Source organism: Lonchura striata, chromosome 13, assembly GCF_050655825.1.
Source record: "Lonchura striata isolate lonStrDom1 chromosome 13, ASM5065582v1, whole genome shotgun sequence".
Lineage (NCBI taxonomy): Eukaryota > Metazoa > Chordata > Aves > Passeriformes > Estrildidae > Lonchura > Lonchura striata.
The window spans coordinates 13,596,693-14,157,334 of NC_140715.1; the positions used below are offsets into that span (position 1 = coordinate 13,596,693).

General features: G+C 47.7%; 22 protein-coding genes, 3 long non-coding RNA genes and 1 pseudogene across 105 annotated transcripts in view; 12 read left to right on the forward strand and 14 right to left on the reverse strand.

The window, feature by feature from the left end:
- The first annotated feature begins 35,976 nt into the window (after positions 1-35,976).
- RUFY1 (RUN and FYVE domain containing 1) lies at positions 35,977-51,669 on the forward strand. Of its 4 annotated transcripts, none has more exons than XM_085591325.1 (19): positions 36,144-36,271; positions 37,822-37,898; positions 41,531-41,704; positions 41,990-42,107; positions 42,759-42,860; positions 43,180-43,303; positions 43,718-43,776; positions 44,498-44,563; positions 45,167-45,236; positions 45,690-45,791; positions 46,219-46,335; positions 46,659-46,826; positions 47,561-47,658; positions 48,103-48,222; positions 49,008-49,137; positions 49,559-49,653; positions 50,097-50,145; positions 50,307-50,384; positions 50,938-51,669. In XM_085591325.1, exons 2-19 carry the CDS (start codon positions 37,889-37,891, stop codon positions 51,079-51,081), a joined length of 1,824 nt encoding a protein of 607 aa, XP_085447451.1. In that variant the 5' UTR covers positions 36,144-36,271; positions 37,822-37,888; the 3' UTR covers positions 51,082-51,669. The 4 variants fall into 4 exon arrangements, with proteins under 4 accessions (XP_021407835.2, XP_021407833.2, XP_085447451.1 ...); XM_085591323.1 differs by having other exon boundaries at positions 36,177-36,329; XM_021552160.3 differs by lacking the exon at positions 37,822-37,898 and having other exon boundaries at positions 35,977-36,329.
- Positions 51,670-52,496: 827 nt separating this feature from the next.
- HNRNPH1 (heterogeneous nuclear ribonucleoprotein H1) lies at positions 52,497-67,853 on the reverse strand. 50 transcript variants are annotated; one of them, XM_085591335.1, is made up of 18 exons: positions 67,804-67,853; positions 67,125-67,236; positions 61,512-61,571; positions 61,030-61,124; positions 60,699-60,836; positions 59,687-59,842; positions 59,344-59,487; positions 57,714-57,852; positions 56,535-56,713; positions 56,229-56,300; positions 56,017-56,150; positions 55,714-55,849; positions 55,460-55,543; positions 55,277-55,327; positions 54,863-54,946; positions 54,378-54,440; positions 54,179-54,271; positions 52,497-53,604 (listed from the first exon to the last, which is right to left on the reverse strand). In XM_085591335.1, the coding sequence occupies exons 4-18, from the start codon at positions 61,031-61,033 to the stop codon at positions 53,480-53,482; spliced, it is 1,602 nt and encodes a 533-aa protein (XP_085447461.1). In that variant the 5' UTR covers positions 61,034-61,124; positions 61,512-61,571; positions 67,125-67,236; positions 67,804-67,853; the 3' UTR covers positions 52,497-53,479. The 50 variants fall into 50 exon arrangements, with proteins under 50 accessions (XP_085447461.1, XP_085447454.1, XP_085447452.1 ...); XM_085591328.1 differs by lacking the exon at positions 61,030-61,124 and having other exon boundaries at positions 56,017-56,129; XM_085591326.1 differs by lacking the exon at positions 61,030-61,124.
- LOC110482771 (deoxycytidine kinase 2) lies at positions 62,327-66,564 on the forward strand. Of its 2 annotated transcripts, XM_021552264.4 has the most exons (7): positions 62,327-62,447; positions 63,076-63,191; positions 63,555-63,748; positions 63,959-64,106; positions 64,347-64,462; positions 65,506-65,605; positions 66,265-66,564. In XM_021552264.4, exons 1-7 carry the CDS (start codon positions 62,348-62,350, stop codon positions 66,301-66,303), a joined length of 813 nt encoding a protein of 270 aa, XP_021407939.1. In that variant the 5' UTR covers positions 62,327-62,347; the 3' UTR covers positions 66,304-66,564. The 2 variants fall into 2 exon arrangements, with proteins under 2 accessions (XP_021407939.1, XP_085447501.1); XM_085591375.1 differs by lacking the exon at positions 66,265-66,564 and having other exon boundaries at positions 65,506-65,835.
- A 9,159-nt stretch (positions 67,854-77,012) lies between the features above and the next one.
- LOC110482719 (leukotriene C4 synthase) lies at positions 77,013-83,308 on the reverse strand. Of its 3 annotated transcripts, none has more exons than XM_085591376.1 (6): positions 83,134-83,308; positions 80,619-80,786; positions 79,711-79,810; positions 78,665-78,735; positions 78,348-78,429; positions 77,013-77,826 (listed from the first exon to the last, which is right to left on the reverse strand). In XM_085591376.1, the coding sequence occupies exons 2-6, from the start codon at positions 80,674-80,676 to the stop codon at positions 77,553-77,555; spliced, it is 585 nt and encodes a 194-aa protein (XP_085447502.1). In that variant the 5' UTR covers positions 80,677-80,786; positions 83,134-83,308; the 3' UTR covers positions 77,013-77,552. The 3 variants fall into 3 exon arrangements, with proteins under 3 accessions (XP_085447502.1, XP_021407852.2, XP_085447503.1); XM_021552177.3 differs by having other exon boundaries at positions 77,013-77,765; positions 83,134-83,296; XM_085591377.1 differs by lacking the exon at positions 83,134-83,308 and adding an exon at positions 82,565-83,070.
- Positions 83,309-95,075: 11,767 nt separating this feature from the next.
- On the forward strand, positions 95,076-114,154 carry CANX (calnexin). 3 transcript variants are annotated; one of them, XM_021552287.4, is made up of 15 exons: positions 95,076-95,116; positions 102,779-102,967; positions 103,449-103,522; positions 103,930-103,988; positions 104,220-104,361; positions 105,638-105,719; positions 106,841-107,033; positions 107,970-108,159; positions 108,854-108,967; positions 109,442-109,598; positions 109,919-110,134; positions 110,540-110,659; positions 110,763-110,901; positions 111,052-111,140; positions 111,776-114,154. In XM_021552287.4, the coding sequence occupies exons 2-15, from the start codon at positions 102,782-102,784 to the stop codon at positions 111,827-111,829; spliced, it is 1,815 nt and encodes a 604-aa protein (XP_021407962.2). In that variant the 5' UTR covers positions 95,076-95,116; positions 102,779-102,781; the 3' UTR covers positions 111,830-114,154. The 3 variants fall into 3 exon arrangements, with proteins under 3 accessions (XP_021407962.2, XP_021407961.3, XP_085447505.1); XM_021552286.3 differs by having other exon boundaries at positions 95,106-95,155; XM_085591379.1 differs by lacking the exon at positions 95,076-95,116 and adding an exon at positions 95,429-95,494.
- Positions 114,155-115,818: 1,664 nt separating this feature from the next.
- On the forward strand, positions 115,819-138,039 carry MAML1 (mastermind like transcriptional coactivator 1). 2 transcript variants are annotated; one of them, XM_021552136.3, is made up of 5 exons: positions 115,819-116,202; positions 124,929-126,329; positions 128,272-128,532; positions 131,411-131,525; positions 133,689-138,039. In XM_021552136.3, the coding sequence occupies exons 1-5, from the start codon at positions 115,834-115,836 to the stop codon at positions 134,678-134,680; spliced, it is 3,138 nt and encodes a 1,045-aa protein (XP_021407811.3). In that variant the 5' UTR covers positions 115,819-115,833; the 3' UTR covers positions 134,681-138,039. The 2 variants fall into 2 exon arrangements, with proteins under 2 accessions (XP_021407811.3, XP_085447504.1); XM_085591378.1 differs by having other exon boundaries at positions 124,932-126,329.
- A 2,173-nt stretch (positions 138,040-140,212) lies between these two features.
- LOC110482722 (leukotriene C4 synthase) lies at positions 140,213-147,864 on the forward strand. Its single transcript, XM_021552181.3, has 5 exons — positions 140,213-140,567; positions 144,434-144,533; positions 146,303-146,373; positions 146,998-147,079; positions 147,349-147,864. Exons 1-5 carry the CDS (start codon positions 140,351-140,353, stop codon positions 147,494-147,496), a joined length of 618 nt encoding a protein of 205 aa, XP_021407856.3. The 5' UTR covers positions 140,213-140,350; the 3' UTR covers positions 147,497-147,864.
- A 322-nt stretch (positions 147,865-148,186) lies between these two features.
- On the reverse strand, positions 148,187-200,833 carry MGAT4B (alpha-1,3-mannosyl-glycoprotein 4-beta-N-acetylglucosaminyltransferase B). Of its 4 annotated transcripts, none has more exons than XM_085591381.1 (15): positions 200,694-200,833; positions 163,577-163,756; positions 162,746-162,886; positions 161,797-161,930; positions 159,281-159,327; positions 157,033-157,146; positions 156,523-156,598; positions 156,037-156,151; positions 155,170-155,300; positions 152,214-152,321; positions 151,111-151,304; positions 150,650-150,728; positions 150,113-150,200; positions 149,213-149,325; positions 148,187-149,137 (listed from the first exon to the last, which is right to left on the reverse strand). In XM_085591381.1, the coding sequence occupies exons 1-15, from the start codon at positions 200,782-200,784 to the stop codon at positions 149,114-149,116; spliced, it is 1,635 nt and encodes a 544-aa protein (XP_085447507.1). In that variant the 5' UTR covers positions 200,785-200,833; the 3' UTR covers positions 148,187-149,113. The 4 variants fall into 4 exon arrangements, with proteins under 4 accessions (XP_085447507.1, XP_021407853.3, XP_085447506.1 ...); XM_021552178.4 differs by lacking the exon at positions 200,694-200,833 and adding an exon at positions 198,569-198,847; XM_085591380.1 differs by lacking the exon at positions 200,694-200,833 and adding an exon at positions 198,470-198,847.
- Positions 200,834-201,945: 1,112 nt separating this feature from the next.
- On the forward strand, positions 201,946-203,322 carry LOC146766184 (uncharacterized). The gene is made up of 2 exons (XR_014958315.1): positions 201,946-202,059; positions 203,125-203,322. It is a non-coding gene; the product is annotated as an uncharacterized LOC146766184 (long non-coding RNA).
- Positions 203,323-206,289: 2,967 nt separating this feature from the next.
- Positions 206,290-210,588, forward strand: SQSTM1 (sequestosome 1). 2 transcript variants are annotated; one of them, XM_021552165.4, is made up of 8 exons: positions 206,290-206,476; positions 206,590-206,685; positions 207,476-207,705; positions 207,814-207,982; positions 208,425-208,514; positions 209,018-209,262; positions 209,487-209,694; positions 210,287-210,588. In XM_021552165.4, the coding sequence occupies exons 1-8, from the start codon at positions 206,299-206,301 to the stop codon at positions 210,442-210,444; spliced, it is 1,374 nt and encodes a 457-aa protein (XP_021407840.2). In that variant the 5' UTR covers positions 206,290-206,298; the 3' UTR covers positions 210,445-210,588. The 2 variants fall into 2 exon arrangements, with proteins under 2 accessions (XP_021407840.2, XP_021407841.2); XM_021552166.4 differs by lacking the exon at positions 208,425-208,514.
- Positions 210,589-211,002: 414 nt separating this feature from the next.
- Positions 211,003-214,405, reverse strand: MRNIP (MRN complex interacting protein). 4 transcript variants are annotated; one of them, XM_085591384.1, is made up of 7 exons: positions 214,305-214,405; positions 214,153-214,212; positions 213,708-214,027; positions 212,680-212,749; positions 212,260-212,393; positions 211,917-212,019; positions 211,003-211,699 (listed from the first exon to the last, which is right to left on the reverse strand). In XM_085591384.1, exons 1-7 carry the CDS (start codon positions 214,362-214,364, stop codon positions 211,136-211,138), a joined length of 1,311 nt encoding a protein of 436 aa, XP_085447510.1. In that variant the 5' UTR covers positions 214,365-214,405; the 3' UTR covers positions 211,003-211,135. The 4 variants fall into 4 exon arrangements, with proteins under 4 accessions (XP_085447510.1, XP_021407842.3, XP_085447511.1 ...); XM_021552167.4 differs by having other exon boundaries at positions 213,930-214,027; positions 214,305-214,404; XM_085591385.1 differs by lacking the exon at positions 214,153-214,212 and having other exon boundaries at positions 214,305-214,399.
- A 2,409-nt stretch (positions 214,406-216,814) lies between these two features.
- Positions 216,815-236,252, reverse strand: TBC1D9B (TBC1 domain family member 9B). 3 transcript variants are annotated; one of them, XM_021552156.3, is made up of 22 exons: positions 236,043-236,252; positions 233,762-233,872; positions 233,387-233,505; positions 232,147-232,375; positions 231,229-231,487; positions 230,366-230,573; positions 230,021-230,233; positions 229,703-229,864; positions 228,972-229,122; positions 228,401-228,615; positions 227,551-227,668; positions 226,544-226,829; positions 225,755-225,884; positions 224,487-224,585; positions 223,736-223,804; positions 222,722-222,962; positions 222,369-222,434; positions 222,149-222,220; positions 221,683-221,715; positions 220,602-220,649; positions 220,046-220,152; positions 216,815-219,258 (listed from the first exon to the last, which is right to left on the reverse strand). In XM_021552156.3, the coding sequence occupies exons 1-22, from the start codon at positions 236,158-236,160 to the stop codon at positions 218,566-218,568; spliced, it is 3,747 nt and encodes a 1,248-aa protein (XP_021407831.2). In that variant the 5' UTR covers positions 236,161-236,252; the 3' UTR covers positions 216,815-218,565. The 3 variants fall into 3 exon arrangements, with proteins under 3 accessions (XP_021407831.2, XP_021407830.2, XP_021407832.2); XM_021552155.3 differs by having other exon boundaries at positions 221,683-221,733; XM_021552157.3 differs by lacking the exon at positions 221,683-221,715.
- A 6,334-nt stretch (positions 236,253-242,586) lies between these two features.
- Positions 242,587-292,513, reverse strand: RNF130 (ring finger protein 130). 3 transcript variants are annotated; one of them, XM_085591386.1, is made up of 9 exons: positions 291,880-292,277; positions 281,831-282,025; positions 268,713-268,963; positions 265,152-265,223; positions 263,286-263,368; positions 256,671-256,767; positions 255,484-255,688; positions 253,355-253,448; positions 244,158-244,313 (listed from the first exon to the last, which is right to left on the reverse strand). In XM_085591386.1, exons 1-9 carry the CDS (start codon positions 292,145-292,147, stop codon positions 244,292-244,294), a joined length of 1,287 nt encoding a protein of 428 aa, XP_085447512.1. In that variant the 5' UTR covers positions 292,148-292,277; the 3' UTR covers positions 244,158-244,291. The 3 variants fall into 3 exon arrangements, with proteins under 3 accessions (XP_021407947.2, XP_085447512.1, XP_021407948.2); XM_021552273.4 differs by lacking the exon at positions 244,158-244,313 and adding an exon at positions 250,363-250,554 and having other exon boundaries at positions 291,880-292,513; XM_021552272.3 differs by lacking the exon at positions 253,355-253,448 and having other exon boundaries at positions 242,587-244,313; positions 291,880-292,413.
- Positions 292,514-294,219: 1,706 nt separating this feature from the next.
- LOC146766185 (uncharacterized) lies at positions 294,220-295,654 on the reverse strand. The gene is made up of 3 exons (XR_014958316.1): positions 295,516-295,654; positions 295,069-295,252; positions 294,220-294,405 (listed from the first exon to the last, which is right to left on the reverse strand). It is a non-coding gene; the product is annotated as an uncharacterized LOC146766185 (long non-coding RNA).
- A 663-nt stretch (positions 295,655-296,317) lies between these two features.
- FLT4 (fms related receptor tyrosine kinase 4) lies at positions 296,318-353,862 on the reverse strand. 3 transcript variants are annotated; one of them, XM_085591387.1, is made up of 30 exons: positions 353,661-353,862; positions 332,524-332,620; positions 326,489-326,760; positions 322,783-322,895; positions 321,704-321,866; positions 321,320-321,459; positions 320,451-320,619; positions 319,804-319,921; positions 319,068-319,219; positions 318,244-318,406; positions 316,402-316,546; positions 313,747-313,855; positions 312,032-312,391; positions 311,636-311,782; positions 310,852-310,983; positions 310,466-310,572; positions 310,027-310,162; positions 309,114-309,218; positions 307,609-307,722; positions 307,257-307,345; positions 306,940-307,087; positions 306,286-306,380; positions 305,821-305,943; positions 305,350-305,461; positions 304,883-304,982; positions 304,286-304,391; positions 303,210-303,349; positions 302,492-302,612; positions 301,621-301,706; positions 296,318-300,272 (listed from the first exon to the last, which is right to left on the reverse strand). In XM_085591387.1, the coding sequence occupies exons 1-30, from the start codon at positions 353,716-353,718 to the stop codon at positions 300,056-300,058; spliced, it is 4,137 nt and encodes a 1,378-aa protein (XP_085447513.1). In that variant the 5' UTR covers positions 353,719-353,862; the 3' UTR covers positions 296,318-300,055. The 3 variants fall into 3 exon arrangements, with proteins under 3 accessions (XP_085447513.1, XP_021407857.2, XP_085447514.1); XM_021552182.4 differs by having other exon boundaries at positions 296,318-300,275; XM_085591388.1 differs by having other exon boundaries at positions 299,916-300,275; positions 303,210-303,286.
- A 3,722-nt stretch (positions 353,863-357,584) lies between these two features.
- Positions 357,585-363,550, reverse strand: LOC110482703 (nuclear factor 7, brain). 2 transcript variants are annotated; one of them, XM_021552146.3, is made up of 7 exons: positions 363,472-363,550; positions 362,694-362,968; positions 362,032-362,127; positions 360,182-360,415; positions 359,783-359,802; positions 358,933-359,048; positions 357,585-358,835 (listed from the first exon to the last, which is right to left on the reverse strand). In XM_021552146.3, the coding sequence occupies exons 2-7, from the start codon at positions 362,964-362,966 to the stop codon at positions 358,291-358,293; spliced, it is 1,284 nt and encodes a 427-aa protein (XP_021407821.3). In that variant the 5' UTR covers positions 362,967-362,968; positions 363,472-363,550; the 3' UTR covers positions 357,585-358,290. The 2 variants fall into 2 exon arrangements, with proteins under 2 accessions (XP_021407821.3, XP_021407819.3); XM_021552144.3 differs by having other exon boundaries at positions 363,468-363,550.
- An 11,349-nt stretch (positions 363,551-374,899) lies between these two features.
- LOC110482733 (neuropeptide Y receptor type 2) lies at positions 374,900-388,748 on the forward strand. Of its 3 annotated transcripts, none has more exons than XM_021552192.4 (2): positions 374,900-375,250; positions 380,761-382,128. In XM_021552192.4, exon 2 carries the CDS (start codon positions 380,778-380,780, stop codon positions 381,960-381,962), a length of 1,185 nt encoding a protein of 394 aa, XP_021407867.3. In that variant the 5' UTR covers positions 374,900-375,250; positions 380,761-380,777; the 3' UTR covers positions 381,963-382,128. The 3 variants fall into 3 exon arrangements, 2 of the variants coding, with proteins under 2 accessions (XP_021407867.3, XP_085447524.1); XR_014958317.1 differs by lacking the exon at positions 380,761-382,128 and adding an exon at positions 388,618-388,748 and having other exon boundaries at positions 375,112-375,250; XM_085591398.1 differs by lacking the exon at positions 374,900-375,250 and having other exon boundaries at positions 380,652-382,128.
- Positions 388,749-389,809: 1,061 nt separating this feature from the next.
- On the forward strand, positions 389,810-391,031 carry LOC110482727 (E3 ubiquitin-protein ligase makorin-2 pseudogene; annotated as a pseudogene).
- Positions 391,032-400,517: 9,486 nt separating this feature from the next.
- HMGXB3 (HMG-box containing 3) lies at positions 400,518-420,273 on the forward strand. 2 transcript variants are annotated; one of them, XM_021552202.4, is made up of 20 exons: positions 400,518-400,744; positions 401,373-401,520; positions 401,944-402,118; positions 402,712-403,275; positions 403,934-404,032; positions 405,545-405,676; positions 407,455-407,870; positions 408,216-408,391; positions 408,683-408,780; positions 409,342-409,440; positions 409,965-410,114; positions 411,754-412,055; positions 413,375-413,502; positions 414,047-414,178; positions 414,439-414,623; positions 415,207-415,426; positions 416,492-416,625; positions 417,012-417,128; positions 417,437-417,646; positions 418,360-420,273. In XM_021552202.4, exons 2-20 carry the CDS (start codon positions 401,375-401,377, stop codon positions 418,813-418,815), a joined length of 3,939 nt encoding a protein of 1,312 aa, XP_021407877.3. In that variant the 5' UTR covers positions 400,518-400,744; positions 401,373-401,374; the 3' UTR covers positions 418,816-420,273. The 2 variants fall into 2 exon arrangements, with proteins under 2 accessions (XP_021407877.3, XP_085447516.1); XM_085591390.1 differs by having other exon boundaries at positions 400,610-400,744; positions 411,757-412,055.
- Positions 420,274-420,527: 254 nt separating this feature from the next.
- On the reverse strand, positions 420,528-440,144 carry CSF1R (colony stimulating factor 1 receptor). The gene is made up of 21 exons (XM_021552219.3): positions 439,924-440,144; positions 435,217-435,462; positions 434,174-434,458; positions 433,329-433,465; positions 432,493-432,652; positions 431,431-431,620; positions 430,347-430,462; positions 429,990-430,110; positions 429,129-429,319; positions 428,437-428,549; positions 426,882-427,008; positions 426,289-426,393; positions 425,853-425,963; positions 425,557-425,719; positions 424,928-425,025; positions 424,692-424,807; positions 423,839-423,961; positions 423,603-423,714; positions 423,210-423,309; positions 422,551-422,656; positions 420,528-422,084 (listed from the first exon to the last, which is right to left on the reverse strand). Exons 1-21 carry the CDS (start codon positions 439,970-439,972, stop codon positions 421,953-421,955), a joined length of 2,901 nt encoding a protein of 966 aa, XP_021407894.3. The 5' UTR covers positions 439,973-440,144; the 3' UTR covers positions 420,528-421,952.
- A 3,825-nt stretch (positions 440,145-443,969) lies between these two features.
- PDGFRB (platelet derived growth factor receptor beta) lies at positions 443,970-476,115 on the reverse strand. Of its 3 annotated transcripts, none has more exons than XM_077786676.2 (23): positions 475,981-476,115; positions 462,602-462,677; positions 461,296-461,592; positions 460,597-460,860; positions 460,193-460,320; positions 459,715-459,889; positions 458,940-459,132; positions 458,613-458,728; positions 457,738-457,864; positions 457,370-457,581; positions 456,638-456,732; positions 456,247-456,379; positions 455,732-455,836; positions 455,531-455,641; positions 455,028-455,181; positions 454,029-454,195; positions 453,670-453,788; positions 452,435-452,557; positions 450,922-451,033; positions 450,539-450,638; positions 450,332-450,437; positions 449,613-449,851; positions 443,970-449,108 (listed from the first exon to the last, which is right to left on the reverse strand). In XM_077786676.2, exons 2-23 carry the CDS (start codon positions 462,648-462,650, stop codon positions 448,958-448,960), a joined length of 3,276 nt encoding a protein of 1,091 aa, XP_077642802.2. In that variant the 5' UTR covers positions 462,651-462,677; positions 475,981-476,115; the 3' UTR covers positions 443,970-448,957. The 3 variants fall into 3 exon arrangements, with proteins under 3 accessions (XP_077642802.2, XP_085447519.1, XP_085447520.1); XM_085591393.1 differs by having other exon boundaries at positions 454,029-454,216; XM_085591394.1 differs by lacking the exon at positions 475,981-476,115 and adding an exon at positions 465,859-465,917 and having other exon boundaries at positions 454,029-454,216.
- A 7,506-nt stretch (positions 476,116-483,621) lies between these two features.
- Positions 483,622-498,132, forward strand: CDX1 (caudal type homeobox 1). The gene is made up of 3 exons (XM_021552207.3): positions 483,622-484,233; positions 495,390-495,535; positions 496,028-498,132. Exons 1-3 carry the CDS (start codon positions 483,807-483,809, stop codon positions 496,232-496,234), a joined length of 780 nt encoding a protein of 259 aa, XP_021407882.1. The 5' UTR covers positions 483,622-483,806; the 3' UTR covers positions 496,235-498,132.
- A 4,210-nt stretch (positions 498,133-502,342) lies between these two features.
- SLC6A7 (solute carrier family 6 member 7) lies at positions 502,343-515,947 on the forward strand. 3 transcript variants are annotated; one of them, XM_021552288.4, is made up of 14 exons: positions 502,482-502,680; positions 508,081-508,261; positions 508,921-509,052; positions 509,624-509,858; positions 510,346-510,484; positions 510,757-510,891; positions 511,498-511,601; positions 512,144-512,268; positions 512,645-512,757; positions 512,839-512,970; positions 513,290-513,389; positions 513,745-513,845; positions 514,051-514,218; positions 515,142-515,947. In XM_021552288.4, the coding sequence occupies exons 1-14, from the start codon at positions 502,648-502,650 to the stop codon at positions 515,355-515,357; spliced, it is 1,914 nt and encodes a 637-aa protein (XP_021407963.1). In that variant the 5' UTR covers positions 502,482-502,647; the 3' UTR covers positions 515,358-515,947. The 3 variants fall into 3 exon arrangements, with proteins under 3 accessions (XP_077642801.2, XP_021407963.1, XP_085447521.1); XM_085591395.1 differs by having other exon boundaries at positions 514,051-514,225; positions 515,142-515,610; XM_077786675.2 differs by having other exon boundaries at positions 502,343-502,680; positions 512,645-512,970.
- A 5,308-nt stretch (positions 515,948-521,255) lies between these two features.
- On the reverse strand, positions 521,256-552,468 carry CAMK2A (calcium/calmodulin dependent protein kinase II alpha). 2 transcript variants are annotated; one of them, XM_085591397.1, is made up of 19 exons: positions 552,260-552,468; positions 546,703-546,797; positions 543,602-543,661; positions 539,910-539,964; positions 539,608-539,673; positions 538,010-538,082; positions 537,544-537,646; positions 536,988-537,071; positions 536,300-536,394; positions 535,793-535,915; positions 534,959-535,042; positions 533,602-533,644; positions 531,835-531,875; positions 527,262-527,294; positions 526,126-526,174; positions 524,755-524,830; positions 523,863-523,957; positions 523,295-523,532; positions 521,256-523,089 (listed from the first exon to the last, which is right to left on the reverse strand). In XM_085591397.1, exons 1-18 carry the CDS (start codon positions 552,319-552,321, stop codon positions 523,300-523,302), a joined length of 1,470 nt encoding a protein of 489 aa, XP_085447523.1. In that variant the 5' UTR covers positions 552,322-552,468; the 3' UTR covers positions 521,256-523,089; positions 523,295-523,299. The 2 variants fall into 2 exon arrangements, with proteins under 2 accessions (XP_085447523.1, XP_021407919.1); XM_021552244.4 differs by lacking the exon at positions 527,262-527,294.
- On the reverse strand, positions 531,182-531,476 carry LOC146766186 (uncharacterized). The gene is made up of 2 exons (XR_014958318.1): positions 531,361-531,476; positions 531,182-531,271 (listed from the first exon to the last, which is right to left on the reverse strand). It is a non-coding gene; the product is annotated as an uncharacterized LOC146766186 (long non-coding RNA).
- A 4,189-nt stretch (positions 552,469-556,657) lies between the features above and the next one.
- Positions 556,658-560,642, reverse strand: part of ARSI (arylsulfatase family member I) — a 6,162-nt gene continuing 2,177 nt past the window's right edge. Inside the window, exon 2 of the mRNA XM_021552220.3 lies at positions 556,658-560,638. Coding sequence (XP_021407895.2) covers positions 559,231-560,638 — 1,408 coding nt within the window. The 3' untranslated portion in view covers positions 556,658-559,230. The remainder of the gene's footprint in view (positions 560,639-560,642) is intronic.

Below are 560,642 nucleotides of genomic sequence, written 5' to 3' on the forward strand. Positions count from 1 at the left end.
TTACTATTGTGAAAATACATATGTTAGCAGTACACAGAGCACAAGGAAAAATCACCACTTTGCTATGCAAATACAAAATAAAACCCAGTCTTGTCTGAGAAGGTTTTAGTGCCAAGCAAGTGAACAGAGAAATAAGTACAAAGTGATCAGATGCAGGCAAGTGAACAGCATTAAAAGTTGGATATATTTGCTAGAAAATGCTTCTTGTTCTGTTAGGCTTTGTTTCATTCTAAGGGTGGATTTCAAGTAGCTGGCACTGAGAATTAAGTGATCATATGAGGTAAAAGAAGACAAAGAATGTATAGAACAGTCAAAGCTCACCAGCTGTATCTGGATAACAAGAAGATGCATCAAGGCTGAAATGAATTTTTGAGAGATATAAAGTATATAAGACAGCAGCTGTAGCAGTGTAGCTTTGTTTTGTACATGAGTTTTGGGGTTTTTTTAATAACTCTAGGCATGTGAGAGAATGTTTTTAAAAGAGCATTTCCTACTACATCATACTCTAACAGAGAGAGGAAATCTTTGTAAGATTCAGATATATCAGTTCAAAACAGAGAAACCCTTCTGGTTTTCCCACACTAGGATAAAATCTTGCCTGCCTGGCTATACTGACCCAGGAGAACTGCAGATGAACAAGTATCAGACCCAAAGCATTGTCATGCTTCTCCTTTCTGCAGGCATTCTATTTTCAAATAAAGGATTGAAAGGATTATTCTGGAACAGAGCATTCCAACAGGAAAGCAGAGGCACACTGGCATCATTGCAGAGGAATAATAACACCCTGTAAATATGACCTATGTTTTACCTCACCTTATGCCAAGGCATTCTGAAGCCCTGTAGAAATGCTCAGCAGCCAAGCAATTATACTCTTGATCCCTGCAGTGTCCTGTTCTTTGGGAAGGTCTCCCTTACTTCACTGAAGCACTATACTCTCTGCAAACTGAGTGAAAAAAAGGTTTTCTGTTTATAGCAGGAATTTGTGTCAGCTGACTGTGATTCTCAAGCTATGCAGAGTACAAAATGGGACAATAAAATGGAAACAAGCAAAAGCAAGAGAAGTTAGCTGAGATCTGCTTCAAAGATGCTCAAACTGGCTTCAGCAGAATTGTTACCTTAAACATTTATCTAATAGTAATTGGATTTTGCACAGCCAGCTTAAATGCACTAAGAATCCCATCTTTCAAATGGAACAAGACATGTCTGGGCTGTACTTCTGTTTAAATTTAGTTCTTGAGATTACCCCCTGCTGTTACTTTGAATGTCTTAATTCTAACATCACTTACCATGTCCCATCAAACACAGCATCATATTGGAAACAGTGACAACAATGCTGCTGCACATCTTTTATTTTGAGCTGAATCACTGCAGGCTCACAGGAGTTATTCTGACTGACACTCATGTGAGAAAATAATTCGGTGTTCACACTTGTTGAAAGAGTTTTCACTCCATTCATGGTCAGTTCTTGTCTTTAAAGTCAAGTTGTCATTTGGCAATTTGCTACTTGTGGTTCTCTTTTGTCATCCTTAATTCTACCAAAGAAAAACACACACACACTGGAGAAAACGATCACAGGGAGGACAACCAGCCAAGTCGTAAAACAAGACCTTTTATTCCTCCCTCGGTGCAGAAAGAACACTATGTACTGACTGAGTCCCAAATCATAAAGCCCTAAATTCTTTAAATCTTCCCAAATAGAATTAAAAGTGACAAATTTATTATGTAACTCAGCTGATATATCTGCCACTGTGGCTAGGGACAGGCCTATTTGAGTCCAAAGCAAAAATAACCACATACCACTCTGAGGAATTGTCAGTGCCTACTTTCCCTCTTCACATAGTAAAATTGCAAAAAGTTATCACAGTCTACTAGAGAGCACACACTGAGTACTGTCTGACTGACCACTTGTAAACTGGCAATTCTTCAAAACTATACAGAAACTGAAATACAAAGATGATTACGTGGATATTCTGAAAATGCATATACCAAGATGAGCTCTCCACTACAAACAAAAAGAAAATTGTGTCCACAGATGGAAAAATTTAGAAGGAGTTAGGGATTCTGTGAGGGAATTTGCACATAGTAATTTGAATGAGGAGTTGAAAGAAAAGGATTAGTTGAGGTTGGAGTTTATTTTTTCCTGATTAGATAGTGAAGTCTTTTGGGTAAAAGACAAGTCTTGTTATACACCCATGTATAATGGATGTTAGGATGTTAGGAATATTGCTGCAGCTGCACTATGGTGAATGGCAAATTGCAGGACATGGAAAGACATGTGTTAGGATAAAAAATCTAGTATTTTTATTGAAGAAAATAATTTGCTCATTCATATGAGAGTGCAATTGTTGTCTACATTCCTATTACACTGACATTGCTGTGTGAGGATGTGGTTTCATAATCAGTTTAATCCAATCTAAAATTGCACTGTCACCAAAATGGGCTGTCCCTCCTCCTGCCCTGGACAGGCTGAAGAATGGGAGATCAGTGGCCATTCATCATAGATCAGCTCAGCCTGATCATGAAAATGCACCCAAGGTAAAACATTGCATCCACAACAGAGCAGTAAACACCAACTTGAGTTGCTCCTAGATAACTCATTGTATTGTGATCTGCATCAAGTGTTTGGTCACTGAATATGTGTTTCTGTGGCTACACACACAGAGGGGGTCTGAGCCAGCTGTGGGCAGCTCAGTCACAGTTTTTAACATCAACAGCTCCCTCCTTTCCCTGGTTTTCTCTATGAGCCAGCAGCCCTGATCTCTGGTGCTGAGAGTCTGATCCTGTCACAGGCAATGCTTAAAAACACCCAGCTGATTTTAGATTCTTGGGTACAGAGATGGTTGAGGAAAAGGATGCTGCTGTCTCTCTTTCAAACAAAAAAAAAAGGATGCCATGAATTCACCATAAATATGCATGGACTGGAAAAAGAACATATTTTCCCACATTAACTCTGTCCAATTGTATGGTTGGGATGTTCCCAAGCTGTCATGTACTATTTGAATTTGTCCACAGAGAGTTTTGAATAGTAATTTTCTAATTATTTCAACCATGCTGTCCAGAGGTTTAGTTATAAAATCTTCAGCAGTAGTTGGATATTGTAATACTTCATTCCCTACCCTGTATTTATTACAGCAGGGATCAGGAGATAAAGGGAAGTGCTGTTCTCTGCTCACTCTCCTCTATGGTGTGCTTAAAAGTACAGCTGTCTACCAGATGCAAGAAAATTAAGACATTTAATTTCCTTTCTCTGTGCATACCTTCAGTTAATGGCAGCTAAGTATGAAGATAGGAAGGGAGCTACTGTGAACAGATTGAGCACAACAGCTCACCCATCTCAGATAAATCTGGTTGTTTCAAGAAGAAAGGCAGAAAAACCATCACATCACATCGCACTTATCCTTCAGCACGAGAGGCACAAATTCATATTTGATTGACTTCAGAGCCACGGTGGACACCACGTGCTGAACAGTGTTAACCCTTAAATGTGTCCCATCCAAACTCAGTGAAACCTCACAGCTATGTTATATAAAATGCAATTATTGACTGCATATATTTTAAGCTTCCCATCCTCAATAGTTTCCTAGAAATTACTTTTTTAAAAAATCTTTTCCATGTTTTGTCATTGTAGGTTTTAGTCTACTTGGATTTCTAGGTGCTCTGTTCCCACAATACAGCAAATCAAGTTCCTTTTCCAGCTCCAGCTGAAATTCTGAGGGGTGTATGTATTAAAACAAATTTTAAAATCTGTCTCAGAGTGCTTTTGACAAATTTCATAGTGTTTCCAACTTTCCAACCTATCTGTGACTTATGATGCTATTGTCAATATATAATGTTTACAGTTAAGTAAAAGATGTTTCTAAATAACACACACTTGTCAAACAAGATATGTATGTGCATCTCATCTGATATGGGTTTTGAATAGATTAAGAATTTTTTGGGGATCATTTCCTATTACAGATACACTAAGAATCCAATTTATTGCTATGCTGAAATCTGCTATTCTTTTGTTCAAAGCACAGAATTGCTTGTTCATGGTTAATTGAGATATAAAACTGATTAATCTGCAGTTCTACAGAGGTAGATTTTAAGGTTGATTGTAGAATTTCATTGTAGCTAGACTCTTTAAGCTTCCAAGTGGTTATTGCCCTAAATTTGAACTGTTTCCTTTCATTTAAAAACTATATTCTCCCCATAAAATTTGTGGTTCAAGGCACAAGCTACAAAAAAATTTCATCACAGATTTTCTCTGTCTTTTAAATAGTGCATAGTCATACTTGCAATACAGACTTTCGAATTCAAGGACTTAAAAACTTAAGTCATGTTGCCTAAATAATCTTGTGTGACTGATTTGTGTCTCTGAGCGCTGTATAATTCAATGACTGCACACACACTTTTCAAGTCACAACATTGCTTAGTGATTTTTAAAGCTTTCTTTCAGAAGATACATTCTGTGAAAATTCAAGTTCCACATTATAAAATCCTAACAGGACCTCATAAACTATCATAAAATCAAGGATACCTGTAGAAGTTCTTCCAGGATTTAGAGAACAGACACAGGAGATGCTCTCCACACCTGGCACAGGGATTCAGCTGGGTCCTGGAGTGCACCAGGGTTTTATCTGGACTTCTGGACAGGCCATGCATTTTTCCAACAGACTCCTTTTCCACCTCATTGGGATGGGTAGCATCTCCTGAAAATAGCTTTGGAAAAGTATTTCTTGTTAACTGAGTGAGGTTTTTGTTTTTCAGGTTCTGAGCTCCTGCAGAGGCTTGTGGCAACACAGAGGCAGGATACAAGCAGGCAGCTAATTCTGTGTGCACCTCTACCTATGTCCATGCATGAAAATGTTTTTGTTTGCTCTTCTCACTGCCCATTTTTAAGCTGGATTGATAGAACCATAGAGGAAATTTTAATAATCCACCACAGTGTATAATTGCACCCCAAAGGTCAGGTCACTTACAATATTTTTATTATTCCTGTATATTAGTTTGTAAAGTTTAATCCTTAGCACTTTTTTATCTTCCACTTCTGAACACACACTCACAGGTCTCCCCAGAAAGACTGCAGAGACGCCCAAATCATTATGAAGTTCCAAATACACTACACAGTTATTAGCTTCCAATTGTTCATTGATGTTAATTTCAGAACACAGATGAAATGTGTTGTTACTATATTATTAGCTGTTTGAGCCTTGTTAAAACACAATCACTCCTAATTTGCAGAGACATGAATACACAAATCTGGACTGTATATATATCTGTATTTGTCACCTCTACAAAAGACTATGAACTAATTTTTTTTAATTAAACTAAGTTATTATTATCCATATCACCATGTATCACACTGGATTTTTAAGGCAAAGTATAAACAGTTCATTCCAACTCCTAAAGTCCACCAGGTATTTAGACCAGAGAGCAGGAAATACTAGATTTGAACTGATGGAAATAGCACAACAGAAATACATGTATTACCTATATCTTATATATCCTATTACATTTTATTTATATCTAATACAAACACATGCTATATAAAAAGATGGAAACATGCAGTCAAAAAAAGAATAGAAAATTATAAATAAATGCTTTACAACAACTGAGCAACACTCTTTTACTGAGTATACAAGAGCACTCAATGTAGTTGCTCACACTGAAGTTGAAATTCCACTGAAGTTTCCTGACAACCTAACCTCTTGCAATTTTTAAAGGATTGTGAAACAGCAACTGGATTTTTTTATATATATTGGGGAATTTCATGAAGTATTTATTTGTTAATTTTTCTAGTAGTTATGAGGAAAAAATGTATTTGGGAGAGTTAATTATTATACCAAATAATTTTAAGTCTATTCTCAAATTATCCAGTTATGTAGATTAGAAAACCCTGGGATAATCACTCTAGTTTATTATGCTTACATTGAGCATGAGAAGGCCCATATAGCACTGCTTGTGCTTCCTTAACTTCAATCTCAGATGATAACTTGAACCTGAAGTTTGTAATTTTGACAAAAAGGAATACTCTACCAGGAAAAAATAATAAAATACATTTTTCATGATCTCTCTGCACACTTTTAATCTACTCTCTGCCATCATACAAATCTTAAAATATTATAGTTTCTGACTTCACCAAGGAATAGATTTTGGAAGATATACAAACTTTGTTACCTTCTCCTTTGGCTGTTTTAGTAACTCTCTGCAACTTTGTTAATCTTACTACAGAAAAAACTCACGATGGAAATCTGGTTATTTTGGTGAAGTTCTTCAGTTTACTGATTACCAGTTCCCGATGAATCTAGATTATTTATTTGTATTTAAAATAGGAGCCTTAAATATTAGTACAAGCATCTGATATGTTCTCAATGGTGTATCTATCCAGTGATGTGTACAGGAACAGTCTGTTCTTTGAAATCCATTTTTAAATTAAGGCTCAAATCACAGATTTTTTTCACAACATTTTTTACCCAGAATGCTAGAAATATTCAAGATCAAGTATTGCAAGAAAATTTAGAATAATAAACCCCTTCTGATTTAAGCACAGAAGCAATCAGTCAGGGACATATTTGAGATTTCAGATTAATTTTGACAATCTCACTGATGAAACCAGAAGGTGTCAACACTAATATTCTTGTTACAACTGCTAAAAGCAAATCAGATCATAATGTTGTGGGGGGTGGGGGGGAAAGAAAACCAGAACCCAAAACACACAAAATTACAGTAATATTAGAAATAAGTGTGAAAAAACCTTGAGTTCCTGGGATATGCAGCCTATATCTGTGTAATACACCAAGTGGCAAAATAAAATCTCTGCCAACTGTTAGAAAAATCAAGATGTGAATTTCAGCAAAAAATAAAAGATGACATCCCTGAGATGCAGGGTAAGTTCAGCCAAAGCAGTTGAAGAGCAGTTCCTGATCGAGGTTCTGGGACATTTCTGGCTAAACCATCTCCAGTTTCCCACACAGCTAAAAGCGAACAAATCAAACTCTGCAGCCCAGGAAGCTCAGGATTACACTGGGGAAGAAATGTGCTCATTTACTTTGCTCAGATTCCACCTTGACAAATACTTCTCATCTTGACCTGATGATTACACCCACGAGTGCAAGGCAAGCACTGGGTCAGTGCTGGCACTGCTGGATACTCCTGGCACCAGGTGGGATTGGTGCTGAAGGATCCATGTGCAGCACAGCTGTGTGTGACCTACCACCACAGCATCACCCCAGTTCCCATAGCAGTAGGCAATTTTGTGATGTGATCAAGTATTATGAAGACAAAAGGGAAATGCAATTAAAAGGTTCAAAATAATCACAAAGCTATGATTTCTATACATATTGCCTATAGAGTTGAATTTGTGTTAGTAGTGATTTTTGCATACAAAATGGTAAAATTTTGCCATATTTGACCAGGAGAAGAAAGGAGATTACCACATTAGTTCCCAACTCATGTCTCTAGGGTCAAGCAGACCTCTGTCTGTCTCACATTTTCCAGCTGTTTTCTAGACAGTACCTTCTCCTATTAAACTTTCACTGCTTCTTTAGGAACAGCAAGGCTGGCCCAGGGCTCCTCAGCACTCCAGTTCAGCCAAGAAACCCTGGCATCTGAAAGGAGGGTGACCAGGGCACACCTTTCCTAGGAAGGAGAAAAAAGGAGGGGAAAACAAGCAGAGATCTGGAAAGGGTGCAAAACTTGGCTTCTTTGGCACTGTTCAAAGGGATGAGATGATATAAATGGGGTGTCAGGCTTTGCAAAGGGCTTTCTGCTGCCTCTCCTGCAGTGACCGTGTTACACACTCCAGCTCCTCCTGAGGCAGCAGCAAGAACCTGCTCTGGCTCAGGGCTCCTGCTTGCTGCCCCTAATTCTCTGTCTGCCTAGGGAGACCACTGCTCTGCCTGTGCCTCCTGTGGCCCTGAAGAAAAGCACAGAAAAGGCAGTTTCATTACAAGTATAATGAAAAAAGTCTGCAGTTCATTCTGTGAGCTGCTCATTTGCCATTAGAGGTCACTGTCCTGCCTAGCACCCAGCCCTTAGCTCCAGGTCATGTGGACACACACGGGAGGCATTTGAAAACCTAATAAACACTAAAGATAAAAGCTACTATTTAAATCAACATTAAAAAGAGTTTGTCAATATACAAGTCCTGTAGAAAACTTAAAAACAATCAAGAAAAATGAAGACTCTCTATTAGAACATGGCAATTATATGTGTTTAAAGGTCAATAAGGTATCGAGTTGATGGTCTTATAATAATTAAGAAAACTATTTAGCCAAACAAATACTATATTTAAAATGCTTCTCTTTTTAACATGGAGTTTTCATTCTTGACTAATTTTTAATTATTATGTGCTTTCAGCAAGAGAGCTGAATCCGAATGCAATGCCTCAAATGAGTATAGAGGATACAGCAAAAACAGAGATGTGTCCCAGTCCTGTAAGATCTGATGTGAAACTGGAAATCTGAAAGCCAATATCAAACCAAACAGGAGAGCAATGATTACTGCATTCAGTCATTCACACTGAAGGCAGAAAGACAAGGATATTTCCCTTCTAGAAATTTTTCTTAATTCATCCTAGTACCTTGAGAAAAGGATTCTCTAGTTACTTTGGTTTGTATACCAGTACCTCACATGTACAACAACATGAAGAAAACTCAATATTTGCTCATATAAAGGACCATTTAATGCTTTATGATATTCTTTTGATTAAACCCAAAGTTACTGGAAGGAGTTTTGTGAAATTCATTATAACTGTAAGATACTGTCATGGGTTTATAATACAATGATCTAGAATCTAATTTCTGCCATTTATCTCTGAGTTATGTGGTTCTTAATGAATTTTATTGAAGCATAAACACATGTACTATAGGTTAAGAGCATCAGAACATAAAGATGGCAAATACGGTGTTCACTTCCTTCCCAGTTTTAATTAGGCCTACTGGGAGTATTTTAGCATAACATATTTCAGCTGTAAAAAACACCACCTTTACAGATGAACATCCCCAGCTGGGCATCTGCAATGTTTTATCATCGTGCTCAGAATTGTTTCTCAGCAGTGAATACTTCATCACTAGAAAGAAACTCAATAAGAGGTTTTAAACAAAGGTTATGAGTGCTGTGCACTAAGTCCTTACCACGGGCTGATATCTTGGTAAAATTTAGTCACCCTTATTCTAGTACAGAGTAAAAGCTCAAGGAGCAGAGACATCTCTGGCTGTAACAAGCCCCTCCTCAGTTAATATTCTGATGTATAATTCACTTTCATCATATCTGTACAGATGTTGGGCTGGGCACAAGAAGGGACATTCATGTTACACAATGACAAGTTTTTCCATTACTTCTCTGGCAGTGATGTCAGGTTGTGGTACTACCCCTGGGAAAAGGGAATCAGGAACTGCCATAATGGTTCTGATTAAGTGGAATATTCTTGGATTATGGAAATGGCAATTCTAGGAAGATTATAAAGTTAATGTTTTCATTAGTCTTCAAGCCCTACTGCTGAATTCATCCTCACATACTTATTAAACAATACTTATCTTTTATTACAATAATGAAAATAAAAAAGTGTAACTCCCACTCCTTAATCCCCTGCTCTCCCCTTGCAATGGAGGCTGATTTATAAAGAAGTTTGCAAACTTGACTGTAGAACTTACAGAGATACTTTTAATCACAGTTACAGACAATTGATTTTTTCCCAGGACATTTCAGGTAAGCTTGGGTGTTAATCACACGTTTCCATTAAACATCTCAATTTTGAACATCTCTTCAAAAGACTATTTCATAAACGAACATAAGGTGAATCTGCAGAGAATTCAAAAAGCCAAAAATAAATATCACTGTCACATTAACAAGTCCCTAAAAATGAGGAGAGAGGGTAGATTTAACTTTTTTCTTTTGATGTTGTTCTTTGTATTAAATTACAGAACCTTTCAGGAAAAAAAGGAGGGATAAAAAGAAAAAAACACTGGAAGTTGCACCTTTTTTTAATCTTTTTTTCAATGTAACAAATACTTGCCAGGCTTTAGTCCAATTACTCATACTAGGAGGAATTCAAAATGTCATTCCAGTTGAAAACAACTTTGAAAAATGAGAAACTTTTGAGGATAGGCCAAAGCATTTAGATAAGTCAGTTATGTAAAGTTCATACATTTTTTTCAGTTGCTAATAGATAGTGGGGTGTTTGTCTGGGTTTTTAATATTTATATAATAAATATTTATCTATTTCTTGTAAATGTTATCTATTTTCCAATATTTATATATTCTATAAATATAGAATATATAGATTCTACAGAATATGTACCAGTGAATACAGGTTTACTACCAAGGAGTTACTGACATGTGTGGACAAATACACACATTCTTGCCAGGGTGATAAAATGAAGATATTTTTGAGGAAATAACTTGGCTGACAAAATCCAAATTGTCTTTCTGTGATCTACTGCTTTTTTAATTATAAAAATCCCCAAAATACTCCACATTAAGAGGAAACTTTATACTTTGAAGCCTTTGAAGTTATTGTTTCTCATGCTCCCTTCCAGTTACTAATAATATCCAGTTCTATTATAGTTAAATATTTGAAGTTAAGTGGTAGTAAAGTGTATCTGAAGAAGGGGACCAGGCAAAGTGTTGAAGGAAGTCCTTGGCACATCACTAAATCAAAAGTAGAAAGGGTGGCAGAATGCATTTGTCCTAACAGATTTGCCTCGAAGAATTGTACACATGGTTTTAAAAATTCCTCATTCAGTGTTAGCAGAAATTCTCTATGTGCTTCATTATTATGAAAGGAAATGTAGAAGAAGTACCTGAGCTTAATGAGATTTTGGAAAATAAATATACATCTTGAGTTGCATGTGTGGTGGTGCTTTTTAATGAGTTTAACTTTTGGTATATAAATAAATACTCTGTTAGATACCATCTGAATAATGTGCAAATTAAAAGAGGTATAGGGTAAGCACTTCAATGCAAATTTTCATTCTTTTCACAGTGCAGTATTTGTTGTTTGTTATCTTCTGTGGGCGGCAACTGATCATTATTTCCAGGCTGTGCTTAGGGAAATCATGAAGTATTTGTTTTAGATAATGATGTGCAGCATTCATGGCTACTTGTGACTTTGGAAAACTGAAATTAAAGATCTTGAAATATCAAGCTTATCATTAAAACATTCTTCATCACTCAAGACTTTTGCTAGCTTCATTTTCATGTAATTGGGAAAAAATGTTTTCTTCAATGCTTTGCAATATGTTTTAAGTTAAGCATAAATTCACTTATCTGAGTGGATATAATTTGATTTCATAAGAACTGAAGCACACTATACCAAACTGGTGAGCTGCTTTTCTGACCTGCAGAGGGCTGAGCATCAGGGTGCCAGAAGCTTCGATTCCCTTTAACTACCGAGTAAACAACAACAGCCTCATTTATCAAACCCACTTTTCCTTCACCTTCAGCTAACTCTTCAACTTAATTAACTGGCCATGGTCTTCCTTCCAGACTTTTTATGCTGGTAATGTGAAAATGTAAACCAATGGCAGCGAGAAAATTGCCAGCTTCTGAAAGGTGCTGCCAGAGACTTTGGCCACATGCAAATACCTCCAATGCTCTACTAAGAAGGAATCTAAATACAAGGTGACTTGTAAATTTTAGAACCTGGATAGTATACTAAACTTTGCCTTTCATCCTGAGGAACATGCCCAATGTCACTTCTCATGTCCACTGCATGGATTTATGCATTTTTAAAATGATTTTCCTTTAATGTTGCTATGATTCAGCAAAGCACATAGCATCTGCTTGTTTAATGCCTTATAAAGAGATTAACTAAAAAATCTTAGGGTTTGGGGGTTTTTAAGTGACAAATATTGAGATATTTTCTTTGTTTTAATACTTTTTGAGCCCATGTGGTTCACTTCTTAGTCTATTTCTCTTCTCCAACTAGCTGTTCTATTTAATGGAGTTACTGTCACTCAGTTTGATAAATTGGTTCAGGGAGGGTCAGGAGTCCAAAGCAGCCAAACTTACTTCAAAAATGGAAGCAGAAATTCACTGTTACGGGCACAGCTTAGAGGCCAGAAGACTCTGAAGCATGGCAAAGTTTAGTGGTATTTGAATGGCATTATCCATGTTGTGACACAAAGCAGGATTCATAGCCAAGGGCTGGGACCCAGACACACAACGTGTGTAGCAGCACAGAATCAAAAATTATCTCTGTCCAGAGAGAGCTTATCATCCATGCAAAGAGATGGGAGACAGGTGAGCAACCACATGCAGAGCACAATGAAAAAAGCACATCCAGATATTGCCTGTTAGTGTCATAAATTGTGGTGCAAGTACATCAACATCCTAAGTGCAGCCAACTCTTTTGCAAACATTACTGGAAATGAGATTCTTAAAGAGAAATACAAAGTTGTGTCTGAGAACATCCTTTTGAGAGCTGATTAATAAAAAGACTTCTCCCAGCTATATTAGAATTACAGAATTTTAAAATGCCCTTTTTTTTTTTGTCCTTGGAGAGCTTTCAAAGTACTATTCAAATGCAGACTAATTTCCCATAACTTCATAAAGGAACATCTGGACTTAAAATATCCTTTCATCCTTTGCACAACATTTTAACACTTTCCCCTGATACTACTTTTGCCTTCCTTCTTGGATTTATTATCTCCTAAGTAATTACCTTTTGTTTCTCTTAGGTGTAATCATTGCTTGGGTCAACATTTTCAAGGAGCTCTCACATCTTTAAAAATGTTGTAATCAACATTTTCAGATCATTATTTGCTGTGCTTTTCTTCCTTGCCTCCTCTGCAATGGCTGCCAGAGGATTTGTTCTAGCTGTCTGTGTTCTGCATGTGTGTATTCAACTGCTTCCTTCTTTTCATCTTCCAGGGGTTGGATATTCTCTGCTTTTAATTTAAAATTGATCTCTAATCATTAGATTGACTTGAGCACATGAGAGTCAATAGGAAGGAAGCTATGATGAAGAATAGGCAAGATTCTTCCACTTAGACATTCAGCTGATGGCTACACTGTTGGTTTATGCAAAAGTATCTTCCCAGAACTCCCTCTCCATATATCACACAAACAGCAAAAAAATTCCCATAAATCTTTGGGTTCACACACAAGGTTCTTGCAGCACTATTTCTCTGCAAAGCAGGTATTTACAAGCTTCACAGAAAAGCACAGAGAGCACCTGTAAAACCCTTTAGCTATCCTAGGAGATCTGTGGCCATGGTTACACAGCTGCTCTAATCCAGCATAAACCCAGTCTGTCAGGGAAATGGGGGACTTCTAAATTCCCCTCTCTCTGAAACTGCTTCTTTTCATTCCCTCACTAACCCTGGCTTTAGCTCTCCCATGGTTGCACAGTGAGTCTGGCACACAAACTGATGCAACTGCAAACCAAACCAGCAAGACCTCCTTGAATATTCATTTTTAGTCAAATAAGCTCCCTGATATAACTCATTGCAAAACTCTACAAGCACCAGCTCTGGAGAACAGTGAACATATGCTGCTGAGGATGAAGGGCAGGGACTGAAGATATTGCTCTGTTTAGTAACAGCAAGCTGAAAATCCGCTGAAAGCAGGTGTGAAGTTGCAGCCCAGTCTCTTCCTTTCTGTGCCTGAAAGTGCAGCTCCATTTCCAAATTTCTTGCCACTGGTTTGTTCTCTGAGTGCCTTATTCTAACAGTCTGAACTCAGGCTAGCATTACTTTCTGCTGAACACAGGGAAGAACGTGCTTCACACAGACTCAGCTCCTGGTCCACAGCTCAGATGCTCAAGTTTCCTGTCTCCCAAAGCATTCCTGTGCTATGGCACAGGAGCTGAGGCACTGACAATCCTCTGCTAAGCCTGAGGTTTCCAAATTTCACCAGGGTTCTTAGCAGTCTTAGCTTCTGCCAGGTAAGCAAGACCTCAGCCTGTCTCCTGCTTTGCCTCTAATCAGATGGTGGCCACATGTTCAAATATTACCCACACGTTTTATCACCTTGCTAGGAATGGTCATATTCACAGGAATAGTTCAATAAAGTAAGTAATGAAAGTTTTTGCTTTTGTAATTAAAAATTGACACTAAAGAATAAAGCGTTTGGAACATGCATTGTCCTGTATCAGGGTCTGCACTGAAATAGTTAATTCCACTTAATCTACAGGAAAATAACTTCTCCAACACTTAACTATAATGTCAAAAGAAAGATTTTGGCAACTTTTATGGCCATCTAGATAGTTAAGCTGAAATATATATGCCTTAGGGGAAAGAATCAATTAATAGTGTCTCTGAAAAGAACTTTCCAATGTACATGTCTGTTTTAATTTTTCTCTCTTCTCACACCTATGTATAAAGAGTTAATGTATGTTATACAAGTACAGTTATATAATTACAAAAATCCTCATAGCAGAATTAAAAAACTATGTGAAACTGTATTATTTTTAAATGTATAGCCACATACCCATGGATGATGGCCCAAAGACAAGAAACATTAATAAATAGTTTGAATTAAAAGTATGTATATTTTTAAAGCATTTAGACATATTACTGCTTCCCTGCTGCACCAACTCACAAAGCTGGCTAAAGAAACCTGGATAATTTTAAAGAGCAAATCTGGTGTTGCTCAGCAACAGCACACCCTGATAGAAAGGATGCAGGATGTTGGAAGATTTAATATTAGGGAAACTGCTTGCAAGGGGAAGAAAAAGAACAAATACAATTTAGTCATTCAATGTCCATAAAACTGGGACAGCTTAAAAAGAATAATCAGATGAAGTTATCATTCTAATATTAATCTTTGCATTATAGAGCTAAATAAAAAGTTATTGCCTGGAACCAATGGGCTGCCATTACAGCTCATTAAATGGCATTGATGTTTGCACTGTCTTGATATGATATGACATGATATGATGAGAAAGAAAAAACAATGCATTTCATGAGAATTTGAGAGCAATCTCATGGCTGAAGACTTCAGGTCTGGCATGAGCTTGGACGAGTATTTGCTAAAGTGAGGACTGAGTAAGAACCTAGAACTTCACACTTTGTTGTGGATCAGAAGAAATCCAGTGCTTTCAAGGAGAAAATGTCTTAGATTATACAAGACTTACCTCTGCTTTGGTCCCACAGAAGCACCTCCTCCATTTATTTACCCCTGATCAGAATAGCAATCTTTCTTTTGGTCATAGCACTCTGTGACTTTCTGTTTTGGAGCCACACTGATTCAATGTTCCACAGTGTTCTTTCTCACTGAACATAAAAAATTCTGACAGAAGATGAACTTTCTGTCTGTCCTCACTGAGCCATCCCTTCTATTACTGCTGGGTGCTACTGAGAACAGCTGCAAGGGAGGCTGAGGCTGCTGAGATGGTAGCAGGCATGGCAGGTTCTGAGAGCCAGAAGGAGAGAAAGCCACATGCCACACCTCACTAGCAGGGCTGCTTATACAAAACAAATTCTGCCCCAGAGCTCTGAGGGTCTGTTACTACAAATGCATGCTGCATTCCCCATGTGACAAACTCCATGGATGGCACCAACTTAAAACATAAAACATACTGCTTGCAATCCAGTACAATGTGGACAGAAATTCTCTGCCTTGGTCAATTTTAACTTTTTTTAATTTAATGATAATATACAGGACAAACAATGTGAAGGTCCTTCTATTCATAAACAATGAGGATGGAACTCAAGGAATGGGGCTGGCAACCAGATTCCATCTTCCCATCAGCTGGCCCTCTGTAATCATTTGCCAGATTGCACTCCACATCAAAACCCTCTTGCTCCTCCTAGACATGTAAGTGAATACTTAAAATGGCTATAAAGTACTCAGAAAACAGAAATTTTCTCAGAAATAAGCTCTGTGGGGCTACAGGTACACCTGAACAGGACATTAGCTTCTGTTTTGCCCATCAATTCACTGTTGAAACAGAATCATTAGGACTGAGTAAAAAACCTGTTGCTATAATGTTTGATTCTTAGACACCTGGTGACAACACAGTCATTAGCAACTGCATCACTCTTCTCTCTGTCTAACAGTAAATGTCAAACTCTGCAAGGTTCTTTGTTGGTTCTCCAATGTAAATCTCATTTTATTAAACAGGAGTGATACCATCTTGCTTATTAAATGACTGGCTGCATGGAAAATGAGTCTGACAGCAGACCTCAGTGAATCTGTCCTCTAGGTGACTACCTTTGCTATGACCCAGTGATACCCTTAGCTTGTCAGAAGAGATTTACATCAAATAACATCAAACTTTCATTGAAAATACAAAACAAAAGCCCTTCAAGCACCTGCTGTCCCAAAATGACAATGAAAAATGTTTACTAGAATGAAAAAATATAAATATTTCATAAAAATAAGCATTTCATTAAAATTTCATACTTATCATTTCCCTTCTATTCTGAGAAAAGGATTTTAATTAAAATGTACAGGGCACAAGTGCAAGGTAAAAGACAGAATAACCTCAGGAAAAGAAAAAAAAAGGGAAGGAAGAAATTATCGAAGTATTACAATGCTAAAGATTTGGCCCTTCAGATTTTCCCATTGCTGACATTCCCTCTCTCAAAAGGAACAAAGATCTCAGCACATTCCTGTAAGTGATATTAGAATATTGTTGAATCCTTATCAAAATGTTTTCAAAATGTTGGGATTGTGCTGCAATCTTCAAAGCAGCTTGAAGCCAGTTCTCTATCAGAGCAAGGCCCATGATTGAGCCCTTTAGAACATAAGTCAAGAAGAAATCACATTTTTCTGAATGGTAGTCAATTGCGGTATTTACAAAAGGAATTGTGAAGATGGAGAGTTATGTTATAACTCACAAGAAAATTGTCAGATGAAGTGGAAGGACTACAAAATAACAATGCTGGAAAACAAGTCAGCCTCTGTAAGTTGAGTACTTCTGTCCTTTTCTTACCTCTGACTTTGCAGTGTATTTCTATTTAGTATAAATGTTTCAAAAAGAACATTTATACTATAAATTCTTGTCATGCTTCTCAGTTATGCAGTTCTGGAAGGGTCAAGGTGTGGTGCCTTTACAGCCATGTTTTCCTGACCTCTGCTTCCTCAGAGAATTGGTGACAGCTGAGAGGAATGCACTGAGGAGGATGTGTGGTTGTTCCACAGATGCCACCTTGCTAATTTGCAGTGGTTGAGAGTCTGGAGCTGGCTCTTACATAAAACAAACAGTGTCTTTTTGGAAGAGAAAAAACTTCTCTGAAAATGTAGACCAGAGCTGATAGAGATTATGAAAACCACAAGATAAACAAATGGCCTAGACCTATTTCCGTAAGTGTATTTTTCTGCTAGAAAGCTTTTGGAACAATTGCAATGTCTTTAGAAATATCACTAAACAAAAGATTTGGAAGTGTATCCATGACAAATTATTTCAAGTAGTAGCACATAAATTATAGTTCAGAAATGAATATAAAAATAATCAGCTATAAAAACAATCTTCCAAATTAATTTTATCTGTAAAGTTAGAATATATCTCATCATTCACAAGCAATAAAAAGAAAGGGAAATTATTAGATGAGTAATATAACAGACTCATCAAATAAGTACAAATATTAGATATATGCTCACTACCTTGAAGAGAGAAAAGGGGTTTGGAGGGAAATGGATAAAAATATATCCATGAAACAGATAGGGCAGATTGCCATGAAAAGAAATCATACAGCACTAGGAAGTCCTGTTGCAAAGTAGCTGTTACAGAATGCATCAAAGCTGCAGGAATTTCATTGTGCAGCACCCTCAGAAAAGCTGCATTACAAACTTGATTCTCCACATTTTTTCTTGCACCTTGGAGACAGATGTATAAATGTAATGGTTTCAGCTATAACTTGTCAATGTTTCCTTCAGAGTGTACACTGGCAGTAATTCCACAGCCTATCCTGACATAAGAAATTTGACTGTGTCCTTCATAGGACATATTAATCATAAATTATGATGAATGTATGTTTTTCATGTTCATATCCTTCAACCACACAGTGGATGAACATATCAGAACATGAGACTGACTCTTACCAGGTGTCATATAATGCAAGTTACTGTAGATATTTACTGATACCAAGTATCTGCTCCAAGAGCCCATCTCTACAACTGTAAAACTGCTTCCAGAAATATCTGTCAAGTGAGCCAAAATCCTAAAAAGCCAGTAAATATTCCCCTAACAGGGTAGCTTGCATTTTTCAGACCATTCAGCAGTTTTACCTTCAATTTGGAACACATTCTTAATTGTAATCTGTTTGGAGAGATCTCTGTGTGATGAAGAAGGAGCTTGTTGCCCTTTTCAGTTTATAATGTCACCAGAAATTAAGTCTATTTAACAGATGTGAAATTCATCATTTCAGCCTTTAACTTGCATTAGAAAGTCACCTTTTTGATAACTGATCCCACTGTGTGTTGTTTACACTGCAAGTATCAAAGTAACTCACAATGAAACAAGTTTTCTTCAAACAAAAAAGCACTTTCCCTATATTATATCTAAAGAACCAAGTCTCCTAAAACCACATTTCTATGTAGTTTAGATAAGTAAAATCCTTGCAAGCAAAATAAATTGAAATAAAAACTAGTTGCACTTTAAAACCCAGATCTTCACCCAGTCACCACACATTGACAAGAATATTGTTTCCCTAAATTCCATAAAAATAAGGTGGACATTTGTTACCCTGCTTGTAACTGAAAATATTCCAGTAACATATAAACTGACTGACTAAACTAATGTTGGTGTTCCAAATCAATTTCGTTTACACAAATTTACAATACAAGAATTCATTAAGACAAGGAGGAAACAGGTTTGCTATGTGGAATAATATTTATCTAGAAGCTTTGATCAAGATAACTTATCCTCGAATTCCAATAGCAAATTAGTTCCTTTCTCCTACTTCTCTGCATTTCATTTACATATATACCAGGCCCTTTCATAATAATCATAACAAATCCCTTAGCTTACTGAAATAAACATTAATTCAAAATAAATACATCAACATGCAGATCCTCAAACTGAACAGGGGAAAGAACAAAAACTACTGCACATCAATTCCCCCACACTTATGAATTTCCATATTTGTCAAACTGTGATTAGTCACAAAACTGAACTAAAATTAAAAATTTTAGAGTTTCATAACAAATCAGGAGGCAATTCCAAAGAAGCACAAGTGCCTTTTCCAGGCAAATGTGAACACTTGTTACCTGTTTTTCGCCATTCCCTCTTTTTTCCCCTTCTCTAATGAAAACAAACACTACCAGAAAAAGACTTGATCCTACTCTCATTTACATCAGTTTTAGAGAACTTTGTCAATTGCTTTCAGTGGAGGGACTTCAGCAGCATCACAGTCCCACGGCATATGCCTGCTTCAGCTGCAGTCAAATTGTTCATTTTATTCAAGTTAAGGACAAAGTGAAGAGCTGGGGATTTACAGTGGGGAGAAAACAAGACTCAGTTCCACACATAAAGATACATTCAGCTTAAGGAAACTCCATGACAGTCATCAACACATTAAATTCACACTGTTTTTTCTGTTTTGTGATCACTTTTTTTAGTTTAACAAATTTGAAAGAAATAGTGGTAGGATGTAGGCACCTCTGCACCTGGAGAGAGTTGGACAGCTCCACTGAAACCAGTGCATCAGATCTTCCAGTCAACATAAATATCCCTGGGACCACTGAAGTTACTCACAAGCCCACCAACTGGAATAAATTCATATACTGCCCTTAAAATCTGTGGTGTTACTTTGATTTACAGTCACTAAAGAAGTGCCATGTTACACACCAAAAAAAAAAGGAAAATTTGACTGACATATTTGTAGGAAATTTTAGAGGGGAGGAGCTACAAGACTTTATTTTCTTAACAAATGTCTGAAACTGCTGCATCTGTTTGAAATACAGGGTGGGCTTGATTTGGACTCTGTCCTTTTCCCAGGCTCAAGGACAATTGAAGTGATGGGGTTTTTTTGCCTAAAAATATCTCTAAAGTCAGTGTATAACATGAAGCTACCACAGACATTCATATCCCCTCTGTGCTAAGCCAGGAGGTCAAGCTCTGCAGGATACCTCTGCAGTGAGGAGGGAGAGAGCACAAAATTCTGAGGGCACATAAGAGTATGGTGCTAAATCAGTTTTAACCCTTTTGAGAAGGAAATGCCCCCTCTTGCCCTGCTCCATTGTCCTTTAGGATGGTGAGACTGTAAAAACATGTGAGAAGCTTTTGGGGTATCCTTCTGTGCACTTTCTAGTGACTCAAGGCTCCTGCAAGGAGTTAAACAAGATGTTCATGGCTGGGATACTTCATACCAGCATAAAGCACATCTTAAACAGCTTATGAACTATTTTCCACAGCCAAGTAATTAAGTGTGGGCAGGAAATTGGGTTGCAGCCGTACACAAAAAAAAATAGCACCAAGATGGTACCTGCTCAGTCTCTCTCACTACTTGCCCCAGTTTTTTCCAGCTTAGTCAAGACCACACCATTCTCCTCACTTCCACTCCCTACCTGTTGTAACCACCTCTGCTTCACCCCTGTAGTTTCCCCAAAGTAGAGAAGGGCAAAAAGGGCACTTTTGGGTATAATCCTCTTAAATGTGACTTCCTGCAAGGTTTTCAATTTTCTGATTTACAGGAGTATTTTAGACTTACAGGAAATGTTATAATGCTTGGAACCCCAGGCAAAATTCCAGTATTTCCTCAGCAGTTTATCTTTTATATCTTTTGCTCTTCACTTCTCTGGAAAGAGAAGAAAGTGTGATTGGTGTTCAGGTTATCAATTAGCTAGTAATTGTCACTTTTCTACACTGATAATTAAAGTGTGGAAATATCTCTTCTTACAAAAGTCTGTCTCTACTTGGATCATTTTTCCACAGTAACAGCGAGGTTTGTGTATACACATTTACTGTAATAATGTCAAAGTTCAGTCATACGCAGAGTTTATTAGATTTTGTTTTATTCTTTCCCTTGAATTATTCATTGAATATCTATAATTTCCCAAAGAATAATTTCATAAAGTGCTGCAGCAATACAGCTTTCCATATATAGCACACCAATGTGAATGGTATTTATGATGTACTCAAAGGAAAATCAGCCTGTTACATTAATCATGTAAAACTATTGAAAAATTACATTTAATCATTTCTATTTCAAAATAAAACCTGCTCAGAGCTTTAAATCTGTGAGAAACCTAGAATTAAATTTCATACAACATTGCCTCCAAGAGTATGTATAATTATTCAATACTTCCAGGTTTGTCTGGTGTTCAGTGATCTCTCATCTCATTTTCTCTGAATTGTGAGTTGTATTTAATCTTTTTTATTTAGTACTTTTTGCTTAGAATGTTCCAGCTTTAATGAAGAGAAACAGCAAGACAGATAAAGCTCTGTCCTTTGGTGAAGACTCAAGAGGGAGATGTCTCCTTGCTCCATCCCAGCTCTGACTCAGGGCACCAGGGCACAGCTTCCAGCACCTTCTCTGCTTATCCCAGGCCCTGTGGCTGAAGAGCCACCTCCAGCACTTGTGCTGCCAGCCCAGGGCAGGACACAGCAGGTTTTTACAGAGTACCACAAATCTCCTGTGGCTGACAGTCCCTTCAGCAACTGGATGAAGGAAGCAAAATGTGGCCCACTAGAGATTATCACTAGAAATGTAGTGACACTGGGATTTTAGGTAGCTTCAGTAAGATTAGTAAATTCTTTTGAATGCCACCTAGTTAGAAGATTAATTTTTCCCTATGTTTCACTTCTGAGAGCGCTGAACCACACTGTAATTCAATTTGAACTGTCTGACAATTAAACTTTCCAGGCTTTACTGTAGTCTGCCTGTACAAAGTCAAGAGAAAGTCAAGTCTGAGGACAAAACCTGCTCTTCATTAGGCCAAAAAGCAGAGGTTCTGCCTTGTGTTCCTGGCAGGCTCATGTGCACTGCAAGCCAAATCATGCTGACATCTTTCAGATGTTTGAAAAGATAAACAGGGTGTACCAAGATGCTGAGTATGTGGCATATGAAATCAAATAAAAAATGAGTGTGCATGATTCCTAATGAACCAGAATATATTGTCATAGAGCTTTACCTTTGTCAGGACTGCAGGAACATTCCATAAAGTCGATTCTTCAAAAGCTGGTATCTATAAATAAACAACCATGTACTTAATTAGAAAATAAATCTATTGAAATGTAATAAAGCCCTTATGAACTCTAAAATGCAAAATGTGTGTGTATAGAATATATAAGCCTATATATATAGCTGGAATTTTTCAGAATTTTATGGTCCCTACAAAGGAACCAAAGAATGAACAATTGGTATAATATTAACAATCTCAGCTTTCAGCTTTGAACATTAATAACTTATTTGAAATTGCTCAGCCTCCTGTATATGAGCCACCCTGTAGTGCTTCAGCTGATTCTGATTCTCTTTGTGCAGAAACCTTTTAGCTAATCATTTTCATCTCTGTGTGTCAATAAATCTTGCATCTCTAGGGCAATGACTTTTACTCAGCAAATGTTAAGCAGAAATAAAACCACCCAGAACAGTCTAAGCATGAGAATTTCAATAAGAATTTAGCAATATATTGATCCATTTCTCCCCCTTCTGACTTTTCATTACTATGTCACTTTCAGCTCCTGAATTCAATAAGATGAAAAGCTCAAATATCATGTGTCTTATGGACTTTAGACAATCCTGCTGAAATTATTTTTGGCTTCTTCACCAACAGTAAACTCAAAAAATGGTCAGTAATCTGTTCTTGAAGGGAATAGTTGACAGTCACAGACTACAAGAGAGTGACTTTGTCTAGAAACAGTGTAAAATGTAGAAATTAGAAAATAAAAAATTATTATATTGTATAGTAGAAAAACAATGAATATATGAAAAGTCATGTTTCTATGGATTTCTAAATGTAACATATTATATGCCCTACATTTCCTCTTTCTTGGAAGCCAATTGACTAAGTACCTACATTTTGCACTGTTTCTTAAATAAAGTAAAATTAAGTTAAAGTAACTCCTATATAATTATTTATAAGGATTCTAAAAGCCACTTGGATGTGTCAATCCACAGTTCCTGCACACCAGATGAACACATAATATTTCCTTTCTCTTAGTATTTATCAATGAGAATGAAAAAATAATCAATTAAAAAAATCTTGAAAATCATTGCCTTAGGAACACAAATTCCATAAAAGTCAGCATGCCTAATTTCTTTTTTGTTTGTTTGTTTTTGTTTTGTTTTGTTTTGTTTTTTCTATTTCCCAACATTAAGATAAGTCACATTATCCAATTATACAGGAATAATTTAAGAAAGTAATTCTTTTCTAAAAATAAAATATAAAATAATTTTCATCTAGGCAAGCTTGTGAAGTTTGAGCTACAAGACACATCCACGTCACTGAAGAGCTGCACCTGACAATGTAACAGAAATACTGGGCACAGCAGTTTTCAGCAGGTTTTGCAGAAAGATTTGCCCAGACAGCAACTGATAACCTATAAATCCAGGTAAGATCTAACACAACCAGTGTGACTGACCATTCTCTGTCAAACAGAGCCACAGAATAAAGTCACAGAGATGGTAAGTTCTGGGACAAGATCACTTTTCTTTCAGTTTTTAAACAGACCCGCCAGAGTGAGGTCATGGTCTAAAATTTACACCTCAATATGTTTTTCCTGAAAACATTGGAAAAATGGCTATGAAAAGAAAGGAATTTGGCCATTAAATGGAGTATGCAATCCAAAATGTAGGAAAACACGACTAATGCAAAGCAAAAGGTAAAATTGGTAAGATTGTTATTAAACTTCAGAAGTAAAACTCATAGTGTTCATAGTGTCCTGTGTGTTTTGTGACAATGCTATCACTCCGTTTCACAAAGGACAGAGGACACATAGTTACATACCTGAAGTTTCCCAGAATAAAGTTCTACACAGCAAAGCAGCCATGGGAAAAATGATGTTGGACTATCACAGACCATTTTTGTCAGCAATGTGTCCGTTTCAACAAAGCTGCATTGAGAATTGTTTTGGAAAGTGCATTGATTTATATCCTGAGATGAAAACAAAACATGAAAATCAGAATGTCCCACAAACTGAAAACTACAAGTTTGGATCAGCTCAATTCTAAAAAATAGATTAAAAATGGATTAAAAATGCCAGCTGAGCACTGACTGAAACCTGCTCACAACATTGTGATAAGCACAGGCTTCAGTACCACAAAGGAAGCAGGGTTTGTGTGCTGCAGCCAACCAAAAGGTTTCCATCCTAACTTCATAATGGTAAATTATCTCATCCTCTCCAAACATCACTCTCAGCATCCAAGTGTTGATCCCATTTGTCCTCACACATAACATTCCCACAGAATGCACAGCAACAGGGGCATTACATAAATATTCAGAAAGGTTCCCTGGTGCATTTACTTTTTCAGCACATCACAGAAACCTGTGTATTAGTTCATTGATCTTGACAGAGATCTTGTCCAGAAAATACCAGGAATAGTTTTTACTTATTCAAGGCAGAAATGAGAAAACAGGCTTAGAGTTGCTTTGCTTGTGTTTGAATATGAATACAACCATATTTTCCAACTTCTTTGATATGAGATTTCAACTTTGCTTTTCATAACAGTGGAAATGTCAGGAAGAAACATATAGATACTGATATCCCAATAATATTTTATAATACAGGAAATACAGTGCCAATTAAATTACAAGGGAGAACATTTCATGCAGCCCTCTCAAATAAAACTCACCTCATGCTTTTGAGCATCTGAAGAATTTTTCAAGATCACATTGCAAGTTCATATACTTAACCATAATAAAAGCCCAAATAATCTGAAGTTTGATGCAGAGTCTTTCACAGATTGCTCTCATAACAAAGGCAAATTATGTAATTAGTCGTGACAATGGACTTCTTAAAAATGCAAATTTAGCTGCCGTGTCAGTGCACTTTATTAGCTGCAGTTCAGATGCACGAGCTACAAAGTCTGCTTGTTCATGCACTGTATGTGTCCCTTCTGAGACTGGGAAAAAGAACAATCTAATTAGAAATAATCCTGCCAGGAACAAACATCAAAAAAGAAAATCTAAAAGAAAAAATCCAATTTTTTTTCCCTACTTGCCAGAAGAGTCCATGATGTGGGCTGTGGTCTTATCTCAAGTGAAGATGCATTAGGCCTTTTCACAGATATTTGGTTATTATATCTCTTTAAAATATTGTGATATTTTCTAAACATAATGGGACCTGCACAAAACCTGCTGATTCTTATAAAACCCAAATAGGACAGAGTGTCAATGCACAGAATTTATTTAACACTAAGTAAACTGAGCTGCAGATAAGAAACAAGCTTTGCTTTATGTAATGTTGTTGCCTGAACTCTAACTCTTCTAATGGGAAATAAAATGCTTTTTATGAGGTTCTAGTCCCTCCAGTTATTTGGTAATAATAACTTAACAGCAAAGTTTGAAAGTAAATGCAATTTTTAGGTAAACCAGAATCCTGGGTCTTTGGAGATTATCACTGGAGATGAAAGTCAGTAACAAATATCCAGAACTGAGCAGAGAATGTCAGGGTTGTTTTCTTAGTTCACAGAAGCTTCTGAGCTTTATATGGTCTCCCTGATAATTAAGATTCAATAGAACAGTTAGATGTGATCTTTGGTGTCTTCTACACCTGAATAATATTTTCTGACATTTAAGTCAAGCTAAATCTGAGTGTTTTAGTGACAGTAATGAACTGTATACTCAGAACTATATTAAAAAAAGGTTTCTCAGGTTGGGTTTCTTAAATTTTGTTTGCAAATGTGGACATAGCAGCACACTGAGGTCTTTTTAAACTAATCCCATGAGTTGTTACAATATTTCAAGATTAAGATAAAAATTGAGAGTATCTCTGCAAAGAAGAATGTAAAACCTTGAGAAGTCTGGGTTTTATTTCCTATTGTACAATGTAGTGTTTCTACAAGTAGGAACAAAAAAAATTGCCTTTTTTAAGACTGAAATATCTGGGAATTTTGAGACAGAAATTCAGTCCAGCAAAAATTGCTACTTATATCAAGGCATAGCTCTTATTTCATAATACATTTTATTATCATCATTTTAAAAAAATAAAATCAGGTTCTTTCTTTAATGCTTTACAAGTCAATGTAGTCATCAGAAACAACTCAGAGAAAGATGTGTGTGAAAGATTCTCAGATTCTGAAAAGGAGACTACTGTTTTTAAATTCTTGTTTTAGACTGATACTATAAAACAACAGAAAAAGTCATAGGTAGGAGAATGTGAAAATTAAAAACAAGCCATAATATCTCTCACATCATAATATAAGTTTTTCCAGCAAAAATATAAGCCATTAAATTGCAAACTCAGGAATAACAACTTACTCAGCAAAACTATAGGGCTCCCTGCCAACTCTTGAGTCATCACAGAGTGTTGCTGCCACATGTTTCTCACAGCAGCTGAATTTTCATCAGACTCCAGTAGAGCATCTAGGAAACTGTCACAGTCAAAGGAAAAAGTCAAGTATGTGCAGACAGTGATATGGAAATCAGACTGGTCAACTATGACCAGAACTGGCCTCTAACAGGTCAAACCAGTAGAAGGAGAACTAATAAAAAAAAATGGGAACATGGCATTTCCTGAGATGCCTAATTTTTTGTGTTGGCAAGGTGCAAATTCTGACTATTTTATTCCTAAGCAAGATCACTCAAATAAAAAAAATTAGGCATATGCAAAAGAAATGTAGATTGTTAAGTTTCACCTATATAACAGATTTCTCAGACTGCAGCAGATACAAAAGATGCCATTGCCAGCTTGCATGATTCACGAAGATTAAATTTTTGTATTGATGGTCTTCTAAAAAGAGAAAAAAATGCAAAATTCCAAATTAATATTTGACATGTTTTTTTAAAAAATACATACTGTAACATTTTAAAAGTTTTTTAATTGCAAGAGGGAGAGACTTACTAGAAAATAAAAAGGATTACACGTAGATTTTCAATTTAATAACAGAACTTCCTGCCCTGTAACTGAAGTGAGATATAATTTCCCATGGAGAGACTAGGTCTCTCTTCAATTATATGTTTTCATCCTTGCACTGTCTCTTCCACTCACTTGACTTTTAGTGAGATTGTTCAACTCTCCAACTAAGCAGAAAAAAACTGGGGGTTGGGGGCAGGGGGAAGCAGTGTTTGTTGTGGTTGGTTAGGGTTTTTGTGGTGGGATATTTTTTTTTTTTTTTTTTTTTTTTTTTTTTTGGGCTGTAGTTTTCTGCTCATTTAGTCAGATTCAGCTAAATCAGCTCATGGTAAGTGTCAGATGAGTTCCTGAGCCAAGGGAAGAAGATGAAGGAAGGAATACACTGATGATAAACAAGCAGAAGAAAGAAGTAGGAAGTGATACTCTGGAGGTTGTGAGCTCCTGCTCTGGTTCAGACATAATGCAAGATTTAATACCAAAGATGAACATTTATTTACCTGTGCAGGAAAACATCTGAGATTTTTTTTTGTTTCTTACAATTTGTTATAAGCCATAGTTCAATCTCTTCTTCCTATGGTCCCTAAGGATGTGTGTTATTTTTTATTTGTCCTGAAATAGAAAGGTTTTCTGGAATTTTAAATTAAATAACAATAAACCTCACAACTGTTATCATGAAGAAGGCCCCTAACCTGAGAAAATATCTCAAAGCAAATTCTTACCAGCTGCCTATGGCTTCTGTCCTGTTTATGAGTATAAATTAAAGCTTCTTTACAGAGATTTGGATCTCATGTCAATTATTCACAGCAAAGATTGAAATTTTGATTATCAATATCTCAAATCACTTTTTTTTTCCTTCTCAACAAGCAGGGACCATATCTTTAATTAATGCCAGTGAAGTTCCACTTCATAAAGCAATATAAATTTTGGTTAAGACACCATCACCTCTGCCCACTTAGGGAACATAAAGGAGGAAGAGAAATAAAAAAGGCAGAATTGAGAATTAAGACCCAAAGTTCAGATCAAGGCACTACCTCCAAACTATCACAAAACTAGTTTTAATAAATTTCAGAGATACTTCAGGCACAAAGCAAGTATTTCCCTTTGGACTCTATGCTCAGTGCATCTCAGAGCTGCTCTAGAAGAAAAGCTTTACATAATGAGTTGTCATGGTTTAACCCCAGCTGGCAGCTAAGCAGCATGGAGCTGCTCACTCACTTCCCCACCAGTGGGAAATCAAACAACTGACTGTTCTGATTCTGAACTAAAATTGAATTTTAAAAGAAGTTTAGCTAATTAAGAATCTCTACAGAATGTCACAGTCAAATGAAAAGAGATCTGTATCAGAAATTATTTTGAAAAAGTTAACTTGCACCTAGATCCATAGTTATATTATTTTTTGTATCTGCACTAATCAGAGGCTAGCCTGAAAAAAAACTGGATTTTTTGATACAATAGTGGCCATGACTATATAAGGAATCAAACTGTTATTATTTTTAATTGGGCTTTATAAAATATGAGCACAATGGTAAGAAATCATAAGTCAATCATAGAAGAGAATAAATAGAACTTTTCTGTTATCCTACAGTCTTAAATTAGTTCAAAATCTTCTCTCACATTCTGTTTATTCAGGACAAAATTTTGCTCTTTCCTTCCCTCCATCTTTCTTATTCTGGGATCCATCATATCTACATAATTTCTTGAGCAGTTATGGATTTTGCAGCTCAGTCTCTACAAATAACAGAAATACTTTACTTTCAGAGACACATAATAAGCTGAAGTTGGAAGCCTGTGGCAAATTTAGTTGGTTTTGGTTAATGAAAATTTATAGCTTTCACTGTGAAACATTTTCTCTACAACCAGACATAAAAGTAACTTTAACTGGAAGCACTCCAATTCAGCAGCAGCACATTACAATAATTTTTTTTTTAAAACAGTAGCTTTAAATATATATCTACTTACCCAAACCACATTAGCTCTGGTTGTGCCAGGCATGATACATGCATTTAGTAATACAATGAGAAGTCCCTGCTCCAGACAGCCTGCAGCCTACATAGAGAAAAGTAAGGAAGACAGTGACCATTCTGTAAAAAGACTACTAAGGCAAAGTTTGGAATCATAAACAATGTGTCACAACATAAAAAAACTACCCAAGACCTGGGAATAGACCAAATATCTAAGTTTCCCTGAAGTGTCTCAGCCATTAAGCTTTTCTTTATGAGTAAAAAGCAGCATCACTTAATAGTAAACTGCAAAGTTTTTTATCAAGCAGTTTTTCTCTTACATATAAATATAACATTTTCTCCAAAAAATCAAAACCATGCAACTCCTCAATGACTTTTCAATTTACAACTAAAATACAACAAATGGGACTGCCTTTAAATCCCATTTACTCCTCTTCTTCCACAGCATCCCCAGATTTTCTCCTTTACCTGAAAGTGGTGGTGTATTTTTAAGAAACAAAACACCAATAGTAACACTGAGGTCCTGGGAGGGGATGCCTGACTGGCAAAAATCATAATTGGAATTTTTGGAGATGCACCTGAAAATTCAGCCTGTTGTGAGAGTTCCAAGACAGCAGTGGTTACCCACCAATATAATACAATGGAAGGAAAGATCTTTTCCTTCTGTATTTACAGACTCATATGGCAACCCTGACACAGGTAAGGACCAAAGCAGGGCCTCAGGATTATGTGACAGTGCCTTGGGTGGCATCACCCCCAGCCATTATAAAGCATTGACTCAGGGGAATCAATACCAACATTTCCTGGCAGTACTGGATACTGCACTGGGAGCTTATGAATTCTGACAAGATCAAGCCTGAAGTGATAATTGGCAGAGAATGATGGGATTTTTTTTATTGCTCTTATTGTACTTAAAAAACAAACATGTTTGGTTTATGTTTATTAGAAAAACAACAAAACTCTTCAACTTAAGCCTTTATACTACATTTGAGCTTCACATTTTTTCTTCCTCACTTCACTCAATAGAGCCATTTTCACATGAGGGTTTGAGGGTTTTTTTGCTTTTTAAAAGAGGTCCTGAAAAATTTGCTACAGTTACTAATACTAACACCATTTCTATTTCTAGTAGTAATAGTTACTAATACTAAGACAATTTCCAACAGCAGTCAGGGCAATGTGTAAAATCTTCTGAAATTATTAGACCAAAGAGGAAAAGGAAAGATGGCAAGACACTGTATCTTAACAGTGGGATGCCAATTACCACTCTGTTAACAAAACACAGCTATCTACCAGAGGTGTCTTTGCCTCCCCACTTGCACAAAGTGGCAATTCAATTAGAGGTCTCTTTCTTTCACACTGCTAGAAAATTTAAACAAGTTCCACCTAAAAAAATTAACCATCTCCACTTTATTTCATTGAAGCCATTATTACACTTTTTTATTGCCACCCAAGTTATTATAAATTATGGCTTTTTCACAATTCTGTAACTTTCATCTTTGTGTGCTTTTAAGGTTCACCCCTAAGAAGGAGATCTGCTGTAGAAAAAGGAACTCTCTTGATTATGTGAGATAGTTTAAAGAGATCTATATTATATCAGGTGAGGTGTCAACAGAAATTTGCCATGGTATGCACTTCTAACAATGAACCTGTAGCACACTAAATGCATTTGATGTTATTAGACCCTTCTTTTTTTCTTTTTCTAGCTGAAAATTATGTCATGATTCCTTGGTTGCTCTGTTTCTTAGTATTTGAGGAAGTTACATCTGCCTATATGAGAGTATCATCAGCATTCAAGGTGAATGTGTGAGTCAGGAACAATATAAACTGAGGATCTAAATAGAAAAAAATTAAAGAATAATAATTTAGTGGTTTCTGGGGAGGTTGTACTGGTGCATGTACAAGCCTTCAGTCTACCATTAGGCTAGAGCCCTGCATTTTTCAGTTCTGTTTCCAAAGGTCACATGCTTACATATGATTAATTCCCTCAGATGGATCAGTGAAGATATTTCAAAGGATTTCTGGTCAGAGATCACTAAGCGATCTCACTGTTAACATCTAACCTGCCTACTCTAGCTTCCATCAAACATGGAAAGGCCTGACAAGAAATTAGCCAAACCTGTAATATAAGGGGAGCTGATAACAGACATGGTGAAGCTGAGCTGCACACCTGCATTAACCAAAAACTCAGGTTTCCCTTTGATTCTGTCAATAATTAAGGTCCTTTTTTAAATCCCTAAAACATTTTTTTCCCTTTTTCACCCTACAAAAATTCCTATTGAATCAAAAGGTCTGGGAGTTATCCCTTAGTGTGGTGTACCAAATTTAAGTACAGATCTGCAAGGAAAAACACTCTGAGAAAGGAAAGAAGATATTTTTTCTCTTTAAAACAATGAAAAATCTAGCTAAAGATTTATTGACTTCACTTTTGGTTTAAGCTCTCTAAATATCTTACTAATTAGTATGCAGCGTCACTCATAGAGAAATCAGAAAATGAGAAAATCAAAGGCAGCAGAAAACCAGGATTTGCATTTATCACACTACTTGTTGCACTTTTTCCAACTTTTTGTGTCCTGCACTTTACAAAGTGGACTCACTCATAAGATCTCATTCTTTGTGGAGAAACCTGAGCTAGTTGGTGCCACACTGCGCCCTCAAGTGCAAGAGTGCACTTCACCGGAACTGCATGCAAGCACCTAAATGTTATTTAGTTTATGGATAATGGATTAAATGTTTATGAACTTCCAAAATTTGCTTTTGAAACAGATGATTAAAATAGCTAACAGTTAATTTAATTATTTATGTTTTGTAAAGCAAAAAGGTATTTTTCTAAACTTGTCTAGGGAGTATATAATGTATTTCATTGGTTGATATAATAACTAACAACATTTTCTTCTGCAATTTGCATAATTTCTGTTACACTAGAGCAATATGAGCCCATTTCTTCAGCTAATTAAGTCACATATAAGTATTCTCATGTGTGTAAGTTGAAAACTGCTTTAAGTAGCAAAAATGTCAGCACATTTCAAAAATACTGCATTCATATCTTACTATAATTCCCTTGACCCTATGACCCTCGGTCAAGTCAATTTACAGCACTTTTATAAAACCTTACAAATTGTACTTGATACAAAACTGTCTGGAGAAGAGAGGAGAGGAGAGGAGAGGAGAGGAGAGGAGAGGAGAGGAGAGGAGAGGAGAGGAGAGGAGAGGAGAGGAGAGGAGAGGAGAGGAGAGGAGAGGAGAGGAGAGGAGAGGAGAGGAGAGGAGAGGAGAGGAGAGGAGAGGAGAGGAGAGGAGAGGAGAGGAGAGGAGAGGAGAGGAGAGGAGAGGAGAGGAGAGGAGAGGAGAGGAGAGGAGAGGAGAGGAGAGGAGAGGAGAGGAGAGGAGAGGAGAGGAGAGGAGAGGAGAGGAGAGGAGAGGAGAGGAGAGGAGAGGAGAGGAGAGGAGAGGAGAGGAGAGGAGAGGAGAGGAGAGGAGAGGAGAGGAGAGGAGAGGAGAGGAGAGGAGAGGAGAGGAGAGGAGAGGAGAGGAGAGGAGAGGAGAGGAGAGGAGAGGAGAGGAGAGGAGAGGAGAGGAGAGGAGAGGAGAGGAGAGGAGAGGAGAGGAGAGGAGAGGAGAGGAGAGGAGAGGAGAGGAGAGGAGAGGAGAGGAGAGGAGAGGAGAGGAGAGGAGGTCTCTGTTGGCACAGCCGCTGTCACAGAGCAGCTTCAGGGGTCGCTCCGATGAGCATCTCAGTTTGGTTCTTTTCCTGGAGCTCTCCGGTATTTTCTCAGGATGTGGGGTTTGCAGGGCGTTAGAGGCTGCTCTTGAAAAAAGCGGTGCCATAGTGTCACCTGCTGGGAAGTTCTGCCCCTGCCTCTTTTTACAGAGACGAATGTTAAATAACTAAATGAAAATCAGTGTGTGTTTTTTACCTTCTTTCTCATACTCCACATTCTAGTTCACTACACTCCTATTGAAAGGTATTTTTTCTAAAAACAAGGCAATAGTTCAGAGTAGAACAATAAATATCCTGGACTTTTCTTCAGACTGTCATTCAATATGTATCTGGTGGGTGTTTGGTCTTAACTGATTTAAACTTTACTGAGTGAGCTACTGTTCTTTTGATTCTATGCCAACATCTCAATGCAAGTTTCTCTTCCATATTTTACTGTCTTTTCCTTTATTTACTACAATGACACACATTTCCAGCTATAAATATTTCCATGTCCTCTTAGGGACACTAATGATTTTAGAAAGAAGTTTCAAACAGCTGATTCTGTCATTACCAATGTGTTGATGCAAGGATGGCACTAGTTGGTGCAGTGGGGTCAGGGACCATAAAGTTGTGGCTTTGAAATTACAAAAATTATTTTATTCAATAGAAGTATGTTTGGAAGTTTGGTTTTCTTCAAACACCTCTTTGATTACAAGTGATAGGAAAATAACTAATTAGCTGCATCAGAGGTAGAACAACAGCTAAAACTTTTGTCTCTAATTACTTAATCACTGTTATAAGGGAAGAATTCATTCATGGACGTGGAAATGGTTGAGGGTTTGGGGTTTTTTTTAATTATCTTTCATTCTGCTAGCCAGACATTTGTATTAAATTTCCTGTACAATTTCCTGATTAAAATAGAAATTCTTCCAGGATTATATTTTCTACACTTTGAATTCATTATTTTTTAAGTATTTCAAAAGTGAGTTTTTATCCTGTCACATAAGAAGATAGAGAAGAGGGGGTCAGTAAAACCAAACAAGGCTATGCAAGATTGCATGAAAAAAAGAACAGAAATGTATTTATCTCAGCTTCATAATGGTATTTTTTTTTCTTTAGAAACACCTTATTTTTTAGGGTTAGGAAAAGAAAAAAGTAGTAAGTAGGTCACTTAGTCCCCTAGCTTTTCAATGAGTCCTAACTATTCTAAGTATTTTTGTGATTACACAGAACTGACATTTATGGCAGACCAAAACTAGCCACAAAAATGGGCTTTCAAAAGAAAATATTGTTCATCTTCACAAGAGTAGCAAGAGCTGGATCAGTGGTCTGCAAAAAGAAAAGAGTGGTGAAATACCATCATCTGCAGAAGACCAAAACAAGCCCGATCTCCAAGCTAAAAGTAATCAAAGTTATTCATGCATAGTGCCCCTCCCTGAAAAATCAGTGAACTGAAACCAAAGTTACATCACTTTTGGTTTTGAGTTTCTTCAATTTTTATTTAATGTGCTTAAAGCTGTATTCTGTATTAACTTCACTCTCCTTGGCTGCCACAAATGATTCCTTAGGAAATTGTACTTCGTAAACGAAACAAATCTCTTTAACTTAGGGCTCCCTTACAATGTCACAAGACTTCTTATTTGCTTTAAAATAAGAAGTGTGAGGACAGAGGGCATTTAAAGCAAACAGTGGCTGATTAAGTAATTTTGACCAAATAGTAGTAAGTGAAACAATTAAATCATGTGTAACAAAAGTTTGAGTACATTTATTATGCACAGTATAACTTTTCCTCATCAGACACTTGAAATAAAATTGTCAAATGTTTTTTTAATAGTAACATAAGAAAATATGATTGCAACTATGTGATAGCTTCACTTCATATTTTTACAAAATAGCTCATTGTAAGGCTGTAAAGAGGAGTCTGAGGCATCGTTATCTTAAGGGAGTAACATAATGAGGTAAAGAAGAGCCTTGATTAACTCTTATGTTCTCAGTCACAGAACTTTTATGCCCTATTCTTCAGATGCATTGGGGGAAAAAATATTTTAATGCTTAGAATTCTGCTTCTAGTCAAGACTACCTTCTCCACCCTGACTCTAATATTGGGTAGTTAATGGAAGGCAGAAAAATACTATAATGTCTCACTCCTGTCAAGAGGTTTATTCATATATTCAAGGGCAAGACAGAAACCTACAGAGCTGAGCTATTTCCTTATGAACAGCCCAATACTGCTGGAGACCACAAGATGGAGCAGAACTTAACTCTAGCAGGCTTTAGCAAAAGTGGCTTAAAGCCTATACTTAGCTCATCTGAATCATGGGTGAATAAGAGGCTGCTGATCGCTGAATTCTCAACAAAAATAAAAGAGCTTCCGTGTGCTTTGTGCAAGTTGTTAAATTTTCAGTATCTAAGAAGTCAAGACCCGATCATAAAGTAGCTTATATTAAGAAAAAATACATATATAGACCAGAGGATTTCTATTGCTGCAAGACTAAAGAAATTGACCTTCAAGTCTCCTATTCTAGCCTCCTTCTCCTATTTTTTTTCTTAAAAAAAAATCACCCAAAAGACTTCCCTCTATGTAGCATAAAAAGCTCATACACAGCATCTACTACCTCGTGACTAAACGAGTGACATATCTCAAGCACACGCAGCTGCTGCATGGAAAAAGTTAACAAGCCATACATCAGTAGGCTACGTCAATATTTGAGGCACACGGCAAGATCGAATTTTCATAGTGGAATTATTTCAGTTCCCCTTCATGATGTATTTTTCTACCAAACCCAGCCCATGCACATTAATGAAGCGGCTTTACTGTGTAGTTGTGTTTCCATGTCAGTGACGAGGACAATGCCTTTCCACAGCAGCACACACCTGTCATACCAATCCTCCCCTTTAAATCACAACGACGTGATTCACAAGGCAGAGCAACGGGGACCTCGTTAAGCTGTCTCTATCTAACTGTGTAAATCTGAGCCGTCAAAACACATTAATTTTTTTATTGAAAATTATGTCTGGGGACACAGACAGCAGTAAAAACCTGTACTTTTTGTTACTAAGTTGTTCAAAGGTAAACTCGTCGTCTTCCACGCCATTTAACTCTGAACACCAAGGGAAGTGTTGTCCTGGCCAGGCATGCCTTACAGCCCTGCGTCTGCGTGCAGGTGCTTCTCGCTGCCTGCGGGACCTGCCCTGGTCCCTGTCCCTGGTCCCTGGTTCCCGGTTCCCGTTCCCGTTCCCGTTCCGGTTCCCGTTCCCGTTCCCGGTTCCCGTTCCCGTTCCCGTTCCCGTTCCGGTTCCCGTTCCCGTTCCCGTTCCCGGTTCCCGTTCCCGTTCCCGTTCCCGTTCCCGTTCCCGTTCCCGTTCCCGGTTCCCGCCGCTCCCCTCACCCGCCCGGTTCCCGCCCCTCACCCGCGGCGGGGGCGGCTCCCGAGCCGCGGTCATGTGACCCTGCCAAGATGGCTGCCGGGGAGCGCCGCGCCGCGCCCGCCGCGGGAAAGGAGGAAGATTTTGAGATTATCGACAAAAAGCAGCTCCCTGACGCGGCCGAGCTGAGCAACGAGGAGAAGGCGAAACCGGAGGAAGCGCGGTGGTCTGCTCCTATCTTGTCTCTGGCCAGGAAAGCCTCGGAAAACTTGGCGCTGAGCTATGGCAGCGCCCTGAAGTCCGCATCCCTGGTGGGATTGGTGTCCAAGCCCGGCAGCAGTGACAGCCCGGCAAAGACAAGTACGGCTCCGCTTCTTTAGTAAACTCGCTTTTGTGGTGCGCAAATGAGTTCGCTCCCGTAAGTGCTGCTGGGTCGTGTCAGTGGTGCGTGGGTGTTACTTTGAATTTCTTTAAGATGCTGCAGTTTTGTATTGAAGTAAAATTAAACAAGTGACACAGATGTAGAATTTCAGAAATGCAGTATAACCAGAAGAAGCCTAAATTCTTTATATGTGGAGAAACTGACTTGTATTTGCTGCCTTTTCTCTTTCTCCTTAAAGCTCCAGCAGCCTGACTGCACTGAGGGATCTCTCAAAATTCCACATCCTCCCTCGAGTGCTGCTGGTTCCGGGAAGGAATCTCTGTACTTTTCATGTCAGAGACTAGACCAGCAAACTAAGATACAGATTTGTTACAAGTTACTTTTTAACTACACTAAAAATGCCCTCAGTTTAGCCAGAGACTGCTTTGTTCAACATTGGCATTTGTGGATCTAGCAGATTTGTGGAACAGGTCTCCTAGAACTGAATTAAAATGGCTTTAGTTGAATCATATGGAAAATAAATCTCAGCAATATTTATAAAGTGGGGGAAAAAAAACCCAAACCCATTAAAATGTATCATAAATTGGGCCTGGAGCCTTATATTCCAGAGTCTCAGACTGGTGCTTAATTGTTCTGGAGCACTGGAGCTCAGTTTTGCTCTGTTTGGTGCTGACCTTTTTGTTTTTAATGGTACTGAGTATTCAAAGGGAAATTCCACGCCACTGTGTTGTGACAGCAGGGGTAATGTTACTGCTGATGGACTTCTTCATTTTTTTTTTTGGTGAAAATTCCTCAATGTTGCATAGTCAGAGTTGAGGATTAATTGTCCTAAAAAAACAGACTCTTTTCCTGCATCTCAGAGTCTCACACCAAACTTCTCGCAGGTTTGTTTCCCGAGTGCCCATCTTGCACACCTGGGATCTAACCTGACCAAGTGCAGAAGATCCCAGTTTATTTGTTTGCTTTTGGAATAATGCTGTGGATAGATGGAATTGAAAACAACACACAGCATTATTTGGCAAGGGGCAGGGAATAAAATATTGTCTTACCTGAAATGAAGCTCCCACATTTTATGGAACTTTTACCATAATCTTTCCACTTCTTCCTTGTAAAGTAAGGGAACACACCACAACCTTCCCACGTTGTTCAGGGGATTTGGATTATATTTTGTTGATAAGTGTTATGGAAAATTCTGTATGAAAAATACAATTAATAAATTGTATAAGAATACAAGTTAATAACTTGTATATTAAATGTAAACAGGCGCTAAGGCACCTGTTCTACCTGTTCAATATTACCTTTGACTAAGCACTTAATTATAATTTAAAGCAGGTATGTTTAAGAAATAAGCCAAGGCCTGCAAGACCTGTTGTGGAGAACTTGGAGCTTGTTGCCTGCTGTAATCTTTTTCCAGGGATTTTATAACCTCTGTCTGCTACTTCAGATCCCTTGATCACATGTTCTAAACACATAAACCCCATCCTAAAACCAGTGTCTTCTACTGAGGAAATTGTGTCCTGCCTTGCAGAGAGGCCAGAAGCTTCAAATCTAAAGGAAATGAATCAAGAAAGACTTGCAGTCCCAAAGACCAAGGGATGGAGAACTGTGAGCTTCCTTTGTGCTTCAGTGTTTTCTGACTTGAGTGTGCTGAATAATTATAGTAAACAAGGCATGTGGCTTCAAAAAGATGTTGAAACAAATCTCTTGAGTTGAATAAGATACAAAACTGTGTGACTGCATTCTTAAAGATTGCAGCATCACATCTCTGATCTTTTGCACTGGGGTAACCTGATTCCTAATCTTTAAAGCTTGGCTTTGCTAGTGTGTCTAATACCTGTTTATTTTGCATGTATCGATCTGCACGGTTTTGCGAAAGATGTACTTGACTGTGTAAATTTGCAACCATCTAAAAAATATTGTTCAAGTAATTTAACTTAATGCAAACTGATATTAAGACACTTCTTAGTTTAAAAGTGTTTTCATAAGCAGCATTTCATTCATGGTATTTTATTTTTTTAAGTCTTCTGGGTAATAAATGTAAGGTAATTAAGGTGTAGCAAGGTGTAGAGGCAAAGTATTCTTGGTAAGTAAAAATTCAAATTCGAAAAGACATCAAAATGGTTAGCACTGCTTTGAAACACCCCAAAAATATCACTGTGTTTTTGTTTGTGCAGCTTTTCATCTGTTCCTAATGTGTAACCTGACAATATTGAGATAAAAATTCTAAATATTGTGATGCTTTTAATCCTTAGCCTCATTATATACAGTTTTGAAGCATCCATTGGCTATAGGCAATATACAGTATACTCCTTCTAGATATGTGTATATCTAGAATATAATGTATATTGATTATATACTGTATATACAATTGTATAAACTGTATATAGTATATATTCAATGAACTATAGAGTAGCATGCAGAGATGACAACATTTTGTGTGTATTGTGGTTATTAAGGTCAGTTAGATTAGAATTACTCTGTTTTCCCTCTTCTGATACAAGGAGTATTTTGCTCATTTTTAACCCTAAATTAACATTGTGTGTACAAAAAGGAAAACACTGAAGAGGCTTTTGCACAATCTTAAAAACATTGTTAACCATCTTGAGTGTGACTGGCACAGGGCTGGGGCTTCTGCCACTGCTTTTTCTGCAGAGTGTGTGACCACAGGTGACAGCAAGACTGTCCTGCTGAAACAGCAGTGGCTTAAAACCTGATTTTGGTGGCCACTGGGCTGTGGTTGGAAGCTCCTGTCAGAGCCTGTAGGAGCCTTAAAAAGCAAGGGAGCTGGCCCTAGTCCCACTCCCCCTGTTGTCCCACAACAGGTTATTTCACTTGGCCTGCAAGGAGCCAATCCATGCAGAGTGAAGGGATTTGATTTATTTACAGTTTTGCACAGAAGGGGGCTGGGTGACAAATCCACAAAGCCAGCACAAGTACCAAAACGTTTCACTATTTTAGGTATTAGGCATTAATGTTCATTGGTTACAAATTCCCTAGTTCTCTTATTAATTATTATTCTGTCTTCTATTAGTCAATGATATCCATGCTCAGTCTGTCTTTTCTTTTGGGTCAGTGAGTTTCTTGGGTCAGTGGTCACAATCTGCCCCTGCCAGAATTACCTTCTACCAGTCAGAGCTGATTGAGCACAGTTGCTGCATTTTAGGAGTTTCTTCCTTATATTGGGGGTTCTGCCAAATGTCATAAAATCATAGAATATGCTGGATTGGCAAGGACCCCCTAGGATCATTGAGTCCAGCTGCTATCCCTGTACAGGACCATCCACAAGAGTCACACCATGTGTCTGAAAGTGTTGTACAAATGTACAAATGCTTGAGCTCTGTCAGGCTTGGTGCTGTTACCACTGCCATGAGGAGCCCATTCCAGCGCCCAAACATCCTCTGGGTGAGGAACCTTTTCCTGATCTCAACCTAAACCTCTCCCAACTCAGCTTCAGGCCGTCCTTGCAGCACATAAATTCTGCATCCTTTGCATCCACTATCGCTGCTACATCCTTTTATTAACCTCCCCTAGGCCTGAGGTCCCTGAAGGGCTGGACACAGTCCAGCCCTAAACCTTAACAAGGCAATTTGAGATTCGCCTTTGTAACACCTGGGCGCCACTTACACTTTGCTCGTTAGCTGATGTTTCAGGGTTAAATCGCCCTGATTGTTGCTTAGGCTTGAAACTGTACAGAGATCGAGAAACATCCTTTCTGAAGTACATCTGTACCTAATTCCACATTTTGCAACGCGCCGCTGCCGGGGCTCTAAGATGGCGGCGGGCCCGCCGCCGCGCCGTGGCCGTGGCAACGCGGCGGGCCGGGGTCCGGCGGCGGGCCGGGGTCCCTCAGCATCCCGGGGTCCCTCGGCATCCCGGGGTCCCTCGGCATCCCGGGGTCCCTCAGCATCCCGGGGTCCCTCAGCATCCCGGGGTCCCTCGGCATCCCGGGGTCCCTCAGCATCCCGGGGTCCCTCAGCATCCCGGGGTCCCGCGGCGGGCCGGGGTCCCTCGGCATCCCCGGGTCCCGCGGCATCCCGGGGTCCCTCGGCATCCCGGGGTCCCGCGGCGGGCCGGGGTCCCTCGGCATCCCGGGGTCCCTCAGCATCCCGGGGTCCCTCGGCATCCCGGGGTCCCGCGGCATCCCGGGGTCCCTCAGCATCCCGGGGTCCCGCGGCATCCCGGGGTCCCTCAGCATCCCGGGGTCCCGCGGCATCCCGGGGTCCCTCAGCATCCCGGGGTCCCGCGGCATCCCGGGGTCCCTCAGCATCCCGGGGTCCCGCGGCATCCCGGGGTCCCTCAGCATCCCGGGGTCCCTCGGCATCCCGGGGTCCCTCGGCATCCCGGGGTCCCGCGGCATCCCGGGGTCCCTCGGCATCCCGGGGTCCCTCGGCATCCCGGGGTCCCGCGGCATCCCGGGGTCCCTCGGCATCCCGGGGTCCCTCGGCATCCCGGGGTCCCGCGGCGGGCCGGGGTCCCTCAGCATCCCGGAGTCCCGCGGCGCCGGCCCGGCCCCGCCGCTCAGGTACGGACCCCGCGGGCCGGGCCGGGGCCGCGTCCCCCCGGGGCGCTGAGGGGGCTTTGCCCCGCAGCGGGGGCACCGCGGCGAGGGGTCGGTAAAAGCTGCGCGGCGTCTCCGTGCGGATTCTCCTCGGGTACTCGGCGCTGGGGAAGCCACGCCTCGAGTGCTGTGCTCAGCTCAGAAAGGGCATTGAGGGGCTGCAGCGGGCTCAGAGGAGGGCAGCTGAGCTGGGGAAGGTTCTGGAGCACAGGTCCTGTGAGGAGTGGCTGAGGGAGTGCGGGGTGTTTAGTCTGGACAAAAGGAGGCTCAGGGGTGTACTTTGTACATAAGGTGTACTTATCACTGTGATAAGGGTGGCCTTGTCACTGTCTACAAGTCCCTGACAGGAGGCTGTAACCAGGTGGAGGTCAGGCTCTTCTCCCAGGCAACCAGTGATACGACGAGGAGATATATAATCTTACACTGCACCAGGCGAGGTTTAGGTTGGATATTAGGAAGTATTTCTTCACAGAAGGGTGATTGATTATACATTGGAAGGGGCAGCCCAGGTGGTGGAGTCACTGTCCACGGAGCTGTGTAAAGAAAAACTGGAACTGGTACTCAGTGCCCTGGCCTAGTTTGATCATACATTGGACTCGATGATCTCAGAGGTCTTTTCCAGCCTGTTTGGTTCTGGGTCTGTGAAGCAGCTTTCCTTTCCCCACCCATGTGCCCCCAGGTATGCGGTGTCACACCATGGAGGAGCGTGCCAACCTCATGAACATGATGAAGCTCAGCATCAAAATCCTCATCCAGTCAGCCCTGAGCCTGGGCCGGACCCTGGACTCTGACTTCCCACCACTGCAGCAGTTCTTCGTGGTGCTGGAGCACTGCCTCAAGCATGGGCTCAAAGGTGGGCACTGGCTGCCAGGCTGAGGAGAGGCAGCTCAAGGAGTCTCTGTCATGTCCTGCTGTGGCTCCAGCTTGTCTTCTGAATGATGTTATTAGTTCTGCTAATATACAATGCTAATCAGTAATACAGATATAACTTTGTGGTTACCCTTGTGCTTCCTAAACTGTCAGAGTATTTTTAATGTTATAAGCTGATAAGACACAGTAACAAAATAAATTTTGTCTAAAATTCTAGAATTGGAAGCCTGTATTTTTCCTCACAAATCTCTCTGTATGCTGCCTTTAGTGAAGAAGACTTTTATTGGACAGAACAAATCGTTTTTTGGTCCTTTGGAGCTAGTGGAAAAGCTTTGTCCTGAAGCATCAGATATAGCAACTAGTGTTAAAAATCTGCCAGAGTTGAAGTAAGTTAATTGTTGGGGATGATGCATTTTGTTCATACTGCTGGGAAAAGGAATCCTTCGTGTAGTCTCTTGGCTTCCTTAACAAGCTCTTGTTCTCAAAAAAAAAAAAAAAAAAAAAAGGGTGTGTAGGAGGCATTGACTTCTCCAAAAGATAAGGAGAATATCTCAAAATATTCAGAGTTTCTGACTCAATGCTATCAGATTGAAAACAGCATTTGGAAACTTTTATAACCTTGCTAAAAATAACTAAAGTATTCACAGGGTTTTTTTTTTCCTCTTCTTTCCCCCACTTTCATGATTTTATGTCATTTTGTGCATGTGCTGATAGTATTTGGTTTGAGTGATTCAGAATGATTGAAATAGACTTGATTTTAATACTAGGATATATTAATGGTTGGATTATGGTGGTAGTTGACAATATGTATGGGTTTTCAAATTAAGAAGACTTTACAATATACTTTCCCTGAAGAAAGGAATATACTTAAATGTTCTTGTGTTCTGGAGACAACAGTTCATTTACCCAGAGATTTGTTCTTGTTTTTTAGTAAATAATGTCCTTTCCCTTACTTTGTAAACTGAGAATTTTGATTTGCAAAAGTCTAGTTAATAAAACACCTTGGTTTTACCAAAACATGCATTTTATCATTTTAGGACTGCTGTGGGCAGAGGGAGGGCTTGGCTTTATCTAGCACTCATGCAAAAGAAACTGGCAGATTATCTCAAAGTACTCCTGGACCATAAGCATCTGTTAAGGTAACAGCACGAACATGTATTCCTGAATATTCCTGAATCATTGATACTTCCTGTGGCTCCAGGGAGAGTAATTTATTGACCAGTTTAAGCTTGTTCTTGCAGCCTGCAGAGGAGCAAGTGGTTAATTGATTTTGCAGTGAATCTACAAAGGAACTTGCAGAGTATTTTATGAGAGAGTTCTAAACCTTCTGCCTAATGCAATAAATGACTGAGAACTCAGCTGAGTTTTGTAAAGGCTGCATTATTGTTATGATTTCAGTGATGGAAGTACCATTATAACTGTCTGATGTGCAGTGATGCATTGTACTGTTTGTTGCAGTGAATTTTATGAACCTGATGCACTGATGATGGAGGAGGAAGGAGCAGTTATTGTGGGTCTGCTGGTTGGACTGAATGTTATTGATGCAAACCTCTGCTTGAAAGGAGAAGACTTGGATTCCCAGGTGAAGATTAAAGCTTAAATAGGATCAGCTGGTATAGGATTCTAGTAGAATTAAGTACATCTATAAATACTTTATTGAGATGGGTGGGTCCAGATTTATTTCCAGCATGGCCTGTGTTGAAGTTTGTTGTGTTTCCCTCAGTGAATTAAAAAAAAGTACATAAGTAGCAGTTTATGGAAATACTGTCAAAACTAATAACTGCAAGGAAACTGTTAACACATTATATGGTTACTTTGATGCTTTTATGACAAATGCTAGCTTGGATGCTTGCATCAGCTAGGAAGAATATAGGTATTATTTGTCTCTCTAAATCTCAACTTCAGATTTGTATCACTTACCAAATATACAGTAATGCCTGCTTCTACACATAATTGCACTGTGAAGGTGTGTTAATATCTTAAATATATTTTTCAGGTTGGAGTGATTGATTTTTCCTTGTACCTTAAGGAAACACAGGACAGTGATAGCAAACAGTATGTATGGTGAAGTAATAATTCTAAATCATTACCATTTTTATAGAATAAACCTGGCAGACAGTCTGTGGGAGGATGGGAATGCTGGTGATTTTAAACTATTAATCATTTAAAAAGGAGAACCCAAACCAGATTTTGTTACCTAAACAAAAGTAATATCTTTCAGAGACTGAATTTGTGGTAGTTTTAACAATAATTTGAAGAGCTTGAGTCTTGAGCTGTAACCAAATTAAAAGTCCACAAAATATTAGATTGTGGTTTTATTTGGTTTTAGAAGAGATGATTTACCAAGTCACCCATTGCCAACTCACTGCTTTGTTTCTAAGCACAGTTTCAGAAACCTCTCACCTAAGTAGCTGTCTTTGAGGGAGAGATCAGTTATGGAGGAAAAAATGTAATTTTAAGTGGAATATTAGATTTGAGACTGCAGTCAGCAGCACAGATCAGGTCTTCTAAGACCTGTAGCAAATGAAGGGATCTTCATATTTTATGTGCTTCTGTCACTTCAGAGCACTTCACTGTGGAGCTGCTGAGAAGCAGCCAAGCAGCTGCTTCACCTTCCTGGTGCTTCTGATCCAGCTCAGACACAGGTATTTTTATAAGGAAAGGATAAAGTATTTTAGCTCTGTTTGCAGGTCTATGCTGAAAGCCCTAGTACAGAATAGCACTTCAGAATGAAAGAGTTTCTTCTCAATCAATAAATTCTCACTTTTACAACTAGAGATGGAGGGATTACAGCTGTCCTTGACCAGAAGCATTATGTGGAAGAACTGAACCGACATCTAAGGTGGGATTTTCATCTATTCTCATATACAAACACTTGTCATGTTTAGCTTTTCCAGCATGACTTTGAATGTCTCTGCTGCCAGTCTGGTAGATTTTTGTTTGATATTGAAATGCCTTTTCTGATTATTTCCCAAAAATCTTAATTCCATTTTGTAGTTCTGCTCTTCTGCAGGGACCTGCAATGTGGAAATCAAGTGTGTGTAATCGTTTACTTTTTTGAGAGTGATTAACAGAACATTCTGGAATTATTTTTTTCAAGAGAAACTATTGCAAGTGTATCTGGAAATTCATTCCTTGGAGGAAGAGTCTCTACTCTTGCCCCATAGGTTGCTCAGTGGGACAAGCAGGCCTCCCTTACTCTCTTGAGCAGGAGAGGTGCTACGACTGTGAAAGCTAAGCCAGAACAGGGCTGCCAGCAGAAGGACATGGTCCACTCCGTGCTTGAGAAGGACAGTTGTTCTTCCTCAGAGTTTTTCCTCAGCTCACCAAAGTACTTCATTGTTAACAAGTGCAAGATGGTAAAAATACTCTTGAGGATAGGAATAAAAGTTGAACATTGACACTTCATTTATTGTTTTTTATGCATCTCTCTTCCTTGCTGCAGTTGCACAGTTGCAGATCTCCAGAACAAAATAGACTGTTTAGAAAAGACCAATTCAAAACTCCAGGAAGAGGTTTGTATCTGGTTTGTCAAATATTTCTCACAGCTGTCTTCCATCAGAGACAAAACTCCCTAAGACTGTACTTTACACCTAAAATATTTGAGTAGATACTGGTGAGCTGTGGGGACTGGACAGACTGCCATGGGTTGGTGTGACTTCTAGTTCATATCACAGATCCAGGGTGGATTTTAGCCTTTTACGCTGTGGTGCATTTCTTTGCTCAGTTAATATTTAAAAATAATGGATGAGGGTGCAAAGCAGAAGTTGGTGAATAAATGTTGGTGGGCACATTAATTTTGGGTGACAGCGGGTATGGCTGCAGAAGGGTCAGGCAGCTCCTGGGAAGAACAAAAGGGGAAGTGAGCAGCACAGCTGCTGCAGAGACTTGAGCTACTGACTTCAGAATTGCTCCAGATGCTGCATGATTGCACAGTGATTAAATATAGATCTGTTCTCTTCACACAGCTTGCAGCAGCTACCGACCGAATTGGATCCCTTCAGGAAGAGCAGCAGCAGCTAAAACAACAGAATGAATTAATTCGTGAACGGAGTGAAAAAAGCGTAGAGGTGGGAAATCTATTTAGAGGTGATGAGGATCCTTAAAATAAGTGATCTCTTTTGATCAGCTGTATTGAGTTCTCCTGAGCCCACTGTGCACTGGAATGCTCAGCACAGTTGAGCACATTGCTATGGAGGTCACTGGGTTTGGGTGTTGTATGCTCAGGCATTAGATTTTACTGTTCTTTTACTACACACACAAAAATACACTTGCAGAAGGAAAAACAAATTCAATGTAGTGGAAGTATTAAAGCATTGAAGTATTTTCATCATTACCGTATCTTTGAAATTTCAGCTTATTAATGTTTGCCAGGCCATTGATTGTAAAACAGTAGGACGTTACTTGAAATAGCACATTGAAATATTGTGTTACACACAAGAATTAAACAGATACTTTAAATACTTTGTGATCTTATGTAGCTGATGTTTTTTGTAGGTAACAAAAGAAGATACAAAAGTAGAATTGGATACTTACAAGCAGTCTCGCCAGGGCCTTGATGAAATGTACAGTGATGTTTGGAAGCAGTTGAAAGAAGAAAAAAAAATCAGGCTGGTAAGGAAACTTAACTATAGAAAGTGAAGTGAAAGACACAGGATTCAGTCTATGGTAACATTACAAATACAAGATGACAGTTGTGCATCTTTTGCAGCTGTTCAGAATTCATAGAGCAACTGCAAGCAAAATGCTGGCCATTGGTCATTAACAGTGTCTGTAAGGTGTTGGGAATTGGGGCTTCTGGAATATTGGAAATAAAAGGTCTCTTTTTAAGAAACCACTGGCATTATTATAACAGAGACATAGTTTGTGTATGGGGTTGTCTGGGTTTTATCCTTGACCTATGGCTACGTAGCAGTAATTAGGAAATGTCTTTGAAGGAACTAGAGAAAGAGTTGGAGCTACAAATTGGAATGAAAACAGAAATGGAAATTGCCATGAAACTTCTGGAAAAAGATACTCATGAAAAACAAGACACTTTAGTTGCCCTTCGCCAACAGTTAGAAGAAGTGAAGGCCATTAACTTGCAGATGTTTCACAAATCCCAGGTATGTACAGGGGGCTGGGGATGGTTTTGTGGAGTTTCTCTTATTTGGGTGGGTTGTGGTTTTACATAGTTTTTTTCAGTTGAACAGAACTGTATGACAGGCATTTCTACAAGGAAGCCATGGTGTAGCCGTGCTCACACAAAATATACAGAGCTTGTTTCCATTAATGAAATAAAAGTTTAACTAGCATCTCCATGCATGAAGTAAGAGTTCAGCGAGCCTTCCTCTCCCACACCTGGTGCCAGAAATCCAGAGGGGATTTCTTTCAATTTTTCAATTAATTCTTGATGCCTGTTCAGGCTTTAATCAGGTCCTTGCCTCCTTCCCAGACACTTGCAAGTCAGAGAAACCCCAGTGCTGAGTTGTGCCTTTACTTTTGAAAGGAGTATTTATTTGGAGTTTTTTTTTGCTTCCTGGTTCCATGCCCACTGAGTGCAGTTGTTACATTTAAATCATTGTTGGTATTCTTAGCCTGTCAATTTATTCTGGTTTTATTTCTTCAGGCTTTTTCTGAAGAGAACATTTTTGGCTTGTAGCTGATCTCGTAGGTCAAAACATAGTTAAGGTGGTTTGGGTTTTTTCTGAGGTTATAACAAAACAATTGGAGCAATGTCTGCTCTGGAATTATCAGCATTTTGTTTGCACATTCCCGTCAGACCCAAGCATGGCCTTTAGCAAGTTGAACATTCTTTATCTGGTGGCAGACTTTAAACACTGTTCACTATTTCCTACAGAATGCAGAGTGTTCATTACAACAGAAAACAGAAGCAATATCCTCCTTTGAAGGAAAAACAAATGAGATGATGTCCTCTATGAAACAAATGGAAGAGAGGTAATAATTCCATGATCAGAAAGTCAACACTGAAGCCAGTAGAAAGTTTCCAGTATAAACCTTTACAGGATGACCTTTCATATGCCCCATAGACATTTGGGCCTGTGTGCCAGCATGAGTTTTTTACTTTCTCCTCTTCATCCCTCTGTGTTTGCTGTTCTCTGTTCCCAGGCACACACGCCCATAACTGACCCACTGGAAAACAATAGCTCTTTCTATAAGCAGGCTGTTGAAAAACATGTTAACTTCACTTTAAGAACAGGTGTGACTTTGCTTTTGGTTTTTTTCCAGAAACAACTCTTTCAAAAGTCTTTTTTTTTTCTCCACTAGCATTTTCAGTTCAAGCTTTTGTAAAGATCCCTGTGGTAACTCTAAAACAAGAGGGTGAGAGGGTGCAGGGAAGGAGTGAATCGAAAACAAATGTCTGTGTTCCTTCCCGTGCAGGCTGCAGCAGGCAGAGAAGGCCAGGCAGGCAGCAGAGGAACGGTGCAATAAGATGAAGCAGGAGCTGGCTGGGAGGCTCGACTCATGTCGGCAGCAGATGGCCCAGCTGGACAGCAAATGGTATTTAATCTGAGCAGGTGTTTTCCTTCCCTTTGCCATTTCTTTAAGAAGTGTTTTCTATTCCTTTTATGCTCAGGTCTAAGAAGGGGGTAAGTTTGAAATTTTGTTGGCTTCAGCATTGACAGACATATGCAGAACTCAGGGAAGGACAACACTTCTAGCATCTTAGCATCAGGATTTTGACATGTTTTTTCCAGAACATCTAATTTAGAGCACAGAGTGGCAGCAAAAAATCTGCCCATTCCAACTAGCAATGGAGCTTTCAATTACTTTTTTAATAAATCAGGAGATAGGTGTACTCATGATTGTAGGCTGAGCATACAACTGGCTGTCATCCAAAGGGACTGGGATTTTTCAAGGGACTTATGGGTGGTTTTTTAGGGAATGTTAATCCTCTGAAGATTTCTAAAATCAATAGAAAAATCTTCTTTCACTGTTCAGACTGCAGGGTAGAGTGTCCCTTCTAAACACAACAGTTTAAACGCAGGTAGTGAAATATTAACTCATGAGGATTAGTTTCTTTGGGGGTCTTTTGGTTGGCTGGTTTTCTTCTAGCCCTTCACTGCTGTTTGTTTTCTGTGACCTGAAAATGTTAACATATGTTAAATGTTAACAGTGTTAATATTTTTGACATCTGTTGCCTGTTCTTTTCTTTCCCAGAACACGACTCTAGTTTTGCCCTCTTTTAGACAAGATTTCTACTTCTCACATTGCTGCTATCCCTAAGTGCTATAGGACATTCTTCTGCTATAGGGTTTTTCTTTTAATGGATTATTTTTAAACAGCTCAACTCTGGAAAAGGAGTTAAAATCCGAAAAGGAACAGAGACAAACTTTGCAAAAAGAACTGCACCAAGAGAAGGATGCAACCACTCTGCTTAAAACAGAATTGCAACAGATGGAAGGACTGAAAAAGGTATGCACAGTTTCAAGCATTCAGAACAACTGAATGTGATTTATTTTTTAAGCATGAACATTTTTGTTAACCTGAAGAGGATTTGCTGCCACATGTGGAGCAGTTTCTGAGGATACAGCTGTGCACCTGTACCTGTCTGTGTGCTCCTGTGTTGGCACACGACTGCCATTTTCTAGCTATGTTGAAGGATGTTCAAAGCCTGAAAATCTTCCTTTTCTTGGTAAATATGGTTAAATGAGTCCACTGTTTGTGCAGAACCTGTAGGTAGTTCCCCCATGTAATTTTAAAAATCCAGCCTTAGAAACAGGGGGATTTGGAAAGGAGCTGATTCTTATAAACTGCTTGGGTAGTTTGGGTAGACTAATTGAGGTTATAGGTCAAGCAGTGCATAAAAAACTTGATTTTGTGCTTGATTTCATAGGAGCTGAGAAAACTGCAAGATGAGAAGCAGCAGCTGAAGAAGGTCCGTGAGGAGCAGGAGCAAGCTCTTCAAGAAATGGGACTTCATCTCAGCCAGTAAGTTCTAGGGAACAGAACTCCTGTAAGTGACATAAGCTGGAGTATCAGACTAATACCAAGAATTTAAACCTCATTTACTTATAAAAATCAATTTATGTGAGAATTTTAGTAGGCAATTACTATGTATGAGAAACTAAAGAGCCATGAAATGAAAGTGAGGGAGGATCTTATTAGAGTGAGGTGGCTGAGAGGAAACATTAAAGGGAATGTTTAGTTCTTAGAGTGGAACTGTGCTTTTCCTACATTCTTCTGTTTATATTGAAAAAGAGGTAAACCCTGAGTTGCCAAAGTTTCCTGGTGATAGTGAGTGGTTCAGATGGGTAGGAGGGAGCTGACTGAAGAACTGGGGTTTGGGTTCAGTGGCTCAACAGTGGAATGGCAGGGAAAACCAAACACAAATAAATAAAAAGTCATGCAGAGCATAATTTCTTTTTTTCCAGATCGAAGCTTAAGATGGAAGACATTAAAGAAGTAAATAAAGCACTAAAGGTACACTCTCGTGGATATTTTGACTAAGTATATGAATTTCATTTAACACCTTCAAATTTCACAGTGGTTATTCTGCTCTAAAAGGTACTTTTGAAAAGTACCAGCAACGTTGGTATAAGTTTATTTGTATCTCCAGCATGGTTTTCATACCAATTTTCCAGGGTCATACATGGCTGAAGGATGATGAAGCAACCCACTGCAAGCAATGTAAAAAAGAATTTTCTATCTCAAGAAGAAAGGTAATGTCGTTCAGCAGATTATTTTTAAATAATCCATGGAAAACAAAAGTGGTTCTGTTGCATATTTTGCTAGGGAAGACCGAACCTGTTCAATTCCGAATCTTGGCATGATAAATAATTTGGCATTTACCACCTAAAAAGTGATACTGCCCCCTGCTTCGCTGCTCTCGGTAGAGAGCCGCTGTGGCTGCGTTCAGGCTCCCTTCCCAGCTGAGCAGACACCGCTCAGTGCCCGGCCGCGGTGTGGGACAGCAGGACACACACCGCAGTGTGTGCAGCTCTCCCTGCAGGGTCCTCCCTCCGCAGCCAGGCCCGCGCCCGCTCCGGCTCCTGCTCCGGGCTGGCCCCGAGCCAGGGCGGGTGCAGCTCCTGGCCGCGGAGGGAGGGCAGCTGCGCTGGGATCGCGCCCTGTGCTCGGCCCTGCACAGGACCAAGTGCTGCTGGGAGGGCTGGAGGGTCTCGGTGGACTCGGACACAGTTCCCAAGGCCTGACTCCTCTCTTCCTGATGCTGTTTTTAGGCAGCTGTGCTCATTCTGACTCTTTTTTTTGTAGCACCACTGCAGAAACTGCGGGGACATCTTCTGCAACACTTGTTCCAGTAACGAACTCGCGCTGCCATCCTACCCAAAACCCGTCCGTGTCTGTGATAATTGTCACACGTTGCTACTCCAGCAGTGCTCCTCTAACTCCTCCTAAGGCTCTCCCACCCTTGACAGAGCCACTTTAACATTGGAAAGTAGCCATTATTTTTTTAATTCTGAATTGCAGGTGTCTTCTGTGCAGCAGACTGGACTGGCTGGTCTGATAATTTCCACTCTAACAGCAGTGTAAATTAATTTGTAGGGATTGTGCAAGCTAATGCTTCTCCAACTGAAATAACTAAGAAGCTTATATCAACTGTAATTTCCCCAAAAGTTCTATTTGAAACTAAGATTCATTTTTCTGATTTTTATAGATATTTGTATTAAAATTTGTATATGGTATTTCTACATTTATTTGATCCCTGTAGACATGTTTGTCTCTCTGTAAATTAATTTAATTTCTTTACCTTCACTGTAGGTGCTCCTGTGTGTTCCCCTGGCTCGTGTACAGTTTTGTATTTGCCCAAAGTCAGTCAGAGAGGAAAAGGTCAATTTATGAATTGTCTATAGAAAGCTTTATAAGGAGTGTCGGATGTGCCTTCAGTTCACTGCGGAGTCAAAAACTGCACATTACACTTGTTCTGGAAGTTGCTGTGACCACAGTGCAGTAGTTACACAATAAAGACTTTTGCAAAAACTGAAAGCAAGCAAAGTGCTTATTTTTAACACCTGTCACTCACAGATCCTAGAAGTTTTTCCAGCCATGCATATCCAGGGTTTAAGCTAAAGGTAGCAGCATATGTCTGGGATACTTGACCAACACTGTGGTACTCCCTGGAAGGTGCCAGATGAAGCCACTGCTCTGCAGCTGGAACTGCTTTCGCCCTTTTCCAGAAAAAAAAAGGGCAGTGGCTCCAGCTGTGTCCACACCCCTGGGACAGAAGGGAGCAGCTGCTGCCCCCAGCCCCAGGGGACTCTGGTTCGTTCTGCCAGGCCTGGGCTTGGCTGCACCAGGGATCCCAAAGCAGTCTGTGTTCCTGTGCCAGTGCACGGAGCTGTCACATCACCAGCAGCATGGTGAAGGCAGCCCTGTCCCCAAGCAGCACCCAACAGTTCCCGTGTGTGCCCCAGGTTCCAGAGCAGCTCCATGTGGAACACTGCAAACCCAGGCGTGATCCCCACTCTGCCCCAGCTCTGACAAGAGGCACAGCAGGACCACTGAGCTGGGCTCAGTCAGCATTCCCCTCAGCAAGCAGGTTGTTTTCATGGCAGACAGCCATGGCTGAAATAGCCAGTGCTCAGAATTCCACCCTTACAGTTCCTCTGCTACAGAACACGAGGACACTTTCATCACTGTAGAAAAGGACCTCAGGTTCTTAAACCTTCAGGACAAATGGTTCATTACCAAGGGCAAACAAAATACTATGACCACTGACTGCACGGAAACAGATCCCGTATTATTCCAGGGGCAGTTGCAGTGCTGAAGAAGCTGTAACTATATTGCTTACAAAACCACATCTTAAAGCAGGCTGTTTAACAAGTTACATTTATTGAAACATGGTTGCAGTAAGCTGCCCAGTCCACCGATGCCTACAGGAAAGTACAGAATCACCTCTCATCCGCCCAGCAGTTTTAGGGCCCAGGGCCCTGCTCAGGGTACAGCCATGCAGTGCTTTGAACCAACGCCCCCTGGGCACAGCCAGCAGCGGGGCTGGCTGCCTCTGCCCCCCCAGGTGTAACTCTATGGGTCAGTGCTCCCTCAGGAGTCACTGTGTGGCAGCTGCAGGACAAGAGCACGAGTCAGAGGACATGGGTGCAAGTCTGGTTACAAGAGAAGCTGGAGGTCAAGAAGGAGTGAGTTCCAGTTTTTAAAAGGAAGATTTATTTAACAAGTTTCACTTAGCGCAATACACCTAAAAAGGAAATCACAATACAATGAAAGATTAAATCAAGGCCTCAGAATTTTATACGAACACCAAGACCAAAATCCTAAAGTAGCCGTATTGCGTCTCAACATGTTTCCCCCATTAACTTAAAAAAAAAAGCTTTAACATGCCTTACAGGATATTAAAAGAAATAAACTAGAACTAACATGCCAAATGTTCACTTCGATTTTCAGACACAGCTCCTATATTGGTTCTTTACAAAAAAGCATGTCTCTTTCAACATGTATTCAAAACAGTGTTGGATGTAATATGGTATAAGAGCAACATTTAACATAATTCAAACAGCTTTAACCTAAATACGCTTACTGCTTAAATACACTCCTACAACGAAACTAACTTGAGAAACGCTCCAAATTGTTTAACAGTTATAGTCTTTACTTGGTTATTACATCCTAGATGAATGTTCATTTCTGTATGTTCAAAAATACTGAACCTGAAAGGTTTTAAAACAATCCTGAATTCACTTACAGTAAAGCATAAATCACAAGCTTGTATTGCAAAACTGTTAAACTTAGTTTTTTGTTTTTTTGTTTTTTAAAAAAGATGTGACCAAAAGTCAGCGATTGGTTACATTCCCCAGCCACCACTCATGTTGGACATGTTGGACATGCCGCCCATGCCGTTCACTCCCATGGATGCGCGGTTCCCACTGCTGTAGTAGCTGCTGTTCATGGCGCCCTGGCTCCCGGGGTCTGAGGGGGAAACCGACAGCAGGTTCACAGCTGCCTCAGGCCGACTCGAAGCATCCTTGCCCCAACGCCTGTCCTTGCTGGGCCACCTCGTAAATACCGTCTACCGTGCCCAACGCTGCAAAGTGTCAGTTTACAGCTCCGTACCCAAAGCCAGTTACGGGATGTTCAATGACAGCACGAGCTCTGTATCACCCCCCTTCCCAAGCCAGAGCTTTACCACTGCTCTGGGGGAACAGGGAGGACCCAGCCTCCCATGACCCCCTCCCCCATTTGTACTGCATTTAAACAAAGCTTTCTCCAGCTTTTGGATTAAGAAAAGTGATCAGAGCAATGCAAGTCTGAGACTGGCATCTCCTGCGCCCCCTTCAGAATAGTTTTCCACATTTCCCCCCCCCTCAGTTCCCCATTGCAGCTTTGAATTAATCCCTCCCATTCCCCAAAGTTCACAGTAGCCACACTTTTAACTTTCAGAGCCTGTGCTGTGCAGGTTATAACACAACCCTTTAACACCAGTAAGGACATGTTAAGTCAGCTGCACCTGGCCCAATGGAAACCAGCAAAGAAATGCTCTTACCATAGCCACTCATGCTGCTTTGACCTCCATATCCTCCTCCATAACCCCCACTCAGCTGCTGGTTGCCTGGAGCACCGTAACTGGATTGGCTCCCTTTTAAGTCAAGGGTAAAAAAATTAAGAACTTGCCGGTCAAGATCTGCTCATCATCAACAAACCCACCCCTCACCCAACCAACAGCCCCTGCACTCTGGCACTACCTTGCTCACACCAAGGGAAGTTTAACATGCTCAAGGAATGTGATGGGGTTTCTAAAGACATCCCTGCAACCAAGCAGCAACAAGAACTTTAGAAGTTACTTTTACAATTTCTGTGGACTATACTAAATAGGCTCAACCTGCACTGTATGTAGCACACCCCAAAAAACTTAAAACTTGGTTTTAAGGGATCTCACACCAAGTGCTGCCCTTCCAGAAGCACAGAAGCTCATTAACTGAAGTCACTCATGTGTACATGGTCCTGACAGACTTATTTCTGCTCCAGACTGACTGTGCATCACTCACAGCAGTGCTGTGGCTCAGAGACAGATACCTCTGTTTAAACCAACAACTGCTCTTCACCTCATCATTTGCCTACACTCCTTTCTGCAGTGTATCAACATTAGAATTACAAACATTTTGTAACCAACTACTATCCACACCCCCCCACCCTCCAGAGAAAGGAGCCCCCCAGAAACCAACCCCACCTTCAGCTCCGAAACCAGCCCAGCTGGGTGTCAGGAGGGTATCTGTCTTAGAGGCATAACTGCAACAGGCATTTAAGACTTGTGCTGCGAACACACATTTTAGATTTTTAAACGATTTTGGGGTTTGCAAGAGCAATTCAGACAATTTTTCCTAATTCCAAGTATCTCTCTCTCACCACCAAGACTCAGCTTGAATGGCAGGTCACATGCCACAGATACATCCTCCATCACCGAACTATGTTCTGGTATCCCCCAACAGGGAAGGGGAAGGAGAATAAAAGGACAGGCATCTCCCAGATTTTGCACTACCACACTCCCAAAGAAGCCACTCATCCCACCAGGCACACCACACTCAGCACCACAAGTTTATTCAGCCTATTAAACCTCAAATGTAATCCCAAAAGGTTTATATACCTGGCAATGTGCTAGTGTTCCAATCTTGGACTACCCCTTCCGACTCCTTGACTGTGTGATTAAGACAGAATGTTGAATTTCAGTTTTGATACCAGGCACACAATAAAGCAGGAGCTGTACAAAACGAGCCAGCTTCCTTCAATAGCAAACATTTTTTCAAAGTACAGCGAGACCATTACATACCCATTGCTCCCATCATCTGACTGCCATAGGCACCTCCAGTTCCTCCTGCTGTAGAATTCAGGAAGAGTTCTACATATCTGTGTTCTGGAAGAAGAAAGTTTTCCCATGAGAGCATTTCACACCAAACCCATGCAGCTTGTCTCACTGCAAGTGAAGCTGCAGTGAAATCTTTGGCATTCCAGTTGCAGCAGATGCACTACACTGCAGTGCCGGCAGCTCCCTAAAGCCACCTCTTCCCGAGCAGTCGGACTTACGCATATTTGCTTTGTCTTTGGACATAGCAGCCACTGCGTCCTCGTGAGTAGCAAATTCAACGTCTGCCTCCCCAGTTACTCTGCCATCTGGTCCAATTTCAATGTGTACTCTTACAGGGTTCAGAGGTGAGAAGAACTACACATGGAACAGTCACACAGATTAAAACGCACCAATGCAACAGCTTGGGTTTACAACAAGCCACTTTCTCCAGAGGAACACTCCAGCTGCAGGGCAGCTGGTATGTCCCCACAAGGACCCCGGGACCCAAAGCCATGCACTGGGGAGCAGCATGTGGCACTCACGTTGTAGATGTCATTCTCAGTGGCTCTGTAGGGCAGACCTCGCATGTGGACACAGTGGCCGGTCGTGCTCTGGAAGGTGGACGATCCGTCGCCGTACCTGTGGTCCGACATCCCTGCGGAGAAAAGAGTCCATTCTAGGTCTTTCAGATGTATTTTAGTTTCTTTTGGGACATGTCGTAAGTTCAGTTACTGTTCCTATTAGAGATCCTTACCTCTTCCAAATCTATCAGAACCAAACCCATAGCCATCATTATACCCATTGTAGTCATCATAACCTCCATAACCTAGAAACAGATTGGACATGTTCATTTCAACTACACAAAGATCCAAATAAACTTTCATTTCGACTACAGAAAGATCCAAATACACAGTACACACTGCAAACAACGACTACTACAACATTTCATTTCTTCTTTAAGAATTAAGGCCAAGGACACATACACAGCTGGGGAGACACTACCAGGTCCAAGAGTTGCTGCTTTTCAAACGAGCAGCTCCCTGGGCCCCCGTGCACTTACCTCCTCCGTAGGCTCCACGCCTCATTCTCTCCAAGCTACTTCCTCTACCCAGACTGTTGTATCCGCGCGTCAGGCCGGGCCTGTCGTACGGACCAGGTCTCTGCATGGCCAACAGCTTGCGGGGAGGGTCGTAGTGAGTGCGCACCTCTGCTCGGCTACTCTTGAAGATCTCAATGTACCTACAAGTGTTTGCACAGGGAGAAGTCAGTCTCTGATTCTTTCCACAAACACCTCACAAATTCACATTACAACAAGCCATTTAGTCATAGCCTTGACACTGGCAGTAATTTTAAGCCAGGTTTCCTTACATTATGTAGGCAATGACTTTCTATTATTAGTACTACATTACATTTAAATCAAGTGTATTTTCAAGAAATTAAAATTACTGAAGGGTTTATGTGCTCCTCATACTTTGCAGTATCCCAGCCTTAAGGGTGGGGGAGCAATAGTGATTCCCCACCCACCTCCCCCCAATTTAAAATGTTAGTCAAACAATGTAGGAGGGACCAGTGTCCACTCAACTCAGCACTGTTGCTCAAGGCAACAGAAACAGAGGGTTAAAAACCCGATCTCCACCGAGAGTTTAACCCATCAGGATGCCACAAAAAGCTCTGCATGTACTACTGAACCCAGCCTATGCTGCAGTGATTCAGCGTAGGCAAAAGGTGCATGCTTCAATGAAAAATAGTCACAAGTAAAATTGAATAAAAACCCTTTGTGACAATTTCTTGAAAGCTATGCTTATTACATTGAAGATTAATACAAGTTAAGTAAATTTGTTACATTTCAACTTATAAAACAAGTTTAGAAAGTATCACATTTTCTTATGGTAGTAAGAATACTGTGCATGTCTTTAGAGCTAAAGGCAGAATTGGTGCTATTTGAGAAGTTAAAGCCATAGTCTCTCAACTTTGTCATTTTCAAGCTATAGTTTTGAATGCCTGTCAATACTCATTTTCCAATGCACATTTTAGTTTAGCCCAATTTTATCTAGTATTTTAGGGTAGATCTAAACAGTCTGTGCCACACACACTGTAGCAAGCAATATCTTTAATCATCACCAAGTCAGAGACCACAATACTATTTTGATTTGGGTGTTTACACTTTCAGAAGAGAGAATATGGATTTAATTGTTTACCATAAGAAAAGTGACAGAGCCAACCAACCATCCATCCCCACCTGTGCCCTATTCTTTCCTTGTGTTTCTTTAGAGCCTTTTCAGCTATTTCCTGTGAAGCAAACTGCACGAAGGCCTCCCCCGTACTCCTCCCCTGGAAGTCCACCGGCAATGTTATCCCATTTGGCACGATTTCCAACCCTTCAACCCAAGGACAAATAACCCCAGTAGGGGGGCAATATTAACATCACAAGCCCAGTCATGAGTTTTTTCTTATAGCTTTAAAAACACCAGAATTTAAACACTTAAGTGAATGGTATGTAGATTCTAGAACACCAGAATAAAAAAGGCACATCAACAAAGAGCTCCATGATTACATACCATTCAATTCAGGTTCTTAACCCACCCTGCAGAGCTCAGAAATGCTCAGAGGGCCAGGGACAGCCCCTCAGAGAAGGCATCTAATGCAGGGTGTGTTAAGAACTTCACACATTATTACAGACCGTGTCAATTCTGTGAAAGTATTTAAGATGAACTTTTTAAGAGAACTTAAAATTCAAACACAGTAAGTTAAACAGCTTTATATAGAACAAGTAATTTTACTAGAAGTCACTCACATAAAATAATTAGTCTTATGCAAACATCAAGTTTCAGCATTTTTTTATCTTTAGGAGTGCTTAATTAAGAAAAAAATCATGAAGTAATTTTTAAGTATCAGTTCCTGAAGAGAAAAGACACATTTTATATATCAAGCACATTAACAACTTATAAAGCTTGAAATACTTCATGTAAGAAAAAAAAAAAGCTTAAAATGCACATGCTTAGAAACTGCTCTTGTTCATATTACCAATTCAGAAACAAAAAAAAACAAGTTCTGAGATTGTAAAACTGGAAATGTTTCTACTGTATTTTAAAGCAAAACAGCAAGCTTAATCAATATCTTGTAATAGCAAAACATTTAGAAATCTAGTACTTTGAAAATAATAACAAGTGAAATACTAAACAATCAACAGATTCCTTTCTTAGACATTTTAATAGTCTTAATTCCAGTTTGTAAACATAAAACAGCTGCAAAAAAAGTAAAAATTAGTCAAAACAAAACATTATCTCTTCATCCATAAAAACTCTGAGCTAGGCAACATCAAGGGTCTGGTGGGTTTTTTATCCCCAAAGGAAGAGAAAGGGTCAAATCTGTAAATCTGTATTTGGGTGGAGTTCAGCAGGTTTTCTCTACATTTCATTCAATACTAGCTCTATATTGGGAAGAGGTCATGGGCCTTTACTGAGAACCTGCTCCTCACACAGAGCCCAGTGGCGAGAGGGTTCTACATCCTTCACTGACCAGGGCCAATCATCCAAGGCTGGGGGTGGAAGTAGCCTCCCACATGAACTGTTCAGCTTTATTTGGAAAACAAGATATTTTCTATAATCCTTTCTTGGAACATGTCCCACCAAGTATAAATTCAAGCACCTTTTTGGCATTCCCTAAATTATTTAATTATCAAGTACTTTAGGAAGCGATCCAAAGGACTCCTCATGCCCAGAAAACTAGTGAAGAATTGGTTTATTTACTTTTAATACCCATGATAATACTGTTGGATGTACTACTGGGCAATCCATGCCTGTTTGGTTTGTTGGGGTATTTTTAGCATAAACCAATAGTGCTACAGCTACTACTTTTATCCCACATACCTGAAAAAAACTGTACAATTTCTTCTTTACTACAGCCAAATGGGAGTCCTCTAAGACGTACAAAACCATCATTAGCTGTATCAGGGCTGTTGGGACCAGTATGCTTCAGAACCCAATCCATTTCAACGTTGTTTGACTTGAAAACTGTAAAAGGCACTTAGAATTAATGCATTCTGGAGAAAGGAAGAGTTTTTAAAGTCATCTGCCTTGAAACTAGTCAACTTATGATATGCAAGTCCATTTGTCCTTTCACATGCATTTTAAAGAGACAAAAAATGCAATTAACCAAAACCCATCAAGCACAAACACATTGTAGTCAGTTACTAGACCGACTGAGTCAAACCTTCAACATATCTGTGTCCCATTGTTTCTCTGTCTTTTTTCAGGGCCAATTTCACATCCTCCTCTGACTCCAATTCAGCAAATGCTTCTCCACTTGGTCTGCCCTCCCTGGTGTAGATGAAACGGATACCCAAAGCGCCATTCAGAATTTTGCAATCTGAAATTAAACAGAAAGGCCAGAATTACATTAATTATTATAGGAACAGTGTTACTTTGAAAGTTTCAGCCTAAAACCAAAAATATACTGAATATCAATAACACTATGACAACGAAACCAGCAGCATTCATGTTGTAACTTTAAAATGGCCAATTAAACTAAGACACTAAATAAAGTTACCATTCTAGTCAAACCTACAGATAAAGGGTAATTTCAAATTAGCTATCTACGAAGCTTTTCTGCCTCAAATTGAACATACACAGCTTTTGATCTTAACTTTCTTATTAGCATGAAATAGAAATAGTAACAATCAGTGTAAGTGTAATAACCTAAATCAGAACCAAGTCCAATACATCATGTTCCTGAAGCAGTTTTAAAAGATCCAGTCACTACAGAAAGCATGCATTTATCACCACTACTTATTACTGCAGAATGCTAATAATCTGGGCAAGAATACACACACTGAACACTTGTATTGTCCCAACAGACTAAGCCTATTGGGACAATACAAGAACTAAACTGATTTAGCTTTAAAATTCATGCTTCAGGTTGAACTTTCTTTAAAATGTAACCTTTTTCTCTCCTGGTTTCTCCAGCAGTAAAGCCATTTATGGCTATCCCAGCAACTCAGACTAAGCCCCTTTGTGTTGAGCTCCTGCTAGCATGAACATGGCTTTGCATCCCAGGTTCTGGCTGAAGCACTTGTTGCACTACAAACTGCACTGGCTACTGAATGCCTCCTGCAACTGCTCACTACAGCACTCCCACTGCCAGAGTGTCCCTAGGAGGGACCCAGAATTGGCAGCAGATCCCAACCCCTCTCCCACACCTCTTACTCCCCCCCAACCCCACTTACCAGAGAAGAACCTCTGCACCTCTTCGGTGGAGCAAGACCAAGGCAGCCCCCGGACTTTCACCACATATCCTTCGCTGCTCTCTGTGTTAAGCATCACATTGGGGGTGAGGCTCTGCTCTGTCTCCGCCTCTGTGGTTGCTGGAAAGATCAGAACGGGCCCTTTGAGATGCTGCTCAGCACGGCCGCCACCCGCACCCCCTCAGAGCGCCCGGCGGCCCCCTGGCCTGTGGCCCGGCCCTCCCTGATCCTCCTGTGCCTCGGGCGCTGCCGCCTCACACACACGGCGCCGCTCCCGCCCCCGGCCCGTGCCCTGCCCCTTCCCCGCACGCACACATGGTGGGGCTCCGTGCTGGTTCTAGGGCTCCGAGCCTGATCCACTCTCCGGAGAGCGCCTAGTCCCGGGCAGGCGGCAGCGAGCGGGCGAGCCTGTAGCGAGAGCGCGCTAGGAAATGGCGGCGGGTGCTTCCGCTGGGCCGGGCCTTCCTCCGCACAAAGAGCGCGGTCCCAGACGCCGCCCTGGCGGCCCCCGGCGATGGCGCAAGGCCCGCAGGCGGTTGGCAGGGAGGGCCGCGAGCAGCGCGAGCCCCCGCCGAGCACGGGACCGGCCGCGGCGCGCGTGCGCCGGTGGGGCCCGGCCCCACCCCCGAGACCCCGCGCGCCGCCTGTGCGCACGCGCCGCCCGCCCGCCGCGCCGAACAAAGCCGCGGCCCCGCGCGCCGCTCTGCGCGCGCCCCCGCCCCGGCGCGGCTCCCGCGTGGCGCGGACCGCGGAGCGCTCCGGCTGCACACGCCGCGTGTGCGAACTAGCACTTACCAGCTTCAAAGGCTGACGCTACCCCGCGTGAAACAATCTGCTCGCTTCGGTCACTGAAGCCTGGTGTGTTTGGAGGAGATGGGGAAAGAAGAGACAATGGGTCACAATTATCATAAAAGAATTGAAAAGTTAATTCCCTCCCATTTCCTCCAAACACACCAGACCTAGCTAGATTTCACCCTGTATTACCGAGGAGGAAGGAGGAAATTGAAATAACTCTAAGAATCCTCCATCCCCCTTCCCCTTGGGTCACCAGGCTCATGTTTCATCTTGTCTACACAGTTGATAGAGAACCCATGCCTAAAGTTAAGCAGGCTCCTAGAGCCCCGACATAGGGATTTGGAACCCAGAAGCTGCTCTGAGTAGGCTCCGGATGAACGCCGTTCATCCACAAGCGTTTCTTCTCCAGTCAGTACCATAACAGACTATGAGCCTACATCGCCTCATCTCTCATTACATGTTCCAAGCTACTAACAACCACCCCACCCCCACACCTGGAGGCTTTTGACTTTTATTTAAGTGCGTGCTCAAGTTTACGTAAGTAAATCAAACAACATGGCGAATTCGTTTACAGAAATGCAAATTAGATCAGTAACTGGAACCGTGCTACAGTCACTTCCTGCACAAAGCTCTCTTTTCCATTTCACTTGCCGAACGCCCATTTTGTAAGAGCCCGGCGGCAGGAGCTGGGCAGGAGCGGCGGGGGAGGGGGCAGCGCCTCCGCCTCTTCCCAGGGAGGGCTGGCGGGAAGCGGCCATCCCGCCCACCCGCTTGGCGGGACGCTTTAAGTGCGCGGGAGCAGCCGGGAACCCCTCGAGTTCCCGCTCGGCACCGCCATGTCTACCCCCGCCAAGCGGCACTGCCAGAGCCCCGCCGGCTCCCTCGAATCCAGCTTCCAGAAGCGCCTCAGGAAGATTTCCATCGAGGGGAACATCGGTGAGCTCGGCGGTGCGAGAGGCGGCTCAGGGTAGTAGGGGGGAAGTTGGGGGTGTCAGGCCGGGAGCGCCCCAAGGGGCTGGCATGCCTGGGGAGAGTGAGAGAGAGGGGCGGCTGCAGCGATTGTCCCCCCGGCTCTGCGAGCAGCGGGGCGGCTCTGCAGGGAGAACCGCACCGGGACGTGAACCCGGAGCAAGGCTGGGACGGATGGGGAGCTCCGCGAGCCGGGTGCCCGCCAGTTACACCGAGGGGCAGGGCGGGCTCGGGAGCACAAACCCCGGTGCCCCTCCATAGCCCCACTCCCTCCGCGGCCCGTCCGGGGCTGCAGCGCTCGCTCGCTCCCGCCCGCGCCAAGTCCCAGCGCCTGCGCGGCCGCTCCCTCGCTCTCCCCGCTAAGCTCCGCCCGCCACGGCAGCTCTAAAATGTCGGCTGCTCCTCGGCCGCCTTATCGCCCGCCGGGCCGGGCGCGGCCCCTCTGGCGACAAAGATCAGCGCACTTTGCTCCACGGCGCACCCGGCCGCCCCCGCGCTGCAACAGTCGCTCACCTACCCTCAAACTGCCCCTGTCCGCAACAGCACCAGAGCAATCAACCCCCACCCCTTTGTGAACTGCTCTCATCTTCCGCAGCTGCGGGAAAGTCAACGTTCGTCAGGCTGCTGGAGAAACACAGCGATGAGTGGGAGATCATCCCCGAGCCCATCGCTAAGTGGTGCAACATCCAGACAGCCGAGGATGAGTATGAGGTAGGTGTGCTGGATTTGGACCTGGAGAAACTGCAGGGACTTCCACAGCCAGGGAGCTATGCCAAAATCCAGCTATACTTAGTCTGCATCAGCCAGATGCAGACTATCCCCACTATCATACCACAGTTGGTCAGGCATTCAAATTGTAAAGGCAAGATACTACTGATGTATATTCCAAATCACATCCCCTGCTCCACAGGAATCGTACTAAAATCTGGAACTCAAATAAACTGCTCAAATAAGCCGCCATGAAAACCACCATCACCTGAGGAAAAAAAGAGTCTCTTAGGTCCTATGCCTAAGCCTTTTCTTAGTAATAAGAAAGCCATGAATTCTTATTTAAATTTTTTTCTTGTCTTCTAGGAACTTTCAACATCTCAGAAGAGTGGAGGAAACTTACTTCAAATGCTGTATGATAAACCCACAAGATGGGCTTACACATTTCAAACTTATGCTTGCTTGAGCCGAGTAAAAGCACAATTAAAACCTGTCTCAGCCAAGCTATATGAAGCAGAACATCCAGTGCAATTTTTCGAAAGATCTGTGTACAGTGACAGGTAATTACTCTCACAACGGCAAGAACTCATATTAACGATTTCCAGGTCTTTGAAGACATGGAGCTGAGGAAACACTTGCTATTTAAACTAATACCTACAATAGGGCAGGCTTGATTAAGGCATTTTTTTCAATACCATCATTCTGATTACAAGTGTTTTGGTAGTTCACTTTCGTCGTTCCTGGCATGAGACTGATGTCTTTCATTGCAGATATGTGTTTGCTTCTAACCTGTTCGAGTCTGGAAATATTAATGAAACAGAGTGGTCTATTTATCAGGACTGGCACACATGGCTTTTGAATCAGTTTCAATCAGATATAGAACTGGATGGCATGATATATCTCAGAACCACACCTCAGGTATGCTCACTAAAAATGGACGTTTCTCAGATCCAATTTCATTTTCCAGAGGCTTAAGAGATACGAAAAAGTTATTCTAGACTTAACTCGTTTATGTTCAGCCAAGCATTTAATATTAATGCTCACTAATGTCTAGCATTAGTCCTTCCAAGTTAAGGACCACTTGATCCATTTAGCTGATTTAACCCACAACACATGATTTAATGACCAGGTTTATACTTTTTTTTTTTTTTTCCCCAGAAATGCATGGAAAGGCTACAAATGAGGGGAAGAAGAGAGGAGCAAGGAATTGAGCTTGAGTATTTGGAAAACCTCCACTATAAACATGAAACCTGGCTTCATGAAAGGACTATGAGGTAGGAACCCATTTTCATTTCTGTTGCAATGTAAGGGGGAAAAAAAGCCTCAATTACATTTAAACTACCAGAACTATATTTCAACCAAGTTTAAATATTAATCCTAACATAGATTTAAACACTAATCAAGGTTTTTGGCATACCTCTTACACAAGAAACCTAATTAGCAACTGAGTGTTGTCTGCACACCTTCCCTTCAGTTCTTTTATGACTCTTACTGGCTTTCCTATCTAAACAATCTCTGAACATGAAAACAGACTCTAGATTTTTCCCTAGAGGAGTCCAAAATATTCTACTGAAGGGGAAGCATTACAATTCTAGGAAAAGTAAATTATCAATTTGATCTACTTGCTTAAGTTTTACATAGGATGACCCAAATACTTACAAGACAGTGCATAGTGTGGAACTTTAGGAATGTTTGTGTTGTGTACACATTCCAAACTCAGTAAGCAAGCACTTCCTGTATTTGTAATAAGAACTGAAGTGTGGAAGCACAAGTTAAAACGTTGTTCAGCACACGTACTGCGTTTTAGAAATGCCTTCCACACTCAGAAAGACTAACTACTGCTCCCATCTGTTCCTAAACTGAAGCCAAAATGGTCTTGCTTATGATCCAAGATGTTATAAACACCAGTTTTATAACCTGTTAAAGGGCTCATCCTTATGAAAGGAAGCTTTAAAAATTGCATCTTGGTAAGTGGATTAAGTGGGGGAGACACAGGGCAAAGGAGATTTCGAAAAAAAATACTCTATCTTACAATTACACAATCAGTTCCTGGTAACTGATTCCATGACAAGAACAAGATAAAGGAAATTAAAGGTAAGAACTATCTTTGCCCCCCACTTGTACATTACAGCTAAATACTAAGAGTCCAGATTTGTGAAATGTATGAAGAGCAATTAAGGAAGAACTTGGCATGGGCTTTATGTTTAAGTTATGAGCATCAGCTTTAACATTTCGGGTCCATGTAGTAATCAAAAGCAGGGGTCTTGAAAGCACAGAATTTTGTGTAGATTTTACTAAAATTATGTTCTTCCAACAGAGTTGATTTTGAGAACATCAAGGAGATTCCTATTCTAGTTTTGGATGTTAATGAAGAGTTTAAGAACGATAAAATTAAACAAGAGTACCTGATTGATAAAGTAAGTATAAGGCATTGGGGGATTTTTATCTGCTCTTCTTCTGCAGTTATCATGCATGCAGTGACATTTCCAAATAGAGTGGGGAGGGAGAGTTAACAACCATTTGAGACAAGGTGGAACTAAAGAGGTCACTTCAGTCAAAATGATGTTTACCAATTCCAAAGAAAGGCAAGACTTGGGAAGTAAATGCCAAAAGAAATTCTGGTGTTGTTTGGCCAGTCATGGGGAAAAAACCTCCATCTAATACTTAGAAGCATGAGGAAGTGCTCTCCTAGCAAACCCTATAAACCATTTTCATTTTGCTCTGGGTCATCAATTTGAGATTACTGGAGAATGACTCCTTTAAGACAACACTAATTCCCTCAATTAAACAGCTCTAAATAAACAGGGAAGGTTTATTTAGAACCGGGAAGGGGAGCAATGATCAACTGTGGAGGTATTTGGCATTACATCTTTATGGAAACCAGCAATTAATAGCTTCGTTTTGAGCAGACACTCGGACATACCTTGCCCCTCTGAAAGGCCACATGCATTTCAGTTCGTGAATTCAATACGGGGCAAAAAAAAAATCACTAGACAATTTCTTCCCAAATAAAAGGAAAAGCCTGGTACTTTAGTTTTAATGTACCAAATAATAAATATGCTTTTTTTTTTGATAGGTCAAGTCATTCCTGACTTCTTTAGAAGATGGAAATTAATTTGAATAACAAGTCTCTGAAATTCACTCAACAATGTATACGTTTAAAAATTTACTTAAACCAAATGCATTACCTGTACAGCCTATTTTAAAGCAAGCTTGAAATGTTAATAACATGATTTGGGATTTATTTTTATCCTTGTCTGAGCAGGGTGGGTTTTGATAGACCTTTTGTATAGCTAAAAAGAATAAATATGGGGGTGCTTTGATATGTTTTTTTTTCCTGTATATTCTGTGCTGCTCAATAAAGATTTAAAAGTCATATTGCCTCTCGAGTGGTTGTCCCCACGGGGGAGCTCAGCGAGAGGCCGACACCCAGTAAACAGATAGCAGGCTCTGAGCAGGGCTGTTTTGCAATAACTGGCACGGGTTCACCATTTTAAGACGAGACTGTTATGGCGTCCAGAAACCTTTACTTTCAACTTCTGCTTTACTGAGTGGCCGTTTCCACCGGATTTACGCTACTTAAGGCTGGACGTTAGACCTGTAATAAACTGTAATTTACGCTTATCTCGTTTGCCGATCTCACCCTCCCCCCCCCCCCCGCCCCAGCACGGGGAGGGACCCGCGGGCGCGGCAGCGGCGGCGGAGGCGGGACAGCGACCCCGCGGAGCCCCGCGGCCCCGCCCGGCGCACGCGGCCGGGGGGGTGAGCGGCGCACGCGGCCGGGCCCGTCCCCGCCGCCTCCCCTCCCCCTCCCATCGTGAGGCCTCCGCGGCACCGGGCCCGGGCGGGCGGCGCCATGAGGGTGCGATCGCCCATTCTCCCCTCCCCCCGTTCCCTCCCGCCACCCCCTCCCCGCCCGCCGCCGCCGGGCCTTACCCAAGCCGGGGATCTCGCCCTCGGTCTCCTCGGTGTGACAAGGATCCATCTTGGCCGCGCCTTCCCCGCAGGGGCCTCAAGAAGAACAAAGCTGGGTGGGGGCGCTCGGGCGCTGCGCGAACAGAAACAAAAGCTCAGCGGCGGCCGAAGGGGCGCTCGGAGAAGGTGGATCGGGGCTCCGCGGGGGGTTTCTCAGCACTCCCGCGAGGATGGGCCGCGATACAGCCGCCGGTATTCCCGGTAGCGCCCGCTCGCTCCGTCTGCGCAGCGCCCGTTCCGCGCCTATAAATGGCCGCCGGCCGCGCAGCGCCGCGCGCTGACGTCGCGCGCCGCCCGCCCCCGCCAGCCAATGGCCGCGTGACAAATTGAACGCAGCCAGTCACGTCCGGCCCCCCGCGCGCGCTGTGCGGGGGGGGAGGAATAATGGAGGGGGGGGGAGCGCGCGACCGCCCCGGGGGTCCCGCGAGCCCCTGCGCCCCCCGCACCCGCCAGGGAACCCGGGCTCGAGTCCCCAGGGACCCGGGTTCGAGTCCCGGCCGCCGTTCTCGGCTCCGGTTCGAGTGCCGCCCCCGCCCGTTCTGCTCCCCGGCTCCCGAACATGGCGGCGGCCTTGTCCCTCCCTCCCACGCCCGCCCCGCCGCCCGCCACTCGTCTCCGTTCCCCCGGCACCCCCGCTCACGGCGAGCTGCAGCCACGGGGCTCCGGCGGCGATCGGCGGCTCCGCGCACTGCAGCACCGCCCGCCGCCGGTGTCAGCAGGGCTCGGCTCCGCCTCCCGCCGCGGCGGGGGCCGGGCACGGCGGGGCCTGGCCGCGGAGGCCTCGAGGGCTGCCCCGCGCCTCCGAGGGCCGCCGCGGGGCAGCCCGGGCGTGGGGAGCGCAGCCCGGGCGTGGGGAGCGCAGCCCGGGCGTGGGGAGCGCAGCCCCGGCCGAGCGGCCCCGCTCGGCACTGCTGGGGCCGGTTCCCTTTGGCGCAGGGTTCCTGCACTGCTGGGGCGCAGGGTTCCTGCACTGCTGGGGCCGGTTCCCTTTGGCGCAGGGTTCCTGCACTGCTGGGGCCGGTTCCCTTTGGCACAGGGGTTCCTGCACTGCTGGGGCGCAGGGTTCCTGCACTGCTGGGGCCGGTTCCCTTTGGCGCAGGGTTCCTGCACTGCTGGGGCCGGTTCCCTTTGGCGCAGGGTTCCTGCACTGCTGGGGCCGGTTCCCTTTGGCGCAGGGTTCCTGCACTGCTGGGGCTGGTTGCCTTTGGCACTTTGGCACAGGTGGTTCCTGCACTGCTGGGGCCGGTTCCCTTTGGCGCAGGGTTCCTGCACTGCTGGGGCCGGTTGCCTTTGGCAGAGGGGGTTCCTGCACTGCTGGGGCCCGTTCCCTTTGGCGCAGGGTTCCTGCACTGCTGGGGCCGGTTGCCTTTGGCAGAGGGGGTTCCTGCACTGCTGGGGCCGGTTCCCTTTGGCGCAGGGTTCCTGCACTGCTGGGGCCAGTTCCCTTTGGCGCAGGGTTCCTGCACTGCTGGGGCCGGTTCCCTTTGGCGCAGGGTTCCTGCACTGCTGGGGCTGGTTGCCTTTGGCACTTTGGCACAGGTGGTTCCTGCACTGCTGGGGCCGGTTCCCTTTGGCGCAGGGTTCCTGCACTGCTGGGGCCGGTTGCCTTTGGCAGAGGGGGTTCCTGCACTGGTGGGGCGCAGGGTTCCTGCACTGCTGGGGCTGGTTGCCTTTGGCGCAGGGTTCCTGCACTGCTGGGGCTGGTTGCCTTTGGCGCAGGGTTCCTGCACTGCTGGGGCTGGTTGCCTTTGGCGCAGGGTTCCTGCACTGCTGGGGCCGGTTGCGTGGGTTCCCGTGCCAGGGAGCCCAGCCGGGCTGAGTAGCCCCGCTCTGCTCTGCTGCAGGGGGTTCGGTGCCGGGGCTGCGCTGGGATCCCCGAGGGGCGCTGGGAGCGGCCGCTTCGCCCTTTCCCCCTGCGCCCTCAGACCACGCTCTCCCAACCAGAACACAAAATATCTCCACAAAGTATCACGAGCTGAAGAAACTTCAGGTTAAAATAGCTTCAAGGGAGCCTTGCTGTGGGATTGAACAGATAAGAGGTGACCTTAGGGCCGTGGAGGTGTGGCACCCACTCCCAGCTTTGTTTCTGGCCCAGTGTTAGTGTAAAGCAAATCCCTTTGCTAATCCCTGTTGAGACCTCTGTTTTTCTAGCAGTGACATAATGATAATTGTTGGCTTTTTATGGTGTATATTAATATTCATACACTGGGGTACATTTACTATGTGTCATTTTATTAGTACTGATTGGTATTTTTAGTCCGTATTGCTGCATTTGAAAAAGGACAGAAAATGGGTTTTCTGTTGTTTATGAATCATGATTCACGTGATTAAATGGCGTTACAGAGACCTGTAATGGCTGTTCTCTTGCTATCTAATTTACAGTGAGAAATGAAGCCTGATTTGCTTAATATTTTCTTGATCTTATGTTTATTTAGTTAAACAGGATTCTGATGTAAGACCTATCTTTAGCGGTCTCTTAGGAAATGAAAATCATCCTGTGTTCACACTGACAAGAAGTTCTAGATAGCCTTCCAGTGTTAGGAGAAAGGTCATATGACTTCTTTCTGCAAATATGTAACTGCTACTAATCTTAAGAAGAAACTCAGCCTTTCTTTGACATAACCCACAGTAAGTTTGGTACAGCCACTTCCAGGGGAGGAATGTGACTGTAAGCAGCAGGGGCAAGCAAAGACATAAATAGTTCTCAGAAGAGTTGTGATTAACCAATGTATATGCTGTGTTTGAAAGACAAAAATAATTAACAATTCAAATGGAATCACTGCTAACAGAGCAGCCCTTTTTCTCAGAGGTTGGTGCCTTGTGAAGGCTAACCTAGAACAGAAACTAGAGAGAGTTAAAGAATAAAGTAGGTGTTTGTTAGAAGGCCTCAGTGGATACACCTTGGGCAGTACAAGAGCCCAGCCAGGGCTACACCCAAGATGAGCCAAAATGGTCACAAAATAGATGATTGGTCAAGAGGTCTCTCACTTTTACAAGTTCTGCTCCATTTGCATATTGGAGTTAATTGTCCAGTTATAGCTTTAGGTTATGAAGTCCCATCCTGCTTGGTTATCTCTCTTCAGTCCATGCTTATGCATGTTTATGCTCCTGGGCCTGAAATTTGGATCATTTGTCCTTGGTCTCCAGCTAGAGAAGGAATTGTTTTGTCTACCTGTCCGTGAAGAGAGCTCACCATCCCCTAATATGAAGCTCAGACCCACACACTAAAGCAGTACAGAATCTGAAAAATATAAAAGCTAGAACCTGAGACATCAAGGTGGCCTCCAGAGTAAAAATCTGCTGGATAGTCACAGCCTCTGTGCAACAGGTTCATGGAAAGGAGCCCCAGTCCAGCCTGCAGAGAGACGCATAAAGCTGAGTACACATGTGGAGTGTTAAGCTGGACCGAAGTAAAGCTCTTGAAACCTGCTACCTGCTCAAGAATTTTCTGGTTTATACCAGTCTCTCTTTGTTATCTTGCTTATACTTCTTTCCAGGGTAGGAAAATAATGGAAAAAATCTGCAACTCTGGTTTGAGGGTTCCACAGTCATCCAAGCATATGGAGACACTTTGTGTGTCTGGGAGTGAAGCAGATGCTCATTTCTGAGTAGGTTTTGGAGATATTATTGCAATGCAAAAAACAGTTGCCAACAATTCTTTCATGGATCAGCATTTGCCATTATGGGAGAACTGATCAGAACTTAAATACCTGCTCTGAAGAGGTGACAGAACTCAGTCCATCGTTACTGTATATGCCTTCCCTTTCCTCCTTGGCTGTTACCCATTTCTTCTGCTGCTGCCATCACAGAGTTCATTTTTCATGTCTCACCTAAGTGTGTTACATGTGCCTCAGACTTGTTTTTCATGTGGGCTCTGAAAACGGAATACATGGAAGTCTTATACTATTGATGCTTTGTATGTTTCTCTGTGTGTGTGACCTCCAGTCAGAAGCCCTACCATCCAATCATAACCTTTCTGTTATTCCCCATGCCTTTTGAAACAGCCTCTAGCTGTGACACTGTGATAAATAGAAGCAAAACAATTAAAAATGCATGATGAGTATTCTGCCATATTAGATAACATGACCACATTCATCACCCACTAATGCTGCCTGTTCACAGCTTTGCCAGTGCAGTCTCCCTCCCATGTCTGATTTGGACAATTTAAGAGGATTTTTGGCTTCACTTCACCTTTCTTCCTTTTCACCTTTGTTTTTTACCTTTATTCATTTCTCTGAAAATGGTGCTCTGCACTGCAGCATGGATTGGATATAGCTCATGTTTTCCAACTTTCCTAAGCTGTAATTCACTAAGAAGCGAAGCTGGAAAACAGTTGGGGAGGTTTATAAACACAATTTTAGTGGAAAGCAGATACCCAAGTCCCTTGTTCTCTCTGAAGCCTCTGCTGCACTGTTAGAAGCTATCACCCTTCCCTTTGTGCCATCAGCTTATCCACACCTCATGCTCACCATCCTTTGCCACTGTGAGAGGGTAGAGTTCTGCTCTCTCTATGGCTGCACCCCTTCAGGGCTCGGAAAAGTTCACGAGCCTGGCTCTTCTCTGTTTGTCATTGGAACCCAGGCCTGTCACCATTTCAGTTTTGCAGCATTATAATTATAGCAGTGGGCAGAACACCTGATTTTTACCACTGGAGCTGCCCCACTGTGAGTGCAGAGCCAGCTGGGGTGAGGTGTCTCCCACAACATGCTGCAGGTATCTGCCAGTTCTGCTGCCTGAGCTCTGTGGGCGTGAGTCAGCTCTGGTCCAGGAGCCATCTGGCTGAGCAGCGCCGTGCTGAGCTCATCAGGCTGCTCCCGGGGAAGGTTTCTTCACTCAGGCAGAACATTCGCAGCACCTTGGCACTTCAGCCGTGTGCTGCCAGGAGAGAGGTGGAAAGTGGCCATTCACATACCTCCAAGGAGCTGTGTCTGCATTTCTTCATGCCCTCCCAAATGGAGAACAAACTGTAAAGCTGCAGATACTGGACAGAGGGGTGACTCAGTCCAATGTTGGGAAAGTGTGCTGTGGTACTGTATCAGGGCAGAGAGCAGTCCTGAGCTCTTGTTATCCTGGCCAAGCACATTCATGAAGTGGAGCCTATTTTAGCCACTTGCCCACTGCAGGCTCAGAAGCAGAGACCACAACAGCTCACTGGCTTTGGCCTCACTGGAATGATGATCTCTGACTTCCACCCCTTCCAGGCAATGATGCCTTAGTAATTTGGGATCACACAGCTTTCTCCTGTCAACCAGTATCACATCAAAGCAACACAGCTGATGCATGTGCTCAGGCACAGGTCTTCTTTCATTCTCTCACTCCAGAAGTGCTCTGTGAGTCCTCCTGAGTGCTGAATCTTTGGCTCTTCCCACATAACTTTTAGTCCCTGAACACAGAGTCTGGCACAGCATCGCTGGGGGCTGGAGCTGGGCATGCTCTTCCCTAAGGTTCCACAGCAGGTGGTCAGTTTTCCTTTGGAGGGAGGGCATTCACAAAGGACCATCTTAAGCCCTGTCCATCATATATATACTGTGACTCTGCCCTTACCTGGGGAAAGGTAAATTCTTGGGAGCTCTCTTACAAGTAGTAATTGCTCGGCGGTAGAAAACTGATGGGAATGAGGCAAATTTTAGCTTTAGAGTGTGGGTTTTCTGGCCTCCTAACCTGCTGACATACAAAGTTGCAGATAGCTTTGGTTTTGATTAGACTTTACCACACTATCAAGTGCAGGAACATTTTTACTGCACTGGGTTGTGGCCTGTGGTTAATGTAAGGGAAGAACTTGCCTGCAGGTGAGGGGCCTGCTCTCACTGGCCTGTCTGAAACACCCTGTGCCTGCATCCACTGCTGCATCTACTCCATGGTGGTGCGGGGGTGATGGTTAAGCCAAGCACAGTGTTCTCCAACCACAGGTATGACACAGGTCAGCCACAGGCACACTTCACCCCAATCCATGTCAGCCTCTCCACTGAGAGTTGTGCACCCACACTCTCCAATTCCCCCTGAGCAAAGCACTCCTTCCCCTGACCTTGCTCTGTTACACACCCAGCAGATCTGTGTGTCCAGATCTGTGATCCAAGCAAACAGATCAAGAGGGCTCTGGATCTCACTGCCCATAATGTTCTTCCTACTTTTGCCATTGATGGACATAGCTCAAAACCGTACTGCAAAGCAGGCAACCCCCAAAATGCTGTGACAACGACAGCCAGGCCTCTGCAGACTCAGCACATAAAATGGGTCACTAGCAGGGGCATTTCACTCACACAATTCCATGTGCTCGCCTCTTTCCTTGCCCTTGAAGTTATTCGCATGTAAATAAGTAAAACTAAGACAAGGGGTAACAAAGTGACAGTGAGGAACGGTGAGGGGAAAGGGAAGTGTCCCACAGTCCTGCTCTGGAGACTGCATCCTCACAGCTCCTGCCGGCTGGCTCCTCAGAGCGCTGATCCTGGTGCTGCTGCAGAAATAAAGGCCCATTGAGAAGTCTGGCTCCAAATTAGCATTTGAATTCCCTTGTAGCCCGTTGTCAGATGGGCAGGAGGTGGGTGCTAGTCTCGGTTGCTCAGCGCTGATACACAAAGGTGGCTTTAAAAGGTCCTTATTTTTCTGAAAGCAAGAAATGCATTGCTCAGATTGTGGATACTTTGGATACTTTATTTTCTTCTTTTTTTTTTTCTTTCTCTCTCCCATTCTTCTCCGTTTCACCCCTTTCCTGGGTCAGGCTGAGCCACAGATAGACACGTCTGGGTATTGTTAGCCCTGTCTGACCTACTTCTCTCCCTCCCCTCGGCCCCGTGCTATGGATGCTGGTGCTATGGAAACCTGCTTGACATGCCAGTGCCACAAATCCGGGGCCACCAGCTGCATCCTCCTTTCCCGGCCCCACGGGAGTTTCCCTCCCAAAGAAAGTTAGCAGCCTTGCTTCCCTTAGCAGCCTTGCTTCCCGGGGAAATCCAAGGGTGTCCTCCATCCGTCCCACCAAGCCGTGCTGCGGCTGGACTGGGGTGCTCTTCCGTGGGCTTGGGGGTGCTGTTCTTGTCCATGCCAGAGCACAATATTTCACTCTGGTGGCCACTTGTAAAGCCGCCGCTGCCCGCACCAGACCGTATCCGGCACGGGCCAGCACATCGCGGATAGGGAAGTACACATGGGTGTCCTTGAAGTTTTCAAGATAATAAACTACAAACTTCTGCACCTTACTCCAAAATCCTTCCAGGAGCCTGGCTGGGATCCAGGCGGCGGTGGCAGCACCAGCGTTCCGGCGGTGCCCGCGGCAGGTGGCAGCTGCTCTGTCCGGGGACACAGCTCTGCACTTCCACCGTCACTCGCGTGGGACCCGCCCCGCGGGGACAGAGGCTTGTTTACAAGTTCAGCCTCTGTACCTCTTGTGATAAAAAAGTTCTCGCTGGTTCTGCGGGTTTCCTTTGCTCTCTGCTGGCCTCCATCTGGCTGCCTGCTTATCCTGGGAGCCTGTGGCATTATCAGAGTGGATTTACTTCCAAATACCGCACGCCAAACGCTTTTTCTCCCCTCTGCTGGCAATGAACTGGCAGCCGTAAGGGGAGGAAGCAGGAAGGAGCTGTGGAGTCCGCAGAGCGCTTTGCGTTTTGTCTATCGTGAGCGTCCCCAGGAGATTCCGCGAGGCTCCGGGACTTCCCTAGCCAACACCTTAAAGCCAGAGCCTGGCCCAGCACGGATCAAACTCGAAGCAGGCAGATTGTGGATGAGTGCAGGGGCCGTGGCTGTGCCGGCTGCCCGGTGAGCGCTGCCCCGGGCACTGCCGGGGTGGAGCCGGCGGGGCCGGGGCACAGGCGGCGGGGCCGGGGCCTCGGTGCTGGCTGCCCTCGGACTCCGCCGGCCCCGCCGCCCCCGGCCCGCCGCCCCCGGCCCCGCCGGCCCCGGCCCCGCCGCCAGCCGCGGGCCACCGGCGCCCTCTCCCGCCGCCGGGGAGAAGCGGCGGGGGCCGGGGCGGGCACAAATCCGGGAGGAGCGGGGACAGCAATCCCGGGAGGAACCGGGGAATCCCGACGGGAGCGAGGCCTGGCCCCGTGGAGGGGCAGCGGTGGGACGCTCCCTCTCAGCGCTGGACCAGAGCCCACGGGAGCGCAGCAATGCCGCTGGCGGCCGGGTCACCTTTAGAGTGATGCTCACGGGGTGGCCTTCACACCCGAGGGACGGTGACCCGGCGTGGCAGGTGCAGCCCCCCAGCACACCCTGTGCCAGCCCGGCGGGCCCTCAGCACTTCTGCAGCAGGTTCAGGCAGGCAAACTGGTGCCATACAGCACCAGCACAACGTGCTGGGCAGCAGCATCATGAATTGAGTAAATCCCAAAATCACCAACTGTTTGAACCATCGATCGGTGTAAAGTGGTTTTCTTTGACTGATGAAGCAGCAGAGCAATGACAGCAGCCCTGCTGGACAGGAGCAGCTTCCCTCCTGCTCAGAGCACCTGAAATGGCCCCTCTGACAGTCGTTTGAAGGGCTGATGATGTGCCCATCAGATTTTCTGTGGCAGAACTGGTGATGGCAGCCACCAAGGCCAGAGCCTGACTGCGCCGTGCCAGGATTTTTAATGGTCTTCTGTGCATCCAAGGGGAGAAGCCGGCTACAATCTCACTGCTGAATCATTAATTTCCCTCCTCTGAGTCATCCTGCGGCCCTGTCACACACAGAGCGGACACAAGTGGAGCTGAGGTGGGCAGTGGCTCCAGGTTGATACAGCGAGTTTGGAAAACTGGTTGTAGGATAAAAGACAGAGATTGTGTCTACAGAACCAATGGGCACCCACTTGGACTAACCCCAGAAAGCAGAGTTTTGATGCGGAGTCAGGACCTGCACCAGCGGCTGGGGCTGGTCCTTCTGCATTAACTCTCTGGGAGGTGACTGGTAAAAAGGTGAGGACTGGGGAACAACTTCATTGGATGGTAGGACCTCTTAATGCAAAGGATAAGTGAAATCTCACTGTGAAATCTGTTCCTCCCTGACCTTGCTAAGGCACAGCCAGGGTTAAACTATGCTCAGACTTTTCTGAAATATGTCACTAAAGATGCCAGGAGAAAAAGTTATTGTTTATCTTGCTGTGACACCTGAGGATTTTGATGAAGACGAGGTCCTTCTACACTGAAAGCTTTGCAGAGACAAGTGTCATACAGTTATTTTTGTTTGGCTTTAAGCCTTACCCTGCAGCATTTGCCAGTTTCAATGCAGCAGCACGACTCCAAGGCAGGAGAGCCTGAAAGGGAAATCGACTGGGGACTTTGCTGGGGAAACCAATTTAAAATGCATGGAAGGAAAAGAAACAATGTGAAAAATTAATAATTTCCTCCAAAAAGTCCCTGCCTGTTGTCCTTACAGTCCAGATATGCCTACTGCTGGGAAAAGGAGGGGACAGCAGTGGGCTTTACAATGTGGTTGGACTGGCATCATGCTCACGCAATTATTTTCACTCTCTGGATTTGGTGTGAATTTCCCCATGATGACACATGGAGCACTGCTGGCATTTCCTGTGGCACTAACATGAGGGCACCAGTGGGCAAAAGCATCCGTATTGTGCATACTGGACTCATGAAAATTCAGCCCCTCCTGATGCAGGAGGGACCTGAGCCCTGGGAAAAACATTTTTCAGTGCTGAGTGGTTCAGTACCCAATCAGTACCAAATCTTTGGAGATGTTGAGCTCAACATCTCCAAAAATCAGCTTTTCCCTCCTCAGAGCTCTCCTCCCATGGAACACAGGGTTGCAGGCTTTGTTGGATTGCACGTCAGGGAAACAAAGGCAGCCACCTTGCACACACACACACTCAAGTTTCTGTTCTCTGCTAGCTGCAGACTCACAAAGAGACACCCAGCACAGCAAGTTTAGCGACCTTTTATTTAAGCCTGTTGTCACTGGGCTGAGTTTGAAGTGGCACATGCAGCAGTGGTGATGAGTTTGCACACTCAGATTTACAGCAGTGGCTGATGACCAGCATGAGGGCACCAAAAGACTTTTGCACAGCTTGTTGGTGGCTACTTCAGTTTATCCCTCACCTCTTTTGTTATGTCTCAGCCCACATCTAGTTCCAAACAAATGCCTTCCTTAGGTGTGGGCTTGGAAAGCTGGCATGAATCTGTGCCTGGGCTGAGGGCAGAGCTGTTGCATAATGGGAAACACTTGGCACTTCCCTTTGGCAACTCACTGGGAAACTCAGACTGAGAAGAGTTTGCTTTTATATGTCCTTGTTTGGGGTTGTTGTTTCCGCATCAGTCATGGTGGAGCCGCCAGATGTGGAGCACTTGGCACACAAAGTGCAGGGAAAAGTACCTCCTAAACTTCTCAGCAGCTCCTGCCAGCGCTGGTAGTGAGGAAGGAGGTGTTAGAAGCTCGGGTGAGGGTGGATTTCTCATTGAGGGCTACTGAGTTGCAGCCAGTCTTTTAATGTGGGCAGGAGGGAGCAGGACTCGGAGATGAGGACAGTGATGAAGCACAGGGGAGTGGGTCATGCTGTGAGACGCTGTAAGATGTTCAGCCCCACATAGTGAGAGAGGAAGAAATGCAGGATGCCCAGGGCTGACACTGCAATGAGAATCCAGAGAACTCCAGCGCTGAAGTATATCGGGGCGACTCTGGTGGGAGAGAGGCAGCTGCTGACACCGAGCTTCCTGCCTGGGAACAGCCCCTTCCTCCCTGCAGAATTGGGTTGAAAGGCAGTCCCTGGCTGTCCCCTGCCCCCTGCGTGTAGTCCCATGCCCTGCTTCCACCTCAAGGGAGCAAACACACACATCCAAAAGGGCTTGGGGCAGCTCCAGCCTTGCCCAGTATCTGTGCTGCTGCCCCAGCTCTGTACCCATGTTCAAATTATGGCTCGGAGACAAGGCTGAGTCATGCAGGAGCCCCAGAGCACTCAAGAGTCCTGATCTTTCCCAAAGTACATTATGTTTCCAAAAACAACTTCCCAGGGGTTGTGTGTGTGTGTAAGTGTGTAACTATGTGTGTAACTCTGTGTGTGTGTGTAACTGTGAGTTTGTGTGTGCATGTAACTGTGAGTGTGTGTAACCATGAGTGTGTAACTGTGTGTGTAACTGTAACTGTGTGTGTCTGTGTGTGTGAGAGAACATGTAAGACTCTGCAAGAGTATGTGTATAAGACTGTGCAAGAGTGTGTAGCTGTGTGTAAGAGCATGCAAGAGTGAGTGTGAGTGTGTTTACCTTTCTGAGGATGATGCCTTGTATCCCATAAAGTAGCAGTAGCGGGCGTAGAGATAGAGGAGACCCAAGGCTGCAGCCAGACCTGTGTTTAGGAGAGATCACAGTGACCATCTCCAAAGGCTTTTCAGAGCTACTTGGAACCAAGGAGGTAGCCCAAAGTTAAGGAATAAACACTCTGTGTCATCTGGCTCTACCCTCCCACCAGAGACAGAATTACTGTTTAATTTGTTGTTCAGAAGGTCAAGCAGGACCTGAGGACTGAGGCAGCAGGCAGGGGAACAGATCCAATGACAAAACAGGTAATAGGATATTCTCACCTTGATGAAAGAAGAGTCCGGCCTGCCACAGAAGTGCCAGGAAGATGGGAAAATACTCAGAGGAGTTCACCCTGGCAGGAAAGAGAAAAGTCATAAATTAGGGAAAGGAAGGAAGCACTTCTTCTTTTACCTCCCCTAGCAGTTTCCAGACACTCAAGGCTTTTGCTTTTTAGAACTAATGTTGTCATAAAAAGGCTCCAGGCTCCAGTTCCTGTCCCAGATTTATTCAGAGAAATTAAACAATGTAAAGAACAGGGCCTCCAGGTTACAAGAAATTAAGTAAGGCAGGCCAGACTGCACAGAAATGAACCACTTCCACCATTGCTTCCCAAGTGCTGCAGCTCAAACCCTGCTGTCAATGCCCCAAAGCCCCAAGCTGTAGGGAAGGTCTGTCCCTCAAGTACACAAGGCCAGAGCAGCCTGGCTTTGTGCAGGAACTGGAGGGAGCACATAACTGTTGGGATTGTTTGTATGCCATGCCCTCTCCTCCCAAAGGCACCAAAAGATGATGGATGAAGCTGTCTAGGCTAGTGAAGGAGCAAAGAAGGAGATGGCTGAGGGGATCCAGCTCAAGCTACTCAGTTAATTTATTTCCTAGCGGGCAGCTACACCAAAGCTCCTCCCTCCCCACTGCAGCCCTAGTGCAGAAGTCACAACAGACATGCTGGGTTATCCTCATCCCAGCACCAGCTGAGCTCTCTCTGGGAACTTGTCCTTCCCAGTGAGTGAGATTCAGAGCAGGGCTGAAGTTACCTGAAGTTTGGTACCACTTGGATAAAACTAGTCTAAGTCTCAGTCATCAAAGGTTATGTCTTTAAGAGCCCTTCACTGTACAGCAGAGATTCCCGTGTAGTTTGTATCAGCAGTTAATGGCAGGTTTAGGACTCAAAAGCCAACCCAATCCTGATGTTGACTCTTCAACCCATTGATTAACCTCAAGGGAGTTAATTGCTTGATTACAGTTCCAGGAAAGGAATAGCAAAGCAGAGGAAAAGCAGCATGGTTACATGAGATCTGACAAACATCAAGTAAGAGGAGTTTCTTACTGTGCTCGAAAGATCCTTTCAAATTCAGGAGGGCCTGAGGTCTTTGGAGGTGAAATGCCAAACAACCTCCTAGCATAGATCACCTGCAGTATGAAGTAGGCTGCAGCAAAAGAGAGAAAAGTAGCAGCAGTCAGTCCTATGGCTGGACAGGGTGGAGTCAGGAGCTGGCCTGAGGCTGGGGAAAAACTTTTGCAATCTCCTCTTAAACCCACAACCCCACACAGCACAGAAAGTTAGAACAAAATCCCAGGTACCTTTTAGATAAGGAAAAGGAATGACCCAGAGCTACAGTAAAGCAAGGAATATACAATCATGTACTACCAGTGTTAATCTGCTTTCTTGTATAATCAGCAGATGGTAAAATTGTTACACAGTTTAGATGTACTTTATTACTGACAATTTCAAGGCTTTGTCATTATTTTCATTTTTGCCTCTTCTAAATTCTGATATCTGTGTAGGGATGGAACTGATGCCACAGATAAGCCAACCAGACACTGAATTAAATTGTCATGCAATGTGGACCCATGGCTGGGAGATGTTCCATGTGACCCACCACAGCCCATACTTCCACCTTTTCACACAGAAGAAATAATTGTATGCTCACATCTACATGCACTTCAGGAGCTGCTGCAAGCCCAAAGAGGGAAATTCTACATGTTTGCAGAGGGGAAGACCTACCAAAAAAATTCTGAATGGAGGGGGTAGGTCAGTTCAGAGAAAGGGCTTCTCATGCACTCATTTGGTTGAATGCTTTCCAGAACACAAACAAGATATCAGTTCATGATCTGAAAAGCAGTGAAGTGCCAGTGCAACAGGAGACATTAAAAATAAAAGCAAAAGAAAATCAGTGGAGTTATAATAGACTGAGTCCAGCCAGTACTTTAATTCACTCATCCAATGGTCCCTACCTTGCTCCAGGACTCCCAGGACTGTCACAGCAGCCAGCCAATGAATCTGATCCAACATACTGACTTTTCCAGAACCTAGAAAATCTTATTTCTTGATCCTCTGGCCAGGTTCAGTCCTTGCTGATGTGGCAGTTTGGGATGGTATCTGGAAGCCCACGTTTGTTCTAACTGAACAAAGCAAAGATTTAGTCTGGTATTGACAACACCCAGGACTGCTGTTAGCATATGCACTGTGGAAATGGAAATTAGTGGAGATAGTTTTCATGGAACACTTCTCTTCCCACCCCACCCTTTTCCAGGAACAGAGTTAAGAGGAAGTAGGAAAAGCCAGTAGAGAGACAAATGTGAGAGATAAGGGAACTGGGAGCTGAATGGATGGACAATAGCCCACTAACAGTCAACAGTCCACTGATCCACTCCCTCCAGGGCTTCTGCTTTAGGCCAGGGCACATCCCCTTTGCTGATGTTGCTGGAGAAACCAAAGCTCTGCTTGGGCTGTTGTGTCACACCAGGGCATGGGCAGCATTCCAAGGTACATATCCCTGTGTACATAATCCTACACAGACTCTGGATAGCATGTGCTGGGCACAGAGAATGACTTATGGCCACAACACTGAGACCCTGCGTGAAAAACACTCTGAGAGGGTAAGAGAGGATGTGATAAAGTATAAAAGGTTTCTAGATCTGTTCTGCACACTGATATTTTATCTGGGGATGGGTTCTGCAGAATGCTGCCTGTGCATTTAAGGCTTCTGATCAATCCTCAGTCCAATGAACTCTTATAAACACCAGAGTGAGTTCTTTGTGGGGGAAAAACCTGCAGAATTCATCAGGACACAGCACAAAGAAAATTACATTTTCACATGTCAGAAGAGACTCATTTATCTAGCTCTCATCTAACAGCACCACAGCTAGCACAGGCAGAAGCTGCTGAGACCACCAGCTTTGTTTCCTTCCTCTCTCTTCATTCAATTAATTCTCCCATCAGACCAGGGAAAAAGGAAAGCAGGTTAAGACAAAATTATCGTTGAACACAACTGTTATAGAAAGTTATATTAAAGCAGTTTACAGAAATGACATTGTACACCTGATGCCTTTGATAGGCTTTCTAAGAAGCACTATGCTGGTTCTGGTTTTCTGCCTCTCTAAGCTATAAAGACACCCAAAATGGCTATAACAATGTCCCAGCTTGGTGTTTTTCCAAATATCAAATACACACCCCATTGTTTTTCAAACACCAGCTCTAAGATTAATTCCTTTATTTCAGAATTGAACCTTTTTCAGTGCAGTGACTGTTTAGAAATACGAGGAACATTGTGTCTATTTAGTTGTCAATGAAATTTAGAACTCCCCTGTGTCATCTCAAGAAGGGCAGAGGTCTTGCAGTGCTTAATTATGTTTGATTTCCCTTTGCTCCTGTCTGATAACAGCCTGCTAGTGAAATAAAATAAAGAAAACAACTGAGCAGAAAACTGAGTTTACACCTCCATCAGATGACAGTGCACTGTGAGCTGTATCAACAGTGTCAAATGTGTGCATGGAATCTGGGCCAGGAGGAGCTGCACAGAGCATTCCTGCTCTTCAGATCATCACTAAACACAAAACATTTCTTGCATAGTTTTCTGTCATCATCTAGCATGATCTAAATATAATAAAGACCAATAGAAATATTAATGAATAAACAAGCACAGATGTCTCCCTCCTCCTCCTCCCTCCTCCATAGCATCATTTTTCAAGCTGTTTTTAAACTCCTGAAGAGCACAACCTTTTTTTTGTCCCCATTTTTCACCATCAGAACTCATTTATTTTCCATTCTCCCTCAGTGCTTACAAGGAACAGGCACAAGTACCCCAGTCCCAGCACCAAATGCCCCCAGGTGCCAGACTTGCCATGGGTGGGCAGCATCTGCACCCATGCATGGCAGCGTATTGCAATATCTCACCCACCGAGGCTGACCCAGACAAGTTCCCTTCTAGGCAAAGACAAGTCCTGCAGTCCCAGGTGCACCTCAGGGTGGATTTGCTGAGCAGGAGCTACTGAAATGCTGCACCCCTCTCCCACTCCCTGGCTCTGCACTCCAGGGTATGCTGTGTGAATGTGGTCAGAGGGCACAGACCGAAGTCCTAACACCTCCCACTGAGTCAGCACTGCAGGCATTTCCCTGTGCCCACGGTTGCTTCTGCCACCTTTTCCTGCAGCCAATAATCCTTTCTGCCCCCTAATTTCCACTGTAGGGATATACTCTGAGCTGGACTGCAATAACAACAGGGATTAAAAAAAATCTTGGGAAGAAAAATGATCAACACAATTCCTTGGAGGGGTTTTTAAGCATCATCCATAGGGCTTACACCACCTATTACTTGCCCAGACCAGCAGGGCAAGGAGAAGCCAGCAGTGCTGAGTTCAGCACCATTACATTCAGTAATATCCCCTGGAAATGTATTTCAGGAGCATACAACCACTCAAGAGCTTTCTGTCAGTGGAAGGGAGAACTTTTTGCAGATGAGCAACTCACCCTTTAGCCGTGAAGCATGGAGATGCCTCGTTCTTCCAATCCTATTGCACAAATATGGAAATATTTTCTAATGCAGGTTGTACTTGTGCTTCCTTTCCCTGCAAAACCTTTTTTAGCCATTACGTACCCAAACCCATGACTGTGGGACTGGTTGTGAGAACAGTTACTGTCTTTGTAACAACCACAAAGAAAAAAGGAGGGGAGGGTTCATTCAAAAGAATTTTTTCTCACAGAGAAGAAAGGATTTTTCTAGTCTGGGAGAAAGAAAGAGAGCTCAGCCCTGAGCAACTCAGTCTGTTCAAGTACAACTCCTGCCCTCCTGACCTCTCATTCCCCTACATGTGTTGGGATTTTCCTAGAATTCTTGGATTTTTCATCTGTCTAAGGAAGGACATGCTAAAAATACAGCAAGAAAAAAAGGAATTCATTATTTTACCCCTTAGGAAGGCAAAACTGGCCACGTGTCCCCAGGAAGTGGGGACAGCTGCAAACAATTTCTGCTCTGTGATTCCCAACAGGACTCTCAGAGCAAGGCATAAACTGGATTAGATCTCTTGAGCACATTGAAATGTGTTCTCGGTTCTGCATTTTGGAAAAAACATATGAACTTTGCATGACAAGAATTACCATGTCTTCCTCTATCCAGAGGGTCCTGCTTTCACAAACTAAAAGAGCAGGTGGTTGGTTGTGTCAGCAACATCCAGACTGGCATTATACAACTCATCTCTTGGAGTACAAACTCAGTGTATATTGGAAATGTGCCCTAGCCTTTCATCCAGACTGATTTCAGACCATTTTCCTGGCATTTATATATCTATGGCAAATCAAAGAGTCACAAAAATGTTCACAAATATTTAGTTATAGCAAAATTTCTAGGGGCCAAACCAATCTCTGGGCTGCTTGAATCCTTCTGCATGGAGCAGGACCACAGCCAAGCACTTCTCATCTGAGTAAAGGTGAAGGGCTTCACTTCAGAGATCAAACAGGGAAAACATAAAAAGTAATTTTCTAGAAAGCAAGATGGAAAGCCGAGTCTTTGAAAAACCACATAAATTAATATATATATTCATTTATTTAGGGATAGTGTGGAGAATTTTTTTAAGTTTTCTTCTAATGGAGTTTAGTGAGCTTTATCCATACGCACATTAAGTCTGACTGGAGAGCACATCAGTATAAAAGCAATGCCAAAACTCTCCCTTTAATTCATCTTCCGAAGGCATGGGTACATGCAAATGAATTATACCCCTTCATTTATGACCAACATCTGTTAAAAGTATTAATTAAATGTCTCTCTTGCCCTGCCTCGTCTTGTGTTATTGTCTCACAAAGAAAGCCTTTTCCATGTGTTTTGCCAATTTTCCTACCTCCAACAGAAAGTCAGGAATAGCTAATAAACAAAAAGGAACAATGCCAGAAAGTGGCTGGCTTGAAGAATAAATCTCTGGAGTGATAAGGGCATGTGTCAGGGAGAGGGAGGATTTCCCTTTGCAGAGGGACAAGCAAGCCTTTCAGACATCTTTGGAAGCTCTTATGTTAACATACACTTAGTATTATCCTATAATGATATGGGGGGAAAATTGCAAGTATACAGGGTACATCAGAATACATCAAAGGCTGAAGAGTGGTCATGAAATGCAGCTTCACTTTTCCTAAATTATAGAGGTGAAGAAATATAGCTGTTTAGCATTTCCATCTTGTTTAGACCAGCACACACAGAAGCTGGCTGGCCCTAGCTGGTTATGAGATAAAGCTGGGCAAGGAATTGAAGAATGGGGACAGCTCTAAGGAGACATTTTCCAGGGGAAAGGCTGGAATTCCTAATAGGTCTCCTGCAAAGAAGAGACCCTTGGCTTGTCAGAAACAGGGAAAGTCAGGAGAATTTACCTGAAGTGGGGAGGTGTTGCTGTGCAGTCTAATCTTCAGAGATGGGGCAATCAGGAAGGCACTAGTCCCTCTGCTTTCTGGTGACTTTTCACACCAAAATTCTGTCCCACATGGGGTTGAGGGAAAGAAGGTGGTCTGGAGGGAGATCTGCCGTAGGTCCTCACTGGAGATGCTCTTCTCTCCTTGCTTAGTGCTGCAGGACTGTACCCAAACCTGAGTCCTGCTGAGCGTCCTGCCCTGTGTCACCCTGTCCATAACAGTGGGGCACAGCCCAGCCAGATAAATACGGAGGGTGAGACCACAGAGTGTCCAGTGAACACAGAGGCCCATGGACAAACTTGTGCAAGGGCAGAAGACACTGAGGGCAGGAAACTGACAAATGTTTCTGTAGAACTCCATTGATGTCAGCAGTGGCGAGAAGTTTTGAAATATATCTCCAGAATGAATCAAATTCTGTGAATGAGAGCAGACCATTGCTTGGAGTGTTCTTTGAACTCATCTACTGTCATGGCCCCAGAAGATGCCCCAAGTGCCTGGGCAGGGAATGGAGCCCAGGTAGCAGGTGGGACACCCCCAGCGAGAGGCACACACACCCTGCTCAGCTGGGAGGCTGCAAGTGCACTGGAACAGAGTGAAGAGGCTGCCTGGGTCACACAGCACTGGGAACAGAGGAACACAAACAGGCTCTGTTTCTTCTCCCATCTCCAAAGGAGAAATTAAACACAGCCAGCCTCCACATCTCCTGCTGGCACAAGGGAGACAGCAGCAGCTACAGATCATAGGAGCAAGATGTGAATGTGGGAGCAGATGGGTGTTTGGTTACTGGCCATCATTTCTTGTGACCTTTCTGCCACATCCACCTATCTGCTCCATACTGCACAGGACTGGATGCTGCCTAGCTTGACACGTCCTGATGGTGGCCACTCCTGTTAGGAGAATTCTCAGTGCCAAGTCAGTGCTTGATGCCTCCTGGCTGCCAGTTTCAGTCTGCAGGACAGCATCCATTCCCTGCCTGCCAGCACTGCAGGACTGGAGCAGTGTTTACCCAGAGCCTGGGAAGGCAAAGCAGGCTCAGCACAGCACACAGAAGCCTGGGCTGTGCTATTTGAAAGCCTGAGGGCTGGTATTCACTGTTTTACATCACAATTTAGTGCTTTTGTTCAGCATTTGCAGAGATCCAAAACTAATCCAGTCTGTTGGTACAGCACTCATCAGGGACAGGTGTTTAAGTTATTACTAAAGCAAACAGAAAAATCTCCACCTATAATTTCCAGAGGTTCAATATTTACAATAGATTAACACAGTCAGCTACTATCTGCAGAACACTTTTTTTACTCCTGTGAAAATTTGTTAAAATTACTCCCAAAGTCCTCAAATGATCAACACTTTCAGAATTAATCATTTATTGTACCAGTGATCTTTTTCATCCTTAATACAGGGTTTCTTAACCAGACTCATACAGGTAGATTTTTTAATTATGTATATTTTTATTACATATAGATTTTGTTTATATATATACAGATTTTAATATATATTTAAAAATCTATGAAGAGCTCAAAAGCAGACCCTGGCTTGTAATCAGTTAAAATAAATTACTAAACAATTAGAAACAAATTCAATGTCAAATTTAATTTGGGAATTTTTGAGTTTGCCTGATTTACATCTGTATATTCATAAAGGACAAGGGTTTCTGATTCTTTTTGCTGCCTTGTAAAAAGGTATCAGAAAACATCCTCTAACAAAAGTCTGTCTAGAACTGCAGGAAGCTCACAGCTCAGATCACTTTTACCTTGGATGGGGCTTTTCTAGCAGAACTAAAGAAAAGGCCCTTGTCACTGAGTTGATAGACAAATTAAAAATGTACCCATTCCCAGGACAAAGTCTTAGATTAAAACAACCCAAAATAATGAAGAGAATGTTGAGCTTCTACAAAGTAAGTCAGTGACTGATTCCTGTTCCACATATATGAACTTACAAAAAAGAGCGTCTAATGGGAGAGACATTTAGAATCAATGAAAGAAATTAACTGGAAATGTAAAATCAAAATAGTGAGCTTATTTGATATGCACCCGATAGTTATAACCCACTCTTTCTACAAAGTCAAATGAGGGGGCAGCTCAGCTCAGCCTCTTCATCTTGGGGGACTTAGCCCACTCTGAAAGAACTCAAGCTCTTACCCAGTGTCTTGACAGACTCTTCAGTCCTTGACAGAAAAGTAGAGCACCATATTCTTGACTTTGGAATTTGTGTTTGAGAACACCAACATTCCCTAAGGTGCAGATGATATTTCTATTAATCAGATCTCTCTCTTCATTCTTCCTCATTCTTTTGAGTTTGCATTGAACTTGGTAGCAGCTTGCCTTTATAATTTGATCTATTTCTTTCAGTTAAAATACTTGCCCCATGATTCATTCAAGTCCTGAGTGATAAGATCTAATTCTGAGCTATTTGACTTGAAAATGAAAGCAAAGGTTGTCGTGTTTCATTTGTGTAACCTCAACCATTCCTTTCCCTCTTGCCCCAAGCATTTTCTGTGACTGACTAAACCACCTTCATTTCCCTAGCTGTCCAAGTAGCAAGGGAAACCTCTCATCCCCAAGTTCTGCTTGCTTTAATAGCCAGCCAGTTCTGAAATAAATCCCCACCTCTGCATTCCCTTGGATTCCTGCACCTCCTAACTGCAGAGAATACTGCACTGCTTGTTGCACTTGCACACAGCCACAGTGCTGCTGCATAACCTCCGACTCACCATTTTCCTAGAACCAGTGTTACAATGGCCATGTTTTGGGGGTTTTAACAATCTATAGCTTTCCAGTCAGCTGCACTGAAGACTGGGGTGAAGTTAAGATCAGGACAGTAAAGAACAGCAAGAACATCACACCCTAAGGTCTGTGCTGTCACTCTCCTTACTCTGAACTGGAAAAAAACCCTGTGGATCCCAGATTCCCACTTATTGTCTTCTTTGGTTGACATGCACTTGCCAATATCTGCTTTTAAAAAAAGGTGTTTTGATTTCTGAAATAGCACTAAGGATCATTTTCTTTCATTCCCCCATAACTAAACAGCAGTGGCAGCAAGGCTAAAACTCGGTAGTTTAGGACAAGCTCTGCTATTGCCTTGGAATGAGTTGGAATGGGCAGAAATGTTTGGTGTTAATACACTCATCAGAGCCCTTGTCTCTCCTTTGGCATGAACAAGCAGCTCCAAAGCAGAGCCCTCTGGTGTGGGGTAGGGCTGCAGGGTTCTCAGGGTGATTGCTGATGATGTGGACAGCCTTGGCTTCCCACCCAAAGGGTTTCCAGTTGTCTACAAAGATAATGACACCACAGTCTGTATCTCAGATTCACCCTATACTTCAAGGGCCTCCCGGGTGAGATACAATAAAAACATAGACACTCCCATAAAATAAACTTCCAGTACATCTCCACAGTGCAGACTTTTTGCTCATCTCTAGACAATTTTTGGATTAGAATTCAGACTGACAAAAAGTGAGACAGTAAATTTTCCTCTGTAACCAAGGGAGGGAATGCACACCTGACTGTAATGTTATTTTGGTTTTGCCAGCCACAGCAATGCAAGAAAACACAGCATATTCCCACAGAAAATTCTGGAGGAACACCAGGTTGGATCTGCCAAGGTCACTTCCACCGCACACAGCCCCATGCAGTGGGCTGGAAGCAGGGGCTTGCCATGGTCCTTCTCCTCATCATGCTGCCACATCTGTGCCACTCACTGCTGGCCCTGGGCACAGCACAGCTTGGCAGCCGGGCACTCAGGCAGTGACAAAGTCCTTAGCACACTCTTTGTTCCTGCTGGGCTTCAGAGGCCAGGCAGGCTGGGACCACCTCCGGACCCCGCAGCTAATCCTTTCCTAGGAGATGTCTATCACAAATACAAGCAGCAGCAAATCCTATAAGCCCTTCACTGCTGGCTGGTTTGCTCCCAGCAACCAGGAATGGAAATCCGTTCACCATTTCTGACCAGCTAAACCTGGGCATCCGGAGCCTCGGAGGTGCCTGCACTTTCTGGGGATGTTGACAAAGGGCTGTCAGGATCTTGGAGCTCCTGTGTGGGAGAGAAGCACTGGAAACATGTCTCATTTCTGAAAAGTTGGATCTTTCAAAACACGGGGTTTGTTTATCCGCTTCCTTTCTGGCACAGAATAGAGCCTTTTTCTGCAGAAAAGAGAACTTTAGTATGGCTCTGCAGGGACGGGAGGGCAGGCGAGTCCAGGAAGGGTGTGAGACGGGGCCCCAAACCACACGCCCTGTGCAAGTGCCTTGGCGCCGGCTTGGGAGGAGAATCCCGGGCCGGGAGAGATCCATAATGCATTTTTGCCACCAGAAGGCAGCGGGGAGCTGCGGTTGGGAACAGCTGGTGTTCGCAGGACCTGCCCCAGGGAGAAACAGCAGAAGGAGCTTCTCCCCCTGCTGACTGTAACTCAACATGTTACACTTCCCTCGTCCAGCTCCTTCGCTGCCCTTAGGAAAGCACAGGCGACTACAGTGTAGACAGAAAGCAATTTTCTTATTATTTTCTTTGGAAAATAGATATGCATCAGACTTGCCTTGCCCTCCCATTTGCTGAAACCCTCCTGGGGTGAGCATAGGTGTGGACCCTGCCCCCAGCATGGAGCACCCCCCTTGAGCAGCTGCAGCACCTGCAGCTCTAACCTGTGACCCAGTGGTTATTAGGGATACAGGGAAATCCTTGCTGGCTGGTGGCAGCCACCGTGGCTGTGCCGTGACCCTCCCCGTGGGCACTTGCTCCTCCATACATCTCACACACGATGGGGAAGGAGTTGTTACTGGGAAGAGGTTTTCCTTGGGGGAGTTGTTTCTCAGGAGCAAGTACCTCCTGCACATTACAGAGCTCTCTAACTTACAGGGCCTCTTGATGACAATTTAATAGGTTGTCTCAGTTTTCCATGGGAGCCATCCACCAGAAGATGATGCTCCATAGCAGGGTGGGCCATTCTGGCAGTGGAGTATTTCAGCACCAACCTGCCTTCATCAGCAGTTGCACTGGATGTTAGAGGTTCAATTTCTCAAGTTGTTCAGGCGTGTCTACATCTGAGTTGCTCCTCAAAAAGCCAATTCTGCTAATCCAGCAGAGATCAAACCATGTTTCTTTTATTTGATTTGCTTTCAGCTGGGGCAGGCGCCCAACACCAGCCACAGCACAGCCACACCAGCACGCAGGAGGAAGCCACATGGAAGGTGGCACGCTGGTAATAGAAAGAGGCTCAGTGTAAAACCGCACGCAAGATTTAAGTGAAAACAGTAGGGAAGTATAAAAAATAGGGATCAAAAGACAGCATGTGGTCAGGGTACTGACCACATCTGGGTTTCTGTCTTGCTTAGAAGAAGAAAGTGGTGAGGGTTTTTTAGACACAGACAAAGACACAGACACAGACACATAAAATGGCTGAAATGTATGTTTTCTGTTATCCAGGCTCTTCAGCTCCAGCAGCTGATGATTGCAAGTGGGAGAGTGGCCAGTCTGGAGAGGTTACTAAGTTAAGTGCTGCTAATTCCTTGTTTATTGACTTCAGTAAATTGGGATTAGGATGGGTGAGGGGTTCCAGGTGGTGGCCTTGTGCTGTTTATATGGCATGTCAGGAATGCAGCAACTCTTCCATGATTTTGCTTGTTTTTTAAGAGGTTGTGGTGGGGAAAGCAGAGAGCTGAGGAGGAGCACGATGCTGAGGCCAGGTCAGTTAACCCAGGGTTGCATCTGGCTCCAGATCCCAGGCTTCTTGTGCAGGGCTGGAAGAGTTCTTGTCCCCTGAAGCCAAAGGGCAAGTGGGATGTGGCTGGGGGCTCCTGGGCAATCCTGGCCACGGGACCTCATTGTGCCTCGTAACAATCACATGTTGTTATGGGAGAAGAAGACCCTTCCTTTCCTTCCTTTCCTTTTTTTCCCTTCCTTTTCCTTTCTTTTCCTTCCTTTCCTTCTTCTCCTTCCACTCCTTCCTTTCCTCCTTGCTTATCTTGCCCCTCTTCACTCTACATAATAATAACACCAATTAAGCACTTTCCTTTTACCCTGGGATTGAATGGAATTTCATTTGCCATTAATCACATCCAATGAAACTGTCGAAAGTTAAGACATTCAGAAACTTGACCACTGAAAAATGGTTTATTTTTGTTTGTTTGATGGGGGGAGCTGTTTGTTTGTTTGTTGTGAGTTTGTGAGGGTTTTTCTGTGGTTTTTTTGGGGGCTTTCTTGGGTCTGGTTGGTTTTTGTTGTTTTTGGGATTTTTTTGTTGTTCCTCAAAACAAACAACTGCTTCCAAACACACAAAGCACAATCCCTGAGCCAGACAGCCCCCAGTGGTACCATGCAAGGTGGTACCAACTCAAGAGGTTATCGTAGAGGAATTATCACAGATCCATGAGCAGCTGGGGGAGAGCAGCTATTGTCAGTCTCTGATCTGGTGAATCTGAAACGTGTGAGCTAAAGTGGAAAGACTCTGTTCTAACACAGTGTCTCTCTTTTGGCCTTGCTGCTAATCACACTCAAGCCCCTCTCTGTGCCCTGCCTCTCAGGGAGCTGTGGGGATCGAGCATTTTCTTCTTTGCAAAAGGTTTTGGGTGTTGCTAATGCCCTAAGGACAGGACGGTGTTGGCAGCCTCTTGCTGTTTCTGGCAAGCCTTCATCTGTTTAAATCCAAAGGGTAACCTGTATTTCCCTAGTGAGGGAATAACTCCAGTCCACATGTTGCAACCATGCTTGGATACAAATGCCTCAAGTGTGAGACCCTCAGGGAGGACACAGTTCTGGGGATATATGAGGGCCGCTCTCAAGCAAATCTACACCAGGTCCATGAAAGAACTGGCAGAAAGGGGCACGGTGGAAGCCAGATTGTTCCCAGCAAACTGGTGCAATGCTTATGACAGCCAGAAAAGGTGTGTACAACCATCAAGATTTCCCTACCTTATGTCCAGACTAAACCTGCACCTACTATCTTGTCTCGGGTGACTCTGAATTTCTGCTTCCCAGAAGTTGTCTGTAAAGTTCCTGTTCTCAGGGACACTTCCCAGCTTGTGAAAACGGGCTCAGGTGGATAGATTGTCTTCCTCCACCTCAGTGCTCTCTGCCTGTCTTTTCTATCCATGTGTGAGTGCTCAGTTACTACTTATCTGTTGATTTTTTTCTTTTATTTATCTGCTTCATCGTATTACAATTAATTTATAACACTTTTTACATTCATGTTTATTAGCTCTGAAAATGGCAGGCCTTCATTATTTCCCTTTAAGATTATTATCCTCCCCCTGTTCTGATAATGTTCATGCATCTTTTCCCATCCTTCTCTCAAGCATTGTCCCCAGAGATGTCTTTGTAACAAAATGTGTTTTCCATGGAAAGCATTCCAGAGCACATGGACATTGCTCCGTACAGTGATGTGAGCTTGCCTCCCCTCCTGCAGTTCAAAGTTTGAAAGAGCAAAAGTCAGTGTACTCTCACTGGTTGTCTGCCTTGACTGCCTGCTCTCTGCCAGTGTGGTGTCCCTCCTGTCACGCTGACCTGCTGGATTTTCCACTCGTTTCTTGCCAGTTTTCCAGAGGAGATGAGTTTGAAAAGATGTACTACTAGTGCTTGAAATGCAAGGAGAACTCTAGCAATGTGGCAATGCCCTGAAGGGATTAAGGAAGGAGGAACACTTTGGAGATAAAGTTAGAGGGAATTATGAAAATACCAGTGGAAAGCACATGACGTTTCTGTCTGATAACACTCAGGAAAAGAAAGTTCCCACAAATAGAATTACACACAGTCTAGTGCACTAATAAACTGACCATTGCCTCTCACCTCTGAGGTGTGCATATTCAGGCTCTGCCAGTCTCACCACACTGCCTGATTTCTGCCTTTTTAACTGTACTGCCAGAGAGCAACACACTTCCTGTGTGTTTGTCAGTGGGACAAAGCAGATCTGCTGCAATAAAGCCTGAACACACCAAAATTATTTTCCTTGACAATGTCATGTTTGCCATGTGGTATCTGCCATTCTCTTTCTTTCACCTTCCCTGCCCTGGCACTCTAGAGTCTAAAAATACCATCTTCTCAGCTGCCAAAGCAGTTAAATCTCTGTGCATGTTTCTTCTGTTTCCTTTACTCATCCCTTTTGCTTTCCTTCTGGATTATCTCTCTGTTGTGTTCATTCTGTATTTCTTTTATCTAAGTTCAAACATCTCGAAAATCCCCACATAAGATATGCTTTTAGCAGATTTTTTTTTTTTTTTTTTTTTTGTAACTTACAGTGCTCCTTTCTTCTCGATGACAAAGCAGCACAGGCAGGAGCCAGCTCCAGGGCTGCCTGCCTGTGACATGATTCAGCAGGTTGTAAAAGGAAGGAATGTTTTCTTTTTTGGGAAAGGGTGGGAGAGAAAGGGGAATCACGTGTGTGCATGTGTGTGTGTGTGTGTATTTGACTTCCTGGTGCTTCTGTGATTTCAGCAGGAGTATTATGCTGTTCTGCAGTCATGTTGCAGTTAATAACCTGTTTCAAAAAAAAGGCTTGAAAGATATTTGGTGGAAAAATGGGTTTTTCTAGATTGAGGAGGGCACTTGCTAAAATATACTGTTTTGTTACTCTTTAAAGTACTTTTCCATAGTGTTTTTAGGTTATTCTTTAAGCATTTGATATCTCCTGTGCTGCCTGTTTGTGACTGTTTCCCTGCCTGTCTGCATCTTCTGCTAAGTCTGGGTATAGCTCAACAGAGCAGTTTAGGAACCAGCTCGGTGTCTTTCTGGAAAAATGTGTTTGATTCCAAACTTCAGTGCAAGCAGGGATTTGCTGATTTCATTTATGCTGAGCCTTATTTCTGAATGCTGAGGCCCTGCTTGCTTTGTCCTAACACAGTGGAATTTTCTCTGTGGGGAAACTTATACTGCTGACTCATTGCATCAACTCAAAACAGATTTATGTTTACAAAGGAAAAAAAAAAAACCACCACCCTTTTCTTTCTTTCTTTTCTCTAGTAATATTGGATTTGTTATTCCTGCAGAATACCTTCTATCTCCTGGAACAGGCTGCAGCCCAGAGACCATGCAGGAGCTGGCTTTGAACAGGGTGGTTCAGACCCAGCTTTCTGTGGAACTGCTCTCAGCTGGTGCAGCTTGGAGACAGCACAAAGGTGCTCTAACTTCCAGGCTACCAGAGCCTGTTTTCCTCACCGTGGGGCCGTGTTCCCTGCCTCCCACACGGCTGTGTGTGCAGCAGGACACGGAGACTCCTCAGGCTTAATCCTGACCTCCTTCACATGGTCCATCAAACCCGGCGTCTCCTTCAGCCTGTCTGTCCCATGGGCCCACCAAGGACACTTTTTTCTGTATTTCCCTGTGTTTCTTTAATGATTCGATGTACAAATGTTCAACATTTATACAGTGTTTCACCTCTACAAAACTGCGTTACTTTCCTTTTTAAAATACAGCACAGGTTAAAGGTTCCGGAATTGCACAAGGCCTTTGGGCAAGCAGCTGCTGAGCAGCACTGCCATATTCCGAATACGCCGGAGTCTGCGTCACTGTTCGCTATTTTATTAAACCCTCGGCTTGTAACAGAGGGAAAGACCACCAGATACACTGAATTTGTTGAATAGGCAAGAAAACCCGAACACCCCTTCTAAAGAACGAGAAGACATAAAGATGGCTCTGCTGTTTAACACAGCGGAATTTTATGGAGCAGAGGGTGAAGGCTGTGAGGGGATGGGGGGGCGCGGGCAGGGCGCGAGGCGCTGCGGCTGGCCCCGCCCCCTGCCGCCCCCCGCCGCCCGCAGCGCCCCTGGACCGCCACCCGTTGGGACCCCGCCCACATCCCAACGGCCTGCCCGCGCCCACCCAATCAGCCGGCACTTCCTGCAACCCCGCCAACCAATGACAGCGCTCCACGAAGGGCAGCGCCGTTGGGGGCGTGTCTAGAGGCGGGCCGGCTGCTGAGCGGCGGTGATAATAGCCAATCAGAGTGCACAAACGGTGACTGGGCGGGCGGACGAGCGTGCTGTCCGCCAATGGGAGACGCTGAGCGCCGTGAGGCGGGGGTGGGGCCGGCGCGCGGCAGATAGGCGGGCGGCGGCGGGCGCGCGGGCACGTGACGGAGGTGAGGGCAGCCCGGCGGCGGTGGCCGGGGCGGCGGACGGTGAGTGTGTCCGGCCGGCCGCGCCCTCCCTCCACAGCCGCTGCGGCTCCGCAACATCGGCGCGGGGGAGCCGGCCTCGCCCGCGGTGGCGGGGGCGCTCGGCCTGTCGTGGGGCGTGCGGCGGGGCGCTGCTGGGCCCTGGGGGGTGGGAGGCCCGTGCTTGTCCCGGCCCCATCGCGGCGGTGGGAGGGCGCGGGGAGCCCCCGCAGTCAGGGCGGGAGGGACGGCCTGGGGAGGCCCCTGAGGCCGGGGGCGGGCGCGGGGCTGCGGCGGCGGCGCCGGGTCCCGCCCGGCCCCCGCAGGGCTCGGAGCGGCCTGGGGGGAGCGGCGGCTCTTCTGGTAAGTTCTGGGAGCGCCGCTCCGGGCAGCGCCTGGCGCTAGGGCCGCGTGGTGGAACCGGGAGGGAGGCGAGAGTCGCACGTAGATGTGGGCAGCGCGTGGTTTAGGTTTTAGCTGGCTACGTGTTCCATGTCGGAAATAATCTTGAACGTGCTCCCCGTGCAGGGGAGATCAGGAGGTGGGTGCAGAGCCCGGCGTGGGCCTGGCTGGGGCTGTGTGAGGGGAAGGAGAAGCCTCTGGAAGGGGGGAGCTTATGGCGAGGGGCTGGAGTCCCAACAGGTGAAGTGCAGGCGACGAATCTGCAGTAGGAACATCTGAGAATTTAAAGGCATTGAAATGCCTGCTTTGATTTTTGTCCCTCAAATATTGTTTGCATTTGGTGCCTTTAAAATAGTGTATAAATGACTTCTCATTTTTGGCTGAGGATTGTATTGTGTGCTTTTAAAAGAAAAATAAAACCCACACCATTGAATTAAAGCATGTACAGCACACTGCTTTCTTATCTGTACTATTCTAAAGTGTGAACTTTCACATGCAGGTTTGTGGTTCAGAACTTTCTAGGCTACAGAAAGAGAAATGCTGCAGGTGATTTGATTGTGAAGGGTAGTGGACATGTATTAATGGCAGTAGTAATGGTAAAGGTCCAGACCTAAAGAATCAGTCTTAACATAATTAATGCTGCAGAGGTTCTGCAGGTCATAGTGGAAAACTCTTTCTGGAACTTATTTAGAGAATGTTAGATGTCTGAAAACTGGTCTCTAGGCATGTAATGTATTTCTAAATGTAGTGTGTTGACTTCACGTCCTCAAGTAAACATATCACATGGGTGTTGTGGGACAGTCTTGCACGTTGTGGTTTTGGTTGTTGCTAAAGTACTGCAAAGAGATAGCAGAACTATAATAATGTATGAGCTAATCCAGATAAAATAATGGTTAAATATAGGTTGGTATATATATATATTACTCTAGGCTCACACTGACTTCAAAGACCACTTTATTGTTAATTAGGCTGTATTTGATGGGCTTATGCAAAACACTTAATAAAATTATGAAAAGGTCTGAGTAAAACTATGTGTTTGTATTAACTTCTAGTATTTCTAGTTTAACTAAACATTATGAAGAAGATACTTATACAATTTACAGGCAGCATTGCAGGCTGTGTATGATATGTAAACTGCTTTTTGGGATCAGCTGCCCTCCTTGGAAGGGAATCTAGTGTAAAATAGTAAGAAAGTTTTCAAATTCCATTGGAAAACCCTCTCTTGTGGTGTGCTGTAGCACTTACCCTGAGTAAATGAATAAATCCTTTACAGAGAATACACTGAGACTTGTACTTAGCTCTGCCTTTTACTTCCTTTTCTGGCCTTTGACTTTCTGCTTCTGGGAGTAGTCATAGTGGCAGCCTGTTCTTGTTGGAATCAGTTCTGTAACAGGACAAACTTGAATTGTTTTCTAGGTGTGATGGTCTCAAAGATCTTGGGATCCCTCCAGATCTGCCCCCACTAATATCATTTTCCCAGCAGCCCATCTGTTTTATGAGGTCAAAAAGCCTCATGGTTCTGTCTTACCCTCCAAGGACTTCCAGTTCTGCAGGAAGGATATCTGTGCTTACAAACGGTATCTGCTTTTTGCTTCTGTACTGTGTCTGCACTGTTGTACATTATTTTTAGAAACTGGCATATTTGAAATGCCTATTAAAAGCAAGCTTTGTTGCTGTCCCTTTTCACACCTAATCCCTTGCCTGGTTTGTGCTCTCTAGAGCCCAAACAGGAGGCAGCTTTTTTTTGTGGGGCTGTCCAGAAGAGGTTTGGCTAATCCTTTCCAGGAGACTTCTTCCTCATGTAGAAGTGTATCCCAGCCACTTATTACTGAAGAAAAAAAAATGTAGGAGGGACCACCATGGAGAGTTCTTGCCTCTCTTCTCTTGTTAGTAACATGGTTTTCCTTAGCCTTGTCTGTTGTTCATTGAGTTATGATGTTAAAGGGAGAACCTTCTCAATAGTGGAAGTTGTCCATCTGAAAAACTATTTCAGAAGAAAAAGTGTTGTCTGCATTATATGAGTTGTTGTATGAACCTGAACATAATTTTTTTATATCCCCTTTTGAGGTGTGCTGAGGCCCTGTACTAGTTGTTGAAATTATAGGATTTGGCCACACAGTTTTCAGCTGCACCATAGTGTCTGTCCCCCAAATCTGCCTAAAGAGAAATCAGGCAGGTACAGGTGACAGACCTGCACTTGAAACTGTGATATTGAGCTGCCAACAACTTTATTTCCTCTATCCCTGGCTACTTACTTTCACTGGTACTGCTACAACTCTTTGCTTTTGCTGCTGGGTTAGCCTGGGGTATTGATGCAGGGTTAAAATAACATGGCAGAAGGACTTCGAGCCATCTTAAACCAGCGGCTGGTTCATCATGAGGCTGTGTAAACAGTTACCCAGGCACTGCAGAGGAGGCAGGATGTGGAAGGCAGAGGGATTGTGAGATGTAAAAGAGATTTCCTCTGCTCTTCAGTAATTCTGACTTTAGGAAATTAGTGCACTACCAAGTAGGGTAGCTGAGCCTTTGCTCAAAACCAACAGAACTGTCATTTGAGAGGGAAAATGTATATCTGTGTCTCAGCCTTTCTGTTCTTGCCTCCTTGCAATTTTTTTGTGTTGTGATGAATCATCTTTATGTTTGACTTTAAATTTTTCTTCTCTAATTCTTGCCTTGCATGAGGCGTTGTGCTTGTTTTCATTGACGTGCTTCTGCTATGAATACCACACTGAAACCCAGGGTTGGGAGCACAGGACTTTGCTAGCGGGTTTTGTTCTTCCTTTGCTGAAGTCACTCAGCTGAGACTTCAGGTACTGCTGAAAGAGAAACCATTGATGCTCATCTGGTTAAATTGCCTAGGTGTAGTTTGTAGTAAGTGACTTACTTTCATAAGACCTGTTTAATCTGACTCCTTAATTAATTTTTTTTTAAAGAGTTAAGTAGTAAACCAGCTAGCCAGTAGCCATTCAAATGTAGTAATACATTCTGAAATATGCTGTATTAAGAACTGGCTTGATGAACCACTGAAATAGATTAGTAACCAAGGAGATTATTAAACTGGTTTTGCAGGCTCTGTTTGACCTGACAGGGAAGTTACTAAACAGTATGTTCTGGAAGATTGATAGCAGAGGACTTGAAGATCCTTTCTATGGGCAATTTCACTCTCTTCCGGGGGACATGTATGTTAGGGAGAGTAGTGGCAGCTGTCTGTTGTATGAGTGCTTCCAGTGTTGTACCAATAATAAAGAAATTTATCCTTTATGCCCTGAAAAAGGGGAATTCTAAATAAAAATCTTTGAAGATGCATGACTTTTTTGAAAGCCTTGAACTCCAAAGGTAGCAATCACTTAGTCCTGCATGGTAGGAGTTGTGCTTTTGGGGCAAGATGCTGATTCTCTTTCTGAATCCCACTCCAATGTGGTTTTGATTTTACTTTATTAAAAAGTAAAGTCTGTAGTGCAGATGTTCCACAAGACTGTTTCCTGCACTCTGCTATAGATCTTAGAAATACTGGGGTAAAATGTTTCAGCCTTTTGACAATCAGGTGCACAGTGCTTAAATGTGTCAGCTCTGAAGTTTTCTGGGGTAGAAGCTGGCCATGGGTGTGTGCAGAGAACAAGTAATCTGTAACACTGACAGTCTCAAACTTTGGCATTGCAGTAGTATTCCTGTCAATCTGAGTGGTGTCTGCCAATGTCTGTAAGTGATTGAAGACCTTATTAAAAAAAAAAAGTACATAGAGTTATCTCTGACTTGAAATTTGTTATGGTGAAAGTGATGGTTACACTGAAGTAGAGTGGAGACATCAGAAGCTCTCACCTGTTATGAAAGTGTTCCTGTGTTAATGGCTTTTGGCAATTGCATGATCAGAAATACACCAACCTTCAGAAATACTGCACAGTTTGACCTAAAGAAGGGAGGTGAAGGCAGAGTAAAAAATGGCTAAGGATGGTAATGGCTTGGAAATTGGACACTTTTTAAGGGAGAAGTCTGATCAAAATAGAGTAGGTGAGAGTGTCTCAAGGTTAGACTATGTTTGAGGTGGCTAGCTGAATACCTGTAGTTGCCAGCAACTTAATGTTCCAGTGAAAAGTTTATTTATGCCTGTTTTATATAAATCGTGATTGTATCTCTTTCCCTCTCCCCATCTCTTCTATTTAGGAATAACCTAATTTACTAGGGCATAAGTGTGTTTATGTTGTGTCCCTAAGGATTGTGTAAAGTGAATTTGAAATTTTTTCCTGTAGGAGTACATCCATTATGGATAGAAGTAGCTTTTTAAAGATCAAAAATGTGTGCGTCACTTAAATTGCTCTTCTGAGAACATAGTGCCTTTTTTCTATAATTTAGTCAGCTTTTTATATTGTTTCAGCTTAAACAGAATAAGGAGTTTGGCATGATAAACTGGCAGTTGCAGAAGAAGCTACCAGCCTGTACTCAAGGTATATGAATGGTAGCTTATGTTGAATTTGGGACTGATTTAATACGTAGGAAGTGTCTTAAGCAGCTTTCTGCAGGGATATAAACTTGTGACAACTGCTTGCCAATGACTGTAAAGAGGTAAGGACATGAAACTGGATTAGCTTCTCTTCAGACTTTTTATCTTTCTTTTTCTTTGATGGTGGGTGATGAAGCTTGCTTGCTAACTTGACCATTAAATACTTCTCCCTTGAAATGAGGTTGAGCAAGGCCTCAAATTCAGACAGAGCATTAAATGAAAAGTGTAACAGGGTAGATACCTGTGGCTGTATCATGAGCACAGGCATGCAGCAGCAGACTTCTGGCCCTGCTGTGTGTCCCTGGCAGAATTGTCTGGTTTCACTAAGATGCTTTGACAGAAGAATTTTGGAGGCCACATGCCTTTGCCACTTGGTGTGAGCATTTACCAAAGTCCATTTGCTGCAGACAAATATTTTCAAAGGGTTGTAGTTGAGGTGGGATTGTGAAGTAGGTAATTATTACATATGTAGTCAGTGCTGGCAGGAAAGTTGTGGGGGATGATTTAATTCTTTCACCAAAACTTTCTTGCTGGTTGGCTACTGGTGAGATTACTTAAAGGATTACTTGCATGCTAAACTGGTAATACCTTTTGCACAAGGTTGGGAGGAGGGATGCAGAAACTCCTTTTAGGAAAGAATTGGCTCATTTTTAATCTTGGTATATTTTTAAGATTAATTTTGTTCTATCACTTTGCGAATCATGATGTGATCATTCTATCTGCATAGGATAATTTGAAAGCACTTAAAAAACTGTATTATCTTCCTGAATTTAGCTCTATTTAAAAAATATTTAGTGAAGTCCTATTGGTAATGTAAGACAAAATGAAACCCTTTCCATGGAAAGGTGCTTTTGTGCTGTTTCATCCATGGTTGCTTCAGTCACATGGGGCACATCCAGAGCTCTAAAGATCTTTTTTTCAGATGAAGTTTCAGGCTCTTGTTTCTGTACTGCTTTTATGCTGCTGGGTATGGGTTTATTCAAAGAACATGTTATCTGTGCAAGAAGAATTTGCAGCTCCAAGGGTACTGATGTCTGCTTGACCATTTTCAGTCTTTGGTTTTGTGTTGTGATTCTCACACTAATACGAACTATTTTGAAGTCTGAAACTGTTTTCAATTTTGGCTGTACACTGTGCATTAAGCAAACAAGCTTTGCTCATATATAACAGCCCTTGGAAGATTTTGTCAGCTATTCCTTCTGGAATGATTGTCCTTTTGGCTCAGAGGTGTTTGGGTGCAGTTGCCTGAACTGAGTGGGGGAGGACTGTGCACATATATTTGGACTATAATCCTCAAGGCCATCACTATTGTTGGAAAACTGGCTGCAATTGCATGTTTCTTTAGTGACAAACTGGACATGACCTCAGCTCAAGTCTTTAAAATACAATTTTGTTGTGGTTATAAAACTACAGTTCTAAAGTTTTTAAATCCTCTCTGTCATTAGAAGCAAGTTAAAGAATAATCTAAGAATGGTAGATCTAGTGTGCAGCATAGTCTTGGAAAATTGGATAATGCTGATAAGCTTTTGAGAATGTGAACTCTTTTAGTTGCCTAAACATGCTTTGGAAAGTCAAAAGTTTGTTTCCTAGCCCCTACAGGCACTGTTAACTCTGCTTGAGTTATGTTTGAAAGTCTGCAGGGCTATAGTATGAGGTAGGGGCGTGTAAGGGAAGGAGGAGGCGATGTTTAGTTTTATAGTTGTTTCCAAAAAAAATTCAGTCTCAGTTATCCCTCTTCTTTTGGGAGGAAAATTTGGAGTGGGATTCAAACAAGAAAAGATGAGTAAGGCACAGGTTGTTGTTGTGAGGGTTTTGGGTAGATAAAACTGAGTAGAATTCTGGGAGTGTTGCCTTCTGTATCAACCTAAAGATGCAGTGATCTTGTAGTTTTTCTAGGAGGAAAGTAAAATTGAAACCCATTTTACTTACAAGCTATTATAAGCTACAGCTTGCCAATACCTCTCGTGTTTTAGATGTGACAGTGTGCTGAGAACCTTATGAATTAGTTTGGGTGTGATATTTTAATTCTGTAATGTTTCAGTTAACAGCTATTCTTTCTTTGGTCATCTTGTTAAGTTAGAGATTGAAGTAAGGCAATTGAATCAAGTGGCAGTTTCCAGGAGCTTCAACTGCTTATAGGCATCTGCCAGTAGTAGCAATGACTTGGCAGTAATTCTACAATAAAACCTGGGGGAGGGGTTTGATTATTGAAAACACCAGAGCTTTGCATTTGAAAGGACAAAAAATATATTGAACAGGAGATGAAGATTTAGAACTCTGCAAAAATTACTATTTTTGCATAAAATAGAAAATTTTATTTCAATTTCTGGACTGAATGGAAGTTTGAGTTCCTGCATGGTGTATTTAAAGTCCTTCAAAAGCATGAAATTGGTTTTCTTTTTAGGCTTTTACAGCCAGATAAGTTGTGGTGTTATGTATATGTCTGCTGTTCTGCTTGTGGCCTGTGGCAGTGTGTGAGAAAAATTGACACTTCTGCATGATTTGCAGATTGTGTACATGTGGTTCTCCACTCAGTTAATGTCTGTTTGGTATTAAATACTTAGCTTTATGTTGTGTTCCTCCCTAGCTTTTAGAGCTGTCTCAGGCAGATGCTGTAAATAACAGAGCTGGAGAGATAAGTTTGCACTTCACCTGTTGCCTTGGATGCTCGGATTCGTACCGAGAAGCATCCTGTTGCTCTGCATGCAGTGCTGGCTTGACCATTTTGCCTTGTCTTATTTATTCAGAACATGGAGCTGAAATGGCTACTCTGTGTGACCCTGCTAGCCCTTGGGATCCTTGCTGTCCAGGCACATGATACGGATGAAGACAATGATGCTGATGATGTAGTTGATATTGAGGATGACTTGGATGATGGTATTGAGGATGTAGAAGAGTCAAAGTCTGAAACAAGCAGTGCTCCTCCAGCTCCAAAGGTTTGGCATAGAATTTCCTTTAACAATTGAATTACTGCTTGTGTTTTGGTTAATGTGAGTTAATGTGTTTTGGTTAATGTGAGTCTGATCAGAGTTGTCTTTATTTTCTTAACTTGTTACAATGTTATAAAATATGTTATCTAGGAGTAGGGCTTGGAATTAAGGTTGGCTGCTTTGTTCCTGTTTTCATGTCCCCCATGTTCTTCCAGATGACTTAGATCTGTCCTTGAAATCTGTGATGTGAATATCAGGAGTTAATGCTAAAATTTCTAGTTAGGTATATACTTGTTTTAGTTGCAGACAAGAGCACAACAACTTGGCACAAGAAGCAATATTTATGTAATTTCTGTGTTTATGCTTCAAGAATGTCCAGGTGAGCTGTACTTGAATGTAGGAGGGAGTGTGAGCTTTATATGCCTGTATTTCTGGAGAATAAAGAATGTGTCTTGAAAGGTGCATAAATGCCCCCCTTTTCCAATAGGTTACTTACAGGCCCCCTGTCCCAACTGGTGAAGTGTATTTTGCGGAATCTTTTGATAAAGGAACTCTGGATGGGTGAGTATAATTTGAAGGATGATTTGGTACAGCAAATAACATAAAATCTTGGTGAAAGGAAGTGAAACCTTCTCTGCAGAACTTGTGTTATTCAAAACTGAATCAAAGGGCCCCTATTGGGATTACAGTAATGACTTCTTGAGGCTAGGTGTTCAGATGCTGAGTTAAACCAGTGTTTCCTTAACTTGTGAGGTACTTGCTCATGAGGCCATGATACTGCCTTGGGTGGGAGTGACAAACACAGAAAAATTGGTGGGCTTGGGAACAGAGCTCTTCAGGGATTCAAGATACCAGGGTGTAGTCACGAGATAGCAAGGGCTACCTTATATTAAGGGCAGGATTTTTAGTGTGTGTGTGGTGGAGGGGGGGAAATACGGTTTTCCAACCATTGGATGCCTGTCTTCTAGATGGGTCCTTTCCAGAGCCAAGAAAGATGATACAGATGATGAGATTGCCAAATATGATGGTGAGTCCAACCCAGGTTTTGGATGATAAATGTTTCTGATGCTGTTTGTCATGTATGAAAAAGAGGTGCAAGTCTTTATTTTCTGTTTCTCAGCTAAAATTATATTCACTGAAGAAAATGAGAGGGATGTTTATATACCTGGCTAATAATATAAAATGTTGTTCTGATTTAAACAAAATGTCCTCTCTGAAATTTTAAGATAAATGAGCATTTGGTCAATTTCCTCCCCAGGTAAGTGGGAAGTCCAAGACATGAAGGAAACAAAACTTCCAGGAGACAAAGGGCTTGTAATGGTAACCCGAGCCAAGCATCATGCAATTTCATCCAAACTTTCCAAGCCATTTGTGTTTGATACCAAACCCCTTATTATACAGTAAGTAAAGAATAATTTGGTGTTCTGTTGATTCCAGGGTGACATGACAGTATGCTGACCTTTTGTTGACTGAGGGTCTAGATGACACAAGATGCTGTAACATATTATGACACTGTTTTGAGTAAGAGTAAAATAGTAACCCAGGCTCCAAAAGTGAGGAGTTAGTTACAGCATAGGTCCTTCTGAAGCCTGGAAAAGGAAGAAGTCTAAGTCTTTGCAAACTAGACTTGGTAACCTGTCTTGTGGCTTCAGTTTGCTTGATTTAGTTGTAGTAACAAGGTCAGGCAGCTGACTTTTGTACTGCTAATTGTGGAAGTGCTTGTCCTTTTGAACAAATGCTGGTCTGTAAGTAGGTCAGTGCACTTTCTTGTACAGTAAACTGCCCCCTGTTTTTGAGGGGAGGTGGATGCATTTGTTTACTTCTTCCTGTGTCTTAGTTCATTTGCCATGGAAGACAAACACCTTACATAGGTCACAACTGTTGTAGAAGAATCTACTTGCATCTGTGTTAGACTAGCAATTCAGGGGGAAAATGTAATTCAGTGAGAACAGTTGAATTGAGCACTATTAATGAGGTTTTCAATTTTAAACAAAGAGTAAATTAATTTGTATTTCCAGAAGATAATTAATTGGTCACTTTGCTTTGCACTGTTTAGTTTTGGCTCAAAATACAAGGCTAAAAATAAAGCCCAGTGGTCATCCACTCCAGCTGCTGGCATTGTGAGGGGATCAAGCATACTTAGCTTATTCCTGACAGAGATGTTTTGCCTTTTTCAGGCTCCTTGGCATCCCTAAAATACTGTAGTATGCTTTTAACCCTAAAGGGGCTTCTCCTAAAATCCAATTGTTCTTGCTTTGTAGTTTTGCAAATTGAGTTGTCTGTCTACCATAGTAGTTATGGAGAAAATAATTGGTTTACCTCAATTCCTGTTGAAGTGTCACATACTAGAAAGCTTTTTCTTCCTCTTCTCTACTTCTAGGTCATTATTGCCTAGGCCAGCACTCAATTTCTTTAATATTTTCTGTCAGGTTAATTCTTCTAAATCTATAGTTTTTAAAACTATTTCTCAGGCTCTTGTGAATATTTTTTTTTTGTCCTTATATCTTTATGTATCTATATGATGGTATCTTTAATATTCACTGGGTAAGTGATTTAAAGCAAACAACAAGAAAAGTGTTACTTTGTACTGACAAAATTGTAATTGTGTATTATAAAAATAATTTTTCCTCATGTATAACATGTGCTCTCCCCTCTTCTATCCAAAACTAAAATTAGGTATGAAGTAAATTTCCAAAATGGAATAGAGTGTGGTGGGGCCTATGTGAAATTGCTTTCAAAAACCCCTGAGTTGAACCTGGTGAGTAATGCTACTACTTTTGGGTATTAGCTGTGAAAGAACTTGAAGTTTTTTCACTTTGCTTCTTCCTGAAGAAACCCTTTTAGTGGAGGCAGTGGGGCCTGATTGCCCAAGTACTTTGCACTCAGCGTTTTCCCAGTGCTTTCAGGTGGAGAGGCTAAGTACTGAAATGTGTCGGCCCCTTGAGTGGAAACAAGTTCCCTAATAGCTGAGCAGTTGTAGAGCTTTGCCAAACTCTGCAGTACTTCAGATTTTCCTGGGCTCTAGGACCAAACAGGAGGTGCTTAGGAGTGTGGCCAGCTCCTAAGGCCTAAGAACTGCATTTTGTCCTCTCATTGAAGTGGTTTAGCCTGTTCAGACAAAACTGAACTGCTGGGTAACCTTGTGTATGCTCTTGTAGCCTATGGGTTTTCTTTAGCCGTTTTCCTAGACTTTATAAGATGTACCTTTTATGACTTGTTATCTATCCTTCTTCGTTCTTTCTGCAGTCTCTTTGGGGTTGTATTATTGATACAAAGTTTCTAAACTATTAAACTCCAAAACAACTACAAACACCCAGAACACAACTTGGCTGCCTAATCATTTTCATATGTGCATTGAATTTTCAGATAACATTAGCAAGAACCAATAGACTTGCAGAGTCCAATGATGATTATATGCAGTTAGAGCTTAGACTGAGGCATACCCCAGTTCATAAGTGTAGACTAAATGCAGTTTGGCTTCACTTTTAGTGCTGCTTATCACTTTGTGTGAAAGGAACTCAGTGGCTTTGCTAGCCTTTCATTATTGCCAGTAGGTGATACTTCTAATTGATAGCTTTTAAAATACTTTGTTGTAAACATTGGAGGTATCACATTAATATTTTGGATAACACCTGAATAGCTGGTGTTTTCCATGTGGAAAGTGGAGCCCAAAGGTGCAAAATTAAATAGCTGGGATAGTTCTTAGCACGTTATTTTTTCTGGAGGCTTATATGAGGAACATATGATTTAGTTTGGAGACTTTGTGGGTTTGATATTCAAGTTGCACAATAGTTTTTAATGAATTGGGAATTCTTAGGCCAGACAATGACTTAAGCTGTATTTCAAGATAATGGAGTGAGGTATTGTGTTGTTTTATAGGATCAGTTCCATGACAAAACTCCATATACAATAATGTTTGGCCCTGACAAATGTGGAGAGGACTATAAATTGCACTTCATCTTCCGGCACAAAAACCCAAAGACTGGTAAATACGAGGAAAAGCATGCAAAGCGTCCAGATGCAGATCTGAAGACTTACTTTACTGATAAGAAGACTCATCTTTATACTCTAGGTATGGTGACTGCTAACTATGCATATTAATAATTACTACATCTGCTTCACCAGAAGCTCAAAGTGAGCCAGATGAACAGGTGAATATTTGTGCCAATGCCCCATACAACTAAAAACCACTTGAAAGCTTCCAGTGCAAAACTGATTGTGCAAAGGTTTATTTCATGCTTCCAGGAAGTCTTGATTCATGTAAGAAAGGTCATGCAACTTGAACTTAATACTTAAAGGAGAACTGAATTTCAGAGCAGTTGTAAGTAACTTGAGCTAAGTATATTTGAAATAATGATCAGTGTGTATACACTGCTGGAATGCTGCCTCTGGGTAACATGTGGTACACTAAGTTTTAAATGTAGAGGCATCATTGTTTTAGTTTTGTGTGTTTTTTTCTGCTTTCATGTACAAGAGAAACTCAGGAGTTCTTGAAACAGTGTCTGGTATATTAGCTATGATTGAAATCTTTACGGAAGTATTTAGGAGTGTCTCTATCTTTTCCTACTACAGAGACAGCAGTAGATAAAGAAATGAGATTAAAATCCTGTTGGTCAGTAGTAGGAAGTCTTAGTCTGGAGTAGAAGATGAGTATATACATTCTTACTACTAAAGCAATACTTCCTGTGCCAAAGTCAACTTGTTGTGGTAACAGCTAAATCACTTTACAAACCTACATGCTTTTAACACACGTAGGACTTCTGCCAAGAGTCTGCCTTCTCACAGGGTGAGATGTGGTGCATCATCACTAGTTGCACTTTGGTGTAAGGAGAAAGGTTCTTAGTAGTTCTTTAAAGCAGTTGATGGGTAGGTGGTAGCTTTTAATGGTAACCCAGTGGGCTTCTTCAGAGTCTGTAGAATCATGCCTTGGGCTTAAGAACTTAGGTGTTGTGTATGTTAATGCTTTGTATAGTACATGCAATGACTACATCAACTTTTTTCCTTTCAGTCTTGAATCCTGACAATAGTTTTGAGATACTGGTTGATCAAACAGTTGTCAACAGTGGGAATTTGCTAAATGATATGTCACCTCCTGTGAATCCACCTCGAGAGATTGAGGACCCAAATGACCAGAAGCCTGAGGATTGGGATGAGAGACCAAAAATCCCAGATCCAGATGCTGTTAAACCAGATGACTGGTAAGGTGTTGGAAGGGTGGAATTGAGGGAATAATTGAGCCCAATAATTTTGTCCTGATCAAAAAGTCTTTCTCAAATGACTTAAAGAAGGTGTTGAGTCTCGCCCTTATAATCAAAACATTGTCAGTTTAGGCATCTTAACAGCACTTCAGTAGGCAAAGGCAGAGAGGTCCCGCATCCTCTGGGAATTTCTGTTTAGTGCTCCTGTCCCTGCAGAAGTACCTATGCTACCTGTTGCTTTCATCCCTGATGAGCTGCAGAAGGTATAACTGAAGGATCTTTGTAGTTGTTTGTGTAGTGTATAGATAAGGTAACTGAAGAACCTGACTCCCTAAATCAGAAACTGATCCTGCCTTTTCTGGCTTTGTACCTGTGCTTTGTTAATCATAAACTCTATTTCAAGCACAAATGTGTTTTTGCAGCTGCTGCTAAGAAATGGCATTTGCTGTAGTATGCCCCTCCTAGATTAGTTTTTAGAAAATTAGTAGTACTTTGCTGTTGGCACCTTGATATGCCATGAGGCACGTGTTAGGATTGCAAAGCAATTCCTTTCTGAAATCCTGGAGTGACTCTGACAGAAGGAAAGGTGGCTGGCTGTCTAGAGCAGTGGGCTTCTTCAGAATCTGTAGAATCATGCCTTGGGCTTAAGAACTTAGGTGTTGTGTATGTTAACACATAATGCTCTGCCCTCAAGGGATGAGGATGCGCCTGCAAAGATCGCGGATGAAAACGCTGTGAAACCAGAGGGCTGGCTGGATGATGAGCCAGAATATGTAGCAGACCCTGATGCTGAGAAACCTGAAGATTGGTAAGTTTGCTACCTTTTGCAAGTGGCAGCAATTTTATAATGACTTTGGTACTGATGTTTGCAGTTCATTGTTACTTGCTGACAAAGTTGCTGTTCAGGCTATTTTTCTTCAAAAGTAGAAGGCAGTGGTCTGAGGACTCATGTTCTGCATTCGTCTCTGCACTTTTCAACTCTTCTGTGACTGTAAGCAAAACAGGGCAGGGATGTTCACCTTGAAGTAAAACCTACTTGGAAGGGGTAGTGGGGGAGACTGTGCTCCGAGACTGGCTTTTGTTGATCTTCTGTGCTTCACAGTTAGTCTTTGAAATCCTGGCTCCTTCTGCAGTATATTTCTCTACAGACTTATGCTGTTCAAAGCTTCAGTGTCTTCATTTAGTGGTAGGAATTTAGATTTCCCCAGAAATCAGACATTGTCTGAGCGTTATTCTGTATGAAGGCAAGGAGTAGACTTCAAAACTGAATTTGCCTTTTCAGGGATGAAGATATGGATGGTGAATGGGAGGCACCTCAGATTGCAAATCCTAAATGTGAGACAGCTCCTGGCTGTGGCACTTGGCAGCGCCCAATGATTGACAATCCAAACTACAAAGGGAAATGGAAGCCTCCTATGATTGATAATGTGAACTATCAGGTTTGTGTTTTCATTGCTTAAGCTGATGGCCAATAAAGCATCTGCCTTACAAAAAGCAGAATGATTTAGATTTAGCAGATGTAATTAGAAATTCAAGTGCAGTCATGATTGTGCTGTATTTCAAGTGGACAGATTCAAAGTGCTTTCTTACCAGGCATCACTTCATTGTATTGATTCCCAAAGACTGATGAGTTGCAGCTGTAGATGTTGTAATGAAGTGCAATGAATTGTTGTATCTCTCCATTCATAATGGGCTGAAAACTAAAATTTGTCTTCTAGATGTCAATAGATGAGGCTTGAATGTCTTTTGTCTTTTCTAGGGTATATGGAAACCTAGAAAGATCCCAAACCCAGATTTTTTTGAAGACTTGGAACCTTTCAAGATGACTCCCTTCAGTGCTGTTGGACTTGAGTTATGGTCCATGACATCTGATATTTTTTTTGACAACTTTATAATCTGTACTGAAAGAGCTGTGGCTGATGATTGGGCCAGTGATGGATGGGGACTGAAAAAGGCAGCTGATGGTGCTGCAGAGGTGAGAGAGGAGGGTTTAATTCTGTGCTGCGGAGTGAAACAGTAGAAGCATCTCTGCTTCTCTCAGCCTTTGTCAATATATACCTGTATGTGCTAAGGTTGAGGGTTTTGCTAAGCCAGGTGGGAGCCTCAGTTCATAATTATACTGTTAGTGGTTGCTATAAGTAACTAAGAGTACTCACTGCTCTCTTCTGAGTTTTTGCTCTGATATTTGGACTGTTTAGCCTAGTTCTTAATTTGTAAACTATGGTAAAAGTACTTGTGCAGGTTAGCTTTTTTTTTTTTTTGAGGTCTGAAATACAATGTTTAAAGTTGCAAAAAGCCTATTTGAAAATTCTGTAGCTTAAATTTAGCTGCTACAACTTGCTGTAAGGGGTGGAATTTGACAGTTCTTTTGGTCTTACAGCCTGGTGTTGTGGGCCAGATGATGGCAGCTGCTGAGGAGCGTCCCTGGCTTTGGGTAGTCTACATCCTAACTGTGGCTTTGCCAGTGTTCCTTGTTGTCCTTTTCTGCTGTTCTGGGAAGGTAATGCATTTCCTCTGATAATTAGCCTCATGTTTAAAAGGACGTTCAGTAAAATGTGCCTGAATGTCACAAATAATTGCTTGGGCTTGTCATTGCCTTTCAGAAGCAGCCAAGTGCTGCAGAATACAAGAAGACTGATGCTCCTCAGCCTGATGTGGTGGATGATGAGAAAGAAGAAGAAAAAGATAAAGGGGAAAAAGAAGAGGAGGAGGAAGAGGAAGATGCAAATGAGGAAAAACTTGGTAGGTAAACTAGATAATCTTGAATTATGTTCTCCCTGATATAATAAACCAGCAGGATTGGCAGATATGAAATAAAGCTAATGGTGAACGGAATATAAGTCAAGAAGGAGAATGATTTTTTTTTTTTTTTTTCCCCATTTCCCCTTGAAGAGAAGCAGAAAAGTGATGCTGATCTAGGAAGTGCTAGTCAAGAGGAGGAAGAAGAGGAGGAGGAGGAAGACAGGAAACCTGCATCAGAGGTAAGAGTGATGAAAGCTTAATTTTAGCTTCCTTCTTTGAAGGAAGCATATGCATTTTCTTTCATAGCTTATGTAGAACAGGCCTTACTACAATGTTAACTTTTAACCAGGCTCATATGACCCTCCCACCCAGTTCAGAACTTTTAGAAAACTTCCTGAAGAATAGGAATTGCTGTGGCAGACTTGAATTGGCTTGGGCACCCTGCTAAAGGCACTGCTGTAGACCCTGCCTTGAGAGGGGAGTGGGACTGTTGGAAGGTAGCTTCTTGAGGCAAAAGGCTTACTCAGCTTTGAGTGCAGTCAGGATGTGACCTTAAGTGCTCCACACTGACACAATGACTGAAAAATGGGTGGAGTGTTGCTTGAAGTTAAAGGATTCTTCCAGCAGCAGAAGCTGTTGAGCAGTCCCAACAAATGGTGTACATCTATTGTGAAAACAAAGAATTTGCCTGTTTGGCACACAGCACTTTCAGCAGTATGTCCTTTCAAAAACTAAATTCTGATGTAGACGTGAAAGTGGTTTATTTTTCATTGATTTTCTCAAAATGGTTACGAAGGGTGTAATTAGGTTTTATTTTATTGAATAATTTACACAAAGTAATTTAAAGTAATTTACCCAAATTACTTTCTTGCAGGAGGAGGAAACTGTGAATAGATCACCCAGAAACAGAAAGCCAAGGAAAGATTGAAAAAAGTCATAAGAACTTGATCTGTGATTTCTTTTTTTTTGTTGTTGTTTTCAAACATGGTTCTGGGAGAGGACCTTGGACACCTTACATTGAAACTTGGACAAACCTCAAGATTTCACCATCCACAGGTTCCAGTCACACGATCCAATGTAATGGAGTGTCTAGCAGTAAAATATTTGCAATCATCTGTTTTAAAGAGCATCATTCCTGTAGAAAGAAAGCATTTAATATAATGGGCTGTGGATTTTGGAATGTAACATAACTAACCTTTTCAGTTTTGGTTTTAAATATTCTTTTCTGTTCTTAAGTAGATTGGTAGAATTTTTCCAGTCTCAAACCTTGGCTTAATTTAATATATTAATTAGTGAAATATAACAATGAATCTTGAAAGTGCTAGGTGATAAAAATGCAGTTTTATAACTAGTTTTTTTTTACAAATGTGTAAATTCCTAAATGCACCAGTGTCTTTATACCCTGAAAATTTGGTAATTGTTCGAAGAAAAGTTGTCAATGCATTTGACAACACCCCTGCCCTCAAAAGAAAAGACAGCTGGGGGGAGATGTATGGGGAAACTAGTAGTGAAACTGTTATCAATCAATTTCATTCTTTTGGGGGGAGGGGAAAGAGGAAGAAGGGGTGGAAGGAAGGGGTTAGGCAGTCTATAAAATATATGCATACTGTGCATGGCTAAAGCCCTGTTAAATGTTGACAAACGATCTAGGATTTGGAGTGGGTCATCATAATGTGGTATTTAATCCTGCAGAGCTTGCAGACAACCAAGTTTATTTGTTCTTTTTGTAAAGTTCTTTTTGTAAAGCTGAGCGTTGCTGGGGAGGTGTGGTTAGGCTACTTCCCCCTTAGCCCTCTGTTCAGCCACCGGTGTTTTCCTCTCTGACGATACAGCTCTTCCTGAGAGCAGCTTTGCCTCAGTTGCTGAAGCACTTCGTATTCAGCTCATTGTCCAACTCAATTTCATAGCTAGGCCTGCTCCTTTCCAGGGTCCAAACACTGAATAAGACAGTGTCCCATATCCTCTCACTGTTGTCACTGTATGTCTGCTGTAGAAATGGGGGAGGTAGGCAGGTAGACAAGTTGAACTGAGTATTTGTTAAGGAAAAAAAAAAAAAACACAACCAAGATGTCAGTATTGTAGGTGGGGAAGGAGCATGTGGAATCTCTTAACTGGTATGTGAAACTGTTTTTAGTCCTTTTATCTGCTCTTCATGTAACAACTGCATTCTAAATTATATTGTGAATGTTAGGAAATTCCAATTCAGCTGAATAAATTTTTTTAAAGTGTTGAGTCTACCATACTACACTGTTTCAAACACTTTTTTTTTTGTGTGTGGAATGCAGGAGAGCACTACAAGAGCATTACCTCTGAGGGTGAGATGGATGTAATTCATTACACTGTACCAAATATGTTTGCATTTGGATGTCTATGTAGATAAACTTTTGCCTTTGTTTAGAATGAAATTAAATGTCATGAAATTATTCTTCTTGCACTGAACTTAAACACTCCAGTGTTGTTTGGTCATATGATAGGTATAGTGTGTGGAATAGTTCCCAGGGGTTGTGGGGGGAAGAGTGTTCCAATTACCTTGCAAACAATCTAACCAATTACTAAACGACTCTTGTTTTGGGTTTGGTATTTTTTTTTTGTAAAACACCTTTTGCTGCCTGTCCTTATGTTGTATCCCTTGGTTGTTGTGTTTGAAATATTAGTGATCACAAATGCATAGCAGGATTTCTTGATCTCTCTGCAGTGTACAAATAAACTATTGTAAGCAAGATACTGGAAGTAATTTCAGACTTCTGTTGGGAGCTATTGCATGTTTAGAATGCCTTTGCCTGTTGAACACCTGGTCAATACTGCTCCTTATTGTAAAAATAGCTTATACTCTGACACGGAAGATGTCATAGCTTAAGCATTGCTACTAGCTTGTTCTCAGGACTGTATTTTTATCAAGGAGCAGCTGCTATTTATGACTCTCAGTCCTTTGAGATGAAGTATATGTAAATGGTTTCAATTCAGCTAATGTTTTGAGCACAACATAATCTAATTAATCTAATGGTTTTTTATCTTAATATGCAAATTGCCTTAAATTCCCAAACAATCCCTGTGCATACATGTTCTTTCAAAGCATCAAACGTGAACTTGAGATCTGCTATCAGCTTTTAAATAGCATATTAAAGCTAATTGTAAATCTACATTTGCTTCTGCTAAATCTCCTGAAAAAGTCCTGTCTGCATGTTATGGCTTTTTTTTGATACCATAGTGTATGCTTTAAATAATCGCTACAATAAATGAAGACTTTCCAAAATGGATAGACAAGTTACTTTTTATCCTACTTTCTGGCTTGGGTGCCTCAGTTTGACCTTAGAATTGCTCTTATTTTTCAAGTCTTGGAGGAAAAATACAGCTACCTGCTTATCAGTGCATAAAGCATAGCTGTGTTTTTTACAGTAGTGAAACTCCACCTGGCTGTAAACTGTGTTTGGAACTGTTAAAGATCCTGAAAGGTGTATTTGGGCCTTTTGTGTCTGTGCAGCCATGGGTGGCAGCTCTTGACAAGGATGCTGAGCTTGATGTGCTGTGTCTGAAAAGTGGGGGGGTGTTAAACTGACATGGTGAACCAAAACAACCCATGGGCTCTGACAGACGAGGCAGAAGTGCTGAGAGCAGCTTTTCTCCTGGAGCCAGTGGTTGGTAGGGGCAGTTGATAGGTCAGGGTCCATCTAACCCACTAACCCCTTCAGTAGCGTCCCTGGATGTGATCTCCCCTTGCTGGCTCTGCTCAGTACTGAAATGTCACAGCTTGAGGCTGTGACCTCTCTACGGTGTTAGGAATGTCTGGTTTTGAGATTGACTCCTGGGCCTGAGGAGGGTTTATTGCAAGTAGTGACTACTTGTCCATGGTTTTCTCTTCCTCTTCCCTTACTCCTCTCTCACAAACTCAGCTCCTCCACTGAGGCTGTGGATACAGACGTGGGGCTTGTGACTGCTCTGCTCATCCCAAACTGATGGTTATATGCCTCTTGCCTCATGGTTTGTGAAAGGGGTTTTTGGTTGATTGGGTTTTTGGTTTTTTGGTTTTGGTTTTTTTTTTGTTGTTGTTTTTTTGGGGGGTTTTTTTGAGTGTTTCTGGACACAACTACTGTGATTTCATGTCCATTTCAAACAGGTACTTGTAGAAGCAACTTGAAAAAAAAAATGTATAAACTAATCAATAAAGAAACTTAAATCTGGTTGGTTTTCTTTGTCTAATTAGCAAAGCTGGATCAGTCTTCATCAGGCTGCGGTGACCCGTGCCTCCGCGGCTTTTTGCCACTGCCGGGCCGGGCTGCGGCGGCGCCCGGGACACGGGCCCGGCCCGGCTCGCTGCGCCAGCCCGCCCCTCCTGTCAATCACCCGCGGCTCCGCCTCCCGAGGCGTGATTGGCCGGCCCGCTGTCGCCCCGCCCCTCCCTACCTGTTCCTTTAAACCGCGCCGAGCTCCACCCCCAGCTCGCCTCCGCCGCTGAATTCGCGCCTCCGCGCCCTCCTATTGGCTGGGAAGGGCGTCGGTCACGGCTCGTGACGCGCCGCGCGCCGTGACGTATCCCCCACCCAGGAAGCTCCGCCCATTCTTAACTCGGCTCTGGAGGGGAAAAACAATTTCAAGATGGCGGCGGCGCGGACAACAATGGGGGGCCGGGGGTCCGGGCCGGCCCGCGCCTGAGGGCGGCGGACGGGGGAGCGCGGCGGGCTCCGCCAGGCCCCGCGAGGCGGGCAGGGCTGAGGGAGAGCGGGGCAGCGGAGCGGCGCCAGGCTCGAGGCAGAAGGAGGAAGTGGGGCGGGGGGGAAAGGAGCGGGCGCCGGGCCGGTCGGGGAGAAGACCCGGGGCGATCCCGGTGGGGAGCGCAGGTAAGGCCGGCGGGAGGGGCGGCGGAGGCCCCGCCATGGCGGGCGCCGGAGCGAGCAGCCGGTGAGCGGCGGCGGCCGCCCCTTCGCCGCCCGGCCCATGGTGCTGCCCCCCTGCCCCATGGCGGAGTTCGTGGTGCCGCGGCACAGCGCGGTGATGGAGCGGCTCCGCCGGCGCATCGAGCTCTGCCGGCGGCACCACAGCGCCTGCGAGTCCCGCTACCAGGCCGTGTCCCCGGAGCGCCTGGAGCTGGAGCGCCAGCAAACCTTCGCCCTGCACCAGCGCTGCCTGCAGGCCAAGGCCAAGCGGGCCGGCAAACACCGGCAGCCGCCCCCGGCGCCGCCGCCGCCCGCGCCCCCTCCGCCCGCCGCCGCCGCGGGGAGCGCCGAGAGGAGCGGAGCCAACGGGCTGGACGGCGAGGCGGCGAGCGGAGAGCAGCAGCACGGCCGCAGCAGCGCCCTGATCGCGGTAAGCGCCGCCCGGGGCCGGGTGCTGGGGCCGGGGAGGGACCGGCGGTCGTGCCCGGCTGGCACCGGGACCGCTCGTCTGGAGCGGGAGGGGGGAAGGAAAACAAGCTCTCGCCGCTGCTGTGGTGGCCTGCGGTGCGAGGGCTGGGGTTGGGGCTGCTTTGCGGAGTACCCTCTCTGCTGTGTTACAACTTCGCAGCCGATAAGGGCTGTTGTGTTTTCCCTCGTCGCTTCTGCACGCTGTAAGAGTATATAAAAACTGTGGCATGGTGGGGTAGGGATAGTGGCAGGATTTCTGTGTTGCTTAAATCATTCAGAGTATTTTGTGAATCATATTTCTGGCTAATTCACCTAAAATGCCCCTGCAGAAACTGTCAGAAGGGCATTAATACTGCGGTGCCTTGTTTGCTTGCTTAAGTCTTCAATTTGGGGTGTCAGGGTTTTGTGGAGTCATTTGATAAGGATATGCTTATTACTGGGGGGAGTTTTAGGACAATGTGTCTGTTAATTCTGGTTCATATTGGAAAGAATTTCAGTGGAGAGGCAGCTGCTTGTTTGCCGCTCACTCTAGTGGGTGTGAACACTATGAGAATCCCACTCCACCCATTAAAAACTGGCTTAGCTCAAAATCTTAATGTTTCTCTGGCTTCTCTAGCATTTCTGGTTGTCGGGACATATTCACATAGCCCTGTTTGTATATCAAGATAGCTGTTGCTTAACTTATTCTGGGCCCTTTAAATATACTGCTGTGTGCTAATGTGTCAGTAATGTAGGTTAGTAGGATAACCTCTTAAAGGCTGCCTGGCCTAATACCTGTCTGCCTTAAAATCAGGTATTTTTAAATGGTGGCCTGCATGAAAATGATTCAGTAGCACTCTTCAGTCTTTAAAAGGGGACACTGGGTTAAATGAAGATATTCCCAGGTTAATATATAGAATAAATAATAATTTTAGGGTGCTCTGTGTATGTGATTGGATTAGAAAGGAAGGAGGATATACTTCTCTCTATCTTGGGCCTCATTTACTGCTTTTAAAATAGAATCACAATAGAGCTTATTGTATACTTGAGTGTCCAGGACATAATGTGAAATACTGAAACGTGGGATTTATTGATGTCATCTTTGCTGTGACCAGCACTAGGCAGCCTGGGTGCAGTTTGTAGTATTTATAAGATGAACTGAAAGTGTTACTTAGCTGTATTGTTTCTGTTCTTGCTAATACACCTATGAGACTCGAGGACTTGCTGACTGTTGAGAAGACTGAGGTCCTTGTGACACAGTTAGAGCACTTCAGAGGACTGCTACAGAAAGGTACTTGAGGAAGAGAGGAAACCTTGTGCATTCCTGACACTGATTCTACAAAACTTTACAGTTAGCTGTTGTTGAGCAGACTGATCTTGAATGTAAACTTGTGTCAAAACAAAAATTAATCAAACGCGGTTTTTATTATCTAAAACCTTGATGGAAGTTCTGTTTATTTCCTGCTGGGCTCTCTGGCTTTTTGCATATGGGGCTCTACCCCTTAATAATGTGTATTTTCATTACACTCAGGGCTCTTTAGCATGTCAAATCCTGTTGCTTAAACTGCCACCACACGACTTCATATTGGTCTTCTAAAAGAAAGATGTCTCTAATTCATTGGTGTTGTTTCTCTTAAGTCACTTTGGATGTGGATTTGATCTAATTAGCATCCATTATAATGAGGGCTCTCAGCAGCAGCAGGTTCTGAAGTGCGCTGCACATCTTGGGGGAAGCCCTTGTACAGGAAGCTGCTGCCAGTGGCCAATTTACACAACAGAAGAGGGGTTTAGTGTATGAATGACTCTTCCTCGGGCTGGCCTGCTGTTTCCTTCCTAGGATCCATGACTGTGAGCTTAATTGCAGCTGCTGATTCATCACCTCGTTACTGGGGTATAAAGTTGGTTTGCTTAGTATTTCAAGTCTTGGAAAAAAACACAACACCACCACCACCTCTACTGCTAATTTAATTCCTCTGGCCCAGAAGGTCCATCTCTAGGTTGGTATTTTACCTCTACCTATTATGTTGACATTATCAAGACCAAGCATGTGCTTTGAGTGGGAAGGACACGGGCTTGATTTCCAGTGTTCAATAAAGTTTGGATGAACACCAGAACTATCTTCTAGAACATCCTGGACACATCCTTTCCAAAGAATGCTGCTAGCTCAGTGCAACATGCATTATACCAGCTGTAGCTGCTGTAACGGTCCAGATTTTTCTGTGAAGCTGCATATGAATCTGCTCTTGGAAATTGGTACTTCATGTTCACTGTTAATGAAGCATTTGTTTTGGTCCCCGAAGGAGAGAGCAGTTCATGTAAAGGTGAAGGCTTTTGTGAGGACTTGTAGCAGTAGGACATGAAGCTGCATTCCCCAGATGTGGACATGTGGGCACTCCCAGGTGCTGTGCTGCAGGGCACCTTCTATAACTCCACAATAGTCACAGGGAACAGAGTGGCACCGCCACTTCCTCCTTAGTGTCTTGTATGATTTGTCACATGGACAGAATCAGATATTTTCTCTTCCATTAGTCCTTTCTCTAGTTTAGATCCTGAAGTTAGATGGATCTTGCTTACAGGCAGGAGTAAGGGATAGATTCTTCCTTGTTTTCTTACTAAGCAGCTGTAAAATTTGAGCTACAGAAACAGGGAGAATACAATATTGATACAGAAACACATTGGATTATTTGTGCATCATGTAGGCCTGCCCTTCATTTGAGAAAAATGTTGAAAAACCTCCTAGCTTCCTACTTCTAAAAAACTTCCAGACCATTATTTAATGGGAAATCCAAATGTTGACATTTACTTCCCATTTCTGTTGTTGTGTCTCTCTGTTGTTTAACATGACATTATTAAGGCTGTGTTCAAAGTAGAGGGCGTTTGATGTTTGGATAATGTGTTTGCTGTGTTAATCTTCCATTTTTGAGAAACAGGGAAGCTGGGAAGAGATGGGGTTTGTCTCCTAGAACATTTTTTTCCCTGCCAGGTTCTGATACATGAAAGTTCATTGAATAATGGTGTTTAAATTCTCTGCAAGAGAAAGGTTTGACTGCCTTATATTTCTGTGATAGACAATAAGGCAGTGTATGGCTGAGCTGAACAGAAGGCATTTCATTGACATGTGAATGAGGAGAATGGCAAAGGTCTGGATTTTCATCTCCACTCCTTGTTTTATGATGTGGTGTCTTGGAAGGAGAGCTGCTCCCTGTTTCTTACTAGTTTTTTTCCTCACCTGAGAGCAGTTGTTGTGCAGAGAGCTTGCTTTGTCTAGGACTGCCACAAAACCACAAACAGTATTTCTGGAATGAGCACAGAAGTCGAGTCAGTGTGGCCTGTCTTGAGAATGCTTTGTGTTAAAGCTGAAGAGCATAATTTATTTGGGAGTGATAGATGTTTTGCATTAATATTAGCTAAATACTAAATTAAGCATAGGCACCAAGTAAACAGTTTTAAATGAAATTGAAGTCCAAGGAGAGCAATGCAGTGTTTCTTGGTTAAAAGACCTGAAGTAATAAAGGGGAATAGATTGCCCATGGTGTACTGACAAGTGCACTGATGTTCCTCTAACAAAGCTCAGGCTGGCAACTCTAACACTTCAGAAGACCTCATTTTTGTGTAAGCTGTGGTATAGGGGTGTTAAATTGTGAAATTACATTTTACCACAAAGATAGCAAATTATTTACATGCTATTTATATATAGCTATGGTGCAGTGTAGTCTTGCCACCATTGTTTGTTTTTGCTGACAAGTTTGATAGTTTGTTGCCCAACAACTCAGACAGGTTTTTCTTTGTCTCCTTTTAATTCTCTGTGAGGTATTGTTTTATGTTTGAAACATTTCCCTTACCAGATTAGTTAGATATGCAGTGATCCTAAGTTGTAAGGATCTGGGAGTGACTGAGCTGCTGCTGCTGTTTAAGTTCATGTGAGGTGGAGGATCCGGCATTGCAGCTGAAGGCACAGGAGTTTTTTTGATTCAGCAGAACAATTCCTGTAGCAGAAGCTGCCCCTTGTGACTAATGCAGGCTTGGGATATTTATAGACATGCCTATCCACAGCCCTTCTTCACTCCAGCAGGCAGTCACCCAAATAGAAAAGTCTACTGGAATTAAAGTAAAAATTAAAATGAGTCCAGCAGTTTGGTTCTGACAGCACAGTGGAATGCAGGAACACATTGGGTAATAAAATGCTTTCTTTGCAGGGGGAATGTAACTTTGGAAGCTGAGGGTAGATGCACAGTAAAGGGGGAGTTCTTACTATGGTGTGTAGTCAGAATATTATGTTTTCTATCCAAAATTCATACACTACAACGTCTGGTATTTGCATTGTTATTCCTCCAGCTTAAGGAGTTGTCATCTTCGTTGCTCTTGTCCATAGCGAGAAAGAGGAGAAGAATCAGTGTCTGTAGAGCACCTACTGTGAACTCTGGTACATGGGGGCTTATCTGTGCTGCAATACTGCCACTTCCATGGCAGAAAAATTGATGTATTATGATTGAGTTTCCCCTTCTAGGTGAGACTGCTAGAAGCCATATTGGAGCTAGTTTTTTATTATGCTTGTAGTCTAATATAGCTTTTATTCTTTGGAAATGTCCAGCATTATGTTTCTCTTGCTTGTATATCTGAACAAATTCTTGTAGAGTTAATTCTGATATTGAGATGGTAAGCTAATTTGAAATAAAACATAAAAGATTAAAGCTCTACTGAATCTTGTAAGAATATTCAAATCTCTGTAACAGATGTTTTAAAAAGCTAAATAAGAACATTATAGATCCTCAAAGGTACAGTATAAGTACCAGATTTTTAAGAAGTTTATTTTCTGCCATGTTCATGAGGTGGTTTGTTTTTTTTTAATGGAACCTGCATACAGTTTGTGTATATATATATATATATATGTATGTATGTATGTATTTACCATCTTCGGTTACAGGTCTCAAAGTATAGCAAAGTACTGGATTTTTGCAAAAGGACTTTAACTGACTGTCCTCAGTTAAGCTGTTCTGAATTGTAAAGGGGGTTTTGCTTTCAAGCAAATAATGTGATCTAAACTTTCATGCCTGTTTAGTTCTAATGTATTGAAATGTCATTGGTTTCAGATTATTATCTAAATCTAGTTTCAGGCATTAAGTCTACACCAAAATAGTCAACACCAAACAAGCAAACAAAAAAACCTGAAAAAAAACCCCCAACAAAACCAATCAGAACAGCTTTGTACCACTGTTTTGATCAATGATTCATGCCCCTTCCCACCAAGACAGTAAGAGAGCACTGCCCCGGCCTCTGAAGTTTTGAGCTCTGCCAGTGCTAATAGACTAGCAATAGATTAAGTTTTCAAGCTTTTCTAGTTTCTTGTTGGGCTTCTGTAGTAATTTTTGGACCGCTTTTATGAAGTCAGTCAATTTGCCCCTGCTGTGAGACCACAGTAGGGCTGAGCACCATTGTGGTAAAACTGTTGGGTTTAAGACAGAGATTGAATATCTCAAAATGCTTTGTGTGCTCTCTGTTGTCTGCTGGAAGCTTTGTCATTTGCCTGGGCACGCATCCATCTCTGGAATTGCAGGCCTGTGTCCTTGTCTGTGTGTGAGTTACATGGCCAGAGGCTGCTGTGTTGAACACCTTTTGTTGTCATGGATGCCACCTGGGTTTTGTCAGCTTGTGTTCTGTGCATGAGGAATGCACAGTTGAGCATGTGTGCTCCTGCCAAGGAAGTGTTTATGACCACGCTGGGGACTGTGTGTTCTGCTCACGTGAATAAATGCAGCTCAGGTGATGTGATGTGGAGCAGGGGCAGCCTGTGGCCCCTCAGTGGCTCTTTGACAAGCTCTCTGTCCTGTCCTGGGTAAAGGACTGAGGCCAGCTCACATCCCCTGCCTTGCACTGTTCTTATATTGGTATAAATACTTCAGATAAATACTTTTGGGGTAATACTTCTAGGCATAGCTAGATAGCAGTGATCTCGAAAGTTCGTCTTTTGTTGGAAAATTGAATAGGCTGAGCAAATGAGAAGACACTTCTGTATCTGATCTTGTGACAGTGGAAATGATTGGGTCAGTTACAAATAAAATTGATTGATTCTGCTAAGGAAACCATGGACAGTGTACTAGGGGAACACTGTGCCTTGCAGGATGGTAATGAACAAAAAAATTAAAGCTGAAGGGGTTTTCTTAGTGAGTAGCAAGCTATGCTTTTCTTCATTCGTGTGTTGGTTTTTTTCCTGAGTTTTGGCAGAAGAGAACAGGTTTTTCTTGCCTTGAGAACTCTGTTGGAGCAGCTTGATATGTAGATAGCTTGCAGTCTGACTTGTATCTCACATGCAGCTTGTAATTTTTCCCCTCAGACCAGATTATTTGGATAGACACAGACAAACTGGGAAGGAACTTAATCTCTCTTTTTTCACCAAAGGAATACAGTTTTAGGTGAAAGGAGGATTTTGTCTCAAGCAACTTACAGTCAAAATGTCTCCAAGGATCAGATATCTGAGTGTTATGACTGTAAAAATCCATAGAGATCTGAGAGTTCCCGAGCTGGATATTAGGGGTCTATATCTTTTTCTGGACTGCAGTGAGTGTAGCTCACAAAATGAAGTTATTATTTTGATGTAACTTTTCAGGGAGTGGGGTTTTCCCCTACTATTTAGAATTAAGGAGTACCCATTCCCAAACTCTGAGTAATTTGACTCATCATATAACCTTGGGCAAGTTACTCATCCACCTTGAGCTTCAGTTTTCTTGGTGGGAGTATGAAGTAAACAGTGGGAAATGCTGAAAGCCAAATGTTGTGATGGAGTTGAGGTTTTTGCTTTCTGTTGTTTTGCCTTTTTACAAAAAAAAGTAAATTTCTGTTATTCTTTCAAGTTAGTATTTTAAAAGTTCACTAAAGAGCTGCTACTCCAAACTGAGGACCTGATGTTCAAGTTAAGAGATTTCAAGTTCCAGCCTCCTCTCCAGATGTACACCTCACCTCATCCTACTCAGTCTTCTGCTGATCTTGCTACTCTGCTGCTATTTCCATGAGCCGTCTCAAAGATCACAGTCTCCAGGGAAGCTGGAGTCTGTCCCACAGATAAAAATAAGGCTTTGCTGTTACCTATGCAAGCATTAAACAAATAATCGGGTTTTTTTGCTGTTACCTGTGCAGGAATTAAACAGATGGTCTGGGGTTTCTTTGCCCCCAAAGATCAGCTCACTGTAGATGGTTAAAAAAAAAAATAGAAACAATTAACTGTGAACCAGTTTTGTCTGTGAATCAAAAAATGCTGTTGTTCAGGCAAGTGTGTAAAATTCTTCTGATAATGTATTCTGGCCCTACATCCAGCCTCTTGCTTGAATGCTGAGATTCTGAGGTTTCCCGTTTTTCCTTGGATGAGAGTTTTCCCCAGGGGTTAGTGGACTGCCTTGTGAAGACTGCAGGTAATATGAAAATAACCATACTTGCCTTGAGCTTGGTTTGATGAGCTGCTTTCCTGCCATCTGAGAGGGCTGTTGTTCAGTGACCCCACAGCTCAGATAGGTGGCTTAGTGGAGATTCCTGTCGGGTGTCCTGCTGGGATGTACCAAGGTGCCTCGCTCAGGTCGGGAGCTGATGGCAGTTCCCTCTTTGAGCTCCCTACGCTGTTGGAGCAGCGTCTCTGCCCTGCAGGTTTGTCTGCGTTGGTGGAGCGTTCCAGCACCAGCAAAGCTCAGATTTTTTTACAGAATGCACCCGAGGGAAGGAAAAGTTTATAGTCACCTTTGATGTGTGCAGGAATTCTGTTTTCAGATGCTTTTGAGGTCAGTAGAAAGAAATTTATATTTGCAAGAATGCTGGCAGGAAGCAGAAGTTGAACAAAGGTGCTCTGGCTCTTGCTGTGAAGCTGCTGCTGTAGCCACTGGTCGCTTCTAGGTGGCACCATGAGAAAGAGAATCTGTGCCTTCACCCTCTGTGAGAGGCCAGTTGTGGAGCTGCCTGGGGCTCTGGTGGTCAGAGCAGCTGGCAAATACTTCAGAAAAAAGACAAAAGGAATGAACTTGCTCTGTTGCAATAGAACTGGCTGAACTCTGAATTGCATTTTCCACAAGTGTGAAGCAGTGGTTGTTAAGTGACAAATTGGTTTTGCTTCAGTGCCAAAAGTGTGATTGTGTACAAAATTTATATACACAGATCTTCTCTAAAAGCTATTATCACAAGAGAATTACTCGTTTTTTCTAAATATTTAAATGTGAGACTGCTTTATAAATATTTAAATGTGAGACTTTTATGAAAGAGTCTCATGGAACAATTATACTGTATGTGTACATAGATCAAATAAATTATACTGTATGTGTACATAGATCAAATAGAATACAGGTTTTTATTCCCATCTGAAATTTGATTCTTAACATTATTTAATGTTTTTCTCCTTTTGAATAGGAAAAATCATAACATATTCCAGTTCACAGCCATTTTTCAACTTCTTGTTGTTATCAGAGTATATGGCAGCTTCGAGTTTTGTCTGAAGGAGGAGGTGTCTGTTTAAAGTAGTACATATTTTTTGAAAATTTTCTGTAAGAGATTATAGTGAGGAAGTAATCTCATGTGCTGACTTGTAAAACAAAATGTTAACAAAACAAAGATCCAATCTTTGATTTTTTTTCTGAAATGTTTTGTTCAGAGCAAGGCGATGTTCTGGTGGGAAATAAAAATCCAGATCTGTGTAACATAGAACTACACAACTAAAATATTCCTTTTCTTTTTCAGCAGCTCCATGAGACTGTGAAAAGAAAGCTTGATAGTGCTGCTTCCCCTCAGAATGGTGACCAGCAGAATGGCTATGGTGATGTGTTTTCTGTGTCCAAGAAACTGCGTCGTGAGGATGGTCTGGGAGTGGGTGGTTCTTCCAATGGAATGCCCCCTGTGTCTCCACTCCATCATCTTGACAAGAAATCTGGTGCTGGTGATACTTTACAACTTAATGGGAAACACCCAATGGGGCTCGACGGCATCAGCAAGAAGTGTCTTCCAGATTCCAGCCTGCAGATGAATGGAGGTGGTGATGCTGATGATTCATTTCCTATGAGTTTGAACAAAGAGCTGAAGCAGGAGCCTGTAGATGAGCTTCCCTGTATGAATCCTGTAGCAGGGGGTTCTATATCTCAGAATAACCTGATGCCTGATCTTAATCTAAATGAGCAAGAATGGAAGGAGCTTATTGAGGAGCTCAATAGATCAGTGCCCGACGAAGACATGAAGGATCTCTTTAATGATGACTTTGAAGACAAAAAAGATGCAGATTCTTCAAATTCAGCTGCACAGACTCCATTACCACAAGATATTAACATAAAGACTGAGTTTTCCCCAGCACCCTTTGAACAAGAACAGCTGGGATCTCCCCAGGTTAGATCTACTTCTTCAGGTTCAGCATTTATTGGTGCTGCTTCTGTACCTGTAAGTGCCACTTCTACAACGGTTGTTAGTTCTCAGGCTATGTTTCAGCCTTCCAGTCAGTCAATGACTGAAAATCCTAATCAGCCCATGATGCAGGCATCAAACCACTCTCAGAACATCCAGAGGCCTGTGTTGTTACCTGGGAAGTGTGCAGGAAGTGCCAAAGAAATGTCTTCTGCTCATCAACTTCAGCAGATTGCTGCCAAGCAGAAGAGAGATCAGATGTTGCAGAACCAGCAACAAGCTTCACAAGTCCACCAAACAAATCAGATGTCAACGTGGCAACAGCCTGGGGCTTCCCACAGTCCACTGGCTGTCCCATATACCATGGAAAATCCTACAAGCCCATCAGTTTATCAGCCAGATTTCAGCAATCCGAAACTCCTGATGCCTAATTTGGGAAATAAAAGCTCACCAAGAGCTGGAGGCAATTATCATGTGAACATTTTGGGTCATCAGCAAAACAGCTTGAACCAGAACCCTGTGAACAGTCAAAGCTCTATGCTAGACTATGGGAACACCAAACCTCTTTCCCATTACAAAGCAGAGTGTGAGCAGGGGGTGGCAGTGCCTGGGCAGAACAAGACTCCCATGCTGGCATACATCCAGCAGCGCCAGCAGCCACCACTGTCCCATGTAGGTGATGACCAAAATGGGATGATCCTGTTGAAACCCAAGCCTGGAAACATTGCCTACAGACTGCCACATGGTCAGGTGAATGTCCTGAGTTACCTTTGCTCAGTAGCAGATTTAAGGTTGTTGGGTAGGTAAGGCTGGAATGCAGATTCCTTGGTGTAGTTTCAAATGTTTTCATTGATTTTAAAGAGAAAAATCCTATATACAAGAATCTTAGACAAGAACCATGAGGCCTTTTTTCCACTGGGGACAGTTTTTAATACTGGGTTCTAGGTCATGTAACGTGTGATTTCCAGCTTAATATACTTTGTGGGCAACAAATTATGTCGTGCTTCACAGAAGCTTCTACTTTCAAAGATAAATGGATGCTTTGTAAACTTTTGACTAAAATAACTTGTATAAAACTGTAGTGTTACACAGTGTTCTCAAAGAAGCTTTGATTTCTTTACCTTGTTTTTAGTCCCTACTTGTGTCAGAGTTGGCTTACTATTAAAAGACCTACTTTTGCAGAGAGGTGGAAGTGAGGGCTGCATTCCTGATTTCTTGGGTGTTCCATGGAGCTTTTCAGTTCTGTGAATTTTTATTGGTTAAATCTCTGGGCATTGGGGAAGCATGGCATAAGAGAGAAATATATCATTAAGAATGAATAATGGTAATGTTTGTTTGCTTGAAGCATATGCTTCAGGTTTCCCTGTAATAGAAAACTCCAGATGGTGCTCCTTTGCCTTGTATAGAACTGTTACTGCAGGTATGCTGTAGGTAAAAATTTCTGTAGTAGTGGGTGGAAGTATAGACTCATTGGATTCTGTAACATGTACCTGCAATGCACATACAAGAGATCTTGTTGAAAAAAAAGGTATTTGATCAAAGTTCCTCCAGCAAAAGCTGTTTCAGATCCAACTATAGTTGTATGTTCCCTCAACAAAACAGAGAACCAGTGAAAAAGCTCTGATTAGTCTGTGATAAAGGCCACACCGGTGTACAAATAGAAATTTGAGATCAATGTGTACTTCATAAAAAAAATTAATCTCTTTGAAGGCTGGCAGAAGTAACAGTCTAACAGCATTTTGATGGAAGAAGGATAGAGATGAATGTGTGTGTCACATCTCCCTCTCACTGAAAAACATGAGGGTGACCTTGTGTCTACACTGCCACACTTGCACTGAACTAACAGAAATACTGATGAAAGCTTCAGGAGAATATCTCAAAAGCTTGCACACAGAACAACTTAGTGCAGCATTCTTTGTATTTGGCTCATGATTCCTTATGAAACTGAAAAGTGAGAACCAACAGATGAACGCATTAGCTGAATGCTTAAATTGAGCATAACATTTGTTTGTATAATTAGAGATGAGGCTGAACTGTGCTTTAAAATGTGAAAACTGTCAAATTTCAAAGGGATTTGCTGGTACTAAGAGGGCATTATCAGATCTTGAATGTTCCATGATATTTTTGCTTATCCCAAGTTCCAGTCTCAAAAAAAAAAAAAAATGCCAAAAAAATGCACACTTAAGAAAAACTAATATTATTAGACTTATCTCTAGTAGTATTTTTATCTGTGGTGCATGGTGATGGTTGGATTGCTGGAAAAATACTTTAAGATCCATTTTGGCCAGTGGAAGCCTTCTCCTCTTCACCTGCAAATAGTAAATTCTCTGATATTAAAAAAACCAACTTTAGGATAGGAGACAAACACTTCCAGAATGAGATGTTGACAGAAGAGGCAGGATTTAAATAAATGCTTTGTATGACAAAAATATAAAATGTAGTGTTTGAAAAACTGCTACCAGAATAAACTGAAGCTGGGGTGTTTGAAGAGTAGTTTGTACCTGCCTGGAAAAAAGCACACCCTATACTCACCTGTTTGAGCAGGAAATTGGGAAGTACTTTGAGACTGGAGTTAAAGCCTCTGTTCCTAAATGTTGTGGAGCTTCTGTGGCAGTTCTGTGTCTGGTGCTGTATGGATGTGAAGAAGTTACTGCATTTCTGTAACTTTTATCACTTTTCCTATGTTCTGCAGGATCAGAATCCCGCTCCTACTGTTCCTCGTGTTCCTGTTTCTGTCCCGGGCCCTGGGGTGGGTGCCCAGGCTCCAAACGTCTCCATGGCAGGTAACCACAGCAACTCAGCTTATCAGCAGCAAGCAGCAGTGATGAAGCAACACCAAATGCTGATGGACCAGCAGAAGCAGAGAGAGCAGCAACAAAAGCACCTGCTCATGGAGCAACAGAAGCAGCAATTCCTAATGGAACAGAGGCAGCAGCATTTGTTGGCAGAACAGGTGAGAGGGGCCAGCTATCTGTTTTTCAGTTTGTGCTGTTTTGCTTTGGTGCATGAAATAGCATTTGATGTTTTAGAATCAGAGAATAGGTTGGGAAGGACCTTAAAAATCATCTCAGTTACCATTCCTCTGCTATGGTCAGGGGGCACCTTCCACTAGACCAGGTTGCTCCAAGCTTGAAACATTTCCAGAGGTGGGGCAGCCACAGCTTCTCTGGGCAACCCGTTTCAATGCCTCACCATACTCAGTAAATAATTTCTTCCTAATATCTAAATTGAACCTAACCTCCTTCAGATGGAGGTCTTGTGTTCTCCCTTGCTCTATCACTTCATGACCATTTGAGACACCTGCCCCCTATAGCCTTCTTGTAAGGTACTAAAAAGTGCTCTAAAGTCTCCCTGAATCATCTGCCTATGAGAAGCTTTAAGAAAGAAGGAAATTATAATCTTCTCTGAACAGAAAATGTATGACAGCCCATTTTGTGGGGAGGGTTGTAGTAGACTTTGCAGTATTGTGGAGCTATGGCTGTGCCAAGTCCTAGCCAAAGGCTCTTTTATCACCTGGAGACATCCTGATGAAATTGAGGTCTTAATAGAGATGACAGAAAAACCCCCTCAGTTTTGGAGCAGTGTAGACAAAACATAGGAATGTGGTTGGTAGTGTATGAGTGTTGGTAAGGATATGTTTTTCATATTTGGGTTAAAACAATTTGGACTAAGAGAATAGTGTGGGGGAATTATATTATTAAAGACTGAAAGAAAATGCCCAAATCTTCAATAAAATCACATATTCTCTATGAGTCATGTGATCTATAAGCTTAGAATACTTTTTAGTAAGTCCATCAGTCTTTGGTGACTTGTATGTTAAATGTCAAAGATGAGTGATCATGACTCTCCAAAATGTTAACAATTAGGTATTTGAGAGTAGGTGGGCAGAAAGGTAGTATGGGGTGTGACCTCCTGTTCATGCTTTTGTATGTCTGGTGGATGGTGATTATTAGAGCTTTGTTAGAGCTCTTAGAGCTGTGGCCGAGTAGATTTCCTTAGGACAATAATGGAACTAACAGGTGTCAGACCTCTATGAAGAGTGGGGAGGTGATAAGGAGTGTATCTCAAACATAGCATTGAAATATTATTTCCCTATCCATTTGCTTCTGCTTTGCCAGCACATGTTGCTGCAGTAAATATCAGTATTATGGAAATAACTTCATTCATGTCCTAGTTGTGGTAACTACAGTTAGCTTCTGTAATTTCCATTTTTCTATAGTGATGCTGGGACTCTGATCCCAAATAAGGAGTGGCTTTGCCTTGGAGTTGAACAGCTTTAGACACTGAATTTGCCACATTTGTTGGCCTTGTGCTGCCTAGTCAAGCTCAGTCTTGTTAGCATTCTGATTTGATATTTGTTTCTTTGCATACACATGATACTGGATGTAGTTTTACAAGAAGATTTCTGAATCTGCTGATGTCTACTTTGCAGGAGACTTGTAGTTTCAGGTAGCTCCAGTGCCATTCCCTGCCACTATAAATTTGTCTTTTCACTTGGCATTCTGCGTATTTTTAATTTTTTTTTCTCCTGGCCAGGTTCTGCAGTTCTTGGTTTCTGTCAGAGCTATGGCATCTCTTGTTGGCTTCCGTGGTCAGCCTCTTTCAGGTCTGACTGGTCCTGCAAGCAGTAGGTCCTCTGTCAAGCAGCCTGCCCTCTTCATTCCTGTGCATGTCTCAACAGCTTCGCAGCTGGAGACGTTTGGGAAGGGTGGTAGTGATGTGTATCTGCTGTTTGTTACATTGCACCAGTCTCTTCTGTAAAGGCTTCTGGCTTGTGTCTTCAGCCTGGTATCTTGGAAGGGAATTTCTGTCCCTTGCTGTGCTCTGTGTAACTTTTTGGATAAGTTGGTTGGTGTGCCTTGTATCACTACTTGATTATGTCAGAATTTCAGTCTGGCTGAAGGTATCTACAGAAGAAGAGACAGAAATGCTGTGCCTGATACATTTCATATTGTAAAAGCAGCCAGATGGCTTTTAACAGTCAGAATCTGAGCCTGCTGTCACTGCATCTACATTCCCCTCAAGAGTTTAAATTTCATTTTCCTCCAAAGTTTCCTAATAGAAAATTTGCTTGGTTTATTTTTAAAATGGTTTGATCATAAAATAGGTGTGGGTTGAATCTACTTTTATTTTAAAGAGGCACAATTTTGTATCATGAGTAGGGCTTGATTCAGTTGATCAGTGCATTGATAAGAAAGTGGTTTGAAATGATGGTTGCAAAACTTGTAGACTTCTATTATGGACTTAGTTCTGCAGTTTTCCATAATCTTCTAAGAAAACCTGCAATTTATGAGAATATGGATTTGTGTGTGTCTTTTCATGTTTGCAGACAAGGACTAGAAAATATTTACATGTTTGGTTTTTGATATTTCTAACATTAACTTTTATTGATTTCTAAAGAGAGGTCTAAAATACATTGTTTGGAAATAAAGACCAAACAAGTAAATGTGGGTTTTTTAAATACACTCACTTCTGCTCTTTTTGTACCTGTACCCCTTTTTGTCTTTAGAATATTACTAATAATGCCTGTTGATTATGTTACTGATGAGGAGACTAACATCTCAGATTTTCAGTCTCTGAAAGGCTTCAGACGTGCACTGCAGTGACTCTTGTAGCTCATGCTGTTGTCTTTGAGATCCAGTCTTTTCACTCATCAGGTTAAACTGACTGTGCTTGAGCCTTGAGAACAAAGTCAGAAGTGACTGTAGGGCTGCAGAAGCCCCTTTGATTACCAGCTGTGCATAAAAGTATGCAGACAACTTTTTCTCCAAGATAGCCCTTGGGAAAAGCTTGATGAGTTTTCAAACTGTCTTGCATTGGACCTTTCGTAGGAGAAGCAGCGGCAGCAGCAGGAGCAGCAGCTGCAGCGGCACCTGACGCGGCCTCCTCCCCAGTACCAGGATCAGCCACAGAATCCATACCAGCAACAGGTTGGACAGTTCACAGGTGAGTAAACGTGGCCATTCAAACAATAGCAGAAAAAATACCAGGAGTGAAAAACAAGGTATCTTCAAATTTCCTGGATTGGATAGCTTTAATATCATTTATTACATGTCACTCTACTTTAAAAGCTTTTGACCTATACTCTGATTCAGTTGCAAATTAACAGCTTCCCTGGTTACAGGTATCTGGGACAACTTAAGCTTCTGATTCTTAATGTTGTTTGGGAAATGAGTAAAATTTTTAAGTGCCTTCATTGTTCTACAGGCCTTTTTTATACTTCTGTTTCACTGTGCAGGTTGGAAATTCTCTATATCTTTGATATAATTAGATTCAGAGTTTTTTTTTTCTGAAGCCTGACATCACTACTGCCTGTATCTATCACAGGCCCTCATTAAAGGAAGAGAAGTGGTGTATTATTTCTCTCATCTCTAGGATGAGTTTAAAAGTCTCTAACATTTTTATCCCTGCTACCTTTAAAAGGGAATGCAATTTGAATTTTCCTCATTACATGTGAAGTGTCCTATGTCGGGTTTTTTGTATGAGAAGCAGCTTAGTATGTCTGTAGTGTATTAATTCTGTTAAATAAAAGATGTTGTAACTGTTCAGCTGGAATAGCTTAAAAAATGTGGAAGAACTAGAAAGCAATAAAAGCTCATCTTCTTATCTTAAAAGCTGTTACTTGATAGGGCATCAAGAAGCCACTTGTCTTTTTTTTATAAGCCTACATTACAAGAAAATTTCCCTTCATTTTGTTTTCTTACTCTCCATATTCCTGCAGAAATAAATACTGAAGGGGTAAGATGCAAATGGAAATGTAATACCCTCACCCTGGCATTGTTCGTGCCTGTGCAGTGTCAAGTGCAGCTACAACTGGGTTTTGTTACTTAACTGAAAAAACTCAATGCCAATACAAAAGGATTGTGTGCTAATGCAGGCATCAGTAGCATCCTTCAACTATTGCACTGAAATATTTTTTATCTTGCCACTTTTCTACAGAAAGATAGGCATACAACTGTTAGAGTAGGTTTTGCTATAGTGAACATCAGCACTGTTAAATATTTTTTCTTTGTGATGATGATTGTAGCTATTTTTTGCATCTTAAATCCTGATATATATGCTGGCTCTTCACTGTAAATACTGTCACAGTAAGACTCTTCCCCCATCCATCCATTCCCTCAACAGTGATGTTTTTATGATGTACTTTGTTGATAATTAATTAAATATAATTTGAATTTATTTTTGATAATTCTATTTTTATTCAAATAGAATATTGGTAATAATGGAGAGCCAGCACTTTTCAGCTGTCATAAAATATGAAAAAAATTCTGCAGCTTACTTTTGGTTTTGAAAGTAGAGAAATTATTAGTGTAGGTAGGTTTCCTCTGATTGACTGTAAGTAATGGCGGGGGGGGGTGGGGGGTGTTACATGCACCACACTTTACAGAGCTTTTCTGCTTTTTTTTGCTTCAGATAGGGGGCTGTTTCTTCTACAAGAAGAAATTTTAAACTCTTTTTTATTGCAATAATAAAGGACTGTATTTGGTTTGCTGAGAAGACATTTTTCCAAATCACCTTGTTTTGCTGTCACCACTGCGATTAACATAGTGAATACTTTACTGTGAAAATCCAAAAGATACTTGATCAGAAACTTCTGATTTAGATATTTCTATATTAGATAAATAGAAGATATTCTTGGAACTGGGAAAATGTGGAACTGGCAACCCTGCACTTGTATAATACGAGATGCACTCTTGTGTATGCATGGAATGTCACTGTGTGTGTGCAATAAGAGGTATTTTTTAATAGCTTAGTAAATTGTGCATGCACTTCAAAGTATATGTGTTTACCTTTGTTACAAAGAAATATCAGAGTCCTGCCTTTAAAGTCATAACTTTCTTTAAATTAGTGATGCTGAACTCTTAGAAGTGGTATTCAGATTTTTTTAGGACATTGGCATATCTGTCTTTGAGATCAAGGTGGTGGTGCTAACTGGAGCCACAGTTGACACTCTTTAATTAAACTCCTGCTCTCTGTGTGTTGCTTGCAGAGGTCAAATTTATACAAATGCAGCTGCATCTCTCTTCTGGGTTATTGTGCCTACAAGCCTGGCTTGGCTGTGGTTGAACCTGAGGTATTTAATGAACAAAATATTTCTTTGTATTTCAGGGTCATCTGCAGCCATGCCCGGGGTCAGTAATTTAGGACAGTCCAGCTCCGGTAGTCCTCGGCTGTTTCCTCAGAGCCAGAACATGATTCAGATGGGACCTGGACACGCTCCTGTTGCTCCACTGCAGTCGGGCTCCAGCCAGCAGGAGCGAGGGGTGTCTCAGTACCCCAGCATGCAGAACATGCAGCGCGGGGGTTTGTACAACCTGGCACCTGGCATCAGCCAGATGGTTTCCCAGCACACGACTCCCAGTGCCAATGGACAGACCCCGATGCAGAGACAGGGCAGCTTGGGCCAGGCTGCTGCTGTTCCTGCTGCCTATGGGCAGAACACCTTACCAAACTCAAGTATTTCTCAGCAGCACAGTAAAGGTGCACTGAATGCAACCTTATCTAAGCCACAGATGGCAAGAGTACCAGCTGCTATGGGGGCTCAAAATCCATCTTGGCAACACCAAGGTATCCCTAATATTAACAACCAGACACAAGCAAACAGTGGCTTAGGACCATTTACTGCCAACTCCTCTTTCCACATGCAGCAAACACATCTAAAGATGTCCAACCAGCAGTTTGCCCAGGGAATGCCTCAGGTAAGCCTAAGCACCAGCAGGCCCATGACCTCGATGAACGCTGCCGTCTCTGGGCAGATGCTGTCGTCCTCTTTGGGAGCACAGCCACGGACAAACCCGCCCGCACAGCAGCAGGTACCCTCACAGCAAGTCTTGCCTGGCATCAACCAGACTGTTCCAGACCTGAATGCTTTCAACCAGAACCCAAATCAGCAAATTCCCAACAGAGGAAACCTGCACTGTAGCCAAGGGTACCCTGTGAGGACAACCAGTCAGGAGCTGCCTTTTGCCTACAGCAACCAGTCAGGCAATAATGGACTTCAGAACTTAACTGGTGACACAGATCTGATAGACTCTTTGCTGAAAAACAGGACTTCAGAGGAGTGGATGAACGATTTGGATGAGTTGTTAGGAACTCATTAAAATGGGGCCGGGGGCAGGGGGTTCTACTTTTTTTAATTATTTCATGAGATATTAACAACTCTTGGACCAAAAAACCTGTGGCATTGAGGAGACTTGCAGGCATTAGAGGTAAATGGTTGGGAAAAAGACTGGAGCTGCTTCTCACTGAGTGTTGACACGTGGTCACGGCGCACCAAGCAGGTCTGCAGGAGGAGTGCGCTTTGGCTGCGGCCTCTGAGGAGTCGCACACTTGAACAGGTCATAAAATACTGTGTCCTAGCCAGCCTTCCAGAAATCTCACTTGCAGTGTTCTAAGACTAAATATTTTAATTATTTAAAAACAAAAGTTCCACAGAACTAGTGCAGAAAGAACGCAAATAGTTGCACAAATTGTGTTTAGGGCTTAGTCTGCAGCTATTACTTGCAATAATTATTTGTTCATAGCTTAACATGCTGTTATAGTACTGTCCATCAAACTTCTGATTTTTGTTTGAGAAGAGGCTGTATGCACCTGAGTATGCTTGCAAAATGTTTGGAATTGTTTCTTTTCCCCATTGCTGAAGCATGTGCCTGTACTCTTAGTAAGCAAGTGATATTTCACAGTAAATATTTCTAGATGCTGGTAATAGATGAGAAAAAGTATTAAAACTTGGCCAGTTAGTCTAGATAGTCATCTTCATAGATTGTAGTCTTTTAAGCTGCAGTTTGCACTCTGTTGTAGAGAGGCACAGTTCTTGGCTTGTACCTTGCTGTGTTTAAAGGGGGAATTTCTTATGGGAGAACGTTTAAACTATAGTAGATTTAACATGAATTGTAAAGCCATTTACTTTGCACCTGTTTCTTCATAACTTATTTCCAAAGGTAGTTGTATTTAAATGAAGGCTTTGCTTCATGACAGCTCATCTAGTTTTCTTTGTTGTAAAAAGTAAAACTAACCTTTGAGATCAGTTCATCCCCCAAAGTTAGCAATGAGCACAAGACTTTGTCACTTCAGGATAAAAATGAGGAAAAAAGAATTTGACTGGGAGGTGGAAAGTCCTTATCAGCAATAATAGCACAGGCAGCCTGGGAGAATACTTGTATCAGGGTTGCTCCAGTGTGGAAGTCTCCCCCTTTAAATGCTTTGGTTTTTTAATACTGGCTTACAAGTCTAATAATATTTCTATAGACTGGTGGATTTAGTTTTTTAATATCCCTTGAAGCAGATGCTGTTCTTCAGCTCAGCCCAAGGAGATCTCTTATCCATATGTTGGGGTTGGTCCCAGAAAGGACAAAAACCACAATGGGAACAGTCAATGTTCCACAGTCCTTACTCTCTACCAAAAAAATCCCTTATCCACCAACAAACCACCTTGCCTTAATGCTTATTTTAAAATGAAAATAAAGTTGAAAGCTTTTGTTTTAAATGCACAAATACCTCTTCCCTTTCTAAATCAGCTTTCTTGGAAAAGTCCTCTAAACTTTCTAACCAAACCCAGCATTGTGATTTAAAAACAATTTCCTTCAACATGGACTGGCTTCTCCAGGAGTTTTCTGAATTGCAGAATTGTGAGAGAGGGTTTTTTCCCAGAGGGAGTGAAGGGAAGGGAAAGATATCATTGGTTTCAAAGAAGGAAAATATTTTACTGTATCCACATCTCCTTTATGAGACAATTTGCACTTTTGAAAACTGCTTTTTTAACACTAATACTTTAACCCTTTCCAAATATGCATGGAACATGGTTTGTCCAGCACAGCTAGTGTGGATGAATTCAGCTCTGTTGATCAGATTTGCTATTTTATCATGTTGAACTGTTGATGAAAGATGTGCATTGATCAGTGGATCCCACCTCTGAACAGTGAATAAAACTTCACTGAAGCAGACTTAATTCCTCATAGAGCTTTTGAAAAGATAGCATAGAGATTGTCTTTGGATGGGAAGATGAAGGTGTTGGTGACTTTGGTTGTTGACACTTCCGATATTTTCTAGAATAAGTAGTTGAGATGGAAATAACTGATGCTAGCTTTTCTCATACTGGCAATCTAAGAAAAGAGCTAGTGAGCTTGGTTTGCTATTAAGTTAAACCAAAAACTGGTCCAAGGTAAGTGTCATTAGAAGAGTATAGATATAAACTAGCAATGGCAGGGGAAGGAGTGTTTGCTGTATTTTTAATTTTAAGAGTTAATTTTGCACCAGTGTGCCTTCCCTTCCTGTTGGGGGTGCTTGGGACCTCAGTTTTGAGTGACATCCTTACATGTCACTGTTTTTTTTCTCCCCCTTACAAACACTTAACAGAAATAACAGGGTAGTAGGATTCAGATTTTCTTTCTCCCTGTTTAGGTTGTGGTAAAATCTGCTCTCTTTTCCAGTAGATTTTGCACACAGACTTTTTTCTGAATAAGTCAAAATACAATCCATCCAGTTGTGATTTCTTAATTGGAGGAAAAGAACATCTGCTCTTTGCATTATTACTACCAAAAAGGCAATCCAGCGAAATGTCCAGGAAAAGGCAGGTGTGCTCTTTCCTCCACTGTTTCTGGAAGCTAAGGTGGATATTGCTCTGCTTGACCAGAGGGTTTGTTCAGGAAGGTATCTGGGTTTGGTGACAGGGCCTTTTCATGGTACTGTTGGAGTAAAATTAGGTGTGATTCTAGACAAACTGGCTTATAATGCCCATTGGTCTCTGTGTGTGAACAGGATCCAAGCAGCCCCTGGCTCTGGCTTTGGGCCCTGTGCACAGAACGTGGTGCCACTGGAACAAGGTTGGAACAGTTCAATGGAAATGAAAATACGGTTTGGATGTACATGGGTGCATGGGCAGGGCTGGGCTCTGCCCTGGTGCCCTGTAACGTGTCACTGTCTGTGTCTGCACTCGGGCTTTCCATTTGCTGCAGCTTCAGAGCAATAAAACCAATCTCCCCTGAACTGAACCCAGCCGGCCGCCCATGGCTTTATTTATAAACTGCGGTTTTGGTTGGGCAGGCAAGGTGAGAGTGTCACTGTGCAACATCCACTGCCTTCCAAAAACCACGATCCAATTGAAAAGGGTGCTCAAAATTTTGTTATACACATTTCCTTTGTGTAAATAAATGTTTACAATTTTATATTAAAGATTTGAATAAGAGTTAGATCTTCTGACTGTATATTTTTTACTTTTTATAGATTTTAAAACTATAATTCTTTATATATGTGTTTGGGGGGGTATTATGGTAAGTTTTATGCTTGTAAATGGAGAACAGTTGAATTTGATGCTAACCTTTATGAATTTTTGTCATTGAAATGTATAAAGAGTCCATTAATCCCCTTATTCTTTTACTACTATTACTGGTGCACACCAAAAAGAAATCCTTCACTTCTGTTTTATCATTATAAAATAAATATTTTGCTAGTGTATTAAATATACATGGTGTGACTTTATACATTTGCATGAGCCTAGCAGAGTTCAGCATTGTCATTCTTAGTAAGGTGGTTTCTTCCATTCATTCCAACATACAGATTTTGCTCAGCCTGTTTATTACTAAGGCTTAAATTCTGCTGCTGTGTCTTACAATTCTTATGGTTTCAGAAAGTCCATTTAAACAGGCCAGAACTGAATAAAGGGGCCTTAGAAAATGTAACTTTGAAAATCAGGCTTTATGCTACTCCCACTGCTTCCGGGCTTTGGTTTTTTTTGTTCTGGAATGCATTGTAGGCCTTAAGCTGGGAAATTCAATTGCAGAGATGGCTGTTAATAGTGAAAAAGATGTTAATAACTACCAAGACCTACATTTGCAAAATTGTAGAGTTCCAAAATGTGCCAGTTCCTGCAGAATAACAGCCTTTAGAGGTTCAAACTGATTTCCTTAAGACTTGTGTGATGCAGGCACATGGCACACAGGAATCCAGCTGAGATATGGGACATGTGCTGCAGGCAGGAGCTGATGTTTCTGAGCAAGGAACAAAGCAGCAGCGTTTGTGGAGGTCTTGGCTTAGAGCTGGTGAAGTCCCATAGCCACTGCCCAGCTGCACACACTGATGGGTCATTCTGCCAGCTCTGCAGTTGGTGTCATTGTGCAGTTGTGTTTGCAGCCCAGCCTCCAGGTTTCCTCACAGCATCGATTTACCAGAGTGTATTTTTCATATATTTTTCTGTTTGGGAGAGGTGGAGAACTTCAGTTCTGAAGTTAGTTCTGTAACTTCAGAAGTTTATAAAAGAATCAAATGTAACAATCAGTAGCAGTACCAGAATCAGCTACTTTTAGCCTATGGGGAGCCATGAAGTGATATTAATTTTTGCTTTATTGTCCCATTAAAAATGCTGCATTTTAGTTATTGATGAGTGTACCAGAAATTTCCCAAACCATCCCCCACTGAAATGACATCTGTGGTTTTCAAAAGATTTTAAGGAGTCAGTGGCAGCTTGTCACAAACCTTTGCTCAGAAACTAATTTGACTTTTATTTTCTTGATGACAGTGCTGTTCCTGAGAGTGATGGAAATATGTAATGGAAGTGTTTTCTCAAGCCTGCATTGTTTTTTGAAATATGTTGTATGGAGACCCCAGTTGCATTTCCCCTCTGACTTTTATATTGGACACCACAGATAAAATCTTTGGTCACCAGTAGGTTCAGTTTAAGGTTAACTTTTAGGTCTTAGTTCTATTTAGTCTGAGTCTGCTGTACCTTGGAGAGTCTGAAGTCACATCATATAAGTGTTTTTTAGAGAAAGGGAGTGGTTTTGCTATTCTACATGTGTGGTTATATATAAAAAGTGTAACATTGGATATTTGATTGATTAACTGAATTTTCAACTTGATCAGCTGCCATAATGGGGTTTTGAAGCAATGAAGAGCCAAACTAGAAAAAAAATCTTGCTGTGTCCTTGGGAGAAACTGTAGGTCTGCTACATGCACAAATTCTGTAGTGAGGGTTTGTCTGTGTGACTCAACAGAGAGAAATGTAATGGGTCAACCACCAACATTAAGGGAAAACCTTCCTGCTCTTTGATTTAAAAACTTTTAAAGTCAGAGTAGTCATCTATATAAAGTTGCTTAATAACATAAGGTAACTTTTTGAACTGATGCCAATTTTACATTTGTGGAGTGGGGAGAAAAATTATTCGGGGCAAAAACATTGCTGGTTTTCACATTTTACATTTTACAAATATGACTCTGATATCAGTTTAACATTCCTCAGGGCCTATGTTTCTACATACTCTGCTGCCTTCAGAAATGAGAACTTTTCTTTTGTATGTTAGCCAGGGAAAGGTTTGTATTGCTTAAAAACATAAGAGTGCTAGTAAAGAACTGTACTCCTCTTTGGTAAACTTAAAGAGTAGTAATTAGTAGGATAAAGTATCTGAATGTTCTGTTAAATCACAGAATCTGGTAACAGAATTAAGTTATTCCAGCTGGAGTGTATCAAATCTTTCATGTGGTCAACTCCACTACTTGAAATAAGAGCAGAGGGTCAAGTAACTAATTTGTAAATGCTTGTTAATAATTTTTACAACCTTGCACATAATTGAGATGCTTCAGAGCTCATTAAAACTAGCAACAAAAGAGCTGGAAAGAATTCCATCATCTATCCATTGCTGGCAACATATAATTCAATCGTGGTATAAAATTTGTAAATGTAATTAGAAGAATTTCACCGTTTGCTCATGTAAAATTCTTCCCTGCTCCATTGTTCAACAAAAGGCACTTGGCTGGAAGGGGTAGACATTTTCTGGTGGATGGCTGCTTTGGAAAACCAGGTGGTGTGGAGACAGTTAAGGTGTGGTGGAGGAAACACTTATGCTCAGAGGCAGCTCTTGGAAGTGGGTGGTGGTAGGAGAGTGTTGGAGCAGCTGTACCCAGCACATCAGGCTGGGGTTTGCTCCACAGTCAGCAGCATGAGAGATCAAATAGACCTGCTGGCCACAGTCACAGTTCTGGGGGTCCTGGAGCAAGGTAAATGTCCTTTGTACAATGCCAGTATTCAGCCAGTTATGTTAAACTTTGTGGGATGTGGTTCTTGTGTTTTTGTCTGAGTGTCTGTGGAGTGAAAGTCACTGTTTTTCTACATGGTAAAATTATACAAACTTTTGGCTGTTCAGGCAGAAGTGTCATGTCTGAGTGTGGTCATTATTTAAGAGGGACTAAAATGATCTTCAAAGCCAGAAAGTAAAACTTTTAGACTTAAAGCAATTTCAGTGTGATGTTATTAAAGTAAACTATTTTGTGAATGAATTTTAGCAGGTAATTTGTAACTTGTAGTGGCTGGAGGTAGCCAAAATAAAGGCAGGTTAGTAAATGTGCTGATGAGGAGGTCAGTGTACAGACTGACCTGGTGTGGATATAGGAAAGCCTTGTGCACGTGGGTGTATCTCTGTAGCCAATATCCTTGTATGTTCATATGGCACAGAGCATACAAAGTTCCTTCAAAGGAACTCAGTGACTTCTAATTTAAATAGATGCATTGTGTTTAGACCATTTAGAAGGAGCAGTGTTGTTGCCAACTGCTTATTTGTGGGTCCTTTGGGCAAAGTCTCTCCCTCTTGAGCTTCAGGACAGTCACTCCCCTGCCTGGGATGGGAACAGAGCGCCCATTTTATTAAAATCTTCACCATTCTATAAGGAAAGGTTTGTGGGGTTTGTTACTAATTAATTCACCATACTGCTATCACATCTCTGCTTGTTTGGGTGTGACTCTCTGAGCAGCATCATGTGCTTTTAGCCATCAGATGATAGATCTCTTAATACAAGCATTATTTTAAACAAAATATGCCACTTTAAAAATAGAGCTCAAGACTTCTGAATTTTCAGTAATTTACACTCAATTTACGGAGACCTACAACTACAAACAGAAGAAACTTGTACTATGAATTTTTTTGTTATTAAACTAAGTGGGTGGGAGTGGAGTGAGTGTTTAACATGCAAAGACAAGACATGAAGAAAACTTGAAATTGAGTTACAGAAATGCTGCTGAGCCCTCTTCCTTTAGGAAACCCTCAATAGCAAATCCCTAGATAGCAGTTTTGTCTCAAATATTTTTGTTTAATGAGAATTTCAAGTACTTTTTAAAGGTTGCAGCATTAAGCAGTTTATGTTGATGGCATACAAGCCAGATGTGAAGCCAGCAGATAAATAGCTGGCGTTAGCACCCTCCTATCTGTTCGATCAGATGAGGTATCCTGGTTTTATGATCTCTGTGTGGGAAGCCAAGGAGCAATTGCAAAATACTGTGTGTTTCCTTTCCATCTAGTCCCGTGAAATACGTGTGCCCATGTCACTGGGGTTCAGAGCTGTGCTTTCTCTGCGTGTTTTGAAAGGGCATTCTGTAGGTGAGTTACAGGTCTGGGATTCACTCTGAGCAGGGGAGCACACTGAAGCACGGACATGGGCTATCCCTACAGACACTCCTCCATCACATCCTGCTGCAGGAGATGTCATTTAATGGCTGACCTTGGTACAGCGTTGGTTGATTTTTATGTTTCCTTTTGAATTTTCTGAGAGCCTGCAGTTTCCATGTTCTTTCAAGTAACTTTTCTCAATTTAGTCATTCTTGGTTTAGTGAAACCCTAAGTTTAGCACTCTGTAGATGTGTGCCCCAGCCTTGTTGTGAACATTGTACCACAGAGCAAAATTATTCTACTCCATTTTTTTCCCCCACCCCTTTATTTTACTGCTTCAAGGGAAAGAAAACTTACGCAATGTCACTGTCAGGCCCCAGAGGGCTTGTTTGCCAGGTTCACTCAAATGTGGCAGATAGCAGCTATAATATGATTTGACAAGTTTGTGGACATAATCAAATAGAGAATGAAGAATATTTCCACTGAGGAGCAAAGTTCAGGGAGAGCTGAGCCCCTAAGCCACATGGGAATCCACACAGGTGATTAACCTCGAGACATGAATCACAAAAGGAAATGCTTTGAAAGGTTCTGCAGAATAGATTGAACTCTTTTTCTCTAAGAGTCCATGCTGAGAAGGCTCATGCAGTGTGGGGTTTTTTAACACCTCATTCCGGGAAGTGCTTTTGGGGACTGGTTCTTCACCCTTACACCAGGTTTGGGAAACAGCCAGCTGTCCTCTAAAAGGCTCCTGCTTTTTTTGGGTGGTTGTTTTCTATGTTACCCATTCCTAAGTGTCAGGGACTTCTCTGAATATTAGGCCCTGTGTAGGAGCAAGATGCGAAGTGTAGAGCTGATGGAGAGGTTTGATGTGAAATAACTCTTACCTCACCCATCAGTCACAAGAATCCTACCTCTGGAAAGGTGCAGATGGCACAAAGCAGGATGAACAGCATTGCCCAGTGCCGCTGGGCTTATGCCACAAACCAGATCTGCTCATGATGCTGTAACTTCAGGTCAGTCCATTTCTGGAGAGGAGACTGGGATGAAACCCTGAGAGCACCAGGGGGGAGGCAGCTGCTGAAGTCCAGTTGTGTGACACACCTCTCTGGATTCACAGAGGGAATGCTGTGTCCTCTCCTGCTGGACTTCTGCAGAAGGGTGACACACTCACCCATGATCAACCTGCTACAAATGAATCAAAGAGGGGGGAACATTCTTGTGTCCCCCCACTCTGCTCTGTCAGCACACCTCATTTAGACCTGGGTCACTGTGGAAGATCCTAGAACATGCTTAATTGTTCTTATATGTGTTCTGAAAGGAATGACTGTTTATGTTGGTAAAACCTTACACAAGTCACGTAGCATCAGATTATTTACATTTCTAATTCTCTTCTACATATGTTCTAATGCTTTTCTGCAGGCACATGTCTTGTCTTTAATCTTGGAACATCTGTCCCTACTTCCCCTTCTCTATCCTGCTGTTCTGCTTTTATCTTTGTTAGAATAGGACAGTCCCCAAGGCAGGCATTGCACCCTGGCTCCTTGTCTCTCTGTGCAAAGCCCTGGAAATGTTGCTATGTGAGCACTTTGCTCACTCAAGTGTCTCAGTGACACCACCACAGCCACCAAAGTCATTGTTTTTATAATTTAGTTTTCTCCTATATGAAAATAGGAGTTTTCAATAAAGGCAGCGGTGCACCTAAATAAAACAGAGCATCAGCAATTGCCTGTGGGAGTAGGAGCTGTAAATAAATAGTGAAATATTCCAAATCTTCATGTTAGCAAGTTTTCATTGTTTTGAAGTGACTTTCCATGTCTTTTACACAAAGGACTGATGTAGCAGACACTGAATCAGTGTCTTGGCTCAAATGTGGCACAGGCTGATAGCAGGCATGGGCAGCACCTCTGTTCCTTGAACTGCTGGAGCCCTGGGGCTGTTCTGCAGGAGTGAAGAGCAAGAAATTATCACCCTCTTCCCCATTTCCTTTTATTGCCATGATTAAGAGCATCTCCAATTGACTTAATGATATCCTAGTGCTTGACAGTTTGATATCCTAGTGCTGTGACATGGGCCATGGACCCACTAGGAATAGCAGAAAGTGCTGCACATCATTCCCATCAGACTGGCTGAGGGTGCACGTGTACTCTAAACACAAAGTGCAAGATTCAGAAGTAATTGTGTGACTCAGTGTGGACTTGGTAAGGTTTTATTGTGTGTTTGAGTAGCACTGAGGGCTTTGCTGGGTGTGAGATGATGCAAAGTGTCATCCAGCACTGGCACTCAGCTGGGATAACCAAACCTGAATTTAAGGCATGAAAGTGAAATAAACGGCACATTTATTGCAGGTTGTGTGTGACAGCCCTGGACTATGGACCTAGATCATACCAGCTCTTTCAGCCTAACCACTTGCTTGATTCCAAGCCAGATGACACTTGGCTAAATAAACATTGCTGGTCTGTTACCATTCCTGTGTTCTGTTTTCAGCCTATTTTGCAATGCAGGTGATCTATGCCCGTCGGAAGTACAAGATTTCCCCTCCTGGAACAACAGGTCACCCTGAATTTGAGCGGACCTTCAGAGCTCAGTAAGATTTTGACTTTTTGTGGTGACTTTGTCTAGATAAGATTTAAGTCAGCTGTTGGGACAGACTGGTCTCCCTCCATCACCTTTCCACTTACTGCTATTGTTTTTTTTTTTTGTTTTTTTTTCTTCAGTGCTTTGTGTGCAAAGGTCTGCATTTTGATTTGAAGCACTTTGGTTGGGGTGTTTCTGTCCATCCATGATAATTCTCCTTCTGGCATTGTGAGGCAGCCAAATTACAAATTAGTGGCCGTATGGAGGAGGTGCAGAGCTTTCACAATTAGAATCATTAAATTTAATATTACCATTGGCTCCAAATGGTGAGAGCAGCCAAAGCTTTATTAATAACCTGATATTTTCTTGTAATGTTTTGCTGTTGAATTGAATAAAAGGGCCTTGCTTGCAGAACCAGCCACAAGGGCATTTTAATTTTTTCCCTTTCAGAAGCCATTGTATTGTGAGAATCAGCACTCGTGGGCCCCTGCTGAGGGCTGTTTCTTTTTGCTCTGTTCCTATGGAGAGAGCAATGCTGGAGCTAAACTGGAAACGTTCACAGATCCCTTCAGCTTCCAGAAAGCACCAGATTCCATCTTTCATCTTAGTCGTTCTGTTTTGTGAGCGATTGAAAGGAATTGGCTGGAGCTGGTGTGAAGGGTAATTCCAGCCCGGCACTAAATCCCGAACAAAGCAGCTGCGTTCCCTTGCCAGCGCACAGGAAACGTTTGTGGAGTGACAAAAACAGCAGCTCCAGCCTTCTGTGGGGCCAGGAAGGCCAGCCTGCCTGGAGACATCAGCCTCTGCGAGCTGGGGAGCTGCTGATGTGGCTTTAATTAAATACTTCACTATTAATTGTGTCTTGACCAAGTCATGCCGTGGGCTGTGGCAGGGAAGGTGACCTCAGGGTACTTGGACTTAAGAAGGACCTGCTTCTTTGTGGGTTTTTCTTCTCCTTTCCCTCTGGAAGTGTACAAATGGATAATCTGATATATTGAAAACAAAAATGGGAAAAAGTAGTATTGATGCATTACTCACTTGAAACCTGGCAGCCTCCCCTCACTGAGGCTCAAACTGCATTTACAGAATAAGGTTCTTCAGACTTTTTCCAGCTCCCAGTCTGGCTCCATTCTCCAAAGGTTTGTATATTTTTGGCCAACATTGAAATTAAATTGCCTAGGGAATGGTAAAATGTGGGAGAAGCAAAACCAATGTCTTTAATAGCACAGCTCCTACTCTTGCAGAAAATCTGTAATTTTGTCACTAAAGCAAAAAGGAGGAAAACCTGGCTGTAAATCTGATCACCTCCTGCTGAATTTTATCTGAGAAGGCTCCTTCATGGTGTGTGACTTGTGTGACTCCCAAATTTGGGCTGTGCTCACCCAAGGGGAAGAGAAAGCTCCCTAAATACTGACAAGAAGGCTCTCCCCCAGCAGCCAGTGGTGCAGCAGCTGTCTGGGATGGTGCTGTGTGTGGGATGGAGCCTGTAGAGGGTCCAGCAGAGACAAATCTCCATCTCAGCCACAGCTTGTCACTCCAGGGCCATGTGAATGCAGGAGAGGTGAATGCTGTATGTTGTTTGGCTGCTTTTTTTCTCTACAATACAAATTGGATGTTCTTGATCACAGAAAAGGCCCCTTTCCCTCAGCACAGCAATGGTTCTCATCAGCTGTTTTAACTTGGTCCGACGTGAGTTTCCAATTCCCTTTTCCAGCCCTGGTTATCCAGGCTCTGATGTACAAAGAGGCAGTTTTAACTCTCATCTCTGGTTCTCACCAGGGCAAACTGCTCAGAGTACTTCCCAATCTTCATTTCCCTCCTCTGGGTTGCTGGAATCTTCTTCCATCAAGGTAAGAGGGATGTGGGGGGGAACTCCAACAGAAACCATGTGAACAAGCCAAAAAAACCCAGCCCCAGTGTAAATACCAGTGTAACTCAGGCATTCTCTCTTTGCCTGTGAGGCTCTTGTTCATGGAAAGCAAATTTCCCCTTTAGCTGGATTGAGAAGTGCCTCAACTCCAGCTGGGAGCAGCTGAGCCCATTGCTGCCTGGAGGAGGCACTGGCAGCCCCTGCTCCTTTGCTGGAGCCTGGCTGTTCCCTCGTGCTGCTCCTCTTGGACAAGGTCAGGCTGTCCCAGGGTACCAGGGTGGCAGAACAAGAAACCATAACCCAAACATTTACTCATCCATTGTCTATCCCTACCAAGTCAGCTCAGGGAATTTGGTTGCTGCCACCACTTCTTTGTGAGGAGAAACCATATAAGGGAGCATTGCCAACCCAAGTCCCAGAGCAACTCTGTGGGGCAGAGAAGTTCATCCCTCACAAAAAGGGAAGGAAGGGAATTTAAGCTCACACAGTATTTAAAGCCCAATCACTCTGTGTTTGGTTTTCTGCTGGGGGGACTGTGCTGGAATGCAGCTCCAGCAGTGTCAGGGATCCTGAGCCCCAGCAGAACTCAGCTCCTGTCCCCCAGGTGTGACTGCAGCCTGTGGGCTCCTGTACCTCTACACCCGCCTCAGGTACTTCCAGGGCTACACCGTGGCAGCGCAGGGACGGTAAGGACCCGACTGGGACCGTGGGCACCCAAACCAGCCCAGGAGCCTGGAGCAGCACGGGGCCCCTGGGACAGGTTTCCTCCCTCTGGGTGGGACTGCAGGCAGATTTTCACCACCTCCTCCTCCTCCTCCCCTGCTGCCCCATGTGTTCATGGCTGTGCCACCTCTTCCCTGACCGTCCCAAAGGGGGGTGGGGACTCTCAGCCCTGCCAGGGTGCCTTGTGCCCCAGCTGGGCTGGCAGTGCCTGATGGTGTTTTCTCCCACCCAGGTTGGGACCACTGTATGCCAGTGCCTGGCTGCTCTGGGTGCTGGTGGGGCTGGCACTGGCTGGGCTCCTGGCACACTTCCTGAGGCCCAGCTCCTCCACATGGATGGCAGCACTGGTGTGGCCTCTCCAGCTCTGTGGTGCCTGGTGAGAGGGGCCACAGCTCTCCCAAAACCGTGTTGCTCCTGGCACAGGGGAGCCAGTCATGTAGCATCATCAGAGAGAGAATATTTCCCTGCCTCTGCATTCCCTGCTGAAGGGAGATGGATGCTGGCACTCCTCTGGTCTTCAGAGATAATTTCCCTCCTAGAAAGCAAATGCTTTCCAGCCCCTGCCCCTGCTGAGGAGCTTCACTGCTGGGCTTTGTAGCACTGTCCGCTCCAAAATGCCTCTGGCTCTGCCTCATGGAGCACAGATTGACCCACATGCTGTCATCTCTCCTCCTTACTGCTGTAATGATCTATGTTGAAGAATCATACCATGGATATAAAAAAAATAAATTCTTTTTCTGACTAGAAATCACCTGTGATTGTCAAAGGCACTCAGAGACTGGTGTGAGAACATCTGAGTTGGGGACTGGGTTTCATAGGAAAAGCTGCTGTGATTAACTGAAAAGGATGGGTAAGCTTGCCTAAAACCACATCCAAACACTGGGAGAAAAGCCTGACCCTAGCTCAAGTACTGAAGTCTGTTTGGCATTGATTAAATGACCTTTACTTTACCCCAGCTTCATTTATCACCAACTTTGCACTCCCTGGATTCCACCCTCCATTGTGAACTTGGGGTTCCCAGGTGCCTAAAGCAGCCCTGCTGCAAGTGACTCTCACTACTGCACCAAAGGTTTAAATTTAGCTTTTATTACAGTGCACATTGTTTTATATATTTATATAGAGAGATGTACTTGAAAAATCAAATGTATCCAATAATAAAAAATACAGAACATTAAAGTAGTATAATGCATTCCAGTGTATAGCTGAAAGGACATTGGGATTTACACTAATCCCTACTATTTTTGAACTGGGCTACCTCTGCTTTTATTTTTTCCGTCCCCAAAAAACACCCACATCAATCAATAACTGAATTAGTTATTTAAAAGACAGTTTCTGCACTCAAATCTCAAGGCATGAAGACACTGGAGACTTCACCGTGAGTTAAGGGGCTGTGTTCAATGCTGGCAGGCACAGTGTGGCGTATTTTATTTTTTTGTTTTCCCTGCCATAATCATAGCTCCAACCCCTTTGGATTCGTTCCTCCTCTGCTGAAGGAGGGTCAGTCTTTGCCCTCACTTAATCCTCAGCTGTGGCCAGGACTGCTGCCTGGGAGAGGGCAGGGCAGAGCTGGGGCCCTGCCGCCTCCATCCCAGGGCGCCGGTGGGGTCAGCTGGCAGGACTCGGTGTGACCTCCTCCGTCCCCACACCCAGCCAGAGACTGTCCTGTCCGGGGCTGAAGCTGCTTTTTGTCCCCACGCTGGCTAAAGCTCATCCCGACCCCAAACTGTCCCATGTCCGTGTGTCCCGAGCGGCAGCAGCACCCGAGGGAGCGGAGCAGAGCCACCCCTCTGCACAGGGGCTTGGGTTCTGCTTTCTGCTCCTCTTCTGGAGAAGCCGATGCCCGTGCTGGCCCGCAGCCCCGCTGGGGAAGGCGCAGCAGCAGCTTTGTGCCGCCCTGCGCTGTCCTGCTCCGGGCAAGGCGCCGCGGGAGGAGGGAGCGGGAGGGAGGGAGCAGGACCAGGGATCCACGAGGGTGTCCCTTCTGCCTCATGCCTGTTTCACTCTGCTTTCTTGATAAAAATCTGAAAGAAGAGAGGGATGGGATCAGAGCGATGAGCAGGGTAAGGGTTGGGAGGTGCTGAGGGAGCTCGGCTTACCTCGCTCAGGATGATCCACACCGGGGAGTCGGTCTGGATGGACAGCCTGATGGCCTCCAGTGGCCCAAAAGATGGGTCCACCTCACCCTCTGCGACGCCCTTGGAGAACGAGCCTGGTGGGGAGAGCATGTGGCTGGGACAGGGATGGTCCTCTGGCACTGCCCCTCCACTTCCACTCTCCCCAGGGCACCACCAACAGCCCCAGCAGCCCCTGCCCGCAGCTCCCCAGCACAAAACAGGCTAAAAACCAGCAGCATGGATGGCAATACAGTGCACAATGCCACACTCTGGAGAACACAAAACAAAACAAAATGTACTTGGAGTCTTTGGTGACATATCACTGCTGTATGAAAGGGGACAGAGTGGTCTTACAATGCTTTTTGGTTGTGAATTTTTTTTTTGAAAATGCAACTGGGAAAAACCAGCCAGCACACAGAGGAATGAGAAAATGGCAAAATGCTGCATGTGTCAGGAAATCTTTCTTTTATTTGTCTGCTTAAAAATCCCGACATCTTAGCAGGGACACCAGGGCTGTATCACACACTGGCAGCTCTCTGGAGGCTGCAATTGCTCATTCTTGTCCAAGGGCAGGACAAGCACTTAAACAAGCTCAGGTGGCAAGAGATGAAGTCTGATCTGCAACTGGTGTGATACAGAGATGGCAAAACTGCCCGTGGTGGAGGTTTTTAACCTCAGGGTAAGCAAACGAATAATCAGCATCGTTTGGTCCCGGCTCTGAGCAGAGACAGTGACAAATACTATTCAACCTGGTTCCTGGCAAGCAGAAATTACTCTTTGCCATGCAAACAGCTCTAAGGTTCTTGAATGACATGCAGGTAGGGACAGGGCTGTGTTATCAAAGCCAGCAGCAGGCACTTTACCACCCCACACCCCCCATACCTATCTGGATGTAGCCATCCGCTGTCCTGTGGTACTTGACGACTGTGCCTCTTCCCTCCTGCAAGGCTTCCTTATCTGACTGTAGACTCTGCAGAAGGAGAGTTTTGTGCAAGACCAGAGGCAAGGGTCACCCAAAAGCCCCAGGGAAAAGCAGCAACCCCAGAACTGCCCTTGCCAGCAAACCCTGGCATCTCGTCCCATACCTGGCACCCTGAGACACATGCCCAAAACAAGAGGACAGGTGCAGTCCTCATGCTGCTGTTTCCACTGCACCATTCTGGCTTCATCCCCTCCTCTGCAGCCATCCCACCCACTGGAGCATCCCCAGGCAGGGATGGCTCACGCAGCCGAGCTCAGCAAAGCACCCTGCTCCCGAGGTGGCATCACACCAGGCATGACCCTCTGGCTCCCTGCCAGCACCTGTAAGAGGCACTCAAGTCTTGTACAGATTTTCCTGATGGCTTTAAGCAGTTCCCTACTCTCAAGCCTCTTTTGCTTCCCACTCCACCCTCACCTCAGATCTCAATCAACACTTACGTCAAACGGCAGAACCTCCACGGTCGTGTTGAAGAGTTTGTCTTCTGGGTGCTCGATGTTCCCGCTGCGGAAGAAGAACCTGTGACAGAAACCAAACCCACAGAAAGGCACACTGAGCGAGGGGGCACAGGATGGCTTTCACCCCATCTGAATCATCCGACAGCTCAACCTAACAGGCACCTTCCCAAAGAGCCCGCAGCACGATTTGGCAGGAGACTTTCTGTGCCAGATTAGCTAAACTATGGACTGCTCACAAGTGCAGCAAAGAACTCTGGCAAAGGTGGCCCCACTGAGAAAGGGTCAAATTATCCTTCCCCTGGAAGAGCACTGCTCTCTCCTCCTGGGCAGCCAAGCAGGAGATGGGCAAGAAGTTTGATTTAAATTGCCAGAAGAGCAAAAGTCAAGTGTCTCCACATGCTCTGCGCTGTCCCCACACCCCCGCTGACCCCTCAAGCACTGGCCTTTCAATACGGAGTGGTTTGAAGAATCTGAATCGGATGAAGTCTCCGGCAGTGGGAGTGAAGGCCCAGAAGAAGTCCTCCCGCAGGTAAGCCTTCTCCAAGGTGAAGTGCTGGTAGGTTTTCAGGCTGGTGCTCACCTCAGCAGGAGGGTTGACGTGCTCTTTCCGCAGTGCATGTTTTCCAAAGTCCTTGTCCTTGGCGGGCACAAAGCAAAAGGGCAGAGAAGAGCCATGAGCTGCTCTGGCTCATGAGAAACCAAGGCCCCAGCTACAAGGCACTGCAAATTAAAATTTTGTGATTTGAAAGGCACAGAAGGATGAGAGATGGAAGTAATTTGGGCAAGGCACCAGGCAGAGGAATGTGTGACTGGACCCCAGGACACTGCTTCAGGAGAGGCAGCTCAGAGAAGTACCCCTGCTCTGCACTCTGATCCAGCACACCAAGGAGCCTATCATTGTCCAAATGTCCCTGAATACCTGTCCATGCCCCAGGAGCTCTGGAAACAGTCTTTGCACTTGAGGAGAAAGCAGCTGGAAGGCTGACAATAGCATAAAATGACTGGATTACATGGCCTGACAGCACTGCACTGGGATACAAACTGGATTATACCATCCATTTCCCCGGGGATCACACAGACAGCACAGCCCAGGGATGTCTGTCCATGGTTCTGCACTTGAAGTTGTGGAAAACTGCATTTTGTTAATGTTTAAACACACATCAACAATTCTAGCTCTTATACAATGAGTAATAATATGTCCATCACCAAATCCAAGGACCATGAAGTGGAGGAGGAGGGAAGTCAGACCAAACCAGGAATCATCTCTCACAAGATTTTTTAGTAGATTCTTCAAAGTCACTTGTCTGGACCATGGCCTGGCACTCAGGATGGGTGGCTAAGACTGGTATCAAGGCTTATAATCTTGCAGTGATTCTTGGTGCATGTCACTGCCATTCTGAGGAGCAGGAGCTATCTGATCTCACTGTAATTCAGCGTAAAACACAACCACTTCACAGAAACCCAGCTGCCACCAGCTGCTGTCCCCACCCAAAAGCAGCCAGTTCCCAGGTGCCTGCAGGCCAGGCCACCTGTAGCTGATACCCACCTTCAGCTTCTGTATCTTCCCAGCCAAGGAGGAGTGGGTTCCCACGTGCTGGAAGAGCGAGGGCTTGAAGCGGATCCTCAGGTTTGCCTTCTGCCTGTCACAGTGTTTCTGAAATGAGACAGCCCCACAGTGCCCCAGGCTCAAACCTCTGCAGGCCACTGTGGCCAAAGAGCGATGGACAGGGGCACAGGGAGTGACAGACAAGTCCTCCATCTCTGTGCCCTTCTGTGGTACTTGGGCTCTAATCTGGCAAGAGGGCTTTAACCACACTTTGGAGAAACCAGACTGTGACTCTCAGCCACTTACCCCCCAGGCTCTGCTGGACAGGGTCCAGGTTTAAGTGCCAAATTTCTCCTTGCCAAGCATAGCTAAGAACACTGAGCAAATCCCTCTGTGCTGTCAGGGAGGAATAGCCAGAGAATTGAGTTTCCTTTGCCTCTTGGCTTGTTGGGAAAGCCTTTTTCCTACAACTCGGAGCTTGGGATCCCTGATGTCTGAAGGTAGAATAATCCTGGGATGACTCAGAGCCAGGTGAACAGGTACCAAGCGTGGGCTCTCTCTGGATGAGCAGCTCCCAGTTTGCTGGCAGGAGTTGTGAGCAGATGTACAGCACGTGCCATCGTCAGAGCTGCTGGGCTGTTTCACGCCTATCCACCACATAAATAAACTTGGAGACACAACTGGGATCCTGGCAGTGATTTACCACGGAGTGGAGGGAGAGAGACGATGGAGAGGGACTAAAGGACAAAAGGGAAAATCACTGAGAGCGTGGGGAGATGAGAATTCACATTTTAAAATAGCTCATTTCTCTCAGTTTGGGGGAGCAGGACAAAAATACAGGTTAAAAGCTGTATGAAGAGGGTATTTGTTATCCAACTTCGGCTTTTTCCAAGAAAAGAAATGCATGCACATCCCTAATGCCATCTGCTCCTGCAGCCTCCCACCCAGCAGAAATCCCACGGTGGCTGCCTGGAACAGACAGGATGCCACACCAAGCCCCCACCATGGGCCAGGAGCTGGGAAATTCCAGGCATGACCCCTGCGAGCTGCAAAAAAGATAATCCCCTAATCCAGCTCACGTTACATTAGAAAATTAAAACTAGCCACGCTAATGGGACAGACCCTGCTCACTGCCAGCAACTCTGGATGCAACACCATCATGGCTATCTCACTCTGGATGGGGAGAGGATAAGGGGAATGGAAGCAGCTACAGCATCTCCTGGTTTATCTTTCTCCCCTTTTCCTGCACTGCTGAAGAAACGTTTCCTGAAAGCAGCCTTGTCACAGGCAAGCCAGGAGGGGGAATAGCTCAGTTGGTGGTAAGAAGGTCATCCTTTCACATAGGTCTACCCCAGGTAAATCTAAAATTAGTTAAAAAAGAAAGAGCAGAATATGCCCAGAGCAGGCAAAGCACTTACCAAAAGCTCAGGTCAAACAAACTTTCAATCAAAAAGACAAATCCTCCCCGCTACCAATTTGATTTTGCACAGTGGGATTTACAAGAGAAAGTCATGTTTGAAAGGGCGCTGTGCAGAGTTAATCATGCAAACAGTGGGGGAAAGAAGCCAGAAATCCACATAGAAAGTAGGTTAATTTTTAAAAAGGCAACATGCTTAAGAGGTTTGCGATTTCCCCTGAGAAAACCTTGGTTCTATCAGGTAGGAAAAGATGAGCAGAGATGAGTTAAGGAGAAGATGATCCAGCCCAGCAGGATCTGCATTTAATCAGAGCTCAAGCTTAGGATTTTGAAGGTGGGGGCACAGACAGCAGCATCATCCCCAGCTCCATCCCAGCATCCCACCCATCCGGCTTTACCCACAGCTGTGCAGACTGTGGGGCTGCCAGACAGTCCTGGGGACTGCTCTGTCACAGCTGAGCACATGAACTGAACTGCCAGGAGGGCTCAGTGGGCATCATCTGACACTGGTCCTGCTGCACAAGGGGTACTCCCTTGGCTCCCTTGGAGCCAATGCCATGTCCTCTGCCAGGGAACAGGCCAAATCAAACCCCATCCTCGCCCCGATTCTGCAGAGCTCTGAGGATGGTCCATCCCCCCAGCACATAAATACAACACCAACTCCCAGAGTGTCCACTTGGTCTGGCATTTTTCACCACAACATGGTTGTCACTATGAAGTCTGTTCTAAGCCACTGGCTCTGAGCACTGCACAGCGACTCTGTGGCTTGTTCTCCACCGGGGAGGAGGGCAAGCAAGAGTTTGAGTAAATACAGTATGTTCAGAGAGAAGACAGGAGAGTATCTGGTGCTGAGCTCATCTTACATCTGCTGCCACAGACACTCCTCCTCTGCCCTTCCCACTCGCTTCAGCCCCTTGCTGCTGGAGTTCAAACTCAACCTCCACAGGGCATGGGAGCTTATGGCTCTGCAAAAGCAGTGGCAGCATAAGAGCAGAGCCCATTTCACCTCTCTACACCCTCCTAAAAACCCTGACAAGAGCTTTGTGTGATCTGACTTCATTCTGGCAGACTGTGCAAGGAGGGTTTGCTCTGGGTTGTCTAGGGTGAGCTCTCTGGGCAGCCTCCATGTGTGCTCCAGGCGGGTGCAGCACATGGATCCAGCATCAAAGGGTTATTCTGGGGCTAGTCAGTGAGTGGGAAACGGCTTCAGGGAGAGAAGCACACCAGAATGCAAAACAACACAGAAGAACGGGGAATGACTCCTGTCCTCGAGGACTGCAGGAGGAATACCCTGTTAGTGCTTAGATGCAGAAATAATGCTGCTCCTGGCAGCTGCAGACTACAGAAGCCTGAACCCCCGGGTCTCCACTTACACAATCCACAAGGATACCCTGCAGCAGGCTCCACAGGGGGGGCACAGCTCAGTGCAAAGTCAGTTAGCACCAGAGCTCACAGGAAAGATCCTCTGGAGGCACAGCCAAGCGTACATTTGCCCACACACAACAGAACATTTCCCTTCAACAGAGGTTGTTTACGTACTGCATCTTTCTCAGGGTTGCAGACTTTCACCCAGAGGATGTGATCCAGCAGCCAGTCAATGGGTTTGTCTTTATAAAACATCAGGATGAACTCCACAATCAAGCTCAGATCCAGAGACTTGAACATTTTTCCTAGAGTACAAAGAGAGAGAGATGAGCCATGGTATGAAATGGTGTAGAATCAGAGCTGGGAAAGAAAAAATGGGCTGTGGAGGTTAGATGTGTCTATCTGTGTAAAGGAAACAACACGTGGCCCCTGTTTATGTACCAGCAGTGCTGACATTGCTAATACAGTTCCGGATTTAGTATTTGTTGCAGAATTAGAAAGCATTAGAGTCCCACAGGTCATAACAGTATCAAAAGGTCTAAAACTCTCCCATTCAGTAAAGAGAAACAAGATGAAAAATGCAGCCAGCTGCAGGACAGACCATTTCCTGCCCTGAAAACTACAAGTTTTAAGCCAATCAAACCAGTATCCAAAATAACAGATCAAGCTGCTACTGCAACCATGTACTGCTGTTCCCAAAATAGTTCTGGGCTGATGCAAACTTCCTTTTGCACACTCTTAGGCAAATCCAGATCCCATCCAGCCTAAAAGCTACTGGCCATATCTAACCTGTTTGGCTGTTGGCTGGGCACTCACCAGGTTTATTTTTACTTAAAGTGAGCATCAGCAGTACCAGCTGTGAGGATCTTTCTCCCCTGTGCAAACACAAGGGTCACTGCAAAAATAGGAGGGGATCAAGTCCAAGTATTTTACCATCTTGTGGGGACAATTTCTTGGGCCAAGAATGTAGTGCTGGCAAGAGCCAGCAGGCTCTTGTGCCTTGTGCCTGATAGGACTGGGGTGAGTGGGGGAGAATGTTACCAATGAATCCCAGCTGAGAGAATTCTAGGATCATCCACTCCTCAGAGGGCTGCTGCAAGGCAAAGTTCTTCATAGTGCTGAGATAGTTTGGTTTGGCCACAATATCATCCTCCAGCTGTAAGACAAAAGGAGACAGTGCCAGTGTCCCATCCAGGTCCCAGCAACAGTCTCTTTATGCAAGGCAATCTCACCATAGACCAGAGGAAAGCTCTGGCACAGACCCAGTTTATTCTGGAAGGTGCTCCAAGCACTTTTTTTCACTCAGTCTAACAGGTAAGAAAAATGAGGACTTCTGCCTTCCCTAAGTGGAAGGTTTCCAAGTCTTAAAGTATTTTAGAAACCCAGCTTTTGAACCTATGTGGTTAAAACCTGCTCCCACGCTGCTGCATCATAGAATTGGATATGCTCTTTGCTCTCTCTCAGTGGGTACAAACAGTGAACTCACAGGTACTTCCATCTTCCCTCCAGCACCAGCACCAAACCCACCTGCACATAATAAATGCCTTTGGACTGGGCGTACATCATCAAAAAACAGTAGTCCAGGTTCTGCTTTGTCCTCCACCTGCAAGAGACAAAGACAATGGGACTGTTGGTCTCTGCTGGGATAGTGGCTGCTCCAGGGAGCCTGCCCAGGCTGGGCTGGAGATGGGAAGGCACAGCCCTGGGAGGCAGAGGGGATGGCATATGGCCTCTCCCTTTGGTCCCTGGTCAGCTAAGAGTTACTGGAAATCTCAGGGACTTCCAAAATGAAGATCATTTGGGTTAAAATGAACTCCTTGCTTCATGATGGAAACATCACAGCACGAGACAAGCCTGGCAAAGCTGGTGCCAGTTCATCCCCCTGTCACCAAAGCATGCCCTTCCAGCTCTTTGATAATTCAAGTTTAAACTCCTTGCCTGGCTCTGCAAAAGAGCTTTCCCTGCTGGAGTCAGTGAGGAACTTGCTATAGCTCTTAAATTCAGGGCTTGATTGTTGATAAGGTTACTCATTCTTACCTGACTCTCTCCTTGGGGTCTCCAAAGGATTCCCGCAGGTGGGAGAAATCAGGATAGAAATGTGGAGATGGGGAAATTACCTCCAGGAGACCTGAGTGTATTTCCTTCGGGAATCTGAGGAAGAAAAGCAGCAGTAAACAAATACCTTTATATCTGACACATTTCATAGACCAAACCACTAGGTAAACACAGAGCCACAGAACCAAACAAAAACCACAGCCTCTAAGGTACAACTTCCCTGGTATCTAGTGCACTTCCAGGCCTCATCAAAAGACAGCAGCAGGACTTGACATGGACTTTTTAAGTTATCTTCTCCCTCCCACAGTCCCTAATAGCCCCATGTACATATGGGGCCACCAGCGTCCTCCTCCCTCCTGCACACACACACTGGTCAAATTTAAAGACCAGCCCTGAGCACCGTGTACTCTTTACAGGATTAAATGACCTGCAGACTGGTTCAGCAAAGAAAGGACTTGGCACTACAGGCATTTAGAGATTTTCCAAATGCATCAGTAATTAAAATTAATTTTGCCGAGGTTGTGCTATACATTTCTGCTAAGTTCCTTAAAACACTGCTGTGCTGTAGTTCAGAGAGCCAGCAGGAAGTCTACCTAGCTCTCTTATGCTGATAGAATCAGCATCTACTTTTCTTATAATGTGCCTAAGAAACCTTTAGAGTTGAACTCCAACAGAAAAGAATGCCACCCATCTGAAAAGCAGGCACCTACACATCAGCCTTGCAAGCGATACCCTGGGACTGCTCTAACTGTGAGAGATAAGCAGGAAAACCAGTTATTTTTATACTGCCTTTTCGAGAACATTTGGTGCAAGGCTGATTTCCTTTGTTTGTGCAGAGCCTGGAGGACATGAGATGGGGCACAGGGAGACGAAGCAGTGACACTGCCAAAAACTTCTCACTTCTTTTTCCCTTCCTTATTCCTTCCTTGGGACTGGCAGGTCCTTCAGCTAACTTTTTCAAATGTTCCCTTTTTCAGGCAGCAGTGAAACAGCAGCTTCTCATTGAGCTGCAAAACATTGCAGTAAAGCAGCAACAGCTTCCTCCCTCCTGTGAGAGAAGCCCAGCCTGCCCTGGCCCCACACCACCTCAATTCAATTTGGAAGAAAAATAATGTCAGTGACTCAGGGAGGGGCAGGAGGCACTGGAGAGGGGGATGATGAGAAATCAAATCATTAAGTCAATTAAAGTTTCGGGACTTGTACGCAGAGGCACTCTCTGGGTAATTCCATCAGGATCCATCGGACAATCAGTCCATTATCCCCCGGTAAGTGCGGGACACGAGCCCTGCCAGCTCCTGCTCTGCAAGATGGAGAGCTCTGTGTCAGCTGCCCTGCAAGTGCCCGGGAGCACAGCCCGGCTCCCAGCCCCTCTCCCATCGCTGGCTGGGGACCAGGGCAGGATGCCCCTCTCCCATCACTGGCTGGGGACCAGGGCAGGATGCCCCTCTCCCATCACTGGCTGGGGACCAGGGCAGGATGCCCCTCTCCCATCGCTGGCTGGGGACCAGGGCAGGATGCGCTGCCCCTTCCCTTCTCCTGGAGCCTCGGGAAAGGAGCAGCCGCAGGCGCTGGGCTGGAGCCACCACCCCCATCTGCCTGTGCTGCCTGGACCAGCCCATGGTTAATAATCCAGCACCAGCTTCTGCTTCATGGTTAATAATCCATCACCAGCTTCTGCTTGAACAGCCACAGCCGAAGCTGCAAAAGCCACCGAGGCTCCAGGACATAAATAGCAGCCAGCACGAGAGACAAATGTAACCAGAGCCTGGAACAAGGGGGAAAACAAACAGGCTGGAGAGGGAAGAAAGATGGATCACGGGTTTTAAAGCAAAATAAGGCAGGAACATTTGTGTGTGCTGACTACGCTGCCCAGACCAAGCAGCAGACACTGAAACAACTGCCAGGATCGCTGTAAATCTAAACAATCCATCTCCTCACAATGCCCCTGGGCAGAAGGAGCAAAACAGAACGAAATGACCATGTGTGTTAAATACTTAGAGCACAAAGCAGCCTCCTGGAAGCTACATGCGGGATGCATTTTAGAACAAGCAGAAAGTGGAAGCAGCATTAGCAAAGACAGCGCAAAGTTTAAAAGGAGGAAACAACCCCAAGCAACAATAACAAAATACAAAAGGGAAGCAGAAAAGTGTGTATTTTCTCCTTAATGAAGCTGTTCCCTGGCCCTGCTGCAGGCACAGGCCGTACACTGAAGCCACTTGGAAGTGCTTACAGGCTTTTGATATTTTCTGCCACTCCAGCCGTGTACTGTGGATCCGTCTGAAAACAAAAGAAAAGCAGTGTTAGACCCTTCAGCCTCAGCCTGTGTCCCCCATCACTCAGAAATCTTCAACACACTCCAGGGTACTGTCAGCACATCTGTATTATCTTCATTCACCTTCATGGCTCCTTTTATCCAGCTTTACTACCCTCCTATGCTGACAGACTTCCCGGAGCCCTCCTCTGTGGTCAGTGCTAACCAAAGGCAACACACACCAAAAATCCATCCCATAGGACACAAGATCCTGCACATCATTCCCATGTGCTCTCCTGGCACTTCTGCCCCTGCCAGCACCGAGTGTTTGCACAAGTTTTAACCTCTGGGCTATTTATTTTTCCCTTACACATGCTGGCTTGCATCCAAGGGAATATTCTTGGCAGTGAATACTCTGTACCCTTTGGTGAAAAAGAGGGTCTATTTATAAGTTTTTCATTCCAGGTTAATTTTGACACTTTTCTTCCTAAAGCCCCCGTTTGTTCCCACAATCAGTGTGGCAGCCCATAACATCTGGGAGACAAAGGTCACCAGTGCCGCTCGCTCGCTGCTGTCCGCGGGTGAGATAAGCCAAGCACAGGGACAGACACCGAAACCGTCTGCACAGTGACAGGGAAACAAAATCCAAGAACAAAGGGCAGGGACCCACGAGCACAATCTGTCCCTGTTTCCTGGTGTGGCATGGATTTGGCAGCCATACGGACCGTGAGGCTGCACGTCCCGGGTGGATCTGCCGATGCAGCATCGCAGAAGCCGGGAGCACTGCTGCTGCACGCGGTGCCGGCTGAGGTGAGAATGAGACACCGGGACGTGTGTCACAGGCTGAGCACAGCACTTCTGTGCTGGCACGGAGACAAGGGAGGGTTTTCTCAAGAGGAAAAGGTTCCTTTCCTAAACAGGGCTCGGAGTTCCAGTGCTGGACTGATTTCTTACCTCAGTGTGCCAAGAAAACAGCAATGGGAAAAACAAAAGCAGGAAAGATGCTCCTGGCTTTGGCAGGAACCGTGCAGCTCCACTCCAAGTGTCTGAAACAGTGGGTTGGTGACAGCCGAGCCAGCCATCTCACCCCAGAGCTCCCCCAGGCAGCCGAGGAAGCCCCTGCTCCCCCAGGCAGCCCAGCCACCGTGGATGACACCTGCAGTGGCCAGCAGTGACACTTGGGAATGAGAAGTCCCTATCCCAGAAAGGACATTCAGCTGCTGTACTTGTGCTGAGTCTCCAAATTACTCAGCATTTGCTTCAGGTTCACACCACCCTCTCCACTGTTCACTCTTTATCCCATGCCCATGGAGCTCTAACAAGTGCAGGAACACAGAGAAGCACTTTGGGAAAAGGCAGAGCAGGGACAGCAGTGGCAAACATTTGCACAGAAGGATGTTGTGCAGCTCCAAGACCAAACTTGGCCAAAGGAATCTGCAACAACTTTATTTGTCGTTCACTTTCCTCATCATAGCTGTATCCTGAAAATCAGGAGCTGCCATCACAGCATGCACCTTATTTTCAAGACAACTAAAGTAGCATTACTACAGTCCAAAACAGGAGCTGCTCTGGGTCTAGTTGCTTAAAACCTCTCAGGCTTCAACTTACCCACTGCAAAAACAGTTCACAAAACTTGTCATGGCTCTAAGGGAGCCAAATGACAGCCAGGACCAAACCCTGTCCTGGGCCCCTTGGGCTGCCCCCATCTGTGCACACCTTCTCCCTGTACAAAATACCAGCCAGAGTCCTGAAGGCCAAATGCTACTCAAAATGTCAAATTATGGGTAAACAGGCAGCAAACCCAGATATTCATCTTTGTTCCGCTCCCGTAACAGGCTACTGAGGTTTATCTTTCTCACCGGATTTCTGGAAATTAAGACAAATGCACTTCAGGCTCAAGAAAATAATCCTGAGAGGAAAGCCATGGAGAAAAATAACCATCTAAACCCATAGATAAAAGCAGCTCTTGTGGATTAATGTATCAAGGCTTTTTAGCCCTTGGATTCAGCAACTGACTCCGGGCTCCAGGCACCAATACAAAGATGTGTATCAGTCTCAACCCCAAATTACCGACTCCTTGGTTTCAAGAGGGGTTTAGTGCTGTGTTACAGCTATGTGGAGAAATGGAGCTGCTGCAGGAGCAGGTCTGAGAGCTCTCCTGGTCATGGGGCTGCTCCAGCTCATTTTGTGGATATCCATTCAGGCACCCTGCAGGAGGCATCATGATTTAGGTGAGCTGTGCCACACTGGTACCTGCTAATGGAACACGTTTGCCTGCTTGCATCCTGATCCTCTCTGGCCCAAGCAGCATTTCATTTCATTTTGGGCAGGACACACCCACTGATCCTGCTGGACAGCAGCCCAAGGCCAGGCTCATCTACCCAGCAAGTGGTAGAGCTGGTGTCCGGGTGGGCAGCACCCTGTCTGGCACCGAGTCTGGCAGACAGCGGGATGGGGCCAGGGGAACGGGGCAGACTGGCAAAGCTCTGTCTTACCTCAGCAATGAGGACAACGATGACAGAGTCCTCCTTCTCCTGCTGAGTGAGCTCTGAGATGAGGGAGTTGAGGGTGTCGGTGAGGTAGGAATGCACCTCCCGCTTCACGCTGGGGATTCCCATCACGACGGACACTGTCCAGGGCCATGGAGAGATTTTAGAGAGGGGGCTGTGTTGGACACTTTTCTCTGCTCCCATGACCAACTCATGGTTCACCTGGTCAGCGCCAGGCTCTGTCATTAAAAACCAGCAGTGAGCATCAGGTTGGTGGGTTCCTGGGCTATGCAGGGTTCCCACACTCCTGTCCTCAGCCCAGTGCCAGCCAGCAGCACCCCAGTGTGCTGGGCATCCATGGGCAGTCAGATATGCTCTGCTTTTTCTCCCTGAAAGAATGATCTCTAAGGAGACTCCACAAATCCCTCCCCCTCCCAAGGGCATTTTTAACTTGTGAACAGCAACTTGAAGACCACCTCTTGTTCTCCAAACCCATGGCCAAAAGCACTCCAGTTTAGTAGGTGCAAGTCGGGTCTTTGGCATTGGGTTGGGATTTGGAACAGGGGGAATCATCAAGTAACCCAAGTCCTGTTACCAATGGGATTTGTCTCCTTCAATTACAGTCTCCATGAAGCACCCTACAAATTATGCTTTCATCTGAAGCCCTTCCAGGCAAAGTCTAGAGCACTCTGGATATGGAAAGCAGCAAACAACATCTGGCAGAAGCATCAAGAACATTTTAGGGCCAGTCAAGAGCACAGACAGCACTCCCCTGTAGACTTGCAGGCATGACATGGCTCACCCACCCCACATGTCACCATGGAAGCTTGCATGATGCATGCAGCCCTTCCTCCAGTCCTGCTCATAACTGTGCCACAGGCAGGCCCAGAGGAAAGGGAAGGGACAGGCACCAAGGTGAGGAAGAGCACCAGAAGCAGCACTAATTCCCATTTACCTCCAGTGCGCCCCTGTCCCACATGCACGGCTGGCTGCAGACTGTTCTCCTTTGACAGCAAATGTGGCAAATGATGGAAGATGGTGGGAAGGTGCAGCACATTCTTGTTGGTGATATTCCACAGTTTTAACTTGGTTTCGTCTTAAAAAGGAAAAGGGAATCAATTGCAAGGCACGGTAGGTAGGAAGAGACTGCAAGGCAAAAAGCCTTTTTACAGCAGCCTGGCCACCCGAGACTACTGCTGGGTTATAAAAAATCAGGCCAACCTTTAACATGCTACCACAAACCCAATTAAAGTTCAGCAGGAGCCAGGAGGGCCTTAAAGAAGTCCCAAAATATTTGGGGAGGAGAGGGGAGAATGAAGATAAAATGAAGGTCAAATCAGATCTTTCTGTAGAGATCCAATTTTCTTCAACCGAGCAACTTAAAAAAAAAAAAAGAACAAATAAATTGGTGAGGGGTGCTCAGCCAGCCTAACTCCTTCCTCCCCCCTCTCTTTGGATACCCATTTCCCATATGGGTTGAATACAGCCATAGGAAACAGAGTGTATGACTTGCAAGGGAGAAAAAAAAAAGCTTGTAAGCAAGCAAATTGGCAAATATCCTCAGCAGAGGCAAATCCGTGTTTAATGATGCTTATGCACCTCTAATTAAACAGGAGTTTAAGAGCTCCCAAGTCTCTCTGAACTCCACAATTTGCTCACACTGGGGGAAGAGAAGAGCAGGTCCTGTCTGCAGCCCTGTGCACGCACACACATACACACACCTCTCCACCTCCTCATCAGAAACAGCTTCAACACAGCCCCAGATCCTCAAGGCCTGTTTATTCACCAGATAAGCTGCTCCAGGTGCGGTTTATGTCCCGCAGGGCCTGCTTCTCCGACAGGGCTCTCTTGATCTCCTCCAGGACCAGGTTGAGCTCCTTGGAGCGCTTCAGGCTCTCCTGCTCGGCCGTGTGCAGCCGGTCCCGGAGCGCGAGGAACTCCCGCTGGTAGATGTCCACCACGTCACCTGAGGATGGAGAAGAGAGACAAGCTTAGTCCTCTGTGCTCAGAAGGGTTCACTCACACCTCCCTTGCCTCCCCAATCCTTAAATTATGGATTTAGGAAGCTGTGGTCCAGCACACACCCAAAGGCGAAAGGGTCGCGGGGAAGGGCAGTTTAAGTTCAGAATTACAATAATAAAGCTACTTCCATTTTCTTCTTTCAGCTTGAGTTTCTGGGTCACGTAGAAATAGAATCATAGAACAGTTTGGGCTGGAAAAAACCTCTAAGATCATTGAGTCCAACCATTAACCCAGTAATGCCAAATCCACCACTGAACCACGCTCCCAAATGCCACATCTACACATCTTTTACATCTCTTCAAGGATGCTGATTCCACCATTTCCCTGGGCAGCTTGTGTGAATGATTGGCAGATTTCTCCTGAAGGATTTTTTCCTAATATCCATTCTATCCTTTTCTACAGGTCGAGCCTTCCCCAGCTCATTTGCCCTTCTTTATTTTTGCCCCCATAAATACAACTGCCTCCTGGAGAATCTCGAGTGATGGAAAGAGAGATGCTGGCAAGGGGGAATGCTGCCCTGCAGTGAGACAAGGGTGCAAAGACAGCACCTCCTCCAGCTTTGGAAGAGAACCCCAAATTTTAACAGTCATAAGAGATTTTGGGACTCTAACCTCTCCAAAACATGTCAGAATAAAGAAAATCACATGGCAACAGCTGCCTGGATGCTTATATGAATTCAAGTGTTTGGACATACACCTTTAGGATGCATCATAAACGTATTAAAAAACCCCTTCTGATAAGGTAACAAAGCTTTTTGTTTTGAAACAACATCTTATCCCATGCTCTGTAAACAGAGCAATAAAACTATCAGGAGCTTTCAGTCAGAACTAACTGTACAACAGCTGGGAGTGGAATCAGTGAGCCGCTAATGAACTTTCCTGGGACATTTTTTCCCATTATTAATGAAACTGCTCATTAAAAATAGACTTTTATCTGTGGTTATTCATTTGTTTTCACTAAGATTATAACTCATAAGACTATACCCAAAGCAGATTTATCCACTGAATAGTAGACTCTTAACCCAAACATGACTAGGAGAGTTAATGATCAAAAATACTGCACTGGAACTTCACAACACAGGGCTAAATATAAATCAAAGCAATTGAAAAAGATACATTGACTGCATTTAAAAACTTCTATTTCAGGGTCCTTGAAGAAAAAGCAAAAGGAATTTTGAAAATCAGATATATCCAGCTTAAGTGCACAGAGTTTCCAAGACAACAGTGCTTCACAGTCCAGGTGCTGGTAATGCTTTTGCCTAGAAAAAGTTTCCCCTATTCAGTCTTTCCCCCAAGAAAAACCTCCTTAAAGACTCACTGCTTCAGCACAAGGGACACCCCCAAGGCAGTCTGGCTCCTATTAACCTTTTGACATTATTTTCAAAGCTACAGCACACGGGGAGGGAGCAGAGGAAGTTACACCCATCTGATGGCTCCGTCCATCTGACAACACGTTATTCAGAGAAATTCAAGGGAGAGACATAAACAAGACCAGTCCTTCCTTTTTCCTGTGTGGTGCTGCTTGCTTTCCACTCCCATCAAAAAAAACATTTTCAAATATGCAGAAAAACAAGTTAACACCCAGCTTTGAGAGCTGCCACAGGAATTCTCAAGAGGACGTCAGGCTTTAAAAACTCATCCCACGATGAGTGAGACCTTTACCTGCTGCTACCTCTCAGACATAAGAATACAGCTACATTAAGCTTCCCAATACTCCACATTATAGATTTTCCTACTTGTGTCTTTTACTGGCTGCATCTGGGAACAGCAGCAAGGAACAAGTCTCACTTTCTGTTTTTGCACAACATGATGGTTTGTGCAAGGCTGGAAGCAGTTGGCTCTTGGCATCCTGGGGGGGTTACTATCCTGTGGATGCTATCAAAGCCAAATCACAGCTAAAGGCTGCCATTAGATCTTGTCCTGCAATACCTGGAGCAGAGTAAAGGCGAGGCTTTGCACTTAATGGCTTTTTCCAGAGCACTGCACTTCATTTGTGTCAGATTTAGAAGGGAAATGTCACTGATTATTCAGTCACTAATGACCTGCCCGCTGAAGCCAAGAGCTGTACTTTTCTTAGACTGCAATGGTGATGTGCAGTCAACCATTTGCTGCTTTTCTGGTTAATGGTTGGAAGTGAAATTGTGTTTGCTTTCAGCTCCCTTGTCATATGATGTCTTCGTAGGCTTTCCATTCTTTAATTAAAATTTCATTAAATTTAAAAGCTGATCGATCGTGACTGGTTCTGATGACAGCCTGAACAATCCTAGACAAAGCCTGAGATGGGTGTACAGTTTCCCATGAATTTCCAGTAATTTTGCACTTGTCGGCCTGCAATGACACATGGCTGCAGATCTGTGTCCTCACAAAAACCCTCACCTCTCAGCCAGGGAGGGCTCTGAGAACCCACAAAGGGCAGCAGAGGATAAGGACGGGGGATTGGCTCCCATCTCTACAAGCAAGGTTGGACACAGAAGTGATTTGCTGCTAATTAGGCTGAACAAATTTTTCAGCTAGTGTCAGCTCATACCCTTTACATACCTTTCAAACCAGCAGTACTCCCTATCTACATATTTATTGTATTCCCTCCCAGCACAAGATAACAGAGCTCTTAAAATATCCCTAGACTCAGGCACTGCAGGACAAAAACTCTTAGCTATTAAAAAAAAAAAAAAAAAAAAAAAAAGAGAGAGCTTATTTTTTCTTAAGAGATAACACATTGCTTTGGGCTTAAAATATACTGATTTAAGAAAGAAAGTCAGCCTTAGGTGACAGGCTGCAGGACTGACCTGGGAGACCAAAACCCTCTCAAACTTGCAGCACACATGTGCAAAGAACCCATTTCTCACCTTGCCAGGGCCCATATTTGCACTCAATGGTTTTTCACAATCTGTTTTTAGAAGCAGGCTGGCTGTGAGGCTGCAAGTGGGAACCAGGCATCCTCATACAAGCTGGTGCTCAGCAGGGCAGGGAAGCAGCGCTGGGCACAGCTGAGTGCCAGTCACCATCTGTCCCTGCCGTGCCCACTGCAGCAGCTCTGAGAGGGGATCCCTGGAGGGGGGAACAGCCCCAGGTTGAGGGACAGTGACCACAGGAGATGTCTGGCTGAGCATCACTCACTGACCAATGTCCCCCCAGCCCCTCTCCTGCACAGCTGTGCCTGGACACAGCTGCCAGGCTTTGTGTTCCTAGCTGAGAAGCCTGGGCTGGGTATGCTGAGCAACACAAACCACTTTGATGATCTTAGTGGGTGCCTTCAAAGCCAGAACATTCTGTCACTTCTCAGCAGTTGGGAAGCAGCAACATGCAAGGGATGGGCACAGGCTGGTGGGGCTTACAGGCTGCTCCCCAGGAACCTGTGGGTGTCCCACAGAGCTGAGCTCCTGCACCTTCCCAAAGGATTTACCCATCTAAGACAGCAACCCCTCAATAAAAAGTATTTCTCCATTATGGAGAATTCTGTGTCGTCATTCTTATTCAAGTGACTCTTAAGTGCAAACTATGTTTCCTAGCAGAGGTGAGTGCTGGGACAAATGCATCCACATCCATTTTCACTTTCTGAGTGAAAGCAAAATAATCTGATCCTAAACCAGAAGAACAGAAACAAAATCAGACCAGTGCCAATAAAACCTCCCCGCTGAAATCTCACACAGTCATCCATACTCACACACACATACATACTATCACACACAGAGTCAGGAATGTTACACTTCTGCATTTTGCATTTGTCTTTCCAATCACACTCCAACCTCCCAGAGAGTGCATTTTAAACACATCCATATTTCAGTTCCAATTACTTTTGGTTTTGTTCTCTGCTGATAACCTCTCCCAGCAGAATGGACCCATGGCTAACGCCAGAGATTTCCCTCCAATTCAATATTTTCAAAAGCAAACACACAGTGTTTGCTAGCTGGACTTGCTTCTCATTAGGAAGACTTTCAAGAGACTTGGTTTAAAAACTAAAAACAACCCTCAAACCTCTAAACTGTTTATCTCTACAAAATCTTGGCTTCTAGAGCATAACTGCACCTTTTGACCGCTGTTGCACGAATTCCCAAAGCCAAAAGAGCAAAAAGAAGTGCAGTTCCCTTACAATGTAAATGAAGATAGAGCAGAAAATTCATCTGCTTACAGAAAATGTCTCTGTAATGACTGTTCTCCCTAATTTTATTTAAAGCACCCCTTTAAGAAACAAATGCTTCCCCTCTAGGACTTGCAAGGGTCTGGGGGGACTGCAGAGCACACAAACAACCCTCTCCATGCTGGAGCATCTGTGTTATCCAAAAATGCTAACAGGCAAGAACAGGAACCAGGCTGGTGAGCCACTGTCTCCACCCCAGGCACCCATGCTGGCCCCAGCTGCCTCCAGCCCCAGCCATTCCCAGCAGCTCCTGGAGTTAGGGAATTTTATTTTATTTTTTTTACATTTTAATGTTTAATGATTTATATAATGCTGGCACCACTCCACGCATTACACTCTAGATTGCCCTGATTGAATCGCAACATTCATTAGGTCTTTTGCTAACAGAATTTCAGTGGACCATTAAAATGGATAGAAGGAGTTACTGTGCCATATCAGTGAATTAAATTCTGCTTGTGAGATGCACAAAAGGAACAGTCCTGTTTCACATGGAAATCTGGTGACTGGTGCAACACACAGGTGTGAGGCACTTTGCACACAGAGATTACAGCAACCCGACATTAACTTATTTATACCATTAAAAGCAAAATGTTGCCCTTTGCTTATCTAGCGTTAAAAAGTAGAAACCAGCTCTAGAGATTCACCATAAACAAATCCCCAAATCCTCCCTCAAAAAACGCTGCAAAGAGACTCTTAAGTAGCAGTAAGATAGGATAGTTTAGCATCCAAAATACCCAAATATCAGCCCCTCCTCACCCCCGCACCAAAGGCAGGATGATGATTGAGCAGATCTCTTCCTTCAGATCTAAGGAAACACAAACGGTGCTCCTGTGAGATGAGAAAGCTGAGAGACACATCACCTTCCCTTCTGTGAGCCAGCAGGTCACTGCTCCCAGCTTCAGACTCATCTTTTAAAATCATAAATATTTTGGCAGAGTGGGATATATGCAGCCACTGAGAACCTGATTTGCATTAAGGAACTGAGCACCAAGACACACCGAGCAACAATTCAAACACTGTCAAGGGCAGAGTTTGGCGAGTGGGTGGTATCTGGCAGGGTGGGCCTCCCAAAAGGCTCCAGCAGTTGCAATTACCCTGTTGGGGGCTGATTCATCTGCACAGAAAGTGTGTTTCAGCAGTGCCATCACCACATGGCAAACACGGATGCTCTATTCAGTAAACATTATACGACATTTAATTCTTCACTGTGTCCCAAACCACCTAGATACTCAGGCAAAGCAGGCATTTTACAGCTGCTGTTTATAAGTACACCCTTTATTATAAGGTTTTAACATTATTTTTTAAAGAAAAAAAAAATTAAAGTAAAAAAAGTTTTTAAAGAAGCTTTTCCAAGTTTTAAAAATTATATTATGTTGCAATTTGTGGTTACCACCAAGGCAAAAAGTAACATGGAAAGTAGAATCTTTAGTACCACTAGAAAGCTAATGATTACTGGGAAAATAGCTGCAGGTGTGAAGATCTTCAGGCAGGACAGGGACATGGGAAGGAGAGGGGTGGCATGTGGGTTTTCCAGCTCAAAGCAATTGGGCTGGGTTAGGTGCTGCTGGTACTTACAGGGAGGTGCAGTCACCAGAGTCATGGAATTATTTGGGTTGGAGGAACTTTAAAGTTCATCTCATTCCACTCCCCTGCCATGGGCAGGGACACTTTCCACCAGATCAGGCTGCTCCAAGGCCCATCCACCCTGGCCTCAGACACTGCCAGGGATGGGGCATAATGGGCACTGCTGGTCAAAACAGCTGTCATAAACCAGCTGTGGTTCAGTTCCTTGTGTTCATCCTCTGCCCTTTATTTCCTCTTTATTTCAGTTCAGTACCTACAGCGTGTGCTATCCTGAACTGGGGTTGAATAATGTATTTTGATGCTCCCACCACCCTGATGCACCCCTCAGTGCCACCACTATGCTCCAACTCGGAGCCTGTGCCAAGAACTGTCCTGAGTGGATGCAGAGCTGTTCTGGAGCACCAGAGTCTACAGCATCTCAGAAAAAACAGTACCCACCCTCCACACCCAGCAAAAGGCACTGGTTGCCCAGGTGGGTGATGGCAGCAGGAAAGATCCTCCACAGTCAGTGGAGGCTCCTGTGCTGCCCCTGCGTTGGCTGCTGGGTTTGAGCATCCCATGGCATCAGCATCACGTTGAGAGAACTCGTCAGCCAGGGCAAGAGGCTTATTAAAAGTGAGCCTGTCTGAAAAAATGATCCTCAAATAAAGCAAGAGCTTTCCCCAGCTCCAGTCTGCTGTGTTGTTTTCTTTAATACGGCCATTTAATAAGAGCCTGTGGTATATTTAACAGCATTTCAACCTTCAGCAGCTCCGTGTAATGAGATAGAAATGCAATGCATCTCTCCACTGATGGTCCCTCCCCAGGGAACACGGGCACCTTTAAGTCACTATTTCTTTTTGCAGCAGTAGGTGTTGATCATATTTCTGTTGCACATCTCCTCGCTGGAGTTTAATGTTGTCTCAGCACATACGTCATCAGAAGGAGAGAGGAAAATTCATATCCCCTGTGCCTTGTTATTCCAAACTATGAGCTACTGTTTGCATTGGAGAGTCAGTTCAGACAAGACGCACTCGGATATTTCAAAAATAAGCTTTAGTTTTGCTTCTAAAGTCCTAAATAGTAAATTTTCAGATATGGGGATGAGTAGATTTCCCATTATGGGGATGCTGAAACACAACACAGATGGTGAACATTACAATTCCCCATTCCAAGGAGGGGAGCAAGTCACAGGGGTGCCTGTGCCCAAATCCAAAGGCTCCCCAGGGGGAATGCAGGCTCCAAAGTAGGGATGTAGAAACTCAAAAATTGGGAATGTAAACAGCAATGCTCATCACCTCTGCCTAAAATGCCTTGGATCAGGGTAGAGGAGGCAGCAGAAGCTGTCAGACTGCTCTTGGGTACCTGCAGAGCAGGTTTGGGATCTCTTTCTGCAGCTCTGTGGGTGAAGCACAGTGAAGGATACAAAGGGCTCCTCAATCTCCTGGGCTTCACCTGCCAAACAAAAGCACTGGCAGGAGAGGAAATTCCCCACAGGTATAAACTACCATCAGCTTTTGACAAAGGAACCAGTCCTTCTGATTGTCCTGGGGTTTTATCAACCCATTCAAGGGATTTACAAGATAAAGAAATCAGATGGCAATTCTTTTTGCTGCAAAAAAGCTAAGGAGGAAAGGGGAAGAGGGCAAATGCTACCACTGATCTAAAGAGAAAAAAGATGGGATTAAACAGTGAATTTTCATCATAGCAAAAGGTTAACTATCCAGAGGAAGCCATAAGGATTGGTATTAAACTCACCAGCTAATAGATTTAGTGAGGATCTGGGGAAGGAGATGAATTTGTGAAGTAACCAAATACAGAGTGGACTCTGGCTCGTCAAAGCCAGAAAAGAAGCAAATCATTAGGAGAAGTCAATCAAATGGCAAAGTGACGCCAAAACTGATAGATGCAATTTAATTGGGGGAGGAACAAGGTATTTTTCACATTGTTCTTAATTAGCAACATTAACTAGGGAGGAAACCACAGCATCAGTGTCTGCAGCCCAATCTGCAGCAATCCTGGGAAAAAAGGGTGGATAGGGAGGGAGGCAAACAAGATGTTAGTGTGGTTAGTGAACAGGATGGGGAATCATATATGAAGATTATTACATTATTAAAATGATGCTGCCTAATCCCACAATAGTTTTCACCTCATTTGAAAAAGAGTATTAATACAGACTTAAAAGGAGCTTTTGAGAGGGTGATAAGAATGATCAAAGGCCTGGAAAAAAATCCTCTCTGTGAGGAAAGAAAAAATATATGACATAATTCATCTTAGGATGGGCATGATAATAGGGCTTATGATGAAAAGCATAAATAATAGAGTGATATAATGAAAATATACCACAGGCTTCCATTGTCCCTGTTTCAAAACACAGCACTAAGTAACCATTTCATTCAAATATTAATTTGAAACTGAAAAGGATCTCTGTTGCACAGACAAAGTGTATTATTTCTCTGAATTCACTGAGGAATTTAAACAATATCAAAGAGCTGGAAGGTGCTGAGCCCAAGGTCAGGTAAAACACTGTCCTGCCAGTGGTCCCTGGTCTCAGCTGGGTTAGGAGCCCCCTATTCTTCCGTTTTCCTTGGGAGAAAGACCATGCATTTCTATGTCTCTCCTCACAACCTAATTAGGAACACTGAAGCTTTTGTCTTCAAAGCAAAGCTAATTCATTAGCAATCTAATTATTTACCTGTGTAGCACCAATACAGCTTTCGAAGCATTTTTCTCTCAAATGGAAAGTGAAGGCTTTGTACTTGGTGGGTTTTTTAATAGCCTTTATTTGACCAGGGAATAAAAACATGCTGAAAGTGAACAAAATAAAGCATTATAGAAATCATGAGTCATTAAACCTCGAAATAATTGCAGCTCGACAGGATTTTTAAGTGAGGACATTACACAGCCAAACCTGGGCAAGGGGTGCAAAGGAAGAGGGGAAAAGGGAATGGGAAAAGCTGGGAGCTCGTACATGTGGTCAGTCCTACCAAGCAAACCTGTGTATGGTTCAAAAGGAGATGCATTTGCCTGATGCAATTTCCTTACATGGCATAGGCATGAGAAATGCTCCTGGATGCACCTAAGGGCAGCAGGAACAGCCTGGCAGTGGAGAGGATGCTGAACATGAACATGCAGGAACCTGCAGCAGCCTTGTCTGTGCATCCCCGGGGCCCAGACACAGCTCTGGGCATTTACCATGCCATGGGTCATGTCACTTGTCATGCTGGATTGTGAACCATCACAATGCAGGGAAAGCCCAGATGAGATTTGTCTGCTCTCACCAAGCCCTCCGGACTGCATTTCTCTCCCTTTCACCTTGTTCTCACAACAAGCAGCAAAGCCAGTGAGTAAAACCTCATGAACCAAAACAACCCCAAAGGAACAGCTGATGGCTGGAGGTGCAGGACCATGTCCCCACGGGTGCTGGCAAGGCCCAGCTCTGGAACTTTACAGAAGCAGAAAATCCTGAAGCAGAGCAAATGCCTTGCAGTCCAATAGGAAAACCCTTTCTATTATAACCTAATTAAGTTAATAGTGAAACAGAGCCCTTGTTCCACAAAAATCCCATAGCTCCCACGCATCCTGCTCTGTGCTTAGTGCTAATGGTTCACAAGTCCATCCAAGAGGAATCCCTCCAAGAAGGGAAGTCAATCCTTGCAAAGGTCACTGTGTTAATCATCACACCCCTTCTCTAGCAGCAGCTGTCGGTAATTGCCTGTGAAGGAGTCGAAATGAAATTCTTGTTAATCCTTCTCCCAACATTACTAAAATCAAACATCATCATTATCTCCCCCACAAATGACCCTGAGCCACCAGCACTTCTCAGCTGATGGACAAGCTCAGCCCATCTCAGGAGAGATGTGGCACTGACCAGTGGAAAAAGCAGCTCCACTTCGCAAACTGAAGGTGAGTTTATTGATTAGAGCAGTAAGTGCTGGTGCCTTGTATTTCCCCACCTCCTGTACAATCGACCATTGCACTCATCATTCCACTAAAGTTACCACCAGACTCAGAGCAGCCGAGATCCTGGAACAGTGGGAATTTGTTTAATCAATAACATATGAAGCTTTTGGCAGGGCTGAGTGTACGAGAGAATTTTACAACAGTGAAATAAAGTATTGCTGTGTTATAAATCAGAGAACACATATGGAAAAGTTAGAGTGATGTACTAAGAGGGATATCAAGGAAATCACAGAAGTTCTGGCTGAAGTCCCTGGCTCCGCTGATGTTAATAGATGAGAACTTCAATGCAAGTCAGGTTTGAGTTCTTTTTCCAAAAGAGTAACTCATTTGCAATGCATGTGACTGTATTGGAGTGAAAGGATATTGAGAGCACTCCCCTCACTCTGCTGTTTATGTAAATTGCACATCTTGTCTACCTGCAGATCCACAGCCACCACCAGATTCCAATTTCCCGATTGTACCAATGCCTGATCAGATGCACAACCATGCTGTTGGGTAGAGCAGATTTTAAAATCACCACATACTGATCACAGGATGAGCTGATCTAAATTGCATTTTGTTTTTAGTAGTCTTAAATGATTTGCAGAATGCTCAAAATAAAATGCATGCAGAACCTTTTAAAAATTACTCAGCATTAATATTTGAAATATTTATCCCCTTGGGTGCAGGCTTGTAACATGAGCACTTAATGGGGTACATTTTCTTTTCCCCAGAGAAAAAGCAAGACATTGCCATAAAATAGCACACTTAGGCCAGCTATAGTTGTTGATGCTATCTGACGGCTCTTGTTTCATTTTATATGCTAGGATAGTTCCTGGGAAGAAAAACATATCACTAAAAGAGTGGGAAGACCCACTTCTCCCTTTTGGCATTCACCAGCCAAGAAAACATGAGAAAGGGTTATCAAATAATGTTGACACCTTCTCCCACAAACCCAGACCAGCTGCTCTAGAATGCATAAAACCCGCCCTTATTTCTTCCCCTTGCAGAAAACACATCACTGGAAGTACAAAAACAGAATTCCTCCAATAGCAGCCTGAAGGAAATTAACTTTTCATTATTTCCAAGTGCAGGGAGTAACCCAGGCAGCCTTGATTCCACACCCCACAACAGCCCAGCTGCAGAGCTGCCTGCCAGCCCATGCCAGCAGCAGCAGCAGCATTATTCCAGATCAGCTCTGCTGAGAGGCAACACAGATGCTGGTGATGGCACAGCACAAGGCGGGGGTTGCAGGACATTTCAAGGATAGAAAATAAACAGCTGGAGGGGAGGAGGATGCTGACTACACGGGTGTCCTACTGCTAAGACCTTTGATTGCTTATTAAATGATGCCTGAAAGCTTCTCAACGAGCTGCTGCTCTGAAATGTTACTGGCATTGCTCTCTCCCCTGTGCCGAGCGCCAGGCAAGGTGTCACGAGTGGCTTTCGGCGAGCCAGGAGTGCCAAAATGCACAGGGTGCTCCCTGAACCTCCTCAGAGGGCACCAAAACCCACACAGCCCCACAGTCCCACTGCCTGATCCAGATGGAAAATTTAGCATCCTTGCTGCAGGCTTAGTTTTGGGTCAGATCATCCTGCTGACCGAGCCAGTGATACAAAGTAAGCACATGGGAACCAGGATGCCCTTTTGGACAACAGCCCGAAAGGAGAAGAGTTTAAATGTCTGCAAAACCACATCCCTGGAGGTTTTGCTTTCTTGCAATGTCAGGTTTACCTAAAGGCTTAAAGGCAGTGCACTGAGCTTTACAGCCTGCTGCTCACCACCTCCAAAAATAGGTGTGATTCCGGGAGCCTGGACCACAGGACCATGGTATTTATGCTTAATTTCACAACTATTCTTAAAAAGTGCTGCTGAGTCCTGGCAGAAGACACTTCACGCTCCCTGTGAGCAAATCTCACATTCCCTTTGAACATGTCTATTTAAATGGATTTGGCTTTTCAGTATTTCACACACTGTTACCTTTACTGGTATAAGCCACGTATAAGGTAACCTAATTGCTATGGGCTGCTGTGGATCAGTTTTCCAGACCTTCCACCCTGAGGGAAACTTTGTTAGAGAAATTTGACATGTTTAGGTGCTGCAAGAGAATGCAAGATGGGCTGCCAGAAGTTGTGCCCAGGAAACAGCACTAAGAGCCCACAGGGAGAGTTTTCCATGATTAAACAGCTGCATTTCACGCAGCCCAGAAAGCACCAGTGCAGCCACACATCCTCCCAGCAGCACGTCAAGGATGCCATCGGATCAGGCTGTCAGCTCAAGGAGGTGTGAGGGAAAGACAAGAGAGGGCACAGAGAGCTGGAGAGGCCATGGCTGCCCAGCAAAGCCATAGCAGGGAGATGGCTTTTGCACAAGGATCACCCCGAGCACAGCTGAGCAAAGCACAGTTGGTACTGAAGGAGTTAAACTGCAGAAATCACAGCAAACTACACCAGTGGGGACTGCAGGGGCTGACCTGGCTGACTGCAATCTGCCTGTCCCAGGGGTGCCAGGAGGTCAAAACTCAGGGAAAATCCCACCAGGGGGGAGCGAGGCTCAGCAGGCACAGGGAAAACAGCAGCGTGACACCCACACCGAACCTGCCCTGGGGTACCTGCAGCACCACAATGGAGAGCAACATCTGAGCCCTTGTTCCCTCTCTAAAAGAGGTTTATTGGACTTCAGTGTCCAGGGAGGTAATTTCTGCATTGAGGTGCTTTAGGAACCCTGATGCACTCGAAATGGTCTCTCAAGGGCCGTGGAGGCTGCTCAGCACCTCCTGGAAAGCCTTGCTGATATATCCATCAAGCAAATCACCCTGGGTGAGTCCCCAGTTAATAACCTATCCTCACTCCCAGCTTCCCAAAGCTTCCTGCACACGGATCAGCTTTGTTACGCAGGATCACTGCTGTGCATGGCTGAGAAAAATCTAATCCAATTTCTTTCTTCCTTAGGAATAAAACATCAAGCGCGGGCAGTCAGTCAGAAACAGCAGCAATGTGGAAGTAGTGGCAGCACAGCTGTGTTTTCATTGCCAGCAAACCCATGGCTGAGGGAGCAGTGGAGATGGGGGAGCTCCAGTGCTGGCATGGGCTGGGAGGAGTGGTTCAAGACACATATCCTCTTTTGGGGAACTCATTATTTAGTTTTATGACCGTGAAAAACCCCAAAATGCATAAACTATAACATTATGATTTTTGCACGTAGGTATTCATGACTACAAAGACACTCCTGCAAGGTTCCCGTGGCCATGTCCAAAACCTGGTGAGAGCAGGGGCAGCCTTATAAATGCATACACTGGAAGAAATATAATATTAGCCCTACATTGCTTCAGATTGGAGCAGAGCCACCCAGTGCTCTGCACCACCTCCCCAGCTTGGAGGGTTTTGCCAAGGTATACATCCTTGTGCACCACCCAGAAGTGGCTAAACCACTTTAAAAGCCACAGTGGGGTCAGGATGCCACAGAGCACTGCCTCAGCACTGCTGTGCCCCAGCAATGTCCCCTCTTGGGACCAAAACACATCCTCTGCCAAACCACCTCCAGTACCTCTGCAGCTCTGGCACCGCTCATTGGCAGCCAGGTCAGTGCACACACTGCAGCCAATGCCCTGGGCATGTTTTACTGAGGACAAGCCCAGGAATCCTCTGCGTGTGTGTGTGTGTGTGTGTAGTGTGTGTGTGTGTGTGTTCTTGTGTGCTTGATACCAGATCTTAGGGAAGTGATGTTTCTAAAACCCTTCCCCAGCACAGGTATTGGACAAGCAGCCATCCAAGTACCCAGAAACAGGCAGGACGTGAGTGCTTAGTCAGCCTTGCACACCTGACAAATTAATTCTTTAAGGTTAGACAGCAGATATAAAATGAAGCTATAAGCACATATCATTGCACATGAAGGAAAATGCATTCTGCTGTTAATGCCCATAACTTCCCTACTGACAGTAATGGATGCCAACAAAAGAAGAGACATCCAAGAATGCCAAAATATGCGCTGGTTTCTTTTTTTCCTAAGCTTGTGTTGGGCATGCTACTTGAAATACAGAATGGCTGAATTCTATTTTCTCCCCAACCCTCAAGCCAACGTAAAATGCCCATGTTTTAATACTGTCATTAAGCATTAAGATAAATTACCAGGGTTATAATGAATTCTCAGAAAATATACTTTGTCTTCAGAGCTGTGTTCCAGTTGTACACCAAGCTGTATTTCAGATTACATAAAAAGAAACTCCTATGATGGGTAGCAGATTAGAAGTCAGACTAAATAATGCTGGAGGTCCTTCCCACCTTTGAAATAAAAAAAAAAAAAACATGAGTTATTTATGATCAGTGTACTACAGGGCCTGGCTGATCCTCTGGAGCTGAAAAGAAAAAGCAGGATGATCTTCCAAAGGGGAAGGGAGAGGAAGGAAAAAAAACAGTTAAGTTTCCCAACCAGGAAAACAATTTATGGACAGGAGCATTTTCCTCAACTTCTTCAGCAAGGAGACCATGCACACTCATCTTGCTGTTCAAAGGACATCTTGTGCGTATGAGCAAATTTGTCCAAAGCGTTCTGGCTCCGGCCGCGGCAGCATGTTCAGTACACCATTTCCAGATGTGCCTCCATCCCGTCAGACTGGCTGCTGCCTCAAGCCAAGAGAGTTACATAAGCTGCAAAGCTTAATTGGATTATTTAGCCCAAATCTTTGGCCAAGAGGCAGCAGGGCTGGAGAGCTGGACAGGCAGCCTGGAGAGGAGCTGCACCCCCCTCGGCTTGGTGGGGAAAAGGAGGAGCAGAACCCAGCAAATAAAGAGTTCATAAAGCAAGACTGGCCTCCCTGTCTCCCTCCAATTTCTCACACCTCCTTGTCCCTTTTACAGAGGGGGTAGTAGCTGGTATTTTATTAGAGCCATGTTTTCCTACGATAACAACAATTAAAAAAGAATGCAAGAAGCATTTAGAAGACATGAGCATTTCCTCTCTGCACTAACAAGCATTTCCTGACTGTGTAGCTCCACAACATGGAATAACACATATAGCAACCTTGTTTTCCCACAATAATATTTTTTCCCCAAACTTTGGCCGTTGTGGTGGCTTATTTTCCATTTAAGGGCATAATCCTGTTTGTGGGATAACCCATCCCAGCAGATCTTTGCAGATGTAATTATTAGGGCAAAGTCCTAAAAAAGAAAGTGTTGCGGCTATTCTTGGGAAGAAATCAAGAAAGAAAATAGAGAGGAGCTGAAGAGTTTCCAAATGCTGTAGCTACCAAAGTGTGCCAGCATGATTTGACTCCTTTTATTTTTAATAGAACTGGATAGTTAAGTCAGAAGTTAACACCAGTATATAAACTCACACTAAACTTTGAGCAGGTTGCCTGCTCCATTGCTTAAACAAAAAGTACGTGCATGCTTGACATCCACTCAAACCACTGTCATGAGGCCCTGGACGGACTTTGTATGGCTTTACTACAAATAATAATGAAAAAAAAGCAGCCTGGCATCCTTCTCTGCCACTGCTGACAACATTCCCACCACTCTCCACCAGGCAAAGTGCCATGGATGAATTCAACAGATTAAAACAACCAGAACAGCATAACAGGCAGGGATGTGCTCAGTCCTGCTGGAAACAGCTCCACAAACACTGCAAATCACACACAGAAGGAGGATGCCTCTCACTGCTCCAGCTCTGGTCCCCAAAGCATCATGCACACAAGAACCCCAAAAATCCAGAGCATCACTGCTGGCATCCACACTGCAATTCCTGATGAATATTCCTGTGAATGAGGAGCTGCAATTACCAGAGTAGCAGTAAATAGCAGCAGTGACCAAAAAGCCCTTTAGAAGGGCTCTCTGCTACAATACCATGATTACTAGTTATGGAAATATTTCAAAAAAAGGCAGACAAAGATTTCCACAGGGCACAGCGAGCCATCCAATTTGTGCTGTGCTTGGACTTCATAAATCAAAATCCAAGCGACATTTACAGCACTCTAGCTGTTCCTTAAACTTTATTTTTCTTTACTGCGTGCATTTTGTGCCCTCAGTGAGCTGCAGCTAAAGCTCTGCGTGACTGATGGGAAGGAGAAAGTTGACTCAGGCTGACCGGGCAAAGCAGGCTCACCCCCCTTCCCCGTTATCTGCATTAAGAGCTTCAACAAATTTGTGTAATGTCCAGCATTATAGAAATGGATTTCCAACCAGAAGAGCAGTTGGCAGGATTAAACAAGTAGAAAAGCACATGCACATAAAAAAATCAGAAGGTCTGCACACACATTTGAGCTAATGGAGCAAACAGAAAATCACTGGGCATGCTCCCTGGGCTGGAGAACCACTTCCTTTACGACAGACAGCAGCGTCTCATTACAGGAGAAACAAATACAATAAAGATGAATATTCCATCTTCCCCTGGCTACATTTTAAGTGTTAAGCCAATACAAATTCTCGGGTTGTATTTCACAAAAATAGCTACTCAAAAAAATCTTGCTGGCAGCACAGCAGAGCAAATTTCATTTGAAAGACAAATCCTACATTTTTTGTAGGCAGATGTGAAAATATATCAGCCTTTATCATAACAGCCCCTCCCAGAAGCTGAAAAAGCCGCAGAGTAAATTTGCAACAAAAAATTTGCTTCCTTTCCCTCCTTGGCCTGTATTGCTTAACTCGAGACAGACAAAACTACGAGCAAACCGAGTTAGTTCATCGGGTAACAGAGGCCGCACACTGCCCCAGCACCACGGCGCTGCAAGGTCAGCATGGAACCAGCCCGGCACCTGGGATCATCAGTGGAACACTCGGGGGGAAGTCAGGGCTGCTGCAGTCACTGCCAGCACAAAATGACCATTCAGCCCCACTCCTCCAGCGAGGCAAGACCGTACCAAGCCTCGGCGAACAAACGCGGCCTTGTCGGGGGCCTGGGCACGGAGGCGCCTGACAGCGGCCGGCGGCTGCCAGGAGAAGGCTGCTGGCGACTTCAGCAGCTCTGCCAAACGCCGCGCCGGAGCAGGACACTGTACCATCGCTATTTCTGGCTGAGAGAAGGGCAAAATCAAGCTACCTCCACAGTTTAGTGGAAACTCCTACAAAGCTGAGATGTGAAATGATCTTAAAGCTGCTCTTCGGTGCAGGGTTGTAACGCTGAATCAATACCACCTTCCCTCTTGCTGCAAGAATATTGCACTGAAGGGTGATCATCCATCTCTTACCAGGATGGGGCAGGGAGGAAAGGAAGAAACATCTTTAATCAATTAAATCCCAGCTTGGCCTGAGTCAGCCAATCCCTGCAAAGAACATCCCATGGCTGCTCCCACAAAGCAAATGAAGTTCCCTACAGACAGTGTAGAAAATGGAAGGCAGAGAGGCACAACCTAGGAGTGTCCTGGATGCTTCATCATTACAACCTGTGGTTCCATACAGGTCTGCATCTGCAGCTCTCACCTACCCCCATGGGAGGGGACAGAAGCTGGAATTACCCCAGGCAGCGGTAGCACCAGGAGTCTGAGTGTGACTTCCAGTCTTGTGCCTCTTGCAATCTCAAGAAGACCCTTCTGGATTCAAAATATTTTTAATTATGGCTGAATAGTTAATTATGGCTAGCAATTTTAGCTTTAATGAAACTATGAAGCAGACAATCACTTTTAACCCAATAACTAGGAAAAAATAAACCAAAACCCATATATTTAAAAGAAATCTGGTCTGATTGGCAAGGCTTTCCTGCTGCGTAAACCAGGATCAATGATGACCTGAAGTGCAACAGAGCTGTGCAAGGGGGGCAGCTCCTTAGATCTGTAGTTTTGGCCAAACTCTGACTACAAAGTGGAAATCCTGCTGGCCAAAAATCCCCTGGATTCAAGCACTGGAAGCAAACCTGCACCAAGAAGTAGTTGTTTCTATGGGCTAGCTTGGAAGATGAGATTAAGCTTTTGAGATTGCTTATTTTTCTTAAGGTCAGTTTACATATATTTATTCCTTCTATAATCTCCCCCTGCCTTGCATCTCAATTTTGAATTATTTATCATCAGGTATCACATTCATTTGCATACTTTATGAGGTGCCAACCAAATGATTAGTCATTCCATATTAGACTTTCCTAAACCATCTGTGCCAGGCTCTGCAGCAGCTTGGTTTTGGTTTTCTTTAATACTTGGGGGGGAAATAAAAGTTCAAGGGGAAAATACTGGATTAACTTTCAAACGTGTTTGTGGATAGCAAAGCTTTATTACTCTGCTAGAGCTGTGCTCCTCCAGGAAGGTGCAGATGATCATCTTCATTGTAATTTAACCAGTGATACAAATTGCAAGCAGCATTATTTCAAAGACCTCTGTTTATTGATTAGAAAAAAAGTCCTACTCTTCCTGCTCCCTTCTTGAGTGGTGCTGATTGCACACAATAGAGAGCTATCACTTAAAGAGCCAATTAAGTCAACTTCTGAAAGGTAATTGAATAGCTGGAATTCTTAGTGCACTATTGTACTGCATTATCTTGATTGCAATGAAGGAAAAACAAAGCAGCCAGAGCAACAAAAATTAAGAGAATGAGGCTCTGGCCATAGGTAGGAATACTGAAATGGATAGGTCCATTAATGCTGCCCACCTTCCCCCCCCCCCGCCCAGAGTATTTTCTTTCTGTGATTACTTCTTACTCTTGCTAGAAGTGTGAGAAAGCACAAAATACTTGGTCTTGTTTATTTTCTACATTGGCAGGACTTTTCAAGGGATGGGCTGAGCTGCTGACCAGGCACAGAGAATGCTGCTGGCTACAGCCACCCCAACACACCCCATCCCCGGGGGGAACCCAACATCTGGGCATCCTGTACTCAACCAAAAGCTTTGATTAAAGAACTTTCTGCAGCTCAGGCTATGAAGAGAACACTTTCTGTACAGACTCACCCATGCCTGACAGAACCATCAAGAGATCCCTTTTCTGCTCTCCTGGCTACCTTCAAAATACCCAAAGGACTTCATATCACCTCTGGGGTTTCCATACCATAGCCTAACTGGGCTGAAGTGAGAGTAAGATTTTGAAAGCTGTTGGAAAGAAGGACATTGTTTTAGTCCCTTAGAAAAAAAACCAGTTAACACCTCCCCCTCCCCCAAGTTACTGTAAGCCTGCCAGCACTCAGAATTTAAATAAAATAACTCATTTCAATGCAGTAAAAAAATACATCACAATCTGAGAGAAGAGTCCTCAGAACTTGAAGGCACTGTCTGTATATGGTCAAAATTCACCACCAATTTTTGAGCAATTACTCAAAGCACTCGCAGCACTTGGGTTATAAAGCATTTGCACAGACACATAAAATAAAAGCTTTTTCCAAAGTAGGAAAAGAGGCGCCACAAAACATAAAAATCTCCTTCATTCTTCTGTGCTGACAGCAGCCTGTGGTGTGACCTTCCACCCCTGTCCTCTGGCCCTGGGTTTCCACGGCAGCACAATCAATCCACCCAAGCTCTGAGCACACTAATGGCCAACTGCTGCTCTCCTCCAGCAGCTTTGGCACCAGCTGCCTCCCCACACGTGTATTTTGTCTGGCACTGGAGCCTTGCTGAAGAACACAGGGCTGAGCAGGGCGAGATGCTGCAGAGAGGATGCTCTCTCTGTCCTCCTGGCACACCTTGAGGTTCCTGCCCTGAGTTCCACAGACTTCCCAGCCCAGAACAAGGGTAGATCTCATGGAAAAAAAAAAACCAAACAATAAATGCCATTCCACCAGTAGCAAGAGAAATGCAAACCCGTACTTCTGTAGACATGGCTTTTGTGTTGGAGGAGCTGCAGGAAGGATGCTCAGAGGGAGGTTCCAAAGGGATTTGTGCACCCAGCAAGTTGGGAACCTCTCCTGTGAAACTGGCTGAATGACACCCAGCCAGCCTTGTAGAGGGCTTTGCTTTTCATCAATCCACTTCCCTGCCTAGGAGTCAGGCAACTCCTACTCTCACCCTACTGCTGTGGGGCCTCAGGAGCCCTCTCTCTGAACAGAGACATCCATTCATCCACCAGGAATCTGGCAGTACCAAGTAAGCAACCTCTGAATCTCACATGGTACCAACCTTGGGCACTGTGCACCACAAGTATGACTTTAGCACACCTGCCCAAACTTCTGCCTCATTCATTTTTGTCTGTCTCTCCTCAGTTTGCAATTATCTCTGCAATTCCCACTGAAAGACAGGACACAATTTAAGGGACTTGAGCAATTTTTTCAAACTTGAATGGTCTCTACCCAAAGGAAGCCAGAAGGAAGCCCAAGCACTCACACCCCAAGAGCCTCAGTCCTGACATGATGTGGAGTGGGAGCTTTAGTTTTTCTTCATCAGCAGACTGAAAGCCCATCAAATACAGTAGGGCACCAACCTCTCCCCGGCCATTCACTATTTGAGCTCCTTTCAGTTACACAATCAAAAAATTCCTTAAGGACTATATCTAGAACAGCTATAAAAATTGTACTTTCCATGAGAGCTCATGTCTGCTTATTGGATGGAGGAGGCAAGAGGACAGAACAGGTATTTCATGGAGCAGGCACTGCACATAAATATTGCCCCTGACACTCATGTGCTGTGAATACAATTGCATCGTCACATCAATTACCCTCCAGAAGCTACATTTGTAGAAGTCAAATAAATAAATGCAAGCTTGAAATAAAAAATTATTTAAATTTCTAGCAAGCCACTTTGCCTTATAACCATACTTTCCTGTGCCATATCGCACTGGTTCCTATTCTAATAACTCATTCATGTACCTGCATAGGTACAAAGGATGTGTACAAATCACATCTTGCAAAACAACTGCTGGCAAAGAGAGAGATTTCAGTATTCATTACTCACTGCTCAACAGTTACATACATTTTAATTCTGACCTCAAAACATAATTTGGACCATGGCAGATGTTTCCTACAGCACAGACTGCCTTTGGATGAGATTTAATTCAGTTTGAACATGGCAGCAATGAAGAAAGGGATTTAAACATTTTCTGCTCATTCTCCAAGTTTAATGCTGCAGAGGTAAAATGAGGGAGGACTAAACTGAATGGCTGAACCTGCTTCTCTCAGCCTGAGCTCTGGATCCAGACCAGCCAGGTAAGACAACCTCTGTCACCTCTGTGACATCAGCCTGTGTCAAAAAGAAATGAAATTATTTTAATGAGGTTCTGTACTGGTGGAACCAAGAGAAGAATAACCTCTCATTTTAAGCTGTTTAATTTTCATCAGAAGGGGACATAGTCCTCTGCAAACTCTTCCTCCTCTCCCCTTGTTACCCTGAGCAGCTCCCTCCTGCTGAGTGACATCAATAAGTAGATCATTACTTCACCAGCAGCACTTAAATTCTTCTCTAAGGTAGGATCCAATTGCAGTTTTACATCCACATAGTTGCCCACACTGAAGAGCCCTGAAATGCTCTTAACGAGTTGTGTGCACAGGGATCGGCTCTTCACACATCAGCGGAACAGGCTTGGGAAGCGACAGCTGCTTCCACAGAGCACAGGCAGTGGAGCAGTTTAAGGGGAAGAGAAATGGTATAAATAATTGAAATCACAGCAAGAAATGTAGGCAGAGCAGAGGGAAGGAGGCAACTCCAAAGAAGCTGGCAGCAGGAGAAGAGATAAGGACTTCTCCTGGAAGCCAAACTAAACACGAGTGCATGTACAAAATCCACACCTTCTTGTCGGTGTGCTATGCCACACACCAGCAGACAAAATTTCTTGACCTTTTCTGCATTGGCTGGCAGTGATCTGAATTCTACCCACCTACAAGCTCTCTTGTCAACATCTTCCCTTTCCTCCTCTCCATGAAATCCTGAAGTCTGATGCAAATGATTCCCATGTACATCCCAGCACCGCAGTGACCTTGGTAACCAAACGATGCTGATGAGTCAATGTGGATGCCAAATTCTGCCACTGACTATCACCTCACCCACAGGGACCCACTCCTCCTGGCCCAGCCTTTCATGGTGAAGCTCTCTGAGAGGGTTCCCAGAGCACCCAGGACATTCAGAGCACACTAGAGAGGAGCCTGGTCTCAGCTGGGACCTCTGAGCACCATCAGGGGTACCTGCAGAAATGGCCACCTTTGGTTTTCAGGCTTGCAGAACAACTAACCAGCACTCTGGAACAACAGAAAAGTGCTGAAAGGTTCAATCCCAAGAGGAAAACATCTCCTTTGATGACCACAGCTGCTACAAAGGGTTAAAGGCTGTAATTTTGCCTGACCTTTAACTATTACAGCAATATTCCTTGACCTGCATTTTAGAAGTTATGAACAGACAGCATGACCCAGGCTAAGCGATCTGCCACTGTCTTGACAGATTTCCAAAGAGACACGAAATATCTGCCTTTCTGTGTGTGTGTGTCATGCAAGTCACTTGAGAGCTGTGCAGACATCTGGAAAAAAAACACAGGCTCTCTCTGGGTAGCGCTCACCCAAGCAGGAGATGGCAGGAGATCATTTATAATGCTCTGTGGAGGTAACACTTGGCATAACAGCCCCAGGAACAGCTCGATCACAACACTGGGTTGAAGAAAGGACACTTCAATTAGCAACTCAGCTAACCAGACACCTTTAACGGAGCAAGTAATGAGATTTATTAATAAGTGGTTCATCTGAAGGGTGTGCAGTGATACCAAGACCCACCCATCAAGATCTCTGTGCAAGTCATGGGTGTGTAGGATGGATATATTATTTTAAACAGCAATCAATTGATTTTAAGGAATCAGCTGTTGGACCTTGCCAGACTCCTCTTGCAGAATGTCAGTATTTTTAGGCAAAAGTCTGTACCAGGCATCACTGTTCAGTCCTGCTCCTAGAGCCACAGGGCACACAACTGTAATCAGAAGGTAAAGAAACCTTGATGCTGACTCTTCAGTGTGTGCATTTAAATTTAAGAGCTGCTATTCAAGATGCATGTCACCAAAACAAAAAATTACTACATTTTTTAAACACGACTAATTTCCTAAAGAACCTTCCAGAGGCTGCAAGGATCTCCACATATCCTTTTCTCTACACACAGCCCTGCTTGGCAAGTGCCTTATCAGGGTGTGCCCAGCTGCACATCACACCCTTGTGCAGCCTACCTGTCCCAAATCCAGGCCTGGTATGGAAGGGCTGTGCTTCATGTGCCTCTAAGGATATCCTCCAGCTGGGACAGGCAAGTGACAGCTCATGGTGGTGTGAACAGCAGTTCTGGTGTCAAGAGCAACTTACAGGTCACAGCAAAAAGAGACACACCAACCCCTTGGATTTCAGGACAGAACTGGTCCTTGTAACCTCTCTGCCACCTGAGGGAGATTGGAAACCCAAGTGCACCTTGGACAGGACAGAATTTCTTTTTTGACTTCTCACTAAGAACAAGGAAGCCCTTCTGTACTTCTAAAGACAAATGAGCCTTAGCAAGGCTGCCATGGCAGCAAGTAAATATGGGAACCTTGTGGTTTCAGAGGGTCTGCTACTGAGAAGCTGCATTTGGGCACTCTCCAAATGAATGATAGGACTCTTTCCCTGACAAAAGAGCCGTGAACAGCATCTGTCCTCTGGAGTGCAAAGGAATGGTGCCAACTGCCAATCCTCCTCTTCCAGCTGGAGGACAGCTCGTGGGCAGCCGTCTTCAGCTGAGAGTCTGCAGATTGTTCCCATTGTGGGACACACAGCCTGGCTCACCAAAAGATGCTGAAGCCAGCTCAGACATGCCTCAGTTCACCTGGGGAACACTTGATGTGAGTCTGCAGAGAAATGGCTCTCTGACAGCTGGAAAATACACTTGCCTGAGCTGCTGGGGGATAATGAAGAATCAGCCACTTCCTAAAGGTGCTTTTTTTTGTCACCCACACTATTAGAGATGCGTTTGTGTCACCCTTTCCTCTGACCATAGGGTCTCAGAGAACAATTTCTGTAATGCAAAGCTTTGAACGCTGTTAACTGAACCAACCCCATCTAAATGTCATGGTCTCAGTCACTAAAAACTGTTCTTTCTCTTTCTGTCATCCTCCACTCCATCCATGGGGTGTCCATTAGATTCAAACACAAAGAGCCTACCACAAGAGCCTCATTAGATGACTGTACAACTGGATTTGTTTTGTAGCACAGTGCCATCCCTCACACTGCAAGGCAGAGATCTTGATGGCGGGGGGGGGGGAAAAACTGATCAATTAAAAAAATATCTTGCACACCTAAATGTTACATGCAGCTCTTCTGTCTCACTTAAAACAACAGCACTACCATCTGTAAAACAGGGAAAAATCCCCAGGAAGTCTCTCAAAGCAGTAGACCAAATGAAAGGAGAAAAAGATGAAGGAGGTTTCAAATCTGCCCTGGAGAGAATGTGTGTCACAGCTTTAACCTGCTGTGGGGAGGGGAAAAAAAGGAAACAGGGTAGCAGAGACCAGATATCAGATTTATTATGACCAACCAGGTAGATAAAACATAGATGATCACCAAGAGAGGATGGCTGTGTTGGAAACAACCAGCTTCTGAAAATGTCTAGTCAGCTTTAGCATTTGATGCACATGAAATCTGTGTCCACACAAGAGTATTCTAAAAGGATGGGATTTAATGCAGTCAAGATAATTATCTAGATCCTTCTCTATCCCATTAGTGGTTTTCATTCGCATCCTGGAACACCATAAGCGGATTGCTCAAGAATTATTTGCCATCCGCTGTTTCAAACCCGATTGGAATTATCTTTATACTTCAGTATGAAGAAAAGAGATTACATCCCTGACAGGGCTTGCTGGAATGCCCTCTTTTCTGAGGCTCCCCTTATCATTCTTGTTCTATAAGGTGATGAAAATAATCAGAAAATAATTGTCATGGACATGATTTTTCCCTCTCTTCCTCTTCCTTCCCCACATATGTGTTTGGGAGGAGGAGGAGGAGACGTTCTTCCCATTGCATCCCCTGCAGGAGATGGATCACTGCACCTGCAGAGAGATGAAGCGCAGCAAGACTTACTCATCAAATTACCCAGGACAGGATCCAAAAACGCTCCCAGCTTCCTTTTGCACCACAATCCACTAATAAAAGAACAAGGATGAAACTGTTAAAACCAATTAAACACATCACTTGATGCATGAGCAGGAAGTGGGATTCAGTGCACTAGAGATCCCAGGGGCGTATGCCAAACGTCGCCTCTCGTGCTCTCTAGCAATCTATGTCACTGTGCAAGCTCTGCTGGAGATCAGGCCAACGTCACTCAAACAGTCAACACAACCCCTTGCTTCAAGGCCTAAAATAACAAGAAGACAAAATTCTCCTCCCAGCCATTCTAACTGCCTGCCAGGCTTTGTATTAATGGAAGAATTACATCTCCATCCAGGTATGGCAAGGATGCAGCTCATCTCCTCACGGGCAGCTGTGACTCTGACCAGCAGTGAAGAAAGATGCCTGGATACCACAAAAACCATCCCTTCTCTTTAAGGAACGTGAAGGGAGTAGGTATTCAGACCTGACATGAACAGGAACACATGTATTTTTTAAAGAATTGTGCTTTACGGCTGTGTAACGAGATCTGTAGGAGAGGTATCTCTCTAAACAAGTTACTAGAAGGGGGAGGAGGGACACAATAATAGCAGGTGCCAATTACTCAGCTCCCAGCAGAGACTTTTCAATTTCTCACCTTCCCCCAAAGCAAGATGTGCCTCTGTATGGCACCACATTCACTTGCAAGTGTGAGACCCTTTGGAGTGTGGCTTCTCTCCCCCCCATCAGAGCTCCACTGCCACCAGAGCGGGGCTGCCCCTGCCCCACCAGCCCTGCACCAGAGCTGGGACCAACACACCATGAAATTAATATGGAAACTGAATACAACCAGATTTTCCTTTGATTTCAGAATCCGGCCACTCCGCCCATCAAGAGAACAGCGAATTCATGAGCTGACTGCAACTGCCAGGTTTGCATTTCTGCAAGTATCTGCTTAGTTTTGGGAACAAAACACCAGTAATGATTTTGTTATTTTAAGATGGCGGCATCGTTTCAGACAGTAAATGTCCACCCTGGAGCTGTCAGAGGGACCCCATCCTTTAAAGCAAACACACCAAGGTAATGATTAATACTACAAAAGTAATTGGAGCCTCTAAAATCATTGTTTTCAAGATCAGCAAATAATTACCAAAGCCTTCAGCAATCAATACCCAAGATAAATAGAAGATTAAATTGCAAAAGAAACAGAAGAAAGTACTTAATATTTGCCAAACATGCCAAATATACTTTTTCATGGTAACCAAATACTTACAGTAAATAGATATTTTAGCTCACTGGAGAGACACTTTCAGAAACTAATAAATTAATCCAATAAAACAGACAGACAGGGTGGAACCAGACGTTAACGAAACACAAACTGATCTATACAGAGCCAACCCACAATCCATGTCCTAATTATGCTCATCCACCACTCTGACTACTTACCTCCTCCACCCAGGTCAGCTCTTTAGCTTGGGGAAAATACATGTTTCATGTGGATTCACTGGCAGGACAAAGTGGAGAATTTCAGCCATCAAATGACAAAGCTTGTGCTCAGCCAGAATTTGCATTTCCATTTTTTTCCCTAAATACTTCTTACTCCTCAAAGTCAGCAAATTAATCTCCTTTTAAACACACGCTTTTCCTTCAATTTAGTTGAAGCTCTGTATTTGAAGTGCAGGATGAGCTCCTGCTGCCCATCAGCACCAGCCACCCCACATGTGAAAACATCCTGTGGGAACATCCCCATGGCAAATCCTCACTCTGGGCTCAGGATGGTTTGTCCTGGGGGCTGTGCCTGGCCTCACCACCACTCCAGGGACCCAGATGGACTCAGAACAACCCCTGAAACTGGGTACAAGGACCAGCACCATCTTCTTCCCAGGCAGCCTAAACCAGCTTCTACCCAAAATCATTGCTTGGTGTTAACAAAGCTATTAGGTAAGTATCTGGTAAAGTTCTTCAAAAAATAGGTAATTTGAACTGGTCAAGATTAAGAGAGGGAAGACATGGGAAGATCTCCATCCTAGTCATTTTCTACAATATCAAAGGAAGAAGAAAGGAAGGAAACTGAGGGAAATAGAAGACAAAGAGAAAAGATATCAAAGCCAGCTCCAGAGAGCGCAATGAGAGATGGCACGAAAAAGGAATAGTTAAAACATGAAAGGCGAGATCAAATAAAAGTAAAAGATCACAGTCTGGGCACAGAGCAGAGTGGGGGGAGACCACCCCAACACTTCTGCCAGCATTAACTGAATAATTCATCTGACAGGTGCTTGTCTGTGGTTGAGTCTGAGAGAGCTCAACCACCACCAGATCCATCCATTCACCCAGCAAAGGACACAGACAAACACTGCTGTTGTTTTTCACGTGGGGACACACCTTGGGGACACTGCACAGCAGCTCTGCTCCCCTGACTGTCTTTTGGGGAGGAATAAAGAAATTTAGTTCTCCCTCAGAAATCTTCTTCAGCTTCTGTATGAAGCTCTTGGTACTGGCAGGGCTGGCCTCACTATTACACTTTAACTAAATCACTCATGTTTTCACTATACAAAATATATATAGAGATCTTCAAGGAGCTAATTTCTCAGGACTGGAAACATTTTTTTTATTATTTACAAGAGTTTCTAAAGGCTACACAGCCTTTTGGTACCACAGGCCTCCTCCCTAAGCCATGACATTCCTCAGAACACTGACAGTACACAGAGGACTTGCTGCCACACAAGTACAAGCAGTAAGTTACAAAAAGGGTCTCCAGGCTGAACCTTTCAGAAAGCTCTTGGCATCACAGCAAGAGAAGAAAAACCTAAGTGCTCTAAGGCAGACTTGAAAATGTGATCAGGATGGTCTAAAAACTAATTGATGAACAGGTATGGGCCAGGAAGCAGCACTGACATAAGCCAACACCTTGCTCTTCCCACAGTTCAGCATCCATCCCACTACCAACAACTCCTCAACACCAGAGTGATTACAGAAAATGGACACTGCAAAGCAACAAAACTCATCATGAACATAAAAGACAGGTGGAGATTAATTTTTGCCCAGAAGCTTCTTTAAAGCCTAATTATTTACATTTTAACGCTGCTGCTGTCCACTTTAATATAAGCAGAAATTAAAATATCTTGCATCAAAGACATTTTCGTGTGCATGTCTAGTCACTTCAAAATACAGATTAACCTTTAGGTAAGCATTTATCCTGTACGTAACACAGGAGGGATGGAATATGTAAATACTGACAAGGCAGGGGCAGGCAGGAGAGAAGACAGAGTTACAGAGCTGTCTCTGTGCATCAGAGATGCATCCATGCTAATGCACTGATCCCGGAGACTCAAATGTGACTTGACACCAGGACAAAAACAGAAGGAGAATTGGCCTGTGACACAATTAATGCAGAAATAGATTCTTTAATACAGGAATCTGCCACTCCCAGACTTTCCTGCTTTGCAAGGGAAACCTGACATAAGCTCAAAAATAAACCCAAGAAGGGCAGTGCTGAATAAAAAGCCCCCTATGCTGCAATTCAAATGGAAAAGCCAGAATTTTTTTTTTCCCTCCATCAAAGCCAACAATCCTCTGCCTGTATCAGGAAGCTGCTAAGCAGATACTTGATCAGCCCTCCCTGAAAAGCCTCTCCTCCTAACAATGCTAACCTGCCTGCCTCCACTGAAGCTCTTGGACTATTTTAATACTTTCCCCAATCCTTTAATTTGCTCCGTGAGTTCTGCCACCCAATCTCCCAACCTCTTGATCTCTGTCTCATGAAAAAGAAAACTTGATCATCAGAATTGGCACAATAATGATATGGAAAATCTTCACCTAGAACATTAAGCATCATCTCCAAGTATTTTTAGGCAGGTGGCTCAGCCTCAAAGGCTTCCTTCAAAGTCCTGGTAGCTGTGGATGCCTGTGGTGAGCTAGGCACCCCAGTAGGGGTATTTGCATGTGTTTCTTTATACCACAAACAGAAAAATTGGTCCTTTGGTGACTGGTTTGGGTTTTGTGAACAGGGAGAACCATGGATAATCCAAGCCTACCTGCAGAAGCCTTGCTAAAGCAATTTCTCCAGCACTTAGTGTCCTCAAGGCTTTCTGGAGATGATTGGCAACTTCACTTAAACTAGCCAGCTGCAGATGTGTTTTACATTTAACACTAAGTGAATAATCAATGAACATTCAGGATGTAAGTACAAATCAATGATTTGTTTTAGATGAATCAAAGGGAATCACAAATGAGTTTTGTTCTGCAACAGAAGTAAATCAAGAGAAGTACTTGATGTAATTGGGGGTGTGTGTGTTAACCTCCTCTGACTCCTCCTCTCCTTTGTGCTGACACAGACCCTGCTGTCACAGAAGTGTGGCAGTGTCCTCCAAACCCCTGTGACAAGAGATGTCACTGTCCCCAGAGAGCAGATGGGAACTGAGGCATGAAACCAGGCAGTCAACTGTTCCAAGACTGGAAGGGACACAGCACAGCAAGGACATGAATCCAAGTCTGTGCTCAAGAACACAGGTTAGGAGAGAGCCCTTGTAACTTCAACTCCATCACACAACAACATCTTAGTGTGGGAGCAGCAATGGGACACAGCAACTGCACACACAATACAGGTCAAGAGGCCCATTTAAAGGCCTTTAAAAAACTGCAAATAAATAAAAACAGATACAAATGTGACTCCAGACAATGTGCAACTTATTTTAATAAATGCATTTCAACAGATTGCACAGTGCCCCTCGCTCTTGGGATGAATTTGTTCAAGTCACAGAAGAAGTAATTTAGCAAATGCTGCTGCATTCCAGCCACCAATTTCACACAAAATCTGCTGAGCACCACCCAGGCCACATAAAGTCTCTCAGAAATGCTCCTGCACATCCTTTTATTCACCATGCATTTTAATGACAGATTTTCAAACTCCATGGTTCCCTAGCCAGGTCCTTGCCTGCACCTCCCCAGCCCTCAAAAGCACTTGCTGGGTCTCCTGCTGGTATCTCTCCTACTGGGAAACGTTTGCAAGGGCTGCCGTGAAGCAATCCCAGCTCAAACCAGGGCTTTCACTCCTATCCATTTCGCTGCAGGCAGTGCCCAAGACCTCAAAGAAACTACAAAAACCTGAAGTCAAGCTGGTGCAAGCAACAGAAATGGAAAAGCAGCGGGAACCCCAGATGCCGCAGGACACGGCTCGTATTTAACAATATCAAGCTTTGACTCTGCTGCTTCCAGAGCGGATTAGTGTTCACGGCTTTTATGCACTATAGAAGAAGACTTTGTAAACACACTCAGAGGAACATCCCTCCAGGACAAAGTTTGCTTCCCACAAAGGACACCCCCAGGGAGCAGAGCATCCTGCCGTGCCCGGCACTGCATGAGCGATATTTCCTTAGAGCCCTCCCTGCTGCTCCAGAGCAACATCCACGCTGCAGCCAGTGCCCCACAAACACCAAACCCAGCATCCTGCTCCTCACCACACCCACAAACCAAGGGAGAAACCCCGTGCTCAGACCTGCACCAAGACACCCAGCCAGGATGCATCTGGTGAGTCCTTCAAGGAGCTCTGCACTCCTGTTCTGAAGTGCTTCCACAACACCCACAGAAAAAAACAGGTCCCACAAGGTGACTGTGGTATCCAAAACACCACAGTCCCAACTGATCTTAGGGGTGTGAAGCCACCACACAAACACCAACCCCACTTTGCAGGCAAACCTACAGGTACAGAGCTGATTGCAGTTGGGGTTTTACAATGGATGCCAGGAGCTGGCTGGCAGTGAGTAATTAGAAATCATTAAAAGCTGACAGAGAAAAAACTTGCCAGGGGAAGCCTGCACAGGCAACATGGGTACAGAGCCTGCCCTGAGCTACACAGCCATACTGAGGAGGTATCATGCCAACCTCTACATAAAGCATTTCCAATGGGAATCTCCAGAAGGTTCAACACAAGATTTAAAATTTTCTCTCCAATTAAAAATCAAATCCCAACACTTAAACCCCAAATATCCTGCAGCATTTATGGCTCTGGCATAGGCTGCAAAGGGCAAATAGAAGGGCTGCATAAACAGTGCATGGTTGGTCAGTCAGTCAAGATAAGAACAAACATTATGGAAGAGAACTGAACAGTTTTCACCACTGGAAATGAAAAAAACCACAACAATTTAATTGGTAGGTTAAATTGTTTGCCTTCATCCCATCAGTGTGTCCTGAGTCCCCTGGAGTCCCCACGCTGGACACATAACACCTGAACCTGTCTGCACCTTCCCGAAGCCTGATCCTCCACTGTTAAGCCCTACACGTCCAACAACTGACATCAGGTTACAGAAGAGCCTTCTGCATGGCAATTCATGGTTTGGGAAGTGAAACCATATTTAAATCTAAAATCAGCAAAGGGAGAAAGTCGGACTTTGGCCAGGACACCCACCACCATGACACACAGCACGTGGCCCACCTCCGAACAGCCCGTGATGCTGGACACTGCCTGCCAGGGTGAGTGGCTGTGCTATTTGAGGCTGCCCTTCTCTTCCCACTCCTGCAGACTATTTCAAACCCCGTTTATAATTGGAAGGAGGCAGCATCTGTTTTTGCAGACCATGAGGTCAAAACTTTACTAATAAGCACAGCACAGCAGAACACCATTAGCAGGTAAACAAGCCCTGAGCTGGTCTCAGAAAAGCAGCTCTGGAGATGGCTTGTTCTGGCTTTTTTTCTTGCAATTAATTGTTTTGTCCTCCCAACACAGAGTGGGAAGACAAGCAGACTCTGCAATGCCTTACATTTTAATATCATATTATTCCCCACTAGAGGCAATGCGGACACCTTGCCAGACTTCCCCAGAACTCAACAACATCAGCAACTCACAGGAGCACTGGGAATTGTCTCCAGTCACTCACAGGGGATGACTGATGTTACAGGACTGGCAAACACAAAGCCTATCTTTGAAAAATATAGGTATGGGAATAAGGAGGCAGGAATTTATAATATAATCAGCTTAACTTCAGTTGAAATGCTTATAAGACAAGGAGAACTTCAGCAAGAGATAACCTCTGTTCATCAAGAACAAATCACATCAAATCTGTCATATTTCTTTCTGTGACAGGGTGTAGGGTGTCAGGACTTGCAGAAAGGGGGAAGAAACAAAGATTTCAGAGATCTCTGAAAGTGTCTGATGGGACATCCCCACAACATAGCCAGGGATGCAAGGATTGGCCTGAGCTGCCTGAAGGTAGGACCACCACTGCTGGGAAGACCACCTGTGAATGGGGCACTCTCTTTGAGCACAGACTGGGGGGGCTCTACTGAAGTATTTTCCAGTGGAACCCATCCCAGATCCAACACCAATTGGTGTTTTCATCCACAACTTGGTTGATGGCAGAGAAAACAGGCTAACTGACCTGGAAGGTTACACCAAGCTGAGAGGGACTGCAAGCATGCAGGAGGGCAAAATCAGAATTCAAAACAATCCTGAAAATTTAGAAGATGCAGTCTGGAGGAAAAAAAAAAAAAAAAAGGACACAGTTCAACAAGGACAAGCATGAGGTAATGCAATTTGGTAAGAATAATTAACCAGGCAAACACGAGATAAGGAATGAAAAAGAGGACAACATCTGGAGAGGAACAGTTGAAGGGTTGATGGGATAAAAAAAATAAACATGAGTCACCTATAGCAGAAGAGAAAAGCACACACAGTGGGATGTATAAACAGGACCATTGTTTGTAAAAGGTATGAAGTAACACTTAAGTCTTCTGAGCAAAAATACAGCAGCAACTTCAGCCTTTATCCCAGGTTAAGCATCCCTCCTCACCAAGAATGATGGTCCAGAAGAGTAACAAGAGCAACTGCAGCCCAAGAATATATGACCTAAAAAAGAGTGATCAAAGGAACCAGTGTGGTTTAATCTGGTTTAGTAAGGGAAACGGTAGCAAGTTCCAAATATCTACTGGCCTGCTGCAAAGAAGGACAGAAGGAACTTTTCTTCTGCCCGTTCCAAACAGATGGAAAAAAAGAAGAGCAATCCTGAAAGTAAAGTGAAGAAAAAGAAATTTCTGTACAAATCATAAGAAAAGCCTAATATGAGGGCTGCTAAATGTCAAACAGATTGTCTGGGGAGCTTAGGAGTCCCTGTCATGGGAGGTTTTCAAGAACGAACACGACAAACATCTGCCTGGAAAGGGTTGGTTATCAGCGATCCTGCGGAGGGCAGGAGATGGACTGAATGACCTCTCAAGGTCTTCTCCAGCTCTGTACTGAAAAATGGCCTGATACATAAATGAGCACAATAGCTGGAAACTGCCGTGCTGACACAGGCAGCCGTGCTGGCCGTGACCTGTTGTGGCCACTGCCGAGTGCAGTGGACGATTTGCTGCTGCCAGGGGAAAACGCATCCCAGAGAGGGTCCTGCCCAGAGGGACAGGGACAGTGGTACTCAGGGCTGTTGTCCTGGCACTTGCATGGGCCACAGGAAAAAGCTGCTTGTTAAAAAATAGAAGTGTGTCACAGGACAACACAGCCCAGACAGCACAGTCTGCCTAGTGGGGTTGGCCACCCTGCTTCTGGAAGCAGGAGGGGCTGCTCGGAGCCCACACAGCACTGCACACTGCTTTTGCTTTATTTATGAGAAGCTGCAAGCAAAGCCCCTGCTCAGTGGTAACCACAGGGCAGTTCTCAGAGCGTTCCTCTGCCCCTGCACAGCTACTGTGGTTTAGCACTTCTGTCAGAAAGCAACATACAACAGCAACACCTGCGTATGAAAACATTTTGGCCAGTTAAAAATATCACCAGCAGAAGCAAAGCAATCCACTGGTACAGAGGCAACACCCCTGCACTGCAAACGCCCACCACATAAACCTCTGCAGGAGGCAGCTCTGGTGGGATTTAAACCACCTTAGCAGCACAACAGGAGAGCCTTCAGTGATGAATGAGGCAGAGGATTCCAAGCAGCCACCTGTCAGACACCTGCAGCTGCCAGGACAAAATGGCACATCCCAGGCATTCCTGGCCTGCTGCCAGGGAAGGGGCTGGGTGGGTTCATGTCATCCTGCCCATCAGAGCCACAAAACCTCCCCCAGGAGCTGCCCCAGCCCTGAGGCCAGCCTTGCACTATGTGCAAGCTGCACCTTGTGATGGTGCATAGTGTGCCACAGGATTGCAAATCCATCAAGTCACAGCTTCCACTCGGCAAAAGCTGCTTCTCACCTGTACCAGGGAGAGATGCTTACATAGCAAGTGGGAGGAGAGAGTCAAGGCCTGGTTGGTCAGAGCACACACCTTTAATGACCTCTAAAAGTGCAGGAACTGGAAGAGCTGAGCGATTACCACAGGTGTAAGAGATTACACACTCATACACAGTACAGAGGCACAATTCAGAAGCGACTGTCAGAACTGTTCTCCAGGTCAGAATAAGTCCAGTGCACTGCTTGAGTGAGAGACTGGGTGGAGAAAAGCAACTATTGTGTTGTCAGGAAAAACCAGCAGCAAGCATCTCTGTAACACCTGCACAGGATTCCTCCGCAGCCTCGGTGGGACAGGGCCCTGCACCTCTGCTCTGCAGCTGCCTACTCAGTGCAAAGCCAGCACCAATATTTGTGTGCTGAAGCCACAGCTGTCACACCTGTCCCATATCCACTGAAGTTACTGGACTCAGCATTGAGCCACAAAAGACACATGCAGAGATGGCAGAGATGCTCAGATCTCCCTTCACCAGTTTGCCCAAAGAACCCCCAGCACCTGAAAGCTCCAGTTGCTGGCACTACCACACTTTCATGCAGATTTAACCCACCTGGCTGTCATCGCCCATGAAGGTTTTGGCCATAAACATGGGGTGCACAGAAGCACATCACCAAAGCCAAGCCAAGCGCACCCCGACCTGGAAAACGGCCCGCCCATCACCCCAGAGCCCCCCGACCCTCCGTGGGCGCCCCTGGCCACAGCGCGCCTGGGGGACGAGTAGAGACCCCGGCTGGGATACCTGCTGCGCAGCCGGGCACGGGCAGTCGCCCCAGGGCTTCCACAGGGCACGGTCCCGTGGGGACCAGGGGCGCACAGGACCCCGCCGAGCCCGCAGCCGTGGGGCTCCAGCAGGACCCTGCCCCAGGATCGCCCAGGTCCCGCAGGATGCTCACCGGGGCTGGATCCCAGCGCACCCCCCGGCTCCAGCCGGGCCGGACTCGCGGAGTCCCCGCATCCCCCCCGGCGGCGGGCGGCGGCCGGGCCCCTCTCACCTTTGTGCCCGCCGAAGGCGCCGTACCAGGAGAGCGAGAGCAGCGCGCACAGGCAGCCGAGCAGCAGCGTGAGCGCCGTGCCGCTGCGGAGCCTCATCGCCTCCTCGCCGGCGGGGGCGGCCGCATGTCCCGGGCGCGGCGCGGCCTCGGCGGCCCCGGCGGAGCGGAGCGGAGCGCGGAGCCGGGAGCGGAGCGGGGCGGGAGCGGAGCCGGGAGCGGAGCGGAGCGGAGCGGGGCGCAGCGCCCGCACCGCCCGCACGCAGCGCCCGCGCCGGGCCCGCCGGGCGGGCGGGGCGGGGCCGGGCGGCGCCGGGGCGGGGCCGGGGCGGGGCGGCAGCGAGCGAAGGGCGCCCCCGTGCGGGGGAACGCGGGACTGCAGAGGGACGGGTGAGTGTGAGTGTGAGTGTGAGTGTGAGTGTGAGTGTGAGTGTGAGTGTGTGAGTGTGAGGGTGAGTGTGAGAGTGTGAGTGTGAGAGTGTGAGTGTGAGAGTGAGAGTGTGAGAGTGAGAGTGAGAGTGAGAGAGTGTGAGAGTGTGAGTGTGAGAGTGTGAGTGTGAGAGTGAGAGTGTGAGAGTGAGAGTGAGAGTGAGAGTGTGAGTATGAGAGTGAGAGTGAGAGTGAGAGTGTGAGAGTGTGAGTGTGAGTGTGAGTGTGAGAGTGAGAGTGTGAGTGTGAGTGTGAGAGAGTGAGAGTGTGAGTGTGAGAGTGAGAGTGTGAGTGTGAGTGTGAGAGTGAGAGTGAGTGTGAGAGTGAGTGTGAGAGTGAGAGTGTGAGTGTGAGAGTGAGTGTGAGTGTGTGAGTGCATCAGTGTGTGTGTGAATGTATCAGTGTGAGTGTGAGTGTGAGTATGAGTGTGAGAGTGAGTGTGAGAGTGTGTGAGACTATCAGTGTGTGTGTGAATGTATCAGTGTGAGTGTAAGTGTGAGTGTGAGTGTGAGAGTGTGAGTGTGTGTGAGTATATTAGTGTGAGTGTGAGTGTGTATGTATCAGTGTGAGTGTGTGTGTGCGTGAGTGCGAGTGAGTGAGTGTATCAGTGTGTGTGTGAATGTATCAGTGTGAGAGTGTGAGTGTGTGAGAGTGAGTGTGAGAGTGTGTGAGAGTGTATCAGTGTGTGTGTGAATGTGTGTGTATCAGTGTGTGAGTGTGAGTGTGAGAGTGTGTGTGAGTGTATCAGTGTGTGTGTGTGAATGTGTATGTATCAGTGTGTATGTGTGTGTATGTATCAGTGTGAGTGTGTGTGAGTGTGAGTGCGAGTGAGTGTGAGTGTATCAGTGTGTGTGTGAGTGTGTGTATCAGCGTATGTGTGTGTGTGTATCAGTGTGAGTGTGTGTGAATGTGTATGTATCAGTGTGAACGTGTGGGTGAGTGTATCAGTGTGAGTGTGAGTGTGTATCAGTGTGAATGAGTGTGAGTATGAGTGTGAGCGTATATGTATCAATGTGAGTATGAGTGTGTGTGTATCAGTGTGAGTGTAATTGAGTGTAATTGAGTGTGTGAAAGTGTGTGTGAGTGTATGTTTATCAGTGTGTGTGTGTATCAGTGTGAGTGTAATTGAGTGTGTGTGTGTGAGTGTGACTGTGTGTATCAGTGTGTGTGTATGAGTGTAAGTGCATGTGTCTGTATGCATCTGCATGTCTCTGCACAAGTCTATGTATGTGTGTGTGCATATCTGTGTGTCTGTGAGTGTGTGACTGTGTGAGAGTGTGAGATTGTGTCTGAGATTGTCTGTGTGTGTGTATATGAATGCGTGTGCACCTCTCTGTGTGTGTTTGAGTGTGTATCTGACCGTGTCCATCCACGTACAACAACAGTGTGTATGTGTGTGCAAGAGTGCAAGTTCACAGGTTACGTATATAAATAAATGTACATACCTGTATCCTTGGCTTACTCCAGTCGATGCACACCTGCCTCCTCATGCCCATCCATATGTCCCTACAAAGCTACAGATGTGTCTGCGGGTACCTGCGTGGGTCTGTACACGTGTGTGTGTGTGTGTGTGTGTGTGTGTGTGTATGTGTGTGTGCGTGGCCATGTCCATATGTGTCACTCTGTGCCCATATGTCTGTGTGTGTGTGAACACTCACCCAGGTCCATCTGCCTGCAGGGTGTGGGGGTGTGCACGTACCTGTGGCTGTGCCAGGGTGATGCACATCCCTGCACGTGGACCCCCAGGAATGGCCCGGTCCCTGCGGTGTCACGGGTGGGTGCCCCTGCATGGAGGTGCGTGCTCAGCCCCCTTGCACAGGGATGTGCCCATGGGGAATGGACAGCTGGGGGTGCAGGATGAGGAGTCACGCCGTGCATCCTCACTGCCATTCCCGCAGAAGTGTTTCGTCTTGGTGAAGGAAACAGAATCCAATGTTTATTGGGAGAAAATCCACGACAGAAGAATATCACAAACAGAAGCTGCTGCCCAGAAGGACGTTATCCCTTTTCAAAGGACCTGGCACTCAGGGGTTATGACCTCAAGCTGCTTGCTTGGGTGAAGGACAGAAGAAATCAGATTACAAAATTATTTTGCTTTTGTTTTCTTCTGTTAATGTCCAGCTTATTTCATTATAGACTGCACTGTGAGGTCAGACTCCACAGGCACTTATTTGCCTTCATCATCTGAACTTGTTTCTGTGGGTGGGCATGAGGTCAGGCAGCTCAGGTGCCCTGTACATGGGTACATAACTCCTGAACCAGCAAAAGCTGTCATCTCCCATTCCCCAGAGCTCTTTTAGCAAGTAAATATTTCTCTGACATGTAAATACCGTAGGGCTGCCAGCGATCAAAGTCTGCTGCCTGAAATGTCCGGATCAATGGGGGTGCGATGCAATGCGGCGTGTGCCCGTGCCAGGGCCGGGAGCGGCGGTGCCGGGGCTCAGCAACGCTCGGAGCCATCCCAGGTGGCAGGCAGGGAGGAGCTGGGGGCCGGCAGACATGGGAATTCTCCCGAAAAGGAAAATCTGCCCAGTGGATCCTCAGGCATCCTCTCTGTTTCCTCCTGGAGAGGTGACAGTGAAGGGAGCCCAGCACTCGGGAAGGTGCAGGGGCTGCCTCGAGGTGCTCTGGGTGCCTCGTTTATGAGGAAAAGCACAGGTCTTGCCTAACTGCATCCTTAGAACATTCTTCAGTTCGTTAAATAAAGCACATTTTTCAAATCTTGAAATGGCCTCTGCCGGTGTTAGAGAATCCGGGAAGGAAATCGGCAGAGGGAGCCCTTTGGATGGCATCAGGAGTTTCTGCCTCCCTCCTCTGCCAGGAGCCAGGTGGGAGCTGCGGGGCCGAGCACAGACCTCATCCCTGGGCAGGGAAACGCCCTGAGCGGGGAAATCCCCTGGCAGAACTCCCAGGAACGCCGAAAAAACGAAAAAACCCCGCGGGCGGGGCTTGGACCGGTGCATCCTGACCTGGATTTTACAAAGCACGAACAACCCCCATCACAACATAAGGCAGCAGCAGATCCGCAGGAATTAATGGCAGCCCTCCACAAAGGTGGCAGACAAGTAAGAGCTGGTGGGGAAGTGCTGTGCTCTATTAAATGTTGGCTGTTTATTTTCAGAGGTGCAAAATGCTCCCACCACTCAGGATATCGGGTGTGTCTGCAGCGGGAGAGAAGAGAGGAACATTAATAATTTCTCCAAGACAATTAATTAGACTCTTTCCCAAGGATAAAGTTTAATCTAATTTCTTCTGTTATACTTTGTCTTCATAAAAGTCTGAAGAAATTAATGAGCTTTATACCACCCTCTCATGATAAAAAACCTTGGGTTCTCTTGGAAATAATGAGGGATTAAGCCAAATTGCAGCACCTGCCATTTTTCTCTTAGACCTGCAAAGTCTTTTTTATTCTTTAAATCTATCCCTCTTTTCCCAGTTTTGTCTTTTATTCTGTTTTTAAAGTTTTGAGCAAATTTTGAGCAAGTTTTGAGCTTTCGTATTTTGCAGAGCAAAAATTAAAATGTGAATTGCAGAGACCCAAAACCCCAGCAAATAGCAAATGCAGAGAAAAGGTGGGGTTTTTTTTGTGTTTTTTTTTTTTTTTTTTTTTTAAATGGTGATCTCATGATCTTTGAACAGTTGATGCTGGCAATGCTGAGTGTGCTGCAGAAATGAGGGGCCTTCATGGGAAACACTCCCATAGCAATCCACAGGTCCTGAGGCCATTACAAAAATTAGAAAGAGAAAACATTTATTAGGTCTAGGTATAAAATGTAATCCAGATTTATAGCTGATTTTATCTAGTGCTTGAAAGAGCTTAGCTCTGGAGTTTGGCCCATCTTTAGGCTTGATCCTTCCCAGGCTGCTTTATGCAAGAAACAAAATAATTTCATTTTCTATGTTTTATAGGCTGCTGTGTTCAAACATCACCATGGCTTGTTTCACAGCAGTATAAATGTTTTCAAATCTCTTTAGCCATGAGAGAGGAAAATGACAACAGGGTGCTTTATGTTCAAAGTGTTGACATGTTGATGCTTTAAATCAGGGCAAAAGCTACAAGTCAGATTTTCAAAGCAACACTAGGCCCAAGAAATTCACATAGGTTGCAAAAAACTCTTTCTCATCTCCAGGAACAATCCTTATGGAACTGCATAACACTCCTGGTGTGCTTCTACCTTGTACCTGCTGTCCACCCATTCTTCCTATCTGCTCCTGTGTCTCAGTGAAAAAACTGCCAGAGTTTTCTGCCTTTAACAGTTTCACCACAGCTGCTGAGCCTGTGTAAACACCTGACGTGGCACAGCTGAACTTCAGGAAAGCCTCAAAAATGAGACAGCAAAAAACTCCCAGCTCGGCTTTGTGCTCTGCCTGTGCCAATGAGGAAGGAGGGTTCTGCTTCCGAGGCACGAACCGGGTTTTCACTGGGCTAGAGGAGGAAAGAAGAGGTCATGGGACCAGGCTGAGTCACCAGTGTCTGTCCCGATGTGCCTGGAGGATCCTGCACCTCTCCAGAAGCCTCTGGAAGGACACGTGGGATTGCTGGGTGTGGATGGGCACTCAGTGCAGCCCAGAGCTGTGCGTGGTCCCACCATCACCACACACTGTCCTGCCAACCCTCCCCTCCTCACCAGGAGTGCTGGGGCAGTGACGGCAGTCTCAGGCTGGAGCAATGAGCTGGGCAAAACTTCCTCTGGAAAATTTCCTCATCAGCCTCTGCTGTGGTTTGCAAGCAAGGAAAAGATTGGACATTTCACCTCCTCCATCCCACCTTCTTCCCCCCAGGGCTTTATTGCAAACATAAGAAGTTTGGACAGAAGTATTTCTGGTGATTGTGCCCTCAGAACAAAAACCTCACCAAATATTGTCAAACATTTCCCAGCAGAAGTGGGTGTAGAGAGAAAGCAGATCACTGAAGGGATGCTAATTGCTCCTTTTTAAGCCTTTCCTCTCTAACTTGAATTTTTAAACTCCAACAGCATTTTTTCACTGTTCTCTTTACTGTTCCTTTGCTATATCCATGTGTGAAGCTGGCTGCTCAGCACCTGGGGCCAACGAGCCACTTTTTTGGGCAGGAGTTGCTGTGCTGCCATGGGATTCCTAAGAAAGTATCCACACAACCACTGCTCCATGCTGAGAATGCCAAAATCCAGATCCACTCACAAACAGAAGGAGAAACTGCTCTAGTGGATCTGGGAATAGAGCACAGCTCCTCACATGGGGCTGAGGAACCGGGCAGAGGCAGAGCCCAGGCTGGAGGAAACGGGGGAGAGCGAGGTCTGAGCTGCAGGAGGGCTGCCCGGAGGAAATCCCCGACCTCGAGGAGGAGGAGGAGGAGGAGGAGGAGGAGACTCACTGAGTCACTCCCGTCCCGTGATCGGTGAGGTAAGCCGTGAGACCAGTGAAAGCCTGTTCGCCTTGTGTTTTGTAAAAGTGCATGATGTCACAGCAAGAGCTGTGCGTGACTCAGCATGTCCCACCAGGAGAACTGGATTGAAGTGGACACGGGAAAACTCAAATTTCTGATTTTACTTTAGCACATTGCTTGATAATTACAAATGCAACAATCAATTAGCCTGGAGACAGAACTGACATGAAAAGACACAGCAACTTGAGGACACCCCCTACCCTGCACTTCAAACACCCCTCAAACACAGGCAGGGATGGAGAAGGGAATAGGAACTGGAGCTGTCTGGAACAGCAGCAGCTTGGAACCTAAGGAATGGATGTGCTGGGTCTCAAAATACAGTTCTGGCCTAATAGATGAGATGAAAGTGGCCCTCGAGGTCTTCAGAAGCAACATGAGATGGGCATGTTGGAGGTGCTGCTTGGTGAGGCACATCCAACACTGGTAGAGTGCCCTGTACTGCATGTCCTGCTTCTCCTGGCACCATAAAATCAGATTTTATGGAGAAAAAGCATAATCCAACAATGTCAAGGTATCAGCTTTCATTGACATTTTCAGATATAAGGATACACACAGCAAACAGGCAAAAGGGAAGGTGAAACACCATATGGCTTTGCTGCCTGCCCAAAGTTTTCAATATTGGCTGCTGTAAAAGCCGCTGAATAATTTCCTACACAGCATCATCCATGTTTCCTGCTGAATTTGCTGGTATTTAAACTTTAACCCACTGCTTTACAGTGCAAACATTAGCCATGTCATACATAGAAACTGAATTTTCTAGAAAGCATTTTAACTTAAATGGGGCAAACTTTTCCACTGTAAATACTATTTTCCAGGAAAGGGTTGCAATGTCAACATTGTGCCACATATACCAAAAATGTCTCTACATAAAAGGCCAAGTGTTTTAACATATATACTTTAGGTCAAGAAATAAACTACCTTCCCATTGTGGAAATTAAAATTTATGCTTCTCTTGATTACAGAAGATGATAAATCGTGACACAGTTCCTCCTAAGTTCTTAATATCTTAAACTAAGAAATACAGCACCAAGAGTCAGAGTGGTCAGGCCCTTGGGTGAGAGGAAAGTAACACCAACAAGGAACCTAATAATCATTGATCCATCATTATTTAATTATGCTTGGACAGCACAGACGGTGTGTTCTGCCAGCTGAACCCTCCTGCGGCCGGATTAAGAGGCCTGTCAACTGTATGTGATCCGCAAAAAAAATACTGCTGCCAACCAGCTTGCAAAGGCCACAGCACATCCTCCTTAATGTCAGCTGTGTTTACACCAGTGACCTTATTTTTAGTGCCCGCTCCTGACACAGGGGTTCAGTTATTTATTCCTGCCACGCTCGGCACGCCAGCCGCTCCGGTGGGTGCCGCACGAGCGGGGCTGGCTCGTGGCTCCCGCTCCGCTCCCGGCCGCGCTGCCGCCGTGGAGGGGAGGCAGCGCCGGGATGCCAAGCGCCTGCCGGCTCCCGGCGGCCGGGAGCGGTGACGGGACCGGGGCGGCCCGGCGCTGCCCGTGCTGTGGTGTTGCCCCCGGTGTGTCTCGGAGGTCACCCAGGGGTCCCCGTGTCGCGCTCACTGCCCGCCGCCCCCGCTGGTGCCCCGGGGCCCAAACCGGGGCCGGGCAGGGCAGGGAGCAGACATGGGCATTTGCACGTATCCACAGGTTTTCCCGTGCGCCGTGGGCGCTTTTCCGTGGCCCTGGATGGGGACGGAGCAGGAACGGGAGCGGGGCGGGCCGGGGCAGGGCAGAGGGGGGTGGCCTCGGGGGCGGGGCCGGTGCCGCGGCGCTTAAAAGCGCGGCCGGCGGAGCCGCCGTCGCCGCTCACCCCGCCCCGCGCCGCTCCGTGTCTCGGTCCCGGCCGCAATTCCTGCTGCGCCACAGCCATGGCGGCGCTGACGGTGAAAGCCTACCTGCTGGGCAAGGAGGAGGCGGCCCGCGAGATCCGCCGCTTCACGCTGCCGCCGCCCGCTCGCTACCGGGCCATCTACGACCGTGTCGCCGAGCTCTTCCAGGGGCTGCTGCGGGCCGGGCCGCCGCCCGCCTTCCGCATGCACTACAAGGGTGAGCGGGGCTGGGGCAGCTGCCGGGTCCCGGGGTGGCAGATCGCGGGGCGCGGGGCTCTGGCTGCCCCGTTACCCCACCGGGCGCCTCATCCTGCGCTTCGCCCTTTCCAGATGAGGACGGGGACCTGATCGCTTTTTCCAGCGACGAGGAGCTGGAGTTGGCGATGCCCTACGTGCGGGATGGCGTGTTCCGTGTTTATATCAAAGGTACGGGTAGCAGCTCCGGAGGGCACGGCGGGTCTCGGCTGAGCCTCCTGGCAGCGCTCCCAAAGCGGGAGAAGCCAGCCCCGGCCCTTCCCGTGTCCTCGAGCGCCGAGTGGAAGCTGCGGCCTCTGCGGGGGAGGTTAAATAAAGGGCAGTGTAATGTGACGGAACATGAATTTGAGGTGGGATAAACAAACCACAGGTTTCCTCCTAGCCCTATCAGCTGGCCCAGTGTGAGGCTCTGTTGTCATTCTCGTTCCCTGGATACACTAAACCAGTGGTGGTATCCTAAATATTCAAAACAACATGTTAGCTTTAATTCCACTTTCCCAGTGCGTAGTTGCTTCCCAGTCCCTTGTTCATGTAGAAGCCCTCAAAGCTTTATCTGCAGTCCATCTAGTGAGCCACACCTGTTGTCCCCATTCTCATGTTATGCTTCATGGCATCTGCATTCCTAACTCCTTCTCCAGAAACATTTTGTTCTTGCAGTGCTTGGGAAGGTAGGGTGAGAAGCCAGATGAGGTGGTGCAGTGCTAATCTAAAAAAAGTGTGCCAAGGGATATTTAGGATAACGTAGGCTTGGTTTCAGGAGGAGGTATCTTTGCAAAACCTCTTTGCACGTGGTTTAAGGTCTCTTACATGAGCCTGGCTTAGGTTTGACAGCCAGTGTAAAAATAAACTGACCTAGTAAGTCAACACTGCTCGGACGGGCTGTTTGTGCTTCCTCCTCGGCCTGACTTCAAGGCCGTAGATAGTAATCTGATCTTGATGTGAAATTTCCCTTCCTTAACAGAGAAGAAGGAGTGCAAGCGGGAGCACCGCTCGCAGTGCAGCCAGGAGCCGCCCCGCAACATGGTGCACCCCAACGTCATCTGTGATGGCTGTGAGGGACCTGTGGTGGGGACCAGGTTCAAGTGCAGTGTCTGTCCAGACTATGACCTGTGCAGCACCTGCGAGGGGAAGGGCATCCACAAGGAGCACAACATGGTGATGTTCCAAAGCCCACTGCTTAATCCGTTTGAGGTGAGCAAAATCTATGGAAGGCAACTGATGAGTGAGAGATTCCTCAAATTCAAGTCAGGCGTTTCAGTTGCTCAGAACTCGCTGTCACACGAATGTCACCCTTTACAGTGGATTCCCCGAGGACGCTGGCTCCGTAAAATGCGCCATGGTGTTCCACCTTTCCCATGGATGCACTGCTGGGGGTATCCTGGGCCTGCAGCTCCCTGCCAGAACTCGGAGCAAGCTGAAGCCACCGCTGAAGCCACCACTGCAGCCCCCAGTGCACCTGCTGCAGAAGGTGAGAGGAGGTGCCCTGGTAGACAGGGTGGTGGTGGAGCCTCAGACCAGCTGAGGTTCTGCAGCATAGGGTAGAATCTGGGTGGGAGAACAAAGGAATTGGCACCTTTCAGCACAAAGTGTTATTACTTTAAGGTGTGCTTGGGTCCGTGCAGTCAATGAGGATGCAGATAAAGTATCTGGAACCCAACCAAGCTGAGCTGTTAGGTCAAGCATGTCACTATTGTACTCCAGACCTGCCTTTCAGCATGGCTGATGAGCCATAATAATGCTAATACTGGCTTTCTGTTCCAGAGGTAGCCCAGTTAGTTGTTCTCTGTAGTGCTTTGTTCTGTAATGTATGTCAGTGACAGGAATGAGCTTTAAGCTCCTGTGGGGACACACCCTCTGCAGGTGCCCTTTCCCTCAGAGCTTGTGTGTGCTAACAGAAATTGTTTTTCTAGAAGCTTCTACTAACAGCCAGCCTCAGGACCCCAATGTCACCTTCCTAAAGAATGTTGGGGAGAGTGTTGCAGCTTTTCTGAGTCCCCTGGGTAAGTGATAATGTACAGTTTGTTACCAGTCCTTGAGACTGGCTTACAGGTCTGTTTAACAGGAGCAGCAGTCAGTTGTTGTGACTGGTCTTCAAATTACCTCCTGTCCTAAGCCTCAAAGGCTTAGTTTATACTTGGATACTAATAATGCTTAGGCTTAGAACAGTTGCTCAGTACCTTTTATTTGAAAAAAATGAGGAAAAATTTCAATAATGTGTCAGCCCTTTAAGTCAGTGGTGACTCTAGATTTTGCCTGGTTTATGTGGACATAGATGTAACTTCTGCCCTGCCTTTAAGTATTTGGCTTGTCTGTGTGGAGGAAGATGGCTGTTCAGTGCTTAGCTATTCTTTAGTAAAGAAGGCTTTGCATTTTAATTCCTGCTGTTACATGGCAGATTGTAGGATGACAGAAACCTTAAGAGTGTAGAGCAGGATCGATCCATTTAGGGCTGCTTTGGAAAAAAAACCTCTTACCACTTTGTCTACCTTAAATGCTTTTCTAGGTATTGAAGTTGATATCGATGTGGAACACGGAGGACAGAGAAGCAAAGTGACTCCTACTTCTGCCAACCAAGAGAAGACCGGTGCTGAGGCAACCAGCAGTGCTCCAACCCAGAATGTTCAGACCAAAGCAGACTGGAATAACACAGAGTCTGCTACACAAGTAAATGTCATTGCAGAACAGATGCAAGACATGGTGGTAGATTCTGTGCCCACACAAATGGAAGATGGCAGCTTCCACTCCCAGGTACAAAACTACAACAGTAATTGAATGCAATCACTTGGAATGCACTGCAGGAATGAGTATTAAGATGAGAGCAGATTAAGGGATACACAGCACCTTTACAGATTTACAGCAAAGGTGGTGGGACTTCTTGGGGATGTAATTCTTTATATTAAAGGCAAATAGGAGTGTGCATACTGCCTGGGAAGCACTACAGCACCTGGACCCTTTCTTTTTTTCCATTTTAGGAACACAGTGAGTCTAGCAGTTCATCAGGGGGCGAGGAGGACTGGACCCACTTATCATCCAAAGAAGTGGATCCTTCCACAGGTGAACTGCAGTCTCTGCAAATGCCAGACACAGACGGTCCCAGCTCCCTGGATGTGCCTCGGGATCCTCCCCAGCCAGGACCTACAGGACTGCGAGAAGCTGCTCTCTACCCACACCTGCCCCCAGGTAGGAGAGTGTGAGCAGGTTTCATAGCTGAGAGTAACTTTGTCTAGGGAACTGCCTACTTGGCTTGACACAAGCAGACTTCTTGTAGAGGTGGTAGAAACCAAGGTTGTGTAAGTTAGAGCTAAACCTGTCCCAGGTTTGGCAGCTCTTGCACTCTGTTAGAGAAGATCAGGTGGCTCCTCTCTTGAATGTGGGCCACTAACCACATGTCTGACCTTGGGCTAATATGCCATTTGAGCAACATGAAATAGGTGCTGTCCTTGATCATGTCCTTGCTGTGTACTGCTCAAGAGAGCCTTTAATGCAGGACATGGACCAGTACATCCTGTGGCTTCAGGGCAGCACTTTCCTGGTGGGAGCCACTAACAGTATCCAAGGCCCCTCAACTGCCATCAGCAGCACTGAGGCCCACAGCAAGGCCAGCTGAGCCCAGCTAAGCACTTTCCTTAGCTCTGATTATGTATTGTTTATCTCACACATCTGCACTCCTGGGAGACAAAGAAAAGCATGTCTCCTTCTGTCAAAGAATGCTGTTAAACCCTTGCCTGGTTTTCTAATTACATGAAATAGTTGAACTGTATTATTTTCACAGAAGCTGAGCCTCGCCTCATTGAGTCTCTGTCCCAGATGCTCTCCATGGGTTTCTCCGATGAGGGTGGATGGCTCACTCAGCTCCTGCAGATCAAGAACTGCGACATTGGGGCAGCACTGGATGCCATCCAGTATTCTAAGCAGCCACCTCACTTGTAGTAGTAACAAAAACCTCTTTTCTAGCTGAAAGCAGATAATGCAGCCTTGAGCTATTGTGGTTCATAATTTTTCCTACTCTGGATTTCTGTCTCACATTCTTACGTGCTTGTAGAATGGAGGAAAAATAAATACTACTGCATGTCATGTGTCTGTGGAACATTTCAGTATCACAGCTACATCACCTACGGATGAGGCTGAAAACACGGAGCAGCCCAGGACTGCCTTTCTGCATGTACTTTGGTGTACACTTAGGCCTACTCTTAGGAAGAGAAATCCAATCCTTTGCTGGCTCTGGAGCTTTCTTACAGCTCTGGAAGAAAGGGTTGCTATGGGAGGTTTCAACAAAGATGTAGTTTGGGGGGGAAAGAGCTGTAGTTTTGTAAGGAGGAATCAATCACAGAATTTAATTGTATGGGCCACAAATCCTTAAAGCCTGGGAGCTTTCCCCAAGCCGACCTACTCCCATTCCTATTTCTAGCTGCTGAGGTTGCTAGACAACCCTGTAACCTGAGAGCAACAGTCTCTTCTCCCTCCTTCCCTTCCCCACAAACAAGCATCAAACATGTAAGCAACTTTAATAGTGCAGTTCTCTATGGCTTTGAGTGAAAACACCTTTAGTTCAAAACTGTCTCAGTAAACAACATCTCAAATGCATTAGGGCCAAGAAAGACATACCAAAGATGCCTGAACTTCAGAGATCATCATCAAACTCCTCACCCGTGCAGAAGAGTTGCTCACAAGAAACGTTGCTCACCTTTGGCCCAGAGTAAGCATTAACAAGGGTGTTTGCCCTCCCTGGGGTATCCAAGCAGCACTTTCCTGCAGTGGTCTCTGCAGCAGATCCCACCCTTAGCACCTGATCGTGAGATTCTCTGAGCACATCCTCATTGCTGCTGGGCAGTGCTGAGGCCAGATCCTCAGTGCTTACAACACACTTTGTAAATTTAAAACCTGTACTCTGAGATAGAGTTCTTCCAGGCTGTCCTGAGCACCTCCAGGCCCCACCAGCAGCTGTGCTGCCCAGCCCCCCACCTCCACTGCCCTCCTGCTGTGCCATGGTCCCTACAGCAGCATTTTCACTAGAGCTGTCAGATAACGAGAGAAATTTTCCCCACTTGGATGGTTTGGTGCAAGCAGATGGGGCCTGTGTATTCTTCTCAGTCACTACAGTCTCACAGACAGCAGGAGCCACACTGCCTCCAGAACCAGCATCTCCATCATGTCCACCAGGCACTGCTACAAAGCATTTCTTGCACTGAAAGAGAGAACTTGGTTATAAATGCAGCATAGAAGCATTAAAGGTGGTATTGGCTTTGCCTAAATAAAACCTTTCTGACAGAAACCCCCAACATACTATTTTTCCTCCCCAGTCATTCATTGGCTTGCTTGGAGAAGAACAGAGAAAGACTCATTAAAATTCAAAATTATGATAAAAAATTTGAGATCAGGAGCATCTTCTATAGCTAAAATACCTCAGTGGTTTTAACTTTTTTGACTTGATAGAGAAGCTGAGACACTCCACTTTCTTCTGCATGCTCTGGAACATCACTGGAGAGGAAGTGCTTCGGGTGTTTCCTGGCCAAGAAAACCATTAACAAAGAGGACAGATTAGATCCACTGTGATTCTTTTCACAGATCACCAGAGAGGTTCATAAAATGGATGGCTCTATATCCCCAAATACCAAATCCCTGCTCAGCCCAGGTCATACACTGCCACCTGCACCTTAGCCCAGATTTCAGAGTTGAGCTCCCTCCCACACCTCCAAATCAAGTGTCACCACTCGGGGGCAGAAATTGCCAAAGTTCTCTCTGTACCTTTGTTCTCCCACAGTGTTCTTTCTCTGGGAACAGAACTGTTGCCTTTCCAGAGCCGCCTCCTCCTCATCTTCTTGATCCTCACTCTCCTGGTCCAGATATTTACTCCAGCGACTGCCTTCTCTCCTTCCCTCCTACAACACTGGAGAATTACTAAAACCAGCAAAACATGGGGGCTCTCATTTTTGGTACTGTAACACATGTGCCAAATGCCTCAAATCATGAATCAGTTTAGAACATGTTCCTCTGTCATGTTCCCAGGTTCAGTCCTCAGCGGAGCAGTTTCTGTGTACACCTGTCTCTGCAGGAGCCTCTCTGATTTGATACACCCTTTCAGCTCTCTGAACCACATAAAGGGATCACTGGTTTCACCCAGGACAGAATGGGTTTGTATTTACCTCAGCTTTGTAGGGATCTTACCTGCTGGACTGAACTGTCCTCATGCTGTGCTGCTCTATTTTTGCTGTCATTTATAGAGTCTTCTACACACCTAAAATAGAGGTTTAAACTACACACTCCTGTCTGTTGATTTATAGGCTTCAAATCACCCAGTCATAGCCTAAAGGATTGAACAGAAAGCATGGATAGGAGCAGTATATAGGAAACATATCAGAAAAAACAAGATCTATGGAAAACTTTATGCCAAATGAATGATTTGCAAGATACATTGCACAAACACTTGATTAAATATAGTTAGAGGCTCAAGTTAGAGCCCTCCTTGTTGCTATACAAAATTCAAGTTTGATCTAAAGCCAGTAATTATGAAATGGTAAATTTTAATTGATCATAATGAGGGATATAACAGTTTGGTACAACAATTTAAATTCACTCATTTTATCCCATGAAAGCAAGGGAAGTTGTTTCATAATGTTTTGAATTTCACAATTTTTTGAGAATAAAAATAGCAACACTTTTTGATAAAGTGAACAATGAGTTTTTTTCTCCAAGCTTAACTGTGAAGCACTGTGTAGTCACAACCAAGTTACATAACTACCCTTGGTCGATCTCTGAAAATAGTTTTGAGTAAAAAGGAGGCTGGACCAGTTCAAAACCACTTCAAGATTACACAATTTATAAACAGATTCAGAAGTGAAATAAACAGGAAGGTGTTACTCAGATTTTCCAGCGCAGCAGGAATTACACTGAACTGTTTGCCCTGAACAAGTCTTTTATCACTAGCAGCAGTGATCACTCAACAGATTCACAGTATGAACACCCTAAATGCCAACAGTTAGGCAGCAACTCAAATGAATGTTTTTTGAGGATGTAGTCTGATGAGGACTGTAATCTGTAAAAGGGACATCTCCACAATCAGCTCATCAAACAGTACATAAAAAACACCAAATTTTAAAAACAACCCATCAAAAAACAACACAACAAACCCAAACCCTATTGTGTACATATTGAGTAAAGGTGACCCACGCATGCTACTGATCAGCTATAGTTACCTGAAAGAAATCCTTATCAAAATAAACACGCTGGGACACAAAACCCCCCACAAAGAGCTTGTTCCTATGTGGTGAGGCCAAAACCAGCAGGGCCAAGGCTTCTCACAGGCCAGAAAACCTTGCCGTGACATGCTGGGGCTGGCCACAGGCAGCCGGTGTGTGGAGATGCGCATCAGCTGCAGCGCATCAAAAGCAACGAGCAGCGAGAGGTTCGCACCGTACCAAGATGTCCAACCGAGCGCCTCCTCTGCTTCGCCCTGCAGCACGTTCAGCTTCTGGACGTGGCGCCTGCACTCCAGGCCCGAGCCCTGCCCATAAACCTGCACAGAATGAAAGAGGACAGCGCTGAGGCAGCAGCCGGGGGGCACAGCACGAGGCGAGGCGACAGCCCAGGTGTCACCGAGGGCCAGCGCCCGCTGAGGCTGAGGGCGCAGGGCGTCCTCACCTTCTGCACGGCCTGCCGCTGGCCGCACACGCTGCAGCTCCACCGCCCGCTGCGCTTGGCCTGCGAGGGCACAGAGCGGTGGTGAGGGCCGGGAGCGAGGGCACAGAGCGGTGGGTGAGGGCCCGGAGCCCCCCGTCCCGTCCCGTCCCCACCTGCTGCCCCTGGAAGCGGCGGCAGCGGCAACACCTCAGCACCCAGACCCGCTGCGCCATCGCGGCCACGTGACCCCCGCGGCGAGCCGCCAGCGCCCCTCAGCGGCGGCACCGGGCAGCGCACCGGGCAGCGCACCGGGCAGCGACACCGGGCAGCGACACCGGGCAGAGACACCGGGCAGCGACACCGGCACCGGGCAGCGACACCGGGCAGAGACACCGGGCAGCGACACCGGGCAGCGACACCGACACCGGGCAGCGACACCGGGCAGAGACACCGACACCGGGCAGAGACACCGGGCAGAGACACCGGCACCGGGCAGCGACACCGGCACCGGGCAGCGACACCGGGCAGCGACACCGGGCAGAGACACCGGGCAGCGACACCGGGCAGCGACACCGGGCAGCGACACCGGGCAGAGACACCGGGCAGCGACACCGGGCAGAGACACCGGGCAGAGACACCGGCACCGGGCAGCGACACCGGCACCGGGCAGCGACACCGGGCAGCGACACCGGGCAGCGACACCGGCACCGGGCAGCGACACCGGGCAGAGACACCGGCACCGGGCAGCGACACCGGGCAGCGACACCGGGCAGCGACACCGGGCAGCGACACCGGCACCGGGCAGAGACACCGGGCAGAGACACCGGGCAGCGACACCGGCACCGGGCAGCGACACCGGGCAGCGACACCGGGCAGCGACACCGGCACCGGGCAGCGACACCGGGCAGTGACACCGGGCAGCGACACCGGGCAGCGACACCGGGCAGAGACACCGGGCAGAGACACCGGCACCGGGCAGCGACACCGGGCAGAGACACCGGGCAGAGACACCGGCACCGGGCAGAGACACCGGGCAGCGACACCGGGCAGAGACACCGGCACCGGGCAGCGACACCGGGCAGAGACACCGGGCAGTGACACTGGCACCGGGCAGCGACACCGGGCAGCGACACCGGGCAGAGACACCGGGCAGAGACACCGGCACCGGGCAGCGACACCGGGCAGAGACACCGGGCAGCGACACCGACACCGGGCAGCGACACCGGGCAGAGACACCGACACCGGGCAGAGACACCGGGCAGAGACACCGGCACCGGGCAGCGACACCGGGCAGCGACACCGGGCAGAGACACCGGCACCGGGCAGAGACACCGGGCAGCGACACCGGGCAGAGACACCGGCACCGGGCAGCGACACCGGGCAGAGACACCGGGCAGTGACACTGGCACCGGGCAGAGACACCGGGCAGCGACACCGGGCAGCGACACCGGGCAGCGACACCGGCACCGGGCAGCGACACCGGGCAGCGACACCGACACCGGGCAGCGACACCGGGCAGCGACACCGGGCAGCGACACCGACACCGGGCAGAGACACCGGGCAGCGACACCAGGCAGCGACACCGGGCAGCGACACCGGACAGAGACACCGGGCAGAGACACCGGGCAGAGACACCGGCACCGGGCAGCGACACCGGGCAGCGACACCGGGCAGAGACACCGGGCAGCGACACCGGCACCGGGCAGTGACACCGCACAGAGACACCGGGCAGAGACACCGGCACCGGGCAGCGACACCGGGCAGCGACACCGGGCAGCGACACCGGGCAGAGACACCGGGCAGTGACACCGGGCAGCGACACCGGGCAGAGACACCGGGCAGAGACACCGGGCAGAGACAGCGACACCGGGCAGTGACACCGGGCAGTGACACCAGCATGGTAGCGGCGACATGGGGCAGCGACACCGGGCAGAGACAAAGGAAAGAAAAAGGAGAAAAGAGAAAAAATACAATATGAACAAAAAAAAATAAAAAAGAAATAATGAAAGAAAAATGGAAGGAAAGAAAAGTCAGAGTGCAGTCACACCAAGTCCACTTGTTGGAAAATATACCAAGTTTAAATTTTTTTCTGTATCTTTAGACATATATCTTTTTAGTATATCTTTATCGTTGCCTTTGCTCCGGGGGAAAGGAATTTTAGGTTTCTTTTCAAAGGATTGTTTCATCACTCAAGACGTGATGAGGTAACACCTCAGCAGACTGGGAGTAGCACAGAAGGTAATGACCATTAACGACCATCGACTCCAAACATCACCCCTGGCATGGTCAGCAACACCTGCTCCGGAAAAGACCGGTAGGAGAACCAAGGAATGTGGAGAGCTCCATAACCAGAAAAAACCAAATACTAAAAACTGTGTAACTTGGGACCAATGAACAAATTAATTTCTATGGGTTTTGATTGTATAAGTTTCTGAAAAATCTATTTAAGAGCTGTATGTCATGGAAGGATTTTCTCTGAACACCTGGGCTATGTGTTGATGAAATTATTTGCACACCCTGGACAGAATAATATAATGCCTTGATTATCTAACACTAAAAATATTGTTGGAGGGTTTTTTTTTTACCCCCACAGTTTTGGTGACACATTCCTTCTGATAACTGGGTAAAGAACCAGCAATATTCCACGAGCTCAGAGAGAAATAAAAGACAGCCAAATAGCCTATAGGATTCTGATTCATTTATTGAATACATGACAGGTAAGACAGACACTGTAAAATCCACATGTATTATTTGTACTTTAAAAAAAATACAATAAATTATTGAATAATTAGTAAAAGCAGTTTTACTAATGGCTGCTCTCCAGAGATATGGGACAGAGGAGGCAGAGAAATAAGAAGTATGTACCAGCTGTGAATACAGACCAAAAATGTCATGAGGATGAATTAACACTGAGTAGCACACCAAGTAGTGTCAAATAGGAACATCCACATGTGTCCTTCCTACCTTTAGATCCCAAGTGCCAGTCAAAAGCTGGATCAAACCTTGCCTTCAGTGCAGGGTCTGCTCTGGCCGAGCAGCAGGACTCTGGCCCTGCCCCTGGCAAGGGCACTGCTTCCCTGCTGAGATGAGTTTATCTGTAGTAACAGCATTACTTGTCCTCCCTTGGAGAACCCACCCTGCTACTCATAGTTTCCTCTGGGTTTAATTTCAAGATCACTCACTAAGTCTCCCAGTTACTTTGTCTCTAACTGAAATGAGCTCTGCTGTTCCCGTAAGGGGCTGATGGCAGCCACCCTGCTCTGTATTCTTCCCCTTTAGGTCAAATGCCCATGGATGTGCAGTAGTTTCTACGAGCATGTCCATTGCTGAACTCTCAAGAAAGAACATTGAGCAGCAGTGGGTGGCACAGTGATCCTGCACAATTTCTGCCCCAAGCATTTGTGAGGGCTGACTGATCAGATTATGCTTTGGAAGTCCTCCTAAAGGGCCCCTAAGGTCCTCCTCCTAAGAAGTCCCCCTTAGGGGACCCATCACTAGCTAGGAAAAACAGGGAATCAACTCTAAATAGTGAATGTATCATCAGGGAAAGTCCAGCAGACCAGTGGAATGCTCCAGTCCAGACTCCCCTGGAATGCTGAGGCTGATTCACTGACTTCTATTTTAGGAACTTATTCCCTCATTATAACCATCATGGCCCAGTGATTGACTCAGTATCATTTCTGCACTGAAGTCAAGCAGCTTGTGGCTTCCCAGACAAACTAAAAACAATAGCTTTCAAAGAAACAGAAAAGCAAATGCTAGAAAATCAGGCTTGCCTGAAAATTCCTGAATTGTGAAGGAGCAAGTAAGTGATCGTACACTATGAAAATGCCAAATCACATGTGAAAGAAACCTGCAGGTCTGTGTTTAGGTCTTAAGAGTGCTGGGAGCAGTGGGCACATTTGCTTTATAGCTGCTGAGTCACAAAACAGCTTACAGGAACGTACAAGATTATTTATAGGTCAGAGTCCTACAGCACTTGACTACACTGCACTAGCTCTTGGACTGGCAGCCAGAGGTGAACATGGTTTCAAGCCAGGCTGCATCTGCTGTGCAAGTTACCCAGGAACTTACAGCAAACAAGGGCAGGCAAGGAGCAGTTACTGCCTGAAATAAAACTTCATTGAAATAAAAGATAGCAAAAGGCAGACATGCATAATTTATGGTGGTAATTCTATATGTCACGGGCTATTAGGTTCTAATGGCTCTCAAGAATGTAAATCTAATTCTCTCAGCCAGAGTAACCAAAGAAACACCTACACAGTCACTGTCAGGAGCCCCTTATCCACTGGATTCTATTGTAATTGTGTAGTTACCGGTCTCTGAATAAACCAAAAAAAAAAAAACCCCAAACAGAAAATACCAAACCATCCTGCCATCTGCCACACTATCTTCCTATTTTATCTCCCAAGGACAACTCCTGTTTTCTTGAGTTCACCCTGACACAGAGGAAAGTTCATAGTCACTGGATGAACTGAACTGCCTCTCAACCTTCTTCTGATCCTTGATCTTTTGAAGAATGTTGACTTTTTTCTCAAAGTAGTTTACAAGGGCTGTTTCTGTCAGCATGGAGGCCAAGATCTGCTCGAAGGAGATGGACCAGTCAGTGTCAATGGTGCTGCCATACCTGGCAGCTGCACTGCTGCCCTCACAGCCCACCAGCACCGTGTCATCCGCGATGTCTTCGCACTGCAGGGAGCCCGTGCTGACCATGGAGTAGGAAGACATGGACATATCATCTTTGGTTTCATCATCTGATAGCAGCTGTAAAGGAGAGCCTTGTCCTTCCCCTGAGCCATCTCCTAGAGTTTGGTTTTCCTGCTGGGTTTTTTCAGGCTGAGCATCAACGCTGGCTTTGTCCTCATGGTCAGCTTGGGGCTGCTGCTCCACTGCTGAATTCTGACTCTGTTCAGATGTTGGTGACTCCTCTTCACTCACAGGATCTTGGGTACTGTTTGCTTTGCAGTCCTCAGACTTCCTTGTGGGCCTGTTGGAGAATTTTTTTCCAACTTCCCCAATCCTCAGCAGTAGACTGGCCACAGTGGCGATGGCATGGTACAGTTCCTGCTCTACAGGGTCCTCACTGAACATGTTGTAAAGGGTCTTGCATAACTCAATGAACTGTTCCTTTAAAAGACAAAGACCAAATAATCATGTATCAAACTGAAAAATGTTGTCAGTGGCAGATGAAGCAACAGGCACCATCTCAAATGACTCATTGCTTATTTGCCTCCCTTCCAAGTGGCAACTATTGCACTGATTCAGAATAGTCTGACACAGACTAACTCCCCCCCTCTCTGTTGTGGCTAAATTGAGACACAGCTAGCTATTTAATAGTGGTGGGTTTTCTGCTGACAGATGAACAGAGTAGTCACATATTTACTAATGCTAAGAAAACCTGAAGTTTTACTTCTATTCTGCTACTCTTCTGTGGTCAGCTTTTAAGCATTTTTGAACTGGTTTAAGTAGCACCCATCAAGGAAATCAGAGACAGGAAAGATCACACCAGTCATCTGATTCTCTCTTCTGTAACCACATTCTTTACTCTCCACCAAGCAGCTGTAACTCAAAGCAATGCAAAACCAAAAAATCTGAACAAGTTTCTGTGACTGATGGAACATTTGAAATATCTTGCTCTGGAGGGAAAACAGAGTGCAGTTCTTACAGGAAAAACTGGTCTGTGAGGCTGAGTGAATCCATTACATTTGACTGGTTGATACAAAGCAGTTTTTCCATACCTGCTGCAGAATTCATTGGAAATGTCTGGAATTAGAGGTTCTAAAGCTCACCAGACCAGAACAGCAGGGAAAGCTGTGGACAAGGATTGAACATATTGCCACAATGGCTGCATATACTGCAGAATTCCATTAAGCTGCCAATGATCCAACTGGAAACCTTCATACTCCTTTCTTACCTGGCTCATTTTGGGGAGATCTTTAATAGTTTCTTTCTTGTTCTCTTTTTCCTTGGCCCACATTCTTAGGTAGTATCTGTAGTCCTGTGGACTGGTACCTTTCTCCTCTGCAAGGCAAGAACAAGCCACTAGTCAGGTGGTATATGGTTTCACACTTAAAAAGTGAATGCTTAGCCAACAAAACTCAGGCTTCAAGAAGGTGTTATTGACAGCCCAGGAAAGCATCTACCAGGAAGGCTGCATTGTTTTCTGCTGTTTTAACTGATGCAGCTCAATAGAGCAAAAAATGTAACAGTGGTGCATCAGCCTGACTTGCCACAGATGAACTCTGTGAGTTGACAACTTACCCAATATGATTTACAAATGCTATGATCTTGGTATGTAAAAGAGCTGGAGCAGTAAAGCAAAAGGGATGCTTATTTCCCAGCTCACCTCCTGCTTTACCTCTGTCCACAAGGGACACTTTGCAAGGTCTCCTTGACCAGCATGAGACAACGAACAGGTCATAATATGAGAGAGATGAGATTAGAATGTGGTCTATTGATGATGAAATTACCTTTTTCTGGGCCATTCTCATTTCTTTTTCCTTTATCTTCTTGGGTTTCTAAAGAATTATGGAATTACAAAATAATTATTAGCTGATTTTCAGTAATACAACACACAAAGAACTTAAGACAACTCAATATACAAATTCAAATTATACAAGAGTACATTTAATAGAACTTAGATCTCATGCTCCCATAATCATGGTTAGAGGATTGAACAGAACAGATAAAGAGCTATATTCAAAAAGTGGATTGAAGAGCTGAGGCAGAGGGCAGAGATCTTAAAAGAAAGCGTGAAAACACAGATATGGAAGATAGAAGTGTGATAGCTTAAAGACAAGGATGTTCAGTCATCCAAAGCAAGATAATGAATGCAAAAAACCCAAACCACTACTGAGCACATATGTGACTAATGCCTACACTCCTCATTATTCACTGCCTGAACTGACATTTTGGGAGCAATCTGCAGTCTAACTTCATGAACTTCACTTCTGATTCCCTACATTGTCACTAGAGCAAATAGGAAGTCTTGCTTCAAGTCAGACTGTTAAATCAGCCACCTAGCACCAAACTCCAGAATTACCTCTTGTTCTTAGATTATTTTGGGATATCATTGTATTTGGTAAATGTTTAGTATGATTGGCATACTTTGACCTCCTAGCTGACAATCCCTAATATTGTATTTTAAGAAATGCAGTACACTTGTCTACTGACATTTCAGCAATCCAGTGGCATGCATCCTTATTCCTTTAAACTGGAAGTCTGTGGAGGCACAGGGATCACCTCCCCAGGCCAGCAAGTCTAGCACCCTCCACTGTTCCTGAGCATCTTTTTGACCACCAGTTTCTAGGATGAGATGAACTCCACTGAAAGAAGCTAGACAAAACCTATCTTAACCAAGGCTGAAACTCAATAGGCAGAATATACTGAAAGATATTTAATTACTTATAGCACTTTATTAATAGTGAGAGTGTCATGAGTGAGGAGCAGCAGCAGCAATAATTTCAGAGTATTTACATCAGCACACTGGGCTGGTAGGTGGTATCAGCACCACAGCCATGCTCAATGCATGCACACAATCCATGGACTGACCTTGAGACTCACAGTGCAGGCAGATATCCAGCTCTGAGACAACAGGAGATACTTGAGCAGCAGAAAAAAGGGTTGAGGGGACAATATCCCAGATAAAACAGAAGAAAAGGTCAGACATAGACAGACACAGAGAAGGAAACAAAAACAAGAAGAGAGACAATGAGACCCACATGAAAAACCTAAATCATGGTGGGAGACAGGGGCTGGTAAAAGCACACTGCTCCTCCTCAGCAGTCTGTGCCCATGCTTCAGAGAATGCTGTATTCTGCATGGAATGGACATTGAGGAGTTTTAGCTCCAAACTTCTTCCCTATCATGCAACAAAGACAGTGAACTCAAACACACTGGCAATCCTAACACATGCCAGCACGAGACCATGTCTTGCACAAAATCATTGTTCAGAGCACACGGATCTATGTTGCAACTCCTGCCTAACTGAGAGGTAAAGGCAGCAGTGTTGCATTACCTTCTGTTGTCACATCCTCTGTGAAATAACTTGTGGCCTCCAAAGCAGACTCGGTCTCCTCTGGATTCAGAGCTGTATTCACAGAGAAACAAATGTTAAAATCTCTAATTGAACAGCAGTATGACCCACTTCATTAGCAAAACTCCTGAGGCACCCCATGTCAATTGATATCAGAGCAGCCTGTGTTCAACAGCAGCAGTACACAGAAGCAGTCACTCACCAGGAGGGAGGTGCAGTTTGTACAGTACTTTGAGTTTTTCAGTGAGGTCACCATGGTACATCCCACCTGGAAAGAAAAGAAAAGGTTAAGAAAAATAGCACTTCAATGATAAAGAATAACCCTCTGCTCACAGGTTCAAACAAGGATGAATTCCCATACAATGACTGCTCAAAGTCCAGTGCAGAATCAACAATGAAATCCACACCAAAAAGGTGCATTTTGTCCAGCTTGAGGCTTCCTGCCACCCCCCTCTCATGCCAGTGAACACACCATTATCTCCTTTCAGTTCTCTTCCTGGAAAAGGACAGACACATTTTTTGCAGCATTCCATTTTCTCCAAAAACACCGCTTACTCATTCCTGTCACGAACTCCTTGAAGTTGATGAGAGAATCCCTGTTCTCATCCAGGAGGCGGAAGAGCCGCCCTGCCAGCACAGGGGTGTGTGCCCCACAGGCCCAGGGGGTGAGGCTGATGAACAGCTCCTTGAACTGCTCCATGTCTATGCGATACTGCTCCAGGTAGGGCAAGCTCTGGTCCCGGCGGGCAGCGGCCGCACGGTTGTTCCCCCAGTAACAGCTCATCAGGTACTTGGCCTTTGGAGGGAAAGGATTAACAGGGCAGATGATGCTGCTCCACAGGAGTGGAGACTGTCACAGCTCAACAATAGCATTGAGGAAGCAAAGAACAGACATTTCAGGAAACACATTATCTGCCTTGTGATTCCTAGTGTTACTTCACTACAAAATAATATGAAATGAAGGAAGAGACACAGATTTCAGGAAAAACACAAGGAATTATTTAAAGTTAAAAACACAAAACATGATTCCAGGTTTGGACAAAATGTCACTCAGGCTTTATTGCAAAGGGAACATGCAGGTTTTAGAACTAAACCTCTCTTTCTGAGTCTACAGCAGAACACAACTGACTTTGGTAAGTGCAGTTGGGTAATACCATTCTTTAAAAAATATATATGCTGACAAATAGAGGCAAAGCCCTTAAGTAACTTCATCAGAATTACAGATGAGGTTAATGGGAAACTTGAGCATAAAAACTGAGGTACAGTCAGTCCTAGTTCCCCATTCTCAGGGCTATGTTACATTCTCTTCCATTGACTCTACAGTTTCTTTCTGAGTATCATTCTAATACTGTGAAGGTGGTTTGGCCACCTTTGGGGGAAAAAATTAAAATAATTCATCAGATAGTAACAGGGCCAGTCCTACTGGCACCATGTGTAACAGAATGCCACATCAGTTTCTGATAGGTCACATTATGAATTAAAGCAGTCATTGCTTCCCATTCAACTTACTTTGCTGTTTGTACTGTGTGTGACAATATTTCTTCCTCACCCTCAAGGGAGGCTTCTTACCTTGAACACCACATACAGCTCTTCTAATTCTTCCATAGAGAAACCAATGTCACCAGACACAGCTCGAACCTGTAGTTACAGATAAAACAGAGTGATCAATTTATTTCAAAAGTAGAAAAATCAAATACAACTCACTGAAAAATCTGTGTAACTCAGAAGAGAACAAGTGCAAGGAGATATCACACAGAATGGGATGAAAAACATCACCATTCTAATACCCCAGAAAACAGTCTGCAGTCAAGCAGAAAATGCTGACATTTTCAGTAGTTTACTGTGCTTATTTCCTGTTTGTGCAGACCTGGCTGAGCAGATCGTGACACCCCTTCCTCTTGTTTTTATCTTCAGATGTTTGACTTGGATGCATTAAAGAGCAACACTGAAACACCCTGATGAGAATCTCCACCTAGGACATGGGAGATAATGGCTATAGATATGGACACTCCCCTTTGGCCATGAACCCTTCAGCAAAATTCCCTACTGGAGTCTCTAAATGGCAGTAAAATAATTATCTACTAGCCAGTTTTTCTCAAAGATTCCAGGCAAGCAGTAAAACAGACAGCACTAGGCATGGGGGGCTTTGTCAAAGACTACAGGTGGTTTTTATCTCCCTCCATGCCAAACATCTCATTCAATCATTCTTTCAGTCACTTAAAATTTGATCTGCTACAGCACAAAGTTTCTCAATGCTCACAGCAAAACACTTTCCGTGAAAGTGCCATTTGGTAACTCATTCAATCTGGGAGTCACATACCACACTCTTCTTGGCTGTATCCTCCAGAGACTGGATCACTTTCAGCCTTTGCTTGAAACGCATTTGTTCAATGTCATCTGCCTTCAGATTGCCAAATTTCTACAAGAAAGGAAGCAGATCAGGTCAACATCATCTCCTGAAGAGAGAACAACACATCTTCAATTACACACTTTAACAAGTGTACTATCCCCTCAGAGATGACCTAAACCCACTAGAAGCCTTTTACGAGCAGGAAGATTAAAAAACACTTGAGCTCTATTCCTTACTCACTCCTGTCTTGCAAGAGGAGCAATTCAGAGTTCATGGGAAATGCAGCATCAGAGGTCTCTACAGAAAAGTTGAAAAAGGATCTGTCAGGACTGACAGAAATAGAGGCCCTGTACTGTGGCAGAGGTAAGAGAACAGACAGATTGTCATTCCTTCCAGCCCTGTCATTTTTTTCCTCTAGGACACCCATGAGATTCAGCCAGAAACTCCACAGTCAAGAAGCTTTTCTATGGACTAGGTCAGACAAGTAATCTAATTCAGTGACACCCTTTTATAAAAAGAAGCCAAGAACAGACAGAGATGTCAGATTTGAAGAAGTACACAAAACACCCAGGAAAATGACAGCTGCCTGACTGTAAACAGCCAGAAGGGATGGGTGAAAAATGAGAAAAAGAGGGAAAGGATCCCACATTTAGCAGAGAATAGCAAAGAAGAACTGCCAAACATCAGTTCTTTCATTTGTGTTCTTTCCATCATTCAGAATCAAATTTCTTATGAGTTTGTTCTCAGTATGAATTGTAAGGAACACACTCTATCAGTGCATTGGCATATGGGGTTCTGGCATTCTGGGGTCACCTTCTTATTACTATAATGTAGTTCACAGAACAGGATTCCTATGCATGTGAATTGTGATTCTTCCATGCTTCTGCAGAGTACTTCACAATCCTTTCCCTTCTTAACTCCTTAGCACTGAAATTCCTCAAATAGAATTAATCATAGAGACTTTTTTGACAAAGCAGGAAGAAATCTCTAGTTCGTAACTTTTTTCTTATTTGCACTCTTTGCTTTGTCCCTCTTGTGTTGGGCAGACTCTTTGTAATCTGCAACAACCAACACTGTCAGGTTCTACTCATACCAAGCAAGCAGACCAATGGCTTCAGCCTGCACTCCTGAAGCATCTCAATCTATGAACATTGCTCAGATTTTGGCTGCACAAGGTATAAAGTGGGATATTAGTAGAGAAGAAATCTCTTGGGCACAATACCAAGTCAAAACTTTACCTCATATGAAGTTTTGATGAGTTCAAAGATGTCAATTTCGAGTGGGGGGTCATCACCACTGGTCAACAGTGCATGCAAGTGGGGAATAGGGGGAGAGACACTCTGTCTGTTAACTACATTGTCCAAATATCTGTGAACAAAAATGAGAACAGATGCAAGATTCCAGGATTAGTGTCCAGAAAAAGAAATAATGCATTTCTCCAAAACTAGATGCATTACTCCCAACTTCTTTGTATCACTAATCTAAACATAAAGGAGAATTTAATTTTTTCCCATCTAATCTGCAATGCTACTCTCAATGTAACTGGAGTTAAGTTGATTTTCACACTGTTTTGGGGGTATTTGCTCTTTTAAAAGTAGGTTTCTAGTCATATGCTGAAGATCTTGCTGCACATAGAAGAGATTCCCATTTCAAACAAGAAAATCTTACATTTACTAGCCTTGGGAGATATTTGCTTGATAATGTTTTAAGTTTCTAGAAGGTGAGTCCTGTCAGAATCTGTTCTAAATAGTAAAGCAGAATTAATACACAAAATTCAAATAAATAACCTTTAAGAATTCAAATTTAAACTGAGATGCAGGAATTCATTATGATGCAAAACAGCTCCAGAAGTATGGATTCCTCCATAACTGAGCCAACAATTAATTTCAGCTCTTGCAGAAAGCAATAGCAAAATTCTCTGGAGCAGAAGTTTCATCCTAGAGTGTTATCTGTGACCTGGTAGAAATAGATGATGACTAAAAGGCCACTGTTACTATTCTGTTATAAATAAGAACAACGAATGGTACCTGCCCAAAATAGTCATGGCTTCACCTTCATCACAGCACTGTAGTAATTTCTCCATGTTGGCATCCAGTATGGCCAATGACACCTGCAGGATAAACTTGATTCCCTCATAGAAAAAACAGTCGACAATGACCACGGCACTCTCAAAGGGCATCACACTCAGGAAGAGAGTGAGAAACCAGGAAAGGGATATGGTGGAGATCACTCCCAGGTCCTGCATCTTTTCTGACAGCTGTGGAAGATACTCTCGTGTAAATTCTTCAAAAATGCCTTGGTCCACCAATGCACCTGAAACAGACAAACAAAACAATGGTGTAACTCAAAATGGTGGTGTCATGTACCAAGCTAACCAATTATTAAACAAAACAATATGAGTTCACTAAATTTCATATAAATTATATATATAATATTTTTTCATATAAATTTCCTCTGAACATCATAACTAAAATTAAGACACTAATTTTTTACCCTGACCTCAATAAAACCAATGAGACTATTTCTATATTGCAGAGTATGCAGACACAACCTCTCAACACAAAACCTTTCATTTATTTGTGCATTTGCCTGAATGGAGGGGTGGAGGATTACTGATATTATGACATTTACACCAGACTATAGTCTTTTATACAAACCAACTTAAAAATTCCATGAAGTGGTGCTTCCACTAGCCTTCCCTGAGAGCCTGTTCCACAGATTTACCACGTCATTCAGATGGGGAAAACTAAAACCCAGTAATGTTCTTCTAGATATTTCTTCTTATGCTAATATGGATACCAATTTTTGGTGACTTCATCTTCCTTGTTACTACAAGGTAGAACTACTACTAGGAGGCCAGTAGTGCCTCCTCCTACGTCTCCATCACACCCCTGCCACTTTAAATGGAACAGAGTTGCACTTTATTATCTTTAAAACGCATCACATCTAACTAATTCTGAAAAACAAAATATTTCTGGGAGATGCTGGTGCAGCTGAAAATTCACAGTGCAGCAGGAATCTGACAAGGACTCACCTACTACTCTTGTGTTGTAGTAATCTGGCAACATCCTCTCGCACAAAGCCACCAGGAGCCAGAAAGCCTCTTCCTCATTGCAGTACAGCAACAGCACCGAGGTGACAATGTTCATGGCCTGGGAGCCAGCACAACAAACACACAGGTACAGGAGAAAAACATGGAGGTCTTCATGAAAACTCTGCTATTACAGATTAGCTAAACTTAAAAGCATGAATACAGCAAACTGTCACTAAGAGTCACATCTATTTCCAGCTTCTACTGGTATCTGAGTCAACAGATGACCTTAAGCCAATTTTTCTTCCTGTTTTCAGTTCCTCTGTTCATGAGGCAGCAAATAGTTTGATGACCTTTTGTCATGCACTTTCAGTGAACAACGTGAACAAGAATATTGTCAGTCTTCATAAAAATCTTTGTAAGAATTTGGCCATAACAGAACACTGTAACAAGAACCTGTAACATCACAGCAATAACCTGAGTTTCCACCAAATTGTTTCACAAACCAGCAAATGGCTACATTTTCAATAGGCTGTCCATGTGCAACACCTCTTATTTGATATAACTGCTCCTTTTAATGAAACCAGAAGATGTTTTTGCTGAAATATGGAAAGCTCTGGCAGGAAAATGATTAAAGACTGACCTTACACCTAACAGCACTGTGAAAAGTTTATTTAAATACTGTGTTCAAAGGATATTTAAGACATGATACAGTATAACTTCTTTCCTACTTTCTCACCACTATATAGACAGCATAAAGGAAAAGCTTCAAGTTGAACAAAAAACTGCAGAAAAAGTCCAAGTCATTCATGGTCACTGTGTAGGACTAACAAGTCTATGACTTCTTTCCTACCTGACAGTACCCAATTGTTGGATTTCTGAATGCATAAGCTGTTAAGACTCTCCGGAGGGCAGCAATTCCCAATTCGTTTTGGAAGGCAGGATGTTCTGGCATAGAGCGGTGCAGATCTCTCTCAATTTCCTCTGTAGCAAGATTGTACCTTCCCATTGACTTTTCCACAAGATCTGCGTAGTAACCAGGATGAGTCACCATCTCATTCCAAGCCCCTGAAATGACAAACAAACATTGCTTTACCTCTGGTGCTTTGAAACACAGATTTTATTTCCAGTTTCAGAGATAAGGGAGCCAAGAAGCACTGCATGAGCTCATGAACTATAAATGGATGCGAAAACATAGCAACAAACTCATTGTTAAATCATGTTAGAGTTTAGGTTGCAACACTGAAACACAGACAAAAGAGGCCAAACAGCTACTAGGATTATAAAGCAAGCCACCACAAAAGTATCATTCAGATGAAATTAACTGCTAATTTCTTCTGAAATTAGCTAAAATTAATATATTTTCCTTTGAGATGTGTAGAAAGTTTATTCCTGCTGCCAAAATATGCAGCCCAACATCCTACCTGAGAAAAGGAGCCACAGCTCTCCACGGAGATTCTCTGGGATTCCTTTCTGTACCAGCTCCCTTGTCTTGGCAGTGCGGTACATACACATCCCTCGCCCATATTCAAAGAAATGAATATTCCAAGACTCTTCCTTCATCTTCTCCTTTGCCTTCATAGGAACAAATATGGCTATTTTAGGAGATTATTGTATTTTTATGTTTGGTATGTTTTTATGGGCATACTTAGGCCTGCACTTCACAGGAAAAATACATTGTGACATTTAAACCCTCTCTTCTTTCTGCTGAAGAACAGAGTGTATATATACTAATCTACCCTGTTCTGAATCAGTTCTGACCTTGCTTAAAGTCAAGTCTTTACAACTACACCTTGCAAATCTCCACATAAATGCCAACAGAACCATGGATCACGATGATTAACCAGCAAGCAGAGATACAAATTCCCTGCTTTCTTGCTCTGAAGAAAAGTTGTTCTTCACAGCCATGAATTCACATCCCAGAACACTGGTAACACTCATTTCTCAGCCTCTGGTCAAGTATCTCAGGCACGTCAGTATAAAGAGTGTAAGCTGACAGTCAAGTTACCTCTGTGCAGTATTACCCCTGTGACACATACACAGCAGTGATACTGAGCAGGGATAAAATGCATTTCCATTCTAGAGCGGGTCAGGAAATCAGCAACCTACTGCAAACTATTTAAAGTTAATTGTCTTACATAAAAATATTATTTACCCCTTTGGGGCCAGAGAGCTCCTCAGAATTCCTCCTGAAAAGTTTGAGCAGTCCCTGCGAGGCTGTTGGCACTTGCCCAGCACAGAAGCTGATGGGTCGATGGCTGAGAGCAGACGTGGGGCTGACAGCCAGGGGGCTGCTGGAAGGCAGCTCTGGAACCTCCTGGACAAGAGAACAGAAAATGGCTGAGCTCACGCTCCCTCCTCTGCTCATGGCCTAACAGAGACAGCACTGGCTGGTGACAAGCACTGCAAACACACTGTAAGAAGCATTGCTCTGAAAAGCTGATAAACTTCCACCCAGCTATTTCCTTAGTACCTCACTGCTGGGATCAGCCACATTCCACTTCCATTCTCTGTCAATGCTGCAGGGTTTCTTGGATGGTGTTCTCTGCAGGAAGTCAGAGATCCTCTGTACCAAGAAATCCCGGTCTTTCAGATTAGCGAAGAAGAAGGTCATTTTACTTTTAGTGCTGATGGACAGAGGGCTAGGCAAGACGCTGGAACTATCTGCCTTCTCAACTATTGTCACCTAGAACACAAAGACAAGGACCATTTGGATTTGGCATGTTTTCCATTATCCATAAAGCACAGCACAAAACACAGAAGGACACAAAAGAGACGAGAGCCCTGTAGTCTTAATATATAGTTAAGAAATCCCCACCTCCCTGAGAGGAATGATGAGATGACAGGCCTCCTCTGCCCTGCTGGCAAAACAAATGTAATTGTTGGAAACAAACATCTGGCCAGGAATATGCATCTTGTTGAACGGTGTCCACAAAGTACAATCTGTATGTCCATCCAGGCATTCATCCTTGGGCAATCGGAAAGTGGCACGGTAGCACTCATTTTTGGCTCGAGCATCCAGGTCTCTGGGAAAAAGTAAAGGGTACTACCCTGAAGCTTTCTTACTCACTTGAAAACCCCACTCAAACACTAATGTCAAATGTTCATTCCAATCACAACCTTCAGACTGTGCTGTGTATTCTTAGTATTCCTTTCTCTAACTGAGATGCCACCCCTCCTCTGACTCCTCTTTCAGCCTTCAGACATGCCTCTCTGACAAGGTATGTTCTGCAATACAAAATAAAATATGCAAGTGCATCTGCAAAATTGAAATATTACATCAGATCCTACAATTGCAGAGAACAGTCCCCAGTGGGAGGATTTATTACAATACAAATCTATTTCTTTTTATAAATCTTTAACTTCAGACAAATGGGCTGCTGTAATTTTCTTCCTTCACTTTTTTTTTTTAACATATGAATTTTAGCAGTTTCTAGTCAAAAATTCCTCCTGACAGCGCCTAGGAATGCATGAGAAAGACACGAGAATGTGTGTGAGTTCAGCTCCAATTTCGGATGGGGAAAAAGAGAGAACAAGCAGAAGGCTAATGACTGAATTAAGTGATGCAGACCCTAGAGTAAGAAAACCCCAGTAGCACCTGGGATCTACAAAATAATGCAGATTTATTTTTACAATCCCCCTATTACCTGTCTTCTTTTCTCACTGCTGGGAACATAATACCTTTTTAATGCAGAGATGTTCTTAAGAGGCCTTCTGGGCTTTGGGAGAGACTTGTCCTGCAGGAAGCTCTCATTATCCAGTAGCTGCCGCATGGCAATGTTGGCCAACTGCTCCATCAGCTTGAATGTCTCATTGATGTTGAGAAACATGGAAAAATAGAGTTCACTGTCCCTCGTGCTTACTTTAATGCACTCAGGGAACAGCAGTGTAGCATTTTTTTCTAGCTGGGTTACATCCACCCACTGGATCACCAGTGTAACTGAGAAAAAGAATTAAAAAGTACTATTATCAGAATTTAGGCAAAGAATAACCAAACAGAAATGAAGGTCAAGCAGCCTGCAAGCTCTCAGCAGAGCAGCATTTTTCCCCCTTCTTACATATGGACAGCTTGTTTCTTCATGCTTTTATTGGGTTCTCCAAAAATACTTGGAATTAACCTTTGGGATTAACTAGACTAGAAATAATGCAGTTCCAAAAGGACTATCTCCCATCCAATAAATACTTTCAACTACAATTACTCAAGTTTTCATTCTTTCTTTCCAGCAAATTAGCACTGGACTCAGGAGTTCAGGCTTTGTAAATACTGGGTCCTGGCAGGGGTTCCAGATAAAACTCATGAAGGTAAAAATACTGCTTGGTTCTCTAACCCAGTCTAACTTGTAAAAAGTAATCCAGATTGAGTAAAACAGATGTACAACTTGGGAAATGTTTTAAAAAATGACTCAGGCATTCAGTCTAAACAGCACTGAAGTGCCTATGAGAGCAAGAACTGATTTATGTGCTGAGCCAGACAGAGCTCAAGGATTCCTAAAAGGAAAAAAAACCTGTCAGCTTAAAAAGGAGTCCACACAAAAGATCAACTGCATCAAAAAGATCATCGGAAATGATGGAAACACAACTTGTAGGCTCATAACTCACCCTCTTTGCCCAGCAGGAAGGAGTAGAAACAGAGGTGGTTGACAGTGAGGTACAGCCAGCCCTGCCTGGGGACACGTCCCTTCCAATAGCTGCAGGAATAGTAATTGACCAACTTCTCCACCTCAGGCATCCCAAACTGCTTCCGCATCTTCAGTTCAGCCTCTTTGAATTTACCTGGATCCTCTTCACTCTGGGGCTGCTCATTCTTGTTCTCCTCAGCAATAATGCCCTGAAAGGATTTGGGAGGAGAGAGGAGAAACAGAAGTGAAGGTACCTGCTGACAGAAATAATGTACAAAGCAAAGGGTCACAGCAGCAATCCAGAAGACACAAAGGAACAGGACACAGCACTTATCCTGTCATGTCAGAAACAGCAAAGACATGCAGAAAGGGCAATCACATACTGTGGGAGTCTGGGATCAACTCCTGAACACATGCCACAAGCACTCATGTTTAATGTTTGACTGAGTTCCTCATGGCTGGCCTGGGAACACTTGGAACACCCTGCAGGAGAACTGAAGCCTCTTTTCACTTGCACACATGCTTCTTCAACTGGAAGAAGATCATCTGCCAGGAAGGGCAGAACTCTGCAATCTGTCATGTCTTGATTGGCCAGAAGGAAAATCAAATGACCACAATCTCTCTCATGTACAGATACACATGGAAAATACTAAGAATCTGGCAGGAGAGCTGAAAAAGATGCAATTTCCTGGAGTTCAAGAAAGAACTGTATTTTTAAGTTTCTGTTCTGGAGGGTTTGTGGGCTGGGAATCTGAAGTGTGTTAACTGCAAAACCAGCAGACACCTGACTCCAAAGTCAGTGGAATTTGGGGTGTCATTCCATTACAACCTAGGTGCCTTTCAGACCACTGGCAGGGCAAATACATTGCTTGCAAACTAGGATTCTCTCTCTTCCATTTGTTGTTAGATGAACCCTTGTTAAACCATCTTCCCTGCATCAAAGGCATAACTGGCAATGATTTTAAAGAGGTATTACATTTGGATTAGTAGGAACATCCTCAGCAGGCTGTTCCTTGGGATCCACTGCTCTTAACCCTTCTCCTTCAAATACATTTGTTCAGTATTTGCTCTGACTGTGACTTGATGTTGACAATGCTGGATGCATTCTACAATACCTTCATACCTACGTATGACTGAAAAGGATAAAAAATTCTTACAACCGTTTATCTCCCTGTTCTTTCTCAGAATCTGGAAGTCCTTCAGGGAAACATGTCACTTACATGAATCTTGCCCTTGACAAAGGTGGTGATATCTTCTTCATTGTCAAAGATGGACAGAGTCTGCAGTAAGTTATTCTCCAGCCATTCCCAGTGCTTTGTGATCTCTTTACGAGATGATCCTTATTGAAGGGAGAAAGATGATGACAAGAGCAAAGAAAAAAATATTAGAACAAGGTTTTTTATTCCTTTAAGTTTCTTAATTACGGTTTAAACTCCACTGAATTTTGTCATTTCTGCAATCTTCCACTACACCATAGGAAGCTCTTAAGAAGTGTCCTGAGCAGCCATAGGATACTCTTATGTGAGATAACTGGTCATCTGAACCAAAAAGACAAGAGAATAACTCAAATCCAATCCCCAACAAGAGTCACATACCACAGGCCACTGCCCAGTACACTTGAGAGTCCTGAGTCTGGTGCAAAATCCGGTATGGGGCAACTCGGGCACTGGAATCCAAAACCACGTCTAGAGTTCCCACAAGGAGACCTAGGAAACAAAGAGTCAGAAATTACAGCAGTGTAATACCAAAACAAAGAACTGGGTTAAGCAAAAACACAGGATGAACACTGCAGAAAACGCTGATGTTCACAGCCTGTGAACAGTTGTGATGAAGAGCTGTGGCATTTGGTTCAGAAAAAAGAGATACACATCCAGTCACTGGAGGTAAATTCCCTAAAAACCAACTGCAGCCTGTCCCACTGGCAATGGACGAAGTTTAGATGGAAATTAATTGCCTACTAAGCTTCATTACAATCCCACGCCTTCATAGAAGTATTTCCTAATGAAAGTGAAATGTGTTTTCCTCTGTGGGGTTTTTGCTTCTAATAGTGATTTTTAAGCCTACCATGCTAAAAGACACAAGAGTCATCAACGCTGTATTTTTCAGAATCACCAATGCCAAAAGTAGGTAACTTGTCCAAATGGAATCAGGTAGATCTAGAAAAATGGGTGCTCACAGGTTTCAAGGATGTTCCCAGAAGTACTTTGATTAAAAAAAAGATGTCAGCGACTCAAAACTTGGTAATACAGAAGTCAAAATATTTTTATATGATGTCAAATAAGAGACACTTCCAGAGTAAATGTTGATGAACCAGACTTTGCAAAGCAAATCAATTTAGTTCAAAGTCTTTATTTCAATTAGATAAAACAGATATAGAAGATGATGATTTGCTTTGTTATTATAGACAATGCATTATGAGCATCTTTAATGCAAATTAACTTTGCAACGCACTCATGATTAAAAGTTTTCTTGTATTAGAACTTGGAGAGGGAGCATGGCTGCCCCTTGGGCTCTGACATTGTGGGGGGTCCAGTTTCAATTCCCAGCTCTCATGGTTTGGGTACTCATCCATATCTCATTCCTTATCAAGAAGAAGCATGCCACTTCCTCTCCCTTATCTCTCCTGGCTACCTATGTAGCAATTAACAAATTAAGAATATACCACTGATTGTCCTTGCAGTGAAACATCACCCACAGCAAGCCCATGTGACAAATGTAAGCGAAACATGTACATAACCAGCACAGCAGGATCTGTTTGGCCTCTGGGTTTCTTGTGAGTTTTAGGCAGGATATGGATTAAAAGTTAATTCTGAATCCATCCTATGACAATACTGAATGTGTCAAATATTGACAAGCAGACTGGTAACGAGATATTTAATAACTTGAGCCTGACAGCAACTCAAAAGCTTTCCAGCTGAGCTGAACATCCCACTCTAACTCTTGAGATGTCACTGTGCAGCTGCACAGCTCCTTAAGGACATGAGGCTTTTAACCTGCAGAAGCTCTGAAGATGACTCTCACTGAGCCACACTACCTCAAAAAGTAAACACAACTCAAAGCTTCAACCCATCGGGAACACACCAGTTTAAATGTTACCAGAATAGCACCAGGCGTTGTTTCTTTTTGGAAAAAACTAGGAAATTGTAGAACACAAGTATAGGCCTATATGCAAAACTGCACAAATTGGGTGACATCAATCAGAACAGTTCAAATTAATTTTGTACACTGTGAAAAGATGAAATATGCTAATGATGTTTATCAGCTGCACCACTCCTGTAATTAGTTTGTGTAAAAGGGTTAATACGTGACAGTTGCTACGTGTAATCGACAAGAATAAAATTCACATCTTTGTAGTTCACATAATTGAAAGCATTCTGCACATAAATGGGGTTTTTAAAAGTGAGGGGATTTGCTGTAGTTAACACTGTGCTTGGGTGAAAGTCATGTTATTTTAGCAGTTTATGCCACAAACACGGCTGTCCCCCACACTCAGCGGTATTTTCCACTGGGCTGCACCCACACAGCTTCACCCCCGGCCCATGCACAGCACAACTTCCATACCGCTACTAATTATAAACCACGGCTTACTGTCATCCTCTGCATCTTGCAGAGGCACACAGACGTACAAAATATGCAAATAAACCACCTTAATAATTCAAAGCAACGCGAGCAGGGCTGAGAAGCCATTTTTGACAAGAGAAGAGGACGGTTCCAGCCACCCCACCAGCTGTGTCCTCCCCGGGCCTGACGCCGACAGCCCGGCCGGGGGCTCCGGGGTGCACACAGCGAGGAGCCGGCGGGCCGCGCCTCTCCCCCGCCCGGCCCTCCCAGCCCCGCGCCGGGCCGGAGCCTCCCCGCGGCCCCGCCGCGCCTCACCCGTCAGGCCGCCCCCTTTGCCGTGTCCCCGCCGGCGCTGGAGCAGGAAGAAGGGGTTGGCGCGCTCGGTGACCCACAGCGCGCCGGCCAGCAGCACCTCCTCGGGGCCCAGCCACATGGCGGCGGGGCTGCGGAGCGGAGCGGAGCGGGGCTGGGCCGGCCCGGCCGGGGCGGGCGCGGCGCGGGGGAGCGGCCGGGCCGGGTCACGGGGCCCGCGCCGCGCCCGCCGCCGCCGCGCCCCCTGGCGGCGCGGCCCCCTCACTGCCAACGCAGCGCGGGGTCGCGGGTTCGAGCCCCGCGTCCGGACGGCGGTGGGCGGCCGGGGTCACCGCCGCGCTCTGCAGAGCTCCTCCGCCTCCCGGCCGCACACTGTGGCATTGAAAAGACCTGACTTGAACGGCCTGAGGTTGTGTCGGGAAGGGGGAGGAGGGTGTTTAGGTTGGATATTAGAAAAACATCCACCGCAGGGGGTGGTCGAGCACTAGAACATCAGAGACATGTCCAGCACTCCTGGTCAGTCTGGCGATGCTTCCATCTCCCCTCTGGGAATATGGGAATTATTTTGCCCCTTTTGCTGTGAAGAACATGCTCTCCCAGCATCCCAGCCTCATGAATTCAGTGTGGGGGTCCTGGCATCCCCCTCCTGTCAGCTGGTTCATTTCAGTCCTTGCTTTGCAGCGCTGGAGCCCACTCAAAGCTTGTGGTCCAGTTCAAGGATGATCTTTGCAGCACACAGGACAGTGGGAGATGCAATTCCCTCTCATCCCTTGATAATAACTAAATTATTATGCCAATAATTTAGTGAACCACTATTCTTATTTCAATAACCCTTAGAGAGCCTCCAGGCAAACTTTGGAAGTGTTACAACAGCAGAAAACACTGACATCTACCATCTCTGTGCTTACTGCCCAGCTCCCAGGAAGGCAGGAATGCCATGGTTTTTTTAGGCTTTAAATCCTTTAACCCTGGATGATCCATCTTTGTTAGTGCAGTGCCCTAATCCCAGCTGGAGCCCTTGTACACTACTCTAATATAAATATATATTAGCTGGCTCAGCCTGCAGGGCTGTGCCTTCACCTCAATGGCATGGCTGTTTCTGGGGAGCAGCAGGACCGTTTCTGAAGGCTGGGTGTCCGGTGGGAAGGGTTTTGAGCACTGGGAGAAGATGCTGAAGGATCCTTCCCTGCCTAACTACTGATGTTCTTGCTCACTCTGTGCCATCTTTAAGGTGTCAAAAGCTGTGAGAAGGTGGATTAGTGTCTCCGGCATATTCATAAGCCAAAAGAAAAATTTACATCAGAGTGGGAAAAATCCTCTCTGAAAATGGATCTATTGATGATGTTGTTCCACACTATCCTCTAAGACAGATCCATAAGAAATGCTGGAGAGACTGGAGTCACTGGATGATGCTTTTATTCTCCTATATTTTCAGACACCAAACTCACAAACTCCGTATTTTTAAACTGCTTTTTATTGAAATGTAGTACATTAGCAAACCCTAACTAGTCGGTATACACTATGAACATACTGGCATATACCACGTAACTACAATACAGTGTTATACTTACATCAAAACATGTCAACAAGTTCTGCTGCTGGCAAACCACGCTTCCACAGGGGCTGGAAAGCTCTGGCTGTCGGGAGGGCACTGTGTATCCCTGTGTCCCCGCAGTGTCCCCAGACCCCTGGCAGCTGCTGGCGTGTTCAGGTTACCTGGTCACACCAGTGTGACCCACCTGGCAGCAGGCCAGTTCAAGCACACTTTTCATTTTAGACGCACGCAAATTGGGGTTTTTGTTGTTGTTTGCTGCAGTCTCCTGTGCCCAAAGGCCGGGGGTCCCCTCTCTGCTGAGATAAAATGAAGCTGTTTTGGTGGAGTCAGTGCATAGTTAGCCATGGCCTTGAGCAGGTGGTCCTGGACAGGCACGGTCATCCAGAGAAGCTTTTAGTATTTAACATCTACTTGCAAACTGCAGCAGGGCTGATGGGACAAGCACAAGAGCGATGCAATCACTCCTTTTTCTCCAAATGGTTATTCCCCATTATAGGAGTAGTACAACAGACCTTACCAGTGCTGGCAGTTAAGCCTAGACATACAGGGTGGGGACAGTCTGCCTGCTGATGTGGTGGCACAGGGAAGGCCTCTCGTTCATGTAGCACCTTCCAGCACAAGCAGAAAGCAACAGGCTGGGACCTCATGAACCCGCACCAGGAGCTTTGCTTTGACAGCCCCAAACACTCTATTCAACATTCCTGGTTTAACAGCAGCAAAGAACAAGTTTACTTTCACGCCCAGGCTTTCCTGTGCTGGAGCATGGGAGGGTTGCTGAGCTGTTTTCTGTATGATCCTCCCTCCCAGAGCAGCCCAGTCTGTGGGGAGGCTGCAGGCAGCTACAGCTCCTACTGCCCAAGACAGTGTGAGGGAGTTACAGACACAGGCACGGGGGAGCCACAGCAAATCTGATGATCTATGCCTTAACACAGCCTAGCAGAACTGCTCTGCTGGGAATTAATGGCTCTTGTCCCCCTCGAGGGGTTTGGGCAGCTGAAGAACAAGTCGGAGTCAAGCAAAGTCAAGCCCCGGAGTATGTGAGAAGCAGAAAAAAAAAAAAAAAAAGAGGCAAATGGCACATAAATGCACACAGCTGAGCTCAGGGAAAAGAATAAAAACTTCTGGCTCCTGAGGGGCTTCTGGATACAAGTGGAGAAAGGAATAGCCCAGCAGGAGTGAGGGAGCCTTCGCATACATGTCCATCTGCTTTCTGGGCTGCAACCCCCCAGTCCCAGCTGTATGACACTAGCTAATGTTACACCTCAGCATTGCATTGAAATCACTCTAAGCAGCTTCAACTTTCAATTAAACACTATGTAGTTCTTATTTGTAGAATATTAATACTTAATTATTAACTCCTTAGGAAAGGGACTATTTTTGGGTAACAGTTTGTACCACAGGGCCCCCAGGCCCAGAGACCCTGGACATTATTGCAGTAAGAAAGACAAAATATTCAGATGTTATTGCACAACGTACACATCCATTTCTGTTCACGTGAGCATCTCCATGAGGCTAATGGGCAGAAGAGCAAAAGGATGCTCCATTCAGGGATCCAGAGAATGAGCATCCCACAACAGCCCAGATCCCCAGATCCCTGCTTTGGCTGAGCACAGCCCACCAGGAACCTCTGCACTCTGATGGACCATGACTGGTTTAGAGTGATGCATCCCCTTGGAGGGGCTGATGGCACAGTGAGGTGATGGCACAGTGATGAAGAAGATGCTGGAGAACAGGTGGACAGCAGTGCCTGCACAACAGGGACCTTCACCCAGCTCTCCAGAGGAGGAAGAAGCCAGTAGTAACTGATGGAGTGGAAAGGTTGAGATTAGAATCAAGAGTGTCTGGGAATGCTGAAGGCTTTTAAAAAGACTAGGTTAATGAGAGGATCAATCAACTGACAAATAACAAGGGGTCAATTAGTGGTGCTTTGCAAAGGTTCTGTGAGCAGATTTCATCCCCCCAAAAGCACTTTGCAAGCACCAGGTAAATTTGACACACTCTTGTGAATTTGGGGTTTTTGGTCAACATCTCAGGACATCACTGGTTAGGGGTTACAGAGCATCATGGCTCTGTCTCAGGAGCAAAATCCACCTGGAGTCCTGCTCTTGTCACTGCATCCCACAAGGAACGGGTAGGGAGCACAGCTTTTTCTCTTAATTATTTCAAAGACAAGGGAAAAAAAGTAGAAATGAACACCAGCATACTGAAGTACTGTCTATCTCTCCCCTGATTTCCCCTCAGTCTGTTTAGTTGGAACATCTTTCCCTCTCTCATTCCTTCCTCTGCTCACCAGTTTCCACCAAGTGTGCCAGAGCTGAGGCTGCCCTGCAGCGCAGCAAGTCTAGCAGGGAAATGAAAAAGTGAAGATATCTTTAAATATAACAACACATATGCAAGCTTTCATGGCACATCACACACTTTTCTGCACCGCTCAGGCTGGAAAATTAGGTCAAGTGTAGTTGGGTAACACAGGGTGAAAAAGAGCAAAAGCTTTACTTGGGAATTTGAAGGTGTTTCCTGAGGTCCCTGCCCTGAGCTCTGCTGTCCTTCTCTCCCCACCCTGCAGGGCTGGCAGCAGCCCTGTGGCTCTTGCCTTTGCCCCACTGTGCCTTGGCTTCTGAGCTGCTGTGCTATTTCCTGTGCTGTAAAAAACAAATGGCTATTAGCTAAGCAAATTAACAAGTATTTTTTAATAATTAAGTCAACTCACCAGTAATCAGGCTGCAGAGCTGCCTTAACTTCAGCTCAACCCTGGTGCCTTCATCCTTCAGCTCATGAGCTGACTGTGGAACTACCTCAAATCTAAATTGGACTGAACAAGTCCTGGAGCTTCAGCGTGACCCATGTTTCCTGCAGAACTCCCTCTGCTTTCCAGGAGCTGGTAAAAAGCTCTTGGCTCTCCCAGGCCTTTGCACTATTTTACATGAACGTGTTTAAAGAAAACAGATGTGCGAAAGTCTCATAACATAGTCCTAGACATATTTGTTAAACTGGTTTTGGTTTTTCTTTGGCTAATGCAGGATACCTGGCTATTCCTGTAGCATCCTCAGGTGCCAGGGCAAGCATCCCAGAGCAAAGAGACAATGAAGAGTCCAACACATGAGCTCACTGGAGGGAGCAATTGTGAGGGTCGTTAGGTAAATTTTAACATGCTTCAAATTTAATAATTAATGTTGTGTATTATAGGTAAAAAGCACACTTACAGTCTGGTTTCTCACTCGCAATTATCCTCTAAGAACACAAGCAAACCTTGATTTTACAAATGTCTTATGGGAACATGCAAAACTTTCATAGAAGAGGAAGCTGAGAAAGAGAAGGCAAAGTGTTGGGGTTTAAATACTTTAGGAAAACACTTGGAGATAAAAGTTTTATATATATATATGTAGAAGTTATAAACTGAATGTTTTCCTGTTTAAAAAAGCACTTTTTTAAGCTTGAAAATTATTTTCCAAGTTACTGGCACTTACAGTGCTTGGTAGGTTGCTGTATATTTTACTTTTGTGAAATGACTCAACCACACACAGCACCACTGCAGCAGAACAAGAACAACAATGCTCATCAAGCTTTTTTTATATACTGATTAATATTAAAAGGAAAACCTCAAACTTACCAGCACAGCCCAGAAAAAAATCACCCATGTTGCTGTGGTGCCTCTTCCCCATCCTAAATATGACTAACTGGGGAAGGCCTGCTCCAGCACGTCCTGGCACGGACGTAGGGACTGATTGCTTGAACAAGCTTTTAATTTTTCCAGTGTTGCAAGATGTCCCAAATCCAGGATGTCAATTACAAATACCAGCTTCCCTATCCAAGATGCTACAGCACAAATCCATTTTTACATTGCTGTGCCAGACCCTGATCTCCACTGAGGCAAACCTGCCATCCCCTGCTCTAAAACCGAGATGTTCAGTTAGAAATAAGATTTAGCAAAATACAAATTACATTAGTTATTATTTTGTCTTTGGGGGATTTGTGCTTTCTAATTTTTATTTTCCATGCCTCTTCTAGCCTTTCTGTATATTCTGGCACGCAGCTTGTGCAAACAGGCTCAGCTGGAGCTGAAATCATCAGGTTTGGTTTTGTACTGAAACTGTGCCCCAGTGACATTCCCAGGGGCTTCAGAGGAAATCCCTCTGTCGGGATGGGGCAGCCCCTATGAGAAGGATTTGCTTGGGGTGTCAGCACCCCATGCAGTGCTACAAGAGCCTATCCTACCCAAAATGCCACTGGAGCAGCTCTGCGCTAGCTGGAAGACAACAAGACATGTTGGCATTTAACCAGGAACACCCAAGTATCTGGGTTTATCATAACCTGACTGCCCTCATGGATAAAAACAAGCCCCAAAACATCTTTGAGAGATGATGATTTTCCTCTTGGGCATCTGCGTTCCCAAGGCGCCGCTCCCACGTGTCCCTGCTGATCTCACAGATGTAATTACAAAAACAGGGGCTGCTCAACCAGCCCTTCTGCTGCCCCCGAGTCCCACAGGGGTTCAGCTCAGCCAGGCTGGGCTGGGGAGCTGTGCCTGGGCCCTGGTGCAGCTCAGCTCAGCCAGGCAGGGATGGGGAGCTGTGCCTGGGCCCTGGTGCAGCTCAGCTCAGCCAGGCTGGGATGGGGAGCTGTGCCTGGGCCCTGGTGCAGCTCAGCTCAGCCAGGCTGGGATGGGGAGCTGTGCCTGGGCTCGCCGGTGGTGCCCGGAGCTGTCACTGACTGCCCCACACCAGAGGAAGGATGCTGACCACCACCCGCTGCTGCCCCCGCCCCTGTGGCACTTCTGTGACCTTCACTTCTGCTTTGTAGGAGAAAGTGGGTGTCAAAATTGTGCTCTTAAAAAAGTCTGGGGCTTCAGCGCTTTTCCAGAGTGAGCTGAATGGCAATAAAAGTGCATTTGGTAAATATCAATGTGGGTATTATGAGAAAAACCTCCCTACACTTCACGCCACCCACTCTTGAATTATCAGATTAAATAAAGCTGACACACAGCAACAAAAGTCAAAGCATGCTCGGCAAAGAGGCTCATTTCCTCATTTTACAGAGCTGGGTTTTTCTTCTTCTCTTGAACATCCATGTTAAATACACAGCTGAACCACACGTCATAAAAGGATATATGTTAAGCAGACTGCTATACAATTAAAAACATTATAAAGGAGGGAAAATTCCCCTGCTTGTAGCAAAAGCGGGTGAAATTAAAGCACGGCAGGGTAAGTCTTACCTTTCTTTTTGGCTTAACTGATTTCTCAAGATTTCTATACAGAGGGTGAAACCGTGTTTCACATTACAAGGACACAAATGAGTTTCTACACCTACGGTAGCTTAGACTGCAATGGAGAAAAATCCAAACATTCATTAACAGCTACGCATTGTCCAGTAGGAAACAGTGGAGCAGAAGCACTTGCTCCTCCATGTCAGCTCATTTCAGGAACGCTGTGGATGACTTAGCTCCAGAGGTTCCTCTCTTGCTCTCCATTTCTGCATTGTTCTCTCAGAAACTTACAAACAATATCCATTTCCCCACTGCTTCTGCCACATGCTGGTAAAAATTGATTTTTCCTGCAGCGTGTCAAAGCAGTAGCTGCTTTCCTTTCTTCTCCTGCTTTCTGCATTCCTGTTATTGATGTCAGTGGGAAAGGGCACAGCTCAGAGAACGTATTTGTTAAATAACTGTTGCAGATCTCAACAGGAAGTGGGATAAGAAGCTTACCTCTTTTCTTCTCTGTGTAATGCCAACATGCTGGCTTTTAAAAAACCTCAGTGAAAAATCTGGTGGATTTTTTACCCCCCATCCCCCCAAAAAAAGTTATGTGAGGAAGAAAGCTAATTTGATTCCTGCATATTTCAAAAAGTCTAATGGTTTTTAGGTAGATCAAGTGCTGGTTCTGTGAATGTCCTCTCTACAGAAAGAGACTCACTTGACTTCAGCATACAGAAGGACCAAAAGTATATTCTGTGTATACCATTTTTCTCCTGCTTCAATCAGATTGGAGAAAAAAAAAATCCAAGCATCAAGTTCCTTGAAATCTTTCTGCAAATGCAGATCCTCTCTGCAGCTTAAACATCAGACTGGCTCGTCACTGTCCAGGGTTAAGTGGGTTGTAGGAAATGCAATGCACTTATAAAGGTCCCTCCCAGAAGGGGCTATTTCACAGTAAGGTTATGGATTGACCGAGATATACGAGTGCTTTTACCAGTCACTGGCCATCTCCTCTACAACCAGTTCCCTTTCTGACATTGCCCAACCATCTGGACAACTAAAAAATTGGAAACAGCAGATGCCTGCGTAAGAGACGCATTTGCAGTTCAGCACAAACTCTTAGGGCCACCGTAAAACCTCTCCTGCATCGCCGCGGCTGGGCCGACACAGCTCCCCATGCTGTTACTCAGCAATTTCCATCAGACAACCTTGCTTGTCACAGCTCTTTGTCACCTCAAAGATGCCACCCTCAGAATCCACCACAGCTGGTCTTCGTCTATGCAAACGAGAAGGTGGGTTCGTGTTCTGGAAAAAGCAGCTCTTCTTCAGACAAAGGAGATCCATGGAAAGAGTACACAACAATAGGAATGAGAAATGAAAAAAACGGAAAAAGGGCCAGGAAGGAGCATGGATTCCTTTCAGGTTTTGTTCTCGTCGTACATGTCCAAGGCAGGCTCGATGGTTGAGAACTCGCTCTCGTAGACCAGGCTTCGAGGGGACAGAGAGTTACGATGGAAGAAGTGACTGCCTGCAAGAGGTAGAACAAAACCACATTAGCAACACACACGAACAATGGAAGAACTGAGTAAAGCTCCTCATACCTGTGTGCTGGATGCACAGTACACAGGGGAAAAAAAGCCACCTTTCAACACAAAGCAGTAACAACCATATGAAACATTTCCCCTCTGTTCTTGTGCTCCCCAGCCAATTTAAAGCAACTGCTTTCCATATGCATGAACAGTCACACCTCAAATGGCTCTTTCAGATAAAAGAGGTCAAGTCTGAGCAAGGTTGGGGCAGGCCAGAGTTTTGCACTTGGTGCTGGCTGTTGATTTACAGCCTTGTAAAGCAGGGATGTGCTTCCTCAGAAGACCCTGAAATCTCTGGTCAGAACCAAAGCATGGTGCCCCGCACCAGCACCAAGTGCTTTCAGCTTGGGGTCAGAAGGAAGGAGCAGGCAGAGAGAGTGGTTCCCCAGGGATCATCCCACCCATGCTGCTGGAAGCTTGACTTCCTCCAGAGCTCAGCAAACTCCATCCACATGAGCCACCTTCTAGAAGCGGCCGCCTATGGATTTCCTTTCACATAACCAAAGAGACCCAACCCTCTTTTCACTGGCAATAACTGAAACAAGCACCCTGCAGCTGTTGATAAACTGGGGAGTGGAAAAGTCCTTTCTTTCCTTGGTGGCCTGGCATTCCGATGGCTCCCTGAATCCACAGATGTGTTTTTGCAAGGAGCCCAGCCCTCCTGCTGTACAAATGATTCTCTCTGAAAGCATCTATCATCAGATCAGGCCCTTGGCCAAAACGCTTCATTACCTGGTTTCTTGATCCCAGCGGGGATTAGCTGGGAGCAAGGCTGCTTAGATTACAACAGCTACATGAGCCAAACTGGAGGCAACTGAAAAGCTTCCAAGTACATTAAAAAGGCATGCAAGCAACCAAGATGCCTCCAGTTTCAGGCATCAGTGAAGCAAGATGCTTAGGGAATTGTAGTTTTATCCTGGGCATTTAAGCTGCTTAAATGCCCCTTTCTTAGCCAAATTTCGAGCCCAGCCTATCCCATTCTGAAATAAAGACCTTACAGAAGACATAAGAAAATAAGAATTCAGCTGCTACTGTACAAAATGCCTTTTCTCCTTTCCCACTCACCCAAGACACAGATTTTATGTCCTTTGCTAACAAGTGCCCAGCAGGAAAATGGAGCTGGGCAATGGATATGCTCCTCTTTCACAAGCAGAAGTCAATGTATACACTCATTCCACCATTTGCAATGAGAATGGGAAGTTATCATAAGCAAATTAATTTTTGATCTTGTAGTTAACTGAAATTAGTGGTTACACTGTAATGAATCTGTTGAATCTGCCAGGAGCATGTATCCAAGTACTTGGGACAAGTGGGCTGTCTCAGAATATACTTCCAGAAGCAGTTGGTAGGAAATGATAAACACTCATTTTCTGGATCTGAACCATCCCCCAAATTTACAGGTTTCTAAAACTGGGCAATGTTTAAGATAAAAGCAAATAAATAAATAAAGGTTGAGTGTTTAAGGAAACATAAAACTGGAACTGTGACTTCCAGATTATCATGGTCTGTCTCCAACAGCTGGACTTGATGACCTTAGAGATCTTTTCCAACCTTGATGATTCTATGATTCAAGCAAAAAAACCCAAACTCTGAACCTGTTTTGAAATTATACCAGATAAAACTGATTTCAAGACTGTATTATGGGTCAGACTAATTTACTTTTTGATGAGCGAGTCTCATTTTACAGTTGAAATAAGCTGTGAATATTGGATATTTCATCCCCCCTTCCTTACATGCTGCAATATTACACACAACCAGTGCTCAAACAAACCGAAGAGATTCTAAAAGCTTGGTGCTGCTTTTGTTTTTATTACACAGAAATCAAACGTGGGATTAGGAAGCAGACAGCCCAGGCTGTCATTTCCTCTGTGTGCACCCAGACTTCCACTCTAGCAGGCTGGAGGGAGAGATTTAATCAACAGGCAGAGCAGGTTATCTGACAACAAGTATTTTACATTAATCTGGAAATAGACAGTGTATATCAAGCACCTCTAAAATTCTTTACTATGACGTTTTTGTCCTTCTTGGCAAAGGAAATTTAAACCACCCACTTCCAGGAAGGCTGCATGTTTCCATACAGATAGGTATCTCTTGGCTTCCGTACCATTTTTGAGACACATCGTTCATTCTTTTCCTAATTGTCTCCTCTCCCATCCAGTGCAGCCAGGCCAGAGCTGACTCCAGCTGCTGCTCAGTGTTTTCCACCACTTAATCTTCAGGTGCTCTATTAACCAGGTCAGGAGCATTGCCCACAGCTTATGGCTGGAACAGCAGGGCACAGTGACCCAGCCATGCTCCTCTTAATGCAGAAAATTGCTACTGTTTGTTTAAAAATGTGGCGTTGGTCCAGCTGATATATTTACTGAATAAATGTATTTTAAGGACAAGTAAAAACATCCGTAGTTCCAAATTCAGCTTATGAATCTGTTCTTCCTATTTTGCACTTACCAAGAAAGATCAAAATTTATCCCTTAGGTACGGAAAACAAATGGGAAGGCTGCATGCAGTTTTAATACATGAAGATGAATCCTTCAGTGCCCTCTGCCACTATTCTTCATTATATGCTTTAAAAGAACTTTCAGATAACTTGCACTGAGTGTGAAAATAAACATACTGCCCTGGAATTGATCTTTATACCTACCATAGGATCCACCAAAGTGAGGACAAGACCAAGGCCAAAAACTCAAGAGGCAAAGCACTGCAGGTGCCCCAGGATTAAGTATCACCTGGTGTTCCCTCTCCATCTGAAACTATCTTAGTGCCCTTAGTCGTTAATCAGGGACATCTTCTACCATAAGTTGCAGTCCCTTCCACAGCTCCTCCAGCAAAGACTTCTTAATGTGGAAATCTGATCAGAGCACTCCCTACCTTAATCTGTTTTAGACACCCTCTCAGTTAAGGAACAGAGTGGAACTATTTCATAAAGCACCCTTTCCTCAAAGCCAGCTTAGCAGGAAGACTTTAAAGCATCTGTTTTCCATACGCATGAACAGTCACACTTCAAATGGCTCTTTCAGATAAAAAAGGTCAAGTCTGAGCAAGGCTGGGCCAGGCTGGAGTTCTGCATTTGATGCTGGCTGTTGATTTACAGGCTTGTAAAGCAGGGATGTGCTTCCTCAGAAGACCCAGAAAGACCTGGTTACCATTGTGTAAACATGGTGGGATGACTGGCACAACTGGAGTGCTTCAACAGATGGCTAAAACCTCTTCAGAAGGGACAGGCAAGGAAGGAGACTCCTTGGGGTAGCCCTGTGGTTCTCACAGAGCCACTTCCCATGATTTACCAGCAATCCCAGCTACCTGGGGAGGTCCCGGATGACTGGAGGTCAGCAGATGTGACCCAGCTACAAGAAAGACTGGAAGGGTGGTCTGGGAAACTGCAGGCCTGTCAGCCTCACCTTGGTGCCACAGAAGGCCATGGAACAGATAATTTTATTGCCATCACATGGCACATCCAGGACAAGCAGGGGTCAGACCCAGCCAGTGTGGGTTTAGGAAAAACAGCTCCTCTTGACCAACCAGGTCTTCTGTGACAAGGTGACCCACTCAGTGGATGAAGGAAAGGCCGTGGACGTGTGTACCTGTACTTTGGTAGAGTTTGACACTCTGTCCCACAGCACTCTCTTGGAAACTGGCTGCCATGGCTTGGACAGGTGCACAGTACATGGGTGAAGAACAGGCTGCATGGCTCAGCCCAGAGAGCCATGGGGAATGGAGTTACATCCACCAGGCCCAGACAAGTTTAATGTCTTTATCAATGATCTTTATGAGGGGACTGAGTGCACTCTCAGTCAGTTTGCAACCAACACCAAATTGGGTTGATCTTCTGGAGGGCAGGAGGGCTCTACAGATGGATCTGGATAGGCTGGACCAAGGTATTTAAAAGATACAGATGTGGCACCTGGGGACATGGCTTAGTGGTGGGCTTGGCAGTGCTGGGTTAATGATTTGACTTGATGATCTTAGGGGGCTTTTCCAACCTTCCAACCTAACAGGGGGCTTTTCCAACCTAACTGGTTCTATGATTCTATAAAGAACTTTGGGGATTTCCTCTGCCTATCCAGAGGGGAAAAAAAAAAAAAGAGTTGCTGGGATAATGTAGAGTCCATCTTTGAACATACTTATTTCATTAACAGATAAACATGCACTGATTGCCTGACCTCTAAGTATCAAAAAGTTGTATCATTATTAACACTTTGTTGAGACAATTGTTACAGGCTCAAAAGAAAAACTAGAAAATACGATGCAGAGTTATTGAAATCTTCCATGGAGGGAAATGCACTAAAAAGTCCTGTCAACCTTTTTGTTCCAAGTATCACTCGACTTCCCCTTCTGCTGCTGTTCTGAAGAAGAAACATGAACTGGAACTATTATGGTGCCTTTTGCATCTGGGTCACTGCACTGCTCACACAGTCCCTGCCCAGCAGCATTAAATAGCACTCATGGAATTTTGCTGCAGGAGACAAGCACAAACTTATCAGTTTTACTACTGCTGTTGAGAGATGAGTGAAGAAAACATGTATCATAGCTTGTTCCCTAAATTATGCTCTAACCACATTCCTCCATTTTTGGCAACAACACTCACTGACACATGCTGTACGTTACAGCCCTCAAACACAGAATTTTTGAGGTTTTTTTTCTTCTCATGAGTAAGTCCAGTGGGGTTTTCCAGTCTTTCAAAATGCACTTACTGCTCTATTGATTTGTTTCCATATTTCTTTCAGAATTTCACAAGGACACACTAAAGAAGAATTCTATTAAATGCACTGAAGCTATCACATTCTTCACTGCTTATTATAAAAGCTGCCTTCTCAGCTGAAGCCTGATGGACAAACAAGAATTAAGAAACCATTTTAATGTAGCATCTGGCTGTACTCCTAAATTCTAAAAGTGCCTATACATAAAAATAAAATTAAATTAAATCCTCCAGTTCCCAGTACATAAAAAAATTAAATCTTACAGCAAAATTGCTTCTCTCTGTTCATTTAATTAAATTAGAAAGCATTCACTTTCTACATCTTGATCCGAGAACAACAAAAACAACCAAACGCAGAACCGTTTTTAACTTCTGTCAATTACTTTTTCTTTCCCAACTTGTTACCTTCATTTACCCATCTCGTTAAGTCAAGCATTAGCATTTGGCTGCAATTCAGGCCCGTGTTTTAACTGACTGTTGTGAAATTACTCACACAGGGCTTGCATAACTTGCATGAAAGCGCCAGAGTAAGGACAGTGAGGGGAGATGTTTTCCCTCTGTCTCCTCACCAGAACAGAAGCCGTGGCAAGAAAGGACATGCTTGCACAGAGTTTCTACATTAAAGAGCGTTATCAATCTTCCATGATCTGAATTTGAACCAAAACAAACCCCCACCCCTGATCTGAAAGGAGGCTTCACATATGGCAGTGGGGGAAATGCTGGAAATGCTGCATTTTCACTTGTTATTTGGAAGGAAGAAGCGGTTTAGAGCAGCTTCACTTTTATCGAAAGGAGGGTGGGTGAAAGTAAAAGACAGGAAAGGTTTATGATTTGTGTTTTGAGACCACAGCATTGCAAATCTCCAGCAATGCCTGGCCTCAAGGCAAAAATCATACTGCAGTGCTCCCAGGTGACTGGGAGTGTTACAGGAGGAGAAACTGAGAAAATGTTATTTCACATTAATTCTCAGCTGGAGTCAAGGTAAGTCCATTATAGCAGAATTGACAGCTTGACCCAGCTTTTTTCCCTAACAAGCTTATGTCAAATAATTACTAACAACGCTTTTTAGTCACTTCAGTGGCAGTTGAGTCACTTGACTGGCATCATAACAAGGGCACTGCGTGAGACTTCCACTACTTAGCTTGTGTCCCAAATGAATGGAGAAAAATAGAGATCTGCAAAGACGAAATCATTCAAAGGAAATAAAGCACCTTATTAAATTTACAAAGTGCTCTCAGACTTGAGTACTAACACAGAAAGCCCAAGAAAAATGAAATTCTCACAGAGTAAGATTTCATAATTAAAGTTTTTTTTTATTTCTTCACTTTTTCTTTAATACAAAGCTTTGGCATCAGCAAATTTTATGAAAAAATAGAATGTACTAAATAATTGCTTGTGCTGCATGATCGATAAATGATGCATAAAAATAGGTGTCTCTCTCCAAGGCAATCGGCCGGAAAGCGTTTCTTCAATAGCATTCTGCTCTGCAGGGCAGAAAAAAAAAGGAACAAAATATTTATGTTAAAGTTAATACTGCCAATACAAAAAAAAAAAAAAAAAAAAATCCTGTAAAAGTAAGTCAGTGGTGAAAAATGACTAATTATACAAAGCCAGATCATTAAGATATGTCTGTATTTGTCATATCATTCCTGCAGGCCAGCCAGTGGTCTGAGCACTTCTAAGCTTTTGAGGACACTCCATCTGCTACTGAAAACTTTCTCTAAGTGGTGCTATCCAACATTTGGGCTTTTTGGGCTTAAACCCTCACTTACACAGTAATTTCTGATTGTTCCCTAGGAAGCAAGGCAAATTGTGCTGCTTCTGTTCCTTTCAAACACTGCCTAAAACTTTTTATACTGGTGCTGTAAGGGTATTTTGAGACCAAGAGAAAGCAGCTGGTTCCTTATTTTATAATTTAGACAATGCTTACTTTTATCACAGCTATTTAAAAATGCATGTGTGTGTATTTATACATACACACAAATATACATATACACAGCTAAATATGTATACTTACAACTCCAGAACTAATGTTCTAAATAACTATGTTTAAGCTGTGGGAAGGACATAGTAAAGAAAAGGTACTGGGTATGTTTTTAAGTGAGTTTTAAAGCAGAATTTCCGGTCTTTTACTTGCATCAGCATGTTACATGTCCTTATTCTTGCTACTGTTGTTTTTCAATAAGAAACCTCCCCAGATTCTTCTTGAAACACTACCATAAGAAAGCCAGGGATGTCAGCATTGCTTTTTACATGGAGAGCAGCATAAAAAGCAGGTATGCTGTTTAATAGAAAAAGCAATGAGAAGGAGCTGCCATATATCAGGCATGATATTTATCACAGGAAATTCTTTGTCTGGCTCTGAGAAGGTGTCAGTGAAACAATAAATCGTAGCATTAGTGTCATTTTAAAGTGTCTAAAATGAGTAGTCAAACCCAGCAGCACTTGTGGAGGCTGCTCAGATCCCAAAGGATTCAGATGAAGAGCTGCTGAGGTTAAAGGCCACAGCCAAGAATCTCAGTTACATAAATAAGGGATTTTTGAAGCTCTGGTTGCTGAGTTGTGAGTTTTCTCAAGTCTGTCTGAAGCACACACTCAATGTGCCTGCACTTCAATTCCTATCACTGAGAACTGAGCTCTCCTTGTATCAGCACACCCTTTATACTGAGAGAACATCACTGTGAAAACACTTTGCTGGAGGCCCGAAGTCCCTGCCAATGTGCAGCAGCTTGTCCTTGCAGTAAAAAACAGTCCCAGATCCCACTGAGCAACAAAAAGAAGAGCTGCAAGGAAAGGCAGAAATGCAGCTGCTATCAGTGCCCACATCTGGATGAGACTTCATGGGCTCCAGCTCCTCCTCCTTCCCAAGGACTTGCCAGTGCCCAGCAATGCAGACATTCCTGTTCTGCAGCTCATCTTGCCCCATGCTTTCCCAAGCTACTTTTCCAGGCAGCTTAAAGATTAACTATGTCCAGCTGCAGCTCTGTCACCAAGTTGCTGATTGATGGATGCAACTTCAAGATTTTAACAAATGGAAAAAAAAAAATACTTGATAGGGCTTTTTGAAGTTTTAAGGTTTTCTTCATGAAGCCCTTTTCAAATCAACATATGAAAAGAGGAAGAAGATTTGCAAATTAGTGGTAATCAAAAATCCCCGATGAACCCTTCTGAAGATCATTAGCTTGAGATTGCCTCAAATTTTACACTGGAGACTATTAGACATGTTTCCATCTTATTGAGGACAGCTTATACTTCCAAATAGAAAAAGAAAAAAAAAGAGAAAGAAAAAAAATTCCAAACCCCTTCTTTTATCTCAAAGGAAAAAAAATCCCAAGCAAAATGTTTATAAAGCTGCATTTCCCAGCTGCATTTCTTTGGATCTCACCCCACTTCTGGAAGAGAGATCAGTACTTTAATGGAACATCAGCTGTGTCAAAATGTTCAGAGACAAACAAAGATGTTGACACTTTGCCTTCCCCAACAAAAAATTAAATTAAGATGAAACATATATCCTGAGCCCAAATATTCTGTACACCAACATGAAAATAATTACATGTACCTAGTTAATAGATCTGCAAAATAGATTTACACTTGGCCACACACAGATTTATAAGAAAAAGACTGAAAGTCATATGTCAGGGTAATTTCTTGTCCAGCCTGCCTGAAGGGAGGCTGGAGGTTTCCACATAAGTTAAGAAAGCATGGAAACAAGCATCCCTTCATTTAAGAGAGAAGAATCAGTACTGCATTCATTGCTTTCATCTCTCCCTTATCTAAGAGGAAAAAGGTAAATTTCCATTTAAACACCTATTTTTTTCCCCTTAGCTGAAGGTGTGCAAACTAGGAACACAGGATTTTTATTTTTTTTTTTTAATATGAAATTTGACTATAATATTGAGGTGAAAGCTGTAAAAGGTAACTGCTGGTAGTAAGTTTTGGCTCTGGCAGGTAAATTTTGAACACAGGAATTTAACAGCAGAAATCTAATGTTTACCTAGAACAATGATCAAAAACTGACCATAAATATTCTCTGTTTTCCCCTTTTCATATCTCCACTTAGCAAAGAGATTTCCTCAGACAACCCAGTTAAACATAAATTAAGAGGGACTTTATGTGTTACCCTGAAACCTGCTGTTAACAGCAACACTTGTGTTTGAGAAAATCAGGAAATGATTTTGATTCCTTGAAAACTACATATTCCCCCTTCTGTTGGTATTTCTTCCCAATGTTGTCCATGACACACACCCACCAGAAACACACAGAAACATCTGAGTATTTACTTACTCATTAGCATTCAAGCTAGCTGTGGCTTTGATGATCATGTAGCAGAGTGTAAGGGCACTGAGGAGGCCAAAACTGGCAATAATAAACCATTCTTCTGTTGACAAAGGAAAGGGAGGAAATCACTCGTGGGAGAAAGCGATGCCAATATTTCCCTCAAACACCACTGGCGGAAGGCAAGAGGCTTCTAAGCCATGACTGGCCCCAGGAGGTGAAGCAGAAGGAGGTTAAGCCACAGAGTTACTGACGGGAGAAGGCTAGCAAAGAAGAAGTGGAGAGAGGTGCAGAAAAAAGCATGGCACAAACAGTATTTCCTGTCTGAGCCCAAGGGTTAGTGATAAAGAAGTTACTTAACAATGTAAAGTGAAATGCAGGATCAAGGGAAAATGTAGTGAAAACTCTGTCCACCCCCAAGTCAGAAAGACGACTGTCAGGTTGGGTTAGGTTTGGTGAGATGCAGCTCTTTCACACAAGCACACCCAAAATAATGTCCCACTTCAACTGTATCTTTCCCCCTCCCTCCTGAATTTATGTTCCCTCCTGAATTTGTTATAGGGTTATTTAAAACCCAACAAAAATCATGATAGATTGCTCAACAGTAAAACATAACTACAGTTTTCTACTTAAGAGACAGATATATCCATGGAAAAATAATTTCAATACTAGGGTAGACATATACATATATTAAATAAAAAGAAGCCTATTAAAGAATGTTCACTATTCAAAATTCTCACAAGGATCAACCTAGCATACAGTAACAGGTCAGAATACAAACACTGTTGACAAACAGCTTTTGGTTTTAACTCTCATGCATCAAAGAATGCAGGTGTCACCCATAAAATACAAACATTTCAAGAACCCTTTCTAAAGCTTTACTTTATAAACATTGTCAGAATGAACTGTTGGTGGTTATTTCTTTTTTACCCTGGCATCCCATCTGTGCACCAACAGCACTACAGCTGGGAAGAGACAGTATAAAACACCTTCTGAAAAGGCAATTAGTAAAAAGAGAAAACTACAGTTTTCCCACCCATGACAAGGCAGCAGCACAGCAAAGGATCTGTTCCTGTTCAACACAACTGAGTGCAAGGTGAACCAGAGGTTAAACACTGGATGACAAAGTGATTTACTGGCTTTGAGGAGAATCAAGATTTTGTATGTGGACTTTCCCATCTCAGATCAGAACATTTCTAGATATGGACTATGTCTTTTATGATGTGATTTTTTTTTTTAATGAAACATTTACTTTGCTACAGTATCTAAAGAAACACTCTTATGAACTGCATTGGTTTCACTGCCTTGTATACATGTATCAGTGGCAACCAGTGTCACTAAGTTCAAAATCTAGATCACAGATGCACATAAACAAAATACAAGGAGAAACTTAGACTGTTGTACTGCACGGATTCTATTTTTCAATTCAGCCAGAGAAACAACCATTCATGCATCAAGTTAAGACTGTACAGCATATGGAAAACTGATGCAATTCCATACAATCTGTATTTATTATAGTGTGATTGTACATTAAAATTCCTAGGCAAATTCCAGTAAGTGGAAAATTTCCATGCTACTCTTATGGATAAGAGCTTTCAAGCAGTGTAGGAACAACTTTTTGATGTTATGAAACAGTTGGACAATACTCAAATGTTGGCACATCAAATGCTTCCTTAAGTCACAAATTTTGTAAGAAAAAACACCTGCTAAGTGATGTCAGAATTCCAGTAGCAATGTTCTCTGGGGAAAAAATGTCTGCAGAAATAGCTATCAGCTAAAATATTTATATTTGCATCAATTATTGCATGTAAAGTATTCTGAAGAGATAAATACCAGTTTTGGCAATCCAGCTTCTTGTGCTGGTTACCAAATTCAGGAAGGTTATTTTGGTGCCATTTCAGTTCATCCAGGGTTCTTTGTATGCCGATCTAAATGGATACACCATTAATAATGGAAGTGTTGGCACTGTCATACCCAGAGTTATTGGTTCCAATAAGGAGCATATGCCTCTTGCAGAGACACTGAGGTCACCTTTGTCCCTGCAGCGACATCCATCACCAGGGCCCTGCAGCACAGAGGGACACACACACACACACCACGGGAGCCGTAGACGGTACCGGGAGCCGAAGGACACTTACTTGTCACTGCAATGTTGATCTCTCCTGACCTTGGTGTCAGCTCCCCGTCCTGTGGCAGCTGTGACATGCCCGAGGTGCGCAGGGGCTCCAGGCTGAGGGAGCTGTCGGTGCCGAAGTCGCCGAGCGCCGAGCGCCTGCTCGCCGGCTGCCCCCGCGTCAGCCTCTCCATGTCAAAGGCGACGTTATCCGTGCACGGCACGTTGGGCTGGTGAAAAACAGCTCCACGTTACACTGGGGAATGAATGTTCCACATGCAGCACCCCCACACATTGAATGGAACCACACACACACACAATTTGTTCAGCTGTTGTGGCTGTCCTGAGGTCACACAGGTAAGAAACACATGGATGAACAACTTCTACCGCTAAAGAGAAGGAAGAAGCAGAAAAAAGAATGAAGATACAAGGGAGGGACTCAAGTACACCTGTATCATAACCTACGCCAGTATGGTTTAGCACAACCATGACAAACTCTGAATTCTGTATGCTCTTCTAAAAACCCTGGGATGTTATTAACTGCAAAAAGGTCATCCACAAAATATCTGCTACTATTTCTTAGGAAATGTGCAAATTTGCAACTGACATAGCTGAAAATTGAGGCCTGATTATTCTCACTGTCTTGAATCAAGAGCCACTTTACACAGTCTCTCCATATGTTCTTCTCTTACTTTGAAAAGAGCATCACTCCCACTTTGTAATTTTTTCTTCATACAGGAAAGACTAAAAAAATCTGCACTGAGGTTTCACTGCTTTCCCTTTGTGAACTGGTCAATAAAAGCAGTCCTCAGGGATCCCGTAAGACATGAACTGCTTGAGGAAAACTCACTGGCCTTGGCTAGGGCGAGGCTTTTAATGTGTAAATTTAAGACTGCCTACAGGAAACCACAAGAACAAGAGATACAGAGAGCAAATTTAACAAGAAGAGTTGAAAGGACTTGAGAAAAAGAAAGATTACAGAGAATCTAACATATTTCCAGTAGATACTTGCCATAAATGCAAATATATTCTCAACTACCAACCAGGGAAAGAAGGAAAAACATCAAATTGGCACCAAAAAAATTTGTAAAAACCCCCAAATATTTTTGGAATAAGGGTACTGGAACACCCTTCCCCCTCTCTCCCCTACAATTATTCTTTCTGTTTTAGGTCTCAGACATGGGAGGAAGAGTTCACAACCAAGCAGCTTACCACAATTCCCAGTGCTTTCAGGATGTTCAGTTTACACATTGGACACGTACAGTGCTCACTGAGCCATGGATCCACACAGACTTTGTGGAACACGTGCCTAGAAGTACAGAGAAGGCACATAATAATTTGCAAACAATTCTATTTAATACAATGAAAACTACTTAAACTTTTGGATAATTGGGGTTTTTTCCTTATTTTAAAACACATACAATTCTTATAATTGTCAGTATTCTGTGCTAATTGCAGTAATTAAAAAACCAAAATTATTGCTTGTTGTTGTCTTTCTTTACTGATAGTTCAATTAGGAGGAAACACTTGAAGATTTTCATTCCCCCCTCACTCCTCTCCCCCTTTTACTGTGGATATGAATAGCAGATGCAAGGTAGAAGAACCAAGGTAATGCTATTTCCACCACAACCTTGTATACAGACTTGTCTCCGTTTTGATGCAGAATCTGAGCATAAACTTGGTAGGAAGAGCACAGACCCATCAGCTGTCAATTTTGTTCACAAGTCAGTGGAACCAACCCAAACACACTCCTGTTTGACTTTGAAAATGCTTTTATAATCATCATATTGAAGTAAAAAGAAAGCTTTCCCTGCCATCAGTATTTCTTGGTATCAAGAAAGAAAACATGTCCATCACCATACGGTTGTCATAAAAATAAAAGGAAAGGCAAACTGGGCTTTCAGAGATGGAAAGGCAAATAGAGCTCCTACTTGCAAAGCAGGGAACTCTGCAATAAGCAACAGTCTGAATTGCCTCCTACATTGCATTCAAAATCTTAGTCACATACATGGGATACAAATGCAAATGTTGAGATTGATATAAACCAGTATAACATGGAAGGACTACGCAGACACCAAAACAAGGTATATAAATTAAAGGAAGTAAAGGAAATGCCCTCTTTGCTTTTCAAAAGGCAAAGAACTTTTCAGAGCATATTCATGGCAGGAATGGGTATCACAAGACTGTCTACCCAATATAACTTTAGCAAATACTCCTAATAACCCAGTCTGAGTAACTGCCTATGTTAATTCCTATTATAAGAGCTCTGACCCTTCATTTCCAGTGGTACTGACTGCAAAGCAAGAAGCCAGTAAGAGCAGGCACACCCAGACACGACAGACTGGTGATCATGACAAAGATAGCAATTACAAAGGCTGCTTAGTCAGCAAAGAGCTGTGCTCTGGAGCCAGAAGAGAAAGGGGCAGGGACAGAACAAGCAGGTCTTGGCATCTATTTGAGGCATCAGCAGGGTCTGGAAGAGCTGGCCATACGTGCCCCAAGGCAGCACAAAGCTGAGATACTCTCTGTTCCCTCCTTGATCAGGTTACACTTGTGCTCTGGGCCTGAGAAAGCTCATCATGGAATCTGGGAGTTCTTTGCTCCCTATCCCTTGAGAGACCAAATGAGGCATGTTACCAGATAATTCTCTCTTAAATCTCTGGAAAGCAACCTGAAAGGCATCCTGAAACTGTTAAACATGGCAAAAGACAGTATATAATTATATAACAGTCTATGTCTACTCAGGCTGATGAAGGGACTAAAGAATAGAAACAATGAAGTTCTAAGCAGCTACAGCTGTATGTCCTACCTGTACTAACTAAAGATGCAGAATAAGAGTTTAAAGTAGCTAACAGAAGATGGACAAGCAGCAAAATAATTTTATCTCTACCCCAGAATGCAGAATAGAAACTTAAAGGACCTCAGTTAGCCACTCAGCTGGCCTGTGTCCTCTAGCAAGCTGGCAGTCACAAAAACCAGGGTATGTACAGGGCCTTCTGTTTAAATCATCACCCAAAATAGACTCACTTCTATTATTATTAAGACGTAATGCATTTCCTTTATACTCACAAAACTACAAGAAACAATATTTAAATACTCTGGGTGATACATAATGGTTTGAAATATTCTGAAACGTACAGAGATGCTATTTTTCTATGTTAGGCAAATTATGACTTTTATTTGCTTATGTTTAAAGTCTCTGTGTTTTTTCAAGTAGAACAAACCTGAAAATCTAGTATTTTGGGCAAGAGCAGACATCAAGACTCCACAGAAGTATGGAAACAGCTTTATTACATGATTATTGGCTAATCAGTGCTGTAGAAGCACTCAGATCAAGTGAAGCAGGTTACTGATATAGATGCCAACATGTATCCACTAAATGAGTTATTTTAAAAAGTCATTAGCACTTTGATATATTTATACACACAGCCCAATTGTTTTTATGACCTCCTAATTCTTTGCTTTTAGTTCCTAAATCTTCAAGGATGTTTATTAATGTGTTTCAAAGAAGTGCAGTTGCCCAAAGGTTATTGATTTAGAAAGCATGGCTCTGCCTACTACTTACACAGTTTCTCTACCTCTTACAAAGTTTGCTGATAGCATCATTGCGGCTCAGGCTCTGTCTGCATTTCTCTGTTTGCAAGAGTTAAAAAGCAGTTATACAGCAATGACGACAGCAAACAAGAATTATTTCAAAACCTTACCCTGACCAAGTAAGCCCTTACAATTTCTGCTCTCATAAACCTCCTCCATCTTCCCACTTCTGTACTTGGTATTCCAAGACCATAAACGTGACGAGTTCTACCAAGACCATAAACGTGACGAGTTCTTGGTCACGACAGCTGATGACGCTCCCCAGGAGCCACATGCTGGGGTGTGACACAGCCTCGGGCTGGAGGAAGCAGGGCCAGCCAGGCTGGCAGCACTCACGGAGTCTCCCATGCGGGCACAACTCCAGGCAGGTGACCTGCAGGTATTTTTCCACTCTGTCAGCACACTCAATCCGGTTGCCCTCCAGCTGGTAATAAACACCATAACACCTACTCCTGTACGACATGGCTTCTTTGCAGCATTTCACAGGGGAGAAAGTGACTTAGGAATCTCTTTTGGTGGCATAAGGTCTCCAAATTCACATGTCACAAAAGGAGAAGAGTTGAATGATTTATGAGTGCTGTTTCCCTAGAGCTCACTACACTTCCTTGCTCTCAGTGCAGCATCCACCAAAGGGACCTTTACTGCTGCAAAGCAGGTTCTTTGGCTACTGCTGGAGGCAGCTGCTCTCCTGGCCCTGGGGTCCAAGGCACTGCAGGAAGCAGAAAGGATGCCATCAAGACTCTATGTTAATTTGGTCTTAAAAAGGCAGCTATTTGCAGCAGCACAGAATCAAATATAAAAATCTGAAAATCCTGTTTAGTCACTTTTGTCACTTTCCTCCTTCTTGCCCAAGACAGGAATTAAAATTTTGGCTCAAAAGCCATTTATTTTATAGTATTTGCTACTCTTTTAATTTTCCTATCTTGTTAATTCCTTCCTTCCTTGGCCATCTTTCTGCCCTTTCCAATGTAATTTTCTGTTCTTCTCTAACCTGTCACTTTGCTCTCCCCTTCCCTTATCTCTCGCTAATCCTTCACACTACCCACTCTTGATCACTTTTCACCTAGTGCCTGTTCAGCCCCTAAGTGCAACAGTGATGGCAGAATAACGTTATCTGAATAAGGAAAATTGTCCATGATCTTTTGCTAGGATTCCTCTGACATTTGCTTCCTCTACTTACTTTTCACTTCCATAAGGACATTTACAAAAGACACATTCCTCAAGCTTGCAAACCTAAAACAGATGGCTGCTTGTCCCTCTGTGCCCTAAAGCTCTAGGTATGTCCTTAGGCTGCTGGTACTGAACACCTCTCTCTGAAGCACAAAATGAACTACTGCAAACAATGCAGTTGAATTTCTACCACTACACTTTTATTTTCAAGTTTATTTTTCAAGTTTATTTTTAAGTTGGCCACAATTTCCCGCATGCCACAAAACTTTACATCACAAATGTGGTGCTTCACTACAGAATTTTAGGTGCAACTTGCTCAGCTACTGGTAGATTTTGCCTGCTGTGTGTCTGCCCAGACCAGATTCCTCTGCTGAAGCACAGTGTGACAGACAATACTTAACTGCAGAGAACAACGGTGCTGCTAAAGGGAAAGGCTACTTTTAAATTGATGAAAGCAGCAAAGATGCCACATGTCAGTGATTCCTACTGTCTAATGATTATAACAGGCACAGTGAGAACTTCTAGCCTTTTATTTGCTTCCTCTTGGTCAAGTAATTTTCTCCATGGTTTCCTTGCAATTTATTTTCTCATCTGGCTTAGAAACTCTCTTGTAGGCTTTGTTTTATTGTCTGTGTGCTGCTTGTTTTTCTTTTGTTTTTTTATTCTTTTTTTAACTAACATTGCATGCTGCACTAAAATGGAAGGTTGAAATATGAGGAAGCAGAAAGGAGTTAAACCTCCGTAACAAGATTTGGGGAGAAGCATCTCAGGTACTGAAGACTGAAAAATCTCACATGGAATCTGAAATTTATTGGTCCCATCTTTGAAGGTACTAGTTGGCTTTTCATCTACAAATATAAAAATGTCTTGTGAAAAGCATCCATCTCACTGTGCCTAGCCTAGATGCTTCTGCACTTAACTTAAAAGCTGGGCCGCAGCAAATGAAAAGTGAGATGTAAAAAAGAGGTAGAAAGTGAACATAAAAGTTGTCATACAGCCTTTGGCAGCAATGTAATCTGAGCCTTCACTGACCTTACATTCTTGTGAAAAACAGAACAGAAAATGATCTACACAAGGGCCTTGATCTCTCCTTTACATGGGAAACTGCACTGGGGCAGGTTGTGCTGAGGTGGCAGCCAGGTGCACCTGCATGCAGCTCCCTGACAGCTGTAACTACCCCTGAGAGCCCAGAGCCTCCTCTCTGCAGGACTACAGCTCAACAAGGGTGTCTGCAGAAAAAGGACTTTATTTTTATTAATTAAAAAATCAATTATCACCTTGTTCAAATGGTGTGTATGGTATCTGTGGATATCAGCAACATACCCACTACTTGCAAAGGGACTGTTGTTTATCTAAGGAAGTTGGCTTTTAATCCCAACTCTGCCTTGTGCTCAGTGGGAACAGCTGTTTTCCTATCAGGGAAAGAGTCATTCTCTCTTCACTGGCAAGGACCTCCTCCTGGCCTTTGTTCAGTACCAAGAGAAAGGCACAGAAGAGTGGGCTTGTGACCTTTCATTCCATGTCCTTGAGCCTCACAGTAGAACTACACAAGAGATGCTTTCTTAACAATCATCTCAGTGGTCCAAAACTGGTAGGCAATTTCCCTAAGTTCCTCCTCTAATTTCTGAATAACCTTCTGCAAAACATAGCAAAAGAGCAGGGCTAAATTCAGCTATACAAGCTTCACTTGAGATTGCAATAAATGATGTAACTCTGAAATATTTACTTTACACTTGGGAGTACATTTTTTCAGGGCAAGAGGACATCAACTTTGAGTAAAAATGACTGAATTGTAAAAAAGAAATGCACATACATCGACATGACCAAAGGCTCCCAAATCTTTCCAATCTCAGCTCTCCTATTCCTAAATCATTTTAATAAGAGTTTCTAAATAATCAGTTGTAGGGCATTTTAGCTAAACAACACTGAGAATCTAAAACAGGTCATTGTTTCCTGCTGTCCAAGAGGTAAGGAACACAGAGAAGAGTAAACTGAATTAGATTTTTGGCTACAGAAGTATAATGCACACATATTTTGATCAGTAAGATAGAAAATAATACTGTTTTCTATGATTATGGAAATACTCTGCACATTAGAAGATATTCAAGCTATTCAGAACAGCCTGCAGGAGGATTTAGAAGACCAATAATGAGCTCTTATGTGCTGCTGCTGCCTGACTGGAGATCAACAGCAACACATGACTTTGCTTCTTCTAGAGTATCCTGCAGAACCATTTATGTACCAAGCACAAGCCAAGTTATTGGATCTTGCTACGTATATACAACCTAATTTACACGTGGATTTTGTGCCTGGAGATGAGGAGAAAGCTTTGCATTTCAGAACACAAGGGAAAGATGTCCTTGTTAATGCTTAATGCTACCAAAATATATGATTCATCAAAATCAACCACCAGGTGGAAAAGCATTTAAAAGCATCTCTCAAAGAGAAAATGTCCAAAAACAACTCAGGAATGGAACTGGAATGGAAGCAAACTAAAAACCTGTAAATGTCAACACAATGCTATAAAAGGGGAGGAAGTTGCTACATTTTAAGCAGTAATGCAGAATCACCAGCAAGTACAAATCTTCAGACACAAGCCAAGATCACACTGCACTGAAGAGACCAAAGACAGATGACAGCACAGTGGCTGACTAATGTCAGGAGATATGAAGGTTGCAAAGACCGCATTTCCATTCCCTACGTTTTCAAAAACCAGCAGCTAGTTGTTGCACATCTACAATACAGAATGCTGCAGCTGTACCTGGCTCCTTATACTGAAGTTTTTTGAGTCTGCCCATCACTTGGTCCTTAAACCTGCACCCCACCGCATCACTGCAATCTCAATAGCTCCTTTGCCAATATCTTTAATATAATTCTGTTTAATCTCCATTGTCCTAACAGTGCCAGAACCCATCTTCACACCTGGCACCATAGTCTAAAATAAACTGTCTGTAATTAGGACTGGAAACATCGAACAAATGCATTTGTGAATTACAATGCACCTATTACATGAAATGAAGCAAAAGAGAACAGTTTCCAAACAAAGCAACTTTATTATCTTACTTGCATGGCAAAATGCGAACAACATCATTCTGCTTGTAACTCTCAATGCAGACAGCACAATGATCAAAGTCTGGGTCTGTTTCCTAAAATGAACAGAATGAGAATTCAAGTCAAGAGTTGAGGCTATGACAAATGTCAAAGTAGTTGTGACTAGAACATGAACTGCACTGTGCCAAGTGGCTGTTACTAAACTATAAACCCAATGACTGGATTATTATATTCCAACAAGACTTAAGCAAGAAAAGCATCTCATACATGCAAAACTTCCCCTTCTTGGAGCTGGTAAATCATCATTTAATACATAAACTAAGGGCTAATATGATTCTAATGTACAGTGAAATCATTATAAAATATAGTGAAGATTTTCCTAGATTTCCTTTTTTTTTACTTCCAGCTTAGAACTAACATTTCTATTTTATTCAGGTGTTTGTTTGTTTTCTTTGACAGATTAAGAATTCTGGGGCTCATTTTTACAGCCAGAGCACATTTTACTTAGTACAGAGTAGTCCCATATTTGTGTCTGCTGCTTACTTGCAGAATTATCATAATTCTTATCAAGACATGAATATGAGGATCACTGATTGACCAGCTCCTCTATTTTCTGTTTTCCAGAAGGTATCACTTTTAAATTATATTTTTTAATATGGTATTTTAAAATCTCAAATGAAAAGGGAGGGCCTTCATTTGTATATAGACATGGCATTAACAATCATATTTGAAATGTTCAGGCCTGTGACACAAAACAGGCTGTACCTCCTCTTAGTTCTGCTTCATTACTCTTTTTGAAGCCAAGCAGCTCCAAGCCAGACATGAAGACAGGGACCAGAGCAAGGCCACAGCCAAGACAGGTCAGTACCAGCCAGGGCTGCACACAGAGAACCCTGATGGCTCCTCTGAGGAAGAAAAGATTTTTCCTACTCTGTTCACCTCATGCTGTCTGTACTGCAACCTACATAGCACTTGCCTGTTCTGAATTTATGCTGTCAAGACAACAGCATTGTTTTACATGGAAAGGTTCTTCTAATTTGTATGTTCTCCCATTTCAGAAAAGGTTTAGTGCAGTGGGCTGTTTGAAATAGAACTATGTAGGGAGGGAGGAAGAACAGAAAGACATTTTCTCTGCCTTCTCTCTGGAAGCAAATTTTCCTATCACTTCCTAATCTCCTACTGCTGATACTGTTGATAAGAAAGAAAAAAGGAATCACAATAAAAAGGCCCTAAGAAATAGTATTTAAAAAATCAAATCATAGCCAGAATTCCCCTGCCTTTTGAAAATTAAAGCCAAAAAATTAAGCAAGATTAAATGACTGTTTTTTCCTTCCAGAAACAAAAATAAAGCAATACTGCTCTCAAAAGTAGAAATAGCTTAGGACATAGCACACCATGTATTTTAGTCTGCATACTAGCAAGAAATATTCTTGGAGTAACTTTGACTGAAATACCTCTTTATGCTCCTCCTTAACTTACTAAATAGTCGTATTTTACTTAAGAGGTTATCTTCAATTACCTGTCTTTTAAATTTATTTTTTTCTTTACAGAACTTACATATGATAAGGTTCAAAACCTTAAAATTCCACATAAACAATGCCAGTCCTGTCTACTCGTGCCAGGACACCCTCCCAGTCACCCAGCACACAAAACCACCCTCAGTCACAGTTGCCAAATGGAGTGCAAACCTTCTTTGAAATATACAGCACACATCAATACTAACAGTTACACAAAATTTGTGCCACAGGACAAAGTAAGCCTCCAACAAGGAAGGCAAAGTCATAAATCAGAAACACAAAGAAAATACTGAGATTGTTTCCCCAGAAAAAAATTAAATGTGATGCTCAAGTTTATTATGCCGAAATCTTATTATTATACCTTATCACCCTTCTTTACTGTCCTGGTTGTCAATTTACCAATGGCTTTCTTGGCAGCATCTCCAAGACGACGCTAATAAAGTGATAAAGAAGAGAACACAAATTAACCCTGATAAACAAGCTTCATTAGTGTCCTTTACAATGACTTATTTGGACTCAATAATACCATTGCAATACACACTGTGGCAGCAGGCCAACACATAAGACAAAATGCAAACAAAGCAAAGCACAGAGATTTGTTGAGAAGGAAAAATAGCCAACAGTTGAATCCTCAAATGCTCTCCACGAGCATGGGCATAAAACTCATGAACTGTATAGAAGTCTACAGAAGTGAATCAACATTGATGTGCAAAACTAATCAAACCCAGGTTGCAGGACAAAAGCTGAAGCAATGTCCCCTCCCAATGATTTCCATTATATTCTGTTCATACTGATTTTTATTCAGTGTGCTGTAATATACTGCTTGTTCTTTTAAGCTTGAATTATTTTTATATTTCCACTCTGAGCAGGCTGATCTTATTCTGAGATGCAAAAGCCTCCCAGTGTAACCTAGTTTCTCTCTTGCTATTACCCAAAACACCAGGATCTCATAAAAGAAAAAAATGATGGGTCATGAAATCTAAATAAGCCCATACAGACTTAAATAAAGATGAAATTAATACTGGTTTGAAGATAACCTCAATCTGAATGCAGAGGGCGAGTTATTTTTTTGCTGTTTATGCTGCTTTATGACCACCATAGCTGGATGGAAGGAGGCTTTTCTGACATCCAAGTGCTGATTCCTACTGAAATGCCCAGTGCCCAGCCAATACAGAACAGCTGTTTGTCACTGTTTTGTCACTGGGGTCCCAGAGATGGGCAGTGAATGAAACAAAGACCCCCTCATCTTCCTTCAGGGACATGAGACATCAGACTTGGTTTACAGCTGACTTAAAAACCAGAAGTGATGTATTTTCTCCGTCCCCTCCAACCTGTACTAAGTATTCTCCCTTGAAAGAGATAGGCTGCTTCTCAGAATGCAGCTCCCAAAACCTCTCCTGCAGTCTGCAATGAATATGTGGGGTTTTGTGCCCACCTTCTATAAAACTGAAACCCAAATCCTTCATAAGGTGTATCCCCTGTACCACACATTTCCCTGCAGGCAAACAGCAATTAAAGTTGCTTTTATTTGCGAAACACAATGACCTCAGAAGTCTGTATCACAAATGACTGTACCACTTATTCTAGAATTACATAACCACTTTTCTTCCTTGTGATTTTCACAGAACAGCAGCTCTTATTTTATATTTTTTAGAACAAGGATTTGAAAAAAATCAGATAAACAGTCCCAGCTACTGAAGTACATCCATGTAGGAAGCATAGCATCAGAAGAAGACCTGGGATGGGAAATTATATGCTTGCTAAAGTCAAAATCTCACCCTAACTTCAGTATGCAAGAATTTGGCCAATTTAAGCCGATCTAAATTACATGCCCTGGAACAAGCATATTGGCCTGAGCACTTAATGACACAGAACACACTGGGCACACTGCTGGAGTAGATAACCATTGCATAACCAAAAGTGTGATTACTAAGAGAGGAACGAGGCTGAAATGCCATTTATCTTAAATGCTCAACTCCAACAGCTAAGTAAATGTGGGTAGTATCTATATTTCCTTCTACTGCATGATTGTATATGCACTACAAGAAATTTAAAGATTATTTTCCCACTGAAAGCATAATACTTCAGCAGAACTCTCCCAACATACTGAAGTTCTTTTACGTAAATAGATTTGCTAAATAATAACTTCAATCTCTTCCGTTTAAGAGGTCAACCTCTTCCATTTTCTAATTTTAACAAATACTCTTTCATGCTAACACTGGAAATGCTCAGGATTTGCTATTTTGCTAAGTTAGGGCACAGGCATATGCTTGCTTTTAAAACCCACAACTGTCTGGATGGAAAAGGTCAGTTCCACATGCAAAAGAGTTTCACACCTCCGGCGGAAGCACGCAAGAATAACGATGTGAAATACCAATATCTACTTGTGTTATCTACAAAACACAGCAAGTTTTTGATGGCTTTGATTTAAAAAACAGAAAAGCTTGTGCCTTGACATAACTTAAAAACAAGATCATAGCCTAAACCAAGGCTATTTCATCACTAACAGTACAGTCTTTGTGAAAGCTCTCAAAGCTCTTTAAAAATAAGCTGTAGCTGTCGCCACCTTCTTATTAAAGTTTAATAAGCTCAGCTTTTTAAACCACATAAAATTTTTATCAAGTTTCTCCTGACCTTTGTAAAAATCTAAAGAAAGAAAAAAGGTCATAAAAGCCCTTTCCCAATGGAGCAACCATTTTGAAACGTGGACATTTGGAAGGAGCCTAAAGCCATGTAGGGGATAGAGAAGGCACAATTTAGTATTCCACAGACATTCATTAAGTTACAGTTATATTTAAACTTTCACCATCCCAAGGGACCACACTAAGTACCGGCTCCAGTGTGGTCATTTAAGAATGACATCCTTAAAAAAATCTACAGGATGCCCATGGGACCTGCAGTATCAGACACTATTTATAGTAACTGAAAAGGAAATCCTGTGCCACAGCTGAGGTTTTGTAAGTTTGAATTTATTTTAGGTCTGACAGAACACCAAAAAACTGGCCCAAAGTCAGCTGTTCTGTATCAGCTGTAATTTGGGGGAAAGGGGTGACAGCAACTAGAGGTCAGGAGGTTTTGAAGTTAGCCTTGACAGAGAGACAGGGCAAAGAGTGTATTGTGGATTTCCTGAGGTTTACTGATCCTTCTCAAGAAAAGCCAAGGCACACTATGGAGAGTCATTAAGTCCAAACTAGTAAAACATTTACTTCTGAAGTTTATCTGTGTTTGAGTTGACAACTTGATTTAGCCTAGATCTCTGAGTATGGCCATACATAACTCAGTTCTTAAACAAATTAAGAGTTGAAAAAGAATGTAAGAAAGGCATATTGGACAAAATATTGGTTAAAATATATGACCAGGAGGATTAGGCACTCCTTACCAAGGGTGATCTTAAATAAAGTTGAATGTTAACGCAGACCACTAAGCAGCTCTACACCTTAGTTTTCTTACCCTAACATTCATAACAGATTATGGTTTGGGAATACGTTTGTACAATTTCTGAATTATCTTAACTATTACAGAACATATCCTTAAGAGCATGGAGAGAATTTCTTAACATTTGCTCAGTGTTCCTTGACACTACACAAGTTGATTCACAATTCAACTTTCCTCCTCATTCCCAGCATACATCCTGTATGTATTACTCAGCCAAAACAGAATCCATCTTACTTTTGGACTTACACAAACCAAAACTCAAGTATTTTGCTTCAGTTCTATTCCTTGCTGTCATGTACAGGATCTATACCAGTGCTGCTCAGGATGAAAACACTTTGCTATATAAAAATCCTTGTCTGGCAACATTCTCTGCCTTGGAACAAAGTAGTTCTGAACACCAGTTCGATGGGCATTCCTTATTTTTTCCTCTGTTGATTATTGTATACAGAAATATTATCTCCATATCATAAGAAAAGAAACTCCTTACCTGATTCCTGTCACGTGCACTTGTGTACCTGATCTTCTGGATGAAGTAAAATATTAACCATGCTGAAGAAATGATCATCAAAACAATGAATGATATTGACACAAAGACTAGAGAGCCACGGCTGAAGTTCTTCGGAGGAACACGGGACCCCACTGCTATGGCCATCAGGACAGAGATGTTCTTTTCCAAGTAATTCAAGATCTCCTTAACCTTTGATTCTGTAATCATGACGGCAACAATGTCTCCAGTTCCTATAAAAAGGGGAAAAAAGTTTAATTTTTATTTAAAATTAACATGGCATGCTGCTCACAAGATTTTCCAAATGCAAAGCCATTTGACAACTCAGGAGGTTTTATCTAAGCCATCTATGACACAACTATGACACACGGAACATGCTACTGGGCACTCTACTCATGCCTTGTCCTTCAAACCCAGATTTTCAAATTAGGGCATTAACATTTGCCCTAAACTCTCTGCAGCTCCACACATACTAACAGATCTCTACTGCTGGTACACGGTACTTCCTACATTGTAATTACTGTGTGCAGTCTGAACAAGCTTTCAAAAGTACATTTGTTCCAGATCTGAAGTTGTGAATACCTAAACAGGCAACTCTTAGAAAAGCATTTAGGAGATGAGTGAGAGTATTGCTCGAGTGCCCTCAACATAGGCAGTGCTGTGGATGTTGCTGGGGAGAGTTATGCAAGTTTCCCTGTGTGGTTATGTGGCTGCAAAGTAGAAGAGAATTGAAAAAACTTGGCAGAAGTTTGGCTGCTGATTTTATCACCCATACAACGACACGCTTGATAGGATCGCAAAGAGGCTGTCAGCTTCATCAGCTCCCTTTTCAATGTGTAGCCCATCTGTTTTCATAGTGTCTTGCCTCTAGACTATTTCCTGTCCCAAAGGGAAAATTATTGGTACAAGGATAATAACAAAACCATAAGCCTTGCTAAAAAAGAACAAAATCAGCTATAGAGCAGAGAGAGTACCTATGTTTAAAAGCAAAGACCTCATTAAAAAAAGAGGATCTTGAACACAGGGTAATTCTAAGTTAAAAGAAAGAAAAGTTTTAGAAAAACCAAAGCCAGAATGAAAAAGAACCGTGTGAAGTTTCATTCTTATTCATCCAGACTTATTTGCTTCCAATACTAAAACCCCTTTCAAGACCTATTTTCAAAATGCTTGCAAAATCTGTTCATCTGCTTGTTCCATCTGCTTGCTCCAACTCACATTCCCTCAGAGAGGAACTGCATAAGGCAAACGACTTCAGCACCAAAATTCTGGATTTAAAGTGGATTTAAGCTACAGAGAACCTAGTCACAGTAGAGAACATGAGGTCCTATTTTAATACAAGGCATTTGTTCAAAGTCTTTTAATCACAATCTAATTTTTAAGAAGCTACTGTATCCACAAAAGCCAAAAGAGCAGCACCTTTGAAACTCTGGGCACAATAACTCTGGGTGACAGCTACATAAGTGGGGACTTATTACAGAGTTGTGAAAGAGCCTTAAATGTTCCCTTGTTACTCTTTGAATTCACCATGCTAAATAGTAGTATTTACAATCACTATCATCAGTTTTCCTATTAAGTTCACTAACATTAGTGATGTGGATTGTGCTGACAAAACTACTTAAAAGAATCAAAACTGATAATCTCAGAAATTAAAATTTGCATAATAATTGGAAAAAACATTCCACAGCCCTCAAATTGCCTCAAACATTCCTCAAGAAATGTCAACTTTTCTTTCTTTAAAATTGAAATGGCTAAGTCATTCAGGCCTTGTCCTACTAACATGGGACTGAGTAGGAAAAGAAAGTTCAGTGCTTCCTTCTGAGTATTTTTGAAACAGTGCCACAGTAATTCAAAAGCTTTGAATAGCAATGAAAACACAACACAATGTATTTAATCTCTAGTATAGCACAGAATCACACAAGATCAACTTTCATCCAGCTCTCAAGAGAACCTTCAGTACCAAGTTTGGTTTAATGCAAAAATAACCAAGATATTTAATAGACAGCAAATCAGAGTACAAGTCCATCACTAGCTTTATTTTCATGGACATCTACTCAGATTCCTATTTGTCCAGTTGGGAAGATATTTCCTGCCCAGACTTCCAGCACATTTTTACAGCACAAGAGATACCCTTTCTGCACGACTCTGTATTTAGATTCAGCACATGCTCCTACAACCCCAAATCCCTGCAGTTCAGATAGTGCAAGATCAATCAAGAGTAGATAATTTATATTGCTTGGTATTTTCCCCAGACTTCACTTCTGCTCTTCATATCTAGTTCAGACAGGGAAGAAAAGCAGGGAAGGGTACAGGAAGACTGTATTCCTCAGAGCACACGTTCTGCTAAGCTTCCCCAGTAGGAATTTATTTGCACTGAGAAATTACGTTAGTATCAAAATATCAAGCTAAAGCACTCAGTGTAATATTCTAACATGATTTATAGTTATCTGCAAAGCAAAGACGACAAGGATCTTCTGATACTAGTCCAGTTCTATCTGAATCCAAAGCTGAAGCCTCTACCTATTCCCTGCTGCCCAGGGAATGTGACAAAGCTGACAATCTGTCACGCGTTTTATATAAAGCCCAGCACAATGGGAACCTCTGGCATCACTGCAAAGTGATTTGCATTCCAAATGACTCAACTGGGAACAGCCAAAGTGCTACTGCTGCTTCTGACCCCGCCAGAGCCAAGGAGAACTGCAGAAAAGAAAAATAAATTATGTCTGTTTAACATACTGAAACTCAGTGGAAACTGGGACTTGGTTCATCCGTATTTTTGTCAGGGGCATCACCCTAAATAATTTTAGCAAGAACTCCCTGTTTAAGAACAATTGGGGGCAGGAGGAGACAGTGACTCATTTATTTTAAGCACCTTGAAACCTTGTATTTCTGAAACTTTAGCAGGAAAAAATCCTCAGGTGAAGACAGAAAGACTAAGAGTGTTTGTGAAACTCAGAATATGGTCTTACTCCATGATCTTACGAAAAGCAGTATTCTCCTCAGCCAAGAACACAGTGTCCAGAGAAAAGAATCTGGATTGCTTACTAAAGCCAATGAACTACACATGGAACCACAGATGACAAGCTAGGACAGACGGTAGGCATAAGATAAATATTGATGTCTGTAAACATAAATCATTTAATTGCTATCATCCAAGCCCAGGCAGCTCTTTCTAGCTTGCAATTTTACCATGCGCATGTTTAATTAGGATAGTTATAAAACTCAGTGTACGAAAAGGGATAAAGTTGTGACTAATCATTAAATCTGTGTAATGTTACATTGTGAAAGCAGCAGACAGAAGAAATTAAGAGCTTAGAAGACAGTAAAAACAAAACTATGGGATAAACAGCAACATCTAGGAGCTTCCTGTAGAGCTCATAAGGAAACTGCTTTGCTCTCTCACTGACCTATTCACATCCCCTAGCAATTCTAAAAGAGCATGCTCAAAACGTCAATAAAAAGTCATTTCAAAGAAATGTTAAAAGTGTCATCACAGGCAAATATTTGTGGTGCTCTTGTTGTGTTGGGATTTTTTGGTAGGTTTTTTTATCATATTTGTTGTTGTTAATTCTTGACTATGAAATATTTATCTGAAGCTCAAAATATGGTTAACTATATCCAGGATACCAGGCTGAAGCTGAAGACAGACATGGTTCAAAAAGCAGACTTCAGACACCTTCAACCCACCTAGCATCCACTGGAGGTTGCAAGGAAGGGCAGCCTGGCAAAATGCAACTGCAAATCAGGGCTGCAGTGCTTCAACCACCTTCTTGCAGATGGGGAGGGCAAAACCTACATCCTACCTTGAGTGTGGAATGTGTCAGACCACCTGTAAGAGGCACTGATCTACTGTGATTTGATGCAACAAGGTTTGCAGAGAACTGAGAATTAAGTCAGATACTCATAACAAAGGTTGGTGATTTGCTAATGGCTGATATTTTAAGCTAAAGTCCTTGCAATAAGTCTCTGATAGTGGCTGCTGATTCTGCAGACACAGCATGAAGCACATAGACTTCACTCATCTCATGTTTGTGAAAGAATATTGTCCTCTCTTTAAATAGCAGAGAAAATTTAACTGCAACTGAGTCCTTTCATCACTTCTTTCTGAAAAGCCTAAACATAGCACATTTACCTGAATAATTCTGCTGGTGAAAATTTCAGAGTACTTCCTTAGAAAACAGAAATTCCCCATTCCCTGATAAAGGTAAAGATTGGTCCAGACAGTCTCTTAAAAGATGGATTCAGACAGTGAAATACCACTGCCTTTCTGAGTGCAGCAATAAGATCATCATCATGATAATGTAATTGGAAATAAAACTGTCCATCCTCAAAAGCCAGACTTCCCTATTATTCTATTAAAATCCTGTAGCTGTGTGCTAAGCATTTCTGAATGCATTATATCAGAAATAAAAAGACAGCAACACCTACTATTCAGTATCCAGGAAAGGGATCAGTCCTATTACTGTGAGCGACAGATTTCTTGGAATAATATCAACTAACAGTGAAACCACTCCAGCAGAATTTGGGATCCCAGAAAATGACAAAGAAAGCAGGAAAGCAATAATGAAAGCTATGGCTGTATATGAAATTTTGAGTTCTATGAAACACCACAAGATATCTGAGCTGCATGAGGGCAGAGGTGAAAGCAAGGATCTCCTCTACAAGGGAAAGGATTCAGCCACAGAGGATATAATCCATGGAACCCATGAGCTAAAGAATAATGGAAAGGCTTACTGACCTGTATGCAAAGCTGTGCTGCTAGAAAAAGTAGGCTTGAGGATAATTGTTTTAAAATAAAAATTCCATGGCACAACAGTGGGGAAACCCACACATTTATCAGGTACCTTAATGTTTTTGTCTGACGCAAAAGAAAGAAATTAGTTGTGAAGAATAACTCCTACATTCTAAACAGGTTTATAGGAAAGCAGACACCAAGAGGACGAGCCTTGGCATATCTTCAGAGTCACTAAAACCGGTCTAGCTGCACATATTTTTATTTTGATCTAATCAGAAAGTAAACAAGAGCACATACAAGCTGTCAACACATGAGCAATCTCAAGAGTAGAATATGTTGTTTGAGATGTCCCAAATCAAATACTTCTGAAAACAGAAGACCATAATATTTGACAGCTACTGCTTCTAAACAAGACAAGAATTTAATGCTAAGAATATACATTAATTTTAAAATGAGACTAGTAGCATTTTAAAATGTTTCTCTTCCTGTTGCCTTAGTAATATTGAAAATGTTGAATTATTCCCTGTATGTAAGCGTTTAGTTTAGGATGCCTATTTTATGTAGTGTCAGACACCAGAACAGATTTTACAAAACTACCATGAGAAAAATCATGAAGGGCAGCAGCATATGAAACTATTAACCAAAAGTCAAGCTTTCACAGGGTGCCTCAGTTAAATACAACCAGTGGAACAAACCTTCTATTCCAAAACACTGAGCAGGTATTTTCAGAAATCCTAAGTCTCTTTGCTGCACAAACCTATGCAAAACAACCTAAATAAAAAAGCTTCTGAAATTAAAACTTGAATTATCTCTAATCAAGAGGACAAAGAAGTAGGTATTTCAAGTTCGGTAAGGAAAAGGCTTCTATAAAAATACTGTTAATGTGAATTTGAAGAACACTCAAAACTCTTCTTTGTAGCAAAAAGAGCTTCAACAGATTTCACTCTGTCAGGTAAAGAGAGGGTCCTGCTCTGTGCCCTCTAAACATAATTACACACTCTTCAGTGTTCTGTAATGTGCCAGGCACTGCTGTACTCCAGACATGATGGATCATTACAAAGTCCTGCTCCTTTAAGACGTGCAGGCATTGATTGAGGCATATGATTAGAAAACCAGAAACAGCAAGAGCAACTTTTCAATTAAATTCAAAACAAATATTAAAGCTTAATCAGATTCTTGTTGTGCTAGTCTGTAGCACATTAAGTTCATAAGCAATACACAATATAAGCCCATCCTCCTTCATTAAATAAGAAACAATTCCTCAGTATAATGTCCTTGCTGTATTTTTGATCAGCTTTATTATCTACTCTGACCAAGAGCTCCTAAACGGAGAATGAAATAGCAAAATCAATTGAGAAAACGGGCTGTATTTAGATGACAACTGCTGACACATTATTTCATAATCCAATTGCTCTATTCTGACACTCAGGGAAATGTTTCTTAAGGAGGAATTTGCATGCAATCAAAACAGGTAGTCACAGCCACATCCTGATTCATTCACAAGTCCAAATCCTGCCGATACACGTGAGCTGGGGAGCTACGCCCCTGGATTTCCTCAGGCTTGTCAAGGTCAAGTTGGCTCTCTCCTCCACCCAACCCACTCCAGAAAACCAATGCTCACAGTCTCTCCAAGATCCAACACAACATCAGTATGTACAAAAGGCGTTGGGCTTTGGCTTCTCTGCAGATCATTTCCTCCTCACCCAAGGAGCTCCTCCTATCTTCCATCCCAAGTCATGTGATACTAAGCAATGCTGGAAAAATTAAGATCCTCTATAAAGCTACAAGATGCACCCACTTCTTTATTGTTAGAGTCCCTCAAGTTCCAGAATCTCTGCCCAGTTTTTAAATATGTTACTTCAATGCTTCTGATGGGCAGCAGGAGGACAGACCCATGGCTGGGCCAAGAAGGGAGAGACTTTATAAATCCTTGGAATTGAACTCCAGCAGAGCTCCCCTAGAATAGTAGGGACATTGGGTTTGGGGACTTGGGGCTTCTTGTGCTCCCTTCCTCTGAATCACCTTGATAATTCCACATACATCACATACTATATATATATATTTTTTTTTTTTTTGTGCATGTGACCTTTTGGGTTCTTTACACTAGGAAAAACCAAGCCTAGACACAAGAAAAGCAGACAGATGTTGCAGTGACTTTACAGACATTTCACACTCTCTTAGCAATGCTTCTCTACATCTGCTTTCACTACAATTTCATCTTTTTTAAATGAAATAGACATTCCACCTAAATAATGCCAGAAGAATAAAAAAAGCTTGGCACAAAGAAATGCATTACTTGATCATCTCCTTTCCACAATCTGTGCAGACATTTTTTTTTTTAATTTTACTCACATTTTTACATGGCATTTAACCATGTTTATAGCAAGTAAACTGATTTGCAGTCTCTTTCAAGGCATAAATGCTTGTATTGTTAAGGTATTAGTATGCTAACAAAGTAGACCAAATTTTATATTCAAGCCTTGAACAAATGCAAATTAATAAAAAGCTGAAGGATCACTTTAAGTTTTGACTAGGGAAATGAGGTAATCCTAACACATTACACACCACCAAAAAAAACTGTCACAGCTGAACACATTTCTGAAATATCTGTCCGCCTATCTTCAGAAGATATTTTTGCTGATTTGGAAACAGCTTTTCTTCAATTTTATACTTCTGAACAATGTCCAAAACCTGTTACAATGTTACATTCTTGATTCCTCAATAATATTAATGCAGTGTAGACCTCACTGACCCATTCATCAATGTAAGACACACTTGTATTTTGATAATTGTCTCTTGCATTCCACAGGTACTAGCAGGTGGCTTACATTTTGCCATTTCTGGATAGCAGTTTGTATTCCCATTAATGGATAGTGCAGCTTAAAAACCCAGGAATTTCTAAAAAAGGGCAATTTGTCATGTTCATGTATTTTCTTCTATAGACTTCTCAAACTGAACATGGACAGTCATTCCAAAAAAATTCAGCAAAGCACCAAAGAGAAATGGCAAGACAGCCTTACCCACGGACACCACAAAATACTTTGAGAGATTTATAAACAGCATATTCATAGATTAATATCATAAATTTGGTTATACTGGGTCCATAGATATGGGGAATTACTCTGCTACTGGAGCTCAGACTTTGGATAAGAAGAATGTAATTACTTACAGTCACTAACAGTCCCATGGGCCTTTTCACAGTCACAGAACTAATTACCCTTTCAGCTGGCTGAGTTAAAATGAGCCTGACTGCTGTTATTTCAGTTGTGGATGAGGCATGTATGACACAGAAACACTGGTAAGCAGTTCTGCAAGGCACCAAGGCTATGATGGCTCTGTAAAGGGGTTTCCCTGGGTTGCCTTGAAGAGACAAGTGCTTCCTTATGGTCCAGAATCAGCACACCAAACACTCCTCTCCACATCTCTAAGTGCCAGACACCTCCATCTACTGTGTGACAGATTTTCCTGATTGATACACCTTCAAGGAATGCAGTGGGATACAGGATCAACAATAAAACTGTTGACACTCATCCTCCATATTTTCAATTAGCAAACATAAACAAAAAATGATCAAATATATGTAAACAATGCTTAGATTGTTAATTACTTTGCCTTTTATAGATGACTCAATTTTAATGACTCAGCTCTTTCATTTTCACTAATAGTCTAAGATAAATTACTAATAATACACTTTAATAATAACATTGTAATATACAATAAAATTAGTTTGGACCTGTGGACTAAAAGTAGGTCTCAGTAATCCAGGGTAAGTGGTGCAGTGGATTTGGTGTAGAGCTAAAATATTAGTCAGCACACATTTGTGCAAGGTAGTCTGCAGTGCACCCCGCCAGAGCTTTCAAGCATCAGTTCAGCTGAGTTACATAAAGAGACATTTGTGAGAAAAAGGCAAGCAGCAGAGTTAAGAGATGAGGTGCTCAGGGATCACTGCCACAGCAGAGGACAGTGGCACCTCCACTGCCGGTTCTATTGTACCCACTAGGAATGAGGGCAAGAATGTGGAGTAGCCATTAGGTGGCAACAACTTCAAATTGCTTCCTGTCCCTCCTGCCTCTGACCCACTGACCTAAAACAATCCACAGAACATACAGGCAGATTTAGCACAGTTCAAAGCAAGTACAGCCCTTGCTTCCCAAGCCAGTGTGATTTTTAAGTGAACAAAGGGCCATAAAAAATGCTTCCCTTGGAAGGAACCTGTTCTAGGGCCCATGTTGGACAGCTCTTGGGCAGTGCCATGGCAGAGGAACATCACCTGTGCACATCATGGAACAGAAACACCTTCCTCCAGAAAATTAATGAGGTGTTTCTTTAGAAGAGCAATGAAGACTGATCCTGATGACATGTCTGCATCTTGGTTCAAAAGACCTTAAAAGATTTACCTGTATCAGGTACATCTTCTAAAAACAGTGTTGTATTAGAAGCTGTTTATATATTTCAGAAATTTTTTTAAAAGCTGATAAACCACGGTTACCAGAATCCAGCAACTTCATTTTGACAGTGCCTTTTATATGTGTTTCTCTTTTTCTGTCTCTATTTTTCCATAAATTCTTAGTATGAAATTTGAACTTTAGAGGCTTGTTTGGCATACATTCTTCCCTATAAATCAAAATAAAAGTCTAGATTTTAAGACAGAAATTCAGTATCATAAAACCATAGAACGGCTTGGAAGGGACCTTAAAAATTACCCAGTTCCAACCTTCCCAGATTTAACTATTTTGTACTTAACAGGATTGTCTCCACCACACACACACAAACAAAAAAAAATTATAATCTTAAAATGTTATTTAACCTGAATTTTCTTCCTTTTCCCATAACTGCTTATAAAGGAGACAGCTAATACATATTTTCTTCACCACAGGCTCTTTTTTACATTAGACAGTATCAGTTTTACTTTAACAGAAGCAGCAAGCAAAACCACTCATAAAACTGCCTTCCTGCCAGTGACATCATAGTCTAACATAACCTATGCTGGGAAAGGTGTCCTTTGCTTAGGCTGATAGAAGATATCTACAGGATTGTGCAAAATAAGTATATGCTGACATATACAAGGATATGCACAAAGAAAACAAAACAATGTTGCAAATAACATCAACAGAAGTGCACGTATTTATAAAAAAAGGCTGACGAATTCTTGAAGGTCATTACCTACTTTAAAACTCAAAGGTGAAAATGAAGGGGCAGAGACTTGGTGGACTATGACACAAGAGGAAGCAAATTCTGCTATTAGCAGCAGAAACTGTTCCTTTGACACAGAGATGATAGATTGATTCCAGAGTGACAGTTGTTATGCAGCCACCAGTAGGAACTGCCATTCTGCTAAGTAACATTTTGAGTAAGAACAAATTTCCGTAAGAATAAAATTTTCAAATGTGTATTCAAGCATAAAATAGCTTGGATAAAATATTAATCCTACAGGTGAAAAGTGCTTCCTAAGCTCTTTTCACAGGGAATCACCTCTCTGCAGGTGGGCAACATACAAAAATCTCTGTAATGTGTTATTTATTTTTACTACAGACACTGTCTAAGCAGGCAATTGGAATTCATGCAAATATCCAAGCAGGAAAGCTTGCAGCTCATAGTGTGCATTATAAGCAGTTGCTGCTTTCCTCTCTGCTTCACCAGGAAAACAGAGTATTTCTAAGCCTTAATATGCAGCAGTACAAAGATTATGTTACAATAATATAAAATAACACAAGGTCTACTTTCTCCTTGGTCTTTGAAAGAAAATATAGAGTCATTAATTTGGCCATCAACACAGCTGCAGAATTGTTTTGTGATGACTGCATTTTTAAAGAAAAGAGAAATACTGCACATCAATAGACATCATATGGAGCTAACACCAACTTGGTGGCTCACCTCCATCCTCACCTGCTATCAACTCCAACACATTAACTTAATCAGAGCAGAACAGCCCTGATACACAAATACACAGGGTCAGCTCCTCCCAACCTTTAGGGAGAGAAAATACTAAAGAGAAGTGATGCAGTGCTAATTAGCAGATCACACAGAATCAATTAGGTTGGAAGAGACCTCTGAGATGACACGGTTTTTACCATCCACAAAGCATACAAGCAGTGTTATAGTTGAAAAGGCAGAAAAAGGAAGACCAGGGAATGGCTAGAATGTGTGCAAATCCGCTTTACACAGTGCTAGAAAAGACTCATCCTGTAAGCACAGGACCAGGAATCTGTCTCCCTCCTGGAATAACACTCAAGAAGGGAATGCTGGTTTTCAAACCCTCCCTGTGCTGAGGCTAACACCAAAGGACTGGTCTACATCTCAACTACACACACAGTTCCTCCATCAGCCCACCAGGAAGTTATTTGCAGGAAGCTCTGCAAAGTGTTTGTGAGGAAACCCCTCACATGTCCATAACACAATCAAAACAAAGGCTGTGGAGCAACATTTCTCTTCATTACAGGTGCTACTTCAGTTCTAGAAAATTACTTTTAGCCTGTCACATAGTTTGTACACTTCAAGTCCAACATTAATTTTGAGATAAGAGCCTTCTTCCCAAACACGGGCAGATTCTAGAGTATACTGAGCACATGCACCTAAAACCCAATATTTCAAATACACAAAGCTAAAATATGCATCATCTCCACTAACCACGTTTTTTTTAAAGCTTACCATAAGAAAGAGTAAATATTTGGAACTCAACATACTGAAGACAGTATTGGTCTTTTTCCCATATATCAACTACCCAAACAGCTGCCTGGCTACCTTACAAGACACTCTTCTACCTACAGAAGTTCTCAAATTTTACACCTTAGATGTATTTCAACCAACCAGAACTACTGGGCTTATTGATCAAGTTTCAAAGGCAACATACTGATCTTCTGAACTGAAACAGGGAGTGAACAAGGATTTCTTAATAAAAGACAGACCCCATCTTACTGCTGTAAAGCAACTGCCAATCTACACAGCTTTATGGGAAAGAAGGTATTAAAGTTTTAATCAAACTCATTATATGATATAACATGTAATAGAGCCAACAATGCTAAAGCTGTATTAGTAGCAGTAGCTTTTTTTCTTGACACACTGAGGTATTCCAGACTACAGGAAAACTACAACCATTGCTAAATACAACATATTTATATAAATATTCTTAGAGGTAGTTCAAAGAGTCCAGAGCTGAAGGTTTAAGAGGGCACTACAACTAGAGAGAGAAATGGGGGATATTAAAAAAAAAAAAAAAAAAAAAAGGGAAGGTAACAAAAAATGTTTCATTAGAATATGGGACTTCTCACCTGCAGATTGCTTATAAAAATGTCTAAGGAAGGTACCTGAGATAAAAATCAATTGTCAACAGGTTTTGAGTTGCTACACAAAGGTCAAAACCCCCCTGCAAAATTCCTGTGGTATAGAGTTGGGAAGGTCAAACCCCTCTAACATTTTCCTTGTTAAAAGAAGAAAGAAACAACCATAGCATTTCTTTAGTAAAGGAATTCAATTCTAATTGTGTGACAATCTGCAGAGCAATAATTAAGAAATTCTAGTTTCCAAGCAACCCCCTATGCTAAAAGAGATTGAAATTATCCTAAAAAAAAAAAAACAAAACCAACAAAAACTCAGCTAGCAGTACTACCACCAAATACAGAGATATGCTTTTCCTGATTAAGCTAAATAGTTCCAAAAGGAGAAAACCTTCTGAAAAATAAAAAAGGTAGATATCAGAATTGCAAAAATAATTTTTAACCAAGGAAAATGTTTATATATGATGCTTCCAGCAACAAAAGACACAAGGAACAGTAAAATTTTACACATAGGCAGCTGTAAAACAAGAGAACTCTCTAGAAAAATAGACTTCCAGTATTGCTCTAGACAATTTACAGAGGCAACTCCCCTCCAAATCATTGTTTTGTTGATTCCTGTATGGCATTCAGACATCCAATGTAGAAAGAGAACCCTCTGTAAACTGTCATTAAAAAAGCATGCAAGCTCAGATCCCAAAATACAACTTTAACATTTGAAGGTCCCGACCAGAGCAGTGAGTTGAAGCCATGCTGCTACAGAATTCTTCAGGTTCAGATGCTTTGTAAAATTCTAGCTCTTCCATTATATCTGTATGTTAGCTTCTCTTCTGCAGAAAGGTTTGGAAGATTGCTCCTCAGATCCTCCTCACTCAACACACCCACAGCCCCACTGCAGAGGAAAGTGTTCCTCATTGGATAAATATATGCTAAAGCAAAATAACTTTGCAGAATTATTGGCTTATTTCACTAAATTGCATACATGCAAATATCATTAGTGAATGGCTACTTCTAATACCATCTGTCCAATGCCAAGGGCTCTTTAGCAATAGTTCATATGGCAAAAGCATTATAGTGAAGGATTATATTTTATTTACCTTGATGAGTCATTGTGACAGGTTCTTCACTGGATACATTGTTGTAAATGACCACAGCTGTGGCATTATGTGAAGCTGCTCGCAGTATTTTCTCTTTAAATGTACAATTTCCTCTCTGTAGTAAAGCAATCCACTGCTTGGTGTTTGGTGGGACCTGGAAACGCGTTCGAGGGTCACAGCCCAGACGATCTGCAACTGAAATGGGAAACAAATTTACACAGATGGCAATTTCTTCTAACAGGCAAAACAAAAAAAAAATCCTAATTCCAAGTTGCTGAAGTACTTTAATGTTATGCACTAGGAAGCCACTATTCTCCTATGAAGAAAGTCTAAAGATAACCATATTCTTATGAAAAAAAGATTTTAAAAAAAGAAGTCTCACGCAGTGAAAGCTGTGACTATATGCCCAGGAATTAGGCTCACTAACACAAGCTATTTTTAACTCCAGTGCAGCTAGAATAATGAATTCACATTCAAATCAATACCTGCCTAGAGGCTGAAAAACATTAGAATATGGTTCATCTGCTATAGGCATTTACAAAACAGCTGTTTATCAGTCATTCTGGGGAGTACAAGTATTTTTTTTTTCTTCCTAATGCAGCCACAAATATCACTGCAGTGGGAAGTACAACTGAACAAAGCAGGTTGTGAAAACAAGATTTCAGAGTTATCTCCCATGTGCAGGCTACTGTAAAAAAGGACATTAAAAGCTGATCTTGTAAAACCCCAGCAGCCAACATCAGCTTTTTACATATGCACATTTTGTCTACAAGGAAATGTATTTGAATTCATAGAGAAACAAATGGGTTTGCAAACACAACGCACTCGTCAGGTATAGATGGTATAAAGGAAGAGTAACAGAAATGGCAAATGCCAGATGTTTGAATTCAACAGTTTGCAAAGCTCTTTTGTCCCTTCTTATGGTGTAACATATCCTGCAACAACTCAAAGCCACAGAGCTGTGTACAAAAGGCACAAAAGGCAGAAGTGACTTCCCAGCAGCTGAAACCGATGAAAGATGGATCTGTTTGCAAAACTGGAAACACAGTTTAGTCTGATACACTGGTCATATCATTATAGGATTTTAATTTAGAGCCAACAACAGTTTATAATGCAAATACATTTGTCCTTTTGAATGGCAAGAGTATAATAATCTTTGGCTGCTAAAAATAGTTGGGATAAACAGTGAATTTTTCAAGACATAAAAAAACCAATCTATTTGTATAATAGCTCAGAAAAATTACAGTTCTGCAATGTAAGAGCAAATCAAATGAAGTCTCCCATAATTTTTTCCTTTTCAAGAAGTGAGTTTAGCACAACTATGAGATTACAGAAAAAAAATCTACCACCAAAAAATGTCCAGTTTAATATATTAGCTAGAAACAAAAGCCTTTTTAAGCACTCTCAGTTTAACATAGCTGAGATTTTGTTAAAATCTGTAACAAAGGAGATCCAAAGAACGAAAGATGTTTTCTGAAACAAAGAAAATCTTCTGCTTGCCTAAAGAAAGCTAGTGCAGACGAATCTATATTGTGGCAGAGGTACAGGAAGTCATTGCATCTCTTAATTTGGACAAGAAGTGCCTCTCCCTGTTCCCCTGGAAGGAGGGTGGGGAGCCAGATACCAGAACATCCTTTTCACAATTGTTTTTCAAGCCTGTATGAGACATCTCAGATATGGAGGGCTATTCGCTGTATTTTTACAGGCATCAGGGAAAATCTGAAATACAGATGCCTGAAGCCAGGTTTTATAGAGCGTTTTCTTCCATTACCCTGACATCTTTACTGGAATCCCTGTGGAAATTGCTAGCCAGCACTGATCCACACGTGTTTTGCAGCACTGGTGATGGCCATCATAAACATCAACAATCACAGAAGAGCACGTTCACACCCCCTGCACTTCTGCAATTTGTCTTTATAACTTGAGAACAGTATGTATTTTTGAAAGGAATTATAGTCCTTTTTGAAAATGAAGAATCACAACACAGGCACATGTGCCACCAACCTTTTTGCCCTCTGTTAAGATAAAGGCTGTTTAATGCACGATTCTCCCTTGTTCTGAAAATCTCCACTCAAAAACATGGAAGGAGGAAAGCACCAGCAGACTGTAATAGGAAGTTCCTCAAGACTTGAAAGATAAAAATCCCACCCTTCTCCCATGAAATCATATTCAAGAATCTCAGGTATGATACATCTGTTTGAAAATACCATTTTCTAAATGGCTACAATTCCAGAGAATCCCTCAACAGCCAAAAATAAGTCTGAAAGTAGACACTATGGTCAATATAAATTTATGGATTAAAACCAGTAATACTACAGATTATGTACTGTTTCCTTCAGTACAATCATGATCAAAACTAAAATATGAAGTGAAAACAAAACTGGCCACAAGACAAGGTAATGGATTATTACAGTGAAAAACCATAAAAGCAACAAAGAGCACCATGAATGAGGAAGAAGCATTCTCCAAATTCATGCAGGCACCTTTAAATTTGTATGCTTGAAAATTTTAAGCTTAAAAAGCAACAGAGAAAGCAGTAAGAGACAACAGAAACTGCATCGGTGGGAAAAGTAGTACAAAATTTTCTACCACAGTAGAGATCAAAGTCTCCCTCAGCTGTGGACAGAGCTATGAAATGTTACTGGATAAAGCAAAAGAATTAGGAAACAAGATATTAAGAGATTAAAGCTTTCCAGATATAGACCAACAAACACCAGTCTAATGCTTACAGTATGTTATCCTGATGAGGTGTATTCACTATATCCTGATGAAAATTTAACAGCTGACAACATTAGCTCAGTACTATTTAAGTAATACAAAAACATTGAAGAAAATCTGGTTGGTTCAGATAAATCTGAACTGTCTGCAAGTCACTTGAGATTTAATAAAAAGTCACAACCCACTTTTCTTTGCATTAGCATTCTATTACACCACACAAATGTTAAGTAATCTTTTTCCTTTTAACTAAATAAAATTCAGAAACAATAGTGAAAAAGGTGGAGTGTTTTGCTTGCCTTTTCAATAGACTGAAGATATTCCAAAAAGCATGGAAGTCTTAAAATCACAGTCACCCTTCTAGAATAGTGAGATGGTTACAATGAAACATCTCCTGTACAGCTCAGGTGTCAGTGGTATCAGCAGGCACAGAAGGGGACACACATGAACAGGGGCAGCCAGAATCGTCTCTGACACTCTCCGCTACCCTGCCATCTATGATCTGCTGTCCAAAGCTCAACTAGAATCAAAACCAAATGGGCTCCAAGCATTACCTGGATGATCACAGAATTGTTTGGGTTGGAAAAGACATCTAAGATCATCAAGTCCAACCAGTAATCTGGCACTGTTGTGTTCACCACTAAGCCATGTTCCTGAGTACCACAACTACAAGACTTTTAAATACCTCCAGGTGTGGTGACTCCACCACTGCCCTGAGCAGTCTGGTTCAGCACTTGACAATCCTTTTAGTGAAGAAATTTTTCCTAATATTGAATCTAACTTCCTCCAGGCACAGCTTGAGGCAGTTTCCTCCTACTGTGCCACTTGCTACCTGGGAGAAAACGCTGAACGCCACTTGGCTCCACCCTCCTGTCAGGGAGTTTTAGACAGCAAGAAGGTCCTCCCTGAGCCTCCTTTTCTCCAGATCCTTCAGCGTTTCTTCATCAGACTTGTGCTTCAGCCCCTTCCCCAGCTCCTTTATCCTTCTCTGGACACAGTCCACTATATCAATGTCTTTCTTGCAGTGAGAGGCCCAAAACTGATGTTACTTGTTAGAATGAAAAGCAACTTCATATTAAATTATTCTAAAACAAATCACTTGCAGAGAGAAAGATATGATCAGAAGCTACTCATGGAAGTTGAGAAGATACAAGCATACAGAAAGCCATTTAAGTAAGTTTCCCTATAATATACTACTCTTCTGGCTTATTTGAAATATAAGCTATTTCCCCTGCCTGTCTCTGTGTTTATCTATGCATCATGTGTTGGCAAAACCCCCATTTTTCTGGTTTAGAAGGTTTAGAAGTGGCAGCCTGCTGGGTTAAAGAGCTATGTACAATGTTGTTGTAAATATCTCCCTTCCTACTAAGTCCCAGCACCACAGAAGAGCCTCTTTACAGAAGAATCAGCTGTGATTTAAGTACCCACCATTAGGCTCATGTTTGTTTTCTGCTTTAGGAGAGCTTCAGTTTCCTTTTGCAGAATACAAAGGGCTGCTCAGTTTGTGTATCTGTTTTTCTTTGAGAATTTTTTATAACTCAAGACCCCTTTCTGCTGAAGGACTCAGGTTTGTGACAGCATTTTAGGGATTCATGGGAAAAAAATAGTCAATGATGCAACAGATCCAACCAAGATTCCTCAACTACTGAAGAAGCAGTGGCAAGCTCATATCAGCACAGCAACTGTACCTTCCTTTTCCAATTGCCTGACCATTTTCTAGCCTTCTCCCTATAGGAAGGGGAGCCATTTTGTGGAGCAAAAATGAACCAAAAAGGGCAGTTCCCAGCAGCTTTGTCACAGGTGCACACCTGTCTGAATGCAGACTGTCCCCTAGTTCTGAACTGTGCCTGGGCTTGCTCTTTCTCACGCTGTGTTCCTGCTGCTCTTGCATCGCTTTGAACACAACTGTGACACCCCCCCCACTTCACCCAAGGTTGCTGCACTGGCTGTTAGCAGACTTTGTCCCCTTTTCACACAAATATCCCACTCTCTGTACATTAAGCATTTTATTCTGTGCAGGGCTTTTTTCTCTATTTTTTTTTTCTCTCTAAAGGTCAGATATCTTGCTATTGATTTCATCTTAGCTAATACTGTCATCTGTAAAGCCAGCACCAGTTGCCAGAGCTGGTCTGTATCAGCTACACATACAGAAATCATTTTAAAGTCTGACCTTCAATCACTGTAATACAATAGCTGGAGAGACACCACTAGTATTTTGAGGGACAGCAGATCAAGAGGCTTGTTGGGAAGGAAAGCACAGAGGAACACAGGAAGGTACAGTGCCATGCAGGCTGCACCCCAAAGCATTCCCTCCCTGCAGCTCTGCTGCCCAGGTAGGTGCTATATAGAACACATAACTGGTAAAACAAGACAGCTTTGTGCAACACATTAATTACAATCCTGTGATAAAATTTTGAGAAAAGGAATTCAGCTGGGAAATTCACAGAGGCAACTCAGCAGTGCTGATAGATTATTTCAAGGAATGGTACTAGTTATTTTCTATCCCATTAGGGCTTAATAGATGCAATGGACATATTTTCTTTCAAAGCATTACTACTTGTGCTATTAGCAATATAGCCCTTATTCAAGCCAGTCATAATTTCTACTTTATAAGGTGGTGCCAATGAATCAATGAGCTATGTACAGCAACATTTTCTTTTCAACAGCTCTTTCAGGTAATTGCTTTGACTAAAGCTGGCTTTAGCACGAAAAGAAACTCTTTGAGCAAGAGGTAATCTGGTTTCAGGGAGGAGGTTAAACAAAAGAAAATCACTGAAGCTTAGAAGACTCCTGTAATAGTTCAGATTTAATCTTGTTAGCTCAGTATTCTACAATTATGGCTATACACTCCAATATATAACCTCCACTTTTGCTATCAATTAATGACTACCAATTAAGCTGAACACAAAGATCAATGATGGACAGAAGCATGGCACAAGATCCTTCTTCCCCTACTCTACTGATATATTTGCTCGTTGCATTTTCAATAGCCTTACTGGTTTGGATTCTGGGCCAGAATTTCTGTCTGAATGCTGTCTAAAGCTCCGCAGTTACCAGGAAACTGGCATTTCAAACCTTCTGCAGCTAAAACTTGTTCACACAACATGTTTATGAAGTGCCAGATGCTACAGAATGCTGTAGTTACAGCACTATGCACAAGATACACCTCCTTCCTAACACTGAGCAAATATTGTTTCTTCCACACTTTCACCTTTTTCTAACATATGTTTTTCCTCACATTCTCAGTCTCCTTGCCAAGCCCCAGCCCTTATATCCCTTTGGGAGAGCTCTCCTTTCTATGAGCCCTTTCTCCAAAGCAGCTTTCGTACAACCACCACCTCCCTACAAGCCCTTTAAACTCCATCTGTTTCCGCCCCTCCTCACCTGCTCGTTCCTGACCTACTGGCTCAGTGAATTTTAACATTTCAAGTTTGTCTCTGCTGCTGTTTCTCTTCCTATTAGCTCCATCACCAGTCCTGGTCATCCTGCCTGCTTCCCAAGCCAGCCAAGGTGCACAAAGCCTCACCTCCCAGCAAGTCCTGCAAGAGGACTCTTCAATGCACACAAGACTGAATTTCCAGTCTTCACACTGGACTCCAAAAGCAATAATCCAGATTCAACAGCCACAAAGAATCCTGTTCCCCACTGAGAATGTTTTTGAGGGAACTAAGCCACAAAACACTTCTGCTTCTATCAAGAACCATTAAGGTGAGTATTCACTGGCTTCTAGCTTGGTTTGCCACGGCAAGGGGAATATACCTGACACCTAAACGTCTGCACCACAACTGGTGTCAGGCACCCAATACCAAAGAGTAAAAGCACAGGTCATTGGAGTGGCACAGGGCTGAACACTTGCACGGTGCATGTGCAGACATCCAGGAGCACCCAGGCAGCTGCTGTGAGAGGACTGGGCTGAAATTACCTGGAAGTGTTCAAGGCCAGGTTGGAAAAGGCTTCAAGCAACCTGGTCTAGGAGAATGTCCCTTCCCAAGGCAGGGGGCTTGGAACTAGAGAATCTTTAAGGTCCTTTCCAACCCAAACCACTCTATGATTCTATGAAAATGCCTGGTTGCACCAAGTCACAGATAAAAGAGTAAGGGACTGAGAAGTATTCTGGAGCCACACTGAAGGAATACTATAAACCTAAACTATCAGAAAATCTAAATCAGGCTGTGAAGACTCATTTCACTTCTATCCTTCCATGCACAATAAGAGGAGTTTTGTTTTGGTTTTTTTTTTTTTGACTCTGCAAGCATTCATGTCCAGAAGTGGTTTAAAACACTCTTTTAATAAGAAATTAACTCATGACAAGAGATAAACAAGTCAGAGGAGGTAAGAAAAGCAACTCGAAGTAGAAGAACGGAACAGAGATTAATAAAGGAACTATGCTGCTATCGTGCATTTAATGTGCTTGGAAAAATATGCCCACACAGCTGCTGAATGTACACCCAGCAACCAACTGTGACCAAGAGCTCACTGGAGCTGCACTTTCACAAGTCACATTCACAGGCGGTCATGCCAGTTACTGCCACCCCACTCCCAGGGGAACACTGCCTTTGAAAGCCCCTATCAATTTCATACAAGCTCTATAAAAAGAACACAGAAAGAGTTTTAATACATGTATTAACATGACAAGTTTGGATTCCATTAAAGAAATCCTGCTAAAGAAACAGGAGAAGTGATTGACTATCATGCTGCACTGAGATTTAAAGGATGAGTGACCACATGGAGCTGGCATCTTCAAAAAGCAGCACATAAAATATTAGACATATTCAAGAATAGAAGTCAAAAAACACCACAGAACACTTAAAATAACAAGTTGTGTGTGGTCAGCAGCAGACCATGGACCCCAAGTCTTGAATTAGTAAACTCATTTATTTCCCTGCAGGCAATGAGCAAGGGATGGGATAAGATGCCCCATTCCTGGAAGAGTTCCAAGGCCAGGCTGAATGGGGCTTTGGGCAGCCTGGTCTAGTGGAAAGCATCCCTGCCCACAGCAGGGATGATCTTCAAAGTCCATTCCAAACCAAACCATTCTATGATTCTATGATTCTTCACAGAGCATGCAAAAATGTGAAATTAAGGACACTTCACCTCTGAAATAGTCCATGCCATCAAGGTGGTAACAGATCACCCACATTTGTGAAAATTTCAAAGACAGCCCATAAATGGGTGAATGCTTGACATCACAACAGTTTCAAATTCAAGGTACCTTCAAATAAAGTTGCTAACAATTCTAGAGTCCTTTTCTTCTGAGGATACATGAAAACTGGGGTACAGCATTTACTGCTCTAAGAGCAGTGGCTGGCAGCTACTCATGTTTAGAGCTATTAGAAAAAATTTTGCAAGCGAGTTCACCAGCAATATTAACAGGCTGATTAAAAAAACATGAAAACAATTACTTTCAGTAATACTGCAGCATCTTTTATCAAATCTGCATATAAAAAAGCAGATGTTCAAGAACAGCTTAACTAAAAGCTTAAAATATTCCAGTCTTTCTTCTACATTAAACCACAGGCACATCAGCAAAATTCAAATAAAATATAACAATCTACACAGAACAATTCAGAGTATCTAAAAGTAAGGACGACAGCCACTGTTGTGCTTGCTTTAAGTTGTCTGTAATGAAACAGAAGGGCAAAACTGAATTTCCCCCAAAACTGATAACAAAGTTTTAACAACTGCACTATGTCAAACCATGTCAGGCCTGACATTTTCACACTTCCTGCTGTTGCTTCTCAAGAAAGCTATTTATCATAGTACTAAGCAGTAGGTATAAAAATACTGTTTGTAGACTGCTCAAAATTTTATTTAGCTTTTCTTGTTATCAACTGCCTGTGAAAATGCTGTCAAAGTCTCCCTCAGTGTTTAAATTGCATCTTAGTGACAGCATATCAAAAGAAAGTAGAAAAGGTTACAGAGGCAAATTAAAAGAAATTAGTATCTAAAGTTTTTCCTTACACAGCTCAAAAAAAACCACAGCTCAAAAAAAAAGTGCTTTGATACCTTGCACGTATTAAAAAGCAGTATTTTAAAACCTGTTAAAATACTACTTGCAGTGACATTGCTTACATGCCTAAAACTTTCAGGACAGACTCCTGATTTCAAGGGGGTTTTGTGGGGATGTGAAGAACATCAAGAAGCAGAAGAACGACTGCAACATATTTAATCTTAGCTGATAGGATTTGAAGTAAAAATGAAATAATTTTAGAGCAGACTTCCTCAACAATTTCTGCTTCCACACCCTTCCACCCCAAAATCTATCCCCATTAATATATTCTAATTATATTTTGCAGAGCTAATGAAACTGAGGTCCAGTGAGAATGGCAAGCACCTGCTGATGCACAGCCTGATCCATCTGGACCAGAAGCTTACAGAGGCTGCCTAGCAGAATGCATTTGCTCTGAAGAAGCATCAAAGTATTTTCCTGATCTTAAGATTTGGCAAATTCTCTAAAGCTTCTACTAATACAGTAGTTTTGTGCTATCAATTCTTCTAAAACACTCTTAGTATTCACCACTTAGAATCGAGTTTTAACTGACGACTGTATTTCATTTAATACATTATTCAGATGTTTACTGTCCAGGAGGCAGGTTGGGACCACTGTATTGCATCAAGTGGTCCATTCCTTAAAGATGGCAGTTTAGATAATATCAAGGATGGTTTTCAAAGTAAGATACTATTAAAACTACATCACTATTACTGAAGATACCAGTCTTACTTCAGGCAAAATTCATTACAATACTCTCAGCTGTTCAAATTAGTGTTCTCTATAAACCCGAGCATTCATCAAAAGAATGATGGACAACAGCTTTGCTTAATTAAAAGAAAACTTATTTGTACACTCTATCCAGTGTTCAGTACTGCAAGCAAGCACATTTTAGGCTGGCTATAAGAGCAACAGCTTGGCAGCTTCAATCCTTCCAAGTCTTGATGGGCAGCTTAAATAGTGTTTTTAGAATTGCACACTGAAAAACTGTGACTTCATGCAGTTGCCAAAGCTATCCAGATGCAGACTGAGATGGCTATGCAGCTGTTCTGAGATTCAAGGCAATGCTGTACCCAAATGCCGTCAACTATCGCTACCCTCTCTGTAATTAGTTAAGGAATAACACCTTCATCGCTCAGTACACCCATTCTACGCTGGATCTATGCTGGAAAACACATTATGCTTCGCTGAGCCGTTTTTCAAGCCAACACTCTCAGATCATGGATTTATTTTATTTTCCTCTGGGCAAGCTCTTCCTCCTCGTTTGTCAGAGCTCTCTAGGAAAGCCTGCCCAGCCCAGGCAAGGACGAACCACCCGGCAGAGAGCGAGGGAAGCGTTCGTTACCTCCGTTGATAGGGACGGGAGCCACCAGCAGCCCCTTGACCTCCACCTTCGGGGAGTCCTGCCCGTAGCGGCCACGGTCGATCCGCAGCAGCGTGGGGCCGCCGCGCTCGGGGCTCAGCACGGTCACGTTGATGAGCGCGGTGTAGTACGCCTGGCTGGCGTTGTCGGCGCCGGCCGGCCGGACCCGGCCGTGCCACAGCAGCAGCGGCAGCAGCAGCAGCACGGAGGAGCCGCCGTTCCAGTGCTGGCGAGCCCACCGCCAGTTCATCTTCGACTCCGGGCGAGCCGACGGCCGTCACCGGTTGCCTCCGCCGCTCCCCCCCGGCAGCGTCGAGCCCCGCACACCCGGGTGTGTCCTATCCCATCTGACAGCCCGGGAGCGGAGAGAACCAAAAGCGGGCGGAGCGGGGAGGAGAGCTCGGGCTCATGCCATGGGAGGAGCCAGGGGAGTCATGGCAGGTCCCAGCCGGGTCCGATCCGCCGCCGCGGCTCCCAGGGGAGGCTGCTCGGGGGAAGCCGAGCCCCGCCGGTCCCTCAGAGCGCCGCGCTCATAGCGCCCGCCGCCGCCGCGGGGGAGCTCCGGCCGGGCGAGGGCAGGGGAGGAGGCGGGGCGGTGCCGCGGCCCCCTCCCCGCGCAGCCCCTCGCCAGCCCAGGGGAGGTGCGGGCACGAGCCGCCGCTGCCGCCTCAGTCGCGCTCGCGAACAGCCGCGGGGCTCGCTCGGACTCGGCCCGCCGCGCCGCCTCGTTTCGCCTCGGGGCTCGTGGCCGCCTTAGTGCGGCAGGCGGCGCAGCTCAGTGCCCAGCCCGGCGTCCTCAGCTGGCAGCCGTCGCTTCATGCCCGGTTCGCCCCGAGGGCGGCGGGCCCCCGCACCGTCCCGCGGCTCCGCGCCTCGACTGCAGCCCCGCGCTCTGCGCAGGCGCCGCACGCCCCGCCCCGCGCCACGAGGGCGAGAGGCGGGGCTTGGGCCGGGCCACGCCCTCAGGAGGCGGGGCCATCGCAAAGGGGCGGGGCCGCGGTGTATGAGGTCATTGTGGGCGTGGCCCGGCTGGGCGGCTGCGGTGACAGCGGGCTCCGGCGGCGGAGTTCGCCGGGAGTTCGATCCCAGCGCCGCACGGCTACCGGCCGGGAATTGGATCCCAGCGCCGCACAGGCACCGGCCGGGAGTCGGATCCCAGCGCCGCACGGCTACCGGCCGGGAATTGGATCCCAGCGCCGCACGGCCACCGGCCGGGAGTCGGATCCCAGCGCCGCACGGCCACCGGCCGGGAATTGGATCCCAGCGCCGCACGGCCACCGGCCGGGAATTGGATCCCAGCGCCGCACGGCCACCGGCTGGGAATTCGGTCTCAGCGCCGCACAGCCACCGGCTGGGAAGGCTGCTGAGCTCGGCGAGTCCAAGCTGCGACCAAACACCACCGTGTCAACTAGACCATGGCACTGAGTGCCACATAACAGTCTTTCCTGAAACATCTACAGGGACAGTGACTCCACCACCTCCTTGGGCAGTCTGTTCCAATATCTAAACACCTTTCTGTGAAGAAAGTCTTCCTAATGTCCAACCTAAACCTTCCCTGGTGCAGCTTAAGATGTTGGGACACATACACGTACAGGCTCTCATGGCTCCTCAGCATCTTTTCAGAAAAATATTTCCAGTTCAGGAGTGCTGATCACCAAAAAGATACAAAGAAAGAGTTTTAAAGCATGTCAGAAATAGGGGGTGGAAGAGCTGTGTGTGTGAAAACCAGGTGGGGTGTGTTCAGTCTGTCCAGGTAGAACTGAATGGGCTTTTGGGGCAGGAACAGCACAGCTTCTGTGTCAGGTTTCATCATTCCTACTGTATTTGTTGTTACTTGCTTCTGATGTAGTAAAATGGGAAATTGTACAAACACTCAAATATTGTTAATAAATATTAATCGCAGGAAATACTGTAAAATAGGGTTTGATGAATGATCAACTAACATTGTTTTAAGGATTTCAGCCTCTTGGGAGATGTAACAAAATACTGTAATGGCCTCCTTGGATTTTGGAAGACTAACTGAAAATTAGTTACAGCAAAGAGAACAATTACTGCAGGACTGTGAGTTAGGGTATTTTCTAAGTTTCTGAAAAAAATGGCTATGGAGCTGTTCTTTTGAGATATGGTCTCCTTGGTGACTTCCCCAGCTGCACGGGAAGGCCCTCAGATAAGTTTGGTGTTTAACCTATGCATCTTATTAACCTGTTTTCTTCTGGGAAGTTTTGTATTTTATTCATTTGTGATGCACCTGGTCACACACACACACACACACACACACACACACACACACACACACACACATACACGTAAGATAACACTGTTGAAGCAGAGTCTGTTTATTTCATTGAGATGCAAATAGTTTTATCCTGCCCTTGGAGAAACCTGTTCCTTTTCTGAGGAAAGCAGCATGATTGGAAACCTGCACCTCGGAGCAGGAGGGATGTACGGACTCTGCTAAAGGCATGTGTGGCTCTGTAAAATCCTCTGAGAAGCTGTTTCTGCAAGGCTCTGTAGAAATGTCAATACAATCCAGGAAATTATTCTGAAGCAGCAACTGAATGTTCTGCTTACATTTTTTTTTTAATGTAATTTTGCCCTTCTTGGTACATGCTGGGTGAGGAACCACATGCTACTGATTCTTCCTCATTTCACCCAAACCTTCACCCCAGCCACAGAGACAGAGCTGTGGCTGACAGTGTACAGTACATGTTTTGGAGTTGTTCTTGCTTTGACTTCTCAGAACTAAGAGCTCTGCATCATTCTGATGCAAACTCATGTGCTTTATTGCCGAAATGTCCTCAGAAGGGGCCAAGGAGTCCCGGGAGCCTGAGGATTTTTTGCTATCACTGTGCTGACCTTCAGAGAAGGATCTCAAAACACTTTGGAAAAGCATTGAGGATATATTCACTGGCCATGCTAGAAGCAAAACAAGGGGCCCAGCCAGGGCATCCCCAGTTCTTTGCTGACCGCATGAAATGGCTGGTTTTTATTTTTTTTTTTATCCAGTTTCCTGTGGGCTGTGTTTCTGATGGAGAGAGGTGCTCCAACGCCTGTGTGAGGGCTGCTCCTTGGTTCCGTCCCCATCCCCATCCCCATCCCCATCCCCATCCCCATCCCCATCCCCATCCCCATCCCCATCCCCGCTCACACAGTTGGGAGGCTGTTCCTCACCTTCCTCCCAGCCTGTCCTTTGGATGCCCTATGGATGGGTTGGAAAGAAGGCGAAGAGCAGCCAAGGGGGGGTAGTCATGGCCCCAGAAGAGGGGCAGCCAAGCATTGCTCCAGGATGCACCAAAATAGAATATTTCATCAGTGGAACAGCTTCAATCTCCTCATTCCTCGGATGGACAGGCCCCTGGATGGGAAAAGGAAAATGAAAAGGTCCTTTTGGAAGCTTTCACCCCAAGGTGGAACTGGATGAAGGAATGACGAACCCTTCATCCAGAGGAGAGGAGCGGAGATGTCCCCCTTGTGTCCCCTCAGCTGTGTCTCTGCCACTGATGGCTCCTCAGGGGACATTATTTTAGTCAGACAAATGACAAAAAAGGTGCTGATGCCTTCACAGGTCCACCCATGGGTAACGAGGGAGCTGTGCCTGAGCGTTCCTTGAGCTCCTACCGATTTTTTTTTCTTTTTAGGGGAATGCTCACGAACGCACTCGTGTCCCATTTCTCAGCGAACACCTCGTTCAGCCGCGCTGCCGCCCTTGGCTGTGCCAGCGCCACAGGCGCGCCGCCATCTTCCCGCCGGGGCCCGCGGCCGCCGGGGGCAGGGCGCCACCTGCGGGCCGCCGGCGGCACCGCCCGGGCTCGCGGGGGCGGGGTCGGTGCCGTGAGGGGAATTTGGGAATTTGGCTCCGGTCCGAGCCGTCGGTGCCGTGAGGAGAACGGACCGAGGCGGGGTTGGGTGCCCGTAGGAGAGGGGTCCTGGGCGGGGGGACTGTGGATGTGCTGAGAAGAGGGGTCTGTAGGGGTTTGGTGCCATGAGGAGAAGGGGAGTCCGGGCGGTGTTGCCTTGAGAAGGAGCGTCCAGGGGGGGTTTGAGTCCCTGAGGAGAAGGGGGTCCGGGGGTCTCTGGTTCCCCATGTGCAGTGAATGAAGACGAGAAGTCATGAGACCTCCAGGGCTGAGACCCCCGGGGCCGAGGTGACAGGACAGGGTGGTGGATCAGGGCACGGGGCTGGGTGCTGTGTTTGCTTCTGCCGGCGAGCTTCACCAAAGAGAATCTGACTTCACCAAGGGAAAAGACAGACTTTCAAGCTGGATGGAAACGCCACAAGATCCATCCAGCTGTTTCCTAGAGCACGCGGGGAAATGCAAATGGACACAAAAGTAAAAATAATAAACCCAAAATGTGCTGATGGCTTGGGCCAGGCTGGGCTGCCCCAGGGGCAGAGGTGGCCCAGGAACCAGAGAGCAGCTGCCAGTTATGACTTTATTCATTCTCACATTTAGATATTACAACAAAATTCTTAATGACAAAGGGTAACAAGTACTATAGGAGAAGAGGAAAGGAAGCAGTGTTCTAACTGGTTTGATAGATAACCGTGAACTTCCAGAGACAGGATTCAATGTGAGTTACAATCACTCACATAACGCTCACTGGTAGGAAAACTCAGGTGCAAATACCCACACACTCACCCACAGCACACTCACACACACACAGACCATGCTTTGTACTCACACATAACCCCTGTTTTAGCCTACTTGCTTCAAAGGCAGCCCACTGAAACATTGAATGCTGCTACAGCAACAACAGGTACCAGGTTAAAATATTGCAATATAAATGTAGTGTTACTTAATACACAGGTTTTTTTTCAGAGACACACGTGTATTTGCAAGTAGGGGATCCAACACTTTGTTTTCAGGAGGGAGGAATGTCCTCTCAGCATCAACACTTTGTAAAGAAAAGTGAGACTGAGCACAGAGTGGAAGCAGCCATTTTAAAGAAAGGTGATTGATGATAAATAGCTTAGCTTCGATGTTGAGTTCCAGTAAGTAGCCCAAACAAAATAAAACAGAGAGTGCATTTTGAACATAGCAGGCACAAATATTAAAATCTGGGTTTTAAACATTGAAATACCCCCTTGCTGCTGTGGAAAGATAGAAAACACTTCTTTCTCACATCTTAAAACCAAAACAGACCAGCTTCACTTCATGCTTATCTGGAAACTGTAAAAATAAAAAGCCAGAAATAATTGAAGAGAATGGGAAGGGTTATCAGGTTTTCACATCTAATTTTAGTATACCTTTAGTATACCAAGAGTACAATTGTCTCAACAGCTCTCAATATCCCACACTACAGTTGTTCTTCATCAGCAGGAGTGTCTGAAGAGGAGCCAGATTTTGCTCCTATCAGGCTGCATTGTTCATGCAATACTGTTTACACAGACACAATACGATCTGATTCCACCCCCCATCTAGATGGTGCAAGAGAGAGAAAATAAGCTTCTGTGGAGTTGAATAGTCAAAAATCTGATGACACAGAAGTGCTTTCCCCAGGGAGATGCGGGGGATCATTAACAATAGTTTTAACAATATAACCCTTCTCCACAAGGATGTTTATAAGCAATTTACAACTAAATCTAGAGAAAAAGTGCAGCTGTACTAGCTGGATGTCCATGCTGATAATCAGCCTGGGCACAAAGATGCCTCCGTCCCCTTTCTGCTGAGGAATCCTGCCATGCCCAGCAAATGTCATGCTTTGCTGGCACATACCTATCCCTTACATATGGACAGGGACGAACAGCTACTTTGAAATTCCATTTTTTAACTATTATTTTGTTCTTGGGCCCTCTTGCAGATGGGGCTGTTTCCAGGCAGAGAACTTTTCATGGAGTACTGGAAACAAGAGAGAGTGGGTCCTGTGGATGCACATCACCAGTGAGCAGCCTGAATTTAGCTCAGCTGGTCACCTTCTACCCCTGTCAATGCCAGTCACGAGCAGCACGAGTCACATATAGCCTTCCTTCTGCCAAGGGAACCACCAGTTCAAAAAGCAGGGCAAGATGAGGGCAGGAGAATTTGATCTGGCCTATACCCTGCTGGCTGTCCTACTTCCTTGTCCTGGCTCTCCAGCAGCTCCTGCCAGAGGATTCTTACTGAGTCATAACAATTACTTAAAGATGCTTAAATTCCTGGCAGCTTCAGGGGACACCAGTAAAAGTCAGGGAATTCATTGTCATATGCAGTTTCCAATTCCACATCCTGAGACAGTTTGGCTCAAGCTGGTCTGGTTTTGTGCCTCTTTTTTGCCATGGAAATTGCAGCCATGTCATCCTTCTGACACAAAAAGGGAGTGGAACATTGAACGAGCTGCACAAGCTTAGAGAACCTGAATGACAAGCATGCTTTTCCCATGTGCTAAATAAATCTCCCCATTGCACTTGTGTGGAGAACTATAATTAAGACTTGGCAACATCATCCGTAAGAGCTCACAGGCTTACGTCGGGAAACGCGTAAAACCCTCTGCTGGAAAAGAAATACAGTTTGGGAAAGCTGTACATCTGACAGGAAACACAGTTTTACAAGTCCAAACCCTTGGCTCTGTGACAGAGGTGTGGCCCACAAGCAGTAATTCCCTGGTGCTGAAATGCTCTGGTGCACAGAGCTCTGCCAGCCACAGGCATGTGGGAGAAGAGATGATGACAAGCTGTTCAAACGAGCCTTTTCAACCAGACTCCTGAGGCGGTGATGTAACCGTGCTCTGTGGCTGAGCTCTTGGACTGGGAGCAGGATGGAAAGAAGTAGGTGGGAATTGGTGAGGCAGCAGTACAGAAATCTATAGAGAGGGGCTGCGGAGGTTCCCCAGAGCTCAGAATTCACGTAGTATCTCTTAGAAACAAAAGACCAAAGTGAGGAGATGTTTCCTCAGCAAATAACTGTTTCTTAATCCTCTGGAGTCAAGTCTGCTCTGCTGGAAGTTCTGCAAAAGAAACAAGAGGAGCCCGCTGGGCAGAGTGTGCCTCCTTTGAGTCAGGGAACTTGGGAGACAGGAAAAGTCATGGTGCAAACTGTCCATCCAGGAGAATCAGGGCTTGAACCCTGGCAAGGTTGGCTGGGCTCCATGTGTTCAGTGATGTCAACACGCAAGGGGAGGCAACCCTGAGCACCTTATTGCTGGAGCACTGTTCCTTCCATTGTTTCCAAAATGCTTTGCAGCAGCTTGAAAATAAACATTTCACTCCCTGCCCTTTTGATCTTTTTCCTCCCAGCAAACTCTATGTTTAGCAGCCAGCTCAAATTAACCTAGCTTTGCTTTAATTTCTTGCTTGGGCAACAAATGATCTCAGCACCATTCTGGGAGAAGGGGAAGGCAAGAGCAGCAGACCTGTGAGTAACCTGCTCCCAGCAGAGATCATAAAAGGACCTGTTTTGCACACGGCCTGCAAAAAATTGCTGTTTATCTCACCGGGAGCACTTTAGCCATCCGCTGATGACCTACTCAGCACTAGCTGTGTTGAGATGGCTAAAATAATCCTAGTGATAAGGCAGATTGGCAGGTTTCCCCCAGCAGATATGAGAGGGGTGTGGGTGTAGCTTGCAGAGGAGATGGAGAGGCTGACACCTACTCAGGATGAGCAGCATGCACAAACATTTACAAAGATCCCTCAGGATCACTCTGTACACCTCTTTAAAATGTCCTGCTCTTGCTGCTAATACCACTAGGGATTCTTCCCTTTGATTCTGCTTCGCAGCTCAGCAGCTGACATCATGATGAGGGGAGGAGGAAGAAATCCAAGGAAAAACATTCAGGCTGCACACCAGGAAGAAACTTGAGACTAAGACAGAGCTATTTATATCTGACCTGAAATGGGCTTTCTGAATGGGAAGCTGATCTGAGCGGAGGCTGGATGTTAGGCAGAAGGTGCCACAGTGCTGAACACAGGCACCCACTCTCGGGCAGAATGCATCTGTCTGAGGTGCAGGAATAAAAGAAATATGAGGAATCAGTGATGTGCTCTCTCCAGTCGTGGCACAGGGAAGCTGCAGCTGGAGGTGCTGTATGGTTCATGCTGCAGTTCCAAGGACATTGGTGTTCCCCGTCCTTTTGGGGTAGGTTCCTGGTTGGGTTTGGGCATAGGTTGAAGGAGAAGCTCTGAGTGACCCTGATGACATGTCTGGAGGGCCTTGGCAGTCGCCTCCAGGGCCTGGTGCCATTAGTACTGCTCGGAGAAGAAGGAAGCGTGGAGAGTGGGTGGACTGGCCCCCTCTCCAGGCGGGGTGCAGCTGCCATCCTCAGAGTGTTCCGACAGCTCCCCATATTCACTGTTGTAAAAAGTCTGGCCTCCGACTTGGGACCCATATGACGGCCGATATCTGCCCTGCAGCTCCGACTGTTCCCCTGACAGCTCCATGGTTCGACTGGGCCCTTTACTGCTGCGAAGGAGAGAAACACAGAATTAACCTTGGCACTCCAAGAAAGCCTTTGTCCTGCTTAGAGAGGTCCCAGCTTCAGCAAATCTCATCTTCTAATGCATACAGCAGAGACAGGGTCAGGAATGGACTTGCACCTCCATTTCAAAGCACAAAACCAGGCTTTGCACCAAATCTAAGCACAGCCTGTTTGTTTTGTGACAAATCTGCACATAAACTGGTACACTTATTTCAGCTCTACTAGATACCTTTGGGATATCTTCTAGATACAGGGAAGTGTTGGGACCCCAATGAGTAGGGAGAGACAAGAGACATTGCCTTAATTACTTCTAGACTTGGCAGGAATAACAGAAATTGATACAAACCAACTGCCAGGATGGGGGAAAGGAAACAAAGGAAGATGACGAAGATGTGGGCAGAAGTCATATGTCCAATCTCAGTGCCTGCCAATACCAGGTGATTGTCAAGAAATCACAAGAGCAGAGGCAGGGACACACTCAAGAATTTTAAGAGTAGTGTTTTCCAGGAGACAGGACACCAGGAGTAGGAGACAACAGGAACATACCTTAGGGAAAAGAGGACAAGGACAAGAAACAGGAGACTGTTTGATACAAGAGCAGAAAGGCCACAGGTCTATGGCTAAGAGAAAAGACAATGACCAGTTCAATATAATGTTGGGAGGCAGAGGAGGTGAGGAAGAGGCTTGGGACTGGCCTTGTCTACATATGAGGTGACATGGCTTGCTCAACACACTGTCACAGAGACAAGGGCTCTGATTGCTCTGGCAGAGGTGAGGTGTACAGGTTCTCCAGTTTCAGAGCCTGGGTCAAAGACAAAACCATCCGTAACATCCTCAGCTCTGAGAATGCCAGCTCAACCAGCCAGACTCCATGTCAGCATGTGGGGATTCCTAAGGCCTGTCCCATCCCTGCACCACCACATCAGGGCCCTGTACCCCACGGGTCAGGGTGGAGGGAGGAGGGTGGCAGCTACATAGTTTCTGCCCATTCCATCTGCCACTGCTTGAGCAAGCCCTGACACATTTCACCAGAAAATGTCAATAAGCATTAACAGTCTCATTAACACCATCATTCCACTGTGCCTCATTATCTTAACAGGCACATTCTCATTGATGGGCACAGTTTATATTATTAAACCCTAGAAAACAGCAGGCTTGTCTGTTCTTCCTGTATTTTGCCTCTCATTAAGGAGTACATGGACTCATGTGGCTCAGGGCCCACAGCTGAAAGTTCCAAGCAGTGCAGCTTGTGGGGAGACACCAGGAGCTGCCTCCTGGTCCACTGCATTTGGCAGCAGGGAGGCCTCAGTGGCTAGGCTTAAGGAGTACCTGAATCCACCTTCTTTTCTGTGTCGGTTTTCTATCCTCTCAAATTCCTCAGATGCCAGAACCATCCCACTGTCTGTCTGATTGTCCTGGAAGGAAGCAACAGGAATTATCAGTAACATCCCTGTCGACTGATCAGAGTGGGAAGGGAGGAGAAATAATTCAGGAGATGAGATCCTGTGTATGTGTGATGGGGAAGAAGGTGTAGGAGCACTTTACCAGCATGCTCCATAGCTCTGCTGTATCTGATTTTCTTAGGTGCCTTCTTGAAAGCAGCATGTTAAAAGGTAAGATTTGTGTGCTTAGTTCAGTGCCATTTTTGGGGAATAAAAAAAGTGCTCCCTGGCTGGAAGATGTATTGCCACCAAATCTGTGAGAGGTGATATTTTCCTATGAGACTAAAGCTATGACTTCAGTTCTGCTGCTAGAGGAGATACCAGTACCAGGCCAGTTCAGAGAGATATAGAGGTCTGCACACTGCCATGCCACTGCTACTGCACACTGCCATGTGGACCAAGATACAGGAGATGCAGATAAACACTCTGGGTTTAGCTAGTCCTGGAAGGATTTCAGTGTGCTTAATCAGGCTGTGTTGACAGATTTGAAGGTGAAGAGCAGGCTCTTCTCTGAGGTACTTTATAGTCCCCCTATTTGCATATCTTACCTCCCTGTTTCCCACTAAGGCAGTGTGAACCATGCAGAAGAGAAACCCCTGTGTGCCAGATGAAGAAATGAATGTGCATAGGACTGGATGGACCAAACAAGAATGACACACAGACTGACATAAGATAGGAGTGATCTTCCTCCATAGTCTTAACAGTAAAGGTGTCAGAAAAGACTGTCCCCTGCTCAAATCCATTCAGATGCTACTCACCGGGTGTGCCTTGTACATTGTGTGTGTCATGGGAAACTCTTCAAATGTCTTTATCCTGGATGGACACCTGATCTGATTTCCTCCCGTCAAACAACCCGGGAATGAGACACAGTTGTAGTATCTGCCAACAGAAGCACACAGTATTCAGTAAAGGCAAGAGTCAATGTCCTGAGTGAACAGGACCTGAACTCAACCTCCTCACTGTGCAACCAAAGTATGCAGGGAGGAGGATGACCCAAATGGTGGATTTGGGGAGCATAATGGGGTCACCTTAGACCTCTTAACCCTGTACGACTTCTGCAGTGGAGACTAGACTGACTGAATCAGGTCCCAATAACCTCTCCACATGGGACAAGCAGAAAATGTCATATAGATCCCAGGCATAATATTATCATAGTTCACCAGAGTGCAGAGGCCTGGGAGTAATTGTTTGGGTCAGTTAGGAACAGATAGGATGAAGCTCCTTACATGATATTCTGGCAGCATAGCTGGAGAAGAAGAAGGAATGTGATAGCCTACAAATCAGCACTTCCTAATGAGCAAAATAAAGTAATTTTGCTTTTATAAGCAAGAAGCAATGGCCTAAATTCTTGGATCACACCTTATCACCTGGGATTTTCCAAAGATCTGGGTTCTCCCCATATCCCTCAGGCTCCCTGGCAGGTCAGGCTGCTCACTGCCTGCCAGGCTCTCTCTACCCTTTTCGGAGGGGATTCACCTTGCTGCTAGGCTGTGGCAGCGTATCCTCATGTCAAAGTCCTCTTCATCTGAGTTTTGCTGGGCAGAGGAAGGCACCTGGGAGAAACCATCATCTTCTGAGCTGTGAGAGTCATTCAGCGGGATGTAATCTTTCCCTTCCTGGTAGGAAGAACAGTAAATGGCCTTACAAGAAAGGGAACACAAGAAAAGGCTCCACAGCAGAAGCTGTCAGAGCTGGGAAGGAAAATTTCTGGTTTATAAATTTAATTTCTCTAGGACAAAATATCTGGCTAGAGATTTCTGTGACCTTTGTGTTAAGTAGCTGTGAGTGATGCATGGAGGTGTGTATGAGCAGGAAAACAACTGCCCATAATAATATGCTCATAATCCCATAATTCTCCAGTTTACATGGACAGAGTGCTGTGCTCCAGGGCAATGTCATTTGTGGCTTAGTCATGCCTGTGCTGGGAACCAGTTCTGAAAGGTTAAAGTCAAGAACGTCAGGATGAAGCAATACTCAAGAATTTAGCTATCATTTTCTGAAAGGGAACATCAAGAAAAAGTTAAAATTGGAGCTGCATTCTCATCACAGTTAAATGTCCTGGCGAGTTACCACATGGAAGTGATTAGTAATATGTTCAAAGAAATCTGTATTACTGACTGCTGTAATGTAACAGTTGTTTGCTTCACATGGCCCTGACATTTTCATCTGAGGACAGAGTTTCAGAAACCCTGGTCAAGTCCTGGTTTTCATTATGCTGGCGTGTGGGAGGCAGAAGTACCAGGGCCTTGACTCAGCTGAAGAATTTCAAATAAGTATCTGGGGATTAGGATGGAAGTTACTAGAATGACGACTGAGAGGGCTGCTGCCCTGCAAGGAGCAGAGTTTTATGAGAATGCAGCTAAAAGGCTGTTGCAGAAATGAGTTCTCTAACAGCTCTGGGAAATAGACCTCTGACCCAGGAATCTCTGTGTTATTGGTGGCCTACAGAAATGTATTGCATTGACCATGGGGTCAGCTGAGGGCACAGTGAGGGAGCTGGTGATGACAGAAAAAGAGCTGTCTGGAGCAGAGAAGGGACAGCAGGCTTTCACCTGCTGGACATTTTCCTGAAGAAGGTTCCCCAGTATCTCCACAAGGTCGGAGAAAGTTGGTCTCTCCTTTGGATCACCGTGCCAGCAGCTCAACATTATACGGTAGCTGTCAAGAAGAGATACTGGTTTTACACCACAGAAATCCCCTCCTGCTCCACTCCACAGCTCCCACCCACATGGTGCCCACTGGCACTGCCAGTTCCTGCACTGTGAAGGAAAGCTTGCCCCCCTCAGCACACTGGCCAGGTGGACTTACTGGCAGGGTGTTGGTTTGTTATACACTTATAACAGGGGACAAGGATCTAATTCAGACCCCTATGATGCCCTTCTGAGCAGGAAAGCACAGTGCCACTTACAGACCCATCCCAGCACGGGCATGCAAGGACACCTTGAGGGCTGTGATCAGAACCCATCTGCCTTGCTCTCCAGGCAATGGCCTAGAGCAAAGGATGTGTTGGCTCATCCCCTACCCTGGCTAAAGGTCTGCATCCCACAGAGGGGACTGTTCTGCTCTATGCTGGTATATGGTAGGTTTCTGCCCTCCCACAGAGACCTCTGCTCTGACCAATGCTGGAATCCTTGAGGTTTCTGACTCACATTTCTGCTGTGGCATACTCTGGGGCTCTCATCCTGGTACCATCTTTGAGCCTCTGGCAGAACTCCTCATTGATCTGGACTCCAGGATATGGAGATGCCCCTAAAGAAGGTTCAGAGAAGGGTGGGAACATGAAATGTGCCATCAGAAACCAGTCCTTTTGAGACTGCCCTTCATCCCAGAACACTGAGAGGTGTGGTCACTACTCATACACAGCCCAATCCTTGGTGCTGCCTGAGTCAGGCTTCTCTGTCTCAGAGAGCTGGAAGCCACCTCTGCATGCCTGTGTCCCCATCACTCTGTTCATGGGTGCATATAGCCTCCATGTTTTTTTTTGCCTACATCCATATTTCTTCCCATGAGTCCTTAGATGTGATTGAGAATGTCTGTCCTGCACAGACTCACCCACAAACTGCTACGTGGGTAGAGGTTTCCCCTTCAGCAGCAACAGACCCTCACTAGCACTCACCTAATGAGAAGATTTCCCAGAGAAGAACCCCAAAAGACCAGACATCACTTTGGGTAGTGTAGACCTTGTCGAAGATGCTTTCTGGAGCCATCCACTTCAGTGGGAGACGGGCCTGCAGGAGGGAGAGGCAAGGCACAAATGTTCAGTTTGGAACATGTCCCAGGACAGCCCTTCTTGTAGCAAAGGGATAGAATGGATGAAAGGAAATCAGAGTCAATAGCTCTGCTCCTCTCTCCATGGAGGAACTGGTTTGTCAGAGAGGGACAGAGACACTGAAAAGGGGTTGAAAGAGTATAAGGAGAAGTAAATTAATGACAGGCTGAAGGATAGAAGGAAGGAGACAGAGATCTGCTGGTGGAGGAGGACAGGACATGTGTCATTGGTCCAATGGCTTCTGGTCCCCACTCCTGCTTTTTCATCTCTTCAGCAAAGGGGCCTAGTCTGTAAAGGGTTTGAGAAAACGGCACTCACACTGCCTTTCCTGACATAGTCGGGGTCCTTGTAGATGTCCCTGGCCAGGCCGAAGTCACAGATCTTTACCACGTTGTTTTCTGACAGCAGGATATTGCGAGCTGCCAGGTCTCTGTGGATGCACTGAGGGTACACAAAGAGGAAGGGGCAAAATAAGAGGGAGAGAAACCACAATCAGAAAGTGTACAGCACCTCCCTTCCCCCATAAGCCCGAGCTGTAATGGGGGAATGGTGGAAATGGGAAGTAGCTAAAGATAAAAATTTCAAAAAAAGGCTGGTTAAGGAGAGGTTGAAATGCAAGAGAACTAATTTCCCAGCTTTGTGCTGGGACATCTGTGTCAGATTTCCTGGGGAGTGTGAAGTAGAGCACTGAATCTCTCTGTGTGTCACCTGAAAAGTGGCTGTAGTCAGGTCTCTGTCATCAGGCATGCACAAAAGATCAGATGAGCAAAAGGCTGAACTCACCTTTCGGGATGCCAGGAATTCCATGCCACGTGCTACCTGGAAGCTGTAGCAGATGAGGTCTTCCATTGTCAAGGGACTTTGCCACAAGTCATCCACTGTTCAGAAGTAACACAAAATTATTAGAAAATTGGAATCTGTTGTCCTCTTTGCCTCTCTCCAGGACTGCAGGATACAGCCAGTTCTCAGTGAAACACAGTTAGCCCTCAGTCCTAATTGGAGTAATCAGCTCCACTCTAAGATTTTCTGCTTAGGTGCCAGAAGGCACAAGGCAGGAACCTACTCAAGTGTGAAGAGAAAGAGTCCAGCCTCCAGCATATGTCAATGAGACAGAGTTGTGGAGAACAAGCTTGGAAGGGGCTTTGAAGATCAGCTCATTATTTTTGTCCTAGGGAGGACTCAGCAAGATTCCCCTCAGTTCTCCTTTTTTCAGGCTAAAATACCCAAAGGGATTTAATTCTCCCTTCTGGGTTTCAGGTGCCAATAGACACCAGAAGACACACCAGATGTTACAATAGCCCTGTTCAGGCAATTGATCAGTTCCAAGGCTGGGTCCCTGCTCCCCACTGATATTCCCTGTCCATTCCCCAGGCCAGTCAAGTCTGGCATAGGTTTGGTGGTCCAGGTGGGGAGCTGCTGCCAAGGCTGGAGTGGTACCTTCCTGGATGGGCAGCGCCGTGCGGCTCTTGTGCAGCAGGAAGCGCTGGAAGATGGCGCTGTCGCTGGTCCCAGAGCGGCTCCTCCTGTCTGCTCTCACTGCCTCCACGATGGACTGCACCTGAATACGCAGCCTGGGAGACTTCTCCTGGCAAGGTATCAAACCAAAACCCTCAGCAGGCAACTCACACTGTAACCCCTGCACCCATGAGCTGCATCTACCATTGCATAAAGGATAGAGCCTGTCTTTGTCACATTGTCAGATCATGCATTAGGCTGCATGTCTTCCTTCCCTAGGACCAAAGGAATCTCCTCACCCTGTAAGGACTGAATCCTTCCCTCTTGGTCCGCAGGTAGTTGGAGAGGTTTCCATACTTGCAGAACTCAACAATAACCATGAGTGGACCTAGTGAGAAGAGACCAAAGGCAAGAGGTAAGGGCTGGAGTTGGTCAGAATTTGCCACAACTTGTGTTATGTACAGCCCTGCTGAGCTGTGACATGTGCTCTAAGTGCGCACACACACACACACACACACACACACACACACACACACACACAAATAACTTCCCCACAGGTCCCTGTAATCACACATGTGGCCAGCAAAAAGACACAAGGGACAAGCTCTGATTTTTGGGAGCAGGAACAGCCTGCTGCCCTGGGATATTTACCATTGGGTTTGGTACAGGCACCCAGCAAATTCACCACGTTGAGGTGATTCCCAATGTGGATGAGGATCTTCAGCTCTGACATCAGTGCCTTGTGCTCACTTGCAGTAGCTCCCTCTGGAAGCACACAAACCATGTCATGACACCTCCTCAGAGCTTTTCACTCCCCCTCACCACCCTTCTCTAGCAGCATGTTAATGTGAATCTTGCTGAGAAGGCTGTGACCTCAAAGCCTCAGTACATTTTGTTATTGCATGTTCCCACATTAAATGTTGAGCCTTGTCTGGAGATTCCAGGATCTCTGCTGTAACACATAGGGTGCTCTCTGCAAGTGCAGAGACCCAGAGCAAAGAACAACACAATCTGTGCCCAACAGATTTTTCTTTATGATAGTTGTGCAGTGAAAAACATCACTTGAGACTTTCATTGGGATGCACCCGTTTGAATCTCTGCCCTTTTGGCCTCCAAACAGAGATAACGAGCCATGAAACAATTTGAAAGAAAATTAGGAACAAAAGACATCTGATTCTTTTTGTCACAATTGAATACAGGAGCTGTCTCAACTAAAACACAGATATCTTTTGATGATTCCTCTTCAATAGGAAACAGTGTCATGCTCCTGCCATCTCTCTGTACTGCATCTTCTCTCAAGTGTCCAATTCGCATCAATTCTTGACCCTCTGTTTTACACCCAGGGTGTGTTCTCTGGTTTTGTGTGCCTTTTTCATACTTCTCAGCCTCCCCATACACATTTTGTCTTACTTGAGAGTTTGTAAATCTAGACTGAGAGACAGAACTATCCTCTTGAGCTGCAGCTGATGGGCCATGTGAAAGCCTTGCCTCAAAAAACTGTAAAGCAACCTTGCACACCAGGCTCCCCTCTTCTGTGCAGGTGATCTGTACACTTACAACAGTAAATATTGTTCAGACAAGCCATGACATGATTTCCATGTACAGGCTACTTCTGGCCAGAGACTGCCTCAGTGTTTTGTTTGGTGCCAAATTACAGAATAATGTTTTGGATGCCTGTTTGAAAGCATGGCTATAAAAGTTTAAAATCTCACTCTGGATAGACCAGGCTCTGGGTGCAAAGCCAATTTAGCCCTCAGAGCTGGATAAGAGCTTCAACCTGCTTCCTTATCCAGCCCTGGATCTGGCCCATAAACAAAATATAGGCACATTTGGAAGAAGGCAATTGGGAGCAGCACTTCTTTCAGTGGCATGCCAAAGAGGGACTCTGGATTCTTGTTAGTCCTTTGATACAGATTTCATTCTTTGTCTCTGCAGACAGCTAAATTTCCTTGAAAGCTGAGTTCTCCAGGTCCTTGCTGTCTGTTCTGCCACTTCAGCCTCCAAGTGCAGCTGAATGGAGCCAAAGAGGATCAACTGTGTTGAGGCCAAGAAGCCATTAATTAAAATACAGACATTACAGGGTGAATGTTCTGTGGCAGGTGCCTCATTAATTGCTGTCTACACACATTGCATGTTTTGCTTCACTGTTCACATACCTTTCAGCATTTTCACTGCTACAGTCTCACAGCTGTTACTTTTATTGATCCCAAATGCAGATGCTTCCACCACCTTCCCAAAGGCACCATGACCCAAGACTTTACCTATGGACAAGGAGAATAAGTGTGAAAAAAGGCAGGTGCAGAAAAGGCAGAATAGAATGAAGGAAAACAAAAATCCCAACAGGAAATAATGGGAAGAAGAAAGAAAAAACATCATAAAGGAAAAGGAAGGAATGGAACATGTGCCTTTTCAAGTGGCTGCTTTCTGTGTCGGTGAGACTTAGAGAAAGGACGATGGGAGGAACTGAGACAGAGCTGGCATGGACAAAGCAGAGGAAGGAAATGGCCATGCAGAAGTGAGGGGCTGTTTGTTGCCCTCGAGCAACAAGTTGTTGTGTGTGGGAAAGGTAAATGACCCCTTGCAGCACAGCAGCCAGGACTAATGTCACTGTTCTGTGCCTCAAAGGTAGTCTGCTGCCCTTTAAACTCTGCCAGACAGAGGGAAGAAGCTGCAGGTGTCTCAGCATGAGGATAATAATGTATGCAATCCTGGTCCTGAACTTGGGGAACCTGCTGTAAACCGAGCTGTTCTGTCCAGACTCCCACTTGGAAAATATGGGGATGTGTTTTAAACCACATCCAGGGGTCTTCTATTTTCAGTAATACCTGTGGATACGCTAAGGAAGTCTGGGATAACAGTTGGCTCAGACCTGTCTACAGCCAGACCTAAAGAGATTTCTCAGGTACAGCTGGGCCTTAGGGACAGCCTGGGGAAGAGGATGGGAAGCCTGAGGCAGAGAGAAAGCATTAAATGCATAGAGGTGTGTTCAGAAATCAGAAGGGTGAGTTTGTAGGGCTGATGGGAAGCCCTGGCTGCAGTGTGCAGTGGGAGGGAGGGGGTCTGGCTCACCCAAGCGCAGGCGGTCTCGTGGGAACTCCCACTTGCTGGAATCATAGGGCAGGTACTCGCACTGCTCCTCCAAGGGCACCTCGCCAGGGTCCATGATGATGGAGAGGTAGCCTGTCTTGATGTCTGCGTGGGCTGGCTAAAGGAACCAGCCAACACAAAGGGTGAGGAGGTGCCCTCCTTGCCCTGGGTGCTGAGTCCCAGATGGGATTTAGATTCTTTGACTGCCTTGACCTGCTGCCCGCCCAAGCAAAGGCCATTCCCCATCACCTCCTTTACCACAGGCCTTACTCACCCTGTCCTTGACAATGAGAGCACTGGAAGCATCACTCAATGACCTCCTTTTAGCAGGTGCTGTCATGGAGCCCCACATCACAGCACTGATGCTGTCCCAAGCTCTGATATGCCACCCTCCCTGCCTGGGGCAGTGACAGTCACGTACCCTTTTGATGTTGCAGAAGATGAGAATAAGTAAGATCCAGAAGAAAACAGCAATAACTCCAGTGCCAATCAGGATGACAATCTCTACATTGGTCCTGTCATCAGAGCCTGTGGGATGGAAGGGCAATCATAGTTTCAGAGATTCTCATTCTATGCTCCAGCTCAGCCATTCCTTATGATCTGCATCAGGATGTGGGGCGACTGGAGACATGTTTGCCTGAGCTAAACATTCTCTGGCCTACAGATCCTCCTGTGAGAGCACCATGCCACCAGCAAGGCCAAGGGGCTTTCACTGCCTCCCACTGTCACAGGGAAGAGGCATGGGAGCTTGACTATAACTCTTATTCCACCCCTTTACATCCCCAGGGGTGTTGTGGCTGCTGGTACCTTCCACAGAGACACTGGCTGAAGAGTTCACACAGCCCTTAGCGTTGCAGACGCTGCACAGGTAGAGCCCAGCATCTTCCTCTCTCACCCTCTGAATGCTCAGCCTCTGGTTGAAGTCTGCCAGGTCAATCCCTGTAAGGCACAGAGGGTTGTCATGGTCACTCACAGGGAAAGAAGATTAGTACACTGGTTTCAGGCTCTCAACAAGGCTTGCATTTTTTGGCTAATTCATTTTAGATGGCAGAATTACATCACACCAGCTGGCAGAGGCTCTTCTCTTAATGGCCCCAGAAAAACCCTGGAGAGGCCTTCCCCAGGCAGTGTACAGAGGGTACAAATCCCCCAGTGAACATTCTGAACAGGGACAGTGCCCAGGCAGTCCAGCTGGTGTGTCAAGTTCTGCTTCAGCTTCAGAACGTGTTCCTTTCCCTCTGCAATGTGCCTGGATCCTTCACATGCTCCTTCTGTAAGATCTGGGTCAGTCCCTGCATAATCAGAGATGCCAGGCACTGGGCTGAGAGTAAGAACATGAATGATTTCTCTCTCCCTGCTCTCCAGCTGGATGTGCACAAGCACAGACAGTGTTGAGCCAGGCCCTAGGGCATAGATTTGGCCACTGAGACTGCATCAAATTAGGACAGAATGTGATTAAAACCCGGCTCTGGCTGATTCAGAGAACAGGTGCCTTTATCTGGGGACAGCAAGTCCCAGAACTCAGCAGTGCTCAGCTCTCCAGCTGTTGGACATACTGCTCTGCCTGTGATCCACCCCCAGCCCACTGTACCTGACACTTCTTCCACCAGTTTCTCGTCTTTGTACCAGCTGATTTCAGGAACGTGGTTGCCGTCCACTTTACAGCGCATCTCTATGGAGTCGCTGACGTTCACCCAAATGTCTGTCAGGTTCTGCTTGAGGCGGGGGATCTCCAGGGCTGGAGGAGCAGCACAAAGAGGAGGAGGGGAAAACGGGAAACTGATTGATCAAAAGAATATCTGTGTTCCTGGGGGCCTTTGGGTCTCTGACCCCTGCTGGAGGGTGTCTTGAGAACCCAGGTGCCCTGCCTTTGCCACCTTGAGTTTAGCTTGCTTGTGTGGCTTCCCCTGGGGATGGCCTGGGAAGCTGATGGCAGCAAGAGCACCAGCTCTCCTCTGTCACTCCCGCCAGCCCTGTGGACCCTCACCCTGCACAGAGATGTATTTCTTGTGGCAGTGTTTCTCCCGAGTCTTCCTGTTCTGCACCTCACACACATAATCTCCCTCCTCATCCAGGGAGATGTTGGGGATGGTGAGCAGCAAGGTCGCATCGTTGGAGTTGGGCTGGAAGCGCAGGTCCCCCTGCATCTTGGTGGCATAGTGGTGGACGTTCTTACAGTCCAGCACGAGGGGGTTGCCCTCTTCATCGTGGAGCTTGGAGAGGTTCAGCCGGTACCACTGCAGGTTCTCATAGGTGTAGTTGTCTGCATTGCAGCTCAGCTGTAGGTCCTGCCCCTCGATGGGCTCTTCCGAGGGCTGGGACTCAATCTCGAACCCGTCTGGAATGGCTTTCAGGAAGGAAATGAACATGTGAATGAGTTTTCATGGCTGAGCTGCCAGACACAATGAAATGGTCTCCTTGGGCTCAGCTCTCAGAGATCTGCCTGTCCTCATCCACAGTTCTGTAGACCAGAACTCTGACATACAAACTGCTGGCAATCATAGATTAAGCCCAGTGAGTGCTACGGGACCTGCTCAAGTCCCAGGTGAAATTAAGATGGGGTGGTCCCACTATGACATGAAATAACTCATGCATGCACACTAAGATTAAAAGAGTAAAAGGAAGTAAAAGGAGGGACCTTTATTTCTGACCTTGCAATATATAGAATTCTAAAAGTGGCAGTGGTTTGGAGGATGAAATTGCCACTTCTCCAACTACAATGGTCAAACTAATGGTCTATCAATTCTTTCCTCCCCCAAAGAATGTAAAACCATCATTATTTACATGACAGTGTGTGAGAAAGTCTAGTAGAAATATGTAAACATCAGAAGGTATAGAAAACTTTTAAAAGAACAGGGTGACATGGGGGGTCACAAATGAAACAAGCCAGGGAGGTCTGAATTAGGCTGTTACTGCTCCCAGCTCAGCTGCAGCATTCTGGTTTGCACACATGCCCACCTTCACACATGCAGGCAGTGACACAGCAGCCTGGACAACAACACAGAAAGCATTACTGAAGCAGTGACTGAAGCGACTGGTCTTCTGGCTTCACAATAGCTGGTGGCTCTGACAGCACAGGTTCTACCACAAGAGCCATGAACCCAGCCTTCTGGGCTGGGAATTTGATTATGGAATTCTCATTCCATAGGATAAGCTTTTGCTGTGCCCTTGCTGGGCTCCCTGTCTCAGCAGACAGGGACAGGCTCCTGCCAGGACGGGTACCACTGGCAGGAGGCTCATGCATCCCCCTATGGGCCATGACTCCAGCCCACACCGCGGGGCTCTGCTTTCTACAAACTCAGCTTCCTCCCATCACCAAAATCCCGTGGGATCACTGCCGGGGCCGGGGCCAGCGGGACCCGGCCTGGGATAGGTCGGGCGATGCCACTAGAGGATGCTCTTGGACCAGGCACATCCCAGCCCAGGGAGCTGCCTGAGCCAGGGGATGTCCCCGGCCCAAGACCCGCCCAGGACCTGCCAGGTCTGCTTCAGGACCTAGGCACAGGCAGTGCTGGCTTATTCCCAAGTCTGCCTGCCAAACTCTGCCCGTGCTATCTGCTGCCAGGCCCTGCTTTCCTGCTGGCTTTCCAGTCACTGTTGAAGATCCTGACTGTGAGTGGCAGGACCTGGCAGCTCTAGGGACCTGCCTATTTCAAGCAGAGAGCTTGGCTGGTGCAGGTGAGGGGAGTTTACAGTACTCACTGGTCACGTAGAAGTAGATCAGCCTCTCGTCTCGACCCACTTTATTAGAGGCAATACACTTGTACATGGCTGAGACATTGGCCTCCTGGATGGCCAATTTGCTGACTGTCTGATGGGGGAAGAGAACATAAGGAAGAGTTAGAAAGAGACACAGGGAAGAGAAATAGGATCACTGCTGCTCTCTGGCAGGTAGCAAAGCCCCCGACAAGCTGTTGTTGTTATGTGAAAACAGGCCCTTATCCTACAGCCCTTTGTGCATTTCAAGCTTTATCTGTTGGCTCTACCAATAATAACATGATTTTATTCCCAATCTCTGCATCTTTCTATGGAGCCCAGTCAGCATAGATGCCTCTCCACAGGAGCAAACTTCTTGTTAAACCCCTTGGGTCACAATGGGGACAGTGCTCAGCAAGGGGGACAGTAACAGGATGCAGGGCTGAGGGGATGGTTAAGCTCCTGCCAAGCTTTATTTATAACAGTGAGAAGAAAGGGAAAGGACACCAGGGTTTTGATTCCCTGAGCCCTCTGCAGTTAAGTGACTAGTGTCCCACAGGGTTCAGTGGAATTTACAGGTACTTACAGACCTGCAAGTGCTCCTTTTATTCATAAGGAGAAATCAAACCTGTGAAAATATCCCAGCTCTCACCCCTTCAGGAAGAGTAGTCATCTTTCATTGAATTCCAACCAAACATAGACATGGTCCTAAAAGCTTCCTCTTCTCTCCCTCCAGCAAGACATGACTAAGATTGGGCAAACAGCCAGGCTGCCATCCTGGGAGCATGGACCCTGGGAATGCTGCCTCCAAATTAGCCAAGAAAAGCAGCTGGGGAATAAGGCTGCTCTTCTCCTCCTCCTGGCTCACACAGCACATGTGTGAGCTACCAAAAGTGTTACAAGCACTCCCCTTAGAGGAGACTTGCAGTTTGAGGCTCCAGTTTAAATGACAAGTTAAAAAATCCCTCTAATGAGATGGTGTTTAAAATGCAAAATTAACATGATCCTGCAGGGAAATTTTTTTCCCCTTTACAACCCATAATACTATAGACTTTGGGAAGCATTTCCGTTCTGAGGGGCAATGTATTGAGGTTGTGTTAACCAGAAGGAACAGGCATTCATTCAGTGCATACTCAACACAGCTGAAGTGACTTTATTACTGGTACTTTTGTCCATTGCCTTTTCCGTTTCTTGGGGTTATTCATACAACCAGAGTGACCCTATTGCTGGCACTTTTGTGTGCTGCCTTTCCTGTTTCTTGGGGATTTTCCTTCTAATCTGCAGTGTTATGTTTGAGTTGGGGTTTCTTGATCTGACATCATCCTGCTGCCTGCAGTGCATGACTGTGCACTGTGTATCCTGTGGCTCGTTCTGGCCTTTGCAGATGGAATAAAAACCAGGAGGATGGCAAGAGAAGACAAGCATAAAGAACAAGGAGAGAGAGAAAGCAGATTTTAGGATGTAGCATCCCACTGTGAACGGAATAGCTCTTTTCTCCCAAAACTCTAACACATCCGTGGGGATGCACAACCTAAGTTGAAGCTCCAGGACAGTTACAACCAAACAGATGGAATGAGAAGGACACAGCTGAGGAATAGAAGAAAGAAAATGGGGAAAAGAGGGGAAGATCAGAAAGGACCAATGCAAGTGTCACACCCCTAGTGGGAGACAAGAGCTTCTTACCCAAGAGCTCCCACTACCCCTGCTTGAGTTCCTGGGGAACATCAATCCCTCAACCTCCCTTCAGCTGCTCTGGGAGGAGAATCATCTGCCCTTGCCACCTTTTTGGCAGAGTGATGAACTCCTGGCCAGGCCAGGGGACGGGAAGTGCCTTTAGAGGTGTGTAGGAAAACAGGAAGTGACTTTCGGAAACAGGGGCCCATTTGTTTGTTCTGCATCCCTCTGTGAGCTGCTGGTGCCCGACACCAATGGGGACAGGAACCTCGTCATGGCACAGATCTGACACTCATGGCTACCCGGGAGACAGAAAGAAGCAGGCAGCAAGCAGATCACACACTGCAGTGAGGGAGAGATGTTCCTTCCAGAGAGGAAATGCTGTGATGGAGAAGTGGCTTTGTGGAGCACACATTGCTCCTACTCACAAAGCTGCAGCAGACAGATGCCAGCTTCTCCAAATCACCCTCACCCCACCAGGATGGGGACAGCTGGATGAAATGCCCCACGAGACACATGCACCTTCCCAAGGCCAGGGATTTCCTAGTCAGCTCATGACTCCTGCTCTCTTGCCCAGGATTCTCTGCAGGGCTTGGTTTTTACAGAACAGCTCCTGCAAAATGCTCAGAAATGGCCATGGGAGCCCTCATAGCACCTGTGCCACGTCTTCCCCAGCTGGATGCCCTGTGTTCAGTAGCAATCCATGAAATCCCTCCTGTGCAGCCAGCCCCAGTGGGGGCCTCTCTGGACACAGGGCAATTTCTCAAAGATGACAGCTCTCCCTCGCCCTGGGGCTGCCTGGTACTGTGGAGCCCCAGGGCTGGGAACCCCCACTGATGGTTTGCTTTAGAAGCAGAGGTGGGAAGCCCTCCCCAAATCTGTCTCTGCCAGGCCCCTTTCCAGGACACTTTTCCTGGCTGATTGCAAAGGAGTCCTGTGCCTGTCTCCAGCTCCCTGTCCCAGGATGGGTTTGGAATACAGCCTCACCTTGTTCCGCCCCTCCACAAACTCCACCCAGGTGTCAATGCTCTCGATGGGGTTCACGGCGTCCTGCTGTGACACATCTTTCCAGTCCTTGCACTCGGGCATCCGGTCCCGCTGATGGCGCCTTGCTGCCCGGTGCCTGCTATTGCTAATCCAGCAGCCAGGGACCAGCAGGGGAAAGAGGAGAGAGACAGGGAGAAGGTTAGCTGAGGAAAAGATAGCAAAAGCAGCTTTGTGTCAGAGAACTGATGGCCCAGTCCTATAACTCTGCAAAATTTCCTGGGTTACACAATTCTGATGTGCTTTATAAGGGTGCCTTGCAACCACCAGCGAGGCAAAAATTTGTAGGTGTGAAAACTGAGGCAGGGAACAGATACAAGTGTCCCAAGCATTGTCTTCACCCACAGGCCTGGGGCTTCATCTTTCCTTTCTAAGGGTGGAGAAAGACAGGATGATTCATGTGTGCCTAGGGCAACTCTTTATGTAATTTGCTCAGCACCAAGACCTTAAAGCCCTGCTGGGACTGAGAGTCAAAGGTGTCACTGACTGGCTGGTGCTAGCCTGGGGAGCAGATGGTGCAACACCCAAGGGCGTAGCACCCAGGGGTGCTCCCGCTGCCCCTGATTCAACAGAAGCCAGGAGAGACCTCCCTAGGTAAAGGTGCTGCTGGTGTCTCACAGGGGAATGATGGTAACTCTTCAGGCTGATACAGGTGGGTGGGGAGAAGTGGCCAAATCTGTCAGGGACCTGTCATGCTGCTGCCTGAAGGGTGCTTTTGAAATGCAGGTTGGAGTGGAAGATGGGAGGGTGGGTTGGGATAGAAGGGAGAGGCTTTGGGTGACAGGGAAGCAGAGGGGAGCTGTAGCAAAGGTGTGTGCTGGCAGTATGGGGCAGAGCACTCGGCGGAGCAAACACACTGGTGAGCTGTGTAAACAACAGGAAGCTAGAAAGAAGCCTCCTGCATCCTCTGGAGCTGTGCTAGGCAGAAACATGGTGGCCTTGGGAGACAGTGCTCATAATTCATGGGCCCCTCTGCTTCCTGACAGGGCCACAGTGCACTTGCATGCAATGGAAAACTCTGGCGGCCCTGCTTGGCAGAAGCCTGCAGGGCTGTGGGACCTGGCTTCCTCCAGACACCCTGATGTTCTCCACCCTGACTGCTCTGGCTACAGCTCCCTAGCATCCCTTTTCCTTCTTCTGGTGAGACTGTCATTAAAAAATGCCACTGCAGCCCTGCCTGATGCTGCCTCAGCTTCCCAGGGCACGGGCAGTGGGCATGCACCCTTCCTGCCTACCTATTGCCCTGCTGGCAAATCATCCCAGCAGCTGGCAGAGATCTGGCACTTCCCCAGGATTCAGCAATTCTTCCCCACAAGCAGCAGCTGCCTATGAGCACTTTTGCTTCACAGGATAAGAGAAAGGACAGAAAAACCAAGGGAACCTCAGGACAGGAATGATGTGAGCCCCAGCTGCTGTCTTCAGTTCTTACCAAGGGGATGTGACAATTTCTCCTGCAATCTGCCTCAGTTTCCCCACTATCACAGTGATCAGTGGCTTCATTGCAGGTGCTGTGAGGGGTGGCTGGGCCACGGACATCCACTGACAGAGGCAGGTGGCTGAAGATGCAGAGGATGCTGTGGAAGTGTTGGTGTCTGGGACCAGCCAGACTGGGCAAAACTCCCACATGGACAACAAGTGTCTCCACTCTGCCTTCCCACAGGGCTGTGTTGTGGGTGGGAGAACAAAACTGAGACACAGTTGGGGGCACAGCCATGGTCACAAGAAGCCCATAACACCAGGATGGTGGCCTGACAAGACACAAGTGTTGGAGGAAATGGCACTTACAGGCTGCGTCGGGAGAACATCCGGCAGGGCATCCATGGCCTCCACTGCCACTGGATCACCTCCGGTGCTGGGATGCCGTAGACAGTGCAGGTGAGGGCCTGGGGGCTCCTCTTGGAGTAGATGCTTGGGGAAGAAGCTTCTTTCTCATGGATGCGTGGAGGAACTGCAAGGATCAGAGTGACATTGTGAGCAGCTGCAGGCTCAGGCACTGCATCCCCAGCCTGGCACAGCCCTCCCCAGGCCCGTTTTTGGACAGCCTGGGCACTACAGCTCTCTGGCTCTCAGGGCAACTCAGGGCTGCAAGGCACAGCAGGTCATGCTTAAGTAGATTCAAGTGACATCGTTTCTCTTTTCTGTGGTGTGTGGAACTGTCTGGATGCTACAGGGCTCAAAGCACAGGGCCACAGAGCCTCCTGGAGACACATCTCCAGGCAGGAGTGTCCTTCTAGCACTTTTTTAGCTGGCATCTATTTCTTGCATGACTGGGACCAGTTTCTGCTGGGGGAAAGCTCCATAGGGGCTTCCCACCCAGAGGAACTACTCCAGATCAAGACTTTATCTGTGTGGCAGCTGCCCTGCTCTCAAGTCCACATCAGTCAGGGTCACCCTCAGCAGCATCTCCAACTGCAATTGGGAAGTGACCCCTGAGCAATGATATAAACTGCCCAAAGTGAGGGAGCCAGGAATAAAATTGTGCCATGGGAGAGGAAGAGGTGATGTAGGTACTATTAGGATAGCAATGGGCACTTGGTCTTGGAGCAACCCCAAGGCTGGGGCCATGGGCTCAGCACTCTCCCCCAGCTCCAGCCCCAGCCCCACCTTACCATTGACAATTAACTGGAGGCTGATGTGCTTCTCCAGCCCTGCCAGCCTGTTCCTCAGAACCAGCGTGTATGTCCCAGCATGCTGCTCCGACACATCCTTGATCTGCATTGAAGATTGAGATTGCTTGGGAATTAGCTTTCCATCCTTGTACCTGCAGGGAGGCAGAGAGAAAATGCAGCCATGGGGAGGAAGTGTCCCACTGGCAGCTGGGCAAAGGGTTTGCTGGTCCCCACAAGAGTGCAGAGTGCCTCTTGCTAGCACTGAGGACCTCTCTGGAGAGACCCATGGGCCTTTCCTGGACCCAGGTTATGGGTCTGCACATTGTGTTGTATGGATGTGTGTGGGGTTGGGGGTGTTGTAGCTCTGCCTGAGCAGTGAGTGGGTGCAAAGCTCCCATCTCCAGTCAGCTCTGATGGAAGTGCAGCACGATGAGGTGCACAACCCATCCCACTACCTTGTTCCTCTGGGTGGCTGTGATTGCCACAGCAGAGGGGCAAGAGGGGACAGCTCCTGTGGGAACTCCACTTGGCTCTCCAGCCATGCAGAGCTGCCAAACCAGGCTGTGCAGCTGAGTGCTAGGACATGGGAGAAATGGCCCCCATGGGCAGAAAAAAGTGACATTTGTGACAATCTTGGCAGCAGGGGGACCTATCAAGGAAACCAGGCTAGGCTTCCCCATTTGACAGAGGAAAGGAGAAAAGGAGAAAGTGGCTCAAGCTAAGAAAAGTGAGTTACCACTGGAAGTCTGGTGGGGGGTAGGCCACGACTTTCACTGGCAGCTTCACAGCTTCATCTCCTGCAGTGGCTTCTATCACTGGGCCCTTCCTCCACTCCACAGTGATGAAAGGCTTTTCTGCAAGGGAAAAAGGGACCATGGAGGAGAACTCAAAGAGACAGGGTGTCACACAGTTCTGCTGCTCTCCACAGGTCCCGACAGCAAGGACAGGGCTGGGTGTCCTGACAGCACAACTGAGATTCTGGCAGCTGAAGATCTGCCTCTGTCTCCCTCTTGGGAACCATTGGGAATGCAGGAACGCTGGGCTGCCCTGTGGCTTTCAGCTGCCAAAAAACAACCACCCAAAGCAGATGGTGCCTTGTGCACCTGCAGCTGGTGCCTCTCAGGCCAGCCATGCCACAGGGGCACTGCATTTGCCATAGGCCAATTTGGTGTTGGCATCTCTGTCCCTCCCTTTTGGGACCTTGCTGAATGTGACTCTGCTCCCAGAGCCGCACAGGAGGGCTGAGGGGCTGGAGGAGGGCTGGGTTTCACTAAAGCAGAGTGGAGGGAGGTTCAGGAGCCACTCTGCCCAGGCAGTCTGGGGTTGGCTCTGCTGCAGCTGGGCTCTGGCTGTGGCTCTGCAGGGCTCTGGCAGGTGCCATACCGTGCACAATGACATCGGTGCTCTCCTCCAGTATCTGGGCATCACTGGTGGCAGTGCATGTGTACTTTCCCAGGTCCTGCTGGCTGACATTGTGGAGGGTCAGGATACTGGAGAGCTCTGTTTGTGTCTGCAGGGACCGGCGCTCAGACTCGATCAGTGCTCGCTGCGTCTGTGGGAGATGACAGAGAGAAGGGGATGAAAGACAACAATGGGATGAGGCTGTGTGGATGGGCCCTTCACAGCTGTGATTCCTGATGTTCAGTGCTTGCCTCTACGTGGACAGGTTTCTGCAAAACTGACTGCCATCCTCAGGAATGGAAGGGCAGATGTTCTGTGTACTGACTGCCTGAGGCTGGGCTCGGATCTTAGCATGGCTTGCTCCTGTAGCCCAGGAACCAGGCTGGGAGCCCCATGAAGTGAGTGATGTCCTCAAGGGACTCCCCTGTCACACCATTCAAAAAAGCCAGAGGATACAAGAGGGGGAAAACACAGTGGGGAAGGGACCATCTCACAGGATTTTGGTAACAAGGACTCTATGATTAGAGTAGTTCCTTTCAAACCAATCACATTTGCTCTGGATTTGCACTGGTGAAAGTGAAGTCCTTGTTTTCTCAAGAGCCCCAGAGCAGTAACACCTCAGCAAGGTGGGAGCTTTCTGCTAGGAAAAGGGGTCTTCATTCTGTCTTTCCTTATGGTGCAGGAGAAAATAAATGTGAGAACACTCTGACCAAGATGTCCAGGGCACAGGATGGTTAGGATTATGAAGCAGAGCCCTGCCAATGATGTGAAGAGGAACAATAAAGGGTCAGGAGGGGGCGACTCAGAGGGTAACAGTTCAGTGCACAGGGAGCTGCTCAGCTTGCTCATACCTGTTTGCCAGGGTAAGTCCAGTGGAAGCCAACAGCAGAGTTGAACTCAGCCCACACTGTGCAGTTCAAGACCAGCTTCTCTCCCACTAGCAGCTCCATGGCTTTCTTGGGATACAGCTGAATGTCATACAGTTCACTCCCTGATGCAGAAAGAGGGAATGAAAAGAGATTTCTGATCTAGTTAACTCTTTGACTCAGGCTGTGTAGTTACAGGAGGTTTGGGAATCCTGCTGCATGGTGTATCTCTGTCCAATACACAGTGGAACAGATATAAGCACCATACAGAGTCTATGTAGCCAGAGAGGACCACAACAATCCCATGAGCCACAATGATGGAATTCAGAACCACTCAAACTGCTCCCCTGAACCTTCCCAAATATTCACCTGCTATATGGATGATGAAGAAATTGGATTTGAAGACCTTCTTGTCGATTACAGTCTCACAGTGGACATACAATAAGTCCCTGATCAAGTGTGTGGGTACCTGCATTCCCTTTTTGTTGTCCCATAAAGTGCTCTTGCCGTCAGGGTGGATGAAGAAATTTTGCTGGAAAAATCAAAATTTTGCCAACTGAAATCAGAGGGTAACAACATTCCCACTCCACTCCTCCCAGGCTTTCTGCTGGCTAACAGATCCCTTTTGTGGGAAGAAATGATGCAGCATCATGCTGTGCTGGCCTCCTGCCCTCTCCCCCCGAGGGTTTGCCATCTAGGAATCGTGGCCTCCCCTCTACCCCAAGTAGCTGCATCCTGCACCATGAACCTCCCCGTCTGCAGAGTGGGCCAGAGACTTCCAGGAATGGAAATTTCTAGAGATAGCTGAGGAAACTGATGCTGATGTCCCAAACATCAGCCCCACTGGGATGAGTGCTGACCTTGGGTAGTGTCCTTCCCGGGCAAGGGAAAGGCCCCTGGCCCCCAGAGTGTCCCTGGAGGCCTTTGTACAATAGTAACACTCATCCTGGAAGGATGTATTTGCATTGTAAAAAAAAAAAAAAAAAAAAAAAAAAAAAAAAAAAAAAAAAAAAGGGAAAAAAAGGCAAAAGCAAAAGCAAACTGATAAGAAAGCTTTTTTTAGTCATGAGCCCCAGGGCTGCAGCCGCCTCCCTTGTGGGGATGCCGACCACATAGAGGGGTGTAGATCACAGAGATGAGGCAACAAGGCCTACAGGGGATGCTCTGGGGAAATGGGTTTAGAACAAAGTCTTGTTTTGTTTCATAGAGCTCCAGGGAAAAGAAGCAAGGTTGGCAGGAAACCTGTGGGATCTGCCCAAGGGAACTGGACAACACAGCTTCAGCCAGCAAATAAAATGAGGAAGCCAATGGCTTGTACTTTCCATGGAAAATGTATCCCATGCATTTTCCTTTCCTGGCAGTGCCTGTCATGCTTCCACTCAGGCAATTACAAATGCAGAACAAATGCAATACACCTCGGTGCAGTCTCCCAGCAGCCAAGCTCTCACCGAGGTCAGTGTGACGTTAAGATCCGGGATGGACACGAGACATGGTACCCAAGTGTTCTCCTTGTTGCTGATGAGGAGGGTCTCTGGCTTGTTGATAAATGGCTGTTCAAAATCTGTAGAAAAGATACAAGGAGAACAACTGCTAAAAAAAGAAGAAAAAAACTGGGAAAAGGCAACAACCAGTAGAAAAGGAGGCTTTCTAAATTTCCTTAACACAGCAATAGCAGCACAAGCTTTTCAGAGGGAGTGGTGCTGAGCTGTTCAGCCCCATCTGCCACACGTGACAGTCAGAGGAGACACCTGGAGCTCGGGAATGCAAAGCTCCTCCGCACCAAGTACGGTACCAGCGCAGCGACACTTGTGTGACATTTGGGCAGTGCGGGAAATGACCTCCCCTTTCCTGGAGCCCTCAAGGTCTCTGCCTGAGCCTGACCCTTTGTGAAAGCAGTGCGTGGTGTCCTGGGCTCGGCGCCTGCCCAGCTGGTGGCCGTGTGCCCCAGCGTGGGGCTGGTGGTGGCGCGACCTTCCCTGGCGAGGAAGCGATCGGCAGAGCGGTGGTGTGCAGATGTCATCCTGCAGCCATCCCAAAGCCCCACTGCCGGCAGACAAACACACCAGCTGGGCTTCCCAGGGCTGCCACCCCACTGCCGCCCAACTGCTGCAAGCACAAATATTGACAGGAAGAGCAAAGCCACCCAGAAATAAGCATTACGGAATGACTTAGCAAGGCCAGGGATGTTATACAAACTCTGTGCAGAGACAGTGTACAATCAGCAGCGACCCAGGCTGAGTAAAGGGGATGAAGACAAAATTGGAAGAGACAAAGAACTGTGAGACTGCTCGGTGGCCTCAGTGACAGATGATTTATTCTGTACTATCAGCCCCTGCCTGCCCTTTTCCACAGGTTTTATGCCTCACAGGATGCTCTGAATAGAGACTGGTTCCTAGTATCTTGAAAACATGGTGTTGCCAGCATCTGTCCTCTGTAAATGTCCATCCAGCACATGGTCATGATGGGCTTTATTAATGGAAATTGTCCCCTTAGTGAAGGGGGCTTTATAAAGGGGTGATGGGTCTCCAGGGAGATTTTACAGCTTTTGGTACACTGGATTTAAACCAAATTATCCAAGTGGCCTACCTTTATTTTTTTCGCCTGTGTTTCAGCTAAACAAATTATTTCAAGGGAGTGTAGCATGAGCACAACCATTTGTTCTGAGATTCTTTCCCTCTGATACCCAGCCCCTAAAGCGACTCATCTAAAGGGACAAGTCAAAGGTGAATTTAGAAATGATCCTCACTTGGGCATTCTGTTGTTCAAATCACATTGGGCTCAACCCAAACCAGCTCAGTGCTCCCACTGTTAAGTGCATAAACCTTTAATTTTTGATCTGTAAAGCTGCTGCTTCAGTGATACTCATGCTGCAAAGGCCTCTCCTCTGTGTGAAGCACTTTTTCTACAGAGTAGGTGAAACAATCCACACTCAAAAAACTTAGGAAAACATGGATTGCCCAGAGAGTTCTTATCTTTATTTCCTGGGGTTTTTTTTTCTGCCACAGGATTGCTGACTTCTGAAACCACAGATTTGTTTCTCAGTGTGAACATGTTCCTCATTCCTCTCCCAAACCCTGGGCATGTGAGAAGGAGAAGCTGCACAGCTGCCAGAGGTGAGAGACTATGAGGTCCCTTCAAGTTCAGATGGCAGCCAAGAACTGATTTACTGGGCTGGTCCTGCTGCCAATGAGTTTGTGATTCATGCACTAACTCCCCTCTCTGACAACATCACAAATTTCCTTAAGACTGCCTTAATGGGTCGGATGGGAATAATTTAGCATCTTCTTCATTAATACATGCTAAGCTTTATGAGATGTGTGCTGTACATAGCCTTTCCTACCCTGATGAAGCTTTCTGTGTCTACAGAGCTATGTGTAGTTGTAATAAAATACAAATCTAACCACACACATGGGAAGGAGACACATGCATGGAGAGTTCATTTGACCACTGAATTGCAGGTAAAGTACAGAAGAACCCATTTTTCCAGGCAAGCACAGATATTCTGTTCCTGGCAATTTCACCAAGCCCTTAACATGAGAAATGAGCTTGATGGATAAACCTGTAGTCTGATCATCCTGTCTCCAAGCATCCCCAACACTTACATCAGCCCTTCCAAGCTCTCCAGGGACAGTCTCACATTGCAGCCCAGTTGAGCAGGAACAGGCTTTATCTGAATGTTCTGCAATGGTTGTGCTTACCATATGCCTGAGTTTTCCTGACATGTCCCTTCTATTGCCTGAAAGCCTGTCCTGTCTGGAAAGGCAGATTCTGAGGTTTTCTAGATGCTTGATAACCACAAGAGGGGACAGCCTGACTGGACTGAGTATGAAGATGAGCTGTGCAGCCATGTGCACAGCAGTGCTGCGAGCTGTTGGCAGGATCTGTCACACACATGCCATCCACAGGCACTGTGAGTCCCACGGGCCCTGACAGTGTGGGATTTATTGCCCCTATCCTGCCCCAGGTGCACTCTCTGGTAAACAGGAGAGCAGCTCCTGAGCTGCAGAGAGGCTGGAGGTGAGAGAAGGTGGATCAGGGGGCAAAGGGACATTTGTTGGATCGCAAAGAAAATCAGTTCTTGCAAAAGCACTCCCTGCATGTAAGCTTGTGGGATTGTACTCATTTTCAGTGTATTTAAGAAGCTCTCTGCCTCCATCCTAATACAACTCTCTAGAGTGTCTGAACACCCCTGTCCAACTCACAGATGTCTGAAATCCAGGCAGGCTGTGTCCTGTTTCAGGGTGGGCGGCATAGCCCATGGAAAGAGGAAGCAATTGCCCAAACAGGCTTCAATTCCTCTCCAACAGCTGTCCAGCTTTTCTGATTTGCCCCTGCATTTTTCTCTGCATAGTTGCAGAGGCAAAATTGGCTTTGCCCTGGGACTTCTGAAAAATGCATCTTATATGTCATGACCTGCCTGGCTCATGACAACTGCACCAACTAATAAATGGGGGTGGAAAGAGAAATAGCTCAGCCAACTGTTTCCAGGGGACAGAGTTCATTTATCTTGCTGGAGCCTGCTGCGAGCAGTGGGGGAGACAATGGAGGAGGAACCTCTGGGACACAGAGATGCTGAGTATTGGCCCCACAGCCACTCCCTAAGCTGAGGTTCCAGCCCTAAGCCTGGTGATCATCTCTCCTCTGCTAAAATACACCTCATAACCCTGCCTGCACGGGCAGCCCCTGCACAGTGTGGAGAGGAGCATCTGGATCTATCACTGCGGAGCAACTCAGGCCAGCAGGTCTGGGAATAGGCTGCACACGGAGTGGCTGTACCACTCATCCTCTCCCTGTCAGTGTCAGCTTTATAAAACACTGCCACCCCCACCACCAGCACCTCAGGGAGCCCCAGGCTGCTCAGAAGATAACTCCTGTGCTTTTTTTAGTGATGGAGCGTCTCTGAGGAGTTCTCACTCCCTGAATTCCTGCATTCCAGCCCGGCTGGAGTGATGCCCCCGGGACGGGACATAATTGAATCCCATGGACGGATATTGGTCCCCTGCACTTCCAGGGAACCAGCCCTTGGCCCCCTCCCCGAGGCTGCAGCAGCCACGCTCTGCCCTGGGAGGCACACTGAGATTTTTCATCTTTCAGATGTTATGTTGGTGCATTGGCTGCCTCGAGGCCTCCAGCCTGCAGGTGCACAGCTCTTACCTCTCACAAACACGTAGGTGCTGACTGCTGTGGTGCCCTCGACTTTGGCATCAATGTACTTGTAGTAGCAGCGGTAGTAACCCGTGTGGTTGGCCTGCGCCTCCGTCAGCACCAGCACTTTGCAGTACGGCTTCGTGCCGGTCCCCTCGCAGTCTTCTTCTTGGATTGCCCAGCCGCTGCTGGGGGCTGCTGAGGCCACCAACTCAGTCTCCTCCTTCCCAGCAGGATCCACCTTGCCCCCTGGCCACGACCACTCCAAAGGGTGCTGGCCTCTAGACGTGGGCAAAAAGCAGCGTTAGCTTTGGGCTGAGCATGGTGAACGCAGGGGTTTTATCGCTCTGTGTGACTCTCTGCACACCTGCATGTGGCCCAGCCAGACACCAGTCTGGGGCTGAGGCATGGAGGAATGGCCATCCTCCACAGGAAAAAACAGGCACAAGGAAATGGCAACCAGATTCCCTAAGTGCTGGGCAAGCAAAGGCTCATCCCCTTCCCCAGGCCACCTCTCTGGCCATGTGAGGCTGTAAGATATCAGCCCACTCACAAGCAAGCCCCTCTGTCCCATGGCACTGTCCTATTGGTATGAATGCCAGGACAGGGAAACACACAGGACCCTGAGGGAAAGGTTCCATTTATTTTCTATTCCCTCTCATTATTAAAAGGGTCCAGAGCTATTAGGGAAACACATGGATGTGATGATTTCCCTTGGCTCAATGTAACTGCTGGCTGAGGCTCATTGTGTGATGAATGGAGTGGGAAGAAGAATGGGGGAAGGAGAGCAGACTGGAAAGAAAGCGAGAAAGAGAAAAGCAGGAGGGAGTCAGGGATAAAAGACAGCAAGGGGAAAACAAGAGGAGGCTCAGCTGACTGCCTTCTGGCCAGCTGCCAGCTGTTTCCTCCCTGGTTACTGTGGGAGGGGGTTCCCCTTGCTCTGCACAGCACCCTGCAACCCCCCAAAACCCCAGCTGGCCTGGGGCTGCCACCCCTTCCCACCTCTGCAGAGACACTGAGCTGCAGACACCTCTCTGATGGCATGGCCACAAAGACTGTTCACCAGCAGCCCAAAGACAGACAGAAAAGTCCAGGAACTCAAGAAAGCCCCAGACAGAACACACACGTGTGTATTTATATATAGCTGAGGATCTCCAGAGCGGGAGCTTGCATGTGCACACACGTGCCACCGTAGCTTGTTATAACTGCACTTGTTTACTACAAACAAAACAAGCTTTTATTCCACACTGGAAGTTTCCTTCTGTGAAATCAGAGCCCCTTTCAGAGGAAGGCCTAGCCCCCACTTGAAAGTTTGCCAAATAGCTGAAAGTCACTTAAGTACGTGGAAAAAAAAAAAAAGAAACGGGGGGGGGGGGGGGGGGGAAAGAAGCCATCATAAGAGACAGCTGTGGGGTAAAAATGGCCTTTTGTCATCACCATCAGCTCTGTGAGGGGAAACTGGGTTCATCTATTATGCAAGTTGGGAATAGATCTGTTGGCACACACAGCTCCTCTGCCAGGGCAGCTCCATGGGCAGATACTTTTAAGCACAGGCAGACTGTGACCATCACTAGACAGTGAGGGACAGAAAGGAGGAAGAGAGATAAGGTGCCATTGGAGGGCACAATGGCTCAGATGCAATGAGGATTTCTGTCCAAGCACAGGGGAAAAACCTGCCCTTTTGTGTTTGTCTTCAGCTGATTTATCTTCCCTGGATAGAGCAGACTTTGCTGTCTTCCAGCTCACTGCAGATGAGTTTGGAGAGAGTGTGCTGCACTCTTCCCATGTTACCAAGCACAAGGGCTCTGGAGGCAGTGAAAAACCCCTGGGGACAGCCACACACCCCCTCTTACCCAGCTCAAGCTTCTGTTTTCACTAAAAATGCCATCAGTGCCTGAGGCAAGACAGACTGTAAGTACAGCTTTGGTAGCTTGTGTTCATGAAGAAGAGGCAAACTTCTCCCAGGTACCAGAGTCTCATGAACACTTCAATAAAAATAAGAACTGAATTTTGAGTTTTTCCCATCCTATTCATGACACAGAAAATAACAGTGAAACTGATCACTAAACCAGGAACACCTGGTGGCCTCTGCCATAGGTGTTGCTGCTGTGTCCACAGCCCCATTGCACTGGCACAGACCATGGGGCTGTCCCTGCTTTCAGCCCAGAGCTGGGAGCTTCAGACCAGGCATTTTTGGCACTCCACTTGTAGGAGGGTAATTGTGAAAGTCTCCAGTGTTTCCGCTTTCTGTTTGTTTACCTACTGGGATTCTCACACGTTATCAGATCCGCTTGTTCCATTACCCATCAAGGCCTGCAGCAGCTGAGTGACACATATTTATATAAACATGAATGGGCCAGTGCACACAGGCGTGCCAACCAGCCCGTGGGCAGCTCAACCCAGGCATTCCCTTCAGATGTGCTTTCATTTCCTTTCATATGTCCAGAAGTTTGGTGGGGACACAGAAGGTGGGGGCAATACTGTGAGTCCAAGTTAGTCACTGATGTGTTAAGAAGACCAGAAGAATGCAGGAATGAGGGCAGGCCAGACTCACCTGGATTTATTTCTGAATCTACCTCCTGCATTTGGAGAAGGGTCCACAAAAGCAGCAGTTTTGGACAGTTCCCTCTCTTCTATCTGTCACCTTCCAAGATTTATTCCCAAGTTGTTTTCTTTCAGCTCGGTGATAATGTGCCTCTTCGCAATGGAGCCTGCTGATGCCAGCTGGAAAAAAATGCACTGTAGTCTTCTCCACAGCTGTTTTCCCTCAATCTTTTCAGGATAGATGCTCTTCTAGGGAGATGTTGCAATTGGCACCCCTCTTCTTCAATCCTCTTTGAAACTCCCGTGTGTGGGATGATGGCCAAAGCTGGTTGGGGCTTTGTGGCTTTGCTGGGATAAACCAGATTCCCCTCAGCACCATGGAGGATGTTCACAGCAGCCATACATGAGCAGGAGAGAGCAGCAGGTGTTGTGTGCTCCTGGACATTGTTCCAGAGCACTGGTTGTAGGGCTTTACATTACCCTCAGGCTCCTTCAGCCCTGCCACAGTGCTCATTTCCTCCACGGGAGCCAAGAGGGCTCCAGGGTCAAATATTTCCTCTCTGCCACAGATGGGTTTGCACATCTGCAAGTCAGCTCTGGGAACAGGTCACTGGGCAGCAAAGGACATCCTTCCCCTTCTTTTTATTGGTTTTCTCCCCACCTGTGTGCCAAGCACCTGCAGGATGGGATGGGATGGGATGGGATGGGATGGGATGGGATGGGATGGGATGGGATGGGATGGGATGATACCTCCAGAGGTTTCTGCTGTTGTGCAGCTGGCTCCTGTGGGATTTGCTCCAATGCTCATGGGTTGGAACAGTACAAGCTCTCTGCTTTCCCCCCACGCAGACTGCTGAGGACATGAATGCAGAGATTCACAATATTCTTTCCTTCCTTCTAGGAATGGGAGCTAATAAAAGCTGCACTGTCCATTTGGGCATCAGCCCCTTCCCCCTGTTTTGCCACATGCTTGGATCAAAACATCCCTGGGGCTCTCAGCCAGCCCTGGCACAATCTCTATTTTGGGAAATGCTCCTCCACTGGTCTCCTGCTCTGTCTGGGCTTCTCAAGGGTGCCTTGTGCTGGGTAACAAGGGAACAGGACTGCATGTGATGGCATTTGCAAAAGCAGAGCCGCAGCATCTGGTGTGTGTGTGCTGTGCCTTTGTGTATCTGTTGAGCATGCCCAGCTCCAGAGGCATTGCTTGTCCCACAGCCTGGCACGAGCTCTGGTCGCTGATGAGGCTTGGTGGGCTGTGGAGCAGGAGCAGGGCAGCAGAGCTGGGGAGGACTGAGATCCAGGCTGCTGCGAGGGAGCCTGAGAGCACAGTTGGCTGCATGGCTCTCACGCTCAGTGGGTGAAGCTTGAAAGGTCTCCAGGGAGTCTCACACGGGGGTTTTGAGCTCATCTTTCTGCTGAAGCACTGCTTCAAGCAAGCCTGTACTCCTGGCTCCAGGGCAGCTCGAAGAGCAGCCAGAGGACATTGCTCTCAAGGGAAGACCAAGGTCAAACTGAAGTCACCTCCAACACGATGCTCAGCAGGAAATCCCTGAATCCTGGATTTGATTTTGTATTTGTTTCTGCCCTACCCTGCCCCACCATCCTCTCCTTTGCCTGTTCTCTTGGTGGTCTGCATGTTTTTCCCTTCAGCTCCCATTAACACAAGCCAGGTCTTCCCAGGGTGGGCCATGGTCCAGAGAAGAGGTTGGAGAAGCAGCTGGGTGTAATTAGAGATCCAGGAACCAGGAAAGATTTAGACTTCATTCAAATGAATAAGTGTCCTGCAGTCAAAGTCCTCTCCTCAAGACAGATAAACACAGAACTGAGAGCTCAGAAAGAAAAGGGGAATGCTCTGAGCCATGCAGGAGATACTGAGACTTATCTATCTGCAGATGGTGTGAAGGACACTGCACAGCCCCAAGGAGCACATCTGGGACACCAGGATGCAAAGGCAAAGAGCAGCTAAAGAACAATATGGGCAGAGGGTACATGGGTTCTAATGCTGTTTGCAGATGGTCCTGTGCTCTTCAGCTGGCCAGTTCAGTCTTTCACAGCTGCTGAAGACTCTTTTACCACACCTCTAACTTCAGTATGTCCTTTAAACTTGGCTCAATCTATAGACAACAGTCTTGAAAGTGCTTTCTGTGTCCCTTTCTGGACTCCTGTTGAGAAAGGGTCTGCCCTGATTCTAAGCTCATTCAGAATATCCTCACCGAATCTCACCTCTTCAAGGTTTAATAAAGAGTGTCAGTTCCCACATCCCTCTGTGGAGAAAAGTTCCATGGCAGAGCACTGGAATCCCCAAACTCCCTTCTCTTCCTCTATGCTCCCACAGTGGCTGACCACAGCCCCCCCCAGACAGTCATGGACAGATCTCCACCTCACTCATGACAGCTCCTCAAGACACCAGATGAAAACAAGCCCACAACCACTCAGATTCCCAGACCAAGTGAAAGCAGTTCAGTAATTAATATCAACAACCTTTCCTCTGCCCTTCTCCCTTGGTTATGAACTGATTCACAAAGGAAAAGCAATGCCATCTGTTCCAGGAAAAGTTAAATATGTTTGTGACAAGACATGAACACAATGCCAGCCAAGTGTTTGCAGTAATTACTCTGTGGTTATATATAACACTGAGAAACACCCATTTGAGGCCCATGCTGAATTTAGATCCCCACTGGACCCAGCACTCAGATCCCAAGCATGGATCTGTTTTCAGCTGCTGAAGGGAAACTCCAGGAAAATTGACCTTGGGCAATTCTCCCACTTGTTTATGGGTTTTTTTTATTTTGGTGTGGTTTATTTTTTGGTTTTGTTTTGTTTTTACTTTTTTTTATGCTTTCTGAGACAAGAGACAGTTCAGAAAACACGCACAGTCAAGTGTCCCAGCACACAGAAATCAGTTGGGACACACCACCTTCTCAGAGCCACAGTGTTCAAAACAACCAGAGATTCTCCAGCTCCTCTCACAGTTACCCACCTGGCCTGGCTGGGGCTTCTTTTCACCCACATATATAAAGGGAGAGCATTAAATCCCATCTTCCTGGAAAAGTTGGAGGCCTCTCAGAGCCACCACTAATTGCAGCCTTGCCTTCTCCCATGAGTATTTCTCAGTGTCCCCCAAATGTCCCACTAGATTTATAAACCAGAACTTCAATCTCAGTGACCCCAATGAGGTGGGAATAAGGAATGTCAGAGAAAGACAAGGACAGTCAGGAAGACCAATTTCACTGAAGAGCTTACAGCAAAGCTATCAAATCACACAAAATGTTTCTCTTTCTTCTTCTCTGAAAGACTAGAGTAGAGGTTATCACAGAATCCTCTGAGATGTCTTTTGCTTCTTTTTCAATTAATTAGATTAATTCACACTTGGGGGATGTAGTAAGGCATGCTAATTTGCTGGAGTACTGCAGCCAAGGTGTCCCTGGTGGGCTCTCCTTGTCTGGTCCTCCAACCCTCACCAGGTGAGAGCAGACAAAGCCACACTTGCTGGTGCCTACCTGCAGGTGATGGTCAGCGTGTCCTTGGCGTTGATGACGTGCTCCTCCTTGGTGATGCTCAGAGTAGGAGGGGTCATAGAATAGCTGCTCACCAGATCTGTGGAGAGAAAGGAGAGAGGGGATGATGCAGAGATCCACAAGCCTGGGCCCAGCACTGTGGGCAGCAGGTATCCTGGTGCCACGAGCCCAAAGAGATGCAAAGGCTCCAGAAGCCAACATCTCCTGGGGGTCTGCTCCTACAAAGGAGCTGGTGCTGGTTCAGTGGGACACAAGATATTTGCCTGCAGCCCTCGTGGCTCCAGTGAGCAGCTCTTCAGCTCTTGGGCCAGGACCAGACAGCCCCTGGGCTTTGATAGACAGCCTAGCACAGATGAGGACCAGAAAAAAATGGAACACCAGAAACTGGGGATTTCAACTGTAGCCATTCCTCACCAGGTGACTGATATTGGGCTTGCTTGGACTAGGGCTCTACAATGATCCCCTCTGCTAACCAGAGCGAGTCTGGCACAAGATTTTTCCATACACATGTAGCTTTCTGTAATCAGGAGGACAAATCAGGGATGCCTAGATACCACAAATGAGTTTGTACTGGGATGCTCTCCGGAGGCATTCATGGAATGCCCTTCTCCTGTGGTGCACTCTCATGTGCAGTCACCTGACTAGGACCACCCTTAGTGGATTGCAGCAGCCCCCTTCCCTGTACCAATGGACAGGCTTTCCAGGAGTGAAATTACCCAGGCTCAGGGACAGGCAGTTAAACATTATCGTGCTCTTCTTCCAGCTTTTTTCAGGGAGAGTCCCACTTTTTGTGTCTTTGCATTTTTGGCATGCCAGACATGCACCCTAAGTGAGCTCCTCATGGACAAAACATCTCGAAGTACCGGTTACCCTCAGAGACTACTGTTGTTTTTCATCAGCACAGTGTTGCCAACTGTCATTACTTCATGATCTTTATCTTAAAACTCCAGCTTCTGGAGATGTGAGATAATGCAAAAGAAGTCTTGTTGACTGCAAAAACAAGCAAACTAACTAGAAATAGAGAGGGGGAAAAAATGTTATGGAATGTGAGGCTGTGACTCAGGTAGGTGCTAAATGCTAAGGAAGAAAAGAATGCAAAAATATGCTGCTAGCTTGACTTTCTACAAAAACATGAGGTTTTTTTTGCAACTGTGTGCTGTGTATGTCTGTTTGCTTCCCTTGTAACATTCAAATCCAGGTATCAGAGAGATCTGGCAGGGTTGGAGAGGTCTCAGGGTTGTGGTGTCTCCACGTGTTTCACAAGCAGCTCTAACACCTGTACTCTAGAGCTGTGACCTGAGGACTACAGTTTGAGAGCCTCCGGATAAGAGGAAATGGTCTTAGGTTGCCTTGAGCGGGGGGTTAATATTGCATATTAGGAAAAATTTCTACACCGAAAAGGCGGTCAGGCATTGGAACAGGGTAGTGGTAGAGCCACTATCCCTGGCAATGTTCAAAAGACACGTGGATGTGGCCCTTGGAGACATGATTTAGTGATGAACACACTGGTGCCGGGTAAATGGCTGGACCTGATGATTTTAGAAGTCTTTTCCAACTTTAATCATCCAGTGATTCTAGGAATGTTTCTCCATGGGGAACCCTGACCTAGGAGACAACAAAGGTCCACCAGCTTCTCAGCCACAGGGGTGGCGTGGAGATCCAGGCTGGTGGAGAAGCCGCGGTGCCAGCAGGAGAGGCTGCTGTGGGACAGGGCGGTGAGGGACGTGCGGAGCGGCACCGCCAGCGCTGCCAGCCCGGCCTGCCGGCCTCGTCCCCCCAATTGTTCTCCACTTCCTTCCCGCCTGCGCGCCTCTGAGGTGCTGTCCCCATGGCTGCCCCCATGGCAACAGCAGGGTGACAGCCGTCTCCCCGCCATCTCCGCCTCCCCTTGCCCACGCGAAGGAGCCTCAGCCCAGGGCCAGTCCTGTGTGCGTGTCCCGCTGCCACGGCCTGTCCTACAAACATTGCCCCCTCAACAGCAGCAGCAGCAGCAGCCATCCCTTGTCACTCAACACACGGGTCGCTGTGGTCCCTGGGCCGCGTGGCGCTCGGCCACCATGGAGGACAATGGAGGACACCCCGCCTTGCGCCCCCAACCTCCCCTTTCCCAAAGGAGGGGACGTCAGATGTCACAGAGAAAAAATGTGCCCCGGGGCTGTGAAAATAAATGACCACATTTTTTGTAAAATCCCTTCAAAATGTAACAAGGTTTATTAAAGAAAGGAGGCGGGGGAAGGAATCTGTCTGCTAAGCTGCGTTTCCTATTAATGCCGGACACGCTTATCCCAGTGCAAACACTGCTCCCCAGATGGCCACAGCTTCCCTGTCCATCGTCCCAGGGAGCGGCTGGGGGTGCCTGTCCCCCCCACGGTGCTCAGCCCAAAAAAGCAGAAGATAATGGCTTGCATAGGGCTGGCTGGGGACAGCAAACCCTCTCATCCTGTCTGTGCTCTGGGGCAGCAAGCAGAAAGGTAATCCCCAAAAGTCTGGCATGGCCAGCTCCCAGGCTGGCTGCAACAGGCACTGCATTAGGTCTTAAAACTGGCATGGTTCCTCTGCTTGAACCACTAAATAAGTGCCAGGGTGGCAGAAGTCTCTTGGCCAATGCTGTGCCCCACCACCGGGGCTGGGGGGAGCAGGACGGCAGCAGAAATAACCCCCTGCCTCCCTTCACGTGCTGCCTGGTGACCTGTTAGCAAACAACACCAGGGGGTGGAGGGGAAGAAAGGAAAAGTACGATCTGTGCAGGTTGGGGCTGTGGGATTCCTGCAGATGCATCCTGTCCATGGCCCTCCGTGAGTACAACAGGAAAAGGAACCACTGCTCATTCCGAAAGCACCGTGGCGCGGGGCTGGGGACACTCCTGCTGCTGGCAGCACTGCTGGCCAGCATTCGTGGCCATCCAGCCCCTTCACCAGCCTGAATTGCTGGGAGCTTTGAGGACTCCCTGCACTGGCTCAGCTGGGGACCCGCTGCTCACATTGATGCCTGGCATCTTGGGATGCCGATGCTGAGAGCCACCCATGGCATCCAGGACAGGCAAAGGGATGCACAGAGCCATTCCCAGCCTGCAAAATCATCAAAGCCATCAGCTTTCCCTGAAAAAATTCTCTATCACTCTGTGCTTGCCAGACTGATACACCCCATTGCTGGCCTTGCCCTTTCCCTCCCCAAGGGAGCGTGTGCCCTGCCGTGGCTCTCTCCTGTGTTTTGCTCTCCCCAGCCCTGAACTTGGTGCTGGGTTTGGCCATTAAATCTCTGCTAACCGACACACAGATGGTTTGTGTCTCTGGCAAATCCCAGAGTGTGAGGGAGATGTCTCCAGAGCATGGAGTGTCTCCTCTCCTCTGAGTCCCTCCTTCCCCACCTCCAACCCCTGTGATGCTTTATCTCCTCAGCCCTCCAAGCAGCTCCCGCTTTCTCCCGCACACCCAATTGTACCCTTGCACAGGGAGAGCATTAATGTAATTAAAAAGGCATGCAGCAGCTCTGGCTTTGTTTTTTCAAGATGGTTGCAGCTTTTTTCAAGCAAGTTGGCAGCAGGATATTAAAATAAACAGAGGGGGATTGATGGGATGCGGTGAGAGGAAGCAGGATCCCACAGCCAGTCACACCTTGTCTATTCCCAGAGAATCACATTTCCCAGCAGTTTTCTTTGCCTTGATCTTGCAGTGCATGGCTCTGAAAGGGGCCAGGCTGCACTGAGGGCCTTCTCCTTATCACTGGTGGCTGCTTCATTTTCAGGCCCCTCTACCTCTTTCTGCACCCTGACACCACTGCTGCTCTCAGTTGCATCCTGCATCCAGGGCTCTCCCTACCTCGTGGGGAAGCCACGTTCACCCTGGAAAGTGCTATCCACACCAGGGCATCTCGCAGCCTGACCTCTTCCCTCCACCCTTGGGCATGTGGGAAAGCCCCTCTTGGAGCCTGGTTTTGCCTTGTGAGGGCTGCAGATGCTCAATCCCTGCAGAGCAGCATCAGTGCCAGAGCCAGCACTGCCACAGCGTGCCATGGCTTTGGGAACAGAGCAAAGGCTGTGTGCAGGACAAGGTAAGCATGGTATGGTGCAGTATGGCACAGCACAGCTCCTGCTCTCCATCTGCTTCCACTCACAGGAAGCCCTGCACCGGATCCTCCCCCAAGCCCCCACACACCACCTCAGCCCCTCTCTGCTTCCCCTTCCCTCCCTCTCTGCTGAGTCGGCCCTGCTGACTGATGAACGGGGCGCCTTTCCGGAGAGGGATTTTGTTCACACTCTGTCCTTCTCGCTGACTTCCTTCCCTGGCACTGGGTTGCATCGCTCTGGTCACAGCCACCACGTGTCCCCAGCTAACCGGCCCAGCTCATGCCCTTGCCACCACCAACACGCACAAAGCAAAGCTGCTCCAGGTGAGGCCTGTCTCCCTGCACCTTGCCCCAGTGCTATACTGGGGCAAAAGATCAGCTGGAAGGGAAAAGAGCATTCTTTCCCCCAGCAAAGCTCCCCTGACCCTGCTATCACCCCAACTCTGCTGTTTTCAGACAAAAACTCACAGTCAGTGAGCATCTGTTCAATGAAGCAATGCAGGAACTCAAGATTTGGACACTTTCTAAAAAGGAAAATTTTCTTTGTGCCAGATACTATGTAAGCAAAGCTTTGCTCCTCAGCAGCCAACAGTAAAATTCTGGTACCTCTTTGGCCAAGAGGGACTATTCAAAAGAGCAGCAGTAGCTAGCACTGGGGCAGAGGGAGGAGAAGCTTTGCTCTGCTCTTTCTCCAGACTTCTTCTCCTGCCTTCCTGGCTGGACTTGTCTGAATCAGGAGCATTTTCTGGCAAAACTGCATGTTCCCCACGGGAAGTAACTCTGGCACCTTAGGTGCCATTTCCCCCCCTGCTCCAGTTACAATTCCCCACTTGCCCTGTGGTGGTACAACTCACTGCTCTTGTTCTGGAGGACCTGTGGTTGCCCACAGACATGTGGGAAGTCCACGTGCTGGAGGCAGAACCAGGCCAAATTCCCACCTACAGGGCTGAAGTTCCCCCATAGAGTGACTTGCTCTCATGCACGGGGCAAGCATCCAACTGTGGGTTGGAGCAGCAAAGCGTGAGTGTCACGTCACACAAGGAGCAGGCAGCTGGCAGAGCAGCAGGGGAAATCTGAAGTAGGGCTGTCAGCTCCTCCTCTTCCTCCTCCCAGTGCTCTCCAGTAGGGAGGAAGGCTTGTTTTGCAGAGAGGTGAGATATCACACGAGGCTGAGAAATAAATGTCAGGCTCCAGCCGATGTAGGGATGAAATACCGTGTGTCTTTTCTCCAAACTCACAGCGGGCAAAGTGAGCCCCAAACATTGGTGGGAACTGACACCAAAATAGAGCAGATTCTGCCCAGCAGCCTGTGCCTGAGGACCGCCTGGGCAGGGTGACAGCCACCCAGATCCACAGTGAAGATAGGAGGAAAACAGATGGAAACAGGCTAATGAACAAATGAAAAAAGAGAATAAAACTGAAAATCACCTCCAAACGATGCATGTGCACAAGGACAAAGAGAGCAGACACCTTCTTTTATGGGTTCATGGAAGATGTTCTCTGTCGTATAACTCAGGGTTGACCCTCAGTTCAGACCTGCCTCAGAAGGGTTAAACAGGGGGGCTGTGCTTCTCAGTGCAGGAGCAGCCTCTCTGATCCTGCTGTTGTGCTACAGCACCACCACAGTCCCAGCCCCACAACTGAACCCACACACCAGGGGCTCACACAGGCCTTGGGCAGCACCTTTCCCCTTCTCACCGTGGGCAGTGCCAATGGCAAGGCATTGGTCCTTTGGTCTGCACATTTTTGTCCGTGCATCTCAAAGCCCTGCAACAACACCAAATCAAAGTGGGGCAGATTTCTGTCCTCACCAGTTTGTGGGGATGTACCCAAAGCATCAGATGTTCCATTGTTTCAGTTAGGACATGTGTCCTTTCTCAGGAGACAGAAAGGAAAAATAACTATAGAAACTCAGTCAATACAACCACAGAGGTGACCATCATTGTTGGGTATCTGAGCTTTCCTGTCCACCACCAGTAGTGTGAGACATCATCTTTGCCCCAAAACACCTGTGGGCAAGTTGGTGTGTGGAGGTGGGAGCCCCCTGAGCAGGAACCAACAGGAGGGCTGAGGAAGGGGCCACCAGGGGACCACCAGAGCTGGTGAAAATGCTTTTCTTAGGGAGATACCCTAAGCATCCTGTGTCTGCAGTGATGCCAGGTGAGGAGGAAGGACATGTGTCCAAATAGACAAGACATTTGGAGATTGAAGGAACAGGGCTTTCCTCCAGCTCAGCATCTGCAGCCAAAGCATATCCCTGCCTGGCAGCCAAGTGGGGAGTGGGATGAGGTGGGCAGAGAAATAAGCAGCACATTACATGGCAGCAGCATGGTCACAACACCAGCAGTAGCCACAGCCAGAGCAGCATTACCCTGAGGCTGGGCATTCCCTGCTTCCCCAGCCCCTGGCACCCCACAGCTGCACACCCAGTGCCTGTGGCTCTGGCCAAACAGGCCTCAGTCCAAAACTCTGCTTGGCCTCAGTGCATGCACCCCAACAAGTCTCTTTAGTCTCTCATGGCTGATAAACTTTAATTAATAGGTTCTTTTCTGGTGTCTCGTAACTACCTGCACCGATAGGTAATGAGGCAGTAAAAGGCACAAGGTCTCTGGGCTCCTCCAACATTTCACCTTCCAAGCTGGGTGTCCATCAGGGAAGAGAAACAGAGCAGCTCAAAAGCAGAAAAAAAACACTTTCAAGAGAGATGGGCTGTCCTGAGGAGCAAAGTTATCTGCGTATCCCCGGTCCCTTGGTGCCTTCAGGCAGGGATTTATAGCAGGGTATTTCCGAGCCAGCTGCCCCGGGCAGGAGAGCTCGGCTACACCCAATGCCTGACCATGCTCTCACCTGTTTTTGGACTCTGCCCTGCCCCAGGGTCCTGCCACCACGTCATCCCAAAGCATCCCAAAGAGGGGTCAGCGATCCTGGCTGGGAGTGTTTATCTGTCTGCCGCTCTCCCTCGGCAGGAAGCTCTATCTCACCATCGCCCTGCTCGCTCCAGCCCGGTTTCCTGCTCCATCCTGCCAGGTTTACCCTGCTTTTTCCTCCTCCCCTCCCCCTGCCCCACGGCTGTCAGCCCATGTTTGCATTTCTGTCTCCTGCCGTCTTTCCTCTCCCTGCCCGTGTCCCCCCCGCGCTCGCTCCCTGCCCCATCCTCCCCGAGCGGCTCCGTCCCGAGCCAAAGTTAGCCCGTGTCAGGTAGCCGCATGTCCGGCCGGGGGCAGCGGGTCAGCCGGGGCCACCCTGCAGACCTCCTCCAGGATCTCTGCTGTCAGCAGCCTCCCCGGGCCCCAGGGGAGCGCCTGTTTGCTGCCCTCGCTGCAGCGAGGGATGCTCCGGCACATCACAGGGCTGGTTTCCCTTTCTGCTGCGGGCCAGGGCTGGCCAGACGCTGCTTTGTTTGGTCCTCCATTCCCTGGATCGCTCCGCGTTTGTTGGCTGCCTGCTCCTGCCCGGAGAATCCTTTTCCTGCCTTTGAGATAGAGGATGCTCGAGCCATCTGTGTGTTTTATTTCCTTGTAGAAACTAACAAGCCAAGGATTGCTTCCTCTCCCTGACATTTCAGAGGGCAGCTCCGGCTCAGCGGGATGCGCAGGGAGGGGAGGGGGAGCCCAGCGCCTTCAGACAGGAACAGGACCTATTCTGTCCGCAGGATTCACTCCCTAAGCGGCAGAAATCCTCAGACCTACCCAAATGCCTGTGGCAGCTCCCACTCTGCCACTGCCGTGGCTCTGCAGGAGTGCTGGGTGAGCTGTCCTGCTTAGCATACATAACCAGCCCTTTTCCAGTGGCCCCTATTAACTGCACGGCCAAACCCTTGCAAAACTCAATTAAAATTATCCTCCCACATCTTAAGGACTGTCAGGTTGCTTCTCTTCCTGTTTTAATTTACGTCTTTCAAAATCTCACCCTGCTCACATTCTCTGCCCCAGCCAGGTGTGATTAACGTGGTGTAGAAGGAGCAGAGGGATCGGATGGCTTTCGGGACTGATATCAGCAATTAACACCGTTCCTTACATCTCTGACTTGAAGGGATGCAAAGGATGATCCATAGCTTGTGTGAAATGAGTGTTGGTCCAGTTCCACTACTTGGCAAAAGGTATTGCCAGCACAAATGCATGGTTAGGATGGGACATCCCCTGGGGGCCCTGGGGGCATGGGATCTCCAGGCAAGTGTTTTGGGAAAGGCTTGTACTGCTGCTCCTTCTATTACACCTCTTTGGGATTGCTCAGGGGTTCCCTGACCATTGCAGGATTCAGAGGTTAATTCTACCCTGTGACTATCCAGGTGCAACCCCAGGGGCTTTGCTGGGCTGAGGCACCTCTGGCAGCAGTGGGTACAAACCCATGGGACCCTAAGAACACACGGCCATTGAGGAGAAATGGCAGCCCATCAGTGATTAAAGGGAAACGATAGAATGAAATTACAATCCACTGCTTCTTACACTGTACCTGATGGAGTTACGAGGCAGATGACCAAGTACCTCTTCATGCAACTCAAACTAAATTGTGGATTTTTCCGTTGTGGGATACCCACAGAGAGATTCCCAAAGAGAGATAAGCCCCCAGAAGACAAGTTACTAGCAACTCTTACACACCATGATCCAGGTGAGACATCCAGGTCCAGGGGTCTCTAAGCCACCCACTGCCATAACAGAGTGTGTACATCCAGGATCTTCCTGTCCATGCCAGGGCATCATCCCCTTTCCCAGAGCTCCAGCTGCCCATGCTGAGGCTGCTGGCAGTCCAGGCAAAGCCAAGACCAGTTTCAGCCCCTGGGCAGAGGTTTCCACCCACAGACCTAGACTTTGCTGCACGAACACAGAGGAAGGGGAAAGCCTGAGAAACAGTGGAGAGAGACTCTAGATTCAACATCATCAACTATAGCTCTGTCATGAGCCATTTCCAGAGGCTCAGGTGAATTCCTGCTGAAGCAAACTGCAGGTGTGCTGTTGGGGCAAGATGGAGTTCAAGCCATGGGAAGCCTCAGCATCCAGCTCTTGCTGGGAGATGAGGAGGCAGAAGGCAGCTGACCGGGAAGTCAGACAGAGCCCAAGGGTCAGCACTGAGCACAGAGAGAAAAGGGCAGTAGCATTTGGAAAGAAAAAAACAAGTCACAGGTTTGCTTTTTCCTTGATGTGTGTGGGCTTAATTGCTGGCCTTTGAAGTTTAACTCTTCCCAAGACTGTTGGTTTGTGGACAGACTGAGCAGGACACTGAAAAAGCCCTGTACACCATTCAGGGCAGGTTTTCCCCACGTGAGCAAAGCCTGGGGTGCCCTGCCTGCCTCCTGCCCAGCCTGCTGCTCCAGACTGACTGTGATGGGCTTTTTCAGGGGTCTGCAAGCCCTGCAGCTGTGCTGGGAGACAAGGTACCAAGCAGAAAAAGACCTGCTTCTCCATCTTCATGTCCCTGGAGTCTGCATCCAGATGTTTGCTACTTAGCTGTGAACTGAAATCAACTCAGACCCTCAAACCAAACAGCTGCCCTGGAGCTGGCAGTGACTGTTCTCTGCAGCACAACCCACCCTCAAGTTGATCTCCAGCTGTGAGGCGCAAGAGAAGCTGATTGATAAACAGGGTAAGTGGGGAAAAAATAATTTTGCAATTAGATTATTATCTTGGCCTTGGAAAACCTGCATTCAACTCCCCATCTGCTCTGGGCTCCCTGGAAGGCTGTCATACAGCTTCCATGTACCTCCATCCCTGCCTGAGCCACCGAGCGTAGGGCAGCAGAAACTGGTCTGCTCTGGCTTGGAAAAATGTATACTGGTGCAAGAAATGAGAAATCCTTATTCCTTCTAATTAAAGGTACACAGGGAACAAAGAAAATTAATTTAGCCCAGAGTCAATGCAACATGAAAAAGCTACATTAGGTGAGGATGGGTGTAGAAAGTAGGAAGCACAAGCAAAATGCAGGAGGAATTTAAACTTCCTGATTATCAAAGAGGGGGCTTCAAGCACTGAGTATAATCTAAAAATAATAATAAAGCAAAGGGAAGAGTGATCAGGAGCACAGAGAGAGTTGCTGCCTGGGGAGCATGAGCCCTCCTCCCTGCGCAGCCTCTGCGTGCACACCTGCACATGCACACGCGAGCATCAGCACGACCCTGGGTGGGGTGGGCATGAGGGGAGCCTGGAAGATCACAGGCACACACTCTTCAAAGCAGAATTAGTCATCAGAGGTAGCGGCAGAGGAAGGAAGGCTCAGGTACGAGGTCAGGCACAAGCAGTGAGGGCTGACGGAGGAGTTCTGAGCGCTCGCTGCAGATCTAAGAGCCCTCGGTGCGAGCAGGATGGGAGGTGGGATCCCTGGGGTAAATGCACCTACAGCATGTAGGAGATAAGAAATTTCAACCCTCCACTACTCAGCTCAGCTTGGCTTTCTGCCATTCCTGAAAGCAGCTGGAGCTGCCCAAACCCAGGGCCTTCCCTGATGTGGTTAATGAAATCTTACTGTGTTCTCTGCAGAATCCCCAAGAGGGATGGGCTCTAAAGAGCACACCAAAGCTCTCCCCCAACACAGGATTTTGCAAGGCTGCACCTCAGCCCTGGGTCAGTGATCCCATCTGCTCCATGCTGGGCAAAGAGACTTGAAGATGCAGAGACTCAGGGCAGTGGAAGAAAGCCTGGCCCTGTGGGGCCGTCCAGGGCGTTGATGGCAAGTCACAGATGCACACGCTCTCAGTTTCTCTTGGCACAGAGCTGTGACCACAAGCCAGGACCCGCTGCAGCAGGAGATGATAATCATCATCTCCGAGAGCCAAAGTGTTTTGGGGCATTCGCGTCACTTGAGATTAGCTGGCTGTTTAACATCTGCACAGATTTCTCTCTCCACCTCCACATAACACCCCTTGTGCAGCTATGAAACTAACTTAATTCCCTTCCAAGAAAGGCTGAGTTGGAAATGTCACACTTTGTATATCACAGCACAATTCCTACAATGAAAGGCCCAGCCTAAATGGCAGTAGAGGACTCTGGCACTCTTTGAAGGCCTCCTTCTTCTGCTTTTTAAAAATAGCCTACAAACAGAGTGGCCAAGTCCCACAAACACGCAGTTACTCTCTGTTAGTGCGCAGAGGCTGGCTGTTGTTTTCCTGCTCCAAGGTGCTTCCCTTGCCACGCAGCGCAGTGGGAAGAGCACGCAAGCGGACGCGCTGGGAAGGAAGCGTTTGCACAGGCTAATGACTTCCAGCCAAGGAGCACAAGTACCAACAGGGAAACGGTGCTAAGGAAACAACACGCCACTTCCTCGGCTCCCCCTGTTTGGTCACCATGAGGTACTTGATGCTCAGAGCTGTGGGGCGAGGCTGGTGATGGCCTCTCCATCCCCCTGGGAATTCATGGTGTGGGTGAAGGAGAGACACATTGGCTTAGTCCACAAGTGCAGGAGAAGCCATTTGGGAGTTGGGGTGTTTTGGCACCATACTGGACTAAAGGGGCCACGACAGACGCTGGCCCTTCCCCACTCCCACAAATGTGGGTCTGGATGCCAGAGTACTTCCAAATGCCATTCAGGTTCATTTCATCATACACATCTCTCTTTATGCCCGAACAGGTTTCCTAAGTTCATGTGGGGTCCTGTTTATTTTTCTTTTTCTTTTTTTTTTTTTTTAAATCACTATTGTATTAAGAAGTGTTTTTCTTTTGGCAAAGGTTACGGTGGGGCCAACACTGTGCGAAGTCTCCTGCCTTCTATCACCACTAAAACCTCTGAGCCAGAGCTCAGCCCAGCCACGTCGCTTATCTTCAATGAAGGCAGGCTTGGATTTCCCCCTCCATATAAAAAATAGATCCCAGCACTCCCCCTCTCCCCCAGTGCATTCTTTCAAATGCCACCCACTCCTTGTTATTGCTGGGAGGCCAGAGAGCCAGGGATTAACTGCCTCAGGCTGCATCAAGCTTTATTTGTCTAAGCAGCCAAGGGTGAGGAACAGCCATAAATATTGTGAAATGCTGAATGTTTTGGAGGGGCATCATTGGGCAACACAGGCACCTTGGCAGCAGGGATTTCATCTTGGGCTGGACACAATCCTCGTGTGACTGATGTCATTGGAAAGGTTCCTGCTTCCCTACAATACAGGAGCTTTGAGGAACATCAAACTCCATCCTCATGTTTAAACAGTGGACACCACACCCAGTGCAACACTAACAGTGGTGCCTCTATCAGTCCTTGTAGCACGGGAGTAAGCAAACATGGTCAGGAAAATCCCACTTCAACACTGTCACCCAAGGGGACACATCCTGGGGCTGAGCCTGCCTGCCCAAAGCAGGGCGCCACGGGATGTGCTGCAACTGCCCTTCCCTTGCTCACTGGGCTGTCATGGCACAGAGAGGAGATGGAAAACCAAGATATGCCCTGATCCCATCCCAGCATCAGCAGGACTGCCAGAGCCAGCACTTACAGCCCAGGATCTGCCAAGTCTGACAGTTTGGCAACAGCAAACAAACCCCATGGGGAGGCACCAGGCCCAGATGCACACTCTTGACTAAATTGCTTCACAAGGCATCGCCAGGTAACTCCTTCTGGAGGCGAGCCAGCTTCTTGCCCTGTGCTTCATCCCAGCACAAGGACCATGCACTGCTTGCCCAGCGGTGAGTGATGTCCTTGGTGTGGATGGGTGCCCCTCCTGTGGGAGCATCCCACTCTGCAGCTGGCTGCCAGGCTCCCAGACATGCTGTTAAACCTCTGCCCTCTGCTTCCCGAGGGCCAGGGCTGCAGTGTGGGGAGGGGATTGATGGCCACTCCGACCCAGTTACGCTCCTCTGGGGACTCTGCTCGGGCTGGGACGATGCAGGGTGTGAGTGATGGATTTCTGTGGGCGCTGGATGCTGTCACCTCTGCTGGGTGCCATTTCGCTTGCTGCCATCACTCTGAGCTGGCAGTTTCCAAATCTGAGTATAATCCACCATTTGTGCCCAGCATTCCTGCCTCAGTAAATGTCAAGATTTACCGTCATTATGGAAACTGCTGGCTTGACCCACACTTATGTCAGTATTTATTTTTTTAGGTCACTACATCTAACATCCATGTCAGTGGACACCAGTACTTCAGAAATGGGGAAAACAAGTCACAAATGGAGAGCTAAGCCTGGAGCCAAACCTCACTGTCAGCACACCCGTGTGTCTGTGCAGACACATACATGGTGCCCTCATCAATTTGGGAAATTAGTGGAGGAATTTCCAGGCTCTGCTACATGGCCCTGCGCTTTTTTATTTTGGAATAAATAAAACCAGTAAACCTTTTACAGATTTCCCTGCTGTATGTAGTGCTCAAGTGCCTCTGTAATTCAGAAGGATGATGGCGGACCCCAAAACCCGCCATGGGTCTCATGAGTCTTGTGATGGTGCAGACAGACCTTGATAAATCTGTGGAGCCACTGCCCAGCTCAGGGTGTTTGCCAAGTCTCAAATTGCCCTGCCAGCAGCTGGCATGGAGAACCTGTTGCAGGGTGGGGAAGAACCCAGAGAGGAAGGGGACAGTGACCAGGGGAAGCTGCCAGGGGCACTGCTCACTGGCTACTACTGGCTGCTCAGCAAAGCCACCGTGAGCTTGCAAATTCTTTATAAACGTCCCATGTGACACAATTACTCAGGGGCCAGATTCTGAAGCTCTTCCTTCTCTCTTTACTCAGACCAAGCTCCACTGAAGTCACTGAGACATTGGCCTAAATACAACTGAAGGAGTTCAGGATTTGGTCCAGTAATAAAAACTTCCTTCCTTTGTCTACTGCTCACTCCACATGATCCCATTGCCTCCCAGTCTCCTCCTGGCCTCGTCTCCCAAGGCTGGGGCTGTCAGTTGTTTTGATGTTGCTCTTTCATTTTACCCTCAGCCAGACCATGCCAGTCCCCTCATGTAGCTGTGAGCTGCTGAGGTGGAGGGAGCTGGGCTGGCCAGTGAGGAAGAGGAGGACACTGTGGGGTTAAATACAACCTGGCTGAGGCACAGAGCCAGTCTTGGAAGCATGGATGTGTGCAGACACCGTGCAGGCTAGGAGCTGGCTCTGCCATCACCTCCCCAGTTCCTTCAACGCCTCCTTGAGGACAGGCTGGAGCATCTCCAAAAAAGCCTTTCTCCCCCCTGCTGAGCATAGAGCAAATGCCCTGGGCTTTACACCAAACTTTTATGTGAGGGAATGGGTGACATGACTCCTGCCCAGGAAAGTGCAGCAGGAAGTTAACTCATCTCGCTGCAATGACACATGCTAGAAAGTGACACCATAAAAAAAACATATAACTTTAAACAAATAACTTGCAAAATGAGTTTTGCTGCTTTTTCTGCTTCAAAACAGCCAGGAGGATGCAAATCCCTGTCATTCCTCAAGGGTATCTCATCCTCAGCATGACCATGTGAATGTGCACTGGGGTTTGGAGCAGGAGCTCCTGCTTCCTTGCCATGTCCACCAGCCTTGCACACACCTGTGACACAGAGCAGCACAGGAACACACACAGTCAGATACAGCAATTCCCTTTGCACCACCTGCCCGTGCTGCTTGGTGACAGAAAGCAACCACAAAAGGGATTTGAACTCAGCTGAAGCGAGAAGCATTTGGTCCTGAGGGACCACCATGGTTTGATGATCTAAACCTCAGCCTTGCAACTCATGGATGCTCATGTGGGTGACCTGGTCAGACAGCACATGGCTCAGAGAGAATGGACCTAACCCCTATGAGTTCCTGCTGAGGTTTTGCATCTTGCAGTGAGATTTTTAGCATTCCTCAGCTAAGACTGAAACAGAGGCTCACTTTGGAGTGTGCAGTTCTAACCACCCTAGGGAAACAGAACTCTAAGCAGCAGAGGAATGGTGTTCTCGAGGTGCAAGGCTGTGGCACAGCCTTTGCACAGGTCTGTGGGAGCCCTGTGCCATCCAGCCTTGGCTGAAGCAGCTCACCACATCCTGCATCCCAATGCAAAACACAGCAATGCCAACCTGGGCATTCCACAGACTGAGAGTGCAATGCCCTGGCCAGTGGCAAGGGCTGCTGTGATTAGGGCTTGCTTTTGAGTAAATACAGTCTTGCTGTACATTCTGCCCTTTTAAAGTACATTAATTGCCATGGAAACAATGCTGTTACTGGTATGGCAGCAGCCTGGTGGCCCCGACAGATGCAAGGCAAAAATCAATGGATACATTGACATACAAACTGTGTTCCAGGACTTTTTGTGATTTTTAAGGCTGGTCACCATGGGCACATATGAGAGAATGGCTCAGACACTAAAAGATGCCACCTTTCATGGAAAAAAAGCTGGGGACAAAACATGGAGGAACATCTCCTTTGCTGTGTTCATCTGCTTATGCAGCACACTTGTATGGGATCTGCTCCCATCTGATCTGATGTGTGTACTCAACTTGTGGCACTGGGCATCGCTCCCAGCTCCTGCTGGAGCATCCCAGCCCTGGCTCCCCTTCACATCCTCATTCCCAGTGAGTACAAAGTACCTGGTCTCAGACTTTGGCAGGGTGGCTTTGCTCCATGCCTCCCCTCTGCCCATCCATGGCCCTTTTCCACCAGCTCAGATGTCTCACCAAAAAGAAGGAAAAATAGTCAATATTACAGATGTACAGACACACACCATCACTTCTTGGTCTTGAGAGTGTTTTTAGTAGCACTGAGAGGGTTTGTACACAGAGCAGCATAAAGGGAAAGGCTGCGAGCGCCCTTCCCACCCTGCCTGGCCGTCCAGAGAACCCGGAGCAAAGGGCAGCCCTGGCTGTCCCCTCCCAGCCTGGCTGTCCCCTCCCAGCCAGGGCAGCGCTGCCCTGTTCCCTGCCGTGCCGCCCATCATAAAGGGGTCCCTGAACTGTTATCAGGCAGTGACAGTTTCCGCCATCAGATTCCTTCTGTCCGTCAGGAAAGCTAAATAAGGAACATCGTTCAGGCGGCTGCAGGAAGAGGGGAAATGCAGGGACATCCGGCCCAGCTGCCAATTTTTCCTTTCCCATGAACCACCACTGACCTCCGCCAAGGGAGAACCTGGACACCCAGCCTGGCATTGGCACTGCTCCTCTTTGCTTAACCCTTCCCTGGGGGACACCCTGGCCCCCAGAGCCTGCTGAGCAGGTGGTCTCGCCAGGCAGGGTGGTGTGGCCAGAGTGGGACAGAGCCTGGGCGCTGTGTCACCGTTGCTGGCACCGCAGACCACAGTGGGCAGCCTTGGTGCACTGGCTGGCATTTTCACAGCCAGGAGAATGCTTAACCCCTCCACACCTGCACATGGGTGGGCAGCTACTCCTCACATAGAGACAATGGGTGCCAGAAACATCAGTGAGCTGCTCCATCGCTTCCCTCTTTACATGCATTTACACCAGGAGCAGAGTCAAGCTTATTCTTTCATTAATTCTTCTGAAACAGAGCAGGGGTTTTCCAGGCTCTGACAGGAATGGCCCTGGGCTGGCTGCTGCCAGGTAAAATTTCATCTAATTTTTCTCTCTGCCCATTCCAGAGGTGTGCCCATCAGGGATCAGGACCAGGATTTGTTCCTTTCTTCTGGTCCTTCCTGTGAACAGCCCTGGGGTCCTTGTTGTCTTTCATTGCCTAGAACCCGAGTAGGGGAGCAGCAGCTGCCCAGTTACTGTGTGCTTAGATACAGGAGACTGTAGCACTTAAGTTTGCCTTCCCCCATCACCACGTCTTCCTTGTTTGCCCAGAGAGAGCCTTTTCCTGACCCCCTAAACCGATCCTCCCTCATTAGCACATGACGTCCGTCCCACGGCACCTCCAGGTTTGGCCGCAGAGGCTGCGGGAGGGATCCTCGCCCTGGAAGGAGGGGGCAGAAACACAGCAAGAAAAACAATTCACTCGTGGGAGAACTTGTAAGGTGAAATACAAGTCACTGGCTGAAACCTGTTTCTGCTACCTCAGCAGGGAAATGACTCCAGGAGAGACTCCAAGACTCCCCACTTAATATCCTCAGCTTATAAAACTTAGTGGGAGTTTCAGCACCAGCTGCTGCAGGGCCAGGTTTTTCACCTTCCTTCTGCTGAACTTGCACCTAGAGATGGAGTGATTTCCTCGACACAAGGAGCAGCCACACTGGGCTCAGGGATTGTGCCTCCTCGCCGACTTGACCACAGGCCACCTCCGCTTCCACTATTCTGCCTTAACAATGAGGCACCGCAGATGGGCAATAATGCTGTGCCGAAAACATCAGAACTATTCTGACCAAAGAGAAAAAGCCCCGCTGGGACCTGGCTAACCCCCTCTTTTAACAACGTGAAATAAGAAACAAAGGTCTGGGATAGCCAGAGGCAATAAAACCCCTGGAATTCATTTAACCAGTCACTAGATGCCAGTGCAGCTGCGGCAGTATTTCTTTTCCTAATGAAGGACAAAAGCTCTGGCCCAAGGCGAGGCTCAGCTCTGGTCTCCCCGGAAAACCGTGGCATGCACCAGGAGGTCATGATCCCTCCACAGTACACAGCAGGAGTGGGACGTGTACCTGGCTGCTGCCTCTCGCCCAGCTGGAGATTTACAGGAGCTGCAGGGAAAGCTGGGACAGGTCAAGGCAAAACACAGCACTGGGCACATCTGGCTACCAGCCCAAGGTGGGAAAAGGGGGCTTTCAGCTTGAACTAACTACCTGTGGATTTTCTCCTTTCAAACCCATGCACAACTGCCCATGGACCCAGGCAAACACACCCACAAGGCCCTGTGAAGGTGAGCTCCACTGCTGCTCAGCATTGTGCAACAAGCCACCAGCCTCCCACCATGCTCCCAACACGGGAATCCACCAGGAGCTGCCTTCTCCAGGTGAGCTCTGATTTTGCAGCCCTCAGGCACTGTGCCCCAGTCTGTCTATCCCAGTGGAAGAGCCCTGCAGCTTTAGTCATTCCTCACACAGAAACCACCCCACCTTCCCTGGGCAGTGGAGCCTGTGGGCTTTGGCCATCACAGGGCTTTCTGCTTCTCCCTGCACCTGCAGGACCTCCCCATCACCCCCAGCTTGTTGCAGCCTTCCCCCCCACCAACCTGGTTTAAATGCACAGCCCCCCAAACTGGGATTGAGGAGTCTCCTGCCCTGTACCCATTTTTTTGGGGCTGTTTCAGTCCAGCAGGCTGAATGCAAAGTCACCTCTGCTGTGCCAGCTGGAGTGGTTGAAGAGAAAGTGGGTGAGAAAGGTGCTATCCCCAGGGCTCACCTTGCTCCCCAAAGCTGCTGAGAGCTGGACAGACCTGGGGACCCACCGAGAACCCCCTCCTGCTCTGCAAGGCAACCTCCTGAGTGTGGTGGATGTCCCCTATGGTTTTGGAGAAACTGCTCCCTGGCCACGGTTCCCTCCCTCCTGCTGCCGTTCCCGTGGGATCCCGCTCTCCCCTTCTTTCTCCAGGAACTGCCTCGGGATGCTGGGAACAGCCTGTTCCCTCCTGGCTGGCTGGGAGCACCTGCCCTTCCCACGCCTGCCCCGGAAAACACCGCAACAACGCGGGGCCAAGAGAAACCCTGGGGACAGCGATCCTGCATGGAGCGAGCCCATGGGAGAGAGGCAGCAGAGTGGAATGGGATACACCAGAGGAAACCCTGTCCACCCTGCCTGCACTGGCCGGGGGCATTGTGCTGCTGGAGGAGTGTTCTTCTGACCAGACATCAGTTTGAGCTCAGTGATGCCTTGGTGGGTGTTTGTGCAGGCAGTGAGCTACGGTCTCACGTGCCCAAGCCAAATCCCAGGGCGGTAGTTGCAGCTCACTCATCTGAAATCATCCTTAAGCAGACAGCAGGGCACAGGAGCTCTGGCTGTCCCCTCCCTGGCAGCCCCCAGGGACCACAGGCTGCAAACACCCACTCCCCTGGGAGGCCCTGGCTCAGCGCTGTGGTTGAGCCTGGTGGGGTTCCTGTGCAGTCAGGGCTGTTGAATGAAAGGGTGTTGCTGAAATGGCCCATGTTTATTACTTGCAATAAAGCAACTGCTTCAAATCCCAGCTGCACAGGCAACTGTTGCTGCTGGCACGGTCAGCGCAGGGCTGTCCGAGCGCCCGGCCCGGAGCTCTGTGTGATCGAGAGGGGAGCAGCAGCAGCAGCCAAGGCAATCAGCTCAGGTCCTACACAAGCACGAGCCCTTCCCTCACACAATGGCCATACGCCCTTGGAAGGGGCTAGCCAGTGTCCCCAGCGGGATTGTTTGGCTGTGGGGGGCTCAGCAGGGCTCTGTGTCCAGAAGATGGTGGCTCAGGGATGGTCTCATCACCATCCAGAAAGGGTTACCCTGAGAGGCCAAGATGATCTGGAATGCTGAACCTGTGCCTGTTCCCCCCATCTCACTGCCTGCACAGGGCAGCTCCCCAGCTCCATTCCATCCTGGGAGCATCATGGAGCTGGGATGTGTAAGAGCTTTGTGCTCTTACACACAGCAGTCTCTAATACTGGCCCATTTAAACAGGCACCAGAACAGACCTTTCATGATCCTGAGATGATTATTTCATCCTTCACAGGTGGAACAGTCTCACACACACATCTCTGCTTCCAAGGGGAGCAAATATTTGCAGCCCATTGGGATTATGGTTAATGAGAAATCTGTGGGTCCTTTACGCACTGACAAATTGTCCTTATTGATAGAATGGAAGGAGGGGAAGCAAATCCCCATGGTACCATCCGCCAGTTGAGCTCCACATCGCCCTTCATCGCTGCACTAATCAGGCAGCACCAAGAGCTTCAAAGCTCTGCTCAGCCCTGTGCCGACGAGGCCACACAGCTGCACTGGCCAGAGCCTCCCAGGCACTGTTCCTGCACCTCCAGGAGATGAAAGAACCCAGGAGCAGCTACACTGTGCTTTACAAATTGCTAACAAGAGAGCTTTGCACAGTTGCTCCTGCTGCAATACCACCAGCAGCAGGTTCCTTTCTGCCCAGCTTCCTTGAGCATCCCCTGAGCTCCAGCCACCCATTGTGTCCTTTGGCCCCATGACACCAGAGACATCAGCAGCTTTTTGGGCAGAGCAGGTTGACAGTGACACTGCTGGTGATGCTATTCATGCCACACCTGCAGCTCTCCCATGAGCTCACTTCAACGATAGCAGCAAATGCCACTGGTGATAGCGAGTCATTGAGCTGATGCTACAGCAAATTCTATTTATGCTGCCAAAATTAATCCCCACATTGCAAGCTTCCACCATTATTAACTTTCAGTCTTGCTCTGATCTGGGCTATAAATGCTTTACTTGTGTGAGAAAGAACTCCTCTAGGGATATCTGGTGGGGTGTCCTGTCCCCACTGCCCTGGCAGTGCCCACCCAGCTCTGCCCTGTCTCATGGGCTCTGTTTGCTAGAAGGGCTTGCGGCCCCATCTCCGCCGTGGCTCTGCAGGGAAAGCATTTAACTGGGATCTGCCTCGGGTGACTTCCGAGGCAGACCAGAGCTGGGACAGGCAGGCTGGACAGCCTTGCATGGACCCCCGCCTCCTCGCGCCTCCCTCCCCGGCACACACAAATTAATGACTGTGCGTGAAAAAATAAATAAACACAGCCGGGACGGGCCTCCAGCCGGGCGCGTCCCCGCGCAGCAGCATCCCTCCCGCGGGGGTCCCGTGAGGCTTCTCCCCGCTCGCAGCGAGACACCCGCGGCACCAGCACGGCGGGGGCTCCCCACGGCCCCGGGCCCCAGGGGACCGCGGCAGGTCCGCCCGTCCCGTCGCTGCGGGTACGCTGTCACCGCCGTCGGGGACACCCGAGCGGGCACCGCGGCGCGTCCGGGCCGGGGATGGGACGGGCAGGGCCGGCCTGAGACGGGGCACCCCAGGGCGGACTGAGCCGGTCCCCGTCGGGGATTGGGGTCGCCGGGACCGGGAGCGCCGGTCCCCGCCGGGGATGGGAGCCCGGGACGGGCAGCGCCAGGCACGGCACATCCCCGTCCTGGGTGAGGGACGCCGCGGGAAGTGCGGGTCCCTGCGGGTCTGGGGGACACGCGGGCGGAGGCGCCGAGTCCCGTCCCGTCCCGTCCCGTCCCGTCCCGTCCCGTCCCGTCCCGTCCCGTCCCGCCGGCGCGGCCCCGTCCCCAGCGCGCCCGCAGGTGCGGAGCGGGCATCAGAGCGGGCAGGGCAGCCCGCAGCCCCGGCAGCTCACCTGCCTCCGAGACAATGCCGAGCCAGAGCCAGAGGGGCAGCGTGCAAACTCTCCTCATCTCCGGGGCTGCCGGCAGGTCCGTGCGATGCGGAGCGGTGCGAGCGCCCCGCGCCCGAGCTCTGCTCCCGCCGCGCCCCAGCTGCGGCGACGCGCGGCGGCGGCGGGCGGGGAGCACCGGGGCCGCTTCCTTTTCCTCCGCCCGCCCGGGCCGCCCGCCGCCCTCCGCCGAGCCTCGGGGCGCCGGGCGGGCGGGGCGGGACGGGAGGGGCGGGCGGGGAGCAGAGGGGGCTGGGGGGAGCGCACCTGCAGCTCCGGGCACCGACGGGGAATCCGCGCTCCCCGCACTAGCGGGGTGCGCGCATCCCTTCGCACCTGGGTGTCTCCACCTGTGTGTGTGGGTCTGCATCCCCTGCGTCAGGGGGACAAGAGTGTTCCCCATCCATGTGCGTGGCTCTGCATCATCCCTGACCCATGGGTACATGCGCACCCCCACACCTGCGTGCGTTTTCACACCTGTGCGCACCCCCGCACTTGTGAGAGACTGCCCGTACATCGCCTGTTTCTTGTCTGTGCCTGGGTGCACATTCGCGGCCTCTCGGAGCGGGGGAATGCACACAAACACGCTCTCCACAACTGCGCACACTCACCTCACGCGATGGAACACACCTGCCTGCACACACCCCTGCATGCCTGCGCACCCCCTCAGCTCCACACCTCACACCTGTACGCACACACCCAGGCCCACAGTCCTGCACACCCCCCTTGAACCCCCCCTCCCGCACTCCCTGGGGCACACAGAGACACGCACGCACTTGGGTGTGCTCACACTCGCACCCTCATTCAGCGGGGCTGCAGTAGGGTCCCCCGCTCACGCCGTCCATGCGTGCACAGCGCCAGCAGCACTGCTCTGCACGGATCTCCGGCAGGCACACGCCAAGCGAGCGGCGCTGCCCCCAGGGCGCTGCCGCTGCCAGCCGCAGCGGCTCTGGCTCGGAGCGCACTGGCTGCGAACGCGCCACAGACGGAGGCGATGGCAGAGCGCTGGGAGCGCGGTGGCACAGCCGGCACGGCCCTGGCCGGCTGCCCGTGCGCCCAGCGAGCGCTGGACGGATAAATGAACGCGGCCCCGCTCTGCGCCCCACAGGATTATTAATTAGGCTCACTTGTAGGCAGTGAAGAAAGAGCCTGAATGAAAGCCATGTGCTCAGGGCTTCAAAAAGGCAGGAAAACTTCTGGTGCACTCAACTGCTCACGTTACCAAACCCACAGAAGAAATCACCCTGTCCCTCTCCTGCAACCCTCAGAGGGACTCTAAACCATAGCATTTATTTTACCCGACTCTCCTCATCCTGATTAGTGAGTTTTAAGCCCAGAGTGCAAACTCCATCACTCTTCAGCACACTCATCTTGGATCACCTCCCTCCTGCGTCTCAGCAGAGCAAAAAGTGGCCATGTCCCTTCACCCCAAGTGGGTGTCCAAGCCGCTACAGTTTGAAGAGAGACTTCCAAAACTTGCCATGAAAAGGGAGAGCTGGAATGTCACAGAGGGGTGGCACTGCCCAGCACTAAGTGAAGAGCTGAAGTTACAGGATCAGACCCCTCCCCGGTGACGGGGCTGTGATCAGAGACGGTGCAGCCACGCAGCGTCCCCGCGCTGGGGACAGCATCGGGGTCAGTGTCCTTGAGAGGGGAGCGGTGAGGTGCTGGGGGTGGACAGTGACAGGGGAACGATTCACATGGCACCACCGAGCTGCTGGCCGAAGCGCACAGTCAGAGTGCCTGGAGAATCCGAGTGCGAGAGGAACAGAGGGTCTGACCCGGGGCTGAAGGGACAGACACCCCAAAAGTCAAGGGATTTTGGCATCCTCCCCCGGCGCAGTGAGGCGGCGGCAGGACCAGCCCGTCCACGCTGCCATCTAATGGCAGTAATGGCAGGACACCGGCACGGCTCGCCCCGCCGGGCGGGGAATTTTCCATCACAAACGCAGGGCGACTGTGGGACCGATGGGACCTTTCCATTGTTGCGGCCCTGGGAAACAAAAGGATCTTGTTTTAAAATCTTGTCCCCATTCCAGCACGTGGGGGGATCCGAGGAAGCAAAGGCTTCCCCAAAGCACTGGATAAAGACATACACAGATCACAGAAGGCTGCCAAGGCAGGAGCTGCTGGACACTGCCCAGCCTTAGCATAACTAGGGGAAAGGGACACTGGGGTGGGAACATGAAGGGACAAAACAATGAGGTAACCCACAAGAGGAGTACAGGCTGGACCTGGGAGAAGATGGCGAGAGCCAGTCCTGGCAGGTGCAGAGTCTGGATGCTGGGGTGAGAGGTGCTTTAATCCCATCATTCCACTCTCCCATCCCTATCCCCTTCTGCATGAACCCAGGCCAAGCTCAGGTAGCATTCTGCATTCATGCTTATAATTCCTGCTCCATGGCGCTCTGGTTTGTCAGAAAAATGTGTTTTTCAGGCAGCATCTAGACTGCATTTCCTTACTGGGCTAACACTGCATGCATGGCAGTCCAGAGCAGCATTTTCCCCTGTATGTAGGAGCTGCTCTGCCTCTCCAGCCCTGTCCTGCCAGCAGGGCCAGGCGAGGACATTATACCCCAAAATGTGGCTCTGCCACGGCCACCACGCACAGCCCAGCAGGAGAAGAAAGGACGTGCTCCCTCAGGAACATTTGGGACAAGCAGGTTTGGCTGCTCTCCAGCTCGGGGAGGGTGTGGGAGGCAGTGGCACACGCTGGCAGCCTGTGCCATCACACCAGCCCACGTGGCACAGGGCACACAGCAGCTGGGCAGTGGGAGCTGGCAGACAGCAAAGCCTGGCTGTGCTCACCCTGCCGCTGCCCGGCGGATCCGTGTCCCCTCACACCTCAGGGACACTGCTGTGCTGCCCAGCCGGGCCTGGCTGCAGTTTGGGGTGGGCTGGGGAGCTGATGGGTTTCAGCTTTCCCCAGTGTTAACTCCCTGCTGTGACCGAACCAGCCTCGCCTTTCCAGAGGCGCTCTCGCAGGGGGTACCACAGCCCTGCTCACAGCATTTCCAAGCCAACAGCTCTGTCTTCTCCACTCTTATTGCAGCTGAGGCTGTGGGGCAGCAAGAGGAAATGAGGGCTGGGAGAAGAGGCTGAGTCCAGTTTATGGGCTCAGCACTCACTGGCTAAAGTCTGGGCCAGGAGGGAGCACAAACCCTCAGCATGCCCCCCACACCCAACCCCGAGCAAGGCTGCACAGAGCAGAGACTTCCCAGGCAGTGGGAGCAGCCCTGGGCTGTCCTCAGTGCTTCTGGGACACATCTGCCTGAACCCTGCATGGGACATCCTTGCCTCTGGCTTCCTCTGCTGCCCTGGCACAGGCTTTAGGCACCCTCAGCCCTGGCACACTGCAGCAGGGGTGTGCAGGAGGCCACAGCCCTTGTGGCACCACGGGGGAACAGGGCCCCTGTGCCATCCCCACTGGGCAGGCAGGTGGCCAGTGAAGGCCTTGCTTCGGCTAGTGTCCTGTGCCCAGCTGTGGGAGCTGGAAAGCCTCACACCCAGCCCCAGCCATGCTGCAGAAAGCTGAGCCTCTGCTGGAGGTGTCTGGCTCCAGCCAGCACTGGGGACTGTGCAGTACTGGGGAGCTTTGGCCTCTGCTTTGAGCTTGGAATGGATTTGGGTGGGAAAAACATGACATTTCCACCCGCCCCAGACACTGCCATCCTCCCTCCCACCCACCACTTCCATCAGCCAGGCTTGGAGCCATCCCAGCACCTCTGCTGACTCATGAGGCAGACACTTCAGCACCTCCTGGTCACAAACCACAGCAGCCAAACCCCCTTGACTTGTCCCCCAGGGACCCTGCCTGCTCTCCTGCAGGTGCAGCACTTCCAGCAGGGCCACAGTTGGCTGACAGGAAAAGAGCCACATTCTTGCTGAATTTGGAAAGAATTGGGACTTGGCATTTTTTCACATGTACAGATCCTTAAGAGCCAGCCAGGCCAGACATGGTGAAATCTTAAAATGGTGAAAATCCACTGCGAGATGAGCAGGGCTCTGGGGGGCTGCTTGGTGCCCCCGGGTTGTGCCACACCCCAGAGCAGCAGAACCCCCAGGACACAAGCCCCGAGCAGGCAGCACCGAATTTCTAATGAGCTTTAATAGCAAGCGAGGCGCGCACCGGGCTCCCTCTGCTGCCGGCCCGCAGCCCAGCCCCGGGAAGCTCTTCCCGCTGGGGATGCCATGGCCGGGACGTGGGGCTGAGGCACCCGATGGTGCCCCGGGACCGCTGCCCTGCTCCACGGGGGTCACGGGTGGGAGCACAGAGAGACAGGAGGTGCCAGCAACTCCCAGCCCCCTCCCCTGCAGCCCCGTGGCTGCTGTTACTGCACTCTGCTGTGCTCAGGGAAGGCAGGTTGCTCTTCTAGGGGTGCCAGGAACCCCTGTCAGTGCCTTGTGGCAACCGCAGCCATGGCACAGGGAAGGAAGGGCAGACAGGACCTGGGAAGAGACTCATCCCCTCCTTCCTCCCAAAACTAAAACCAAAACAGCTCCTCCAACACCGCTCAGGCTTCTGTGTTCAGAACTGGCCTCAAGTGCAGTCCTGGGCAGGAGCCAGGCCAGGGTCTCCAGCATACCCTGGTCCCTCACAGGGCCAGGTGACAGAGGCGCATGGGCTCCACGTTGTCCCTCCCGTCACTGAAGCAGGTGCTGAAGAAGGGGCAGTATCTCTCTGCAGAGACCTGGTGGAAGGTGAAGAGGTGGGACATGTCCCCAGCATCAAAGAAGCTGACGGAGCCCTCCTGGCAGTCCAGGAAGACGCCCACTTTCCGAGGGGGCTGGCGGGGAGCCAGGCGCACCCAGGGGCTGGCAGTGGCCCAGTACTCTGTCCTGTTCCGCAGGCGCAGCGTCCAGTAGCCGTTCTCTGGGCACAGCTTGACCTTGGCTGCCCGGTCCACAGCCTCAGCAGCCACCCCCAGGTCCCACTTGGTTTTGCTGCCCACCCAGACCTCCCAGTAGTGCCGGCCGCTGTCGAAGGCCTGCGAGCCCAGGACGTTGACGCACTGGCGGAAGCGCCGAGGGCTGACGGGCACGGGCTGGGCTCGATTCCTCTCTGTCACTGCTGTCAGATCCCTGGAGAGGACCAGGTTGGGGTGGGCTGACTCAGGGTCAAAGGTGAGTGGGGCAGGAGCTGCAGAGACATCAAGCATGATGTTTTACCAGCTGTACGCTCCCTCTGCAGAGCACCCCTGCCCCACCACACCCATCCCTCACAGCCATGTGCTCACCAGGGCAGATGGAGCGCAGCATCTGCCTCCAGAAGATGTACTGCAAGGGACCACTGTGGCTGTCCCTGTAGTGCTGCAGGTCCAGGGCAGGCTGGGTCTCCACACGCACCGAGGGCCTGGGGTGGAGAGAGGCAGGCAGGGTCAATCCCTCTGCTGAGCCACTGCCAGTGCAGGCATGAAAAGCACAGGCAGGGCTGCAGGACAGTGCTGCACGTGACAGATTTGGTAAAGACAGGACACAAATGTCTCTGCTTGCTCTGCCTGATGCAGCCTTGCCCCCAGTGCAGTGAGTGGCTCAGGACAGAGGTGCCCAAGAGAGAGGCAGCAGCACTGCTTGTGGAGCAGTGACTCCTGGCAAACCCACACCCAGCACACCCAGCAGGATTCCTGCATGGCCAGATAGGCTGGGCCTGTGGAATCAGGAGGGAGGGGACAGGACACACATCCCTGTGGCAGTTCTGGCCCTCAGCTACTCCCAGCTTCAGACAAACCTGCACTTCAGGGTCTCTTCTGCAGCCTCATGAGTAGTAAGAAGCTGAGGAGGGGCAGGGAGAAGATGAAGCACCCAAAGTCTGTTCCCTCCTGCAGCATGCATGGCTTTTGCACCCATCCCAAACCACTGTCTCCTCTACCCACTCTTCCAGCCATGTCAACACATGGGATGCTCCCTGGGAAGAGCATCCAGTGTATGCTGGGGACCAGCCTCCACCTTGCACAGCACCAGCAACTTCCTGAGCAATTTGTGATGCTTTTAAAACTTGAGATAAAGTGCGTCTCCCATGTGGTCCCAGCCAGAGACTAAGATAAGCTCCTGAAAAGCAAATCAGCTTCTTTCATGCCAGACACGTACCTGACATCCAGGCTCTCCACCTGCAGTGAGAAGCAGAGAGAATTAGCAGGCACTCTAATTCATGCAGCTGCACAAATAAATTCCTTGTCCACTTCCTGATGCCACACAGCACAGAGAGAGGAAACCAAGCTACCAGGAACTGCAGCCTGGGGAAAACTGCTTGGGCACTTGGATGGAGAATGAGGAAGGCTCCCAAGACCCACTACAACTGATGTCACTGTATCTCTTGTGGCTAAAGTCTCCAGATCCAAGGGATTGGGTAGATGATCCAGAGGGATGGCAGGGAGAACAGATGAGAGATGGGGTACAGCCTGGTGCTCTCATTTAAGACTCCCCCATCCCAATTTGAGATCCTGAAATATCTCTCAGCCTCCTGCCAGAGTTAGCAAAGCATCTTACCTCCAGTAGTGACACATCTTCCATCTTGCTCAGGGTCTGCTTGACATGCTTGATGTCCCTCTGCAGCACTGCCATCCCCTCTTCCAGCTGGCCAACATGCCTGTGCAGCTGAGCCAGTGTCTGCTCCTCCTTCTCACCCAGTTCTGCCAGCACAGCTCTCTCCTCTTCCTCCAGGATCTGATGAAGGCGAGCAAACTCAGCCCGAATCTTGAAGTTCAGCTCCCCAGACACCTTCTGAGCAGAGGGAAGAGGCAGAAGGTGAGTCCAACAGCCAGAACACACAAGTAGGTGCACAGGATGGCTGTGCCTGTTACTCTGCTTACAGAGCCCTGGAAATTTGAGGTTCAGACATAGCAATGACTTTTTGGATGGAGAACAGGACACAAGGACAACCTTCAAGGCTGCAGAGCTAAAGGGGAAAACCAACAAACCCAAAAAGCCAGCTCCACCAAAGGCCTGGTCACTGTAACTAGAAATCCCCACACGCAGCCACAGCCCTCTCCCACACCACCAGGAATTTGCCTGTGGGCAAGACTGGAGCTCTTTAAATTTTGTGGAGATGCAGACTCAGCTGTTCAGGTTAGTCTGCATTTATTTCACATTGTTCCAGGCCCTGAGCAGAGCTGCCTGACAGGCAAGCTGCACAAACTAATCTCTCTCATTAAGGCTGATAAAATCCCATTCAGCTCTATCCAGAGGTCACTTTTTCCCAGTTGTTTACTTGCCAGCCAACCTTGCCGTGTTCTCACTGCCTTCCTGCCTGTTTACAAGAGACAGCCAATGACTTTTTGTTTTCTTTAAATCTTTTTAAGTTTTTAATCTCCAAGTGCAACCTTAGCCCTCATTACTTTCTCGAGGAGTGCTTCCTGAAGTGCACATCCCTTTCTCCTCACAGGAAACCCATGTCCCTCAGGATCTGAAGCTTCACCAGCCTCTTCTTGCTCTAGCAGGTGTTTTGTGCTGACACACCAGAACCACAGAGGAGGTGCAGGGCCTCCCTGTTCACATCAGTGATTTGTTCCTTTACTCTTGAGACACCTCTCAGCTCTTGCACAGCAACAGGAAAACACGTGCTTATTTGCTAATACTTCTTCATTAATCTCAGAGGTCTATTCCACATCTGGCAAGAGGGCAGAGGTTTGAAATGGAGCAGGCTGGCAGGTCAGAGGCTCCAGTCAGAAGACAGGGTTTTTTTCCCCTCTCAGTTTTATCTCATCTTTTAACTACTTCCATTTTCCTTTAACTCCCCTTCCTTGGTTTTAACACTTTTATACCACTCAAGAAATCAGCACAGTCAGCCTGTGGCTGTTCTCACCTCACAGATCTGTACCTAGAGGGGCCTTGGTCCCTCTCAAGCCCATGGAGAGCACTCAGGCTCCTCATTCACCTCGGAGCTTTGCAGTGAATCCCAATACTGTCCTTGTGACACAGCCACCACTCTTGTAGTGCCAACCCTGCCAGTGACCCAGTTCCTTCAGCTTTGCTGCCATCCCTTCCGACATGAGAGGATTTTAGAGCTGCCAGGAGTTAAATGCTCTCCCAAAAAGGCAGCTCTGCAGGGCCACAGCAGGCTGCCCACGGCTCTCACCGCCCACCAGGCCGCAGCTCTGCTGCACCAATGCATTTTGTAAACATTGCATTAATGAGTGCTGATGCTCCTCCCAAAACCTCTGCTGAATATCCAGCAGTGATGAGCTTGTGCCTACATGCAAGGGCGTTTGTGTACATCCCCACTGTTACTCATCTAGATTTTTACAGGAAGCCGAGCTAGACCTCAGCTGAAGACACACACATCCTCTGTGAACACTGCCCCAGAAGCTGCCTGAAGAGCAGCTCCCACAGGGTGCTACCGTCAGGCTGCAGATGTCCTCCTGCACCACGCGCTTCCTCTGCAGCAACTTCTCCATCTCCTTCTGACGAGCTTGCAAAGCATCTTCCAGGTGCTTCTGCAGGAACAAGGAACAGAAGGAAGGTAAGGAGGCCATTTCAGCACTCTGCTGATTCAGGAGCAGTCCCAATTCCTGTGGTCAGTGCCAGGAGGAGAATACAACAGGCTGTAAGGACAAGCAAGCACCTGATGCACAGTCTTGAGAATTAAGCATCTGTGCATGTGATGAATCCAATTGATTTTTAAGACTGGGAGCTCCATCCTGGGATATCTGTTTGCACAAGCTTTAAATGCTGCATGTTGTGAAGGGACTGTCCCCTCAAGCAGAGCACCTGGCACAAGCAGCCCTCACCCCCCTGTCACTTGGGAACCACATTCTTAAACGAGAAATGACAAAGCTGTGGTTGGAATCAGACACAGCAGTGAGGGAAACAAATGCAAAAGAAAAGTGTTCAAAAGACAGACGGCTGTAAGGAAATAGGGAGAGAAAAGAGACACAAATGTCAATGCACTTGGGTGAGATAAGGCTTCATGCAGGGGGAACGGCCCGTGGCAGGAGTGGCGGCTGCACAGGGCTGATGTGGCACTTGTCCCCTTCTCTCCAGCCTGGCAGAAGCCACTCACCCGCATCTTGTGCTGGTGCTCCTGGGAGCCGCAGCGCCGCACCTTCTCCACCAGCCCCGAGAGCAGGTAGTGCGAGCGGAAAGCGCGGCCGGGGAACCTGCGGCGGCACTGCGGGCACGAGGGGCCGTGCGCGCAGCTGTCCCAGTACTGCTGGATGCAGCCCTTGCAGAAGTGGTGCATGCAGTCCAGCATGACGGGCTCGCTGAACAGCTCGCAGCAGATGGCACAGGTCAGCTCCTCCCGCAGGCTGCGGTCCTGGCTGCCGCCGGCCATCCCTGCGGGCACACAGGGATGCTTCCTGAGCTTCCTGCCACCCCCGCACACAAACCCCCATCCCTCTGTCGGGCAAGGCTTGGTTACCTGACCTCGGGGCCTGTCCAGCTGCTACACGGGGTGTGTGCAGGGCTGGAAAGCCCCGAATTACAGAGCAGCCCTGGCCGAAGGTCACTCCCTTTGGAGTAACAATTCTGAATTTTCTGTCACTTCACCAAAACTGCTCTGACAGGGCCCGGCCTTGTGTCCCCGCCGGGCCCCAGCGCAGCGGTCACCCGGCCCGAGCACCCACCCGCACCCCGAGGGGCTCCCGGGCCGGTGCGGCGCCGCCGCTGCGGGTGCGGCGCTCCTGCGGCTCGAGTCCCGCGGCGCGCACCGCCCGCTCCCCGACCGCAGCCCCGGCCTCCCGCCGTCCCGGGCACCCCACCGTGCTGAGACGGCTTAGGTTAGGTTAGGTTAGGTTAGTTTAGTTTAGTTTAGTTCGGTTCGGTCCGGTCTGACCTACTCTGGTCCAGTCCAGCTCAGTCCAGCCCCGTCCCGTCGCTCTCCCACCTCCGACACCCCGAACCTCGGCCCCGCCCCTCCCGCGGACTGACGCCCGCCCTGACCAATCACGGCGCGGACACGGCGCGCGCCCGCCAGCTCATTGGGTGGGATCCCGCGGAGGGGCGGGGCAGGGCCCCTGCATGTGATGCAGTCACGTGCGAGCGCGCGCCGGGCCAGCCGCGGGGGCTTCGCGCGCCGCCCGCGGGAGGGCGCGTGCGGGGCTGCGCCGGACTGGATCGGATCGGAGTGGATCGGACTGGACTGGATCGGACTGGACTGGATCGGACTGGACTGTCCCTTTGCTGCCCCTTTGCTGCCCCTTTGCTGCCCCTTTGCTGCCCCTTTGCTGCCCCTTTGCTGCCCCTTTGCTGCCCCTTTGCTGTCCCCGCACCTCCCCTGCCCTCCCGCACACTGCCCTGCACTGTCCTGCACCGCCCCGCTGCCGCATTCGGTAACGAGCCCAGAAATGAGCTCCAGGCAAAGCCTCCCTCCCTCTCCCCTGTCACGGTGCCTTCGGGACACAGCTCTGTCCAAGGCTTTGGGTAACTTCAGAAATCAAGAGGCTGTGGCCTTGTTAGGGATGAAAGAAAGAAGGAGGGTTTTTCATCCTCGTGTGGTCACCTGATGATGAGCCCTGCGATGCTGTGGGAAGTGGCAGACGCTGGTGGACATGTGAGAAAAATCACAAGAACTTTCAACACTGGAAGTAAAAGCAAATAAAACTGAAAGGAGAGGGGACACAGGGACTTAGAAGAGCTGCACAGACCACCTGTCTCCTTCCTAACCACCATTAGAACCAGAGCATGCCCCCAAAAGGCTGATGTGCCAGGCACTGTCCAGCTATTCCTCTCCTCCTCCTGGTGCTCTGTTTTCTCATTACAGCAGTGCAATTAGTGCAGAAAGTATTTCTGCCCATCTTCATTTGCTTGTCTGATGGATTTTCCCAGGCTTTCTCTCACACTGTGTGTGCTTGGTCACTGGCATGTGGCCACAGCAGCCCTGCCTGCAGCCTCTGCCTTGTCCCCAGCAGCCCCTCAGGCTGACACGCTCAGCCACAGCCCCACGCTGATGTTTGCACTTGGAACATCACTGCATGCACGAGGAGCAATCAGTCCTGGGGGATGTTGGCCATGGGCAAGCCAGGTACACCCCTTGGCCTCTGGTTGGACAAGCGTGGACACCAACAAGGTCAGGCCATGGCCAAATGGGCTGGCAGCTCCCACACAGTTATTCTGGGGGCTCAGGACTGCTCCAGCTCTCTGAGCAAGGTGGGTTGGCTGCACCCTCCTGCTCCAGAATCCATGGTGGCTCTAGGACAGGGATGCTCAGTCCCCACTGCTCACTGGGCACTGGGGGACAAGGACACATTGGGCAGGGATTATTTCCAGCAGACTGAACCTGCTCCCATTGCTGCCCTTTTATCATTTCTACTGCACGACACAGAAGAGTGCCCCTGGGAACATCACTAGGATAATGACACTGGGATCCAGGGATGCCTGAACATCTTCTGTCAGCTGTGACTTCATGCAGCAAAACTTCAGTCCCCACATTTAGATCTCTGTGCTTCCACTAGGCTGGCTCTCACCCTGTGAACATGCCAGGGCTGAACGGGAGCAGTGCCAGTGCCAGCCCATCGCAGTGGGACTGCAGCTGATGTTACCTCCCACCCTCCTGCCATGTGCCAGCAATCCTGAGGAACAGCTGGCTTTGAACTCGTGGATTTTGGATGGGAACTGAATAATCTCCTTAGGTGCATCTTTTTGAGAGGGAAATGGCTTTGTCATCTGTATTCTCCTGGCCTTGCACTGTTCCTCCAGGCGACCTTATAAAGTATGCACAGATACACAAACAAGACTCCAGCACAGGACACACAGGCTAGGGTGAACCAGGATGTTGCTCCCTTATCTGTTGCAGCACTGTGATCCTTTATATGTGAGGCTCTGCAGAGAGGTAAAAGCATCAATAATTGCTTTTTAGCAAAGATCTGGACTGTGCTGTACAAGGTTATGCTCTGCCAGCAGCCCAAGCCAACAATGCTGGGAGGTGTCCCTGTGGATCAGGATCTGTGCTGTGTTCAGAGCTCATCTCTCCCTGTTATGGAGCCCAGGAGGTGACAACCTCCCAGGGGCACCTGTAGGCCCATTGTTTGGAGAGGCTGTAGCAGGATAACTGAAGCTTCACCCTGAAACAGCAGAATTTGGGATAGCTCAGCTGATGTCGAAATTCCCCATTAGCTTCCCTTTCAGCCCCAGCTGGAGCCTAGTCCTGGTCCCTCTGTGCAATGTGGACAGCAGGAGCACCTCCCTGGCATGGCATCAGTGCCAGCACATACTCTGCCCAGGGCTGGGGGGCTATGGGAGGCTGGGGCTGGGGCTATGGGAGGCTGCTCTTTTGGAAGAGATGCTCTGCACCAGGGGTGTGGAACTGCCAGCTTGGGTTCAGCTGCTGCAGCACATCCTTCAGCACCCAACACAGTCCTGGACCCCCGATGTAAAGGCTTTCCCATATAACTCCCCTTGTTGCCAACAGAACCTGTCACTCATGTAAAATTGCTTATTTCCATCTTTGCAGGTTTGAGCTGCAAATGCAGATTTTGGAGCCAAAGGAGGAGTGGCACCATTTTACCATGCGCTGCACTAATCCATCCATCCATCCAAGAAGAAAGTTCTAATACAGATGGGGATGTCCTTGTCATGGCCATTTCACATTCTGGGACATCAACTACAAGGTCTAAAACTAGCAGTGAGTGGCAGTCATTTCCCAATGAACACATCTCCCTTCTGGGGATTGAAAACACACACCCGAGCGTCCCCCGGTCTCGGATTCCTGTTTAAGTGCTCCTGGCATCTCCTTCCTTTCAACACTCACTTCAGTTGGCAATGTAATGTTTTTTTTCTTTTTTTAGCATATCCCTCTTGGGAGGCTCCAAGCTCTGGGCTGGGACCTGAGAACGCTGTGTTTGGAGAATTTGATTATGCACTGGGGAGGTGAAGGATAAGATGGATTGAGAAGGGTTTGGCTCAAACCACATGGATGGAGTCCAAAACTCTTCACCGTTCTCTGTTCCATGCAGTAAATATGTATTCTTGGAGATGGAGTCAGAGGAGCTGTTTGGCCTTGCTGGAGGAGGGGGGTGAAGTGGGAAGTGCAGTGGGTCTGGCTGCTGGGGATCTTCCCTGGGTGTCAGTGAAACACGAGGGGAAGGGGAAGAAAGCCCTGATCCCAGTGTCACTCTCTTGTGTCAGCTCTCCAGATGCAGGGAAGGAAATTCCACAGGAGACAACAAGCTTTGCATTTTGATTTCCGTGTTTCATATTGGTTTAAGTGCAAATACACTTCGAGAACTTTGATTCCTCTGGATCCCACTCTCCTGGAGGATCCTGTGGCTCTCCCTGAGCAGTGCCCAGCTGTGGAGCAGGAGAGGGACAGAGGGGTAAATTGGGGTTGATTTTTTCCATGTGTTGACCTGGACAAGCCCCAGGTGAAGGATTCTATTGGGGTGAGGATGGGGTAGCTTGAAGCCAGCCCTTCCCACTGCCCTTGGCATCGCTGGTGAGGAAGGAATGGGGTGCTGCTGGTCCAGGAGAAACCCCCAGACTCCCCATGTCCCCAAAAGCAGGCTGCCTCCCAGGAAGCTTTGCTTCTGCAGGCTCCTGCCAGCTCTTTCCTGCACTGAGAGCAGGAGGGGAAAGAAGTGGAAAGGGATTGCTGTAAACAGAAAGAGTGAAAGAAAAAGGGACGAGGTAAATCAAAGTAATAGCACCATCACTGCTAATGGATATTACACTTCCCTCCGTGACCTCAGCTGCAGCGACGTGATTTAGAGGCCTCGGTTAGAAAGGCAAGCAGGAAATGAAGCAATGCTCCGAGATACGGTATCTTTGGATAAATAGCTGCAGGAGGAAGGTGACCAGAGGTAGACATTATTTGCCAATATTTTCTTCCTAGTCTCAAATGATATTGGCGTTTCACTAAAGCCAGAGCCTTCAAGGCTGTGGAGCCTCTGAAGTTGTCTGACTGTGAACTGGCAGCCATGGTCCAGGTAAAAGCCCTGCAGAGATGGAGTTGGGCAGGTTCAAACCATCCTAAACACACCATGAAAGGACCCAGGTGAAGTGAGGGCAGGAGTCTGAAGCCTTGTGTCATTTTTCCCCCTTATGTATCCAGGAGAAGTGTTGGGGATCAGCATGGACAAATCCATCTCCTACTACATGGAGGGAGGGAAACAATGTCTGAAACAAGCAAAGAAGGATGAACATGGTTTGTTTTGTTTGTTTTTCCCAGGGATGTTCAAATAATCCCAGGGGACCAGTTTTATGTGCTACTGAACTTTTCAGCCCATTCTCCTCCAGGGAGGGGGCAGGCCTGTCAGGCAGTCTGTCCTGCCCTGTGAGATTCCCCATGCCACCCTCTGGGCAGCCAAGAATCTATCATGTTTGCATTCCACCAACATCCTTCAGCTCCCCACACCCAGGCGCCAAAACCAGGAGATTTTTGCAAATATTAACATTTCTGGCTGCCACTTGTTTGCCTGTTTACTCTGAGCTGTGCGTGAAACCTCTCTGATACTCTACACACAGCATGGGCTTGGCCAGAACAGCTTTGTCCTCTCAGCTTTCCACATGGGTTGTGTGTCAGCCCCCAGCCAACCTGCTGGTCACTGCGTGCAGAATGCCTGGAGTGCTCTTCTCTTTCACTTGGATCTCTGGTTCAGGTGCTGAGATGTGCTAAGCTACCCCATTCAGTGCCTGAAGCATTTGTAGATTTTGATTTTTAATGGTGTTTGGTTTTTTTTGTTTTTTTTTTTTTTTTTTTTTTTTTTTTTTTTGTTTTTTTTTGTTTTGTTTTTTTTTGTTTCTGACCTCAGCTCTCTATAGGAGGGGTGTGGGAAAGATCTTCATGACCTCATCTTACAAAAGCAGGCTGGGCAGACTTAGCTGCTCAGGATGCAGGAGTCTTGTCCATTAGCATCCACATTCCAGGGTCAGAACACAGTAGCCATGAAATCCATGGCTGTGGTCACATCCCATACCCAGATTGCTTTCTCCTGGCTGGGCTTAGGCTGTTTGCTGTATTCATTACTTGCATAAAGACATCTGCAGAGCCCAGTTCTCTCCCTGATGTCACATATGAAAGTCTTCAGTCTATTCAGTGGAAATAGATAATTCATTTACCATCATGCAGCTTTCAAAAGCCAATTCTGCAGATGATTCCACAATAACAGTATTTCTCAGTGCAGCATTTCACACACAGCACAGGTTATTTGGTATAAATGTCCCCCCCTTGCTATTCATTTCACACTTTGCTATCTGAGAAAGATGCAGATGTGCTCTGAAATCTCATTCATCTTGGAGAAACTCAGACTCCACACTGCCTGCAGCTCAGCAGCCTCAGCCTGGAGGCACCTCCTGTGCTCCCAAGAGGATTTAAAAACAGCTCTTTACAACCTGGCTCTACTTCTCCCCCTTCTACTTTCTTACAACCACACACTGAAAGCCGGAACCTGAGAATCACCAAAAAATCACCAGAAACAAAATGAAAGAAATTCAGTTGCCGTTGAGTGAAATAACCATCTCCCTTAAAGAAAATAATTAAAGTGGATGTACCTTTGTTAAAAAATCCAAAAGATCCTCAAAAAGATTTTCCTTCTGTCACCATAACAACGAATGTTTGCCAAGGATGCAGTGGGGAGGAAGCAGGGAGAGATGTGCCCTTGGTAAGCAGGACTGCCCTGCCTGGCCACACAGCTGATGGCCACAGGTGATGCCAAGGATGAGGGGCAGGTCAAACCAGGGTAGTCCTGGGAACATTGCACAAAACTGAGCTGTTCCCAGTGTCTGAACTCGTGAGGTTGTGGCAGTGCTTGGTTGGGCAGCTCACTGCCACTCAAACCCTGTGTCAGAGCTGCCCTGAACTGTCCTGGGGCCAGGGCTGCTGTGGGAGCCAGGCTGAAGGTGAGGCCAGGGGCAGGAGATGGCCTTCAGGAGGCTGCAGCTCCTGCCTCTGGCTTTGGCAGTACAGTAAATACTGACAGTGATGATCTTACCACAGGGATGAATTGATCTTTTTCAACATCCTGCCTTTTGCTTCCCATCCAAAGCTCACAAACTGATTTGTTTGTAATAGGAGATAAAGAGGCTCCTTCCTGCTCCTTTTTCAGGGCAATAAGCTGGGGTACTGCTTTGCCCAGGACAGTTGTCAAAAGAGGGAATAACCCATCCTGGAGATACAGCACCAGGGCCCCTGCTACCTTTCCCCTTTCTCCAGCTACCTGGGCTGGCTGTGCTCCTCTGCTTTACTCTGCAAAATAACAATGCACACTCTCTGGTCCTCCCTCTTCTGCCCAGAGTGAATGTCACCCTGAAGGAGTGTGGTTTTCCCCATGGGAAGCTGAGCACTACGAGCTGCACCATTTGAAGGCACTGAGTGCTCCCAGAGGTAATGCTGTGCAAAGTCATATTTCCCCTGATACCTTAAATATCTTAAATGCCTGGGGAGAAATAAGTCTCTTCTCTCTTCAGCACGAAATGGCTTTCAAAGTCGATTTGCAGGCTCCAGACTCACCTCCCTCGTGTCTGGTGTGAGCTCTTCAGCGAAGGCAGAGAGGAAACTGCTCCTCGAATAATAAATTGCAGGCACGCGCTCCCCTGAGCAGTTGTTTGGAAAGTGTCCCATATGCCTTGTGCCAAATTTGCTGGCCAGGGAAGCTGAGTGGTATTAGCATGTTCCAGTTAATTAGGGCTGTGAGTCGTCCTTTTCATCGCCTGAAGAGCTGGGAGAAGGACAAACCCAGAGCACTGCCTTTATAAGGCTTTGTGCTTTTCAGCACGGTCTCCACTCAGCCTGTGCATGCTCTGCTCATACCCTGGGGACACAGCTCTTCCCCGTGGGCACTCAGTGTCATACCTATCTCTCAGTGTCAGGCACTGGCTTGTGAGTCATGTTTCTGGGGAGCACAGAGCCAAATGGTTTTTCAGCCAAATCCCTGGGTTTGTTTCAGGAGTGGATCTGGCCCTCCTGTGCTCACACACTGCTGCCAGCCCAGCACAGCACTGCTCTGCTGAGCAGGGCACAGGTAACCTGCTCCCCACAGGACCAGAAAAAAATGGGACAAGGCAGTGAAGGAGCAAACATGATTCTGCTGCTGCTATGGTGCTGCTGAGACCTGAATCCCAGCTCCTGGATACCTGGTGCCTTTTGGCAACACCAAGCCCACAAGTCATGCTCTGAATTTTCCAGCCACTTGCATCACTTTCAGCCTTGACACTTTGGAAGAGTTTAGGCTGAGACTGCCATCAGACCAGCCAGCTCTGCCTGTTCTCATCACACAATCCAGCATTTATAGCGCTGTTTGTCATCTCAGGAGTGACAGCCTGGGCAAAAATTTCTTTGTGGAACTGTGCAGCAAGAGAATCCAGTCTGGGAGAGCAGGACCCTGATGACAGAACATGCCTAAATGAGATGGGCAACTTTGAAAGAAATTCCATAGGGCAAAGTGGGAAAGCAGCTGCCACTGCTGCACATCCAAGCACCAGGTCCTCTGCTCTAGGGGTGAGTTTGCCAGAGTGAAGCATTTTTATAACCTTTTTTATGTACAGAGAACTGAGATACATCAAATGATTTGCCCAAAGGCAGACAGGGAGTCTGTGAGAGATGGGGGAAACATGTTCCAACCCAAAAACTCATCCATGTTTCTGTTTTACCCAGACAACTGCTGGTCTACATCGTATCGTATTTTTGCAATCCCGGCTCTGAAGAGCTTATCTGACTGCAATTATCCTCTTATGCAGAAGCTGTTTTCTACCTGGCTCAGTACACAAACAACAAGCAACCCTCTAATAAATTAACAAAGCTTTGAGTGCAGTGACTTGCAGAAATGGCAGCTAAATGTAGGGGCCAGTTCTGGGCTCAGCAGTGCTGATGTCTGCCTGAAGAAACTGCCTGGAGTCCTTCTGTCCTGATGTGAGGATGATCAAGGGGATTTTGCATGTTAGAGTGAGATCCAGGGGAGGGAATGGGATGAAAGGGGTAAACCCTCCTAGGCATTAATTGTCTTAACCAGAGGAGCCCTGTGGGTTTGCTCGTAGTGGAGCAGGAACTGAAGTGTGGTGATGTGTTCAGCAGGACAAATCCCGTTAATCTTGTTCCATATGATCATCTCCTTCCTGACTCACTGACCCTCATCCTGCAGACACACTCAGCATCCCTGACTTCTGCCTGTCCTGAAGGTGAGCACAGCTGTGGCAGACCCAGGCCAACCCACGCTTCATCTCCTCTCCTGCTTCTCCAGTGCTTCTCACTGGCACTCACTATCAGATATTTTAGCCAAACCTTGTCCCTGATGGTGTCTCTGCTCCTTCACTAATTCCAGGAATGTTCACATGGGGACAAAAAGCTGTTATGAAATAAGAATCCGTTTTTAAATTCTGAGAAGATACAGACAGCTTGCCACCCGCCCTCCCACCCCTGAGTCTCTTTGTGGCTAATTTAGTTCCCAAATGCATCAGACTCCCAAATCCACTGCATCCATGAGCTCTGGGGTTCAAATGGAAAAGGGGCTTTTGTGTTACCAAAACTTGCAGATACTTTGGAGGCTGCTCAGGAAAACACAGGCATGACACCTCAGGAAGGAGCAGTGGAAATATTTTGGTTACATGCAGGTGGAATTAAACAGATGTTTAAAAAATGAAAAGCTGCTTTTTAAAGTATGTCACTGTTGCTGCTCCAGATGAAGCAAGATGAACCAGAGCATCTGGAAGCCTTGGTAACAGTTTTCTTAGAGATTCCACCCAGGGAGTGAACAGATAATCCACCTTCCTTTTCTGACAGAAGTTAAGCTACAGCAGATGGCTTACAGCTGCAAGGTGGTCAGACTGAGAACCTGCCTGCTCACAGAGGCAGAGCAGATTACAGGCCAAAAGACAGCCCTCTTCTCTGCCCCATCTCTCAGCCTTTTGACATCATTTTTGCTCCCTGGAGTACAAAATTCATTGTTGTATTTCTCAGAAGCACGGGTGAGCAGACTTGCTTTTGCCTAATAAAAGCCCAGCCACTGGAGAAGGCTTTTGAACTGCAAAGATCCTTTGAATGATCCCATCACATCTGAAAGGACATGAGGCTCCTGGGACACCCGTGCAGGCATTTGTGGGCATCCAGCCCGTGTGTGGAAATACCCAGGCTTGTGGTTACAACAGTGCATGCAGTGAGTCCTGGCATCTCTGCTGGGGCTGCACAGCCTTCCACACCCCAGGACAATGCAAGGCACCATCTTTGTATTCCCCCATCCTCCTCCTTCAGAGTGTTGCTGGTTGGGGTTTGGAAGACCTTCAGCTGCTTTGGGATCTGTAAGCTGTGTGGGGAGATTGTTTTGCACCTTGGTGTTCAGGCTGCTGCAGTTTGTGCCACGACTGCTCCTCTGAGCCCATGGGAGTGAGAAGGGTCTGGCACTGCAGCCCCCAGGTGTCCCTTCCCCATGGAGAAGCCAAGGCTGTGCTGCAGCCACTGCTGGCTGTAATTCTGTTGTAGCTGGGTGAGATTAGGCAGACTGGCAGGCAGCCCACGTCTGTGGCACTGTGAGAAGAGCCTGACTCCCAGGGACTGGGCTGGGGAGCACTCAGGGACTGGGGACCAAACTCCAGACTGGTGGGTGCCATTTGGGATGACAGTGCAGGTGTGGTGAGAGCTCAACTGCACCTGTTTGCACTGCTCTGTCTGGTTGAAGAGCCGAGGTGATGTTTTGGAGCACAGTGAGTTTTGGTGCTCCACTGGACCCCTTCAATGTGGGAGAGGACATCTTGGGGACTTGCACTGACTAATCCATAATTTAAGAGTTTGCATTTGCTATCATCCAGCAAAGACCATGTGCCAAAAATGACTGGAATTCACCCCATGGTCCTGATGAAGCTTCACAGCTTCAGGCTGCACAATTTCTCTCCTGTCAATCACTGCCTTCTCCCCAGGCATCTTATTTCAACCCTGGGAAGAGAAGAGTGGGGAGTGGTAGCAAAGGAATCTGGGGAGCAAGCAAGAAAAATCTCACACAGAAGGGAAAGGAGGAAAAAAATAATCTTGAGCTGAAATCAACCTTCCACTGCTGAGGAGCCTGGAGAGGAGGAGTATCCATCCACTGGGAACAGGGGGAGCAGCGTGCTCCACTCCTGCTCTTCGCCACTCTCTGCAACCAGTGGCAGAGAGCAATGGCTCTTTCCAAGCAGTTTTGGCTCGTCCTGCTTCCCTCCACTCCCAGCTTTCCTGAGCAGCTAAATCAACAGCCTTGGGGAAAATGAAGGGGGAGAAGACATGAAACTCCCACAAAAATCCAGTTAGCACAGCTGGTGGATTTCATGCCTAGTCCTTTCCTTTCTGAAGAGGAGATAGAGAGAGGAGGGGGAAGGATGGGACTTATGAGGACTCTTGTCCAAGTCTTGAGTTCAAGTGTCACTTTCCATGTGATTTCAGGAATGTTCTCATTCCTCTTTTTCTGCTTAGCCATTAGAGTGCTTTCTTTTTCCTGGTGTATTGTGAATTTTTGGCACAAAGGGATGCTTGAAAAGCCTCCCTGTTTCCCTTCTCACAAAGAAAAGGAGACCAAAGTTCACTGTGGGGGTAAAGAGTGAGACTTCTCTGATAAAATTCCAGCTGTAGGTACTCAAAGCCAAGGAGAGATGTCCTTCTGTGGGAGTATCTTCTAGCCCAGGTGAGCTGCAAATTCACACATTGCCTGAGTTGGAAATTCTGTGCTAAGAATACGCGACTTCTCCTTGAGGACAAAATCTCTGAAGAGGTGGGGCTTATCTGAGCTTATCTGCTTCCCTGTGTTGCCTTTAGAGTGCTTTCCTGGGCTCCAGCAAGCTTGGGTTTTGCAGATTTGGATGTGAAGATGCTGCTTTTCTGTCTCTCCCTCTTTCTTGCTTCAGGTGTGTAGACAGTGCTGAGTATCCTAAAATTGAAAGTCCCCGAAGCAGGCCAAGGCACAAAACTTTTCAGCATTGCTTCTGTTTGTATCTCAGGAGTCCCTGAACTCCTGTCCAAAGCTGCAGATTGCTCTGAGCACTGTACAAACACAGAGACAGAGGAGGGTGGAGGGAGGCCTGTGAAAGCTCTGCTGAGCTGCAGGACCTGCAGACCTCTTGCTGCAGGGGAGATCCCCCTCCAGATGTGACTGTGCCAGTCCCAATGAGGTCAAAGCCTGAGGAGATGGGACAGCTGTGGAGTGAGGGAAGATAACACATGCCCAGGTCTGTGGTATGGACAGGGAGCCTGCAGAGCTCCAGCTCGCAGCACTTCTCACTGGATGTGGTGGAAAAGCTTCTCTCTGCTCGATGCAAGAAGCCCCTCAGTGGCTGAACACTGTATAAACAGCAGCAGCAGGCTCCCTCCCCCTTTCCATTGCTGTTTGTTAAACACACGCTCTCTGCCTTTCTCTCATTCAGGAGCGAAGACAGCATCCAGCTTGTGAGACGGGGCTGTCAGTCACCCTGCCCGAGGGGCTCTCCGGCTGCTCAGGGAGGGTTCCGGAGCTACTCCTGGCCATGAAACACTCTCCAGCAGCCCACATCCTCACCTGACTTCCTCTCTTCTCCGAGGACAGTTGCAGAAAAGTGCTTTTCACTCCTTTGCCACAGGTTGACTTCCAGAGAGTGGAGAGGACCAAGTGCTGTGTCCTGGCCAGCGATGAGGCAGTGACTGGAGGAGAGCGGCTCGGCTCCTGGAGGAGGAGGAAGCTCTGACCTTTGCAGGTGGGTCAGGGAGGGCTCATCTGAGCAGAAGGGCTGAGATAGGGCCAGGTCTTGTCCATGTCACATTGTTTAGGCAAAAAAGGTCCAAGCATCTTTGGGAAACTGGATTTGGGGGACTGGCAGCCCTGAGAACTGGAATAGAGAAAGCAAATGAGATACTGACAGGAGAGTTTTGAAAGGTCCCTGAGCAGAAGCAGGGAGTGTGGGAAGCAGGATGCTGAGTGAGAACAGTCAGGAGAGCAGGTTGCTCCAGGGTGCTGCAGAACCTGGGCACATCCAGCTCCAGAGGGGCAGGTGAGGGACTGAGAAATCCTGTTCTCTCCTGCAGTCTGCCTCCTCGTGGCTTGGTACAAACCTCCATCAGCTCCTCCGTGCTGGGACTGCACACGCTGTTGGCACTCGGCTGTCTGCCAGAGATCAGTGTCCTCAGAGAGGGAGATGCAAAGAGGGATATGGGATACAGGAGGAAAATCAGTGCTTGCTTTCTCTCAGCACCGATTGCATGTTAGTCCTTGATCAGAGAAATCCCCTTATAGTCCTGCTGCAGGTGCATTTCACCTACAGAGTTTTTGGTCTGTCCCAAAGCAGGATACTGCATTTTCTCCATTTGTTCTGTCAGTGAGTTGTTATTTCCCTCCGTTCCACTGTCTCACCTATCCCAGACTCCATGCATTCCAGGAGGTAACAGATTCCCCAGGTTAACCAGGATCCATCCACCATGCTGTCTCTTCCTTTCTGCAGCCCCAGCAACTGGTGTGTCTCTATTGCAGTGTCACCCATTGATCCCTATGTCCTAGCCAGCCTTGCTCTGCTCCCATGGCGCATCCCACAGGGCAGAGGGCCCTGCACTGCTCCCCCCTGCTTTCTGTAGGATAAATTCCCATGACAAAGCATGTATCTTTGCCAAACAGATCTCTTCTCACCACCTCCTTTTTCATCCTGTCCTGAGCTGGGTGATTACGGCATCCTCATTGCCTCATCCCCTTCAGAGTCTTCCGTGGCTCCAGCCTAGGCTGGGACACAAAAATATTTAGTGTGAGGAACCACAAGAACTCGCTGGTGTATCTCCTCATCCTTGCACTTTGTCTCCTGGTGTCAGGTCTGTGCTGGGGTTCCCCAGCAGCAGTTCTGGGTGGCAATCAGTGTCTGATGAGGTTTCTGCACCAGTGGCAGATAGATTACTTAAAAAGCTACAGCAAATGGTGCGCTGGTTAGAGGGTCTTCCCTTTTGCTGGAGTATCATAGCAAGGCAATCACCCCTTCACTGGAGACAGAAGGAGCTGGGATAATTTCTATCTGTTCTTTGGCTTCAGGAAATCATCCAGAGCTGCTGTTTGTCCTGAAACCTGCCCATTGCACAGAGAATACAAAATTTGTTCCCCTCCATCAGTCACATTTTGCATTTTCATGCAGTTCCTGAGATTTATGTTCAGGTTTTGCTGAGATGCAGAGTCCTCTCTGGTGGTGAATTCAAGAGGCTGGAGTTAGAAAACTTGGGCTCTGCCCAAGCCCTGCCATGGATGTGCTGTGTGGTCTCTGGCAGTCTGGTTAACCTCCATATCCCCATTTATTGTGTTGTCCTCCCTTAAATGCTGTGCTGTGGGGTGCAGGGACCCTGAATGCTGCTGCCTCTTGAGTGTTGGAAGGGAACATGAAGGTGGTAGAAGGTGGCTTGTCCCAGAGTGACCACCAGCTTCTCGTGATGAGGAATGGTCTCAGACCTCCCTGTCATGGACATCTGTCTGGATATGGGTCTGGGGATGAGATGAGTCAGTGCTCCTGACTGGGCTGCTGGAGCTTAAGGGATTTGGTGTAGTTGAGCTGCTTTGGAGGAAGGACGAGCATGGAATAAATCAGTGAGCCAAGCCATGGCAGTATCCATCAGCCTCAACCCTCACCCTCACACTGCTGTAGAAAGAGTTTGTCATTAACCGAAGAGCAGAGACTGGCCTAAGTCCTTTCACTCCCTCCTTTTGATGCCATGGACTCCAGTCTCAATGCTTGGACAAAAAGAGGAATTCTAATTAACAAGCTCTGTTTTCTCCAGCTCGTTGACCACCCATCCAGCCTTGCTTTCTGAACCCTGCCAGGCTTTACAGATGACTCTTCCAGCTCTGGATGTGGCTCTTCCAGGTCTGGCTGTGCCTCTTCCAGCCTGGCTGAATGCCTGGGGCTGCAGCAGGGACATGGAGGGAGCTGGGGTGCCTCAGGAAGCAGAGGTGGATGAGTCCCAGGGCACCTGGTCTGGGCCCTCTGCAGGAATGGAGCTGTCACTTTGGCCACTGTCCCAGTCACTGACAGCAGTGTGCTGAGTGAAGGGCTCCTCTGTGCTTCCCCACTTCCAAAGGCTGATCCCTGCTGGCACAGGGAACAGCTCTGTCTCCCTGGGAGCCATCCCTGGGTCCCAGCCCTGCCTCAGGCTGAGCCTCAGCTGGAGCAGAGGGTGAGGGTTAAGGTTATCTTGATACAGGCAGCACTCTGTTTCTGCATCCCTTCATGACAACTGAGCACAGAGGAAAGGACCTGGATAGTAATTCTGCCTCCTCCTGGCCTCTCCTGCTGCTTTCTTGTCCCAAAAACAGTTGAGTCTCAGCTCCAAGGATTTTTTTATCTAGTCTGGCAGGCCTGTTAGGCATGGGGCCTGACAGCAGCCTACACATATGTCAGTACTTCCATTACTTGCTGGAACAGACCTCAGTCCACTCCTAGCAGCATCCCAGTGACCTCCAGGCATTCCCTGGAGTGGGAGCATTTATTATAATCATTTTTGTCTCTTAATTAAAATGTCTTAATTTATTTGTAATAGTTACCCTTTGGAGAAAAAACAAAACAAACAAAATCAAATAGTGACTCCATTAAGGCCATTTTGTTAGGAAGCAAAGCAGCTCCAGCAGCCATGATGTTCCTGGCTCCTCTCAGATGGTGGATAGCTGCCAGTCTCCAGCAAAAGGAAACAGCCTGAGATGTGAGTGCAGGAACTGGCAGCCGGTTGGTGGATGAGATGGAGAAAAAGAGAAGGGAATGTCCACTGGCCTGGTGCCAGGAGTTGGTACTGAAGATAAGTGGAACAGGCAAGCCACAGAAAAGGAGATAACAAGTGATAAAGTAATGCTGGACAATCCAGAAGGTTTAAATCCCAGATGAGTGGCAAGCAGGGAAAGTACAGTCACTGAAAGTGTCCCTATCACTTGCTGTGTTTCCTTGGCTGACCTTGCTCTCCTGGCAGTGGGGTTTGCTCAGGGCCAGCTGCAGCACAGGTGTCTGCCAAAGGGGCTGTGGCTGTGCCACCTTCCCAGGGCCCTGCCTGTTCCCCTGCTCTGCTTTCCCCTGCACCCACTGTATGGCATGGCTCTGAGCTGCTCTCTGCTGTCTTAGAAGCTGGAGCTTCCTCTTGGTCTTTCCAAGGCTGGGGCAGGGGTGTTGAGGAGGTCTGAGATCACCCTTAAATAAACCCTGGCCCTAGCAGATCCACCCATTTTTTCCTTTGCTTCCTACCCTCCTAGCAGTAGCTACATGGCATCCACTGTCTCACAGGGTCCTGGCTTTGCAGCTGGCCCGGCAGACTCCTGGGAGCAGCTCCTGGGGGGAATCACAACCCTTGCCCTGAGGACGGATGACAGAACAAGCAGACGTTTTAGTTTAGGTTGAAATGCAATTGCAAAGCATTCTCCCTTCCCAAGGTCAGGCTGTTCTTAAAGCTTTGGCTTGCATGGGACTTGCAGGAAGCCCACCAGCACCCAGTCAGCACTGCTCACATATTTTCTGGGACAAACCCAGTTCCTTCCTCAAGGATCCTGAGAAGATACCCAGCAGCCTGCCTCTAATACACACTTCATTTAATCTCTTTGCCTCCCTCCCTTAGTGAAAGGGCATTTTACCCTCACAGGCCACGAGGACTGTCACCCTCTCTGCAGGTCAGAGAAAACACAATGTTTTGCTGACCTCTCTGCTTGGGCAGAGTGATGACTTTCACTCACTTTTGTTTAAGTCTGCAGTGGGAGTGGGGCCCCACTCACAGTGCTGGGAAGAGGGGATATAAGGGGCCATGTCCACCCCTCTCCACATAGCCCACAGCAATTCTGAGCCATGGAGGCTGAGCAGGGGCCACTAACAGAGCTGGCTTTTCTCCTGCTGTGTTTGCATTCAATGAACACCTTGCTGTGACAACGCTGCTGTTCCAGTGGCACCTAATGCCAGCCAGGGCTCCCAGGCTGCATCAGCTCTGGCCCCTTGGGCTCCTGCTCCCACAGCCATCCCACTCAGGCCCTCGAGCCCCAGGAGGCTGATGGATGCTGGGGCTCTGTCTCTCGGCCTGTCTGTGCCTGGATGCTCAGCAGCAGCTCTGTGGGAGGCTTGTTCACAGCTTCAGTGGTTTATGCCCTGCACATGCATGTCCCTGTAGGAGATCCTTCCTCTGTTAAGCCAGCGGATGCTTGGGTGTCACCAACACTGAGAGGACAGAGAGGTTCTTTTAGGGATCCTGGGCAGAATGAAGATGGCACTAAATCATGGTGGCAGTTAAAGCTTTGTTTCTTCATCAGGGTATTATGATTAATGTAGAACTGAATTTATGATTGAAACAGCACAGGATTTCTACAAGAAGAATCAACATAGTGCAATCTACAAATATAAAAAAATCAGAATTTATTAATAATTTATGATTTCTAATCACCTAAGTAATACAGAATTTATAATACAACTTATAATTTATAATCACCTGGACTGTCTTCAGATTGGGCCAAATCCTAAAACATGGTTTCTTGTATCATTGTAACAATCATAATCTAGACACAAAAATCCTATAAAGCTATATGAGCCACTCATTGAATCCTTGGAGAAAGCAGAGGATGTGGAGTGTCTCCTGGCCATAGGGTTCATGGGTCTCACTGTCCAGTAGCTCCTTACTTTGGACTTGTAACTGTGCTCTCTGTGCTGTCAAACCTCCCTCTTCTGTGATGGGGACACACCACCTGCCTGGCTGGGTGCCTGTGACCTTCAAAGCCACCAAGGCAGGCAACAATTGCCAGATGCCTGGGAACCCTGAGACTGGCAGGGGAAGGAAGAAGAAAACTGGTTTGTCTAGCTGCTTCACAGGACCTTGAGGGCCTGGTAGTGAGGGCCAGGGAATGACTATGCCACACATTTGATCACAGACAATGGCTCATGAAATGGCATTAGTTGTGCTACCCACATTACCGGGAGGAGAGCAGACAGTACTGGGTGGATTGGTGGTGGCATCACTAGCAGGAACAGTGGCAGAGACTTATACAGAGGCAGAGGGACACATATTTTCACCTGGAAAGGTAAGAAATAAGAAATAGAAAAAAACTGGTGCACAATCTGGAAATAAATAAACTGTTATAGGGAGGTGGAGAACACCTTGACTTTGTGAGTGCCTTGTTTCTCTCCTTTCCTAGTTCTTAAGGCGTTGGGGAATTTTTGTAGGCAAGTAAATCTCATCAAAGATGAGTGCAACCCATGCTCTCACTTCTGTTATGTCTGTGTTCCAGACCCCCTTCTCCTCCTTATGGAAAGTGTCAGGCCAGGCATGGGACCATTGGAGGGAGCCAACAGCACATTCACCATGGAGAAGATAGCATTAGATGAGAAGCTGCCACACGGCTGGCATGCCAAGGACTTTGTCACTCCTACGCAGGATCTCTCTGGGTCCCGCAGTGTCATGATGGACAGCACCAAGATCCTGGGGGTCCAGGTCATCCTGATTGCTGCCTACTCCCTCATCATTCTGCTGGGGTTCATTGGAAACTCCCTGGTCATCTACATCATAGTGAAGTACAAGACCATGAGGACTGTCACCAACTTCTTCATAGCTAACCTGGCCCTGGCAGACCTGATGGTGGACACACTCTGTCTGCCTTTCACCCTAGTGTACACCCTGCTGGACGAGTGGAAGTTTGGAGCTGTCCTTTGTCACCTGGTTCCTTATGCTCAAGCTCTGAGTGTCCATGTGTCCACTCTCACTCTGACTGTGATTGCCCTGGATCGGTACCGCTGTATTGTTTTCCACCTGGACAGCAGGATTTCCAAGAGGCTCAGTTTCACCATCATAGCTGTCATGTGGCTGGCAGCAGCTGTCCTGGCAGGACCTCTGGCCATCTTCAGGGAGTACCGATACGAGGAAATCCCATCCATTAACCTCAAAATGGCAGTTTGCTCAGAAAAATGGCCCTCTGCTAACAACAGAGATGCCACCATCTACAGTCTGTCCATGCTCCTCCTGCAGTATGTTCTTCCTCTTGCAATTATTTGTTATGCCTACACCAGGATCTGGTTCAAGCTGAAAAACCATGTCAGTCCCACTTCTAGGAATGAAAACCAGTGCCGGAGGAGGAAGACAACCAAAATGCTCGTGATGGTAGTTGTGGTATTCGCAGTCTGTTGGCTGCCCTTCCACATATTCCAGCTTGCCATCGATCTTGATCTGGTTCTTATCTTCCATGAGTACAAACTCCTGTACACTGTCTTCCATGTCGGGGCCATGTGCTCTACATTTGTCAACCCCCTGCTCTATGGATGGATGAACAAGAACTACAGGAATGGCTTCCTTATGTTCTTCCGTTGCCAGAACAAGCCCGAAAGCATCCACACTGAAGGCTCAGTTAGAGGGAGGTCTTACATCTTCAGGGCCAACACACTAAATGGGAGTTTCAAACAGACTCCTGGCGATGGAGCATTGCCCACAGAGGTTTAGGGATGGGACATCCACCTCCAAGATTGAGGCTGGCTGGGCCCAGAGACATTTTTGGGTGAATGCCTTTTTTTGACAGAACATTGTGCTGCCAATTATAGCTCCAGCAGCCATGTAGAAATATGAAATATCCCCTGTATCTCTTAAAACAATAAATCTGGTGCAATTTTGTCTGACCAAATAATTTAATTTTTCCTTTCGCTGTGTTCAAGTTATGCATGGAGACACAAGAAAAAAAATAACACAGAGAGAAGGCTTTCATTTAGCCAGAAAAATACACCCTTCTTGCTATTTCCATTTGCCAAAGTGGGTTGCTCAACCTTTTACCCCCTGACACATTGCACATTACAAATGTGGAGCTGATATTGTGTGTGATTGTTCATCTGTACATCTCCTACCCAGAAGCCTTAATGATTTGGCTAATGCCTCCAAGGGGAGGGAGACCTGCACTCTGTTCTGCAAACACCTGCTTGTTAGTGCCATCACTTCTCTGACCTGGGGACAGAGTGGGCTGGCACGGATTGCATCTGGGCAATCCATGATCTGTTGCCCAACATTTGCATAAATCTGCATTTGTAACCCACAGGATGTGGTCAAGTCCTCTGAAAGCCCAGGAGGTGGCAGTGGCACTACTTACCACAGTCTTCTTTACAAGTGCAGAAGCAGGGCTTTGGGAATGCCTCATTAGCCAAGGCTTGTGTGCCAGCACCCTGTAATTAGCAGGGAGGAGAGCAGGAAGGGAGGCAGATAGGCTCAGTTTCAGTCCTGTCAATCAGCTGCCCCAGATCTTTCCTTTCCTAAGGGATTGTCAAGGGCAAGCAGCTAAAGATGCGGTTCCTGCCATGCAATAACTTGACAAATGCCAACAGGACCAAAGAGGCAAAAAACTGCCAATTAAACCTTTCTCCAAGGCACTCAGAGTGTTTAAAGCTTTCTCCTTGCTGAGGCTGAAGGTAATATGGGTCTGTATATGGCTGCTTCATTTCAGAAGACAATTGTAACCTGCTTGCATGGTTTTCACAGATTTGGTGTCCTCTGGTAGAAGACATGGAGACTAAGGAAGATGTATTCTTTCAAACCAAACTGTGTTCTGCTGCTGAAGGCTTGTGTCAGCTGGGGAGTGTATTTTTAGCTCTGCCATCAAAGGAGTCTTGATTGCTACTGTGATCTTGGTGTCATCTCTAAAAGTCAGTGTTCATCAGATTGGAAAGTAACTCCCAGATGCAAGAAAGACACTCAATGGATCTCCTCATAAAAAATAAAATTAAAAGAAAAATTTTAATTTGTGGGTCTTCATGATGCACGGGTAAGAGGTAAGAGGACCTGCAGTACTGAGTACACCAGCCTGGATCAGGCTGCTGGGCTGTCACACCTGGGTCCTCAAGAGATCAATTGCCAAAGGGTTTATATGAAATTCTGCCTTCTCTCTAGCTTGACCTGCCTCCGGCCTTTGTTCTCCAGCTCATCTTCTAACTGCCACAGTAGATTTTCAGCTCTTTGTTTATTTCTGCTCTCTGATCCTCCACTCCATTTTCCTAAATAGGTATAAGAAAGTTGTTTCTGGTTCCTTCCCAAGAGGCATCAGTGCCAGGGAAGGGCTGCAGACCACACTTCACTTGGAAGCATGGGCATGTTGGTGCCTAATAACCTCCTGAGCACCCGACCCTGCAGATCACAACCTGGCCTTCTATCCAGGGAGATTCAGGTTCTACCAAGATCCTGCCAGGAAGTCACTGGTGTTCCAGTAAACAGGTCATCTGCTTCCTGACAGGCCAAGACATGATGGGAGAACCAAGACATAAGCTAACCTTTCTCATGTGAGTGCTGTGGAGTGGCAGTGGGAGTTTACTGTTTCATCCTGATGGAAGGGGGAGGATATTCTCCTCCACAACACTGGCACATTCTGTCCCTACTTAATGAGCTGGTCATTTCTACAACCCATCCTCCTGAGGAACTCTCCCCACCTTTCCATCAAGCTCCAAGATACAGGGAAATGTTTATACTTTAAAAGTTGCTCAAATGAGTGGAAAGAATTCAACTATTGCCAATAAACACTTCAGAAAGTGATTTAACGCTCAATAATATAAGTCAGAGTAAAATAACAAATTTAGCAGTGCAAACTTGGAAGCCAATCATGCTGCCAGGCAAGATGGATGAGGAGCTAAATTGCTCTTCTGGAGACCTTGCCAAAGGTTTTGTCCTGTGACACCACACAGAGTATCTAACTGCAGAGCAAGGCAGATAATGACATTATGAATGACTGTTTAATTTTGAGCCCAGACTTTTAAAGTAAATATGGATAAATAAATAAACAGATCCAAGTTCTTAAAAAATAAATACTGGCAGTGGCATGTACAGGGGAGAGGGATTTTTATGCTGGAGCAAACTGAGAAGGAGAAACTATTTACTTGAAAGGTACCAGCAAAGTTCTTGTTTGCTCTGTTTAATACACTTGTGCAGCTTCACTGATAGATTTGTGCCAGTGAGCTTGCTGTTTTTTCCTTGCCATTGGAAAAAGTTACAACCTTCCACACCCACTGCTGGCAAGGAAACCAGCTCTTAGTTGTGTATACTATGTGTATTCCTGTGGAAAACTGTGATGCCTCTATTGAGGGAAAGGGGCCTTAGTGTCCAGTACCAAACAGAACAGGAGAAGGTGGGGAGTAAGGAAGCAAAGCTGCTTAACAAAGGGTGGTCAGAGTAGATAAAAAGTATGTTTTGACTATTGTGACTGCATAGAAGACAAGAATTAATTTGTTTCCATGAAACAGAAATCTCGTGGAGATGAAGGTTCCCCAAATATTAACAACCTGCTAAAGATGGCCTTACTGCCATGATCAGCTCCATGAAACCAAAGATCAGCAGCTTTTTTAGCTTTTGAACTATTTAGAGCTCAGGACAGGGTATGACCCTGCTCTGTGTGTGTCAAGGGCATATCCTTTAGTAGTTACAGATAATCTTGGAGTCATCTTCCCACTGCCTGTTCCTTGCCAAAGGCCAATCCGTGACTACCTGGCCAGTGCCTCTCCTCTCTGCAGAGCTGCCCTGGTGTCACTGCCACGGGACAGAACAGCTCCTGTCACTGGCACAACAGCTGCCAGGGATGAGCTATTTCATTACAGAGCTGGAAACACCGTGACAGAAATGGAATGAACAAGTGTTTAATCAAAGCTTATCTGGAAGACAGTGCTGTACCTGGTGGCCAAACGAATTTCCTCTAGGGCTCTTCCTGATTCTGCTGACGTCCTTCTCAATATGCTGCTTCTCTGAACTGACCTGAGAATATTTCACAGATTTTAGGAGGGAGATTCTGAATTCCTTTAGAAGCATCCTATTTCTTATGCTAGGATGTTCCTTCTGGTCACATCATACAAATCTTGTATTATAAAATGTACCACTGCACAGTTCTTAATTGCCTAGAAAATTATCAACTTTGAATAGACACAACAGGTGGCAATGCCCGTAGCTATTCCATGCAACCATTCCTCACATGCCAGTCAAATCCAAGAACAGCTGAGATGTGACAACTTCTTAGTTTAAAACCAGCAGCATCAATAACTGTTGTTCCCTACAACAGGATGCTCTAAGAGTTCTTGAGAACCAGCCTCTTATCAAACTTCCAGCCTTGACAAAGCACATCAAAATTTGCAGAGCACATGCTGTCCTTTGGACACAGGAGCCTTTCTAAGCACTAGAAATTTTGCCTCTAAAACACTTATCTTATTCTGAAAATCCCTTCCCATTTAATTTACAAAGCATACACGTCTGTAAAAGGGTAAAGCACATACAGAGAGCAAAGGTTTGGGCTTTTTACTTTTCCTTGTCTTAAGGCAATATATTCAGCTGGCACTTCAATCAATGCAGGGTGAGCTGTGTCCTTTGGTCAGGGCTCTCTCAGAATCAAAAATGTGACATGCTCCTACATTTGTCTGGGCTTCATCCTGCTCCTAGAAAGGCAGATTCAGCCTCTCATGCCTCTCTGCCTTACAGTAATAGATGCCCTCTCCCATTCTCCGTGGAAGCCCAAGCAAACAATGTCAAATGGCACATGTTTTATTCAACATACCAACAAATGTATCAGCAGAAACACTGCTCTGAGCTTTGCACAGAGGCTCTATAGGGAAATACACACTAGTCCAAGAAAGAGACCTTTCCTCTAATATGCTAATATGTCGGAGGAGCTGGAGCCAGTTCTGTTCTGCTGAAGGAAGTCTCAGACAGTTCAGCCTTTCCCTTGATATCAGGTGTTAATCTTATCATTCTTACAGCTAACACTGTCCAAAACCAAATTAGCCTTTGGGCAGAAGCTGGGGAGTTGGCACAGTCTTCTCATGCCTTTGTCTTTCAGTTGTGTTATTGTGTGATTCCACCAGGGTCTCTGAATATGCTGGGTTTTAAATAAGGCCCCATAATCAGCTACTCCAGTGAAAATCAGGAATTACTGCAACAATCTGGGGAAAAAAAGAAAAGATTCTGGGTTCATATGGGTAAGCAACATTTTATCACTTGCATTTGAAAAAAAACAGAGCTTTGTTTTCCTTTCAGTTTTCCCTTATCTAGCTTGGGATTCTTCAAATGCCAAAAATAATATTGCATATTACTGCCAGAACATTTATCTTCATTTTGAGCTCATTTCAGAGACAGGACTTGCTCAGGAGAGCCTAGGAAGGGACAAAGGCTATGGTTTTAAAGCTCATCCTTATCTTTAGTCTCAGTGTTTTTTAAGTTAAAAGACAAATCAGAAAAAGACAAAGTCACTCACATCAGGGGAGGTACCAATTTATCTTCAGACAACACAACTTCTATTTAATTTTCCATCCAGACACCCCATCACCCATTGCCATAGTGTTGTACATACACAGGGCTAGATGAGGTTGGGGGAGGAAAGCATTTTTCTGCTGCTAATAGCAATCCTTTAGTGTCACTCATGATTTATAGCCAGCAAAAAAATGCTTTTTCTGCTCTATGTTTTGTTCACTGTAATGAGTTCAGAAGGAACAGTGCAGATGCCTCATGGAGCTCACAGGAGGAAATCTTCATTAGTCCAGTCCGCTCCAGTGTGGTAGCAAGGACTGGGAACATTAGAGGAGAAACCCTCTTGTTTATAACTAGCTTATTGTAGTGCACAGACATGGAGTTGTCACTGTCGCTCTGCTAATGTGTCACAAACTTTCAGACACTGCTCATCTTCAAGATTCACAAGCAGCTCAGCCATACAGTGCTTCTTGCTGGTGTGTGGAAGGAAGAAGGAAATTAGGGGACAGAAAAAGATTTCAAGATATTCAGGAGAAGATGAACCCTTGGATGAAATCTGGAGGTTATATGGTTCTTTATGTAACCTGGGCTAGATTGTTGGCTCTATTGGGAGCAGGTTCAAAGGGGAATGAACTCTGTCATGGTGCAGGAAGAGCAGAGCCTCTATCAAATTAGAGACAAGTAAGAAATAACAGCAAACCTGGATCCATCATGTCCAGTACTCTGTTGCAGATTGAGGCAATAAAAGATGCTATTTAGGGAAAGCACACTTGCTTGGCCACTTAAGTGGTCCATTCCCCTCATTGCCCTAACAACAGCCACAATTGTTGTATCAGCTACGTTAAAGTGGACATCCCTGCCTAGGGTATTTAGTGTCTAGACTTTTTGCTTGTGATTTTGTCTAATTGCTGCCTGACTCTGACAGTTCTGTCTGCTTCCCAGGGCAGCCAGTTCCAGAAGTTCACTTGCACAGTGTGATTAAGTACTTCCTCTTATCTGTTAAAACCAACCTCCTATTAGATTCAGCATATGCCTGCTGGTTCCAGGACTTCCTGAACAGCAGCTGAACCAGAGCTTACCTAGGGCCTTCTTCCTTTTAAAAATCTTGGTGCTGTCCTCATTTTTTCAGCATTCTTCTCTCCTGGTTCAATTCACATCTCCTAAGACAGTTTCTTCATCCCTCATCATCTTGTGGACCTCCTTTAGTTCCACAAATACTACAATGAGCTGAACTTTGCTCCCAGTTCCTGTGAAGGAGGGGGATCCATCAGTTTTGTTCTGAACTTGCTTGGGATCGATCATATGAGTGCTTTTCAGTAGGTGAGGAGGAAGGATACCTCTTGAATAGAACGTCAGGCTGCCTCTCCCTGGCTGCAGTGTTGCTGTATTCTTAATGAAATCTCATTACACTGGTCACTGAGTCAGTTCAGTGAATCGTGAATGCATCCCCAGTTTTGTTTTCGAAGATGAGAGACACCCTGAACTCTCTATCCAATAGATTTATCCAGGGGAAAGACTGGAGTCTAAATGATCTGATAGTGAACAAGTGTCATAGATAACAGCTTCATCTGTCCATTCAATGAAACTGAGAAATTAGGAATTATGCATTTCAGGAAAAGAGTGATGAGGTTTTGTTACTTGGCAACTGTAGCTCCCACATATTTTGGAAAAAATCAAGAACATCCTGTACCTCAGAGAAATCAACCAACTTAGGTGAGGAGGAAGGCAGCTGGCAGCAGATCTCCAAAACTTTGAGCTGGAAAGATCTCGTGGGGCTTGTGGAAGCAAAAATTGCTTTATGTCTTCATGCTCCTCAGCTTGTCTCCTCCACGTGACTGTCTGCATTAGTTTCTGGGCTCTTCATGGTGAAATAATCCATTGTTCTGCCATTTCTGTCTTGCAGAGGCATTTCACAGCCATCTGAATGGGCTCTAATCCACCTGCCAGCTGCAATCAGCACACAGCATGGCTGCACTCCTGTCAGCCAAGATTTGAGCGCCAGAAACAAAAACCTTCAAAACAGGAATCAGCAAGAGATCTGCATGTGAAAACTGGGGAGGGAGCAACCAAACCTGAGGGCTGGTGAGTGTACACACAGGGATAGTAAACCCAGGCAACAAGGTCAGAGTAAAGTTTGATTTGCCCTCTGTAGTGGCAGTTGACTTCAGACAAGAATTCAGACGTGTTTATTAGATTAATAATTTAGGGCTTCAGTTGCTGGGAGCCAATCTCCAAGGTTGAGCTCAGCAGATGGCTGTGTTGCTGGGCACCAGATAATGCATTTATGCAGTGGTTCAGCATTTTTGGTCCAGTTTTGTTACTGACAACTTTGCTGTGTGAAATCCCATTTCTCTTTCCTAGCTTGCATATAAGAACCCAGTGGTTTCAAAGAGCAGATCTTAAGTCTCCAAGACAACCCTGCAGTAACCAATTAAGTAAAAGTAAGATAACAAAACTACCATAGCAAGAGCTGATTGAAACGGTCTGTTGCCTAAAGGAATGAGATTGTTGCAGTGGCAAAGACGTCTTATTGCAGTCCTTGTAAGGTCTGCCTGGCACTGCAGTCTGTTCTGTGAAATTCCAGTTGGCTTCAAGTAAAACCAATGACAGTTGGGTTGTTAATACCCAGTAGTTATTTGGAATCCTGTTTTTTCTAATTACATCATTAAAAGGACATGAGCTAATCTCACTGCAACCAAAGCAGCTGGAACAGCCTGGCAAGAGCCTGTGTCTGAGACACAGATATCAAAGCACTGCTCACAGGTGTCCCAGAGAGTGGGGAGAGATTCTGGAGTATTTTCATAATGTACATAGTATAACAAAAGATCACAGGAAATAAATCTGAGGGAGATGGAACTTCTTTTGCTAAACCATTCCTGCTCACAGGGTGTCTCACCTCTTCTAGGGCTCCTGTGATGGTGGTTTCATCTGCTCCCCACACAGTCTAATGTGAGTCCTTCTTAATTCTAACCAGTAAATCTCCCTTTTGCAACCTATCACTTCTTGTCTCCTGGCAGACACAGTTTATTACCTTCTATACTGCACTTTTACCTATTTAAAGGGTATTATCATGTATCTTTTCCACTTCCCCCAGACTAAATCAAGAATTTTTTTTCTGTACCTCCTTGCAGGGTTCATTTGCTGTACCTCTGGTTGCTCTTACCATTGTCCTCTGGACTCTCTGTGATCAACAACCAGAAGTCATGGCCAGGGGCCAGGCATTGTGCTGCCACAATGAGCACAGAGCAGGTGATGTGCAAGTACTACGTGCAGAGAGAGTGTTGGGAGGCAAACAAGTTTCTGCTCTCACATAATTTGCCTACAAGCAAATCCTCCACCATCTTCAAGTACTACCAGAAGGGAAAGTGTGCCTACAGTGCTTGGTACAGGTGTTATCAGATGAGGGTCACAGCCCCAGGTGAGCCACAGCCACCGTGCCATCCCTGACAGTCCCCCACTGCCCGAGTGTGGTCCCACCACCACATGGAGCACAGAGTAAGAGGAGGCTCAGGGACAGAAATCTGTGTGGCTTGAGTGAAGAGCAGCAGAAGTCCAATGCCCTCAGAGTTGTGCTGTGCTGCAGCAACCAAAATATTAATCTGGAAGTGAAGTCCCATTACCACTTGGAAGCAATTTGCAGTGGACTGAGAACTCCTGTGGTGACAGGGAGCAGCTGTGTCCATACATGGTGGAGGGAATGTGGCACTTGGGAGAGTGCTGCCTGTACCTCCACAAGATCATGGGTGACATATGTGGGTGGCAAGTGCTTCACTCTTTCAACCAAGAACAGAGGAAGGCTCACAAGATTATGTGCATGGCAACATTTGAGCTTGATATGGAGAAGGCCTTTGCTTTCCAGGCCAGTCAGGTCAAGGTGTGCAGCATCTGTGTGGAAGTGCTGTGTGAGAAACCACCAGCCTCTGAGAGGAGGTTTGGCATTCTTTCCAATTGCAACCACACATACTTCTTGTCCTGCATCTGGCAGTGGAGATGTGCCAAGTAGTTCAAGAAATCCATCATTAAGTCCTGTCCAGAGTGCTGAGTAATATTCAAGTTTGTCATTCCCAGTGTGTAGTGGGTAGAAAAGCAGAAAAAAAATGAGCTGATTAAGGAGTTTAAGCAGAGTGGGGGAAAAGCCCTGCAAGTACTTTGAAAAAGGGAAAGGAATGCGCCAGTTTGGATGAAAGTGTTTTTGGAAGGAAGTTTTGCAGGGAACAAAAGGGCAGAAGGAGATAACAAGGTCCGACAAATATGTTAGGTTCTCTGAGCAATTGCTCTGTATGCTGGAATGCACAATTGGGAACTACTCTTCTCCAAACACAGTGACTGCCTCTACACTATGGCAGGAGACCAGGCTCTTTGTTTCACTGTCAGCTGAGCTATTTCCATGTTCTGACTCATCCACGCCTGTTTCTACACCAGTGAAAGCAGCAGAATTTGCGGCATTGTTCAAGCCCTCACAGGTGAAAACAATTATGAAGCAAAAGTTTCCCTACTAGTTGCACCAGTCATACTGAGTTTTTCACTTTTCCACTTGGGGATGTTGCCTCATGTGTGCAGCTCTGGGTATGTTCACAGCATGACCATGGTTCTCTAGGACAGAGGGACACAAGTGACAGGAGGCCACAGTGATTATGTCTAAACCTGCCTTTCCTGGGGAACCTGGTACCTCACAAATTGTCTCTGAGTCAACCTCAGGACTATTTTTTGTGCTGCCTTCACCTTCCTTCACTCCCTCTCCATGCTGTGAGTGCAGCAGTCACCTCCTCCTCACTGTCCTGTGTAGCTCCTGTTCAGGCACCTTTAATTGCTACTTTTTCCACCTTCCCTTGAAGAACAGCATTTACATTGTATTTCCTTGTGGATAGAAAGTATAATTCTTTTCAGTTCATTCTCTTTTCCAGTTTTAAATCCCTGATGAGTTATCTTAGACTGCTGAGCCTTGCTTTCTTCTATGACACAGGACAAGTGCAGCACCCAGAGGCTTGTAAATCCTGTCATCTGTGCTGCTGCAGCAAAAAGCATTGTCTTTGAACACATCTTACAACGATTGTGTTGCCATCAGCTGCGGATCTAGGAGGCAGATCTTATTGAAAAGTGCTGCTAAATACTCAGAGAAAAGTAAATTTTGAATTCTCAGGGGTAAATATTTATTCTGGAAACTCAAAAAAGTAGTGATTTGTGAATCAAGGTGTGGGAGGGTTTTTAGTGGTGACAGTGCCTGGAATTTTTCAGCAGCTTTTTTTTCTCTTGTTGGGACTTCTCATTAACAAGCACTAATGGTCATGGCAGCAGCTCCATGGGTGTCCTGTCAAACAGAAGAGCTGGGGCAGAAACTCTTTGTGCCCTCATTACTCTTTTGTCTCTTCAAGTTCTGTTTCAAGTCAAGGATTCCCCTTGCATTTTTATGGGGCCATTCCACAGATGAATGAGCAGCTGCTTTCTGATTCTCAGAACATATTTCCCCTTTTTCACAGTTCTCATCAGGTCTGGTCACACTCCCACATATTCTGATATTTCTGTTACCCTGCATCATCTTAGGAGAAATAAATTAATAAACTCCCTTGCATGCACACCTTTCCCTGTGTCCACTTAAAAAACAGTCCTGTGGCAAAAATTCTTCAGTTCTGCTTTCAGATAACTGATGATCTATGAAAGCAAGTTACATATGAAGTTCCTAAACAGAATTTAATATAACATTGTTGCAGTGACTGTAACGCAGTGCAGATTTGATGTTTTCAATCCAGAGTTACAAGGGCATGCACTCTTACCAGCCTATTTGATTATAAAATCCCTATCTCTGTTGTACTGTAGGCATTGGGGTAGCTCAGTTTGCTGGTTAATAAATTCTCTTGGATGTCTATAGCCCTTTTATAACATCTAGGACTTCTTGAGTTTTATGGTTACCACAATGCTATATAGAGCTCATTCCTTCTATTTACAGGTCATTGTGCTAAAAAATATGAGATAGATGCCTTTGGGCATTAATTAACAGGTGCATCCCTACAGTATGACAAGGAAATTATTTTGGCTGGGACTTTCCAACAGTATATTATCAGAGGGGATTGTATGAACAAGTCTGCTTGTTGGAAGGAAGCATGGGTATGGGAGTTCATTTCTGGCTGTCATCCTATTTCAAAGTCTGCAAAACCTCTGTAAGACAGTGGATCTCTGAAGGTTGGAGGCAGCTTGCCTGTGTCTCTCTGTGCAAACTGTTCTACTGAATGTCTGTTCAGGGACCCTCCAGAGTGATGAATATGTCAAGTCACTCAAAGGTATTACATGAAAAGAGACCCTGGCACCAAGCTCTGCTTGCCAGAGACTTGCAGACATTTAGAAATGCTGTCATGCAAGCCAAGATACAACTCCAAGTTCTTTAAATTCCTGCAATGATCATACAACTGCTGAATGTGATAAGGAAAAGATTTCAGTTCAAAATGGGCTAGGGAACAGGGAGGGGAGAGGAGAGAGACAGTAGAGAGATACCAGATAGGAGGTGCAGATGTTAAAGCTTTGATGTTCTCTCCTTCAGCAGAAAGAGTGGAGCCGAGATTAGCAGCACTGTGCTGAGTAATGGCATTATCTTGTTCAAAACACCAGAAGATGCAATTGTGAATGTCACTGTGGGAGAGTACTTGATCATCCACTCAGTTTGCTCTGTTTGAAACCAGATTAATATCTGAGACCAGGATTGCACCTTTTATACTTGACAGTTGGAGCTGGTTTTTGTTTTCAAGCAAAATGTCTCTTTGCTGGAGTGGCATTCCAGTACTTGTCCCAGGGCAGTAGTGTGGTGTAAGCCAGCAGCTTCTACTGAAGAAGAATTTCTCTCCTGGCTGTGCTTTGACTGTACTGTTCTGGTGCAACACTGTCAGCATCCCAGACATACATCAGACATGACACTGGACAGCACACCTGAGCCTTCATTTTTTTCATGAACAAGGCATAGCAGAATGAACAAGACTCTGGAGAGATTCAGAGGTGTTCTGTATATCCCAGAAAAGCTCTAGTGGTATATGAGCTCTTTCCAATGTAGCACTAAATGATTCACATCTCTCCTGTTGCTCATTGCATCTCCAGGGGAAGATGTGAGTGCAAGGAGTGGCTTGTTCTGGTGGCTATCTCTAAAAAATATGTATTTAATTATCTTGTAGGAGGCAAGATTGAAAAAGCAGTCTCACTGCTCTGGGGCCAGAAGTCAGTGGAATTTATAAAGGATCTCAGGTCCTGGGATCCTGCTCATTTTGCATTCTGAGATCAGCTTTGAGAAGACTCTGCTGTTTCCTACCCAGTAAAGCTCTTCCATTATTGTGGCAACCAGCTGTGCTGTGCCAGGAGAGAAGCTGTTGGCTCTTGCTTTCACCCCTGGCACTCTGCTGCCCTTTGCTGCCACAGTGAGAAGTGTGTCAGCCTTTTGAGGAAGCTTTTATTGGGCAGGGGTGAGGACCAGCACTGCTGGGAGACGGCTTCCTGAGAACCTTATCCTGTTCTCCCAGAGGTCCTTGCTGCTGCAGCTACACAGTGACCAAATCCCTGTCTGTGCCAGGTAATGTACAGCTGTGTGATGTGTGGGCCTCCTGTCTGTACTGCAGGGCAGAGAGAGACTTCAGATAGTGTCAGCCAGATGTCTTGGAGATTTCCTTTCCTTGTTGGCTCTACATTCCTGAGAAAAAAATTAAGTTGTGGCGCCCACACTATAAGGTGGTCACCCTGTGGTCCTGCTGTTTTGGTGACAGCTGTGGGGCATCTGTGTTGGAAGATGGAGTTTCACAGTGACAGGAATAGACGTTTATCTCAATCCAGTTCACTGCTCTTGGGCTAAAAATATTTTAGGGCACCCCAAAAATCATGCCTGACTGTTATGAATTTTCAGGGATGTTGAACAGTGAGTGACTCTACTGGGTTTGGGAGATATCCATCTTCAGGTATTCTTTTTAATCTCTTTATATCTCTGTTTTTTAATCATTCAGGTGGGAAGTGAACAGCAGCATTTACCTGCCTCCCATCACATATTTGCATATACTGTTGTTGAGGAGGCTTCACTGCTGCTGCTGGCAAAGTCTCAGAGCTGCACCTTCAAGTGCCAGAGCTTTGGGTAGCTTTTCCTTCACAAATCACATAGATCAAGTCAGGCTTGTCATAGCGAGCAGGATCAACACAAAGAACACTCTAATTCCACCTGGTTATGCCTTCATAAGGGGCAGCTCCTTATTAATGAATGGATTTCCCATTCAGTGAAACCCATTTCTGTACTTGACAAGTTGTAAAGGGATCTGAGCAAACACACTGCATTGGGAGCAACAAAAAACACCCAACATGGATCAAAAGCATCAACATGCTCGTAAAAGGAAGGAGGATTTATCCTGATTCATTTCAGGAAGATGTCATGAGTGTGCCACAGACAGACCATGCTCAGGGCTCCAAAGGGGTTTGTACAAGAAAATAGAGAACACAACTTACAAACTGTGGGAGAAAATTCAGAATCTCTTTCTTGAGGCAAGACCATTTTTCTGGTTCGCTGGGGAGAGCTCCAGCTTAATCAGGGATAATGACATGATATCCCTGATGTTCCTGAGGAAAGAAATGAGTAGGACTGAAATGTTTACTTCAAGAAAATATATTTTGGATCCGATGAAGAGTTAGACTTCATCAAGACTTTGCCTTCAATAGCCACCAGCACTGTATTCAATCCTCTCTAATACACTCTTAGGGTGGCACAGGGTGTTTAGAACTTGTCCTGGTTTTTAGACAGTAATGAGTTTATTCTTTAGATGGGAAGTTGTTCAGCTCCTGTGGCTTTTTATCTTGACACAGTTTTTTAGATGGGTGCATTATTCATGGGAAGTTTTAGTGGGCTTTGGATACTTGCAGATATCCTATACTGCTCTGTGATCAACTGGCAGTAAAGCTGGAGGTATTTCTTCCTCTGAGCTTTGAATGGTTATGTTTCCAATTCACTTTCCAAATCTGAACGAAATTAGAATTTCCAATTTCAAAAGCTCTCCCCTTTCCTTTATCAGCAATAAAGAAGAAATGGGAACGCTTGCCTGGCCTGTTCTGCACTGTTCATTATTTTACACAAATGTATCACTAGGTTTCTCTTCTTCATAAAGTCTCTACAGACAGGCTTTTAAACTGTGCTTCTTCTGATAGCTTTCATTATTTTCAACACCTAACATATAATACTTTTATGTCTCATTTAGTGGAAAACTGTAAAGATCAAATTTCCGTTTAAAATATGAAGCCTTGCTAACAGTTTTTTTGAAACAACTAAAATAGAGAAGTCATATGAATCATTGCTTCTCTTCTATTACTTAGGAAAAAAATAAATTTCTAGAAAATGTTTTCTGTAGCCTTTTTGAAAGAAAAATATCTCACTGACTGTAAAATATGTGCTTGTTTGCCTGCTGAGGACAAGATTGGTTGGATGGTGACTCAGGAGCCAAAGCAATTTCAAAGAAGAGAGGTGGGTTCTGTTTTATAAACAAAGAAATCCCAAGTGCTGTGTGTGGCTAGAACTGTCTCATAAAGAAATTGAAATGTTTATGATCCTAGAAGATTAAATGAGAGATTGGTGCAATAACTCTATTGGTTTAATGTATGCTTTGTTTTGGATAACACAATAAGAGATCTTTTGTTGTCTAAATTGAATGTAACACTTTCAGTCCCTCTTCTTGTTGATTTTGTGCTGTAATTCAGTAACAGCCCAAGTTTTGTTTTGTTACACCCAGCCCCCAAAACCTGTGCATATAACCAGAAACACTGAAAATGTTAACATTTCTGAGATCCTTAATGTTTATTCTTCCAAAGAGCTCCCAAACAGACCAGAATTCACCAGAAATACAACAAATCCCTTTGTTGCTTTTCCACTGGTGCCATTTCAAAAATAGTAACATTTTTATTGCAGCACTTCTGAGGGAAAGGGGCTCTTTTACCCTTCAACAGTCAGATGCTCCTTTTGTGTCTCCAGTCCTTTGGCTGCTGCTCTCACACCGTGCAGTTACTGTCAGCACCAAGCCCATGGATGGCACGATGACATGGGAGCTGTAGCAGATGTGTGCATAGAAAGAGGGACAGGTTCAGCGTGGTTTTACTCTCAGAGGAAAGAAAGTGCCCGGAGTCACCCAGTGCAGTGTCAGAGTAAATCTCAGGAAGTTTAAAGTAGCTTGGAAGGATTCATGGAAACTGTCCCTGGTGACTACAGCTGACAGCAGCTCCCCCTGGCTACTCCTAAATCCCCTACCACTCCCCCTTGGCCACAGCAGGTCCCATGGGGGTTTAAGCTCTGCAACTCCACGGGGAAGATGATCCCCCCCAAGCCCTTGGCAGTGTTCTTTTCCTTGCTGCCACACTGTCTCAATCTCATTTGGCTTTTGTTTCAGGGGATGGGGTCATGAAAGCCTGCTGGAAACTGGTGCTGTTCGAGGTGACACACAGAGAAGATGTCAAATCACACTCTGGGAGGACACCTCTGCCCCACAGCACTTACACGACAATGTCGTGGTCACTGAACTGGAGCAGGGCTGGAGCATCGGGAGGCTTGCAGGTGGGGGAGCTGGAGCTGGATGAACTGCTACTCAATAGCTGAATAATCTGTTACAATTTCTCGTCTTTTTAAGCAGGCTCTGAAGTCAACTCTTCAGAAGTAAAGGCTCGGACCTGCTGCAGTTCTGTGTGCCTGCCTGTCTTTTGAACTCCTTCAAAGAGGCCCTTGTACTTTGTCAGGAAAATGAAGAGGGAGATCCCTGTGCAATCTCCACCAATACCTTTTATTTCCTGAGGTAATGATGCACGAAGTGTCCTGGGGAGAGAGCGCCCTTCCCGCTCCTGACACAGCAGGGGCTCCCTCGGGCTCACAACAGATACCTGGACACAGCTGCTTCCCCTGCTCCTCAAAGTGCTATCACCGTGTAGTTAACATTTTCATGTTCTTAATGTAATTTTTTTTCTGAGATAAAGCCATGTAAATGTCCATGGAAGAGTCAAAATGGTAAATTTAGGAAAGAATTTGAGTTTCTAATGCCATCAACAGCATGCACGTTGTCAGAACTTCTCCCTGAACAATGAGAGAAACATGGCTGCTTTCCTTCAAAAGTTTTTCTCTTAAATTATTACTTTCAGTTGTTCATTAATCCTGTAAAGTCAAACAGCCATTTTGTTCAAAATATTTGGCTAGGTAATAATTTCAAGAAAATTCTATTGGCTGTGTATTGATCTGAATAAAAGTATGGAGCTTTGGAAAAGTAGAGCGGTTGGATGGTGTGTTTGATGCAGAACAGACAGCTTGCTTCCAATTATCACAAATAAACACTCACAGAGCACAGAAACGACTGCAGGACTTCAGGAGAATAAATAACCATTTGCAGATTGAATACTGGCTGTAGTATCATTGATTTGTGAGGTTTATTAATGACTGGCTTGGTGAGAGGAGCCCTTTTTCTGCTCCTCCACAATCAGAGGAGTCACGAGATAGATGTGGTTTACATTCATCTAAAGTTAGAAGTCATGATGTAAATCGCAGAAATAGACATGGATATAGAAAAAAATCAGAAATATGTAATTTGAAAAATGTGTTCAAGCAATAGCTGCACGATATCATGCTTCCCAAAAGGTTCAAAGGAAGAGGGTTATGGGTAGAGAGCCTAATAGGGCTGTTTGTTTCCTGAGGAGCAAAGCACTAAGTTTTAACATTCATGAAAACTGAGAAAACAATTACTTTGTTACGTAGGGAAACTTTTAACCTTCAAAATTCAAGGGAACAAATGCTGATAAAGAAATGCTGGGATCCAAAGGTCCTGAGAATACTTGGAGTGGCTTCAGTACCTGGGGTGATTCCCTGTTTCCCATCAGTGAGATCTCTGGCAACTCTCATGACACAGCAGTGACAGTGCTGCCCCTTAAACCCAACACTGAGCTTCCCTGGATTTCCAGGTGGATTGCTGCTTGTCACTCCATCTGCCTCATCACTGGGACTGGGAAGCTGGACTGAATTCACTGAATTCACTGAATTCACTGAATTCACAGAATTCACGGAATGACCAGGTTGGAAGAGATCTTCAATATAATTGAGTCCAACCCAGCCCCAACACCTCAACTAAACCATGGCACTGAGTGCCACATCCAGTCTCTTTTTAAACACATCCAGGGATGGTGACTCCACCACCTCCCTGGGCAGGCCATACCAGAACTTTATCATCCTTTCTGTCAAAAACTTTTTCCTAATATCCAACCTGTATTTCCCTTGGTGCAGCTTGAGACTGTGTCCTATGGTTATGTCTGTTGCTGCCTGGAGAAAGAGACCAACCCCACCTGAGCACAGCCACCTTTCAGGAGCTGTAGAGAGTGATGAGGTCACCCCTGAGTCTCCTTTTCTCCAGGCTGAACACCCCCAGCTCCCTCAGCTGTTCCTCACAGGGTGTGTGTTTGTTCCAAGCCCCTGATCATCCCTCGCTGCTCCTCAAGGGTCTCAGCGTCCTTCCCAAACTGAGGGCCCAGAACTGGACACAGCACTTGAGGTGTGGCCTCACCAGTGCTGAGTACAGGGGAAGGATGAGCTCCTGCTGGCCTGACTGACTCCACCGCTGACTGCAATGGACTGACTTCAGGAAGGACATTGAGGGGCTGGAGCGTGTCTGGAGAAGGGAACAGAGCTGAGGAAGGGTCTGGAGTACAAGTCCAGGAGCAACTGAGGGAGCTGGGTGTGTTTAGTCCAGAGCAAAGGAGGCTTGGGGGTGACCTTATCTCTGCAAGTCCTTGACAGGAGGGTGTATACCCAGGTAACGCTTGGAAATTACGAAACCTTCCTAATCAATAATTTTCATTAACTTTTCCAATTTATTTTAAACATTATATATACTTTATATATATATATTATACATGTATTATATATATGATATATACACAAATTTATATATATTATATATAGGTATTACAGTGACATAACCAGCAACACAATGAGAGGATTTAGTCTTAAGCTGTCCCAGGGGAGGTTTAGGTTGAACAGTAAGAGGAATTTCTTCACAAATTTAGCTATTAATTATTCTAACCCTTTTATATCTCCTAATTTTTGAGTATATTGTTTCTGCTTTACCAGTCAGGCTTCAGCTGTACTCTTACTGGTTCTGCTTCTTCTGATTTCCCTGGAAAACTATTTCATTAATAGCTGAGAGCGTGTACTAACTAGCCTGTATTCATTACTATGGGGCTTCTTTCACCAGCAGGAGTATTATATTCTGACTCATATTCCCCTAGCAATCCATGTTGAACACATTTTTTTCACAAAAAGGGTGATTAGACAGCGAAATGGGCTGCTCAAGGAGGTGGAGTCACCATCCTCAGAGGCATTTAAGGAACACTGGACATGGCATGCATGGTCTGTTTGACACGGCAGTGTTGGGTTATAGGTCGGACTGGATGATCTCAGAGGTCTGTTCCAACCTAAATGATTCTGTGATTGCTGGAATGGCATCACTGGCACACTGCTTTGCTGCTCTCCACCAGGGGAAGGGCCAGGAACGCAGGGCAGAGAAATGTGTGAAGACAGCGCACAGGAACTCGATGCTATTCCTGCAGCACGCAGTGCTACAACCCGAACCCTCTCCTAACTAAGGGCTAATTATACACTAAGCGCTAATTAAGCGCTAATTAAGCAATAACCGCACCGCGCTGCCCTCGCGCGCCGCCGCCCTCACGAGAAATGGCGGGAACGCGGCGCGCGCCTGGCCGCGCACGCGCAGGAGCGGCTCCCTGCCGGCCGCCGTCCCGCCCCGCCGTGCCCCGGACGCCGCCGCCGCGGTCACTTCCGGCGGCGGCCCCGGCGCGGAGGCCCCGGTGCAGCCCCGCTCCGCCCGGGCCCGGCCCGCAGCCGGCCCAGCATGCCGGGGCGGCCCGTCCCGCACCGCCCGCACGCACGCTCCCCCCTGCACGGCCGGCCCCTGGCCCCGGCGCTGCCTCCCCCACGCCGCCGCGCCCCGGCGGGAACGTGACCACAGCTCGCCGCCTGCCCGCCCGCGCGGCCGCGGAGCTGTCCGGTGAGTGGGGACGCATTTAGCGGGACCCGAGGGAGCCCGCCGCTCCGCTTGTTCTCGGGCGGTGTGCAGGAGGCGGGGCTGGGGGCCTGAGGCTCGCCCGGGGTCACCGGCGGTGCGGGCCGTGCCGGGGCTGTGCCCGGCGTGCGTGGTGCTGCCTTTATCTCCCGTGTCCTCCCCGCCTCCCAGCGCCCCGGGACTGCAGCCACCCTCAAGCCAGGCGCCCCGGGGAGCTGGCGGTGCGTGAGGGGCTGTAAGGCGTCCTGCTCCTCCAGCCTCCGGCCTGGCTTGTGTAGCGTGGCCGTGATGTGACACCTGATAGCCCCACAGCTGCTGGCAGAGTGTGCGGCTCCCTCTGGGTCATCAGACTTACCTGAGAGTTCCCCGTGCAATTGCAGCTCTGGAAATGCAGATGCAATGTGTCCACGCTGAGCTGATGGTATTGAGGTTGTAGAAACAGAAGTTTCCTTCTAAAAGTAGATGAATAGAGAACACATAGTTATCTTGATTCAATTAGAGTCAAACTTACATGCCTGCAGTGCTGTTAGTTTACTGAAGTGATTAAAAGTGCTGTTTGCTGGGAGAAGCATTGTATAATCTGGCAATAGCTAACCCAGAATATGTGTTTTAGCCATGGAGGCTCCCTATGATGGCGCTGAGGTAACTGTGGTGATGGAGGAGATAGAGAGCACTTACACTTACACCTCACCAGTGCCATCCAAGAAGAAGAAGAAACATAAAAGTACTGCTGATCCTGGAGAAAAAGCCAAGAAGCCTCGGTAAGTTCTTTCTGCCTTCATTTAGTTCCTTTGTAGGGTATGGGAGCAGTTTTCCTTGTTTCTGACATAAGTGGACTTTGCAGTGCACTTGGAACAACTTCATAGTGTAAAACATTGTATATGAAATATCAGCTTGACACTTTGGGCCTGCTCAGATATTCTTTACAGGTGCTACTGTTGCTCAGTTTAGAGTTTGTTTACCCCAGAATAATTAGCCTTAGGCTGTTCCTCGGAGGTTCTCTTTTTTTCTTCTGAGGCTCTCCCCAGAGAGTTTCCATTTGATTAAAAAATGCATTTACAAATAAAATAAAATGTAACTTTCTTGTCACACGACCTTGAGACAAACCTAAACCTTGTGGATTTTATGTAGGAAGGAGTTTATGTAGAGTGACATTAATATTTCAATTTCTGGTTGTGTTTCAGCTCTGCTTACCTTCTCTACTATTATGATATTTACTTGAAAGTACAACAAGAGCTTCCACACCTCCCTCAATCTGAAATCAACAAAAAGATCAGTGAGAGCTGGAGGTTGCTCAGTGTGGCTGAAAAGAACTACTACTTGGAGAAAGCCAAGCTAGAGAAAGAGGGGCTGGACCCGGTGAGTTGTCTTTCTGGAAGCTCTTTGGCTGCTGAGGAGAGAGGCAGTTACCTGCTTACATAGCACTGTGTGGGAGAGTCATTTAACTGCAGATTCTAGTTTGTATCCTTGCTCAGGACAGCCTTTAGAGAAGCAGTGTGAGGCTACTGCCTTTTTCCTTTTGCCTTCTGTTCAGTTGAGGGAGGATGGTTTGTAATCCAGGATGGATATGTCTGGTACCTGCTCATGGCAGTTATTTTTGTGTCCTTTCATCAGAGTGAGCACTGGTAAAGTGGGTGATAAAACCAGGACTGAGAGGGATTCTACAGGCTCTGTCATGTGGAGAAATTCCCAGCAAATGACAGGAAATTATTTGAACCTTAGGCACTAAAATAGCAGGATTGAGAACTGAATCTCTTCCTTTTCTCATATTAATTTATTCCATCCTCTGACTAAAATAGCAGGATTGAGAACCGAGTCCCTTCCTTTTCTCATATTCTCCTTTTCTCCTCTTTCTCTCTGTTTTCTCCTTTTCTTCTCTCTTCTCCTTTTCTCTCATATTTTCTCTTTTTCTCATATTCTCAATTCATTCCATCCTCTGGTTTTGCCCACAGAACTCCAAGTCATCCACTCGAACTGCAGTAGTCCCTGACATTCCAGGCTTCCGTAAGATTCTTCCTCGCTCCGATTATATAATTATTCCCAAAACCACTCTTCAAGAAGACAGGAGCAGGCAGTCTCTGGAGCTGTGTGTGACACAGAGCCCGGCAGCATCCGAAGGCTTGGCAGCTCCCAGGAATGTCACCGGCGTGCCCCGTGACGCCGTGCAGAACGTCCTTTCCGTGGACTCGGGCCAGGCTGGCGGCTCGGAGCCGTGCATTGCCATCGAGGGGCTGGCAGAGGACACGGCAGCCTTTGCCCAGCCCGAGGCTGCAGATGAAGCAGTTACCTCAGAGGTTCTTTCTCATTATGTTGGGCCTGTGACAGAGAAAGTGGCTGGAGAGATCCTCTTGGATGAGGCTTCTTTGGAAATAGAAGGACAGCCATACCAGACAGCCCAGGTGGTTATTGAGGAGACCCTGGTTAGCAGCTCCACAGACATCTCCAACGGGGGCATCGCTGTGGCCCGTCCCCAGGTGCCTGATGGGGTGTCTGTGGTCACTGTGGTGACTGGGAGGGTAAGTTTTTCCAGTGACACTCAGGCTCCTGCCAGATCTCACCTGAAACATCTGAGTGCTCTTTCCCCCATTCAACTTGAGATCCTCATTGGGTGCAGGAGATCCTCTGATTGCCCAACTTGCTGATGCTCAGTGTTGAGAGAAACAGAAACTTTTGTAATCAATGAGGCAAAAGTAACTCCTGGACTGAGTTGTCTCTACTTGCAGATTGACTCAGCACTGTACTGATACCAATTGTGTCTTAATATGACTGAGTTATTTCAATTGTTTGTTATAACAATATTTGAGGTATTGCAGTGCCAGTAATTGGGTTCTGCAGTTGCACTGCAAGATTTTGGTGAGAAAAAATGCTACTGCTGTGCTCCTGGTAGCTGTTTTCCTGGTTGCAGAGAGGTAGAAGGGAGTCCTTTTAAGTTGAAGTCTTAGGGATTGGTCATAGAAACCTTAGTCTGTGAAGAGCTGGATTCTCTGTTTTGTTTGAGGAGTTTGGTAATTTCCAGAGTACACCTGGTAAGGCCGTTGCTTTTGAAATGATTGTTACTCTGTCCTGTATTCTGGTCTCATCAGTCCTTAAGACACATTAATGTTCGTGAGAGGGAGGGATATGGGTCACCATGTCTTGTTTTCTGCATGTATTTTCCCTTTGACTTCATTTCAGGATACTGAAGAGAGTAGCTCCTCCACACCTGCAACACAGTTTATCATGTTACCTTTGCCAGCTCATTCTGTTGTGGAGAACCCAGCATCAATTAAATTGGTAAGAAATTCAGAATCTTGTATGGTGTGTTAAGATTTGGCTGTATTGTTGTAGATTTGTCTTAAATATGTGAGAGGGGGAATTGCTCATGATTCAGTTTTTAAAGATAATCCAATTTGGAGTCACCTTATCAGTTGATGTATTTCTTGTCTCTTGTGTTATGTCTTGCATAGGCTAAAAGGGTCTCTGACTTCCTACAGTGTCTTACAGGGCACATTTCTTCTGCTTTCATCTTCAGGGAATTCTTGGAAACAGGTGGAGTAGATAAAGCTATCACAACACATCTGGCCAACAGCAGTTTCTGTGTAGCCATCTACATCCACTTGTTGGATGCATATTTGTCTTCATAAAAAGCAGTGTCCATCCCTTTAAGGGCAGGGATCTGCTCTTATGGCAGGAAAACATGAACTCCAAAGCTCTTTGACAGGAGAGGAACAATGACCTGAGGTTTTGAGAAGCCTTTAATATGTTAAAGGCTGTGTGGCCTGTTGCATGAGGAAGAATAGTATTATTTCACTAATCTAACCTCTCCAGCCACCTGGAGTGTTTTTGTAGCCATTTTGGGAGTTCATTGTACAGTCAGTACTGCAGCTCCTTCTGTTATATAAGCTAGCATCAAATCCTGTTTTCCAGGTTCTCTATGCTTCCAGCTGGTGGAACACTGCAGATATTTATAGTGGTGCATAGTGTGATGCTCTTCCAGTTGTCTTGGGGAGAACGGAAATACCTCAGGTCTTTCTTCCTGAGAATGATCTGGTTAAAATTGACTCATTTCTTTGACAGCAGCACTTGCATTTCTAGAAGAAATCTGTACCTAGTTAGGGAGTTACAGTACAACAGCTCCCTCGGGAGTCTTGAGAGCAGGATATTGGGAAGTGCTATGCTGACAAACACTCATATGTGTCAGTGCAGTTGTCCTGGCAAAGATGACATGTTCTGCTTTAGTTGTTTGTATAAATAGTGCCTGGTGATGCTGCTCATGTTTCAGTAGTTCATAGCAAGTTACAGTGAAGGAATAGGGAGCACTTGACCATCCCATACAGCAACAAATTACTGGTGAAACTGCCTTTGCATCATGAGTACTTGTCTTCAAGTCTTTTTGCTGTGTTGTCATGAGTGTTAATCACATCTTGTCTTACTGTGGATTGCTGTTAGAAGCATTTTAATGCCATCTGACTATGACTTTTTCATGTTCAAAAAAATAATGTTACATCACTGTAAATGCAAGATTAGCCTCTCCAGGAGGTTATGTGCATTGTTCATCTCTGCTCTGCAAGTTGATCTAAATTCTGGTAATGCCAGAGGCTGTTGTGTAGACTGAGCATTTAGACTTGCAGTAGTTACAGTGCTGACTCACTCTGACCCAGCTGTGTGGTGTTTCTTCAGTAAAATTAATAATAGTGGAAAGCTGGTGATTTGCCAAATAAAATTTGTAAGGTACTTATGAGGAAAAAGAAGTGATAAGCACAGCTTTGCAGTCTGTAGACAAATTCTTGACAATTCTTGTTTCAGACAACCACCTATACTCGCAGGGGACATGGAAATTGCACCAATCCTGGCTGTTCCTTCACTTATGTCACCAGGCATAAGCCACCAAAATGCCCAACATGTGGGAACTTCCTGGGAGGGAAATGGATCCCAAAGGTAAATTTGTCTTTCCTTTCCTGACTTCGAGACAAAACATGCTGGTTTTGTGCATGCCTGTGATACTTCTAGACCTGTAGATCTAGCGCAGGAGGTCAGATATACCAGAAATTATCAATTATTCCTGCACTTGTGTTCCAGTGCATGTGCTGGAGCAAGTCACTGTTGCAGAGGACACAGCCAAGGTGAGACCTGAAATCACCACACCTTGGGTAAAGATGCCGCTCGTATCTGTTAGAATAGATGGGGCTGCATTTGCTAGTTCTCTCATTGAGAGGATACACATTCTTCTGGCCCTCTCCCTGCACAGTTCCTGTGACTGGAAGACATTGCCTGTTCTTCCTGCTACAGCCCAGCTAAGCTTGGGAAGTTGTTTTGTGGTAATACCAGCATTTGAAGTTTTTCCACAAATTTAGTTTTCTGTGGTCTTTCAACATTGTTTTTTTAACAGAGAGGAGGAACAACTCTCAGTCAACAATCCTTTAGGAGCTTGTTAATAAAGTTGATGTAATGGAAGCTGAAGTGCTGTTGGGTATTGTTGCCTCATGGCTATATGTCTGATCATGATGTTCTGACCTCTGATGGGAAGGAAGTTTCCAGGTGTTGGTAGAGTTGACTGAGTGGAAAAGTCTTTCTCTGCATGATGCCTACTCTGCTTAAGCTATTGGCATCTCTGCTAGCTGTGTACAGAAAAAAAACCACTTGGTCCTTAAACCTTGGCACTATCCTGGTAATTAGTCAGTTCTGAACAGATGTGCATTTCTGTCTGAAGGAAGGCTCCTCAGACACAATTTAAAGAATGTTCTCAGTATGAAAATTGGCATTGACATTCAGTGGCTTTGTGTGGATTTGTTCTAAACTTCCTTTGTTTTGTGTCTGGATCCATTAAACATTCAGGGATGAGAACTCTTTTGGGCAGCTTGTGAAATCTGTGGTGTCTGAGCTGAAGGCTGAGCTTCCTGTGTGGTTGGGTACAAATAGTGATGGTGACATCTTCACTTTTGTTTGGTAAACTTTCTGAGGTAGAGAGATGGCTGAATGCAAAAAGTACTTCTGGATTCTGCCTGAGCAGGGCATGTCTGCTGCTGTTCAATCCTACCCTGGTTAGAACTGAAAGGTTTTAGAAGGAGTTTTCCTTTTTGTCTTTCAGACTTACTCTGATCTGCTTGACTCAGTTTCTGATATATTTTTCCATATTTCCATTGAGTGTTCATTGTACCTTTGTTGACTTCAGTACAATGATTTCTGTAGCCTTAGTCTTGGAAGCAACATTTTTCTTAAAGTCAGAAAATCCTCCTAAGTAATCCTGTTTTCTGGTTGGCTCACATTTTTGCTCTTCTGAAAGCATGTATCCAAAAGAAGCAAATTCTCTGTTGTAACTCCCTTTGATTGCTCAGTAATGTGGAAGAACAGCATCAGAGAACTGAAGCTATGAAAGAAGAGTGTAGGAGGTGGGCCCTTGCTACAGAGGTGGTGGGTGACTTTGTGGTGTTGATGCTAATGGTGATATTTAAAGGAGTTTAAGAAAGATTGATTCTTCAAAGTAAACAGTGTCTAAAAATAATACATGAAGGGCCAAGAGGCCAGATACAATGTTAGCAGGGTCTTTGCTGTTGTAGGAGATGCTGTCTGTCTGCTCCCTTACAATTCACTGCTTAAACACTTGGAATTTTGCTGTTTTGATCCAATAGGCCAGGGGAAACATGGCATATGTGCTGGGGGCTTGCTTATCTGTGAAAGCTGAAAGCTCTGAAATGTGACTCTCTCCTTGTTTCCAGGAAAAGCAACCAAAAAGCAAATCTGAGCCAAATTCGGGCACCTCTCTTAAAACTCCAGCAGCTAAAAGAGGTCAGCAGTCAGCCCTCACAGAACCCACGGCTGTTAGCAAGAGCTCCTCCAAGTCTGCCTTGGAGAGCTCTGAAGCTGTCAGCCAGCTGCTGAATGCTGTGCCTGTCGGCGGGCAGATGCCTGAGATGGAGTGGGAGGAAGTGATCATCTCTGAGGGCCACTTTCTCCCAAATAATGTGCTTGCTGAAGACAGGAGAAGTGCTGTTGGAGTGGAGCTGGGCCAGGAGAGCCAGCGGCAAGCAGACACCTCTTCGGAGCAGGCAGAGAAAGGAAGTGTAGGGCTGGGGATGTCGACGTCTTCTGAGGTTTTGAGTCCAAATGCTTCTGTGAAAAAGCCAGTGGTGGGGTGAGTCAGTTTTCCATGTGTTTTGGGAGCATATGGTGCCTATTGTGTGCACGTGGGACTAGTCCAAGAAGTTGAAGGCTGTTGGCAGTGCTTCCTGTAAGACTTACTGTGTTTGCTGTCTGTTTTGTGCCAGTTCAGGGTTGTCCCTTGAGTCTTTGTCCATCAGAACTATTTTTTTTTAAGTGACAGATTGTAGTCACAGGGCAGATGCAGCCTTAGCACTGTCTTTCTATTGCAATAGCTGTGGTTAGTGTGCTAACAAAGCACAATTCAGGGAAAAGAGAAAAGCTGAAGCTGAGGGGAAATAGATGGAATATTTTTCCACTTGTAGCTCTTGTTTTTCAGAACCGATGCAACAGCTGCTACACACAAGGGACAAGAAGTAAAGAGTAAACCAAGACCCAAGCCCTCCTTGCTGGCTGCAGCCAGACCCATGCGAGCCATTCTGCCTGCTCCAATCAGCGTGAGGAGAGAAGCCCGCATGGAGCAGCTGAGCAGCAGGCAGGCCTTTGCAAGTGCTGGTAAAAGCAGCATTCTCTGTGTGCTTTGGGAGCTGTTGTCATTCCTCCCCTTCCTGAAGTGATGTCTACCAATAATGAGATAGATTTCAGGGGAGGTGGTTACCAATGCTAGGAAGAAAACAGTTTGTCTCTGCCTGAGTGGAGTAAATGGGTCATGAAACACCTGCTTGGGTTATTTCAAGCTCAGAGGAAAGATCTCACATGACTACTGTGGCATTTAACAAAGATGTCAGAAAGCAATAAAACCTGTTTTCTCACGTTTTACCTGGTGCATCTCTTTCCTCCTTCTAGACAAGCATTCCCCTGTGATAACATCAGGCTTGAAGCCCAGTACACTGAAACAATTGGGCCAGTCAGTTCTGCAGCCAACAACTGCTGAGGAGCAAAAGGTTGTTCTTTAAATGCAAACTATTTTCCTGGATTTTTTGGGGGGAGGGTTTTGTTTGTGTGTGTTTTTTTTCTTTCCTCTTCCAGGTGAGTGATATGACCTGAGTGAGAAATAGAACAAAAAATGTAACACCTTATGATGATGAGATCTGTGAGTGGCTGTTCTTATTATATGACTGGATAGCAGAATGACTGCTTGGTGGCTGAGTGTGAGAGCTGAGCTGAGAGATGCTGTTGGACAATCCTGCTGTTGATTACTTTGGGAACCTCCCAGCTACTCCCAGAAGATGTTTTAAGGATCTGCTGGTGCTTTGATAATCTGACATGCAATATTGAATACTGAGCTTTTCACATGTAAAATATGACTGTGTATGCCAAGGTGCTGAAATGAATCTGTGAATTGTAATTCCTTTGCATGCAAATAGTGTCTTATGGTATTATGAAAATTAAATGAACATTAATTAATCTCTTGGGGGCAGGAATGCTAATGGGCAATTATATTGGTGCATGTATGTATTTAGTAGTAGGTGTCTGAGTGTTTTTTGTCTGATTTCAATCTCTAGCTCCACAGTTCTGTGACAAGCAGGGCATCTCAGATTAAAGTTGAAGAGGTCAAACCAGACGTATTCCCTTCCTACAAGTACAGTTGCACTGTAACTTTGGTGAGAATTTTTCAACTTGTGACTTCTGCCACGGGGAGTGTCCTCTCTGGGATGAGAATGATATGGGGCTTCTGTTTTGCTGACTTGCACAAATACATCTTGTTTTCAATGTGAAGTGTCATCTCTAGACCTAGTCCAGGATGACTGTGTTCTGTTTTGCAGTTATGTTTGGGGCCTTGTTAAGAGATGGATTTTAACTCATGTTCCAGTGCATAATCCCCATCCCCTCCTTGAGTGCAGCAGGGAGGATCAGGGGTTTCTGAATTAATTTAATGCTCTTCTGGTCTGAAGAACTGGCCCCAGAATGTTTAAGTGCTACTTAAAGGATTCTGTGCAAAGTGACAGGGCTTGCTATTGATGTTTAAACAAGATGCTATGAAGTGCAGATAAAACATATAATAATCTTTTTTAGAATCTTTTTGGCTTAGAATCATAGAGTCATTCAAGCTGGAAAAGACCTTTAACATAATGGAGTCCACCTATTAAAAGTTAAGGTCAGCAAATATCCGTTTTATGTCATTCAGGATTTGGGATTAGCAACATCACGTGGCAGAGGGAAATGCAAGAACCCCTCCTGCAGCTATGTGTATACAAACAGGCACAAGCCACGTGTCTGTCCAAGCTGTGGATACAACCTTGCCAAAGATAGGACTGAGAAAACAGCAAAATCCCTGGTAAGGTTCACGCTGGCTTGTTTTATCACGTGTCTGTTATGAGCTGGGCAGAGAAATGTAGTTTGCAAGTCCCTGTGGAAGCATGGAAACATGGTTTGGGCTTTTTTATTTTTTAATTATGATAAACTTTTCTGGCAGAATGGTTTCTATTTAAAATATCTGGGATGATGTGGGATGATGTTAGTTGAACTCCTGTAGCAGTGGTGCATCAGGCTGATAGAGTCTTGAGCACACCCAGTGCTACCACTGGGTGTCTCCTCAACTTAAAAATGCTTCTGTTGTGTCAGTACATGCTGGGAAAATCGACCCTGAAGTCACCACATTGTTGTGTCAGCTTTGCTGAACTTCAGACTTCATCAAGAAACTCCCAAGTATGCTCTGCTTTGTGAGCAGTTTGGGTTTAGTGTCAGTTAAGTTAGTACATCTTATATTAGAGTTTCCTGTTTTTAAGGGTTTGTAGAGCAATCTTAATTCCAACCTGAATTTATTTCTGGATGTCGGGTTTTTTTTCTGGTGTATAAATATGTTTTCAGTTGTCTGCTGTTCTGTGTGGATGTAATTAATTCTGGGGTTATTTTTTTTTTTGCCTTTGCAGTATCAGAGGTTAGCTTTTCTTATACTGAATTGTGATGTTTTTAAAACAATAAATGAAAAAAAGGAGCTTTCCTGCTCTTAGCTGAAATGCCTACTCAGCAAGTAGGCAGAATTTTAGTCTATGTAGTAATGACTCATTCACTTGCCAGGTTTTTTTTATTTTGAAAAACTTTGTTTTAATGGTTTTGTTTTTTCTTTAAAACGCAAACAAATTGAGATGGCCTGTGTGAAACCTACACACAAACAGCTGTGTAAGGAACAGCAGTGTGCTTAGCTCAGCTTCCATTCTGAGAGGCATGTGGCTTGTCTCTTCCTCATTTAGTGTTTTTCTGGATATAGATCTGTTTAACATTCCTGTCACACAGTTCATCGTTGTCTCTGGGCTTTTGACTGATCATTTATCTCATTGCTAGACTAGTCAGAAAACCAGGTTGAAATGTTGACAGAAGAATTTCAGGGATTAAATAGATTAGCCTCTTTGGGTTCTCTTTGTTCTCCTGGCACAGCCTGGAGTTTGGTTCTCCTGTGTTTGTGCACTTTGTTGTGATGGTATGTGTTGGAGAAGGGTATACTGTAGCTGATCAGTTGTTATTGATTAGTGTATTCTGTGTATCACAGCCCCCAGTTGTCAATAGTACTTGGTTCCTCCAGCTTCTGGAGAGCTGTGCAGGCTGCCCTGAGCCTGTGCCTGATAACCTGTGGAGAAAGATAGTGAAAACTGGGGGTTCAAGTGGTGAGGCTTATTGAAGTGTTTATATACCTGTGGGTGGTTATCCTCACCTTCTGGATCCCCAGTCACTGCACTTAACATTTCAATGGCCAATCTGTGATGGTTTGGCAATGCAGGAGTTCCAGAAGGGCTGGGCTGTAATAAACTATTTTTGTTAAAGTAATTTGAGCTTGAAGTGGAGTCAGTGATTCAGCAGTACAGTAGAAGTCAAGTTTACTGAGTGCAAAGGCTACTGTGTTTCTGCTGCCTTTTATGACTTCTTTGGGCTTAATGTTCCATCCCCAAGCTTGCCTAGTTGGATGTGTTGCTTTCTAGGAGGTCAGTCCAGGCCAGCCAGACGTGCTGAACACCAGCGAGCCCCTGACGCCGTCCCAGAAGGAAACGCAGCGTCAGTCCACGCTGCAGCTGCTGCGCAAGGTGATGCAGATCCCCGAGAACGAGTCGGAGCTGGCAGAGATCTTCACCCTCATCCACGAGCTCAACAGCTCCCGGCTCATCCTGTCCAACGTCAGCGAGGAGACAGTGACCATCGAGCAGACCTCCTGGTCCAACTACTACGAGTCCCCATGTGTGCAGTGCCTCCTCTGTAACAGCCCCTTGTTCAAAGGGGGACGGAAGTAAGATTCTGCTTTGGATTTTGACTCTTTCAAACTCATGCTGATTTTCTTTGTTCTGAGTCTGCCTAAAATAATATTTGCTTTGGCCCCTGGTAGTGAAGCTGGTGAAAGTGACACTGAGTAAGCTCAGTGTGTGTGGAAAGATTTAGCAGGATCAAAGAGTGACTGCAAAGTCTAGATGTAACTTTTCTCTTATTGAAACAGAGTATTTTCATTAGTCATCCCCTCTTTGTTTTCCATTCTGATGCTTTGAGGTTGAGAGAGGAAAACTTGTGTGTTTACAGGTGTACATTGTGTGATGTCCTTTTTCTCTCTCTCTTCCCTGGTCTGAGTATTTCCTCTGTTTGTCTTTTTGCTTATGATATTTTCATTCCTTTCATTTCTAAGTGTGTGCTCGAGTGAATGCTTTTTTGGAACAAATACCCAAATTAAAACCTGAAGGACTGTCAGAAACTTTTAGTACATAGGCTAGATTGCCTTAGCTAGATTTGTATGAAAGCCTGCAGGATATCTTTTCCCTGAGTCTGCCATATATCCTCCTGTTTCTGAAAACATAATCTAAGTTTTTTCCTACAGCAAAATGTTAGGGAGTTTAATGTTGTTTCTTTCTTCCACAAAAAAAAATCTTAATACAAATTATGGATATTTGCTTTGGTCAGGCTAGCACTAATTTAGATCTTTCCAGAAGAGATGCTTTTTATGCTCTGTGTTTTTTATTTACTTACCAACCTGTGCATTGTAAATCCTTGCCTGTGCCTGGCTGCTTTGCAGTGCTCTGCATGTGGGACTCTCCCATGTGCCTGCATAGGCTCTAATTGAAGGCCTGGCAGTGGGAAAGAGTTGACTTTGGCTTTGATTCCTGCTTTCTCAGGTGGACAGCAGTATTTCAGCCACTGGCACTCTACTGTCTGAACTTTCTCCTTGTCAGTTACACTGTAGAGGAGCTGACCTTTCTCAATCTATGTGCAGGACAGGCTGGCAGGTGGAATGTGTTACTGATCACCACAGCAATGGTACAGACACTTCTCCCAGGGCAGCTGGGACCACAGGTTTTCTCTACCTCTCCAAGAGTAGATGCCCAATGTATGGAGCTGAAGGCATGCTCTAGTGCTGTTGAAAAGAATGTGAGCAGTGACCTGACTCTGCCTGGGAAATCTGTTTTAAAATGTAACTTTTTCTCGTGCGATATGATGTGGTGAGCTGGTTTAGATTTACATAATAATGAACTCATGTCAACTGGAATGTCTGAAGTTACTGCAGGGCTGGACTAAAAAACCCATTGGCTTCACTCAGAGTGGTTTTTTTGTTGTGTGTTGCAGTTCCCTTGCTGGTCCTCAGGAATGCTGGCTGCTGACAGCCAATCGGTTACAGGTGGTTACAGCTCAGGTCAAAGTGTGCTTGAACCTGCAATGTCTGGCCCTCCATAGCTTCACTGACATTTACACAGGTAGGAAAATGTGAACATACAGCATGACTACAGTCTGAACCCTTTGGAAGCCTTGGGATTGTATCAGGGCATTGTCCAGGCACAGAAAAGCTTGGTCATTTCTCCAGTGCATTAAATTTGAATTATCTTTTAATTGCTTCTGCTTATTCTGCAAGTAAATCTGTATTTGTGAGTGAAAATACATGAATGTTCTAGTGAGGAAGACTTGATTCACTGGTGTAGGTCTCTATGTGTATGTTGAGTTCTGCAAGGCAACCCCTGAGATCAGTCAGAGACATCTCTGGAGAGTGCTGTTTCATGGCATTGGCTAGTGAGATGGATAGACAACTGTTCCTTGTAGCTTTTTAAATCAGCAGACAAGTCTGTGAAAGGAGCTGATCTTTCAGCAGGGAACGCTGCATTTCAGAGGTGCAGAAGCACTGTTTGTGTTTTCATTATCCTCTAAACTGTACTGGTGAGTGTATTGTGTATCAGTAAGGAATATATTTCTTTGTGAGGGAGATTTGGAACCCTACAGACAATAACTGTCTTGTTTTAACTGCAGGCCTTTTCAATGTGGGTAACAAATTGTTAGTGAGCTTGGATCTTCTGTTTGCAATCCGAAACCACATTAAACTTGGAGAGGATCCCAGAGTGGCTGTTGGCAACATCATTGACTCTGTTCAGGAACAAACTGGTGGGTTTTTCTTCTTGCTTTTTACCATAACATACCAATCTGTGACCTGATAATTACTGTTAGGTTATAAAAAGGCAAACCTCACCTATTTTAGAGTTTCTATTAAATCACTTCCTAAACCAAACAGTACCTCTATTACCAGTTATTTGTAACAATTCTCTGAAGGGCAAGTTTGGTTTTATCCTGTGTAGGAGAGCCCTACTACCTCTCCACTGGCTTCAGGACATGAAAACTGTAACAGTGGTATCTTCTCTTTTCAGACAAAAGCCTGAGCCCTGATGAGCAGGGTCAGCTCCAGGAACTGCTGTGCAATGGCTACTGGGCTTTTGAATGCCTGACAGTCCGGGATTACAATGATATGATCTGTGGAATCTGTGGCATAACCCCCAAGGTGGAAATAGCCCAGAGGAATATGGAAAATGTCCTAGCACTGAAAAATATAGAGGTAGGTTTTTTCCACAGCTCATATCCTGTTCGTGTTCAAAGCAGATCATAATGATTTTTTCCTGACTCTGGTCTTCGTGATGCACGATAAATACATGAGACCTTTGTGAGTGGTTTTCTGCTGATGCCTGACAAGAGGATGTGGCTGGAGCAGCAATGCCTGTGCTTCCTCTTAGAGATGTTGGTGCGTAGTTCAGAGAAAACAAGATCCTTTGTCCGTGGACCACAGCTTTTGTCCAGCAGCCTTGGGCAGTAGGAACCTTGGATGGAGGTTGTTGAATTTGGCCTTCTTCTTTTGACATGAACACATTTCCTCAAGTTTCCCTGAGGTGCTGTCTTCCCTAATGAGGAAAAAGCCATAGTAGGAGAATGTAGCATGTCTTGCTTTTATGTCAAATATGTCAAATTTTGAGTCTTTCCTGATGCAAAGTGGTTGTGGGAAGCTTTAGGAGACTGAAATAATCTTGTTATATTTGAGCTAAGCACTCTCCTGGATAGTCCTCACGCCATGAGTGAGACTGGCATAAAACTGTCAAATGAACTGTGGTTGTTTGTATTTGATCACTCTTTCTTTCTCTTTATAGTTTACTTGGCCAGAATACTTGCCATCAAGTGAAGTGAATGTAGAAGACTTTTGGTCCACAATGGAGACAGAGGTGATTGAGCAGGTGGCTTTTCCTTCTAGTATCCCCATCACAAAGTTTGATGCCTCTATTGTTGCTCCTTTCTTCCCTCCACTGATGAGAGGAGCAGTCGTGATCAATACAGAGAAGGACAAGAACCTGCATGCACAGCCAGTGCCAGGTAATGGCTCAGGTTGTGCTTATTAAGGGAGTGTTTGATGTGTTGGTGACTTCAGGCTTGGTGGTGTTTAACATTAAGAATTGCTGATTGCATGACACTTTAAAAGTGTGCTGAGAAAAGACAGGAACATTGAGGTGATTTCAGCTATTCTCAGGCTACTTTGCTACTTGAGGCCTGACTTTTCCTGTGAAGTTTGGATGCACTGGTGGGCTCTGATGCATTTGAGACATGAGGGACTTGAGAGCATTGCACTCCAAGTGAGATAAAGTCTGATTGCAGAGGGATGCATGCACATCTTCAATGCCAGTCAGTGTTTGTTTCGTGTTAGACTGATACTTGGAGTGTGGAAGTTACTGGCAGTGCTTGGCATCTCTGTTACAATCTCAATAAAGGGTGAATAAGTTTTTACAGAACTTGAGAAAAAACTAGGAGAGTGATATGCTAGTCCTGATCAGTTGCCAACATTGAGTACATCCACTGCATATTGACTGCATGGAATAAGAAACAGTGAGAGGAATAATCTCAGATCTGGAGCTAAGGTCAGTTAACACCTGGTTCCCTTAAGAATTTAGGTGTTGTGTATAGGAAGGAAAACTGGTTTTGCAAGCTTAAGTGTGTGAGTTGGCTTTGCAGACAGGGCTGCAGCTTCTTCAGAATTGGGCTGCAGAAGAGCTGTGTGGGCTTTTGTGGAAGTGGAGCTCCAGAGAAAGAACCAGGGAGATGTGAAGGCTGAGCCTGAAGCTGTTCAGTCCAAAGGCTGCAGTAACATTTATCTCTGCTCTTCTTCACTTGGTTGTCCTCACATGAGTCATTTAAAGGTTACAAATGACAGGTTAGATAAGTGTTTATGGAGTCTGCAGCTATGCTGGGCTCAGTCTGGTGACCTCAGCAGTGAAGGGCTCTAGACAAGCGGTCTGTGACGTGCTCTGCAAGTAGGACTGTTCACAGTTTTCTCTTGCTGGCTGTGGGTTGTGCAATCTCTGCTTCTGTAGTCTTCCTAAGAAATTATTTTGGTAAGTTCCCTTCCTGAGAATGAGTGCTAAAACCTGTTTCCTGCCTTTGCAGGTAATGGGAGTGCTTTGGTGAGGCTTCTTCAGGAAGAAGTCTTCAGGCCTGAGCTGATAAACTTTTACAGTGAGGAAGAGCTGCAGAGTTTTCTGACACAGTGTGGCATCCCCTGGGAAGCATCACATACAAAGGTAATGGCTTGTTTGCCCATATACAAGCCTGCAGGAGTGGAGCTGTTCTTCACTGTCTTTCCCTCATCCACTCTTGCCATTCTAGACAATTAATTTCTCATCTGACTGCACTAAGGGCAGGGATGGGTGCCAGCAGGTTATAGGATAATTTACACATGGTGAAATAAATTGAACCTTTGTGGGCTAGAAGAAAGGAAGCCTGTAATTACCTTGTCACTGGCTCAGCATTGTGTAATTGCTTGTCATCCTCACAGTGCTGAGTGTGGGATTAGGAAGTTATTGGATGAAGTGCAAATTAGGATTTGGGAGGCCTTGCATGCTGCCTTTTCTCTCTCTGCAGGAATCTGTTTATTTTAGTCACTTTCTCTGGGGTCTGTCTTTTCTAGGATGAGCTCTGCTACTCCCTCCTTGCTCTCTATGAGTTTGTACAGAATGGGACAAGCATTACACCACCTTCTGCTCATCACACAGGAGGGAAAATCTACAAAGTGTGTCCACATCAGGTAGGGAAGACTGGAGCCACAATGTTTCTTTTCTTCCTTGGCTGTTCATTATTTGACTTAACAGCATGGAACTTCCTTATTGAATAGAAGCAATGGAATGGGCTTCTCTGAGCCTTGGGAATGAAACATGTTCCTCAGGGCTTGGAAAGTTCCCCAAGAAAGGTGAATGTGTATGAGGAAATAGAGTACCTTTAGAGAAAGTACTTTCTGGCTACTGAAAAGAAGCTGAATTTTTTAAGACTAGATTTTTTTTCCTGTAAGTTTTTAGTTTTATTGTGCTGCTGCTGTCAGTCCTTTCTTTTTTCTAGGTTGTGTGTGGCTCAAAGTACATAGTAAGAGGAGAAAATGCTCGGGATCACGTGGACTTGTTGGTATCCTCACGTCATTGGCCTCCAGTGTATGTTGTTGATTCAGCCTCTTCAGTGGCGCTATGTGCAGACCTCTGCTGGCCTGGCCTGACTTCCCAGATGTGGGGGAAGAACCAGGGCTGCTTCTCTGACCCCATGGAACCTCCAACGGTTAGTTATGTTTTTGCTCTCTGCTGTGCCAGCCTAGTATGGAAAAGCTGCAAGGGAGATTAAAATTAATACCCCTCTCCCCCCGTACGTAACCTGCATTGTGGCTTGAGATAGTTTCGTAGAATCACAGAATGGTTTGGGTTGGAAGGGTCCTTAAAGCTCATCCAGTTCACCCTCCTGCCACAGGCAGGGTCACCTTTATTAGGCCAGGTTTCTTACAACCCCATCCAACCTGGTCTTGAACCCTGCCAAGGGTGAATTTGACCTGATAAGTATCTCCTGATTTAAGCTTTGCCTGTGCATCACTCCTTAGCTTAGCAGAATGTATTAGGTGTTGCCTGGGGTTTGTGTTTGATTAATTGTCCTTAAGAGGAAGAGCTGTGCTAGGAGTGCATTGTAACAGTTCAGATCATGAACTTTGGAGCACTTCACTTATTTTGACACAGGAACTCACACCTTTCAGACTACTGCTATTCCTTGGGAAGTGAGAGAGAAAGATTGTTCCTGATGCCTTGGGATTATCTGAGGGCATACAAGTGAGGAGGCAGTGTACATATCATCTTTGTGGCATGTAGGGGAAGCCTGGATCATTTAGCCTCCCTCTGATCTGGGTCACAGTGTTGGTTGAAGTTTGGCCAGCCAGTAGTTTTGTCTTCTCAGCTGTGGGGATGTTACTTGTTGTTCCACCTGGTGTGCATGTGTCTCTCCCCCAGTACGTGTCCTGCCCTGAACTGCTGGACCAGCACTACAGCGTAGACGTGACGGTGGCTGAGCACTCCCTGCAGCACCCCATCACCAAGTCCTCGGCGCGCCGGATCGTGCACGCGGGCTCGGAGCAGAGCAGCCCCTGGGACCCCACGGCGCGGCACCGCTGCATCTCCCTGTGCCGCGAGCTGGAGCCGTACGGCGCCATCGCCGCCGCCATCAGCGACAGCAAAACCAGCAACGTGCGCCAGCGGCCCATCACCTTCGAGAACCCCATGCACTATTACCTCTACAACCGCCTCATGGACTTCCTCACCAGCAGGGAAATCGTGAACAGGCAGATCCAGGAGATCGTGCAGAGCTGCCAGCCCGGGGAGGTGGTGATCCGTGATGCGCTCTACCGGCTCGGGGTGGCCCAGATCAAAACAGAAACGGAAGAGGATGAGGAGGATAGAGGCTGCTGAGTAACAAAACAGCTTGTTGGGTTCTCTCTCTGGTCGTGTGGATGGGTGGGCTGAGCCAGCTTTTGCCGCTGTCTGGCTTGAGAGTTTATTTTTTATTTTATCAACCTCCACAGGTTGGAGATGTGATGCTGATGGCTTTGACTGCTGTTACTGACCAAAGAGCTCTGTGCTTCCATAGCATCGTGATAGCTGCTGCGAGCATGGGTCTGTCACCCCCTTGCAGAAGGCTGCAACTGCCTCCAAGGCATGTGATGGACCTGCTGTTCAGGGCTGTGGGATGTTGCCCTCCCTGCAGCTGGAGAAGGGAGAAGAGTTGCTGGTAGCAGGGAGTGTGTGTGGTCAAGCACACACAAGTTTTTTTAATTCTGAATCTTGCTTGCTGACTTCTTTGTGTTTATTGGTGGCAGGGCTGGGGGTGTGGGACCAGGCAAAAATGGTAGATGGCTACAACAATTTCCCCCAAAACATTCTGAATAGGTGAATTTAGGATACTGACTCCTGCTTGGTAAACTGGCAGAGCTCTCAGGCATTGGCTGTGAGGAGTCTTGAGGGGAAGCTGCTTTAACATGCTGTATCTGGGGAGCCTCCCTTGAGGCTGCACTCCTGGTCCAGGATTGTCGGTGCTTTGGCTTCTGGGAGTTTCTAGAATTGTTTGTCCCTTTACATAAGCACTAATAACTTAGAAGCCAAAAGGTACAGTGAGAGTGTTCTGTATGGTAAGGTAAGAACTGAGCCCCAGGGCAGCTGAGGGGTTGGAGGATGGTTTAAGTGCTGTGCAAGGGATGGCTGTGGAGAGGGGAGGGACACTCAAACGCTGTCTGGGGGATCAAGGAGGAGTAATTAATGCAGTGTCACCAGAGTCAGCAGGGTTCTGTATTCCACCCTCATGGACATGCTGGGAGAGCTGCATCCACGTGTGCAATCTCATCACTTTGTCAGGTGTCACACCTGCCCTGCCCAGCTCTCTGGGGGTTATAGAGGAGTCTCCTGCTGCCCAGGTTGCTTTGTCAGCCCCTTGAGAGGAGTCAGGATGAGACCTCTGCCTCTGCAGCACACCTGAAGAACACCTGGGGCTGTGGGTGCAAAGCTGAGCTGTCATTGCTGCAGCTCCTTTTGCCCATGGCTGGTGGTGAAGGTGTTTGGTGTCTGCTGTGACCTGCAGAGGAGACAAGCAGGATGCCAGACTGCTAAGTTGCCATCTTGGGAATTTATTTTGTCTGAGTGAGCAGGGGGGAAGATTCTGAGGCTTGCGGTGTGGTTGAAAACTCCCTTCTGTGAAGGGGAAACTATTGAGTACCGTACTGTTAAAGTAAATGTATTAAGTCTGAGCAAATGCAGTAATCATGGCTTGGGGTTTTTCTGTTAAGAACATTAACTTATTATAAGAGACATTAGTGACTTTTTTCAGTCAGTGATAAAGTTTAATAAATTATCTCCAATTTTGGGGGTGAAACTGTGGTCAAGTGACTTGGGTTGTTTTTTTTGTGTTTTGGTGTTTTTTTGGTTTTTTTTTTTTTTTTTTTGTGTACAAGACCTGGATGGCTTTAGTAGAAAAAGCACAAACACTGCTGAATCTTTTCTGCATTTGCCCTGTCTTTGGTATTGCACGTGTCCCAGAGACTGCTGCCATGTGCCACATGGTGACTTGTCAGATGTCCCATCATCACAACTGAAATTACATTCCATTATATCCAGGCACAGGGACTACTTCAGAGCTTTAAAACCTTGCTTTTAATAAGTTTTTGTGTTACACAATAATGAATGGTTTTGAGAACTGGTACTGAGAAACAGAGTTGCAGGGGGGTAGGCCAGTGCATCACTCAGGCTCTGAGCTGTTCCCCTCTGAGAGCAGTCCTTAGAGCCCTAGGAGAGACTAATTTTGTTAAACGTACTTTATTTTTTATAATGCTGACAGAGTTACATTAGCTTTTCATTTAGTAAGGAGGAATGAATCACTTGGTGTTAGCATAAAACCAGGTTTAATACAATCAGAAATGGCTCACTATGAAATTGCTCAGAGTATGACAAAGGCCACCTGCAGTGCAGCTGTAGTTTCCCTGAGCCCTGTCAGTTGCAGTTTGCCTGTACCTGGAATAGAGATCCTTTACCCACTGAGCCAGGTGAAGCTGAGAAAGTTCTTTAGCTACTTCTGGGTGGGTACACAGGACTGGGTGGCCAGGGCAGTAGTAACCCTGAACAAGAGGTAACTGAGAAATAGGTTGAAGTGCATTAGGACCTAGCTTATGAAAAAATCATCTCGGCTGTACTATTAAAAGTACATTAAGGAAATTTAGTACAAATCTGTAATAGTGACAAAGGGCAGTGATTGCTACATGCTCAGTAACTCAGAAGTTCTGTAGGATGTGTGTAATGTTGATAATTTCTAGACCTCATTAAGCTGCCATTCTTTCTTGGATTGGGATTGTGTTCAGTGCTCCTCTCATGGAAGAGCACTGTTTTCTGCTGTAGTTTACCTGAGAAAGAACTGTCCTTCTGTCCTGTTAGTGAGGCACAAGTTCACATAACCCTGGGGTTGGGCTCTGTGGCTCACTTCACCCAAACACTCCCTGCAGAAGCATCAGCTGCAGAGAGGTGGATTGCACAAGGAAGTGTAGGGGTTAATCCATATTTAATGCTGTGTCGAAGCTTTACCTATTTCTAAACACACTGCGCTGTCCAGGATCATAGTGACAAAGGGAAGAGAGCAGAACCATCAAAAAAGGGAGTGTGTGGAGTGGTTCCAGTGCCAAGACATATTTCAAGATGTGCTTAGAAAACTCAAGGGTTCAGTAATGCGAGTAACACTTGGAAATGTTTTACTTGGCTGTGACTAGTATTTTTTAAAAAAACTACAAAACCCAAACTCCCACAGCCTTCTCTGGGGCATGGGGGGGCAGCTGCTGGGGCTCTCTGTACCTTGTAGAGATGGAGCCTGTTACCATCCTAACAGCTCTATGCCATGTGTGAGAGAAGACTTCAGGGACTCCAGGGTGACTCCTTCGCTCTCCTTTTGGTGAGAGAGTCCATAACACTCACACTTCAGAAAGCACAGAGGAGGCCAAAGCAGAAGGTGTCTGTGTCCTAGGGTGAGCTCTGTGGGGCCAGGACAAGGACCAGCCCCAGGGTGAAGGTCCCACCTAACAGAACTGGTAGTTGTTGCCCTTGAGAAGCGGCTGCCCGCTCTCCTCTTGCTCGCAGGACTCCTCACAGCAGCCAGAGGTGTCGCAGCCACTGTCTTCCTCAGCACTGGAGGGGAGGTTGGTGTAGTCCTTGAAAGAAAAGGAAGAAACACAACAGCCTGAGTGTATTTTGGTCCCTTTGATGTATGACACTTGCTCCTGTGTGGGTGACCAGCTGGGGATGTGCTCCCTCCACATTTCCACCCTTTGCTGTGCCCGCAGGGTGTGGCTAACAGGGCAGGCATGTGCCTGTGCTTTTGTGGACAGCTAGTCCTGAGAGAACGCCCAGCAAGTCCAGGGGAACGGGGCAGGGCTGTGCTGGTAGTGTTTGACTGCCTGTCACACTGAGGTTTCTGACAAGAAGCTGTGCTTCCATTTCCAGCCCTCTTTGGCTGTGGTGACTTAACCTTCAGCTGGATGCCTCTTTGCACTTCTCACCAACACTACACTGCTCCAAACAGCTAATGGTAAGGGATATAAAAGAAAACATGTCCAGAAGGTGTGTTCATATAGAGGGAAAGACATCCTCCCCCTTGTCCTCTCCAGAGGTCCTCACCTGTTCCTTATGCAGCTCCAGCTCTTTCTGGATGAAGCAGCCAATCTGGTCGAAGGTGGGTCTCCGTGTGGGCTCCAGGCTCCAGCATGCCTGCATGATGCTGTACCTGCAGGGCCAGACAGGGACAGGGAGGTTGCATGGTGCTGCTGGAGGGTCTGCAGCCCTGGGCTCTTCCCTGCAGCACTCTACTGTCAGGGACACAGTACCGAGCAGTCCCTTGTCTTCCAAAAACATGGTGAGTGCAGTGCTCTAGGGAATGGTGAGCACTGGGGTGGATGGAGCAAACTAATCAACAAGAAGCTTTATGCCATCAAGACTTCAGGCTTACACTCATTACATCCTGTAGCCTACTTAGGCTTGTCTTCTCATAATCACAGAGTCAAAAGAAGCTAACTAAAAGAATAAAACCCCAGCAAGTTCAGTGTAATGTGAATGCTCTTATCCTCCTGTCCCTAAACAGGGGATGCTGAATAGACTGCCTCAGGCCCTGTTTTCCTAAAGGAGCAGCTTGGTAGGATCCATCCTTAACCTCAAGGCAGACACGTGGGAGCAGCAGGCAGAGCTGTGGACAAGGTCCCTGTGCCATGGCCCTGCCTGTTGCCATGAGGCAGCTCCAGCCCCGCTGTCGCTGCTGTGTGAATCTCAGTGCATCCACTCACATCTCCAAGGGAGCGAAGTCAGGCCTGGCCATCTGGTATCCCTGCTTCACCATGCTGTAGAACTTGCTGTTCACCATCATGCCAGGATAGGGGCTCTTCCCTGTGTAAAAGGAGCAGAGGGTGGCTTTCAGACCACAGTGTTCAACACTCCAGCCTTGAGGGGTGGGAAGAGGCAGCCTGGAGCATCACCAGGGAGGTCTGAGTTAGAGAAAATGATGTGGAATTCTTTGTTTTGAATGGTCCCTCTGGAAACATAACACAGTGTTTTACAGCCCTGATAAACCTAAATTTTTGTCAACCTTCCTCCTTCCTTGGAAATTTTTCTGCAGATACATTAGGGTGGTAGTAAGCCATGGGAAACAAAAGAGGTTTGCAAGCTTGCTTCTTTCTTACCAAGGGAGAAGATCTCCCAGAGCAGGATGCCGTAAGACCACACATCACTCTGCACTGTGTAAATGCAGTCAAAGATGCTCTCTGGGGCCATCCATTTCACGGGCAGGCGGGCCTGGAAGAGCAGAGAGTCCTGCAGACTGGGACAAGCTGGCAGCTTATGCCACACCCTGTCTGTCCTTCCTGCTCCAGCCCCTCCTACCCTTGTACCTTCTCTTGTGCCCATTTCAATTACTTACATTGCCTTTTACAACATAATTGGAGTCATTCATGATGTCCCGGGCCAGGCCAAAGTCACAGATCTTGGCTACCCGTCCATCTGATATGAGCACATTCCTGGCTGCCAGGTCACGGTGGATGCACTGGGGAGAAGACAGCACAACTGAGACTCAGTCACTGGCCCTCAGCAGTTCCAAAAAATTCCCTGCAGCCTAGGCCTGCTTGTAGGGGCAAGGCAAACATGAACTGCTTGAAAAGCCCCTGTCTGAGGCACCACGTCATGTACAAACTCCATGTTTGGAGCTCTCTTTCAAGCACTTCATTTGCAGTGTTAAGACACTGCGACATGTCGTACTCTGTTCTTTAATCACTCATGGGGTTGTTGTCTTCCCTATAGTGGGAGGGTCAGAACCAGGGGCTGTTGACACTGTCCTCATGCCTGAGGGTGACTGTCACACTCTGAGCCAGCTCTGGCAGTCAGCTCAACAGCCACTTTCAGTTCCTTGTCCCTAGGGTAGCAGGGACGCTGCCAAAGCGAGAAAGCTTCACAACAAAGTTCCTGACCTCGTGTAAAAGCAGGGGAGAAAATGTTCAGACTAGCTGAATGCACAGCCCTGGGGTCCCTCTGTAACACTGCCCTCCCACGATGGCCATGGGACACAAGGGCTCCGGAGGGACCAGACACCAGGGCCCAGCCTGTCTGAGCCAACAGACAGAGCAGAGAGGCTCATGTCCTTCAGCAGTTTGCTTGAGCTTGGCCACCTCATCCAAAGACATCCCAAGCCTTCTGCAGCCAGGATGGGTGGCTCCTGCTTGGCTGGACTCGTGTTGCCCACTCGGTTTGCTGGGGGCAGTGGTCCTCTTGGCACTCACGTTCTTTGATGCGAGGAATGCCATGCCCTGGGCCACCTGGCTGGAGAACTGTAGCAGGTCAGAGAGATTGAGGGGACGGAGATCCTCCCTGGCTTCATCTTCCTCCAAGCTTCTCCCTGAAATTCAAAGCTGGTGAGTAACGCAAAGTGTGGAATGTTGTGGTTCCCAGAGCTAAACCAGACAGGATGGCCAAAAGAAAGAAATCACAAAATCACAGAAATTAACCTTTGACTCACCCCTGGCTTGCGCAGAATCTGATGCTGCTGCTGCTGCTGATGACACAGGCCTCATTTCAACATATGTTTCCAAACCCTGGCTTGAAAAGCCACTGTCACTGAGTAAGAAGCAACAGAGAGGGGGGCAGGCTGTTAGAACCCTCCAGCAGTATACCTTCTGCCCTGTTTCAGGTCCACCAAGAGGAGAAAGCACACGCCTGCCTGCAGAAGGTGACTTAGGCAGGGGCTTGGGGGCAAAGGTAAACTCAAAGCTGATTCAGAAAGGGGGCCTGGGCCCCCTGTGCTATGGGGCTGTACCATTCCCATTTTTAAGGGTGATAGGGAGCAGTCAGCTCCATCCTATCAAATGCATAGTTCAGAAAGCCAAAAGGTTTTGTTTCTGAATTGTGGAAGGACAGAAAGGGCTGAAACCTGCATTTATTGTGGGATATTCAATGATTCTGTCGAAGTCCTTGAAAAACTTGGAATTAAACCAGGACTGAACACATGCAACCCCAGTGGCTTTTACATCCTGATATATTGATCTATGACCTTGATCTCTCCCCAGCACAGTGCTCTTCACACTTCTCCCAGTGAGTACCCAGGCCCTGCATCGCTCAGCCCTGCAGCCACCCGAGCTCTGCTCCTACCTGCGGATGTATTTTTTCTCTAGCTCAATGTTTTTGTAGTCAGCAGCGCTGTCTATAGAGGTGTCCAGGGCAGAATCCTGAATAATTATAGATTCAGTCTTCTTCCTTAGGAAATTCAGCAGATCTCCATAGCGACAGTACTCGGTGATGACAAGGATTGGGCCTGGGAGAGCAGCAGAAAGGGTTCATTAAGGAATGCTGTTACTGTGACCTGAGAATTGCTTCCCCTGGGAGGGCAGCAGAATCCACACTGTGCCTCAGAGGAGGGGCCCTGTCAGGGGTCTGGGGGATCCTACCTCCACAGGTGCATGCCCCCAGCAGGTTAACAATGTTCTCGTGGTGTCCCAAGTGACTCATGATCTTCAGCTCAGACATGAGAGCCTCCTGCTCATCCCTGTCTGCTGATGCTGTGGGGTGAGAGAAGGACTGTGTGAAGGAGTGAGGGACAAAGGGGAGATTAAGGGAGAGGACAGAAAAAGATGTAGACAGAGTTACGGGACAAAAGGAGGAAACACACTTAGAGTGAAAACTATGTCCTCTAACTGTGCCTCTGGCCTCCCCTGTCCACAAAAAAAGGCAGTAGTGTGATTCCAGCATCTGGTACTTGGCACAGAAACAACTTTTAAAAGTAGCTGCTGCAGCCTGTGAGCACCAACATGTGGTGAACACACTCTACATCCTGCCCAGAGGAGCCTGGATGATTTCAACCCTTGCAAGTTGCTCTGTGCTCACATTTTAGCATCTTCACAGCCACTTTGAGCACGGAATCTTCTTTGCCCAGCCCAAAAGCTGTGGCTTCTACCACTTTTCCAAAGGCTCCTGCTCCAAGAGTTTTTCCTGCAGAGAGAAAAAAAATGTACTTTTAAGACATTTGATAGAGAAAGACTGAGCAGCTGTCCTGCACACAGCCTCAAGGAGGATGTCTGGTGGATGGGGATGCCTGCTGGGCTCACACAAGATGACACATCCTTTAGTCAGGAGCTGGCAAACATGTGTGGGGAACTCCACTTTGAGCAAAGATGGTGTGAAAGAGGCCATCTCCAAACCTTGCCTCACCAAGTCTGTGCCTTAGGAATGACCCCACATGCAAGAGGAGGGACGTGACCCCTGCAGCCTTCCTTGGAGCAAAGGAGGAGGGAGGCAGGCTACACCCTACCACTTGCCATCCTCTGTGGAAGAGAGCAGTAAGGGCTGGTTAAGGATGCTGCTGGAATGTCTGGATGCAGCTTAGGATGTCATCCAGAGTTTTGGTTCTGACTCTTGAAGCATTTCAGCTCTCTGATGAGCTTCGTGCCACCAGGCAAGCAGCAGGGAAGGTTTCTTACCAAACTGGAGGTTGTTCCTTGGAAACTCCCATTTTTCATTGTATGGCAGCTGAGTGGGATCAATAAAGATGTAATTATTGCCTTCACAGGCCTCGATGATCTTCCACCGCACCTGGTACTTGGGTTTCTGCAAGGAAGAGACTCCAGCTACTCTGTGTTTCCCAAACTGGGAGGGTTCCCCAGCCCCAGCATCCACTCAAGCTCACTCTGCAGGTGCAGGGGGAGGATACAGATTTCAGCCCATCAAATATCTTTTGAATCTGGACTGAGTGAGAGAGGCTTTTTCTGGACAGCTTGGACTCTCTGCAGTTATGAAGTCCCCCCAAGTCATCACCTATGACTGAGGGAAGCTCTCTTGCCACTGGCAGCAGCCTGTTGCCATCATTTGGGGTGGCAGGGCTGGGAGTTCCAGCATGTCCCACCAGAGCAGTGGCTGTCAGTGCCCAGCTGCTGCTGGAGGGAGATGTCCCCACTGTGTCTCCTTCCTTGGACCCCTGGTTGCTGAGCACAGCAGAACAGTGGAGCTGGTCCACCCCCACTTCCCTTACAGGGGTGAAAAAGGAGAAAGAGAAGTAAGAATTTCTCTTTTCCAAGAATGTCATGGCAGAAGTAACCAGGCAAGGCAGAGAAGCAGTGCTGGACTCCTTGAGCAGAGAAGGCTGGTACTTGTGTGAGATAGGTAATGTCATTTATAGACATGTCCTGCTTCTCTTGGGCTTGCAAGCCCTTCCAAAAAGCTATTTATTTCAATCTGTGCTTACACATTGATCCATCTTTCTCTGTCTCTGAACCACTGTCCAAAGGCAGCTCTGCCTGCTAAGCTGTAGGTGCTTGCCTGAGAGAGGGCTCAGATGGATCTTCTGACAACCAGCATCAGAACTTTGCTGCAAAATCTCCAGCCTTGATAGGCTGTCAAAGGAAGGGTGCCAAAAGGGAGAGATGAAAAACAGGCCATTTTCACCCACTGATGAAGCAGAGGTGGCTACTGATTGGTTCAGTTTGTGGAAAAAACAGAGAAGGAATCCAAAAGATGGAAATGAGCCTTGCAGAGAAAATGGGGCAAGTTCTTATATAAAAATAGTGACCAAATCTTCCTGAAAACAAACTTCTTCTAACACCATCCTGTTTCTCCATAAAACAGGTTTTTTATAAAGCAGTGAGCAGAATAAAAAGTAGATGCAAACTGCAAACCACTTTTTTTTTTTTTTTCTCCCTTAATTCAGTCCATGGATTTGTGGGGACCAGAGCAAAACCAGCTGCAACTGAGAGCACAGAGTGAGCACCTTTGTCTGACACCAAACAATAACCACACTGACCTGTGGGCTACAAGACTGAAGGACCAGGACAGGGGAGGTATTTATACACTGGATTGGGTGCATGAGCTTTGCTCTGCAGCAGGAAACTCCAGATGGAATCTGGGAGGCAGGGGAGGTGAAGGAGGCAGCTTCGTGGTACCTCCAAGCTGAATGGTCCCTGGCCTGGCTGCCAGCAGAGGCTGTGTGGCCCCTGAGGCTGGGCAGCCCTCGCAGCCCTTGCCCTGAACAGGGAATTTCACCTGGTTGTACTTGTAGAGCAGGAAGAGGAGCAGGAGGAGCAGCAGCACCAATGCACTTATGCAGGTGGAGAGAACAGGGCTGAAGAGCTTGTTTGGAAGGGCCATGACACTCCCTGGAAGAGGAAAAAAAGGAGAATGAATAAACACTTTTAGTTCAATCACAAATCTGGGAGCATTTTGCCCAGTTATTCACTTCGGATTCTGCTGTATGCCACACATCCCAGCACTGCCCTCAGCACACCCTTTTGGGAGCTGAGGGAAGGTCTTGATGCCAAACTTTAGGCTGGAATGGTTCTCCGCATAACCCCCTATTTCTGCATAAACAGCACCAGGTGCAGGTCAGACTGACTGGGGACCAAAATCTGTGCAGCGAGAACAGCCCCACCAAAAGATGCAGCCCCTGTATTTTTGTGGGCTGAGAAACTGCTGGTCCACCATACCCTGGAGCTGTGTCCTGCAGTTATAAGATGCTCATGGTGTGGCTCAGTCTTTGGCTCCAGACTGTAACTCAGCCAGGAATTCCCACATGCCTCTCAGGACTGGCAAATGTCAAAGCCTCAGAGCTATGAGGGTAAAGGGTTGTGGAATCTGTTCCAGCTCTCTTGCAAGACAGTGGGGATATACATAAAGGATATAATCTCAAAGTCCCCAGATTCTCCCCCATTCTGCCACGCTGATGGTTTGTATCTTACTGGTGATGGTGAGTGAGTGAAACATGTCAGAGGTGTTCCCTTCCCCGTTAATGGCCACGCAGCAGAAGGTGAAATTGTCACCCAGCTCCTCAAAGAGGATGATGCTCTCCACCTCCACCTCTTGGAAAGGCAACATATTCACCACCTGGGGTCTGGAGTCATTCCGTATCAGCCTGTAGTCCTCACTGTACCTGCAGGGATGGCAAGAGGAGACAGTCAGTGCTGCTCTGCAGCACAGCAGCTCACAGCTGAGGGGGGCCTGTGCCAGACTAGACAGGAGACACAGGGAATTAGGGTTGCAGCTCTGTGAGATGTGTTTTTCTATGCCAAATTAAAGATCTCATCCTGAACAGCACAGCCGTGTATAGACAGAGCCATGACTGCCTTTATGTGGCTCAGCACTAATAATTAACACTGTTACGTGTTCTGCCATCAGTCCCTCCAGTGGGGCTGGTCCTGAGACACAACAGCCCTGTCCAGGCAGCTGCAGTTGCTTCCCATGACTCTGTAGCTCAAGTAAATTAATGCTCTGTATTGCCTCAGACCTGTGGAAGTTGAAAAAAGATGACTGAGCCAGCCAGGATGTACCTCTACAGCAACATACACCAGGGCACCTCTCCAAAGGATCCACTTGTTCCTTGGAAAAGCATGGGGAGAACATGAATCACAAGTGGACAATATCTTCAAGCTCAGGACTTTGGGAATAGAAAGTGACTCCTCAGGCAGACCCCAAGAACCTGTTGCTGTTACTGTGCAGGCTGTGCTGTTTTGCTGCCCAGGAGCCCATGTGGTGCTGCTCAGTGAATGGCAGCGTGGCAAGGGCAGGGGCACAGCCTGGAGGGGCCCCTGGGCAGCTCTCACCTGTCCGAGTGGACGGGGCACTGGTACCACTCGATGCGTGGGGCAGGGTACCCGACAGCCACGCACTGGAGGGTGCTGGAGTCCTCGGCTGGCACCTTGATTTTGCAGGCCTTTGGAGAAGCTGTTGGGGAAGTCACAAAAACAGTGAATGCTGTGACCAGAGGAAGAGCACATCCCCCATGCTCTGGTTTCCTTTCCATGCGTGCAACAATAAACCAGAAGGAACCCCTGTGCTGCAGGTTTGGGCTGGGTCTGTGTGTCCTGTGTGTGCTGAGCCTGGTACCCCAACCAACTATTTTTTCCAATTGGGAAGTAGTCCCAGGGGCAAGCAGGGTGAAAGAATGGACAAGCACTTACATTTCAGAAAGATACTGAAGGTAACTGATTCATTGGTCACACTGTGGAAGGCATAAAATGTGTAGAACCCTTCCTCTCCTTCCTTCAGGCGGTGCAGGGAGAGCGTGGTGTTGTACCTGCTCACAGAGAGAAACACTGTGAAGAGCACACAGGCCTTGCTCAGTGAGATGCTGCTGCTTCCTGTGCTCTGGAGCAGTGAACACTTCCAGCACTAATCCCAGCCCATCAGGGAGCTCACCAGTTGCTTCTTTGGGGGAAATAGAGAAGAGCTGATCTTCTTTAGGGGAAATACCTTTTGCCACCAAGTACACTTAAGCACTTCTGAAAGGCTACAGATGGGTGAATGATGAGAAATAATTTAACATCTAAATCATCGCCTTTCAAGGATCAGGGGATGCTGGTCCTCCTGCCTTTGGCAGAATAAGTTTCTCCATGAAGTTGTACTCCCTAGTGCCCACTCATCTCTGCCCCCAGCCCATTTCTCAGCCCCCCGTGCAAGAAAGAGTTCTGCCTAAAGCCATAATTTTTGCCAAGTGGCACAGTTCCTCTTGTGGATTGTTTTTTGTTTCTAAGAAAATGAAAGGGGAATTGCCCAAAACCCCAACAAATGGAATGATTTTCTTTCAGTCTCCCCTCAGTCTCAGTTGGCTGTAGGCTTTGGAAGAGCAGACCTGTAACCTCTGTTAGATCATATTCACATAATGTTTGTAACATGGGGCTCTCAGTGCCTCTCAGTGCACAATCTTTCGACTTCAGAGCAGGGGATGGGTCCAAGGACCAGTGAGGGAATTAAGCTTTTTGTACTATTCATCCACTCCTGCAATTTCTTGTGGCGAGGAGAGTGCAGAATCGAATAAGCAGATCACAAGGCTTTTTAAAGAGAAGGCCACCAGTTTAGAGAAGGGTGGTGTCCTCCTTGATCTGATCATACTGTGGTTTGCTAATAATACTGGAAAGAGAAAACAGAAATGCAGAACAGTTTCCCTCTTTTAAACCAAAGAGTTTTCTGTAGAATGGGGCCTGTCTCAAGGAAAGCTCTCTTGGAAACATTCCATAGCCAGTGTAGAAGACAAAGAGCACGTACCAGTTGTTTCCAGAGATCATTTCACCCTTGAGTATGGTGGGTTTAGAGTCCTTCAAGGGATTCCTGTGTTCCCAAGCCCACTGGAGAAGTTTTGGGTAAGCCTTAATGTGGACCTGCAGCTCCACACTCTCTCCCAGAGCAACCTCCAGGCTGGTGGCTTGGCCTGGGATCAGGTGCACGTAACCTCTCTCTGCAGGGTGGAGGAGAGCATGACCATCAGCAGGCATGTCCAGAGATCTGGAATAACTTACGCCAGCTCCATAAATGGATCATTACTGGAAAGAGCAGCCTCAGCTGGGAGACTGCAGGAGGGAATGAAACATTACACAGGTATGTTCCCAAAGGAGTACTCTTAAATTACTTCTTTGCCATGGCACCTTAGAATACACTGCCTGAGGAGACCTAGAAAATCTTAGTGAAGTCTTGTAAGGAAAGAAGTCATATGTGCTGTTTCCTAAGAAGTGATGAGGCGAGAACAGCATTTCCTAATTGTTTAGAAAAGATATGCCCTTTAGCTAAAATCCTGGCTTCTCACTAGGAGATAACTCAGCCTGAGCCTTCTTTCTGAGCTGTGGTGCACAGCAGCTTTGGATCATCAGCAAACTCCAGCCTGTGAGCTGTAAGGATGAATTTTCCATCTTGAGATACAAACAAGTGTGTATTAGACATGAATCCCCTTGTGTGGATCTGTGGGTGGAAGAGACCAGATCCATACTCTGCTCATGTGGCTCGCCCTTCCTTCTAACCAGCCTTTCCTGGTCTTCCAGCACAACCTTGCCCCATCCCCTTTTTACTGTTCCAAAGCTGTTTAGAAATGCACAGAGACTGAGAATAGCACTCCAATTTTTCATCCAGAGCCCAAAACATGTCCTCTGGCTCCTCCAGATATGAAGGGAGTACCAGTTCCTTTCCTAGAAGCTCCACAGTTCTCATGTAAGCCCTCAGGCACAAGTGAGAATTATGTTTTCAACAACAAATCTTCGAAGAGAATGGAGGTAGAAGCAGCAAATACTCATGGCTACGTATGATTCAGCCCTACTAGGCTTTTGGGGAAGTACTCACCTACTACCTGGAGTGTTGTTGAGGCATTCCTGAATCCTACTGAATTGTTAGCTATACAGGTGTACTTCCCACTGTCTTCCATGGTCACGGCTGCAACGGACAGGGTGTCATTGATGAAGTAGTTATCATTTTCTAAACCAGCCATTTTAGTTCTCATCACCTGTCAGGCAGAGAACAGGGAACAGAACAAATTGGAAGGGCAGAGCAAACACATCTTGCCTGCTCTGGGCTAGACAGCATCACTGAGAGCAACCTGTGTGGAGACCCAGAGGAACATTAAACCCAAGGACCCAGGGCAGATATTCCACAGCAGTTAGGTTATAGCTATGTCAGCCTTGTGACTGCAGCTTGACCTTACACTGTGTGACCCAAACATACCTTGTGTGTGGTTTCATCTCCTTAATGAAGGCATCAGTTATAATAAGGACTTCTAGCAAACCTCATCTAACCATCTAGCAGTTAGAAGTCAGCATCATAGAGATTTTGAAATGTATTCCTTTTCTTCAGACATATCTTTTTTCTGGAGAACTCTGTCCTGAAAATAATTGCTGCTTTATAAGCCCTGGCAGGGCTGGGTGAAGAAATGTTGCTTTAATAGGTACTATGGCTCCTGACCAATAAACTCAGCTGAAACAACACATTCTCATGCCTTGCAGAACTGTTCTGACAACAGGCAGGTGTTTCTTTATCCTGTGCCATCCCAAAGAAAGGATATTCAAATTTCTACAGCTTGAATAGCCGCTTTGGTTGGGTAGTTCAAGGTTTTGCTATGGGTCTGGGCAGTTCTTACCACCCTGTGTCCCCATTTTCCAGGAAAGCCCCACACCCCAACTTACTGTCTTTGCTGCTGTCTCCCATCTGATGTCATACTTGTGGGAAGGAGCAATCACTCTGCAGGTGACCTGGAAAGGTTCTCCCACGATTCGCACATGGTCTGCAGGGTCCATCATCACTGACACAGGCTGCACCAGTGCTGCACAGAGGCAAGCAGGGAAAGATCCAGTGTCAGCTTCTCCAGTGATCCCCTGTGCTTTGGAGACTCCCCAGGACCCCAGGTTGCCCAGAGAAGTTGTGGATGCCCCATCTGAAGTGTTCAAGGCCAGGTTTGGGGGGCCTGAACAACCTGATTTGAAGGCAGATCATTCCTGCCTGTGGCAGTGAGCTTGGAACTAGATGATTTTCAAGGTCTCTTCCCACCCAAATTATTTTATGACTCTATTCTATGATTCTACCTCCTCCTTTCCATCCTCTTTAGCCTCTTTACCCCCCGCCTACCCCTTCCCTAGAGATCACCACTCCCTTTTGAGCACGAGTCTGTGGGCAGCAGTACAGGTGGGGAGAACACAGCAGTCAGGGCTGAGGGTTGAAAAGGAAGGAGAAGCTTTTGCCGTGGTTACAGATGGAGCATCGGGGCCCAAGGACGTGCAGAACATTGGAGAGATTGGTGGACGTTTTTCTCTGATCTGTGACAGTGCCTGCCAAGATTTGAAGACTGCTGAACCCATGCAAACCCATCTGAAGGAACCAATTTGATGGAATTTGGCCTCCATTAAATAACCTTTTGAAACTGCAGGTTCAAAAGGTTTTTCCTGCCACTGGAAAGGAGCTTTTCCTTAACTATTTACTGTGGCCAGCTTAGCTGTTTGTGGCCCTTAGGACAGCAACAACCCCTGCTCTTTACCTTCTTCTATAATCAGTTTTATTTTTGATGAATTCTTTATTATTCCATTTATCTGTGCTTGGCATCGGTAAGAACCTTTATGGTTGTTTTGTACATTGTACAGTCTTACTCCTCTCTCAGCACTGAAGGAGTAGTTGGTCCCAGGTGGGAGAGAAGGGGCATTTTCCATTATCAGAGTCACACTGGATCCGTACTCGGGGGCCGTGATGAGACAGGGGAGATCAACATTCCCGCCTTTAATTGCCCCGACCCGGAAATAGGGGACGTACCAGACGTTGCCAGGATCTGTGAAGGAGACAGGACAGGCTTGTGAGAGGGGTCAGAAAATGCACTGAAGCTGAGAAACACATTCCAGCAAGGGCAAGCCTCCAGCACTGCTGCCCAGTGGGAGTTGGATGCTGGGGCAGCCCTGCTCAGCGCCTGCCTGACTCAGCCTCCAAACACTCACATGACAAACCCAGCTCCAGCTAAGGCACTTGAGGGGGTCACAACAACCACGGAAAAGAGAGGCTGAAAATATGCATATCTCTAATTGAACTTGTCACCGTGGTGAAAGTTGTACTTATGAGACCTCCAGCTTCTCTGCTCAGGGCAGCACTTCTGCTACAAGGGAAGGGGTGAAGTCAAGTGGTAGAGATACCACAGCATAGCTTCTTCTGGGATAAAAGAATATTTGGGGTTCAGGTCATATTGGGAGGATGTAATTCATATGACTCTCTCCCTTATCTGAGATACTGGCAATACAGTTCTCTGAATTTCTCAGTGCTCATTACAATACTGAACAGACTGTTTTTCAAGAAGTGAAGCCACAGCAGACGGCGGGAGAGATCCACATATATGTGAGATGTAGCTCTACACTTTAGCCCAGTGCTTTAACCATGGGCCCCATTTTTGGTGGACTCACATGGTTGTGGCTCCTCCAGGAGCCTGCACGGCTCCCCAGGCACCCACACAAGCACAGCACAGCAGAAAGGACCTGTGCAGTGGCTCCCTGGAAGGAGGCTGCTCTGCCCGTGGGTGTGGGAAGAGAGAAGCAGGGTTACCTCGCACAAACAGGTGGATGGCTGCAATGCCCTTGTCACTGCTGTTGACATAACCACAGCTATAGGTGCCTGTGTTCCTGTAACTGGCCTCAGGAATACTGAGTGTGCTGGTGTTGTGGTTATGGAATTTATTCATTTTGCTATTCCATGCAACTTCAGACTCTCCCGAGCAGTGCAAGAGGACTGGATCACCTTTGTTGACAACCAGAGCAGGGAGGTCAGGGCTGATCACTGGAGATGCTGAGCCTGCAAGGGAAAGAGAGAGTGAGAATGCAAAAATGATCCCTAATGGTTCTCTGTTGGAGTTCACCCTGCTGAGAATGGAGTAGCTCAGCATCAGGAAAGGCTGGAATTCAGACTGGCTTTTTGGGTCACATCACTTCACCCATTCTCTGTCCCACCAGACCCATATGGCCTGATTCTCCAAGGAATGAATTTGAGGGAAGAAACATAACCCTCCACACTTCCCTGCCATTTGAACACTTAGACAACTGGGACAGGAAAAACAATCATCTGGAGCTGATTAGGGCAAATGCCAGCTTGGCAATTGTTCCTGCTGATTTTTGCCTCTCCTTACAATAGTTTTCCTTTTGTGGCAGAGCTGGAGCTGCTCTATGAACTGGGTTAGCCCATAGCATCATTTGGTGGAGTTTAAGCCAAGTTTGATGCATGAGCTCTTTGTGCTGAGATGAGCTAGAACAGACCTGGGTGGCTCCTGCAGAGCAGGAGGTCAGTGCAGATCATTTGGGAAAACTGGCTTTTTGTTGCCAAGTACTGGATTTTGAAGAACACCTCCTCATGTGTATCATGGAGTCATACACTGTCTCTCCTCGCAGACACCAACAAAACATTATGAAATGATACACCATTATTATTCCTGTTTGGGAGAGGAAACTGAGGCATGGAAAAGCTAAAGAGCTGATGACAGCCCATAGCTGCAGTTGTTCATACAACACCCCAGTCCTGCAGACACCAGCATCACAACCAGCCAGAGCTCTCCTGCATCTCTGCTTTGAAGATGCCTGCTCTGCTGGCTGAATAAAGGGGAACCAGGGTCCTACTCCAGCCTTAGTGTCAGAGGGAAATATTTTTCCCCTGTTTTGCCCTGTCAGCGAGTTCTTTGAGTCACCTCCTATATTTAGGGTGGGGGGAAGTGCAAAATGAATCAGTGCTACAGGGCTGGGGAAGAAGTGGTGCAGCCACCCCACGCCAGACCCTCAGGGAGGACAGGAAACACATTGCAAATGGCTCTCTGTGCTTGGGGGGCTCTGCACCCCCTTCCAGCCCCTATCCAGGGCTATTCTTCCACTTCTGCTTTCCTTCCCAGTCACTAACCCAACCTCACTTCTTAAAGGGACACACACCCTCACTCAGATAATACTAATCATTATCAGTTCACTGCTCTGCAGGCAGTGATCCTCCTGCCATGGATGCTGGCCCTGTGACAGCCAGCAGAAGCACACCCCCATCCTCATCCACCCCTGACCTCAGCTTTTTTGAGGAGGAAGGCGATGCCCAAGGCACAGCTGTGTGTCCTGGGCTGCCAGCTGTGCTCAGGGCTGTGCCATCCAGAGCCCACACATCAGAGCCCAAAGAGCAGCATTTAAGCCATCTTGGGCTGATGACTCCCTCCATGCAACAAAGGGTTGAGAATATGAAACTCAAGGCCCTGGAGAGTGTTGCTGGTGGGTATCAATGACACAGTGGCTTCTGGAGAAGCTCAGAAAAGGCCTAGATTAAATTCACTGGCCCTGTAGGGAGAAGCAGAGAATCTTCAAGGCATGGAAAATTTGACATTTTATCTCCCTGTTCCCTTTTTTTTTTTTTTTTTTTTTATACTTTTATCTTTCTGTGGAAAGAGAAGCCCAGAGTGTAGAAAAACATATCCCAGAATAATTTACAAAGCTATATTTTCCACATATCTGAGGCAAAACATTCCTCCCTTTTTGCTAAGCTGTGCTTTCTAGTGGGGTTTGATATTTCTGTTGCTTTAACTTTTTGTTTCTAGATTCTTTTCCCTCACCTACTCTCTGCTTTGGCTATCCATCCACATCCAGGGCTTTGGCACCATTTCATGGGGAAAATGACTCTTTTTGCAGGAGGACAAGGGAAGAAAACAAAATGAACAGGAGTCATCTGTGTTGTCACCAGCTTACAGGTACTACTGAGATGCTGTGGCCAGAAAAGGCTCTGGGGAGGTGCTCTTCAGAACAGTGAGGGAAAAGCCTTCAGGCTGTCGCTAGAGACTCACAGCAACAATACAAACACCACTCAAGTGGAGGGAGGACAGACAAGAGAGGGACACCAAATGCAGGACAAGATGAGGTGAAGGTCACCTAAGCACCCATTCCTTCATGTGTGCTGGGGGATGGGTCAGAGCAGTGGGTCCTTTTCCAGAATGGGGAAGCAGGGCTGCTGGGGGAGGCTGTCTCCCTGCTGACCACTGTGCAATCTTGCACGAAGCCCAGGGATGTCTCTTCTGCTCTCCAGCAGCTTCCGCAGCACTGCCAGTAACTGCTGGCCAGAGGTTTTACCACATTTGGGTTGTGTAACCAAACCTCTCCTTACAGCTGCAGGCTCTGTCCCTGCCTCTCCTATGCCAACCAAAACACTGCTTTCCTCTGCTGAGCATTTGGTGAGGAAGGAGAAGTGAAGGCTGGTACGACAGAAGTGTCCAGGATCCTCACCACAGAACCCAGCCACCAGGATTTTGAGTGAGCTCTGGGGAGTAACTAGGCTAAGGTCCAGTCCTGAGAGAAACCCATACCAGACCTGAGCTCCCTTTGTCTCACCCTCAATGACAGCAAGGAAAAGTTTGATTTCTGAGGACTCCTTCCCCAAAGTCACCTACAGTGTCTGGGGAACCAGGGATGGAGAAAAGTGTGCTCATCACAGCTGGAGCTTCTACCTCAGAGGTTTAGATTGCCCACAATAAGAAAACAAAATCCCCAGGAATACATCTCAAGATGGCCAAGAACACAGATGCAAGATGATCAAGTTTAAAACATTTCCTCTGCTTGATCTGAGCCCCTTTCCCTCCCTCAGCAAGAGCCCAGATCACAACGATCACATTCCATCAGCCCTGGGTACTCACAGAAGATGCACTTGCAATCTAAGAGGTGGGAGAAGGAAGTCAGGCTCTGAATCCAGCTGGAGGCTATTTCTTTGGGGCAGCTTTGTGCTGCAAATGGCCAGCAGTGCTGGTACTCACACAAATGTGTGTCCTACAGCCTACATGGCAGACAGTGCCTCTTGAAGATGTGTATTCATGAAGAAGTGCCTCATGAGCTGGTGATCTGGCACTGGCCAGTGGCTCAAGGAACCTTTGGAAAGATCCTAAAAGCTATGTTATGATCTCTCACAGATCTGCATTACACCTGCCTAGTCCCTATTATCATAAAAAAACACAAGAAATGAAAAACCCTGAAGCTTTCACAACCCAGTTCACAGCACAGCAGATCTAGAAAATTATGCTCAACATGTTGCAAACATCACTTGAAGTGAAACAAGTGAGAGGGATGCAAATTTCCTGGGCTGAAAACAGGAGCGCTGCAGTGGCCCAAGAAGGATTTGCTGCCCACCTGCCCCATGCTAAATGCTTTCCCCACAGGCTGTCCTCTTCCAAGGAAGACTTCACACCACAGTCTCACTGTGTTCCCAAGTATGCTCAAAAGGAATATTAAGGTGAGTGCCACACAGGACCTGAGAGGTTCCCAGCACTTCAAAATGCAAGATTAGTAATACTGGTTACCACCACTTTGGTTGTAAACCTCAAAACAGGCTTAGTGACCCTTTTTTGAGGTTGGTGGGTTATCACTTCTTGGTCATCTCTGCAGCCTCAAAAAACAGGCGTGTTCACCTTTCCCTTCTTGGCTGGCTGAGTTATTTCCATCACATCCTGGCTCTACAGCCCTGTTGTGTGTGCCAGCACCACCAGAAACCAGCAATCCTCAGACACTCCAGCTGGGCATGAGGTGCTTTGGAAGGTGCCAGTGCACCTGATTTTCCTGACTCCTTCACCTGCAGACCAAACATCTCCAGCTCCATCCCCATTTGAGCAAAGTTTTATTTTGGAAAGAGCTTCCCTCAGGACACAGTTGCTGCTGAACCATTCTTTCATCTTAAACCCTGTCCAGACCCAAAGAGTGGGAAGTTTCCCTTTCCCATCTCCCCACAGCGAAGGCTCTGCCTATGCTACGTGCACCTCTCCATCCTCCTTGGCCTTACCTTGGCAGGGCTGCAGGCAGCCAAGAGCAAGCCAGGCTCCAGACCAGCAATACACCTTTCCCTCTTTCCACCACTGCCCTCTCTAATTGCAGCCAGCTCTGGATGACCTTCAGAAAGCTGCTCCAGCCAAGCCTGAAGTGAATTCCAGTGCTGGTGTCTTCCCTGCAGTGCCTCAGAGCACACACATTCTGCCTACCCACGCCAAGGACCCTTGAACCTTCTCACAGCAGTGTCCACTTCATGCAGCAGCAAGCAGGGACCATCCCAGCCCAGAGCAGCCTTTTGGGACACAGGACTGGGAGCCCAGCTTCACCCTCCATGTCCAGGAGCTGTGTGTCTGTTAGTCCACCTTCAGCACAGCCCCGTCCCCACCAAGGCCATCACCCCTCCTCACCCAAGAGGGAATGGAGCACTCAGAGCAGGAAACCCTCACGCATCCCAAAACTCCCCAGAGTGATGTGGGGCTTTGGGAGCACTTACCATGCCAGCAGCCAGCTGTGGTGAGCAGCAGGAGGAGAGCAGGACCCATGTCCCCAGGGACCGTGGTGTCCCCAGCGTGGAGCCGATGCTGCTGAAGGATCCTCTCAAGCAGTGGGTGCCTCTTCTCGTGGCCACCGTCCCCAGAGCTCCCTTGGCAGGAGCTTCTCCTTTCTGAGCTGACCACAAGTTAACAAATTCCCTATTTTGTTTGTTTTTGAAACAGGGGGAAAAAACCCAGGCCGTGCTTTGTCACGTCACCAGTGACAAATCCCATGGCAGAGGTGGGGCCACGTGCACACCCTGCTGCAGGGTCCCCCTTTTTTGGGATCCCCTCAGGTCTCAGAGAGGAGTCCATCCCCAGACTGGCAGGGGCCACTGCACCATGCTGGGGTTTGGGATAATCCTGATGTTCTTTGGCTTCTGCCACTCCAATCCCCAGGGACATTTATACACTTTTGCCTCACATGGGGACACAAAGTGTCCCCACACTTGCAGGTCCTGGATTCCATTTTATTTCAGCAGGACAAGTTCCACCTCAGGCCCAGTGGCTCTTGCTGGCTTTGGGACCTGAGGACATGGCAGGCTCCTCACAGCAGGCCCACAAAGGCAATTCAGCCCAGGGCAGCTCCCAGGTGGGAAAAAGCCTGTGAAGGTGCCAAATTATTTTGTGTTAACCAAAAGTGTGATCCTTGGTGCACAGAGGGATCCTGTGGCCACACAGGATCATCCCAAGCTCCATGCCAGCTTCACCACCCTCCCTGGCAGGGAGACGTGTTGGAGTCCTGCTTGCAGACCCCTTCTGGCTGGGCTGGGGGCACATGGGGACCCCTGCTCTTTCCTGTCCCAGTAGCTCCAAGCCTGGGGCTCAGAGTGACCCTGTCAGCACCAGGCAGGGCTCGAGCACAGACCCTTCCTCCCCTGGAGCCCATCCCACCCAGCCATCCTGCCTTGCTGGTGGGGAGGCTGCTTGGAGCTGTCTGTAATGATAACCTGGTAGGCACCTTGAAGCAGTAATTAAACTAATTAGCTAATTAGCAGTGCTAGTAATTAATACATCAGATACTCTGTTAACCCTCCACTGGACTGTGGGTCTTCCAAAAGAGGTGTGAGGGAAGGCTCGAAGTCAGCCAGTTCTCCCAGGGACACGGAGTCAGCAGGATTAGCAGATCCTGTCAGACACAGGGTGCCCCTTGCTCCCTGCTCTGCCTCTGGATAACCTCACACTGCAGCAGAAGTTCAGGGCTGTTCACAGCAGCTCTGGGGTGGGAAGTGACAGCCACCACCTGACAGCCCTGGGAAGGGAGCACAGGGGAGGAAGGTCCAGCCAGGGGCTCTGCTGCCCCAGCAGCAGCCCCAACAGCAGGAGGTGACAGGAACCCCATGACAAACCATGGGCAGAAAGAGAAGGCTTGTTCCAAAATATCTGCAGAGGTGGCTGTTGAATCTGCACCTGCAGTGCCCTGAAAGCCTCCACGGCCTGGAGGGGAATGGGCTTCTCCAAAGGGGGCAGTCAGAGAGGTACCAGCAAGACCAGGCCCTGGGGCCAAGGGATGAAAGCATGGCTGACTGTGCTGGAGATGACTAAGAGTCATGGGAACGTGGAGAGTTCTTGGTTTTGGCCAGAAGGATGGCTGGAGAGCCTGAGGGAGTCCAGAGAGAAGGAAAAGCAGTTTTTGGCCAAAGAACGTTTCCCCTCAGCAGTTTTTCCTGGCAGGATAGGGAAGAAGAACATGAATTAGAGGCAGCACGGTGCTCTGGGGGGCTCCTGCCCAGAGCTGGGGTTGTCAAGCAGCTGGGCCACAGGAGGTGTCTGCTTGATTATTCTTTCCTCCTTTCGAGCCAAAGGGGCTTTTTAAAGGATGTTTGTTTCCCTCCTCCTTCTTTTTAAAGCTTTTTTTTCTTTTTCCAGGAACAAATGCCAACTCAGAGAGAACTGACTCACCAATGTGAGTAAGTATTAAACCAGACAGGTTTAATAGAGAGAAGGGAAACAATCTCTCAACCTTCCTTCTTCTCTTTGAGGGGGCCCCTTGCACAGCATCTCTGCTGGCAGTGATCCCCAGGTGACAGCTTGGATTGGGCACACCTGGGGATGCTCACTGGGACAAGCTTGGGGTCTCTCCCCTTTTTGTGTCCCTATCTTCCTCCTGCACCCCAAATCTTATGTGCAAGCAGCAGCTCAGCCACAGGAGTGCTGCTGGAACTCAGGTACCCAGGCAGCTCTGAGCACAGGGCAGGGATGCTTCCAGAGAAGCTGCAACCTTACTTTGAACAACCTGATGCTCAGGAATATCTGTAGAGGCCCTGATGGTTGTGAAAGATGGGATGAGACTTGCTCAGTGCCTGGTGGATGGCTGGGGAAGGGGGAATGGAGGCTGCTGAGAGCCCTGGTTGGGAGCACTGGGAGCTCAGTTGTTTCCCAGGCTGGGAGCCCTGTTGGACCCCAGCACTGAGCACAGCTGGCCATGGTGCCATGCCTGCCTGAACTGCCCTGCAGCACTCTGGGGACACACGTGGAACACCTGTGTCCTGTTGGTACTGAGCTGTTGGTACCCCACAGCTCCAGAGTTTGTCACTGCAGTCTCTCTGCTTCTCTGAGCTCCCCCATGGGGTATCTGTCTCATCATTGGAGAGGAGACTTGTTTTGGGGTGGGGAAATACCCTGCTGGGGGTCCCCATGTTGGCCTGCTCACTTCCAGCCCCAGGACTCCACCAGCACATCCTGACATGCACAAGGTAGGGATCAGTGAGAGCCTGCAGGGTTCAGGGCTGAGGTCTGTCTCCCCCTCTGCTTCTCCCCAGGCCTTTGATGCAGCCTCTCTGGACACAAGGGGTTCTTTTTCTCCCTGCTGATTCAGCTCCTGGAGAAAAATGCCCTGACTGAGCCATGCCAGGTGACTCAGAGCATATCTGGGGAGAATCAGCCTGAGCTGGTCAGGGAGGCTGCAAACCTCCACTCTGGAAAAACCAGCAAAGGCTCACCCAGGACAGGCTGTGCTGGAAAGGGGAGCCTTGCTGGGACTTGGACATGCTTGCTGCTGCACTCCATGCCTTGGACCTCTGGGTACACAGAGAATTTCCAGGAGCTGAGGGAGGCACAACTGTTGCCAGTGGGGGCTTCATCATGTAGCCAGAAAACAGGGTCAACACTGATATGATTTAATCAAAAACCCCTCTTTGCAGCAACCTTGGGCTTTCCAAGCACGTGGCTCAGAGCAGGTGCAAACATCTCTGTTCTGCAGCTGGAGATGGATTTTGGAGGAGCAGTTAAATTTGAGCTAGAGAGAGGAGAAAACTTTGGGCAAAACTCAAAAAATATATCTCTCATGTGGCTGGGGGACCTCAGTGACTCTGGAAAGGTGACTGGGAAAGGTGATAGGAGCAGAATGACACGTGGATCTGAGGGAGTGGTGGTGTGGGGAGCCAGGATTTTGGAGGTGCAGCTTTTGAGGGTATCAGTGAACTCCTCATCCTAGAGGGAAGGGAGGAGAGCTGGCATGGGGAGCCCTGTGTGCTGCAGTGTGGCTCCTGCTGGTGCCCTGCCCTATTGCATCTCCAGGCCCTCCCAGTGCCCTGAGCTGTTAAACTACATGGAAAAATCAGTGCTGTGGTGTCTGCCATCTCCTTCAGCCCAGCCACTGTTCAGTCTGTCATTTCTCCTGCATCCCCATCCTGATCTGAGCACAGAACCAGCAATGCTCCAAGGGGCCAAGTCCTTAGCAGGGAGTGCTGGCCCAAACCCCAGGCAGTGGGATACACATGGGCACAATTCCTGATATCCTTCCCTCTACCCACATGTCCCACATGCTGCACAGTCACCAGAGATGGGGCAGATCCTGCCTCTTTTCCTTACCCTGTCTCTGGGCTCAGCTGCTCCTTGCAGTGCTTCTCCCTGCCTGGCTCCCAGCTTGGCTTTCACTAAGCACTGGGGTCACGCACAGCGTATTAACATGCTTACCCTTCACCCACCACAGGGTTAAGCTGTATTGCCAGCCCCATCTGAGTGGGAGCAACCAAAAGCAGGCAAATAAAGGAAGAGATGGGACTTTGCAAAATGAAAAACACCTTTATTTTTAAACTCCTTCTTTAAAAATGTATTTGTAAAAGTTTACAGCATAAAAATATCTCATGGCTATAAATGTGACATAGTACAAATCCTACAAATACAACTGTAAACCTAGAAAAGTGTTAACTCTTTGGTACCTTAGTCTGAACTCTGTTTTTTCCTTTGCCCTCATGCTGATTTGGACAGAGAGCATGGAGATAGGTGCTGCTGCTGTTCAGAAGGGCTGCAGAGAAACAGTGTGATGTCAGCACAGCAGATGGAGAGAGGGCACACTTTGGGCAAGATTTGCAGTTCTGGTGCAATCAGTCCATGAAGGAGGAAAAGAGGAATGATGGGACACTGCAGGCCTCCCAGCACAAGCTGCCTTCCCTGCCTCCTCCCACCCCAGACAAGAGTCATCTCTCCAAAGTGCTCCTGGAGCAGTTCCCCTGCCTTTGCCAAAGCCAACCAGATCCACTTTGGCATTTCCCAGGGGCCTCAGGTGTCCAGGTGAAACGTGGGAATTATGCTGGCAGCCCAGCAACCTGTGTGCTGACCTATGAAACCTTACTCTTAGCAATATCTGGCCTGCTTTGGGCAAGTCCTGCAGGTGGCACGGTGCCTCCACTGTTACAGTCAGCACTGGCCACTGAGCATCCAGGCAGGGCTGGGATCTGCTGCAGGAATCACCCGGAGCTGCCCAGTGCTCAGGGGGGACCTGCAGCTGCCCTGGCTGCTCTCTGCCTGGCAACCACCCACGGCAAAGGCTGCCAGAAGGTTCCTGAGGGCCACCAAAGGGCAGCCTCTGTGTTCTCCAGGTGGGAGCACAACCAGGCTGCATCCAGGCTCCCTGATCATCCTGGAACCTGAGCTGAGCATCGAGCCCAAGCACGGCTCTTCCTTGCACTTGTGTGTTGGAACAGGGGGTTTGTCCTTTAGCATTCTGTGAAATCCCCTTCTCCAGATCTGCCAGCTCTGCACAGAGCTTGGGCTTCCTCACAGGCAAACCCTGAGTGCTGGGCACCCTGTACTTGTGGTGCTGTCTCTCCCCCCCAGCCCAAGCCCTGTCTGGGAAGAAAGAGAAGAGCTGCTTCTCACTTCTGGCTGACTTCCCCTGGCTGCACATCTGCACTGCACTTCTGCCCCCATCCCCGTGGGACCCTGTCACAGTCCCCTTGGCAGGAGAACAGAGACAATCTAGTTACAAGTAAAGTCCGCTGTGCTCTAGATTTAACACAACACAAACAAACACTAAACGTGACACTCGCGCTAAAGAAAATAACACACTCAAACTGAGAAGGATAAAAGGATTAAAACCTGTGCACACATCAGTCTGAGGAACACCTTAAATGTGGAAAGAGACACCAGAGTGCTGCATTAGTTTCTGGGATACACGTATGAAATAGTGACTGGCAGTAGGATTATGCATATACTGGTTCTGATAACAATGTAACAGCTGTAGAGTAAAATATAATCTACAAATAAAAAGATATTGCACTAGAGATGGGCCCAAGCCGTGGCATGTGTTTCTTCATGGGGGGCTCAGTTTGGGTCCACCTCTAAACACAAAAATACACCCAAACAAAAATACTGATTATCAAAACAGAAAAAAAAACCTCAGTGGGACCAGTTCCCTTCAGAGTCTCACTGGAGAAATTATGGCTACAAAAGAGATGGGCCCAGAACAGCCAAACATTTTTCCTGGCTCTCACCTGCCAGGCCATGCAGGGACTGGAATGTTGGCAGCAGAGAGAGGGAGTGTGGGGCTGGATCTGTCGTTCCCAGCTCTGCCAAGCCCTCTCTTGGAGGGATGCTTAACAAAATATGTTGGCTTTGTCCAGCTGCCAGCTTGTCCCTGGCTGAGAAAGTCTGGTCACTGCAACTTGCTAAAGGTGCTGTGAAAGGTTCAGTAAGGACAAGAAAATACCACAAAGTGCAAGACTCAGCCCTTAAAATCACGGGTGAAGGGCAACTATTTGGTCATATTCCTCTGGAGTGCAGAATGGTACCATTCTGCAGAGTCTGGCGTACCTACTTTAAGAAGGAATAGGGAGGTGGAAGTAGCATCCCATCAGCAGCCAGAACAGATTTTGATGCAAATAATAATTGCAGTAAATCTACAAAAGGGACAAAATGCAATAGGCATTCAAATGTAGCTAACACCCAGCTAATGGGACAGGACGCCTGAGCTCCCCCAGCAGGGAGATCTCCCCTTTCAGGACTGTGGAAACTGTTTGATAGTGGGAAATTAGTAATTTAATTAGCAATTAAATCTGTACAAGATGAAGTTTAGATCAGGATTTTTGAAATAAGCAAATGGCCAAAGGGAAAGTGAGAAGGTGTTAATTGATGGGGAAATCTTTGGGTTGGAGGGAGATAGTAAAAGTAGCTCTCTCAGATTGTTCTTGTTGCTAGAAGTATCTAATACTTTTATTAGTCAGCCCAGCCCAAAAATAACAGTTTGTTAACAAAATTTGCTGATGACCCAATGTCTGGAACAGCAGGGAGCAGCTTGGTTAGTAATGCTGGAAGTGTAGAAAGACATAGGTGCCTAGATTGGTCAGAGGATGACTCCAAGCTCTCAGTATGTTGTGGCTGGGAAAAAGCCAATATTATCCAAAGCTACACCAGCAAGTCGAGACCAGCACAGGCCAGAACTATTAATGCCCTGTGTGAGATCAAGGTTTGACCTCATCTGGAGTACTGGGTACTTCTGGTCACCTTTGATAGAGAAGGGTGAATTAAAAATGGAGCTGGTGCAGACAAGGGCTGTTAGGATAATCTGATGTGCCATCCTATGGGCTCAAGTTGCAGTGACACAGTTCCTACCACGCACCTTACATATTAAAAAAAAATAAAGTGATCTGACCCAAAGGATCTCATAAATTACTGCTTGTCTGCAGTGAGGATTATTTAATGAATTGTGGCCATAGGAGATGGCTCCTTCATTACAAGCAGGAGGAACAGAGGATGGAAAAACAGTTGTCATTCACAGTATGTTTCCTATGGATGGTGGGGAATCTGACCACATAAGCTGAAAATATCCTCTGCTGGCTGCCAAAAAAAGTGCTATTTCTTATGTTCACATTTTACCAAGGACATCAGCCCACAAAACACCTACTCCTCCTTTAGCTGCATAAGTGGCAGAACTAGAATGGTAGAAAACTTTAAACAGAAGCTGTTTTGCTGGGGATTTCTGGCAGAAGTTCCATATTTTGAAAAAAAAATTTAAATTTGCAGTGGCTCTGAGGTGGCAGAAGCCCTGCAAGATGCTGATTGAATTTCTGATTTTGTAAACCTGCCTGTGCAGTTCCTGTAGGATGCACAGAGAGATGTGCATGAGTAGGGCAATGAAGAGTTAATGGGAGCAGAGGACATGCAGTGAACAAAACCCTGTGTGAAGTGAAACTCACTTCAGAGAAAAACCTGCTGTCTTCTGTGGTGTCAGACCTGTGGTTTTGGGGGTCCAGCTTTCATCTCTGCAGAGATTCGGTTCACAACTGATTTCCAAAGCCTGGTGTTCCTCCTGCTTTGAGTCTGCTCATTCAAGTGCCAGCTGAGAGCACAAGAAGCCCCTGACCCCTCTGTGAGAAGTGGGGAACGAGGTGAGAAGCAGGGGGAAGGTCTGGGCCTGTTTAGTTTTCAAAATACTCTCCAAGAGAGAGGAATCCTCCCTGATTCCTCTTGCCCTGCTTGGTTCCCTGTGACATTTCATAGCCCTGGCAGGCTGCAAGTGGCTCTGCCTGACCCCAGAAGGTGGCAGGGTGTGAGATACAGTTCAGCTGTGACCAAGGAGCTTCCCAGCCTCTTTCCCTCTCTTTTCTTTGGAGCTATCCCTGTGTTGGTGTTCTGGCATCCTTATTTCTGCCCATAATCTTGTTGTGACTCAGGAAGGAAGGTAAGCCTTTCCATCCTGAGAAAAGAGTGTTTGGGTGAACAGTTTATCAAAGGTGAGCCTTTGCTTCCCAAAGATAAGGCACAAGGATTCTGCAGCTGGCGTGGTTATATGATTTCCCAGCAGATGGGCTGGGCGTAGTGGCAGTAGATTAATGAATAACCATATTGCTTCCTTATACTGGCCCTGGCTAGTGGATTAATATATTTGTTCCCTTTAAATCTTCAATGGAGGATAATTAGCTTAGTGTCCACACAGACAACACGAACAACAGTGACTGCCCTCTCTGCTTCTATAACCAAGTCATTGTGAAGGCATTTTGAGCTCCTGGCATGTCCCTGGAGCTCCTGGTGCCCTGCTGGGCACAAAAGGTGTGACAGCCTCCAGGGGGATGCAGAGCTGTGCCCCAGAGCTGTCACACCTGTAGTGCTTGTGATGCTCCATCCACCATGGAAGCACTGCCAAGAGAGGAACGTGGTAATTCTGTACCTCCTAGACACTGGCTGGGCTCTTCAGGACTTGGCTGTTCTTGGAGGAGACTCCAATGTACTCCTGACCTCCAGCAACTGAAGGTTGGTGTTGCAGGCTCTCTACACCCCAGCAATGGGCTCCAGGTGGATTATCTGTCCCAGTGGCATTTCACAGAACCACTGTGTGGCTGGTGCTGAGACCATCAGAGAAGTGCTGGTGCAGAGGAGACAAAACTCTGTGCCATGGAGGAGGAAGAGGCTGGAGTATCATCTTGGCAATGCAGAAGGTGGCGTCTCGTGGAGATCCAACCATGTCTTCCACTTGAGAAGATGTTGGAGTGTGAGATGTCTCCCTCCTGCAGTGGTTTGGTCACTGAGGAGGATGTGGCAGTGATCTAGAGGATTTCTGGCACTGAGCCACCTCTTCTTAAGGTGGGGAAGGGGATGCTAATGGGGAAAAATCTTTAATTCCCCAGCCAGCACTGGGAGACAGGAGGGAAGGAGGAATGCTGGGACAGGAGGGGATGTCCTGGTGCCCAAGCACAAGCATGGCTCTCTGTGACATCTGATCAGCCCCCTCAGCTGGCCTCTCCATAAGGAGATGCAAAGTCAGCCCAGTTCTGACTACAGGAAACTCTCCTCCACCTCTTGGTGTCCTGTGGTTGGCTCCTGGCAGCCTGGTTGTGGGTCAGATTCCTGCTCCTCGTCCTGCTGGAGGCCCAGAGGGCTGTCACAGGATATTGTAGATGATGTGTTGGCCTCGTTCAGCATAGAGCTGAAGGGATACAAGAGGGAGAGAGAAATTAGTGTCTTGTCCCAGGTCTGGTGAGAGAGGATTCCCAGAAACAGAGAAGTGTTCTGAGTTCCCAGCAGCCCCACTCTATCTGAGTAGCTTCCCCCAGTGGAACAGACCATATCAGGTGGGTCTATTCAGCCTTCAAACACAACATGTGGCTGGTTGGGTTCTACAGAACGTGGTTCCCTGTGTGCTCTCCTCCCTGTGAGTGGGATTGCTTGTCCTCAGCTGTGCTGGCTGATGTGCAGGGACGTGACATTGTGCCCTATCTTAGCTCATGTCCCAGCTCCTCTGGTTCATCTCCATCCTTGTGGGCTCATGCAGGTCACAGCATCTCAGACGGGGTGACTCTGCCCTCCTTCCCTCCCAGTATATCCACCCCCAGACTGTGCCTCAACAGAGCATCCCCATTTTCTCTGGAGGTCTCTGTTTCAGATTTGGACAGCTGGGGGAAAGGACACCACTCGGAAGCAATGTTTTTACCTGGCCCGGCTGATGGAGGCCTCCTGAGGGAGGCCACAGTTTGCCTCAGGTTTGGGGTCGGGAAGAGGGATGATATAATCATTCTCGCCCCCGTTCTGGTGCACGGCTGTGTAGAGGGTGTTGCTGGTCGGGGAGCTGGCAGCAAGGCGGGCGTTGTTCAGCACAGGAATTGTGGGTCTTGTGCGGACAACAGCGGGGTGGTCACTCTTCATGAACTCTTCATCCACCTGCTGGTACCTCTGCTCTCACAGGGCAGGTGACCAAAGAAAGGAAAAGGGCTTGTGAGTGGGGAGAATGCACTTGTGTTTCCTTTTCGTGCCTGCCAGAGTTTTCCTAGAGGGGCTGGCATCCTCTAGCTGGGTTCAGCTGTCCTTACTACTCTAACAAAGATAGGCCATGAACTTTTCCTAAGGGAGAGATCAGTGGCACAACTTCACAGCTCCAAAATACCACATGGTTGGAGGCAGGATTTTGATCCCCTGCCAGTTCTGATTTCCACAGTTGCTGAGTTACCAGCTGCTTGTCTGGCAGTGCAGTTATCTTAGCAATGTCCCTGGGATGCCAAAACCACCTTCACTGCTCAGACTACTGCAGCCTTGGTCACAGCAAAATCCTCTGGCACTGCATCACTAAACACTGGTCTCCAAAGCCTGACTGAGGGCCCTCACCAAGGCACTGACCCTGTCCTGTTCCTCCAGCACAGGGTCCTTTGGACATACCTTCCTGTAGCAATCCACCAGGAGGTTTCCCATAAGCACCACCAGCTGTGAGAAGGATGGCCTGATCTCAAACTTCTCCTCCCAGCACTTCTGCATGATGTTGTAGCTGCCAAGAGAGCACTGAGTTAGCAGGTGAGGAAAACAGGTAGAAATGCTTCTGTAGCGTGTAGAGCACATCCAGGGCAAACACACATTGACAGCACTTACATCTCATCAGAGGCATGGGTGGGTTTGGACATCCGATAGCCACGTTTGATGGCGTTGTAGAACTGCTCATTCATAGGCAGCTCAGGGTATGGAGTCCCTCCTGGGAGTAAAGGGAGAGCAGGAATTAGGCTGCAGGACTGCCTGCCACCCTCCAGCCAACATGCATTTCACACCAAGGTTTTCTTATTTCTTTACCTTTCTTGTTTCATTTCACTTCCAAATGCAATGTGAGCATGGGGAAGAAAGAGACAGGGAATGAAGTGCTACTCTGACTGGTAAAGTAAGGACTTGCAGGTTAGAAATGCCTTTTTATTGTTTTTGAAGGCATCCTGCTAATGTGTTATCAGAAGTACAGACACCACCATGATGTCCAGGACACTCACCTAGTGTGAATATCTCCCAAAGAAGAATCCCAAAAGACCACACATCACTCAGGGTAGTGTAGAGGTTGTTGAAGATGCTCTCTGGAGCCATCCACTTAAGAGGCAAGAAGGTCTAAGAATCAAAAATTAAACAATAAGAGAATCAGCTGTATTCACAGCACTTGTTTCAACAGATAAGAGCCTGACACCCAAATTACAAGCAAAGAAGACCCTTTAGATCTGCCTGTGAGTCCAACACATCTGTTGATATCTGCTGTCAGTTGGTTCTGGGAGGGACCAGTTGCCTCTTTCTCTGTGCAGAACAGACCCAGCAGGCAGGAGGAAAGAATGGATGTGCTGTATCCATTTCCATCACAGCCTGCCATGATGAATGCAGACATGTCACACAGTGTGTGTTCTCTGCTCCCTCACTCTTGGGGAGGCCACTGACTTGCACAACCTGACCAAAGACTCCTGAAGAAAGTCCAGGCCTGTCTGACTGGAGACCTGAGACCAGGCTGGAGGAGGCTAAGGGATGACCAGAAAAGAACCAAAGGATACATCCAGCTTATTTTTTGTTCTTACTCCTGCAGAGTAATAAAAAATAAAGCCTCACTTGGCCAGCTTGTAGGCAGCACTGGCTGCTGCTCCTGGGATTTGCTTGCACAATGAATATACCAAAATAATCTCCAGGAAGGATTGCAGAGGGGCTCAGTTTCATTTCCCATTTTGGACAGGAAACCAGCTATGTTAAGGCTGGACTGAAAACCCCAACCCCTATGAGGGAGGGTCCCCCAGACCAAGCTCTGAGTACCTGTTTGAGAGCACGTGGGAGAAAGCACGAGAGAACTTTGCAGATTAGATAAAGATTGGGGTTTAAGGCACCTGTCATGGTTCTCAGCCTCAGTTTCTCTGGGAATTACATGGCCTGCTTTGCTTAGAATTGGAGATTCACAAATGCCTCAGGGCTGGAGTGGATAGGTTGTTGTTGAAATCACAGGGAAATGCTTTCTGGCAAAGCTCAATTACAGCCTTATCCTCTCCTGCATTGAAAGATTGGAGACATCTCTCTGGAAAGTAGCTGCTTGCAAGAAGACACTTCTTAACTTGTGGTCTAGTGGTTAGAGCAGAATCCTGTGAATCTCTTCCCAGAGTGGTCAGTGAGTCACTACAGCCCTACCAAGCTGCCTAACCTTGCCCTCCTCCTGCCTCAAGCTCAGGACCACACTCAGTGCTGGCAGGATGCAGCACTGCTGCCATGGTCAGGACAGTGTACAGGGGACAATCCTGAGTTTTGCTACTTCAGGTTCTTCTGTAAAGAGCCAGGAGATGTGGGCAAGCAATTCTGCTACTTGCCAGTGGGCAGAGCAAAGAAAGTGATGGATGGTTGCCTGTTGACATAATCTCTGGGGAGTCCTGCCCTGTCACCACCTCTGGGCACACAGATGGACAGGTGGCTCACAGGGGAACTATGTAGGGAGTGCCAGGCCCACAGCCCTGGGAAGAAGGAGCCTGCAAGGCTCCTGGTACTCACGCTGCCTTTGGAGATATAGTTGGAATCCCTCATGATGTCCCTCGCCAGGCCAAAGTCACAGATCTTCACCAGCTTCCCCTCACAGATGAGGACATTCCTGGCAGCCAGGTCACGGTGCACACACTGCAGGGGGGAGACAGGGCACTGTCACTGTCACTGTGAGGGGCCTTCACACAGCCTGAGAACACAGCCCAGCTTCAGCACCAGCCCACTCCTGGGGCTGCAGGGACAGGAGTCACTCAGGTCATTTCAGATGTCTCCTTCACCTCTAGGGACAATCATGGCTCGATCACTAGCAGAGCTACCACATTTTTGCTGTTTGCCTGGACTGCTTCCTCCATGACACCATCAGCCATGTGGATCCAGTTGGGGGAACCTGAACAACCCAGCAGAGAGGAGATTGCCAGGGCTGGACCCACAAAGGGACTTGGTAGGCTGGAAGGAGGGGGTGTCTCCATCTCTATTTGGACAATTCAACCCAGCAGCCTGAAGACATCAGAGTTACACCAGCTTGGCTTGTGTCTCCATCATCTGCCAGCACATTGGACGTTTCCCACATGAACAGCCCTGACATTTGTTGTGGGAGTACTGACCATGCACTTTTAGGGATCAGACCGTCTGGCTGGGGACACAGAGCCAGGAATTTCTCTCTGCATTGATACCACTGATGCCTTCTGTTAGCCCTGCCCTGTGTGATGTTTCACACAATCCAGCTATATTACTGTCTGCCCTGGGCTAAGCCAGACCTTAGGAAACCCCAGAGCCTAGTCCTCCATGGTGGCTTAATTTCCACTAAACAAGCACTTCTGATGAGTCCTGGGGTGCTCAGAGCATGCAGTGCAATTAGGGTGTCTAGGAAGAGCAGGTGCTTGCTGCAGAGTGCCTTGTGCTTTAGCTCCCTGTACAGTGTTTGGCCATCCCAGCAAACAGGGATGATACAATGCCACAGCTGTGCTGAACACGGCTCAGAAGGAGCACAGAGTCAGGGAATTTGAGGTCTGAAGCTCAGTGTGAGCCAGGGTTAGCTGTCACATGCAAATATAGTCATGCTGATCTCCAGGACTGTGTTTCCAAAGGGAAGTGGTCGGCAGCTCTTCAATTGCACGGCCACTTATCCCACAAGGAGTTTGGCACGGACAGAGGGGCAGTGGGAGGAAGCTGACCACAGGACGTAGCAGAAAACACAATGCTGGCCACCACCACTACAGACTCCACAGACCAGCCAGCATACGTACATTTTTGGAAGCCAGGAACTCCATCCCATTGGCCACCTGGAAGCTGAAGCCCACCAAGTCCATGTAGCTGAGGAGTGGAGACTCATTTATCAGTGTCACCCGGTCTGTCCTTTCAGGAGCTGGAGGATAAGCAGAGATGGATGTTGGTGTTACCCAGCACACTGGTGAGCCTCCCAGTAGTGGAAGGACACACTGGGGAATGCTCTGCCTCCAGCAACAAAGGGACACAGCTGGGAGCTCTCATTGTGAGGACATCTACCACTGCTTCTGGACAAGTCCCAAAAGTGACCTTTGCAAGCAAAGGCATCCAGCACCCAAAGCACAAGCACCTCTCCCTCCCACTGTGGCCAAGCTGTTACCTGAGGGAGAGTAGCTGTCCAGCTCATAGGGAGTGCCATAGTTAGAGGACTCGATGTCAGCGTACTTGACTTCACCCTTCATGTCAGACATGGGCACATAGTCCAGGGAGTCGTCCTTGCTCATGTCCATGTAGCCCCCGTCACTCTCGACAGACATGGAGAGGTGGCTGTGGGGGGAAGCCAAGAGGCTGTTCAGGCCCAGAGGAGAGGAGGAGACATGAGGGTTGGGGGCAATGATTTGTGAGTCTGAAATTCCCAAACCCTCAGCCTCAGCACTGAAATGTCTCACACAGCTGGGAAAGAAGCCCTGCATCATGGATGAAGTGGTGTGCAAACGGCATATTGCTTAGGAAGATCTCAGCTGCCTTCAGGCAGAAAGGACAGGGGGGAGTTGTAACACTGCTCTATTTTACTATTGTTTTGGCTGTGTTGGAAGGAAATGCTGCTCTCTAACTTCCCAGGGGAACATTTCTCTGTGCTCCTGTGCCTGCATCCCTTACAGCTGGCAGCCATAAGACGATAAAGGACCATTTCCCTTTCTTTGTGACACCTCTTGTGCAATTGCCCTCCTTGTAGCACTTCTCCCTTAGGCTTGGTAGCAACTTAACGTGCCCTGGAAATGCAGAGCTGAGATCTCCAGTGGTTAAGACATGCTGGAAAACCCACAGTCTCTGTACTCAGTGCATGGCTATGGTTATGCAAATAAAGTTAATGATGCCAGGAAATATTCCCAACTGGCACGGAGCAGCTGGCATATGTGCTAGCAAACTCAAGCTCCAGTTTGCTAACTCCTCGCTGTCAGGAGCTCCTTGGAGGTCACTGGTTGGCACATGGGCTGGTCTAACAAGGTAACAGAGGAGCCAGCTGTGTCCCAGTGCTGGGCCAGTGTTCATTTCAATGCTCTGGAGAATTGTAAGATCCTTCCTGGGAGTAGCAGCCTCCCTCCCTAATGGGGTTAGGATGGGGCAGGCACTGAGGAGGAGGAGAGAGCTGCTGTACCTGTGCACGTGGTCCTCCTTGGGGGTGTTCCCGTAGAGCTCTGCCTCTCGCCGTGCCTTCTCCCCGTAGGACTGCAGGAAGGTGTGCTTGTTGCGGTGCAGGTAATCCACCAGGTCCCCGTAGCGGCAGTACTCCGTGATGATGTAGATGGGTCCTGGTGGGACAGAACCCCTGTCAGCCCTGCCACCGTGGCTGTGAATTTCATTGCACAAGAATATTACCAGACTACAAGATGTCTAGGCAAGGCCAAAGGGAAAAGCCAGCTTTCTGGTACTGAGCATTTTTTGGCATTTGAAATTTGTGTTTGTGGAGGGAGGTGGGGTTAACTGGGCCTTCCCAGTTTCAATAAGGATAGAAGAAAGGTGTTCAGAGTCCCCCACAGCTTTCTTAGGAGAAGGTTGAATCATTTGGAACCAGAAAACAGGAATTACTCTATCTAAGGACAGTTGTCCTCCTAAGCACAGCCCAGGAAAGCAGAGACAGGGTGCTCAGGGCTCATCTACCTCCTTTGGTGCAGGCCCCCAGCAAGTTGACAATGTTGAGGTGAGGTCCCAGGTGGCTCATGATCTTCAGCTCAGACATGAGGGCTTGCTTCTCACTGCTGCGGGCTGTGGCTGTTGGGGAGAGCCAGCATGAGCAGCAGGGCAAGGAGGGGAGAGTGTGGCACCAATTGGCCTTAGGGTGGGCAAAGGGGGAGAACTCACACTTGAGCATTTTGACTGCCACTTTCATGGTGGACCGTGAATGGCTCAGGCCATGGGCTGTTGCCTCCACCACACGACCAAAGGCACCAGAGCCGAGAGTGCGTCCTGCAAAGAAACAGCCAGGAGGCAAAGTTGGCAACGTTCTAGGGGAGAGGTGAGGAGAGGAGCCTGGAAAATACAAGTTGCTTGTCTGAAACCACATCAGCCTTGCTGCAGTCATTCTGGTGGGCATGGACATGGCCATGAGCTATGGTGTTTGGGGTTGGGGCTGGTTTCCAGAACTGCCAGCTACAAGGTGGAATAGCCAGGAATAATATAGTGCTTAATGCCAAAGGAGGCAGCTGGCCTCCCACCATGGTCCTAGATCATCCCCCTGTTCCAGGACCACATCGTATCTCCAGGGATCTCTGCATCTATTCTGGGTTGGTCTCTTTTGGAGATCTCAACCCAAAACTTATCACCTCCAGAAAGCCAGGACCCCAGGAATCCACCAGCAGGACTTGCAGATCCTTTACCTAACACCAGCTTGTCCCTGGGCACCTCCCAGGTGGAGTCATAAGGGAGCTGCATGGGATCCACATAGATGTACTCGTGCCCATCAGAGCTGACTGACTCGATCACCTTCCAGCGGATTTCATAACGAGGTTTCTGGAAAAGGGAGCAGAGGGAAAAGAGACATCTGAGAGGCTGGGAGTAGAGAGGGCATGGGAGATGTGTCCAGACATTTTTAGGGAGCCTGTGGTCCCTACAGACATTGTCTCATTCCCCATCTACCCCAGAGGTGCCAGGGGCATGCAGGAACTGATGGAGGCCCATAGATACTGATGCAGCCGGGACATCATCAGGCCCAGCCACCCTAACCCCGGGGTACCACTGTGTCAGCCTGGGAACACTCTCCTCTTTTACCTTCTGCCACAGCACAATCAGGATGATCAGGGAGATCACAGTGAGGACCAGCAAGGCCAGGATGACAGAAATGATGACCACCTTGAATGGCAAGGCTACAAAGATAACAGAGACAGCAGTCAGACTCCTCCACCCCTGCATGGCCTGAGCACCCAGGGAAAGGAGGTGAGAGCAGTGCAGAGAGGTCCCTGCACACTCCTCCCCCAGACATTGACCCTGAGCTGTTCCCTGGGTAGGGACAGTCTCCTCCTGGGCACAATTTCCCAGCACTTGCAGCCCCCCAGGGATGATGGGGTGATGGGTTGTTACTGGCTTCTGCCTCAGGAGAGGTTTGGCCACAGGCGGGTGAAAAGATCTAGCGGGGCTGTTTTGCTTGGGGGAGAGCTGTCAGCTCTGGGCCTGGCTGAGACCATCCTTCCTCATTTTTGGGACGTTCAGCACATGGATGTTCAAGTCCGTGGCACCATCTAGTGACCTGTGGGCTAACGACAAGACACTGGGGACCTGCTCAGGCACTCTTGTCTTGCCTCCCTGGAGAGATGACCCTGCCAGTAATGGGAAGAGCATATCCACGGCCATTGGACATAAGGGCTTCACACTCCAACCGGAAAAATCTTTTCTTTTCAACCCAAAGGAAGCTTCACTTGGGGGAGAAGCACCCAGGTTTCCAGGCTGGTGACACAGGAAGGTCTATCTCTCTGCTACTGGCTCAAAACTTGTCTCAGCCCTCACCATGTGGGACCAGAGTGATGTCCTGGGAGCTGGTGCCCAGGAAGTTGTGCACGGTGCACCTGAGGAGCAGGGGCTCGTGCACCCTGTGCAGCTGCAGGGTGCTGTTGACGCGGTACAGCTGCCGCTCTGCGTGGTACGAGGCGTTGGTCTGCACGCCGATCTCGGCCGACTCGTTCCCCAGCAGCCGGGTGGGCTCTCCCTTGGTGCTGCACCTGGAGAAAGAGAGGAGAAAGCCACCTGAGAGGCAGCAGGGACCACGCACCACCATGGGACGCCCAGGTGAGTGTGCCAGCAGAATGCAATTAACAGCCTGTTACTCTAATAAATAAAAGTCCAGCTGTTCTCATGGCCTCCATCCCTCCACTCACCATTTGATGTCACTGCAAGTAGACCAGCTGATCTCTGGCTGGGGCATGCCTTCAGCAGAGCATGTTACAGTCTGCTCCCCACTGCTGGCACTGCCGTTCTCCTTGAGATCCACCACTTTGGCTGGCACTGAAACCAAAAGAGAGTGATGGGAATTAATTTTCCTTTCTGACTGCAGGATGGAAGGGGAACATGATTCCTCTGGGAAATGTGAGTCTACTGTATCCTTGCCATAGCCTAGGGATGAAGTAGGACTTATCACGTCCATTGTGTTTTATTTTTGAAAGGGAACAGCAAGAAGAGTAAGGTTTGAGGGGGTTATTGAGGAGATCTGCCCTCATGTAACTTGACTGGAGAGCAGGGTGAGCATGGGGAAAAGTCCAGGACATAGCAGCTGTACAATCATCTCTACATCTACTGCCTTGGGTCAAGCTGATGGTGTCTGTGCTGCCTCCCTGCCCCCCCTTCTCTGAGGCCAAGCCTGCTCCTGCTCTCCCCAGCCATGTGTGTCCATGCCCATCTGTTGCTATGGGACACAAAGTACACAAATGCTTGGTAAGTTCAAAGGCCAAAAAGGAGCGCGTTGTATTCGAGCATCTTATATTTATAGAATTCCAGAGGTGACCATGGATTGGAGGATGAAATTACCACCTCTCCAGCCACACTGGTCAAACCAACAGTCCATCAATTTTCTCCTCACACAAAGAACAATGCAAAACAATTATTATTTACATGAACAGTGTGTGAGAACTCCAGTAGAAATATGTAAACAGATCAGCAGGCTGAAGAAGTTTTATGAGAACTTTAAGACTTTCAAAAGAACTATAAAAAAAAAAATCTTAACACTTTAAAAAATCAGTGCAACGTCCATCCTCACCATTTATCTGCAGATGGAAGGAGAGCTCCTGCTCATCATCCTCATTGGAAGCTCGAATGGTGTAAAATCCTCCTTCTTCCTGCTTCACCCGCACCAGCACCAGAGCTGTCTGGTACCTGGGGAGACACAGTCCCAGAATGATGGCTGTGGGAAGGTACCTGGGGACTGATAATGCCAGGGGGCAACCAGCTCCCACCCACCTGAGGAGTGCTCAGAATCCACTCAGAGAAAACTATTCAATCACTAACTGTGCCCAACCAGCAATTTGGAGATTCCTTTGTGAATTACCCCCTCTCTGCACCCAGGTGAGGAACGATGGGTCCGTACCTGGTTTCTGACAGGTTCCTGCTGGTGATGGTGAACTCGCTGCTGCTCTCCATGGTCAATGTCTTGTTGTTCTTCAGCCACACAATGCTGGGTTGGGGATAAGCCTCCACTTCCACCTGGATAGTGTGGCTCTTGTGGACCTCGGCATAGATCGTGCTGGGCAGGTGGGTGTGGAAGTGCACAAAGCCACGCTCTGAGGCAAGAGGAACAGGGCGGTCAGAGAGGGGAACATTGTCTCCCCGGCCCTTTGGATAAACGTGGATCTGCAACAAAACTCTCTGAACACCCAGAAGTGGTGGGGCAGCTCCAGATCCATCCCTCAAGACCTCAGGTTTATGTCTGAGGGGAGTGTGGATGCAGAGCCACACTGGAGCAGAGGAGCTCACAGGGCAGAAGCATGTGGCTGTTATCTTGTGGAGATAATGGAGATGGGGCAGTTTCCCTCAAACTACGTGAAAGAAGGTCAGATGCAGATGGAAGACAACAGGCCTTCACATCACCTTGGCACTGCACAGTACAGAGGAGTTCTTACCAATACTCTCAAGGGTCTGAAAGGGTCACAAAAGCCATGAAGGGAAATCTGGGTTGTTTTGAAGCCAAGAAATGGGCAGGGGTGACATGGGGTGAGGTTTGGCTCATTGTCATGGTTACTTAGAGCAGAAGTGAGGAGAGAAGAAAGCTGGAGGCTGTGACAGAGGAGAGGGGGCCACTCTAGGACATCCTGCCGGGACGTCCACACGGTTTGCTGGCTTTGGGCATGTGGGCAGCCACGCACCGATCACTTGGACAGTGATGTTCTTCCGGTCTGTTTTCTCATGGTAGCCCTCGGACACATTGCAGACATAGGTCCCACTGTCCTCCAGCTCTGCATTCTGGATGATGAGGATGGAGCGGATCTCATAAATGGATCCAGGCAGGAAGTCAGTCACTGGCTCCACAGCCTTCCCTGCCTGCAAAATGGGGACAGGAGATGTGGTATGAGGAGCCAAAAGCATGTTCTTCAACTGGGCTCACAGGCAGGGGGGAGAAAGTGGTAGAGGACCCCAGTCTGGCTGCCACAAGACAGGGAACATGCACTGATCAGAGACCCCTGAGAGAGACAGTCTTAATCCAAGCATATCCCCATCAAACCTCCTGTGTGGCAGCAGCACCATCCCATAATTTTGCCATGGGCTATCAATGAGTGATTGCCATGGCACATCTGAGTGAAGGCTGGAGCTGCTGCCCTGAGCCTGTGTGTGTGGAGCACTCACTTGCTTGCGGGGATAATCCCAGTTGAAGTTGACCAGCTCGTTGCCGCTCACGGTGCACATGACGGTGATGTTTTCTCCCTGGCGCACCATGGTCTGCACTGCGCTGATGGAGACGTTCACAGACGACACTGTGGGAGAGGTGGAAGAGAGGAATGAATTATGAAGGGATAAATGGGCACCCAGTCCATTTAGCTGGGGTGGACTGGTCCACTAGAAACTGTCTTCCCTGAGGGATGGAGCTGACTTGTAGGCAAAAACCATTCTTTAATGGAGACAGGATTAAATACAGCCTCCAAACTGATCACCACTGAGGAGGCAGGGAGAGAGTTTTGGTGCCTCCTGCCACTGGCCTGAAGAAACAGCCACAGCAGATGCACAGGTGTGCTAAGACAATGTCATCTCACCCTGGATCCTGTAGACATAGAAAGTGTCTGAATCCACCTCCTGGTCATCCACAAATGTCCGGCAGAAATAGGTTTTATCCTCAAAGAAGCCTTTAAATCCCTGTTGTGGATTATATGTAGCTGGGATGGGGTTCTCCACCTTCTTCTCATAGAGAGTGACCTCCATCTGTGGGTTGGTCACACGACATGGGATGACAACCTCTGTGTAGCCAGTGATGAAGATAAAGATCTCTTCAGAGGTGGGGAGGAAAACCAGGGAGGGATCTGTGGGAGAGTGGGAGCATTGGTTAGAGAAGGCTGCCTGGAAACTGAACCAGGGCTGCTTTGTGCTCTTCCAGGAATACTCCACCACAGGGCCCTGACTCCGTGCTAGTGGGATTCTTCTTCCCATCCTTCCCTTGGGAAAGTAGAGCTGCATGTTTTGTGCTTGTCAAATATCCCCTGGGAGGGTGAAAGAGACCCAGCACCACTGAGCACCACTGCTTCCCCACCACTTGTCCCAGCACACCACACTCTCCAGGACCTGGTACACGAGAGACATGCCACAGCCAGAGACACCTACCACGAGGGCTCTCCTGCTACTGGAGAAGGGATCTAGGGATTCCAGGTGCTTGGAGACAGAACAATAGGTCAAAGCCCTTTTTTTCCTGGTTGCTAAACCCCATGGAAACCCATAGGCAAGGACATGCTGTCCCCTACCTGGAACGTAGATGTAGAGGGCTCTCCTCTCTGCTGGCTCAGGCGCCTGCTCAGGGTTGTAGGTGCACGTGTACTCCCCGGTGTGATGGCCTGTCACGTTCCTGAGGGTGAGATTGCTGACAAAGACACCGTCCCTGTGCTCCAGCGAGGCAGCGAGGGGCTGCCCCTCGCGTTCCCAGACCAGCTCTCTGTCCCCATAGCACAGGAGGGAGAAGGTGCTGTGGAGGCTGAGGACAAGCTCAGTGTCTTTGGGTTCGATGTGTGGCCTGCTGTCCCCAAATGTCACCTCTGGCAGACCTGAGAGAGGGGTGACATGAGACCAAATTGAATTCCTCTGAAATCCACAGAGAAGCACACCTCATGGCAATGTGTTTGCTTTGTGATGTCAGCCTTTACACTGAAAAATAACTTTCCTGGCTTTGCCTTCCCTAGTGTAATCATCACTGACAAACCCACGGTCTCCTCAAAAATGTCCTGCCAGTCCAGATCTTGGTGGGTCACCCTTCATCTCCTGTACCTCCTACAACCCCTATTGGAGAGCAAATCAGACAGCACAGCATTTAGCAGTGTTCAGTAGCCCATGTTGTCCATGGCAGTATTGGTAGAGAACCCCCAAGGAGGATAGGAGGCAATTCCTTGCACTTCTGGCTGCCTGTCCACACGGACAGTGTCAGGCAGGACACAGATGAGGCTGAAACAATGACAGTTCACAAGAAAGTGAAAAAGGAATGAAAGCAAAACCTAGCAGGAAATCCCTTGGAAGCAATAGAGCAGGAAAGGTCTTCCTGAATGGTTCTCCATGTCTCTCTCAGCTTCCTTGCTCCACCATTTGCCCAGATGTCCCAATGGGGCAGTGACACATTCCCCTCTGGTGTCCGCACAGGTGGGCAGGACAGCTGGGGACAGCTCCAGGGACTTGCAGCAATGCTGTGAATAGCCCAGGTGCAGCCAGGAGCCCTGCAGCCTTGCTGTGGGGGGCTGTTGGATATATGGGATCTGACCAAATCCCTCCTGCTGTGGGGTGTCCACCTCATGTGGGTTCTCAGGTGTCTGCTAAGGAAGGTCTGAGCATACCTGGCACTGCTGCCTGTGGAAAGGTCTCCTTCTGCCACCACGAAGCAGGAGGGCACTTCACATCCACCCACCATAGGACTGAGTCAGCCCATGGATGTGAGGCATTAGCAGGGATAGATCAGGGATAGATGTGCCTGGAGCATGCTGTGCACCCCATGGCACTGCCCCTTTCCTCCCCCTCACCCCAAAGTGAGCCCCCCAGGGACCCCCCCTGCCCAGCGACAGCACTCACCAGCGAGGATGAGGAGCCAGAGACACGTCTTGAGAGTGGGGCACAGCATGCTGGGCTCTGGGCTGGGGTCTGAGTCCTGTCAGGAGCAAAGCAATATGAGCACAGCACTCAGCAGAGGAGGGATCCCTCAGCTGTCCTGGGCAGGGGTCCCTGGCCTCACTTCTCCACCTCAGAAACCTTCCATCTCTGCAGTTATTCAGCTTCTCCCTCCTGGGGGAGTGGTGCTTCCCCTCATGCTGGATCTGCAGTTTCTAAGGCTTCTCCCACTGGTAAGCAAGGATTTTGCTGGAGGCTCCAGCAGTTGTGTCAACTTTTGCTCATCTCAGCTGGAAATGCCTCTCCCCCTTGGCAGAGCCCTGCCTTCCTCCCTCCCTCCCTCTGCTTTACCACTTGCCTTTTTTCCTTAGTTTTTCTTCCCTCAGTCACAGTGAGATAAAACTTGCTAGAAAACAGATCCCCCTCCAACCCTCCCACATTGTTTGCTCCTTCCAATGAAATAAAAGAAGCCTTGTCATGGCATTTGGTTGCTGGCTGGGGCTAAACCACAACAAGCCTGAAGAAACTTCACCAAAAAAATTAGTTTCTTGCATTTAACTTTTAAATACATAAACTTAAGAGAGTATCCATGAGGTTTTTTTTTTTTTTTTTTTTTTTGGGGGGGGGGGTTTGTTTTGTTTTTCTTTTTTAGTTTTAAGTCCTTCTAATCAACATTTCTCAATAAATCTTTTTTTTACAGAGCTTTTTCAGCCCTCCCTGGTGCAAACCAGGAGCCAAAAGAGACGAGGCCAGAGATCCCTAAGAGCAGGGGTCTGTCTCCCGTGTATTGGGGTGACAGGTACCCCTCCCCATGGTGCCTGCAGGGGTGGGAACGAGTATTTCTGAAAAGCAAAATGAACACACCGACAAGAGGAAGAGTAAGGGGGAAGGTTTTCTCTGTGCCTGGGCAAAGCCTGGGGGAAATGAGCTCACGGGAGAGCCCGGGGATGCTCCTGCCGGGAGCTGAACCTCGGCGCTCAGCCAGGTGAGCTCCTGCCCGGCCCCGGGGCCACCTCCCCGGGCAGAGCCGAGGAGAAGCCCCCGCGCTGCTGGCAGGCTCCGGGAGCTCTTGCCAAGCTCAAGGAGCTCCAGGGGCAACCTGGGCTCGCTCACCCGGCCCCAGGCCCCGTCTCTTCCCGAGCTCTCCGCTGCCTCCTGGCCCTGCAGCGGCCTCCCGCTCTGCTTGATGTTAAGGAGGAAATGGTTTTTAAATGACGTGCGCTTGTCAGATGTTTTTATTATTCTCTTGCTTTGGCTCAACAGAAGTCTGATCTACCACAAATCCTTCCAGGTCTCCAGATTATTCAGCAGCGTCCGTCTCCCTCCTCCCGAAAAAAAGCCTCTATAATTCTTTTCTCTCTCTTCGTTTGCCAGAGGGGATAAGAGCACTTAGGGCAAGGGATGGGGGTGGGTAGGATGAAAGGACCGAGGTGAAATTCAGGCTGTAAATGAATGTGACCTCCCTGCACCCACCCTCGGAGCACCGAGCTGCAGGAGAGAAGGACGGACAATCTAATCTCTGCCCCCGAGGCACTGCCATGAGAACAATCACCTTCGTTTCCCCATTCTCCTTTACAGAGGCGTGTGATTCATCCATTATTCAATGTTCAAGGTTGTAGGGACAACTGGGATCCTCTCCTTTGACCCCTCCCTGCCTGCATGCACCAGCCAGGTTGTATCCACCAGATACCTGCCTGTAAGCGGCTAAATCCTCCCGAGCTCACGCCCAGCTTTTATCTATCTGCCCGTGCAGCTGCATGGCTGCCACAGCCAGTCCTGTGCGGGCGGGATCTCGGCTTGCCGTCCCCGCACAGAGAGCTCTGCCTGCAGCGGGATCTCTGCAGGATCTCCGCAGGATCACTGATGGGATCTCTGCAGCATCACTGATGGGATCTCTGCAGGATCAGTGATGGGATCTCTGCAGGATCAGTGATGGGATCTCCGCAGGATCAGTGATGGGATCTCTGCAGCATCACTGATGGGATCTCTGCAGCATCACTGATGGGATCTCTGCAGGATCAGTGATGGGATCTCCGCAGGATCAGTGATGGGATCTCTGCAGCATCACTGATGGGATCTCTGCAGGATCAGTGATGGGATCTCTGCAGCATCACTGATGGGATCTCTGCAGGATCAGTGATGGGATCTCTGCAGCATCACTGATGGTATCTCTGCAGGATCAGTGATGGGATCTCCGCAGGATCAGTGATGGGATCTCTGCAGCATCACTGATGGGATCTCTGCAGGATCAGTGATGGGATCTCTGCAGCATCACCGATAGGCAAACCCTGCCCTGCCGGGTCGGGGAGCGGCTCGGGGGCTGTGTGCTGGTGCTGGTGCTGGTGCTGGTGCTGGTGCTGGTGCTGGTGCTGGTGCTGGGCTGGCAGGGGTGCTGCTGCAGCGAGCAGCGAGAGCCCCGCAGCCTCCGCCCGCCGGCCCTGGCCGCCTGCGCTGTGTTCATAGCTGCTTTTAATAAAGTTGCTGGTTTTGCAGAAAGGCATTTCTCTTGGAGATGCTTCCCAAGCAGAGTGGGAGGGTGGCAACGTCTCGCAGAGTGGTGACCTCTCCCTTGTTTGTCTGCTCCGGCCGGGGCGAGAGGCATGCTCAGAGACGCTGGCTGAGCTCTGTCCTGCGGGAGGAGAGGGACAAGCCTGTCCTTCTGTCCCTCCCTGTCACGGGGACACGTGTGCTTGCACATGTGGGTGCGCACAGGCTTCTCACAAGGGATGCAAATGCACCCAGCTCACTGCCAGCCTTGTGAGAGCACTTTTTCTCTCCTCAATCCCAGTTTTTGTTCTTAGCAGGAACTGTGAGTGCCACTGAGAGTGCCAGACGAGGAGGAGCAATCCCACTCAATAAAATCAAGCACCCAGACGTTATACCACCCAGGGACCCAAACACAGGCACATGATGCTCAGCTGCCTTGGGTGATCTCCTCTCACCCCTATGGGTTAGCAGGGTGCCACAGACCCCTCAGACTCCTACATCCTTCCCACAAGCTGAGTATGCTCAAGCCATGAGATCCTTTTCCTTCACCCATCCAGGCACAACCATGGAGGCCAGGGAGCTGCTGCAGCAATGCCATGTCCAGCACCCTTCACTCAGCCCTGCAGCTCCCTGGAACCTCCCACCTTGCAGAGCCACCAAGGTGCTGCCCCACCTCTCTGTCCCCATGCTACACCCCTCACCATCCTTCCCTCCCCACCAGCACTGGTACAGACCTTCCCTTTGCCCCTCTGCAGCTCCTCGATGTGAAGGCAAACCAGTCCTAGCCAGGCAGGGAAAGGAGCCTTTCTCTTGAGCCACACTGTTTATTATTCTAAAGGAGGAATTTGGCTAGGAGAGGAGACAGGAGGTCGGCTGGCTCTCAGGGCAGCGGCGCAGGCTGGGTGCCACAGCCCCACACCACTTGCAGCCCCACATGCCTGTGGGGTGGCTGTGCTGCCCAGGGGCTCAGCTCCCGGGGGCCACACTGGGGCTTGCCAAGTGCCGTGGGGAGGCTGGTCCCCGGCAGCTGGCACATCCCTGCTCGCCCCCACGTACGCCCAGCGAGGCCAGAGCCAGGCACTGCTGGGCTGAGAGTGTCTGGGAGGGTTTGGAGTCCAAACAAGACATAGATACAGGCAACTGTCCCTGACTGGTGACACAGACACTGCCTGTCCTTATCTCCCCTCTGTAATCACACCAGCCTGGCAGAGCGGAGTGGAGTTTGCAGCAGAGATGAGGAAGCTGAGCCAACCCTGGGGCTGCTGGCTTTCCCAGCTGGCAAAGGAGTGTCCCAGGGCTGGCTGAGGTCAGGCACCGCTGGAATCCTGCTTGAGCATCTCTAGTCTGGGGGATGGAATAAAAGGGGTCACCCCACCATCCCAGAGCAGCTGCAGCAGTGAGCACAGGGCTCTGTGATCCCACAGACAGGACACACGAGAGGGCCAGAGCAGAGGTCAAACAGCACGGCCATGGCCATGGCCACGCCACGCCAGGACTGGGATTCAAATCTCATGATTCCCCATCTCATGACTGCACAGCTTTTCCAGAGCAGCCTGCTCCCATTGCTCCTGCATCCCAAATCTGATGACAGCTGAGCTTTCTCCTCTGCCTCCTCCCCCAGTCCCTCGCTCGAGCAGCCGGGGCTGATGCCTCTGTGGCTGATGAACTTGGACAGGAATTTCTGCAGCAGGAGCAGGGCAACGCCCAAGAGCTTGGATAAAAGGAGGAGCTTATCCAGCCTCTGCTGGGGATGGTACCACCTTTATTTAGAGAGCCACCTCTACTACTCCTGGCACCTCAGTGTGCCTTGCTAAGCAGCTCAAGCATCACCAGACCTTATTGACTCATTAATGTTCCCCCACTCCAGACCTCTTTCTTGTTAAAGAATGCTAGTAAGCCTAAAATGCCTTTGCTAATGCCCAAAATATGCTGTGTGGGTTCAGCCTTCACTGTTCTTGGGTAACAAGGCAAGAATTTCCTCTGATTTTGCTCTGTGTGCCCTGCCATAGGCTGAGCCCCCTTTCCTCTGCACTTGCTCCCTCTCCCAGCATCCTGGCAGAGCACACATTGCAGCCACTGCTGGCACAGACACTGCAGGGCACTGCCCAGCCCCAAGCATGGATCCTGTGGGACAGGGCCACTTCCAGCCCTGTAAACATCATAAACCAGGGGAGAGAATGGGTTAGGAACACCAAGGATGTCCTCCCAGTCCACTGCTCTCTTCCCAGCACACCTAGACTATGTTTCTTGCCTCTCCACAACCAGTGCCCTGTGCAGAAGCAGTGTTTGTGGGGTCCCACAAGCACCCCCAGAGCTGTGGGAGCTGAGAACCAGCCTGCAGAGCTGGTGCTCAGGGAAAGAGACAGTTCAGCATGCTGGGGAGTGGGAGACCAGCCACAGCCACCCTGACAGCCACCTTGGCAGGAGCTCTGCTCCCGACAGACCATTAGTCACCAGTAAGGGAATGTACTGTTTGCTGGAAATAAGGGTGCACAGCCCCCTCTGAGCAAATTCTATTTTGTATTTCTAGGGACAATTTCTGAATCCATTGTCTACGTTGCTCTTTTCTCTGGCCATGCTCTCCTTGCCCTCATGGCTGCTCGTGTGGTGTTGGGCACAGGTGCTGGATGCTGGCCCTGCCCACGAGGGCATCTCGTCTGACCAGGAAGGAGCTCTCACACAGCTGCCAATCCTTTCCCTTCCTCTGGATTTCTATTTCTAGCTCTTTTCTTGCAGGGCTGTGCTTCCAGGCGCTCCCACAATGCTTGATGGCCCCTGCTGTCCTGCCAAACAGGCAAGGGACATCTGGTGCAAATTAGTGGGAAGTCAAATATACTTTATTTCTTCTCTGTCTAATCACATCTGAGTCATTAAGTGAGATCATGGGTGCCCATATGCAATAAAAAATTCCCTCTATGAATCCCATGATCAATACCTCTCACAGCCAGGGACCAAAGGCATTCCTGGCAGGAGGAGGGGGACACCATCCCCTTGCTTTTGAAGGCAGAAGTATCCCCGAGCAAAGGCTGATGACCCCTGAAACCCAAACCTTGCTTATCCGGCAGTGAAACTCCTTGGCTTGTCCTGTTTTCCTCTGCCACTCTCCCTCTGGCCTCTGCAACTGCTTCTTTCCCACCCTTTAATCTAAATAAAACTGAGTGGTTGTTTTTTTTTGGTTTTTTGTTTTGTTTTGTTTTGTTTTCCCTTGGCTGGAATTGTCCAGAGTTGCAACATCTCTCCTCTGGGGTCCCTCGGCTCCCATGACACCATGTTTACTCACAGGCCAGATTATCATCACTGAGCCCTTTTTCTTTTTCCCAGCAAAAGGCTAGAATTAGGCAGGGCACACACATGGGGAACTTGTCATCCCAAGGCCCATAAACGGCTGCTGATAAAACACAGAGGTAGGAAATCTGAAACCAGACTGAGGAGAAGAAGGGCTGGGGAGTCTCTGCATCCCACAGACCATCCCTGCACCAGGATGAACACCTGGGGGCAAGACCCTCCTCACCTGGCCACATGCCAGTGCCAAGGGGGCCCCAAAGCTTTACCCAGACACTTTGAGAGCAGAGGGTGCTGAGAGCTTGGGTACCTGTTGGCATTGTGCTGGATCTGGGGGTTTTTCAGTCTGGGACAGGTGAAGTTTTGCAAGCACAGGCAGTGTCATTAGTGTCAAAAGCCTCTGAGTGGTTTTGTGAGAGCTCCTTGGCGTGAGGCTGTGATTAAAGCCACAGCCTTGGACTGAGCTCTCTAGGAGACAGGAGAAACATGGGCAGATGCCACCTCTGGGGATGAGCTGAGGGACACGCCCGGGGACACTGTGCCCACAGGAGGGGACACCTCTCCTGCTGACCTCTGCATCAGGGAGCAGATCTGACATGACCGAAGCCCCTGCCCAGGACCCAGATTCCGGTCCCCAGCCTCAGTGGCATCTGGAGAATGTGGCTGTGTGGTTATGAGGGTCCTGCAGCAGATGTCAGCACACGGGGTGGCACACCCAGCCTCCTCCAGGGCACCCTGACACAGGCTTTGACAGCGTCCAACAGAAAGCTGAAAACGAGGACTGTGACCCTGAATAGGGGAGGGAGACTGCCAGGGGGGATGACAAGCCCACACTGAGCCCCAGCAGTGTGACTGAGCTGCCCTGGGGTCAGCCACGTGAGCAATGGGGTGGGGAGGCGAGCCCCACGCACCCTGTGTGACCACTGCCATCCTCCCTCCCCGAGGAAGGGAGGACCACGATGTGCACCCACAGAACCCAGCAAATCTCCAGCCATGGACTCTCCACAGCCCGCTGCGAGGAGCCAGCACAGAGGGACGTGGGACCAGGGCGAGCCCTGCACTCTCACCCATATCCCCTCCTCTTTCCCCCTCTGTTTTAAGCCCATGGGAGACAGAGGAAACGAGTGACCCATTTAGTGCAAGTTCAGAATAAAAAGAAACATCTGTTTGGAGAGGTGCCAGTGTTATAAATAATCCCCCAGCCCCAGTGCTGGTATTCATGGCCCTTTCGGCTGCGCATGCTCCCCTGCTTCCGCTTTCGGAGGAGAGGCCGGAGCCTGTGGGCTGCTCCCCAGAGCCTGCAAGCTTGGCCTGGACTGTGGGAAAACCCTGGGTGAGGACCAGGGCTCACCTGGGCCTGGGGAAGGAGGCAGGGGGTGTTGGGAGGAACGGCTGCCACGTGCCAGGCAATGCCCTGTCCCTTGCTGCATCTCCTGCTTCTCACCCAGCTCAAATCCTGCCCACCTTGGTCTCCCTGGGGCAGACAATTTGTGCCGGGGCCATGGTGGGGCTGGCACTGGCTCATGGTGGTGCTGGCACTGGTCTGGGGTGGTGCTGGAGGCTGGGCAGTGTTTTGGAGCACAGCCCAAAGCCTGGCACTGTGCATGTCTGGGTATGCTCTCACGGGGTGTGGTGAGAGCAGCACAGAGGTCACAGCAGCCCTGTGCAGACTCAGGGCTCACCCCTTGTACTGCAATGACCCCCCCAGGGAGGTAGAAATGTGCCCTTGGGAGCATTTCAGCCCTTCCCAGTGCTCTTTTCCAATCTTTAAAATACCCAACACAGCCCAGCCAGGGCCGTCCATGACAGTCCCCTAATTTCTCTATTACCCGTGACAACAAAGACATTTTTGGGAGAACATCCCACGCTGTTTCACAAGCATGTAAACAATGCCAATTATGAACATGGCTGCAGGAACCCAAACATCCCCCTGCATCCCCCTGGCCCCTCCAACTGGACAGCAAAGCCTTGGGGCTGGCTGAGAGAGCTGGCTCAGCTCTCCTATCCCTCCACCCCCAAACTGCACATTTAGGGGTCCCATCCTGGGCATGTCAGACTGGATGGGGGTTGTTTGCCTTGAGCAGAGTCCCTCTGCTTATCTGCTGCTTCTCCCCACCAGAGCAGAGAAATGAAGGAAGCAGGGGACATGGAACCAAGATCAAGGACTGTCTTGGCTTCTCATCCCTTGTCCTGGCATTCCCAGGGCTTTCCTCACTCTGGTTCCATGGCTGCCAGAAAGCTGTGTCTGCCTTCCCATGGTGATTCAAGGGAAGCTCTCTGCTGGTGTCTGCACAGGGAGGAGAGCAGTCCCCAGCAAGTCAGCACCTCCATCACCTGCTCACAGCCACTGATCCGGGGTGGCTGCTCTGGTGGGGCCCAGGCTGGAGCCAAAGGTCCCAGCTGGCTCTAACTAACCACTAATAAGCTGTGAGGGGAGGGCAACAGAGGCAGGATGAGAAAAGGAACCATCCCAAGTCCCAGTAGGATGTAGGAGCTTTGCAAAGCCCCAGGAGCAGGCAGAGTCTTGTGGTTTTACCAGTCCAACATCGCAGCGAAGGCTGAGCAACCTGATCCTCTTGTGAGCATTTCCCTGAGATCTGCGGAGGAGGAGATAATCTCTGTGGACGCGTCAACTCCTCCCAGCTGCCTCCGAGGGACCCAAGCTTAATTGCTTTGTTCTGGGGTTTTAGACTCTCGTGGCTGGGATTAGGCACTCACCATCTCTGTAGTCAGGCACCCTTAGCCAATCTGCAAGGACTGGAGAAGAGCCTGGCACTGTGGCCAGGGTGGGAAAGGATGGAGCCAGCCAGTGCTGGGTGTGAAGGGCAGAGGCTGCTTTCAGAGGGGTTTTTGTTTGGCCCTGTTACTTCTGGATTGCTGAGAGGGGGCAAAATGCAATGTCTGGTGCAGCTCTTGGAGCTGTGAGTGGATTCTGCCCCCTCCTGCACAGGCTCACGTGTGGGGCAGGAAGATGAGGATGGTGTCACTTGGCACCAGGACTGCAGAGATGGATTATCTCCCCTGTACGCTCTGCCCAAGCAGTATAAACCGTTCTTGCCAACCTGCATGCAGGCTTCTTTATAATTTCTCCTCTCAGTCACAAATCAGAAATCAGCCCCCCTCTGCACCCATGCTCTGCAAACAGCCCCTACCCCCAAAACCTGACAGAACCTCCAGAGGAAAAGCTGAGGCAGGACTTGGCACCAGCAGCTGCCAGCACCCCCTGCCCTCCCCGAGTGCAGCTTTTAAATGGGCACGGAGTCCTGTTCCTGAATCAGACCATATTCTCCCAAACAGCTCCCAGGCTGGAGAAGGAAACTTGGCAGCTGCCTGTGGGGAGAGAGGAGGGGACCCCTCTCGTGGTGCCTGCAGCGCCCGGCCCCGAGGAAAGCAGTGTTTCTGTTCTCCACCATTGCCTGGCAAAGGCTGAAACCAAGGTGACTTCCAGTTTGGAAGAGGAGAATGAGCTTGCAGAGCACAGGGCTTGAAATGGTGTATTTTCTGCTGGCACCGGTTCAGACAAACCCACAAGCAAACATATTTTTTTGTATAAATAAGACAGTGTGTCTCGCCAGTTAAAGCAATTCAAACATGAATGTAGCAATTTAATTGGTGCCAATTGCTGGGTCTTGGTAGCATTAAGATTTCAGTCACAGCCGCTTTCACATGGTAGCTGGGCCGGAAGGGGGAAGGCAGAGGGCCTGGCAGGATGGGGCTGAGGAGCAGGACTGCCCATCTCCTGCTGCTTTGGGAGCATCACCGCTGTGCTGCCCATGGAGACCTGCCACCCTCTCTTCCACAGCAGGGAGAAGGTGCTCCATCTGTTTCCTGATGGATTTCCAGGGTTTAGCAATCAGTGCAGTGCCCTGATATATCCCTGCGTTCTCCACCCTCTCCCTGCTCCAGCTCCTCCACCCCACAACTCCCCACCAGCTCCAGCACACACTGGCTCTTACTGAGCCCAAGGAAGAGAGTAGGATGGGTGTGAGACAATTCCTGGCTGGATAAGCAGGTGCCCCTGCAGGTATGGCCTGGAGAGGATCAGTCCATCCATGGCTGCAGGACAAACACCACACACTGCACTGCCCTGGCTCTCCTGGCACCAGCCTTTCTGTGGGACTTTTGTGAGCTCCTTGCTCCCTGCAAAGGCTCCACACACCATGGTCCCCTTGTTGTGCAGGTTGTGGCTGCCAGGGAAGGGTGTGCCACAGCCCAGTGTGCACCCAGGGAAAAGCAGGCTGTGAGCACTGCACAGCTCCTGTTACCACACTGGGGGACAATGGGCCCGAGGGACCACCTTGCTCAGCACATTACCCATCCCAGCACCCCTCTGTGCATCCCCAGGATGTGTCCCTGGCCCAGCTGGGGCTGCTCTGTGTTCCCCGTGGTGCTGGAACGTGCTGCCCTTCCAGGAGAAGGTGTCTCAGTGGCAGCAGAACAGGGCAGAGGTGAGCTTGGCTTGGGAACCCTAATTAGCAATGGGGGAGAGGAGGAGGGGGAACACCGACCCCTAAAACAAGCCTCGTTATGTCCAATTTGCCTGGTGGAGCGGAAGGAGCCTCCTGGAGCTGCTCCAGCCCCTCAGGAAACAATACCCAGTCTATACCCCCCTCCCCCTGCAGCTCCCCTCCAGGGGATTTCTTTCCCTTGCTTAAAGTACAAACAAACAAACTCCACGAAGTGCTCAGCTCCAATTGCAGGGATAGGATACATCCAGCCAGCCCCAAGCCCACATGGTCCCAGCTCCTTCCAGCTCTGGGTCAAAGGCAGCCCTGGCTGCCAGCGCCGGCGGCTGTGCTCCCACGGGATTCAGCGCAGCACGGCCCCTCTGCCCCCTGACCTCTGCCACTGCATCCCGGGCTGAGCTTTGCTGGAGCCTGACACTGTGGCCAGCACTGCAATCCCATCCTACTTCCCATCAGACACCGAGGCCAAAGGAACCTTGAGGACCAGCAGAGAAGTCTCTGCCTGGAGCCTCTGGCAGCAGCTGGACACTTGGCCAATGCCATATCCAGCCAGTGGTCTCTTTTTGCATGGCATTACTCCCACAGCTAGAGAGCATTTCTTAATCTCAGCCTTCCTCTGGTGTTCACTGAGACAATCCTGTCTTGCTCTGCTCCTGCAGACAGGCTCGGTGCTCTCCTCTCCCTGAGAGAGTTGTTCTGAATGCCTTGGAAATCCTGTCACAGACCCATTGAAAATGAGGCTGAAAGAGATCATGGTGTTACTGTCCTGTGCCCATGTCTTCCAGCCAGAGCTTTCCCTGACGTGTGCTTTGAGACTTGTGATGCTGAAGGAACTCAGCCTTCTGTTTTAAACCTAGAGATATTCCTCCTAAAATCTCTTTTCTCTCTGTGATGCCTTTTCCTGTGCATGAAGCTGTGTGTCACCTTCCCACAACACCCAGTGACCAACGAGCCACATCAACCCCTCTCCCAGTCCTTTGCAGCTTCTTCTGGACATCTCATCATCCTCACTGCTGTCCCTGAGCCCATCCACTCCACACCTATCCCTGCTGAAGCACCTGGTGTCACTTGCTGGGGAGGACCTGCTCCATCCACCCTGCCTCTCTGAGCTGCCTCCAGCCATGCATCTTCCAGCGCATCCCTCAGGAAGAGCTTGGGTTTCCTGGCACCGTGCTGCAATCTGGTCTGTGTCCACTACAGCCACTCTGCTCGCTTCTGGACTCTGCTGGAGCTCTTGGCATCTCCTCACACACAGCTGCCCGCCCAGCTCGGTGCCACCCCAGGGTGCAGGATGTGTTCTCAGCCACCTCCCAGGTGGTTCATGCAGGGATTGCACAGGACCAAGCCCAGGCCAGAGCCCTGCAGCACACCACAAGATGTGCCCAGGACTGTGGACAATAAGCCATGGCTAACTTCTCCCGACTACAGTAGTGCAGCTGGCTGTGCTTGCTGCACACTGACCATGGGCACCCTGCACTCCCAGTCCTGGGCAGGGATGCAGGAGGTGATGCAGGGACAGGGACATGGGTGGCTGTTGTCTCCTGGACTGCCCCTTCTATGAGGACCCTCCATAGTCCTGAGCTGGAGGAAGGGACAGCCTGCTTTAGGAAAAGCCCTGTGCATGCTGTGACTTGGTGCTTGTCCAAAACTCCTATCCCCCCAATGCACTGACTGATTTAGAGGTGTTTCCTGGGCTCAGGGACACTGCCCAGGGTTGGTGGCTGCCACAGCAGCCAGAGCACACCCAAGCTTGGGTGACATCCCTGTCAAGAAGTGACTCCAAGCCTCATGTCAGACCCTGGCCAGGGCTGCCAAGCAGGGCAGCTGCCTGGCAGCTCCTCCTCCAAGCCAGCCTGGCCTGTGTCCTCTGCCAGGCAGAGACACGTCCTTGACACTGGCTCACACTGACCACATGAAACTCACTCCTTCCCCAAGAGCATGGGAGGCACAAGCATCTTGTCCTGCAGGGTGCTGAGGGGGAATGACCCTCCCAGCCACCCCTCAATGGCCTCTGGGAAGCACTGGGTCTCAACATTGCTAATCCTTTTCATCAATGAGAGATCTTCTGAAAAGATTTGGGAATGCCAAGCCTCTGCCAGCACAGGGTGTGCACACCAGACCAACTACTTTAAGCTACTTTCCCCATGCTTTAGCATAAACCCCACTTGCTCTGGGACCAGGACGGAAAAGCACAACATCCCTTTCCACCACAAATCCTGTTTTGAATGACTCCCAGTTGGCAGGTGAGTGCAGGAGCTGGATGGTCTAAAGCCACTGTGAGCACCAAAGCTCCGCAGGTCATGCTCACCCCTGTTCCTGGGCTGTCAGAGCCTCACTCCAGACCAGCTCTGCCCTGCTGGAGGCCCTCAGCTCTTGTGCTCTCAGGACAGCAGAGTAGCCGCCCACATCCATGCCTAGTAGAGTTTTACCAAGCTCTGCCCTCTCCAGTATGCAGCACTCCCAGGCACAGACCCTGGGCAGGGCTTGCACATGTCCCTCTCCATGCCACAGGCACAGGAGCCCTGCCATGGCCACAGACAGAGGTGACACGGTCCCTGGAGCAGCCTGATGGCCATGGGTGTGTTTGGACAGGCTGGCAATGACAGGGGTGACACTGCTCTGCACTCACACTCCGAAGGATATCTCACTGGCATGGCGAACAGCCTCTGACCTCTGCACACCCCAGCCCTCCCACAGCCACCATCCTGCAGAGCCAGGGCTAGCCCCAATCCAGGGAGAAGCAGAGATCACCTGGGCCCTATTCCCGCTGCAGTGGGGTCCCCCCTTCCTGTCCTACAGCCGCAGCATCCCCTCGCTCCTCTCAGCCATCCCCACCCAGGGGCTGGTGAGAGCTGATGCCGTGTTCCTTCCCGTGGGATGCCGGAGAATTCAGCTGCTTTCCACCAAACACCATCTCCCCAGGGCTTGGTGGGCGTTTCGGGCTGCCAACCCTTGGAGGGGAGCAGAGCCCCTTGCAGAGCAGCCGGGCCGGATCAGGGACAGGGTTCTTCGGGGCTGTACCAGGTCCAACACGACATTTCCCATCTGGAGAGCCAGAGCTGAGCAGGAGGGCGAGCCAGCCCCCGGGTGGGTGACACAAGAGCTTACCTTGAGCAGGGTCCCGCCAGCCGAGTGCCTGCGCCGCACGTCCCACCGGGAAGGCTCCGAAATTCCTCCCTCTCCTCCTCCAAACTCTCTATCTGCTGCCTGCTGAGGCTCTCCCTGCCCTCCCAGCCTTCCCCAGCTGGCAAGGCTTTTCCACTTAAAGGCGAAAGAGAGGGAAAGAAAGAAGTGGAAGGGAGGAGCGGGGGGAAAATAAAATAAAATCAAAAGGAGAGGCAAGGCTGTGCCAAGGCTGGGCTGCAGCCAAGCCCCTGCTCTGCTCCTCTAGTGCATCCGAGCAGTGCCCTGTGCCGCCCCAGCCCAGCTGGGAGGGGGCTCTGCCTCCTCGGACCCCAGCGTGGAGCAAAGCCCGGGGCCGAGGGATGTGCACGCGTGTGTGCGTGCGTGTATAAATAAAAGAGACCTCGGGAGGAGGAGAAGGGGGGAGGCTGCTTCGCCAATGAGGAGCGGAGCTCCTCCGACTTCCTCCCTCCACCCTCTGTGGGGACCCTTTGCGGAGCAGAATTTGCGATTAACGCCCGGCGGACGAGTGTGATGGGTGAAGGAAAAAAAATAAATAAATAAAAGGAGAAGAAGCCAAAGTGGCTGCAAGGAGAGGAGAGTTCTGCTGCGGGCTGAGATGGGGCGAGCGATGAGGGCCCGGCTAACAGGGAACAAAAGGAGCCCGGAGCAGCCCGACTATCGCCTCCTTAAACCGGAGGGAAGGAGCTGCCCTCTCCCTGTGTCTGCTTTCAATTCTGGCCTTTCCCTCTGTTTTCTTTTTCTTTTATTTTCTTTCTCTTTTTTCCCCCCTCTAGCCCCCCCCCCCCTCCCGTTTTTTCTTTTTTTTTTTTTTTTTTTTTCCCCTTTCTCAGGATATGAGGGGATGTTTAGAAAATCCACTGCCCACGCCAGCAGCTGACTCATGTTTTTATTAAAGAAGGCCTGCACTGAGCTGACTCCGTGTGCTCCCCCGATGCCTCCCTGTGCTGAGCTGTGCCGGCCCCGCCGCTCCTGGCCCCTGACCCCGACTGGCCACTGCCCCTTGGGGACCACCAACGCACCCTTGCAACTCTTCTTCTTTTTGGAAAGGGGGATAAAAGGCTTTCTGCAGCTGGGATGCTGCAGCGAGGGTGGGTTTAGCTGGGGATTTGGCGCTGTTTGGGCTGCTGAGGGCACAGAGCTGGAGAGGTGGCAGGAGTGGTCACCTCAGCCATGCCATCATCTCAGATGTCCTACACCCCTGCTGCCCTGGGGGATGGAATCCACGTGATGAACCAATTTTAAATCCTCCCAGCTTCTTAAGGAGTTCAAATCAAGTTTCTGAGAAACTTTCAGTAGGCAGAACTTTATCATGTGTGCAGAGTGGATTTTTTTCAATTTTTTTTAGCACTGTAACAAGGGACAGGTCATCTTTGGATGAAAACTGCCTTTGATCCATCAGTTCTTGCCAAGATTTTCATCCTGGGGATGCTTAAGGGTGGTCAGGCATTGGAACAGGCTGCGAAGGGAAGTGGTGCAATCACCATCCCCAAAAGTGTTCAGAAATGTCTAGATGTGGCACTTGGGGACATGGCCTAGTGGTGAAGATGATCTTACAATGATCTTACAGATCTTTTTTAGCCTTAACCATTCTGTGTTTCTCTCTGATCCAAACAAGAAATAGTTCAAAACTGCACTGCTATCCTGAAAAGATACCTGCCCATCTTCCTTTAATTTTCCTTTCTAAGAATTAAAAAGCCCTCTCCATGACAACACTGCTGAAATCTGTGTTTCTGCCTTTTTTGCAAGGCAGACTCATCCCCTCCTGCCAAGCTAGTCAATGCCTGCACAATGGCCACAGGGAATGATCCCCTGGCTGGACCAGCCCAAGAGATTTGCTGCTTACCTCACATTATCTCCATGTTTTCTTTTTATCTATCAAAAACCAAAGGGGAGGTGTTTATTCTGTGCAGCTGTGGAGTGTGAGGAGAGCCAGGCTGCAGCAGCCAGGCTATCCCTGTGTGCCACTCATGGCATGGGGCTGCTGTGCCTGGCAGCAGGACAGCTGCAGGAGGGATGCAGCCCTGGCTTGGAAGGATTCCCCCAGCTCCAGACCTGGTGGTGGCTGTGCCAGGGGCCCTGTCAGCCCCCGGGCTGAGACAAGCTGCTGTGCAGAAATGGAGGCAGCGAGCTGAGAGCAGCTCGTGTGGGGGGCAGGCAGCAGAGGGACGTGCTCTGCACATGGCTCTTCCCAGGGCTTTTCCCGAGGGACAAAGATGTGTCTGCTGGGTCCATATGTGGGGACCTAAGGGCTGCTGGGAATTGCTCAGCAGAGCTGTTTCCTGGCAGTGTCCCCGCTCCAAGGACGTGACTGTTCCAGGCAGAGTGGGAGAGGGAGAAACCCACTGCTGCAATCCTGCTGGGCCCCTTGCACTGGGGATGGGCTACCTGGGATGAGCAGGGGGTGGAAAAGATGACACAGACCATGCTTGAGGGTAGAGCATCATGAGCCTGAAGTGGGATGTATTTCCCTCAGTCCTTTGCAAACAGATGGTCCCAATACCCACTCCAGGCTGGGTCCAGGAAGAATCTGGCAAACAAAACCTCCCAGTCTTGCAAAGGCCAGGATTCATTGTTTGGGGATGCTGAGAGAGCCCTGGGGAGCCCAAAGCATCCCGGCAAGCACACGTCAGCCCACTCTGTACATCCCCAGGGAGCATCCGCAGCCGCACACTTTGTTTAGGAACAGCACGTTGGGGTTACAGCAGCTCCTGGGAAAGGCCAGCGCAGAGGAAGCACCAAAGCCAGAGGAACTCGCCTGTGCAAGTGTGGGGGTGGAGGGCAGCAGCTCTGCTACTTCAGCATCATCAGCCCTTCATTGCTCACCTCTATTTTTGGTGCTTCGTGGTGCTGCAGGACCCAGTGGTCCCCCTGGGGCTGGGACAGCTGCAGTGTGGGATGCCAGACCCCTCTCAGCTGAGATCTCCAGCCTCAATAAGCGTTGTTAAGTGCTAATGGGGGCTTGGGGTCATGTAGTGCAGCATCTCTGGTAGGGAAATCAACCACTGAAACAGGACATTCCAGGGTATTTGGTTTGCTCTTGCATCACGTGGATAAAAGCAGCTCTCTGAACTCCTGCCCCATCCCAGGCAGAGCTGGGACCACAGAGAAAAGCCCATATCCCAAGCCTGATATAGAGGAGAGAGACCAGAGCCAGGTGACCCAAGACAATGGTGGAAACAACCATGCTGAGTCAGCAACAGGTACCATGTGCCAGCAGGTGACAGGCAGGTACGAAAGAAGCAGCAGGTGCTGGCCTACCCCACTCCTCTGAAGGTTTGATGAGGGCCAGATTTTCTCCAGCTTCAGTTTTTCAGAGCCTCTATCAGTTCCAAGTCAGCCCAGGAATTTCAGCGTTGCTCTGAAGTGGTGTGAAGCTGCAGAGCACAAGAGAGGAGTGGCGGGTGCCAGGGAGCACAGCACCACATCTGGGCAGCCCATCTGCTGTGGCAGCTGCCAGCACATGCTGCTGGCTGGGTGCAGCCCCTGGGCCCTGCAGGGAGCTGCCCCGAGGCTTCATCCAGCATCTCTAAAGCTCTGCCCTGAGGAGCCTGTACCGTGTGTGTGTGTGTGTGTGTGTGTGTGTGTGTGTGTGTGTGTGTGTGTGTGTGGTCCTGCTTGCACTGGGTGGGTGACACCAGTGCCCAGGGAAGAAGGGGAGGCAGAAAGGGCTGGGCTTCTTCCAAAGTGAGTGCATGCCCAAGCATAACATGATGGGAAGCATCCTGTGGAGTATCCTGCAGCATTGCCCAGCACTGGGAACACTCCTGCAGCACTGGAAACCCTGGCCATGGACACCACAGGGTGCCAGCAGTGTCAGGAGGTAACACTGGGCTGTACCCATGTATTGTGCTGTGTCCTTAGGGGTGCTGGCCCATTGCCTACATCCTCTGGGCTGGGGCACTGGGAGGAGGCAGCAGCCAAGGACGATGTTATCCCGCTGCCTTTCCCCACCTCGGGGCCTTTCCGACCCCATCCCACGCACTCCTCCTCACCCCCGCCACGAACCTTGGTATTAAATGTGCTCGGCAGAGCCCCGGGAGGCAGCGACAGGCTCCTGGGTGAATACTAATAACGGTGCCGTCCGCTGGCCCCAGACTTTCCCACACATCTGCAGCCACTTTAATGTGGGAATTGTTAACCCTCTGCTTTCCCCGTGCCCGAAACACAGCCAAGGAGTGAAATCAGGACGCTCGCCAGCAGTGCAGGGGGGTCACACACCCAACCCACTGAGAGCAGGGCCCACACATGCTGGGAAGCAGTGAGGGCTGCCAGCATGTGTCCCTGTCCCCAGTGCCCTCTTGAGAATTGTCAGTTTGTGGCATTTGCATTTGCCAAGAAAGCTGATCCAGATCCCAAGGAGCATCACTGAGCCCTGGATGGGGAGAGGGGAGCTGTGTGGCAGCACATCCATTTGGGCTGTCCTGGTCCATCTCTGGGGATCAGCTCTGCAGACTCTCCTCAGCTTGAGGACACAAGTGACAGCACAGGGGTGGTTCAGGCATCTGGGGAGAGCCAAAGGCCACACACGAGTCTGCAGTGGAGCTGAGGGAGATGAGGCAGGGGGCTGTCCTCTGCAAGAGGGTTGCACTGATGTCTCCATTGCCAGAGAGGAGGGGTAACTCTTGGGGCATTCAGGATTTAGGGAATGACTGAAAGCTCCTGGCTGGACTGGGATATGAGTGGGGCCATGCAGCTCTGGGATATGCTGGTCTGAAGCCACAGATTTGCCTTTGGGAGCAATAGGAGCTGGAGGGAGTGGGGAGGTGGTGGGACAGAAGGCTGTGGGGGAAAAGGGGAGCAAGGGGAGACATCTCCTTGACTCTCTGTGGGCATCTCCAGTTCCTGCAGAAACCATGGTGGGGTTCAGAGCAAGCTGTGGACAAGGCAGGACTTGGTTTCCCACATTGAGTGCCTCCTCCATGGGAGCAGGAGCTGATGGGATGGTGTCCCTGCTCTATCTGGGGTAGCTGCATGCAGCCTGGCCCCAGGGACGTCCCAGCCCTCCTCCTTCCAGGAGATGGCATCACTCGATCACGGATAGCAGCACCGAGCCCCAGGGAGCATCCAGGGAGCCCTGACTGCTCTCCCTCTCCACTTCATCTGCCTGGTTTCTACCAGGAATAGCAGGTCTGAAGGACTAGGGGTGGTCTGCAGGTTGGGTGCATTTCTGGGGGTCTCTAGGGTGGATGGAGGGGGTACTGCCACCTGCTCACACCCAGCTGGGGACCCCAGGGGCTCATCTGGTCACCCATGGGACCCCAGTGCAGGTGGCATCCTGAGGCACTGAGGGTCCCCCTCAACCCCCTTCAGCCCCAGTCGAGCAGCTGAGATGCTCCTTGGGGAGCCCGTGAAGGGCTCCTCATCTGGCTCCTCCACAGCAGAAACTTCACCACCAGTAGTAAATGGGTCAAAGAAAGGAAGAAGAGGGAAGTTTTTGTTGGTGGGTCTTTATGGCCTAATTGTCCTCCCCTTTGCCCACACTGAGGGAGATCCTGCTCAGCTGTCAGAGGGCACCTGGCCATGCTGTGCCCTGCCTAGCCTGTCACCTGCTCCCCTGGGGAGGATGCAGGTGTGGGCTGCTGCCCCAGAGCCCTGAGCCCCCCAGCACCCAGGAGCTGCCTGAGCCCTTGGCATTGGCTCCACAGACTGGGAAAAGGTAAGGGGAGGCTGGGCTCCCTGTCACTGCCCGTCAGAAACAGCCAGTGGCAGGAATAACCCCAGTCCCTAAAACTGGGGGTGCAGCCACCCCTGGGATGGGACCCAACAGCCACCTGTGTTCGTCTGTGTTCTACCTCCCACCATCTGCTCAGAGGGAATTTTCTTATTTTTTTTTCCCCACTTCCTGAGCATCTTTGCTGATGGAAGGAAGAAGAAGAGTAGGGTGGCCTTGACTCTCTACACAGAGCCATGGCTGTACTGAGATATTGGGGGAAATCCAGGATAGATGGGGTTATATGGCACATCAGGCAATCTGAGCTGAGTGCTGAGCTGAGATCATCACTGGGTGGGACAGTCATGACAGTCACCTTTGTCACAAGGGAGGGACCTGGGACAAGGCTGAGCAAGGGGTTGGGGCCCCTGGGGGCCCAGAAGGGATGCTGCAAAGGGCTCACCTCTCCTGGTGCCTCCAGCCATGCCAGGTTTGGGGAAGCAGAATGCAAGTGATGCCAGCTCTGGGGGTGATTTCCCATTGCTGGGGGTTTACCCATCTCTGTCCTCATAAACCAGACCCCTCACCTCCTACCCATCTTCCCTGCATCTCATCCTGGCACCCACCCTTGCAGGAAATGGATGTAGCACAGGGGAATATGTGCACCCTGTTTCAGGTAGAACAGGGGCTAGACCAATGGGATGAGGTTCTTGGGACTGACACAGACCACTGAGGGTCCAAAGCGCCATGACAGAGGTTTTATCCTCTCCTCTCAATGTCATCCTTAATTTTTCCCCCCTGACTCCTATTATCGAATTCCAGGTTGGTTCTGTCCCAAGAGGGTGAGGATCATCCTTGCCCTGCTCACATTTCTAGCAGAGATGTTGCAGAGAAAATGACAGAGGGTGTTTTGCCTTGGGGAAGTGACAAAACACCTTCCTGAAGTTTCTATGGACTCTGCTTCTGACTGAGGAGAAGTCAGCCTGCAAATGACAGCTGTGGCTGCAGTGGTGGCCAGTGCAGCTGGAGTGTGACACTGGCAGGGAGGGGGACGTCAGTGGGGCCGAGGTTCCTGGCTGCCAGTGGTGGGGGTTTCTGGGCAGTGTGTCACCCAGTGCCCCTCTGCAGTGCGGGTGTGTCTGGCCTGACAGGTGATGAGTGGGTGATCTCTGCTGGCATGTTTGTGGCTGGCACCTCCCACCTTGCAGGCAGATAGGGCTTCACAGGTGTCCCCTTTCTGCTTGAGTTTCCCTGTCACCAACATAAGGGGATAGTTTTGCTTTCTTAGGAGAGAAAACAGGTGAGCAGCTCCTCTTGCTGCAGGGCCGTGAGCCCCCTGGAGATGTGTCAGCCCAGGTACTCCCAGCAGTGTCCATGGTGTCCATTCTCCCTGCACAAGGATTCTGCCCACCTGTCCTGCTCTCTGAGGCTGGGCTGAGCTTTGCTGTCAGGATTGGAGGGGTGGATTTGCTCTGGGATGAAGGAAATGCAGACCCAGAGCCTCCACCAGCCCCTCTTTTCCAAAGGGGCAGATGCTGCCACTGGGCACAGGAAAATGCTATCTGGAGCAAGAGTTTGGTGTTCCCCAACATGGGGACAGGGTGGGTGACAGTCGCACACAGGCCAGCTTGTCCCCTGCATGCAGCCAGCTTTCCATACAGAGGTTCATCCCAAGGCACCCTGTTCCTGGGGTATGGATGGTGGTGGGGTCCCTTGGGGCATCCTCATGGGACTCCTGCGGCACCCTAATGTCCCCAAAGCCAGCTGCTACAGAGAAACCACATCCTGTGGCTTGGGCACAGCTGTGGGGTAGTGACAGAGGGGCTGGGGGGGTCCTTGGTGCTCCCTGGGGTCACCCCCTAGCTCATCCTCCTCGCAGTCAGAGTGGGAAGTTTGAACTCGTCCCCCTCACCCGCTGGGGTTTCTGCACTTTGAAATGCAAACCTGCCTTTCAATGCAAATGCTGCGAGAGGTTGGGCCCAATAAAAGCCCGTGGGCAGGGAGGTGCCTGGCCCCAGGACAGCTCCCCAAGGCGCCCAGGTGAGTGCTGGCGAAGGAGGGGCGGCCGCCTCCCCGCACCCAGCGGCCGCAGCCGCGGCTCGGCGGCGCAGCATGAGCGCGGGGACGGCCCGGGAAGATGTACCTGGGATATCTCGTGGATAAGGACACCAACATGTATCCCAGCCCGGTCCGGCACCCCAGCCTCAACCTCAGCCCCCAGAACTACGTGCCGGGGCCACCGCAGTACTCGGACTTCGCCAGCTACCACCATGTGCCGGGGATTAACAGCGACCTGCACCACGGGCAGCCGGCGGCCGCCTGGGGCTCTCCCTACACCCCTGCCAAGGAGGACTGGCATTCCTATGGCACCGCCGCGCCGCCCTCCACCGCCAGCCCGGGCCAGTTCGGATTCAGCCCCCCAGATTTTAATCCCATTCAGCCTCCGGGCTCTGGACTCCTGCCTCCAGCCATCAGCAGCTCGGTCCCCCAGCTCTCCCCTAATGCGCAGAGACGCACCCCATACGAGTGGATGAGGCGCAGCATTCCCAGCACCAGCAACAACGGTAAGGAAACCCCCAGCCCTGCACCCTGCAGCGTGCCCGGAGCAGAGGATCCCTCTGGAGTTCTGCAGGGCTGGATCCTGCTCTGTGGCTGTACGGGGGCTGCCAGAGGGACAGCAAGCTTGGCCTGTCCTTGGCACGACACCCAGTCCTCAAAGAGCAGGGGAGCTCTGAGGTGGCAGGGGCTGAGGATGGGCAGGGAGGGTGCTGTCCTTCCACACTCACAGCTGGGCTTATCTGGCTGGAAAGCCATTCTCCCCAACTGGTGCCATTGCCTGAGGCCACTGGGTAGGATGGGCAGAGCCAGAGACCCCCAGGACCCTGGAGGTGTTGGATGGGAGGGGGGTTCTCAAAAGTGCAAGAGTGAGAGTGTGGGGCTGTGGCTGTACACGAGAGTGTGAGAGGCTGTGTAAGGTGGGTGTGCAAGGTGCCCAAACCTGTGTGCGTGTGCAGGGAAGGAGGTGTGTGTATATCCATGCCCTGTGTGTGAGCTGCAGGCTCTGTGTGGGTGTGCAGGGCGCCACGAGGAGTGTGTGTGTGTACAGGCAGTGGCACCAGGTGTGTGTGGGGAAGGTGAGGTGCCCGGTGTGTGTGTGTGCAGGGTGCTGTGAGGACGGCGTGGTGCCCAGTGTGTGTGTGCAGGGTGCTGTGTGTGCTCTGGGGACAGTGCCACGTGGAGGGTGGCCATGGGTGCTGCAGGTGCACGGGCCAGTGGGTGCCCGGCTCTGCAGGAAAGGGGGCCCTGGTTCCTGTGGTTGCCTCTGGCCTGGGCACAGAGTGTTCATGCTGTCCTCAGGGTCCTGTCCCCGCTGAACTCCTGACCTGGGGGAAGCGTCTGGGTGACCCCAGCCCCCTCCCCGCCCTGCTGTCCACTTCAAAGGCAGTGGGCAGATCCCCCTTGGGGCCAGCCCAAATTGACAAGGATTCTCTTTGTCATGGAGATGGTGGCCGGCTCCTTTGGCAGTGAGGTGAGGTGCGGGCCCTTTGTCCTGACTATCCTCACCCTTTCATCTTCCCAGCCTGGACCCTTCCCAGCAGGACCCATGGGGCTTGCCTGAACCTGCCACCCCTCTCCCTCTCCTGTGCTGGCCATGAGCTCCTCAGAGCACTGCTGGGGCCAGCTCATTACAGGAGTGGCTGTGGGCATCTCTCAGGGGCGAGTTTGCTTTGAGTTACTGCTGCCCCAGATCCCTGGAATCAGGGCCTGGGCTCCCTGTGTGAAAAGTGCCTCCAGTTTTTGGCTTTGCACTATTCCCAGTGGCCAAGGGCCATGTAAGGGTCTTCTGCAGAGGAGCCTGGGGTCTTCCAGCATGGAAAATACCTACTCGTATTCCCAGAATCCGTGTGGCAGGGATGGGGACCAGTGTCTGTAGTGGAGCAGGCAGAACAGCCTGATAAATGGAAAAAAACCCAGCCCCAGTCTGGAAAGAGGAGGGAGAGGCAGGCTGGTATTTCCTGTCCCATTTTAAGCACTGAATGTAACTATTTAGGAAAAATGCTTCCCCCCAGATGCAGTGATGGAGACCCACAGGCTTGCCAGGGCTGAGGGCTTCCCTCTGCCCAGGGTGGAGAGGGAAATGTGATGTGCAACCCTCCCCTGCAGTGGGAACCCTGCCACTTCTGCAGGCTTGGTAGGTCTGAACATCTTGCTTTCTTCTAAGAAGAGAGGTAGGAGGGAAAATGAATGGGGAAGGAAAGCACCTCTCCTCTGGATCAAGGCCATGGGTTTACACCCAGCAGTGGGGCCAAGATAAAACAGGAGCTTGAAAGTGCCTCTGATTGAGTTAGACGACAATTGAGTTGATTGAATTCTGGAAAAATATCATTAGTTGCTTAGTTTGTATCTCTTAGATCAAATACATACAAAGGAACAAATAAACCAGCCTTGTTCCTCTCACACACAGAGGAGCTACCCCAGCCCCACCACAGTGATGCAGGGGTGAAAAGCTCTTTCTTGGGGTGGTTTCCTTGGGGTTAAGGACCTGTCCTTGCACCTCTGTGGGATCCAAGCCCAACGCTGCTGCTGCTGCCAAACACTGCAGGATTTGGTTGTGGTGGGATCATGAGCTGGGAGATGGTGGGATGCAGGTGGTGTTCTCCACTGCTGCCCTTTAAATAAAAAGTCTTATTTAAGCTTGAAAGAGAGTAGGGCAGAGATTGGTTTGACATAGATAAGGGTGAAGTTCTTAGATGAATCATTTTATTGAAATCAATGAACTGGACTTTGATCAGTCTGGATTGATAAACTCCTCATCTCACCGCAGTGGGAATAGGAAATGAATACCTGGAGGTTTTTTGCTACAAATATCAACAGTTTCATTGTGAATGCTATAAATCGTAATCCTTCAGAGAGTTGTAGATCAATGTTCCCCTTCTGTCTTGGCTTGTATGAACAGCTTCTGGCCATAGTTTGAAAGCTTTTGGGGAAGAGCTGAATGGTAGCAAAATAAAATATTGTGCAGGGAATATGAGTGTGTTGGGCACTTCTGCAAATATGATCCAGAGCTTGAGAAAAATCAATGAGAAATCTCCCAGTGACTCACTGCAGAGTCAGGCTTTACAGGGGGGTGATTTTCTGTACCTGTTGCTACATTCATGCATGCTTCACCTGGCTGAGCTGAGATAACCCAGCAGCAGAAGGGATTAAACCGGGAATTGGGAGTTACAGGGAATCGAGCTGGAAAAATGTCCCCAGGCCTCATTTCTCTCTCCAATGTCACCTCCTTTTCTGCTCATAAAATCTTCACTAGCAGCCTCATGCTTCCTCCTTATTCACAATTATTTGCAAACTTCCCTGTGAATTGCACCCAGGGTTTATAAAAAGCTCAGGAAGGTGGCTGGAAGTGGAGCTGGCTGAACTTTGAAATTCACCCTCTGCTTGTTAGTCATGCAAATCCTCAGATACCGCCTCGGGTCTGACTTTTAGGTCACTAATTGAGCAGGGGTTGCAGTGCTAAATATTGCAAGTGAAAGTGCAATTGGAGCATCCCTTGCAGAGGCAAATGTGCTCAGGGTTTCGTGTGGTACCAATGCCTGTGGTCCCCACGCAGGTTTTGGGTTGATGGAGGGCGAGCAGTGATGCTCTGGGCATGTGGTGATTTGCTGGGTGTGCAGTTTTCCATCTCAGTTTTATTATTTCTAGGTCAGTTTTCCAGCTCTGTTTATTTTCCTAGAGGGGCCCATGAACACTGGGGGGAAGAGTTCAAGTCCCAGTAATGCGACAGAAATGTTTCCCCTGGACTGCTGGGATTGATTCTGTGTTTGGTATGTTTTGGGATGATGGTGCTGGCTGGAGGACAGTGCATTTCCCTGCTCAGTCCCTGCATGGGGAGCCTTTCTTTAGGCCATGCTCATTCCCTGTGAGACCCTTTCCTTCACTGGGACACTTGAGGTGTGTGTCAGGCCCCATCAGTCTTCTCCCTTTGAATTATTAACCCACAACCTGCTCCTGGCCCCAGCTAAGGTTTGTTGACTGCTTAGCCTTCTGGCCAAGGTACAGGCCTCTCAAACTTTCCTAGAATTGACTTTCCTTGAACAAAAAGGGCTTCCCTGGAGCACTGGCAGTACCTACGTGATGGGCTTGGCTGGCTAATACCCTGGGATTAGCAGAGGGACACTTTAAACCTCTGGCCAATGACAGATGTTTCCTATAGGGGACCTTTCAAGGACACCCACTGCAGTCCTGTTAGCTTTGTGATTGCTTGGATAAGGGGCTGCATCCTTCCCCCACACTGCCCTATGGCAAGGATGGGCCAAATCCTATAAGGCTGCAAAGGGGGAGAGGAACCCTGGTGTCCATATGGAGCCCCCCCCCCCCCCCCCACTGCCTTTCTGTCCTGCTCTGCCCACTGCAGATGAGCCACATCCAGCCAGGAGGCAGGCTGGGATGATCTGGGTCAGGCTGGAGTGAGGTGACGTGCTGAGTGGGGCTGTGCCCACCCCACGTGTGCCAGCAGCCCGTGTGTCACCCCGGAGCTGCTGTGCTCTTTGACCCAACCCAGGAGCCAGGCTGGCGGCGCTCAGCTCGGCACTCATAAAACATGGGAACAACTGAAGGAATTTGCCAGGTGCCAAAATAAAGGATTGAGTTGCTGGAGGGCTGGGAGAGACTTGCCTCAACACCCAGCTTTGTGCTGCTGCCCCTGGGGATGAAGGGGGCATCTGGTTGTGTTGTCCATGTCCAGCAGCATGGGGTTGTGATGGGCAATCGCCAGCTCGCTGCAAACACCAGGCATCTGCTCTTCATCCCCTTGGAGTTTGCATCTCCCTGGAGGAGGATGGGGCTTGCAGGAGGGGTGTCCTCACCAATGGGTGTGGAGTGGGTGCAGCTCTGTCCCTGTGCCACGGTGCTGGCTGTGTAAAGCCCAGCCAGGGCCAGCCTGTGCTCCTGTGCACCAGTTTGTACTCTCCAAACGCAGCTCTTTGACCAGGTGTTTCTGCCCTTTCCTGCAGCAGGGCTGCCCTGCCTGTGCTGTGCACCGAGCCTGGGCTCTGCTGCAACCCCCGGGCATGCATTCCCCAGCCACACACTGGCACTGACAGCAAAGCTTTTTAGGGAACACAGCTTGATCCTCAGTGAGCAGGAGACCAGAAAGCCATTGGGTCAAGCGATGCAGTTTGGAAAGTGAATTGGTTCCAGTGCTCACCATACGAAGCTGAACCAGGTTTTATTGCTACCTGGTACACATTGGAGAATTGCAGTTTGCTCTGAAGCCTTTGGCACCAGGATGAAATATTCAGGTTGTGTGAGGTGAACTGCCATGGAGAGAGCTACTCGGGGTGGTGGAGCATTGCTGGGCTCCTTGGAGGGGCCCTCAGACTCCAAGATGAGTCCTGGCTCAACCCTGATCTCTCAAATGCCCATTTTTCCAACCCAGAGTGGAGATGGGGGAGCTCTGAGGAGTGAGGATTCATCCAGCATTCCCTCCCTCCTCAGCACTGAGACATTAAATGTGTACACAGAAGATGTGTGGCTCCTCTCAGCCGTTGTCTAAGTGCAGTGCATTCTGGCAGAGGACTGATGTCAGGCAGGCTCTCGGGGAGGGTTGTCCTGCCGAGGGGGTCGTTCACAAGCCACATGGCTCCGCTCCTGCGCCCCGCGCTGCTCGTCCCATCCATCACTCCTCTGCTTCCTGCGGCAGAGGGAAAATAGCTGAGGATGTTGAAGTATGCAAGGGAAGGGGGAAGGCTTGTGAAAGCCGTGAGCTGCCGGTTCCCAGCGCTCAGGGAGTGCGAGGGGCTCGGGTTTATCCCCCCCTCCCAGACCACAGAGGAGCGTGGGTGTTTCGGAGCGGCTGGAGCTGGAGGGGGAAGGAATGAGTGTGGAGAGGGGGTGGACAGGGAGGGCATCCGAGGCTCAGCCCTTGCCACCACCAGTGCAGACCTCGGGGCTCCCGTTTCCCGTCGGTTTAGGGCTGGTGGAAGGGGCTGGGCTGCCTGCCCCATCCCCAGCCCCAGCTCTGTGCAGCGCGGCTCCATCATCGCTGCTCGGCAGAGGGAGCATCGGCCCCTCTGCACCAGGCAGCTGGAGCACATCTGGCTGCCAGATGAGGGTGGCTCCAGCCAGCCTGGAAGCTCCTGAGCTTTAGGAGCCGACCTCAGCCCTTTCCTGGGCCTGGTGTGTCTTTCATGGGGCATTTCTCTGCTGGCTGTCCTCAGCTTTGTGGGGTTGTGAGGGGGATTTCCCCCCATGGATCTACAGAAGCCTGGGGATTAAACTGCACAGGGAATCTCATGGCTTTGACCCTGGGGCTTTGTGCCTCAGTTTCTCCAGCTGTTGCATTGCCTAAGCTCTGTTGGGGTGAGGGAAGTTTTCCTTGATCCTTTCCCTGGGTAGAAATGCCAGATCCTCACAGAGCACCGATTCCTCTGCGATGGGAGGATTTTATCCTCTTTGGAAGTAGATGCTGCTCATTAGAATGGAGCAGCTTTACCACGGAGAGGAAGCACCCACACAGAGGGGACAGCCTTGTGATCTGTCTTGCTGCACTTCACCTCTGGTATGGACCAGTTCTTTCCCAGGAGTTCTGTGGTGACAGGACTTTTACACCTGATGCTTTTCAGCATTATAATACTGCAATGCCACCAGATAGTGTGGGAGCAGGCCCCCAGTACAGGCAGATGGGCAGACAAGGCTGTACAGATGGAGCCAGTGTGGGGCCAGAGCACAGCCAGGAAATGGGATCAGGCAGGATGGCTCTGGAAGCACAAGGAGCCAGCAGAGATCAAGGCATGGGAGCTGCTGAGGCAGCCTGGCAGTGATGCCTCCATCCGCCCTGCCAGCACCTCCTCTGCAAAGCAACACCCAGTGTGTCCCCAGGCCCTGGGGACCTCTGCTGTGGAGTGGCAGCTGTCACTACCATCTCAGTGACTCCAGCCAGTGAGTTGGCACTACCATAGCCCAGCTTCCCTGACCAGAGCCCTGGTGGCTGCACAGCAGCTTCCCACAGAGCCAGAGTTTGTGTTTGTGGTGACTTTGAGCTGCTTTGACCTGTGAAATAGAGACTTTTCTAAAAGTGCTGCAATTTATGCTCCTGGCTGCTGGCATCTGTGCTGCTCCTGCTGTGGCTGGGAGAAATGTGTCCCATGGATGGGGATCCTCCCTTTGGAGCTGGGCTGACCCCTCATAACATGTCAGCTTTTGCTCTGCCTCCACACAGGGTGCCACTGCCACCCCACAGTCTCTTTCTTCCCTGGTTTGAACCAGCCCTTTCCCAGCTGTTCTTAGAGCTGCTCAGCACGTCTCACAATGTCCATATTCTCAGTCTGTTAGGGTTTTTGGGGCACAGTTTTTTCCTTAAAACCATCCTTTGGGCAGGCTAGGAGTGGGGATGGAGAAATATCCCCTTCCTGGCAGCCTCCACTGTGGCTATGAGGGGATAGAGCTTAGGATGGTGGGCACAGGATCCACTTTGATTTTCCCTTACCCTGCCAGGCTCCTGATCCAGCCCCGGGCAGGAGCTCTGGTATCCCTGTGCTGGGGCAGGGCTGCTGTGGGGAGTGAATCCAGGCTGGGGTCAGGGCTCCATCCCCTGGGTGTGTGCGTGCACCCTCGGGAGCGCGTCCCTTGGGGTTTGCACAGCACATTAAAGCTATTCCCTTATCTAATCGTGGCTCAGGTGAGTGCTATTAGGGTTATACATTAACAGTGCTAACGATGCCCTCTCCCCACGCTGTCATTGGCCCTGCCTTGATCCCAGAGCCGAAACCATTCCCACTGGCCCCACGGATGGCTCCCTTTGCCTGTCCAGCAGTTCCTTTGCCTGGGCTTTCGGGGACACGCAGGAGGGGCTGTAAATGCATAGCAGGGTTGGAAGGGGCTAACAACTGTGCTAAGAGACATCACTGGCACCCCCTCTGCACCCCATCCACTCCCTCCTGGGGCAGCAGCCCCAGCTCCAGGTTATCCCAGCCTGTTTCAGCTTTGCCAGGCTTGGCTGGAAATGCAGGAGCAGTTCCATCCCTCTATTTGGCCATAGGCACGAGGGCTCCCCATAAGGAACCGGATTGGCTTGTCCCGAATTTCCTCTTTCTTTTCACAGAGCCATAAAAAGGCTCCAGGAGAGAGTTAAGTGTAACCCAGCATTCATATTCAAGGTAGTTGAATTATTCATTGTCAATAGTATTTCTTGCAAATCCTTTTCTTTTCCTTGTGAATCACCCACAGTACATCTCTGAATTCAGCAAACATCTGAAAACAGCAATTAGTGGAGGTGAATAACTTTCCATCTCTGGCTTGGTCGTCAGCCCCCTGTTTTGAATTTTTTCTACCTGATATTGAGCAGAAAGTGATGATATTGATACTGATATTGAGCTGGTGCCCAGCTCACCCCATGATGGCTCTGCCAGCCCCAAGGCAAAGCCCAACCTCTATCCAGGATGAAGGATGAAGAAGGAATAACAAAGAACAGGCTGTGATGGATCTATTTACAGCTGCAGCAGGAAATAATAATTCCTACTGAAATTCATGGCATATGTGATATTCACAAACCGCCTTATTTCTTTAGTCTTTAATTCATTTTTTTTACTCTATCTGTCAACTCCTTCACTTTACAGGTATTCCTTTTTTCCAAACAGTGGTATTCAAATAAAAACATTGCAAGTGAGATAATTTAAAAGTTATTATCTCTTTAGAGAGGCTTTTGCTTTCAAATGGAAAAAAAAAAAAAAAAAGATAAATCTATGAGAAAGAAAAATCTTGCAGGAGCCCCTGAGCCTGGAGGAGCCAGAGGGGACCCAGTTTCTCACGGAGCTGCTAAACCTCACATAAATCTCCACCAGAGCATCTGGTTTATTCTGTAACTTCTTGGGAATTGCTGTGTTTGCAGATTCAGCACAGGTCCCTCCTGGGCTGGGGTGCAGAAGATCTTTTGATGCTGGTGAACCCTTGCCCTGCAGGGTGCTGAGAGGCAGCAGTGACCCCCGGGAGGGACAGGGGCCCTGAGGGAGGGTGAGGGCAGGGTGGGATCCTGCATGGGCTGGGTGTCCCCAGCATCACTCCAGCCCCGCAGGGCTCCCGTGGGCAGTTTTGTTTGGAGCTGTCACAGCTGATGTGTGCCAGACAGGAGACAAGTGCCTGGCAGAGCTGCCATACACCCCTTGCCCTGTCTCTGCAGACAGCCCATTAACACCTTGTTCAATCAAATTAACCTTTTTTCCCCTTTTTTAACTCACAGGGTCACCCTGTGTGGTATGCACAGGTATGACCTAATGGTGGTGAGGAGGGATCAGGTGTTTGTTCCTACCCAGCCCTGGGATGAGCTGGGCTCCCCACTCTGAAACATTCACTGAATTCATCACATCCCTCAAATACCAGTTAGTGGCTGAAATCCTGAAGTGGTGCTGGAAATCTGGTTCTACTCCTGGTCATGTTGCAGCCTGGCTGGGCTCCTTCCCTCTTCCATGGATCACTGGAGAGCTTCAGTGCTTCTTGGGGACTGTGCTGGGACCCTCAGCCATCGCCCTGCTCATGCTTTGCTGAGCCAGCACCACCGGGAGCAATGGCAGGAGGACACAGACAGAGGCACAGCAGTGGAAACTGGCTGCTAACTCAAACTGAGTGACTGCTGCTTGTGTGCCTGGGAGTGCCAGCATCAAGTGCCAGCAGGGTGAGAAGCCTTCCATACCCATCCCAGGTCCTGCTGGCTCCCACTCGTGCTTCCATTCTTGGTTTGCTCAGTGGTCAGTGCCATGAGCTGGACTCTTGTGGCTCCTGCTCATACAGTAGAAAATCAGCTGCTTTCTTCCATCCCATGTGATGCTGCAAGGGAGCCCCTCTCCCACTTGCAGTACTCTGGGGCCATGGGCTGTCCTGTCTTGAACTCTTTCACATTTAGGTTTCAGCATGAGAAATGGCTTAAGAATGTCTCCATCTCCTTGCAATGGGAGAGCAGGAGAGAGACACTGTCAAAAATAAAACTGTGCCAGTTGACAAACAGATTTGCAGCCTGGAGGTTGGAGTTTGCTCTGTGGATGTTCTCTGATGTCCCATTAGGGTGTTTAGAGCCCAGTTTTCCTCTGCACTACCTAAACTCCTTCTTCCACTCAGATGGTGTCAGAATACAATTGTACTGCTGGGACTGCCCAGTGTCCAACTGATTTGGCCTGAGTGGATGTGCAAAAGATTTGTTAGGGAGAACAGATGAACAGGATGGCAGGCACACTAAGATCCCATTTCCTGGCAGAACCAGGCTGCCAGCACAGTTATGTAGGTTGCTGGGTCACTAGAAATCCCTTCCTGCACATGTGCAGCAGTGGTGTGCAGGATCTTGTCCATGTTGATACACCCAGGCAGCCCCAGGGAAATCCATTGAGCTGTTCTGAGCTTGCTCCCACTCCTTCCCACAGCAGCATTCTCAGCATCAGAAATTCAGAAGAAGATGGGCAAACACCTCTGCCAGGCAAACAAATGGCCAGGCATCATCCCTCTCGACTCCCTGGAACAGGATTTTGTAATTTTGGGTGGAGAAGCAAATATTCACAGCTGTGTTTATTCCCTGCCTATGGGCTCTTCTGCAGAGGACAACACCAGGAACTTCTCAGCAAACTGCCAGGCATGGGCATCCTCCCTCAGAGTGCCACCTGCCCCCACAGCCCAGGCAGAGCTCCACAGCTCACCCTGTGTGCCTGTGGGATAACAAAGGAACTTAGGAAGAGACAGCTGGGCTACCTTTGACTGTATTTTTCTGCTAGAAAGCAGCAGGTGCTGTTTGCAGACCCATGGGATGTGCACAGACGTGTGGATCCTGATGGCCCCAAGCTCTGTCCATATTGGGGGACCAAGGAGAGATTCAGGCTGGCTTTGGCCAAATACCCCTGGCCCATGGAGCCAGTTCCCAGGAGTGCTTGGGCATCATGTGGGCTTTCTCCAGTGCATCTTTAAAGAGTGCACCTAAAGCACTGCCCTTTGTCTTAGCTCGGTACAGGGAGAAGGAGAGCAACCCTCTGGGTGGCAGCGAGATGTGGTCCTTCCAGGGTTTTCTGTCCTTCCCTGTTCTGATCCATGCACATTCAAGTGATGGCACCTTGGTTTGGGGCTTCCTAGAAAAAGAGCTGGGCTTTCCTTCGCCCTGCCAGGCAGCTGTCCTCAGCCCACCGCAGGACCTGCAGCTCTGCTCCTCTCAGGGACCATGTGTCATGACACAGGGGATTATGGTCCATATGTTGGATATTAGGAAAAAGTTTTTCACAAAAAGAGTGATAAAGTTCTGGAATGGTCTGCCCGGGGAGGTGATGGAGTCACTAGCCCTGGATGTGTTTAAAAAAAGACTGGATGTGGCACTCAGTGCCATGGTTTAGGTGAGGTGTCAGGGAAAGGGTTGGACTTGATGATCTCGGGTCTCTTCCAACATTGTGCTTCTGTGATCTTCTGTGATCTTCAGAAGGGATCTCTGAATCCCTCCTGCTCTTTCCTCCAAGCAATTCCTCCAAATCCCAGGTACTTCCCAACAAGAAGAAACACTCTGGTGCAAAACAGGAAGGATGTTAAAACCAGTAGGAACCTCCTGATTCTCCCACTGGTCCCCAGGGCATTGCCATGTTTCTCCTGATCTCTCCACAGGTGGCTGTGTGTCTCCTCCATGCCCTTGGGGATGCTCCTTGCGTTCCACTGCTCCCCTTCTTCCCCCGTTGGCTCACCCCCACTCTGCTCTCTCTGCCAGGCAAGACCAGGACAAAGGACAAGTACCGGGTGGTTTACACGGACCACCAGCGCCTGGAGCTGGAGAAGGAGTTTCACTACAGCCGCTACATCACCATCCGCCGCAAGGCTGAGCTGGCGGCGGCCCTGGGGCTGACCGAGCGGCAGGTCAGTGCTGCGGCTCCCGGGAACCCCGGGCGGGCATGGGCATGGGGAAGGGTGGGGAAGGGAATGGGCATGGGGAAGGGCGGGCATGGGCATGGGGAAGGGCAGGGAAGGGAATGGGCATGGGGAAGGGCGGGGAAGGGACATGGGCATGGGGAAGGGCAGGGAAGGGCAGACATGAGCATGGGGAAGGGCGGACATGAGCATGGGGAAGGGCAGACATGAGCATGGGGAAGGGCGAAAAAGAGTGGACATGGGCATGGGGAAGGGCGGAGAAGGGACATGGACATGGGGAAGGGTGGGAAAGGGTGGACATGGGCATGGGGAAGGGCGGGAGCTTTAGCCCAAGGAGTTAGAGGAGGCCCCACCTTGCTCCACAGACACTCCTTCCTTTCCAAACTTTGGGTTGCCCTCCCTGCTTCGTGAGGACTGGAGGTTGTCATCCTTGCCTGTGTCCATCCTCATCTCCTCACTGCCCTCTTTCCCTTTCTGCAGGTGAAAATCTGGTTTCAGAATCGGAGGGCGAAGGAGAGGAAGGTGAACAAGAAGAAGCTGCAGCAGCAGAGCCAGCCCACCAGCACCACCACACCAACCCCACCAGCTGTCAGCACCCTGGGACCCATTGGGGGCCTCTGCAGCAGCAATGCCCCCAACCTCGTCTCCTCATCTCCGCTGACAATCAAGGAAGAATTCATGCCTTAACCCTCTTCACCAGCTACAGACCCCAAGAGAAAAGCACTATGCAGCAGAGCCCTGCCAGCCCACGTGCTCTGAAGGGTGACAGCCCCTTCCAAAGACATGACTGTCCCTGGCTGAACTGATGGGACAGACAGTGAGGCTGGGCCAGGTGGCACTGGGGCCTTCCCAAGGAACTGGTGGGCTCTTCACTGTGTAAAAACCTGGGTTAGGTCCTGCTCTCCCATAGGAACCACACACTGGTTTGGTCTCTGGTCTTTGTAGCAAGGTCCTGATGTCAGCAGAAGGAAGGGGTGATAGTGGAGGAGGGCTTTCCTACGGTGCTCCAGGTGCTTCCTTTGGTGCTCCTGGCAATCCAGCTGCCTGGTGCTTTTGGGCAGTTCAAACAAGACTGAAATAGAGAAAAGACCTGGCTGGACTCAAGGCAAAATGAATTTCTGCTGAGCTGGTCTCCTGGGAAGTGAGGTGAAGAGGGCAGAGCAAGATGGGCTCTGGGAACGAGGCAAGACCTTGGCTGAGGGATGTGACATGGGAGCCCTTCAAACCACGGCGATGGTGGCAAGCTGGAGCACATCCTTGACAAGAGTACCTGAACATCCCCATCGTTGTCCCCAGTGACCCTGGCGGTGCCCACCCCTCCATCCCCAGCCCTGCCCCTGCAGCCACACAGAGCCATGTGGAGGCACCTCCAGCAGCCCTGGCTCCCCTGGCTGGGCCATGGCGAGGTGGCACGGCAGCCATCCTCCACCTGGAGCACAGGGAGAGGGTAGAAGGGAGCCTGACACAGGCACATTTGGGGCAGACCACCCTGCTGAGCCCTCCCATGAGCAAAGGAAGAAGGACAGAAGGTTTCCCAGCGGGACAGGGTCCAAGAACCAGCCCCAGGCTGTCCAGAAAGGCCAATACTGGCAGAGTTTTGGGTGCTGGTCCAAGGGAGCACAGTAACTACAGACAGCAGGAGCTGCTGACAGGTGGGCAGGGGCCTCTTCAGGCATGCAAGAAATGACTGGCACGTGCCCTGGTGTTAGGTGATGGAGAGGTGGTTTTCAGAAAGACAGAGAAGCATTTATTTTCTTATTTTTAAAAAAATTTGATTACAGGACTAGAGATTTTGTCCTCCCTGTCTCCCTGCTCCTCCATGCACTGCACTCCCTCTCACCCACTGTGTTCCCTAGGCCAGTTAGCTAAATCCCATCCATTCCTACTGGTGAACCAGTAGGAGTCCCTTTATCCTATTGAGTCCCTTTATCCCAGGAGTCCCTTTATCCTATTGAGTCTTGACCATTGTATAGGCCCAGGTTAATGTGCAGCCCAGTTTCAGCAGCCCCACGGGCCAGTGGGGCACAGCTGGGACACAGCTGGGACACAGGAGGGTCTGTGGCTCCTTTTCAAGCAGCTCCTCAGCTGCAGTTCTGAAGACCAAGACTGGGATGAGGGAGCATGAGCCTTGCATGGTGGCTTGTATGATGTTTCTCAGCATTTCCTCTCCAAGCTCGGGGAGGATGGAGCAGCAGACGTGTCCCTGCTGCCTGGACACCACCCAGTCAAGCCCTCACATCCACCTGACACTGCTGTGCCTCGCGTCCCTCGGCCACACTGCCCACTGCCAGCCCCCAGAACACAAAGTCCCCGGCTGTGCTGTGGCTTTTACAAGCAGGTCCTCATTATCCCACTGTGTGCACTGCTCTGCTCCAGCCCTCAAAGGCTTTGGTTCTCCCTCCTGCCAGTGACACTTCCCACAGCCACTGTTACCAGGTGTGCTCGGTGATGAGGACAAATGTTTGCATCAACTCAGGACTTCAGCTCAGTTTTTGTGTATATAAGGCAGAACTGGTTTTCCTTTTTATTTTTTAGGCATTGGTGAAAATAAAAACAAGCAGGGATCCTGTGTGACACAGGTTTGTTGCTGTCATTCCTGTCCGTGGTGCTGGGGCAGGGGAGGATGCTGGCTTTGGGGTCACACTGGTGCTGATGCTCCTGGGCACAGCCAGGGTTGGGATGGCACCTTGAGGCAGCAGCCTTGTCCCTGTAGCACAGTGTGCCTGTCCCACAGGGACACTGCTGGCAGTGGCATGGCTCATTTCATGGCATGGCACTGCCACGTCTTGCTCCTTTGGCACCAAGAGGGATGGCAGACACGATGGCTGCAAACTCACAGCACTGGAGACAGAGGGGAGAGGGTGAGGCCATCGTTGGGCTGGCAGAGGCCAAAGAACAAGGCCAGCTGCCCATGGATGTGGCTGCCTCCTGTTGGCACCTCCTGGTCTCTAATCTCATTTTATGGCTGTCGATGGGCTGAATATCCTCCTTGTCCAAGATGAATAAACAGAGAATGAGGATGTGAGATAGTGCCCGGGACAGCTGGCATTTGTGCCTGACACTCTCCCCTCTCCATCCCATCAGTGTTCCCCTTGTCTAGCAGAACACTGAGCGAGCAGCTGCCCTCAGATCCCTGCCCCAAATGGCTCCTCCAGCCCCAAAACTCTTCCCAGTGCCAAGGGTTGCATGGGGTGTGTTGAGGTGCCAGGGCAGGACAGCTGGCTGTGGAAGGACACCTGAAGCAGGATAAAGTCCTCCTGGGTGGAGGAGATGGAGGAATGGGAACAGGATGAGGTGGCATTGCTGGGAGAGGGGCAGAGTTCCTGCAATTGCAACAGAGGCTGCACCTACTGCTGCACCCTGGTGACCCTGCACTCACCAGCATGGTGCCAGGCTGCCCATGGCACAGGAGAACCACCTCATGCACCTCTGCAAGGAAACATGGGGAATCAGGAGCTAAAACAGGCAGGGGGATGCAAATGCAGTGGAGCTGATGCCATATAGGAAAGGGATGAGACTGAATCAGCCACCTGCTGGAAGAGTGGGCTGGACTGGGGAAACTGGAGCTGCTTCTGTGCAGACTCCAGCATGGTCCCCATGGTGGGGGCTGGCTCCCCCACACTCATCCTCCCTCCCTGAGCTTTGACTGCCTTTCATGTTCAATTTTGCCATTGCCACGTGGAGACCAGCAGTGGGGTCCTGCCCTGGCAGGGGATGGGGTGGTGGCAGCCCAGCACTGGGCATCACTTCTGTCTGCAAGGGGAGAGCCTGCAGACAGCAGTGGGGAGGGGAACAGAGCCCTGGTGGGGGTGAAATGTGCATCTCCCAAATTCACCTGAGGTGTTGGGTGGCCTGCAGGGAGGTGAGGGGCTGGAACAGAGGGAAGATGCTCCACTGCCTGCCCAGAGAGGCTGCGGGTGCTGTTGACAAGATGAAATTCCAACTGATACCCTAATCTGGCGCCTGCCTGTTTGCACAGCAGGGTAAAAGTCCAGGGAGCCGTGGGCTGTGCCCTTGGGTCCCAGCCACCCGTGTGTGCACAGGGAGCCGGTGCTGGCGGGAAGAGGCAATAAATGCACCCACACACCCAGCCACCCCTTCCCCCTACACACACACACGCCCCTTGACCGGGTGACGAAATGCATCTGCTCTGTTCCCCCTCCCATGTCCTCCCCTGCGTCCTGCATCTGCCATTTGGGCAGGGATGGGTGAACCATGCAGGGCCCACCCTGTGCCAGGAAAGGGGCTGGTGGACACCGTGTTCTCACCAGCTTTGGAACCTTTGGTTCAAACCTCCTGGACACGTGTCACCCCTGGCAGGTGACAAACACCTGGTTCTAGCACCTGCAGCAGCTGCCTCCCGAGTCACATGTCTCACATGGACCCTGGCCCTTATGGGAACATCCTGCTCTCATAGCCGGGGGACCCTGGGGGCTGTCCTCTACAAGTTCCCACAGTTTCTCCCTGCTCCTCCCTCTGCACTTCCCATCAGCTCCCACTGCCCAGCTTTACCTCTCCTTGGAGAAATCTTGAAGCCATCAGCAAAATAAGGCCACACACAGCAGGTGGCCGAGCAAGCCGTGCTGCCAGCAGCCTCCAGCATGGCTCACTTCCCAGCAGTGACTAACCAGGCACCGCTGCCTCGTCGCCTTCCTCGTGTCTGTGGCACAGATCTGGGCACGGTCCCATCCTGCTCCAGCCACCCTCTCACCCCTTCCCCGGCGGCTGCCACCGGGATGTGTGTGGGCTGCCCAGGCAGGGTGGGCAAGGGTGTTTCCCCAGCCTGTGTTCTGCCCTCTCCTTGCCCTCCAGTGTCACAAAGAGCAGGCAGTGCCAGCGGCTCTCAGTGCTGCCTTGGGTGGACGATGTGTGCTGTGCTTTGGCCCATGGGAAGGGAAAGGTTTACCTGGTGTCCCAGGGGTGGCTCAGAGGTGGAGTGGGAGAAGACAAAAATTGCTAGGAAATGCTTGCAAGCCCTGTGTGTGCTACCTAATGCCAGCTCCTTGGGGATCAGGGCACAGGGACAGTTGTGCACACCCCTGTCCTCTCCTGGGGCTTTTGGGGTCCCTAGATTGCACTGCTCCTTTTGTTTTTTTCTGCCTCTGGGGTGTTCTGTTCCATTAAGTGCATTTCTTGGCAGCTCCAGGGCAATGCAAGATGTAGTCCAGCCCTGCAATGCTAAGCTGAAACATCCCAGGTCCCTGAGGTGGGACATCTACTCCCTGGTGATGAGTCCCAGGCTATGAAGAGCTGCTGGTGCTACCAGAGCAGCACCAGGCAAACCAGAAGAGCGAGTTCCAGGTACAGAGCATCCTGGAAGAATTGGTATCAGCATGGACATTTCAGGGCACCATCAGTCCAGGGTGTCTCTAATGAAAAATACTGCCCTGGACACTAGAAGATGAGGCCATGAAGTCTGCCCAGGAATGCTGAATGGTTTGAGTAGGGATCAGTCTGTGCTGGTGACGTGGGGCTGGGACAGCTGTAAGAAGGTGGCACCAGGCTCTCTGATTCAGATTGCACTGGCATGAAAGGCAAACAAAGCATCCCTGCCCTGCATGGAGGCTGAGGTAGGAACAGTGCTTGATGCAGCCCCTGGCCATCAGCCTGGCTCAGGGCTCCAGCTCCAGGCTCAGCACTTCCAGCCACCGTCTGGGAGAGGGAGAAGTGGTGGGCAAGTCCAAGGCAAGTAAAACCAGCCTGAGTGAATTCCCAGAGATAGTTTTATTTTTGAGGAAGATGTGAGTGTGTGAAAAGAGATGTTTGATGGGTTATCTAGTTCTGCTCTTTCCTCTTTTCTCTGGGAAATCCAGGTAAATATTAGCTCTAAAAGACCCATTGTGCAAATGCTGAGCCACTTCATCATATATGGATTCCTGCAGAAATGTGTCTTTATGCTGAGAATACCTTTCCTTTCAGGGAAAATTTTCAGAAGTGCTTAGAGGGCTGTAGGAGTACAACTGCCATTAGATGTCCTGGATGTTTGCTTTTATATCAGGCAGGCTGGGTTCGCTCTGTTCCAGCCCTGTCGTTGCTCTCCTCATTCCCACTCACATTAAGCCTCAGTAAAGCCTGGGCAGAAGTCTGGCTCAGGTGGAGCCTGTAGGGCACTTGCAAGGAAAAGGGACACACCTGGTGTCAGAGCACTGGGCACAGTCGAGGGATGAAGTGATGGACAAATGGATATTATCATGGGAAAGAGTCCCACTGTGAGTCTGGAGGTGTCCTGGTCCCACGCTGGTCCTGCAGCATGTGGGGTTGTCCTTTCTCCCATTTCCACCATGAAAATGGGAGGAGAAGGCACAGACCAGCTCTGCCACGTCATTGGGAATGTGACTGAGTATGAGGGTGAAAAGCCAGCATCTCCCTGGACACTGGGGCTCCAGTATCCCACTCTGATTTAAACTGGGACATCTGGACCCTGGAGATGTGACCTGTGCTCCAGCACTGGGGCCATGATATGCTGGGCTCAGATGCTCAGCTTGGGCACTGCCCAAGGATTGCTCTTGCCCTTGGTGTGGTGGGATGTGTTCTACCCAAAGGGACTGGTGGCTGTGGAGCATCCCCCTCCCCTGGACTGAGTGCTGGGCTCAGGCAGCATGGGCAACAATCACTTCTCATCTGCTCAAGCTCCAGCTGTGTCCTGCCATAGGAAAGTCATCTCAGAGCCGGACAGGAAGGTGCTGTGAGGTGCTGGCATCTGCTGCCATCTCTACATGGGGTGCTCAGTGACAGAGTGACCCCACAATCAGGTCTTTGGGACACCTGGGGACACCTGATGCATTTGTGGTGCGAGTAAGGCAGCAGCCGTTCTCCCTCGCTGCCCGGGTGGGGGGCTGAGGTCCCGGAGCCCCCTTTTCCCCGCCGGGAGTGCTTTTGACAGACAGACCTCCCTCCTCCCTCCCTGCTCCGCACGCAGCCATCCTCCACTCCAGGCAAACCTTTCCTTCAGCCTCGCTCCTCTCGTCCCAGCCCTGCCCGGCAGCAGGTGCGTGCCCACCCCTCCGTGCCGGCCATCGTCCCCCGCTCCCCCTTCGCCCTCCCCGGCGCCGGAGAGAGCGAGACGAAAAGTGCCGGAGCGGGGAGCGCATAGCAACAGGATGAAGCAGGTTCGGCAGCAGCATCTCCGGAAGGTGAGAGCCGGGAGCGGGGATGCCCCAGCGATAGCAGCCGGGGCCAGGGGTACCCCGGGCTGGTGACAGCCAGGAGCGAGGGGACCCCAGGGCTGGGAGAGGAAGCGGGGATAGCCCCGGGCTGGGAGCGGGGGAGTCATGCCCCGCATCCCGTCCTCGGGAGCCTTCGTGGGCAGCCGACCGGGATCAGCGGGATATGAGGGAATGGCGTTGGAGCGCGGGGCCAAAGCGGGATCGTGGCAGCGGGATGGGGCATTTCGTGCGCGGCGCTCCGCCCGAGCGGAGGCTCCGCTGCCCCCGCCCTGCCTGCCGGCGCCGGCTGACTCAGGCTGTGTCTGGCCGGGCGCCCTGGGTGGCACGGGGGCAGAGCTGCCTCCCGCAGCCTGGCACCCCGCATCGCTGCTGCAGCAGCCCCGGGACTGCCCGGGCTCGGGGGCCCTCCCGGCGATGAGCGCAGGGGCTGGGCAGTGCCTTTCCCACCCGCAGCTCGGGTTGCCTCCTCATCCTCCTCCGTAGGGTTTAAAGGGGTGTGGGTGAAGTGGGGTCAGCTGGATGCTGAACTCTGGGTTCAGGGCAGAGCTACAAACCCTTTTTATATCCTGCTGGAAACGCTTTTTTAACCCAATTCTCAGGCTTTCCCATCCCAGGCTCCCCTCCACTGCCACTTTGCTCTTATCAGTCTGAATTCCCGTTTCCCCCACACTGAGGACCAAGTCCTTTCTGTGGGGACACAGTGGAGCAGGGTGGCAGAGACACTGTCACCCACAGCTCCATCATGGGCATGTGCTGCTGCTGAATGGGTCAGCCCTTCCTGGAGCATCCCAGGCAGTGACCCAGGGCTCGGAGCCTCTTCAGCTACACCCTGTGCCAAACCATGCCCATTGAACACAGGGCAGGTTGACTCTGTTGAATGAATGAAAACCCAGGAGAGTTTTATCCCTGCCAGGAAATTCCTCGGATATTGGGGAATGACGTACAAAATCCAGCAGTATCCTGGTGACAGCTAGCAGGCCCTGACAGCCTATTTCTCCACTGTTGTTTGGAGGCATCGTTTGGCTCTTCTCTTTCTTCCTCTTTCTTACAAATTGCTTTTCCAGATGGCTTTGTGACTGCAAGATCCATTAAAAGTGGTCTTTGCCCCTTCCAATGCCTTTCTGAGTCACTTGATGCTGGTGACCCTCTTCAGCATTTATTCAGGAATTCATTTAGTCCTGTGGTGATCAGTTGGGATGGAAAGCAGATGTCTCTGGAGTTATTTTCCCCATTCCCAGTGTTGCTCGGAGCCCTCTGTCCTTCGTTACCCAAAAATACTATTGCTGAGCTCCAGATGGAGGACCTGGTGCTCACAGCCACCTTGGGACCACCGTGTTCAATGCTGGCATGGGGCTTGCCTGGACCTGGTGGTGGCTGATGAAGAGATGTGCCCATCCCCACTGCAGCAGCCACCCAGGGCCCTAACAGCCTCCTCTTCCTCTCATTTTGATCCACTTCCCATTGGTGAGGTGGAGTTTTAAGCTCTTCTTACCAGACATATTTTAGACATATGGAAATACCTCTTGATTAGAGAAGACCTGTCTCAGGCTCTAAGGATTTCAGGCTGGTTTTTGCATAATGGTATTTCCAGAAGAGCTGAGTGCTGTTTTCATTTATTTTATTATTTCCTTTGGGTTTTTTATGATAGAAATGGACTAAATCCCACTAGAGCCAGTAGTGGGAGCCATGGTTCCTGCTGCCCCTTCCCAAACCTGTCCAGGCTGCTGAGCAGCATCTTCCTACCTGAGCCACTGCCCTCCTCTGCCTGCCACAAACTGCCTTGAAACTTCCCCAGAGGAAAAAAACAGAGGAAAAACCACAAGCATTTGTATCTGTGCATACTCCCTACGCTCTGGACATTGCTGTAATAAGTTTGCTTTAGCCTCAGCCATCTCCAACATCCTTGTGCTGGCTCTGCCATCACTTGCTCCCTCTCATGGCATCAGCTGTGACGCCGGGCTGGGGTCACCCAGGGTCAGTTCAGCCCTTCGAGGGGCTCTTCCTCACCATAGCAGTGCTTTATTTACTTCACTTTGTAAGTGATATTACATTTGAATGAATTTTTATGCCTATTTAAGATTTTTTTTTTCTCTCAGAGATTAACAAGCAATTCAAACTAATCTGAAGTGACTCACACTTTCGAGACTCACTGTGCTCAGATCCACAGGGGAGAAATCTGGTGCCGGGTGGTATTTCTCCTGCTCAAAGGCTGTGATCACACACAAAACACTGACAAAATAACCCCACAATGCCAGTCTGAATGGAGACAAAATAGGATGAAAACATACCTTTGATCTGGCTGCAGTTTCTTCTCTCAGATACAGCTGAGTTTTGGTTTAAGTAAATTGGTTTAGAGAAAATAATTAGCACAGAGGCGTTTCCTTACAGACCTGAGTTCTTATCTTGGCAGAAACTAAAGTGCTTTTTCTTCCCAGTGACCTTTGCTTTGCTGATTTCTTTGGGAGCATCTTTTGGTGAATAATGGGAAGTGATGCTGTGTTCAAAGAGGCCGTGGTTGCCAAGGGAGCTGTTAGTCCCCGTCTGTTTATAACTGCGAGACGGGAGCTCGGCTTGAAGGATGGCAACTGATGGTGGAAAGCATTAGAGCAATGCTGAAGCACTTCAGCTGCTGCTGAAAAAGAGAATTTCTGTTATGACAGAGGCTGAAAGAGAGCATTAATCCTAAAAAAAAGCTATAGAGTCAAGCTGGTGTGTGAGATTCCCAGCAGTCAGGAGAAGGGAGGTGTGCTTCCCTCTGTGATTTGGGACAAGGATGGGCTGGAAGCCTTAAATACTGTGCTTTGTAATTCATTTCAAGTCAGGTAAATAGGCCAGTTTTTCTGTGATTTCTATAGAAAGGCTGGTATTTGGGGGAATTTTTAGCATTGCAGTCAGGGAGTCACTTTATGTGTGTTTTCCAGCAGCATCCCTGACCTGTATCTCCTCAGCTTGCTCAATGGGGACATACCCATTTATCTGACATTTGAGTGGTCTCTGCTTTCTGCTCTGGGGTCCTAAATTTGAGCTGCAGAGCTCCAGATCAAGGGGGCAGTCATTATTGAGACACAAGTGACAAACTACATCCTATGGCCCTTGAAATGGTGACAGAGGTGGGGACCAGGCCATTTGGATTTTGGAAAAGACCCCATTGCTTCCTTTCATTTCCTCTTGCTGCTTCTCTGTTGATTTCTGTGCTACATCTCATGGAAAGGCATCCACATGTAATGAGATCTTGCAGCTCTACCTGTGCCTTCCTGCAGGTATTTGGGATCCAGACAGAGATGCAGGAATTAGGCAACAGGATTTAATGGTCTTCCAGCATCCCTTGCTTGCTGGTTTTCTGTTACTCAAATCTGGAAAACAAGAGCTCCCCAGCCAGTGTGATGGACAGAGAAGCATTATTTTGCAAGGGGAAGACTCAAGTGTGATGACGCCTACCTGGCAGGGATCTTTGTGAGTACAGGTTTTAGCTGCTGAAATCTTTGGGAGGGAGTTCAGAGCAGCCTGTGCATCCCCTGCAAGCACAGATAGCTGTGGGCACACGCTGTGTGTGCTGGGCTAATTAGCAGGCACAGCCATGGCCTGGAGGTGCTACTGAACCACAGAGCTGTGTTCAACAGCTGCAGGGGGGTTGCCAGGTACTGATGGTTTTATAGCACAGTATTACAGTTGGGTCATATTTGGACTTTTCAGCCTGTGTTTTTGCAACTTTTTCTTCTGGCCCTTGCCTTGTGATAGTGGCATCCAGGAGGGATGGGCTTTTCACAGAGGATTTTGATGTAAGAGTTTTGCTGGAGCTGCACATTTCAGGTTGGCTCTGGGAAGAGTGTGCCCTTGTCCTGTCCCTCGAGGTGTTTGTGCACCAGGTGGGGATGGGGAGGAGTTTGCCTCTGTGTTTGGTGCTTTTGGGCTGCAAGCAGCATGTCTGCAGTGCCAGCAGCTGGGGGTTTGGGGTGCACCCTGCACAGGGTGGGAGCTGGCAGCCCTCTCCTTCAGCATCTCCATGGGAACCAGCAGCAGGATCATCCTCCAGTCCAGTCCAGCTGGAGAGGAGGAGGAGAGGAGGTGGCTGCCCCTTCCGTGAGGCCACAAAAGGGCAGCACTCAGCTCTGATCACCAGCCAGCTCTGGCCTCCTGGGGCCTGGAGTCTGCTGCAGCTCTGAACACCAGTGCACGCTGGTACAGGAGACCCACAACTCCTTCTGGCTGATCCTCCAAACCCAGGTCCCCCTCCCTCAACCTCATCCCATGGGTTTGTTTCTACAATTGTGAACAAAGACAGGGAGATGGCTGCTTTTTTTCTTCAGAGAGCCCAAGAAGAAAAGGTTCCCAAATGGGCTCCTCCAGCCCTGGTCTTTGTACCTTGTCAGCAGGGACACCAGAATCCTCCTGTGCCTCAACAGAAAGATGATAAACTCCTGTGCCAGGTACAGCAACACATGGTGACACAGGGACAGGATCCTCATTCCACCCCTTTTTGCTGCCTGGTTTTGCTGTGGGTGTATCTGTGATGGGATCTCTTCTGGCAGCTGCTGGCTCAGGCTTTCAGCTCTGGAGTCAGTGGGAATGCTTTCCCTGTTCTCCTGAGATCAGGAAATTGGGGGAATTCAGACTGAGCACCTCACTACAAACCTGATGTAGACCCATACAAACACGGAGCTGCCCTCCTGGTGCATCACCCCAGCCCAAATGGATTGCAGGACTCACAGTTCCACTTGCAGGGCTGAGGCAGTGGGGAGGAAGGGAATGGGTTAATGCCCTGCCTGTGCTGCATTGATCCAGAGCACATTAGGAATTCTGGAAGGAGGTCTCTCATCTCTTAGCAGGAACAACTGGGAGTGTCACTAAATTCCCACAGTGCAGGCTTTTGGCAGTTGGAAAAGTTGAAAAATGCACAGAGCTGAGTGCCTGGCATGGCAGCACACATGGGGCTGGGTGTCATGCTCCCTGGCATGCCACAGTGCTTCTCCCCCTGCCCTCATGCCCATATTCTGCAGGAAGATGCAGAAAGTTTATTGTGGCCCCCTGAAAGGATGTCTTTGGAGCCTGGGTTTGAGCTGGGTCTTGGTGAACCTTCCCAGAATGAACTGGGACAATCCCACGTTTCCCAGGAGAGCTGTGCCCATGTGGGATCACATTTATCCTTTTTGTTTGCTCAGTGGCAGAGCAGGGCAGTGGCTGAGGTGGGGAACAGAGCCTGCTGGGGCAGGGTGTTCCCAAGGGACGAGTGTCCGTGCTGTGACTTGGGGTCACAAATTCACTCGCGAGTTCTTGGCATTTCTTCCCTCTCTCCCATTCTTCATTCTCTGTTTTTATTCCTTGCTCAACCCCTGTCTGCCCTCTCCCATACCCTGGTCCCTCACTCAGCCAGTGACACCAGATCTCCTGGTAAGCCCCAGCAGCCAGGATGGGGAGCTGGGCTCTGAGTGCCCAGAGGACAGAGGGAACTGGACAGGGCGGCTGGATTTCCTCCTCTCCTGCATCGGGTACTGCGTGGGCCTTGGAAACGTCTGGAGGTTCCCCTACAGGGCTTACACCAACGGAGGAGGTACTTGGGCATCCTTTGCAGTGGTCAGTCTCCCACCCACTGACCTGGGCTGGTACAGTATCCCTTCCCCTTCCTAGGGCTGGAAAGTAGCACCTGTGGGGTAAAGCCTCCTCCTGCCCTCCCCATGGTTGTTTGGTGCTTTAATCCCCTGTATCCATGTGGGGAAAGGATTTGCAAGCACATCTCTGTATTCCTGGCCTTGCACAAACCCCTGTCTCCACGCTGAACCAAACACCAGCTCTCCTGGTGTCCAGCAGCTTCTTGGTCTGGGGTCCTCCAGGACTCAGCAGGGTCAGCAAACCCTTCCCAGCTATCAAAGGAGAGAGTGAACTTTTTGCAATGCAAGAGCCCTGGGTGATAGTGCAAAATGCTGGTTCTACTCCTCCCAGAGCAATAATAACCGGAGAATTTCATGGTGTTTGTGAAAGATTCAAAGAGAAAGGAGAGGTGGAAGCAGTGGGGAAGCACAGCACCAGGTGATTCACAGCCCCTTTCTCCTACACTAACAGGGAGCTCTTGCTCCTCCCCACCTTCCTGATTTTTATGTAGATCCCTCAGAGCCAAAAATATTGAATGTGCTTTATTCTCAGTTAGGGTTTAGGTGTTTGTTCTGTATTACTTTCAAGATTTTTTTTTTTTTTTTTTTTTTCTTCTTGCAGGAGCTTTCTTGGTTCCTTACTTCATCATGCTGGCCATCTGTGGGATTCCCATCTTCTTCATGGAGCTGTCACTTGGCCAGTTCTCCAGCCTAGGGCCACTTGCTGTGTGGAAGATCAGCCCTCTCTTTAAAGGTGCGTGAGCGAAGTCCAGAGCCTCTGAGGGACCTCTGCAAGAGCTCTTTGATGAGGACATGGACCAGCAGCAACATCCCATGGTCCTCAAAACTCTTGTTAGAATCAAAAGAACCTGGGGGAAGGTGTGGCAGGCTGGAATTTTGAGATAGCTGTTATAGTAGCTGCAGGGTATGCATGAGATTGGTCAGTCTTTGAGGGCTCTGGATGACATGGCCAGCTCTAGAAATGGTATGAAGATTATTAAATCAGCTATTGTACAAAATAGAGCATGAAAACTAAGCAATACCTGTTAAAAACAAAGGTAAGAATAAAGCATTTGAAATAAAAATTCAGATCAAATGCTTTTATTCTCAACATTAAGCTGGTGTAAAGCTTTTTGCATGAGGCAATAGGTCATCAATGCAGAGAAGGCATGTCCAGGTGTTATAATGGCAATAAGTGGCTCCCCCAGCAGGTGAACCTTGGACTGGTTGATCATTTGGCTGCTGAGGTGCAGTGTCTGACCCTGCTTTTGGATGTGCTTTGCTCTGCTCCAGCTCACTCCTTCTTTACCCTCTCCTTCCTTCAGGCGTTGGCATGGGCACGATCCTCATCGTCTCCTTGGTGGCCATTTACTACAATATGATCATTGCTTACGTTCTCTTCTACCTCTTTGCATCCCTCACAAGCGACTTGCCCTGGCAGCACTGTGGCAACTGGTGGAACACTGACCTGTGCCTGGACCACCACGTCATCAAGGCGGGGAACAGCACCCTCCCCGTCAACATCAGCAACACCGTCAGCCCCAGCGAGGAGTACTGGAGGTAACGAGGGCAGCCCGAGCCAGGCCTGGGGACATGGTTGGTATCCAGTCAGGGAGAGGATGGGATGGGATGGGGGTGAGGATCTGCACGTCTCACAGCACAGATGCTGCAGGTCTCACTCACGGGTGGTGGTGTGGGTGCAGCAATGGGCTCGTGTGCTCAGCTCTGGCTGACAGCTCAGTTTAGCCACTGGGATGTGGGAGGTGTCCATGTTCTAGCACTGCTTTGTTGGCCTGGAGATATGCTAGACTAAAATGCATCCCACGTCTGGAATGGCTGGCAATTTGCTCTCGAGATGCCAGGCATCCCTTCTGGGCTCTTTAATATGTGGTGGAGAAATCTCTCCAAGTGTTCCTGTTTGCTTGGCAAGGAGCTGCCAGTGCCTGTGATTGTTGACAAGGTCATTTTGCAGCAGAGGCATTTCTAGGGTCAGAGGGCTCTGGAAGAAGGCAGCCCATGCTCACTAGCAGCTCTCCTTCCTCCCTAGCCGGTATGTCCTGCACATCCAAGGCAGCTCGGGGATTGGGGATCCTGGGAGGATTCGCTGGAACTTGTGTCTGTGCCTGCTCCTCTCTTGGACTATTGTTTATCTGTGCATCCTTAAGGGAGTCAAATCCTCTGGCAAGGTAAGGGCTGGCTGCTCTCCTCTGGGGAGGCTACAGTGATGCTCACCAGTGTGTGCAGCTCTGCACCTCTGGGAAAGTGAGACCCACAAACAGCATCAGCTGGGTATAAGGTATTTTGGGGATGCCTTGCACACCCAGAAACCAGCAGGGCTGGCACACTGGCCCTGCTGCAGCCTAGGATGATGTGTCCCACCCTAGGGACAGGGCGTGGGGGCAGCACTCATGCCATGCTCTCATTCCCAGCTCTCCCAGCTGGCTCTGCTCTCCCACAGGTTGTGTACTTCACTGCCACCTTCCCATACCTCATCCTGGTGATGCTGCTCATTCGTGGTGTGACCCTGGAGGGGGCCTGGAAGGGGATCCAGTTTTACCTCACACCCCAGTTTGATCACTTGCTGTCTTCCAAGGTGAGTAGGATGCTGTGCAATTTGTTCAAGACAAAAAAATGAAACTTCTCCTGCTACCTCCTGAATGCCACAGAAGCAGTTCCCTTACTCAGGTGTCTTTTCTGGCCACACTCTAACCTAAAGCTCTCTTGGTTGCTCCTAGACCAAAAATCTTTATCCCATACCTTGTTTGGGCCACTATTCCCATGTATCACCACCCTATGCATGTGTTTATGGCTCTGCACGGATGGGATGGTACTAAAATTCCACTGAGTACCAGAACCATGGGCATGATCATCCCCAAACCTGTGATGGGCTGATGGGTGCCCGTGGTGGATTTGACGTTTGTTGTTCTCAAGAAATCCCAGCATGTGGAGTGGGGGTCATCAAGAGACCACCCAGTTTTACAAGGGCATTTAATGCCACACTGGGCTGGCCCTAAAGCATTCTTATTAGCCCTTCCAGTAGCCGGCTGATCCACTAGTGGTGGTGAGTGTTAACAAGGAAAGACAAATATCCCATAATCTGTGCATGCTTGGAGCACTGGAGAAGCAGATTTCTAATGTCATCTTCCTCATGTGGAGGATTCCAAACCCCTGCTCTCCTCAGAACTGCTTCTTTCGCCAGGTGTGGATCGAGGCAGCTCTGCAGATTTTCTACTCCCTTGGGGTGGGCTTTGGGGGCCTCCTCACCTTCGCCTCATACAACACCTTCCATCAGAATATCTACAGGTGAGAGTCAGCTGCTGTCTTGTAAAAATTATGGGCTGTGGGGAGCCGTGAAAACCTGAGCTGGTGGGTTCAAAGCCAGCAGAAGCACGTGGTGCAGCACAGTCACCTCGCTCTGCTCCTTGCACTGGGGGAATACCTGGCACTATGTGCAGGCTTGACAGCAGAGGGATTCTCCTAAGCACCAAGGTAGAGCACTCAGCTCAGATATTTTGGGCTGTAGGTGCTGGAAGCTGAGGACATTTGAGGCTGGAGTTGTGCCTGTGTGCCCTGTCCCCAGCATCCAATGCAGTTCACTGAAAGAGATGAGTGTGACATTTGGTCCAATCCCATCCACAGGGGACAGAAAGCTTTGGAGGAACCACACAGTATTATCCATTAAATATATGCTCCTTTTGACCCTGGAAAGCACTTACCATGAGAGGCCCTGAAGGACAGGCACTGGGTCACCTTACTGTGGCATCTGGGGCTGGCAGTGCCACCCTGCACTTGTGTGGGGTGGGAAGGAATGGCCAAGTTCAGAGCATCTTCTTCCTTCTCTGTAGGGACACCTTCATAGTGACCCTGGGCAATGCCATCACCAGCATCCTGGCAGGGTTTGCCATCTTCTCCGTTTTGGGATACATGTCCCAGGAGCTTGGGGTCCCTGTTAACCAGGTGGCAAAAGCAGGTGAGACCAAATGAAGATGTTTTCCCCTTCCCCCTCTGGCTGGGTGTGCTGAGGAGCATCCCTTCCAGGATGGACGGTGCCTGAGGGTATCAGCATGAGGGAGGAAGGTGGATGCTCAGCTGGCCAGGGGAGGGAAGGGGGCAGATAAGTTCCCATGGTGTAAATATTGAGTAACAAGTGCTGTCTAATGAAGGAGCTCCTGAGCAAGGAGCAGGCTGTTTCTCCAACCTCTGCCATAGGACCCTTACTGCCCATCTTGCCAGAATCCTGGCAAATCTCTGCCATGGTGCTGCTCTGCTGAGCTCTCCTCTCCTCCATCCCCCCACGCCCAGCTCTGTCACCACCTTTTCACCCTGCTGTCCTTTGCCTCCCCTAGGTCCTGGTCTGGCTTTTGTGGTGTACCCCCAGGCCATGACAATGCTCCCCCTTTCTCCATTCTGGTCTTTCCTGTTCTTCTTCATGCTGTTAACCTTGGGCCTGGACAGCCAGGTAAGGACAGAGCCCACGGAGACAGCCGTGGACTCCAGGCAGCCTGAGGGCTCAGGGGAGCCTCTCTTCCTGTGCCTGCAGTTTGCATTTATGGAGACCATCGTTACGGCAGTGACAGATGAATTCCCCTACTACCTGCGGCCAAAGAAAGCTTCCTTCTCAGCTGTCATCTGCATCGCCCTCTTCCTCATGGGGCTCATCCTCACGACAGAGGTATGGCTGTGGGGATGGACCCATTGTGGCGACCAACTAGGGACTCATTTTAGGGAGAACTTAGGTCAGGGGCCAAGTTTTCATTTTCATATCAGATAACCAGTGAAAGAGAGACAAGCCTGGGCTTCCAGAAGGTGTGAGGGCCATGGGGAGTGACAGCACCATTCCCATCCCTACACCACCCCCATGAAGAGACTGATGTCTCTTGAGGCTGGTGACTGCTGTCCTCCCCAGGGTCCCCAAAAGTCAGAGGACATGGGTGGAGGTTTATTGGGATGATGGTCCAGGAGATGCTGGCCTGTGTGCTTTGTGTCCACAGGGTGGGATGTACTGGCTGGTCCTACTGGATGACTACAGTGCTGGCTTTGGTCTCATGGTGGTGGTGATCACTACCTGCCTTGTGGTGACACGTGTCTATGGTAAGGCTGCCTGTCCCCACAGGGGCACAGGGAAGGAGGTGCTGTCTGTATGAAGAGAGGAATTTAGAGGCAGCAGTAGGGGAAACCAGCAGCCTCACAGTGGAGCATGAGACTCTGCTCCCATCACCTGTTTCTTCTTGACTGTCATTGATTCACCTCTCCAAAGATACACGTGGTGCTGAGCCTGGTCCTTCAGGCAGCACCAGCTGGGCCCCCCCTGCACCTCCCAGATGGGTCAGGGGAGATGGCAGTGGAGGATACAAACCACTGCTTGTGATCAGTGCAGGGCAGCCTGGTACAGGCACAAGGCTCTGGCAGGGGGGTCAAAGCTTCTGAGTGCCTCTCCCTCCTGCAGGCATGAAGAGGTTCTGCCGAGATATCCACATGATGCTGGGATTCAAACCAGGCCCCTACTTCAGAGCTTGCTGGATGGTCCTATCCCCGGCCACCATGATGGTAAAGTGCTCAGCTTGAGCTGCTGGGTGGTGCTGGAAAACCATGGTGCTGCCAGTATCCCTGGGTGACCTCCCAGTGTGATAAGTTACTCTGCTGGCACCTCCTGCCCCAGAGACCATCCTTCTTCTGGGAGGTGTCCATCATCTCCAGGCCTTTTTTAAGCATGAGCCCTCTGGGATGATCTCACTTTCTTCCCATCCCACAGGCTCTGCTGGTGTATAACATTGTCAAGTACCAGCCTTCTGAGTATGGCAACTACCGCTTCCCCACCTGGGCAGAGGTCCTGGGCATCCTCATGGGAGTCCTCTCCTGCCTGATGATTCCCATGGGCATGGTGGTGGCTGTGCTCCAAGAAGAAGGGACGCTGTGGGAGGTAGGAGGTACTGGGGCCTGACACTGCTAGGGAGCATCCCAGAAATATGCAGCAGGGAGCACAAGCCCCTGCCAAGTCAGTATCTTCTGGGAGTTTCTGTATCCTCTCTCCTGGAGCTGTGTGTCCCATGGGGTGTGAGAGATGGCACATCCCAAAGCATTTCCAGCAGTGCTGCTTCCCTTTATGCCAGGCAGGTACTGAGTAAACAGCTGCCCAAGGGGCAGCCCAGTGTGCATTCCCACTCCAAAACAAGCCTGCTGTGCCCTGTGAGGAAACACATTGTCCCCAGTGTGGGGTGGCCACGGGCACCTGGGACTTTGCACCCAATTGGCACAGACAGAGCAAGGCAGGCAGCTGACAGACTGTGCAGGCAGCCCAGATGGGATCCCTGCCCTGAAAGGCTTCTCCCAAGAGCAGGTTACAGAGCTGCTGGCTGCTCACAGCTTTCCCAGACCTTCACTGCTCTTGCCAGGCTGTTAAAAGCAGAGGAGCAGAGCTTGATGCCCTCCCTAGGCAGCAATTCCCTGCTGGAGGACTTGCTGGCTGTAACCTGGCTTGACACAGCCATGGGCACTGTGACATGGCCAGGAGCCACCTTGGCCAAGGCTAACCCCTTGTCTGAGTGGCTCTAACCCCACAGCACAGGGCTGTAGCCCCCCAATAGCCCCTCACTCCTGCAAGCCCTCGCCACCAGCACCCACAGCTCATGACACCTCCCCACCCACAGCAAGACACTTAGACAGAACCACCTTCCTCAGAAGGTCTCAGGACGAGCTTTTGACCCCATCCCATCCTCACTGAGGGTTCTTTCAGTCCCTGGGGGCCAGCAGGGCTCTGGGAGCGGTGGGTGAGCTGTGGGGTGGGGTGCTCCTGGGGAGTGAGGCTGCGGGGTGCCTGTGCTCCCTCTGCCTGTCCCCCCACAGCGAGTGCAGCAAGCCAGCCGGCCGGCCATGGACTGGGGCCCATCCCTGGAGGAGAACCGCACCGGCATGTACGTGGCGAGCCTGGCTGGCAGCCAGTCCCCCAAACCCCTGATGGTCCACATGCGGAAATACGGGGGCATCACCAGCTACGAGAACACGGCCATCGAGGTGGACCGGGAGATGGAGGAGGAGGACGAGGAGGAGTCCATGATATGAGGGGACCCAGCGTCCCAGAGGCTGGGTGGGAGCTCGCCTCCCATTTTGCACAGGTTGCACTGCAGCACTTCAGGACAGCTTGGTGGGTCTTTCAAGGAGTAGTCAGGAGCTGCTGACCCTGCCAGGTTCCCATCACCACCCTGGCCCTGCCAGGACAGAGCTGCTGCCTGTCCTGGTGCCCCCGATGTGTTTCTGTTCAGTGTGACAAACTGTGTGATGAGTCCATGTGTTTGTGTGACAGTGTCTGGTTGAAGTGTCACAGCTGCCCCCCTCCCACCCACAGCCCCAGCCCTGCTGTCCCCTCTCAGGATTGTCCAGGGTGGAGGGATGTCCAGGCTGCAGGAGGTGGGGAGGAGGAGAAGGAGCTCCTGTGTGTTGTTCTGTTCTGTGTTTGTCTGTATGTGACTCCAATAACCCATAAACACGTGTGAAAGAATCTGTAACAGCCTTCATGCCCAGAGGACAACTTGTGCCAGAGTGCTCTGATCCCACAGAGGTATTCCAGCAAAACCAGCACAAATCAGTGTCCTCCTCAAGCAATTTGACCTAATAAATGAGCAGTAATAAATGAGTAGAAGAATAAAAGAAAAGGCTTTATAAACAAACCAGGCTGTAGATCCCCCAAGGACCTTAGTGGGTCAGGGTGGCTCTTCCCTGCGATGTCTGGCAGGGTTGGAGTGATTTGAAAGGACAGAAGAGATGGTGTAACCTGTCCCTCATGTGTGCAGGAGGTCAGGGACAGGTTTCAGTTGGACCAGTGTCCAAAGAGGACCTGTGTCTATTGCCAAGGGAGATCCAAGGTGTGGCCCCAGCCCTGAGTGCTGCTTTTCCCAGGGAAAGCAGAAGGGCTGGGTTTCGGTGTCCATGTGTGATTTGGGGTAGATTAGTCCATGTCCCACCTCCTGCTGGCACTTCTGGCCTGAGGGTCTTGGTGACCTCCTCGATGAGGCTGTTTGGACCTGATGCTGCCAGTCCCCATCATCCCTGTGCCACATGTGCCTTCTGCCATGTGCCATCAGCTCTCCCATAGCTGCGTGACACAGCCCCTGCCTGGGTTATTTGGGGGGGGTCTTCAGCATGGAAGAAAGGCATATCTAGAGGAGCTTCCCATGCACATCTAGTGGGGCACAGCTCCTCCTGATATTATTCTGCAAATCTTTATCCTGGTAAAAGACAAAACCATAGGGCAAAGCAAAATTAGGGTCTGTGTCTGGATTATGGATGTGCTCCTGGTGCACTGGGTCCAGCACTGTGGCCTGAGCCTCCAGGGTGAATTCTGTCAGGAGGCTGCAGTCTTCACCCTATAGCATGAGAGATTTAATTATTGCCTTTGCCCCTCTGCAAGGATCAGCTCCTACACTTTGTCCTCCTGCCTGCTCACCTCCTCTTGTCCAGGGATGCTGAGCTCATTTCCAGATGGCTGTGCCTTTCCTTTCTCCTGCAGGACCACTGATGAATGTCCCCATCCTCCTCCCCATGCCCCACCATGGCTGCAGCCCATGGGGGCAATGGGGGTCCCCCAGCTCCAGCCACTCTGGGTGTGTGGCTCTGGCAGCAAAACTGAAGCACCTTCGACTGCTGGCCCCAGGTTAATCATTAGAGCCTGGCCATAAAAGCCTGGCTGATGGAAAGCTCAGGCCATGGCGGCTGGGGAGCGGGGAGGGCCTGCCATAAACATTTATGGCCCCAATGAATCCCTTGCTCTAACCTTGACACTATTTACTGAGCAGGAGGCCTCTGGAGGTCACGGTGCTGCCCAGCCATTGCTGTGGGTGCTGGCCAGGGAGCCCGGGCTGGGCTGGCCCCTGGGGGGCACACACAGGGGTCTGTGTGGGGTGATGGACTCCGGGGTTTGTACTGCCAGCCACAAAGTACCAGAAGCAGCAGGAGGACCTGATGCCTTCCCACAGCATGAGGCTGCTCTGGGTTGACCAAGATGGTCCAGTCTCTGCACGTTTCTCAGGTTTTCCTACTTTCATGGGATCCTACCATATTCCCCAAATCCCCACTGTGATCCTGGGATCCTCAGGGCTCTCTTTTGGTAGCTGCCATCAACCAGCAAGTGATGGGAGGGATAGAGCTGCAGCTGTGCCAGGGGTGTGGTTGGGAGGCAAAGTTGGCACTGAGGGAGGACACCAAGGGCAAAAGGCAGTGGGGCAGTGGCACATCCAGAGGACACGTGTCCTGTGCCACGCATGGCTGCCCAGGGCTGGGGGGGACACTCCAGTGCTGACACCTGCCAGGGCCGGGACAGATGGCAGAGACAAGGGGGCAAGGGGGCACCCCAGGGCCTGGCGTGGAGCAGGAGCAGAGAATGTGGCAGCCTGACTCCAGTCCCCTTGAGGTACCAGCCCACCTGCATGAGCAAAGCCCAGCAGGTGCCCCTGGGAGCCCCCCAGACACTCTCTGCACTTAGCTGGAGGTCCTGTGCCCATCAGCTTCCTCTAAACTTCCCCAAACTGCCCAGTGGGCACCCCCACCCCCCATCTAGCTTAAACACCTGCTGGGGGATCCCAGACACCTGCAGCACCCAAAGCCCTGCCCCTGGGAAAAGGGCTGGATGGCAATGAGCTGGGTCTGGGCGTGACACTGAGCTCTCTGAAACCACAGAGATGCTGAAGATGAGGGGTGGGCAGCGTCCGGAGTACCAGCACCCTGCAGGCAGCAGGATACCTGCAGCCCCTGCCCAAGGCCTGGTCTCAGCCTTGATGCTTTCGAGGACAGGAGTGCGGTGATGGAGGGACAAGGGGGTGGCAGACGGTCTGAGTCACTGCAGTGACGGAGAATCATCCGTTTCCATGCTCAGAAGTTGGTAGCTATTTATTGCACTTGAACACCAAGAATAAAACTGACACTCGCCCTCCCTCCCACACCCACCCCGCTCCCCGTCCCCCCCCACCGCCCTCCCCAAACAGAGCATCCGATTTGAGCAGTGATCATTCTGTTCACAGCCGCAGGTTCAAAAAAGACAAAGGAAAAGGAAACAAAATCAGTCCTCCCCTACCCACCCCCCCACCCCCCCAAGTTCCCACTGAATCCAACACGGTCACACTGCTCAACAGTTCGAGTGCACTTACAAAAAGAGAAGAGAAAGGCTTCAGCTGCAACCGTACGGACGAACAGACACGAGGGGACAGGCAGCGACCCCTCCCTGGGGCTTGATTATTTTGTTACGTGACAAAGCTTGGTATACTCTTAATTATAATATATTTTTTGCAATCATCTTAAATAAATATTTCCATAGAGATTTCCTGTAAGTATATATATTTTTTATATATATATATAATATATAAGAGAGAGAGATAGATCTCAATTTCTTTCTTTAAACCACTGTTAACATATTTTCCCTGCTTGTCCAAAAAATGTTACAAAAGCCCTAAAATTGTGCAACAATTAGAAAAAAGGGACAACAATCCAAAGAAGGAAGGAGCCACTCGATACAGTCCCCTCCACTGCTCCCTCTCTCCCACTCCCTGTTGATGACCTGCAGGAGGGAAGGAGATTCAGATGAATCTGGTGGCAGAGTGGCCACCAGCCCCTGCTCTGGTGTCCCCACAGCCTGCTCACATCTGGGTTTCCCTGTCTGATACGGACAGGACCTGCACCTTGGGACATGGGCAAGGGTAAGGTCTCTGCTGGCTGGAGGATCTGTGCAGCATCAGGAGCGTGGGGTACACCATAACCCATCCTGTGGTGGGCAAGAAGGGTCAGTCTGTCTCCTAAGGTGATCAGAGGATGTGATCTCCTGCTGGCAGACACCTCTTGGTCCATGGGGCTGTGTGGCTGCCCCCTCACACACGGCACTGCAATCCCACCACGGGCTGCAGAGCCCACCAGGAGCTCCAGGTGGGAGGAAATGACTGCTGCCTGCTTCAGCTTCTGGAGATCCATGGGGGCAGCCATGGGAGGAGAGGCAGGTTTGGGGTCAGACAAGGATTTGGTGCCTGGCAGAAGGGGCATTTCATGTGGGTTTGAGGGGAAAAGACAACTCTCCCAGCAGTGTCTGGCTGGGGTGAGAAGGAGGGCGCCGGCTCCTCCAGCAAAGAGCTGAGGCCTCTTTGTCTTCCAGAGGGGATGCATCAGCAAGATGTGAGAAATTATGATGTTGCCAAAGGACCTTGGCAGCCAGGAAGGGAAAACAGGCAGCTCCGAAACCCACCTGTGGAGCTGGGAGCTCGACACCACTACAGCAAGTGCTTCCAGTTAAACATCCCCTGTGGTCTGGGAGAGGTGGAAGAGAGGATGAGTTTGGAGGACTTCTGAGTTTGGTTTGACCCAGGCACCAGGAGATCAGAGGAGAGGGGTTCTGTCTGTGCCAGGAAGTTAAATGTGCCATAGCCTGATCTCCAGACTTGAGGCCGATGGGACAGGAGGTCCATGGTGGTAAACTCTATCCCTGCCCATGTTGCTTATTAGGAATATCCCTGGACATTTTCATTCCCAGATCCATGGTGAGATTGTTGGGGCAATGCCCATTTACATGTGTCAGGGACAGTGTCAACAGCTTAAAAGTAGAGCAGCATCCCTGACTCTTCCAGCCAAAGAAGGACGGTGGAAACTTATTTATATAGCTTTCCTGCAAGTTTAGGAGAAATCAGCAAATGCGAAGGAAGACAGAGACAGATGTTTTCCACGGATACTGAAAGCAAAGGTGGAGGTCCATCAGTGCTAGCTGAGATGGTCTGGAGATACAGGAACCTGCTCTGGAGAAGCAGGACAAGGTGGGGCAGAAACACCAGGCAGGACAGACCCCTAAAGTGCAGGTGCTTAATGCTGCCAGCGTGGGCATGTTGGGAAGTTGGGTCTTCCTTGGTCAGGCTGAAGCTTGACTGGAAGACTAGAATGAGTTTAAACTTCAGACTCTGCTTCCCTTGCAAAGGAGTGTTGCAAGGACATCCAGCTGCCTCCTGGGGAGATGACCTTAGGGAAACCTCAAGGAAGAGAAACTCCCTCCAAAAGGACACCTCAAAGCCTTCCTGGGACCAAGATGCTTCTCCCTAGAAGTGGCTGTGGGTTCTCAGTGAAAGGAGGTTGTATCTACCCCAACATCTCATCTGTTATTCCCAGGGAATCCCACCAGACCCCAGTCCCAGTCCTTTCTCCAGTAGCAGCTGCTGGAGCAGCTTCACCCTCACAGGCCACCCAAGGTCCACAGCTATCAGCAGCTTCAAAACCAGGCTGTGATGGCATCTGCCCTTCAGCCCCCATGCAGAGCCCTGATATGATGTCCTCCATCATCATCCACCTTATACCAATTCCCAAAAATCCTCTTGACACCTGAAGAGCTTGGACATTAGAAGGTGGATGACAATGACCACAGCCAGCTTCAGAGCCAGCTCTGGAGAGGGAGAGAGAGAGAACTATGAAAGAGCTGAGTCCTTCCTTTAAAAATTAAAAAAACTTCAGCACTACATGACTACAGGAAGAAAAACAGATTTGTAAAAACACCCAAACTCTACCTTAAAAGTTAATCCTTTCCCTGCATGGATTTCCCTGCTTTGGGGAACTCTTGCAAGCCTATGGTGCACAGGTCCACCAAAGGCATGGGGAACCCCGTGGGCACCCATGGATCAGCTCTGTGATTTGCCCCCAAAAAGGCATCTCCTACATACATCACCAGCAGCCATCACACTGCTGGCACAGAGGAACACACCAAAACACTTCTCAGGGCCTGTCCATGCCCCAGCAGTTTAGATTTCTCCCCCTCCATCCAGTGGGAAAATAATTTTGCAGTCTGCAAGGATGCAGCTGCATTTGGCATTGTGGCTGTCCCTGCCTCAACAGAGAGCAAAGCATTCAAAACCACTGAAAATGCAAAATACACACTCAGAATTTACATGGAGGAAACATTTCCTCTTTTTTTTTCCTTTTTTTTTTCCTTTTTCCTTTTTTTTTAGGTCCAAAAGAAGCAGTTTTTGTTCGTTTCTTTGTTTTTCAACACACGCACCGTCTAAAAAGTTAAACACATGCAGACGAAGAGAGTGGAGCTAGAAAGTACCCCGGGGCAGCAGTGCTGCAGAAGCCTCATCAGTGAGCAAAGAGGCTACAGTTGGAAAAAAGAGAATTTGAAATGGAAGAATTGCCAGAAGAACACCCACACTTGAACCTCTACCTGATGGCAAAGAGGTGAAACTAACGTTCCCCTTCCTGGCCATGTCTTCTGTCCTGAAAGCCACATGCTGGTGGCACTCCCAGAGCCACCACTGTGGTTTGCCCTGCAGGAAGACCCATGGGGTGCAGGAAGGTGCCACGGCAATGTGGGTGCCCCTGGAGATGGGTGCCCCTGGAGGCGGGTGCCTTTGCCACCCAACGCTGCAGGACAGAATGGGACAAGCCACCACGGTGTGAGAGGAGGAGGCTGGCAGCCGTGGGACCCCTGGTAGGAGCATCGTGGCAGAACAACCCCACTTCAAATGTAAACGCAATGAAAAACAGCAACCCCCGAAAATACCCCCTCCCGCCCCACTTAAACAGTTGAATGCTTCTAGTTATTACATAAAGATCCATTTCAGCAAATACTCAAAATCAAGTTACGAAATACACGGTAGGTTGGTTTCTTTCCCCTATAAAAAGGCATGCGCTCAAAGGAGAAGACAGCGAAAGGCTTGTTTGTTTTTGTTGAAGCACAATCAGATTCTGCAGTTTGTCACTAAAGCTTGCATTCCTTGTTGTCGCTGGAAGGAGTCACGCGGGCCATGGAGCTTTGTGCCCGAGCCAGCAGCCAGCTTGGCTGGCCCCATCCCATCCTGGGAATCGGGAGCAAGGGAACGCCAGTGCTGTACGTGGGGGCAGGGTGGGTGCTGGGGATAAGGACCCAGGCTGGGTGGTGGGTGAGGAGGAGGGTGCAGGGGCGATGCTACCACCCGGACATGGATGGGAGAGCCCCAGCTCCCATCTGTGCTGAAGGGAAGCAGTTGTCATTCTCCTCCTCTCTTCTCCCAGCATCGCCAGTCTCTGCTCCAAAGGGAGAAGGGAGGAAGAAGGGAGAGCATCCTTCTTGGCACAGCAGTTGGCTCCACAGCCTGGAGCCAGGGTGCAAACCTACTTGCTCTCCTGGGAAGAAGCCAGCCTGCGCTGGGAAGAGAAAATGAACAGATAGTCTTTACTCACCCATCCAAACACGGCCCTCCTTGCACAGGTACGCATGAAAAATGGACTTGGCAAATGGATTGAATTGCAGTTCCCTGGACGAGGCTGCTGGGAAGCAGGAACTCAGGTTGGGAGCAGGCAGGAGTCATGGCAGCAGAAAGGGACCTTGATAGCAGCAAAGCAAAATCCACCAGCACACAGGGAGGGTGCAGCAGAGAGCGGCTCAAAACTGCCCTCTTCTTCCACGGAGGGCTTCCAGCAGAGGTGGGAATGGAGGTGGAGGATGAGCCCAGTTCAGTAGATGTGCTGGGTAGTGAGGAGGCCCACCGACGCTATGCAGCCGAGGAGGGGGGCCTGTACACCGGGCAGATGCTTGGGTTGAAGTTCATGGTTTCTCTTTTTCTGGTTCATGCAGAGGAAGGGGGCCCAGCGCCACGACCCCGGCAGGGTGGGGGGTTTGATGGGGTGCTTGTGCTGCACTGGCGGGGCTGTCGTGTGTGTGCGGTGAGAAGCGAGGGGTTATTCCAGCAGGAACCAAGCAGCAGAGCCAACAGCCAAAGTCCCGTAGGTGAACATGTCGGAGGAGGTCTCCCCTTGGTAGTCAGTCAGTGACAAACCCAACACGGGCAGGGCCACACTTCAGCTGCAAAACACAACCCGGGAAGAGCCGGAATTCACTTTGACCATCCCTTTGTCAGAGCATCCCTCTCCCCACTGCTATCTCACAGCAATCAGCCATCTCCCCACCGCAGATCCTCAGGAGAGGATCCCACATCCTGAGAGCCCCAACGCTGCAGCGTGCCCACAGCAGCCCTCCCTATCCCTTGTGCCCCACCCTGGACACTCACAGGGCTTACTGCGGTAGGACCGAGGGCGCGCCAGATCTGTGGAAGTGAACAATCTGCCATTTGCCATCCCGGCGGTGCCAGATGCGGGTCTCCTCGGACTGGGCAGTGCGGGGGATCCCTCCAGAGTCCACGTACTGCGTGATGCGAATGTAGGCAATGCAGGCAGACTCGTCTCCCATCAGGTGGATGTGGGGGTTCAGGATCGTCGTATGCACGGGCTTGCTGTTCCGGGACCACACTGGTGAGGGAACAAGCACAAGTGGATTTAGGAGTTTGGGTGGCAGCAATGTTGGAAGTGGAGACACTTTGTTAAGCTCTCTGCTTGACGGCGCTGAGTGAATGTTGTACAGGTGGATTCAGCATGGGTCCATCTAGAAAACAGCTAACCCAACAACCTCTACAGATACCTGGACCCAGCTGGCCTAACAACCCCTGCTGGGATCTTCCAGATCAGCCGGAGATGCTCCCACAGCAACCCTAGCCCTATTCCCTCCAACAAACTGATGGAGGTCAAGACAGGCACATGGGAGGTGGGAGGGGTCCCTCAGAAAGCAAGTGAGCTGCTTACGGTTTTCAAAGTAGAATCGGTGGAAATCCAGGCCTTCCACAAGGTTGCCCAGAGCCTCAGGCTCAAAAGCAGTCATCCCAGGGTCACACATTTTCCTGGGGAGCCAGGAAAGGAAGAGAAAAGGGAGAGGTTATCTCACTACTTCTGACACGAGAACCAAATGCCTCCTGCTCAGGATGGCTCCCTCAGTCTGAGGCTGAGGCATGTCTGCACCAGTGAGTAATTCTTGCAAAAATCTGACCTCAACCCTGCATTCTGCCCGCACACCTCCCCTCCCGACCACTAACTGTAGCCAAGGCCCCACCAAAGCAGGGTGCCTTCTCCATCAGTCACCCTCTGCAACTAAACCTCGTCAGACATTGTCATCTTCTTTACAAGAAAGGAAGACATCAGGGAAAAAGCTCATATTATCTGCTCTATGTCAAAATATCCCTGCTGCGATCCTCTGAGGCAGGGATGACTGCACTCCCTCAGACATCACTAATTACATCATCCTTGGACACAGAAGAGGTGTACTCTGAACAGCATCAGCTCAGCAAGCAGAAATCATCTACACTTCAGAGCAGCCTGTGGCAATCTGGATATAATGGATTCCATGGATACAAACACTTCTTTTACCATAATTCATGTTTACAATTATTCCTTTCTGCAAACCAAAAATTGGGCTCATCTGTGACAGTAAGACCAGAGAACTGTGGTCAGATGAGCACAAGAGCAGCATCAGGCTTGGAAACTGATGTCTTCTTCTTCTCTTGGATGGTCTCCACTCTTCCCCACCACATCAACCTTGTCACCCTGCCCTGGGCAGCAGTAAAATCCCCTGGGCAAGTAAGAGTGAGCGACTCCAGCCTGGGAGGCTGAGCCCTCACCCAGCCCAAACCTGCACACTCACGTGTAGGACTCGAAGTCGCCATTGCTTATTGCTTCAATCAGCTGCTCTGTGACTTTAATGATTTCTTGCTTCCGTACTGTTGGTTTAAAGAGAAAAGGGAAATAAAAGGATAAAACAAATGAGAAGTAGGCACTGGTGTTACCATATCGGTGAGAAATCTTTATCTCATCAGGAACAGACCACAGGATGTGGGGGGACTTTGGAAACTGTACAGGGAAAAGGCAGGAGAGCAGCTGGGGAGAGAGACATGGCTCTTCATCTCCAGATTTTCAAAGCCAGGGCAAAACTGAAAATGCCTGTAATTTCCTAAAGAGCCAAAAGGTTAATCATCAAGTGGGAAGTTACCCTCAGTCCTAAAGTTGGGACAGGTTGGTTTTGGCTGAAAAACTTTGCTAAGCTGGTACCCTCTACCCCAGGACTCACAGCACAGGCCAGCTAGGGTGAACTGCACCAAGAATGTTCTCACCTTCTTTTTGAAATGGGAGGAAATGGTCTCAGAAGGGAAGAGAACAGGTGACTGACATGTGCAGCCACCCCAGGAGATACAAGAAAAGACCCTGCAAAGGGCACAGAACTGTGCAGCTGCTGCCAGAGATTCCAGGCACTGCCAGTTCATCTGGGAAGGGATGGGCTGCAAGAGTGGCTTTGGGGCTCCCAGGGATGCAGGAGGAAATGTCAGAGGTAACCCTGGGCTTATTAACAAAGTTTCACTTCAAATACAAATTGACATCATATTTGACTTTTTTTTTCCTTTGCATTGTGACTAATGAAAGGAGAGGGAATGTGCTCCCAGGAGTTGCTCAGAAAGGCGAGGGAATCTCTCCACTTCCTAGGCACCACCTGCCTCCACATCCAGGCCCAAGGAGCCCCTCTCCAGGAGGACAAGTTGTCCCATTAGCTCTCATGTCAGGCCAAAGTCCATTTTGCTTTGTGTAGGGATCACTTCATCGAGAGACTTTACAAATTAACACGGATAAATGATTCCCTGGGTTATTCTTAGAAAGCTGCCGCTGGCAGGCAGGCAGGCGGCAGACAGGGATTTCCCCTGGAGGCTTTTCCCAAAGGGAAGCTTATTTTAAAAGAGCAGCCAGGCTGCTATCCCTGCAGATTCCTGCCGTTTCCACACCTGCTTTCAGGGAATATCCCTGTTCATGGGAGCACCTCACTCCTCACCACCAGTGCCCCAGCTGCTCGTGTCAGCAAACCAGCAGTGAAACCATCTGAAGAGTTAAAGCAACTTCTGACGGGCCCTGAGGCAGCTTGATGGTGGTGGGTTGCCTCACCGTGGCAAATATCTCATGAGAGGTGGCCAGACCTATGGGCACCCCTCCAAAACAACCTGCCCACCTTCCCATTTGCCCCCATTGGTACCTTTGGTGTCTTCGTCCTCAATGGTGGTGTTGGTGCTCTCCGACGATTCCTGAGCAAAGAACAGAAAGGAGACATGGGGTGGTGAGAAGAGTCTTCTCCCCGTGACAGATGGTGCTCGTGTGTTCGACAGCCCCCCGAGTCTGACCCCACAGCGCTCAACTGTGCCAACAGACAGAAACCAAGGAAAACGCCAGCAGGTCCAACCTGTCCTCAACCACAGCTCTGGGGCAGCACTGGCAGAGCCCTCCCTGACCTCCACTCCTTGTCGCCAAGGGCACAAGAGGTGGGCTGTGGAGGGTCTCGTAGGAACGGTGCTGCCTTTCCTACTGACACCTGTGGGGACAGAGATGGGGGCAGGTCCAGGGGCCGTGTGGTGGGTTCCTAGGAGCGTTGCCGGAGGGGCAGGGAGAGGGGCTGTGCAGGGGTGGAAGACACCATGTTGACTGTACAATAAAGAGAGAGATGTACAAATTAACAGCGAGAAGGAGCTGGGATGAGAAAGAGGGGACTGTGCAGGAGTGAGAGAGACCACACTGACCGCAGAGTAGGGAGAGAAATGTACAATAAAACAGTGCTTCCAAGACCCACATGGACCACTAAAGGCTGAGACACAGCTCTCTCAAGAAACAGCTGAGCACTACACAGATTTGGGGGGAGAGGGGTACTGATCCCCCATCTCTCTCCGGGAGCCTCATCAAGGCAACTCTGCTAGCGGAGCTAGAGCAATGGCTCTGCTAGCTCTTCCCAGCAGAGCCTTGCTTGTGTATTACCCAGAAGACCCCGATGTAGGTTGGCAAGGTGTCCCATGACCATACAGTCCCCGCAGAGGCATGGAAGGTGTTTCTCCAAGGCTCCTTGGACCGATGCAGCCTGCAGACCTGAGTCAGGAGAACTGGGAGAAACGGCATGAGAACCCATCAGCAAGAACCAGGGCTGGCTGCCCACCAGCTGGTGGCCAGCAAGTGCCTGCACCAACCCTGTTAATGGGGTTTGTGGGTGATACGGCTTTGAGGATGTTCCCTCCAACCCCGCTGTCCCTTCTTCCCTACCCCGAGGTAACTTCCAAAAACGGGGGAAGCTGGAACATGTGGAGAGGCCCAGCAATATCGGCATTTAGGAAGACGAAGGACACTCACCATTAACTGAACGCTGGAACTGGACTTTCTTTTCTGGAAAAACAAGGAGAAGAGATGGAACAGGAAGAGACACGGAGTGAGAAAGGCTGAGAGCAGCACATGAAAGGCAGCAGCTCCTGAGCCACCCTTCTTGGTCCTCATGGGCAAACGAAAGGCGCAGAGGGACTCGTTGCTCCTGTGGGGACGTGCCGCTGGCTGCAGTGCTGGTGGTGACTTGCCAGCTCTCTCCCCGCATTCCTGATAGCACTTTTCTCTCCTGACCTGCCACAATCTCTGGGGTTGCTCATCCCAAGGACCTGGCTAGTCCAAAAGGGAATCCCTAGGAGCCTATGGGAATCCCTTTAGGGAAAATGGAATCCCTAGGAGCGTGTGGAAACCCCTCTAGGGAATCCCTAGACCTATCTCTGGTGGCCTGTGACCAGGCTGGCAAGCTCACAGGAACAGAAGCAGGGTACTGAAAAGCTAAGGCAGCTTCACCACAGCCCTGTGCCCAGTGTGAATGCTCTACTGACTTCTCTGGATCTGCTCTGGGTGCACTAACTGCTGTGGAGACATTCCTTTAGCTTTCAAACTAGACCAGTCCTAACCTGGCTGGTTTAAGGCCAGAAAGGCACTAAGGCCTCAAGGCAGGCCTGCAGTGTAGGAAGCAGTCCTGAAAACAGCTCCAGTGCTTTAAATCAGGACTCCAAAGAGAAGATCTGCACATTTATCTCCGTCCTTGACCACTACCACTAGGCCTTAAGGTTTTTGAGTTGATCACCACATATCTACTCTTCTGCTTGCAATCCCAATCTATTTCTGGACTCTCCTCCCTTACTGTGCTCTGTTCCCCATCTCCATCTTTAATTTAGCTAGGAGACAGGGGGACATGCCTGCATACCCCTTCTGCACCTCTGGCTCCCAGGGAATGAATCCCAGTGTGCGTCAGGGAATACCAACGTGCAGAAATCAGAATCTGCAGTGCCAAATAACAAAGTGCTGTACCAGCATATTTAACAAGGCACCAGCTGTGCCTGCCCTGCAGAGGGAAAAGTACCACACACTGTGCAAATCTCTTGGAAAAGTCCATAGAGAGACCCATTAGGGTGTGTGGGTGGGCTACAGCATAAAAACTGATGATATCCATTCTCCCTCATTGCTTCTTCCACATCCTAACTGCTCCCACCGACATCCTCAGTGAGTTTCCCCCTCTACTACTGCTGCTCTCCCCTACCTCGATAGGTCACAGAATCATGAAATCACAGAATGGTTTGTGTTGGAAGGGACCTTAAAGATCATCCAGTTCCTAGACCAGGTTGCTCAGAGCCCTATCTAACCTAGCACTGAACACTTCCAGCGATGGGGCACCCACAGCTTCTCTGAGTAATCTGTCCCAGTGCCTCAACACTCTCACAATAAATAATTTCTTCCTTATATCCAATCTAAATCTGCCCTTTATCTGTGTGAAGCCATTCCCCCTTGATCTGTCACTCCATGCCCTTGTCCAAAGTCTCTCTCCAGCACTCTGTAACCCCTTCAGGCACTGGGCCATCTGTCAACTCTCGCCCTTCCTTCACTGAAAAAAAAGATGTCCTAAAGGGCAGAGCGAGCTGTGGTATTTTGTCAGGAACCCCATGGAGAAAGGGAGCCACTGGAGCTGGGCTGTTGCAGGGAGGACTGACAGCTTCTGCTACCCAAGGACATGAGACGGGGCAGCAAACTGCAGAAGTTTCAGACGCAACAGAATGCAACACAAAGCAGTGACTGCGTCGAGTCGGGACATACAGGAACAGGATGCAACACGGGGCAGTGAGCTCGTCAGTTCAGGACGGGACAGGATGTGACACGGGGCAGTGATTCCATTCGTTACAATGGGACGAGATGTGACACTACACAGGGCAGTGAGAGTATCATAGCTGCTGGGACCAGAGGCCCTCCCATGGATCCCAGAGCAGGGCTCGAGGGGGATTTCTGGTCCCAGGAATGCTTTTAGTAGGTGAGGAACTTCCTCAGGAGGGTTTTGAGCCATCTGGGCCTGGGCTGGCACCGTGCTGGTGTTGGAAGGATGTGCAGACAGGCCAGAGGGCAGCTCCAGCTGCCTGCTGCCCACCAGCACAGCTTTGGGCAGGAAAGGCAGGGGTGCTTGCCTGGGATCTGCCTGTTCTCGTGGGGATGGCCATTCCAGCACATTACTCCAAGTGGGGACACCACTCTCCTGTCACCCACACCACGTGGCCCCACTCTGAGCAGACAGGACCATTCCCTTCCCACTGTGCCAACAACTCAAGGCAGGATTACAGGTTCCTACCTTGCTTTTCCAGCCAGTTAAAGAAGTTAACACTGCTCAGCAGTGTCCTCACATCTGCTGGTTGCCCAGCAGGCCATTAGAGCTTCACCCAACACCCAGGCTCCCCGTGCCCCCCTGAATGAGATACACTGCAGGTTTCCTCAGGCTGAGCATGGAAATGAGAGGTGGGGATGGTTATGCTGAAGGTGGACAATGCAAGGAAGCTGTTTGGAGTGAGCTTGTTTCTACCTTGTCTTCTCCTCCTTCACCTTACTGGCCATCTAGCCAAGCTGTCTCCCCTTTACTTGTTGAAAAGGCAAATTCATTCTCAGAGCTTGTCCACACTCTTCAGATGAGTGCTGGTGGGTAGGTTGCATTTGGAATGAGGCCTCATTATCTGCTCCCTTCTTGCCAGCAAGGGCTGAGGGCTGGGGATGCAAACCAGCCTCTCTGATCCTGCTCTGAAACCAGACTCTCCTCACTGAGTTTCAGTGAAGAGCCAGAAGGCTGTTCACCCAAACAAGCTATTTTGCTACAATAGGAAATGCCTCTTTTCCCAGGATAATGTCTGCCCTCGAAGCTCCTTTGAAGTCCAACAGGGAGCATCATTAGCAAGTTGGGCTGGCAAATTCAAAGCTGTCCCTTTTTGCTGGAAAATTAGATTCAGGACTGTGCCTGATGAAGCCTCTTCATCCAGCAAGCTCTCCTTTAATAGCTTAAAAATGCATCTTCTGTTTGGTCTCACTTGTGCTCCAGCAACTTATACCAAGTTAGCTCTACCTGTGGTGTCACATCTTATGTGACTCTCAGAAGCAACTGGGACCTCAGAGCAGCAGAGGACAGGCCAGCAGTGGCTAGCATAGGAGGTGTTGTGACTACCATGGGATCTGCCAGCACCAGCCCTATTAATTCTGTTCTGGGAGTCCCACGATATCCTGATAGCTCAAAGTAATGTCCTCTCAGAGCCATCCAGGCCATCAGCCTCATGCTGCAGAATAACACTGCATGGGCAGAATGGCCTCTCGTGGAGCTGAGACCAGGTTTGGAGGGCTGTGCATGGTCTCAGTCCTTGCAGGCTTCTCCTGTCCCAGCTGCTGGGTCTGGGAGAGTGAGAGAAACACATGCCATCACCAGACCATCAGCTTCATCACTCATTCGTACTGAGGAAGGAAGAAGCTGGCTGAGGGCTCTGCTCCTCCAAAATCCTGCACCTGTCACAGCCCTGTCACAGCTGGGTCCCGGTAAAAGGGTGGGAGAAGGTTCTGTAGGTTCTCCCAACAAAGGGCCCCAGTGGAGGAGGAAGAGCGGCCACGCTGCAGTCAGGCTCCCAAAGCTCTGCCAGATGATGGAAGATGTCACCACGATGGAGGATGTCACCACACCAGCTCTCCCTTGCTGAGTGATCCATTGTATTTATGAAGGGAACAGGTAAGGAGAGAAGGACCCTCGCATGGATCATTCCTTCCTGCAGGAGGAGTTTAACAGAGCTGAATAACCACTGCTATCCACCACATCTCCATGTTACCAGAAACAGCAGAATTTTGCTGCCTCCTGGAGCCACCTTGTCCTGGAGCAGAGCTGAGGCCCCACCTCAGAGGGGCTGGTGAACCCTCAGGCTCTGCAGCCCAAGAAACAAGATCCACCAAGCACCAGCTTGCTTTTAGAGCATCACCAAGCCATTTACTCTGTCGAAGCACCACCATGGTTCTTTGCTGTCTGCACTGGGCACAGGGGACAAGCAGCACTGTGAAGGTGGTTAAAAGCACCCACATGTCACCCAGCAGCACATCAGCACTTGGTACAGGATGGGACAGGAATTGGGACCAGTCTCACCAGCTGCAGCAGGACCCCCATGCTGAGCGAGCAGGACATGAGGCCACCCATCCCACCAGATAGCTGCTGTTGGAGCCATGGTCCAGGGCTGCAAAGCTGCCTCCTCCTGTCCCCTGTCCTGGTCCAGCCTCTGCCTCTCCCCCTCCCTGGGGGCAGCGAGGGACAAGCGCATATTGCCGGCAATGAAGCAGCAGCGAGCACCCTCAGCACCAGCCCACTCCCCTCGCCCGCCGCGCTGCAAAGCCTCCTGTGCGCTGCCTGTCCGGGCAGGAGCGCGGCCGGGACACACCGGCACAGCCGAGCCAGCAGCTGCCCTTTACAGTGCAGGGTGTAGCGGGGACTGCCGGCGTGGCACAGCCCCGAGAGCCCACGGGCAGCAGGGCACGGAAACGCTCACCGCCGGCACGGCACAGACACCCCCAGACCGCCCGGCAGAGAGGGGCGGGCGGCACAGGGCAGCGGGGCTGAGCTTACCTTCACTCCGTCATTCTTCTTGTTGCCACCACTCTTGCCTCCTGGAGAGAGGAGGAAGGAGATTAGCAGAGCCAGGCAGGGCACCAAGACCAGGAGGGCGAGGATCAGCAGCATGGTGGTGGGTGCCAGAGCGGCAGGAGCCCCCGGCCCGGCTGCTGGGGCTCTTCTTCTCTCCAGCAGCCACCGGCGCAGCCCGCGGGAGCTCAGGGGCGACCTTGCCGGCGCTGTCCTGTCCTAGCGCGGTGGCTCTTGGCCGGGGGCATGACCCGAGTCCTAACGTCACGCCAAGTGCCTGGGGCGGTGGAGGGGGCTGGCAGGGCTGCCCGGCAGAGGCGGGCTCTGGCCGGGCTGTGCTGTTGACCCGGCGTGGTGCAGTGTGGAGGAATGGGCTGCCCGCCTGCCGCCCTCTAATTTTAGCCCCATGCTGCCGGGATCATGTGCTGCCGGCCCGCCGGCCCGACAGCTGCAAGCCCGCATTTTGACAAGGATGAAAAGCAGGCGCCTTCCCCTGAGCCCACCCACCGCTGCCGACAGTGCCCCAGCCCCCGCGGCTGCACAGCCCGCTGCCCTGAGCCCCGCCGCAGGACGGGACCGCTGCAGCCCAGCGCCTGTCGCCCGCCAGCCCCGCCTGCTCCCGGGCAGGGTGAGCCCTTGGGCCCTGCGTGGGACGGGCAACACGAGGAGAGATGCTTTGAAATTCCTGCCTTTCGATGCTTCCTGTCCGCCTCTCCCGGTGTGGGGCTGACATCGGATCCCCCCAGCTGCTGGACTCCTCCAGCGCCCGCCACAAGTGCTAAATGTGTCAGCACGATCCCCCCACGACAAATGCAGATACCAGCCTTGGCCACAGCCCTCTGCCCTGGCACCCCTGCCCACCTCCTACACCTGGCACTCGGGGAGCCTCAGAAAAGCACCCTGAAACATCCAGCTAACCCCAAACAGCTGCCACCAGCCAGCTCAGCAGCGTGCAGGGCTTGGCTGGTGTGTCCCAGCCCTGTAGCACCACTGCAGGGCCATCTCCAGCACTGGGGAGGGCAGGAGGTGACAGCGGGTGGATGAGCTCTGCAGTCACACGGCTGCATTTGGTTCCATGCCTGGGGAATCGCCTGTGAAATCCCATACTCGGCGAGGTGTCCCCAGAGGGAACAGCTCTCGGGGAAGGCACTGGAGCAGAGGGCTTCTGCCTGCACTGAGACCTCTCCAGTGCATAGGCTGGGCTGCCATGCTCGGTCCTGTCGCCATGGCAGCCCTCGGGATGTAGGGAGGCAAGAAGAGAGTGGGGAATCCTGCAGGATTAACATCCACCTGCCTAGGGAGAGACCTGCGAGATCCTGCTGCCATCTGCCTGCAGTGGCGCCGAGAGCCTTTCCCTGCTCCTCATGCAGAGGATGCTCTCCCTGAGCCACAGACATCTCCAGGAGGACACACAGCCAGCTGCTTGAGCTCTGGCTGCCCCCAGCATCCACACCCCCATGCCTGCACAAATCAGATGGCTGGGTGCATGCAGACCCCAAAACCCTAAAGCACTGTGGATCACTGAGCCTCAACCACACACTTTTTCTCTTGCATCCCATGACAGCAGCTAGCCTGGAGGTGCCAGGTGACCTTTTCTGGAGAAGCACCCAAAGCCACACATCCCCAAAGGCACAAGGCTGCAGTCTCAGCCTCTCTGTGACACATCAGGCAAAGCCAGCTTTCCAGGGACCCTACAGATTTGCCCTGGGGATCCTGTAAGACAAGGAGATGAGTCCCAGAGACAGCACCTACCGGAGAAGTTCCTGGTGGCCAGCATGGTGGTGAGGATGGCTCCCTGAAAGACAAGGAAGGCATAAGGAAAGGGTGTGCTGGACCCTGGGTCCCTGCACCCTGTTGCTCCCCCCATTCCTGGGGGAGGAAAGCCCTGCTCAGCACCTGCCCCCCAGCCACTGGAAGGAAGGAAACTTGCCCACGGACTGATATTCTCTTCCTGCCATCAAAAGCAGCTCTCAATACCTGACTCCATATCCCCAGCACCATGGCATTGGGTTGCATTCTCTAAAACTGCCTTGCCTCTGAGATTAAAGGGATATTAAATATCTGTGGGACACTTCTCATTCTCATACTACCCTGTCCTAGATGAAGCACAACCCCACTGACTGGGGCCAGCACCTGGCAACAAGGGGACCCACTGGGAGTGGAACCGGATTTAATTGTGATTAAAGCTGTGCCAGCTCAGAGCAGCAGGGCAGGGATTGCTCATGGGAGCCACGCAAAGATCACCACCACAAAACAACATTTGTAAAAATCTTTCCCCTTTTCCAGCTGAGTCCACTAACTAGTTGCTAAGTGTATAATGAGATTACTTTGGACTAATTGCTTACAGTAATGGATTACTATTTTGAAGTGTATGCCTGAACTAATTTGATTACTTGTCTAGCTGAAAAGTAATAATAGTTTATAGCCAGTTTTGTTGCTTGATAATCTTGTAAGTAGTCTGCAGCTGTCTGCTCTGTGTCATGCTGTGTTCAGGCCTGGAGTGCTGATGGCTCAGGCTGTGGCTCAGCCCAGCCTGACCCTGCTCTGCAGGCAGCATTGTGATTTCCAGAGCCCATTCCCAGCGCCCTGCTGCCAGCTGAGGCTGAGCAGCACCCGGGAGATGAGTGCCTCAGGGAGGTGCTCAAGCTGGAGATGGTGATTTCAGAGGGGTCCAGGCTGTGGTACATGGAGCATCCGAGAAGGGAAAGGCTGTGGGGCTGCTGTGGTTGATGAGTTTTTTGTCTGTCTGTGGATCCCTTTATTCTTGGCTGCAAAGTGCCTTGGCCATCAGGCAAAGGGTCTCACTGTGCCTCCCAGGCCAGCCCCAAAAAGAAGCTATCTTGATACTGGCTCCAGTGCAAAAGTCCTCACCCAGTGTCTGGTATGACAGTACTTTCCTTCACCATGGCTTTCTTTGAGCAGATGGGAACCCCGCCAGATGAACCTGTCACTACACTCAGTCTCCTTCCTCTTCTTCACAATGGGGGTCCCCAAATGCCCATCACCCCCACACCACTGCCCATAGACACCACCCTGTTGTTTCCCACCCAGGGAACAAACCCACCAATGATCTGATCGTGCATTTAGCAACCAGCTTGGACAGAGTTACCTTCAGCTTCCTCCGGGCATTGAACTTCTTCAGACAGTCCACTGTCTCCTGCCTGTGCATGCATGACGCCACGGTGGCACGGTGCTGAGGGGAGAGAGACCTGGCTCAGAGCAGTTCTGGGGAGAAGGGACCCCCAAACTGGCTCTCACATGCTCACACACGTGTATAATCTCCCATGGCCAAGGCATGGGCCAGAGCTGCCTGCAGCAGCAGCAGCAGCAGCAGCAGCAGATAAAACTTTAATCGGCAGTGAGAGATCGAAGCTTTGGAGTCAGCAGGATCTGCTCTGGTGGTGAGGGTGTGTGGAGAACTGTCTGCCCCCTGAGTAAACCCCTTGCCTGACCAGCCATGTTTAGCAATGTGCTCAGGGTTTGCACGTGTGTGGTTAAGCCCACAGACTCCTCCTGTCTTTAGGATCTGATTCAGAGTGAGAACCAGCAGCTGAAACAGCGGGATGCAGTGAAGGGTGGGGGCATTGCTGCTGGAGTGGATGGATGGATGAACATGAGCCTACTCCCATTGCCTCTGAAGAAAGACCCCCCAGCACAGTGTGACACAGAAATTAGTCTGTTCCCAACAAGGCAGGGAGCCTGTGTATGCCTGCCATCACCAGGTCCCCCAGGAACATGCTGTTTGCATTCACAAGCTTTTTTCTGCTGTAAAACCTCAGGGAAAATGCTGCTGTGAGAGCATTGAGAGGAACCCTGCCAGGAAACCATCTACCCAGGATGGAGAAGAGAGCTGGCAGGCAGCATGTTTGATAGCAAGTGATCCCCAATGGGATATTTCCCACTTGTGAATCCCCACATCTCTCTACCTTCGGCCCCAGCTCACCGATATCCAGGGGTGCTTCAGAGCCTCTGCTGCTGTGATGCGCTTGGATGGGTTTATGGTCAACATCTTGTTGATGAGATCTTTTGCTTCAGGAGTGACCGTGTCCCATTCAGGGGAGGGGAACTGCCAAAGCAAAGGGATGAGGGTGAGAAATGGCAGAGAGCCCCTCTGCACTTGAGTTGCTTCTCCTGCAGCTTGGGATAGGTTGGAGAAATGGTAGTCACTGGAAAGAGCTGCCAGATGGAAAATCAAAGAGCAGGAGTAGAAAAAGGAAGCTGGAAGGCTCAGGAAAAGACTTGCCTCTCCCACAAAGTGACCCTGAAATGTGCCAATGTGTGCATGTGGGCATGGCAACGAGGCCAACGCTCTGTGACCAGGGCAGAGGAAAGTACTTGTTCTCGTCGGTCAGAATTTGTCTTGGTGCTCTTCTAGAGCAGCAGGCTGCGAGACAGGGACAGCAGGAAAGAGAGGAGACTGTGGAAGGGGCAGCAAGACAAACCCACTCACATCGTAAGCCCCAGCCTTGATCTGCTGGTAGAGTCGGTGTTGGTCTTCATCCCAAAAGGGTGGGTACCCAACCAGCAGGATGTAGAGGATGACACCTGTCCAGGAAAGGAGATGGAATCAGTGGGAAAGAGTTCATTGCTGGCAGCAGGAGCACACACAGCCTGGGACTGATCAAGTTCGAGCAGAGAAACAGAAATTGGGGAAACATGAAGATTTGCTCAGTGCTTAAAGAGCAAAAGGCTTGTTGGTGGGTGCAGTTCAGCAGCTGGGGTGGTTCAAGGCTCTGGCAGGCACCACACAGAGCCCAAAGTGGGTGCCCTGGCAGGGGTGAGTGATGCTTCCTTCCCATCGTGGAGGGAAAAAGGCTCCCCTATGGCTGCAACTGCACGGAGGCATTGCCTGACTCCACCTGCACCACAGGGAAAAGAGGCAGGATCTCTCCTGGCTGGGAGCTTTGGGTACATAACAAAGAGGGTGATCCTTCAGAGAAGAGTGCCACTGAATTGGGAGAGAGCCTGTTGCCCAGGGTGATGTGCCACCTCCTGGGTAAATCCTCCACGCTGACTTCCTTGAGGTGTGACTGGAAACTGCACCTTGGGACGTGGAGAGCAGCTGGATGACCAGCCTGCCTCATCCCGCCCAGCGCAGCCCAGCCCGCTCCCGGCATTCCAGCCCAGCTCTGACTTACCGCAAGCCCACAGATCCACGGCTTTGCCGTACGGGTCCTTCCGGAGCACCTCGGGGGAGAGATATCCCGGGGTGCCGGCGAAACCTGCGACAGACAGCCCGTCACCACAGCAGCCCCCGTCCCGCAGCGCTCCGCAGCCGGGACTGCTCCCGGCCAGGCACAGCCCAGGGTGCTGGCACATCCCGACCCCTGGCACAGACACCCTCCCTCCAGAAACCTCCGTGACCCCCGAGCGCAGAGCAAATTGTGTTTTTCTGCCACTGCCAAAGCCCCGATGGTGCCCAAGGCTGGGGTGCTCTGCTGGGCACTTCCAGCGCCTGGAAGAGGTTTTCCTTCCGCTGCTCTGTCCCTGTTGCTGGCCTGTCCATCACACCAGGACACCTCGGTGACTGACTAGTCCCTGTGGAGCTGTTTGCTCCACATCAGCCTGCTCATCCACAGTGCTTCCTGGGCTGCTGCTGCTGGGACTCTCCCATAACCCAGGTCCTGGAGCCCCCCTGAACTACCATGCCAAGCAGGGCTGGAGGGGACCCCACCTCAGGCCAGTGCTACTCACCAAACCATGCTTGCTGGTCGCCCTCCACCTCGATGGCAAGGCCAAAGTCAGCCAGCTTGACGGCAGCACCCTTCAGCTTGGATGCCAGCAGCAGGTTCTCTGGCTGCGGAGGGAGATGGGGTTGGAGAGGAGTGAAAACCCCTCAGGAACTCTGCTGTTGGCAGGGGCAGCTTCCCAGCACAGCACAGAGGAAGATCTGGATGTATTCCCTAACTGCTTTGTCTTGCTTTGTGTCCTGGTGTCCCTGGATCCTTAGGGGTTTACAGACTGCAAAGACCTCCCTACCCCACCTCCCTTGTGTTATTTCAGTCCGGAGCTGTCTTTGCTGTGTGCGTTCCCCGCAGCCCTGCACGGTTCCTCCCAGCTGTTCCAGCAGCCCTGGAGGACTCTGGGCATTGTTCACAGTGCTTTGCATCACAGATGGGGTTCCCTGTCCTCCCACAGGCGCTCTCCCTGCAGCTCCTACCTTCAGATCCCGGTGAACCACCCCCATCTGGTGGCAGTGCAGGACGGCCTCCAGGATCTGCTGGATGCAGTGGCTGTGGGAGAGAGGAGAAAGCTCACACAAGTGCCCGGTGAGGCAGAGTTTTTCAGACACTTCTATTCTGCTGCATTTCACCCTCTGCCCCTCTCCCCATCATGCTGCCCATCAGCAGCCCTGCAGCCCAGCTCAGCATCCCCCTCCACTGACACCCACACACCTGGGGGGAGCAGTTCTAACCCAGTAGGAACCTAACAGAGCTATTGAACACCAAATAATGGTGAGCAGGAACTTAGGGAACACAGCTGAGCCTGTGGGGACCCCACAGGAGCAGCACTGGAGGTGGGGAGCTGGAGACCAACAGTGGAACCACAATAGCAGCAAAGATTTGGTCTCCAAACACAGGCAGAGCAGATGTGCTCTGTGCAACCTTTGCTCCAGCCCCTTTTCCCTGCTTTCCTCTAATGCAGGTGGCTCTGCTGTGTCTGCTTGCTTTATATCTAGTTCATTACATTCCAGCTCTGTTGTGTGCGTGAGACAGGAAGGGAAAAAGACAGAGGCACTGATCACTTCTGCTCCAAAGCAGCTTATGTGCAAGGCAGAAGGTCTTTATTTACATGTATTTTATTTTATTTGTATGACACTAATAAGTGGATGGGCTGTAAGTGGATTCAGTGCAGGCAGCCCATTAAATGAGATTGCTTTCTGCCTAGAAATAATGGATATTTCCATGCAGAGAGGTAGTGTAGAGTTTACCACCCCTTGGACATACATAGAGGCTATGCTTAGCCTGGAGGCTATGCCAAAGCTTGGGGGCACATTATATCTGGAGACTGGAGAGGGCCAGATCATGTCCCCTCAAAAGAGTGAGACTAATACTGTCCCCTGGATGAGCTGCAGGGACCAAAGGGGTGACTGAAATGGTTCTGCAGAAGGTACCTGGAAAGTGCCAGTGGGAGTGTGGGAGGGAGCAGAGCTCCAGCACAGCCTGTCTTGACTGCTCCTCCTCAGTGCTCTCAAGTGGCAAATGCCAGAGAAACACTGGCAGAGGGCTGGAATGCAGCTCCACGGGGAAGGAGTGACATCCCCAGGGTGTCTGTGCTAACATGGCCCTGGCTGGCCACCAGCCTGGTGTTGGGTTTCCTCCCTGCCAGCCTGGGGAGCCCTGGTGCCCCCAGACCAGGCAGTCCTGATGCCCTGAGACCAGGGAGCCCCCAACACCGTGTTCATTTACAGTGAGGTCAGATGTTTGCTATCCCAGCATCCTGGGGAATGAGGACACTGTGGGCAATGGCTGGGAGCCATCAGAGTCAAAGTGGAGACCAGTCCTGTGGCAGCACAGGCACTTCTTGGCACATGAGCTGAGTGGGTTAAAAAGAGCATTTGGGGTGGTTTGGTTTTGTTTGGTTGTTTTCTTTTTTCCCCACAGTTCCAGTCTATGAATATGTGTTGCAGAGTGGCTGTAAAACACCTCCCAGTACAGAAGGAGCTGGTGCTGCAGAAAGCCAGTCCTGTAGGAGCCTGGGAGGGAGCAGCCTGTGGGAGAAGGGGACACCGCCTGTCCCCAGCACAGCCTGGCTCACCTGGCATCCGCTTCGCTGTAGTACTCCCTGGCCACAATGTCCTCAAAGAGCTCCCCGCCGGTGACCCTGCGAGAGAACAGCGGGGCTGGACTGGCTGGCAGCACACCCAGCCCTGGCAAACCCCCAAAAATGGCACTGCACCGTGCATGGGGGGAGAAGCGGGGGTGCAGCACAGGGACCTGCCCTCGGCCCGGCTTGGGGACCCGAGTTTGGGTCAAACCCAGCCTCGGGAAGGGCTCGGGAGGTCACGTCCCTCCGGGGGCAGCACGGAGTGCCCGTGGGTTAGGGGATGCATTACTCACAGGTCAAATATCAGGTAGTGGTGGCCCTCTTCAGAGATGCTGTCGTGGAGCCTCACTGCAGCAGAGACAGAAGGGTTATGGGGTATACCTGGCTCCCACCCCACTCCCTGGGAACGCCTTTGCTCCCCTTTGGGCACAGGCAGGAGCTGGGGAAGGGCACAGCAAGGCTATTCCTCTTGCTATTTCCACTGGCTGGGTGGGGGTCCCTGCTCAACAGGGGACCCCAGCGATGGCCCCAGCCTGGAGAGTCGTGAAAGACTCAAAGATCACATCCAAACTGGGGATTGCCCTGGGGCTTCACCTGGCCAGGGTTCCAGGCAGCTGCTGGGCTATCTTGGGCACTGGGAAGGCTGCAGGCATGGGTGTCCCATCAGGAGAGGTGCCCGAGCAGAGGGAGAGCTCAGCAGGGAGCTGAGCTGACAACTCTGGCACCCATGGGGCTTTTTTATTTTCTGCTCATGACCTTCCTTTTCTCCTTGGGAATCTCCACGTGTTGAATTGCCCCATCTCCTGGCACCATCTCCCCTTGGGCACACCCTTTGCCAGGTATAAACCTGTCACCCTGCTGCATGCTGATTTTTCAGGCTCAGATCCCTGCCCAAACTTAGCAGGCAGGTGTGCAGCAAGGGGACTGGCACAGAAACAGGTAAGGTGGATAAACAGACACATGTCCAGCATCCTCTGCCCCCATCTCGTATTTTGTTTGATTCCCTAAAGGTTATGAATATTTAATGCTTCCTCTCTCTCACCTGGCTTCAGCCTGATACAACTTTCAACATATTTGAGAATGTTGGGAATCAGTGAGGAAAAAAGAAACATTCAGGTGAGAGATTTTGTGGGAGTTTTTACTCCTAGCCCCTTTTACTGCATCTAAATCAGCTGAGCCCTATATGGAAACATCCTCCAGACTCAGTGTGAGCCAGAGGAGATAACAACCCCAGCACTGAGCGCAGACACTGCGCTGTGTCACTCTTATCTGCCAGGCCAGCAAACACCACTTTGCTGGTCCTTTTCCTGTCTCCAAGCTCTGTGGGCAAATCCAGCAGCTGCCAAGAGCATCATCACCTCATCTGGCCAGGGCACAGAGCACAGAGCAAACAAGGCTTGATGGGCTCATCAGCATCTTTTCTGTCTCTCTTGTGGTCTTGACTACTGACACAACTTGCTCATTCCATTCCCCAGTTTTCATTTCTAACTGCTGGCCTCTGCAGACATCCCCTGTGCTCTGACATCTGTGTCTGCTCCATTTTTCTCCAATATACAACCCCAGCTTTTCTGCCTTCCTCTGCTGGAAGAAACATATTTCCTCCCGTTTCATCTCGCCTGGGAGGGATTTGGGGGTATTACGCCTGGGATCCCACAGAAGCCAAAGTATTCTCAGAGGGATTAGGTGAGTTTGGTGTGGATAAGGCCAGCATAACCATAAGCATATGGTCCAGATATGGTCCCTGCTTGGGGAAGTCCCAAAGCCTGTGGCTGCCAGGAGCCAAGAAGTTATGAGAGGGAGCAGCTGCTCTAAATATAGCCTGATCCTACAAGTATCTGTTACTGCCCATAGTCAGAGAGCCACACTGGCCAAACCACTCCATCTCAGAGTTGAGAGCCAAGACAGGAGCAGGACACAGCTTCAGGAATGAGAGTCAGAGGACAAGTACCTGGAAATCAAACTCCAGGGCTGGGTGCAGCCAAAGTTTTCCCAATAAAGCAAGATTTCCTTGAGTGGAAACAGCTCTCCCTAGTATGCCACTCAGTGCTGTGGATGTGCTGTGGAGTCCTGGAGACCTGGGCCTGCCTTTGCCCATGCACAGCTTTCCCTGTGAGGTTCTCCAGCAGGCACAGTGCAGCACAGGTTGGCTCCTCCAGGAACTGCAGCATGGCCTCTCATGGGAGATAGAAGGGCCCCGTGCAGGGAGCAAGTAAGAGGACAGCAAAGCCCCTCGGCAGCTGGGGTGTTCTCCTCGAGAAGGGCTGGACAGGGCTGCTTTGCCTCATCCAGCAGCAGTGCCTCCTCTTCCCCAGGCCAGGCTGCTCTGCAGTGGCAGCGCTCGCTCCAGCTCCTGTGTGGGTACAGAGCCGCCTTTGCTGCACGGAAGGGAAGCTGCAAGCCCAAGTTTCCAGGCAGCAGGAGCAGTAGAGGGGGGTGAAAGGAAAGAAGGTGTGGGGCGGGGGGTGGAGAAGAGCCTCCTGGGTATAAATAGCAGCAGATTGGGCTTGTTAGCATCTCATGCTGTTAACCCCTTCCAGCCTTTGCAGCTCTGAAGCTGCCAGGTCACAGCCAAACAGCGAGGGGTAGTGTAGGGATGGGGGACAAGGGCAGGGACAGATGAGGTGTTTTGGTCCTCAGAGACCTTGCCAGCCCCACGGGAAGGTGATGGAGAGGGAAGGGTGGAAGACAGTGGTGGGAAAGAGCTGTGGCCAAGCTGGGGACCTGGGGAGCCTGGGAACATGGGGAACCTGCAGGTGCCATCCGGCAGGTCTCACGCGGTGAGTTCCTCTGGGTTTAGTATTTCTTCCTAGTCACACACTTTGCAGTGTGTTTCCTTCAGGTCTCGGCTATCCTCACACGTATTTTGGTGCAAAGAGGAGGCTGGAGGCCCCGGAGGGACCCCTGCAGGACAGCTCCTGGTCCTGCTGGAGCAGAGGCTGGGGAATGCTGCAAGGTCCGGCACCCCGGCAATGAAGGGGAGACCTGCCATGCAGCCGAGTGCCCGAGACAGATGGAAGCTGACAGTCTTTTTTGGAACTGAAATATTTATGGGACAGGAGGCACATGGCTTGTCCCAGTGGCCCTGGATCTAGCTCCCTGAATCTGCTGCAGCAGCTCCTGGGGAAGGACGGATCCAGGTCACCGGAGCAGTGATGGGGACAGGGAGCAGCTCAGCCACAGAGGAACCCTCCCAGCTCCCGACTGTGGGTTGAGAGGGCTGCAGAAACCACCAAATGCTTTCCCAAAAGCTGCAGGATCTCGTTGGGGTTGGTATATCCTGAGGTGCAGCAGAGGGAAAAAAGGGTTCATCCAGATCATCCACAGGGATCAAGAGGCTGCATCAGCATCCCTTCCAGGATGGAGTTTGGGATTTTTTTTTTTTTTTTTACTGCAGTTTTTTTCCCTCCCCTCTCTCTCTCTCTCCTTCTGGCCTATTTTTGTCTTTTGCAGGGGCTCAGGAGTTTTCCTGAAACAGCTTTTCCGAAGGAGGCTACTTTCAGATGGACGGTCGGTGGGAAAGTCTTCGCTTCCCCCCCGCCATCGCTCCTCCTACACGCCCCGCGCTGCCGCTGCTGCTGCTCCGAGCTGCAGCCGCTTTTTGGAGCATGCAGAGGAATACGGCACCCGAGCGGGGGGAGAGCAGTAAAAATAGCCTCTTGCAGCCTCCTGGGGCTCTGCTTCTCCCTGAGGGAGCTATGGCCAAGCGGGTTAGTCCGGACTTACTTCAGTCCCCTGTGCCCAGTGGGGGCTTTTTCCCCCATGACCCCATTTGAAGATGGTGTTTCCCGTGAGGAAGAGGAGGGATGGCTCTGCAGATCAACCAGGCAGGATGACACCGAGCCCTTCTCAGCCTCTGGGATGAACAGTCCGTGCTGCTACAGACAGGGCTGGATTATGGATGGAGACTGCCTAGCCCTGGCTGGCACATGGGAGGGCAAGTGGGCAGCAGAGCCAGGTACAGAGCAGCAGCAATTGGGGCACTTACCAATGTTGGGGTGCTTCAGGAGACGGCAGATCCGGGCTTCTCGTTCCAGCTTCTGGTGATCTGAAAGAGGCAATCGCCCTAAATTAAGATCTGAGGAAGAGAATCCACGGCTCTCAGAGGAGGTGATGGCACAGGAAACCTGGGGGGACAGAGCGGCTTTTTTTTTGTTTTTGCAAAAGAGTTACAGATTTTGGAATAAGATCTGCATCAGGGCACAACTGGGCACAATCCCAGCACAGATGCAGTCCCTGGCTAAGCCCCTCAGTCACTGATGCCATGGGCAATCTGGGGTTTGCAATGATCCCTCACTCTCCCCTTCTCTTTGCTGAACAATCTCCAATCACCTTCCAAATACCCTGGATTTGCCTGGGTTATCCTTGCTGGCAGCACTGTTCCTTTTTCTCTTATTCACCCAGGCACAGGCAATCAGCCAGGACTTTGCCAGCCTCCTATGGTACAATTTGAGCAATTGAAGGCAGAGTGAACCAGTGAGAGGTGTGAGGATGAAATGAGGCTATGGGCTTCACTCCCCCTCGCCATCGTCAGCCATTCCACATCAGGGCTTTGCTCTCCTTTGCACAGCAGAACCCTATCTCAGAACCAGTGCCTGTCTCCAAACAGGAAGCACAGGTCCCACTCCCCAGCTTTCAGCAGGCTTGGGGATGTGAGACAACAGAGCTCTGGGCAAAGCAAGTTGAGCTGAGCCAAAAAAATCCTCCACCCTGGGACAGCTCAGAATGAATCTGCAAATCATTTTGTTTCTTCTTCTGCTCTTCTCTCCTTGCTCACACCTGACCCAGCCACCCTGCATGGAGGCGCCTGACTGGAGGCATTTTGTGCAGGCACTCAGCAGCCAGGACAAGCGAGGATATAATTAGGGCTGCTGTCTCTCAGTGCTATCACTGCTACCTTGCAGGTTCACACCCCAGAGTCTCGCTCTGCATCAAACCAAACCTGGGTGTCTCCGACCGCTGAGCCGTGACAGCGGCGCAGCCCCTTCTCTGCAGGCTGCACCCCTTCTCTGCAATCTGCACCCCTTCTCTGCAGGGCTGCACCCCTTCTCTGCAAGCTGAACCCCTTCTCTGCAGGCTGCACCCCTTCTCTGCAAGCTGCAGCCCCTTCTCTGCAGGGCTGCAGCTTTCCCCAGGTCTCAGTGTCCTGTCCCAGAGGCACCCTGGGCCTTGGGGTGCATTTTGCAGCCTGCGCTGGAGGCTGTGAGCTGAAGGCTGAGATAACCTTGGTGGATTCATTCAGCTGCCCACATTGTTTCCCCTGATGGGTGGCAACATTCCCAGGGGGGGACAGGGTGACAAGGAGAGGTTGGAGATCAGGATATTCTCACAACTAAAGTCCAAGTCCATTGTGGCATGGACGATGGGGATGGGATGGAGGGACAGTGTGACCAGTGGGGCAAGCACTTCACCAAGGAGGTGGGTTACAGCCTCTCCTATGACACAAACCCAGCTCCTGTACACAGCCAAACCCAATTTTTCCTCTAAAATCTCCAACTTGTCTCCTCCTGGCCTGTCTGTGTTGGCAGCCAGGAGGATGTCTAAAGAAGCAGCCCATGGCTGGGGATGTTTTGCAGCTTCTCTCACCTTCTCCCCACTTCCCTCCCGCCTGCCCTTTGTATCTGGGGAAGTGCCATCCCCCCTGCCAGCACTGCAGAAATAGGGGGTCCAGACCATTAGCCAGAGTCACTTGTGATTCAGCTGGCAGAGAGAGAAAATAACTCCAGTGAATCCTCTCCAGGGGACTGCTGGGCACTGCAGGGACAGCACAAACCCCAGGGGAGAATGGAAAGGGGCAAACTGTCGGAGGAGGAGAGCGGAGGCAGGAGGGAGCAAAGGGAAGGCGGCTCAATCTGCTGCTCCAGGCAGCCCTGAAAACTGGGAGGCGTTTGCCAGCTGGGCTACACGGGCAGGAGCCAAGGGCTGAGCCCAGCACTGCACACCCTGTCCAGAGCCCAGCCTTTGGCTTTGGAGGAAGAAAATTACCTGCATCCCTGAAGAGGGGCAGGGGTCGGTGCTGGAGGACCTCAGGGATTCAGTGCCTGTGTTGTGCTGCTTTGGCAGCACTGTGGGAGGGATCCTGCGACATGCTGGTTTAATTCCAGGTCAGAAAGGAGCTTGTCACTCTTTCCTGCATTTCAGTTTTGCCTTTGGAGGCCAGCAGTGGAATTGGGAGAGACACCGAGGGAGGTTAATTAAACCCTCCCGGCAGGGCGCTTCCTCCCAGCACTTATCCTGCACTCCCAACAGCCAGGGAGGAGCCGGAGCAGGGACACAGCATCTGCTGCCTCCTCCTTTCAGTCCACCTCATCACAGCTCCTCTGCCAGGTGGGGCACACGGGGGCAGAGGGGTCCCTGGCTTGGGGCAAGGGCTGGTTAATGATTTCTGTGCTGGCTCATCTCAGCCTCACTAGAGATAGACCCACTGGGACAGACCCTCCAGCAGCAAACAGGCAATGTGCTCCACCAGAGCAGATGGCTGCAAGGACTGAGGGCCCCAGGTAGAAATGAAGTCAAACCCTCACCTGAAGGGGTGTTCCCCTTTCATTGATGTAGGTATATGAGTAAGAAAACTTACAGACCCCAGCGCAGGGACAGGGTGTCAGCAGGGGCCCTCTTAGAAGTTTTGCTCCCAAAATAACTGTGCTACCCTGTGCCCAAAGCTGGCAGCACTCTGACTTGTTGCAAGGCTGTAACCATCATTTTGCTGCAATGTGTGTGCAGGGTGGTGGTGAGGAGGTCTCAGGACAGAAATGGGGTCCTCTGGCTCACGATGTAGATTGGGGTCTGGGAGTTCCCCTGAGCCTTGGCACAGACAGGCTGCAGAGCCATCCCTGTGATTGGATGGGATGTGGCTAGCAGCCACCAAGACACCACCTCCTTGGGATGGAGTAGCTCATCCATCAAGGAGCTCAGTGAGTACTGCAGTGGGGACAGAGTGGGATGAGGAGTCAAGCACAGCTCAATCAAAGACCCCTCATCTCATTGCACATCAAAGGCATCATCCCAGCACCATGCAGAGGGGACAAATTCCCCACTGTATGAGCCCTGCTCACCTCTTGCTTTCCCCAAAACACCCTCAGTACTTACCTCGAGCAGAGAGCTTCTTGGTATTGATGATCTTGGCCGCATACTCTTGTCCTGCCAACACCTTCACGCATCTCCGGACAATGGAGAAAGCGCCCCTGGGAACAGAAGAAGCCAGAGGTGAAGGGCTCAGTGTGGGAGCAAGCACAGCTCAGCTCTGATGTGACTGTGGGGTGAGGGGCAGTCACAGCATGGGGACAAGGATGGGGATAGGTGCTGACTGGAGCAGGGACTTGTGCAAAACAAGGAGGGATCAACTTGCATGCACCACCATCCTTGAGGGATGATGGGAGGAGGCACATGCGGGCCTAGAGAGGAATGTGGGTTTCTCCCCGCTGTGCTCCTCTGGGACACCCCAGGCACTGTGCACTTTTCCTCCCCTTCCTCCTGGCTTTGCCCTACCTGTTGCCAGGAGGGAAGGGGCAGTGATTCCCACTGGTTCCCAAGGGAAACGATGATGGCTGCAGCTGCCACGTAGCTCTTGGTCACTTCAGTCTGTGTGTTCTAGACCCTTCAGTCACAGCAGGACTTGGCAGCTGTGACTAGTGCCAGATTCCCACCCCGCACTGCAAAACTGTCACCCAGGCAGGGACAGCTGGGTGACCCTGTGAGGATGGAGCCCAGCTGGACAGGGATGGATGCTATTGCACCTTGCAGATGCCCAAGCTAATGTGCAAAGCTCTTCTGGGGTCTGGCAGGCCTTGGGACACTCCAAAGACTCCTGTCTGCCCTGGTACCCCATGCCCCAAGTCCTGCCAGCTCGTGGCACTGCCAGTGCTGGCGCAATGCTGGGAGCTGCAGCACTGCAATCACACACACATGCACGCTCCAGCCCTGCTGAGCACAACCTTTGTGCCAGGTTCCCTTTCCTGCCAAACCTCTCCAATCGCTAAAATAACAACTATTAAAAGCAATCCCACCTCCTGCCCCACCTTCCCCCATTCCCTTTCACCCCACTCCAACTCCCTGCTGAGGAATAAAAGGCCGCGGGCTGGTGAGTGCAGCTGATAATTGATTTTAGCAGCGGGGGCAGGTGGAGACGGGCAATTTGGGTTTGAATGTGATTTTTGGAGGAGCAGGCGAGCAGCGGGTGTGGAGGGATGGGGATGGAGCCCCAGCAGAGCTGGCAGCCCACGCGCCCAGTGCTGCCTCGCAGAGCATCGCTCACGGCACGTGCCAGGCAGGAGTTGAGGGAAAACATCCTGGTGCTTCCCAGCTTCCCCGTCCTGCCATTTAATCCTGGCTCCTGAAAGAGCTGAGCTGTTAATATCCCTGAATCCTGGGGAAGAATAACTGGAAAGGGTGGGCGAAATGCTTCGTATCCAGCTTGCAGTAGGTAGGCAGACCAGAACTATTGGCAGTCCTGTGGTCTCGGTCTCTTCATCCTGCTGGGAACCCCACACCGTGTAGAGTTTGTGGGCTCCTGTATATCCCTGGGATTCATCTTCTCTAATTTTTGTCCTAAAGACATGTGTGATGTTTCTGCAGTGGCAGGACAGTCTGCAGCAGAGAGTGCAGCAAGCAGGGATGTCCCTCTGCCCCAGCTCAGGGTTTCACTGCAGAACCCAGCATGAGGCTGGAGGGCTGTGGGTGTCCCAGATCCACTGGAGGCTGGAGACTAATAGTCACTCCTGGTCCCAGTGTCCACAGCCACTTGCTCATCTATTTAGTTGAACTGAACAGCAAAAAAGGAGGAGCCATGGGAAGCGGCTGTTTCACTCCCCCAGCTGCATTCCTGGCTTTTGGCTCCTCCAGACCTTCCTAACAGAAACCAAATGTCTACTTGTGGTCTGTAAAGCATAAGTAAAACCCTGTGTGCCTGGAGGGTGGGTGGAACATGGAACACTGGATGCAGGTGCAGGATACCCAGGGGTACAGCATACTTGCCATACCCCCATCCTTGTTCCAGCTGGGTCCTTCAGTGGGTCTGCATTGGCCAGGAACCCTCCACACTTGGTGTTTGACCCCCAGCCCGGCTCTACTCCCTGTGCCAGGCTGCTACCTTGCTACTCAGTTCCATGTAGGATTTTTCCAGCCTAGCGGGGAAAAAAACCACTTTGCTCCATCTAAATACATCATCTTCATGGCAAAGGCAGCATCCCCTTCCACACCAAGGGCTCATGGCGCACTGCAGGCAGTGCTGGGGGTGCCATGCAGGGAGTTCAGCCCTGCTGAGCTGCAAGAAACCCCTCTGGAAGGAAGGACTCCTGTCCTGTTCCCTGGCCATGGGCAGCAGCATCTTCCTTTGCTCCCAGGGTTCTGGGCCTTTGGGTGGAGATCACCCCAAGCCTGGTGGCAGCTGAGGACCCCCATCTCTGCCTGGCTTGGATGAGACAGCATGTCCCAGTGTGAGCAAGGGACGGGTACATCACCTGCAGGGCCATGGGTACACTCTGTGTCCTGGTCACCTGGCTGGACCCACAGCCTAGAACAAGCCCTGTCTCTGCAGCCCCGAGCCCTGGCACTGCTGAGCCCCAGCCCTGCAGCCTCTGTCCCTTGATTCCTAGGCCAGGCATGACCCCATGCCTCGTCCCCACGGCCTTCCCCACCAGCTCAAGCAGCGCCTTTGCCACCAGGCTGCTCCGCTTCTCCCTTTTTCACACCTTCCCTGCCAGTGCCCGGCTGTGCTGCTGCCACCCTCCCTCTCTTCAACACCTCCTCCTCCTCCGAGGCATTTTTTTTCCTTTCTAGAGAGCAGAGTGTGGGCTGGGGATTTTTTGTTCCTCCATATTTTTTTTTTTCCTTTTTAATAAGCCCCCTCTCCTGCAGCTCCGGGAGCGGAGGGGCTGATCCTGCGGCTCGGCACGGTAATTGTCTCCAGCCTCTCCCTGAACCTGCTGCGGGGGCGGATTTGGAGGCGCCGATGGAGCTGCACTTCATGTTTGTCCTACTCCGGGGGGCCGTGGGCAGGATCCTCTCCCTGTCCCCCCCGCTGCCCCCCGCCCGATTCCCTCCTGCAGGCGTGGGGATCGGAGCAGCCCTTCACTGGCTCAGCTTTGCGGGGGCTGCCGCAGGAGTGGGCTTTCCCCAGCTCCGTGTCCCCCGCTCGGGACAGATGTCCTCCCATGCTTGGGAGGTGCAGGGATGTGCCAAGGGCTTGTGCCTCGCTGGGCAGACTCTGCAGATCTCCCTGCCCATCTCGGCCTGCCCCCAAAGCCCCACCGTGCTGCTGCCATTAGGTGTGTGGCATCTCAGACCCCCGCCTGCCCGGCGGCCAGGGTGGGTGCCAGCCGAGGGAACGGCAGAGAAACAGGGCGGGTGCAGCAGCCTGGCAGCCCGGGCTGGGGACTCACCGTGTGCCCCACAACAGCCCGCCCCCGTCCCTTGGGGACAGCAAACTCAAGGTGGACCCTCTCTGCTCTGAGTCCTTGCAGGACGCTGCTCCCTGCCCGGGTCTGGCGCGGGGAGAGCGGTTCTGCCCAGCCCTGCCAGGACACCCGCCCCGACTGGCACCGGGAGCGTCTCTCCGGAGGGGAACGGCGCTGCCCAGCGCCAGCAGCTGCCGCAGCAGAGCAGAGGTGCGGCACTTCGTCCTGATTTCCCTCTCTAAGCCCATGAAGCAGAAATTTCCCCGTGGGAAACCGCTGATTTTTGAATGTGCCAGGATGTGCTGGAAACCATCCCAGTGGAAAATCCCCAACCAGCTCCACAGCACCTTGGCTAACCTGGTGAAGCCCCTAACTCGGGAACATCTCAGTGATGCTGTTGTACCTCCCTCTTGAGTGGATGGAAGAGCTGTGGGATGCACCGAGCTGGGGCTGCTGCCCTGCATCCCCCCAGAACTGGGGTGGTCGGGGGCGATGCTCTCAGGGGCTGCTGAGCTGCTGCGCCAGCTTTGCTCCTTTATTCCTTTTAAAATGCATCTGTCCAGGTGGTTTTGGACCACAGTGCCGGGCAATGCAAGCAGCCCCCGAGCCTGGGTGCTCAACCCTCCAGTCAGCACTCACCCAGCAAAGCGTCACAGCCCAGGTACCTTCAGGAGCCCTCCTGGTCTTCCCCCATCACTCCCAGCCTGCGAACTCCCTTCCACATCCCCACAGCCACCTCTGCCCAGCCAGAGCCCCACAGCTTCACCACAGGCACAGAACAGCCACTGCCTCACCTGCCTACCCCCTGTCACCACCAGAAAACCCTAGAGCCCTGAAAAGCCGAGAAAAGTCTGGAAAAAGCAGGTCCCACATCCCACCTTGCCACCAGCTCCCCGGAGGGTGCCCATCCCCCTGCCTGCAGTGCCAGCTGGGGCTGTCCCCACCACAGGGACCCACTCCCAAACCCAATCCCCTGCAGTCCACCAGCCCCTCTCTGTCACCCTGATGCCACAGGGATGGGTGTGAATGTCCCAGGACAGGGTGGGCTCCATTTGCCTCCACGGAGCTGCACTTTGTAGCAGCACCCCGATGCCACAGTTTGGCTGGGGAATGTGAGCAGCACTCAGCCCAGCCATCAGAAAGTCCTCCTGTCTCAGCCTCTCCATGTCCCCATCTCTGCCCTCTCCCTTCTCCCTCGCCCCCATTTAACACACCCACGTGCATGTGGGCACACGCTGAGGCACAGGCTGCTCTGTGCCCGGGCAATGCAGGACTGCGGGGTTGGAGCATCCCTGTGCCTGCCGACGGGCACAGCTTCCCCTCCAGGGCACAGGCACCCTGAGCCCACCACCACGCTGCCAGCCACTCCGAAGGGACGGTGGCCACACGGCCCAGATTTGCACACCAGCTCCAAAAAAAGGCACAGAAACCAAAACAGAGACACATGCCTGCTCACTCCTGCGCCCGTTTTGTAGGCTCACGCTGGGCGGGACGCGGAGCATCCCTCCACACGGGGAGCCTGGCATCCCCTGCTCCACCCGGGGGTGCTCAGTGCTCCCCAGGATCCCCTGGCTGGGCACAGGCAGCTCTGTTTGCACACACACACACACACAAACACACACACACGCACACACTGATCCAGGCACACACGATGACAGCTGGACCAGAGGAGCCGAGCTCTCCTTTGCAGGAAAGCAGGGTCAGACAGTGCTGTGGCTCACTGGGACAGGGGTGGGGAATACCCTGGATCTTTCCAAAAGCCACAGGGATTCTCTGGGGACTGCCAGGCAGACTGGGTCTCCTGCAGATCTACTCAAGCCCTAGTGAATCTACACAAATAAATTCCCTAACGAAATGTGAGGGGTGTCCACTGCTTTGGCTTTCCTCCTCAGCTGTCCTGTCCCTCCTACCAGCTGGAGAACTTCCCAAGGGAGCTAGCAGCCTTCTTTTTTGGGAGCAGCTTTTCCATAAGAGGGGCAACCGAGCCTTTCCCAGGCAACTCCAAACCTCTGGGGTGTCCCATGCCCCCAGCCAAGCACCCACCAGCAGCCCCTGAACTCAGGCAGGGACAGAGAAGCAGGTCTGGGGCTGGAAGCTCCTGTCCTCACTCGCGTGCCCTCTCTGATTCCCACGGCATTCTCTCCATGCCCATCTCCTTTCCCTCATCTCCAGCAGTTCCCAGCACCGCTGAGTCTCTCTCCCAGCCAGGGCACAGCCCTGCTCTGAGCATCCCAGCCCCATCTCCAACTTACTTGCCCAGTTCCTCAAAGAGCTGGTACTCCTCAGTGAAGCGATTGCAGGTGATGGTGGCCATCCTGAGGGGCTGGAAATGCTCCCTCCCGGTGCGGAGTTTGGGGCAAGCAGCTCTCCTCTCGCTCCCTCCCTCTCCGTGTGCTCCCGGGGCTCTCTCCTCGCTGAGGTAAATAAGGGAATATATTTGATTGACAAGCCCGGAGATAATGATGAGGGCAATTTGTCTTCTCAGCTTCACAAGCCTTCGTCAGCATCGCCGTCCCCATGGTGACCACCGCTGCCAGAAACGCCCTGTTTCTGTTGCCGGGGCAACTGCTTCCCAAACCCGCCGCCCTCCGTGGGGACCAGGGCCCTGCTGGGCACCCGGGCCGGGGGCTGCCCGGGGGTCACCCACCTGCTGCGGAGGGGGACATCTAAAATACAACTATTAATTGCAAATTAAAGGCTGTGGCAGTGGTAAAATAATTGGGGCAAAAAAGGTTTCCATGGAAACTGTGGTTTCCATGTTGCAGGAGGATGCTGTCACCCCAGCAACTGCTTATCTCCCCCCGCCCCAAAAAAAAAAAAAAAAAAAAAAATACAGGCCCTGCTGGTACCTGCAGCAGCATTCCTGGGGACCCTGGGGGCTGTGGGATGGGGCCACGCTGCAGCAGGAGGGAGCAGATGGAGCAGAAGTGTGTCAGGAGAAGCTGGAGAAATCATGGCAGGTCCCAAGGTCCCCACACTGTCCCACCTTCAGCCAGGGTCCCCAGAGGGGCTGGCCCCGATCACACTGCAGGGGAGGGCTGGCTGCTCCCCACTCCCCCATTTGCCCACTGCATCCCCCAAGGGCCCTGGGGTTCCCGTGGAGCAGCTCCTGAGGGTCCCTCACAGAGAGGGATGAGCAGCCTGGCCTGAAGCACAGCTAGAGGGGAGCAAAAGGACTGTGTCCTGGGGTGCTGTGTCCCTGTGCTGCCCAAGCCAGGGAAGAAAGGGGGGAGTTTCAAAGTGCAAATAGGAGGAAGGTCTGGCCTCTAGTCCTTGGACTTTTTGTTGCTGAGTCGCCTTTCTGCTGTGCTGAACATAAGAAAGCACAAAAAGTGTGATAAAAGTGGAGATGTGAGATCCAAAACCTCAAGGAAGGGGTTTCCCTCTGAGTCCCCACCAGCCCTCTCTGGGGATCCAGCAGCACCCACTCTGTCTATAGCACCCCTTGCATTTTCCACCTGCTGACTTCCCCCAGAAGATCTTTCTACTAGGCTTGTGTCCCATTTCTGGATGATTTTGCAGCAGCGGGGCCCTCCTCACAACAGGAGAAGGGACTCCCTGTGCCAGCTGGGAGGGCATTGCCTTTGGCAGCTGAGACAGATTGAGTTCTCTTTCAGGCTGCCATGGAAGGGTTAAAAGGAAAATAAAAGGTTCTAACCAGACAAAAATAGGGAGAAATCTTTGAGAGGGGAGAGAGGAGGAGCAGAGAGGGAGAGAAGAAAGGAGGTGGAAGTGGAGGAGGACAGCAAGTGGCGGAGTGAGGAAGAGGAGGGGGAGGAGGAGAAAGGTCTAATGGCTTTTCCATTAATTGCACCATTACCCACCTTCATCCCCACCTTGTATCCCTGCATTCAGCCTCCCGCTCCTGTCTGGTCCCATCCAGGGGACCCTGGTGGCAGAGTAGGGACTGATTCCCAGCCATGGAAGGGCACAGGGGTGAGGCCACAGTCCCCAAGGGTTGATGACCTCCAGACCCACCCTGGCCGTGCCCTGGCATGGGCAGAGCACACCAGGCACCCCCACCTGGGCTACAGGCAATGCACATGTGCCACCTGTGCCCTGGGGACATGACAGTCCCCAAAATGCCTCCAGGCATCTTCACAACTCCTCTCCATGGTGCTCCCACGAAAAAAGAGGGGTTCATTCCCCACCCCAGGGCTCTGCCTGGTGGTGGGGGGCTGCCATCGGGGCCGGTGCATCTGGATGTTTGTGGGAGTGCTTTCCTCCCCCAGCATTTTGCTGCCAGCCCCCAGCAGCCCCTTGGAACCCTAGAGGCAAGAGCAAGAGCCCCCCACTCCCAAGACCTCCTGGATGGCCGTGGGCAGTGCTGTGCCCCTGCCTCACTCCCACCTCCCTCCCACCTGCGCTGCTGTTCGTGTCCCCGTGAGCTCCGCAATGTGACCTGCCCCCCTCCCCGTGCCCACCCCCACACTGCCACACGTGCTCAACCCCACACGCGTGACTCTGCGTGCTCCCGGAGCCGGAGGAGGGATGTGTCCCTTCCTTCTCCCCGGGGCCCCTGCTGCAGCCCAAACCCCTCACCCGGGCAGGGGTGATGGCAAAGTCCCCCCCAGGACCCTGCCTCCCTCCCCAGGGTTCTCCTGCCCAGCAGAGACACGGCTCTCCAGGAAAAGTTTCTTCCTCTCTGTTCTTCTCTCTATTCAGTTTTTTTCCTTTTCCTCGACATTTTTGTTTCTGAGGGTAAGGGGGTGTCAGACTTCTGCATGCTGAACAAGCTCTACTTTGCTGGTAGTGTTTTCCCAAGCAGGAACAGGTCTCAGTCCTGAGTGCCTGGGGACAGACCGAGGGGAGCAGGAGCTCTGGGTGGAATCTTGCACCTCTGGGCGGAATCTTTCACCTCTGGGCTGGGGGTTCCCCTGTAGGGGGGAATAGTCCCAGTCCTCTCCCAGAGGCCTCCGGATATTCTCAGGATGTGTCTGTTCCCACCATCCCAAGATTTGCTCCTGCAGGGCTTTGGGAGCCATGCTGCTCTTCTGCTGCCATGCTCGGGTCTGGCCACCTGATGGAGACCTTCATCCCCAGTGCTCCTCTCCATCACTGGGCTGGCCTCTCCAAAAATGCATCCTGCTCCCCACACCCTCCTCTAGCTCTGCCTGTAGAGCTTTGGTTTCTGCACCACGGGGCTGGCCCAGGGTGGGCACCCGAGGTCGGATGCTGAACCCCAACCCCACGGGATGCGCAGCTCAGGAAGGACCCACGTGTCCTGGGGGGCTGCAGCAGTTGCCCCTGCTCCCAGGGGATGGGGCTTGCAGCAGTGCCTCGCACACCAAACCAGCCAGGCTGCCAATTACATACTGCAGAGATCCCAAAATTACTGGGACAGTTTCACATGCAAGCTGGGGTCTGGGGGATGCTCAGTTGCTGTCCTCTGGAAAGCTGAATTTGGGGTTATTTTTAGATAAGATTATAAATACCGTGGTGAGGAGAGCTGATTTACATTTAGGGCTGTGTTTGCAAACGTGCCCTGTCCCTATGGGCCCAGCAGTTGTTCCTGCAACCACAGGAAGGTGCTTTTGGCTGAGACAGGGTGTTCTCAGTGCCACTCTCTCCCCTACAGCAGGGTTCATAGGCAAAGACCCTCCAATGGACATGCCCATGACACTTGGGGACAATCAGTAGGTGCCATGTGGCTCCCTGGAACCATCGTGCACCAGATCTGAGTGGGGGGAACCTGCAAAACCACATGTCCTCAGATCACTGGCATGAGAAAGAACACAAGTGCCCCTGATGCAGAACACCTTCTGAGATGCTCAGGGTGCTCTGCCACTGGGGCAGTTTGCTGGGATGTCCATCCCCTGGCCTGATACTGGGCTTCTTCCCTCTCTCCGGTGGGAGTTGCCTGTGGGGTTGGAGAGGCTCTGACGTACCCCCAGTCCTGCCTAATGCATCGATCCCTATTCCATCCCCGTCCTATCCCACTCCCCTCCTCTTCCCAGCCCAGCCCAGCCCAGCCCCACCCCCCTCTTATCCTCCTCCCCATCTCTATCCCATCCCAACTCCATTCTTTCCCAGCCCATCCCCTTCCCACTCGCTCCAGCCAGCAGGCTGGAAACAGCCAGGGTGGGGACAGCCAGTCCACACGGACAGAGAGGCAGCCACCACCTCTCCATCCCCGGGGGCCCCGGCTGCACCCCCTGCCCCTTCCCTCCAGGCCCCCATCCTGCACCCAGCTCCTGCTGGGCTCGGGAGCTCCCTGGGGCTTGCCAGGAGCTTTGAAGGGAGGTTGGGAGGGAGGGGAGCCTCAGCCTGTCTGTGAAAACACATCTCCCGGGTGCGGGGAACTCCACTGCTTGAGCATCTCTCCAGCTGCATTAACCCCTTGGCAGCCAGAGCGCGCACACAGTCTCAGAGGACTTCAGCTCTCTGAAAACATGGGATTTTGGCACATAGCTGCGTTTTTCACAGCACAGACCATTAAGAGCATTGCTGTGATGAGGAGAACACGTGGCAGCAGCTGCATCTCCTTTCCCAGCCCAATGTTAAGACACAGCACAGCTGGAATCAGGGGTGAAGGACAGCTGCTGTCCTCAGGCTGGAGGCTTTGCTCTCTCCTAGCACCCGGAGATGCTCCTGCCTACTTCTCCTCTTTGTTTTCAGGGACTAAGCTTTTCCTTCAGCTGTTTTTTCTTGCAAAGATTCAGAATCCAACTCTTTTTAATTAAAATACAGATGACAGAAGATCCACCACTGTGGCCAGGCTGACTGCAAACCCAGCATCAGCCCAGCAGATCCAAACCCAGAAAGAGGAAGTGAGACCAGACGAGCATTTTCATGGGGATGTTTGTAAAAGAGAAGGGAGGAAAATGGAGCATGTTTTCATGGAAATTTACATTTTTGAAAAAAAAAAAAAGAAAGAAAATAAAAGAAGGACTAAACTTGGATGCATTTATGTAAATATGGAAATGAAAGCTGTTTCCCAAGCGTTGTCACCACATCATGTCCAGCCCTGCTCTCCCATTCCCTTCAGCACCAACGCTCCCTTAGCTAATATTTATTCCCAAGCCCCTGCAGCATCACCCGCTGCTCTCCCCTGGCTTTGGCTCTGTCTGCAGCAGCCTCCTCTTCTTCAGCAAAATGTTGCTTTATTTTCAGCAACTGCTTGGCTTTGCCAAATGGCAGCCGGTGCCGCAGTCCCACTGATGGTGCACATCTCCAGGGACCAGGCTGGCTGATTTGAGGTAGTTTGAGGATGTGGAGCTTCCTCCTGGGGCTCACCTCCACCCAGGTAATGCCATGTGGAACAGTCGTCTTGGAGCAACATGCTAAGGGAGCAGGGATGGAGATGGGGCTGATGGAGGAGCAGGGTCCCCTCTGAACCCTGTGCTTGGGATGTGCCTGCAGGGATGCAGGGAGCCAGCGGAGTGGGATGGCACAGCAATGGGCGTGCGCGGAGCAGCGGGGACTGGCACACACACTGCCACGCTCCAGCTTTTCAAACTCCTTCCCAGCTCTACAAGAAGCCTCCTCTCTTCTGCTTTGCTGTCAGCTGTTTTTTTTCCCCTTTGTTTCTAGAGAAAATCCCATTACCCCCAAATAATCCAGCTAAGAGTAAGAAAAAAAAAATACAAACATGTCATTTTCTTCTCATCCTCATCCCTCTCTCACACACAGGGCTTGAAAGAGCACTGAAAGGTATTCAGTGTGCACGCTGCCAATTGTCACATCTTTCAATGACAGATTTTAAATGAATGTTATTTTGCAAGGGAGAAAGAGAGGGGGGAAAAGAAAAAAAAATAGAAAGCCCACACTGCTCATCCAAGAGCTGACAAGTCCTAACGGGCCTCATTTTCCAGAGACAAAAATAACTATTTTCAAAATTCACAGCAGGGCCTTCGCCTACACACGCTGCACCAAGAGAAACCTGTGGGGAGAAATGTAAAACACATTGTGTAAATGGAAATGCACCATGCATCCAAAGCGATTTCAAAGCTATTTACCCCCTTCCATCCTCGCCAGCTCTCCTGCGAGCGCGCGTGTGCGCGCTCTCACCCCGCCGAAGGCGCGGGGGCCCGGAGCTTCGCTGGCTTCCCTGGCCGCTGGTGATGGGATGGGCTGGCTCCCCACAGCAGCGGATGATGGGGAGGTGTTTTCCTCCCCACGCGTGCGCTGCTGGAAGAGCAGTGCCCATCTGCGGCGAGGGGATGTGGCGCGCTGCTGGCAGGCGGGAGACGTCCCCATCATCCCCGTCCTCCACCGTGGCTTCTAAAGTCCTGCAGCTACAAAACAGCAGATCAGCTTCTGCAGAGACCTTCTTGAGATCTACTGCTCCAGGTTCAGCAATGGGATGTGGGGACAGGGACAGCTCCAGCACTGGGAAGGGGCAGACAGGGGTGGTTGGCTGGTTGGATGTATAGGATTCATAGGGAGGAACAGGGGTGCCTAGAGGCTTGCAGATGATGGGGGTGTCCAGGCAAATTTTGAGTGAAAGGCTCTGCTGGGTACCTAACCCATGTGCAGTCCACCACCAGAGCCTGGGTCAAACCTGCCTCCCAAATGTGAGGCCAAAGAGAACCACCTGTCCTCTGGGAGCATCCAACCATGCCTCCATGGCCACAGCTCCTCATCAGGGCTGCTCCCGGCTCCCCAGGCCAGTGCAGAGGGGAAGCCATAGCCCTGCATGAGGTCACAGTAGCAGCATGACTTAGTCCAGCCACGTTGAATCTCAGGTCTGACATCTGTGGTCAGGAATCCAGTGCTCCACAAAGAAGCAATGTGGTCTTGGGTTTGGGGGAGGCCTTGAGTTCCCAGCAAGAGCAAAGGTTGCAGCTGCTTGGCAGCAGGCTGCAAGCCAGGGACAAACAGAAATGTTGAGGTTTAACGTGAAGGCAGAGCACCCCATGCTTCCTCTTGCCCTTGTGATGGCCAACACTTAAAGCTTATGACTGGCTGCAGAATCCTTGAGGAAAGGGTCTCTCTCTTTGGAAGCAGCTGTGCAGGGCCAGCCCAGCTCAGCACAGTCATTCACCACCACCAAGCACTGTAGCAGAGACCACACTGCCCTTCCTCACCCACTGGGAACAACTCCCTGTGGCCACCACTCCAGCCAGGGGGGAGAAGTGTTTTGGAGTAAACCTTGGAGCAAGGGAGAGCAAGAAAGCACTGGCCACCTCCCTGCCTGTCCTTCTCCCTCGCTCCCATCCCATGGCACTGCAGTCCAGAGCTCCACCCTGGCCAGGATGGGTGGATGCTGGAGGAGTGTCTGTCAGATGCGGTTGGACATGAGCCTGGTGTTCAGCTTGCGGAAGAAGGAGCGCAGCTTGCAGATCTTGCACTTCTTCTTCTTCTTCTTGTTCCTGCTTTTCAGGGACTCCCGGCCACCTTCCCACTCCTCCCCATCATCCTCACTGGCCCAAGGTCCCCAGGCCCCACCGTTGAAGTCTGGGTGAGCCCGGGGGTTCTCCGCAGGGTACCGCACCGGGATGGCTGTCCGGTTGTAGTGCACCAGCCTCATCAGGAGGGTCCTGACCACGTCTGGGCGCTGCCCTGAGAGGTCGTAGCGCTCATAGGGGTCGGCAGTGATGTTGAAGAGCCACACGGACTTCTTCAGGCCATCAGTGAGACGCTCCAGGTTCCACCAGCTCCCTGGAAAGTTGGTCAGGGTCTGTGGGGGTATCCAGTCACTGTACCCTGGGTCACCAGTGAGGAGCTTCCACTCCCCAACCCGGATGGAAGCTTGCACAGCCGTGTTCCAGATGCCGAAGCCATCCTCCAAGGAGCCATACTTGGCGTGGTTGTACAAGGGGTCAATATTGTGCAGGATTTCAGTGCGTGGTGAGTCCTTGCCCTCACTGATAGCAGGCCAGACATCATATCCATCCAAGCCTTGGACATTGCTCAGGTTGCCCCTGGCCAGGCTGACCAGAGTAGGGTACCAGTCTGTAATGTGAACTAGCGCCCAGCTTGTCCGACGCTTGTGCTTGATCAGGGGACTGTGGACAAAACCAATGCCACGCACTCCCCCTTCCCAGTACGTCCCTTTGCGACCCCGCAGTGGCCAGTTGCTTCCCCCGGAGAAGGTCTGCCCACCGTTGTCCGTGGAGAACACGATCACACTGTTGTCATAGTACCCATACTTCTTGAGGGCCCAGGTGATGTTCTTCACCGCCTCATCCATGCAGGTCACCATGGCCGCGTACTTGCGGCGGGCGACGTTGCCCATGGAGCGGTAGCGGTAGATGTACTCCTTGGGAGACTGCAGGGGCGTGTGCACCGCTTGGAAGGCCACGTAGATGAAGATGGGCTCCTTGGGGCTGTGGGATGCCAGGATCTTGCTGACGCGCTGGGCGTACAGGAAGGTGGAATACTTCCCACTCTGGTCCCACGCCACGTCCTCCCCCTCGTGCAGGTCGTAGCCACAGACGTCCGGCCCGTCGCAGTTGTCGTAGGTGTAGTAATCCACGTTGCCTGTCAGGGAGCCCAGGAAGGTGTCGAAGCCCCGGCGGGTGGGCAGGCACTCCTTCTTGTAGAAGCCAAGGTGCCACTTGCCCACCATGTGTGTGGAGTAGCCGGCTTCCTGCAGCTTCTGTGGCAGGGTGACCTGGTCGAGGGGCAGGCAGTTGGGCTGCCGAGGGCGGATGATGGAGTGCTGCAATCCTGTGTGGATCTGGTACCTGC

Excerpts from the sequence above, each read along its gene's own strand:
- RUFY1 (XM_021552158.3), top strand. The coding sequence starts at position 36,004 with ATGGCTGCCGGGGAGCGCCGCGCCGCGCCCGCCGCGGGAAAGGAGGAA. Across the intron at positions 43,304-43,717 it reads GAGAAGACTTGGATTCCCAG|GTTGGAGTGATTGATTTTTC; the intron begins GTGAAGATTAAA and ends TATATTTTTCAG. Across the intron at positions 50,146-50,306 it reads AAGTAAATAAAGCACTAAAG|GGTCATACATGGCTGAAGGA; the intron begins GTACACTCTCGT and ends CCAATTTTCCAG.
- LOC110482771 (XM_085591375.1), top strand. The coding sequence starts at position 62,348 with ATGTCTACCCCCGCCAAGCGGCACTGCCAGAGCCCCGCCGGCTCCCTC. Across the intron at positions 63,192-63,554 it reads CAGCCGAGGATGAGTATGAG|GAACTTTCAACATCTCAGAA; the intron begins GTAGGTGTGCTG and ends CTTGTCTTCTAG. Across the intron at positions 64,463-65,505 it reads CTTCATGAAAGGACTATGAG|AGTTGATTTTGAGAACATCA; the intron begins GTAGGAACCCAT and ends TTCTTCCAACAG.
- HNRNPH1 (XM_085591326.1), bottom strand. The coding sequence starts at position 67,173 with ATGGATCCTTGTCACACCGAGGAGACCGAGGGCGAGATCCCCGGCTTG. Across the intron at positions 61,572-67,124 it reads GGGCGAGATCCCCGGCTTGG|GCTTCAGTGACCGAAGCGAG; the intron begins GTAAGGCCCGGC and ends CAAACACACCAG. Across the intron at positions 55,328-55,459 it reads TCAGATGATGGGAGCAATGG|TCAAGGAGTCGGAAGGGGTA; the intron begins GTATGTAATGGT and ends TTAATCACACAG.
- LOC110482719 (XM_085591376.1), bottom strand. The coding sequence starts at position 80,676 with ATGTTGGATCAGATTCATTGGCTGGCTGCTGTGACAGTCCTGGGAGTC. Across the intron at positions 79,811-80,618 it reads CCTGGGAGTCCTGGAGCAAG|CCTACTTCATACTGCAGGTG; the intron begins GTAGGGACCATT and ends CTTTTGCTGCAG. Across the intron at positions 78,736-79,710 it reads GAAAGGATCTTTCGAGCACA|GGTGAACTCCTCTGAGTATT; the intron begins GTAAGAAACTCC and ends CTTTCCTGCCAG.
- CANX (XM_021552287.4), top strand. The coding sequence starts at position 102,782 with ATGGAGCTGAAATGGCTACTCTGTGTGACCCTGCTAGCCCTTGGGATC. Across the intron at positions 102,968-103,448 it reads GTGCTCCTCCAGCTCCAAAG|GTTACTTACAGGCCCCCTGT; the intron begins GTTTGGCATAGA and ends CTTTTCCAATAG. Across the intron at positions 103,523-103,929 it reads GATAAAGGAACTCTGGATGG|ATGGGTCCTTTCCAGAGCCA; the intron begins GTGAGTATAATT and ends CCTGTCTTCTAG.
- MAML1 (XM_021552136.3), top strand. The coding sequence starts at position 115,834 with ATGGTGCTGCCCCCCTGCCCCATGGCGGAGTTCGTGGTGCCGCGGCAC. Across the intron at positions 126,330-128,271 it reads ACAGACTGCCACATGGTCAG|GATCAGAATCCCGCTCCTAC; the intron begins GTGAATGTCCTG and ends TATGTTCTGCAG. Across the intron at positions 128,533-131,410 it reads AGCATTTGTTGGCAGAACAG|GAGAAGCAGCGGCAGCAGCA; the intron begins GTGAGAGGGGCC and ends GACCTTTCGTAG.
- LOC110482722 (XM_021552181.3), top strand. The coding sequence starts at position 140,351 with ATGGCTGCTTTGGAAAACCAGGTGGTGTGGAGACAGTTAAGGTGTGGT. Across the intron at positions 144,534-146,302 it reads GAGCGGACCTTCAGAGCTCA|GGCAAACTGCTCAGAGTACT; the intron begins GTAAGATTTTGA and ends GGTTCTCACCAG. Across the intron at positions 147,080-147,348 it reads ACCGTGGCAGCGCAGGGACG|GTTGGGACCACTGTATGCCA; the intron begins GTAAGGACCCGA and ends TCTCCCACCCAG.
- MGAT4B (XM_085591380.1), bottom strand. The coding sequence starts at position 198,665 with ATGAGGCTCCGCAGCGGCACGGCGCTCACGCTGCTGCTCGGCTGCCTG. Across the intron at positions 156,599-157,032 it reads GACCCCAAGGAGAGAGTCAG|GTGGAGGACAAAGCAGAACC; the intron begins GTAAGAATGAGT and ends TGTCTCTTGCAG. Across the intron at positions 149,326-150,112 it reads GGATGGCTACATCCAGATAG|GCTCGTTCTCCAAGGGCGTC; the intron begins GTATGGGGGGTG and ends TCTCCCCACCAG.
- SQSTM1 (XM_021552165.4), top strand. The coding sequence starts at position 206,299 with ATGGCGGCGCTGACGGTGAAAGCCTACCTGCTGGGCAAGGAGGAGGCG. Across the intron at positions 208,515-209,017 it reads AGCTTTTCTGAGTCCCCTGG|GTATTGAAGTTGATATCGAT; the intron begins GTAAGTGATAAT and ends ATGCTTTTCTAG. Across the intron at positions 209,263-209,486 it reads ATGGCAGCTTCCACTCCCAG|GAACACAGTGAGTCTAGCAG; the intron begins GTACAAAACTAC and ends TTTCCATTTTAG.
- MRNIP (XM_085591384.1), bottom strand. The coding sequence starts at position 214,364 with ATGGCGCAGCGGGTCTGGGTGCTGAGGTGTTGCCGCTGCCGCCGCTTC. Across the intron at positions 212,394-212,679 it reads AGGACAGTTCAGTCCAGCAG|GAGGGAAGGAGAGAAGGCAG; the intron begins GTAAGATCCCTA and ends CCAGTGTTGTAG. Across the intron at positions 212,020-212,259 it reads AACACTGTGGGAGAACAAAG|GAAACACCCGAAGCACTTCC; the intron begins GTACAGAGAGAA and ends TTTCTTGGCCAG.
- TBC1D9B (XM_021552155.3), bottom strand. The coding sequence starts at position 236,160 with ATGTGGCTGGGCCCCGAGGAGGTGCTGCTGGCCGGCGCGCTGTGGGTC. Across the intron at positions 222,963-223,735 it reads AGCTGTATGTGGTGTTCAAG|GCCAAGTACCTGATGAGCTG; the intron begins GTAAGAAGCCTC and ends TTCCCTCCAAAG. Across the intron at positions 222,435-222,721 it reads GGAGTTCGTGACAGGAATGA|GTGGGATGTACCATGGTGAC; the intron begins GTAAGCGGTGTT and ends TTTTCTTTCCAG.
- RNF130 (XM_085591386.1), bottom strand. The coding sequence starts at position 292,147 with ATGAACTGGCGGTGGGCTCGCCAGCACTGGAACGGCGGCTCCTCCGTG. Across the intron at positions 263,369-265,151 it reads CAGTAAAGAAGGGTGATAAG|GAAACAGACCCAGACTTTGA; the intron begins GTATAATAATAA and ends TGTTCATTTTAG. Across the intron at positions 256,768-263,285 it reads GTTCGCATTTTGCCATGCAA|GCACGTGTTCCACAAAGTCT; the intron begins GTAAGATAATAA and ends CTGTACTTCTAG.
- FLT4 (XM_021552182.4), bottom strand. The coding sequence starts at position 353,718 with ATGAGGAGAGTTTGCACGCTGCCCCTCTGGCTCTGGCTCGGCATTGTC. Across the intron at positions 321,867-322,782 it reads TTAACGTCACACTGACCTCG|CAAAATTTCTTCATCCACCC; the intron begins GTGAGAGCTTGG and ends TGATTTTTCCAG. Across the intron at positions 304,983-305,349 it reads CTGGGAAATCTTCTCATTAG|GGGCATCTCCATATCCTGGA; the intron begins GTGAGTGCTAGT and ends AACCTTCTTTAG.
- LOC110482703 (XM_021552146.3), bottom strand. The coding sequence starts at position 362,966 with ATGGCCGGCGGCAGCCAGGACCGCAGCCTGCGGGAGGAGCTGACCTGT. Across the intron at positions 362,128-362,693 it reads AGCACCAGCACAAGATGCGG|AAGCACCTGGAAGATGCTTT; the intron begins GTGAGTGGCTTC and ends TTGTTCCTGCAG. Across the intron at positions 359,049-359,782 it reads GTGGAGAGCCTGGATGTCAG|GCCCTCGGTGCGTGTGGAGA; the intron begins GTACGTGTCTGG and ends TCTCCACCCCAG.
- LOC110482733 (XM_021552192.4), top strand. The coding sequence starts at position 380,778 with ATGGAAAGTGTCAGGCCAGGCATGGGACCATTGGAGGGAGCCAACAGC.
- HMGXB3 (XM_021552202.4), top strand. The coding sequence starts at position 401,375 with ATGGAGGCTCCCTATGATGGCGCTGAGGTAACTGTGGTGATGGAGGAG. Across the intron at positions 409,441-409,964 it reads ACAGTTGCACTGTAACTTTG|GATTTGGGATTAGCAACATC; the intron begins GTGAGAATTTTT and ends TATGTCATTCAG. Across the intron at positions 416,626-417,011 it reads GGGAAGCATCACATACAAAG|GATGAGCTCTGCTACTCCCT; the intron begins GTAATGGCTTGT and ends TGTCTTTTCTAG.
- CSF1R (XM_021552219.3), bottom strand. The coding sequence starts at position 439,972 with ATGGGTCCTGCTCTCCTCCTGCTGCTCACCACAGCTGGCTGCTGGCAT. Across the intron at positions 429,320-429,989 it reads TGCCCCGTCCACTCGGACAG|GTACAGTGAGGACTACAGGC; the intron begins GTGAGAGCTGCC and ends CCATCCCTGCAG. Across the intron at positions 423,715-423,838 it reads ATTATGTTGTAAAAGGCAAT|GCCCGCCTGCCCGTGAAATG; the intron begins GTAAGTAATTGA and ends CTGCTCTTCCAG.
- PDGFRB (XM_085591393.1), bottom strand. The coding sequence starts at position 462,650 with ATGCTGTGCCCCACTCTCAAGACGTGTCTCTGGCTCCTCATCCTCGCT. Across the intron at positions 456,380-456,637 it reads TGATTGTGCTGTGGCAGAAG|AAACCTCGTTATGAAATCCG; the intron begins GTAAAAGAGGAG and ends TCCCTTTTCCAG. Across the intron at positions 454,217-455,027 it reads AAGGAGGACCACGTGCACAG|CCTCTTGGCTTCCCCCCACA; the intron begins GTACAGCAGCTC and ends GGGCCTGAACAG.
- CDX1 (XM_021552207.3), top strand. The coding sequence starts at position 483,807 with ATGTACCTGGGATATCTCGTGGATAAGGACACCAACATGTATCCCAGC. Across the intron at positions 484,234-495,389 it reads TCCCAGCACCAGCAACAACG|GCAAGACCAGGACAAAGGAC; the intron begins GTAAGGAAACCC and ends TCTCTCTGCCAG. Across the intron at positions 495,536-496,027 it reads TGGGGCTGACCGAGCGGCAG|GTGAAAATCTGGTTTCAGAA; the intron begins GTCAGTGCTGCG and ends CCCTTTCTGCAG.
- SLC6A7 (XM_085591395.1), top strand. The coding sequence starts at position 502,648 with ATGAAGCAGGTTCGGCAGCAGCATCTCCGGAAG. Across the intron at positions 510,892-511,497 it reads ATCACTTGCTGTCTTCCAAG|GTGTGGATCGAGGCAGCTCT; the intron begins GTGAGTAGGATG and ends TTCTTTCGCCAG. Across the intron at positions 513,846-514,050 it reads TATCCCCGGCCACCATGATG|GCTCTGCTGGTGTATAACAT; the intron begins GTAAAGTGCTCA and ends CCCATCCCACAG.
- CAMK2A (XM_085591397.1), bottom strand. The coding sequence starts at position 552,321 with ATGGCCACCATCACCTGCAATCGCTTCACTGAGGAGTACCAGCTCTTT. Across the intron at positions 537,647-538,009 it reads TGGTTCACCGGGATCTGAAG|CCAGAGAACCTGCTGCTGGC; the intron begins GTAGGAGCTGCA and ends CTCCCTCCGCAG. Across the intron at positions 527,295-531,834 it reads AGAAGAATGACGGAGTGAAG|AAAAGAAAGTCCAGTTCCAG; the intron begins GTAAGCTCAGCC and ends TTGTTTTTCCAG.